The sequence below is a fragment of the Lontra canadensis genome, unplaced genomic scaffold (assembly GCF_010015895.1).
Source record: "Lontra canadensis isolate GAN:19392208 unplaced genomic scaffold, GSC_riverotter_1.0 scaffold17, whole genome shotgun sequence".
Lineage (NCBI taxonomy): Eukaryota > Metazoa > Chordata > Mammalia > Carnivora > Mustelidae > Lontra > Lontra canadensis.
The window spans coordinates 2,665,235-3,241,950 of NW_022631011.1; the positions used below are offsets into that span (position 1 = coordinate 2,665,235).

The window sequence follows — 576,716 nt, forward strand, 5'->3', positions numbered from 1 at the left end:
ATTAAAAGGAGCACATAATGAAAATATAAGACTTGGACCATAAAGCATAAGCCAATCTCTCTGGAATTTTGAATCCTGGTTTATTGTTTTTAAAATGTATCATAAATGCTCAGCAATTTCAGCCCAATTTTCTTTCTTTTTAATAAAACGATGCTTTCCTATTTATCCACGTCTATTCCGCACTGATCCTTTCTTCCTCTTCTGTGACACCTTCCCACACCAGCCTGTCTGATCTCTGTTCCACGATCCTAGCGCATGCATAGCCTACAGCATGTTTGCTTATACTTCCTTCCTCCTGTTTATGACACACGCCAGGGATGCCTCTCCTTTGCCCTTTCCAGCAGTCTACATCCACACTTTAACGTCAGGTTTGGGTCCTTTTTTAACTTAAATATATCCTGTTTCTCCTTGTAACTCCTCAAGTCCTGAGGTCCTGGCCTAGTTGTCTTCTTTCACTTTGCATGTCAGATCCACAGAGAGAGGCAGAGACAACCTTAGCTGGTGAGCAGAGATGACCTCTAGGCCCCTTCAGTTCTAGCCAGTGGTTAGCATGTGGCCACTGAGAATACACTGGAAAATATACTTACGCCAAACCCGTGTGTCATTTAAAAGGACACCAGAGGAGCACCTGGCTGGCTCAGTCCATAAAGCACGTGACTCTTGCTCTCGGGATTAGAAGTTTGAGCTCCCCATGGGATGTAGGGATTACTTAAAAAAAATATATTTTTTAAATCTTTAAGAGAAAACTAAAGCACTAAAAATAAAAAATAAAATGACTAGTGCTAGAGAGGATAGGGATAATACGGTGGAGAGAGAAGGTTCAGAGAAGAGTGGGTGAGGGAAACTGGGACAGGAAATCTTAGGACACAAACCAACATGTTTAACATGACAGGTAAACACAGAAGATGGAGTGATGTGGAATTAGGCTGTCTTCACCCTCGTCTCTTTGTAAAAGTTTAGGAAAAGTAATTTCAAATAAAAACTAGAAACAGAAAAGTATCAACTTTTAAATAATTTAAAATCTGTTATTGTAAAAAGAGAATCAAGAGGTAGAATAAACATATTCCAGTAAAATATGCCCACAAACAAAACCCCAGCCTGCTGTTTCAGAATGAGCTCAAAGATATGAAGAAAATGTTAAAAGATATAAAAGAAGAAGAACATGAATTAGAAAGACCTCAGAAATGAAGTGACAGGACTCAGGGACAGATTTGAAATCAACAAAAATAAGTCAAAAAATGAAAATGAAAGCAGAAGGAATACCCGAGTGAATGAACGCAAAATGAAAATACCTGAAGAGAAATCAAAGGTTAAGCGGAGGAAAAAATTTTAAATAAAAAAAGGAATAGAATAAAGAGGGAGAAAGGATGTGTGATATTGTGGCTAAAATTGGAGCCACACAAAGATCCTGGAAGGGTAACAGGAGTCCCTCAAGAAGAAAACCAAAGCAAGGAAGCAGAATAAAGAATCTGAAAAAATAGGGTTCAGAAAGACTTGCCTTAAAAGAAATTTGTTACATATTTAAGAGAATATTGACAAACACCAAAATATATTCTAGTAAAATGATTGGGTTTTAAAGCAAAAGCAAAAGCAAGGGACTTGCAAAGAAAGAACATTAGATCATTTTCAAAAGCAGCATTTCATGCCAGTGGAGAAGGACGGACCTATTTCAAAGACTCAGGGAGAGAAGGTGTGAGACAAGGATTTTATACACAACAAATGGACTTTCAAATGTAAAGGGCACCAACCCATTGACCTGCCAGGACTTGGGAAATGATACTCCCAAGAATCTTTTCTTAGGAATTTACTTGATTTTGAGCTTCAGACACCAGAACGGGTAGAGACACTGGTCAAATTCCAGTGGTTAAGTACTAAATACTCAACTAGTTTTAGAACTAAGATTGAATGTGTGTCAAAAGAGAGCAAGTATATGTGTTCTTTATGTTCTGAAAATGTGGACAGAGAACAGCAATAAAGATGGGAGAAGGAGGAAAACTCATGCTGCTTTTCCCCCACTTTTTAGAAAATCGTATTGATGATGGAATTAGGTTGTTCCACAGAGACTGTTGTATATATGATGTGGAATAGAAAAAATGAATAGTTATGGTTCTATTTCATTTGCCTTTATGACCTTAAGATTCATGGTATGAAAAAAAAAAGATGTAAGTTTTAGTAAAAACTCTTCTGATTCAAATTCAGGTATTTGACTTAGAAGTATCAGTATGAACACATACACCAAGTTTGTACTGATATTTTCAGTTCAAATTTATCTCAGTTTATCTATATCTATCTATCTATCTATCTATCTATCTACCCAGCTAGCCCTGGTACTCAAAATTTGGTCTTGAAATACCATTTCCCACTTAAAAATGTACAAAACAAAGCAAAATAAGAACTCCTAGAGAAGTGGCTCGTTTAAGATCTGAACAGAAAAAAATGACCAGATGAGCTTAGGACATCTCACACATCAGACAGCCAAGTAGCTATCAAAGCCACTAGGTTATATGAAGCTGCTGGGGTTAGACAAAAAGCATTCAGGAGCCAACTTGAAGCGACTCCAGCTGGCCACAGATGGGCCAATTTGAGCTTTAATAATGATAATAATTGCAATGGAGTGAAACCCTTCAAATATGTTTAAATCCTTGAGTTCAAAATAATATTTAAAAAGACTAGTTGGTCACCTTTGGAGAGTGCTAGGGAACGGACTTGTTAACCAGAAAATAAAAGGAAGAATCAAATATTTCTTATGTTTTTCTTATATGAACTGTACCATCAGGTGACTGCAGAGGAGATAAGGGAAAGCACCTCTTTACAAAACCATGCTGACTAATCGGTGGAAAGTAATGACAGTATTAACATGTCACCATTTTTCAATCCTTAATAAATTAATAGCTCTAGGCATTGATTATCAATAGCTATTCTCATTACAGAGAGACAACCAGACATTATGTGCCTCTTGATGAATGGATACAGTTCCACCTACAGTCTTTCCTAAGGGATCAGACCTGATTTCTGGATATAGCTCTGGATCTAGCTGCCAATTTGCAGGGAACTCTGAGGACAGAGGAACATGTTGAACTACACCAGGAGTGTGCAACATCCACATTGTGGGCACCTCTGCATTGCAAAGAGCCAAGGTTCTTCAACAGGACCATGGAAAGAAGAGTAAGGGATGAAGGGGAGACATGTACATTCAAAGAGACCTAAAAGGCACAGCAAGTTTAAAAAATGGATGAGACTAACTGTTCATGTCTGGGAAGGTAAACTTGGCTGATAAAACCATAAAGAAGTGCACTGAAGTGATTTCTGTAAAAGTCGAGACTTTTGGAGGAAGGATGGGCTGAGCTGGGAGGAGGAACACGGAAGCACTTCCGGGGTAGTTTAATAGTTTCCATTTTTTGACCTGGGTGGTGCTTATAGAACGCTTTACCTTACAGTGATTCAAGAAACCGTATTTGGTGTGGTCTCCGTATTACTGTTTTATTTTATAATACCTAGTTTTAAAAAGTGAAATGAAATGTCCCCAGAGACCCAGAGAGTTTAGAGAGCCTTTGGGAGCCTCATGATTATTTCTAAACATGTACATTTCCTTGGTCACCAAGAACACAACAGAGTATAACTGACATTCTCCTAAGCCAAAGGCTCTAGCTCAGGCAGAAAGAGAAGCAGAGCCTCTTTTCCTAGCAGTGTGGGTCATTACCACTCCAGCCCAGCCTGCATCAAGGCGTGTGTGTGCCTGGATGGGTGTGAAAAGGTAGGAGGCTGGTGAGGAAGAGAGCAGAGGAAGGTGTATATATAAATTGCTGTACTGAGGAAAATTCACTTATTTAAGAGAAATATATTTTAGCATTTTGAATCAAGACAACTCAGGCACAAACAGCCTCTATGAAGATTGTCACAGATATTGTGGGGACATAAACCTGTTTGGGGGTGCAGTGATAACATTCATAGGCACCAGCAGCCCCCATGCATCCTCACAGGTAAAGCTTCCAAGGCTCATCAGGTGTCCACATCAATTGGCTTTGGTGCCATTTTGTTTTCCGGGGCTGTTAGTTACTTCGCTTTACCCTTCCAGGTGAAGAGCTCCTTTCTGAGCTCTCAAGTCATTATTCTCCCCTCCCCTAAGATCTAGGACATGGGCATGCTAACAATGCAGAGACTTGAGGAGTACCAAGGGCGTGTGTGGTAGGACAGGGAAAGGATCAGACTGGGAGTCCAGGCCTTGGGCTCTCGGCTGGGTTCCATCATTAATTAGTAAGCATGTGAACACAGCTGATTCATTTCATCTCCCTGTGCTCAGTTTTATCATTTGTTAATGGAAGGACTTGAGCTATAATCTTTCTAAGGTTTCTTCCAAAATAACAGTCTATTATTAATTGAAAGAGTCTTTGGCATTAAGAAAGGGAAACACATTACCAAGTGTGACATCACCAAGATTATGGCCCATTACAGAAAAGCACTTGGCTGAGAGTTAGCATGTACAAGTTCTAATCCCAGCTATGCCCTTAATAACTGTGTATTTAAAAGACAAGTCCTTTATCTTGTCGAGCCTGTTTCCTCATGCTAAAATGTGAATAACACTCATGTTTTAAGACTTTAAATGTAAGTGAAAGGACAAATTACAGACTAGGGAGAAAATATTTGCAAGTCACATACCCAATAAAGCCTTATATTTAGAATATATAAAACATTCTCAAAACTCAGCATTAAAACAAATCTAATTAGAGAAGGGGCAAAATTCATGCATAGACATTTCACTGAAGAGGATATACAGATGGCAAACACATGAAAAGATGTTCAGCATTATTAGCCATTATAGAAATGCAAATTTAAACCACAATGAGTTATCACTGTGTACCTATCAGAATGGCTAAAATGGAAGGTAGTGATAACAAACATCAATGCTAGCGAGGATGCAGAGAAACTCTATTATTCATACATTGCTGGTGGGAATGTAAAATGGTATAACTGCTCTAAAAAAAAAAATCATTTATCAGTTCCATTCAAAACTAAAAAGGACTGACCAAATAGCCCGGCAATTGGAGTTTGGAGCAATTTTCCCAGATAAATTAGAATTTATTTCCACACACTTACTTGCATATCAATATTCATAGCAACTTTATTTGTAATAGCCCCAAATTAGAAACTACCCAAATGACTTTCGACGGGTGAATAGTTGAAAAACCCTGATATATCCATGCCGTAGTGTACTACCTAGCAATGAGGTGAAACCCATTACTGAAACACACAACTTGGATAAACCTCAAAAAATTTATGCTAAGTGAAAAAACAAAAAGGCCAATTCGAAAGCATAGGTGTAAGTCAACTACTCTGATACTGGTATACTGGAATTAAACAACTGAGTAAATGAATGGCAGATGACAAGAACAGAGTTTTTGTCTACTGGAGTGGAAGGTTACAGATAAGCAAGAGCAGAAGGCTAGAATGATCATGTGGTAATTTATTACAGTTAGAGATACCAGTTTAGACTCATATTTAGCTTAATAGAGATACAGATGTTTGCATTTAAAAATATTTATATATAGTATACATACACAGGTTAGTATACATATATATATTTCCTTGCTTCGCCAGCTGAGAGGGCCAAGTAGTAGTGACATACCAATAGCAATATGCAAACCCAGTGCCCATATCTTGGCTTCTAATACCATTCTTTAATAAAAGGAACTTAGATCATTAGAGAAATGGTTAATTCTAGGACTGGCACAGGAAATATACAAGATGAGTCTGGAACATCTTATAATGCCAGAAAGTAAAAGGTGCCACCAATCCCTACTCCCCCCCAAAAAATTATGCACATGCAATGATGAGGATATGTCAAAGAAAGATATGAGCCAATTGAAAGAATTCCCAATACTATAATTCTAATAATTTAAGCAGCAACTAAATCAGGTGGTATTAGAATATAATCCAGAGTATAAAATTGATATCTGTGAGTCCATGTCAATATAAGTCACTCATTAAATAAGTGAATAAATGGGTATAAAAGATAATTTCTGTATGATTCCACTTATCTGAGATACCTGAGTAGTCAACTCAGAGAAACAGAAAATAGAATGCCACGGCTGGGGAGAGGGGGAATGGGGAGTTGCTGTTAATGCATACAGAGTTTCAGTTTTACAAGATGAAAAGGTTTTGGAGATTAGTTGCACAACAATGTGACTATACTTAACACTACTGAAGTGTGCACTTAAAAATGGTCAAGATGATAAATTTTCTGTCATGTGTATTTTACCATGATTACATTTTTTAAAAGATGAAAAAAAGACATTTTTGGAAAAAATGGTAGAATCTAAAGTCTGTATTTCAGCTAATAATATTGTTGCAAAGTTAATTTCTTATTTTTGATAATTATACTATGGCTGTGTAAGATGTTAACATTAGGGGAAAACTGGGTGGAGGCATTAAGTAGAATCCCATATTGTTTTAGCAACTTTTCTGTAAGCCTAACATTATTTCAAAACAAAAAGTATTAAAAAAAAAAAACCCACTCTTCTGTTTGTGAGGATTTCAAATAACCTATGTAGATATGCAACCCAGAAGGAGAGAAGCATAACTCTCCATTTCTTGAGTGTGGGTTCCATGTGGTGATTTCCTTCCAAGGAACAATGTATGAGAAAGCTGGTGGAGAGGAGTGGAAGCAACTTACCAGCCAGGTGGTCAAGGTTAAAATCAGTAGTGGTAAATCTTGATAGTCTGTACACTTTACTTCTGTCATCTTCTCAAGAACACATGACCCCAGTCTAATGAGAAAAACATCCGGCAAACCCAACTCAGGAACATACATGGCCAATACTCCTCAAGATGGTCGGTCAAGGGTATTAAAAGCAAGGAAAGTATGAGAACCTGTCACAGCTAAGAGGGGCCTAAGGAGACATGACTAAATGTGATGTGGTCTCCTGGAAGGGATTCCAGAACATGAAAATGGATGTGAACTAAAAACTGAAGATACCCAAATAATATATAGCTAATAATAATGTAATAATTTGTTTTATTGTGACATAGATGCCACACTATACTGTAAGATGTTACTACTAAGGGAACCTGGTCTTATTACAGGGTTTGTGGGAACTCTCTGTACTATCTTCACAACTTTTTTTATGTAACATTCTGGAAATAAGAAAATTGTTGAGCTGGAGCACACATTAGTGGTTGCCAGGGATGAGGATGGTGAGGGAGGGAGTGGTCAGCAGAGGGAAATTTTTGCAGTGATGGTATACTAACTGGGGTGGGGGTGGGGGGGTGTTTGAGTGCTATCTTTGTGACAAAACTGCAAAGATCTCTGTGTGCGCCCTGAAACTACCTGACGTGTTTGCCCAGGCAGGTGTCTGGTTGTATTAGGATTCTCCAGACAGGACAGAACTAATAGATTATATTTATACACACACAGAGAGAGTGTGTGATTTTTTTTTTTTTTTTAATAGGAATTGGCTCACTTGGTAATGGAGGCCGAGAAGTCCCATGGTCGGCTGTCTGCAAGCTGGAGGCCCAGGAAAACTGGTGGCGTCCTTCAGTCCACACTCCAAGGCCTGAGAACCCGGGGAGCTGATGGTGTGAATCCCAATCAGGGGGCAGAAGATGCGATGTGCACTGAGAGGTTCCATCTCAGCAGTGAGGCAGAAAAGGAGAGGCAAATTCCCCCCTCTCCCTCTTGCTCTATCCAGGCCCTTCCAGCACCAGCTGAGGCCCTGCCACACCGGGGAGGGCAATCCACTTAATTCTGTCTCCTGATTCAAACACGAACCTCACCTGGAAACACCCTCACAGACACGCTCGGAAGCAATGTTTCATCGGGGCAACCTGTGGCCAGTGAGGCTGACACATAAAATGAACCATCACATCTTGTTTCATTGTTTTCTTCCAGTTGTTTAGTGTGGGGATGGATTTAGGGTCTTCTGGAGTGGTAGTAATGAACGCAGTGAGGGAAATCTTGGGAGGCTGGTCTTGTGGGGGTCTCAGGGGCAAGGACAGCTTGGATGGTCTGAGAAGCAGCTGCAGAGATCATCTCTACCTCCCAGAGATGCACAGATCTCAATTTCTTTTTAAGCTTTTTCTCACAAAATCAGTTTTGTGAGAATAAGATGCTTATCTAGTACAGATGCCACAGCAAGGGTGCACAGCTTGACAAGGACAGTGCAGGCTGGATTTCAGCTCCTACTTTCTTTCTCAGCCAGGTCTGCTTGTGCAGGGCACAACCTCCACAACGAGACATGGTAGCCCTGGCTGAAGGTTATACTCTGTCACATGTGACATCATTAAGACGAGTAACCAAAAGAGTGGTTTGAGAATCTGTGGGTTGTGGACATGAAACTTCCCAGAGGAGGTGGGGCTTGATTTGAACTTGAAAAGATGAGGAGACGTTGGACAGGTAGAGATGGGAGCAGGGAGTTCATGATCTGGATTTGCTCGCTTAAACCTCAGTGAGATGGTGTCTTCCTTGCTTACATTACATTTTTGGTACTTGGCAATGTGCAGACAGGGAAGGAAATAAGGAAAAAAAGGAAGAAAAACATGATTATATATATGTCCTCATGATTCTATTTTTTTCCCCACTCATCTTCCATACCCTCACATCGTTTGATCAGATTAGGACAGGACAGGCTTAAGGTGACAACCCCAACATGTCATTGGTTTTACACAGGGGTGGGAGATAAAAATGGAAACTCAAGGTGGGACCTGTTTGGAAGGTGCAAAATGATGGCATCAGAGACTTGAGACCCAGATATCCTTGAAAGTTGGACCTCCCATTTGAGAGTAAGCAAGGGAGACTCCGAAAGTTTCACCTGGGCACAGAATTCTTTTAGTGACCAAGCAGAAATACATCCCAGATGTCTTGATTCTTATTTTACTGCTGTATCCACTAAAAATGGGAAAATTACATTTTAAAATAGCAAGCTTAGTTATGAGAGAAGATGTGTGGTTTCTAACCCTTACGAGGTTTTACTATTTCTAATCTGTTACTTTCTCATTGATACAGGTCAATAAGACCTGGAACCTGTTTTCCCTTTAATTAATTCTGTAAAAAGAAGCCCTCGTGATACTTTAGGAAGTGCACTGCCACCACTGTGTCACACATAAAACCCTGGATATGGGCATTTCCCATAAAAGTGAAAGTGTCACGAGTAACAGCAGAGACACACACACACCACCGTTGCCCTCTTCCCGATTCCTTTTGCACCCAGTCATTATCTCATCTACCCTGTAAAGAGCCTTCTATGACCTTGGGCAAATCTTTTAGCTTTTCATATCCTATTGTCCTCACTCCCTAGCACATGTGTGACAGGTTGAAATTTTTGAAGCCATAACTGGTTTCCAATATGTCCGCCGTGCTACTGGTGTCCTCCCCCAGTACAGGCAGGGAGGCGGGCTTGTGCTCATCCCCTCAAGGCATGCATCTGACAGCAGAAAGCACAGGGGAAAGAAATTAAAAATACTCCCCCGCCCCCCAACCGCCCCGGCTTTTAAGTTTCAAATACCCAGACACTAGGCGAGTAGAAAGGACTCTGGGGCACAGAGAAAGGATTTGGAAGGAAGTTGGAGCGAGGTTTTCTAAGTGATCTTTCCTTCCTTCCCCTTTAGGTTAGCAAGCGACCCCCTAGGTCTGGAACTAAGATTCTGCTATGCTGGTGGGATGGGGGCTTAAAAATTAATAATGTTGAGTTGCAGAGAAATTTAACGGTATCTATTTCTTCCAACCACCTGTTTGTAGATGGAGATTCATGCCAGCCCCATGTGTGAATGCATCTGACTTCCCTGAGAATCTTTGTCAGCACATGGTCACTCTGTGCACTGATTAGAACCCTCAAAAGATGGGGAATCAATCCATTCCAAGGCAAACCTTTTGTCCCTGCTGGGAAGTCCTTGCTGATTTCAGGAATACCACCAGTCTAATGAACCCGAGTTGGAAAGAGGACTATATAAATTTAAATGTTCCTGGTTACAGTGCAAGATGGTTGGCAGAAAGGGAAAAGAGGGCAAATTCTGCTTTGTTAGAAGTTGCTGACTGAATTCTCTGAGTCCCAGGAGGCCACCTAAAGCGGCCATGCTCTGACCGTCCTGAGGCTGCTCTGATAATCTGTTCTGAGAGCTTCCGTTCATTCCACCAGACTCCCGTTATCCCAGCCTGGGTGCTGCAAATACCCAAATACTAGTAAGTGTCACAGCGGGTCCGATTGATAGGGATGGGAGCGGGTCACGTTTCTTACGTACCTTGTTGGCTTTTGAAAGTGGAACATCAGGTTAAAGAAAGAATGAAAAATACATAAATGTATGTATGTTTACATACTTTCCAAGTAGAGCATGGAAATTCTACTTCAGAAGGGCTTTTAAAAAAACAACCTGACTCTAAAAGAAAAATTGGAACAGAGTGTGAGGAGAAGAAAGTGCCAGCCTGGGGGCCCCCCACTTCTCCTGGGACACCATCAGTTTTACCGCTTGCCATGTCTCCCTTAGAACTGCGAGTTTGTTTTTCACACTCAGGCCTTGTAAGTTCCTTCAGAACAAGGACTTCTCACTCCTGGCTCTTGTCCTCATGGTCTTGTTCAGACTGGTGAACGTTGGCTAGGTGACCCCTAACTGGCTATAGTGGATTAAGTAGCCTTTCCTATCACTCCAAACTTGAACTCCAGCCAGGGATCTATTGTTTAGATATCTGACATCATGGGATATTTGGTAAGAAAGCTTAATCCATCCACAATGTTCAAAAAATCTAGGGCAGGATGGATCTCCAACATTATACGACAAGCTTTGATTGCTTTCAGCAGAGGTCTGACTGGTTCTTTGAATCAGCCATTGGCTTTACGTTCAGGTGTAATGTATTCTGAACAGTAACCCAGTAAATCAGTCTCAAATCCTGCGCCAAACGTTCTTCCCAGATTCAGACAAAAGGCAGAAGTTTGGTTAGAATTTTCTCAATGATTCTATGTCCAGTTTGTGTGAGCCAAGACCCCCCAAATACTATTAAACTCCTTAGTGATGTGAACCAGATGGAAAATAAAACAAAAGAATTCACAACTCATGTTAGACTGAATTGAATGTCTTTAATTTCACACAATGAATAACATATGAATAGGATTAACTTTTTTTTTTTTTAATAGTTAAGTGCTCTATACTGTGCTAACCTGATCTGGTAGCGAAAAAGACTGAGCTTTCTTTTAGAAAAAATGTTTAAAACCCAACATCTAAGACCATGGAGGAGCATGACAGTAAAGCATGCCAGATGTATCTACGCCTCAAATAACAGCAAGTCCGTGTTCATTTTAAATGTACAAAAATGCTTTATGAATAAAAACTGTTACAAAAAGAACATTTCAAACAATGTACAATTTTCTTGCCTCTATATTCAATAAAATACAAATACATTTTTTGTTCTAAAATATGTTTACATACAATCAAAGTAGAACATGCAAATTACACTTTAAAAAAGGCTTTTAAAAACCACTTATGAATACAAACTAAAAATTAGCCAGCACGACTTATAAGACAATCTTGTGCCCCATTTTTTTCTTTTGAAATATATATATACATATTTAACACATCATGTGCATTTATTATTATTTAAGAAATAGATTTTTTAAAAAAGGAAAAGAAAGACACCAACCTAGGTTGGAACTGCCCTTCAGTGTTGACCGGTGGCAGCTCTTCTCAATCCTTCCCCCCTGTAGTGTTTATTATACCTGGGGAAGTGGGTAATCGATATCCAGGAAGTTTCTTCCTTGGTTGATATGTGCTTCTAAGACTGTTCCCCAAATGACCGAGTCCCATGGGAGGGAAGACTCATCAATGGGGCAAACTCTCCAAGAAACAAGAGGCAGAGGGAGCCTTGTATTGTGGAAAGAAACTTTAAAAAACACCAAGAAAATGCTACGGTATATTACAGTTTGAGTTTCTAGGCACTGTGATGACATTATCTGTAAGCTCTGGCATTTGGACCATTGTGATACTAGAGGGTAGTGTTGAGAATAATGTCTATATTTATCTACTCTTACATGATGAAAAGGACTGAAAATCCCGCAATGTAACACTTAAATGGCTTCTGAGGCATTTCGGCTTCTGCCACCCCGTCTCTCTCCATGCTACAGTTGGCATTTAAAGGCTTTGGAAATATATGTATAGACTTCAGACAGTTCCCAGGTAAATCTTCCTAGTGGTAGGAAAAAAATATTCTCCAAAAACTCATTGTCTGAATATCGTTGGGTAATAAGCTCTAGGAGTGGGATTTTTCTCCAAAAGTACTAAACCCAAATCCTTTATGATCTGCATGTAGTACATCACCTGATACTATAATTCTGTCACCACTTATCATATTTATAGAGCCAGCAATGTGCAGAGCGCAAATTCCGGCTGCCATAGAACATGGCCTCCCACTCCGGACAGTAGCCAAGTGAACATGCTAATCCTCTGTCAGCCCTTAGTCACCTACTCTGGGCTGTCAGTGGTTGTTGAGTCCCGGTCCTGCCAAGTCACAACCCAGCCCCTGACATGCTCTCCTTTCTTTTGACCTATCTTCCCTGGGTTGTAGCCAGAGCCATGCTATTTGAGGAAGTCAGACTTCTGGATCTTTCATCTGAGATGAGGGGTTGAAAAGCAAGTGGCTCCTCAGCCACTAAGGAGGGTAGATCAGAAGACCCATCATCACCTAGAAGGAGGCTTTTACATCTCAGTTTATCCTCTGCTCACCCCTAATCAGACTCTCTATAAGTGGGTTCACGCCTGCTTGCTGAAGGGAAGTATTCCAGAAAAACAAAAGAAAACAAAACAAAAGATTTCTAATGAAATAATTTGTGGAGGTGTTTATGGAGTCCTATACATCCCAAATGACATCTTCCCTAAATAAAAATGCAGCCCCAGAAGGCATGTTGACTGGCTAGAGATGCCTCGGTCCAGTTCAAGATTGCTGGGGTTCTTATCCTGGGTCTGCAGCAAATGAGAGGTGAAACTAGACTGGCCCAGTGTTGAGCCTGGACAGGAGAGGTGAGGCTAATGGGAAGGGGTTAGTTAGAGAATAAGGAGAAGGTTGTACCAGTGAGAGAAGTTAAGTTAATGGAAGGTAGAAGAAAAAGGGAAACGTCACGTGACATTGAAGGGGCGCGGGGCAGGGGAGGGAGGAAGTTGGCAGGTGCTGGGACTTGCTTCCACCTTCCATGGGCTTATTCAGCATGTCTCACCCTGGGTCCTCTGCAATTTTCTAATCTATTTTTAGGGTCCTAAGTATGGAAGATTTGCATTTAAGTCACATGACAACTATAGAACTGAGTTGATGTATAAGTGAGAAGCCTGCTGTATCCCTCCAGGAATGCCTGGTCTGGAAATTCTAACGCATCCTTAACTTTTCTGAAATTTCTCTCCAACTAGAGGTTAATGTCAATTAGGGGTTGGGTCCTTCTTTAAGACGTTTAGAGAGGGGCCAGCTCATTCTCGTCTGCAGGAAGGTTTAGTCTGCTCACAGTCTTGGTTGGGGAAATGCTTGGAAGAAGGGCAAATGCAAGAATGAAGGAAATGATTTTTCAAAGCCTGACAGGAGAGAAATCCCTTTATGGTTTAATTGGAATGAAAATGGTTGCTCTTTCATAGCAATGGTGGGGTGAGCGGGGCTAATTTAAATCTTCCTCTCCGGTGACTTTAGAACCACTCAGACATGGCTTGGGAATGACAAATTGAAAGTGGCTGGTTTGATTTTGCTGTTCAACTTGTGTGAAATGCCAAAGGTCCACCTAGGTCACAAATGGAGTATCTATGATATAAGCTTTAAAGTACAGGAGAATGCATCCCTTTAAACTTACATATTACTAGGATTAAATGTGACTGACCTAGTGGGGAGCAAATGATGTTAAGTCCAAGGTGACAGGGCAGAATAGGATGGCTCTGTGGGTAATTTCAACCAATTGTTGGTGCCACGACAGAGCAGTGATGTTCGCAAGCATATTAACTTGGGATTTTTAAAATTTACTCCCATAGATACCCCATCACTTATTCTCCTGTGTTCCCAACAAAAATCCATCTCTAAGGAAATAGTGTTGTGTTTTGAAGTGATAATACAATTTCCAGCCAGTCCCAAGTTCCTGTAAAGAACCTTAATTTGGAGGTAAACCAGATATTCTAATTCCCATTAGAAAATTGAATTCTGTCTCTCAGTGTCTCTCTTTTTATAATCTACCATGCCAGGTGTTTGATGTCTTGGGGAAGGTAAGGGGAGGAGGAAGGGAGGAAATTGAAAATACTTATTTGAAATTTCCACATCTGACTTTTAGAAAACATCTACGGTGATGGAATAACTTCATATTCGTTCTGAGTCTTCTTAACATGTTTCACTTGAGCTGTGGAAATGGGTGTTAGAGATGGAATATCTGTCCACGCTAAACCGATGGCTAGAGTACAACTTGGATGAGAAATGTACAGTTGAAATTGACCATTTAAAAGACGATTTGTCACACACAGTTTGCATCCATGCAGACTGATAGATTTATAATTACATTATGTACAAAAATGTTTTAGTTTATTAAGGCAACCACAATTTGGATACTTTGTCCAAGGTGGCTTGATACAATTGGAGTGGTGATACCCTTTGAGCATTTTCTTTTCTTTCTTTCTTTTCTTTTTTTTTTTCCCAGATAAGAACACTTACTCCCATTTGCTTTTAAGAAATAATTACCAAGAGATAATGGACTTATTCTATTGTCTTGTTGTTTCCTTTTTTCAACGACTTATGATAGTTACTTGTATGAAAATTCACATACCAAGGCATTGCTAGACATTTGTCTTTCTGGTGGGTCTGGGGTTTCAATTTTTGGTGATTTGTCAGTTATTCCATTTGCTGTGGGTTTTTAAAACCATTTTATTCTGCCTATTCTCTGCTGATATGTTTTAAGTATAAAAATAACCTGGTTGACACCCCGGCCAACATATCCTCGGCTGCTCTAAATCACTTATTAAAAAGGCTCTATCAATACTGAGTATCTGTCTCACAATGATTGGGATTCAAAGCCAAGTTCCTTGGGACAGCATGCCAAGGGTGAACATTACAACACACATAAAGTTTACATTATTTAGGTGTGTACCAAGGAAAAGAAGGCAACAAGTAAGTTAATGAAAAGGTACAGGGAAGTACAATGGGCAAAGGAAAACTAGGAACTGACTACACGAAGTATCAGTGTGTGGTACAGAGGAGGCATCCAGAAGGATCTGGATCCACGTCTAAGGTTGCCTATCACTAGCATTCCACCTTCTGATGACGAATCCATCTGAGAAACTGTATGGTTAACGGAAAGATTCAGGTCACCTGAAGATGATGTTGGTGCCCCGAAGCCTAGCCGAGCTTAGAAAAACCAAAATAAAAGTAAAAACCAATTAAATGGAAATGGGTTACAACAAAGCCAGTCGAGAAATTTGCAGCTTTTCTCCCCTTGGAATGTTTCCTAATTGAGGGTGCTTCCCTTTCAATTTTCCTGGCCAGCAAATGCAATGGAATCAGAGACGCACCTTGGATGCAGGAGGTCGGGTGGCTGTCGGAGAGCACCACCGGCTTTCTGCTCCTCCATGGGTCTTCTGCTCGCCTGCAAAGGATCTAGCCATACTGAAGTGCCACGTGGTTTGCAACTGCTGTAAAGCACAGACAAGCTTCTTTTGAAGGCGTCCCCCTGCTTTGCTTTCCCAAGAGCTACTGATGGCTCCACCCCGTCATCGGGCGCGATTCTGCCTGCCCAGCTTCTGGAGAGAAGGGCATCGGTGTCCCTGCAGCGTGGGATTCCGCCCCCACCCCGGCTCACTGCACTTCCAATGTGTCAGTTCCCCCAGCCCCAGGTTCAGACGCCCAGACCCACCCTAGGGAAGGCCATCACTCTCACTCCCTCGGGACTTCCTCTGCCTTTTGGCCTTCACCTCCTCTTCCTGGGGCAGGGGCTGCTGCGGGGGCGGCTGCTGCAGGGGCTGAGCAGGAGGCTGAGGTTTGTGTTTCCTCTTCCCTCCTCCTCGGGGGGTCTTGGGCAGGGGTGGGGGAGGCGGGGGCGGCGGTGGAGGCGGGGGCGGGAGGGGCGGTGGGGGCGGCGGGGGCAGGGGCGGCGCCTCCCGGGCCATGTGGATGACCGCCTCGATGGTAGCCATGATGGTGTCTTGAGTGGCTGCTGGCTCCAAGACGAGCGGGCTCAGGCTCGGCTTCTGCCCCCTCTTGCTGGGAAGGTCGATGCATTTTTCCAGCACCGGCATTTGGTCTCTGGAGTCCTCATCGAACTGCGTGGGCTGCTTTCGCGGACGCCCTCTCCTCTTCTTGACGAAGTTGTTGCCTGTCTTTGATTGTCTCTGCAGCCGCTTGGCCTTCAGGATCTTGTTCACGTGGTCCAGGTTCTTCTTGGTGGACAGGATCTTGGAGTAGTTGCACATCTTGCGCACCTCGCACTGGATGGCCTCGATCTCCCGCCGCTTGAATCGCTTCTTCAGGGAGGAGCTGGCTGCAGGAGGGGAAGAGAGAAGGTTGAGCACCAGAGGCAAGCTGCCCGAAACCCAGCCTGTGTAGGGACGACTGGCACTGTACTTGGCCGTGACGATCCTGGAAAAGCAATGCTATGGATGTGACCCAGTATCTATTCTTCCTTTCTCTTTATGGAAATTGAAAATAATAAAAATAGTAAGTATCTTCTGTGTACATGGCATTCCTTTCATACCATTTCAGTCTTCACAACAATTCTGTGAAATACCCTTGTTGCTGTTTTTGAGACTTAGAAACTGAAGCTCACACCTTGTAGGAAACTCTGCCCTGGTGATCAAGGTCAGACTTGGTGCTCCCATGACCTTTCCCTATTGTAACTTTTTTTTTTTTAATTTTTTTTTTTTAAGATTTTATTTGTTTATTTGACAGACAGAGATCACAAGTAGGCAGAGAGGCAGGCAGAGAGAGAGGAAGGGAAGCAGGCTCCCTGCTGAGCAGAGAGCCCGATGCGGGACTCGATCCCAGGACCCTGAGATCATGACCTGAGCCGAAGGCAGCGGCTTAACCCACTGAGCCACCCAGGCGCCCCTTTTTTAATTTTTTTTATTTAGCCCTGTGACATTTGATCTGACCGAATTTAGGATTAGGTTATGCTTTCTCTTTTTGTAGATGTCGGATGCAAAAAATGACAAAAAGTCCTTTATAAAAAGCAATCTGGATCATTCATACCTACTACCAACCTCACAAAAGACACACCTTGACCTTGACACACCTTGTACACGAAACCCCTTACCTCTAATCCTCCTCTACTGACAGAAAGGGGGATTATTTTCTGGGACACTCTATTTGAGATGACACCATTTCTCTAACTTTTGCCCCCAGTGTTCTGGATTTGTCAAGCTGCCTGAAGTGTCCCACTGACTGAATGACTAACCAATTCATCCTCTGGAAACCTTGAGGAAAATCAGCCAGATGTTTCTGAGTCATTCACACTCCCCGTAGTGGGCTGTCTGTTGTCTGCAAAGAGCTCTTTTCATGTCCTACTGGCCAGATGCACCTGTACTGTCAGAGTCAAACTTCTAGTCTCCAGAAGTCCGGTATTGCCACCACTAACCAGCCTTCAGAACCCCTTCCCCTGCAAGTTCAGACACTGTGAAGTGTGAATAGCTTCAAGACGTAGCGGACCTTTCCTCCTGTAGGTCATTCCTTCTCCCTGTGCAGTTCCTGAGCAGACACGCATGTACAACCATGTGTGTGCCCATGCGCTTGCGTGCGCACTCTCGGGCACTCACACGTACTCTGCTGCCCCATCTCCAGACTGGCCCCTCCCTTTTTATGAACCCAAGAGGTGTGTCCTCACTTAGTTTTTTTGCTGCTGTGATGCACCCTAAATGCTCAACCCCAAGGACGCCATGGAGAAGATGCCGACCCTTACTAAACATTACTGAGACTGAAAGGAAATGTGTTTATTCTGGCATCATGGTTTGCTGTGTTATTCCAGGTTTTTTTTAACCAGTAGAGAGGCAGAGTAAATTATCTTAAGGGAAATGAGGAATAAAAATGCTGAAAACATGGATACCACTCTCACTTATTCTGGGGCACTCCCACTTTATTCCTTTCCCTGCTTCACCCCCCTTTCTCTCTCATGCTGTGCCTGACACAGAACTCCAAGAGGGGATCATTTGAAGTTATTTACGCCACAGGCTTTATGGAGTGGGAAGCTCTAAGTCCCACAGGACAGGTCAAAATGTTACTGCTTTCGGCCCAAGGTCATTGTAAGACTTACTGAGCAATGAATAACTACTGAACAATCTTTAAAATAAGTTATAAAGATCAAAATAGAACAAAGCCAGAGTGAGCTTCTGAGTATAAAAATAAATTGTTTGTAGTTGGTGTTGTGAAAGGAAAAAGGTTGCTCAATTGTACGTTCTCAGATGGGGAGGCAAATTTTTGTCCATCTTTATGTCCCTCACACAACGTTGGCATGCTGTCTTGCCCATGGGCGTCATTTGAAAATTGTTTTTGGACTGATGAACCACACTAATCACTGCTGCCTTAGAATCACAGGCTTCTCTAGAAGAGATCTAGTTTGGATTCTAAAGCAACCACTGCAAACAGAGCGACAGGAAGAGCTCGCAAGCCTCTAGGTCCCAGCCAGGCAATCTACCTTGTCCGCCCAGTTGGTGAGTAAATGAGAATGAGTCGGAGGTTCTCCACAGACCTCAGGCATTCTTCCCAAGACAGACGGCATCTGCAGTTTACCTTTTTATCAGTTTATCTCATCTTTGGGGAAGAAAGCACTATGGAATGTATCATATAGCATACAGGTAAAAAGTAAAACATTTTTAGGCAATTACCTGGCAATATTCCAGCTGAATAAACCTGGAAAACTCTATGAGCTGTGGGTCACTGGGGATCAACACAAGCACTGGCTTGTCTCTTGCTGTGTTTTCTTTTTAGCATGAAGTGCCAAAAACAAACAAATGAAACCTAGTAGATAATACCGTATTCAGTAATTTATTCTATGTTGTATATATTTTATTAAGCCCTTGCATTGAAAAGTGATTATGAAATCAGTTGATTCTGAGTAGTGTAAATGTACCAAACAGTACTAAAAATATTATTAGCAACTCCTTTGCACCCACCATTCACAATGAACAAATGTTAACTTTCACCACATATGCATTATTTTTTTAAGGAAAGAAAATATTATAGGTTTAGCTCAATCAGTGCTCCTTTCTCCTTTCCCTTCCCTTCCCTCCCCTCCTCTTCCCTTCCCATGCTTGTATTTATACTTTTACTGCATATGCTTGAACCCATATTAGGAAAAATGACCAGGCTGAAACCATCTAATGCTGGTGATGTTGTAACGAAGTGGGGACCCTTGCACACTGTTGGTGGGAGTGGAAACTCATCATCATATCAGAGAGCAGCTGGGCAGTGACCACTGGCACTGAAAATGGGCATGCTTAATGCCCCAGAGATTGTGTTCAGGCTGCCTCCTTTACTCATTTATAGCAGGAGGCTGAGGATGTATAACGATGTTCCTTGAAGCTCAGAAGACTGAAAATAATCTAAACGTTAAAGGTATAATTAATCAGTTGTGATACAGTCAAACAACAGAATATTATACATCTGTCAAAAGGAAAAAGCTACACATAATATATCAGTGTGGTTAAATCTAAAAAAAAAGTTGGATAACAGAAGTGAATAAAAGTCCTTGTAAATATACTATTTGTAAAAGTATAAAAACACACAGATCCCTTGAATTTTTATTTCATTTTCAATGTCCAGGTGCAGAGGTTTAAAGTAAATACAATGCAGAAGCTCAATTTTGAGTTAAAGGCTAGCTGGCTGAGATTTCATTCTTCCTTCTCTCCAAAGCTACCCCATGGCCCTTTAGTAAGCCTCTAGTGGAGTGCTTTCTAGTACAAGTTTCTGCGGTGGTGGCAATATTCTGTATCTGTGCTGTCCGATTTGGTAGCCCCTAGCCACATGTGGCTACTAAGCCCCTGAAATGTGGCTGATGTGACAGAGAAACTGCATTTTTAATTTAACTTGTATCTAAATAGCTCCATGTGGCTAGTGGTTACCATACGGGACAGCTCAGCTCTTGTCCCAACACCACAAAATAAGGAGGTACACTGGGTTCATTCAGGAAAACACAGACTGCGGGAAATTCTGGGCACACCACCTGGCGGCTTTAACAAATAAAATGCAAGGAAAGAAAGGTAGGGGAGGGGGTGAAACTGTACATTAAAAGAGACTTAAGAGATAAAAGGACCACATTTTGCTTCCAGTTTAAACAAACTGTCAAAAGAGATCATATTTCATGAGTTCATGGAATTCTGAATACTGTCTGGGCATTTCATGATATTATTTAACCACTGTTTATTTTCTTAGGTGTTTGGTAATTGTTATGACAATTTTTTAAAGTACTCATCTTTTAGAAATATTTGCTAAACTATTTATAGATAAAGTCACTTGGTATCATCTGGGATCAGCTTTGGAATAACAAGGAAGGGAGGAAGTGAGTAGAAGTATTGATGGAGTAAGATTGACTCTGAAGTGATATTGTTGAGGCTGAGTGATGGGCACACAAAGGTTTATTATGCTATTCTGCCTACTTTGGTATATACTCGATAATTCCGTAATACGTAGTTAAAAACCTATACATGGTAAGTGCCAATAAAATATCTTTCTTATAATCTTAGGACAGTAGAGTGCAGGGGCTCTATTTCACCTAAATAATTTTCGAAGGGTAAGAAATGTCCTCAGTGAAAAAGGCATGCATCATCTCCCTAGAAAATTCCTGCTGGTAGTAACCATCCTGGGAGAAGGAATGAGTGCTCTGGGGTTTACGCTGTGATCAAATGAATAAACACATCAGGACCCAGTCTCCATGATGCCATCAGATGTGAAGACTTAATATCCCTCTTTCTTTTTGACATTAGAAACTTTGGAGGAAGGGGTTCATATTTACTGGACATCTGAATATTATTTTGTCCTTGTATGCACAACCCAAATATTTCAGTTGGGGTTTGTTCCCCCTGTGTGTGAACCGTAGCAGAGTGCAGGGCGGCGGGAAGGACTCTTCAGGGGCAGCTGGAAATCCTGAACAAGGACGAACCTCTTAGCTCCTCTGGATCGCTCTTTCTTCATCTATTGCACTGGACAGTTAGACAGATGCTCTCAAAATTCCCTTCTAGATTTAATGATTGCTGTTATTCTTTCCTATCCTCATTATCCATTGCCTTTCCAAATGTGAGGTGGATTTCTACAACATTTACTCCCTCTAATGATTTTGAAATCCTAGTGGTGGGGGGTGGGGCGGGGACTTTGGACTTGGCAGGGTTTGATATTCACAAATCTTTCTCCTTATTGCTTATGATTTCATTGTCCCTCTAAATGTTTTCAGATTTTTCTCTCTTCAAATTGTTTCATTATTAGACAGTAATTTCTGGGCTCTTGCAGCAAAGATTGATTCCATATTTGCTCCCCTTCTTATAATGGATCCATATCTTGACTGTTCCTTGTTAGTTTTAAAAAATAATTATGAGTGGCCAAGGCACAATGAAAATTCATGTCTTCATAACTCTGCAAAGCAAATCATCTTCTAGACCTTTCTCTGTCTTTAAAATTGTCATGCAAATGGTTGACTTGGTTTTGGGCCCAGACCTAGCTTTTCTATCTTTCTGCTCCCATTATCAGAGGATTGGCTCATTGGCATTTGTGGATTTTGTCACATCTTTTATGATAATCAGAGACTGGACTTAGCCCTGTGTTTTGTGCTCTGACTTTGCAGATGGAGGACAGGGACCGTGAGCAAGATAAAGGCTCACAAGGCTTCATTACACAGAAGGTTGCCCCCCCGATAGATGCTACTGGTTTGGGGACTACTTTGTCCACGTGCAAGACACACCCTAGTTTAACAAGAAAGTTCTGGGTGCATCAGAGAGGGGAGTAAATTCATCTCTAGATTCATTAGGATGTTTCTTGCTGTTTAAATATCCCTATGGGGAGGTGGGCTAATCATTGGGACTGTTGCACTGCCTGGAATTGCCTTCTAGGGTGGAAAGGGCTGGAACACCATCTCCCTCAGTCCAGGCAGAGAGCTGTGGTGGGAACTGCATTGTATGGTGATTCACCTTAAGGCCCTTCCAAGGACGAAAGCCTTCTCTTTCCTTAACACTCCCAGAGTCCCCAGCACACAGTCCTCCACGATCTGCTATACACTACGTGCTCAGCAAATACAAGCTCAAGGGAATTCACGCATTTAATGTTCTCCCATGAAATCGCGCATTTTGGGGGGAACTTTGTACTTAACTCAGCAATGATCTCTTGTTTCCCTAATGCTGCCTTTTATTTTTTAATGGGATGTATGAAGCAACTTGCCTTGGCATGCGCATGTTATTCCTTTTTCCTTAGAATTTAAATTAACCTTCTCCGATCCAATCCTGGCCTTAAAGCCTCTTTTTTAAAAAAAAGATGGCAAGTTGCCTCTGCTGTGGAGGCGTCTGCAAGGCCGGGCACATCTGAGCTGCTGTTGGTCACCAGCAGAGTGCTAGAGTACCGCTTTCCGATTTCAAAGCTGTAATTTAGAATTAAGGGTTAGCAGATGTGGGAGATTCGTCTGGATAGAAAGGTGCTTCCATTCTGTTTTTAAAGGCATCTTAATCCAGTCTGGGGTTTCTCTGGAAACATGACTCACTTGTTCAAAGCACAGTCCCTGCTTGATTCTCCGAGGACAGCTTCCTAATAAACTCAGGGGTTTGTTGTGAGGTAACTTCCTGTCTGGGCTGCAATGGCTTGGGGGACCCCGGTGTGGTTGTGCTCTTATTTCACATTCTCCTGGGGACAAGAGATAGCTGGTGGCGAAGTGGGCCTTTTGGGTGATAGCGAAAGGAAGTGTGGGGTGTTGCATTTTACATGGGGATCTCAGAAGAGGCAAGGACCACCAGGGTGCCCCCCCCGCCTAGATTCTCTGGGAGGCAGTACCGGCATGAGGGATCCAGGAACTTGCCTCACAGCCCACGCCCTCTGTGCCTCTCCAGTTCTGATCGCCTCTTCCTTCAGCTACTTCCTTAGTGCGCTGCATGTTCCCCACGGAGGAGACTCTACCACGCCACGAGAAAAAATATATGAATAGTTTTATATAATATTTTATCTAAAAAATAAGAACTAAGTTAAGCATCCTAATGCATAATATTTGGAACAAATGTGATGGCCTTACGTGAGCTATAAATGAATGACTTATCACCCGTCAGAGTTGGGAAGAAGGGACCCATGAGGAGAGGCCACGTTCATTCAAAGGGCCGACAGGCATTCCATCGGTTTACTACTTTTGGGGTGTTGTCACGTCCTATATTCAAAATGCTACAGTAGGTCAGCCCTCCTGGTTCATTTTAGAAAATCAAGGTCTTTGAAAAGAAAAAAAACAAAAACAAAAACTTTGAAATAAGATCAGGAATATCCATGAAGTAAGTTATATGCCATGCAGAGTTTTACTGATTTCCCTTAGCAAACTGTATAAGAGTTGCCATTTTCAGAGATGAATTTTGGCAATTTCTGGTATAAAAAGACAACGGTTCTAAATGTTCTCACCTTTTCTGAGCTGTCAATGGGCTGTCAGTTAAAAACACAAACAGAAACTTAATGTCTCGTTAGGGTAAAATGGGCAAGAACGTAACTGCTTTTCCGAAGAATCTCAATACTTGAGACAGCATTTTTGAAAGCTGATTGAAAATGTTTCCACTGTTTGGCAATTTTGTTGCTGAAATGATATATCGTAACCTATAAAATCCCTAAATTCTGCAAATTAAGAAATCTCGTAAACAGTTAACTTTCAAATGAAGAGTTTCTGAGATCTGAACTCATTAAAAAATGCAATGCCTTTTGATATGCCAGACCATCTGATTGTTAAGGAAGCTGGTTAGCCAAATTTCAACAACAACCTTTGCTTAATTGATGTGTGAGATTAAAAAAAAAAAGTATCCTGATTTAAGCTAAATGATGCACTTTCTCCTTTTGGACGTATGTTTATGTGAGATATCCTTTTAACCTACAACATCTACTAACAAATACTGAAGCAAACAGACTTTGGAATCAGAGCTTATATTGCTTTATCATAAGTGTTAAAAAAAACCCAAGGTTTTCAAAAAGTATTCAAACTCATTAAATTGGCCCTCCTGAAATATTATTAGAAATATTAAAACGAGTGTAAAATTTTGATGACAGTGAAAATATTTTTGTTTCATGAATAATACAAAATGAAACGAATTTTAAAATCATTTTAACAATATGATTTCAGAGGTATCTCAACCTTTTAAAGTTTGTATTTTCAAAGATGAGCGCATACATTCTGAGTACGTATTTACATGGGGGAACAGTTCAAAATTATGTTACTGATATCGCCACATGATCAAACACTGGGGCTGCTTTGAAGTTGTCCTTTCTCCTTCTAAACTCCTGAAGCATTTTTTCACTCAGTATTTAATTCTGGAGGATCTTAACTTTCTATGACTGCACGGCATAGGAAGCCTTCAAGCTTCTTGAAGACAGGCGCTGTGTGCTCTTCTCTATTCCCTAACGGAGAGTGCAGTGCCTTTCTCACAGTGGATGCTTGCTTAAGATTTCTTGCCGGATTATTTCACATCGTAAGTTCCTGGAGACCAAAGCCTGGATATCATTAATCTTTATATTCCCTAGAGCCGCTTTAATTGAATCGCATGTAATTCTGTGGCAATCGGAAGAGTGTCCCCTCCGTGGAGAGCTACTACAATGGGACTTGAGGCCGACCTCCCTTCTTCGGTTAGGCAGTCCTGAGGTCCTGCCGCCCAGGTTCTCAGAATCCTTGACTTGTCTGACCCCAGGGGAATAATGCCAGTCATCTCAGGAGCTGAGTTTTGGGGGAACCACTTGTGGTTTTGGACAGATAAAGGTGGTGGTAACTTGTCTCCGGAGAGAACCGGCTGCTAGCCTTCTAGCTAGCAGAGAGCCTTCCGGGAGGTGACTGGGACTCGGGGCTCGGGAGGCCTGAGAGGGTTGGGTGATGTGAGGGAGCTCAGAGATCAGCAGAGGTGACTGTTCCTGTCTCTAAGGTGCACTGGGCATATTGACCACGGAGGGGTCCACAGAGGAGTCCTTCAGAGCTAGGAGTCTTTCTGGGGGTGCTGCTTATTAGGGCCACTGTGGTTTCCTGGGCTGTTGGCACAGAGAGAATTGAGAGTCAGGGCACTCGGAAACAGGCATATGAAGGCCACTGAGGCCTCCTCTGTTCCTCTCAATTAACTTTGGCTTTTGTCTGCTGCCTGTGGCTCAAGCCCCAGCAGACTGACTAGACAAGTTGAGAGGCTGGAGAGAAATGCAGCGAAAGCCAAAAAGTTTGACGCTGCATCTGCTGAGTCTCACAGCACGCCAGGTGGTCACACGGCGGGGGTGGTCGCACCCTCTCAAAGGGCTCTTTATATTTCTTTTTTTCTTTCCTCTCAAACGTGGCATAACTGTATCTTTAACCATAAATACCACCCCTTATATAATACACCAATTATTGTAGCTGTGTGTTTGTACTTGATTGAGAGAGATTTTCTCTTTTAAATTTTGAAAAAAAGGAAGAAAGAAAGAAAGAAAAAGAAAAACAGGAAAGAACAAAGAAGAATGCACTATACATGATCTTAAGAAAATGTTCACATGTTTAATATTTAGGCTCAGCTAAAATAAATCCTGTTGACCATACTAGCATTTGAAGAATTCCACCAAATGGTAGGTAACCCATGCCTTATTTTCTTCCTGGTTTTAATAATTGCATTTGTTTACTTAAATACTCGGGCTGGTTATTTATGACCTGATAGAAAACATATTGCCTAGGACATTATGAGAATAAGGTTCTAGTCTAGACTTTTCACCCCTCAGTTCTGTGCTTCCAGAACTTGACTTCAAGGAAGGACCCTTACTAAATAAATACAATTCTGTTAAACAAACAAACAAACAAAAAACAAAACAAACAAACAAAAAAGTCAAACACCTCTAAGTCTTCTCCGTTCCAGGTAAGACCTCTCACTTCCTTCATCTGTGTTTCCTATGTAATGAATTCTAGACTATATTCCATTTTGATCATGTTCCTCTGGAGATTTTAGCGTCTGCCAAATCTCGTCTTAAATTTTGGTGCCTGGAATTGAACTGATTTTCCAAGTATCAAATGATTATGCAAAAAGATCAGGTTGATTAATTTCTGTGATCAAGGCACTATGCTTCTGTTAATGAGTGCTATAAAAAAATAAATAAAACCTGCGAAGTCCTCCCCCTCTCCCCCGCCCCATCAACATCACACTGTTGGCTCATATTAAATAGAAGCTCAATTAACTCCCTTAGATGCTTTCATATAAACTGCCACCAAACCTGGCCATTGCTATGTGGAATTGGTTTTTCAGCTTAAATACAAGCTTTCTATTTAAATCTGCAAAGTTTAATTTTATTGGTTTTAGTCCAGTGTTCTAGTCTGTTATGAAAGTTTTGAATCTTAATGTTGTTTTCTCAAAGACTGCCCAGATTTGTAGAATTTCCAGAGGGTTTGAGTACCCTCAGAGTTAACGACTGTCCCTTTAACTCCTTCTGGGCATGAGTCAAGTGACTCAAAATGCATGTTACTGTTTTTCTCTTTATTGAGGTTTTTCAAGAAAAAATGGCAACTTATACAACAAAATATCCCTGTATTCTTTGTAAAAAGAACAAGCAATGTCACCCACTGCTTGAGACTTTCCCATATTTTTGTGTCTGGCTGGTTAGCAGATGATGGATGTGCCACAGAAACAAGGACTTTGCATTGCCTACAGGTGTGTGCCCAACAATATTACTTCCGGCGAGACGCTATTACATCTGATGTTGGATTGGGGGGTGGGGGAATCTTACATTTTTCTTTTATCCAGGGGGCAATTCTCCTGCCTTAGTGAGAAAAGAAAAGACAAGGAAAGGAAAAAAGAAAGAAAGAAATAAGAAGAAAGAAAGAAAGAAAGAAAGAAAGAAAGAAAGAAAGAAAGAAAGAAAGAAAAGAGAAACCCAAACAATACTCGGTATGCGTCTAGTGCTTTCGAATTTCTGCTGGAATTCATTTTAATTAGGTATTCCACTAAAAGCCACCAAGGACTCCCATTTCAATATTAATCTTTTGGGTCCCCTCTATGTTTCTTATATCTCTCTGGCAGCATTTCATATAGTCTGCCCCGTGTTAAGATTATGGGATTAATCTGCATTTCTCTCTCCTTTTAAACTGTGTTTTCTTAAGAACAAGAGCCATGCCTTATCCACTCTTATTCATTCTGGGAAGAAGCACTGACTGAACCCACTCCGTGCCAGGCTCTGTGCTAGACACTCATTTCTGTGCCTCCCTCCCTCCCCCATGTGACCACAGAGCTCAGCTGACTTACTTGAATTGAAATCAATCTACATGACTTGACCTAAACCAACACTTACTGTCTATTTTGTAAAGGTTGTGTGTGAAATATGAAAGGATTTATTGAAGGGGATCCAAATCACTGTAAATTAAATTAGATCTTTACATATTTCAGCTGTTCCCTACTCTCCTCAGAGCACATTAACTGTTTGGAGTATCTAAGCTATGACCAAAAACAGGGAAGTACTGAAAAATATAGGTTGATACCCAAACCACTCCATAGGGGAAGTGGAGATTCAAGGGACAAAATAAGTTTGCAGTTTACTGAGTGTCTTTAAGAAAAGCAGCTTGAACATTTAAGCCCACAGACTGATTAAATTTACGGGGCCTCTGAAAAAGGGAGAAACATACATATTATATATTACTTATATAAAAAAATGCGAGCGGGAGAGTGGGACAGAGAGAGAGATAGAGACAAGAACAGAGAGCGTGAATGGTCTTTTCATTGCTGAACATTTGGATCAGAATTACATGGTATATTGTGGGGGAGTGGTCATATGTTTTCTTGGCAAATATCTATACATTCAAGTTCCAAGTGCTATGCCAGTAGTTTGTTGTTGTTGTTGTTGTTGTTTGATAAGTTTTTGCCTTACCTTCCCCCCCTCCGCCCCAAATACAAGCTTGGACAGACTCAAGGCAGCAAATACTTCTTCCTCAGTTTAAGATTTGACAATTTAAGAGGAAAAAGCTCATTCATCATCTTTCCCTTTTAGAGACCATAAATTATTGGCTCATATACCATGTGGCTTGGATTCTAGGAAAAGTTAGTATAAACAAACCCGAGTTACAATGCGTGGAGTAAGAGAGTGAGTCATAAACAAAACATAGACATATGCTCTCATATAAATAAGGGCCTGGATCATCAGCTTCCCAAAGTCTGCTTCCCATTAATTACACAACAAAATGAACTTTCCATATGTAAAGCCCAAATCACTTAACTCTGGCAACACGCATGAGACAAAGACCAGGACTGTGGCTATTTAGGTGCGAACAAACCTGGATTTCAAAATAAGGACAGTCATCTCAGAATACCGGCAGGTATTAGAGGGCAAGAAAACTCCCTGGAGGCGTGTTTTTGAGCACTGAAACTACACCTAGCCGCCCAGGAACGCTGCATGAGGCTGGCCGGCATTCCCCGCTGAATCGGAAGGTAATGTGAGGCTCACTCTCTTTTGTTCTGAGCTCTGTCATCTTTATGGGGCAAGCCCTGGGTCCAGGCCACACAGGGTGTTCAGACATCGCTGGGATCAATGAACAGTTGAAATTCCCTCCATTAGTACCTCCTCTCTGCCTTTTGAAACTGCTCATTGGTAGCAGAAATGCGTGTTTCCTCGTTATTGCATGAAGGCTGTCTGGTCTTAGTTATCAAGGACACTGGGGAAGAGGACAGAACAGGTGGAAACCCCGAGAGGGGGCAGGCGGCCGAGTTCCCCTCCTTGTGCTCCTTTCAAAAGCAGACCTCGTAAAAACAAACTAACAGAATGATTACAAAGGACATTTAAGTAACAGATGTCACATTTTAGGAGTCCGGGGTGGGGGTGGGGGTGGGGGTGGGGTGGGGAGAACAAGGACTTTCATTCTGTGCTGGGTTTCTGATCATTCATTTACTCCACATTTACTTGGGTAACATCTACTTTGTATCACACCATAGACCATATTGGTGAGACTATACCAGGTAGCATTCCTGCTGTCTCATGGGACTAAGGGAAAAGGGAAGAAACAGTCAATTTTGAAGCACTCCCCCCACCCCCACCCCATGGGCTGCAGTATTTCACATTTCCTCATTTAATTGTGATCGCAACCGCATGAGGACATTACTACCTCTGTTGTACAGAGATGAGAACAGGGACCTTGGAGGTTCAATGGTTTCCCCAAGGGCGCCCATCTTAGAAATGATGGACTCAGGATTCAAGCAAGGGCTTCCCTATTTCAAAGCCAGTTTCGTACCATATATGCTCAAGGAAGCCAAGACAATGGGCAGCTAGAGCAGAGTAAGAAAGCCTGGGTGTCCCTCTTGCCTTTCTACTACTGACTGCATCAGAGTGCCATATTTCTCCCAATTTTACAATCTCAAAGGCCTCCACCAAACTCCCAAGTTCCATAGTTAAATAACACAAGTTCAATAGTTAAATAACACAAGATGTCACTACAGGCTCCTCGTGCTACTTCTGCTATATGAGGCGTCCCTGGGCATTGTTTTGATCCTGCTACTCTGTCCAGTCCAAATGCCTTTGATGGCTCCCTATAGGGGGCCAGGCTGACCAGGATAATGAGTGAAGTTGGTCAGGACCCTGAAGGAAGATGGGGGGAAGATGGAGAATGAGAAACAAAGGAGCAGATGGCCCATTTAATGGGGGTGGATGTTATTCTGTTTCAGTCAATTGATGCTAGTTAGGAATGTAAGCCCAAAGTCACCGGGTAGTCTGAGTTTCAAAAAGCCAAAACTCTTGATGATTAGATAAATCTTCTGATGTTGACAAATTAATTTTTTTTTTAAAGAATGTATAACCCCCTGCAGGCCAATCAAAGCACAACTGCAGAGAGCTACTGCCTTGTGGTGCCTGGTTTGCCATCACTGCCTTTCACAAGTGTCACTGGGCCACATTTTCAAACTGTAGGTACTCCATATTCTGATGCCAAACCTCTCTTCAAGCCTCATTGGCCATTGTCTCCACATACACTCCCATTTCAGAGATGCTGTCAGTCTGCCCCTTCTGCTTGTCTGATTATTGAATTCAATCCATCCCCAGAAAGCTCTCAGCTCTTCTCTTCTCGGGTCATTTTACCATGTCCCCCATGCTCCCTAGTACCATTTGGTTGGAAATTCATAATTTATTAGTTGCTCAATGATATCTCTGTTAGCATCTGAGATTGTTTTTCAACTTATTCACTTGTTAATATTATTTGGTCATCTCATGTTTTGGACTCAAGCCTTTCCAAATAGCATGAAAGTTCCCCTGGGCAGGGGCTGATCTTATCATTGAAGGTATCAGCGTGGCAGGTACTTAAAAATTATTCGACAATTTGTAACAAAGCCTTATAGAAGTTCCAGGAAGATGAACTCGATACCCTCACAGGTAAGGGGGAGCTTTGACTGTGCTCTGAGATAGGAGTGTTTGGAGCGGGAGTGAGGATAAAACTTCCAAAGATAGTTAATGGATGTTCCGATCTGAGTCATAACATGACTAAATTATGATTTAACATGATTAAATCATGACATGGCATGACTTCATTCTTGACACGAGAGGGGCCATGACACAGTGATATATTGTCTTGAATATGTGATTAGTGTTTTCATCTGCTATTTCTTTCTCACCACTGCCTGAAAGGCAGAAATTGCTTTTCCCATTTCAGTGATGGGAAAACTGAGACTCAGAAGTGTCAAGAAGACGCAGTGACTTACCTAAGGGGATGATTAAGTCCTACAGGGCTGTCCAATAACCCTGGCCCATGAATTCCAAATCCACTTTCCACTGTATATCCCTGTGGCGGCCAGAAAGAGTCCAGATTTCCTAATTCCCCCACAGGTAAGATGTACTTCAGTTCATCTCTCCGGGCTCAATTTCCTCATCTCTGTCCCCCATGAAGGGGCTGGCAGAGGGCACTTCGAGGCTGGTCTAACCTGGTTTTATCTTTTGGACTCCAGATTGAGCAACAAGACAAGGAGATGCCCCGGGGGGATGCAGTGGGATTATTCCAGTGGCTTCCAGAGGGACAGTGCTGTCTGTCTGTCTGTCATGTCTGTCTCATAATCCTTACTCTGCTTTCCCTCACTGCCTCCTTTCTCCCTACCCCTCTCTCTCTGTCCCCACCCTGCTGTAGACTGACTATAGCCTGCCTGGACCACTAAAGATCATTCTTAATGACAGTCATTACACAGTTCTTCCATGTTGCCCGAGGCCATTTCCATAGCAATGAGCAGGACAGACCTCACCTCCTTTCTCAACAGCTGAGCACAGTACGCCAACTTCACTGGAACCAAGAAGTTTTTCAAAAACTCTCCATTAATTACAGGAAACCCAAAGCACGGTCCCCCCTTCTCATGAACACAGTCGCTTTCAGTGGCCACTAAATTATCTTGCCACCATTAAACCAACAATCTAATTAGACCCGCGGACACGGAAAGAGCCAGTGAATGAGGCAGGCACACTGCTTTCATCTCAAAACTGATCATAAAATATTTGTGCCCTTTCATTCCTGGCCACATAAAATCTCCCCCTCGAAGAGTTTCTTTTCATTCTCTCTGATTTATAAAGAGGAGCTTGAATATTTGATATAAAATGAGTATCTTAATAGAAATCGCTTCACGTATGGGAGGTTTTCTTGCCCGCATTTCGCCGAGCGTGGAGCCCTCATTACAATGATCGCACCTGACTCCCCCTGCGATCGGCGCCTCACAGCCAAACCTCCCACTGGGCTTCAATGGAGGTGGGAATGATACCATCACCGGGAAGAAGATAAAATGTATTATTATCATTACTCTATTTTTAAGAGGGTCTGACTGTGGCAAGAGGTGGCTGGGAGCATAATCTGTACAAAGCATTCGGAGAAGATAAATTGAGTTAAATTCCTCACAGACACAGCACTTTCAAACCGGTTATTACACTTTCTGTCTTTCCCAAAATCTCAACTCCAGAGGGGGGAAAAAAAAAGTTAAATCAAGTCCAGGCATGTTTATTGAGTATTTACTAGGCACCCAGCACCGTGCAAGGTTCTTGACACCCAAATATGATTACAGGTTGCTTCACAGCCTGGCTTAGTTTCATCCCATATAACACAAGGTTCTGGGAATTTATGAGAGACTCGATACTCATCAAAGGGGACAAAACCGAAATAGGAAATATGATTGCTGCTCTTGGGAAACCAATGCTCTGGTTACAATGTGAGGTTCTTATATATAAAATAATTAAATTACAGCCTAGCTTCCCATGAGCGGCTCATCCCCCAAATACCACAGACGAGCTGAGTGAGGGGAGACGCAGGCACAGACTCCCCCTTCTCTTCTCTGAAGAAACACAGACTCTTGTAGGGCACAGACTGTGCCTTATAGGCTGACTCTAACTTGAAAATAATCTTCCCCTGAGAATATCCTGTTGGACTAGCCAGTGACTGGTCTGTCATTACTGCACACAAGATCCAGGCAGCCCCAGAGGTCCCTTTCAGGTAGCTGTTCCTGCTGAGCGTTCTGTGGATGGTTTGCTGTTTCTGGTACTGAGATGGAAAATAAAGGCAAATCATTGCCTCTCAACTCTAATGAACTTAACGCTAAAGTGTGTGTTTTCATGAACAGATGCTTTTATGCAGCAAACAGCTGTCCCGTTCATTTTGTCTAATATTCATTGATTATCTCTTGTTTGCCCACCTCAGTGCCAGGTCCTGGGATTTCAAAGTTGAATAAGATCTGACAGTAGGGGAGGGGACAGTCCAGTGTGGGACAGAGGTATGAGCACAGATACCATATTCAGTGTAGAGATCAGTCATCAAAGGGCTTCAAATAGGGAGCCCTGGAGGATAGAGGATGTGGCACCCAACCTGGCCACAGGGTGGTTCTCCAAGTGGCTTGGAAGGAAGGCTTCTTAGAGTTGAAGGCACCCTGCCGAGTCTTGACGGATGATCATGAATTAGCCATCTATGTGGCTTGAAGGGTGGGTGAGGGAGAGAGGAACGTTCTGGCATGGAATACAGATGATGGCAATAGTGACAGCAAACACAGCAGCGGCTTCAACAGCATTCATTTGCTAACCTCTTGCTATGCGCCAGACACTCTGCTAAGATTCTCACAAGGACTATCTCATTTATTCCTCACCATGATGCTCTACCTGAGGTAGTATGCTTCCCCCCATTTTACAGATGTGAGCCCTGAGGACCGAGATCTGCCAGCTGCAAAGTGCAGCACTGAGATCTCAGTGTAGACGATGTGAAGCAAGAACACGTGCATTCAAGTAGAGCAGGGGAGCTGGTGTGTGGGGTGAAGGAACATGGGGTGAAACTTAGAAATGAGGCCAATGCAAGGATCCGTGTCCTTTCAGATTCCTAGAGTCATCGTTTTACAGGGCTGCCCCACGATTAATTAGCTAGGGAAATGCAACTTTGTTGGATTTGCTACCCAGTACTGATTACGGGCCCAGACTGCCACATAATACGTTAACTTGAAGATTTTTGCTCCGAAAATATGCAAATGATTTCTGACTGGTAGAAAAGATAAGCCTGGAGCTTATGGTTTTATTGCCCATTAGGACATTAACTGAGAAATCTCATTTGATGTTCTTTCCCCATTGCTTACATTCCTATAATGTCCTGTCCCTCTAATTCTTCTTTGGATCAGTTTTCTCACCAAGTTGGTTTCCTTGTTAAAGAGTAGAATGAATACTTGACAAGAGTTTTTAGGTGATTTTTTTGTGTGGGTGTTTTTTTTTTTTTTTTTTTTTTTTTTTTGCGATGGTTAGAATTTCTAGGGAGATGTGGCTGAAGCAGAAGGCAGGGCTATATTCTGGCGTGTTTGGTGCTTCTCTGGGATGTTTACAGCTGTGGCCATGGGGACAGCTCAGCTGCTCTAGGATGTCCATATGAAATCAGAAAGGAGCTTATTTCCTCCTTTGGGGCAAAAATAAAAGAATTTTCGGAGGCTTTTCAGAAGGCCTTTGCTGTGCTGGGATCTTCAGGGAAACACAGAAGCTTCTAACGCTACTGGGTCTTTTCAGGGCCCAAAGCCAAGGGTGGGGGGCTTTTCTATAAGTCCCACATTTGGGAGAACTCTCTAGGCAAAAGTCATTCTGTGCTACTTCCACATGGGTCCATATGCAGCACTTTTCAGACAACTTGAATAACTCGTTTTTAAAATAAAGCTTTAGGGGCGCCTGGGTGGTTCAGTTGGTTAGGCGTCTGCCTTCAGCTCAGGTCATGACCCAGAGTCCTAGGATCAAGCCCTGCATCAGGCTTCCTGCTCAGCAGACAGCCTGCTTCTCCCCCTGCCCCTCACCCTGCTTGTGCTCTCTCTCCCTCCCTCCCTCTCTCTCGAATAAATAAAATCTTTAAAAATAAAATAAAATAAAGCTTTATTTTCCCTAGGTCTTTTTTGAAAGTTTTCTACCATATATTTTAAGTGATTAATCTGGCCTTGCAGGAATTTATTTTATAATCTTCAATTTGTATAGTCATAGCCCTTGAATGTTCCAAATCCCACTAACCTGTGCATTTATTTGCCCTATTTTGGACTTTTGGCTGAAGTGATAACACTGTTTTGGTTGGGAGTGTCGACAATGATTCCACACAGGCACAAAGCAAATATAATTTTATAATTCTTATTGCAAAAGAATTTATTGCTTTTTGCACCTGAATATAATTTCATTATTCTGGGCCCCTCTCCATGGATGGCAGTTGGTTAATCGAAAAATCAGGCATGCTAGGATTTGGGGGCCAGAAGACATTTTCATGATTATTTTACTCCAGCTACTAGAATACTGGATTTCCTTCTAATTCCATTAGAATTAAGAATGTATTCTTTTATTTTTGAAGGTAATTTTTCAAGCTTAAGGTTTTGCATCTTGATTACACGTATATGTCAGTTTCCATGGCGCTGACAGTTTGGTTAATTATTAAATGATTTGCCAGACCAGTTTCTGCCTTCAGAAGCAAAATGTCTAAGCATTTAATATACTTGTGAAATTTATTTATTTTTTTGTCTTTCATTTTGTACTTTGCTATCTTAATTATTATCATTTTTTAAAGTTCTTATTTAAATCCCAGTTAGTTAACATACAGTGTAACAGGAGTTTCAGGTGTACAATTGAACAATTCAACACTTCCTACAACACCCAGGGCTCATCACGGCAGGTGCCCTCCTTCATTCCCCCTCCCCTACTTTACCCATCCTTCCACCCAATATTTCCACTTACTCATAGGCTCTGGTAGTTTGAAACAAGGCTGATCATACAATTTTAGAGAATAAAACACCTATACGAAACAGATAGAAACCACGAACGGTGTCCACCTGCCTCCCGCCGTTCTCTCCCCTGGGCCACACCTTGAGCTGCTGAGATTGGAGCAGTGACAGCAACCCTGATACAGGTCTTTTTTTACGCTTGGAGATTTAAGATGAAAGGATAGTGGGGGGGGGGTGTCTGTGTGTTCCAACTAGACTTTCAGGTGCAGGACTGTGGAGATTTTGTTTTCTTGGCGTTTTACTGAGTTCCTACAGTATTTTTCATCTATTTACTAATGTAGTCTCATCAGAAACACAAAGGTGGGGCGACGTTTCAGTAGTGAAATCATCAACTCTCTCCATGTTGCATGACCTCCATGTCATACATAGTTCAGTATGTAGGAGCGCAGAAAAACTAGGCGGACGTATTTCGGTATGGATTATCTGATATGGTTATTAAATCACGATTGGGACAGCGCAAGAGAAGTTATTTCAAATTATGCATCACTCTGAACAAACTTTATTGAAGCCTTTACTGCATTAGCCCTAATTACTCACAGTGATGATGCAGTGCTCCCTTGAATCCGACCCTGCATGGGGGCCGGGGACCGTGGCTGATCAATAGCTATTGAGCAGTTTGATCACGAAGGCTGACCTGCTTGAGCTCCGGTGGCAGCCATGGCCATCCCTCCCTCCCAGCTGCTCGCAAACTGACATGTTCTCCATCTGGCCTCCCTTTCCTGCGCCTCGTCTTTGGCCTCTTCCTCCAAATCAATAGCCTTATAATCAGCATGCTTCCCAGACTCTGAGCAGCTAAAAAATTGCCTAAAACAAAACACACACACACACCCCGTCCACCCCATCCACCCCATCCACCCCCCCAAAACACACTTGAGCTAGAAAAGACATGTTTTTAAACCTCTGACCCATATCCATTTCTCCCATGTTATCATGTTTATAAAATGAAGTGGGAATTTTTTAAAACAAATTTCACCTATTTGAAAACATACTGTTTAAAAACAGAAATAATAAAGTATTTTTTAAAAGATTTTTTAAAAAGTAAATAATATTAAAAAATACTAAAAAACATACTGTTTAAAAAATACTGTTTAATTATTTGGCAAGTATTTACCAACAGCCTACCACTTATCTGTCAAATGTTTTCCATTTGATTGTTAACTTCCAAGATGCAGTGTGTTTTTCTCTGACGTCTGTCTCCATGTCTAGGGCTCTGTCTACAAGCGCACAGCTGCTGTGCTGTCTCACCATGATTCATTTCTCTCAGTGATTACTTATTGAGCATCTACTACGTGTCAGGGGCCCTACTAGATACGTAAGTATTCATTACTTTAAAAAGAAAAGGATTTCTAATTAATTGAACTCCTTTAGTATATATTTTATATCTCAAGACATGATTTCTTAAATTAATTTTGCTTTCGAAGACACTAAGTTTCTCTCTCTTTTCCTTTCTTTGCCCTCTCTGCCCTTGTCTGGGTCTTCTAAACCACTCAGTAAAATTGATGACCTACTGGAAACAGGCCAGAAGGACTTCTAAATTACCTTGCTTATAGCAGAAGAGTAAAAAGGGACCCTAAAGAAAACAAAAATGAAGTGAATTGTCTCAGCAGAAATATACAGGACTAATGCACAAGCAAACAACTGAATTAAATCAGACCAAGATACCATTTATTAACTTTCTACTGTGTGCTTGCCTGTGGTTAATGTGGCAAATGATGACTTTCACTGACTATTCCCTAAAAGAAGTAGGAGTCCATAATTAGGGAGAAAGAAATCTGCCTTTGCTCATGTTGGGCCTAAGACAGAAGGGAGAATCCACTGGAAATCAGGCAGTAAATCAAGAAGTTTGGGTTCCAATCCAATTGCATGACCTTGGGCAGCTCTCCGAATCCTGGGAGCAATCATGTGTGCATGGTGTATGAAACGGGGCGTTGGACACAAGCCCAGGCTTTGTGACCCTAACTCTCTCAGGTCTGTGGGAAGCCATTTATCTGTGGGGAGTGGAATCTCAGGAAGGTCTGGCCTCTAGCACCTGGGGAGTTCTCTGGCTTGCTTTCTCCCCAAAGTTCTGCTTAGCAGCCTGAGACCCGGAAACAGACTAAATCTGTGAAATTCTCCTGAGGGTCTCATTTTTAGCACAGCCAAAAATCAACAGCCCATTCCTAAATCCTGAAACAGGAGAGCTTTGGCTCAGCTCTGATGACCAGAGAGGCAGGTTTAAAAGTTTAATACACACCTGTTTCTATGCCTGTTTGGCGTATTTGTAAACGACTGAACGCAGAGAGAGGAAGTAAGCCCGTGGACGCATGGGGTCCCAAGAACCCATTCTCTCACTCTGAATGGAAAGAGCCGAGGGGAGGGAAATGGGGGACCCCCTGTCTTTTGCCCCTGGGAGATATCTGGGCTTGGCAAGTGAAGGCAGAAATATACAGGCTAATTTCTAAATCCATAAAGGGAGGTCTCCAGAGCTTAACCAACAAGGTTGCATAAGCCATTATCGGGGTAGATAGTGCCGACTGCAAACCCAATCCTTCCCTCCAGACAAGTGATCACTTTGCACAGTTCCTGGCTTGGCACCAGCTCCCACATCCAGGACTATGTCCACATCGCTCCCTCTGCCTGCACGCTCTCCTGCAAAGATGTTCCCATTCGTCAAGTTTCGGGATAGCTTCTTCCTCACCCACCTATGACTTTCCCGCCGACCTCTTCCCATTCTCACTGCAGGCATGATTTACCTGGCATTTCCACCAAGAACCTTCACTTCCCACCTAGTGTGAGAATGATGGGGAAATTCACGATCCCATCTGAGAGACCATCCCATTCCTCCTGAGCAAGAGTTCCCAAATGGCTGAAGAGAACAGCATTTCCAAGAGATGTTAAGAGCTACTGCCAGAAAAATGGGTTCTGTGGTCAGCTAAGATTGTAAAATTCTGTGTCTGTCCTTCCTGGAGCGCCAAGTGCACCACACTGTCAATGAAAGGCTCTGGAAAGCCCTATGGAAAGGAAGCTACATAAAGCAGCATTCCCTATACACACTTCACTATGAAAGTATCTTTTATCACAAGACATCTACTAATATTTTGCAGAACTCAATTTGGGAAATGTCACTCTGAATATTTCCTTCTATTATTTCAATAGGGCACATTCTCCAATTACCAGCAATTTCCATGAAGGAAGTAGGGATGAAGGTAAGTTGAGGTCTTTGCTCAAAGCCACCTGCTCACTGAGAAGATGAGTTTAGAGAGAGCATCAATGAGTCTCTTCCTGGGCTTCTAATCATAAGAGGCATTTCTAAATACTACAATATTTATGCTGAACATTGTAATGCTGAAGAGTTAGCAGTACATTAATTCCGCAGTATGCTCTCATTCTGTATGCCATGAAGATGGCAAGAACCTAACTCATGGATTCCACCTCTGAGGGATGTAGAATTTCACTGTGAGGGGGGGTAGAAGTGAAGAGAACACAGCTCTGTAGTCTCTGAGGAGGTAGCAAACACATGGTAGAGACACCGGGTGCTGTGTGCATTTGGGGGAGGCTGTGCTTTCAAGGTCTGTGGGATGTAGATGGGAGTTGAGAAAGGCTGTCCTCAAAGAATGGTGTTAAGCCAAATTGAAGGCTGCCTTCTTGGCAAGAGGGACAAACGTGGCAAAGTGGGGGTTGGTGCAGGCACTGGTGGAAGATTACGTGGGGAGCAGAGGAAGGCAGAGCATCTGGATGTCTGAATAAGGAGTTTCTATTTTATCAGCTGCCAGTGAGGAGTCTGGTGGGTACTGAGGAGCTCATGACATTGTGGGGTAGAATGAGCCAAGGCCTCAGAGAAACTCTGATGACTGTCTCCCACCCCCAGTGAGCAAGGGAACTCATCAAACACCGTGGCCGAGAGCATGGGTACTGGACCTATGCTGGCATCCTGACTGTCCACAGGTTCCTGGGGCCAGTTTCTTGACTCCTGGCTTCCTCTTCTGAACTCAGGGCATAGGTATTTACCTCACAGACTTGTTTTATGAGTCCTGTGAACTAACACAGATAAGGTCCTTGATGCAGAGATTAATAATTACTAAGGCTTGCTAAAAAGCCATTAATATTGTTATTCAGTTGCTACTCACGGGCCTTTGCCCCCAGGTCCTGAGCGGATCTCGTCCTTTCCTCCCTCTTGAAAACCCATTGCGGAACCATGCTCGGCGTCTGTGGGAGGTTGGCTAAGCAGAGAACCTATATTCCACAGCACGTTCCCCATGGGCCTTCTCGCGCCCACCTTCTTGGGGCTGAACCCAAAGCCTCGGGGCAGTGTTCACCTGCATCAGACGTGGCCGCAGAGGCAGCGAGGAGCGATAACACTGGGCTCGGGGGGATTGCCACACTGTCAACCGCCGCTGGCTTCTTCCTGGTCATCATGGTGGACACGGAGCCCTCGTTCTTACTGTGCGGTGCCGTTTGGTCCACTTTTAGGTGGGGACTTGGCATCCCTACAAAAGAATAATCCCGAAGCCTGCAGTTACTTGAAAGGAACAGGAAAACAGACAACAGAAAACCTGAAAGTGAGCTGAGAACATCATTAATTCACCTCCTTCTGGTCACAACAAGAATGAAATGGTAGAATATTTAAAGGAAAAAAAAATTAGCAGCATGACGGGTTTTGGTTTTGTGGCTGAGATCCGTGGAGACAACATTCCAGTCTGGCTGTGTGGAAGCAGGGGCATGGCCCAGGGAGGCAGGAGAGACCAGCGGCTACCCTTTGTCTTCTACGGAGCAAGAAGCCCATCTTCACAGAGGCTGCTTTGTGCGCAGCATGAAGGGGAGAAGGGAACCCCACCCCAGCTTCTTATCTCACCTGGCTGGGGACACGAGACTAAAGGAGAGGGAAAAATCGGGTGACACATAAGGGCGGGCTTGGGTGTTCTTCATCCGTCCACATGCTAGGCGCCTGGAGAGCGCTAAGGATTTCGGGATTAGTGTGGGAACGGAGGGAAGGCTTCCCAGAGCTTATGCTGAAGCAGCAAGGAAGAGGGAAATGCATTCTCAGTGCCAAGAAGAGCACACACTAAGTTCTGGGTGGGCGATGAAGATGATCCAGTCTGCTGGAGCAGAAGACGCATGGTGGGGGCTGGTGTATCCCTGTGGCCATGGCTGTGGCCGAGTGAAAGTAGATTTGGGGGCTTTTCAGCCCCTGGTCCTAATAAGCATCAAAGGTCATATCTTTGTGATGCTGAAAAGCACCTCTTGCAAAATGCCTCTGGAAGGGCCTGGGAATTTACTATGTAACAAATTACAGAGCTATTCTGGAAACTTGCTTCCTCCATTCGAATCCAGACTCTCTTTATTTTTTAGCTGCGAGATCATAAGCCAGTTACCCTCCCCAAGCTTTGAGATTCCTTAGCTGTATACATGGGGTGGAACAGTATAAGCTCACAGGGATGGTTGGGAAGACTCAGGAGGTAATTAACGTAAAGTGCTTAGAGCAGTGCCTAGCACACAGTCCATGACAAGTGTTTCCTGTTCCTATTACTCTTACTAGCTTATTATTCCTGCAGCCTGCTACTTCCTCAGGGCAACAGAAAGCAGCTGGCAAAGGCTCTGTTCTCTTTCCTGACCTGAGCAAGGATTTCTGGGCCCCGTCTGCATCCCCAGCTGCAGGAATGCGGCTCTCCAGCTCGTCCAAGCCTAAGTCCAGAGGCTGGGGGTGTCCGAATCGGTATTAGATGGCCATCCATGCAGAATTTCTTCATTTCTAGGCTCCCTGCCACTGACAGCAACAACAAATGGGGCTCTATCCCAATCGCTCTCGACCCTTGTTTTTCCAGCCCAGCCACTGTGGGTGATTCAGTCCTCTGCCTGAGTTAACGTTATGTTGTCACCATGGTGAAAGCAGCTCAGGGAAGCCAGTGACAGCCCCATGAAGTGTGTAGCGCAGAAGATACCAGTTTCTTAATTTTACCAATGAGGAAACCACAGTTCTGAGACGTTCAGAGATAACTAACTAAACTCACACAGCCCTAATGTCAGGGCTAGGAGTCTGCAAGTAGCCACATGCTAAATCCAGGACCCAGGGGCCAGGCTGGCCCAGCTGGTTGTCCTCTAACACCTGTCAACTGCCCTGGTCTGCCCACAGTATCATTTATATCGAGGGCGCACAGGCCCTAGCCCCACACCTGGACAAAGCACCTGTAAGCATCTAAGGAAGGAAGGCATGTTGACGATTTCATTGACTTACTACTACCTTCCTCCTACGCTCCATCCCACCTTCTGAAACTCCCCTTCTCGTTCTGTGAATAACAATGTAAATGCCCTTCTTTAGGTTTTATGTTTCAAAGCATTTTGACAGTAGAGGTAGACAGACATCAAATTCTGTGACAGAAAGATTGCAAGGCATGACCCTCAGGATGCCAGGAAGGGCAGCAAACGTGGACAGGATGCCCATTTGTGAAATATGCAGGGGTGTCAGGGACGGGCTGGGCACACGCATAATACATGTAACATACATACAGAGCCACCCGCGAGGAGATCTATCCCAACAGTTAATGGTGGTTATTCTCAGGAAGGAAAGCACGCAGGAAAGTTTGTAAGAAAGAGGGAGTTTTTACCTTTATTCCCTAGCCTTCTTTAGTTAACAGTTTTAAAGCCACAAACGTATTAAACCTTGTTTCTTTTGAGAAAATTAATAGACTTTGGGGGGAAAAAATCTGCAAGTCTACCAGAGGACAGGCTTTGGAGTAGAGTGCTTTGCTTAAACAGCCACTGCTAAGACTCCAAACTGGGGACAGCAGCCCTGGGTCTGAGGGAAGTCCCCCAGCTCAGTCCTCGTTGCCACCACGGTCACACTCCCATTAGACGGAGGCAGCTGTGCCTTCCACCGCACACCTCTGGAAGTCCAAGCCGTCCCAGAGTTCTGCTGGATAATGGCTCCTCTGGAAAAAAACCCTGGTATGGCATCTTTGTACCCGTGGACACAGGTTGGGTAGGTCATTCTCTGTGTAAATGAAGGCAGGCTCAGGGAACAGGCCGCAAACAGGATTAGCAGGAGTATATTTAACCCTCACTTGGGAACAAACCGATTTCAAGTCATTCTCGTTGTACCCATTCTCATGCAAATGTTCACAGTCCAAATTAGTCTCAGTCCGCATCATTTCATTCAAGTTCATTCGATCATACCTCTATTGGGCATACTTTGCTACTCAAGTGTTTATGTTAAAAGTAATAAAATGACACTTAAAAACTCTATAATTCAAATCGTCACTATTTAAGCGGTCTTGAAAACCCTCGATAATTTAGGATTTTCTAGATTATGGTACTGTTTGTTCGTTGCCATCCAATGAATTTGAAAAGCAATTAGGAAAAAAGAAAAAAAAAGGAGCCCTGACGTTTTCTCAGACATTTTTGGGTTTTGAAAGGATTATGGAAACAATCCCAGAAATAGCATACATGAGCAAGTATATTAGATAAGCTTTCAACAAAGACTAATCTAACAGCATTTGGAATCCCCAAAGTCTGCCTGAGGGGCGAGGGTTCAGGCTGCTGGGATGGGTGACCCCTCCAGGGAGCGAACACTGGGCAGGTTGGCCACCAGGAGTCTTCATCTCCCTTCATTCCAGGGGGCAGCTGATGCTCCCCGGAGAGGGGCCCAAATGACCGGGCAGGCGTGAAACAGCTCAGAACCAAGTTCTCGGGGATGTGGGATGACGGCAGAGGGCTGGGACATTTGGAACCTTTCTTCTCAGCACGGGCCCAGCTTCCCTCTCCCCGCGGGAGGGAGATGCGTGAAGCTGGACGTCCACCAGAAAGAACCCCGGATATCGCGTTGTGCTGACTTGGACCATTGAGATGTGTTACCTCAACTAACGCCAGGACCTGAATAAAGGTGAGCACAGCTTTGATGCGGGAAGGGGTCACTTCTCAACCTCCGACAGCAGACTGTGTGGAGAACACACATGGTGCCTGCGTTCGGAATGTCTGTGAACCCCAGCTCAGGACCGACTGTACTGAGGCTGGCGTATGTGGAGGCCAGGACAGTTTTAAAGGAGGAAATAACAATGCTAATAACTACTTGGATCCAACATCTGTTCATGATTAAAAGACAGAGCCAAGAGGAAATATTGTTTAAAAGTTAAACCTATAGGAAAACATTCTGCTAATAACCTGTTGACCTCTATTGATAGATTTTTTAAAAAGTCTTTGAAACTGTGCTGTAGTGTATCGAGGGACAGTCACTCATTTTCAAAGGTAATTTCTCATAGACCACTTATCCCCTCAAACCTCTACCTGCACACCGTGTTTGCATTAGGGACTTGATTTATGGATTCCCACTCCTCCGATGCAGAAGCTGACTTCCTGTTGCCTTGGTTACTTGGAGCTTAGTTCAAGGTTAAAGTACTCCGAAGTCAGAATCAGTGGCGGGCGCTGCATCCAGCGGCCCGGTTATTGACTGCCCCAGGATGCGAAAAGGTCAGAGACCAAAGCACTGTTTACTGCCTTAAGGGTGAGTCAATAGCTTCAATATTTTGATTCTGTTTCTTCCAAAGTAGTAGTTGCTGTTCAATTACCTCTTCCCCGGGTTGTTCAAGGTCACAGGGGTCATGGAGGAAAAGCAGGGTCTGTGGGGCTGACTTTCCCAGGATCCCTTTAATGAGCACTGTGACCTTGGATAATAAAAACCAGCCTCACCTTAGAGTAATTTGTATGTTGCTCTAGGTTTACAAAGCTACTTTATCTCATTTTCTTTATGGGGCAAACAAACAAACATCTTTGTAGGATGAGTACTGCATATTCACTCCCCTTTTCCAGATCAGAAAAAAGGAGGTTTAGAGAGGTCGTGTAACTTATATAGTAAAATCACACAGCTGGTAAGATGTGGTAAGAACTAGATCCTGACGCCTTGAGGGGTCCTCAGGTCCCAATTTCTTTAAAATAGAGGGGCAAATGGAATCATCACCTAGAGATCATATGTAATTCATTCTGGAACATCCATTGCAGAGAGCAGTGGATCTAGAAAATGCTATGTGATTAATATAGGCTTGTGGAACACCTTAATTAATTTTTTAATTATATGATTTGCAAATGCACTTGTTTCCTGGTGACAAAGCTTAGATTGGAATAGTGAGAGAGCCCGACACCACCAGAATGGTGGTTGGGTTTCTCAGTCACCTCCTGGCCCCCTTCATGCTGCAGAAAGCAGGGTTTGGCATGCGCTGGGAGGTATATTATATTGAACAGTCAGTAGCTTTTAATCTTGCAAAGAACTTTGACATGCATTATGCTACTTGCTCCCTGCAGCATCTCTGTGGATGACAAAAGGCGGATGGTGAAATCCCAAGTACACAGATAAGTAAACTGAGCCACAGAGGACCAGATGATTTGCCCAAACTCACACATCACGTGTGCAGAAGACGTAGTGTGGAAATCCATGCCTTTTGACTCAGTTTGATGTTCTTTTCTTTCCCTTTTGGGTAAGCCAGCCAATGACGTATTTTGTAGAAGACAAAACTCTTGAAAACTTGAAAATAATTCCCATTCTCATAACTGCTTATTGGATTGATCCACTGCTCTTTTTTTCTTGTTCGCAAATGAACTTCACTCATGGCACACGGGGGGATATATGTTATGAAAGACAGCAAATCAAGCACTAGGTAATACCTTTAGAATTTGGGAAAAAATATTTTTCTGTGCTGAAGTCAATAAAAACGTTATTTTTGTTGCATCATCATCTTCATTAATTCAACAAGTATTTATTGAATATTTACTGGTACCGGGGACATAGCACTGGTCAAAACCACTGAAGTCCCTGTTTTCTAAGAATTGCATTCTAATAACCTTAGCATAGCACAAAGGCGGCTGTTACTTTTCATAAGGAAACAGAAAGATCTTAAGGTGTTTTTGAACCATCCAAAGGCAGCGCCTCTGCTACTCACTCATAGAGTATCTGAGGGATAGAGCTCCAAGGACCCAGATCACAGCAAAGGGAGGGCACCACTGTGAACATGAGAAAAAGACATGGTTTCCTGTGTGCACCTGCATCTCCATCACTTGGGTTCTGGCAGGAGGAGCCCAGGCTGGATATCCGCCACGTCCCCCCAACTCCCCTCGAGCCCAGTGCCGTGGACAGTAAACAGCCTGTTCAATCATGGTGACTAGCTCTCAACATGTGTTTTGTGTCAGATGAGTTTTACTTCATCCTAGGACCTTGTGAGGTCAAATTCTGGCAAGGTTACTCTTGAACAGAACACTGTTCAGTGAGCCTAGAGTTAATCATTTTAAAAATCACAATTATTTGAGTGTCTACTAGCACTACTCAGAAGTTGTGAGCCCTGTATTTGCACAGAAAGTTTAAAAGTGGAGAGTACATAGGACAGAAAGACTAAGGAAATGGAAAACCAAACAAGACAAGAAGCCAAATGAGTCCCTCAGGAATTAGGAGGAAAATGAGATCTCCGTGGGATCCGAGGTGGTGGTCTGTGCTCATCCATTTATTCATTCAACATTCATTAAGGACCTGTGCGTGCCAGGCACCATTAAGCACAGGGACCATGAATAGTCATCCACTCAGGAAGACAGACACAAGTATAGAAACCCCAGTCTTGACGGGCAGAATTCAGTCACTGGAAGTGGAGGGAGGCTCTCTCTACAAGGACTGGGAAACGACAAGAGTAGAAGCAGGAATAACAAGCCTTCTTTGTGCAACTGAGACAAGAGTGGCTGGGATGAGTCATAAAAACCACATACTGGGAGATATAGTTGGAAAGGCAGTTGGGAAAAATGAAACCCACTGCTCATTGTTGGGTAGAGTTCGAACCTCTCTCCTATATGTCTTACCATCTTGGCCAGACTTCTGGCTTCTTGTGTCATTATTGGTTGATTTCTCTGACATTCTTGGAGGCAACTGCCACACTGCCTAGAGGTCAGGAACCATGTCTTACTTTGTTTTGATTCACCAGCACTTAGCTTGACAGATACTTGATACTCAACAGTGTTGGATGGATGAATGGACAAAGAAAAAGCACATCTATGCTTCTAGACCCAAACCTTCTGGTGGGAAGCCACCCCAACTATTTTAGTCCATACACAGCCCTCTTTACTAAATCCCCTGTTTCCATGTAGTGGAGAGCAGAGGCAGAGAACATATTGTTGAAGGAAGACTACGTGCTTCACTAGCTCTGTGACTTGGGGCAACATTTATCAACTCTCTGTATCTCAGTGTTCTCGTCTGTCAAATTAACCTGTTGTGAGGATTCATTGAGTTTACACATTGGTAGACAGAAAATAAAACCCCAGCTCCCCAAAGAAGTCCATATGCTCATCTCCCAGAACCTGTGGATGGTTTTAGGCAACACAGCAAAGGAGAACTGAAGATAGAATCAGTGTGGACAATCAGCCCCCCTTACATATAAGAGTATCCTTGATTACCAGGTGATCAAAATGGAATCGAAGGATCCTTTAACATGGAAGAAGGAAGCAGAAGTGAAGAGTTCCAGAAAGAGATATGGTGTTGGAAGCAGGGTCAGCGCGATGCTATGTTAGTGGCCTTGAAGGTGGAGGAGGAGGGTTCTTTTTTTTTTTTAAGTTTTATTTATTTATTTATTTATTTATTTATTTATTTATTTAACAGACAGAGATCACAAGTAGGCAGAGAGGCAGGCAGAGAGAGGAGGAAGCAGGCTCCCTGCCGAGCAGAGAGCCCGATGTGGGGTTCAATCCCAGGACCATGGGATCACGACCGGAGCCAAAGGCAGAGGCTTTAACCCACTGAGCTACCCAGGCGCCCCGAGGAGGAGGGTTCTAAGGGAAGGAATGCACATGGGTTCTGGCAGTTGGAAAAAGCAAGGAAATAGATTCTACCCCACAGTTTCCAGAAAGGAATGCAGCCCTACTAAGACTTTGACTTTAGCCCAGTGAAATCCGTTTTGGACTTCTGACTTCCAATAGTATGGAGTAATGTATTTGTGCCGTTTTAGCCACTAACTGTGTGGAAATTTGTTACAGTAGTGATAGAAAACTAACACACGTATAAAAGAAGTTACCACAGTGCCTAGCTATAATGAGCACTCACCTGTGTTACCTACTACTATTTCTTAGCACTGTATCATCCTAGTACTAGTCTTCTCATTATAAACTTATATCAGGGGCACCTGGAAGGCTCAGTGTGTTAAAGCCTCTGCCTTCGGTTCGGGTCATGATCTCAGGGTCCTGGGATCGAGCCCCGCATCAGGCTCCATGCTCAGCAGGGAGCCTGCTTCCCCTCTCTCTCTATGCCTGCTTCTCTGCCTACTTGTGAGCTCTGTCTGTCAAATAAATAAATAAAATCTTAAAAAAAACCCAAAAAACCTTATGTCATATGTTCAAGTTGTTTGTGTCCCCTATAAGATTTAAAGTCTTTAGGAATTTATTTTCCTCGATCTTCCCAGCATACGGCTGACACAAAGGAACTAGTCAATGGATACTTAGAGTCAATAAGTTGTATCAGAGACAAATAATTTGTTGATATGAGTGCTAGACAAAAGTTCTGAGAAGCTGAATTATTCCAGGATCTCCCCCACACTTACTGAATGAACTTGATCAAGACTGGGAATCTCACTGAGCTTCATTTTCCTACTGGTTAGAATCTTTTCCAGCTCTACTATTCCGATTCTGCGTTTTCTAGATTCAGAGAAACCACTAAACAGTCTGATTAGTTCTTCCTTCTCTTAATTCAAGAGTGCAGAAATGGGCTGAGAGGATAATATTTTGTCAGTTGGAACCTCACAGAGATGTATAACTTCTAAGAATCTTGGTGTAGTAAATTCTAATCATGCATAAGTTAGTCTCTCTTGATCCTGTGGTGAAAAATTCGTGTCAGATGAAAGGTGTTCTCTAGAAATACCCAATGACATCATCCAGAATGGAAATATATTGGATTTCAAAATTGCAAAGAGAGATATACTGAATAAGAGGTTTTTAGTCTTGAATCTCAGACATCAGAACCTTTTCTTAGGGGGGAAAAAGGTACATATATATACATACATATGCACGGAGAACACATTTTGTGGCAGCTTAAAATTCATAGATACTTCTAAGCTCAGGTTAGAACCCTTACCTGCTTAAGTTGATTCCTACACGCACACACATGCACACACAGATTCATGTGTACGCACCACAGGACAAAAGGCAGAGAGACAGAACCAAACAGAATGTTGATGTAACTGCTCTCATGTTTTAAAAAAAAATGTGGACGGGGCGCCTGGGTGGCTCAGTTGGTTAAGCCTCTGCCTTCCACTCAGGTCATGATTCCAGGGTTCTGGGATCGAGCACCTCATCGGGCTCCCTGCTTAGCAGAGAGGCTGCTTCTCTGTCTCCCTCTGCCTGCTGCTTATTTGTGCTCTCTGTCAAATAAATAAATAAAATCTTAAAAAAAAAATGTGGAGACAATAGAGTGGTGGCTGTTCTCTGAAAAATATAACAAAGGCACTTTCGAGGTGTATTCACTAGGGAAGAAACAATGCATACACGTAATTAAAACCAATTTGATACTACGATGCACCAAGTATGCTCTTGTTACGTCCTTGGAGATCAGGTAGCTTAGGAATTTGCTGCTCTCATGTACATAAGGATGCCTGTCACAGGCTTCATCAACAGATAAACACAAAGAAGCTTCGGGAAAGTAAAATCAAGAAGGTTTAGAGTTAGTCTGGTCCTTCCTGGTCTACTCATCCCAGACAAGGGATGAGATCTGGCTCTGTGAAGCATGTCACAGTGAGGATGGCAGAGCCACGACTCTGACGCCTGGCCTTGTTTTTGACCTCTCACAGGCGGGCATGTCAGTGCTAAGCTGCAAGGGTTTCAGCCTGAGAATTCGTAGAAGCCCCCTTCTTGCTGTCCCGGTGCACGCGTGGTATTCTACACTCACAGGGCAGCTTGCAAACAGACCAAGCCTAAAACTGGAGATTTGATCCAAGCTATAAGGCCGTTGACTCTGGGAGTGCCTTCCCTAGATTCTCCCTAATATATAAAGGGCTTAGTAGTCAAGGCTGGCTAATCTAAGCATCTTTTGTTGGGTCTTCCTTTTTACCGTTCCAGCGTGGAGTCACAGAACACATCTGCATGGTAATACAGATCTCGATGCTAACTGGGTCACCTTATTTGCATTTTGATTACTGCTTATTTAGAAGCCACATTGAGAAAAGAGCTTGATATCAGGAGCTTAAGTGCATGTGTGTCTATAAATATAAGTATAAATAGATAAATGCATATTTACCGGTTTGTGAAGGATTAGTCCGTTTTGTACTCGTTCCTCACGGACCTATCTGTAGGAGTCCGGCTGTGTATGGATGTTAGGATTATAATGTGGTTACAGAATCAAATTACGCTTCTCAGTGCAATGCCACCCCCAATATGGACACACTGTGTCAGCTGGAGACGTCAGTGGAGCATATATCCCCCCTGTTCGGTAGTTACCGCTTTACGTTCAGCAAAAGTGTATTGTTTTCAAACCTCTCCTGTGCCTCTTCCTCAAACCACCTACTTTGTTCCACTATTTAAACCCATCCTATAGAATGCAAATGCATGGTGATCGTGTGCAGGCACACACACAGGGACACAGAATGTGTGCTGGAAAAGCTCTCTTGCAATAGAAGAAAAAAAAATCACAGAAACTCAGACCCATCATTAGATAGATCTCCTAATCTTTATCTCTAGTAGTTCAGTCAGACGGGCTAATACCATGATGATGGCTTTGAAATCTCTTAGGAATTGGATGAGGAGAAGTGATAGTGATGAACTCCCAGCTAATAAACACAGAGTGCTTATTTCGGCAGAATGATCAATTTCTAGATGTCCTGAGGCTTGTCTTATACAGTTGATTTACTCATCCTCACCTACCTCACTAATAAAGCCAAAGTCCGCCATCAGATGACAGAGGTGCCGAGGATTTCTTAAAGGGGCAGAAGAGAGAGCAAGGGTAGCATTCATCACATCCCCTCTCAACATCCTTCCCTCCCACTGTCCTCAAAACTTCAGCTGCTTCCTCACTGATACTCTGCACTCAATAGACTTTGGGCTAGTACAGTAATCCAGACAATTAATTTGTTACCTTGTTAGTGGAAATTTAATGCAATGATCTAAAAGGACTTTTACATATTGTGATAAACTTTAGTGCCTCCAGGCGGCTCCCCTCGCATTGGGCTCATTTCACATCTCATCCATTATGTAAATGAGATTTGGAAATAGTTGAGTTTCACTAATGTAGCTCAACTCTGATGGATCGTAGAGAGTCAGTCCTACTGAAACTAATGAGGTTAAATGCACCTCAACATTTCTTTCTACTTGGTTGATTATGCAAGCCTCTGTTCAAGAAATGGGATGCAGTGCACTTTTCCCAACCATCCTCTAAGGAAATGTCACTGATGCCAGACCCCAAAGCGGCCTCTGGACCACTGGTTTGGTTAATGTCTGGTTTGGATAATGCCTGTGTTGGTTCCAACCAGCATGTGGCACATACACAGAGCTAATGGACAACATGCCATGCCATGCAGCAAGACGGAGAATATGATTTAAGATAAAAGGGAGGAGGGTATTTTAATAGTTAGTGCATTGTATAGGATGGGTTTAAATAGTGGAACAAAGTAGGTGGTTTGAGGAAGAGGCCCAGGAGAGGTTTGAAAACAATACGCTTTTGCCGAACGTAAAGCACTAACTACCGAACAGGGGGGAGAGCTCAGGAGGTCTCTTGGTCATCCAGAGAAGAGTGGGGGGAAATTTACAGAAGTGTACAGTGGGGATGAAAAGTCCTTGGTGGGGCGTGAAATCAGAGAAAGTCACTGGGGAGATTTGGAAATGGCAAAGAGACGACCGCATTTGATTCAAACATTCACAGGGAGTCAATCCAGTTCCTGAGAATCTAGTCTTTAGACAGAGATAAAGAATAAGGACTTCTGTATTCCGGATTTCTTTTGGAAGGCCAAGAAATGGGATTCTAAAGACTGAAGACTGTAGGATGCTATTAAAAATAAATAAATAAATAAATAAATAAATAAATAAATAAAGGAACAAGCATTTCAGGAGAAGCAGCCTCACATTGTCCAGGATCACGGAACCAGGAAGGTAAGGTTTGATTTTCAGACTAAAAAATATCTGTGGATGGGATACCTGGGTGGCTCAGTCGGTTAAGCACCTGCCTTTGGCTCAGGTCATGATCCCAGGGTCCTGGGATCCAGTACCATATTGGGCTCCCTGCTCAGTGGGGAGCCTGCTTCTCCCTCTGAATGCCACTCCCCCTGCTTTGCGTATTCAATCTCTCTCTCTCTATGACAAATAAATAAATAAAAGTTTTAAAAAAATCTGGAAATTTTTCATCTTTATTTAAAAAGGTTGGGGAGATGTTGGATGAGGAGAGTAAAATAAAAATATGGAGTGAAACATTCTGTATAAGAGATGGAGAAGAGAAGTGAGTTGGGGGAAATCGGAGGGGGAGATGAACCATGAGAGACTATGGACTCTGAGAAACAAACTGAGGGTTTTGGAGGGGAGAGTGGTGGGGTTGGGTGAGCCTGGTAGTGGGTATTAAGGAGGGCACGTATTGCATGGAGCCCTGGGTGTGGTGCATAAACAATGAATTCTGGAACACTGGAAAGAAATTAAAAAAAAAAAAAGGAAGAAGAAGGAATCAGAATCCAAATGTAATAGCCAGTAATTGTGGAATATACTCCTTTCAAAGAAAGGAGTTTTAAGTTGGTGAATAAGGCTGTGACCTTGGAGTCAGAACGCCCTTGGTTTGAATCCCAGCTCTCTTGCTTAACCAGGTATTTGACCTCGTTCAAGTTATTGAACCTCTCAAACCTTCAATTTTCTTATTAAAAAAAAAAATGTTTAATAAACCACCTACCTCAGAGGGCTATCATGGGGATTAAATGAGCTAATACCTCTAAGATGCTTTAGCACAGTGGCTGGTGCTAAGAATGTGCTCAGAACAGGCCAGCCATGAACAGGAAGCGTGGGCCATCGACAAGGTGATGAGGATGGAGGCCACCAGAGGACTGAATGAAGGACTGGCAGTTTGGAGGAGAGGTTGCTGGCCAAGTCATCGCTCCATTTCCACCATCCCAACTAATTCTCAGAGTTCAGCTTCGAGAGCTTCTTGACTCTTAAATATTCAACCTGATGACACATTCTCTTGTTGGTAGCTGACAACAAGGAAGCAGTTTTGTTCTTATGTTAATTAGTTCAGCATAAGTTTCACGGCCTACCGTGAACACAGCAACTCCAGGTCCTTTGGGGGACCCTTAAAGTATAAGAAACAGTCCAGTCTTAGGGCAGTCAAATAGTTAGTTAAAAAAAACCAAGTTGCAGGAACAGGAAATTTAAATAAAAATAACAATCTCCCCTGAGCTGGAAAGAACACCTACATTACCTTCCCTCACACCTGGGGCCACACTAGCATATATTCTAGAACAGTACTTTAAGATGGAATTTATTACCTGTATAGCTCATATACAAATATAAATAATTGATCTGGTTGACTAAAGATAAGAATTTATAGTAATAAAAAAGAATTAAAAAAAAAAGACACCATAGTAAAAGTAACAAGGTAACCAGTATGATCATTTTCATGGAAAAACAGCATTTCAGCACAGTTCAAAGAGTTGTGAGCCCACTTTCCCTGTGTTCGAATCATAGTTCTATGAGCTACTGGTGGTCTGAACCTGGGCGGCTTATTTAACCTCTCCGCTCTTCAGTTTTCTCAGCAATAATGGAATTAATCAGAGTAGCTGTCCCTCCAGTTCACTCTGAGGAGACAAAGATAAGTCTTCATCCTCAAAGAGTTGGAGGCAAACATGTTAATAATTTTTCGTACTCTCTGATAAGAACAATGGGATCAGGTATAGGAGCCATGACAAAGCAGGGGAACGAGTGACTTCCCTGCTGGGTCAGGAAGGATTTCACTGGGAGGTAACATTTGATTTGGGTCTTTAACGGTGTGGAAGTATGGGCTGAAAGGGCATGAAAGGAATCCCAGGAAGGACGAGCAGCAGGTGCAAAGGCTCCAAGCATAAAATAGAAGGGCGTGTTTGCGGACAGGCAAGAGCTCTCAGCGGGGATGTAGCAGGGCTTCTAGTGTGGACAGGTGAAGTGGAACAGAAGAGAGGGACCTGGGTCAGGCTGGGGATGGTGCCGGAAGTCTGGATTTCACTTGAGGGTCGTGGGGAGTCAGAAAGGATTTCCACATAGACACATTCTCTACCACGGCTTGCCTTAGAGGGAAAGAGGCTGCTCAGGGGGTGTTTCTGAACAGAGGTGTGTTCTAAAACAGAAGGTGTTTGAAAGTCAAGGATGGAAATGGAACCTTTGATATGGAATGGTTAGCCACTGTGCCTGACTGTGTACCATTCCCATGTGCCCTCCCTCTGTTTTGTTTTCCCTTCCTCGACCTTGATCAGGAAAAGCCATGTTTAAATCCGATATTTGTAACTCAAATATCGTTTTGTTCATCTGGACAGCTGCAGGTGAGGGCTTTCAGGAAGTTATATTTCCCAGAAGGTAAGCCCCACCTAAGGTACGTGTCCTGCAAGTGTGGATTTTTAGACACCCACCCCAAGGTTTCACTTTTTCTTCCCATGTTCACGGGCTGGGTATTTGATGTGCTTTTTGAAGGACTTTATTCCCAATGCAAAATCTCCTACCGAGGCTCAGATCTCAGATCATTAAAGAAGCTTTGAACACAGGAGAGAAAGTGAGAGGTTAGGGGAGAGAAGAACAGGTAAGAGCAGTGAGTGGGAGTGGCCATTCCATCAGCACTGGAGGACCGGCAAGCTGCCGGCTTCACCAGGACTGCAGGGAGGGCCAGGCAGTGGCACGGGGCCACGCAGAGCCACCCAGGTCAGTTCCTGAAGAAGAAGATACCTTACAGGTTTTAACCACGGCATGTTAACAACTTGCTAAAAAATAGTCAAGATAGTTATTACTTGGTACAGAGGCCCCTCCCCAATTCTTTTACTAAATTCAAATTTCATGGCTTGTTTAATTTGTAAGCTGAAGTCAGTCTAGCAAGTTATAAATACCACTGGATAGATATGTGCTGGGAATATTCATGTGTTTATTCATTTACCCGTTTGTTCATTCAAAAAAAAAAATCTACTGAGCCTCTACAATGAAGAAGGAATTTGGCAGACCTTGGTAAAGACACCCGTGCCATGCAACATAAAGATGGGCAAGAATTGGTATGATAATTGAGAAAAGGCAGTGCTGATTATCCCCCTAACTAAAGGCAAGCTGCACAAGGCGAAACTCTGAGCATGAAGACTCAGGAACCGTAAGCAGTGGGGTGAGTTTAATGCAGAAACAGCCCTCACTGATGGGCGAACGTGCCATGGATAAAAAGCCTGTTGCACTGATATTGTCTGGACCAGTCTGCACACTGGCCCAGAGTTTCCTTTAGGACCATGCTGGGCGGGAGCTCTCCCTACAGGGGTGACATCCTGTGCTCAGTGCAGGGTTTAAGGTCACCAGGAAAGCTGCAGGATGGGGATGGGGATGGCCATGGAGGCTTAGAGGTCGGACTCCCAGGTTCACTGTCTTTAACTCCATGACTTTGGGCATGCCACTCCCTTTGGTCCTGAGGTTTCTTTACGGTCTCTAAGTCCCTCTCATTCTGCATCTTGCGTCAATAGAAGGGTTTCCTGTGATTTTCAACAGGAAGGAAATCATCTGGCCACTGTAACAGAAGACCTAAGAGCCAACAGTGGGACTCCCATTTTTGAGAAGACAACAGAGCTCTCATTTCTACCAGGTACATCAAACAAAAGTAAATGGACATGAAAAGGCCTGAGAAGCACAATCAGGTCTAGGCTCTTCTGGGTGCTTCTGTCGTGTCCCTCACCCAGGGCTGTAGGTGCCTCACGGTAACGACTGAGGAAGGCTCATCTTCAAGCCGCCTTACAGGGAAGCTGCTTTTTAATGAAGTCCTTTTGGTTACTTCAGGACTGACTAACTTCCCTTGGTTGAAGATTAATTACATGTGTCACTTTTAATCTAAACCTCCCCACAACCCTATGCAGTAGATAATATTAACCACATTTTATATGCGAGGAAAATGAGGCCCAGAGATGTTAAGAAACATACTCAAGCTCTCACAACGACTAAATGTTAGCAGGAATTTGAACCTAAGTCTCTCAGTCAAATGCTTTCCCTTAAACAGCCTTCCTCCCTCATGGCTCTAAGGAATAAGGTTGATGCTTTAGTTTCTGGACTCCAAAGAGGTGATAGAAAGAGGGAGGGGTTTTCATTTGGCCAAGGTTTAAGAAAAGAACTCTTGTCAGCAAATGGCTTACTTCTTAATTTTGTCTAGCCAGCTCTGGGTACAAGCAGATAGTGGCCCAATGTGGGATTAAGAAGTCATAGAACCTGTTGAAAAAAATTCGGGACGGATGTGCCATGAGGCTGCAACTGTGGAAAATCTCCATGAACTCAGAGCTAAAAAATAGCTTCTATGATTGACATTAATGTGAGAATTAAGCTTCCCTAAGAAGAGATAGGAGGCTAAAACCAGGATTCGGGGCGCAAATGGAATAGCCTAGAAGGGCCAATAAAGCAAATGCAAGACCTTACAAAAGTTAAAAAAAAAAAATTCCCGGACTGTATTTCTCAAACGTGGAAATTATTACATTTCCCAAGTAATAAAACTGACAGTAAAAGATTATTTTTCCAGCCTTGGTTATATAATAAGTGTAATGTGTTTGTTTTTATAAGCACCGTTTTTTAAAAAAATAATCAAAGTTATCTGGGGGCAACTCTTTGTCAAGCCAGGTATTTGCTTGAAGGACATCCAGCGTCAAGAGCGATGGGGGCCCAGGCCAGGGCAGGTGGAAGCTGTCTCTCCATCGGGCTCATCAAAGGCTTGCCTGTGGCTTAAGAGGATTGCAGGTGGCAGAGCAGTGGCCTTCCAGGTTTCCTTTCAATATTTAGTAGGGTCCATATTCTCCTTCTCTCCTTTGAACCGGTGCCTCCTCCCTATTGCCCAGGGTTAGCTCCTGCTTCTGCCTTTCAACGGGCTTCCTGGGTGGCTCAGTTGGTTAAGCGTCTGCCTTCAACTCAGGTCATGATTTCAGACTCCTGGGATCGAGCCCCACATCGGGCTCCCTGCTTGCTCGGGAGCCTGCTTCTCCCTCAGCCTCTCCTCCTCCCCTAATAGCGTTCTCTCTCTCTCTCGTCAAATAAATAAATAAAATCTTGAAAAAAGAAAACAGAAAAGAACTCAAGTGGCAGGTGACCTTCCTGACTCAGAACTTCCACAGCCCTGACCTTGCAGGGAGCAATTCACCTACACCCCAGTTCCGTCGACCTTGATTACTTTCAGTTTAACCTTTGGCTACATGACCTCTGGAACACAAAGAATCAGTCAGATACATCTTTAATCATGGCTTAGTTTTGGGCCAGTGAATTAATTTAAGCCTTAGATTCCTTGTAGGTAAAACGGAAACAGAGACGAGATTCCTTATGGAAATTGCCAAGACTTGCAGGAAGTAGGGTCGACCAAGTACCAGTATCTAGCATAATGCCCGGCTCCTAACTGACACACTGTCCTTAACGTCATCAGCATTGTCTTTACTATTATGCACAGTAATCCTGACCTCCCAATAAGATAATGAGTAAGTTGGGAAAAGAGTCTGTGTCCTGTATTTCTCCTATGTTTCTAACAGTATTCACCCAGAAAAGGGCTAGTAAGAGATCACGTGACCAATGAATCCGTTTCACGGTAGCCTCATCGTGCTTGTAATGGGAGAGACACACACAGAACCCCACCACTAATGCTACTACCTGTAGCAGAAACAAGATGGTGTGTTTTTTCCACCTGGTCTACGTAAGGAACATTCAACAATTCTATGACTGCTATGAATAAGAGGATGTAATTGTTAGGATTTGAGGAATCACAGCAGAAAAAAGAGCAATTTTTTAGTCCATTTCCAGAAAGTGAAACATAGAGAAGGAGGTGTTTAACTGTAAGGGTCCTTAATTCTCAGATACTATGAGGGTAGAAGATGGTAAGGGAAAAACCACTCAAAGTCTGCAGTTGGGATGGCAGAATCACAGAAGATCAGGGCTGGGAAAATCCCTTCATGGGTTCCATGGCGACACCGATGAGGAAAGGGAGGCCCCAGCCGTCACGCTGTGCGCCGTTGGTGAGGCTTTCCCAGCCTGGACCCCCGCAGCTTGCCCTCGTCCCCAGACATCAGGAGCAGCCAGGCCTTTCATGCTATTTGCCTGCGCAAGGGCTTGAGCTCCAAACTTCTTTGCCTATTTTGCCTAATGACTGTCAAGTCTCATTAAGGGATGCAATTAAATGAGATGGGGATGGAGGGAGGGGGACAGACGCCTGCCAAACAATCTGTAATTTGCTCTTGGTAGTAACTTTGAAGAGAAAAAGCAGAGATGGGCTGCTGACATTAATAAAAGTCACTGGTATTAACAGAAGAGATCAGACTATGGTCTAGTCTTTGAGAGGAGAACTGGGTGATGGTGTTCTTAGCAATGAGGCAGCATCGGGCCACCATATGAACAGGTGATGGCTTTGGAGCCACCTCCTTGTCTCTGTCACCAGTGGGAAACTATGCCCAGGGCCTCAAATCACCTCTCCCTGCAAAAGGCCCCTCCTCCTGAGGGGGCTCCTGGATGCCACCCATAATGGCCTAAATGTTCGTTGTGATACAAAACTGTGGCGTTTCAGGTTTTTGAAGCTGAAGGAAGTCCTGGTGATCCTCATCCTACAGAGAGAGAGGAGGCTGGGGTCCCTGAGTGGGACCCATTGGGCAGATTCTGTGATTTTACTGTCTGGGGGCTGTATTTCCTGGTACGTGGGGCCCAGGAGATGGGGGCCTCGTGTCTGCTGTAGCCATCTCTCACTCTCCTCCCTGTCCTTCTGGAAAAGGGTGTCCTGCCTGGGACCCCATTTGTGGCTGTCCCTTTCCTGTTTGCTCCTACCTCTCAAAAGAATGGCGCATTGACTGGTTGTGGTGAAATCCATTCAGAGTCCTCTTAGCGCCAGGTGAAGCCCCCGGAGCCAGCTCTTTTTATACGAAAGTCTTCACAGGCTGGACCTGGTCTAGTGTCCATTTGCAATGAAACAAAGGAAAAGAGATGAGGCTCATGATGGCAGCTTTTGGAGGTGGGTACAGCGATTCCAACAGAGGGGAAAAAATTAAAAGGTGGTATTTCTGAGCAGCTGTGAAAAGGAGAGGAAGGAATCCTTCCTCTCCTTGAACAATAAAGGCTCCCGCTAATTTTAACCAGAGTCGGCTCTGAAAAACCTGTAGTTGACTGTGAGTCACTGGCCCTCCAGGGAATAGGAGGTGGGGATGTGTGTGTGCGCACGAGAGCGCGCGAGCACGCACACCAGTGTGTATAATCTCACAGTGCCCAGAGCCCTGGAGATCCTGGAACACTTCAGTAGCACAGGCCAGATTCATTAAAAACCCTGGCTACAGGCCAGCAGTTAAAATTGAAGCAGCATATTTATTGCATTTTGTTCAAATAAATCTGAAAACGTGTGAATCATATTCCTTGGAGAGATGGGGAGAAGAAGTAAACAACATCAGGCTAATACTTACAAGCCGTGGCGGAGAGAGAACAAAGGTACAGAAGGCTCCCCGGCTCCAGGAACTCTTTGAGATGCTCTGTGAGATGCGGGGGGGGTGGGGGGTGGGGGCTGGTGGGGGGGCACTCTCTCCTGCCATTTTCTGCACGGGCTCCATGCCGGCTTGGGGACCACTTTAGGGCAGGTGGCTCTGCCCTCTGTCCTGGGTCTCTCCGTTGCACCCGACATATTCTGCCCTTCTCCATGGGCCTCTGTTGTCCCCCAGATGCTGCTGCTGCCATCCTGCTTTCGAACGGCAGCTGCAGAAATTAGATTCAATTTTGGGCTTTCCTAAAATAGTACATGGAAGGGAAAATCTCCCCCGTCCCCACCAGCCCAGTTCACAGGAAGCTCAGCAAGAGCTCAAGCTAATTATTTGTCTCCACAAAGCAAAATAAGTAGCTGATCATCTTCATCACGCCTGGGCTGTATTTTCTTCTGTTGTTTGATACCTTTCGGTAATGCTCTGAGGGACTGTGTTAGGGAGTAACTTCCTAGTGGGGGCACACTGTGGGTTGGACCCTGGGTCTCGGGTTCCTTAGGTATATATAACCATAATTCCTTTTGTAAGGTAATTATGAGGGCTGAATGAAAAAATGCCTTATAAAGACATCTAACTCAACAATATACTATTTGTCCAAATGTCACATCTCTACGTTCTGTCTGTTAAAGAGATGATTTATAGGCATAAGTATGTATAGACACCGATCTATTTTTCTCTGTTCAACCCAAGATTGTTTCCAAAGCAGAATTTTGCAGATCGACTCCCTCCGTCGTTGCCTATCATTCTACATGTAGTCGTTGTTGGTGGGCAACTTTGATAAGGGCAGGTGAACAGGTGTAAGTGTGGTCTAATGCTCCTCTTTTACTTTGCCCAAACATGGCTGTTTATAGATCTTTAAAAGCCTTCTGAGCCTTCTGACAATTCTAGACAATGCTAACAGGCCCAGGGGCATGGGTGGGGTGGTTGGAGTCATGCTGTGATCACCCAGAGAAAATCAGGTACATGGCTGTTATATTTTAAGGCCTTGGGAAAGGCAAGAGTTCTTAACACCATGTAAAGGTAGGTTCTTAGGTAAAGGTTTCATGGGGACAGTGGTAAAGACAGCTCGAGATCCAGCCATCAGTGTCTAATATATACAGCTGGGAGAGGGGCAAGGTTTCTGAATTAGAGCCAAAGCCTGAGATGACCTGATACTCCTACTTTAACACTCTATCTGGCTCAGACCCCCCAGAGAGTGGAAATGATCCTCGAGAAGTTCATCCTCTTCCAACACTTTAATGTCTGCACCATCTTGGTGTTGGGGTTCATGCAGCTCCTTCTCTTCTGGTCTGGCCAGGTTCTTAGCCATTCCCCTCTACTCACTCTCTGGGTGAGGGAGTGCAGGGAGGTGATTCAGCTTCCAGAAGCTCCCTCCCATGCTCTAGAATGCTTGCGCACTGATCAGGGAACCCTTGGTGCCAAGGCAGAGAGGCCAGAGAAGGCTCACCCCTAGTTTTTTGAGGCACACATTCCAGTTACTGAAAGTCTTTATCTCACAACTGTGCTCATAATAGTAACAGCAAATACTTCAATTGCATGCACTATTACTAGAACACTCTCTAAGACCTTTACATGTATTAATTCATCTCATAGTCACAATAAACCTATGTGGAAGGGATATAATATTTATTCCCATTTTACATAGGAGGAAACTGAGACACAGAAAGAGGAAGCAATTCACACCCTGTTACCAGCACAACTAGCAGGTGGGCAGGGTCAGAATTCGAATGCACGCTAGCTGGCTTCAAAGACTTAACCACTGAACAAATGCCATACAATCCTGGTTTCTTGGATACTTGACCCTCTTAAGAACTGAACCCTGGATTCCCTTTACGTTTTGTTTTCCTGGGTGTGTGCAAGGAGAAAACTCAGTAAGTAGCTACTAGACCAGGTGGTAAGAGGAAGCGAAACCAACTTTGCCAGTTAAACAAGAGCATTATTAATTTATTCCTATCTCTATCAACCATGCCTTTGCTTGAGTGGGCTTAAATTAGAATGTGATGCCCTGAGCCAACAGCAGGAGGACATACCTCAATTACTTTTCCCATGATGTGGTGGATGTGCCCGGACCCGTCAGCACAGCCTCCTCCTTTGCTCTTTTGGTGCAGAATGAGGTCAGTGTGAGGGGAAGGCAGTGGCCAGTGAAACCGACCAGAACTAACAGGGTGACATGGGAACGAAACCGATTCCTCTGAGTCTTTAAAATCTCCGCCTCCTTGCCATGGACTGTATGAAGTCCAGTGGTTGCTTAATGGATGGCTACAGTCTGTGTTCACTAACTCTCTCAGCCTACATTCTGGCTGCTGATTGCACAGCAGACACTGGCGTTCTGCGCCCCTCCCACTTTGGAGAATTTGAGTCCCAAAGCTCAGTGATTCATTCTGCTGTGCTGCCTGGGAATTCAGGAAAAAAAAAAAAAAATTCTGCCAAACATCATTCGCTTGTTGAATCAAAGAATGAATGGATTATTGAATTAAGGCAGAACCTGAGAAGAAACCAAGTTGTTTAAACACATCTCTGTATTCCCAAGTGTCTTGGATACCACATGCTTTTTTCTTAAAGCAAATTTAAAAACACAGTAGGGTGAAACCTGGTGGGTGAGTGGTCTGTCAACGACAACCATGACACCTTTGGACTACACAGCATGACTCGGGATGCCCTAATGATGGGCCCAGGGGAAGGGCATCGAGTGACTCTTACTCCAAATCAGATACGGGCCTAATGAGGTGGGCCTCAGTGGATCCAACTTTAGAAACAAATCTCTTCAGACACCCACTGGGCCAAGGCAACCAGATTTTCATAGAACCCCTCATGAAATGACTAATCAAAGGTAAAACAGGTAGGTAGGGTTGAAGCCCAAGGAGGTGAGTTCTTGGGGCTTCCCAAGCCATCCTGAACCCCTGGAAATGGTAGTAGGGTCGGGGCACCTACTTGCTACAATGGAGATACCCAAAAAGGTACCCATGGTATTTTTTAAACCAGAAGCTGTCTGAGCTGGTTGTGAGCTTGACAGAAGCCATCGTCATGCCTTTCGTAAACACCAACCCTACTGTTACTATCCGGGATCGCAATGCCACTTGTATTAATCATGTTTTTTGTTTTCTGTATTTTATGATGCTTTGACATTTGCTGCGTCTCCCAGGGCTAGCTAATTTCTAGAGACAGCAAATGACTTCCCGGACAGCGTGCCTTTCATGTGCAAATCCATCAGTCCCAGAGCTGATCTTCTCCAATGACACCCTTTATGATGCTCCACAGGCTGGGCCACTTTCCCCCTATCCTAAGGGCACCCAAGAGATAGGTACCAGGCAACTAGCAGCACTCTCTACACCCCAAACACTGCTGAAATCACTCAAACCAACCAATACCAAATCTGTCTACCCTACCTTGACTGTTCCTCCCCATGAAGACCACAGAAAAGCTTTTGCCCTGGTGCATCCTGACAGATGGGCCTGCAATGCCACAAGCATGGCATGGGGGCCTTCCTGGTTCTACGGGATATGTGACTATAAACTTCTTCCTTAATGACAATCTTCTTCCTGTGTGTGTGTCTCACCAAGTCCAATGAAAACAAATTCTGAGTACATTTTCATATACAGAGATTCTTTCTTGTCCCTAAACCCCTTGGCTCCCCCGGATCATGCTGGGGAATTAAAAAGAGGTTACTCTCTTACCATTCCTGGATGCCTTAATATAAACTGGGATCTTTACTTTTTATTTTATGCCAAGATATTTATTTCACTGGAAGCCTTATTATTATTTTTTTAAAGGTTGACAAGTGTTTCTAACAACATTACCTCTAGCCGCAGAAACAAGAACTAACAGGTATAAGCCATTACTATGTGTTAGGCATTTTCCACGGATTACTTTCTTTATTTCATACAAGCGCCATCTGTGGTCCCCAGGGAATAACGGATTGCCCAAGATGACACAGCTGGACAGAGGTAGCACTCAGACCTCAGCTGTCTGGCTTCTGAGGCCACACGCAGGGCTGGTGCACACTGAGGGGCACCTGTGGCTGGGAAGTGGCCTTTCAGGAAATCGCTGGGACCTAAAAGGTACGGCCCTAGGATGGGGCAGAACACAGAACGGTCTGTGAACCAGCTGTTGGTCAGTGGGCAATTTGTTACCGGGCTCCCGGGAGAGAAAGGGATTGTTACCTATATATAAATCAAGTATGACACTGAGCATACTGTTTAGTTCAGCCTTTTTATTTTTTTCCAAGTAAGTCTTTGTGGATGAAGGCATCAGGGCGGCAATTTCCACGAGGGCACGGTTTCCTTGTCTTGCTGTCGCTCCTCAGCAGGGAGCACGGGCCCTGCTATAAAATGGTCCGTGGGCCCCTCGCCCTCCTGGGGTTGCCACTGAGCATCCCTCCCTAGAGAGACTTGTCTACATGGTCTTGCCGGTTTACGTACTTAACCATCGACCAAATCTTTATCAGGTACCTGGCCCCGTGGTGCACCCTAGGGTCACAACCCACGTCCCTGCTGTCCACCAGAACCCTGTATCTCAAACAGCCAGCCCTATTCTGACCAAAGGAGAATCCTCACTTGGGATTTACATTTTCACGTGTGCAAAACTTACTGCCGGCAGACTCTAGGACTTCTAATCCTAGAACTGGGCTGCATATATCTGTGGCATCCCCATAGCGTCCTTGTCAGTAGAATGTTTGACCTGGTCACGTGAGGGTCACATGTAATTTTTCAGCATCCAGTTATAAAATTAACATTTGCCTTTTAAAAGTACAGCCTTGCCAACACTAGTGTTTTGGAATCCTAAAATTTTCTAAGAAGGTAAACCTTATGTTAAGTGTTTTTGTAACAACACCAACAATGACAAAATAGTAAAGGTGGGGTGGGAGGCACTTTGGGAGCCTGTAAGTCTATGATGATCACCATGATTTCAGTGGTATATATTCATCCCCAAACACAGCAAATTGTCTATCCTGCATTTGTACGGTGTTTTACACACACACGCTTTATATCTGAATAAAGTGGCAAAACGAAACAAACAAAAAACCAACTTGCTATAGAGCCTTAAAAAAAATGAAATAAACGAGAGCTTTGCCTTCCTTTGGATTCTAGCCTGAGTCCATACCAGCTGTGGCAGCTACGACCGTTCCCAGCTGTAAAAGTGAGTGGGACCCAACTCTGCCGGGTCGTCGTGAGGAACGAGGAAGTAATGCACACACTGGAATTAGGATAATGTCTGGCACGGGGCAAATGCTCAGCTAACGTTTGCTAGAATTATTGCTCTGGGTGTTATTTTCAGTAGTTCACGGGGAACGAAGAAGGAAGGGACGAGTCCCAGGAACTGGGCTCTTGGGAACGCCCATGAGATCCACGAGGGCTGCACGCTGTCTCAGGACCTCGTTTTGATAAACTTCTGGGCTGCCTTCGTGTGCACTTGGTTATTTGTTTAAGGACTGAAAATACATTTTAACATCTGCCCAAGGCAAAAAATGTCTTAACGCAGAACCCTGTCAAGTTCCTAAAAAGTTACAAAAAAAAGTGACAGGAAGCATGTGTGTGTGTGTGTGTGTGTGTGTGTGCATACACATAAGTAATTTGGGGATTATCAGCTTTTTTTTTTTTAAGATTTTATTTATTTATTTGACAGATAGAGATCACAGGTATGCAGAAAGGCAGGCAGAGAGAGAGAGGAGGAAGCAGGCTCCCCACCGAGCAAAGAGCCCGATGCGGGGCTCGATCCCAGGACCCTGAGATCACGACCTGAGCTGAAGGCAGAGGCTTTAACCCACTGAGCCACCCAGGCGCCCCAGATTATCAGCTTTTATGGATTTCCCAGGCCCAGGCTTCCTCCCATATCAAGAAGAGCTGGAAGTGAGCAGTCCACGAGGATGTGAATTTACTAATATGCTGGGAACAAGAGCACCAGACAGTCTTTAACCAGGGGGCTCTGGGGCCCAGGTTAAGCCTCTTTGATACCCCACTTAGGCTGAATCTCTGGGAGATACAGCGAGTCACGAGCAGACAAGTCACTGGAAGCAGCGAGATGGGGACTTGTGTGCAGTGAGGAAAGCCCACGGAGAAGACAGGCGTGGCGAAGGGAACAAGATGCCTTTCTAACTCAGCATCTTCCCTCTCCTCCCCTCCCGCCGTGCTCAAGAACAGAGCCTCGGAGGCCGGTGAGTGTGGTTAACAGGCATTGATCTGTGTACCAAAGGAAAGACCACAAGCGATCGGAGAAAAAGACATGTGATTAAACAGTTCACTGGCAACTCGAAACAGAAACACAGGGGCCAGCAGGAGGCCAGAGCAGGGGGCCGGCTGGAAAAGGATGCAGCACGGAGCCTCAGAGGATCTGAGTGGGGGTCCCAGCTCTGTCACACAGGCCGTACAACCGGGCGAGTGACTCTCTGGGCCTCAGTTTCTACACCGAACAGACCGGGTTAGCCATCCCCCATCTACCTTGCTCATGATTTCCTAGAGAGCCCCATCGAAGATCCCAGATGGGAACATTGCAGCGAAACCTACAAACAGAATCTTGAATTATCACGTGACTGGAAGCAAAGCCCTCCTGGAGTCGTGAACACATTAGCCAAGGGCCTGCGCAAATCCGTGAATAATAATGAATGGGACGACATAACGACAACAGAAACCGCAAATCCTTCAAACAAGCAATCGCAACCGGCGCGTTGCAATCTTCCATACCCTCTCAAAGCCACTGCTACCGCCGAGCCCCCCACTGAGGTTATATTATGCCCCATAAAAACCAGCACAATCATGATCTCGCCACCGTGGGGGGACACAGCTCCAGTCCACGCTGCAGGCCCCACGCCTCGGAGACGGAGGCCGTTTCTCCGAGGCAGAAGCGCAAACCTGGCACACACCTGGGTTGCCACGGGGATCCTGGCAACAAGCACCTGCCGTTGCAGCTGCAGATCAAGCCTCCCCGTTGGCAAACACCAAAAAGCATTTTGTGAGGTTGGCTGCGGGGCCCAGTGTGGAGAGCGAAGCTCCTTCTGGCGCCCTGTAGGGACGGTTGGCGGCTGTGAGGAAACACAGCTCTTCTTGCGGCCTCCCTTCTGAGAACATGACTTCTGAGGAGCCCTCATTAAAAGGACTGTTGCCACCACAGCGCAAGGTGGCAAACGCTTCCCCAGTCTCCTCCAGTTTCTCGTCTGTGGAGGCGGGAGCTGGAGTCGGGGGGCACCTCCCGCCCCACAGCCGAGGGGACACTGGCTGCCGTGCTCCCTGGCCTCTCCCTTCTGCGATCAGAGCTGACGGGGCCATGGACGAGCTCCAGACCTAATGGGGACAGTGAAGAGGGAAGGCGGGCCTGCTCTCCTCCTCCACACCTGGCCGACCTACTCAGGGATCCGGGGCTGTTATTTCTGGCTTATTGAGTAGTCAGAACCTTGCCTTTAGCTGGAAGACTGGGGTGCTGGGGGATTTCTGTTTGCTTGCTTCCCTTTTCCTATCTTGATGTGTGCATTATCTCCCCCCTCCCCTTTATTTTTTTTTGAGGAGGAGGACATGGAGGCTTAGCTATTTCAAATATTCTGCCCGAGGTCAGAGCTCGTAAACAGTTGGAGCCCAAGTCTGGTCAATCGAACTCCAAAGTCTTTGCTCATGGAACCTCCTCAGGCTGGCCTTTGGGGGAGAAACAGGTTGTGATTGACTTTCAGCATCATCACTTCCCTGACAGCAGATTCTGAGCTGCCCTTCTGGGAATTGCTTCTGGATTTAATCCTGCTAGTGGATGGTGGGGAGAAGCAAACACCTGAGGAAAAATTTCCATCAGACCCTTGATGAACATCCCTGGTCCCTGATCAAGGCTACATGCACATCACTTTAGGACCGTCTTCAGGTTAGATTTGTAGGATCTCCGTGAGTTATCACTGAGACTTTAGACCTACGTATTTGTTAAAGTAATTAAACCATGAGGCCGTTAGACTGAGGTGGCTTTAAGGCCTTAGTAGCCTATGATGGCAAACCCAAACCTAACTCCAAAATGCCTCACGGTGAAGAAGAAATCAAAACCTGAGGACAACCAATCACAGAGAGCCAATTAGGCTTTCCCAAATAAGGTAACTGCTTAAGCTAGAGCCAATCAAGTAATTTCCTTTCTTTGCTTCTGTTTCTTCTGTTGGTGGAACGCTCCTAACCACTTCCGGTTTGGTACTGCTCAATTCGGATTGATTTTTGCTCAGATAAACTCTTGAAAAATTATTTAAGCCTCAGTTTATCTTTTAACCTACTCAATACCCAAGAGGTTAATGAAGAAAACTAGGGACAAGACAGAATTTGGTTTATGTTGCTCAAACCACAAGAAAAGGGGGGAAAACACAATATAATCAAATACTGATGCCCAGAGAGCTGCCCTGAGCATTTCCTGAGCCTTCTTGTTTACACAAATGAAGAACTGTGGGTTTTCCATGGATTTATGGAGGAGTTTCAGGGATCAGCTGGGATAATGTGGAGTTTTGGTAACTTAGGAACTCTGAAGGAACCCCTGAAATGCCCTCAGGAAGCTTCGGACAGATTTTTGGATCCTTTCTAGAGAGAACCTGGGCAAACACTTGCCTTTCAGGATTTTTGAGCCCTGGATTGACAATTTGCTCTGATCTTGGAGGTCTAGCCATGGTTCAACCCAGATGCCTTTTGAATTTTCAAAATAGTTTCAAAGTCTACTGGGTTATGTTTTATGGTATTCAAGCAATGGTTGGCCTTAATAAAGACTTTGTGGCAAACCAACTCAACTTAGAAGACAAAATTCCTCATTTTTGAGTGTCTTTAATGATAATATCTCCAGGTTAAATATATGAATAAACCCTAAAAATGGAAAAATGGAAGATGGAAAAAATTCATACCTATGAGGTAGGAAAGACTAGATGGGAGAGATCAGAACACATGTCCTGATGCAAAGGATTTTTGTAAGGACATAAAGCAAGATGGCTGGAAAGGAACGCAGAAACATCATCTTGATGTTCAAGTTTAAAAGGAATGGAGGCTTCATCTGGTAGACTCCCCAGAGTAGATATAAGTTCTTAAACAGGAGAAAAATAGTCAAAGTGGAATTTTAAGCATTACTGAACTTCTTTTTTTTTTTTTTTTATCTCATCAATCAGCCTTTAAAATGAGTATTGTTTTTGAGTAAGCATATTTAGAGGAAGGCAGAGAAGACAAATGGAAAGGAACACTCACCTAATTCAGTATGCACTATACAGGATAGATTAACGAGATAACAACTGCACAGAACAAATGTGATCCATTGACTGGGGTCAGCTGGAACTAGAAATAGATTCCAGAAAAGATAATGTGGAGCAAGACAGGTGTAGGCCCAGGAATGAGCTGGCTGCGGATGGAACACTGACTCTTCTACTAATAGCACAGTTAAGTCACCGAGTTTTCTCAACTTTGCACTTTACAAGTGAGGAGGTATATAACTGGTGGAAGTAGGGCATTGTTTGGTAAAATCTTTTAAATGATTTTCTTCCATAAAGCACCCCTCTGCTCATCCTCTGGAGACCAGACCCTGGACAGACCATGTATTCATGACTCACACTCCACCTCTGATTAGCCAAAAAATCTGCTATGTGCTACATGGTTAGTCTGGTGTAACAGAACCACACGAATACAAGATGATTCCTGTCCTCAAGACCTAAGGTTTAGTTGCTACTGAGGGTTGAACTGCATTCCTCCCGGCAACAAATATGTTGGAGTCCTAACTAACCCCAGTGCCTTAAAACATGACCTTACTTGAAGATAGCATCTCCACAAAGTTGATCAAGTTAAAATAAGGCCATTAAGGTGGGCTTTAATCGAATATGACTGAAGTCGATAGCAAAAGGGGCAATTTGGACACAGACACACAGGAAGGATGCTGTATGAACATGGAGGCAGATACTGGGGTGAAAGGAATGTAAGAGTTTGCTGGGAAGCCACCAGAAGCAAGGAGAGCCATGGAACGATTCTCTCTTATTACCCTCAGAAGGCACCAATCCTGCCAACATATTGGTCTTGGACTTGCATCTTCCAGAACTGTGAGACAGGACATCCCTCTTGGTTAAACCACTCAGCTTGTGGTACTCCGTTACGGCAGTGCTGGCAAACGAATGCAGCAGCAGAGATCCAACACAATGACAGAAAACAACTGAAGGACAAGGTAGTAGGGACAGATACATACTAAATACAGGTGCTGAGCAAAAGGGCAGATATTCTGGTTAAGAGAGTTTTTAAAGCTTCACAGGGGATGGAGAGCTTGAGTCAGGCTCTGAATAGATTTTAAAAGTGTATTCCCTGATTTCGTGCGTCTGCAAAGTGGTTTTGCATTCCGTCCCCTCCAACCATGTGTAGGGTACTTGCATCCCTTTCCCTGAGTTTTATTTCAGACTCCTCTTTTATTTAAAGTCCTTAGCCCAGATCCAGTGTGCATTTTCTGGGAGCTGGTCTGGGTGGCCTAGAAGTTCTTTCTCAATTTTAAGAGTCTATTAACCCTATAACGGGAACTCTATTAGAGGTCTCCTCTTAAACCAGACCCATCTTCTGGAGGGTGGGCTGAAGATTCTCCTGCTTGGTGTCCCCATCAGAAATACCCCTATTATGCTTCCCTTCACTTACTTGAAGGTAAGCCTAAGAACGCTTTGACAAGCACCTTAATTTGGGGATTTTTAAAGGGTTGACCATCAAGACTTTTGTTTTGGTGAAATTTCAAAGAAAAAAAATGTAATTAGTATCCTGAGGTTGTGCACTCTTATAAAATTTTTCTTTGTGTAGTGATGGTGGTTGGTGTCTGTCTTGCCACAACATTAAGTCTCATTCCTTTACTGAGACGTTGTGGCAAAACCTTTACAATACTTTGCAGATCACCAGGCTTTTACTCATTTACCTTTCAAATAGCAATCACAATCCATCAAATTCCTTCGTCCTACCTCAGTTATATTCCTGATGTGTTCCCTGGTTATAATGATGGAGGAGTTTATCAGGATCATTCCTGTGATCAATTGATGATGTTTTAAAAATGACACAAGGAGCGAGTTGAAGAAAGAAACCATTCTCTAAATCTCAGCAGAACAAGTCAGAGAATTGAGCATTCCAGTCTGGAGGCTCGGCAGGGTCCAACAGCAGAGAGAAATATGTTCTCACCCTTGAGTGGAGCCCGTGATCTCACTGCCTGGGCATGTAAAGAAATCTGTTACAAGCTGGGTACAACTGACCTGGGGCTGCTGTTATTTATGCCTACAAGAAGGAAGCGTGGTGAAAAATAAGGTGGTGAGATAAGCCCCAGGTTGGATCTCAGGAGACCTGATTCTCATCTTGGCTCAGTTTCTATCTACCCAAAGAGTTGGCTGAATTCTTGAGATTTCTGTTTTCTCGCAGGTAAGAAAACCAGAAGATATTTTTCCATCGAAGTATTCTTTGATTCTCTAGCAGGCGTCTGGCTACACGATAGAAGTTGGAGATTACAAAAGCATGGGGAGCAGAGATGTCCTGTGTCGTTGGCATAGTGCCTGGGAAGGGATGTGCCATGGCCAAGTATAAACAAGGGTGATGTCCACACCAGACATGGGGGCAGAGAAGATGAATTCAGAACACTGAGGGCAACATCTACTTGGAACATCCTGATTTTCATGGTATGAATGGAAGAGAGCCACAGTAACTGGCCCCTGTGCTAAATCTTGCTCAAAGGAGAGAGTGTTCATGGTATTTTGCCAAAGTTATATTCACACTTATGGCATATGGTGCTTTGATTCACCAGGTGAAACGTGTTCTGGTGTAAGTTTCTCAACTTTAGCACTCTTGATATTTGAGTCAAATTTTTTTTTTTTTTTTTTTTTTTTTTTTTTGTGAAGGGAGACAGGCAGTCTTGTGTCTTGCAGGATATTGAACAGTGTCCCCGGCCCCTACTCACTTGATGTCAGTAGAAACCCTTCCCCACCATGTGACAATTAAAAAAAAAAAAAGTTTCCAGACATTGCTAAATGTCTTCTGGGGGACAAAATCATCCTAAGGTGAGAACCACTGTTCTAGTGGGATATACCCTTTCCCAAAGACTATCCATACCCAAATCACAGAGCATAACTTTAAGAAAGCTCACCTCTCCTGAATTTTAAGAGAGCCACTATATTAAACTCTAACTGTCAACAGATATTTGAGTCCTGGAGCAACTAAACCTTTTAAAAAGATTAAAAAAAAAAGTGACTTTGAGTTTATGACTATTTTATTTTTTATGACATCGCTATTCCTCAGGCATCTAATACGGAAGGGCAAGCAGGGTCTTTGGTGGACTCACATGAGGTTGCATTGTGAGGATGTAGGTGGTCTTCCTCACATGTATATGGGGGAAGCACTTGCTTGGAAGCCGTGCCCAAGGCAGACATTGCCCATGTAGTGGGCTAACGATGGTGTTGGGTTGCAAAGATTGCAATGCTCCTTGAACATACATGAGCTGTAATGGAAGGAAGTCATCATGGGAAGCAAATAATGCACCCCAATGATACTACCATTGTTCGAATGCTGCTCAAAGTTTGGAACCATTGGAATCAGACTGTGAGCCAACCAACAAAGTCAGCCTCGGGATCCTGTAATAATCATGAATTGGGAACTAAAAAATACACTGATCCACTAGGGCTGTGCACAGAGGATAAAGGTCTTCCCCGAGTGAGGACATGTAAAAGAAAATGCAAAGTCTCTAGAAGCAATTCCAGAAATATTCCAAAAATTCCTTGAGCAATGGTAGCTTTGTGGAATGTGATGTATCCTTTTGAGACAAGGACCTCGTCAATTGGCTCCGTACATATTAGTCTATTTCTTAAATGGATTAATCTAATTACTTAATACTAATACTTCATATATACTAAAGTACTCATCCCACCTCCAAAGAAGTAGTGAGAATTAAGGCCCCCTCACTGTTCCGGTCTTGGGCCACATTTGAGGATCACATTTCCCCTGACCCCTTACAACCGGCCTGAAGGACAAGAAAAGAGGAAGAGCATGTGCTCAGGTGAGGTCCTCGCTGACATCTGAGTGCTTTGGAGAAGGAGCCGCAACATGCCCCCAAAACCCAAAGGATCCAGGTAAGAGGGTAAAACCACCCACACAACGTAATAACAAGCAGCACTTAAAATTTGGCAGTGGCCTTGGAAACGTTTATAGGCTTACAAACACAATTATAAAAGGTAGAGGGTGCAGAGGGAGAGATGAAGGAAGAGGGGATGAATAAAAGAGCTGTTCCGTTCCCAGCTGCCATTAAGAGCACTGAATTAGAATAAATCCCAAGGGATAGGAAGAACAGTATTGAGACAAACACTGAATTCCAGGGGAGACCAGACCGGTGTTTTAAAAAACAGGGCCATGTGCTTCGGAAGGAATGCTGTGTGCTTAGTCTTGTTTATAACATGGCAAAGGATTCAAGAATGTAATCTGTTTCTCTTGACAAAAAAAAAAAAAAAAAAAAGTCTCCTCAACCCTCAGCCTCCACCAACCCTTTCCACCTCTTGCCGTGTTCCGATCTCACATCTGACAGATGGGATTCTAGAGTGAATTTCTGGAATGCTCGGTTTGGGCCTGTCTTTCATCAGTGTAGCTAGATGATGGAGTGGCTTTGTTTTTTCAAAAAGAGATCAATGTGCGGAAGTGAGGATTTTCTGAGGGAGTTTTTCAGACTTGTTGGATTTGAGGTATTTTTAGGCAAGTAGTTTCTTTTCTTTCTTTCTTTCTTTTTTATTTTTTTGGAGGCGGGGCTTTGGACGACAGGATCTAGAGATGCAAGGGATAGATCATTTAATCACATTCTAACTCTGTGGGGATAAAACCCCACTCTGAATTCATTGTCTTTTACTACTTTCCTCAGTATTCTCTCAACAAGTTAACTCAGGGTGAGTGTAGCGCTGTGAAACAGCATGGATCTGGGATCTAATGTCTTTCCTACCTTTTCCTCATGGCACCATCTTGGGCACGTTACCAGGCTCTCCTGAGCCTCTGTTTCCCTAATGAAAAAGGAGAGTGGCCAGATCTGCACTGCAGGGGCTTTGCAAGGCTCAACTCAGAACACAACTGGAAAGCCACCAGTCGGGGGTGAATGTAGGGGTGCAGTCAGAGACGTTACCTCCTCTCCCAGCGTGGTTCCCGTGGAGAATGATGGGATCAGGAGGGCAGAGTTGGAAAAGCCTGTGAAGTACAGCTGTCCCAGCCTCCTCCTCAGACAGGGGTCCCTTCTCCCACATCCTCCACAGATGGGAAATCCAAGCTCTGCTTGAACACAGGCAGGGATTAAATGAGAGGCCCAACACCCGATCGAGGGGTCCATCCTGAGTGGCCAGCTATTGCTGTTGGAAAAGTCTTCCTGTGAGCCAGCATTGGCCTCCCTCCACTTCCCACTCGGTTAGAGTACTGACATTTAAAAGCAACAACAAAACAACTGACAGTTCTTGGGTACCTCTTTGACACCACGGACTGGCCTGAGAGCTTTTCAGGCATCCTTGGATTTAATCCTCCCGAGGCCCAATGAAGCAGAAATTAATATCGACCTCCCTTGGCAGGTGAGGAAACCAGGGCTCGGAGGGGTTATGCCACTTGCCAGAAACGTCTTACATGGCAAGTGGAAGAGCTGCAACTTGAACCTAAGTCAGTCTGAGTCCGGATGCATGCAGTGACCCCTGGGCTGCACTGCTGTCCTCCCTCTGCAGCTTGAGCACTTAGTGTTGTGTTGGAGTCAGAGGGAGGGCTCAGCAAATGCAGAATGAGGGAATGGAGGAACAAATGAACGCCTACTAATAAAGAAGCATCCCGTTACTGCGAGGTAGTCATGGCTTGTGCTGTTGCAACCTCCAGTCCATTGGGTCCTTCAGTACCTCTTGAGCTCACCTTTGTTGCTCATGATGTCTTTGGAACTTAGCACCACACTGAAGCAGATAAAAATGTGAAGTATGCACTCTGTCCGCGTGAAGTTTCCGAGGGGTGGGTGTGCATGTGTGTTGAGTGCAGTTTCAGTGGTGCCCCCACTGGATCCAGTTATCTAGTTATGTCTAGCAGCATCTTAGTGACTGATCGAGGTCTTCTTCATGTTCCTATACAACCTCTCTGCTTTTTCTTCCTTTGTTTGTTTGTCAATGAGAAAAGTCATAAGGTGGAAAAGTTTTAGAACCCTGAGAGATGTTCTTATAAAGCCTAAGTATTTTTAATTTTAAAATTGTATTTAGTAAGATTTAAACAGATACATTTTGAACATGATTTGGGGGAGGAGCTTTGTAATGATCCACAGGGCTCTACCGAGTCTCCAATCCTGCCCCACTCCCCTTGTCCCCACCTCCTCCAACCCTTGCTCTGGTTTCAGTGAGGAGAGCCCAGAAAACCTCGGGGTGACACATGGGCTACCCAGCATCTTGGCTGCTCACTGCAGCCCCCGTTTCGCCCCTGGGTCTGGCTCCCTCCCGGGCTCATGCTTTTCCCTTGTGCCTGTGCCCCTGTCCACTGACTTGATTCTACTGACCTAAGCATGCACTTCTCTGTCCAAGTCCAGTGTCTGCACTGGTTCTCTAATAACCAAGACCAGCCTCCTGTTTCATCCTCGACTGGGGCTGGCCTTTTGTCTCAAAAGGCTAGGCTGTGCGTCCTTACGCCAAATAGGATCCAAATAGGATCCCTGTTGTGTAAACACCATCTGAGACACATTGTTGGCCTTCATGCCAGCTAGCAAGTCAGAATCCAATGCTAGTAGGGAAGGCAGGCATGCAAACATATCATTGTGATATAATGTAACGTTGGACTATGGACAAAAGAACACGGGCAACTATAATTTCTGGTTAAGTAAAAAAAAAACAAAAAACACTAACAAACCTTTTGTGTTTTGATATTTTTTTTCTCTCTTGGTTAAATACTGTAACTCAGCTCTATTTAATTTCACCATGATCAGTCACAAACTCTTGGTAAGAAAACTTGTAGACTGTAAGCTTCTAGTGGCAGGGTCCAACTATTCCCTTATTCGTTTCATTGTCAATTATTTGGCATTTCATGCTGTAGAATTATGTCCTCAAAAATACTGGAGTGTCTTGTTGGAGGCTGTGCATGCACAGACCATTTGAATCAAACACTATGAAATGGATTAACAAGGTTAGCTAATTTTAGCAGTGCAAGCGAACCCATAACTATTATTCTTCCCATTTACTTCAGAGCATCAGTAGGAGGGTTTGTCATGAGTTAGGTCCTTCTAACTTTCTATTCCATTGTGTATAAGTAAAGACAAAGCCTCACATTCATAACCCATTAATGTCAGATAAAATAATGCAAGTCATATAGATAAACACTGCACGTTCCAGAGTTCTTTCCAGCTATCATTTAATAGATATTATCAAGACAGCAGACTTCTCACATTCCCACCCACTCATAATACAAAACATTTAAAATCCTGAGAATAATATAATAATAATTAAAATGATATTTTTGTACTTTCACAATGTCATTCTTATGCTGTAATCTGGATGCTTTTTTAAATGCTCACTTAATCAATGAACCAGAATTTACTGGAAATTTTTGGTTCTCAGCCCATAAAAGACCCATAGTTCTTTTGAGACTATGGATCTCAAAAGCAGGATGGCACATGAGGACCCCTGCTTTTGAATAATTAATAGTCTGGTTAGGGAGACCAAACTTGCCTATAAGATTCTCATCAAACAACTTGGAACCATGCATAAGTAGGTCTCATTGATAATAGAGCTGAATGAGGTTTTTTTTTTTTTTTTAAAGGAATGCTTTTTATGAGCTAGAATAAATAGTAGGATCTGTTTTATTTAGGAGTAAGACTCAAGTTGAGGCTAGATGGGTGCTCAGGATTATTAACTGTTTATCATATAAAGACCAGAAGATTCTATCCCTAAACAAATAAGTTAGCATTAACTAACAGCTTAAGACATCATTAGCTCTGATTCAACGGGGTACCTGGAAATCTGTCCTGTCTTATTTCTCATCAAGCCAGCAAGCTTGAGAAGTCCCAGTTGTAGAGTAGCAAGTGTTTTCTGTTAGGATTATTTTGTAACTACTTTTCATAAAATAGCAATAAATAATCCTGTGACGGCATTCTAGTACTGTAGGTAGGTACCCCATAACTGACGTCCCTGTGTCCAGCCTTCCCAGCATCATCCCCAGTGCTCGGCTGCAGATTGCTCACAGCACGTAGAGGAGGGCGAGAGACACACTGGGGGGTGAGTGTATTTCTAAGCATCTTTCCAGTGAGGCCTAGAGAGCTATCTACAGATCTAGCTGTATATGGAAAAGGAACGGCAGTCGCTTAGATCAACGCTGGAAGCTGTGAATACAGTCAATATGTCTACTGAATGGTACATATGTTTGACTAGAAACAGACACATGGGTTTATGTGTATACAATTTCAGTCTGTGCAGGGCAAGTGAATTCTCTGGGGTCCTTCATGCTCACCACTCAACCTTGAAGAGAAAAGCTCTATAGCCCGCCCAAAGGAAGGGAGAGGTAGCCACAGGGTAGTCAAACCTGGGGCAAGTGGCTGGAGTAACTAGACTCTCCTACAACTGGGCCACCAACCCTACTCATGTGTTGTCCTTCTATGCCGGGGGTGCTGGAAATGCCCCCACTGAAGGAAGAGCGTAGCATCGGATTCCACGTCCCCTCTCTGCCCTTGAAAAACCACATAAACTCGTTCACCACAGTGCCCACCCACTACTGGCCTGGCTTCTTCAAAGCCCAGAAGAACTGTAAAGATCCCAATCTCCCTTCCCTTTAACTAGAGCAGGGGCTGCTAAACGGCCTCTTGCTGCCTTTTGCGTGTGGTGCTAATTAACACGATCCAAGTTACAATATGTGTTAAAGATTCCAGTTTTGTTACTTATTTAATGAGCTTTGTGGGATTTGAACATGAGGCTTCAAGTAGCAGGGGAAACCTCATAATTAGTTTCAATTACAAGAAGTTCCTACGCATTAAGACTATTTGATGAACTGCGGAGGGAAGGAACTACCGACCAGATACAAATCACTAATTTTGTTGCATTTATTATTATACTTATTTTCTTCCTAATTAGTACTGATTGGCTTATGATCCTAATTAATGCAAAGGAATTTGGAATGGTATACAATGGTATGGATTAGAAGATGCCAGCATGCACAACTGCTACATTATTGCTAATTGTTATTTACACGAGGCCTGGAAGACTAAGTAATGCAATGCCTAATTAGCATTAAAGATATGGTATCCATTTCCAATTTACACGAAGGCAACGGCGATCAAATCGTTAGTTTAAAAAACTCAGTCTTTTGATTCCAAGAATTGTACCATTGCATAGTGACCTCCACCTGAGGGACACTGTTTTTTTTTTTTTTTTCCTTTTTTTTTTTCCTGGTCTCCAACTGCATCTTGCCAGGGCTTGGCTAGAACTTTGCAAAAAAGTTACACCGGAATACTCAGCATCCCACTGGCAATGGGCTGCTGTGCTTAAGGATTAGAGCCGGGAGCCAACTGGCAAAGAGGCCAGGCATAAGGCCTCTGTTTCCTGCAAGCAGAAGGTGTGCGTGCTTGTTGGAGAGTGGGGTCCTGAGATGGCAGGCTTCTGGGAAGACCTAAGCCCATCATGATGTTCCAGTGACTGTGAATGATGCCCACGGGCTACTAGGGATGCCTATTGTAGGGAGCTAGATGATCAGCCTGCATCACAGGGGAAGATGCTGCTGGCCTGATAGGGCTTGCGGAGAACAAAGAAAAGGCCTTGGAATGAAGAGACCTGAATTCCAACTCACAGTCCCAAGCACAACTCCAGTGGGCCTGCTCATCCTCGAAGACACCACTTTTCTTAGGGCAAAATGCTGACCCCCATTCTAATCTGCTCCCCCCTGGAAAGTGACAGGCCGGAAGGAAACATGCTGGGGTTCAGCCTTTGACTGAGACCCAGCCCTGCTTCCTGTCGCTGCATCTGCCTGGGGATTTCTACCTACTTGGCCCCTTTCTTAACCAGCCCCTTATCTTTTCCCCTTTCCCCCTCTTCTCCTTTGCTTCTTCCTTAACCAGTCCTCCTTGGAATGAAAAGGAATATATATTTTATTTTATTTTTTAAAAGATTTTATTTATTTATTTGACAGAGAGAGATCACAAGTAGGCAGAGAGGCAGGCAGAGAGAGGAGGAAGCAGGCTCCCTGCCGATCAGAGAGCCTGATGCGGGGCTTGATCCCAGGACCCTGGGACCATGACCTGAGCTGAAGGCAGAGGCTTTAACCCACTGAGCCACCCAGGCGCCCCAGGGAATATATATTTTAAAAACATTTATTTACTTATTTGACAGAGAAAGAGAGGAGCTGGGGAGGGACAGAGGGAGAGAATCTCAAGCAGACTCCCCACCAAGTGGAGAGCCTGATGCGGCGCTCCATCTCAAGACCCTGACATCATGAACTGAGCCGAAACCAAGAGTCGGATGCTTAACCAACTGAGCCCCCGCCCCCAGGCACCCAGGAAAGGAAGACTACTGAAGGAGCCAGAAGACCTTCCCTACTTGACCTTACAAGAGGCATTTCACATCTCAGGACTTTGATCCCTTCCTCATAGCAGTGCTGAGAAGCTCGAATGGGAAGACACATGTGAAAGCCCTTGGGAAATTATACGGCTGCACATACACGCATACATTGCACATACATTATACGGCTGCACATACATGGGAGGGATTCTTAGAATCACTTCAACCACTCTCTCATCATGGGTAGACCTATCAGTGCCTGGTGGAGGGAAGGTAGAGACAGTGGTGCCTCTCTTTCTCACTCTGGCACTGACACGGCCCAGAGACACTTCGCAGAGGGGACCCGAGAGCTGAATGAAGCCCAGGAGAGAAGGGAAGGTCCCTCAACTCCACACAGGCACTCCCTGATCTCTGCAAGTTCGGAGCATGTTGTGAACTGAGGGTCCTGCTTTACTGAAACTCTGGGCCCGTGTGAGCAGACTCTAGTTTCGGTAATTCTCTGAGAGGTTGTTTTGAGAAGGGTTTTCATCTTCCAGGTAAACATCGTTCCTGGCCGTTAGGCTTTACTTAAAGATACCATTCTCTGCAGCCTTGTAAGTGTTTTATATTTGGGGGAGACTAACAAGGACTAACGAGTAGCTACTTGGTGTTTAACAGAACATAACCTCTGTATTGGGATTTGGAGATAGCCTCGTTCAAAGTTCACTACTGGCCTGCTGAGTTTCGATTTCTTCAAGTTGGGAAAGGGCATTTTCCTGACAAAGATCAATTTAAACCATGTGGCAAAGTTACATGTGGGATGCAAGCACGTAATATAAAATACATACTATTTGCCCAAGACGAATAGTCATGGCCATGGGAAATTCATTATCCACTCCTCTTTGCATTAGTTAATAAAATAACCGTGGTAAGAAAACTTAATGTCACATGCTTTCTACAGATTTTTAAAGTTATCTGATACGTCACACCTCACAGATACAAAAAAATGCACACACACGGTGCATGTATTCTAGATAGTATGCAAATCTGAACTGCACGCCTTATCTGTGTAATTATCTATGTATGTTGGATATACGTATGTCTATGTACATTTTTTAAATGTGTTCTTCATATGTTCACTTACAAAATAACAATAACACAGACAGTTATGTATTTACTACCACCTAGCTTAAGACACTGAATATTGCCAATACCTGTGACACTCCCGGATTATGGTACCTCCACTCCCCACGCAGTGCCTTTTAGGAAACTTGAAAAATGCCTCCCTTCCTTTGAGTTGACACATATTGCTCACACTAGGGTAAAACGCCTGGGAGTAGCTTTCGAAGGTCTAGATTTTAGTTCCAATCCCTCTCTGGCTGGATAACCTTGTGTGATCTACAAAAATCCATAGGCAACCCTGCCCAACCCCCGCTTCTCTTCATATATACATAGACTTAACGGATCCATGAACACTATTACTGCTTCTTTTTTCACACTTTTGAACTGGATAGAAAAATTCATATGTTTGGTCAACATCCTATTTCTAACATTCATATATATATGAATATATGGATATATATATGAATACCTATCAATCTATCTATCTTTCTATCTATCTATTTAGCTGTGGTTGGGTTGCTAATTTTCTTTGCTAATAGCATTCCTTTGTATAAATAACCTACCCTTTATTGATCCATTTACCTGTCAATGGACACCCAAGTTGTGCCCAGTATTTGTTTGTTTGTTTGTTTTTTAAAGGTGCCCTCTGAGTGCTCTGGCATTTTTTTCCCCCATACATGTGTGCACGCCAGGTTCCTCTGGAGGAATGGAGCTGCTGAGTAATACATCTTTGATTTTACTTAATGATGCCAAATTGTTTTCCAAAATGATTGTACCAACCGATACTCTCACTGGCAGCATATAAAGAATCTTCATCACTGTAAAAATTCTCCAACCCTGGGTCTTATCAGATTTTAATTATTGCCAATCTGGTCTACGGAGCTTTAATTTGCATTTCCTGATTACCGAAAGGTTGACGATTTTTCTGGTGTCCCCTTACTGTGTAATGCCTTTTCCTGTCTTTCATCCAGGTAGCTGTTGTTTTTTTTTAATCAGGTTGCTTGTCTTTTTCTTAGTAAACTGTAGGAATTCTGTAAATATTCAGAATCCTCCTCCTTTGTTGGTTATATGCAATGCAAATATTTTCCCAGTGGGTAGGTTATCACTATCATTACAATGTCTTTTGATAAACATTTTCTATTAAGAGAGATTTATCAATTCTTTTTGGCTTTCACTTTGTTGTTGTTGCCTTAAGAAATACTTTCCTGGGGCACCTGGGTGGCTCAGTCATCTGCCTTCAGCTCAGGTCCTGATCCCAGGGTCCTGGGATTGAGCCCCGAATTGGGCTCTCCCCTTGGCGGGAAGCCTGCTTCTCCCTCTCCCAGTCCCCCTGCTTGTGTTCCCTCTCTCACTGTGTCTCTCTCTGTCAAATAAATAAATAAAATCTTTAAAGAAAAAAAAATACTTTCCCATCCTGAGGTCATAAAGTGTTTTTTAAAATTTTAAAGTTTCATCTATCACACTTAAATTATGCAATCCATCTGGAAGTGTATTTTAATGCGTGGTGGGTTAAGTCTTTCCATCTTTTCTTCTTTAGAAGGACTTTAGCTACTCCAGTATCTGGCATAAAGGCTCTTCATATGAGTTTTAGATTTATCTTATAAATTAAAAAAAAAAACTTTTTGATGAGTGGAATTCCCCTAACCCTATAGATCAGTTTGGAGAGAACTGATGCCTTTATGATAATGAGTCTATCCATCAATAAATAGCTTCCCAGTTTCACTTTTAATATACTTTTAATATACTTTAATATACATATTAATATACTTTAATATAATATAAAGTATAATATATACTTTAATATACTTCAGTAAGTCTCAGTTTTAAAAAACGAAATCATGTATATATTCTTTCAGATTTATTTCTAAGTACCCTATTACTTTTGTCATTAGAAACCTGCATTTCTATGTACTAGCAACAAATAGAAACATACATCAAAAAGGTTTCTCCATTTCATTTAGTAAATTTATCTTATAATACTTTTATTAATTTCGAGAACTTGTACCTGTATTATTTCTAGGTTTGAATGCAATCATATCATAAGCTGTTTTACTTCTAGTTTTTCAAACCTTATACCATTTATTTCTTTGACTTTCCTTATATTGCTGGCTGAGACCTTTAACACAACTTTGAATAGAAGTAGTTACAGTGGGCAACCTTGCCTTGTTTTGATATTAAAGGAAAGGCTTCTTCTGTTTCACTGTTAGATATGATGCCTACTGGAGGCTTTTTTCTCTGATATCCTTTATCAGGATGAGGAAGTTTCTCAGATTGCAGAAAGCTTTTGTCACAAATGAATGTTGATTTTTACTGGATGACTTCTGTATCAACTGAGATAATCATCTGGCCTTTTCCCTTTGTTCTGTTAATATGGGGTATCACATTAATATATTTTCTAATGTCAAGTCAAAATCCTATTCCTGACTTCAATCAAACTTGGTCTGTATGTATCCTTTTTAATTTGTGTATACATTAGGTTTGCTATTATTTTGTTTGGATGTTTGTATTTATGCTTATATGGGGGATTGACCATTTACTTATCTGTTTTTCTCATGTGTGTTTGTCTGATAGTGATCTAGGCTGCATCTTGGGGAGAGTTCCCTCTTCTGAGCTATGAGCAAGTTTGTCCAAGAATGGAACTCTTGGGGGTTCAGTTGGTTGGGCATCAGACTCTTGATTCTAGCTCAGATCTCACAGGATTGTGGGACCAAGCACCCTGTCGGGCTCCACACTAGGTATGGAGCCTGCTTGGGATTCTCTCTCCCTCCGCCCGTCCCTCCCTCACCCCCACCCTACTTGCACACTCTCTCTCTTAAAAAAAAAAAGAAGAAGAATGGAATTCTTGGTAAGACTACTACAATTCTTTTGAACTGGGTTTTATTGAGAAGATTTAAAGCTATTGATTTCTTTACTGATTAAGGGAAAATTTGTTTTTTTTTTATTTCTTTGTGAATCAATTTTGGTGAGTTATATTCTTTTTTAAAACTAGATTTTCAAATATTGTTGCTCTGGATGTTCATAATGTGTTAGTCTTTTTTTTTTTTTTAAGATTTTATTTATTTATTTGACAGAGTGATAGAGAAAGAGAGAGTACATGAGCAGGGACAGAGGGAGAGGAAGAGGGAGAAGCAGGCTCTCCTGCTGAGCAGGAAGCCCAGCATGGAGCTTAATCACAGGACCCTGGATCATGATGTGAGCCGAAAGTAGACATTTAACTGACTGAGCCACCCAGGTGCCCTAGTCTTTTCATCTGAAATGCTTTTGCAGCTGTACACCTCCAGAACACTGGTTTTCATCTTTCCTTCTTTCTCCATAATCTTTCTTTGCCTTCTGTTCTTCCCTTCTTCCCTCAATTTTCTTATCATACATTCATTAGTTTTATCAGTCTTTTAAAAAATATCTGGCTTTGACGACTCTCTCTGTTATAGCTATGTTTTGTATTTTATTGATTTGTGCTTTTATCTTTATGATTTCTCTTCTACTTTCTTTGAGTGTATTCATATAAAAATAATTTTCTAACTTCTCAAGTTGCATGGTAAGATTTTTTGTTTTAGTCTCCTATTGAGCCTTTATTTTCTAAAATAAATCTTTAAACCTCAAAATTTCTAAGAACCAACCTAGCTGCATTCTGTAGGTTTTGAGATGCTGTAATTCCACTAATATTTTATTCTAAATATTTTGACCCATGAGCTAATTAGAAAGTGCATTTTCTAATTTCCAGCAATTTGAGGTTTCTAAAATTGTCTTTTCATTATTGGATTTTAATCTAATTGCCTTCTGTTAGACAATATGAACCATGGCATGACTCTTTGAAATTTGTGAGCTGTGCTCTATGGTCTAGCATGTCATCAATTTTCACTATTGTTCTGTGTGTTTTGCTGTATTTTCTACTAGTTGGATGTGGCATTTGTGTGCATATATTAAAATGAGACTTGCAAGTTGTTTTCTCCAATACCCTATATCCTTTCTCAATCCGTTTTTTTTTCTTGATCCATTACTGAACAATTGATTGAAATGTTCTATTCTGAGAACTTTATCAATTTTATTCTATCATCTTCCCTTTATATAGTCTTTACCTATGTTTTTATGTACATACAAGTTGAAGTTTTTGAGTAGGTTTTAACTAAATAGAGCATTAAGGTGGTGTTATGACCCTTTTGACCACTAGGGCAAAAGTCATTAAAGGCTCTTTTGGCTGTTAGAAATATATCAGTTCATCAGCTATTATTATTCAGCTGGTATAATTTTCCCATACCTTTATTTTCAGCCATATGCTTTCATATGCTTCAGGTGCATATCTTATAACTAGTATACTTCTGGATTATGAAATTAGGACCCAATCTGATCTTTAAAAAAGTTTTTTTTTAATGTTTGCTGTGATTACTGATGTATTTGGATTTATTTGTGCTTCATATTGTACAATTCTCAGTTTCTTAAGTTTATTCCTTTCTTAATTTATTTCTTGATCATTTCTTCCCTCTCCTCCTCCCCTTCCTTACCAGCTTGTAAGTTATACCTTTAAAACTACCTGCTTATGGCTACCCTAGACATTCTGAAACCCACACTTAATGTAATAACGTTGAAAGTTAATTATTGTTAGCCTTTTTCAAAACATTAAACTTTGAATATTTTAATCTTATTACTCCTAAGCACGTATACTATAATTATTTAGCATTTTCACTTCTATCTTTTCCTTAACACTAGACATTATTTTTATTGTTTCGTGTAGACAATATTTGTATTTTAAAATTTATCCACACTCCCCCCCCCATTTTCTTTGTTCACTGTATTTTCTGACATCTTGGACCTTCTTTCTGGCAACATTATACAGACACACACACACACACACACACAAACACACATACATATAAATATTTTATTTACTTATTTGACAGAGAGAGAAATCACAAGTAGGCAGAGAGGCAGGCAGAGAGAGGGGGAAAGCAGGCTCGCTGCTGAGCAGGGAGCCCAATGTTGGGCTCGATCCCAGGACCCTGAGACCAAGACCTGAGCTGAAGGCAGAGGCTTAACCCACTGAGCCACCCAGGTGCCCTGTATATTTATTTCTGAGTATATACTCTGGAAATCTCTTTAGGGAGACTCTATCTGTAGTAAACATTCTCAGTTTTGTCAGACTTAAAATATCCTTATTTTTTGTTTTTGAAAGATTGTATTGCTGTTAATATTTTTCCAGTCTGACAATTTATTTTTCTCTCTGCACTTGGAAAGTAGGTGGCAACTGTCTACTGGATTTCATTATTCCTGTGGAGAAGTCAGCTAAAAGCCTTATGGTTGTTCTTCTGAAGGTCATTTAACTTTTCCTCCTGGCTACTGCATGATTACAGTGTGTCACCTGGAGAAATTTTTTTTTCTCTTTTTACACATATCCTGTTGGAATTTCTTGGGCTTTCTAATTTTGGGGGTCCATGCCTTTCATCAGTCCTGGACATTCTCAAGGATGATTCTTTTCCTTATTCTTTCTACTATCTCTTTTTTGGACCTTCAATAAAACATGCAAAAAATGTGCTCTTTAGCTTATGATTCTCTATACCTTTGTATATTATTTTCTACTATTTTCTGTCTATATTATACATAATTTCTTTGGACCCATCTTCTAGTTTAATAATTCTCTCTTCACTTATGACTAATTTGATTTATCTTCTGACACTGCATGTCTAATTTAAATTATTACATATTTCATTTTTAGAATTTATATTTGGGTAGTTTTAAATCTACTTTGCCTTATTTCATAGCCTATTGTACTTATTCTTCTTTTGATAAACTACTTTATGTTTTCAAACATATGAAGCTTGCTTAGTTTATATATTCGAGGATGATTCATATTTTTGCAGACTCAATGGATCTATTGTACTCTTTCTTATTTCTACTGACTCTTATAAAAGCATGCTCCTTCGTTCATTTGGATCATATTTCATTATGATTCATGTTTTTAGCATCTTATCTGTGTGAATTCTTTGAGTCATAGTTTATAAATGTATTTTTCCAGAGACAACTCACACTTACATCTGATAGGTGCTTACCTATCAATTCTACCAACCCAGGAGCATTTTAAACTAAGATTCTGGCATGGTCATTTTCAGGTCACACACAAAAATGTTATCTATTTTGGCTCCCTTTCATGTGAGAAATGTCTTGTGGTTAGGACTTCTCAGAAATGACTGGTCCCTCCGACCAGAGCAGAGAAAGGCAAAATTCCTTTCTCTCTTTGTGAGGTGGGTTTCAATTTAGTAATTGTTTCACTGAGAGTTTTGCATGATAAAATCTAGCCTTTATGAAGATATTTTGGATCATACCTCCTGCATTTCATGGGCACTACATTTGTCTTCTATTCCCTACCCGCAACCTGAAAAAACCAAGAAGTCTGGACATCCGGGGCAGGCTGACGTCCCCAGAAAATCCATCAGATTCGAGACCACTCACCTCTTTGAGTTAGTGTTTTCGAGTCAATTTTAGCTTCTTAGATAAATATTTTAATATTTAATTTTAGCCTATTCAGTGTCTTTAAAGCATATCTTGTCTGCCATATCTTGAAAACAGAAAATTTTTTTGCGATTTTAATTTTAAATATTAATATAAAGTAATCCACTAACTTTCTCCTTTATTATCATCACTTATTTCTTTCTTAGCCTTATTGAGACAGTCTGAAATTTTGTTACTTAAATAAAGATGCTATACAATAAATAAATTGCAGCTTCTTCTTGAAAAGTAATGTTTGACACATTTCTATAAATATATCCTATGATGTGGAATTTTAAGCCACTTTTCTATGTCCTAAAACAAAACTCCCGAGTGTGGCATCCACATCGCCTCCTTTCCAAATCTCCCGAATGTGGATACACTTTGATTTTTTTTCTCCAAAAGGCTTTATAACTTTAAGCAGTGCCTAAAATAAGTATGTAACCTTTAAAAAAAAAAAAAAAAGGTTAAGAACTGCTTATCTTAGAGGAATATCAACAATGAAAAAGGTTCACATTTATAGGAGAACTCTGGAAACTATGTCTGGGAAAAGAGAATTAAAAATATCCCATGAGAAACAGCACATATAGCCATATCTATCTATCCATGTTTGCTTGCCTAACTAGAGACTGATTTGCCTGTTTACACGCAATCAACACACACACATGCTCACACTCTACACATGCCTCTACGTGCGATCCTGCTAAAATGCAACAGTAAATGGGAATAAAGAATTGAGTTCCTGAAAATAAATTTGCCTTGATGATGTCTATTTTTCTACTGCGAGCTTACAGATAATAAGCTGCTTGATCTTCACTGGGAGAACCAAACCAGTCACTGCTGAGAAAAGCCGGACAGCACTCCTAACTATAATGGGTAATTCTAAACTAACATTACCCATCTTGACCTCCCTACCAGGCTTGGCTCCAAGTGATTCGGCTGTTTCCATAAATCACTTCTCCCTCCCAAAGATGAAGATATTTCAGATATTTAAAAGAATGTGGCAGGGCTTTGAAAGAATTTCAAAGAGAGTTCCAAAACATTCTGAGCGGAGGCAGCTGGCCGAGAAGCTGTGTTTTCAAGTCACTGCTGGGCAGGCAACAACCCTTATTCAAGGGTTTGGGTGCCACCGGCTTCATGAGTCTCAGTGTTTTATGTGACCTTATGCCTGGATATCTCAATATCATATACGACTAGACAGTGGGGAACAGAGTAGCTTAGAGAGCTGGTCTGCAGAAGGACCTTTAAATATGTTCGTCTGCGAATATGTCTCTGGGATAAGATGGCACAGTGACATCTGAGGGGCAGGGCCCCCTGGGATGGAGAGGTTTGATTATGCACACTAGTAGAAGCAACATCATCTGACCATTGTTCCTAGGATACACTGTGGGATAGCATATGTTTTTCTTCCCCAGTTAAAAACAAAAGTCTCGAAATTGCCTGCCCTTTTCCTCTGGCAACAAGACTCTAATGGGGGTATTACAGACTCTAGTTCTCCGCTCCAAATGTTTTTATTTATTTTTTATTTTTTAAAAGATTTTTCTTTGTTTGACAGACAGAGATCACAAGTAGGCAGAGAGGCAGGCAGAGAGAGAGGAAGGGAAGCAGGCTCTCTGCTGAACAGAGAGGCCGATGCGGGGCTCAATCCCAGGACCCTGAGATCATGACCTGAGCTGAAGGCAGAGGCTTAACCCACTGAGCCACCAGGTACCCCCAAATGTTGTTTTTAAAACAGAAAACCTTGTGTAGGTTCCCCTGCAGGACCTCTCTGGCCATCACTGTCAATCTGGGAGGGAATCGTGGTACTTATGACAATGGATCTGGTTAACAGCTGGGCACTGAAAAGGAACAAGGGTCCTAAAAGCTGATTAAAAGTAACCAGGCGGATACTGACTGGTGGATCACAGCGTGATTACTGAGCGGCTGAGAACCTGGAACCTAGCCACTGTAAGACCCAACAGTCGCAGTGCAGATTTAAATAAGACCGCTTAGAGAAGAGGAGGAAGAATCACCATACAAGTCACTGTGGCCTTGGGTGAGGTTCATACGAAATAAAAATATGACTGTGCTCCTTGTGGATTCCATGGCTTGAAATAATCAACATTAATACATGCAATAAGCCAGAATTATTGTTCTTCTTCATAATTATTATCATATCATTACATGCAGGGTTATCTGAGCCTCTTAAAAGAGAGTGGAAGAGTGAGCACAGGTCTAGAGAAGCAAAATCTGGACAACGTGAGACTCAAGGAAAGTTACAAGTTATCGGAGAGTGAACGCAACTGCACCTGCTGCTTATCTCAGAGTCAGGGAGCACTTTCTGCAAACTGAGCACGGACTGAGCCTCATACGTAAATTTGAAATCACTGCAGGCTGTGCCCAGTATGTGTTAGGCACCATTAGGGTCAAGTACTTTAGATGTGGGCCTTCTTTTAACCCACTCCACACCTGTATGGTGTCTAATCACAACCACAACCATGACCACAGCACCACCTTATCACTGTATACCGTTTTCTAGTTATATCACATATGGTCTTGGGGTTCTGCACCTTCTATAAGACAGGCAGGGCAGGAAACAATCGTCTTTTGAGACAGGACAAAAACCTAAAACCAGAAAAGATAAGTCCCCTGGGCAAAGATGGGCACTGAACAGGGATTGACTGCTGGGCTTCTTCCCGCAGTTTCCTACCATTACAATCCATCGGCAAAGGGTAAAAAGTAGGGGGTTCCTGAATCAGGCTGATGGCTTACCGCTGTCACTAAGCCCGGAAGAAGCCACTCAAGCTGGCCTGGGCTGATGGCCGCTTCTGGTGCTCCTTGGCAAGATGGACAAGGGCTGCTGTGGCAGCTGGAGGGACTGAAGTGACACCAGCAAACCTGCTCCCACCGGAAGGGCCACGGGACGGACTCTGGGGTTGGGCTGGCTTAGGGGGGATCTTGGCTCTGCTACCCGTGAGCTCTTGTCCCTTCTCGTCGACCTCACCTCTGTGGGCCTCATTCCGCGATCATGCGGTAACCATAATACCTGTTTCTCAGGGCTGCTCAGAGGAAAATGAGATCATACCCAAAGAACACTTGAGAATAGCACCTAACACTTAGTAAGCCCTGACTTATTATTTAAACAATTATCTCACACCTTTTAAATTCTCTCATCTTGTTTTGATCTGTACAAAAGCATGCAAACCTACGATTCTATAAACTAAAATGTCTTTCTTCACACTCTCCCTCTCCTCATTTTACTGCGTTCCTAACTGGGGTTTATTCAGGAAGCCTGACTCCAACCCAGTTTGGTCCCTATGAGGCTTGGGAGTCTCGAGGCTGCCGGTCCATGGGAAATAGCTGATGGGGATTTTCAGTAAGTCCTTAGAGAGCACACCTACTGTCACTCCAACTATAGTTGTGACTGACGTTAGGCCATCCTGTCACCTTGTCCAAGTCCCTTAACTGCTCTACAATCTGGTGCTGCCGTCTATAAAATCAGGTGTGGGCACAAAAAAGGTGTCCTCAGGCCATGGACTGGGTTTGCAGAGGACACTGCTAGTGGAGCCCCTGACTCCCCACTAAAGCTCGAATGCCCCTCCACCAACGAGGTCATACTCGCTTCCAAAGCCCTGACAAGTGGAGGTCACAAAAGTCTTTAGAAGTAGCCTTCATAAGCCCACAGGGAATTATATGACATATTGGAGGCAGGAATAAAATAAGAGAAAGAGCTAAATACCCAGCTGGAAGGGACATACATAACACACAGGGCTTTCCGTCCCATCATTACCTGTACAGAGAACCATCTATCTTATTGCTCGCAGATCTGTTACTTTCCTGGTATGGCTACAACCTAAAAGTTGCATTGTTCTTTGGTTTAATAGGCTGTTCAGCAACTCATGCAAACGCAGAAGAGTAGGTGGGGGCAGGGGCGGGAAGCAAGGCAAACCAGAGCCCTGAATGAAGAAAAAAAAAAAGACTCTAGGCTGGGAGTACCCTAAATGATATAATAATCACAGAATCATCCAAATTAGATGTGGAGGGATGGAGCTTGGGCTGCGGCCCCCTGGGGCAAATGCTCTAGAAAGCCAAGGTGTGTGGATCCTGCAGCTGGGGTCCCCTGCCTCCCCAGGCCAGCTCCCTGCCATCTGCCATCTGCTTGCTTCCCAGGCTTTCTGCTTTTGTGCATTTCAATGACGCTCCCATTTTCCTCACCCAGTTTGTGCATTTTACACCTGTATAGGAGAATGTTATTGGAAGTGTCATTTATTCTGAAACCGTGAAGCCACAAATGGCGATTCACCCCACCAGGAGCTTCCATTCACAGGATCTCAGGAGGTTTTACTACCCCTAACTCCACCCCACCTTCCTCAAACTTCCGCTTTATGGGGCGCTTTTTTTTTTTAATGCTTCCTACAATAAGCCCGTTCCGAATACAAATGCACATTTCCGATGCGTAAGGCACTTTCGAACAGCGTGAATAGAAAATCTTGGGAAGATGCTACAGCGAAGCAACGGCAGACGTAATACCCTGTGGTTTTTATTGCTAATTAGAAACAAAACACAAGTTCGACCTCATTGCAGGCGAATCAGCTATTAAAACAAAGCGCTTCTTTAAAAAACAAAAATCAAATCTGATCGCCTCCTTTAGAGGCATGACAAGGGGGGGGGAAAGCAACCCAAAAGGGACCTGTGCTTTCAAATTCTCTTCTTATTCTTCTCTGGGCTGATGCAAATTCCAGGAATGACTCCTGCTTAAGACCTGAAACCTGGACAAGGCAGTCCGTAGTGCCCGGGCCAAGAGAGGGCTGCCGCTATGACGCCAAGCTGCCCTGCTCTGGGGAAGACCCACTATTGTCAGAAAGATGAATTCTAAAACAACTCTATATTGTGCAATCTGCAGATTTTATTGACAAAGGTGTCAAGTCCTGCAGAACTGAAAGTTGTTTCCCTTGTCATGAGATAAATAAGCAGGTTTGCTGGAGCTCTCAGCTTTATTCAATTTGCTTAGCTACAAGGTGACTGAAAGCATTGATTCCATGTAAGACCGGATATAGATTTTTTTAAGGGAGGTGCCTGTCCTGAGAGTTAGAATCACCTCTCGAAGCCGATGGCTTTGCAGCCTGGCTCACAGATCTCACAGAGGAGAGACAGCACAAAGCCACTGGAATGGGAGAGATTATGCTGGGACTGGGCAAGCGGGCTGCCAGCTTTCCTTGTTTGGCCTTGGGAAGTCACAGCATCCTGCAGCTGGAATCGAGGGGCTTAAAGATCGGCCGGCACAGTGGTTCTCAAACTTGGGTGGCTGTTAGAACCTGGGGGGGGGGGTGGCTGGTGAAGTCACAGGTCTCTGGTGCTCAGCATAGAAGGTTCTAATCCAGCCATTAGGGGAGGAGGAATGAAAATATGTATTTCTAACAAGTTCTCAAGTGAGACCTGGTCTCACACGATGCTCTCACGTTATACATGAATACACCAAGGCCCAGAGAGAAGGACTGATTTGCAGTGGCTGCACCCACACAGGCCTAGAGAATCTGCTTTCATATTCAGGGGCCTTGCCGTTTCCCTAAACCATGCTCTGCAGCCCTCCTACCTGCTGCTGCACAGAAGTCTAACCTTGATCTCGAGATGAGGAAGTAGTTTCTGAAGCTGGAGGCAGGAGTGGAGTGCTTGTCTTCCTGCGGGAAACTTCTGTGCATTCATTCCAGGTAACAGCCTCTATGCTTGAGAAAGAGGAAAAGGCCTTTGGAAATGCCACTCTACACTCCTGCTTGTTGTAGGAGAAGGGAAGCCAAGGAGGCTTGGGGCTCCTCAGAAATGGGCTTGGTTGTCTGATACTGTAATGAGGTTTCTGAGGCTAGAATTTCTTCCTTAGCAGTGGAATATGGCAGGAGGTATCTGTGAATCAGAAAACCTATTTAGGGTGGACCTCTAAGTTATCTTCTAACTTTGAGATTCTATGATCTATGAAATTGGCTCTCTAAATACCTATTATAGTAAAATTTCCTCACTTCTACCTTACTAAACCAGAGTCCATAATGAGATGTGAGTTGTAATGAAATAATGCTGAGCCCCGAACACAGTTGACTGTGCAAACTGCTATTTCCTGAGTCTTATTCTGGCAACTGATAAAATACGTGTCCTGACCCTTGTATCAGAACACACCCAGTCACTCTATAGCCTCTGAATCTGCTTAATTGTCTCCTCAGCATCTTTCCCTATCTGAGATTGTATCATCAACCTAATGCCCTGCTTACTGTCTGGGCCCATGGAGACCAGAATACTAGCTCTGTGAGAATAAAATGTTACGTCTCTTGGCCACTGCTCTAAATATAGTGCTTACACAGTCCTCCTACAGTGACACTGGACCAGTATCCGCTCAGTGAATGAACTGGGAAGGCTCCTTACTTCCAAATTAGCATCTACAGAGGTTTTCAGAAATACGGATTTAGTTGCCAGGAAGGAACTCCTATATTTACCAATTTATTAAATAAAGATCAGTCATGGAGAAACAAGATGGTCTCATATTTTCTCATATTTCCTCTCTGCCAGTATGTATGTATGTGTATTTTTATATATATATATATATATATATATACACATGTATATATATAGTATTAAGAATCTATATATGGTGTTTTGTATGTATATATATGGTATTAAGAATATATATTATATATATGATGTTAAGAAAAATAAGGAAATTAAATTTTATCAACTGAGTTTTCTCAAACCTAGACCATGTTTTGTTTCTCTCAGAGACTCTCAATATAAGAGCCCATTATGATTTTTATATTAGTGTAGATTATTTGCTAGCCCTCAGGTCTGGACCATTTTCTTTCTAAATTCTTACCGCAAAACCACCAGCTCTGTCAATACAGTGCAAAATTTCAGATTTGCTCAACATACATACAAAAAAATCACCCCAGTATATATATAGTGGAATCATCTGGCTTTGTGATCATCTCCATGGACCAAACTTTACCAAATTATCTTTGAAATTATAAAGATAATGGTATTCAGAAATTTCACTGACTGCCATTTTGTTTCAAGATTGTGCACTGAGCCTCAGGCTGAGTTAAATTTCTAATGGTCACTGCCAATAGTATGCTGTATTTGATGAAAGTAAGGCAACTCCTTTGAAGTCATCCTAGAACAAAGGGCCAAACAAATATGAAAGGCTCGGGGATAAAGTTAAAACAGGCAGTTTCCAGGAATACAGTTCCAAACAGAAAAATACCGAACAGAGTAGAATTGACTTCTTGGATTGCAGTGGGAGGCAAAGTCAGATCTCATCCGGCTCTCTAAGGCCAGAATGCCCATTGCTTCATGGAGTAGTTGAGGTCACGTTCACCAGACGGGAGCCCAGCCCTGCTCTATGCTCAACTTCCAGATCAGGAGACCATAGTTGAAAGGAAAAGCCCACCTTGGGGGGCCTCACAGGCACCTGCATCAAAAATTGTGGAACAAATGAGTTGTTCAAGTCAGCACCTTGGCAGGCCAAGAAAAGCACTAACTCTGAAGTTGGACAGATTTGGGTTCAGCTACCTATTATATACCTGATCTTAGACAAATTATTCATTTCTCGAGGCTCATTACCCTCACCTAAAAATTGGGATAGTTTTGGGGGATGTAACATATAGCATGGTGACCACAGTTATTAGCCCTGTATTACATATTTGAAAGTTGCTAAGAGAGTAGATTTTAAAACTTCTCAGCATAAGGAAAAAAAAGTCTGTAGTTCTATGAGATGATGGAAAATAGCTAATCTTACCGTGGGAATCATTTTGCAATACCTACATACATGAAATAATTCTGTTGTACACCTTAAACTAACACAAAGTTGCATGTCAATAAATTAAAAAAAAAACACAACTGGGCTCATCGTGCCTATTATCAAGAGATTTGGGATAATGATGGGATATTTTATGAAAAATGTCAAATGGCACCGCATCCTAGAGCTTTAGACAAATGTCAGCCAACAGCTCTAATTCACTGGGTGCCATCATGGGTGGGCACGTGGGACCCAATGGGGCTTGGTAAACATGCATCGCCACATATCCACCTAGATTCATGATAGCCTTTGTGTTGTCCACTTTGTTCAGAAGGACATCAAGACAGCTTTCTGTTTTGACCTTCAAGAATGGTTCTCCTTTGAAATTTTGTCTCATCTATTCAATGGGGTTAATCATGTTTAGCCCCACCCATCACAGTGGGATATTATAAAGATCAGTGGGATATTATAAAGATCAGGGCAGATAAAGGAGGTGAAGGGCACCGTAAATATGAACCCCGTAAGAACCCCGTAAATATGGAGTGGTGTTAAGATACAAGGATTAGATTCCTAACACTCATCCTTTTGGGCTTTGGGATTTTTGGGCTTCGCGATTATTATCACTACAAGACATAAGATAAAATGACATTGTTTTCTCTGCAGAGGCGGACCCCCTGTTAGAAAGCCCAGCTTCTGGTTTTTCTCTTGCCCCCTCCTGCAGTGGGAACAGAAAAGAAGCTGGCTTGCAATAAACGTTGATCTGGTGCCTCTTGAAATCAGGACCTCTGAGGGTGAAGTTTGTATCGACACTCTTAAAATATGAGCCTGTCTCAGTGTTTTATGTCATCAATTGTGACTGTCAGTTTCCTCTGCAAGAGCAGGAATAATGGAGCTATTTTGTCCCTGGCTCTTTCCAAACTAGTGTTGGCCCATGGGTAGAGTACAGCCCTGGCTGTGGTGGGAGGGGGGATCTATTTTAGGGATATGGGAGGTTTTTTTGATGCTGTGTAGTTAATAACAGGCTCAAGAACAGGGAGAGTATATGGCCCTTATGCAGAAAGGTGTACCATGCCACTGAGCTTTTCAGTGTTTGCAGACTGTCCTCTGGGACCTGGGGAAGATTTTTCCAGGTCATCTCTGTTGCTTCTTGTTGGCAGCGGCTGTAAGTGGCTCCCTTGGACAGTCCCCCTCTTAGCTGGCGGGGGGGGGGGCACTGAGCTAAAGCGTCAGGGGCACTAGCCTGTACAGGCTCGACGGGCCCCTGTGAATTGAGCTCCGTGGCCCTAAGCTCTGCTCCAGGTTCTAGGATCTTTCTGGGAAGCCAGGTTTAAACTTCTACAAGGGAAACATAAAAAGCACAGCTATCTACTAATAAATCAGAAGATAATTAAAGTTAAAAAGTCAATGTTCAGGAAACATCAAGGATCTGAATTAAATCAACATATCAAGGTAATTCAAAGGCTAGTGCCTGGAAGGCCGCATTTTATTCACGATCCAATCCATCTATCAGGCAGCATTTCCCCACCCATGGGTCCTCCTCCTGCGGAATGATTTGGGACATTTGCCAGCTGCCGCGAGTTTTTCTGGCTGGTGCTCATTCTTGATTGAACACTGGCCAGAGCTTCTAACCAAACTTAGATTAAACTTATCTGCTGTCCTTCCCCCTCCACCCCCGCCCAGCTTTTTCTTTCCCCAAAATATCAGTCGTGTACACACACTTCCTCTATTTCTTTTTCTATTTCCAACCAAAATAGACCGGAACATGCCCAAAAGATATTTCTGTGGGTTCTTTCTACCTGGCTGGGATCGGAAAATCCGATGGGACACCTTCTTTTCTTTTCTAGTACCTGCTTGGGGGAACAATTTTAGAACCATTTCACGTGATGGTCACGGGAGCCTTTCCGTGCCCTGAGTTGGCCCCACAGTGAAGGCTAAGGGATCATTTCAGGGTTTGAGATAGGACAAACCTCAGAGATAAGAAGAGCTACCTGTAGAAGGTCTCATTCATTCTTCATGCCCATCAGCTCTTTTAATCCTGACAGTAAGTCCCAGCAGAGACACCATTCCCCCCCATTGCCCCCCATCTTACAGATAAGAACACTGAGGCACAGAGAGGTTAAGTCTTATGCTTTGGTCTCAGAGGCAGTAAGTTATGGCGTTGGGAGTCTGTTCTGTACGTGGAGGTTGCAGGTATTGTGATTCCAAAGGCCATATTTTCTCTTTTAACCTCAGGGTCTATGGGCCCCAGAATAAAACAACAACAAAATAACAACAACAACAATAACAATAAACACAGAAATCCTTTTTGAGCACTTGCTCTACGGTAAGCTCTGTTTTCAACATCTTACGTGAGGCCACTGCTCAGACCACAGCACATCTCGGACGCGGTGTAGCATCACACATGTATTGTGGATGTAAGCGACAGGACATGAAGTACAGGGGAGGGCCCGACATGCCCAGACCACTCAGCTGGTGAGGGACAGAGCTGGGGTTCCCTAACATCTACTCATCACAGTGACGACGGGTCATTTCCCTACTTCTCCCGGGCAGTACACCTTAGCTGGGGGGGCGTAGCCCTGTCTCAACATTCTTAGCCCCCACACATGGGATGGCTCACCAGTGTCCTTCTGGATGCGTTCTGGTGCCCAGACTAGGCACAGAGAGGCAGGTACAGGCCAGATTATTTCCCTGCAGACTGGCTTTCTGGAGTTTACACCAGATCACTAACATTTTTTTTTTTTTTCCAGTACTGGCTTTGTATGTGTGTGTGTGTGTGTGTGTGTGTAGGGGGGCATGGTTTAATTATTTACTCACTCAGGTTCATTTGCTTTGGAGCTTCCTGAATGTCAGAGCTTCAGATCTCAAATGCGAGCCAAGCTTTGGCCTTTGCAACAACCCAAGGTTAATGCGGACCGCAAACAAGGGACCTCCGCACCCACTGTGGCTGTGGTCTGCTGTTCCCTGAACCTGCTTCCTGCTCCACTGAACTTCCTGGGGCTGCGTGAAAGGAGCCCTGATGCCCCGAGGAGTTCTGGTGTGTACGTATGCGTAAATATATGTATATATACACATGTTCCTCTCCCAAAGCTGGTCTCAGTGCTGACTGATACCAACACCCAGTCTACTGAAGGTGGCAATAAAGGTTGGGGGAGTAATTCCTCAAGGCAGAGGGAACATGGAAGGGGCTCAGGCTTGGCATCTGTATACCTGTGTTCTGGTCCCAGCTTGGCTACTACTGCTTCATCTCAGCCACAACGCTTGACCCTCTGAGCTTTGATTCCGCCATTTTTAATTTTAGGTCATTTAACTAGATTAGCATTTTCCAAACTATCTCTGTAGAATGTTAGTATTCCTTGATATATGAGTGGATAGATTTGGAAAAATAAGAGTTGTACAGTCAGCTACATTGGGAAAAAGTGATTTTTCCTCTATGGATGGATTCACATTGCCCGTAAGTATGTTAAAAGTTATGAGAGATGTTGTGTTGTAGATAATTATATATTTTTGTCTATTTTGGTATTTAATAAACTTATTTGATAATCCAACTACTTTTCCACAGAATACTTCTGATGATTTCTTGGGCTGCTGGTCACTGCCAAGGATTAGTTTAGGATATCATACGGTCTCAAGCACATCTTCCACAAGCAAAGTTTTAGTAACTTAATAGTTAATGCATTTATTAAATGATTGGATAGCTAACATGAGGAAAAACTGTAAATGGTATTTAAAAGTGAAGTTATTTTCATGGAAGGCAATCAATTGACAAAATAGTAGAACCGAGTCTAAAATCCGTCTCTGTTGTAAATGGTAAATGAACAGTCCCCACAGGTGAAGTGTTGACAGGTTCTTAGTGATGGATTTCTTCTTTAGTACAGAAGGGCTCTTAAGCTCAGAGAAATTCAAATATTTGAATGGAAGAGAGCCTCTCTCTTTGGATCTGAAGACTTCCAATCCTATCTCTGTGCCCCTTACTGATTTTAATACACCTTGTGACACCGATAACAGGGCCACACACATGGAAGTTACTAAACGTGTATCGGTCAAATCAGATTTTTAAAAAAAATTTATTTATTTAACAGACAGAGATCACAAGTAGGCAGAGAGGCAGGCAGAGAGAGAGGAGGAAGCAGGCTCCCTGCCGAGCAGAGAGCCCAATGTGGGGCTCGATCCCAGGACTCTGGGATCATGACCCGAGCCGAGGGCAGAGGCGTTAACCCACTGAGCCACCCAGGAACCACTTTATTTTATTTTAAAAAGACCAGGTCCTACCCCTTCCCCTCGTCTGTGTATTTGTTGCTCAGTTAGGTTTTGTTCAACCAGGCTCTGGTAGATCTAATCACCTCACCTGGGCTGGGCTCACCAGGCCACATCAGTCACGCAGAGTGGTGTACCAGATCTGAATCAGCGGAGAACCTCTCTGGCCCTTCATTTAAAACCTCAAAGCCTTTTATGTAGTGAAAGCACCAAGGTATACAAGGTGAAGAAATCTAGACACCTCCCTCTTCCAACCTCGCTCTCCATGCTTCCACAGTCCTGTGTGCCTCGAACACACACAGTTTTGAAAAGCATGTTCTAAAGTACAACTCTGGGAATACCAATCGCCCTACCCTGCACCCCTACCACTTTAAAATCTTTGATGGCATCCCAAGGTACAGCATCAAGAGTCCAAAGCCCTCTGCTTCACGGAGCAGTCCCTCCTCTTTGCCTGCCTCTCCAGATCGCCTCTGGCCTCCCCTCCCCTCTCAATCCAGGGGCAGCCAACCCAGCACCCTCCCATCCCTAACAAGGCAGGCTGCGTCACGATACCAGTCTTCATTCTCACTGCTGTGCCAATGCTTGGATCTGCCCTTCCTCTCTCCCCAGCCACCTGACCCTCAGAGCTTCCTTTTCTGCCCTCCAGGAAGTACTGACAACTATCTTCATTTGCCCCCGCTGAACCCTGGGCACATACCATCTCAGCATTCACAATATCCTTCCTTCTCTGTCTCCATGTGCATCTCTCTTCCTCTCTCTCTCTCTCTCTCAGAATAGAGACCCCTGAAGAGCAGCGACTGGGTCATTTGGGCCTTTGCATATTAAGAGTCTCTGATGCAAAGTAGATGCGTAATACATATTTGCTTAAAAACAATTACGGTTATTTGAAATTACACTAACAGTGATACATTCTGTGATTGAAAGCCAACTGGAATTGCTGTATACAAAATATGGCATACCATAAGTGCATAATATGTGCCTCATAATAACAATAATTATAAGCACCAATACTTATTGCATTTTTTCCGAGTCAGACACTATGCGACAACATTATAAGCAGACATATGCTACGAGCTGGAATCTATTATTATCCCTGTCTGAACCTGTGCAATCAGAGGCAGAGTTCTCATTTTGGCCAGCCTTTCTTTTTCTAGTTCCTTCCAATGATAGCCCACCGCTCTCAGTCAGAAGGTACCTGTCACCGTTTGGCCTGAGTTCATAAGCAAATCCACTGAGCCTGTTCCTTGAGGACATAACAGGAGTTCTCAGCAAAGGAGGCTGTGACGATCATGGAGAGAAAGGGCAGAAACATACTCTGCAAACTTGAAGTCACCATCCCAAAGAGCGAAAGAACCAGACGTGAAGAATGGGATTCTCTGACTCAAGGCAGTGGCAGCTTCAGAGCATCTACTTGCCTATCTGAATCCGAATGGACATTGTTCTGGATTCCTCCAGGTACAGCTACACCTGAGGACACACAGATCTGCCCGCCGCGATGATGCTGAAGGGAGTGTTGTGCAGACAAATCAGGAGGCCAGCTATATCCAGAAGATGAGGAACTGCACGCGGTGGGCGGGCAGGGGGTGGGGGGCTACCTTCAGAGCAATTTCATTTTCTAAACAATCAAGAAGATGTTATGAGGGCTTGGGCAAGACTTCCTCTGGGCACAGAGCTAGTAAATCACAGCTTCCCAGAGCAGGTACCGGGTAGAGGACAGACAAATGGGATTTCACAAGTAAAGTCAAACCCAGGCCCCGGCCAGCTAAGAATGCCTGCTTTTCTTGGGACCATCTCTCCAGCACGCAGCCAGCAGAAAGGACGCCAAAGGGCCCAACATGATGTCCATACTTTATTTGAATAAAAGAGTCTTTAAATGCTGAGATTTATAACTTCACAGGAAAGGTTTGGGAGAGGGGTAGAAAAGCTTAAAAGAACATTTTGTGTAGCGTTCTGATACTGCCAACAGTTTGTGGGTTGGACAGGGCACTGCGTTCCTGAAGATTAGACGTAACTATGGGCTGCTTCTTCTTCTCATTTAATAGCAAGGAAATACAAATCCTCCCCTCATATCGGAGTCGCAATTCTTCAGACTTTTTGTACAATTTTTCCCATTCAGGAGTAACATTCAGCTGAAGAGAAATCAGAAAAACTGTAGCTTTTTTTTTTCCTTCCTGAAACCAAAAGAATTTAAAGATATCAAGTTTAGCTTTCTAATTTAATTTCTGAACCTTTTTTTTTTTAATGAGAGAAAGAATTTCAGTGGATATAAGGAGAAAGCACACGTTTTTGTGATTACTAGAATTTTGGTGGTTGGTATTTTATGAAAATGCCACAGAGCTGTACTATGAGGCATAGATAGCATTCAGAACAAACTCCCCCCTAACACACACACACACGCACACACGAGTGCACACACACACACACACACACACTTGACCTCCACCAAAGAGAAATGTCAGCAAGAAATCCAAGCGGGAGAGTTATTTTCCTTTTCACATGGCATAAAACACAGATTGGGAACTGTGAAAAGAAATTAAGAGTGAGAAATGATTTGATTGAATACACATTCCGAGCCACCTCCTCCAGGCGGGCAAGCCACGCCTGGATTACACACAGAGGTTCTGGCTGCTGGTTAGCCCACTGGGGCAAGAGCAAAGAGCAAGTCATTATGACTCAATCATGCCAACAGGGATTAGCGGGGAAAGCCACCGTCACCTGCTTATGTGAAAGGGTTTGTTAAGCTACTCAGACATCACAGAGTTGCAAGATGGTCTGGACCTACTTAAATGATCAAGGTCAGCCATATCATGGCCAGACTAATCTGCACAAGGCACCGCCATGCCATTTCTTTGATCTTGGACGTCCCCTCTTGCTGGTGGCATCTAATTGAAACCTAGCACAAGGCAAGCAGAACTCTGATAAAGCCACACCTCCCCAGACAGCCGTCCTCGCCAGCCGTCCCTATGGCTAGCCCATCAAGTTGACCAGGACCCGCTGGTCTTGCCAGTTCTTGCTAAACTTACCACGTTTTGTGATTTATTTATTTCATTTGCTTTTTTTTTCTCCCTGTTCTGCATCAACTAGAAGACTATAAACTTGATGAATAAAGGAGCCTTACCTTGTTCATTTTTATATTCCCCAAAGTTTTAAAATATGTATGTAATGACTGAACGTGACATTTTTTTTTCTATGAATACTACACATTTATTCATATTTCTCCCCAAGTTGTTCCTCTCTGCTTCTCATCTGTCTCAATCCAACCATTTCTTCCAGGCCCTGGTAGGGGAACACCTCCTTGGAGAAGCATTGCATAAGCTACTCCAGCCTAAAAATGAACGGTCTCCCTTCTGACTTCTTTGCCATTCAGCTTAGCAATGTGAGGTTGGATAATGGACTTTTTAAAAATTGCATTTCCAAAATTACATATGAGGTAGAACTTCGTCTACCAGATCACAAAGAGAAGTCTACAAATAACATAGGTAGTCAGTCACAAAACACATGTGAGTGTCTTCCCCTCGGGAGGGTGTCCCGGGAGAAAGAAAGAGCACGCGTGAAAGCAGAAGGTCTGGAAGGATTTGGTGACTGTGCTCGGGGAACGGTGGGATGCCCTAGGCCTGGGGCATGGAGGGAGAAGCAATGTTTGGGGCTCAGAGAGATGAGAGAAAAGGTAAAGTCAGAGAGATTGGACTCTCTGCTGACAGAAAGGTCTAAGGGATGCGGGTAGCTTCTAGAAGCAAAGACCAGCCCTGGAAACAGCCAGCAGGGGCCATGGTCCTAAAAGGACAAGGAACTGAATGGGTTCCTTGAATGAGATGGAAACGGATCCTACCCTAGAACCTTCAGTAAGGAACACAGCCCTGCCTACCCCTAGATTTCAGTCCCATGAGACTCTTAAGCAGAGGACCCCGCTGAACCCCCTGGGACCAACAGCCTACAGAAACTGTGAGATAATACATCTGTGTTGTTTCAACCTGCTACATTTGTGATAAATTGTTACAGCAACAATAGAAGACGAATACAAATCTCCCGCTCTCTCTCATTGCATTTTTATGTCTGGGGTTAGTAGATAAATTGGGTCTACAAAACAGGTGCTGCTGAATAGCGCTAACAAACTCTTGCTGTGACAGGACCAAATGCCAGAGGATTGAAATTGGCACCCCTTTCAAGGGAACTTTGGGTGAAATGTGTATTTTGTTACTTATTCACCATAACTGTATAATCTTGACACCTTATCTTTGTCATCAAATACAACGGTGGTCCGGCTGATGTCTGCCCTCTGTGTGTGTGTGTATGTGTGTTCAGAAAGGGATTTAACTGATCCCAGTAAGAGCATAATTGGGAGGGAAAGCCTGCTGTTTAAAGAAGACTTCTATCGCAATCTGCGGGGTTGTATTTTCTGTGCTTGAATATATTATCCAAAGTGGAAGTGAAAGGAAATGAACATTATTAACAATCGCGTAGTAAGCAGTGTGTTGGATGCTCCCGGGTATATTCTGCTTTTATTTGACTCTCAGAAAACTCTGCCAGGTGTGTATTAATAGCCTCGTTTTTCAGACGAGGAAAAGGAAGATCAAAAAGGCTACATTGTCCAAGGTCACACGACCAGTAAGTGGGGGATTTAGCATCCAAATCTACATCTGAGAGCCCTTAACTCCTGAGAGGTTTTTTTTGTTTGTTTGTTTTTGTTTTGTTTTGTTTTTCTGTTTTTTGGTTCTTCTGAGGTGGCATAGGAGAGCCACAATATAACCCTGAAATAAAGTAAAGACTTCAGGGTTATATTAGAGAGATGCTAGAATGGCTAAGAAAATGACTAGGTAAGCTCAGAAGCCAGATGGAAAAGAAGAGGATGTTCTGTGTGAGGGAGGCAATGTGGTGGTTGGAGATTTGGATGAAGGGTTAATTACAGTATTTTCTGTAGGATAAGGAGGAGATTTAGCAGAACTCACAGCCAAGGGAATAAGCCGAAAATGATCAGGAGACAAGGTGAGGCAGTGACAGTAGGTAATGTAGGCACTTTGAAGTCAGATAAAGAATTTGGGATTTCGTGCCATAGGAATTTTTATTTCTACATCTGGCATCAATTATTCATTTACCTATGGCTGCCTTCCTAGATCTTTCATGAAAAACGACTCCATTCTTCTTTTTCTATTTCAATAATTAATATATTTATTTACTTAGAGCCTTAAGGGGAAGATAGATGCAATTAGATTTTTGCTCTGAGTTGATTATTGCCAAAAAGATCAACAAAATGAAAAACGAAGTAGAGGAGCGGCACTAGGGACCAAGAGGGTGCAACTCTGACCTTGTGGAAGGACAGTCAGCCCACGTGAATTTCTGGGGTCTGAGTAACTTCTCCACGCAGGTGGCATTGACCTGCTGTGCTGGTGGACTTCCTGGGAGGAGGCATTGCTCAGAGCCCTCCCCAGTAACAGGAGGAGAAACCCAGAAACAAGATTCTCCTCTTGAAGACCACTGGGACAGATTTTCCTCTATTATAACTAATACCAACTGGACCTAGAAAAATAATGGAGGAAAAGGCCGTGAGAAAAGTTCCTTTAGCTACTTTATTTGATAAAAGAAAATTTTATTTGCAGTATCCATGAAGACTTCAGAAATCTCCTGGAAGATGTTGTCTTCTCTTTTGCCCGATGCCCAGCTTATAGCACAGGGAGATGCTGACTTCCTGGTTGAGGAGGAATTGAAGAGAAAACAAAATTGGATTTATAGCAAATCTCACCTTAGGAAAATCGTAGGTATACAAGGAAGGAAAATAAATAAGTATGAGGTAGGCCTTTGGGTCCTAAACCTATAATAACTGACTCCTTCCCTTTAAATACTCACAGTATGAATGACAGCAAAACTGACCAATTAGAGCACTGACAACGGGGCCTATTCTGTGTGTATCCGCTGGCACAGTGGGCATGGTATTCATAACCCACACCATTGGCTGCATTCCGCACTGCAGTGTGGAGCTGTGGGTCTCAAGCTCTGGAAAACTTATTGCATCCCACCCCCACGTCCTGGTCAGAGTCGGATCTGAGAAGGAACACTCAACACTCAGCGATTCTTGGGAAAACATTTTGGCAATCATTTTCAGCCGTGACTAATTTGTCCCCTTCCCGGTTGTTGTCCTGGCACTTTGATTCTTGTGGAGATCTTAAATAAGACAGTGTGGAAATCTGGATGGCTTCCATGCCCAATTGCTGCTGCATTTATTTAAAAAAAAATTATAATCCCCTCTCAGGGCAATGGCATAGAATGTAGAAGGAAAAGTTGGTCAATTCTGGGAAGGTACTTGAGAGGAAGTTGAAAAGACCAGGCGACCAAAGTGGCAGCGGGGAGTGGAGAAAGAGGAGAGAAAATGGCGGAAGGCAGCATGGGTTTGACTTTCTCTAGCTTCTCCTGGGGAGGGGGGCAGAAAGGAAAGGAAGCCAGGCAAACAGTGACCATTAGCTGGGACCCCTGCAGCTACATTAGCATAATGGTTATTTCATTGTATTATAGGTGATTTCATTTTTTCTTATACACGGTTTCCTAAATTTTCCACATTTTCTACACTAAGAACTGTTTTTCATTAATGAAAGAAATAATAAATGTTTTTCCAAATGCTCATTTGCTTTATTCTGTGCATGGGGAATCCATTTTTATTGTTGTTGTTGGGACCTCAAAAGAGAAAAACAGTACCTAGCACGAAAGGGGATCATTATTTCGTAGAAGACACGCTAACGGACTTCTAGTACTATGACATCTCTACCAGAGGACGACAAGGTATCCGCTCTGTATATATAGTCATAACATTGCCCAGTAGTATGTCTTATACATTTTAGCCACTTGATACTTTTTTAACTGTGTGATCAAAGTAAATATATGAAGCAAAATATAACTAACAGTACAAAAGGTATATTCTGTAAGAGAACCCTTCTGGCCTCCTGGTCTTGGGATACAAGACATGAAAAACTGGTTTAGGACAACGGTTCTTTCAGCCCACATCTCAAGTTCTCATGGACATTAGAAAGGGGATAAGGTCTCCTGTCTATCAGTTTCCCAAACTTCTGAGATACAGCCCCATACCCATGGTTTCCTTAATGACTTGTTCCACTCCACTCATCTTTAGCATATATCACTCTCAAGATGAAAGTTTCTGTATGTTTACTAGGAGTTGTGTAAAGTCCCTTAAGCTGTGTAAAACTTTTCTTTAGAACAACAAAATGTTGGGTGCCTGGGTGGCTCAGTTGGTTAAGCAATTGTCTATGGCTCAGGTCATGAACCTGGAGTCCTGGGATTGAGTCCCACGTGGGCTCCCTGCTCAGCAGGGAGTCTGCTTCTCCCTCTGACCTCTCCTGTGTTCTCTCGCTCTCTCTCAAATAAATAAAATCTTTTAAAAAATGTTAAGAGTTTCATGATTTAGTGAAGAAGAACATTCTTGTTCCTCCTTTGTGTGTCCTTTGTGAATTTCAGGGGTATCCATGCTCCATCTGGGGAATCTATTGCCTGGGCTCTGAACACAGAACCAGCCTCACTCCCTGGGCTTGGCTGATCCTGGCTCCAAAGAGCTCCTCCTATATAAAAAACTAATTTTAGCCGACACCAAATTGCTAGTGCTTTATTCTGGGCTCCCCCATTTAATCCACTGGCAAGAGTGTTTTAAGGATAACTCAGAAGCTGAGTCATTTTACTGACCTTGTCAAAGACATAGAAAATCTGGTGGAAAAAGGGAGCTGATGAGCAAAATCAGGAGACCAGGGGCCCAGCACTCTTTCTGTGCAAGACTGGCTCAGTGACTTTGGACAAAGACTTTCACCCTCTGGGTTTTGATTTCCTTGCCTGTCAAGGGGAAGCACAACATCTATCCGCAAACCTCAGTGGGCTCAGAAGATCAAATAAAAGTAAGGAAATGCACTTTGAAGAGCAGAGCACCCTGTTCAGATGTAAGGATGATGGGCATGCAGCCTCAGGGAAAGCTTTTCATCTCTGTGTCCTTAGATCCTCCATCAACGAGGGGAGCCCCGAGGGGAGCCCCATCTCTGCATGGACTCACTGCCCACCTTCCCAGTCTCCCCAGCCCCTTCACGGAAGGAAGAGTGTAAAAACCATGGCAGCGGCTGCCTGAGGGACACGCTCGCTCTACCCGACCGAGCCCCTCCTAATGCCTCCGACTTGCTCTGAATCCTTATGGCATGGGGCAAACCCCAACACCGACTTGCTTTTACAATGTGCAGCTCACTATTCTGAACGTTACTTTATGGATCCTTTCTTCCTGTAGAATGGGTTTTTATTTCTAGTGATGAAATGTACGGACTTTCACTAGTCTAATTGCCTTGAAGATGTGTATCTATCCATCTCTTGTCTCCTGAGAGCTTTGCAAGGTCTTTGAGGATAGTAATGTTTCCTAAGACTTCATTATTTCGCCCGGCACCTGGCACCAAGCTCAATGTCAGTCATGCTGAGCACCCTTGCATGTCAGTGTGTCCCCCCCTGCCTCCACGACGCAGTCCAACATCCCCTGATGGCAGCTGTGCCTCTTAAAAACCCTTCCCCACCCAACTGCTACCTTCAGTTTAGGCAGGAGCCTTTCGGGTACTGCCTGAGGCCACACTCATCACCACACTCCCACTCTCCCCAGGGTCCAGCTCCAGGATTTTGCCTTTTGAACATGATTATCTTTCCTGGCCCTGGATCCCTATAGCCCCCACTGCTGGCGACTGCGTTAGCATGGATGAAATTTGGTCTGCATGTACTCCCTGGTTGTTTTAGGTACGCCCAATTAGCCTCTTTTCAGTATAGTATAAGGAACTGAGGGAAGGAGGAGCCCTTCCTTGCTTTTTTCTTCTCTTCTGGTCTCTCGGACCGTCCCTGGCTCTGTGGTATATATTAAGTAACTGAAGAGCTCACATCATTTTTGAGCATATAGGCTTTTTACGAAGCATCATATATATTTCATTCTACAAAGTAGTGAAGACCTCTGGAAGAGCAACAGTTGGGCTTTACTCTGTAATACTTTGCACATAGTAAATGGTCAATAAAAGATTCATTTATCAGAACCTAGGGTTAGCAGGACTGTCCTTCCACACGTTCTCGGGAGCACAGCCAACAAGCAACCCCTCCACCCCAGTACCACAGGGAGGAGTTTTCAAATAGATATTACCATGATCAGAAATTAAGTGCCTGTGTGTCTGCGGGGCAGAGAAGGGGGAGCTGGCCTAGACCCTCTTACCTCTTTTCAAGTACTATTATTTTTTCTATGCATGGACTTCATAGGAAGGCAGAACAACACAGCGTAAAAGGTTCAGGCATTATTTTCAGGCTCCCACCAATGGGGCACATTAGACTTACAACCTACTAAGATTGGCTGTGCCACCTCCCACTGAAGGCTGACCTAAGACATAAAGATTCCTTGGAGGCTGGAGCATGGCTAGAACCACAGCAAAGTTTCACTTTCTGCACCTGGAGCCCCATTTTCTCATCACCCTTTGTTAACTCCTTCTCACCTGGATTTGGCACACAGCCCACCAAGCCTTAACCATACGGGGCACTAAATAAGTAATACTTAGTTTTTCTGTTGTTTTGGGGTCACGGATCTGTTCATACATATTCTCATCGCCCATAAACTCTGCAGCTTCTGGTCCTGGTGGCCACCCCCTTCTTCTTAATTCACTCTTCCTTGACTCCCTGGTTTTCTTCCAACACTTCCAACATTTCTTCTCTGCATATTTCCCAATCTTTTCTTATTCTGCTTCTCTCTTTAAGGTGGGCCACAGGGTCCCTCCCCTCCACCCTCTTTTCTTTATTCCCTGTAATTGTCTCTCTTGCTCTGTATAGAACTGTCAACTGTTGCCTTCACAATTCATTTCCTTGTACACCAAGCAGACTCCTTCCTGATTTCTGTAATTCTGTTCAGAGGCTACAGTTATCTGGGGCTAACATATTGGAATCATCTTTGACTTTAGCTAGAGAGAGAAAGAGATGAATCAAGAATGACTCATTATTATTTTTTGCTTGAGTACCTGAGTAATGAAGTCTTTAGGCACTTATAATGTGGGTGCTAGGCTGGGGAAGGAAACGCAGGATGGTGGGTACAACCTAAACAAGAATGGCTAATTAGAATACTGTATGAAGAGTGCAAAGTTCACCCAACCCTGACTGGGGAGGGGGGAAAGTGGGGTCAGGAAAGAAAGACAAAATATAATTTGGTCATTTCATGATTTTGCCTATTTTAAGATTTTTTGGGGCTGGGGTACAGATAGAGATCACAAGTAGGCAGAGAGGCAGGCAGAGAGAGAGAGGGAAGCAGGCTCCCTGCTGAGCAGAGAGCCCGATGTGGGGCTCGATCCCAGACTCTGGGATCATGACCTGAGCCAAAGGCAGAGGCTTTAACCCACTGAGCCACCCAGGCACCCCATGATTTTGCCCATTTTAAAAATGACTTCCCACTGCCTTGATGAAGCAGAAGTCCCATACCATAAGCACAAGCCTCGTGGTATGGGGCAAAACCCCTCTAACTCATGAGGACAACATTGCCTTCTGAGCTTCTCTGTCATGATCCCCAGCTGCAGATCCTAACCTCGATAAGTCCGGAATAAGCCCTATTTCTCAAATGGCTCTTGGGTACTTCTACCTAAATACCTTTGTTTACATGGTTTCCTTTCTACACTGTGCCACCCCCCACGTCCCTACCACCTCCAATCTCCAAAAGCCTCCTCCATCCTTCAAGATCCATCTCAAATGGCAGCTACTTCAAAGAAGCACCTGGTACATAAACAATGAAGTTTGGAACACTGAAAAAAAAAAAAATCTTTGATTCCACCTCTCTACTCCCAAGGAAAACATGGAGATGGCTCACACACACACACCGGCCCTCCCCATCCCCCCGCCCCGGGCAGCCCCAGCACTTCTTCTAAGGCTCTCAGATGGCCCTTACCATCTGCCTTGTAGCATTAGTTCCATCTGGTTTCCTCCTCTGCATTAATAGGAGAGACTTCAGGATTATAATCTCCTTGAGGGCAAAAGCATCCAGTTACTAATCCTTGAATTTCTCCCCAAGGACTGCATCAAGCCGTGTGTGTGTGTGTGTGTGTGTCCAAAGAAATCCATTTTACATCTTCCCTTGTCTTTACTTGGCTTCAGCCAGTCTGCACTGAGCAAAATATTGACACGAGCCTGTGCTATAATCCTAGCAAGTATTCATTCCCATCCCTTGTTAATTTGTAGAGTGAAAGAGATGGGTTGCTGGAGGGTCCTTCCAAAGACACCATCCTCACCTCTGCCCACTGGCCTGCCAGTCTTTAAAGCGTGCTTTATTGATTTCTTTAGCCTTCTTGAGAAAGGCTCCATGCTGTATCAAAGCCAAGTCTGTCGAAACTGTAAGTTCTCTGCACCCACACCTGAATCTGCATAATTCCCCACAGCCACAAAGGTATAAATAAAAACTTCCAACAGGACAGCGGAACGTTTGCCAACTGTGGGAAGATAAATGGCCTGGGGATTTCTTGCTCCAAAGGCAGAATGGCTTGATTTCTGATTTTAATGTGGAAAAAGAGATGCTGGAGTCTAAGATTTTTTTTCTTTCATTGCCAGAAAGTTATGGGTCACAACATTTAATTTGATTAATTCCCAGTTTCCAAGAGAAAACCTTAGGAGGAACCTTGGGAGGCCCAATAAAATAAGTATGTGCAATTGTTAAGACAGGAAAGGAAAAAAAATGACTTCCATCAGAGCCCACAAAGATTGTTTCCAGTCCCAAACATGGGTCCCCAGAGACAGCCTGGAAACCAAATTATTGTCCAATAGATGCTTACCTTTTACAACAGCGCACAGCAAAAGAACACATATAGCTTAACATCTCTCCCACAACTCACCTTTCCAGTTTCTTTTTCTTTTCTTCTTTTATTCTCTCTCTCTCTCTGCCTTCTCCTCTCCCTGCTGTTAGCTTCCAGGTCTGAGCTCTTTTACCAATTAGATATGTATCATTGCATGAGTCACTTGACCTTCTTAAGGCCCAGTGTGCTCATCAGCAAAATGAGATGTTTCTGCTACATTGTTACGATTCTTTTACTTTGGAGTCTAAATACAAAGGCAAGCCTGCTCTGTCTATTCCCACGCAGGGGGTCGCATGCATGCTCTACACTTTTTGCTAAGGGGATGACTGTGGCTGCCACATACACAAGGAGTGAGCTAATCGGTCGGCGGGGGCCAGGTAGGGAGAGTGCCATCTTTTCTGAAAGGTGACATCAAATGGCTGGATGAAGTGGCTGGAGCCAAAGACGAATGGGGTGAGTCACAGAATTTAATACGTGGACCAGAGGGATCTGTTGTGAAATCTCATTGCACAGCTAATTAACCGGCCAATTTGGCCAACAACTTGAGCGTTTTCTTCCTACGTGTCCAATCTGCATGTGCACGTGCATGTGTGCGTGTGTTTATGCTCAAACACAGTCTTGTGTAAACTTGAGACTTTGAGAATCTGAGACTGTCAGGTCTGGTCAGAGCTTTTCCTACCAGAGTCTCACCTGGGAAAACAGAGGGTGAGAAAGATGAAGAGGTCTTCCAGCTGGTTAGTTGGGAGACAAGACCAGGCCAGGTGCTCATCATCCTGTTAAACCACACAGCAGCCATTAGCTAATTTATCTCTCATTTCCTCCCACAGAATGACCCAGAATTCAACTTGGATTAAGATTAAACAGACTACACTTCATCAGCTTTTTATTTTTCACTATTTTTTTCCTGGCCTTAACTTTCTCCTCCCTTGAGTCTTCTTCCTTCTCTTCCATTTGTAGAAAATGTTCTCCGCACATTTTCTTTTGTATAGTTGGGTTTTTTTTTTAAGATTTTATTTATTTCCTTTTGTATAGTTTTCATGTCATCTCATCTATGTGGTTAATTCCCTCATCTGGATGCTTGCTTGAAGGAGGGTTTTGTGTTATTTTTGGCTTGGGCATCCATTTCCTGCCTATGAGTGACAACAGAGACTGCCTCCCAAAATGCCCCACGGTGCCAATAAGAGGAGTTGGCAAAGGGCAAGACAGAAGCCACAAGGAGGGGTAGAGAGTCATCCAGGCTCAAGGAAATCCAGCCACCTGCATGCATGGCAGGATTCTGATATCGGACAGGTGAGCTAAGGATTCATTGTCAGCATCCATTCATCATGAGGAAAGTAATTGATATCTGGGGACCCGGGATGGCTACCTTGACTCATAACAGCATTGGACTAAGAGGTAACATAGGTAAATTGACTCTTTACAGTGTTTCTCCAACATCTGATGGGAACCTGGACAGCAATGGTCAAGATGTCTAAATATGAGGTCAAAGTATGCAAAAATTATTCTGTGGTCTGAACAGGAAGAACATCACTCACACTAGAGACCCCTTCCACCAGCTAAGAAGTTGGCTTTGAGAGCACGTGGCATCGTTCTAACTATGTGTTGTTAAACTTGGACAGGTTTGCTCTTTGGGGACCCTGCAGCCTGTTAGGCTATGAGAGGTGGTGATGCCTGGTGAGAGAGAGGAGCACATGAGGGCCCATCAGGCTTCTTCCAACTTTGTGAGTCTGTGGATGGCACCTTCCCACTAGTTATCATTATTTGGTGCCAGGCAAGCATTTTTATAAATGGAGATTTAGCAGATGGTATCCATGTAGAAAATAGGTCAGAAGAGCCACTGCCTTCTGAAACAAACAAACAAAGCAAAAGGAGTAAAACGCAGAAAAATGGTAAAGAGCCTTTGTGACTTCTAAGCTCTAGGTGTGTTGTAAGGGGCCTAACAAGACAGTGCATCCGTCTGCAGGGCAGGGGGCTTGGAGAATGGATGCTTTTCCAAGCAGGAAAGAAGAAATGGAGCGTGCAGCTAAATGAGGGCTCTAATTTCTGTCTCCATAACGGTAATGGCTTCATCAGCTCTGATCTCAGGGAATGCTCAAAGTCCTCCCCTGACTTAGCTCCTAAATCTGGTCCTCAACGGGCTAAAGGGTGACATCTCTATATAAGTTGTATCTATTTCAGAGACGACTAGCTCCTGTGAAAAAGGACACTGGGATGCTAAGGGAGTGAATCCAGAATGGAGAAGGAAAGAGACGGAGGGAGAGAAGCTCTGAGAAGCTGGGAGGAAATTATGCTTTTTTTTTTCCAAGCAGGACCCTCAGTATCATTCATGGAAGCAACACCTTGACTGAGGTAAATTCTCTGGAAGGTCTCTCAGACCTTCAGCCTCACACCTTTGAATGGGATTTGGTGCTCTCTGGAGCGTATCAGAAATAGAGGGAACATTTAGAATAGAGGCGAGGAGAGGCCAAAGCTTGGAAGGGAGGTGACCGATTCAGAATCTGATCTGCTCCAGTAAGATATCCAACAAGATGTGCAGGGACAACAGACACAAGTCATATAGACACAGAAGCTACCAACGACTATGAGTCATTAACATGTTGAAGAGAGAATTAACTCCTGTAACACAGAGGTAGGCACAAAGCAGTGGCGAAAATAACTGCAAGAAGCGCAGGGCAGTAAGAACACAGACGGAAGCCTGTCCATGTTGATGTTTCCAGGGGGATGGCTAGAAAAAGTTGGGCCCTAAGGGGTCCTTTTACACTGGTTGGGAATTACATAAAGGGATGTCATCTTTCCTTAATTACTCTCTCTGCAATCATCACATCATCACTGTGCAGCTGCCTTAGGGAGAGGCTTGTAAATGGAGAATGGTTGGGTATCTGAGAGGAAGGGCTATGGTGGGATGTACGAGCACCGGGCCAAGGACCAGGACCTATGTGTTCTAGACTTGGCGCAGCTACTGGGTGGCACGCGGTCAACTGCAGTGTGGTGGCCAAAGCCCGGGCTTGTTACCATCCGAAGCCATGGCTTTCTAACCTGATCGGGTCACTTGATCTCTGAGCCTCAGTGTCCCAGGGTGTAAAACAGGAATGGAAATACCTCTCTCTTCTAAGATTGTAGGGTAAGTGTTATGAAGAAAGGTATATAAAATGGTTTTAAGAACTGAAACATACTATACAAAGAGGTCTGGCCCAATCCTGTCAGTTACAGGTGGTAGACAGTTCTACAAAGAAACAGAACACCATGCTGAGGGCCCATATAACAGAGTTAGGCCTCGTACCCAATTCTTAGGTTGAATCCACCTTTTTTTTTAGGACACTGTCATGATGCCTGTTTCTTTCCTCCTGATATGGCCAGATGAAGAACTGTTAAGAAGATGGGGAGAAGAAGGGGAATTTTGAAGAAAGCAATGGCCACCATAGGAGTGCCAACCCCAAGAGAGCTGTATGGCTAGAGGGCGGGCACCTTCCAAGACGGCGCACAGGGCTCAGAGAGGGATCTCTAGCTGGGAACTCTCGTGAAGTGAACCAGCACCCAGAAATCCAGTCCAACCACAGAGAAAATCTCGGTAAGACTGCCGAGAAACCTGACAAGCAACAACGGATAGAGGTTTCGCTTCTCAGGTCTGGTAAGTTAGGATCCTTGCTTCTAGGTTCTTAGCAATAACATGCCACCATTCTTTTTTTTGCTAAATAGTGCCAAGAAAGTACAAAAAGTAAGAAGACCCTCTGTGCATGACTGGTTTTGGACCCAAGCTTTAAGGTCACTACACTGGATGAGAAAGCAACAGGTTTTCTCACCTAAAAGTTTAATCTGGTCACTCCTGTCCAGGGGGGCTTAACTTGGGCTTTGCATAGCAAACAAGTCCCTTCAACAAAGTCTGATGACGAGAAACAGGGATACCCGGGTAAGAACACCCTCTCTGGGCAAACCTGAAGTGTGGAACATTTATCACCTTCCACAGGAAACAACACTGCTAATTGGTCTCTTCATTAGCCAAGGAGAACATCAACCACTATAGCAACTCACAGGCTAGCGGCAGTTTGGGGCAATCCTTAAGTGCTTTCTAACTCATGATCATATTTCTTCTGAAGTCTGCTGGCCTCGAAAAATGACTCTAATTCCTCATGAATACACTGCCCTCACCCTCACCCTCACTAATGGTGGACTCCCCTGGAAGGAAGATGGCGAGCAAAGGGTGCACATCACCAAGAGAAGAGACGGGTGAACCAGCGATGATTCGTCTTTAAAACCAGGCTGTGGCTGGAATGCTTTGTATTATCCGGGGGTAGCAGGTAGCATGAGCAATCCTTTTAGCTTCTGCAGCTCCTAGGAAAGGAGCATCTACTCTTTTCCTCACGAACAACTGTTCTGTTCTCTAAGATTCTAATCACTTACGCGATGTGTGGACAGCGACCAAGGGATACTTAGGCAGAAGTGTCAGGCTTCGGTGGCAAGGAAGGTCTGTGTGGGTGGGAAAGTTAGCAGGAAATCCTGCCAGCAACTGACAAGGAATGAGCTCTTTCTAGTAGCAACCAGTACTTCAAGTTTAGAGATTAGTGGGCAAAATCCCATTCCCAGCAGACATGTCAAGAGACACAGCAGTAAGGTTCCCATGGGGGACAGGAGGCATGTAGCACCCTTTGGCCAGGCTCCCTCCCCTTCCTGCAGGGAAATCATGAGCCAGGGCTTCACTCTGGGGGGTCTGTCCAGGGCAGCTTAGCAAATGCCCACAGACAAAGAGAGGACAATAGAGCCTGGAGCGATGGGCTCCCTCATTAGCTATGCTGGAGGCTTCACTGGTCAGTAGGTTCCAGTGGCTCTGCTGGAGACTTCTCCCTCTGGGATGTGAGACTTCTGGAGGGGGCATGCCAGAAGGATGCGATAGTACTCCTACCCAGCTTTGACGTTCTTGGGATCTTGTTGGCATTTTGGAATGAGTTTCAGAGGTTTTACCCAACGAGCAAACTGCACCATCAGATCAGATGAGGACCTAAGACCAGCATCTTTAATGAAAGGCATAAATGTAGTGGGTGTGGTGGGCGTCTAGGTAGCTACTGGGGGTGTCTCTGGGCCCACGGTTCCCAGACGATGACTCTGACAGAGGAAAGACTGTAAAGGCCGAATAAAAAATGTATCAAATGTGCAAGAATGCCCATTTTCACTTGGTTCCTACCCCTCTGCAAATCGGTGGATGCAATGTGCCCGCGATGGCAGCCTCCGGAGGAGCAAAGGCCAGTGATTAAATGATAAGAAAGCCCAAGCCTGTGGAGCAACGGGGCCTTACCTGGTGACAGGGAAGACTCATAGGAGCTTCTCTCCTTGCGATTCATCTTGAAGGCCTGGATGTCCTTTTCCCTGTATGTCCCAAAGCCCTCGTAGCTCCTCCTTTTACTCCCGCTCATGTCACTGTCCCACTTGTCATTCGAAGGGTTCATGTCACTGAACACGTCCAGGCTCTCGGGTCTGGTGCCGCCGCCATCGCCACCGCTGCCGGAGTACCTTTTCGGGCACGAGTCTGCAGGCTCGCCGCCCAAGTCGCCTTTGTCCTTGGCCTGCGTCCAATGCTGGGCATCGGAAAGTGACAGTGTAGACAGGGTGTCCACCTCAAAGTTGTTCTTGGAAGCTTTGTGGCCGGCTTCACTGTGCTGGTGCTTCTGCTTCTCTTTCGGCTTATTCTTCTCGCCCACAAACGGGAGCTCCTTGTCCGCACCGCCCAGCCGCTCGCTCAGGATGTGGCTGGAGAAGCCCGTGGCTTTGCCCGCGAAGAGGCCGCTCAGGTTGTCATGGGTCCCCAGGATCCGGTCTTCCTTGTGCTTATGCTTGTGTTTGTGTTTTCTCTTGTGGAGCCGACCGCTGGCCAGCCCCGCGCCGCCCGCCTTGGGAGGGTTCAGGGCCGGCTGCCTGTCCCCGAGGCCCATGCCGACAGGCCCCTGCAGGTGGACTCCGTGCTTCGCTTTATGCTTCGCTGTCCCAGACATCTTCACGTGGGAGCTCGTGTGGAACTGAGGAGGCGGCACCGTCGGCCTCATGAACGGGGACGCGGCTCCGAGCGTGTGCGAGAGGTACAAGGGAGCTGGGTACTGACTGTAATAACCCAGGTTCATCATAGGCATTGATGTGTAAGGCATTCCATAGGGTGCATAGTAACTTCCACTGGGAATAGGGTAGCTGAACCCTTGTAAAAAAGGCACCTTTGTCATGGTGTCATTGGTTTTTGCGGGCCTACCACGCTTCTTCTTGGACTTCAGGTCTGAGGTCCTGCGAAGATAGAGCAAGGGGTCATACTGGATATATGGCACAGGGTAGTAGTGATCAAAATTAATCCGGAAAATGCTGGGGTACGGATTCTCGTGGTAGAAGGTGTAAGTCCGGTGGGAGATCCTGAACACCTGGAACTTGGTGACGAGCTCCTCCAGGTCCGCCAGAAACTGCAGGTCGTCACGGTTCTGCAGGCTTTTCCGTTTCCTCTTGTGCTTTGGCTTCTTGAGGCTCTCGTGGGCCAGAAAGTTGTCCACCATGAGATGCTTCTGCCGGTGGCCGTGCCGGGTCTTCGTGCTGGTGTCGGACGGAAGGGTCTCCGGGTTGTCCAGGGAGCAGAAATCAAAGGAGTACCTCCGTCGGGATTCCGAACTCTTCTCCGCTTGGTCAGACGTGCTGTTGTTGTCCGTCCCGATGCCACTGTCACTCGGGATCGTCTCCTCGCTGTGTGACTCGCTCACAGGGGACAGGGTGATTTCCTTGAGTGACCCGATCTCGCAAAGGTGGGAAGGCGAGTTGGCCATCAGCCTGGGCGGGGACAGCTTCCAGGCTCCACTGTGGATTCCCTTCTGGGTTTTGGTTGGAAGAGCACTGATGGGCTGGAGATTTGGCATAGTTTTCAACTCTGAAAAATTGGTTTCGGTGCTGGCGGGGCTCAGGTTGCCATTGGACCCACCCAACTGCGTCGAAAGTGGGTGCATAGCTGCTGGTGAAGACGCCACAAGTGACTGAAAGTTGGAAGGCACGGCTGGAACGTCCGGCTGGCTAGAAACAGGCCTAGGGTGCTTGATGGCTGTTTTGGGTTCCTCGGATGGGGGTGGCAGCTCTGCTCTTGGCTTCCTGCCCCGCTTCTTGCCAATGTAGATGGTTCCCCTCTTGCTGACGTTGATCTGTTTGCCCAATTTGCTCTCGATGGCCGCTGCCCCCGGGCTGGTCTCCGGGGGAGCTTTGGCCTTCAGAGCAATGTTGCTGGAGCAGGATAAGATCTGGTTCAAGATATTTTTCCTCTTGAGTGTTTTCATCTTGTTGATGGTCTTGATGGTCTTCTTATCCAGTACCCCAAGCTTTCCAACTTTTTTGTGAAATTTCATCTCGCTCATGGGCTTGTCCTCTCCTGGCACCAGCTGGGCCAACTTAGCTAAGCTGCGTCGTCTCTTTCTTTTCTTCGTGCCGGGGAACTCCCGGCTGATGGGACTGACCGGACTGGTGGAAGTCCCCTCGTGAATCGTCTCCACCGTGAGCAAAGGCTGCTTCTTCGGCCGCCCCCGCTTCTTCTTGACGGGCGTGATCACAGTAAGACTGTCTGTGTTGGTGTACAGAGGGCTGGACGGGGTGATGGGGTAGGCGGACGGCGGTTCCACCATCAGTTTATCGGACGTGGCCATGACTGCCTCCCGGAGCATACTGGTGGGCTTTGGTTTGCTGCACGTCCACCTCCGTTTCGCAGCAAATTTGGGATGCTGGATTTCTGGCAGCTTTCTGGAGGGAGAGTGGTCCGTGCACGTTGGAGGCGTCATGATCATGGGGGGCTTTCGCTGCTTGGTCACGCCTCCAGGCATGACTTTCTCGGCACTGCCGCCCGCTTCAAGGCCAGCTGAGGGGGACTCGTTCTCTATCATTTTACTCAATTTAGGGACCCGGGGATCTTTCTTATTTCCCTCAGTGCTGGCAAGTATCCTGTTAACCACTTCACTGCTCATGGTGATTCCGGAAGCCAGGGCTTTCTCCGGCTTGATCTTTTCCACCACCGCTTTGATGGACTGTCTCTTTTTCCTCTTATGGCTGGTTGGATCTAGACAGGGTGCCTTGATAGGGATAGTAATCCGGACATGGCTTGAGTCATTTTCAGGATTACTGACAGAACTCGAGTTCTGCCTGGCTGGTGATGCCTCGTGGGCATTGTCTACAGGGTAGCCTTCCCTTTTCCCTTCCGTATTGTCAAATGCCTTCTGGGCATTCTTGACCCAGTCCAGGTCTGGGTTGGATATGGTTTGACTTATCACATCTTTTTTACTGGACTTTTTCTTGCTGCCTATAGCAGGTGGTTCTGGGGGCTCCTTTGTGGCTCCTCCATCCTGATCTACCAAGGGCTGCAGCCCGCTGCACTCGCCAGAGCTGCTGGGCGGGGCTGGCGAGCCGTGGCTGCCTGGGGATGGGACCACACCTCCCAAGAGCAGATCTTTGCTGCTGGTGGACAGCTGGCTCCACGTGCTCCCTGCACTGCCTTTCTTAACCTGCGCCTTCGCAAAGGAAGCCACGGGCTCAAGAGCGGGCATCTTGCTGGTGCTTGCAGTTTCTCTGCCAGACTCTGGACTGATGAAGCAATTCTGAGTGGCGGGTCCACTGTCAGAGTTGGTGGACCAGTCCATGTGGTTCTGGCTGCTGCTTTTTTGCTGGTGCTTTGGTTTTAAGGTGTCACTGGTGACGTCCTGTGGGAGGCCTGGGTCATAGTGGAGACTTGAGTGTTTCTGTGGCCGCTCGTAAGCCTAAGGGCGGGGGGAGGGGAAGGAGAGAGAGAGACAAAGATGAGATGTCAGAGCCATTTAAAATTCAACGTCAAGAGGCTTACTTATTTGAAAGTTGGAAACAGCTATCTATAATTCCAGAACGCTTCTGGAGGTTTTCTCATTTGCACTCATTCGGAACATTAATAAGGATGCTTTAGTGGCTGTCTTCACCCCCCCGCCCCTTCACCCCCTAACAGGAACTTTTACCGATCCTGGTCGAATGCAATCTTAGAGTAAGAGCTGTTTAGACAGAGAACAGGCCCCACATGTCACTTAGGCCAGTGCCGGACCGGATGCACGCAAGAGCTGAAACCTGTATAATGCAGAGTTCTGTCCATGGTGCCGGAGCCCAGGAGAGACTGAACTTCCCAGCTCCCTGGTCCCTTTGCCTAACTCAAGCTGCCTCTGATTTCTGTCCCTGCTTCCCATCCAGCTCACGTCCTTCCTTTGCTTTCTCCTATGGAAGTTCATTTCTGTTTGCACTTTACCCTGGAGTTAAGCATCTGTGTGCTCCAACAAGTAGCTCCCTGAGAGCCACTGCAACAAGGGAAAACAGCACGAGCTGAAGGATTGAGGGTGGGGAGGTCTGAAGAATGTGTGGGGCCAAGGAGGGTGGTCAAAGACATGGAGAAGAAGAAATGAAGCAAGAAAGAAACATAAAAGACCTTCAATCCTTCTGACTCTAGGAATGGTACAGTGTTTGGGAGGTAGCCCTCTGAGGCATCCTGATGCCCAGGTTGGGCACTGACACCAATCTTGAGGAAACTCTTGGGCAGTCTCAAAAGGAACCTTGAGTCTCCTGGATGAATGTGCGGGGAAAAAAAAAAAAAAAGCACAGTCATTCAAGATTACACCTTCAAACTTTGTCAGCTGTGCTTTCCCTATGTGAATTCTAAAGGAAAGTCTCCAGACTCTGGCACCTTCCTTAGGACTGACTGTTTAGTTGGGAAAAGCAGAACCTGTACTAGACGCCCAACATAAACCAGTGTCTACAAAATCACAAAGGCAGTGGACAGTGAACACATCATTTTGAGACATTAAAACTTATTTTAAAAAGATTTATATCTTCATTTTAGAGAGAGAGAGAGAGCGAGCATGAGTGGGGGGAGCCGAGGGACATGGAGAGAGAAACTCAAGCCGACTTCGTCTTGAGTGCGGACCTGATGCAGGGTTCAAATCCCACAACCCTGAGTAATTGATTGAGCCACCCAGGTGCCCTGAGACATTAACATTTTTTAATGTAAATATGCTAACATTATTTCAGATAGATTTTAAGCCATGCTACCAGTACAAAGAAGCATTCCTCAAAGTTTACTGTAAGTCCTGTTTTATACCCATAAGTAGTAAACATACAGGATGCATTATCCAAAGGGAAAATACTAGTAAACTGAAGAAAGCTTTGGATAATATCTCCACTTAGAAGTAAATGATGCTTGGCTTAGTGGATTTGGGAAGTTTTCACCGGTAACATGTGTCTGTCTTTATCTACATATCTATCCATGTATCTATCATCTATCGATACCAATCTACTTGCTATTGATGCTCTAGCATTTATATTTCATTAGAAAATATTTTTCATAGTCCCTGTTAAGAATCAAAACATAGATGCCAGAAAGAATGATGGGTAAAATTCAACACAGTAAAGCAAGTAGGGTTTCCTTCACACTAGTGCTTGGAAACCCTAGTTTTATTTTCTGCCTCCCTGATTTTGAGAAATATTGTTTATACTTCTAGTATTGGACTCTGTTTAAGTATCTTGAGAGAATCTCCCCCAAGCTAAGCCCAGGAGAAAATTTAGATAAAAAAACGTATTTCCTTTTTTCCTCCTCTTGCAATGGTTGGTGGACACCACCATCACTACCATCTAGAGAACTAATTCTGCCACGTGATTTGTCTGCTAGGAATTACTGCTGGGCACATAGGCTGCTGTCCCCTTTTCAGAAAAAAACAAAATAAAAAAACAAAAAACAAACCCAGAAATCTTATTCATGGCATAAAATATTGAATGCCACTTATCTTTTATGAATTAGGACTTTGCCGATTTGTCATGTGTGCTTTAGATTTTAGTTGGCACTAGGTGTATACTCACAGGATGACAAGTCTACAAAAGGCTTGGAAACAAAATGTCCTACTCTTTAGGGTAACAGTATAATTGGTTAACTCATACTAGAATATTTTTGAGAGTTAGTGGTGGCACTTATTAAACATTGCCATGGGACAAAAAAAATCTGACTTACTCTTTTGGACCCCAGCAAAGCAGGACTTGTAGCCACCCTGTCTCCCCTACTCCCTCCCCCACTCTCCCTTCCCCCCTTCTCTAGATCTACATCTTTCCTAAGTCCACACAAGGGCTTCCTAGTGAACCTGGAATTCTTGGTCCCTGATTATCACCAGTTTTTCTTTTTTTCTTACTGCTCCATCTTCTCATTCTTGGTGCCTAGCAGAATCCTTAATTAACCCTTTATGTTCAATTCCCAGCTCAATCGTAGGGAAGCCCCTGACTTACTGACATACTCCTAATAGAAGTTTTCATGAAACCCTGTAGGTCATCTTTGTTGGACTTTTATCTTAGTTTTAATTTTATATTTGATTTGTTCGTTAGTTGAATTAACACTGGTTTCCCTTTCTAGCCTGTATACACCATCACAGAAGTACCTGGCACAGCACCTGGCAAACAGTAGGCACTCAACAAACGTTTATTGAATGAATTAAGGAACACGCATTTTGTGATGAGTATTTCACTTTGTCAACCGTGAGATTAATGACCTGTATATTACAGCATACTGTCTGCAGACAGAGTTACCTCCTCCAGACTATTTTCTTATGTCATTCCTTCTGCATGCACCAGTGTCTCTCCCAAAGACAACCGTCCCAATCCTCCTAATGTTATATGCCATTTATTTGTGCATTTTTCTGTTTCCCTCTCCCAGACTGTAAGAACTTTGAGGTCAGAGACTCCTTTATCTTCTTATCCCTTGTGCCCACAAAACAAACCACGCAGAAAGTTCCCAATAAATGTTTGTTGAGTGAATAAACAAAATCATGTTTGAGATGCCTATTACCATGACAAAATATGTGGCTGCCCACAGAGGAGAATAAACTGCCAATCATTTGTTTGATAATGGCTCATAAGGAAATTGGAGAACTCAAATGCATTAAGTAATGAACAAAAAAATCCTTCCCCTGTACCGAAGGACTAAAGGCACTTGCAAGGTAACTCCTCTTCCAGGCAGTTTTTACTGTTCGTTCTCCCTCATCTCCTGTTAATTATTTCACTTCCCCATTAACTCTGCCTTTGGGGAAGGCCACGTGACCGTAAGGGGGTGGATTCCCCTGAGACAGTTGAAAGGTGGGGCCTGCTCACTTATACCCAGGGCAGACCGGCTGCAAGTAATGCAGTTAAGTGTGCCTGGTTCCCAGTGCCTCCATCGGGACACTGCCTGATCTCATTGTTTCTACCATTTCAGCTGCAATTTGCCCTGCTGGGAGAGTTCCACAATCAAAGGGCAGGGAGGACAAAAGGGAAGCACAACAAAGGATCAGGATTAATGGGGGGAAATGGTGCTTTAAACCCTGCACTGAGATGGGCTGCAGAGAAGGGGCAAGGGGGACTAAGAAGGAGTACTCTCTAAGGGGTCCAGGAGAACATGACTTTTCTCCAGCCTCGGCTGATGGCTATATCCCGTTGCATTTCACGGAAATCCCATTTCTTCATCTGTCAGCCATGACATATTATATACACAATGGTGAAGCTGTCAGTTCCAATATGTCCTTCACTGAGAATGGAGTACTTACTCCACTGAGACAGGGATGGACACGGCAAAACAGGCCCCTAGCTCAATGCTGGCACGGAAGGGGAAGGGGGGCATGGAGGCTCCCCCTCCCACCCTGCCAGTGCTCTGGGATAGCACTCCCATGGGGGTCATGGACTGGGGGCTTTATTGACCCACTTAATTCCCCTTTCCATTTTCCCCTTAGATTCTGCGTTTTTCTGGGAGTAAGACCTGAATCTTTAAAGGCCTCCATACTACCCTCTGTCTACAGCAAGGGCGTTGCCTAAGATGGTTACCAAATAAGGGAGGGCCTGATGACATTCTACCTTGGGCCAATTATTTTTGTGGAAAACTTCTAGTATCAACTAAGCCCAGTGTTATCTCTTGGCTGTTCCCACACCTCCAGAACAGTTGTGAAACACACAGTCATTTCTTTTCAAAGATTTTATTTATCTATTTGAGATAGAGGGAATGAGAGAGAGAGAGAGTGTGCATGTTCGAAAGTGCTCCGGCACAGGAGCAGGGGGGAGGGGTAGAGGGAGAGGGAGAAGTAGACTCCCTGCTGAGTGGGGAGCCTGAGGCAGGGATTGATTCCCAGACCCTGGGATCATGACCTGAGCTGAAGGCAGACGCTTAACCGACGGGAATCACTCAGGTGCCCCCACACAGTCATTTTGAAGGTGTGGCTTAATTTTACAAGAACAATACTTTCCATGCCCATTGAGCCTAGATGCCAAATGTTCATCAGTGAACCACCATTTTGAAAACTAGACATATTTCCTTCCTAAAGGATGTGTTTATGGAAGCAAGTTCTTCTGGAATGTGAAGAATTATTTTGTAAAGTAGATAACTATCCCCTTCCCTATAACCAATGTATCATAAATCATATACATTTAAATTTTGTACAAGTTAGATTTCTTTTGAAAAAGCACTTGATTTTTGTCTACTTTTGAAAAAAAAAAAAGCATTAGATCGCTGCATAAAAACTTGAAAAATCCATAAAAATGGGAAGAAAATGAGTCACCCAGCCTTATCTATGGCTTATCTAAAGTAAGGGTTGTTGCAATGAGAGAAGAGGGCTATTTGGGTCTGAGAAAAATCATATAACTCATCAAAAATCAAGCATGACTTTGTGGGAGATAAACTACTCTTTTGGGTTAGCTGTGTTTGTGCTACTTTCTGCTGACACTGATAATTTAAATTTACTGTTTGTGAGATATTTTGCTTTACAAGAGTAGGAAAATATGCCTGGGTATGAAGAAACGAGGGGAGCTTTTGCTCTTAATTTGGCAACCGGTGCTTCTCAAGATGCGATCCTGGGTCACTGTACCAGAACCACCTAAGGTACTGGTTATTCATACAGATTTTGGGCCCCATTGCAGATCTACTCATTGTGATCTTCTAGGGTGGGATCAAGGAATGTGCACTTTAAACATGCTCTTCAGATAATTCCAATGCATAATGAAGTTTTAAGAGCACTGATCTAATGTTTGAATACCGTAATTCCTCTGGGGTGGGGCTCTTCTGTGGTTGCTATGACATTTGCAGCACTTTTTGGTGGTAAATATACAGAACAAACCACCACAGCCCTGTTAGGATATGCAATCTGGCACCATCGAGCATTCTTGTTTTGCTCTCTGAACTCTTTGTAATTTACACAGTAAGAAACTCGAACACGGTACCCTCTTTAGGCATTCCAAGTCCACTGCAAGGTGAGGTGGGCAGAAAAGTCAACCATATGGGTAGATGAGAGTATTGTCTTCCCAGAAAGAATTTGGAATGCAGGTGCTCATGACTCCCACTCTGGGATTTCTATATCCCCAACTCATGCAGGCCAATCCCCAGAGCCCTAGGGTATCCTGGTGTTTATATCTGAGGCTTGAAGCAAGTGCTCAAGCCTGAGCAAGAACTGAGTGTGGGAGACAAGGGGAATGTACCAGAAATTGTATGATGAAAGGTCCCCAATCCTGGCTGTACGTTAGACTTATCCAGGAAGCTTTATAAAGAGAATGCCATGCCTGGGATCTGACCCAGACCAATTAAATCAGGTTTTTAGAAATGGGGTCTGAACAGTAGTACTTTTTTCAAAGCTCTTGGCCATCCCAATGAGCAGACAAAGTTGAGAACCACTGGATTATATCAAAGACAGGGGGTCTGGGTTAGGGACTAGAGAGGTTCTGATTATTATCAGATGTTCCAGTTCAGTGGTTTTCAAATGGACTAGGACTCCACGGAGTCCTAGGATTTTGTGGGACTTTCCTGAACTATAGCCAGTGGATGGGGCAGGAGAGATGCATCACATCATTCTTTTAACACCCAAATAAACAGAGCAGCCTTGCAAAGGATTTCATTTAAGAGGGTAGGGGTGGGGAGAGATGGTTCTGTCACTTAGAGACTTTGAAGATGACCCTTTAGGCTCATGAACAGAAAGTGCCTATATTAGCTTCCATTGAACTTGACCCCAGAAGATCTCTCCTCAGTCCAGTTCATTCCTATATTTGCTAATGGTAGGTATAGAAGAGTGCCACTAAGTACCTTATTTGAACTAGGGCCTAATGATCCTTTGATTCCGTGGGAGTTATGGACTGAATGTTTATGTCCCTCCAAAATTCATATGTCGGAAACCCTAAACCCCAAAGTGATGGTATTAGGAAGTGGGGCCTCTGGGAACACGATGTAATTAGGTAATGACGGTAGAGCTTTCATGAATGGGATTAATGCTCTTATATTAAAAGATACCCCACAAAGCTCTTTTGTCCTTCATTAAGTGAGCACACAGAGAGTAGAGGGCTATCTATAAACCAGGAAGCAGGCTCTCACCAGATGCTGCATCTGCCAACCTTGATCTTGGACTTTCTAGCTACCAGAACTATGATAAATTAATTTCTGTTTATAAACCACCCACTCATGGTATTTTGTTATAGCAGCCTGAACAGAAGCACTACCCAGCTCCTAAACAGACATAAAATTTCCAGTTACATATATAAGTGAATGTGTCCTCATTTCCTGTCACATGAACTGCCCTGGGAAGTCACCTTGATTTAGTTCTCAAAGGAACCATTCCTGATTTACTATTTGGGGGCTGTTTTAAGTGATACTAGCACACTCCTTTTCCTGAGGGTGATAGCAGCTGGTGCAAAGACAGAGGCCCCTAACATATGCTTCCTCGAATACATGGTAATTCTGCATAATTTAAAATGATCATTGACTTCATTCCAGCCACAATGTTATAATAGGTATTAGACTTACCTTTTTCATGGAAACAAATATAAAACTGAGCATACTATATAAAGCAACTGTTTTCAGGCATTGGGAAATAGATAATATGTGCTGTGACTCTAGAGAGAAGGAAACTCATGAGGTCCCTGTAGCCCTAGTTTTCTTTGCCTGGGAGCACTTTGATGGGCACAGAAAAGTGGAAACCAGAGACCTGTGATTTCCCTACATGGAAGAAACAGAGATCAGAATTTGGGGCTGAAGGAACTGGGATTTGAGAGACAGGGTACCTAAGAAGAGGGAGCTATGTAGAAAAGAAACCCTAGAAACATTTATAGGGATCTTCTTATGTCTTTGGCCAATTTTTAATATACACTTGAGGGCAAGGCCCCATGAAGCCCAGCAGAGTTCAGCGACTAGGGGGCTACAAGCTGAACAGAGTCTTGACATCACCAGTACTGGGCAGTGCCGGATTTCTATGTAGCCAGAGTGGGGCACTTTAATAAATATTCCAGAACTCAGTTGATATCCTAGAAATGGTACTCCTTTTTTTTTTTTTTTAATATTTTATTTATTTATTTGACAGACAAGAGATCACAAGTAGGCAGAGAGGCAGGCAGAGGGGCGGGGGGAAGCAGCCTCCTTGCTGAGCAGAGAGCCCGGTGTGGGGCTTAACCCACTGAGCCACCCAGGCACCCAGAAATGGTACTCCTTAAGAGTAGGATTATTCTAGCCCCAGAATAGAAACTATGTTAGTTCCTTCCTAGCAAAGTGTAAAAAGAATCCTCAATAGGATAAAGCTAGCTTGCCAATAAATTAACTACTTATCAGAAGTCAAACTCTTTAAAGGAAAACAACAAAATCCAGAATCTCTGCGATATAGTATCTACAATGTTAAAGGCACGATAAAAAATACATTACACAAGCAAAGAAATAGGCAAACATGACCCACAACCAGGAGAGCTGAGATAGATCCAAGGCCCCCAAAACAGCCATTATGAAAATATTCAAGTATTGCAAGGAAAAGCTAAACATAATTGATGAACATATGGGAGAATCTCAGCAGAGAGATGGCAACTATACCAAAATAACCAAATGAAAATTCTGAATTGGGAAAAATACAATATCTGAAATGAAAAATTCCCTGGATGAACTTAACAGCTTATAGGACAATGCAGAAGAGAAGTTCAGTGCACATGATGGGGAGGCAGTTGAAGTGATCCAAACTGAAAGAGGGAGGAAGATGTAAAAAACAAACAAACAAAACCAAGGCTTCAGTATCCGTGGAAGAGTATCAAGAAGTCTAACATATATAATTAGCAACCTAGAAGTAGAGAAGGAGACTAGTACATGTGGATTAACTTAGCTAAGAAGCTCAATAAACAGAACAAACACACAAAACCACATCTAGGCACATTGTAAACAAACTGATGAAAACCAGATAAAAGTTTTATAAACAGCCAGAGAATTAAGGCACAAAATTATAGGGGGATATTGACCAAAATAATGTCTGACTTCTCGTCAGTAAAAATCAAGCCAGAAAACAATGATAATAAGATCTCCAAAGTGCTAAAATAAAGAGAAAAAATCAACTTACATTTCTATATCCAGTGAAAATACCCTTGAAACATGAAGGCAAAATAAAGATATTTTCAGATAAATAAAAACCAACAGAATCAACTGCTGGCAGATGGAAATTATAAGAAATGTAAAAGGAAGTTCTTCAGGGTAAAGGGAAATAATACCAGATGGAAACTCAGATCTACATGGACAAATGAAGAACATGAAAATGGAAAATATGTGGGCACATAAACAATTTAAAAGACAAATGGCCGCTTAAACAGAAATAATAATGTATCATGGCACTTATGACTTTTGTAGGGATAAAGTGTACAACAATAAAACAAAAAAGAAGAGGGTGGTAAATGGAAGTATGCTTGACCATTAAACAACAGGAGTGTGAATTGCATGGGTCCACTTATATGCAAATTTGTTTCAATAAATACAATACACTATTGTCAATCTATTTTCTCTGCTTTATGATTTTCTTAACACATTTTCTTTTCTCTAGCTTGTTTTATTGTGATTATATGGTACATAGTACCTATAAGACACAAAATATGTGTTAATCAACTGTTGATGTTATCAGGAAGACTTCCAATTAACAGTAAGGTATCAGTGGTTAAGTTTGGGGAAGGGAATCAAAAGCTATATGTGGATTTTCGATTGCATGGCGGGGGGGTCAATGCTCTTAACCCCTCTGTTCTAGGGTCAACTATATATGCTTGTTAAAATTTTTATATTTGAAGGGATGTGATAATAGTTCAAAGCAGTCTGTGATACTTGGTGCACACCATAATCTCTGGAGCAACCACTAAAAATGAAAGAACTCATGTATCAAAAATGCCAATAGAAGGAAATTTATGGAATATTAAAGAGAGCTTGATTAGTCCAAAAGAGGATAGAAAAGGAGGAAAAATAATGAAGAGAGATGGGACAAAGAGAAAATAGAGTACCACGGTAAACAAACTCAATACTACTGGTAATTACATTAACTCAAAATAAAACACTCCAAAACAACAACAACAACAACATGGGATAGGTTGTCAGATTGAACGAAAATGTAAGACCCCACTATAAACTGTTTACAAGGGATACTTTTTAAATATAAGAACACAGACAGCTTAAAAGTAATAGAATGGAAATGAGATAAAGCACACAAACAGTATTTTAAGAATGCTGGAGACACTCCATACAACGTGAAATAGTCAGAACAAAAGGTATTACTTGAGATAATTAGGGGCATTTTGAAATGATAAAAATGAAGTCAATTCATCAAGAAGAGACAATACTACTAAATTTGTCTGCAACTCAAAACTTCAAATACTTGAGACAAAAAGAGAATTAAAGAAAGAGACAATTCCATAATTAAAAGGATTTTAACACTTGTCTCGCAGTAACAATACAAAATGACCAAAGAAATCAGAAAAAAAAAAAATATATATATGGAAGATTTGATCATCATACAACCAACCGGACCTCACCCAACAACAAAACACCTTGGCCAAAATATTCTGAACCACAAAAGAAGTAGGAATGGCCAAAGAGCACATGACAATGTCCTCAAAAATCATTTGTCAGCAGGGAAATGCCATAAGATACTACTACATAAGAAGATACTACTATGTACTCAGCAGGCTGGCTAATATTGAAAAGCTTGACAGCAAGTGTTAACAAAGATAAGGAGGAACTCAAACTCTCATCCATTGCTGGGGGGTTACAAATGGTCTAACTGCTTTAGAGCTTGGTTTGGTCACATATTTTAGAGCTAAATATACCCTATGACTCAGCAATTCTACTTCTATGAATTTACCCAAGAGAGATGAAAATATTCATCCACAATTAGACGTTCATAGAAACTTCACAACAACTTAATTCTGAGTAGAAAGCACCTGCAAACAGCCCAGGAGAAGACAAAATTCATCAATAAAAAAAAATGTAGATATAATCCAAAACGTGCATAAAACACACACACACCCTGAGCTAAAGAAGCCAGACCCTTCAAAAGTACAAATTGTACAACTCCATTAATGTAAAGTTCTAGAACAGGCAAAACTAGTCTATTATGGTAGAAATCAGAACAGTGGTTGTCTATAAGATGGAGTGGGGTGTGGTGGGGTTGTGAAGGGGCAGGATGGAAGTTTCTGGGGATAATGGACATATTTTAAATCATGATAGGAGTGCAAATTACACAACTGTATACATTTGTCAAAACCCCTTGAATGTATACTTGAGATCTGTACATTTCAGTATATGTAAATTTCATCTCAATTACATGACAGAGAGAGACTAAAGTATATCAAACAGTAATTATTAAGAACTCGTTATATCCAACACCCATGTATACGCACATTCCCTCCCTGCAACGCAGCCACTCTGTAGAACCTAGGGACTTTTCTCTCAAAGGAACACCAGAAGCAGCCAGCTACTCACTGTTTCCCCTTCCTAGAGTCCTCCCTCTCCCCTCTGCACAGGGACAGCTGAGGGAGTTGATCCCAAAACAATGGAGCCTGAATCAAGGAGGCAGGTGCTTGTGGCTTCTGCAGGCCCGTTCTCTCCTTTCCTCATCCTTGGCAACATCCCTTCCCCGGACCAAAAGTAGAAAGGTGAAGCCTGCCTCCACCCCAGCCACAAATCCACCTTGTCTGAGGTAAGGAAGGAAGCTTGACGAGAACCTGCTCACAAATCAAAGTTAGGGCTGCCCCGCCTCCTCTGTAAATCATTCGAGATCCATCTGGGTAATGACTCCTCCAGTGTAATTCCCTATTAAGAGGCTTTATCTGGAGAGATAAGCAGCTGGTTTCCGTGTCACTAATTGCTGTCTGCTGTGATTTTAAAACATCTGCACCATTGTGCTCTTCATTTTCATATTCTAATCACCCTGAAACTTGAAAAAGGTACATCATTGATTGTTTCTATGGGTTAATTAGTACACAGTCTCCTTGTAGAGACAATTTAGAGGCAGCCAGAACCTCAATCAGGAAGTTTGTTTTAAAAATTAATAACATCGGCTGTGGCTGGAGGGACTGACATGTTCAGGGACTAATCAGGACTCTCCTGGTGGGGGCGCCACCTTCTGTTCTGCTCCATAGAGAAGGAAAGCCCATAGGGCCAGGGGCAGGGTAGGGGGGCAGGAGAGTGGGCAGTGGTGGCAGGCAGGATCCAGGGACCCAGGAATCCAGGACAGGACTTGGTCCCAAGCAGACCTGATCACTAGTCTCTGCTGCCTCCCTCCCCTTGCAACTAGCCTGGATCCCTTTCCCAGTCAGTACAAATCAGGACTTTAATGAGGATTGACCAAAGTATCTGGATGTGAGAGGAATTTGTGAAAGCAATAAGAGTATGGGAATTATTTCAGGTTTTAGAGTCTGTTCCTTGTTCCTTTTCTGTCCCCATCTCAACTATGGAAGGCGATTAAGGGATAGGGCATTTAGAGTGCGGATGAAAAGAACCAGGCCAAACGAAGGAGTGACACTGGAATTCAGAACTTCTCAAATTAAAGTGCACAAGATTCACTTGGATATCCCTTGAAAATGCAGGTTCTGATTCAGGAGCTCTGGGGTGAAGCTGAGATCCTACATTTTTAACAAGCTCCAACGTGGCACCCAAGGTCAACCATCTGAGATGTGGTCTAGAGCCTCAATTCCCAAGCCCTCGACCAGAATCACTATTCCTGAGATCCAAGGGACAGCAGAGAGACGAAAGTGTGGTAAGGGGGCCTGGGCTCTGTGCTGGGGTCTTTTTCCCAACCCCACAACTAACAGGACAAGTCACCTCGCCTCTTGTGTCTTGTCTTCCTCATCCAGCAACTAACAGAAGTACCTTTCTCTCTCTTAAAAAAAAATATTCAATTTACTTAAAACGACAACAATAAAAACAAACAACAATAAAAACAGTGTATTCATTTTTATCCCCATTGCTTCTTGCAATCTAACAGCCAATGTGTTCTCTGGATCGATGAGATTGTTTTGTTTTTCCTTAAGATTCCACATTTAGGAGATCATACAGTATTTACCTTTCTGTCTGACTTATTCACGTGGCATAATGCCCTCTGAGTCCATCCATGTTGTCATAAATGGCAAGATTTCATTCTTTTTTGTGGCTAAATAACATTCTGTGTGTGTGTGTATGTGTGTACACACACACACCACACCGTCTTTATTCATTTATCCATCAGTGGACACTTAGGTTGTTTCTGTATCTTGGCTTTTGTAAATAATGCTACAATGAACTTGGGGGTGCATATGTCTTTGTGCAGCAGTGTTTTTGTTTTCTTTGGCTAGATACCCAGAGGTAAAGTTCCTGCAATGTATGGTAGTTCTATTTTTTAATTTTCTGAGTTAACCTCTATACTGTTTTCCATGATGGATGCAGCAACTTACATTTCCAGCCACAGTGCACAAGGGTTCCCCTTTCTCCACATCACAGGTGTGAGGTCATATGTCACTGTGGTTTTGATTTGCCCTCCCCTGATGATTCCTGATGCTGAACACCTTTAATGTACTCCTTGGCCAACTGTACATCTCCTTTGGAGAAATGTCTGTTCCATTATTTTGCTCACTTTACAATTGGATTATTTGGGGCTTTTTGCTATTAAATTGTATATGTATTTTTATATCTTTTGTCCTCTACATATTTTGGATATTAACGCCTTGCCAGATATATGATGGCAAATATTTTCTCCCTATGGGTAGGTTGTCTTTTCATTCTATTGATGGTTTCCTTTGCTGAGCAGGAGCTTTCTGGTTTGATGCAATCCCATTTGTTTATCTTTGCTCTGGTTGCTTTTGCTGTCAGATTCAAAACACCATCACTGAGACCTGTGTCAAGGAGCTTACCGCCTATTTTCTTCTAGAGTTTCATGGTTTCAGGTGTTACACAAGCCTGCAATCTGTTTTGAGTTAGTTTTTGTGTGTGGTGCAAGATGATGGTCCAATCTCATTCTTTTTTTCTTTTTCTTTTTTGTAAAGATTTTATTTATTTGACAGACAGAGATCACAAGTAGGCAGAGAGGGAGGCAGACAGAGAGAGAGGGAGAAGCAGGCTCTGCACTGAGCAGAGAGCCTGATGCGGGACTCAATCCCAGGACCCTGAGATCATGACCTGAGCCGAAGGCAGAGACTTAACCCACTGAGCCACCCAGGCGCCCCTCCAATCTCATTCTTCAGCATGTGGCTGTTCTGTTTTCTCAGCACCGTTTCATGAAGAGACTGTCCTTTTCCCATTGCGAATTCTTGACTCCTTTGTTGTAAATTAATTGACCGTATACACATGTATTTATTTCTGGGCTCTACTCTGTTCCCTTGATCTATGTGTCTGTTCTAAGGCCAATGCCACACTTTCTCATTTACTATGGTTTTGTAGTATAGTTTGAAATTGGGATTGTGATCCCTCCAGCTTTGTTCTTCTTTCTCAAGATTGCTTGGCTTTTTGGGGTCTTTTATGGTCCCATACAAATTTTAGGACTGTTTGTGAGTGCCTATCTCAAAGGGGAGTTGAAAGGATTAAAAGTTGGCATAAAATATTTAATCTGATGCCTGGCCTACCGTAGGTATTATATAAATACAGCTATCATACTGATGTTTTTTTTTTAATAAAGTCCTTTCCTGAAAAGCAACATCCGGCGGAAATGGGGGGTCACAGCAGAGAAATGGAGAGCCTCATTTAATCTCAGGTGGTGTTTTCTTGCAATCACCCATTCTAGAGGCCCTTTTAGCCAAGTCTGTTGCCACCCCCTACCCCCCAACCTAAACCAATGTTCAGAATTCAAGGTCTTTCTTCATGGCCTCCCTGGGAGCTACTTGACAATATGCTTATAGGGAGTTCATTTATGCACAAAAGACATGTTTCTATTAGACAGTGCTTTCCTATTTTGAGCCAAAGTCTGTCCCCTTGGATGGATAGTCTGGCACAGTAGACAAGCATCACTTCATGTGTTGGCCTAGATCTAGGGCCATGTCCCTGTAACTTAGAGTGAATGAACCCCTGGAAGTCAGTTCTTAGGCCCCCTTCGCACGACTCCCAAACTTTAAGGGACTTCCTTCTTGCATCTGGAAATGTGCTACTATTGGGGGGGGAAATGACAAAAACTGTGTTCTCAATTATGTGACCTACAAATTAAAAAAAGCCTCTTGTCAGGAGAGCTGGAAGTGGACTTAGAAACTTTCAAGGAAGGGAAAAAGTAGTGGGGAGCTGCAGGGTGTCCTCCTCCAAGACAGCTGTGGAGTGGGCCTGGGGGACTAATGGGACAGCAGCAACGAGGTCACATCCTTCCGGAGGGGACCCAGAGGCTGCCTGATTGAGCCATTCAGATGCCAGGGATCTGCTGAACCAGAATCCCACCGCCAGCTCCGTGGTCCACGTTGGCTCAGCAGCAAGCTCTGCCCTCCCTGTCCCTGCTTCTCTAGGCATCCACCTGGGTCCTGGGAGCCCTGGGCTGGGTGCCCAGGGTGGGGGTGGAGGGACAGAGCAGAAGTCCTGGCCTCAGACACATTCTGCAGTGAAGGCACTTAACAGCAATTGCAGACTAATCCTTGAAGAAGTTACGAAGCAACAATGGGGTTTCAAAATTTGTTAGCCATGTGGCTTTGTTCCTCCCCTGTGGCTTTGTTCTTCATTCTATTCCTTCAAAGGAGGAGGGAGCAGAACACGTTCTTGCCTCTTCCTTGAGAATCAGTAGCAAGTGATTAAGTGGCAGAATTAGCAGGGTGAAGTATTAAGGTCTGAATGCCATGTCTATAAGAGAGTTACAGCACCTTAAGTGCATTCAGAGGCAGAGCCAAAATGGCAAACGAAGAAAGTGCAAGAAAGTTAAATGCATAAGGGAAATAGGTAGTTGACCTGTACCATCCCCCTCCCCCAACTTCCAAAAAAAGGCATTTCTCAAACTTACTGGTAGATATGAATAACCAGTGGCCTGTGTTAAGTAACAGCTCACCAAGCCTCTGTCTTGCAAGTTCAGAGTCATTGTTCTGGGCTGGGGCCCAGAGATCCTTATTTCAGCCCAGTTTGGTAAACATAGTGACCTAAGAGTTTCTACTAGGAAGGGGGGTTTAGAACTGCTCAGCTCTGTTCCAGGGCAGGGAGCAGAGGGGACCCCACGTGAGGTCATCAGTGCCAGCCAGGACAGGACAGAGCTCCAGGATGAAGCCCAGTGACGCTATCCAGTTTTGCTTATTGGGGGTGGGAGGGGGGAGTTGGGAGAGGGTGGAGGAAAGGAAGTATTTTTTTCCTCTTTACCTCATGTTTCCTTTTTCCCTTTTCATAAGTGCTTTTTACTGCAAAACTGGTGCTTTTTGCCATTAGAGCTAAAATAACCGTTGATTATAAATTGAGTCTAAAATGTCATGAAGATGCTGAATTTGCCTGAAAATCCAGCTTTTAAAGATTCCCATAAACACTGCAAACTGTGGGCATTCAGCACATCATTCGTTCCGCCAGCGTCTGGGAAGATGGCAGTGGCTCTCAGAGGCCAGCGAGACACAGCAGGGATGAGCACGCCAGCCTTGAGGGTGGGTGCTGGCTTGGATTCATTCCTGCCCCTGTCAGTGCTGCAGGAACAAGCTCATGTCTAGGGTGGCCAAGAATGGACACAGTGATGGTCCTGGTGTAACAATTACGTGGGTCCCTGTGTCAACCCATTTTAAATCTCCATTCGATCTGTGCTCTTGAACTACCTCTAGGAGGCTTCCTGCTGAAGGTAACGTTGGGGGCATCTGTCACTTGTGGATTGTCTTCTGTCTATTCTCTGCGAGGTAGTGGAGCAGAAGCGTGGTGCACTTAGGAGCTCGGATGCGAGCTAAGATTAGCAGCATGGACTCTCAAGCTATGATGACTGGGTTTGGATCTCCGCTGCGTCCAATTCTTACTAGCTGTGTGGCCTTGGGCGAGTGACTTAACCTCTGTGCCCCAGTTTCTTGCCTGTAAAGTGGGGATAATAATATACTTCCCTCATAAGGTCCGTAGGCGAATCCATGATAACAAGCTATGCAGAGCGTACCAAACCGTGCCTGATGCACGTCAGGACTGTCTCAGTGCTCACTATGCAGCGAGGGAGCCTGAGGGCACACTTGGGCTCAGGAATCAGTAAGATCAAAGTTCAAATCCCAACTTTGCCTCTTACTATCAGGATGACCTGAGACTTGTTTCTCTACTTCTAAAATGGGAAAGTGTAGGGGAAATAACACTGCCTACCTAATAGCATTGTCTGAAGAATTAAATAAGATGTCAGTAGACATGTTATCACAGAACACACAGTAAGTGTGCAACAAATGCCAGTTACTACGGACATTATGATGATGTTGCTGGTTACTGCTATTACCACCCATCACAAACGCAGTTCCCTGGTAGGAGGGGTCAGGGGTTACTGCACCGTCTCCCCCTTGTGATCCCCATAGCCTTTTTGACAAGAGTTTTAGTAAATTCCTGGGGGTGTGACTCTCCTCAAGGTCTGGGAGGAGGTCTCTGATAACCACAGGGACACTGATTAGGTTGAAGAATCCAGTCCAAGCAAACTCACTGGTCTTGATTCTGTAGAGTCATTCTGGGCCATATGGCTTAGCCTTGGTCTCTTGTACCCGGTACCTTCCCGGAGTACAAATACCTTAGGGTGTTAGTCAATTGTCCAGGCATTGTAAATTGAACACACATTCATCCACTTGTCTTTGACTGTCATGATTGAGCTTAATAGGGGTTTTCCACTACTCCTGCACCAAAGAAGAAGAAGCTGGACGTTGTACAGAGTCCTCGTGGGCATCCTCTACGGTGGGGGTGCTCCTCGCTATAAAGTCTATGCCTGTCTGTGAGCAGTTGGCATCGTTGAACAGTGACAGGGAAACTTGGATGGGGACTGAAAATCTACATTTGCCTCCATAGGTAATGGTCTAATGCATCTGACTCCATTCATCCTAGAACTATTCATTAAGCAAACATCTGGTTAATCATAGACGAGGTATGGTGCTCTCACAAATTACAGGATCTCAGAGCTGGAGGAATGCTGGAGACCCTCTTCTCCTTCTGCAGATAAAGACAGTGAGTCTCAGATGATGGGTTGTTTCAACCCATACAGATAATCAGGGTTGTTCCACGGTTTCCTGACTCTGATCTCTGGCTGTTCTTTCTGTTTCCCTTGTGAAACCTCCTCCATAAGCAGACGAGGGGCAAGGCACTGTCAGGAAACCCTCCGGTCTAATGTTACGCTCTGAGTCTCCAGCAAACCCATGCACTTTGCTGAGGCTTTTTGCACCTGCTGGACCTTCCCCCTTGCTCAGGTTCTTGAACCTGCCTCCAAGGTGAGGCCAACCCGGAGCCTCTGCAGACCCAGCCTCGTCGCTGCACCATGTCTCTCAGACTTCGTGTCTGCCTGTCTGTCAGCTCCTTGTCAACTCTGGTCAGAGAGCTGGCCTCGAACATTCCACTTGCTCCTTAAGTCGGCCCCTTTTCAGACAGTTGCCTCACCAGTAATTGTTCTAGCAGCAGTTACCCTGAGAACCTCCTTCCTTGGCCCACGGGCTTAACCGTGGCTCAGGCCAGGTAATACCAGGCTGCTTTTCAGCAATTCTCTGCACCCAGAAAGAGATGGGGACTATGGGAGCCAGGAGAGCTCCTCGGGGACCATGCTGTTATTCACTGAGGGCACTGCATCCCAAGAGGGGGAGCACCTTCTCCAGACACTTACAATGATATGGCATTAATCATCAGGAAAAAAATCCTATGGTGCAAAGCTTTCTCCTGTGGCCTCATGGGAGCTTAGGTATGTTAGATCTTTTTCTCCCTGCTTTGCTGATGATGCACTGAGACACAAGGCTTTTAAAGACAAAGGCACATCCCACTGGCAGCTACAGTCAACAGAAATCCCCCTTCTATCATATCTATGTTCACACTGATGTCTTAGCCTTACCTCTCCCTCATTCTAAGACCCTGATGACTCCCCACTTCCCAGGTAGGAGAATCTTAATTCACTTCCTTGTTATTTAATCATTCTGAGTTGTAGTTTTTGCTCAACCCTTAACTCGGCAAGTAACTTAACCTTATGGGCATCCATCTTTCTTTCTCTTACAGAGAAATGATCATCCCAGGCCTGCTTGCCTCTCCAGTGTGCCCTGGGGATCTAATGGATGTGCAAACATTTTGGAAACCATAAAGCACTATATAAATGCAAGTTATTGCCATTGTTTGGTTGAGAACCCTTCTAATGATTTTGGAAAGTCAAGAGTACTGAACATACTCCCCGTAGTATCAGCATGAGATGCAGGAATAAGTTAGGATAAGTGTTAGCATAACTTCAAAAATCATATTCTTCCTATGCACTTACTGAGGACTCCTAAAACCTCACCACCCATCTTTCCCTGTCTTGGCTTAAAGGGAGGAAGGGCGGGGAGAAGAAGGGAGGGAAACCAAAAACAAAACAACACCCCTCCTCACTCTGGCAATAAACTTCCAGCTCCAAAGCAGGTTTTATTTAGTGTGCTATAAAAACTGTCGTTTCTCCCATCATAAAAGGAGCCTGACTACCCAGCCTCATTTCTTTGCTGTGAGTCTGGGTGTTGAGTGGGTCCCAGTTCTGGAGCAGGCTATGGCTTGCCCTCCTCTCCTCACCCCTACTTTCCCTCCCTCTCAACTCTGTATGTATCGGGAAATGAAAAGCATTTTTAAAGATTTTATTATGTGTGAATTTACAGGGGGAAAAAGTATACATTTTGGAGATGGAACTAAGATTTAATTGTCCCTCTGTTTTATGGTTACTGCCTCATGGGTATGTACCAGACAGCTTGGGTACTGTGGTTTTGAAAATAAAAAATCCAGGCAAGATTGTAGCAAATTTCTCATCCATTAAATAGGCCCTGGAAAGTTTAGGTCATTCTGGTGAAATTAAAAAAAAAAAAAGAAAAAAGAAAAGAAGAAAACCTCGCACAGTCCCAGGAAGGAAAAAAGAGCTAAGCTGGGACCCCCCATCTCTGAAGTTCTGTCGCCCCCTTCTCTCATGTTCTCAAGGGCTGACTGTGCTCTTCTAAACCCTCTGGGAGAACATCTGAGGCCATACCCAAGGTGACTGATTAAATAGGTACCTAGAGGAACCGATTCTCCTCAAGACGCATGAGCAGTGCATTCTAGGAGTCTGTTTCTCACCAAATGAGCAAAGGAGTTGGCCCTGAGACATCCCTGGAACATGGTGCGTGCAGGTTTCTCTGGAGTGAATCCATGTCCTGCCGAGTGGGCAAAGTTGGCTGCCGGAAGGCAAGGGCAACTCAAGACACAGGCATCAAGTATTAGGGGGAGAGTCAAGAACCCTGATTTCTAGTGCACACACTGCCCCTCTGGGCCTGTTTCCCCCTCCATAAAACAAAATGGCGAGTGTGATAGAAGATGTTCAAGGTTTGTGTGGGCTCCATCACTGTAAACTCTAAACCACGATTATTTTTAATTTAGGATTAAAAATGTAGGAGAAATCTCATTCTATTTTTTTTTCTTTCAAAGATGTTATTTATTTATTTGACAGAGAGAGAGAGAGAATGAGTACACGAGCAGGGGGAGCGGCAGAGGGAAAGGGAGAAGCAGGCTCCCCACCAAGTAGGGAGCCCAATGTGGGGCTCGATCCCAGGACCCTGGGATTATGACTTGAACTGAAGGCAGATGCCCAACAGTCTGAGCCACCGAGGCACCCTGAGAAACTTCATTCTTGAAAGCCCTGTAGAAAAACAGCTGAGGGGATTTTCTCTCTCTAGTCACTTCTTACAGGGTTTGCCTGAGCTGGGTCTATAAAAAAACCCCAGGCTGTGGATGACATCTGACTCCCCGATCCCAAAGCCTGTTTATCAGTGGGAAGGACAGAATGACAAGAGCCTGGGGAACTGGGAGCTCAGAGGTGCCTAACCTCCAACCTGGCATCATTTATTAACTAGATGGCAGTCGCCCTCTTAGCACAGCAGAAAGGAGGCCACAGTCTCAAGGGTCCAACATACATGACTGGGTCATCCTGAAGTTTTCCTGTTTGTGTCTATCGGCAACCAAATAAAAAGCAGGCTTATAGGGATTTCCTGAAAAACAGAAAATTTGGCAGGGATTGGGAAAAGGTCTAGAGAGTGGGTCTCTTTGGCAGGTACAGAGCTTGTTTAAAACACAACCTACCACCTTAGTTTCTTAACCTTCAAACCATTATTTGAGGGTTACTGGCTTACTTCCTTAAGGGTGTCAAAGATCCTTCCTTTTATCTTCTAGGTTGCATTAGCACTTCCAGGAAGCATTATAGCGTGGTGAAGAGGCACTATGGGTTCCAACTTACTCAGTACCTCATCTTCAGTAACAACAAAATCTTGAAGCTCTGGCTGATCATAGAGGGAGGTTAAGGACTCAACCATGTCCAGTGATGGAAGAGGAGCAAAGCGTGTGAAGATAACTATTCACTTACTGTTCAATGCTGAGTGTTCTAAGCTCAGTGGTGTGTCAACCAGTAAACTTTACTCAATTCTGCCTCCAAACACAGTAACTCTGACTTGTCAGCGAGCTCACAAATGGATAATTAATTTAAAGGGCATGGCTGGCCAGGACAGATGTATCCCAAAGTAAATGGCCAAATGATTGTGAGTCAATGTCATGTAAAGCCTCAGGTGCACCAGGATACTTGCCTTTTGGTGCAGAATGCAAGGCTAACTCCTTGGTGATATGGGCACAGAGATCTCTGAGCCGTAGCTGGTTTGCCAGTTAAGTAGGAATACCATCCTTGCCTATCAAGTGCTCAGCCATTTTGTGCAGGAGAAAAGGAGTCAATGCCACACAAATAGTATTGAGCTGAAATCTACAAGTCCAGGGGAAATTACATGTCCTCTTGGTGCCCAGGGTGTCATAATCTTTGATCTTCAATGACTCACTTCATCTTCCTGTACATTTCCTCCAATATGAAACCATTTGATCAGATGGGATGATCTCTAAAGTTCTTCCCCACACGGCCATCCTAGAAATCTATAGTATCGTGATACTGTAGCTCCCTGCTACACACTAACCAACATGGCAGCTGGCTTATGGTAATTAGAAAAGTGGCTCTTTTCAAGGATGAGAAAATCCACAGTTTGATGATCAACCTGTGAAATCTCTGAGCCCTGGGTCAGTGACCCTCCAGCAGGATCCCAACACTGTTCTCATCACTTGGGAGGACACGATCACCTCTGGTAAGTATCTACCCTAAGGCTTCTGCTTCTCCAACATTTTATAACTGCCAGTATCTCAAGCTAGAACATGTGTCATGTAATTAGATTTCCTGCCTTATGGATCCTGTGCCCCTTCAGCTTGACAGAAGAGAGAGACACTTCACCCAGGGGCGAGAACTAAGCAATGCTGTGTGTCTGCTCCTGGGGGGTTCGCTTCAGCTGGGCAAGGAAAACAGTCATTAAAACAGGGCCTTTGAGGGTGCCTGTGCCAGGTTAAGTGTCTGCCTTCCGCTCGAGTCATGATCTCAGGGTCCTGAATCCAGTCCAGCCTCTGGCTTCCTGCTCAGCAGACAGTCTGCTTTTCCCTTTCTCTCTGCTCCTCCCCCAGCTCCTGCTCTCTCTCAAACAAACAAACAAATAAAATAGGAAGAGGGGGGAAAAAACAAACAAACGAAACAGAGCCCTTGTCCTTCCAGTAGCTGTTTCAAAGAACTGGGGAAAAGAGATTTTTAAGTGGGCCACACAAAACTAAGATTCTAACTCCAGTGACTTGGGGAAGGGAGGAAGATATAATTACTCTGGCTCTTTATAAAGGTGATTTGCAAACGTCAGCACCTTACACTCCCACAGTAGCTGTAGTCACAGGGTGAACTGGATAGAGCAGAAAACACTTCTCTTCCTAGGGTCTTGGTGGGGGTTTGTGGACATGGTTAGTAGGTACTTTATTAGAAAGACCATCAAGTTTTGTGACTGCAGGTTCAAGCCCTTGTTCTGGCTCTATAATTAGTATGTGAGGGATTCTAGGCAAGTCACTTACAAGAGTCTCTCTCTATTTGCCCATATGATAAAGTGGGCACGAGAATGTCTTACACGGGGTTATAGTGAGGAACACATGAGATCCTGAGAGAGATAGCTTATGTTCTCTTTACTTCCTCATATGTATGTGCTCTTTTCTTTCCTTTTTTTTTTAAGATTTATTTATTTATTTATTTGAGAGAGAGAGTGAGCGAGAAAGAGAGCACAAGTGGGGGAGCGGCAGGCAGAGGGAGAGGGAGAAGCAGACTCCCCATGAGCAGGGAGCCCGATGTGGGGCTCGATCCCAGGACCCTGGGACCATGGCCTGAGCCAAAGGCAGATGCTTAACCGACTGAGCCACCCAGGTGCCCCAGTATGTTCTCTTTTCTATACTAAACTATAAGCACTTGGAAAACACAGAGATTACTTTAAACTTCTTTATTTTATCTTTACACAGCAAAGTAACCACTCCTTCCTCTTCGACTCATGAATAGCGCTCAAATTCCTCTGCCAGGCTAGCTGACATCTTGAAACACACGCCCCACAGCAGACTGCATCATAAAGGACCCTCCACGTGTGAGGCTGGCCACATAGTTCTCTCTACCCTGGAAAGCCATTCTCTGTCCCCCTTGCATGCCTGCTTTCCATCTGGCAAAAGTCAACTCTAATGCCACCTCCTTCATAAGGCCTCACAATGCCATTTATCCCTGTGTCTGCCGGGCTCCCTTCATATTTGTTCTGCATATCCTATAAGACTTAGCGTGGCCAGCCTTATGGTGTGGTTACTTGTTACCATTCTCCCTCCTGGACTGTAAATCTTTTGAGGGGATCCCTTACAACATTTAGCACCTGCACTGACTATGATGATAAAAAAAAATTGTAGTGGCATTTCAGAAGTTGTAAAGCACTGCTGAAAGCAAAGCATTTTTGTTCTTTTGATCGCAGGCTTCCCCTAGTGCGCAGACCTTAGTTGGGAAGTGCTGCATGCGTGTCTTCTGCTCTTCCTTTAGCCACCCCAACACGGCTGCCCCAAGACCTGCTGCCTCTGAAACCCTCCCTACCCACCCCGGCTGCCCTCCCCCTGCCCCAGCCATCAGACATGTCCAGCCCCCTGCACAAGGCACAAGGTGAGCCTCCAAAGAATTGAGCCCTAGAAGAATTTAGTCCTTGACTCCCACCACTAGTGATGCTGGGGAGAGTAAACTACCTCCCTCTTCAAATATGTGTGCAAGTTTTGCTACTAGCTTGGGAACTTACCCATCATATATTACATTTCAGGTAGATTCTTTGCATCAGTCCTGACAACAGAGTTTAGAAATTGCCGTTGTTTCTAAGTCCAGGTTTTACTCTAGAATTTGAGGCTCAATTTGAGAATTAAAGTGTCTTAACATTGATGTAGCCCTATCACCTCCCTTTATGAGTAGGGAAACCGAAAACTAGAAAGGTCACCCAGCTAGTTAATGATAGAGCAGGGACTGAAACACACCCCTCAGACTTGTCAGTTCAGTTCCATTCAGTTTCCACGAGACCATATCCCTGTTACTAGTAATGTTCTAGTAGATACATTTGAGTACACATGAGGACAAACGGGAAATTGAACAATGGGTAAGCAAGCAAGTCATTTGCAAAAAGTTAAGGCAATTCTCTCAGTGCTGGGAACTAGTTTCTAGCTAATCTATTACTCTATTCTCAAGACCTAAGTTCCAAGGAAGCCTGAGTGGAGGAGCTTTACAGACTCCTAGTAAGTGGCTGTTGTCCTTGAGGGCTTGAACCCGTGTGGCAGGGACTTTCATGGCCGGTCCTGGCAGAAGCTGCAAACCACACTGGACGACCGCTGACAACTGTCAGCCACCCATATGGTAATAAATCAACACTGATATTATTTTTAAGCCACTGGGCTCTTGCCATGCTTCTTTTCACTAATCTGCTTTTGATCTTCTTGTCGTGTCGTGTCCCCCCCACCCCCCGTCTATAGGATTCTTCCTCTCCTGTGGGCTTAGTCAAATGATCATCAGTTTTAAAAGACTCAACCCACGTCTATCTTATCTCATAAATTCATTCATTCATTCATTCAAGAGACACTTTTTGAGTGACTACTAGATGCCAGGACCCATTCTAAGTGTAGGGATGAAGCTTATATTCCAGTGGGGAGAAGGGAGATAGAAAAACAAACAGGAAACTATATATATATATGTGTGTGTGTGTGTGTGTGTGTGTGTGTGTGTATACACATATATATATAAACATATAGATGTGTAAGTGTAACACATATATAGATGTACATATATATGTTCATCTACATATATATGTACATCTATATATGTGTTACACTTACATACACATACATATGTCTGATATATACATACACATGTGTATTTCCATACAAGCACATGTTAGTGTGTATGTGTGTGTGTGTGTGTGTATGTGTGTGTATAGGCTGACATTAATTATTAAGAGAAAAATAAAACAAGATATGAAGACAAAGTTTAAAGATGGGAGGCTTTGACTCAGACAGGCTGGCCAAGGATGCCCTTTCTGAGGAAGTGACCTGCCAACAGAGACCTAACTGAAAGGAACACTTGTCTCAACAACTAGTACCTGTAGAGTCAGATCCCTAGTTCTTAACTCACCTAGTGTATCTTATTTTTATTCTGTAAATATTTACCAAGCACTAACTAACTCCATGTGAGATTCTTTTTTTTTTTTTAAGATTTTATTTATTTATTTATTTATTTATTTATCTGAGAGAGAGAGAGAAAGTGCAGGGGGAGATGCAGAGGGAGAGGCACAAGCAAACTCCATGCTGGGTGCACAGCCAGATGCGGGGCTCGATCCCACAGCCCTGAAATCACAACCCAAGCTGAAATCAGGAGTCGGGTCTTAACCAACCAAGCCACCCGGGCACGCCTCCATGCACGGTTCTGTGGGAGAGATGCTCGGTACACTGTGGGGAAGGAAGTGGGCCTGGCTCAGCCTACAAGAGCTCACAGTATAGTTCCGGGACAGGTGGCATTAGACACACGGGCACAATAAGGGGTGCTGGGACCAGCTATGGTCCTCCTGCTGCTTCTTTATCTCTGACAAAATCCAAAGTGGGGCTGGCAGGGAGCAGGCCCTTAGGGAAGGGTCCGTTGATAGCTGTCATAATCTTAGCTGACTGATCCAGGAAGAGTGAAGTTTCCACTCCGACGGCAATGAGGCCATCTGCAGATGCAGCTGAGACATGAACTCGGGTTTAAAGCCGATAGCTGGAACACAAACTCCCACACCCCCCCGCCATGCTCTAGTAGTCAGATATTTCTGGATACGCCATTTTGTTCATTCTAACAATTCTGTGACTTGGGCAGAGTTGAGCAAAATGGCCAGAATTGGCAATGTTCAGTTGCAAAGAACTTTTGAGTCTACTTGGTCCAACCCGGGTTCCTTTCCTAGGTGTTTCTGAGAAGCGGCCAGCCGTCTGTGCTTCAACAACACCAATAACAAGGCTCCCATGGTGCTCACAGCAATCTCCTCCCTTTCTTGGCCACCCAACAGCTGGTTAGCGGTCAGGCAGGATCAATTCTAGTTCTCCTGACTCTCAGTCCAGGGCTCTTTGCACTGGGACCCTCTCAGGGCAGGACTGGCATCAGGCCAGGGCTGAAGAGGCCTTCTGTGGAGGACCCCTGACCCGGAGGGAAGCTGAGCTCCAGATCACCCCAGAGAAGCCCAGGGCCCTCTTCCTGGGGCGGAGGCTCTCCTTCCACCCCGGTGAGCCCTGCCCCTAAGCCCGTGCCCCCAAGAAGCACAACCAGAGCACCACGACCAGATCCCAGTGCAGACACACATTATACAGAGGTACGGGCTGTCCCGTGGATTAGTATTTTGAAATAGATGGTGTGTGGGGAGGGTTCGTTTAATCAAATTGTGACAACTGTTTATGGAGAGGAAAGTATGGATGGCTCAGCAGCACCAGCAAGGATTTTTTGGCTTTCAGACATCTCTGCTAAGCTTGCCAAAAATACAAGCCGAGGGCAGCGTGCTCCAGGCAGGCCACGCCGAACAAGCCCGTGTAAGGACACGTGAGCACCACGAGGCTTTCCAGGCGAGACACAAGCCCACAGCAGCAAGGGCTGGTGTATTTAGGACTGCGTCCCCTCTCCTCCTTCCTTCTCCACACCTGGCTCCCAGGAGTCCCCAGAGTCACCCTGAGTGCTGCAACCATGCCCTAGGAGTGCTGTACCCCGGAGCCCTGCTGTAGACTGGCTGTGACTGCAGATGTGGAGCGCGGGGACAGCAGGGTGCCTCCGAGCCTCCACACAGGAGATGGACCCTGGCAGCCTGGGGAACAAGCAGGAGAGGATGCGGAGTAAGCTGGGGGACTCAGAAATCCCTGAAGCCAGGAGTCAGAGCCCCAAGCCTCCTGCTGGGAGTGGCTGGGAGAAGTCAGAGCATTGTACCCCTTGCACTTACTCAGGGCTGGGGAAAGGGGATGGAAGGAAACTCACCTATAGACTGGATTATCAAGCCAGAGAATTAGGCATTTAAATACCTCACCCCAAGATGATGATGATGATTATTATTATTTTTAGTTTTGTGATCCTTGGTTTATATGAAATCTCAATCTCAGCTGGAACATAAACAAATAAAGAAGATAGGGCCTGAGCCACCCTGGGGTCAGAGGGCTGGAAACACTCCCAACTATCCTTCACTAAACCATCTCCCCCCCAGGCAATGGCCCTGAAGTGGTCCCAACAGCCCCCTTGGAGAGCACCATTCAAGACCACCAAGTCCGTTAGTCATCCTTCACTCTACACACAAAGAAACTGAGGCCTCCAGAGAAAGGGTAGGCTCAAAGCCACCCTGGCTTACAGGTGCTGTGGCCCAAGCTGTTTCTGCCCCACACAGCATCCTGAGGAGGGTGTCCTTCCCCTGATGTCCACTCAGAGGGACAGTCAGGAGCTTCTCTGGAGAAGGGGACTACCTCCAAGCCATTAGAGCTTTAAGTTTCTTCCTTTGATGGGGTTCCCTGGAGTCAGTTAATAGAGCATGGCCTAGTCAATGAGTTGGCAAGTTGGCCAGTAGCCATGTGTTGATGAGGCTTGGGAATGAGGAAGCCAGCTCCTTCGCCAAGTGTCACTGGGCCCAGGGTGGTCTACACTTTTTGGAAGAGCTTTCATTCATACATTATTCCTCGTGCCTCCCAATACCCCTGTCAAGTTCTAAAGGGAAGGAATTCTCAGTCCCATTTTATACTTGAAAAAAGTGCAGCATATAGGGCTCCAACAACTTCTTTGAGATGGAGAAAAGTCAGACCAAAGTTGAGAGTTAAATATAGATCTCCTGACATAGTTTAGGACTCATTCAACCTCATTATACTGCCTGCTCTGAAAATATGCTCTCTATGTCTGGGCTGTTTTCTTGGACACTTTATCCCACATTCCCCAAATAGGGCAACACCAATCCATGCTTCATCGGCAGACATGAGGTGGCGTCTCAGGATCAGATTCCCCTGTGACCTGGGCTGGAACTATATTTACACAAATTATGTTTAGGAAATTTGAGGGTTTGAGAAGAACTTAATAAATATTTGTGGAATAAAAAAAAAAAAAGAGAGAGAGAAACAGAAACAGAGAGCAGGGAGAAAGAGAGGGAAAGAGAGAGAGATGGAAGGAAGGAAAGAAACATCTGGGGGCACTAACTGGATTCTTCTCTAGGAGAAAACTCTGAAGAACGTTTCATTGCGGAATCATGATTCCCGGCCACACCAACTTCACCCAGTCTGGAAATGAGACATCAGAAAAAGAAGAAGCCTGCCCTGGATTCTTGTTCAGCTACATCTTGTCTCCAATGCCTAGCATCTGACTGCTACAATTCGTCAATACTGAACATTTGAACCCTCTGATGGTGAATTTTATGCATCAACATAACTGGGCTAAGGGATGCCCAGGTTGCTGGTGGAACATTCTTTCTGGGTGTTGTCTGTGAGGATGTTTCTAGATGAGACTAGCATTTGAATCTGTAGACTGAGTAAGACTTGACCTTACCAACGTGGATGGGCCTCACCCAGTCTGTTGAGGGCCGCAATAGAACAAAAAGGCAGGGGAGGGATGGATTTGCTCTCTGCTCGACCTACAACATCCAACTTCTCTTGCCCTCAGACATCGAAACTCCTTGTTCTTACACCTTTGGACTTGGACTCAAACATACACCATTGGTTCCCCTGGTTCTTGGGCCTTGTGTTTGAACTGGAACTCCCACTCCCCCACCGGCTTTCCACCAGCCTCCACAATCACTGAGACAATTCCACAGAATACATCCCCTTCTGTATACAGATGTTTATCTCATTGGTTCTGTTTCTTTGGAGAACCCTAACACAAACCCTTGATAATTTACTATTAAATTCATGGGTTTCTATCTTCTTTTCTTCCAAACAATGCTCTGACCCCTTGAGGTCTGGGGTCATGTTCACTCTTAAATTCCCACGGTGTTTAGCATAGGGCTGGGCACACTATTAAGTACCCATATACACTTATTAAATGATTCACTGGTTAGTTGAATGTCTTATACCCTCCACTTGATACTGTCCTTTTGACTGGGAAAAAAAAAAGTGGTTTTACAATGCTTCTCTGAGTCACCAAATGAAACCCCAAACATCCTTCGGGGACTAGTCCTTGAGTATATTTCTGAAACTGAGAGAAACGCTTGGACAGCGGTCATCTGGCGCATAATGGAGCGAGGGAGAAAACAGCAGGCAAATGTTTCCTGCACGCTCCTCTGAGAATGCCCCATTATATCAGGAATCTCTGGCTGCCAACTTTGAGATATAGTAGATGATATTTCTTCAACATATTATTTCCACAATTATATTCAAATCAATTTGATACACACATTTATAATACCGTAATGGTATCAGTCACAACCTGAGCCATTTACTTAGTAAACTTTAATATTTTTTTAATGAACTCCTTCGCTGTCTATGATCCATGAAGGAATTAAAATAGGCCTTGATTTAAAAAAAAAATCAGAGCTCATTCCATGAGCCAGGTGCTAAGGCATTGTCAGAATGTGAGCCTGGGTAGTCTTGGCATAACAGTGTTCGGAGAAAGCGTATTGTCAAGATCACTAGATTGGGAACTGAAGCCCAGTTTCAAGTCCTGTTTCTGTCACTAAATTACTTGGTCTGTAACACGAAGGGATTGGTCATGATGACATTTTATGCTCCTTCTAGATTTAATGTTCTAAAACCAAAACAAAACAAATTAAAACAAAACAAAACAAAACCTGACCTCAGAATGTAAACCTTAATCCCAAACCTGGTCTAATCAGTAACATCTGAGGGCATCCATTCTTTTCTGTCCCTGTCACTCCCACCTTCATTTCATTACACAGACTCTTAGGGAAAAATGGCTCTCCTATTTGAATCTAGAGGGTGACAGTCCACTCAAAGAGCAAAGACAATGCCAAATTGTTCGTTTACTGCCAACCCTTCCCTGCCGTATAGAGAGACTGTGACCTTGATCATGCCCAGGAAAAACAAGCTACATCAAACTGAAAATCAAACTTCAAACCTGAATGTTGAAATGGCAAAACAAAATAGAATGCGTGATTTCTCCCAGCTACTCAAGTGTACTCTGCGTTGCCTAAGAACAGAGTATTTCCTAGAGGGTGGGGCCTTGCTTCGTTAGTCAAATTCTGTCCTAGGCTAGTGTGTTCATAATCAACAGCTAGTAGTGATGGTCAGGTTTTGAATGACAAATATTCTCATCCCAGGTAACTCAAAATACTGCAATTTACTTGGAATTGACATCTGTGCAAAGCATTTATAAGTAGCCCAAGGAAACCACACACACCATGAAACAAAGGCATGTCTTGGGCTGGAGTAGGGGAGATGAGGACAGCTTGCAGCTCTGGACACTCTCCTGCCAGCCTAGATTCTGTCCCCCATCTGAGAACAAAAGCTATAAACATCACAAGGCCAGGTCTGGGAACCCATCCTGAACCCTGCATGTTTTTTTTAAGCTCACCAGAACGGCATGCAAGTTCCATATTACAAAAGGCTTAGAAAGGAGTAGAGGGATGGTGAAAACAGAAAATAAGTCAATGAAACCAAGTCTCCTTAGTTAACTAAAAATGGAATGGCTCCAGCCATAGTATTATGTCCCCCGACCTTCACATGGCCAGCGGTGGGCCCTTCAGAGACGTCTGCGGGAGCACACTGAAAACAACATACAGTTCCCGGCTGACCCTGGCAGGGACTCACATTCTACTTCCTGCTTCATGGCACCACGAGGCTCTAATTTGAAAAGCTAGGGGCAGCCAGGGTGAGCTCATGGTCCAGCCCTTTTCTTGCTGGAGTGCAGAAAACCCACTTTCTTTCCTGCTCTAGCCCTTCCAAGAGCATTCCTCTCTGTTCTCCTGGCCCCTTCCTTCACTCAGTGTTCCAGCCACACATGCTACCCTTCAGTCCTAACCTGCCTCTGTCCTCGGTGTTCTGTGAAGCTGACCCCACATACTCCATCCACTCCCCTCTTTCCTCGGGACACCCACAGTGCCAATGGTTTGAATTAGGAAGTTTACACTTGAATCTAACCATGAGACAGCCTTGAGGGCAGGAGCCCCAAGAAGCTCAAGGCATGAGCCTTGAGACTTGCCTATAAATCTGTGCCTTGTCCATAGCATCAGTCCTGGGCCCCAGCATATTAGGCCATGGTGAGTCCTGGTGCAACGTCTACTGGAGAAAAGATACGGGAAGCTGAACAGTGTAGAGCTGGCCCTCAATGCTGAAGAACCTCGTGGGCGAGCTCAGAGAGGCTCATAGTAAGGTCTGGGTGTGCTGGGAGAATTTAGGCAGGAGAAGCAAAGCTGGGAGACCATTACCGCCTCCTGGTGGGAAGCCTGAGTGGGTGGCATCATTTCTCCACCTGTTTTCAACTTCTCCAAATTAAACAATGCAATTGCTTTGCCTTAGCATTAGGGAGATAAAGCTCTTTGTTTCTGAGCCCACTCCTAGTAAGGGGAAGGGGCTGAGGGGAAGCTAGCTTTCAGGAAGGAGCCACCCTCAGCCTGAATGAAGGGCTCCTGATCTGTTAAGAATCAAAACAAAACTCGCAGGTGCTCTGAAAACAGCTGGCTGGCAGGCAGCAGGAGCATTTTCGGGGTTCTAACCTGGATTCTGTGGAGTCTTCGGAAGTCACTTAGTTTTCCTCATCGGAGAACATCATTTGCAGGGCGAGAGGGCACAGCAATGGCTTGCTAAGGGCCCTTCAGCTCTCGATTCTCTGCCTTGCTCTGCACTCTAAAGACAGGTCCCACTTTGGGAGCTGGTGGCATTTTGGTAACTGCAGCTACGCGAGCTACAGAAAACAGGGGTGATCACAGTGGACCAAAATGCCTCTTGTCACAGACACAAAGTTTCCCTCCTCTCCCCTCTAATTCAGGGCTAGACCCAATGGTGTTTTGACTTGACGGAAACTCGCTTTCACTTTTCTTCTTTTTGAAAGAAATCACACCTTCGGACAGCCGGCGTTATAAAGCGGTAACACGGGTCCACACGCAGGGGTGTGAGAGGAAGCCAAGTGCTACGTCAACACCACCCGTGCTCCTGGCGGTCACCTTCCCCATCATTGCAAAGATCGTGCCCCATGGGTGGGGAGGGGGGATGGGGCGGGGGACAACCCCAAGACCTATAAACAAAACCCACAGGAGTCACTGGCTAGAATTCCCTGTGAAGAGGCACTAGATGGGATCTAATGGGAGAAATAACCCCTTCTGGCCGCCGACAACATCAGATCAAACCAGCAGCTCTCGAGCGTGCTTACGGACAAAACAAACAAAAACCCTGTCACCTGGTAGGCATCGGGGACAAGAGATGGCCTTTCCTCAGGGAGAAGAAGGGTTGCCAAGGACGACAGGAAGGCTTTGCTGTCATAAGTACCTCTGACACTGTCCTTGGCAGGACACCTGCCTGCCCCACGGATATCTGGCCATGGCTCTTTAACAAACATGGGGCAGAATTTCAGTCCAGTTCAGTTTACTTCAGGGGGAATCAGTCAACAGGTATATGCTCTGGGTCGTCCATGAAACAGCTCCTTTCATCTACTTGATGAAAACCCAGGAGGCAGGTCCTCGCAGCCTCCAAGACGGACCGCCTCACCTGGTGGTTGTGAAATCAGCGTTAGCTTTCTATAAACACGATGGAAATTCCGAGAAAGGAGAGCAAAGTGTGGTCTGGAGGAGACTTGGAACATGTTTCTTTGGAACCATGGGATTTAGACCTTGATGGTCTTCCAATTTCTGAGAACTGAAAGCTGATTCTCCGATCACCATGTATAGATAAAAGTGATAAAATTTCATTTAACCCAAAAGAGACAAGAAAAAGAATGCCTGGCAAACTCTGATATAGTGCCTTTCAGAGCAATCCTGGACATGTTTCCTTTAAGTCTCTATAATTCTGACATAAGAGACAACCTGTCTGTGTCTTAGTTTTGTCATCTGCAAGATGGGGATAATAACAACTGTGCTGATTTTATAGGGCTGTGGCTATAATTAAACAGCATTTTGCATACAAAGCACACAACAGAATGTCCTACCTTCCATAAATTTAGCTACTGTAGCTGTGATGCTAACATTAGTTTCTCTAAATCGTAGGAAGAGGAAGGGAGAAGGAAGAGTTGTGGTTGGATTGCTCTCAGCTTCCAGTCACTTGAAGTCCAGGCCCAAAGCAGAAAGGCTATGTCACTCCATTCCAAGTTCAGAAGGGCAGCCTGCATGGGAAAACCTCACAGCCTTGGGCCTTGACCAAGATGGTTTCCCTTGTCTCACTACTCTGGCTTGCACTGGGAGTCTGCAATCAAAATGAAAGGTGGCCAAACACACATCCACAGACTGGGTCCTTGGATTCTGATCTATTCTAATAATGCGCTTTCCCCCCGCAGCTGGGTGGAGTCTGCAAGGAGCAGGGAAATGCTCTGCACGCGGACCAGCTCTCCGGACACCAGCCTTTCAAGATATAGACCTATTTGTGGTCTAATTCTCTATGCACTGCCAGCTCTCCACTTCTTGTTTTTCCTTCCCTCCAACTGCTCCTCCCTTCTCTCTTTCCTGACAGTAACCCTATCCCACCTTCAGGCTGGTGAGACCATTTCCCTGTACAGATTCAGAACTTAGTGATTCTAACAGAGGGACCCAGTGGCATCTTGGCTCCTGTGTCAACTGGAAGGCATCATCATTTCCAATGAGTCCAGAAGCAGAACAACGATAAGACCAGTCATGACTTAACAATGTGAAGATAATAAAAAGGGCAAAAGCATATTTTTTTCTAAAAATGAGTAATTAAAATTAGTTTAGTATTTCTTTTTAATAAGTTTAGTATTTTTAACATTTAAAGCAAGTTCATGTTCTGCAGGGTTGCACAAGAACTCCACAGGACACAGAATATCGATCTTTTTAAACAAATGAGAAAATGGAGGCCTAAAAACCTAGGACAGCCTTTTTTTGGGGGGGGGGCAGAAATTGACAAGCTGATCCTAAAATTTCTTTGGGAATGTCAGGCACCAAGAATAACAAACACTCTTGAAAAATAACAAAGTTGGAAATCTCATACCTCCTGATTTCAAAATTTACTACCAACTACAGAAATCAAGAAAGTATGGTATTGACCTAAAGATCAATAGAAAAGAACTGATTGTCCAGAAATAAACTCTTACATGTATTGCCTATTGACTTTAGATAAAAGTGCTAAGGTAATACAATGCGGAAAAAAACTCTTTTCAATGAATGATGCTGGGACAACTGTATACACCGCCCATACAGGAGGAGAAGTAGTAGGATCCCTACTTCATACCATATGCAAAAGTTACCCCAAATGGACCACAGACCTACATGTAACAGCAAAATTGTAAAACTCTTGAAAACATAAAAGAACATTTTCCCGATCTGTGGTTAGGCAAAGCCGTCTTAGTAGGGCACTACAACACAAGCAACAAGAAAAAAGCAAATAAATTGGACTTCATCAAAATTAAACACTTCTGTGCTTCAAAAGTAACCATCAAGAAAATAAAAGGACATGGGCGCCTGGGTGGCTCAGTGGGTTAAGCCGCTGCCTTCGGCTCAGGTCATGATCTCAGGGTCCTCGGATCGAGTCCCGCATCGGGCTCTCTGCTCAGCAGGGAGCCTGCTTCCCTTCCTCTCTCTCTGCCTGCCTCTCTGCCTACTTGTGATCTCTGTCTGTCAAATAAATAAATAAAATCTTTAAAAAAAAAAAAAAAAAGAAAAGAAAAGGACAATCCACAGAATGAGAGGAAATATTTGCAACTCATAGATCTGACAAGAGATTTATATTTTGGAATGTTTCCTACAAAATAATAAGATAAGTAACTCAGTTTAAAAATGGGTAAAAACCTGAATAGGCATTCCTTCCCCCCAAAATATGCATGTAGCCAAAAGCAAATGAAAAGATGTTCAACTCTCCCTCTCTCTCTCAAATAAATAAGTAAATCTTTTAAAAAAAATGGGGGGGCACCTGGATGGCTCAGTGGGTTAAAGCCTCTGCCTTCAGCTCAGGTCATGATCCTAGGGTCCTGGGATCGAGCCCCGCATCGGGTTCTCTGCTCAGCGGTTAGCCTGCTTCCCTTCCTCTCTCTCTGCCTGCCTCTCTGCCTACTTGTGATCTCTGTCTGTCAAATAAATAAATAAAAATCTTTAAAAAAAAAATGGGGCACCTGGGTAGCTCAGTCACCTAAGTGTACGACTTTGGCTCAGGTCACGATCTCAGTCAGGGTCCAGGGATCAAGCCCTGTGTGCACTGGGCTCTGTGCTCAGCAGCGAGTTTACTTGAGGATTCTCTCTCTCCCCCTCCCCCCATTCACACGCTCTTTCTCTCTTTCAAATAAATAAATCAATCTTAAAAAAAAAACAAAAACAAAAAAGATGCTCAACATCATTACCTATTGGGAAAATACACATCAAAATCACAATGAGATGCCACATCATATCTATTAGGGTGCTTATAATAAAGAAAATGGACAGGAGCAAATGATGGCGAGGATATGGAGATATGGAAATCCTCATATGTTATGAGGGCTGTACCTGCTTTAGAAAACAGCCTGAAACTTCTTCAAAAAGCTAAACATAGTTACCATATGACCTAGCAATTCCGCTCCAAGGTATATATCCAAGAGAAGTGAGAACACAGGTTCACATAAAACGTATACGTAACTGCTCACAGCAGCATTTTTAATGAAATCTCAGAGTGAAAACAACCCAAATGTCCATCAGCTGTTGAATGAATAAAATGTGGTGTATCCTTACCATGGAATATTATGTAGTCATAAAAAAGAATGAACTACTGATACATACTAGAGCACAAATAAACCTTGAAAATATTATGCTAAGTGTAAGAAACCAGACACAAAAGATTATGTATTGTGTTTCCACTCACGAGAATTGTCCAGAATAGGCTATTCTAGAAACAGAAAGTAGGTTAGTTGTTGCTAGGGACTGAAGAGGGTAGAGAAGGAAGAGTAATGGTTTATGGATAGAGGATTTTTTTTTTTTTTTGTAAGGGAGGTGGAAATTATGAAGATGTTCTGGAATTAGATCAACCTCTAAAAAGCCTGATGTGCACGAATCTGCAAATATACTAGCAATCACTGAATCGTATACTTCAAAAGGGTGAATGTTATAGTGTGCAATTATACCTCATTAAATCTGTTATTAAAAGCAAAATAAGAGCTTAAGAGAATTACCAGGGTCACAGAATCATTGACCTGACAACCCAAACAGGATTAGACTACTTCTGGCCACTTAAATTAATTTATATCCCCATTTTCATATTCTTCTTTTGTGTCTTTTCATGTTTCCTATCTTGTTTTGTCTCTCTTTGAAGCCATTTAAAATCACGTCTACAATAAAGAGAGCTATGAATAAACATATAAAGCTAATTTTACATTAGTTCCAGGCAAATTTAAGTTCCTAACACAATTTGGGACACTTCTTATTATATTGCATTTCTTTGTTCTTCTAAAAAAAGGCGGCCACTTCTCTCTGTGCTCTGGCAGTCTCTCTCGATGAAAGTGAGATCTGAAGAGTAGTTTGTCTAAAATTTTATCTTTGTGGAAGTAATTTCTCCCTTTAAATCTCACCTGGTGAACTAACTTGGTAAAGAAATTGCTAAGAACGTGAAGAACACTGAGAAAAGACAGAGTGGATGCTAGTCACTCAGTTGTTGCTGAGGCCATTATCAGAAGAGGGAGAAGGTGGCCCCTAGCCACTTCCCTGGAGCCTTCTCAAGAGTACAATTTTGGTGTTTCAGCCTCCTCTTAAGTAAGTTCCAAGAATCACAAGCAGTCTCCAGACTCAGCTGGAAAGGCAGAGACTTCCAGTATCTCCTGGAGTCTTGGTGCTAGTGATCCCATCTACACAAAGCCTGGATACTTTCTAAGTCAGATTCAGAGGTTTCATCACATGGCGCCTGACCTCTCTGGTCCACAGGATTGGTGCAAGGGCACATGGAAAGGCAAGGGTGGCCAGCTGCTGACTCTGAGCACTGGCTCTGAGTGTTCCCATGCTGAGGCAACGCAGTTCAAAGTCTGGAGAGAGAAAATCCTAAACCACAGCCCATGGTAGCATCAGCTCAGACGGAAGGGGCTGGAAGAGTTATCCCAAAGCATTTTCCAGTTCTGAGAAACTCCTCCTCCTGTCACATCTCCAAGTCAATTCATTTCTGTGTGACTCCTCCTGACGTTGGCCAGAGTTCTAGAATCTGCTGTTAACACAGAACCTCGGAAAAGCTTGATCGGGGATGATGAGACCTTGGATCAGAGCTGGAGGGGCTGCAGCGAGTTGATGCAGAACACTGAATGCTGGGTCTTGTTGAGGCATGTCTGCACTCCCGGTATGCCCAGCTACATCCTCTTGCCTTTGGTATTAGAGCCTTTTACTTGTCAGGGAACTCTCTCAGGACCCAGCATGGAAATCTGGGTTCGGGTAATTAATTAACTAATTAATTCCAATCATATATATTTACTGAAAGTCTAAGATGTTTTAGGTGATGTGATAGGACATGGGGATACAGATTTCTTACACTTCTAAATTCTGTGAGAGTGAACATTCAAGCTTCTGGAACTCCCCAAAGGATGCCAGCTTCCTCTCCTAATAGAGCTTTAGCCATCACCACCGTGTTCCTACCCTTCTCCTGCCCAGGAAAAATGTCTCTAGTTTTACTCATCCTTTCCTCTAGACAGGCTTCCTGGACTCCCACCATCTTGGCTTGTCCTCTTCTGCTCCAGTGCTGGTTTTTCAGATTACCCTTTAAATGCGGTACCTGGCCACTGCTGGACCTGTGTACTTTCCTGAAGCTACTGCCCTTCTTACCACAGATCCTGATATTTCTGTTCATGGGGCTTATATTTTCCTTTTACCCTTTCCATGTTGAAGTCACCTACAACTTAGCATCAAAGACTGCTCGCTCTTCATAAAAAACATCATCTGTTGTTTGGGCATGCTGTTAGATTATATTTTCCAGATTCCCTTTGGTTAGATGGCCCCCAGAATGAATTCAAGTGGCATATGAACAGAAGAGATGTGTGCCATTTCTCAAACAAGTATTTCGAGAAATGGATGTCCTCTGCCATGCCCCTTTTCCTTGTTTTTCTAATTTGATTCAAGGAGATAAGACCTTAGCAGATGGCAGAGCCACAAGATGGGAGGAGCTTGGATCCCTGAATCACTACACGGAGAGGTACTAATCACTGACCAGAAACATTTGGCCGTGAACGGTCACATATTTGTTTAGTCCGTCCAGCCTACCCTAACTAATATAAATAACCAGGTCTTCTTTTGGATTACCTGTCCAGATTCTGCCTGTGTGCTTAGCTAATTTCAAATAATTATAGGATTTTGCATTGTTAAGTTTCTACAAATGGCCTTAAATTTTGGGAGGATTTTTTTTTTTTTTTTTTTTTTGTAATACAAGCCTCATTTATAATGCAACTTGTCATCTTTCAACATGAGAAAAATGCTCTAAGGAGGGCATGTAAACCAACGGTGTTACATCTGCAAGAGCTGGGTATTCAAGGCAAAATGAACAAAAGTTACAAATGCCTAGACAAGAAGAGGTGAGCACTGACCCCAGGCATGGAGCCATGGGTCGCTTTGTGCTTGTGCTGTGTTTTGTGTACCCATGTTGTCAGAAGTCCAGATACCTTATGCTTAAACGAAAAAGGGGCTGTTCATTTCACCCTTATCTTCTGAAAAGAGGGAGTGTCATAGATTTTGTACCATAGATCCACACTAAACCTGGTCTCTAAAGTAATTGTATTTCCTGTTTATAAAATTCAATTCTGCTAATTCATTCATTTATTCATTCATCCGTTCATCCATTCAGCACATATGTCCGGAGAGCCTGCTGTAGACTCAGCACTGAAGCAGGTTTTATCCAGGATAATAAGAATTAGAAGATACAGCTCCTGGCCTAACAGACCTTATAATTTAATGTGGAGGCAAGCTATATATAAGGAAAAATAAATGAAATGTCAAGAATTAAATAACAACTTCAGACCATCAAATAAGCAGTACAGATATTAAGCGTGAAAGAGTTTCCAGAAAGGAGATTGATAAAACAATCCATTTAAGGAATATGGTATTCATTGAGCACTTACCATGCGACATCAGATGGATTTGTTCTGATGGTTGTTTTAAGATTTTAATTTCAATAAGCATTTATTTTGTGGCTAGTCTGTGCTAAGCACGGGGGACAAGGATGGTGCAGGAAGCTGACTGAGGAGAAAAAGAGAGTAAATGGCAGGTGTTATGATGACGATGGCAGTGGTATTCATCCACGTCAAAGGCCTGGCCTTCATAAAGTCTTTGAGGGCAAGTGCTGCTCCTTGCATTTCTTTGTTTCTCTCTCTCATCATCTGAGTCACCTCCTGGAAGTCTCCCCTTGGGCTCCCCATAGCTTGGTTTACAAGCTCTTTCACAGGATGGCTGGGAAGTGAAGGGGATCCACACTGTCAACAATATCAGAGAATGATGTATTTATACACCTTCTCCTTGACATCGAGGGGCAACCAAAGGAAGATAACATCCTCTGGTCTCCTTGAGTGAGACAGCAGGTGTATACATATCACAAAGGCAATGCCCAGAGTAGGAGGGAAAGAAAATCTGCATTGTTCACCTAAAACTCATTTTTCACATGGAATGAATGGTTATGGTGGAAATAACTGGTGTGAGTAAATGTTTACCTGATGTGGACTGAGTGTTCATTTTGTGTGTGCGGTAACGGTAACACGGTTCTGTACGGGACTTCCCTTGCTACTTGGAGATGCATGCTGAAGCAGGTAGCAGTAAGCAGTCAGGCTGCCTGCCACCTACTTCTCAAATACGTCATCACCTTTGGTAAACTTTGATGGTAAATAGTATACAGATGTTCATCATACTCTTTCAAATTTTCTGTATTTTTCAACATTTTCATAGGAAAACAATGGTTAGAAAATGGCTATTTACCAGGTGTGATTTGGGGCAACTCAAAGGCCATGATGGCTCCCCACCCTCTTCCACCCAGCCCTAGTCTACTCTATCTCTGCCTCTACTTTCTTTGCCTCCAACCCAATTTAGCAGAAAGGTTTTATTCATACTAAAATGGACACATAGCAAACGGTGTTAGTAATTAGTCGCACTATATTATGTACGAATGAATGCCTAATACACATGCTGGTTAGAAGTGAAGGAAGGAAAGAACGGAGAGTTTACATGAGACTGCTGCATGAGAGAGAGGGAGGGAGGGAGAGACGAAGGTGAGGGAAGAGTTCCAGAGCAGTGCTGATCAACAGACCTTTCCGCAGTGAGGTCAATGTTGTGCATCCACACTGTCTAGGGTGGTGGACATTAGCCGCATCTACCTACTGGCTACTTTCAACATGTCTACTGCAACTAAAGAACTGAGCTACGGTTGACCTTAGCATAATACAAGTTTTAACTGCATGGGTCCACTTACACACACATTTTTCTTTCAATAAAACAGTACAGTACTGTAAATGTATTTTTCCTTCCTTATGATTTTCTTAACATCTCTTAACATTTTCTTTTCTCTGGCTTACTTTATTGCAAGAACACAGCATATAATACATATAACATACAAAATATGTGTTAATTGACTATACTATCGGTAAGGCTTCTGGTCAACAGTAGGCTATTAGTAAAGTTTTGGGGGAGTCAAAGATTGTACGTGGACTTCGGACCATGTGGGGACTCAGCACTCCTAACCCCTCGTTGTTCAAGGTCAACTGAAATTTTACTTAATTTTGATTAGTTCAAACTTATATAGCAGCATGTGGCTAGTGGCTACCATAGGGAACTATGGAGCTCCAGAAGGATTTGAGCCCGTGAAAGGGACCTGGGTCAGGATAACTAGATTTTATAAGTGAGTTAGTGACTGGAGAATGAACATTTCCTATAAGAATAAAAAACATATTAATATATATAATTGGCGGGGAAAGAATGAAAGAGGAAAAGTGGTGGTTCTCAATGGTCCATACTACTAGGAATGCTTGTCCCTGGGTACTGTTTCTAATTGGTCAAGTCACTGCAGAGCAGATCAGCCCAGTATCAGATCTCTCCGTATTGCTTATACATGCGGCATATTTATGCATTGAGCGTAGTAAATGCTGGGCTATTACGACAGGACAGGTGAATTCTAGGAGAAGGGCTACATCAAGCCTCACGATCTTTCCAGGCCTACTGAGTGGGCTAAATGCCACAGGCAAGGGGTGATGTTACCTGCTTCTCCACCTTCCTTACCCCCATCTCCACGAAAAGCTTCAGCCAAGAGGAAAAGGCTGCCTACCACATAACTGTGAGCTGAAGTGCTGCCCCTCCAGGGCCCAGAAGTCACTCCCCTGCCCAAAACATGATGCTAGAAACACAAAGGATCAGGAAAAGACTCAGTTCATGAGATGGGTCTATTTGGCCTCAAAAGCTAGAATCTCCAAAGTCTATCTCCTGCTGGGCTTATGTGTTTGTTTATTTTTTTCAGCTTTTTGGTGTCATCACTACTGCTTGAACAAAGGACAATGAAAGTCCAGTCTCATCCCAGAACCGACCGGAGAGCACAGAACAGATGGTGCTACGCATGGATGCAGACCCAGGGATGAGTCCTCATGCCTGGAGGGGGAAGGAAAGATGGGGGGGGGTACTTATCAAAGTGAGAGGCAGCTAATTCCCCCAAAAGCAAGAGAATTAACCTAAAATAACATTATTAGCTCAAGTGAGGAAGAGGAATCTTCTCAGGGTGTCAGATTAAACAGTTTTGTTCAGTTTTATGTATTTAAGACCCATGTGCACTTTATAGCCTTTGTGGAGTTAAGTGGATTCATGTGTTAAATTAAAACATGGGGGCAGAGGAGGGATTAGGATTGTTTCTAGTATTACTTGATACAGAACACAAGGGACCCTGGACTCACACTGGGAAGGCCTGGCCTCAAATCCACACCCTTCCTCCTGGTCCTGTCCAAACACCCGGAGCCATCATTTCAATACCCAGCCAATCTCCTACACAGGGTGGTTGTGGCAGCCTTCTGCAAGCGGGATTGAGAATGAAGCCTGAGTGCTTCATTCACACCCCAGTGGCTCTCCAACTTGGGTGTGCTCCGCATCACCTGCAGGGTCCGTTACAACTCCCCCAGTAGGCCTGGACTGGAACCTGAGAAGGCACATTTCTACCAAGTTCCCAGGTGATGCTGTTGCCCCTGGGCTGGAGAGCACTCTTTGAAAACAAATGCCCCAAGGCATTCACTGTGTGTACCGTGTTAATTGTTCTTCTATGCCTCTAGCATGGTACCAGCTATAGGTATCATCTTCCAGAGAACGGAGAAGAATCAGTCACTCAAATCATTTTCCGTAAGACCTTATTCCCTCATGGATCCCAGGCTGGGGGCCAAGGTTCAATGGGAGGAACATAAGAGGTGCACTCAGCATCATAAGGCAGCATCAAGATACACGCCTTTGTAATCATCCACAATCCGGTGCTGGTATCTTCTTACGTTTACTCTTTGCTTTACATTTGGACTGCTGAATTTCTTTGTTTTAGGAGAAGGGGCTCCCAAACATGAGCGACGCATCAAAATCATCTGCAAGGCTTGTTAAACACAGAGTGCTGGATTGCTGGGCCCCATTCCCACATACAGCATCTGGGGGTAACACCCGAGAACAGGCATTTCTAACAGGTGGGAGAGATGCTGCGTGTCCTGGGACCGTACTCTGAAAGGACTGGTCTATTCGTCTCAGCTTTCTTTGTCTTCTCCTTCCCTAGCCTCTAGTCCAGAGGTCAGCAAATTATGACCATCTGTTTTACTAAATAAAGTCTTATTGAAACACAGCTGCTCCCATTCATGTATGTATTGTCTGTGCCTGCTTTCAGACTACAATGGCAGAGCTGAGTGCTTGCAACAGAGACAGAAGAGCCTGCAAAGCCTAAAATATTTACTATCTGTCCTGTTAGAGAAAAAGCTGGCCATCTCCAGTGCTGGTCTTCTTTCTTCCTTTACACATAGCATTAAATATCTTCCATAAATAAGGCACTTAATATATATTTTTGTATTTTACCATCACAATCATACAGATGGATTCCAGGTCCCTTCTAGATCACAGGGGTTGAGTGATTTGCCCAAGGGCACACAGAGTCTGAATCAGGACTGGGTGCGTGGTTGGTGGAGTCTAACGCATAATGAAATGTTTAAGGCTTCTTGTTCCAAAATTATGAAAAATTTCACGATGGGAGCAGAGCATCCAACCAAGGGTGGGGCCTTCTCAGTGCAGGGCCCTGTGTGACCTCAGCAGCCACACTCCCCTGACCTGAGCAAACACCCACTTCTGACCTGACTGGCTCTGAGGTCTGGAACTCTCCCCTGCGTGCCGACCCCCCAGGCTCATCCACCATAGCCAGCAGGCACTGTGACAGCCAATGACTGCAGGTTGCCTTTGGAGATGGAATCTTCTTTCTTGAGAAACCACATCGAGTCTATTTCCAACATTCCTGAACTATGCCCTCCCTTAGCCCCTGTTATCTTCTTGGCAGACAAATGCATCTCCGTATTCCCAAAAAAGCATGTGGAAGCCACTCAATAAACATGATTATTTATATTTTTTTAAAAATTGCCCTCCTTGTCCCAGAGAGGCTTTAAAATAGCTTCTCTGTAAATTATTGCTGAATTAGTAGATTATCAGTAAAGGCCAAAGTGAAGCCAGAGATGGCAGGCATTACTGTTGTAATTTTTTAAAATATTTTATTTATTTATTTAACAGAGAAAGAGAGAGCATGTGCACAAGCAGGGGAGCAACAGAAGAAGAGGGAGAAGCAAACTCCCCACTGAGCAGGGAGCCCGATGTGGGGCTCGATCCCAGGACCCTGGGATCATGACCTGAGCTGAAAGCAAACACTTAACTGAATGAGCCACCCAGGTGCCCCTACTGTTGTAGTTCTACCAAAGAGAAAAAGGAGCAATAAAGACGTTACACCTTAATATGCCACCACTCAAAATTTTGTGGACGACCCCAAACTAGAACCCAGTGTCTCCCAATGTGACACCCAGGGCTGTCTCTCCAAACTCGTGGCAGAGAGCATTTCCGTCCGGGCATGCATCCCATGAGTATCGAGGAGTAAGTGACAGCAGTTCCACAACACATGCAAAGCCAAGCCAGTGATCATTTTAAAGAATGTGGCATCTCATGTTATTTGATCACTATATTCTCTGAGCATTTAATCCTTTCAAATATTTTGCAATCACTTCCTCTAATTACAGAGAAAACACATTGGAGTGATGTGTGGGCTCTGGAGCCTCCCCTCCTGTTTCCTTCTCTCTGTTTAATCAAGAATTTGAATCACCTTTCAGCTTCCTAATCCTATAATCCTAAAAGGAATTTACTCTGCTCCAAACTACGCTCCTTGAGATTCTGTACAGTAGAACCTGGAGCCCTTGCACAGACCGTGAGAAGGCAGGACGAATCCCAGAGGCAGGCTTCCTTCCAGAAACTCAGGAAATTGGGGCCCCTGAAGACATTCTGTTCTAGCTAATATTCTGAAGATTGTAGACCTGGGATCCTGCAGCAGATTTACCCGGAGGGCTCATTAAAATTCTAACATTCTGTGTCTCACTCCAGCCATACTAAATTGGAGTTTGGAGACAGGGCATCTAGCTATCATCTATCTATATTTAAATTTTCCCAAGTGATTCTCATGTGTACCAAAATTGAGAATCAAGTGGTTAGCCGTCCACATTCTCATCATATGTTCATTGTATTTTTGTGTTCCTTCTAGGAAACTCACAAGTGGTTGACATTACACCCTGGTGTAAAGATTATGATTTATAGGGGTGACTGGGTGGCTCTGCTGGTTAAGTGTCCGACTCTGGATCTCAGCTCAGGTCTTGATCTCAGGGCTGTGAGTTCAAGACCTGTATTGGATTCCACACTAGGCATGGGGCCTACTTAAAAAGAAAATAAAAATAAAGGTTATGATTTATAAATATACAGACTCAATTAATGGTGTTGCTAAAAAGGCCCCTGATCACTATGGGTCATTGCTGTGGGACCCAGAAAGAATGTGAAGGGACAATAAATGGCCATCTCTACACTTCGAGACATGCTAGGTTACAGGCACCATGTTGCCTTGAGTTAGTAGCTCACCTGAGTTTCCTGTCAGGAAGTCTGCTCCTCCTAGAAGTCTGGGCAGGCACTATGACTGGGTTGTACCCACCAGCTTTTTTCTACAACACCTAATATCCTCAGTTACTGCCTTCATAGAACAATGGCAGGTACTAGAAATCTCAGCCTTCTAATATACAAACTTTACTAATTCAGCACCCCCCGAAGTACATTAAAATCCTTTCTCGGGCCATGGGTCTTGTTCAGTGAATATTGTCACCATAACTCAGAGGAAAATCTCACCGCTCAGTGCTCAGGACTGTCTTCCCACATCACCTCCATCTCCAAAGATGACCTTGTTTTACCACCATACATCTGCTCGTGTTCATCTGCGGCCAGTTACGCGTCTGCTCGCTCTTCTCTATTTCCCTATTCTCTGAGAGCAGGAACAGCATTTCCTCGTTTTTCTCCCCTTGCACAGACGCACCTGCAGTGTTTCTCACACAACTCAATTAATGCCATAAACTGGTAAGAGATGATGGCCCCTGCTTGATTCGAGGAACTCATCAGTAAAATGAGCCAATGTGTCCCAGACCGCATGCTGGGAGGAATACGGATTTGTAACGCACCTTCTCATCAGCCCCGGGTCGCTAAATAAGGCAGACTTTTTTTCTCGGAGCCTCCATATGTTCAACTCACACGGATCAATAGAAACACCATATTGTCTCCACAAAGGCTTTAGATCTTCACCCTTTCTAATATACAGAAAGTCCCAGATTGTCTTTTCTCAAACACAGAGATGCCCCGAAGCTTCGGCTTACAGTTTGGGAGAGGGAAGCAGCCCGCGGTGAGTTTCACGGCCACAGACTGGGATATAACTCAACAATGTGGGTTTTAAATAGCCCCAAGTGGACCTTGCAGAACTTAAAAGCAGAGAAACGCACCAGCTCTGGAGCTCAAACACAATCTCAACCTCCACAGTGCTCTTCTGCAAAAGGCAGAAAATCAAGAGTTACAAGCGCACAGCTGCCCAGCCAGAAGCGAAGCGGACTCCCAACAGGAGTGAGCCAACACGCTCTGGGCGACAGCTGGGTAAACATTTCCGATAAAGCCTCACAGTTTTGATAGAACCTTGTGTGTGTGTGATGATGGTACAGTCGGGTGAATTGATAGCTGCTGAAATATCTGTAAGCAAAGAGTACCGAGTAAGGACACTGACAAACTGACAAACGGATGAAACTGATGAAAATGGCATGAGGTTAACAGCAAGAAGAACATGGATGTTCAGCGTGGAGAATCAAAATTTGGATGGAGAGTGGGGAGAATGGAGGATGACTGTTCTCTTCCAATATATTGAAGACCACGGTGTGAAAGAAGGAATGGACTTAGACTGTTTGTTCTGGTGGGCAGAAATAAGCTAATGGGTGAAAGGTACCAGGAGACAGATTTCTGCTAAATGTAAGGTGTACCACTGAAAATCAGAATGGTATAGAAATGGAAGAAGCTACTGGAAGTTGTAGAAGAGGGAGAATGTCCTTTTGTCAGAGGCAGTTCTTCACGAGATGAGAAGTCAGAACAGTGGACCTCCCAGACACCTTTCAACTCCGATTCAAAGATTCCATGTGCTGAGAGGCTGCTCCCATCACCGCCCCCCATACCACCCCGCTCATCCCACCCACTGGAGTAGTCAGTGAAGTAAGTGACAATCAGCCATGATAAGAGGATCAAATGTTACAGGAATGTCGTACCCATAGAGCCCTGCCATGAGGGGATGTTCTTCTCCAACGCTTTCACTGACAGACTGATGGTATTCGTATCAGGGCATGTGGATAAGGAGGGTGGGGAGAATTGGGGAATTGATTTTGGCTCCACCATTATATGACGTATTATACCAAATCTCTTTAAAAAGGTCTTTGGATTTGCTACTTGATATTAATGAGTAGCTTATAATGCATTCCAAATGTTTTTTTTTTTTTTCTCATTGACTAAAATAACTAAAACTAAATATTTTAGTTCCTTTGGAGAGAAGTCATTTGGTCCTTGAATTATATGCTGCACACTACATTGTTAAGTTTGTAAGTCACCCTAAAATATTTCGCCACTTATCCAGTTGGAAGAAAAGATGGTGATTTCTGGAGAGATTACATCCTAACACCACTGCCACCTTCCCACTTGGAGGCAGCGTGGGGTTGTGGAAAGAGCGCTCATGTGTGAGTCCAACTACCTTCTCCAACAACTTGCGGAGGAACCTCTGGCAGCCATTTCACTTCCTCTGTCAAAGGTTACCGCCAGTTCGTACCCCAACCATAATCACAGAGAAGACTGAACACCACATGAATACCTAACTGTATTTGAGGGCCAAACTTAGAGAGGAAGAAAAGAGATTCAAAATTCACGGTACTTTCTGCTGATCTTAATTTTTCAAAATTCTCCATGACTCAGTTAAAGACTTCTACCCATGGCGTCTGATATGAAATCGTAATTTTTCACTCATGTTTTCAACGGTGAGTTGGGTCTAAATGATCTTCTGTTCTCAGTGGCTGAAATCCATTTAGATTCTCTTGATGGCCCTTTGTTGATTCATGGAGATTTGCGCACTACACTTGCTTCATTCCTATGAGTTATTTAATTGAATGAAATGGGAGAATGTGTTTTTCCAAATGCCTAAGATGATTCTGGAAATAACCATGCAGAGTTAATATTTTTAAGTCTACAATCTACATATCACTGTGGACGTAGCTGACAGAAATTCTATGTGCCTATAATTAATCAACATAATAATTTTTTATTACTCCTTATGATTCCTAACTGAGCACCAAGGGGTCTTATATGCATACAAATGAAACTTCATGACAATCCAACAAGCTCAGTATTACTACCTCAATTAAAGCCAGTGCTACACTGAGGGTTAAAAAGAAAAAAAAAATGATCCAAGTAAGGTCACCAGGGACAGGACAAGTCTAAGCATCCCCTGTTTACTAGGGAGGCAAATGGCAAATCTCCTCTGGGAGGAATATGTAAAACATTTATATTTACAATTGCTTCCCGCAAGGCTGGCTAAATTAATGTCATTTTGCCAAGCTTCACAAAGGAAAAGAGAGTAGCATTTCCTGAATTCTCTGGCTGCTTCTGGCAAATAACTTGCAGAGAAGAGCAGTGACTTACTTGAGGAGAAGAGTTAGGAATCTATGGGGCTGCTGAAAGGAAACTCAATTGTCATTACAACAGCTCTTTATTGTTAATTTCAGTCCTCAATCACCTCTTTGCTCTCGGAAGTTCTTTGCTTCAACTTTCAGCTTAGTTGCAAATTATATTCTTGCTGACTGCAGATCAAGAATGCAGATCTGAGACTTAGGTGTGCTCTACAGTCTGTTTCACCTTGGAGGAAAGAAATGGACAGTCTGGCATAGCCAATACGTAAGACAGAAACTCTCAAACTGCTTAGACCATAAGGAACAATAAAAACTACATTTTTCACTGTAACTGTACACACATAGCTGTGTATATTGTGTGTGTTTCACATACAATAAAATAAGAATTTTATGAAACAAAATTTGCTAAGTATGATGTACTTTGATATCCCCCTCCGACTCCCCCTTCTTCCTCCCTCCCTCTTTCTGTCTTTTTCTCATTCATCATTCATTCATTTGCTACTAGTTACCCACTAAGTTGAATCACAATCTGCTAATAGATCATGAGTATCCATTTGGGAAAAAAAAATGAAAGAAAAGAAAATCTAGCATAAGGAACAAAAGTGAAAGACTTTTTCCCACTACAGGAAGGTCACACTGGGGTGAGGAAAGTACAGGGTGGATCTAGCAGCCAGGAGACCAAGAGTCTATTTTCACTGACCACCGGCTGCGCACCAGCTAGGAAGCAGCATGAAAGCTCTGGGCCAGCCTGTTTGAATCTCCCCTCCCCTAATTACAGGTTGTATGAACTCCAGCAAATTACTGAAACTCTCCATGCTTTAGTTTCTCCATCTCTCAAGTGGAGCCTTCATAGCACCTACTCTTTAGGGTTATTTTGAGGATTTGGCGAATTAATATAGGAAAAGTGCTTAGAATAGTGCCAACGCCTGGCCTTCAGTAAGCAGTCAGTAATGTTATCTAATATTTTTAAAACTGAAGTGATAGTATCTGTTCTAACTACCAAATTGTTCACTTAGGTTTTTTATTTGTTTATCAGAAGATGGAAGGAATTGAATGGGGAGAAATGACTCCAAGTTGTTCTGGTGATGTCATTCGACCACAAACTCTTCTTGAGTTAGCAGTGGATTCTGAAATAGTCATTCAAATCCTAGATGGCAGAAGTTTTCAGTAGAAAAGTTCAGTGGCTGTTGCTAACCATCACATCACACTGGTCAGGGCCCATTTAAAATACTGTGCCTAATTCTCAGGGCGTTGGTTGGAGTCAGAGACAGCAGAGAGGCCATTCTAGGGAAAGGAGGAGACGGAGACTCTATCGTTTAAGACTTGACTTGCCTGAGAAAACTAGAGGTATTTAGCTTGGAGATGGGAAGACTTAGGGGAACCTTGATAACTGCTTTCAAATGGTTGAAAAAATATCGTGTGGGAGGAAGACAAATTAGTGTGTATACAACAGAACCAGTAGATAGAAGTGGAAATGGATTCGAACTCTACACAGAGACTAATTTCCAAAGAATAAAAGCTGTCTAGCCACAAAATAAGTTGCCTGGCCCAACAGGAAGCTCTCTGTCACTAGAAACAGTCCAGTGGAGATGAGACGACCTCGTAGGTGTGTCTAATTGAATTCTTGAATTAGTAGAAAGATCAAATCAGATAGAGCCTCTTTAGAGCTAACATTCTACATGATGCCACAGATAGATGGGCTTTTACAAGGCCTAAAGCTATGCCCACAGGCAAAGTGACATGATTTCAATGCTGGCTGCACCTGTCTGCACCACCCAGAGAGTCTTCGTACTTCTCCAGAAGACATTTTGCTTCTCATCCTTAATTCTTACACGTGACCAGTCCTCATGTTCCTGACGAGCTAAAAACTTGGGTAGCCATAGGACTCTCCACTGACAGAACAGCTTTGTCTTTGTGCAAAAGAACTTCTTGTCTGTGGTGACCGGGGGAGTTTTGTTCTATTTCTTTTTGTTTAGTTTCGTTTTAGCCCTTTAAGAGCAAACAAATGCTCTGGAGGTAATTTGGGCTCCTTGTAAATTGCTCACTCCCTCTCACGCCTAAAAACTGTCAAAACGTTTAAATGTAAAAGGATTATTCAGGATTCACTTTATGAGACATTGGAGCTTAATTTCTGCTGCTTTTTCTCACACTAGAGGACCCAGGATTCGCCCCTCCCCCTCAGCTTTGAGTCTGGGTTTCTCATCTCGTAGGTGGGTTTGATTAATATGTCTTCGTCGATCCTGTGCAAACTCCTTTGAGAAAGTGAAAAGCAATGTTCAAATGTTCAAAAATAATGTCTTTTACAGTTCCCATCTCAAGACGTTTAAGACAAAAATCTCTGCGAAAAGACATGTGACCTAAAGAGGAAAAAAAAATGCTTCCATTATACAGAACCAAGATCTTCTGGCATTTCTGAAGTAGGACTCTGAATCAGTCAGATAAACAGGGAAAGGAAAAACAGAAGCTTAAGCAATAGCCCAGAAAATCTGATAAATATTTACAGCCAATTGGGATCACAAAGGCCTCAGACACATTATTTTGTTTCAGGCATAGACATTCACAGCCCATGTTAACGTGCAGTTATGGGAACCTTGGCTCCCTTAGGTGGAAAAGACCCACTCATGACAAGTCTAGAAGCTGCAGCTGGAACAAAGCCCCATTATGGGACTTCCTCCCAAGCCAAGATTGGGTTATGTTATTATGAGACCCCATTCCACTCCTGCCTGATGCTCACAGATAGCTGGTTAGAGAGAGGAAGACAGGTGGGGAAGAAAGGATTACAAGGAAAAGGATCAGGAAGTACTTGGAGAGAAGTAGTGCAATTAACACTGTATTTACATATATTCATACTTCTTTCCTGTCTGCTCTGCTCTAGGAGACCAGGCATTGTATTGGAGTATAGTAAGTCCAGCACAGTGACTGGACCAGGATAGATATAATACGCATTTTTATAAATTCTCTCTTCCTCTGCTCACTTTTTTCCATCAAAATCCTTCTCTGTCTTTAAGATTCAACTCATCTTGCTTCACTTGCACCCACCTTGTGACCTGGCAGACCCCAGGGCATTGCCTACCGTGTATGATTGTGTCCACATCTGTAAAGAGAAGACAGTGGAACTGAACACATCTACCTGAACACTAGGTCTAAGAAAAGAAAACAAATAAATGAGGATTCCATGTAGCTGAAGGCCTATTTCTCAAACCAGTTTCCTCCAACGCTTCACATAACAGTAGGAACCAAATGAGTGAGTACCTACAGTGCTTTTGTCTTATTTCATTTGTGCTGGTGTGCTTCTCCCTCTTGTCAACATTTTGGCATTTTGTGTTTGCCAAGAACTCCAGACTTGGAATCAGGAGACTCATTTAAATTCCACCCGGTAGGGTCACTAATACTGGGAGCTCGGGAGAATCTTTCAATCCCTTGATTTTCAGTTCCTTGGTGTTAAAACTTGGATAAAAGTAATTACCTTGACTAGGCTACAGGTTTGATGTGAAAATTAAATGCAACAATCATTAGGAAATTGCTTTGTAAGCAACAAAGCACTATCACATGTAAGACAAAGTGGGTAAGTTATTGTCTAAAAGCCACCCCTTCACTTTTTTTCCACTAGCTGCAGGCTTAGGATACTTTGGGGGACTCCCTAAATTAAAGAACAGAGAAAAGTGGGCATATTTGTCCTAAGAACAACTTGATAATGTATCCTTTTAGTAGGATCTACACTAACACCTCAGAGTGCTCCAAGATTCCTGTGGAAATGGTTTCTCTATTTTGCTAAAATTTCCTCATCAGGCAGAGAGGAAGAGGATCACCTCTTAGATGGAGCAAAACCCAGACAGCAGAAAAATCTAGTAACATATAGAGTTAATTACCTGTCTATATTTTGTAAAGGTATTCTTATCCTGCTTTTCACATTTAAAAAGCTACTGAAGTAAGAACACACAAAACAACAACTCTTCCATTAAATGCTGGAGAAACTATACTATCCAATAGAGAGGGAGAAAATTTTCAGAGAAATTGGAATTTTAGAAGAATTTCTCATGGCGAGTTATTAGTCAAAATTATGGAACAGAGCTTCTCCACATAGAGGGGAATGAATTACTGACATTTAAGTTTAACAGGACCTTTATCTCTTCCTTCTATGTATACCTGGGTGTGTATATCTCTATATATACACCCATATATATATATATATATATATACACACACACACACACACACATATATATAAACACATATATATGTGCATGTGTATATATATATATATAGAGAGAGAGAGAGAGAGGGAGAGAGAGAGAATGAAATCTGTCCTGGGTTAATTATGTATCACAAGACCCTACCTCAACGGTTTAATGTAGCAATCTGCAGAGACCCTCACAGCAGAATGTAACAAATGGGGACCTCAGTTCAGCTCCTCTAAGTGAAGAGTCAGTGCTTTCACATCTGGGAGTCATTCCTGAACCCCTTAGCCCTATGCTTGGAGGTCTTGGGGGCAGATGATGACTGGAGCATTGACAGACAGCATTTCTGATGTACACTTACCACATGACTGGGGCCAAACAGAGCTCTACAGGGAATTAAAACAGTCTAAGTCAACTGATCAAGTTGGTTTTTATTTGGTTTATTTGGTTTTTAGGATAAGAGTGAGTAGGGATGATAAATACAGCTCTTAATGACAGCTCTTAAACCTTTAAGGGAAGACTGAACATCTTATACGAAGTTAACTTCCTCTTTTGGTTCCTTTCCTCCTAGTTTGGCAAGAAAATGGAACATTTTTAAAGCCTTTAGAGGCCTACTGGTGTCCCTGGAGATTAATGAAAGAATCAGAGAAATCCTAAAAGCATCAGCAAAATTGTTTATCTCTGTCTTGAAATGCTAAAAGGAAAAAAGGTGGGAAGGATGCAGCTTTACAGTAATAGGGAAAAAAAAATAAAAAGTTTGTTAGGGAAGATATTCAACTTTCAAGTCAATTAAGGCCTACAGGTAAATGAAATCGGCTGGCTGTTACTCTTCCAGAATAAGAAAGGATGATAGAGCGAAGCTTCCACTTACTGGTGAGCGGCCGGGGTGTTATTTGGGACTCCGTACACCTTTGGGAGAGAATGAGTGACCATCACTCGGGGCATGGATCAAGCCATCTCTCTGGTCCCCAAGGAGAAGGTTTCAAAACTACAGCAGTCGGTTGACTTGACTCCCAGGAAGGATTGGCTGTCAACCATTTCCAGACCCCCTTTCTTTGTACCCTTTTCCTGGACCTCCAATTTACTATCCATTGGTTTCTATGCTCCAAACCCCTGGGCAAGCTGTCAGTGGCATCGAAGTTATTAATCTTCACTGGCCATGTCAATGACAGTCACTGCTCATATAAGTCAACACAAGGGATAAACATAATAGAGGGGCATTAGGCCTTGAGTAGACAAGGTTAAGTCTGAGGAAATGAACAGGCTGATTGTCACCGTTTTAATAAAAGCACAAAGCTCCTTTATCTGCTATATAACTTTTTATTTTGCACCAATGGGAAGCCTATTCCTTTTGGTACAAATTCAATTCATAAAGCTTTAGGGAAGATAAATCTTTAGCTAAAGAACGAGAGAACCATATCAGCTTCAAAACACTGTTTCAGGGGATCCTGTAAAAAGGTTCCTCCAAGCACTGACCCGAACATAACAAAAGCCCTGAGTATGCTCTAAAAGTGGCCGATATGTGACATTTGATGAGCTGCTAAGAACACACCTTCATGCACGCAGGGCTAACTGGTTCACAAGGCGATGAAACCTTGGTTTGGGTTTCATCAGCTCTACTTCTCACCAACTACAGTGCATGGCTGCCGGCTCAACCTACATCATTCAACTCCCTGGAGGCTTGGTGTAGAAACATATCATCTTCTCTGGCAGAGAACAGGACCAGCACTCTGGACTTTTCCACGAAGGAAGGGGCTGGGGCTGCCTGTTATTGAGGATGGAGGCTGGAGGCTCCTCTCATGTATAAGTTCCTTACTGAGCCCAGAGAATGATCTGCTTTCTTTGCTTGTTCAGATCTTTTCTAGCTTGGCTCTCCTACCTTACACCCAAGAACCGTACCTTCCTCTGACTGAGCCCTTATGTTTTGGAGCCTGAGTTCCTAATACTTGTAGTTGGATGCCCTGCTGGTGTTCCTCTTTGTGATCTTCCTTTGACCACCTCGGATTAGGCCTTGATATCCATCTGTTCTTCTCCAGCTTGGACAAGTCCCAGGTGTCTTGGACAGAGCTGGCGACTGCCTCATTGTACTTTCTGCCTGTACCTTCTCTTGTAGTTACTGGTCCAAGAACACCCATCCTGGGTGTTCACCCTAGAATAACTGATCCTAGCCAATACTTGCTACTGTCTTCTCATCCTGAAGACTCGTTACAGCCCTTGGCCTCAGACTTGGCATGCTCCACCCTGCTTTCCCACACTTGAGCCCTCGCTGAGAACAGGGAAAAGCCCTCTGCTCTGTCATCTTACTGGAGCTGCTTCTTGTGCCCTAGGGTAGGAGTCTCTAGTCTTTTCAAGAAGGGAATTCCCAGGTAATCTTTCTCATGTTCAGAATAGACACAGAGAACTATAAACGCCTGGTTGGCTGGACTGATGTGCCAACCAGGAGACTGGGGACTTCCCCAAATGAGAGCAGTGGCCCAGTTGAAGGGGGTGTGATTTCTGTATGCCAGTGACTCATGGCCTCAGATGAATGGTGCTAGGCTCTCTTCAGTCATCAAATACTTTCTAAAGGCTCACTGGGTGCTAGGCACTGCATGAGTAGGAGTTCAGAAAGCCTTTAAATGGCATCTCCTTTATATCAGGCAGTTTATACTGGTCCTTTCTAATCCTTCTAGCAACACTCAAAGGGAGTCCATGTCCCCACTTAATAAAGGAACAAACCAAACTTAAGTAATTTTCTCAAGATCATACACCTACTAAAAAAGGAAGAACAAAATTCAGACCCAATTCTATCTCACACCAACTCCAAGTTCTTCCCGAATACCACATGGTCACACTACTCACTCATTCACCAATTTATTCATTCAGTCAGTCAGCAAATGTCCCAGAGAGTCTACTGTAAACTGAGGGTCTTTGCTAAGTTCAGTGTGGAAGATCCTTTACCAGGAATTAGAGGGTCACTCTGGAGGTGAAGCTCTTTGGGGGGGCTTTAGAAAGCTGTCACTTACACAGGTCATCAAACAGAAGAGTTGGTATTCTTTTATTTAACAATAATAATAAATGCACAGTCCAGCAAGCTTTCAAAAGGAGCAGTGGTCGCAAGCTATGGAAACTCCTGAAGACGGGGTTTTCTCCATATTTCTGATGGGTGCTGAAGCTTAAGGAGAATCAAATACACCTGAAAGGTGATGGGGCTCTTCCCACAGGCAGCCTCTGTGCAGACCCAAGGGCTACAGATTCTAATTTAAAAATCAAAACCACTTCTACATGTGAATATAAAAGTACATATCCAACTGGGTAAAATATGCAGGCGTCAAAAAATGAAAGGGAAAAGTTTTAATCTGAGTGGGTCAAGGAACCTCTTGGACAAAGTGAGTAAAAATTTAAGGAGCCAATGCTCCCAAGCAGTGAGCTATGGAAGAGCTATATCTATTTGAGAGAGAGAGAGAGAGAGAGGGTGAGCAGGGGGAGGGACAGAGGGAGAGGGAGAGAGAGAATCTCAAGCAGAGTCCGCATTGAGCATGGAGCCCGGCACAGGGCTCCATCTTACGACTCTGGGATCATGACTTGATCCAAAATCAAGAGTCGAATGAACTGACTGAGCCACGCCAGTGCCCCAGAGCTGTACCTATTCTTAAAACCTTCATTTATATCCTATATTGCCTCTGGAAGTCAGATCTCTGAGGAATGGCATGGCATGGATGGGATGGGATGAGACAGAATGGATGGGATGGGACAGAATGGGATAGAATGGAAAAGGGTAAAATGCTAGAGCTGGAGGAAGACTTCTAAGGCATCACATGCCTCCATTTGATAAGGAACGTGAGACACGTGACTTGACTGACAGTTGGCGTGGAAGATATATCTGTGGCTTCTGGGGGTGCAGAAGAAGAGCTAAAGGCTGATTTGATTCCACTTTTGCTCAGCTGTCATCTTGAGGCTACAAGGAAACGGAGACACCCACCTTGACGAAGTCCATAATGGATCGGAGAAGTTTTATTTGAATAAGAGTATCTTCACTGACACATTTTCCATGTATCATCTTTTGGCAAACATTTAAACTATTTCCCTAACGGTACACTTTGAATTACTCAAAGTTGCTAGGGATTTCAGTTTCATTTTTCCAATGACCTTCTTCTGGTTCCTGAATGTCAAGTGGGTTTAAAAAGTTTCTGGGCCCCAGTGCGGGAGCGGGGACTACAGTCCCTGGAAACCTCCTAGGGCTGACTTCCCTTACGTGCGCAATGGGTATTTGCTTTGGAAGGGTGGCACGGAAAGAGACACACAGAATGGTGATGTCGTGGAGAAACAGGGAGCTTGAGAGTTCTCACAATCACGTGTATTGTGATTGTGGAATCACAGAGGAGTACTCTGTCCCAGGCAAAGCACTAGGTCCCTTACATGCACACTTAATCATACTTAATGCCAGCTGAGCTGAGTATTGCTTCCTCCATTGCACACATAAGGAAACGGAGGCTCAGAGAGGTCATCGATTGAACGAGATCATGAAGCTAGCGAGTGTTGGAGCTGAGACGCGGTCTCAGGTGTCACACCTGGACCTGGACCTGCACAGCCCCCTTTGCTATGTACCGCCTTCCTTTGGGATGCCACTCAAACGCACCCAGAGACGGGGCACTAACTAGGCCCAGCCAGGTAAGTTCCTTCCCTTGGCTGGGAAATTCTTTCTAAGTAAACCGGAAATAGGTGTCTTTCAACAAACGTCCACTAGTTTCAGTTTTCTGTTGGGAAACAGTTAGTTTAGCAGAAATTCTATGTCTCTTCTCTGTGTAGGCCAGAAATGCAGAGGAATGCATTTAACAACTCCAGCTCCCCTGCCATCTTATGTCTGTGGACAAGAGAGCAAAGAACAAAAGGGGAAAAGGGTTTCAGAGTCTGAAGGTCATGGTGAAGCCCTGCTGTCACTTTACCACTAAACCGCTGAAGACTTAGAGCAAATAATGCTCTTCATCTGCCTCCGCCTCTGCTTTTTCTTCTGTAAAATGGAGCTAATCACCCTTGCCTATTTCACAGGCTTCTGGTGCTCCAGAAGGTATACGTAACTGCTATATAAATACAAGCCATTTTTACTGTTCATGTCCTGTACATGGGTTAAGAGCCTAACTCCATTCATTTCAGAAGCACGAGGAATAAAATACCTTTTTAAAAAGTCTCTCAGGTCACGACTTTTGGTAGATGGTCCTGTACTGAGCGAAGATGAGTTCAAACACGAACAAACATTCTGATGAGCTAATCAAGAAGGATACAGGTTTAAGGATAAGTAGATAAGTCGTCGCGGTCTACGACTACGACTGGTCCAAGGGGCAAGTTCCTTGACTCGCCGGAATGTTTGTGGCATTAAAAGAAAAAGATAGAGAGGAAGATGGGAGACGGATACTTGCTACAGGAGGAGCACTGAGTGTCACGGCTGATGGACTATGTTAGTGACTTGGGGACTGGCCCACCCTGAAGGGCGGCAGACCCATGATCACACCCCGCTGAGATGACTTTGGATGAACAGCATCTCGGAGCACCCTGCTCCTGGTGGAGCCTGTGTCACCACACCAGAGCCGGCCTCTGAGTTCACCTGTCACTAAATGATCTCCCCAAAGACAAACAGATCCCTGCACCCTTTCCAAGAGAGGAAGGCAAGAGGAGGCTGGGTGCGGCAGCGCCCTTCGCCATGGGTCCACCAGTGGCGGACGCCGAGTTCCTGTGGCAAGATTTGACGCCCACACCTTCATTTAATGCTTTGTATGTTATCTTGTGGTTTCTCAGGCCCACTGCTGTCCCCCAGGGGTTTGCAGGAGAGAGGCTCAGCCTCTTATCGGAGAGCCAGGGACGTTATCTAATAGTTGCCACCTGCAGAAAGGCTGGTGTCAAACCAACTGCACTGGCTGAAGTACCCTTTTTAGGGGAGATAACCACGTATACACACAGGTGCTTGTGCGCGCACACACACACACACACACACACACACTCTCCCAGAATGAATTTTCTGCAAGGCTGCCAAAGCTCATAGCATGAGCCACGCCACGCGAACCTGATCTCCTACAGATCTGTCCTCTGTCCCCTCGTGATCCTGTGCCTGCCTTCCTATCTAAAATAGGTCCTGCCCCGGTGCTGGTCCTGTGGGCTGGGAGCTTTCAGCAGCAGCTGGGGGAGGGAGGGCTGGGGGAGCCCACAGCCACTCGCTGGGAGTCACTGGCAGCTGTCTTTGAATTCAGGGGAAGTGGAAGGGACCTTTATCGCAGTCGGGAACGAGGAAGAGGCAGGTTAAAAAAAAAAAAAAGAAAGAAAGAAAAGATGACACAAAGGTTGCTTGTCACAAAGCGGAGGGAAGAGAGCAGCTTCCCATTCTCCTCCAGGCTCTGGCCTCAGATGACAGCTGAGCGCAAGTGGAATCAAATCAGCCCTCAGCTCTTCTCTGCACCCCCAGCGGCCACAGAGAGAGCGCCACGCCAGCTGTCAGTCAGGCCGAGGCGCTCGGTAAATGCCCATGATTAGCGCCTTCCTTGACTGGGAGTGTAAATGGAGACTCACAGCTCTCTCCCCAGAGTTGCTGGAGCCACACACCCGTTAATTTCCACAGAGCCGAATGTAACCAGAAAATGAATGTTCCTGTAGCCCCTCCAAATTTTATTTCCCTTGCTGAAGAGTTGGGGAGGGGAGGAGGGATATCTTCCCCCCCTTACGATCTCTTCTCATATTTCAAATGATCTGTATGTTTGACATCCAACCCAATGATCCTCCAAGGGAGACGATGAAGGCCCCGCACCTCCATTCGCCAGTATTTAAGGCTTAATGAACTCTTGGCGAGTTCTCTCCTCCCAGAGCTTCATGTTTGTTATTACGGTTTAATGGTGATCTGTCCAACGCTCACATGCCAAGAAGCCTTGCTCGTAATCAGAAAAAAATATACTTATTTACCGGTTGCGTAATCGGGCAAATCTCTGCTTTTCTGGAGATAGCCACACTCATGAAGAACTACCACACCCAGCTGTGCTCTTTGTATTTAAATCCAGGCATTGTCCGGGGAGAGGGGCGCTGGGTCCAGCCTGCCCAGGCTCTCCCGCCTCCATCTCAAAGATAATCTCCCTCAGCTGGGTATGAATCTGGACTGAGAGGGGTACGTTCAGAGCTCGAAGCCTTTGGGTGCAAAAGATGCTCTACAAATGCACATTCGGAGTAAACAAAACCCATCAGGACCCTGCAAGAGTCCGACGCCTGATTGCACTACACACATCACGGTGGAATCTGCAATCGGCAAAGTAATTGGTGTTATTACAGCTGATGGGGGATTTCTGATGCGGCCCGAGCTCTCCTTTGAAATAATACTCAGCCATTTAATTTGTCCAGCTCTCGTTTGGCTGATTGCTCTTTTCTGCTGGAGTTTATCAAGAATGAAATGCGCTGTCTCTCCAGACGCCTGCAGGCTGATATTTCACAGGCATTTCTGTTTTCTACAGTACCCCCCGCCCCGCCCCACCACTTGTCTTTCGGACCCCATGCCTTGGTCTCCTGTCACAAGATGCCAGTACTGCAGGAGGTTGGAGGTGGGGTGGGGGTGGGGGATCAAACTTCAATTTAATTCAAAGCTGCCTACCTCTGGTTCCAACTTCAGAGGTATTTGAACACTCCTGTTAGACGGTAAAACAACGATGAAAGACAAGTAAACCTCCAAAGATTTACCAAAGAAGGCTCATGAAAATTTGTTAGCACCAAAAATCAGACAAATAATAGATGACACCTTCATTATAACTGCAAGGTTAGACGGCGTTAGAGAAATATAAAAATGTGGATACATGCATTTTTGTTTGGGGGAATCTCTTTATGCCCCGGTGTACGGACAGGCATGCCTGGAGTGGGTCCTACAAATATTGAGCGTGTACTTTTCGTCGGAAGCATGCAGATTCTTTCCTTCACATGACGCTCATCCCCTACCCCAGTCCTCACTTTGGCATTTCTGCTGCTACCCAGAGGAAGGGCAGGAAAGCCAAATTTAGCCAGCTGTGTTTTTTCACAATACAGACAAGGCTGGAGTCTGGGCACATCCCTCTCATTTCCATCGGCAAGCTACTGGCTCTGTCAGCAATGGACTGCTTACTGGAGACAGGAGTCCCATGGCCCTGGCGCATCTCGTCCACAGGTGCCATGTCAGTCTGATGGCCCACGAGTTCTACAACCCGAGGGCTCCATGAATCATGTGCTGACTCACTTTTAATAGAGTAACAACTGGATTTATGGACCTGAAAGTTATCATATAAAATCCCCCCAAATTCCCGATCCTAACACAGTCGCTCTGAATAGCCCCCACCCAAATGCCCTTTTGGTCAGTTCCTCGCTGACTTTTCTGGGCACTAAGTCACTGTGCCCATGATTCTTCGACATGGTTAGAGCCAAAGCGGATTATGCTGAGGTTCACTGGACCCAGCGCGGTTGGTTCATATGAGGCAATACTCTGGAGGTTGGAAGGGTCTTGAGACTTTTGTTTAAGATCATTTTTTCTAAAAAGAGGTATTCATTTATTTGAGAGGGGGGAGGGGCAGGAGAGGGAGAGATAAGCCCAAGCAGACTCTGCACTGAGCGTGGAGCTGCACGTGGGACTCCATCTCATGATCTGAGCCAAAACCAAGAGATGGACGCCTGACTGACTGCACCACCCAGGTGCCCCCATTTAAGATCATTTTAATACATAAGGATAGTCCTTCTCCATGGGGGAAGAGAGGAGATGTTAATTCAGAAAGTGCTACAGGTGGGAAGAGAAGGAAGCAATCCGTGAAGGCACTTCTGGGTGTTCTTGTCTCCCAGCCAATGGTCCTTCTCCATTCTGTATCCACTCCTATCCATCTCCATCCTCCTCCTGCCCCTTCTAGGGTCATTCATTTGGGGCCAGAGTGTCTGCCACTGCTCCCTTGGATTGGCAAGCATCATACACCAAGTGCTGAAAAGACTAGGAGAGATCTAGATTTTTGGGGGTTTGGTTTATAGGTTTTTTAATTCTTTGGCAATCCCAATTTCTAGCTTACAGCTGCAATTTGTGCTGAAACCTGACTCGAGTAGTCCAGGGTCAATTCCAATTATGTAACTTGTAGGAGTAACAAGCACTGTACGTGCACACTGATGAAAGGCGCACCAGATGCCAGACACTATCCTTTGGGTCTATCTCTTCAATCCTCCCCAAAACCCCACTGGGAAGGTACCGTCTTTCCCTAGTGAGAAATCTAGGCCATGGACAAGTGAAATAACTTGTGGAGGTCATGCACCTAACAGAGGGCAGACCTATGATTCTAACTTACCGGTTTGCACCCAGCACTGGTGCTCTTAACTACCAAATGATAAAGCAATAGGGAATGTTCCCTGTGCTGGATTTTTTGATACAGAAGGGTGGGAGAGGGTTATGTTCTATCTCTAAATAAGCACCCATTTTTACAAGTTACAATGATAAAGATGATAGTAGCAACACATCAAGTTTTTCCATCTCACGCATTTTTGGCTTGGGATACCTGCTGGTCGTTTTGCCAGGGGTCCTGACAAATATTTCCAGGAAGGTGGGAAATGCAGAAGGAAGCTCACTGCAGAGCTAAAGCGGAGGAAGGGCATGGTCATTAGCAGGGAAATATCAGAACACTATGGTGGAGACTGTTCCCAGGCTTAACACAGCCTACAGACACAAGCCAGCAGAGGGCTGGAAGGTGCGGCTGGAGGACGGCAAGCTGTTCCACGAGGAGGGGCCCTTCTCCTGCAAGGGGGAGGGGGTCTCCTGACACCTCTCCATTGATCCCTTTTGTTTGCAACAAGGTGGTAGGAAATGGGTTGGGTGGATGGGTGACAGGACAAGAGGGCTGAGACATGAGCCAGGCAGTACGGCTGGAAAGATTTTTAAAAGTGAGTTGGAGTGCTGGGCCTTCTTTCTCATGAGGCAGGCTTGAAAATATCCTGCTAAAGGAAATATGAGGAGGACACCTTCTTCCAAGTCCTAAGGTGGTCTGTGAATTTGCATTTCCTGCATGTGAGTCATTTCTAGATCTAAAAATGTAAAGAGTAAAATGATACATTGTTTTAAATTCTAGACGTAGGGAAATCTGACACGGTGACTCAAACCACTAATAAACACATATATTTGAGATACGGCACGAAACATCAGTGACCCCAGGCCTCCAGCAAGCAGAATGACAGCAAAATTTTTAAGTTCCCGTGGCGGCCCCTTAACCAAAAGGACTAGAGAGAAAAACAAGTATAGGAAACCAGAGACATGAAGACACTGGAAGAAGTCACAGAGTAATTAATGTGTCTCAAGGGAAGTTGGAAATCATCCAATCCTATACCTTTGCTGCTGAGTTGTTTTGTTTTGTTTTCGTTTTAGATGTGAGGACTATGGTTAGAAGAGAATCCTACTCAAAGTCAATCCCCACTGGTTGGCCTCACTTTGGTTATATTTCTATTCTGAAAAGTCGGGCTTAAATCAGATTTTAAAAGGTTCAATCATTTTTTAATATACTAGCATGGATCACTTATGTTGATTCCTTTGATAAAATGGAAAAACTTTTTGTATATGAGTAAGTCCTCCTTTCCCAACACTCACCTGCCATCTATCAACTTTCCTGGTGTGAACTTCTGCACATTAGGTTTATTTTAAGTTCAGGCCACCTGCATGAGGCCCTCAGATGGTCAGAGCATCTTGGGAGAAACAAAATATTCACCAAAGTCTAAAGAGATTTAGTATCCCAAGAGAACTTATTAAGACTTCAGAATATTCCACTGAAATGCCAGACACTCTGGAAACACCTAGAGAACTTCTTTCTCCAGGACCAAATGCCAATGCTGTGTTTTTTGTTTTCTTTCTTTTTTTTTTAACAAAACATTAAAAACACTGTCAACGCAGACAGTTCAAAAAGGTATACCTATAGTATGAAGCTGCTGATTTCATATAAGAAAAATAACAGTGTCAGCTGAGTACAGGGCAGCTGTATGCACCTTAACAAAATATTTTTGTTGAGGATGCTCTGTTATTGTCATAGATATCCATGTACGAAAAGATAAATAAGTGGGTTACCTTAGGAATTATGGGAAAAGATCCCCGTTTTGTGTAAGTATCCTACAAACAGAAAGACACCTTTACAGGTGGGAAAGGAGAGGGGATTTGTATCTGTAATACAAATATATTCACATGAGCTCACAGAAAAAGGCAAAGAAAAACAAGAGTCCAGAGCCTACCCTTTTGATAGAACTAGGAAACCGCACGATTAGAACAGAGTTTTTTTACCAGGTATTTTTACCCCAACCTATGTTTTTGTAGGATTACTTTGGTAAAATACTATAAAGATAAATTAGTAGGAAAACGATCACACGCTTAGATGTCACGGGAACATTGTGTGGCTATAGAGGATTCTAAATATTCCATTTCTAGGTGTATCTCCTGCTGGGCCAGTAACACACACTGGACAGGCCAGCACTGGTCTGCAGCCCACATGCTGAACGGTATTGAACAAGGAGCAGAGGTGCACAGCCGTAGGTAGAAGGCAAGCCAGAAGAAAGGTCTGGAGAGAAGCAACCTGGCTCCTGGAGTCAAGGGACGTGGTGTGGTGTGCTGGCCAACTAAATGTGTTCTCTCTTGGGGTAGTGTTGCAAAGCCATCTCTATTTAGATATTTTTCTGAGTCCAGAAAGCATGTCTAGGCAGCAGAGGAGACCAGAAGCACAAATACTATCACTAGCTAGTTTAAAATACTGTGCAGATCTCAACTGCTGAGAGAAAACAGCAGAGGAAGCACACAGGCACAGACTTTTCAGAATCCATGCTTAGCCATGATTCCTCTCTGCGTGGACGGCCCTTTCTTCTGGGTTCAAGGAGCCTGATGCGGGGATTAGGGGCAAGGGGGCGAGGGGAGCACATGGCACATTCCTGAAACAGCGGGGGCAATATTTGAATGTGGGGCCTTTACCTTCCCTCCTCTTCAAGACTTCCTCTGTGTTGTGGTCTCATCTAGAAAGCGAGGAGGTTGAGTTCAGTCCTGGGGAGCTTCTGCAAACACCAATCTCTGTGTTCTACCCAGACTACCTGAAAGGGATGAGACCTGGCTCCTGTAGTTTCTAGAGGTCACCCCTTCCCCCAGTTACTCCCACCTGCTCTCAAGGTTGAGAACCAGTCCTCTAGCTGCTCACTAGTGTCTCCTCCTGAAATGGGGGTGGGAGAGGGAGGTAGCATCAGCTGTGGGACTTCCTTAGGTGCTGTCTTGCTTTGGAATGATTCTTCCACAAATGGCAAAGGAGATATGATGTGGTGAATTCCGAACAAGCCGACCTGTTTTCTCACTGCTGTGCATCTGAGACAAGAGACACCACTGTCTCCATCTGCCTCAACTCAGTTCCCTCCTCTGGAGAAAGGGCAACAACCTTCAGGATTCTGTATTTGGGAGTCTGGGAAGGACAGGGATGAGAACAACAAAAATTCTTGGCCAAGATGGAAGTACCCACAATGCTCTGTGGCAGTCCCCTCTACTCCTCTGAGATGTGCCGACTGTGTTTTCCTGGAACCTGGTGAAATTTAAGAAAACTCAACAGAAGGTACAAAGGTGAAGAGGAGGCTGCTGGCCTGTGTGTTACTAGTGGTCAGTCTGGGTTTGACCGATGTAACAGCATGGAGAGGCTCTGGTTCAAGGTGGCACAGCAGAAGTGGTTTAGGACACAGAAGTCTGGCCCAGACTGTATGGCTTCAGATCCCAACTCTGCCACATTTAGAGGCTTTGTGACTTTATCTTCTCTGTGCTTGTGAAGTGGGGACGATATTTTTACTGATTTCACGAAGATGTTATAAAGAGTAAACGTGATAATACATGTAAAGCTCAGAGAGCACTGTCTGGGCCTCTACTATACTCTGAGTAAGTCCTTGTCACGTGTACACTCGTCCTGTTGAGTCCGACAGGGGCTGGATGGTCTGGAAAATCCAGAAGGACGAGCAGCTTAGGAACTCAGGGATTCATGCTAACAAGAAAGTACCTGGGAGAGAACTTGAACTCCTCGCCCCGCCCTGCTAATTCTCAGTGTAGGAGCACTGCTTGTAGCGATCAAACACACAGAACATCACAGAGCCAGAGGCTACTGGCAGGACCCCTTCTCTGAAGATGCACACAGTTAGGGTATCATTCTCCTCAGATAATTCCATGGTCATACCTTCCTAAAAAGCAGCTTCTCCTCACAAAATATTTGGGGTTCTTGCATTAAAAACTTCTGGGATGGGACTCATGGAGCCCGGGATATTATGCAGATGGTTCTACCCCTGATGATGCAGGAGCAGAACTGATGGTAAGGCCTGAGGGAAGTGGAGTATGGTTCATTCAACGATGATTAACTCTCCTCCTATGAACACTGGACCGTAATTATTTTTAATCCAGGAATGAACACCGGACCTTCTAAGCCTACACTTTGTTCTGAGCCCCCCATTTTGATTAACGGTACCCCCATTTCTCCAGTCAGCCAAATATTTCCCAGCTCCACGGATGATGCCTCCACAATTTCTTTCACATTCGACCCCTCAGCAGCAGCCCTGCCGACCTACATCTCAGATGGACCCATGGCACAGGCTCAATTCTGGGTCCCTTCCTCACTTCATCCCACCCATTACCTATGACATAATTGTCTCCCCTCACGGCACTGGGTCTTCCCCACCCTCAAACCTTCACTGGCTCCACCCTCGGATGGATTATAAAATCTAAACTCTGGGTCCTGATTCAAATGAATCAACTGTAAAACGACATGTTAAGATAATCTAGAAATCTGAATACGGACTGGCTGTCAGAAAATATTAAGGAATTACTGTTACTTTTGATAGGTGTGATCATGGCATTGTGTGTGTGAGTGTGTGTGTGTGTGTGTGTGTGTGTTTTAACCCTTATTTCTTAGAGAAGCTTACTGAAGTAACTATGAGTGGAATAACAGGATGGCTGGAATTTTTTAAAAATACTCCCCCCAAAACTTAAAATTATAATTATATACATGTAAAACTATATTTCTGTATCTATAGATACAGATATAGATATACATCTATCTATCTATCTGGGAGTGTAGATACAGTAAGATTGACAAATGGTAATGGTAATTACATTGAAGCTGATGCAGCAGTGCGCTGGGAAGCAAGCGTACCAGCTCCAGAAAGCTGAGTATCAATGACTTTGTGAACATTAAACCACTGGCAGCTTAGAATTGGTCATGGTGGGGATATTTACACCACAGAAATCAGCAAATGCTATAAGCCTGGGCTTTTGTGGCAACAAACCACTTAAGTTGGATAATAGATAATAAGAGTTGGTTAATAATATGGAGGCTTATTACACCTAACTTGGTATAAAATTGAAAATGTCAATAATAATTCAGTTTTGAAAAAAATCCAACGACTTCCCCAGACATTGAAGACATTCTGCAACTTGGTTCCAGCCTAATTTGTAACTTTTCTCTCCACTCCAAGTCCCCAGAACATTCCCAAGCATCTCCACCCTTGTTTTGGATTCCATCCCACTTCCCCGGCCCTGGAATGGGTTCACCACCTCACTATCACTATCTTGGCCCAGGTACAATGACATCTCTACCTGGAAGACTTCCAATCGTGCTCTATATAGATACATTTTCTCCTTCTCCTGAATTCTGAAATAATTTAACCTGTAGTTCTGTAATGGAAGAAAAAAAACTGAATTCACTGTGTGTGGCATGCATCACGCTAGGCTGCTTTCACAACATTGTCCCATTTGATCCTTACAACTATCTGTGAGATAAGCGACACAACTTTTTTGTTTGATAAGGAAAACGAGAACTAAAGACATGAGGTAACTGTGCCAGGGTCACAGAGCTGGTATCAGTGGCAGAACATTACAGAATTGACGGATTCTGGGGAAGCGTCTGCACAGCAGGGAGCCCCACATAAAGGTCTCCATGGGTGCCTTTGAATAAAATGGCAACTCGGTGACAGAAAGCCATTTTCTCAATACTGAAAAATGTCTTCCTGTGGGTCCTGATATACTTTCTCCTCACCTCCCACTACCATGTACCCTTGGCTATAAGAGCAATGAACACTTGGCAAGTTCCTTAAAAATGGCTACCTTTGGCAGGACAACTATTAATTACACTTGCCCCCAGAAGATCCTGTCACAAGACACACGGGAAGTAAAACTCCATTTTCCCCAAAATGAGTATGTTGCTCTCCTGTGAGACCATGGGGAGTCTGTAAAGTAGGTGAGAACCAAGTGCTTTAGTGGCCTTTCTCCTCTGGGGGAATGAGTCTTTTCAAGGTCACTTTCCCAGCACCAAGGCTGGACAGGTGAAACCCTGCGTCTGAGTGTGGGACTCATGCTGTAATAATTTCTTCACCACATTCCCCACCCGGGCTCTTGTAATTGTGAGCACCAGTACCCATGGGCACATTCACATGGACGCTGACTGCAAACAATAACACGGCTTCACATTGGGGCACTTGGGTAGCTCAGTCCGTTAAACGGTTATCTCTTGGTTTTGCCTCTGGTCATGACCTCAGAGCCCTGGGACTGAGCCCTGTGTCAGGCTCCATGCTCAGTGAGGAGTCTGCTTGAGGATTCTATCTCTTTACCTCTGCCCTTCCCTCTCCCCTCTCTAATAAATAAATAAATCTTAAAAGAAGAAGAAGAAGAAGAAGATGATGATTATCATCCTGCAGGAGCCAAGAAACAAAGAACTAACTGCCTAGAAGCCTTGGATGGCACCTGTATCCTAGACGAGGGCAATGGATTCAGCATTTGCCTCGGATTGCTCCTGGAGATCTCAGCCCGCAACGGTAATGCAACGTCTAGCAAGAGGTAGTGGTAAACATACAATGCAGACAGCGAGCAGACAAAAATGGCCAGCTGCTAGAAGATTCTTCAGTTGACATGGAAAGCATTCAAAGAAGGTAACAAAAACCATGTAAAATTTAATATCACATTTTATAAAATCCAATGAGATGTGTATATATTGATGTACAACAAAGACTGCAAGATTATACCCCAAAGTGTCATTTTCTAGATCTCTGGGGTGGAATAAGAGGAGATTTTTTTATGTTTTTCTGTACTTCCCAGATTTCTTTTTTTTTTTTAAGTTATATTTTTTAATAGTGTCCATCACTGCACAGGTTACAATTTTTTTTTCCCCCAGGGTGAGAACTTTTAAGACCTAGTCTCTTGGCAACTTTCAAATATACAGTATTACTAACTATAGTTGCCAGACTGTTCTTTAAATCTCTAAGACTTATTTATTTTATAACTGAAAGTTTGTACCTTTTAACTCCCTTCACACATTCCAAAATTTCTACAGTGAATACTTACAGCTTTTATACTGGGGGCAGGGGGGCACGGGGATAAAAAAGGAAAGAAGAATGGAGAAGAAAGCATATGATTGGTGAATTTTACTAATGGGAATAAGATACCTGCTTTTATTCGCATGGGGGTAGAGAGGGCTGATCGCACAAAGGGGATGAGGGTCCTCATTTGCAACCATCCAAAGAAAAAAAAAAAAAGGAGACTCACTGTGTCTGCTCCTTCCAAAGGCAAAACTAATAAGAGAACAAAAACTAAAGATGTGTTTTGGGTGGGAACCAAATGGAAGAGGAGGACCTGGGGGGTTTAGAGGTGAATTCCAGAAGCTTTTCCACCTGAGCCTTTAAAACTTGCTGAGAATAGTCACCTGTCAGCCCCGGCTTGACTCTGGGAGATGGTTCTCCCCTGTGCGGTGCAGAGGCCAAGTGCACCAGCCCAGGGAGAACACTCACTGCTGTTCCACCAGCCCTGGAAGCTCAGCATCTGCCCTCAGGCTCGTCCTTGGAAGTAATGTGCCTATTTCCAGGAATGAACACGTGGTCTTTACAAACCAGTAATCATGGACAGAAAGACAGATAGTCACTTCCTATCTACCTACCCTCCTCTCCTCTCTGTGGATGCAGAAAGTACAGAGGACAGAGAGACACAACAGTCTAATGCAAGACAGTTGTTGCTCCACACTTTCAAAGCTGGGGACCGTCAAAGGTTCGTGAGGACATTGTGGCTCTTTCCCCTAAGCGGCTGCGGCAGGAACAGGCAGCGAGGAAAAGAAAACCCTTTAGATGCACTTGATAAATGTGAATCCTGTGAAAGCTGACAGACCCGACTGCAGGGACTCCGGGGGGATGTAGGGGGTCCTCGGGGTCTCAGTGAGCTCCCTCCACCCGCCGCCCCGCAAAAGTCTGCCACACTTCCTGGAAGGGAGTGTGTCCGTGAATTACTGTGGACATCAGGATGCATGGGGCTGTTTCATCTGAAACTAAAAAGAGGAAAATAGCAGACGCCAACAATGTGGAGCAGTGGGGCTGAGAGAAGGCAGCCCATACCCGGTGGGCAACAATTTCCTTAACAGTTCTGCTTCTGTTCAGAAAAGCACCCAAAAGGGTGGGTTGACCCGAGACACATCCGGGCCTTTTTGATTTAGGAGTAACCCTGGAGAATTAACTTTGATCTGGGCATTATGCTCTGGCCACAAGATTCCCAGGGCTTCCCGGTCTCGGGAACATGTATCCTGAGGAGTGAAAAATATGCATTTATGTCTCCCGCCTCAGGGGAATGACACACAAATGGAATAATGTGGAAGGGTCAGACAGAAGCAGGGGAGTAAGCCGTCTGCACCAGCTACCGTGGGGTTATCTCTTTCTAGCGTCATGGCCTCAAATGTGATGGACGCACCCCAGCTAGAGCTAACTTTTCCTTCCCTTAACAATTCGCTTTAAATCTAGTATCTAGAAATGTGGCTCAACAGACATGGCAGGAACATGACCACCTCAGAAAGAATCGATGCCAAAACCATATGCGCACGCAGACAAACACACACACACAAACACACTTACACACCCCTTCTTCAAACTCAGTCTCTACCATGTGCCTTTTCAAGCCACAAAACACCACACAAGCCTTTTTTCCCTCTTTTTTTGTTATAAATGTAAGGGTGAAAATGAATCTTTAGCTGGGATTCCCCTGCCTGTGAGTGTAGCAGTGGATGGGGGTATGGGTCAATGTTGATTTTCTTTGGTTTTTTTTTTTTTTTTTTTTTTTTTTGTCACATTCCCTTAGCTCACCTGCAAAATATGGGTCAATGTTAATTTTCTTATGTTTTTTTGTCACGTTCCCTTAGCTCACCTGCAAATTGGTGTGAATAAGTGATTATCAGTGGTCAGCAGTTGCCAGAAGGCTTGCTGGCTATTTTTAAAACCTTGTTGCATCAACAATGGATCAACAAGGGTGGACAGAAGGACACCACACCCTAAACCAGTGCAGGGACTCATCTTTGACTCTCACCCTTGGAGCCCTTTGTTTTGTTCATTCTCTTTCTCAAACCCCTTACTTTCCACTCTCTGTTCATGTCCCCAGCTCTCCATGTGATCTGGGGCCATTTCTTACCAGGACCCCGGTCCTCAGTGGCCCTGTAGTATAAGGGGACACACAGGATGTACCCCACATAGGATAGTGAGGGCATGGTGAGCTCTTGGATGTGAAACAGATTTAAAGAAGAAAACATTGCCAAATACATGTAATTCTTGCTGTTACAAAATGACTTGCTTTGTCCCAGAAGGTGTCCGCTATGAGATGGTATCTCCTCAGAGAGGAATGGAACAATGGGAACCTTAGGGAAGGCGCTGGGTTGGAAAGGTGACAGAGAGGTTCAGATTGAAAGAGGGACAAGGTCAGTGTGTCTCTCTTGGGTTTACCTCTCTTTGTATACATGCTCTATCTCCACTGGGGTATGTGGGGAACACAGGGACCTCTGTGTGTCTGCTGTGTATTTGTGTGTCTGTGTGGAAATGCTTATTCCTGCACTGACAGTAGTCCCCTACCAAAGACAGGGAGGGTGATTTCCCATCTTTACCAACACCAAGGAGGTCCTCAGAGAGCCCTTGCCTGCTCCCTCCCATGACCTCCAAACAGCATTCCAGCCAGAGACAATGGGGGCCCATTTCTTCCCCGTGATCAGCAAAACACAACCAAATGCCTGTGGGAGACTCTCAGATTAACCTGGTGCCACAGCTTGCCTCTAAGTCATTTGCACACAAAGAGTTTCGAAATGTAAGTATAGTGTCTCCAAAAAGAGAAATACAGGGAGAAGTCCAGCCCCAGCCCCCCACCCCTTGGGTTTGCATCTTCCTCTGCTAGGCCGCCACCCCCATGCATCAATTATAGTCATCTTGGCCTTCACACCCCCCCAACTATAAAATATTGACAGACAGCAGAAAGAAGTGGTTTTGTTGGCAAAGACAGGAGGGAGAAGCTGGAAGGAGAGGGCAAGCCACCAGGTCATTGTCAAGGTTGACAGTGTCAGACTGTCAGAGAAACTGGAGATCCATTATGGGGGTTTCTGCCCTGGCCCCTGCTTCATTTGCTCACGACCCAACTATGGGGCATTCCACTCTCCCGAGCTTCACAAAAGCATCAGTGGACTTACCTGTGGCTGAAATCCTTTGAGGTCGCTGGCTGCAAGGTCACTGGCTGTGAGGAGCTGGAAAAGAACAAAGGAGTCTTCCTGAGTGATACTTTTCCAAGTCTGCACACAGTATCCCCAGGACCACTGATCGGCAATGGACTCACCACTGCCCAGATCTGGAGCTCGAGAAGCATAACTGTAAAAGGCAAACATGGTATTTCCGGGCTAGGAAACTAGACCCAACAGCCTTCTCACCTTGTGTCCACCACACCTCTGACTTGATCTCCCTCTGCTGCCCTCTCTCTATGCGCCACCAATTCTACGAATGGTCTTAAATTATAGGTCAAGGACTATGTGTGGACTTCAGCAGGTCCACAGGCTCCTGAAATTGTGCACGAATTTATTATGCATAACACTTCCTTAGGAAGAGGATCCCTGACTTTCTTCCTACTATCAAAGTAGTCTGTGATACCAAAGCTAAAGATACAGTTACAGACCATCTCCTTGGGAGGGCTGCTTTTTCCTCTTCCGCTCCCTCTTCCCCTCCCCTCTGCTCTGCATCCCCCTTCTTCTCCTTCTCCTCCTCCTCTTCCTTCTTCTTTTTCTTTTTTTTCCTTTTCTTCTTCTTCAATTGGACCAGTAAAAATAACCCTTCCCTTTGCCCACCTGCATGTAACTCAGTTTCCCTTCATCATATATTAACTTTGATCTTACATACTATTTAGGTGTTCACAGCTTATGCCTCAAACTGTCATGTACAATATTGGAAGATAAGAGTCAGGTTTAGATATTTTCTGGGTCTCTGTGTTTAATCAATATTAAAGGGTCAAGTTCATGTTTTGATATTTTTGCATCCTCTCCAGAAAGCACTAGATAGAAGTATACGATTAATTACTAAAATAATCACATTCTTTATTGTTGCTCAAAAATGCTGGGAAATTGTAGGATCAAGAGAAAAAGGGCAGATGCTTATTTTGATTCAAGGACTGTGACTGCTAGCTTTGTTAGGCCTGGAGAGTGTTTGTGAAAATAGGAAAGATTTCATGTTTGCTGTAACAATATTTTGTTTGGTTCAAGAAAGAGAGGGAGTCACACTGGGCTCCAGTGCCTCCAGCCTTCAGGAAAGCTCAACGGGGCTGTTCAGCTTCTTTACATCACTTTGCCAAAAATGATACAGGAAGTGGTGCTAACTCTGGCACAGAGCTGAAATGAGGTGGAGAATGTGCACGCTATACCTCTGTCCTCATACCCAGTCCTGACGGCTAGGCTCCCCAGGCTGCAGGTGCCCAGAGAAGGTGGCATTCGTCGTGACAGCCAGCCAGTCAGTTTGGCCCCTCTGTTTTTGTTACAAAACAGCCAAGCAACAAGCCATGAGGGCACTTGACTAGTCACTGAGTGCCAAACTGAATCGTAAGAGTGTCTCCGCCTTTAAGGAACCTGCAGTTGCATCAATGGACTAGATGCATGTATGTCAGTGCGAGCAGAGGGTAGGAGTAGAGTGGAAGCATCAAACCGTGGCATGCACAAAGCAAGAGAGGTCGGGGAGTGAGGGTGGGGGTGCCGCGGAAAGAAGATGAGTTTGAACTGAGTCTTGCAAATGGAAAGGCAGCAGGATAAGGCAGTTCAGGTGAGGCAGCTATAGAATCAAGACAGACAAGGGATGTGCCCGTCCTGACCGAGCTCCCCTGGCATCAGCCACAGCACGCGTTAAGGAGGAAATTAGGAGACACTGAGGGTCAAGGATGGCGGCGGTGTCCAGCAGAGTGGTTGCTGTTTCCCATGGTTTCTCTTTTTTAACCTAACAACTGCCACATGAGATAGACAGCAGCTCCACTTTATGGATGGGAAAACTGAGACTTTGTGGAGGATAAATAGCATTTTCTAGGTCACGCAGGTAGTACTTGTATTTGGGATTTAAATCCAAAACTGTATTTTCCCAAAGCTCATCCTCTCTCTTCTATGCAACGATGCCTCTCGATGATGGCATGCTGGAGATAATTTGTTGGGGTGCCGTGTGTAGCAAAAAAGGGTGAGTGCTACTTTCTTAGTCAATGAGCCCCAGGTAGTAACATAAAGCATGCTGCTATGAATGACCATTATTGGACCCTTCTTCCAGGCATTATTTCATTTCACTGGCAATGACCGTCTACTCTTCAGATCTTGACAATGCCGTCTATGCCTCTAACTTGAGCTGAACAAAGGTACGGATGGAGTGGAGAGGAGGAACAGAAAAGTCAGAGGGGGGTTTGAGCATGGGAGTGACCTTTGCAAGGGCAGAGCCACCAACATGTGTTAGCATATAGGACCAAATGTCGAATTCTCCAGGCCTTGGGAATCCAGCAGGCAGGCATCTTTCTCCCCGCCCCCACCGCCCCCCCCCCCTCAACAGAGTTCACCAGATAGAGAGAAGGTGTGAGACAGAACATCTACTTCCTCCTAGTTCTGAGACGCTTCATCTGGAAATCAACCACAAGCATGTTCAAGGCATCTCAACATATGCACTTTTCCCTCGTGTCAGCGGTTTTGGGATTGAGAACTTGCCAGATCCATCTGTCTGGATATAGAGACATGGCATCTCTGGTTATTACTTGTTACGTCCCTAGCTCAACAAAATTGGGATCTGTCTATCCTACCTTCCTAGAAGCCTTATAACCTCTTCCCTTCTCTTAAAGGAAACCAGATGCATGCAATTTACTTCTTAATGATATAAGGGGTCTGTTTTGTGCGGTCATGTGTATTTTTTTATTTCTTCACCTAACAAGATCATGCCCAACAAGACCGTGATTTATATCGTATGTAACTTCTGCATTCCTCAAAGGGATGAGGAGTCCAGACAGGTGATTAGGCAATAAATACCTGTTGGCCAAATGACTTAAAAGGAAAGCGGGGAATATTGTCAACCCAGAGGTGAGAGCGAGAATGGCCCAGTTGCTGAGCCTGGAGAGCAGAAGTGTGAGAGAGGGCTTGTGACACCCTTCAAGTCGACAAGAGGAAATGGCACTCAGTATCTAGAGCATTTCCTGTATGAAGTAGGCACTCAGATAATTTGAATGAATTAATTAACTTACACGATGAGAGCAAGCTCTTCTCTTGCCGCTGTATTTATGCGTGACTATTGGTGTATACTTCAGCGTAGGTGTCAAAGGTTAAATTGAAGGAAAGACAGGATGAAAGAGGAAGAGGTTGAGCAGTGAAACAATCCACTACCACAGAGAGAGGGGGAGCTCCCCTTCCTGAGGATGAAACAGTACAATGGGCCCAGGGCGGTTTAGATGTGTTAGCTTAGCCAAGGTGGGTTTAGGGAAGGCGGTGACTAGCTGTCAGGTGTGGTTATCAGGTAACTTCTAGAACTCTTGAATTTCTTACCTTGGGAGATTCTGAACTACTTCCCTCACATTCTAGCATACACTTCAGGTGTTATCTGACCTGGGAAAGAGCCAGAGCCAAAGGCAAACCTCGTGACCTCCTCCTTCAAGGGTTCCTGAATGAGGGTGTGTAGAAGTCGGCTTCTCCCCAGCACCCAGTGAGGACCCCCTGCCGGCCTGGCTCCTGGCTTCTACCTTTGCTCTAACCAAACATATGAGCTCTTGGGCCAAACACCGACCTTGCTCCTTGACCGCTCCCCTTTACACAGCTGATTATTTCCTAAACGTCTACACCTTCTGCACCCAGGAAGGGGAGAGGGCTGGCCCTTGGCACTGAAGGACCGTGCTCAGATGGGGCTTAGAAATACAGGACGGGAAGTCCTCCTGTATTCTGCAATCACAGCCCACCTAGATCTGGACCCCCAAAGAGTTTCAGGACCTGAAGGAGACAGTTGGAGTTCTCTGGGTGGATGAGAAAAACCACCGTGTCCCCAGCGCGGTCAGGAGCCACCTCTCCCCGGGAACTGGAGCGAGGGCAGGTCGTCGAGCCAGAGAGCCCCCACCATGTCCACCTTTTCCTCCCTTCAACCGCGGCCGCTCTGCTCTTTCACATACACAAATTAATTTGGAGTCAAACGTTCTGTCCCAAGAACAAATTTAAACCTTCTGGACTAAGTTCTTATTTTACAGAAGTTGATAAGCGACTTCTCAAGATCCCACGGCTAGTTAACCTCGTCATCCCCGGTTGAGGCCTCTAACCTCCAGTCCCTCTGCAGGAACCCCTAACCCCAGACAGAGGGGGCTACCAGCCTGCCCCCATGCTGAAAGTGAGATAACATGTGCGCACAGTACAGGGGAAACTGAGGCCTGGGCAAGAAGACACGAGTGTGTCTCTCCACAAAGCCACTGCCCTGAAAAGCGCTGATCCCAGACCCTCCCCAAATCATCCCCCTCCTCGGAGATGGCCTCATTCTGTCCCCCTGGAGAAATGCTCCCTGCCCAGAGCAGTCAGGCTGTGCAGGGAGCAATCCATGACAGGAAGGCAGAGAGGGAGGAAAATGCAATCGGCATGGCTCTGGGGACTTCAATCAGGCTGAAGTTAATGAAAAGGATCCTGCCTTTTCCCAGGACTGCTAAATGTCTGCACCGCTCCCAGCGAGAGGGTTGAGCGGGTGCTGGGGGAGAAGGGCAGACAGAATTACATTTAAAAGGCAAAGGAAAGAGAAAATTCTTTCATCTCCCTGGTGGAGTGGGCAGTGTTCCTGGGGCCCTGTCTCAGACCATTCTCATTCCTGACACGTCTTGCTGTTCTCTGGAACCGTCCACATTCAAAATATTAGGATGATGACCCTGCTTTCCATTTTTGAGGAGCTGCAATTTCTCTCTTGGCACAGTTGTTGTGGTTTGGTTGTTTGTTTGTTTGTTTGTTTGTTTTTGGTCTCTCCAAGCCTAAGGGGTGGGGGTTAGGGAGCAGAGAGGAGGACCAAGGAAGCTGTAGGGCCCTAAGAAGGCAAGAGTCTCTTCACCTCCTGCTTCCATCACCCAGCTCTCTGCATGGGGGGGGGGTCTCCCTTTGCTTCCCTCACCATCCATCTAGCTGCAGCCAGCACCATCTTTGTGCCCTCTAGGACCGCCCCTCAAGCAGCTGCCCTTCCCCCAGCTAACTTCTACAGCATCCAAAGCTTCCCTCAGAGGAGGATAGGAGGCAGCTCCCCCTCTCCCTATGCCTGCCTGCCCAGGAACGTCATTTCCCTCTCCTGGCCCCTCGCCAAAAGGACACATCTCATCTGGGGAGGGTGCAGCCTAATATATCCCCACCAATCCCCCCAGGCTGACCTGGGAAACATGCATCTGGGAATGGGGTCACTGACATAAAAGGGGGGGGACATGGGTCACCCTGGACATCTATCCAGAAGGATCTCAACCTTGCAGACATGCAGCTGGACAAACTGAAGCCCGGTTGCACTGAGGATCCTCTAGGTCATTTGCTCTTCCCCCACAGTTCCTCCCTTGTGGGCCAGAGAGATAAATGATGGCATGGGAGATGGACAGATGGATAGATGGATGGGCGGACGGGTGCTTGCCTGCATGGACGCACGGGCAGGTAGGCAGAGAGCTAAAAGAACAGAGCAAAGATGGCTTTGGGGAAATAAATGCTTCATTTTAAAATTATGTTTAAATATATCAACCTTTCATTAAATAAAACATCTACTTAAGGAATGCCTGGGTGGCTCAGTCTGTTAAGCACCTGACTCTTGATTTCAGTGAAGGTCATGGTCTCAGAGTCCTGAGACGGAGCCCCATGTTGGACTCTGTACCCAGTGGGGCGTCTGCTGAAGATTCTCTCTCCCTCTCCCTCTGCCCCTCCCCCCACCCCCTTCCACTTAACCGCCTTTACACACACACATTCAACCTGTTCCCCTTTCCTATTTTATAGGAAGTGGAAATTTTTCTCCCTCTTTACTTTGTGAAGTGTCACCTGCTTCCTCCTTTGTCTGTAGGATGGAAACTGAACCCCATCCCAACCCAGCCCCTCTGTGCACACAATTCAGGACAGCCTCTGTCCTAGCAGGCTGAGACAAACACCCAGGCAAATGTGTAACCGAGGGTGTCAGAAAGCAACTAGCCCCACTCTCTAACTTGGCAAAAGGAAACTGAGGCTCAGAAAGATTGCGAGTCACCCAATGGATAACCTGGAACAAAACCAGCTCTGTGTATGCAACTGAGAGAAAGTCTCAAGTGCCCTCACACGGAGGACCAGGAGACTCTGAAAGGGCTGGGGAGCGCTGCAAGGTGAGTCACGGTTAAGACAGAAAAAAAGGGAAGAAGGTGAAGGTGATTTCCATGAAGCAGCGGGCTCTGGAAGCACCCACCAGCAGTGAGCCCACGGCTCCAAGGGAACCACAGAAGAAAACGTGGAAAGTGGAAAAGGGAGGTGAAACGGAACCGTCAGGTTGCCTCTCCTCATGGGGCTGATAAACTGCCGCTGCTGTACAAAAGGCCATTCGTTAGACTCGGAGGAGGAAGACTCATGTCCCAGCCTGGTCCCAGCTCAACGCATGATGGGGGATCTGTCATGGGCTCACACTTCACCTGTCCAGGTCTTCTTTTACTGCCTATAGATGAATGCCATGTTCTCTCTGGCCCTACGCTTCCAGCAGCCCAAAGTGTCCTTATCTTAGGGATGAAAAAGAGATGGAACAGACTATCTCTGGTTTCCTCCCTCTTCTCTTTCCCAGCAACTCTCCCTGAAGGACACATCGTTCCACCATCTGGAAGAATCCCTAATCAGAAGGACGGAAGGAAAGGCGGTGGGATGGTCTCGTACCCCTCTCCACTACTGGACCGCTGTGCAAACAGGAACTTAGGCAGATGGTCATTTGGACTGCTACATGGGTTCCTCATCCCAGTAAGCCTGCAGTCACCTCCACATGTGAGCTCCAGGTAAACAACCTTACGATTCCGAAAGCATTAGTCTACCTGCCAAGACATTTGGGGTGTGTGCAATGGAAGCCACACAGCTGGCTTCCTATCAGCCTAAGAAGCAAGCAACACACTTAAAGCTGCCATCTTGGTCTGGCTGATGGTCCCTTTGCTAAAAGCCCTCAGCACTCAGCCCTCATGGAATTTTAAAGGTTGAACCTGAAACCACTGACAGCTCCAGGCTTAGCTATGGAATCCCTGCCCAAAGAGCAATAAGGATGACTAATAATAACTGAATATAATGCCAAGCAGGCCTGGTCTTGATTTCTTATTTATTTTTCTTAATGATGGGGTTCTAACATTTACAGGTGAGATCTCTAACAAAATCCCCTAGGTACGCAGCCAAAAGAGCTTACTCTTTTTTTTTTTTTTAATTCCATGCATAACCTTGCACTTAGAGCCTATGTTCTAATGGTAGTATGTGTATTTGGTTCTTGTCCAAGTTACAACTATTTGCACTTCTGAGTGGGAATGTCTTTAATCCTTCTTCTTGTAGATCAGAGCTATAACCACAGACACCTAATGACAGAAGAGGACTCTAATGCCCAAATCTAGAACTCCCTGAGACAATGAGTCTTATTTTATGTTACTTCAAACTGGTGAACTTGTAGAAGCTTGTCCCACCCTTTTTGAAATTCCCATTAGAATTGTTTTTAAACATCTTGTTCCTCAGACCAGGAAAAACAGATGTCATGGAGACCATTTTGTGTGGCGTTGGGTGGGAAGTTTACAAAGGTCCACCTGGTATAAATTGGTGACACGTGACATGGGTGTTCATAGCCCCATTTCTTAAGGATTTTGGTAAAGCACAGAGGTTAAGTCATTTCTGAAGATAACAACCAGTAGAAGGTAGAACGTCTGTGGAACCTCGTTTGGCTGACTCGTTCTTTCTCACTCCATCTTAAGGCTCTGAGCCCTGCTCTTTGGGGAATTTGTGTTATCAGAGGTTCCATCCCATCCTCTGCGATGCTGACACCTCAAAGCGAACCATGCAAAACAAACTTGGAGAACAGTGCTTCTCAAAGTGTACCCCGAGGAGCCCCGGATTCCACAGAAGGGTCCTGGGGACTATGAGCTGGTGACGGACGGGAGCTGAGGTGCGGTGTTCCAACCCCTCACCCACTTTATCCAGGGCAGCACAACCTCCATTGGTATTTCATATTGGACTTCCACGCTAAGATGATTTAAAGCTTTGTAAGAAAGAATTTGAAAACTCTTATCTTAAAAGAGAAGGCCCTTAGATAGGGGAATGCACCATTCACGGCGCTAACAGAACATACCTGGGAAAAAGAGAATTAACCTTTAGAACTCATTTTAAGAACACATTAGACCTCATTTTAGGAACACAGCCTTTAATACTTACCATGAGTTACTCATCAGGAAAATGTGTTCTCTTCCTTTCTTTATGCTCTCTGCCAGCAGTGATGTCTGCTGTCTTCATCTAAAGTTCCGCAAGCTACATGCTTAAGAAAGCGTAACTAATTTACCAGGAAAGGAAGGAGCTAAAGATATGCCGCTTCTCAGAAACACAATCTGGGCTGTAGGTCCTTCCCTTCGAACGAAATGAAGAAATCACATCGCAAGCCTCTGTGGGCTGTTTGCAAAGTCCGTAGAAGGCCAGTGACGGAGGTTCCCTTTACTGAACATACGCCAGGCGAGGCTGGGTGCTGAGGCAGGGAGGGAATCCACCCTTGTCTCCTTCTCATCATTTGCTGAGTTTCTGCTTAGAACTGACCAGATGATCTGCTCGCTTGGCTCTAAAACTAGTATTAAAACTTTCAAGTGCGTCTCCTTGGCGAATCCCAGGAAATTGATTAACACCCCTGGGCTCACTCGCAGCAGAGAATGGAAAAGTCAGAAGGTGCTTGCTTCAGAGAGGGTCTGAGCACTAGAATCAAAAGCTCTTCTCCTCAGCTCGGTGTAGCCAATTTGGCTGAGAATCAGGGTCCCTCGGGCCAAATCTGGAGCAATTAATCACGGTTACAGGTGAGTATCTGAAAGGGAAACCGTCAAGCAGGACCCAGGGATGGCTGCACCTCGCAGATGCAAGCAGCCACAGCTTCTGCAAGCCCCAGGTAAAGTGGAAGGCTCAGCTCCAGAAAGCCTACCCTGAGCTCCTGGGAATTATAATATGAGAAATCATTCATTTTTCAAGACCCACTTTTGCCTGTGATTGTACCAAGTAAATGCTTCAGCTCTATTATCCCTCCTCATGCTCACGTTACCAATACAGGGCAGGGCTGTTTTCAACAGTTACCAGTTGAGCAAACTGAGGCTCAAACTGGTTAAATCATTCATGGTTTTGGAGGCAAAAAGTGGCGGAACTGGAATGTGATAATGACGCTGAATCATGACAAGGGCAGTCCCCTGCCTGAGGCATACATGACCCCCTTCAGGCATCCCTGCATAGATTGGTGCCTTCTCTGTTCCTATCATGCCCAGTAGGCATCCAGGGACATTAGCTTGGACAGCTGTGCCCCAAAGGACCTGCCATGCAGGTAGGAGCCAGGCCTCCCATGAACCCCGGGTAGCCTCACAGCACAGGCATCTAAGGTAATGGCCTACTGTCTTGATCTTCCTCTCAAACGCCTCTGAACTCAAGATGACATTTTCAAAGGAGCTTTTTGTTCATGAATTCTGTCTGACCAAGGACTCACTAGAGTCTGCCCCGTACACTTACACTGCCATGAACACTGTTCCTTATCATGTGTATCCTCTCTTCCTAACCAAGCGTATACCCTTTCCCCACTCCCTCCTTTCTCTCCTCCTTTCCTTCTCCCTTTCCAGCTAATAAGGGCATGCCAGGATCCAAGCACCATCACAGATGCTGGGAATCCCCATAAACTCATCAATGCTTTCCAGGGATCAGCTCATATCATTACACCTTCTCAAGAACCTCATGACTATGTCCATTTTACAAATGAGAGAATGGAAACTTAGCCATGTGAAATAACTTAAAGTTACAAGACAGTAATCGACAGATCTGGAGAGTCTGCTCAATTCCATTTGAGACTACTCCATACATGTGGTACTGCCAACAGTCTAGATGCTGTCATGGGTCACCTCCTGCCACCTAGAAAAGATCTCTGTCTTTTAGGGATGCCAAGTAAGACACAAGGAGGCAGGTGTTTATGGGGGGGGGGAAAGGTAACCAAAGCAGTTATGAGAAGGGGATAGTTGCATTCCAAGGAATAATAATATCATCGTGGTCACATAGGTGGGCACTTTCAATAACACACAAAAATGGGAAATCCCAAGTATTCCATCTCTGCTAGGCATGAAGCATGGCTTATGTCCTCCTTGAATGCAGCAGAGCATGAGGACCAGGAGGAAGAAGTCATCCGGGCAGTTTTGCACCTGACAGAATGATGGAGCTGGACAGCAGCAGGTACAATCTTCAGGGGAGACAGACAACCATCTTTTTCAAAGATAAGAGAAATGAAACCAGAGTTCTTCCTCTCATTTGCAAGAAACAACCTTCACAAACTAAAATTTGAAAGACAGTCTTTGTTTGCCAAATACCTCTGCTTACAGTTTTCATCAGAAAGATGAGTTAAGTTTTTTCTGTTTTGTTTTGTTTTTTTAGTATACATGCTGCTGAATCAAGCACTAGTTAAGTATTTTTAAAGAAGATCTGGTTATTTGCTTCTTCACTTTACCTAAGCCAAGTGAAACATGCCCGTTTATATGCTTTGCTTTTGGTGGAAATGACAATCTCTTTGAGCTGCCATCTGAAACCTGTTTGCACAACCAGGGTGCAATCTCTTTCACAAATGGCCCTGCTTTTACATTAGTGGTACAGGCCCTAAGAGTGCTGAGTCCTCATTTGGTCTTACCACTCCCTGGGAGAGGAGTTCTCAGAGGACGGAGATACCTGGCTGTTTCCAGAGTGGTTCTTCACCATTGGCCATAGGCTACAGGGTCTGCCACAGCTTCTAAAGATGACTCCTGATATATTTAGCTAGCAGAACATCTTCAGAAAATAGGATTCGAATCCCTAGCATGACGACCTTGAAGGAGGCATGGTTCCGTGGCATATATGCCCTGGTACTTTGGTAAAAATCTGTCCCTCTTGTATTTTATACAGAACTTCTGGAAACATTTGGCTATTTCCTGGGGCATGTGTCTGTTTGTGTTTTGTGCAGTCCTGCCTTGACTGTGGTTTGCTAAAAAATGGTCCCTTGGGATTTCACTCTCAAGAGTAAGACGTCTGTTTGACAGAGGTGTTTGGAAAATGGAGGTTGCCCCTTTGTTGAAGCGGCTCCGGCAAATGTGGATTCTATCTACCCACACCTCTTTTGCAAATAAGGTATCCTTTAAATTGTTCTCCCCCAAGTCTCATGTGTGTCTGATTCCCAACCCACCCATTTTGGGACAAACTTGCCCCTAATTTCTGGCTGGCTCGGTTGGAGACGCCTCTCTACACGTTGCCCCTGAGAACGAACAAAATGAATAAACAACACAGATGCTGCATCAGTGGGACAGGACGTGGCTGCTAACTCAGTCTGAGACCCTTAGTAATCTTAGGTCCAAGCCACGTATTTATAGCACAGACACAAAGGGTCTACCACAGGGGCTGGCGACGCTCACTTCTGCAGCCATATTTGGCAACTCACAGGTAGCGCGACCCCAGGCAAGTCACATCTCCACCTGGTTCTTAGCCCTCCCCGCCTCTGACATGAGGAGCTCTGCCAGCCTGTGCGTCAGGGAAAGGCCGTGGGTGGGCCCACCCGTCGCCCTGGCCATTATCCGGCTTCATACATACTATCACTATCTATCATCCTTTGGGGTGGGATCTCACAGAACATGGTAGAGCAGTTGGATGATAAGAAGTAGGGCTCCTGGCAGCACTGAGGAGTTAATGAAGCCTAAGTGTGTCTTTAGAAGAATGTATACCTTCCCTCCCTCACTGGTCTTTCAGACAGTAACCGGCCTCTTGCTTCTCTCCACATCCTTTCCTGCTTAAGCCTGGGTTCAGGGAAGTATCCACTATCAATCAGTTGTGTCGTAATCACCATGTGACTAGGCTCAGGATAGCTATTGGCTGTGTTTCACTTTTAACCAGGCAAGAAAAATTGGAGTCTGCATGTCTTTGGATAGAAAGAAATTCCAGATCTAAGGAATTTGAGAGACACCCAGCATTTGGAGGGCAGAGGACCCACTGGGACATGGGAACTATATGAAGCAAGGATGACTCTGGGGTGGACAAGGGACAAGAGGGGAGGGAGGCCATAACTCGCTGTGCCCAGCGGCTCACCCCTGTAAAGCTATAGCAAAGGCTGAGTCACGTCAATGCCAGGGCCCCGTCTCTCCAGTCACCCTACAGCTTTCCTTGACCTCATGAGATATTAACAGGAATCTCAATTCTAAGACACACAGCTTCTTTCCACATAAAATGTGAGAGTTTGACAACAGGGCTGTCTTTTAATTATTTACTCTGTAATCGACTAGGTGAGACATGGCTGGGATTCTTCATAGCTCAGCCCAGGGAACATTGCCCTATTTCAACATATAAAGTGTTTTTATTATAACAAGAAGGAAGCACGAGATGGATAAAATAAATACTTTTACTCCCTAGACCTAAAAACGTTTCAAAGGATGATCTCGCTTAATCATCCCAACAGCAAAACAAAACAGAGAGGGACAGAAACTATCCTGCTTGTTTGACAGATGGAGGAAATGAGGCAAAAAAAATCGGTCAGTGATTTGCCCAGGGCCATGCTCTTGGCTGTAGAAGTCTTAGTGTGGAAGGGATCTTGGGGCGTGAGTATCCAGACCTCTCTCCAAAGCAGGAATCCCCTTCTCGAACTTCTCCGACAGATGGACACCCAGCTTGAACACTTCAGAGGAAGTGCCATTGCTATTTTCGTGCCACAGCAAGAGCCTAGAGCACGCTCTACCTTTATTCTGTTGAAATATGCCTCACTGAAACTCAGCCCCAGAGTCCCGAGAACAGAAACTAACGGCTTGTTTTTTTTAAAACCATCATGATCTTCCTGTCAGGTAGAGAATGTGAACCCCATTTTACAGATGAGGAAACAGATGGACTAATCAACTTACTCCAGACTGCACATCCTAAGTTAGAGCCAGACACCAAACCAAAGGATTTTAGCCTCCTCTCCTTTCTCCTGCATTCTCCAGCTTTGCACACGTACACACCCGTGCTCCAATATGCTCAGTCCTCTAGCCATGAGCCATCCTGGATGCTTCTGGTTCCAGGTATCAGACCTGTACATCTCCAGGTGGAATGTCCCAAGTGCTTCCAACTCTCCTTCTCTGTGTATGGTTCCCAGCGTCATTGCCATGTAGCTTATAAATGCCCCCTCTGCACCCCGTATCAGAGGGAGGAGTAATTGTTACCCGTCAGTCTTGTGCTGACAAATCTTTAATAACTGACTCTCGGAAGGTAGCAAAACCTGAGTGTAAGGCATTTGCCAATTAACTCCCATAGTGTCACTCTCCTGCTGTTTTAAGCTACCAACCTGAAGAGACTGATTGCAGAGCTGGGAACACATGTCCCCAGGTGGCTCGTGCCACCATGAGCTGGCTCCATCAGCACACCCCTGCTGTACTCATGGGCCTACCTGCTAAAGACCACTGACAGCTGGACTGGAACCCAGGCCAGGTGACTTGCATGGAATGACACACCCCAACAAGCTTAGGAATTAATATGTCTTCTGTGTAAATCTCGCTGAGCAGCAGGCTTGGCTACTGAAAGGAATAAATGTGAAAGATGCCAATATTCATCCAATAAATTCATGCAATAAATATTTATTTTTCTAGGAACTGGGGCCATAATAATGACAGTAAAAAACCAAGCCCTTGCTTTCAATGAGGCAGACGATAAAGTAAAATGGTAACAATAGGAATACTAATAATGATGTAAGCTGTCGATTTTAATAAAAGATGAAAAAGAAAAAAGGCCATGGGGGATGGAAAAGTAGGGATGAAGTAAGAAAGTGAGCCATGGGCTATTTGGCAGAAGAGCAGTCCAAACAGAGGAAACATAGGGGCGCCTGGGGGGCTCAGCGGGTTAAGCCTCTGCCTTCGGCTCAGGTCATGATCTCAGGGTCCTGGGATCGAGCCCCACATCAGGCTCTCCTCTCAGTGGGGAGCCTCCTTCCCCCCACCCTCTCTGCCTGCCTCTCTGCCTACTTGTGATCTCTCTCTGTCAAATAAGTAAATAAAAAATAAAAAAAATCTTCAAACAGAGGAAACATGATGTGGACAGTTACTGACATGAACGTGTGCTCCCTGTCCTGGCAAAACAGGCAAAACAGCGAGGAGGCCTGTGTAGCTAGAGCAGAGCAGGAAGGGGGAAAAGTGGTTAGCAGTGAGCGTTGAGTGGAGCTACAGAGCCATTAAGTATTAATCCCAATGTTTAGGACACAGTACCTTACTCTAAATGGCATGGGCAAGTCACTGGAGAAGCCCAAACACTGGACATGGTCTGAGTTCCCCGGGGAAGCTGTTCCCTTGGCTGCTGCGTGGAGAACAGGCTCCAGTATTTGCTGTTGGGTTAGCCATGGAGTGCGAGGGAAAGACGCAAGTGAAGGATGATGCCAAGGGATTTGACCTAAGAAGTTGGAAGAATGGAATGACCATTGGTTCAGACTGGAATGACTAGGATGGGTGGTGGCGTGGGAAGGGTTGGCAGCGCGGGAGCATCCTGGCGTGGTTGGGAACGGAGAGCTTTGACACAGAACAGGAAGCGCACGGGGGCTTGGTGGACTGATGAGCAGCTTGTCCTAGAACGTTAGATATGCTGAGGGTATCCTGGGCGAGAAGTTTGGGGCTCATCCTCGTGGAGGCTGTTTTGAGAAATCCCCACTATGAGCAACACCAGATGAACCTGAGGCAATCCCAGCTAAACGCAGTCAACGCTCCGAATCAGAGAACTGTGGAAATGGCACTTGGGGGAGATGGGACGTCAGGCTCAAAGACCTCAAGCAGGAACATGGCTTGCAAATTGGAATGGCCCCTACCATCTATAATGGGAGAAGAAACTAGACTGAGGTTAGGGCTCATGAATTCGAAGCCGAAGCCTGGCATTACTTAGTGCGATGACCTCGGTCCAGTCACATCCCTAGAGCTCATTGGGAAGTGGGAATGCAAGTGAGATAGTGTATCCTGCAAAGTTACACATGCCTGATGGTAGAGCAGGGTCAAGTTCAGCTAAAAGCTCTTCCCAGCGGCTTACAGCTGAGCCCCAGTTTTCTTGCCCACGAAGAGCAGATAATATCCGGCACATTCCAGGGATGTGGGTGACAAAACAATGGGCGTCAGCAGCACAGGGAGGCCGTGCTTCTGAAAGGGGGGCTGCCTCCCTCTTCCTGAGGTCTGTCAGCGGCGTGATGAGGCTCAACCCGATCACTTCTGTGGGAGTGCGTCCTGTGCCACATCACCAGACGGGCTGCCGGCAGTGAGCTTTATACGCCTTCCTCTCCCCTACCTGCTCTCAAGTCTGTGACCTTCCAGAATCCTTTCACGTGGGAGGGTCGTGGGCGATGTGGAGAGGTTTGGCCATGGCTCTGCCGTGGCTAGGTTTTACGTGGCCACCTCAGCATGAGGTTGACTGTGTGCCTCCCTGGGCGGAGGGCAAGAGTGGGTAAGAGGTGAATGGAAACGCTGCCTCTTCTGTGGAAGCTTTTATTAGAAACAGGGGATTCCCCATGACTATTTCAAACTCTTTTGGCCCAACATGAAATGCCCCAAGGTCAAATTTATTAGTGTATCTCACAGCCCTGAGAACTCTTGGCTTTGGTGCCGAATCCCTCTTATCTCCCTTCCCTCCCTTGAGCCTTGTGATGTAGCCAAAGCAGCTGTTCATACCCCATCAGCCCCAGAGTGGGTCAATCTTATACAAAAGCAGACACACGCAGGCGCTCGCTGCCTTCATGGGGCCGTCGTCAGGAACTAGATGTACTCGGGACATTCTCCAGTGAGGGGAAAGAGGAAGTGAGAGATGATCACACGGCAGAAGGACCAAGCTTGGGCTGGGCCCCGCAGATCCAGAACAGGGACACACAGGCACCCGGAGAAAGGTCTCAATTTTACCTGTCTGAATTTCAGCTTCCTTATTTTGGAAAGAGGACCCCACATTCCTGGCTAGCTCACAGGATTTGTGGGAAAATAAAATGGGGGTGGGAATGAATGTCCATTGCTGTCCATCCTGTTCTACACATGAAGGGTCCTACTGAGGACGTCGGTATTTCTGATGTCAGAAATCATACTGTGTCTTTCGTTCAGCCCTCAGCAGCAGGCTTTACAGGTCTCTAACCGAGGGCTGTGCTGGTTCCTCCTGATAAATCAGGGACCACATATGGGGCTTGCTTAGGGATGGGGGAGGAGCCACGGGGCCCTTTGTGGGTCCGGCTGCTCCTGAGTTGGACATGGCATTCTCGGTGGACAGCTACTGTGTAACGGCGGCTTCACACCTTGCTTGGCGGGCGTGCTGGGGGGGTCAGACTGGGCTTCCTGCAGCAAGCAGCAAGGGGCACAGCCTGCCGGGAGGCTGCAAGGGATTTCTTGAATGAAACTGAGAGCACCAGCAAGGCTCGCTGAAGGTCAGGCCTGCCTTGGTTTCCCCTGTGTCTCTGCCCCCTGCCCAGAGGTGGCCCTGAAGGAGGCGGTGGGGGAGGGGGTGGCCCCGCAGGGCCCGGGGCCCCATCCTCCCAGCCTGTGCCTGTGCATCTCATTATTGAGCGGGCCTGAATCAAAGCAGCCCCGTGCAGCTGCTGTCCTGTTTAATCCATTTGTAATCAAAAGTGATTAGCATGGATGCCTCGGTGCTGAGGTTATTGTGTGTGTGTGATCAAAGCCACGGCTCCTGCCTGTGTCCCAGAGCTGCCTGCACCTGGGAGGGCATGGCAGCCCATGAGCTTGGGCCATGGGGCAGGCAGCCCCTGGCTTTCAGAAGGAGGGTGGGCTTCCTGAGCAGAACCAGGGGCAGTGAGGGCAACCTCGCCTGTGTGAGGTTCAGCGGCCTTGGGTGAAGTCCTTGCGGGAGGCCCACGATCCAGCTTTCCCCTTTGGAGGCTGGCCCTCCCAGGCCAGAGACTGGGGGAGCAGGTGGACCCAGAGGCAGACCAAGAACAAGCAGGGCTCACTGAACATTAGTTAGACTCATGAAGGATTCTTAAACTGCCTTGTTTTATAGGCGAGAACACTGAGAGCCAGAGCAAGGAACAGAGAACATGCATGGCAGGTGTGTGTGTGTGTGTATGTGTGTTTGTAGGGAAGGAATGTGACAGGGAAGGGGCCAAAGACAGAAGACAGGACAAAGGACATTGCCCCAAGCACTGCACCACTGAGAAGGAGACCTGGCCACAGGCTGATGCCACCAGAAAAAAGTAAGCGACCTGCGAAGGAGGCAAAGTGGGAAGAGCCAAGGAATGAAGATGTTTGGGGCCTTTACTAGTTCCTGTATTTCTTCCCGTACACCAACTCCAGCAACTTTCTGAGCCACCGCTCCCTAAAAACAGTGAAATCCCAGCCCAGCCCTTCCCTCTATTTATAAATCGTGCACGAGTAAAGCCTGATATCCCACTTGTCTCTGGCAGTCCGGATTATGAATGTCATTAAGATCCAAATGAAGACTCCACTCTTTCTAGAAGCTTCCCCGGGCCCCCCGACTCTGCACTCTTCCACCTCGTTCTCTGTACCGCTCAGGAGACACTTAGCACGCATTGTCCCGCTAGCTCCTGGTGACGGGAGCCCTCATTCCTTGAGTGTCGGAAGAGGATGAGTGTATGAGTTAAGCTCCATCAGCCAGACTGAAGCCCCCATGCGCATCTAGAGGGCAGCACACTTCAGGACAGCCCTCTACGCCTGCTCTGGGGTGGCACAGTTCCTGAATCTTCGACAGGAGACTGGGAGCTCCTTGAAGGCAGAGCTGGATCTTTATGACTGCATCTGTCTCCAGTCGGAGCATAGTCCTTGGCTAGAGACCTGTAACGAATGTTTGCTGAGGACGAGTTTTACACAAACGTGTATTATGACTGCATTTTGACCTGGTGAAGCCGCCAAGAGGTGCTCCATTCCCACCCGACCTTCAGCACCATTCTCAAGCAGGAGAAAAGACTGGGGTAAGGCAGAGTAGGCCACATGGGGAAAACAAGCCAAGGTGCTGCTTTTCCACAAAAAGGTTTTCCAAGAGCAAAGAACCTGGGGGCTCCTCTATCCCACTGGGCACACATGAAGCCACCTGGCCCTAATTAACGGTTTGCACAGAGGACTGGGGTGCACAGCAACGCTGGGTAGGACACGCATTGTGAGTTAGGGCAGATTCTAATCTCCGGGCATGGAGTAGAGTCTTTGGGAGTTAGGTGCATTTTTTAAAGATCCCCACAGGCGCCCAGGATACAAATTCCATGCTATGTCACAAATTAAGGCCACAGTTTTCACCACCAACTGAGGAGATAAAGGGACACCCCAGATCCAACTTGCATACAACATTGAGGGGTTCCTCACACCAACAGTGATCAAGTGTGGGAGGTGAACCCTATGTGGGAAGATCCGGAGGGAAGATCTGGAAACATTTACAACAGACCCAAATACTAAGAGGACGGATCTTCCTCTAGCCGAGTTCTTCATCATGCCGGAAGATAACCTGACTCTCCAAAAGGATCAATAACCAATAATTACCCAGTATAGAAGAGGTGACTGATGGTCACAGCCAGCCTGTACGTGGTAAGCTTCTGGTGTGTGCTGGGGGCTCCACGCAGATCTCATTTATTTCTCAATGTTTCTGAGTGGGCAACAGTTAACCTGTGTTGAAGTGGAGGAATCTGGGGGTAAGTCATTTGCCCACGACCACATGCTGGAGAGCGACTGGGCTGGGAGCTGACTTGCCTCTCAGTTCCTCTCTCTCTGCCCCTCAACCTGTGCACTATTCCCCACGGCCTTCTGCACTGCGGGCTCAGTCCCGCTCTGGAGAGGCCGTAGCTGAGCAGAGCCGAGGCACGGTCGTGCCCAGCTCACCTCTCTGCCCACTCACACTTCAGTGCCTCGCGAGACAGGCAAGCCGTTCCAGACCATGCCGCTGGGAGAAATGGTAGAGCATATGCAGAGAAAATCCTCTCATTTTACAGATTAGTGAATTGAAGCTCTGAAAGGTTAATCACCTGCTCAACACCACAACGCTGGCTGGTGACAGGCCCAGGCTTAAGAGCCAGCTCTCTGCCTCCCCCGCTCAGGGCCATCTTTGTAGCACTGTGGTATCTGAGACTAGAATGGTGGCCGGGAAACTGGGGCATGGGGGTGGCTGTCTTTTGGGCACTGGCACTGCAAGCGGGCAAAGCTCTCCTTAAAATGTCCAGAGGGAGTTTACTAATATGTTGCCGACAGGGAGTTTACTAATAGGTTGTGCACGCGCCCCCAGCCCACCTCCGCACTTAACAGCCGATCAGGTTAGCTCCAGCCCAGGCGTCCAATCGGGACACCGCCGGCGGCATCCACAGGGCCTTTACAAAGCTGCACAGACTCCAGTGAATGCAGGAGCCTAGGGAGAGCAGGTAGAGATTCTCTCCCCTGATTTTTGAGAATCTGCAATTTCAGCTTAATTTGTAATAGACAGTGAGCGTAAAGAAACTGACAACAGGGCCATCAGCGATTCGGTTAGCAACATTTGAGGCCGTGGCGCTTCAATATGACTGGAGCCAGCTGTCCATGCACAGAACGACCTTTGGCCCCATCCTTGGAGAAATGTAATTCTCTTCATGTCTCTTTCCGTCTGTGGGGAGTTAGGAGCCAGAGCTGCCAGGATAATCCGAAGGCTTCCCAATGACGACGCTCAAACAAGCAGAGACGACGCATTGTCAGAAATGTAATCTGCAACTCTTCTCGTCTTGTTTCATGGTGTTTGCGTTTTTTAAACCACCTCTTCGGGAAGAAACGAGATGGTTGGAGTCCCTCCCTGTGCGTGCACCTAGAGATGCATTTACCCTCCCCATCTTAGATGCCAGGGGAGAGATTAGAACGTGAGGAGTTCAGAGGCCTTCTGGTTTTGCGACTTCTAGCCCATCATATAGGTAATACATGTCTTTGCTAGACATAGACCCAAACATGGATTAACTGTGTGTGCCGTCTCTAGGAGCAAAGCCAGCATCTCTGCATGCTCCTTCCCGGCCTCTGGGAGACCTCCGCACAGAGAACACTGTCCTGCATGTGCTGATCTGCCACGGGGCAGGGATAATGCTCCGTGTACCTGTGCTCCAGCATACTCCAGCGGCTTGCTGTCATTTTTAAGAACACCCACAATCCTTACCATGGCCTTCAAGACTCTCCATGAATGGGCTGAGCTCTGCCTGCCTCTCCACACTCTCCTCCCATCCCCTGAACTGCCAGGGCTCCCAGGTCCAGCCACAATGCCTTCCATGCTGTTCCTTTTGTATAGGAGCTCACAGTTCCAATTGCACTCGAATCACTGGTGAGTTTTACACACACACACACACACACTCATATGCACACATACTGGAGATTTTGATTTAATCTATTCAGGGTAAGGTTTGACTCTAGAGAATAGTTTGGAGTGGGCAGACTGATTCTGTTGAGCCGTGGTTGAGGACTAAGGCTTTGGAACTTGTTCTCTGCTGTTCTTGGAGTTCTTTTCCTTGGGATGCTTGCCTGCCCCTAACTTCATGCAGGTCATGACGTGTATCAGAGGCCTTCTCTGGCCCATCTCTCTACATCAGTACCTCTTTCTCTACCCCATCACTCTCCAGCCTCTGGACCTGTCTGATCTTTCTTTGTGCACTTACTGCTGACATCTTATTATGCATGTTAACCCATTTATAGCCCATCTCCCTTCTCCCACCCCTTGTCCCATTCTTCTTCGGTGTAAACCCCCGAAGTGCAGAGACTGGTCTTGTTTTCTTCCCTGCTCCATCCCACGTACGCCTGGCACATTGGAGGAACTCGACAAGAATGAGCAGACCAGACCGCTGCGTGGGTATCTCTCTGTGTGTTCCCAGCACTGGAGATGAGTTTGCTGGAAAGCATTCCCACTTTGTCACACCACTGCAGGCCAAGTTTGGACTTTCAGCCAATGGCCCTGTGTACTGAGAGATAACCCTGGACTACTTAGCTTTGGGCTCTCACTGCAAAGGCACAGAGCAGAGCACGGAGACGCTAAGTGATAAATGAATGACTGTGCAGGCACCATGGCAGAACTGAGCAAGGCACTAGGTAAACAAGAGTGACTGGGGTGGCCTCTGGCTGGGGCTGACTCCTTTGGAAAGCAGGAAGTGAAGAGAGGAAGCAGGACTCAGACTGCTTCCTGCAAGAGTCCCTGCAGATGTCAGGTAGACTGGGACCCCCACTGTGTTGTACCCACTGTGGTGTTACACCTGTTCTTAACCTCCCTCCCTTACAGTGCTCTCAACGTCATATCCCTTGTAGGCTGTGTCTCATCTCTGCTGTCCAATGTCCATCTTGCTTTCTTCTGGGGCATTCATGAGAACCCAGGATGGCCATTTCAGTTAAGTTCTTTTAAGTGACCAGGACTACCCCTTTATTGAAGAGTTCTCCGGAAAGGACAGCACCTTTCATGAGCTCCCAGCCATGGCCCCCAACAGAAATGTTCTACTTTGGTTGTGGGGATGGTAACAGCCATTGAGGGCCATTCAACTTACTGATTTAGGTAAGTAGAGACAAGAGTGGATTCTAGCTGAGATTTCCATGCAGTGTTGATGGAACTGCTAGCTGGAGAAGTTAGGACTGAACAGTGTCTTTGGGGGAAGACATCCTAATTATACTAGGTTGTGAGAGATTCTTCTAGAATGTGGGCTTGGTGATTCAACAACCATTTCTCGAGCAGTTACTGTTAGAGCCAGTGGGGTGGGGGCAGGATACGTCACCCTTTCTTTCCCAGGGTGATCAACCCTACCTGTGCCTCATCATCCATCTTTCTTTCTTTCTTTCTTTCTTTCTTTCTTTCTTTCTTTCTTTCTTTCTTTTCATATAAGGCTCAGAAATTTCCATTCACAAGGTTCAGAATATCAGAATATGGTTGAGCACATACTGTATGAGTCCATTTGCAAGAAATGTCTGGAATAGGCAAGTCCATAGAGACAGGAAACTGATTAGTGATGTCTTAGTGCTAGGCCTGGTGGTAGTGGGTTGGGGGGCAGAGAGTGACTGCTCACAGCTACAGGTTTCATTTTGGGGGTGATGAAAATGTGTGCAGACTTGACAGCGGCGATGGCTGCACAACTTTTTAATACACTGAAAAATCACCAAACTGTATACTTTAAAAGGGAGCATTTTATAGTATATGAATTATATCTCAATTATTAAAAAGATGCCATGGGAACATTACCTTTTTTGAGGATGAAGGAACAGGACTGGGCATGTGAATTCCACAAGCTACTGGAAAGCCCAGCGAGGGCTGAGAACCACTGCGCTCACTCCCTGATCCACCTCAAAAGAGACTTCAGGGGATGAAGGGTTAAGCTCTTCCAGGGCCACAAGCAAGACTGTCTTTCCCAAAACCCTGAACCTGAGGAGCCCTGAGTTTCCAGGTGGAGACTCAAAGACATTCATGCTCCTAGGCATCTCTAGGCCATCCCTCCGCTAGGCCCCGGGACGCAAGGAAAGCCCAATTCAGATGTAGCTTTGCACCGAGCTGGATGCTGTCTGCTCATTTAGCCTGGAAAGAAGGGTTGCTGCCAACAACAGGCTGCACAACCTGAAGATCTTGATTGAATTTCTCCATGTATCCCCTCGCCCTCCCCCAAGCATGCTTCCCTCTTGATTATAGAATGTAGATGGTAATTAATTAGAACTGGGCTCCCTGGTGAATATAGATAAATGAGAAAGCAGCGGTTGGGGGGTTGGCCTTGCCTGGAACGAGCTTTACAGGGAGCAATGAGCCAGCTGCCCGTGGGGAAGGTCCCCAGAGCCCAGAGTGCACCATGCCTGGCGTGGTGCTGGGTGTGTGAAATGGGCCATCCCTGAGGGGCCTCTGGTCCTGGAGACCCCCAGCTGCAGTCTGCCTCCTCCATATTCAGTACACTGTATAAACCAACAGGGGAATTAATCACCCAGGGACCGGAGCCTATCTGCTGAAGAACATCACACAGAATGTCTTGGGGCCTTGAATGGGAATTCAGCTCACGGGTGCCCATGTAGGTTAATGAGATGAAGTGTGAAGCCCCTTGCTTCCTGGAAAGTTCTGTGTGTGAATGACTGCAATCAGGCAGTTCTGAGGGGCCAAGGGTAATGAGGAGAGTAAAAGAGGCTGCGTGGTCGCCTGAGACTCCTGGAAGTGTCCCAGGCCTCGGAAAAACCACGGTCCAGAGAGGCTATTTAGCGGTGGGTGGGAAAACCAACAGAGTCAGAAGCAGCACCATGTCATACAATAACCACACTCAATCAAACCTCCTCACTTGTGAGTATAAAAGAAAACAGGGTATTTGTCTCTTCTCTAATCACTACAGCTGAACTCTCTGGCAATTGCCCTAGCCTAAAAGAAAACAGCCAGGTATAACTCCTTTTTACCAGTTGAAAAAAACTCCCTCACATGATCCAATTTTAGCAGTCCCTGATACAGACACATCAAGACCCTTCTCTCCACCAAGCCAATCTCTTTCCTGGCCCCAGGCATAAATGCACGTGTTACATAACGTTGGAAGCAAACTTTTCCTAGGCCATATGCATAAGCTCCTCTCACAAACTTAGCCCTCCACACAACCATTCCTGATTATCTGGTTCTGGAAGCTTCCACATGTCTTGTCATGCTTCCCCAGCCATCAAGACCCTTTGGCAACTACTTCTTCTGAACATTGAAACTCCAATTACTGAGCATCCTTATGGAAATACTCAGCGTGTGTTGCCTTGTTGAGATGGTCAACTGAGTCATGTTTGGACCTGCCCCTCCAGCTGGACGATAGGAGCCTACAGGACAAAACCCATGATCTCCCTCTCTTTGCAGCATGATGAGTGCAGGGCCTTGGAGCAGATCTACCTGGGTTCCAATCTCAGCTCTGGCCTTACTAACTGTACACACTTCAGCAAGCTATAAAACTCCTGTCAGCTTACCGTCTCCCACACAGACTAAGGTTCCACACACCTCTCTCTACCCATGGCCACGGCATGAGTAGGCAAGAAGAAGGAAGTGTCCCTCTCTAATTGAAGTCGGAGCAATGCAGCTATACCTTAGTAGTTTTAATGTGTGTGTGTGTATGTGTGCGCGCGCACGTGCATGTGAGAGAGAGAGAGAGAGAGAGAGAAAGAAAGTAGGGGAAAGGACAAATCCGACAAAGGTAGGGAGGGGGCTATACTTGGGGGGGAAGAGGGTAGGCTGATATTCCTCACAGAACTTAGACAAACCATAAATCAAAGAGCACATCAGCACTGCTGATATCAAATATACTCTCTCTGTACCACATCAAAAAGCTTTAATTAACAACTAATTTATTTGAGTGAGAAAATAAATTCCCTTATCGTAAGTAAGTATATTATAAGACGAAGAATAGAATCCCCCTCACATACATGTGGGCCAAAAAAAAAAAAAAAAAAAAAAAAAGGAGTGAAAATTGAACCTTTGGAAAGAAGATAAATAAGAATCTGGATCAAAGAAGAAAAGTGTTTGTGGACTTGGGAGGTCAGCAGGGCCGAAACGGAGACTTAATTTGGGAAAATAATATCATCTCTGTCTGCTGTGGGGACCCTCTGATTAAGGTGCTCGTGAAAACGAATTGTTCCTTAATTTATGGATGACAGTTGCTGAGGATGCACTGAGCCTCTCCGTGTGCAAACTGGCTGCTCATTTCTGAAGGCTCACTGTGCACCAGGACTCGCGTGAGGCCCCATGATGGATAAACAGTGCTCCCCCCTGTTCCCATGACCCTATCCTTGAAGGGCTTGCCCTCTGTCTGCAGAGATATGTGACCTTCAGCAAACCATCATCCCTCTGAGATTCAGTCTTCCCATCTGTAAAATGGGAGAGGCTACAAATTCAAACAAGTCCTGTGAGTGTCCTGGGTCATCTGAGGAGATGGACTGAACTAGAGGGCCAAAGCCAGCCCTACATAATACCAGAAGATAAAATTCTAACATTGGTGTGGCATGTGTGGATGTGCATGTCTGGGCATGTGAGAAATGTCCTTACTTTCAAAGGCTGGCAAATTCTAGTCAAACGCTGCATGAGTCAAAGAAGAGATGTCTGTGGGATGCATCTGCCCCCCAATCCTATGCCCCTGTTTGAAGCCTCTAGATAAGATGTCATCGGAAGTCCCTTCCATTTCTCGCACTGTGTGACTCCCTAGTGGGCTCCCTCCCACCTCTCTCCTTCTCAAATTCCTGATACGCATATACTGCTTCTCAGTAAGAGAAGTGAACCAGCAGTCGAAGACTGAACCCACCGGGGCTCCCATGCATGTGGAGACAACTCTGGCCTGAGTGACCTGGCTGCGGGCGGTCTCCTTGGTAGACCAGTTGGCACACCCTGACTTCCTCATGTACAGAAAGAAAGGGCTGCTCTAGGAGATCTCCGGGATCTGCACCAGCTCAAGGGTCATGGCTGATGACTTTAGCATCTTCAGCTGATTTTGACTAAATAGCCAGTGGGAATCCACACGAGAGATCAGGGTCTACCCTAGAATGGTTCCTTCATTCAGATGGGCAATGAGTGCAACAGATGAGCAGGGCATCTAGACCAGAGCACAGTTACACAATGAAGGCATCTTTATTTTATGGTCTCTCCTTTTAGCTTCTTTCTCTACCCATCCTCTCTCTGCTACCCAGAAGACACCCTCACAATGGGACGCCTAGGCTCCGCCATCCATGTGTTAACTGGTCCACTAAAGACAGTTTCCCTTCGGGAATTCATAGCCTGTGCTTCCCAAGCAAAAAAGTTAGCTCTTAAATGATATTTCAGGTACCCTGAGGGTCATTGGGAGATATTGTTTGGGGAGGGCCCTACACCCATGCCCTTCAGATCCCAGGACCAGGGTAGTCACCTGCCCCACCCAGTAGTAAACCTGTCCCCAGAGAGCAGTGTTGTGAGGAGTGAAGCTATAGGGCTTTCCTGTTCCAATAAAAATCGACAATTTACTGTAATTTGGTTGTGATTTAACAATGCTTTTAAAAGAGGAAGTAAATGGCTCATAAAGTCTGGTGACCTATTCACTCGTGTGCTTCATCAGGCCCTCCCTCGGAGCTGGTGCCCTTCATACCCCAGGCCTCCCAGGGAAAGAACAGGGATGGGCAGGCTCCCAGCGCAGGAAGCCCCATTTCCACAGTCCAAGAGATGACCTGCCACATTCTTCATCCCTCTGTCTTTCTGTCCCTCTCTTTCTTGTCTTTCTTTTCTCCTACTCCATTGCTCTTTTCTTTCCTTTTCTCCTCCCCCCACTACCCCCAAACAATGAAAGTTGAATGGCAATGCAAATCTCAGTCTCTCCTTAAAAACCCCAGCCAGGGAGGCAGCATGTCACCCATATTTATGAGCTTTAAATGGCTTTTATCAAAGTGAGGTCGCACTAAATCACGCCCGAGCTGTCATAAATACAAATGAGTCGACATAGGCTGCAACAAGCCTTCGGGGAAAATTATATGATGTGCTGTTGCAGTTATGGTATATCACACAGGGAGCTCATATATTTCCACTGGCAAGGTAATCCGATCCTCCAGAGGACTCTAATGGGTGAAAAGAGGTGGCAAGTAGGAGTGAATCTTACAGGGGGTGGGATGGTCACACGCCCGAAGAGTGAGGGACCTTTCTCTGGATGCTGATGTTTTAAAGAACCAGCCTGTTCATAGGAAGGAGGTAATGGATGGAATCTTAAATATTTTATGGGGATTTCCTTATTTAGAATCAACCAATTAATTCTAAGACTAGTGCAGGGGGGGAACAGACTAGGAGTCAAGAAACTTACAGCTCTGGCACTAAATGTAGTTACATCACTTTGGCCTTGGGTGGTTTTAAAATACATCTGCAAATTCTTTGACACTCTTCCTTTCAAAAGATAGAACCTAATCCCACTTCAGTGTGGGCTGCCTTTAGTGACTCATTTCTAACGAACGAACTGTAGCAGAAATGAAGTGTGTGATTTCCAAAGCTAGGCCATCGAAGGTATTGTGCCTTCTCCTCGGATGACTTACTCTAAGTCTGCCACGTTGTGAGGACGCTCAAGCAGCTCAATGGGGGGTGGGGGTGGGGTCCACATGGCGAAGAACTGAGGCCTCCTGCCAAGAGCCAGAGCTAGTCTACCAGGCATGTAAATGAGCCACCTTGGAAGAGGATCCAAAATCCCCATCAAGCCATCAGATGACCACAGTCATGGCCAACATCCTTCTTGATTTGCAGCCTCACAAGGCTGTGAGCCAGAAGGATCCACATCTAGCAAAGCTAGGCTGCTCCTACAGTCCTGACCCACAGAAAATCTGAGAGCTAATAAATGTATTATTTTGAACTACTAGATTCTGGGATAATTTTTATATGGCAATTGATAGCTACGACAAGGCAGTAAACATAAACTTTCCAGGTATTGGTTTCCTTATTTTTATATAAAGGATGGACTAAATCAGAGGTTCTAAACCCTGGCTACACATCAGCAGTTTAAAGGTATTTGACGCTCAGGACCTAGACCAGACCAGTTGAAACAGAGTCCCTGAGCATGGTGATACCCCAGCACTGGCATTTTATAAGGTTCTCCAGGTGGTTCTAAATGTACTGCCAGAACTGAGTACCACTGAACTGGATGCATTTTATGTTCTAAAATACTTTCTACAATTCTGCAAAACTCTTGGCAAGTCTGGGAACTGGGAATGTGAGAGTTGGACTATTTCTTCTTTCCCAACTCCCTCCCATTACTCCAGATGCCTGGACACCATCCAGGGGAGCCAAAGACAATTCCTTTACTCCAGCTGGTGAAGCCTGGCCCAAGACAAAGAAGTATATTTTAAGATGTAAAATGTCATTACAGTAAGAATGGATCCTGGGGAACAGGATGCATCCTGGGGAATATGAAACAGCCCACATCAGAGGGGATCTGGCATTGATCAATTCCCTCGGCCCACGGCGTGAAGAGAGTTACAGGTGGGCCACGCTTGGCTTAGCAGAGTCCTTCTGCAAGAGAGGAGTGCTGTCAAGCATGGATCCCTCTTGGGGGAGCACCATGTCACTGCTGGTCTAGCAAGGGCAGCTGTGGTACTGGGCAGCAATAATGCACTGGAATTTGAGCCAAAACACTTGCTGCCCGCTGGCTGTGAGACATTGGGCAGGTCAGTTCATGTCTGTGACTCGGGGTCTGCATCTGTAACAATGGAAATTATATACCTGCCCTATGGACCTTGTCCTGGAGAGTAACAAGATGCTAGAGGAGAAAAGCCTTCTGGATAGGAGTGTATGCGTGCCTGAGGGCTGCATTCCTGAATCACGGAAATCCATGGACAGAATTCCACACTATCAGCACAGGTCTCCTTCTGAGGAAAAATAAACGCTAAATCCATAACTAAAATACAGAACAACGTGGGTCCAAAGGATAATTTGCCCTCAAATGGCCAGGGACCTCCTCACGGTCCATCAGAAGTCATGGGTTATTATGATTGTTCTTCCCCTGTTCTTCCTAAGGATATTTCAACCCAGTCCTCTGTGTCATTTCTGGATATCTAGCAAGTGTCAAGTCTGAGTCCCTCCTTCGTTTGCCCATCTCTTCAGGCACTAAGTATTTACAGGTACCCAAAAAGCCATACAGGCTAGGAATGCTTAGCACATCTACTTTTTATCTTGGAGCCGCACTACTCTGGATGTTCTACCCAGTCCTTAACTCCTTGTAATGGCTGCCGACAGTCTGGGCCTCCCATAGTACTACACATTTGCCTCAGCCTTGGTGTTATCCCTAGTGCATTTTGCAAATACAGGGCCCGGCTCACAGGAGAATGGAGGACGCCTAAGGGCAGGAGCGCTGCCCTGACCTCTGCATCTCCTGTAATAGTAGCTGAGAGCCCGTAGGTTCTCAAAAAGCCAATGTAGACTGACAGGCAGTGCCACAGGGACAGTGCCAGGTTTTGCCTGGTGTTCTCAGTCAATCTCCTTCTTCCATATCTGCACATGGGCCTGCCCTGCCCATCCCCTGAAGAGAGAGGGGATCCGACTTTCTGGGTGAGCAGGGTGTCTCCCACATCCCTAGAAGCACCCTCACGCTGGCTCTTCCACTTCAGGGAGCACAACGGCTTCTGGCTCATTCATACAACTCAAGAGGCCGTCAGATGAGAATTTCAGACTCCCCAGCAGTCCTTCCCAGGTCTCTCATCTGTCTACTCTGTAATACTTAATTCTTTGTAAAGAAGCAAAGAGGAGGCTGGTCTTTTTTTTTTTTTTTTTTTTTTTTTTTTTTTTTTTTTTTAAGATATTAAGAAAATCATTCATTGCTGGGAAGTCACATCAGGGTCTCATCCTTCAAACCGACAGTTGAGTGTGTCTCAGCCTGAGAGAGAGCCTGATTATTAGTTTTAAAGAGCTTATTTCATTCTCTTAAAAATGGGATCAGTTCATCTTCGTCACATCTGTCTGTGCGTGGTTCCTGCTTGCCACAACAGTTGTCAGCTCTATGCGCTCTGTTATTAAGGTGTAGGGGGGTGGGGTCTGCCCACGGTAAGGGGGAGGGGGTGTCTGCCAAAGGAGCAAACAATGAGATTTAGAGTAGGAGTAATTAATGGGGTTGACTTGCTCACTTGGATTCCAGAAGGGGACAGAAAGAGGATGACTATCCAGCTCCTGGCGTATCCCGATGGCCAAGGGAAGAAGAGGAACCATAGACTGTAGCTAGCGCCCGCTCATCTGAGCAGCATAGGAAAGCCTTATAGCAAATCACCTTATTTAGGGAAGGGCAAGGGCAAGGACAAGAGCAAGGGCAGTGCAATTGTGGTGAGTGTGTATCTCCCTCACACTCCAAGGACCCCCTAGCTTCAGCCCAGTGACCCGTCCCAACTGCAGCAAAGGTTCCAAATATCCCCGATACCTGTTCAAAAGCCATTTCGTGGTGCCCAGATCCCTTCCCATTTTGTTAGGAATGAAGTCAAGAGCTGAGCGAAAGCATCAGAAGAAAGCGCAGAATGTTCTAGTGTTCTGCTCTCTACTGAAGCCCACCATTCTTACCAAAGGGAGGACAGTGTTCAGTGTCTGCGGCGAAGGTAGCACGGTCTTAAACGGCAGTCCAAAAGGAGGAGAGAAGCAGGGAGAGGCTTGTACACTGAAATACATGGTAGACAACATGGGGTAGATAATAAAATGCTAAACCGAATGCAGCTGAGTGTTAACCACGGCTCACAAAGTATGCTTCGCAGATGACTAAGAAAGCCAAAGGGCTCAGCCAGGCAAGGGATGCTTCTGACAGAGGGGGCCTGAGAGAACCCTCCAGACTGGGAGCATCTTCACCGCAGAAGGGAGGAGGGGGGCCCACCAGGCACAGGCCAGCAAGAGAAAACAAGCACAGGTGGCAAAGGGACTGGAAGATTCTGGCAACATGGGGCACAGCCTGTAATAGGGAATGGCGGGCAACTCAGCCGAACAGACACTAACGAGGCACACCTAGAGAAAGAACTGGGTTTGCATACATCTCTGTGCACACTGAGGACTCTGGGGCAGATATGCTGAAATGACAGATAATCAAAACATCATTTAGCATGTAGCTATGTCTTAGAGTTGATGTGGATGTGTGAGGAGATAGAGGGCTGGCAACACTTTCCACAAAAGGATGAAATGCCTCAAAAGACACGGATCAGAAAGAACTGAGCAGCTGTCACTGGGTCAGATGAATGCATCTGTCCCTCCCAGTTCCTGCCTCCAGCAAACGGGCAGCGTCACCTTTCAGGCTGGGGCAAAACACCGTACTGCCCAGTGTGCTGAGGCCAAGCCTTCCCTCCACTTTGTCTGCTCAAGGCAAGGCACCCAGTTAAGTGATGACTATAGACAAAAGACACATTCTCTTAAGTGTCTGAAGAACTAGAGTATATTATAACCCCATATTCATTATCAAATAAGAGATATGCTATATTGAATAAAAGATATACTGTGTTAATACATGATTAACAATAAAAAAAACTTGGTATGGATCACAATGCTGATAATTTACCTACAGATAACTGAGTTCCCACGCAGGGGGAAGGCCCACCTCCTCCAAGAAGCCTGGTGGACACTTTTCCAGCCAGAATGAAGCACTGGAACTCTGTCCTCAGATCATAATTTCTAGTTCCCTTGTGCAGTTGGCGTTAGTTGAAGGAAGGAGTGCATATCAAAGACCACCCTAGTTGAGCAGGGACCTATATCCAGGGCACTTGTGTGGTGACCCGCCAGCACTGCTGGTTTCCAAGACATCAAACAAGGTTCTTAGTCTGTGGAGTAGAGCCTGTCATGCCCTCCGGCAGTCCTTTGTGGGGGCTGGAGAGCACAAACAACTTAAAAATTAACATGGAAAGATCCTTAAAGAAGAAGTGGAAATGGACAGTGAGAACACCATGGCCGCATATAGATGTGAGAAAATAGGGATGTAAGTGACAAAGCCTACCAAGTACAAGTGGTCTGTTATATACAGGAACACAACAAGAATTCCACTGTCCTCATGCGCAGGGTGTGACTAGAAAACCTGCCAGAGACAGATCACAGTGAAAACTAACTTGGACAGTTGCTGAAGAGCCGAGGATGGTGCTGCCCTTCCCTTGGGAAGTCATAAACCTCGTCTTTCTTTTTCTCATCTGCCAGACAGACAATTACAAAGCTGTATTAGCCTAGAACTACCCTGACTAATATTGAGAAGTAAGAAAAACCATGACAAACAAAGAGGGGACAAGCCATGGCTGTCAAAGCATTGTTTTAGAGCAGAGAAGAGGGACTAAGAATGTTAGAGGATGGAGGGGGGTGGGCAGGGGGGGAGTGGAGTGTGGTGCTGTGAAATGGAGGGGGATGGAGTGGAATGGAATGGAGTGGAGTGAGGTAGGGTGGGGTGGAATGGAGTGGAGAGGAGTGAGGCAGAATGGAATGGAATGGAGTAGAATGGAGTAGAGTGGAGTGGAGTGCAGTGGAATGGGACAGAATGGAGTAGAATAGAGTGGAGTGAAAGGCAGTGCAGTGGAATGGAATGGAGTAAAATAGATTAGAATGGAGGGGAGTGGAGTGGAGAGAAATGGAATGGAGTAGAATGAAGTGGGGTGGAGAAGCCTGTTGACTCCACACCTGTGAGCTCCATCATCAACATGACCTATCTGGGCCTGGCTGGGCCCAAGTGTACTTCAGCTCTCCCACCTTCTGGATCTGAGAATCCAATGCCCTTTCTTGGACAGAATAAGTCTTGAAGGGGAAGTGTGCTAAATAGGACCAAAGGGAGGAGAGGCTATAGCATTCTTAAAAAGCAAAGGAAGGGGGTTGGCGGGCAGAAGAGAAGAATGAAAATTTCACTGGAGTGTGCTTATAAAGAGCTGATATGTAATCAGTGTTTGTGGAAACTTTTCTGATTTGTGTGGTGGCAAAAACCAAACTGGAAACATGTAAAGTACATAAATATCACTTACAATTAAAAAAAAAAAAAAGTAAAGTTTAAGTAAAATGACATGTGTGAATCTGTTCTGAAAAGTGCAGGGTAAATTCCAACAGGAGGGATTGTGGTCCGTGGCCAATACTTCACAGGGTTATTGTTGGATCAGAGGCCACAGGGGGCTCCACACAGGCTTCCCTGGCTACCAGACCAGACAGTGAGAGGCACTCACTGAATTCCAAGAAGGATCCAGGACCAGAATGCCTTCCCACACATCTATTGTAAGACCTGCATTTACATTCTTAAAGATGCACACTCTTGGAGTTTTTGCCCTAGGCCTTCTTTTAAAATGCAAATATCTCTGGGAAGGCTGACACTTTTTAACTAATTCATTCCTAGGTGTGGAGAAGAGGTTGTGAAGTGGCTAGCTCCATTTTGGGAGCTGGGAGTGCCTAACCAGAGGGCTGAACTTGGCAAATCAACCACTTGACCTTCTGGACCCTCAGCACCTTCAGATGAGAAAGGGGCACTGGGCAGGTAAATAAGATGGACCTCTAAACTCTAAATGTCTCAGATGTAGGGCAAGCAGTTAACTTTGAATTTTGGATACACAACAAATACTTTATTATAGTGTAGGTACACCCCATGTATACTTATACTAAAAAAAAATTGTGGGAGTCCTGTATTTTTAATCTGCTAAATCTGGCATCCTTAATCAGACAGGCTTTTCTCTCTGGAGGGGAGAATCCTAGAGAGAGAAGGGGCAGCAAATGGAAAGGCAGGAAACAAGGAAGAAATGGGAGGTAGGGGAGCCCTTGAGGGCACAGTGCTGTCCCCCTCACAATTCTGGGAGGGCTGACCTAGTGAGATGACATTCACAAAATGCATTCACCCCAGGGCTTCTGTAAGTGGCTCTGACTGTCATCTCTCAGAAGGCAGGGGGCCCCACGAAGAGCTGTCCTGAAGCAATGAGTAGCCATAATAACTCCTACCTGTGCTCTGAACCTTCAGGGCTTCCCCCAATGCAGTGACCTTCCTAAAATCCAGCTTCCCTCCCGTCTCTCCTCTGCCAGTACTCTTCCATGGTTGCTTTTAGCTGCTTTGTGAAATCCAAGCTCCCTGGAAGCTCATAGAAGGCTCCCTTCTGATCTGCTATAGATTGTCCCCCACCCCCCACCCAGCCTGGTCTCTGGTCTCTAAGACCTCCTACTTGCTAAACCATCCATACCCCTTCCTCCCTCACCTGCCTGCAAAAGTGTTTGTCTTTCCACAGGCTGTATCCCTCCCAGGGAACTGGCCCTGGCTTCCAGCTCTCTCCTTTGAATTCAGTGCATCCAGTCTCCAGGGTCTCAGGGGGGCCTCTGGTGAGCAGGGTACCAGTGCTATTCCAGTTCACTCATTCCCAGCATGTGTCACTCCAACGCAACTCCTTGAGGGCAAGTCTTTATCCATAGTCCCTGCCACAGTGCCTGGCGTTTGATGAGCACAGTAATTATTTGATTGATTATTATGACATTTGCTGGTCCCTAATGAATGAGGGACACTCGCTAAAGAAATAATGAGCCCCTTTCTCTCCACCTCTGGGCCTCTCCTATAACTCCTCAGGGTCACAAGTCATCTCCAGAACTAGCCACTCCCTAGCCATCCCCATACACCCCACCTGCACTCTGGCAAGCACTGAGCAAGTCCTCCTTTGAACTCCCAGCTTTGAGTTGGCATTTACCATTTTTATAACCTATACTCTCTGTCTAGTTTGCATTTATTTAGCAATTCACCATATATTTCCTTGTGCTACTTCTTGAATTATTTTCTGCACTGCCCTTCCCAACAACAAGTATGTCCTCAGAGCTTTCTGCAAGCAAGGCCCAGTTATCATGTTCCTGGTAAGGAAGGAGGCCAGGAAATGAGGCCCCAGCCTTCTGGGAGCTTCTGTGTATAGTAAAAGGGAAGGTCACCCACAGGTTACCTGAACCATCCTAGAAGACCCACAGACATTGGATGTGCCCCCACTGCCTTAGGTTAAATGAGAAGTCTGATGCCTGTCCCCAGGTTTCTGCAAACTCTTGGAGTCAGATCCACTACTCTTATTTTTGATTTTCTATTCTGATACAAATCAAGATCTCCCCTCTTCACAGCCGAGCCTTTCCACTTTCCACTTTGGTCTCTACTACACACTTTCATTCTCTCTCTCTCTCTCTCTCTCTCTTTTTTTTTTTTTTTTGGCAGAACCATTAGCTTCCCTTCATGCCAAGCCTTGGAGGCCTCACCTTTCCTATCCCAAACCAAATATTTGTTAAACAAAAAACCTACTCACTGTCCTAGAGGCAGAACAGAGGCAAACCTCATAACTTGAAAGAATCTTTATCTTCCCCCTCTTCCTAACTGAAGTAACTATGACATGGGGTGTAAGCTGTAAGCCAGAAGAGCTGGGAATAAAAAGTGACCAATTTCGATGCAGGGGATGTAGCATCAGTAAGCCACACTCCTGGACTGAACGGGACTAGTCCACGTTTGCATGTCAGCCTCGTGGGCAGGAACTCGGGCTCACATCCATCTTTCCCTCCCGGGACCTGCCATGTGAGCGGACCGTTGTTGCCTGGGCTCTGATTGCTCAGCCCTATTTTCCTGCCACTGCCCATCCGGCTCCAAGGCCAATGTGACCCAGGAGGCCATCGCCCTTGTGGGCTGCGGTATCCACGCCTGCTTTCCTGGGCTTCCAGACTCTGCCTGGCTCACTCACCCCTCTCCCAGCCCTCGGGCCACAGCCAACAGCCAAGCTCTCATTTCTCAGAACACTGGAGGAAAATGAACCTCTGCTAGGCTCTCAGCAGTTTCCATCTCTCCAGAAAGATGTTTCTAGCCTCACCTTAATTGCCGCTTAACTTCCAAGACTCTAGAAACAAAGATGCTCAAACTGGAGCGTGTATCAAAAACATGGAGGTGGCTGAGCCCCAGCTTCAGAGGTGAGGCCTGTGGTTTTGTGTTTTTGACAAGCGCCCAGGTGTTGGTGTTGTCTAAGCACCAGCCTGGCAGCTGACTTCCAGCATGCCCAGCTCCAGTGCTCTCAGACACATCGTCCCACATCACGGGCCCCCGAGCAGAGCAGACGTTTCCGTCCACCCCGCGGGCCCCTAGGAATACACGGCAGTGATAGGGCAGGAAGGCGACCGGGCTTCAAGGGACGGCCCAGGTCTGCTGCAGCCATTTGTCCGATGTGATTAAAAAACAAATATGACATGCTTCAGAGGCCAGAGAACTGGGAGAGCTGGGACCTGGCTTGCAGAACAGCGTGCATTTTGTGCAACCAGCCTAAACAGAGAGGGGGAGGGGCTGGGCAGACAGCTGTTTTTCATTTGGGGACCAGCAGGACCCCAGGAGAGGGAAGCCAAGCGTAGCACTGCTCCACCAGGCCCCTGCAATCGGGACCTGGAGGGCACATGAGCCGTTCCTCAGAGGGGCTCCTCAAAGGGGCTTGGTGGGGGGAGGGAAGCCCTGGAGGGCGACCCTGAGGACACTGAGTTTGGGAACATAGGCTGAATCTAGCAAGTGTCCTGATGCTTAAGGGAGGGGTGACTACAGATACTTAGTTCTGTCATGACTCATTTGCATCCTGGGATTCTGAGGAAATTCAGCCTTACCAGAGAAGGGGCTGGAGGGGGCCCCCTCGGATGGGGCGATGTCTCAGATCATCCTCAGTCAGGGAACTGGGAGTATTAGGATCTCCTGAGTACTTAGTGAAGGTCCAGATTCCTGGGCCCACTCTGGCCTGCAGACTCAGAATCTCTGGCGTGGGTGGGCGGGTGGGTGGGAGGTGGCCCCACGCCTGGCCTGGAAATCTGTGTGCTATGCCACCTCCCAAGGGACTGCACGCTCCCTGCTGTTTGGACCAGAGCAAGGACAGCTTGGTTTCACAGGCGCTGGAAGCTGAGGCCCTTGTCAGTTCTTTTTCTCCAGACCTGTAAGTGCTGTCGAACCTCACCTGAGAGGTCTGGCAACCGAGGGTCCCCTGGAGCACGAGGAGGGTTTTTTCCTGTACAGCACCCCCCAGAGACCACACTTCTCTGGAGCCAAGAGAAGCCCTTGGCTTCTTGTTCTTCGCATATTCTAAACCAATCTATTTAGTCATCAATAAACACTTATTGAATACCAGTTCGGTTCTCGTCACTCCACCTGGGAAATACAAAGAAGTAGGAGCTGCAGTCCCAGACAGCCGGGGCAGAAGTGCAGAGCGATCCACTGGGCCCCTGGGCCGCAAAGACACTCTGCTGCGGAAAGCACAGGGCCGAGAGGGGATGCGACGGGGGTTATAACCAGTATCACAATCACCTACATGTTGTTAGTTTTTAATTCAGAAAATCTACATGCCTGTGTAATCTAAAACCAACAATAACAAGACCCTCCATTTATGAGGTACTTACATGGTTCCAGGCGCAGCGCAAACTTAATCCTCTCCGAAACCTGATGAGGGAGGTACAATTATTTTTCAATTATAAATGAGGCTTCTAAGCCCTGTGGTGATTAGCGAGCTGCCCAAGTTCAGAGAGCTGGTAAGGGGTCGCCTTAGACCATCCAGTCAGGTCTGCCTGACTCCAACAATCCCTGTCAGCCTCTGGCGTTGCCACTGTGACTCATCTCCGTAAAATGTAAATAAGTGTCAAACGTGGGCAGGACAATTAAAAGGCATAATGGCACCCAAAGAAAGAAAAGGTCAGAGAAGTTGGAAAAGCTTAGGAGTAAATTTCATGAAAGCGACAGATCTTCCGAAGGCAGATTCTGAAACTTTGCAAACTAAGAGGTACCCCCCAGGCCCCAGGCTTTTCTCCAGAGAGGAGAGAGGCAGTAAAGTGCCGGGCATCCCTGTGGGTGAGGTTAGGTCTAAGAGGAGCCACCAAAACAAGTCAAACGAAGCTGGCTTTCTAGTCCGTACACTCTGCCTCAGGTGAGACCAGGATAAGAACTGTGTCTCCCTGGCAATGTTCACAAACAGGCCGCTGCTGGATTCAGAAAATGTGCAACTAGGCTTGTTCATTTTTTTTTTTTTTTTAAAGGAGGCTTGGGAATAAAAACAAAAAAGGAAAGACGACTCTATACAAGGCCTTTCCAAATAAGCACTCCAGAAAGTCACTGAGCAGAAAATTGAATTTAAGTTTCTCCAAACGATACATATTCCCCATCCTCCTTTGTGGAATGATCCACTCCCTCTATAAGGAACTCATGAAACCAAGGAAACATTTCCAACTGGAGAAAACACAGTGAACTGTTTTGTGAATCCAGACTTTTGGAATCGATTCAAATTCTCAATGTATAGGGTTTCTTCCCCACCCCTCCCCTCAAAGTACACAGTAACCTTCAATCTTTTTGCAACAGTACGTTTTAAAAACTTGTGTGTGGTTTTCCTGTATTCATTGTTTACAGAGGATGAGAATAAAGTTGTAGTCAGGCCAGTAAAACAGAGTAATATCCCCAGTAACTCTGCTCTCTGAGGGCCACTCCACCCAGCGTCCATCTGATCACAGCCCGAAAGCTGGCAAAGCACAAGACGATAAGCAGAAAACACCCTTTCTGTAAGCAAAATGGAGGTGGGGAAACTTCAGTGCGATTGGAAAAGCTCCAAACATCTTTATACATCTTCCCTTCATCTGAAATCCTCCCCTCAGAGAAGCCCCTAAGGCTTTTTTTTTTTTTTAAATCATAAGGAGGTATAAAATTACAATCTGGAAAAAGCCTTTGCATCAGTTAGGCCAGTCCCCAAATTTTATGGTGGGGCAAAAGAGTACCTCCATAAGGTTACTGTCTTGCATAAGAATTCAGGTTTTAAATTGCAGCATTTCCCAAACATGAATTTGTTTTGTATAATGTTGATCCTTTCTGACCTTGGGTCAAAATAAATGTCCCACGGGTCAAATCAGTTTGGGAAATGCTACATGCATTACCTCACCTCCTCTCCCCTCCCTTTTGTAAATTCACAATGCTGACTGAAGTGCTGTATTAAGGATTCTGAGAGGTTCTACCATTAACCACCCAGCTGTTTTTCCCCCCAAACTGATTGGGGTATCTAAAATTTTTACCATATGATGTCTACTAGACATGCAGAGGAGTGGGGGTCCCGGTGTAAGCCATATGGGGATACTGCCTGTCACAGTGTGCTCTCTTCCTGGTGAGGAGAATAACTCAGAGGTAATATTTTGTAATGATCTACATCCCATTATTTAAGATGTATCCAGTCTCAATTCCCTCTTGACAACAGTGGTAAAGAATCTGGATATGCAGCGGAAGTATCTGAGACCTTCTAACCTTTGCCCAAAAAAATGACCTTGGGCTTGACCAAATTTGACAAGTGGGACTGTGCCAGGCCAAAGGGATCAAAGTCAAGGACTAAACCAACTTGCCTTACTCTTCCATTGTAGAAATTCACCATGGTTTAATCTTTGGAACTCTTGTTTGCTCAAGATACCTACCTTCTACTAAAATGCTACATTCCCACATTTCTGGGATTCTTCTGTCTTAACAATGGCCAACACACAGTAAGATGCCTGAGGATGGCTTAAGCTCAAAAACGCCATGTGGCCAAATCAGAAAGCCGATCATGATGATTCTTCTTTCAGCAGAATAGAAATTGGGGTACAAAGAGCCCCAGGATTTCACTTTGCTAATTATTTCTCCTAAGCAATTAAAAAAAAAAAGGCTATAATATTTTCACTTGTTTGATTGACTTAGCAAGTTTCAATAAACTCAGTTCAGATCCATTTTATCAGCAGAATTCAGTCTGATCAATAGAATTATACCTGACCAAAAAGGGGAAGAAAAATCATTAAGTGGCACCAGTGAAATCAAACGAATGGGTAACATTGATAAGACACGCTGAATTTGCAGTCATGAGCCGTGAGAGGATGCCCTGGCAACCACGTTTGTAAAAACACCTTCAAGTCTCATCCACAGCTTCAAAAATCCCAAACACATCCACACAGGCCTTGCACAGAGAGCCATTTCCATTCACTCCCTAGGTTAAATTAAAGGAAGATTCAGCCTTCTTCAAGGAGGTGGGAAGGAAACTTCCACTATGGTTCATTCTTTTTTCACATATCTAGACATCACTAGATAAAGAGTTTGTCCCAGTCAGCTCCAGCTGACAAGATACCATACACTGGGTGACTTCAATGACAGATACTTCCTTTCTCACGGTGCTGGAGACTCAAAGTCCAACACACAGGCAACCTGGGAGGTTCTGTTTCTGCTACAAGCTCCCTTCCTGGCTTGCAGATGGCCACCTTCTCACTGTGACCTCACATGATGGAGAGAGAGAGCCAGCAAGCTCTCTGGTGTCTCTTCATAGAAGAAAACTATTTCCTATTGGCTCTGGGACTCACCCTTGTGACCACTTTTCAACTTTAAGTAGTTCCTTACTCCAAATATAGTTACCTCATGGGCTAGGGTTTTAATGTATGAATTTTGGGGGGACACAATTCAATCCATAGCAGGTCCAAAGATGCAAAGCCCAAGTCAGCAGAGCCCTCCTGTCTTTCTCTCATTCTCTTCTCCCTCCTTCTACCCAAATTCCTTTCTGTCGAACATTTCCAATTACACAGAATAGGAAAATCACCGGGTGCTCAAGAAATCATTTTCAAAGTGACTGAAAACAAATCAGAATGGGTCACAAACCCCTCACTTCCTCGGCTGCTGCTGGGGTCACCATACTCAAGGACGCACCTTGTTCAGTGGGATCTGAGCTCTCATCTGCTACACTGATGATGACTTATATGATTCAAGAGCCAGGCTTGACAAGTCAGGACTTGGGGCGGCTCACAGACTCTGAGCCCCACTGTTCTCACTGCTATGTTACAAGGCCATGCTCCACCACATTTCAGCATAACGGAACTTCCTAACTGTAGATCCCTCGGGCCCTGTTGGGAAAAGTCAGCTATGTAAGTTACAAACTGCTGTGATGGTCTCTTTTTTTCAAACCAGTGACTTGAAGACAACAAAGAGATATTTCAAACATATCGTGAACAATGGCAATATTTAGTGCCTCGCCTCTTTAGAGGAATACTTTGAGAGGTGACTACGCTTACTTGGAAGTATAATAAGGCCCAGTTTGTGTTTTGAGAAGTTCCTCTCTTACTGTTTCATGCTTTGGACAGCAGCAGACCCTTCCGCCTTCATTTGGGGCCACTGTGAAAAAGTTCTAAGCTTAACTAGCGCCGAATTTGCACCGCTTTATTGAATTGTCACCATTTTTCCTGCTCTCCGTCTCCCACCGACTGAACGGCACAGAAGGTGGATGCGCTCCTCGGGGAGACAATCAGAGGCTGAGGAGGCTCACAAACACGGTGCCATTCACATGAACTATATTGTCATGATCGTGTCTGGTCCCCCCAAGGGCTCTACATATTGTGCGGTGACTCTTCATGGTATGAACTTGGTTGCCCAGGAGAGGAGTGGTTTGTTAAGTCCTGCTGAAAATGCTGGGCATCTATGGTTTGATGGGCCAGGCTGAGGCTCAATAAACCCATATCTGCCCAAGCCCTCGTACAGGGCACAAGGGAACATCAGTACAGAGCCAAGATACATATGTCACAACAAAGAAATGGGCGAATGAGCTATCCTGGAGCCCTCTGGCCACTCAACTCTCCCTGATCGACCTATTTCCAAATCTGATCTGATCAAGTTATTCGATTAGAAAGTCCCTCATTTCCTACCATTGAATCCAGGCGAGATTTTCACAAGTTTCTTCTTTAAAAATATATTTGTCACCAAACAGAAGACGCTGTCACCGCCAGGGAGCCCCGTGCTTGCGTCATCACACTATCTTATCTGAACTGTGGCTTATCAATAAGTATCTCCAGGGCCAATGAAGCAACAGAAAGAAGCTCTCCCCAGACCGTTCTCAGCCTGCACTGGATATAAAGAAGAAAGCTCGAGAAGTTGTAGCTTCCCTCCGTGGCCCTTTTGTGAGCCCAAAGCAGCTTTTAGGGAGCATTGGTGTTCCTGAATTCTGTGTTAAACAAACCAATATTTGAGCCACAGAAGGACCGGGCTGGGGCTGGGCTGGTCTACAGGGGCCTCCTTTGTCTGGGGGTTGGAATCATTCCTCGGTTCCTTTTCACTAGTCCTCCCCACCCCCAGCTCCTGCCCCTCTCCCAATTCACTCTTTAAGAATTTATCCTGCTGCTTCTTTAACTCAGCATGTGTCTGGGCAGATGTCCAAGAACGCTCGCTTCAACAACGACAACAACAGGACCAGGAAAAAAAAAAAAAACCCTCTACTTCAATTCAGTCCTCCCTGCTCTCCTAGCCCTCCCGCTCTCTCCTGGCTTTTCACAGCTCATGATTGATAATGTCCTCCTCTCTCTCACCCTGGGACTCCACATGCCTTTCTATTGGACAACACGGCCTCTGTGAGGCGACCTGGGAGTCCAGCCACTGGGCCCTGGGACCCCCTTGAGGTCTTTTGAAAGAGGAAGAAGGAAAGGCCAAAAGGGGCCCTGGGTGGGGGCAGGCCCAACAGGTACAAAGCGACCAGAGAGCTAAATGCAGGGAACCTCTGTGCCAGGGCCAAGGGCCTGGCAGCTCGGAAAGAGGAAGGCAAGAGCGTCTTTCTGTACGTCCTTACCACCCTTTTCTCTGCCCTTGTAAGAAAGGCGACAGCACTGAGATTCCAAAGGACCAAGTGTATTTTGAACTAGTGAAAATCCTTCCACCGGAACTTTCCTTTTTGACTCTACTGGCTTCCCCCGAAGAGAGCTTCCTTAAGAGAGGACATCATGCAGTCCATTGTATTTTGCTACAGAAGATTCAGATAACAAGTGTTGGGCATCTACTAAATTTCAGGTACTCTGCCAGCTGTCTGCTTGAGCATAATTCCATTTAATCTTTGAAATGAGGTAAGAGTGACTCTGTATTGGCAGGGGAAGAAACCAAGACACGGAGAGATTAATTCCCTCCCCCTGGTTTACAGGGCTAATGCATAGCAGTGTTGTGAGTTGGGCTCGGGTCCCGTGATCCCATGGACTCTGCTTTTCCAGTTCTACTCTGCTGTTCCAACAAACTTTGAGAAATGAAAGAATGACTGAATAAAAAAGCTCCTAGAAAAGGCAGGGACAGTATAAGTATTTCTATTATTATTATTACTTGCACCATCCAGTAGATCTGCATTAAGAAATCTGCACAAACCAGGAGATGTTTTTTCTCCTTATGACTACCTTGGTATGAATGGGTCAGATGAGGGTTACCCCAAAGTTGATGAACCACATTATCTTATTCTACTTTGGAAATGTTTTCATGGATTCCCAATTTAACTTTATATCCTCTACATTTCAAGAAGGTCAATTTGAAAGCCATCTGCTTGATTAGTGTTTGTCTTTTCTAAAACTGGACTTGAAAATATTGTCTACTATATAAGAATCAATTCTTGTTTAAAGATACTTTCAGAGAGATTCTGTAGGTGAATGTGTGCCTTTTGTTCAAAGGAAGGAGTCGTATAAAATGCCTCCCTTTTCCTTGCAGCTTCCAGCAAATCTACAGCCCAAGTCAGTCCCCCAAGGTAGATGATCAGAACCTTGAAGGAACCAGGGAACCATCACTCTGTTTAGATGATTTCTGCTTTGCTCTTCCCCCTTACAGCTACATTTTGCATTATGCTTGTAAACCTCTGAAGTTCCTTTAGAAATAGACAAGGTACAACTTCTTGATAAGTAAGCATCCAGTCTACATGTCTATGAAACACCTTCCCTAATGTCCACATTTGAGGATCAAGCAGAGTAAGACAGAGCAAGTTCCTGAATAAAAGAGGAAAAACTAACTCTGACTTGGTAAGCAATGTCTTGGATGGTCTGTACCCCTGTCTCCCAGGAGAAGAGCTGAAAAACTGCTGACCCGAGTAAGTCCTGCAGAAGGTCAGTGCCCATGCAGAACAGTGGAGTCCCCATGGCTCCGGCAAGATCAAGATTCTTTTCTGCTTCTTCCTCTCCTAGCACGGGGACCCAGACGCCGTGCCTACCCTCTGCAGGTATCTACCCCTTTCGACATGGGATTCCCTAGCCACTGTCTTCCTTTCTCATTGCTTTCTCCTCCTTGCTCTTGCTTCTTCCATCCCCAACTTCTTTTTCCCAACTGCCTCAAAAGGGTAATGCCCTGGGGCAAAGAAAGAGAAAGACAGGAAATAGCCCAAAGTTATAACTTCTCATTTAGAAAAATATTTTTCTAGTGTTAAATATATAGTGGGTTCTTTAGAATAAAAGCTAAAGGCATACCCATGGAAATGTTTGGTTGAACCTTCAAAGATATAGAAGAACAATTGAGAAACCTGTCAACAAATACCCATGGAGCAGTGTATTACGATGAAGAACAAACGTTAATGGAGAACCTTCCCTTGGAAAGGATACAATCTAGTGCACCTGCCACATTAAGAAGTCCTATAAGGGAAGCATACAAATCACAGCAAACCCTTCACATGATGCTGCCTGCAGCAGGGGAACAGGTGTCAGGGCCGGGTGTACTTGGAGATGAGACATGCACCGGCTCCTGAAGGCAGGACGCATGGTGAGGGGCTCAGGGGAGGGGAAGCTTGAGATGGGCACTGAAGGAGGAGTCAGCTTTAAGAGGAGCCGAGAGGCAGAGTGGGCTGCACCCTTAAGGTCCACCCCCCTCTCCTCTGCCGCCTACCCATCACCTTCCGAGGCACCACCACTAGTCTTAAGCGCAGGGGTGGAGACGTGGAGTCTGGGTGAAGTTTGAGATGACAGGGACATGGTCAGGATACCGGGGAGCCTTCCTCTCAGCCACTGGGAATTACTGCCATGGTTGCTCTGAAGCCAAGGTACTGAAGATTCATCAAGTACTGTTTTCTTCTGAATTCAGCCAATCCCACAGCCAAAGGATCTATTACAACCCCCTCGCTCACCTCAAGAATGGATAACAGCTAAGCAGTACAGTGCAGAGAAAGGTCAAATCACTTATTTGTGAATCGAGGGGGTTGGCTTGCAAGATGGGTTTGGTTCTCATACTTAGGTTATCCACACTTCCACTTCTCTGGCTACTGGCTCATAAAGATCATCCCTAGTTCCCTTTTGTACAAAAGCCCCCATTGGAAAAGCAAAGAATCTATGTTGTCGCCAGGTTGTAACTTTCTTGACCCGAGAATGACCTCTCAGGGCCTGCTGTACTGTGGCCGCATGTTCCAGAATGCCTTCCTATCCATCTGTGTACGCGGTCCTCAAGCCCCCAGCTCAGGAGCCTTCATCGACGTAAGTCCTCAACACAGAGCAAATGTTTTCAGCACCAGATGACGGGGGTAGGCATAAAAAAATAAATGCCATCTATGTCTTGCTGAATAGAAGGTGTGTTTCTCATTTATTTACTTTCTTAAAATATAACCGTGATTACTAGAACAGGGAGGGAGAGCCTATCATTGGTTTTTGTTTTGTTAGGTACTCTCCCCCAGATGGATGGAAGCGTGTATCTTTTTCATTAATATCACCTGTAAGAAAACAAAGCCGGGAATGTTTATTTCTTTTTAGGCTATTAAATGCTAACAGCTTTCAAGTAACCACGATCTACTCTAGGATTTAGAGTCTGCTTGATATTTTGTGTGTAGGCAGCAATATATTCTAATGAATAACTCATAAGGACCTAAGCAAAGGTAAAGTCGCTTTTATTTCTAGACTCAAACTGGAAACGACTGCAGAGTTGGTGACTCTGGGCCACAGTCGTGTATGTCGCTGAGGGGGAGAACACAGCAGGCGTCTTAATCAGAGACCTAGGTTTTCAACAGTGGACCAGCCACTGTCATGCACTACCTCTGTTACAGCTGGGAGTGAGCTGGAGTCCCTTTCTCCAGGCTGATACCTGCCGTATCTTCAGTGGGGGCAGCTGGAGGGTGAGGCTGGTTGGACAGGAGGGCTCTTAGTAAAACAGGTTGCAAAGAATCGCATTCTAGCATCCTCACTGTAATACCTAGACGCCTTGTCCATGGCCGGTGATGGATCCTATAAGGAATTATGGGATCAATAGCTAAAGAATTGCAACACCCATGACATTTTGATTAGAACTTGTTTGCTAGTCAGTGGTTAAATACCAACTGCCAGCTATGTTAGAAGGCAAATTTAAATGGGTATTCACATGAAAGACATGGTGAAAAGCTTTGAAGACATGCTAGAAGATAAAGAAGGGAGGACAACATGAAGAGTACTCTCAGGGAGTTGTAATTTCCCAGATTATAGTCCATTGCCTGGACTGCCTGGTGATGGAGGAGTCAGGGATAGGTGGTCCCAAACCCAAAGAACTGGGAGAGGCTGCCAGGACAAACTGAAGGTCCAGAAATGGAGAAAGCAGACTTTCTCCCCTGATCAGTCATGCTCCAGCCTGGATCACTCCATTCTGCAGAGCATAAGTTGTCATACTAACAAATGCAGTTACTCAACAGTGGTTGAACAATTGCAAGGAAATCAAAGACATAGAGGGAGAGGCAGTCGGAATTTAATCAGTAGAGATATACCCTTCGGATAGTGGCTCCAGAGAACCAGAGTCCCTCCCGCCTTTCTGGTCTCCACACAGCCACACCAGAATGAGCTGGGCGTCCCTAGCTAGGGACAACACGCAAGTCCCCAGATACACCCAAGGGATCCATGCCCTTGATGACCAGCTCTGATTCTGAGGACACTCCTGTGAACGCTCAGTTGAAATCCACTTCTTTGTTATTCCTCCCCCACCCCCATGGTTCTTCTCTGCCAGGAGCTGTCCACTCCAATACATTCAACAATGCTAGCTACAAGTGCCTACTTAACGCAGCCATGTGTCAGAACCAGGGGATTGGGAGGGGAGCCCAAAGCCTTTAAGAAACCAGAAGAGAAGAAAGATGGGTATGTAAACAGGAAAAGGGAAAGGTGGACAAATGTTTTGTCAGGAGGATGCCTGAAGGAGCACGGGAGAAGCTGAGGGAGCAACTCTTCTGGAGAAAACAGGGACCGCTGAGCTTGTAAAAAGTCTCTGGATAGGCCAATTCTGGAAGATCATTCTAGAGAGAGGGAGCACAGCATACGGAGGTACAGGGGCAGAGAAAGACAAAGAGTATCAGGGGAAATTCAGGACAATGCCAGGTGCAAGGAAAGAGAGGACAGATTGTAAAGAGCTTGGATTCTGCCTCGCAGAATTTGGATTTCATTCTGTAGGTAATGGGGAGCCAGGAGAGGCTTTTAAGCAACACCCTTCTGGGAGGTAGGTAGAGAAGGAGTAAATGTCCTGATTCTATATGTGCAAACAATTGGAGCACTAAGAGATGGAGCCTGTGGCCACCCAGCCAGTGAAGTCTGAACACAGGTCTCCCTACCCCCAACCCAGATGGCTTTCCACCAACACATGCTGTTTCTGGAGTCAATGTATCTTTGAGGGAAGCAATAGATCTCTTTGGACATCCTGTGGGAAGCAGAATCTATACCTGACAATAAGAAATTGTAATCCTCTTACTTCTATGAAAGGAAATGTGAGTGTACGTTTCTATCAAGACCCTTGCCAGAATGTCATCGGGACTATAGATCTGCCTGTCTTTCCGCACTCCACTGTGAGGTCCTTGAAATCAGAGACCTTGTCTTCAGTCGGGACATAAGACAAGTGTTACGTGAGCAACTACCATGTCCCAGCCACTGTGTAGACATGGGATACCTCCCTGTAAGTGAACTAGACATAGCCTCTGCCCACCGTGGAGTCGAGAGCCATTCCATCCCCACACTTCCAATGTTCGGGCACAGGGTGGACAGTCTGACAAAGGTGGGTAAAGGACCGAGTGAGCAGAACTGGGGGTGCCATCCTCCCCCAACATCGCAGAGGTTCCCTGAAGCTGTGACCTGTGTGTGCACAGCTTGTGAAGAGGAAAAGGAGCCTGAGTCTCAACCCTGCCTGCATCTTGCCCCACGCCTGATTCAAAAACACTAGGCTTAGGGCTGAAGACTTCCCAGTCCCAGGCCACAGAGAGGACAAACGAGCCTGTATGCTCAGAATCTGGTGGCAAGAAGAGCCCCCCTCTTAGAAGCTGCAAGAGTTAGGAAACTGAGGAGCGGATGCCCTCCCTGACTTCTAGGGTCTTCCCCCGGTACCTTTATGATTCTTAAGTAGCTTGTGTGATTGAGAAAGAAACTGACGCCCTGCAATGGGAAAACCACAAGGCTGAAGGTTCAGCACTGGGCTCCAGAAGCCAAGCTCTGGCCACGCTACTGCCCACCTGCCACGTGGCACTCAGCTGGGTGGCTCCAAGCCCAGCCTGGGCTGGCCTCGTGAGGAATGTTCTCCTGCTGAGCCAGCCAGAAAGAGCCCCTGGCGACGGCTGCCACTCCCCTGTGAAGCAGCCAGCCTCCTGATGCCCCTGGACCAGAAGGCCTGGTATAGCTTCCAGCTGTCTGCTCATCCCACCACCAGCAGTGAGTGACAAGTACAAAAGGGTACCCCTCTTTCGTGAAAGACTGAGCCTGCCTACCCTGACCTGGCTATGAGTTCTTTCTTTCTGCTGTGGTTTGGGATCGTTTCAATCTTCCCTGTCCTCAGGGTGTACATGGAGGATTTGTACAGACCTACTTTGCTCCAGAACAATCTTTCTCAGTGGAAATTCTTAGCATCCACCTCCTACTTGCTGGCTGTATTTTAACCCAAAGACAGCATTATCACCTGAGCCAAAGCAGACCAAGGCTGCCCCTTTCTTCTTCTTTTTTTGTATCCATGGCTGATGATGGATGTTAACTAAACTCACTGTGAAAATCATTTTACAATAAATGCATGTCAAGTCATGATGCTGTACACCTTAAACAGTGCTTATATGATAGTTCTATCTCAATAAAATGAGGGAAAGAAAAGAAAGATGCTGGAGACTCAGTACAAGGTTTTGGAGGTGAGTCTCTCTTCTGTTGCCCGCCACAGGACCTTGAGTGGGTCACTGATCCTGGGGTATAGTGTCCTACTGTCTTATGGGGGTGCCCTCTACCACAACTCAGGAGGTTGTAAAGACTAAAAGAGCTTCCGTTTCTGTTTGCACCTCCACCTACTTCCAAAAATGTTTGTGTGACAGTTGCAAAGAAGGAAACATAACATAGTTTGACTTACTATAAAAAGAAAGGATCCAATGCTATGTGTGTAGAGGAAGGATGAGAAGGGAAAATTTATACCCGCACTCTCAGATGGCGGAGTGGTGGGTAAGAACTCGGCAGTTCTCCCAGGAGAGGGCATGAGCTTTGGGTGCATCTGGTGCTTGGTACTGCTGATCAAAGGAAATTGGGTGATCACCCACTCCCAACTAAAGGTGGCATTTCCATTCATCTTTGGAAAACCAACATGACACAAACATCAAGAGAAAAAGGGAAGTCTGTTCTCAGTCTCAAGTGTCTGTCCTAATGAAACAGTCCCAGAGAATAAAGAGCTACATGCAACATTGTTCAACTGCTTTCAATAGTCCAATAATAGCCGACCATTAAATGTGGTGTGCATGTGTGTGCGTGTGTGCGTACTCAATGAAATATTATCTGGCCACTCAAATCACTAAGAAAACATGGGGAAATACTTGTGACAATATTAAGAAGAAGCAAAGGCAAACAGATCTAAACAAATGGATCTAAACTGTAGCCTGTTTTCACAGAGCTAGATGGTTAGAAGGCACAGTAACAACCAAACGTAATCCTGTTAGATGTGTGTGTGCGTGTGTGTATGCGCGCGCACATGTGTTTCTTTTCTTTTCGGGAAAGAACTCTCCTGGTGTTTTTATAAATGCTTTTGTGAAGATAACAAACATCAAAGAAAGAACTATTCGTGCCCCCAAGCTCTCTGTAGACCACCTTTACCTTTGCAAGAGTAGGCAGGTATGATTTCCATCTTCTTAAAAGTGGTTAATATCAGTGGGGGATGGGAGCGGGAGTTAAGACACTAAACAAAACCCACTAAGGACACCTGTGACCGTGGCAACCTTTGGTCACTACCTCCATGGCCATGGACACCAACTATAAACCAAAGGAGTCCACACATCAAAGTGCAAAGCACACTCCCCTGACAGTCTTGGGGTCAGGACAGCCTGACCTTGGCTGAAGTCACTTTAGGATTCCGGCCTCCTTTCCTCATCCGCAAAACAAGGAGGCTGACATCAACCAACACTGAAGTCCTTCTTTTTATAAGTTTCAGTGATTTTATGATCCTCTGCATCTCTACTAGAATAAATTTCTTTTTATATATGAAACACTTTGTGATGAGATATCTCTATAATTAAAAAAGATGCCCCCCAAAAGACAGCACTGACTAACAAAAGAGCGCATAACATGAAGGTAGACTAGGTTTCAAATCCTTGCCTGCCACTATTTAGGAAATCACATTATGCTGGGGTAAAAGAGGATTAAAAGTGCTAATTTATAAAACTCAACATGGATGCAGAGTGACCAAAACACCTCCTTTTAACAGTTAAGTCATGTAGCAAATATGTAGCACAATATGTATCATATACAATGATCTGGCTATTCTGGAAAGATTTGAAGACACACTCAAAGGTTACATATTTCCAAGAATGGTAAGTGGCAGATTTTTTTCAGATAGCTCTGATTTCCCAGTTCATTATCTAATTGCTGACCGTCCCCAGGACACACACGCCCCAATTTCTGTTTGGAAAGTATGGCTATCCACCATGCACCTCCTGGCTCGACTGAGATCCATGTCATCCCAGACCAAGTTGACTCTCTGATTTTAAAGTGTTTATAGTTGCCTCACTTTCCTCATGTAGGTACAATGCTCAAGTGCAAGGCTCCTTATTTGGTCAGATTCTTGCCCAAGTCCTGAACTAGGATGGTAAAATGGACAGTGACGGAGACTAGACGTGGTATTTTTGAGGCCCCAAGGAAAGTCACTTGCCCAATCTGGGCTGTAGTTGCCTGGTGAGGGGGTTGGTCTAGAAAGTAACTAAGCCTCCAGGTTTCAGAAGCAACGCTCCTCTGTTAGCAGCCTTCACTCCTAGCAAAGTCTCTTAGTCCGTGCTCTAGCCTCTACCCTTAACCCTCCATTAAGTCTTTTGGATCCATGGCCTCTTGGTTTGCCCTCAAGGATGCAGCTGGGCTGGTGCCCAGGTGCAGATCTGCTACTTGTCAACTGAAGGGATGCACAAAATAAGCCTGGAGATCCCTACGTGCCATCTGGATTTAATCCAGGGGCCCTATTACATCTGACTCCAAACAGCACAAGCCATGGAGGGTGGTCAATTTCCTTGACTCTGGCTGGATCCATGTTTAATGCATTCTTGTCAACTCAGAGCAAGACACACAGCATTCTGGGTCAGAAAGAGGGGAAAGGAACCACTGGGGAGGAAGGGGGTATGCAAATGGATAAATTTAAAGGGTATTTTTTAAAAACTCCTAAGTGCCTTGTTTTGTTAAACTGGGTCCAGAATAATAAAAACATAAAGGAGGGGACAATGTGGGATGATGAGCTGAGGTGTCCTATTCCACGGAATCCTGGCCCCTGAAAGTTGCAAAAGCAGGCAGCTGAGGACCCATTCACAGAGGTTGTACTCCTTCTCTTTGTGATGCCCTGGTGTTCACAGAGGGTCTGTGTCCTATCTTGATAACTAGACAAAAGGGGAAATTCCCCTTCCAGTAAGGGGAGGCACAGAGGTATTTATCACTAAGGTACAAAACTCACCACTGGCCTTTCCTAGAATCTGGCCAGTCCCTCCCTGGAGGGCTCCCTCCCTCTCCCCTATTGCACCTTCTCTCTTCAGCCAGCTGCAGACCTCTCTCTGTATTTTCCCAAGATATGCTTCACAAGTGCCCCTGCAGCCTGGCCCCTCGGTTCTTCCCAAGTATTTGCATTGTAGCCTTGGCCTGCACCTGCTACACAGCCCCTCCCTTTCGCTCCCCCTTCAAGGGTCTGCCCTAACCCTTCTCCCACCCATTAGCAGATTCCCAGAATGAAAAAGGCCAGTGGAAGCTGCAATTTCCCTGCCCTGCCCGCCTGCCTGGCCTGCCCTGCCCCGGCTTTTGTAGGAGGCTCCCCGGGAGCCCTCCCACCTCTCCCCTCCTCGGGCCAGGCCTGCTTCTCTCATCTGTTGTCTCTTGATTCCCAGGCTCTCTCTCGCACGCGCTCTCTCTCTCCTGTTTATCTAATTTGTTTATTGATTTGGGGAATCAAATCACTTTTGTTCAGCGAAGGAAACAGCCTGGTGTTACGGAGAACACATTAATTTGGGATCAGGAAAGCTGCATTAGACACGGACTCAGGCCTTTGGGCTGGAGGGTCCTACCAGATCATGTCTTTCAAGCCTGTCACTTCACAGATGAAGAAACAGAAGGCCCAGAGAGGCTCCGGTCCTGTCACTAGGCATGTGTGTGTCCTCAGGCTGTCATTTTGCCTGTGAGGGTCCCAGTATCCTCACCTGCCTGGCAACAGAAACATATGTTTCAACTTCAAAGAAAATCTGGAAGATTCTCATTGCTTTGGTTGACCAAGGTGGTAATCCTGCTACCATCCTCATCCTTAACACCAGCATTCTATCTGTCACCCTGCTGACTCCACAAGCTTCTGACACAAGGATACAAGACAGAGGCACAGCCTAGAAGGTGCCACATATGCAGATCACACAGGGATATTAAACACAGGTATTAGAAGCAAAAAGTCGTGTCAACTGTAACATTAGCAACCCAAAAATGGTAATTATGGGAAGTAAAAGGTGTGTTACCTAACCTAATCATGCTTAACATTTCAGAATATATATGTGTACAAGGTGATGTACAAGGTGATGTACACATATATATTCTGAATATATACACATATATATACACACATATATATATAAATTTACACAATGTGTATATGTCAATTATATCTTAAGAAAATTGGGAGGAGGGGAGTAGTGTCAAAAAAAAACCCCTCAAATTTCAGGAACCCCGGCTCCAAGAAAATGACCAAAGTAAACAGCAGAAACAAGTCTTCAATGGATAATCTGAATTTCTGTTGCCCACTTCTCCCTTCCTTGAGGAGGGCAGGTATGGACCCACCCTTAGAGTACTCCTTCAAATTCAACTCAGTGTCAAGTTCAATTCAAACCCCCGCTAATAGCTCCCAACTCTGAGTTCTGAAGTCCCCATGACTTCTAACACACACCGATGTGTCAGACTGCGTGGTCTAATTTTTGTTTCCTCATCCAGACAGAGATGAATCCTTAAGGATTAGAACCACATTCTCCCCTCTTATCCCTCAGCACCTGACATGCGCTGGGCACACAGTAAGAACTTAGTATCAGTTGATTGATTTCTGAACCGAGGCGAGAGCAGGAATTCGAGTCTACACTGAGCTCCTGGCACAGTACATGTCAAGCCCAAGAGCTCCACATCTTCCCACCCAGTCCTCCCTGGCCAAAAATATGTGTCTGATACTAGCGGCAGGAGACATAGCCCAATTTATGAGATTTCAATTGACATTCAGTGCAGCTAAACAGAAGTCCAAGGACCCTGAATTCCACAAACTTCTTGTTTGTAGGTCACCTTCACACACCTGTGTTCATGCTATTTCACCAGCCGGGTGAGCCTCTTCCACAAATATGATTATCAAATACAATCCAATTAAAAATTCTGCTCATATTTTGACCTCCTGGAATGCAAGGCACAGCTGCACAAGTTGTATACTGCACAATATCAAGGCAATAGTTCACAGTGCAGCAAGTTTGCATCTGTTTCCTTCCTAATGTCTTAAGTATCTCTGCTCACAGGGATCTGATTCTAAAGGAGTGGGTCGACTAATCAAATGTTGAGAAGTGTCAGGAAGTTTCCTTCAAAAAAAGAAAGGAAATTTTATTTAGTCTCTACTTACCACCAGAAGCTCCTACTTCCTAAGCCACCTAAATATGCCATCATTTAACCTAATAGACAATATTTCTGCTTTGCTCATTCTGGGTATGTAAAAAGCCATAGAGAACTTTAACCTTATTTATTGTAATAAATTAACCTTTAAGAAACCAGAGGCATTTGACTTGGCCCTGGGGCTTGGCTCTCTATTAAATTTTCTTCTGATTCCCTTGGGCCAAATATCCTCTCAATCATACACAGCAACCTCTATTTCCACCTGCGTTACCCTGAGCCTGAAGAGAAAGGAAATCTTAGCCTCTTCTGCCATTCTCTGCCTCCTGTGCTCTCCACCTCAATCCAGCAAGAGGACAAATGCAAGACTCACAGCTGAATAAAAAAAACAAGAAGCCTTACCACTGGTTTCAATGGAATCCCCTGGAGTGTTGAATCTGAGACCCACATCAATGAGGGAAAGTAGAGTGGACTGAAGGAGAGAGGGGGAAGGAAGAGAGGACAAAACTTGGGGTGGCCTTCACAATGGGGGAAAGGCCCTATCTCCAGAGGGGGAACATTCTATCTTCAGTCCAGCATATCGTCCAGGCAATTTTCCCCTGATCTTCTGAGGATGAAGGACTGACCCACAGTGTGAAGAATCAAACCATCACCTAAGAGGTGATGCTGATACCCCACACCGCCACCCCCACCCGGCAGCCCTCAATTCTCACAGCAAATTCAAGAGGCAGGAATGCCCTCCCTCCTTTTACCTGTAAGGAAATGGAAGTCTGAAGACTTTCTGTTCTCAGCTAGAGACCGCAGAGCAGAACTAAACTCAAGGCTCAGTGGCTCTAAAGTCATTTCCTTTTACTTCATTCTGTGGGCAAATGCTACATTTTCCTGACCATCTGAAGAATTTACTGTCACAGGCATCACTTTTCTCTCTGACTGCCCTTTACGCTTGTGCGTGTCCTCCATTTCGGAGGGAGAAACTGTCTCTCCAACAAAAGGGCGCGATTTCTGAGGGCAGAAAATAGAGCTCCCCCGTTATACTGCATGGGGGCTAGTCAGATTTCTTTGAGCCAGATCTCCTCTCCCCACACACAAACCTCCATTTCCAGGACAACTCTCTTGCATCCAGTGCAGGTTTAACCTGAGGCAAGTTCTTGACATCTTTTTATAGAACCCTGCCCTAATCAAAGAAGCTAAGGGAAGCTTCCGGAAGATGCTGGCCTCTGCTTTTGGGTGAGGTTCTCTGGTGACCTGTCCTGTTCCCATTGCCCCCACTTCCCCTATATGCCCACTGAATCGGAAGTCCCTTCTCTGCTCCTTCAGTCCTTGCCTCAACTACAGACCACAGTCTCTGGTCACTGTCTGCCTTGATCTCCCATGAAGCACGGAGTTCCTGGGGGACAAGGAACGTTGACCTTACTTAGCATTGTACTTGCAGCCTACAGGACTTGCAAATGTTAGCACCTGGTCAGTGGTGTTTGTAAACTCGATAAGGGAACCTGACCCCGGGACTTATGAGTCTGTCTGGCAGACAGCGTCTGTTCTAACACCCCAGCAGATCAGGGGGTGTTGGGGAGGGGGACAGGGGTATCTGTGAGCTGAAAACCCACCAGCCATCCCCATGTCGAGAAACATATGCAGTCTGTTAGGGTGTCAGCTCTCAGATAACCCTGAGTTGATGACTCAAGTCTTGCATCCACGGAACCCAGAACAGAGTGTCTGGCTCATTCTACAGAATGACTATGTGTTTGCGGAATAAGTTCATTACTAAGTGCAAGCTGGGTCAATCCCCAAGTACTCTCCCTTTTCCTCAGAAGGCAAAGCTGTGTAATTTCCCATTTTAATGATTGGCAAAATCCTAGATATGTAGAGCCTGATAGAGCTGGGGACTGATTCCAGTTTCTCATCTACAGATGGGACTGCTGAGGTCCAAGATCTCACAGAAGGCTTCCTTCTCTCCTCCTAGTACCCGTTCAATGCAACCACACTCTCACCCTCTGTGGGAAATTCCAGAGTCTGTAAATCTACGGCTGAGCCATGAAGCTCTTGGCTTCTTTCTTTCCATCTCTGTCCAGCACTTGTCTCTTGATGGGGAAGGAGAGTTTCCTCTAAGAAAGAGAAGAAAAGCCTTTCCCCTGCCGAGGAAGTGGCCAGAACCAACTTTGCACATCCTCTGACATTCTAGGAGAGAAGCCATCATCACAGGACATCTTCCCGTGGTAACGCCTCAATTTCAAAGACAGTCTGAAAGGACACAGCCACAGAATGGACTGTTCAACTTGAGTTTTGTTTGACTGTAGCACATCAGTGGGAAAGGATTCTCAGAGAAGGAGTTGAGTGCCTTCCTCCCCTTTTACAGTTTGTCCCCTCTCTGTCCTCTGGGTATCTGATGCTCAAAATGAACACATCATTGACATGGGTCCAAAGAGGCCTCCTGGAGTCACCCACTGTTAATGCCACAGAAGCGACAATCCAAGTACCACCCCCGGCCAGTGGGGTTTTCACATTAAAGGAAACAGTCTCAAAACGAGGCAAAGCCTAGGCCTGCCGAGCATAGCATCCCCACACTCTAAGGCTCCCCTCCGGCTAGAAGTATTTAGAAACACGGCTCTGTGACTTGTCCTTTTCCAGCTCAGGTATTGGATTCATCACAGCTCACATCTGGAAACTTGATTTTGAAGGTGTTGGCAGAAGGTGTTGATTCAAAGTACAACTGGGGACAGGCACCCATGTTGCCAAGGATGAGGCAACCGTCCCAAGTCCTGAGTCCAAGAAAAGGTGCTCAACCAGGCAACAACAGACCCCTTTGGGCCCCAGGGAGGAGGACGGCACAGCTTGCCAAGCTGACAGGGAAAGCCAAACACAGTGATGGGGGGACTAAAACATAGTGCTCATTTAAGAAAACAATTCACCCCACAATGGCTTAAGAGACCATTTCCTCTCGCTCAACTGTTTTCTAGAGGAGCCAAGGAGCACTAAAAACAATCAGAATTCTAACCAAAGTACAGATGTCCAAAAGGATCCTGTGTATCAATAAAAAAAAAAAAAAAGAAAAGAAAAGAAAAGAGAAGAAAAGAAAAAAGATTGAATTCGGGGAAAAAATGAACTTATTCAAACATTTTTAGGAATAAGACCAGTATCACTATGATACAAAGCACAACCTCTGCAGGGGTGTGTGTGTCTGTGTGTGTGCGTGTGTGTGTGTGTGTGTGTGTGTGCGCGCGTACATCTGTCTATGTGTTTGTATGCTGGGAGAGGAGAAGTTTAGGAATAGAGGCAAAGAGTCATGTCTCATGACTCCCATGATGACACTGCCCTCTACTTTGGGCCTCCCACCGTCCTGAACCCCTGGGTATGTTGAGGGTGCAGCTGCTCAGGCCCAGTCAAATACTCTTGGGCCTCCTGGAGCTCATTTCTCTAGGGAACAAGATGAAGCTGTGATTCTCTGCTGAGCTGGCCAGCTGTGCTGCTCAGAAAAGTCACCACACCAGTCTTAAGGAGCATGAGAAACCAATGGCCTCTCTACCTGTGTCAGCTCTTAGACCAGCCATCCCAAGAACGCCCATTTCTGTGGGCCCTGCACTGAGAGGCCATGACTGGAGGCCTCCTGCAGACACCAAGTCACGACAGGTTTGTACCCCATATGGGGGCATGAGCTGCTGTGTTTCTTTAATCCTCCTCATGGTAGAGGAAAGAAAGCCAAAAGCTAATATTCAGTATCAGTGCAAAGGTTTAACTGTAACTGTAAATGAAATTGTTTTGTGCTCCGTCTTCCCTGAGATCTGTGGGTATCTTCAGCAGCCATGGTAAATACCATATTTCAAAGATACAAACTCTATTTGGTAACATGTGTTCCACAGCCAGTGGGTAGTGGTTACATTAAAGCCTAGAGAAACTCTTTGTACATGGGTTTTGTCTCTTCCTAAATAAATGAAGTATGTTACCTTTTCAGAGAATTTAAAATTTAAGGTCTAGTCTAAAATGCTGATGGTAAATTATCTGCAAAAGACCCAAGGCGAATGAGCAGAAAGTAGAAATCTGTGTTTAAGTCCAGGCTCTGAGATGGACGTGAGCTGTGGCGTGCTCCCCTCTGGAGCAGGCGGGGGTGGGAGTGTCTTACCTTTCTAATCTGTAAATGAGAAAGGTGGCTCTTTGCTAGGACTAGGACCCCACTCAAGTTTTCGTTTTTTGTTTTTAATTCGCATGGCTCTCTCCAGAAAATGCACATATTCACATTTGAGATTTTCTAACAGATTTATCAACTGAAGCCTCTCCTTGAATTAGGTGATACCCTGTGTCCCTTCTTGCTTTAAAAAATTATTCTTTGGGGCACCTGGGTGGCTCAGTCATTGAGCGTCTGCCTTCAGCTCAGGTCATGATCCTGGAGTCCTGGGATCGAGCCCCACATCGGGCTCCCTGCTCTGCGGGAAGCCTGCTTCTCCCTCTCCCACTCTCCCTGCTTGTGTTCCCTCTCTCACTGTATCTCTCTCTGTCAAATAAATAAATAAATAAAATCTTAAAAAAAAATTATTCTTTATATTTCTGAGCAAAAAAACTCTGTGACTATCTTCCATTCCAACTTTTCTTTTCCTCGATCCCTCAACACAATGATCTACATGCAAAGATACATCAAATGTTCCCCCGTTCTATAAAACTGCTTCCCAGATCCAAATGGACATGACATGTTAGGAACAAAAGATATTACAGTCAAGACTTCCAATCTCTAAATCAAACATTATGCACATGGCTGTGAAAGTGATTGCCTGGAAAGCCTTGGGAATTGATACCTCTTACATGACTCAGTTTTGGGGGGGCCTCCTAACTGAAATGTTGCTTGAATCTGACTGTGAATGGATACCAGGAAACCATGAAGACAGGGGTATATTTCTTTCAGCCCGATGTTATAAAGTTACTTTCCCTCCATCTTTATAATGGGGTCCTCATATACTCTTCATTTCCATCCTTTACAGCTACATAATTTTAGAACTTGGAAGGCAACTTGGACATTATCTAGTTCAATATCTCCATGTCAGACAAATGCTCAGAAAGGAGGACACTCGCCAGCTAGAACTGGGGCTCAGACTCAATGCTATTGACTCTTAAATCTTGATTTTTTTTTCCCCTTCCTTGTCCCTTGCTGCCTATTTCAGAGGCCTCATGCAGGAAAATAAAGCAGGTTGAATATGTGTTGGGAGGAGAGGAAAGGTGGAGATATTTTGTGAAATGAAGAAAAGAGTACCCAGGATAAGAGCTCTCCTGCTGTTTTCCTTTCCAACAAATGCAGTGATAAAATCCATTAAATCCATGGGGACTTGTACAAATGGGGGAGAAAATAACCCTTTCAGGGAGGCTCGAAGGGCAATTTCCCTTTTGCACAGCAGATGGGAGCCTGGAGGACTGTGTCAGTCCCAACACTGGCTGTTCTAACAGGGCATAGGGACTCTTGCTTTAGGCATTAGATTCTTTCCTGAAAAGGGTTATTCTGAGTGTTTCTATTTTATAACCTGCTTATTATCCACTGACCCACAGGCTCCGGAGATTCTCATGTCCATTTTGGCTGGATCTTTCATGAATCATGCCTCCTAACACTTGGGTTTGAGTTTCCTCCGCTCCACCCACCCCTCAGCTTTCCCCCCAACTTTTGGATGCCGTGGTAATGAGCTGTGGCCGCTGAGAGACAAAGCTCTTGTTTAAAGGAACAATGTTATTTGTATGTGAGACTTCATTAAGGACAAATTGCTTGACACAGCCTCTTCCCTAAATCCAGCAAAATGCTGCAGGCCACGGGTAACCCTTTGACCCAGTTTTACGGGCCGGTTCCCTTTATATCCACTTCCCTCATAGATCCATGGCATCCTTCAGGATGGCAGATTAATTTTGCTTTTAAAGTCTGAGATTAGGCATCACGCATACACATTACTCTTCCCTGAAACATCTAAGCCCAGACTGGAAACACAAAGGTAATGCGTATCTATGGAATTCATTTTTTGAACTTTTGGGTTTTCCCGGAGCTGTCTTTGTAGGGGAATGAAGAGAGAGCTCATGATTCTAGGGTCATCTAATTGCAGTTTTGAAAGTCAGATCACTCCAAGTCTTCCAAACATTTCTAGCATACTCCTTCAATCTGGTTCCCTAAACTCCGGCTACAGCCTCGCCTCGCAAACGTCCCCATCTGAACCTTCCAGTGACTCAAAAGCAAAGCACAATATTCTCACTGGGGCAAGTGGAAACCTTCCTGCCAAAAACTGGCCTTCAGGGTTCTGCCGCCAACAACTAAAATACAGAAGCGAGGAGCACACAGTTACATACCAGTGGAGGATACCTACTCCTACTTTGCCTAGGATTTGCATCCTAGTGGTGTTCAGGATGGGGAAATAAAGGATTTGTGTGGACTCTCGGTTACTCACCAAAGGCTGGTCAATGACATTTTGTTTTATTCTGAAAGTGTTTCTTCTTTGGTCAGTTTCTGAAACTTCTTTCCTGGTCTTAATACAGCAAATGACCAGGGGTCAGCAAAATCATGTTAAGATTAGCTTGGGTCAAATATATTCAGAAAGAGAAATAACTTGGAAAGGGAAACAGGGTTTTCCAAATGTACTTCCTGCTGCTTCTCCACACAGCCCACCACATGTTCCAGGAACGTTGATCTTGTCTGTGGTCCCCTGAAAGGGTCTTTCCTCCTTTCCTGCAAATACATGCTCTCACGTTCTTCTTAGAACTGTCCTCAGTTTCTTCCCATATATCCCAACCAGCAGATCCTAATTGGTTCACTTCAAATCTCCCCTTTGAAGGCTTCCTGAGCTAACCTGTTCGACCGTGACCTTTCCGCCTCTGAAATCATTGTTCCAAACAAAACCCAGTCGGCTAATGGCAAATTTCAAACGAACTGGTGAAAACCTAAAAATGAAGACACATGGTCACCCTCTGTATTTCAGACGCTCACAGGCTAGTGGGGAGACAAACATAGAAACAAATAATTATAAGGAAGTGTGAAGGAGGGTGTATCAGCCAGAGCCTTCACAGGAAACAGATGGCGTACCCAAACCAGGACAGCTAAGGGGAATTAATTTACAATGATGTGGACGGATGTAAGAGGAGCGGGAAAAGTGATGAACGGAGAAGCTGTTACCACCTCTATACCTAAGGTACTGAGAGGGAGTGGTTACTGGAACCACGAGAGCCTCCAGAGGGTTTGTGGGTTTTCGAAGTCTCCCACCTCCAATCTAGTCTCCGTTCTGCCACTGAAAGGATCATGTTTCTACGGGGCAGATCTGAGGATCCCACTGCCTTATTTCTAAGGTCCGATGGCTTCTGTTTGCCCTGAGGGTGAAGTCCAAAATTCTTGGCTCATTCCTCCAGGTTCTTCGGCATCGAGATGCGGTGGCCACTGGGCAGCTCCCCACTTGCCCGCTCCAGAGCAGTAACCCTCGACAGTGTCAACTGGAAAGCCATCTTTAACCAGGCAAGGCCTACTTGTCCCTCTTCCCCTTACATCTTGCCTAACCGTTCTGAGTGAAGTTACTCATTTCTTTAGCCTCCAAGTTTATGACCCCTGTATCTCTGATGAGTGCCAAAACAGTGAATGTTGAAGAGGGTCTGAGTTTAGGCAGAGACGGAGGGACAGGGCCAACTAGACATGTATTCTCTGTCTTCCTCTTGGACTTCTTCCACATTACCATGTGGTCACATCCCAAAGGACCCATTTCTTCTTTTTGTGATCAGAAGGTCAAGATAATTCAGGAAAGATTCAGAAATAACATTTGTTGCTGCCAAAATCGGTTATAACCATACACAAAAAATACGAAAAACAATTTACTATGGTGCAGATAACTCAGGGAGAAGAAATAATAATAACAAAGACAGTTATTTACAGTGTCCTGACCTCACGCCCTTCGGTACCAGGAGCCCCTGAGGCCCCAGAGGGTGCTAGGTTCCAGCAGGCACAGAACACCCTAAGTCAGCAATATAAATCTTTTAGAAGTGAGTGATCCCATTAGTTCCCTGACATGGGGAATAACTGAAAAATTAAGCAAGAAAGTATAAAGGGCTTTCAGCAAATAAATTCACACAGATAAAATGTTGACTGGCCCAGGGGATTCTATGCTATTACCATTTGGGGGTTTTTTTGGCTCTCAAAGTGAAAGTGAAACTGCCAAGTACTCTTGGCTTAAAGTGTCTCAAAGGAAAAAAAAAAAGCCACCAAATATGAATGGAAATGTCTCTATGATGGTGCATGGATAATTTAAGATAGGATGGAAAAGGTTCCATGATTCTAAATTGAGTAAAACAAATTTAAAATACTTCTTGGTAGAATAGCTACTAAGATCTTAACAGAAAACAACAAAAAATAAATTCTTAAGATGGAAAGATGAAATCCGTGGACATAAACTTTAGATCTGAGATGTAAGTATACAATCAAGAAAGAAACTATATGTAGAAGCTATAAAATGTGGCTTTAATATATACTGTTCCCCATGCCCTAAGCCTTGATCAGTCTTGGCTCACGATATCCTGCCAAGACCATGCTTTGCAAAATTGTTGTCACAGAAAACATACAAGATTCCTATCCTTGCCTTGCAGAGCACGCAGTGTAATTAGGGAGTAAAAACTAACACACTTGAAATGGTTTTGTGCCCAGTTCTGCACTGGCTGCCCAGAACTTACTGGAAGTGATAGTGGAATTCCTAGATGGAAGCAGTCGGTTGGGACTGGGTAAAGCTACAGGTAGGAATTAAGATATAAAAAGATGGGAGGACATGGCCAAGGTGGCAAGGAGGAGGGAAACTGAGTCCTCCTACTGTAAGGTCACTGCATTAAAGCACCACTCTCAGAAAGGAAAGCTTCCTGTTATGAAAACGGTGGGAAAACAAAATTTATTGGAAAGATGCAGGCTTGTTCTCAGCATGTTTAGAGTTTAAGTGTCACCAGTACTCACACAGGTGGGAAAACCCAAGCAAACTGGGATGTAAATATGTTTCGACAGCTACACTGAGATCATTGTGCTATCAGTGAGAAAGACCCGAGAGAAGGCACGCTGATGGCTCAGTCAGTTAAGCATCTGCCCTCAGCTCAGGTTAGGATCGCAGGGTCCTGGGGTAGAGTCCCAAGGGGGCTCCTCCCTCTGCCTGCTGCTCCCCCTGCTCTGTGATCTCTCCCTCTGACAAATAAAATCTTTAAAAAAAGAAAAGACCGTTGAGACACACACACACACACACACACACACACACACACACACGTGTGTGAATACACACGGAACTCAGAAGTAACTGGGAAGCCTGGGTGGCTCAGTTGGTTAAGCGGCTGCCTTCGGCTCAGATCATGATCCCAGCATCCTGGGATCTAGTCCCACATTGGGCTCCTTGCTCAGCAGGGAGTGTACTTCTCCCTCTGCCTCTGCCTGCCACTCTGTCTGCCTGTGCTCACTCTCTCTGACAAATACATAAATAAAATCTTAAAAAAAAAAAAAAAAAAGAAGTAACTTTTCCCCAAAAAGGAGCAAAACAGAGTGTTGCACGGAAGACTCAGACATGAGGCCAGGGACGAGCTTTTGTGATCATTCCTCCTGCTAGAGGAGGCCAGTGCCAGAAAACAGATTCACAGTTTAAAAAAAAAAAAAGTGTTTGAAAGGTAAGGGAAAACAATTTTTAAAAATTAATGAAGTTCTCCTGCTTTTCTCACAGGGACATCAATATGCCTTCCACATTTTTATTTGTCTTCAGTTCCCTAATGTGGCACTTTTCCTCATTTGACATTCTGCATGCATTTATCTTTGGAAAGACATGATATTTCAGAATAATGGAAATATCCAGAGCTGTGTATCAGGGGCAAAGAGGAAAGGAAAGTTTGCAGCATGATTTCAAGACTGCCCATTACATTCTCTGGACAAGCGTGGAGGTCCTGCCAGCCTTCTGCTTAGATAAACTGGTTCACATATGTGAGTTTTACTGTGTGTGTTGCAGGGGAGTAGGTGAGTCTGGGTGAGCTGGTTCTCCTCCCAGCCCTGTCGGTGCCTTATATGGCTGACCTTGGCAAGGGGAGTAGGCATTCATTTAACTTGTTTATTGGACAAACAAATCAGGCCAGTCCATTTCTTTTTGGACTCCCAAACCCAAGAGGTTCCAACCGTACAATCTCTGAGCTGTGCTCAGGGCCTTGCTGAGGCTCCAAGTACCTCCAAGGAACAGGCAATCTTGCTCAGAAGAAAAAGGAAAGGCCCAGCATGAAGACAGGATGGTTCAACAGGGCAGGCAAAAGCATACAAAGTATAAGGATAACAGAACGGATAAAACTTGGAAGGTGTACAGATTGGGGGCTCCTCTGGAAAAGGCTACACTGACTGTGAAGACGAACGAATGTGAGTAAGAAACTGAGGAACTCTTAGAAGAAGAGCAGGACACACGCACACGTAAGCACACGCACACTCACGCAGGTGCACCCACATCCACCCCACGAATGCCTGGCAGCTATGAGACGCACAACGTCCCAGGAGTGTGGTTTGAGAGGCAAAGAGCTGGTTCTCCATCCAAGTTACCAGTGCCAACTTTCAGTATGCTGAAAACACTTCCATCAATCTACTATTTTGTTCCTTGAGGTCGTGAGGGATTTCAATGTTCAACGTCATACTATACATTAAACTCCCTGGAGAGAGGAAATTTCCTCGATTAGCCCTCCTCAAACTTCAGTTCTGTAGGCAGAGTGTGGGGACTGTGAACAGCTGGGATCCTAGGAGGGAGACAGTGGCCAAGGGTTAAAGCAAACACAGCATGGCCTCCAGGGGAGGCCAGGATTCCAGAGAAGCCTTGTGTCAAATGCCCACCAAAGGGATATCCAATCTTTAGTTATGTCTCACTCCTTCTTCCCAAGAAAAGCAAGTCATGCAAACTGAGAAGTAACGAGGCCTGGAGAAGCTCAGGCTGGGCCGCCTATGAACATCCCATAATAGGACCCCAGTGAGGGTGGAGTGGATGGGGCTCGCCGTGTCAGAGATCACCATTCTACGTTTAGCTCAGTTTCTTCACCTGTAAGTGAAGACCTATAAAGAAGACTGAATTTCATGGTCCCCAAGGTCCCTTCTAATACTCAAGTTCCATGTCTGTGTGTTTGGGGCAAGCTGAATAGCATTTATGGGCTTTTGCTTTCCTTACAATGTAGATTCTCTCACAAACCATGAGAGTTACAAAAATACTTTGAGATCCATTAGTAAAAACATTAAGTTCTTTAAGGTACCCATTAAAGTGGGGGGGGGGGTAAAATCCCAGACACAAAAACCATTCCTTACAAAAGAAGTTAGCCACAGGATTGCTTTTAAGCCATTGTCTTACCCCGTTTTACATGCTAGAATGTTCCTTCTTAGGCTCTCCACTGACTCTGCAGTTCATTTAACAAAAATTCACTATATACGTGTCTTCAGGAAAATATCTACTGCTTGAAATGAGGTCCCCCAGATTTGAAGCATGATATCCCATGATGAGGAACCTAGAACATTTTGGTATCAACCACTGGCCCACTGATTTATCCCCCCTTTCTTACCCACTACATGACGCTTCATAGACTCCCAGGAACATGGGCATGCTACACAATTCCCTTTAAGACATATGAGATTTAGCCATTCAGTTCTATACCAGCTTGGACCCTCTTCTTGTTTCAAGTGTCCCTATTTCTTCAAAATGGCGCATATCTGAGAAACTTCTTTGCCAAGAGATACAAATGGCTGAAGACAATCTACTTTTATCCCAGATTTCATCTCTTTTCTTTTCCAGAGTAACTGATTAGCCAAAAAAGTGGTGCATGTCAAAGGAAAAGGAGAAAAAAAAATTGTTCCAATAACACGATACCATTTTTCCACGTTCTTTTCTGTCATTTCCAACAAACCATGAGAAGACATCACGACTTAAGGAAAAAATGAGTAATTGTCTAAATCTGTGAAGAGTTTTCTCCCTGAAAACAGTCAATCATACCTAGGCTATAAGGAGGCTTCTTTTAATGAATTGCTCTGTTTAGACATGGATAAAATGAAGGAGTTCTGGAGAAAAATATAGGAATGTGAAGATGAGAACAAAGATAGGACAAAGGAGGTGAAGAAGAAAGACTAAGACACACACCAGAAGGAAACATAAGGGGCATCTAAGAAGGTTAGAAAAAAGTCATCCAACTCCTTGTTTTCACTAGAGGAAAACAAGAGAGTCAGGAACTGGAAAGTCACATAAGAGGAAAGAGGGAGAGAAAGAGAGGAGGGTAGGGGAATGGAGGGAGGGCAGGAGTCTGGAAGCAGCTCCTGCGGAGACGTGGTCTGAGTGGCTCGTAGCCCTGAGGAGCACATTCTGCCTGGCTGTCCCCAGCGTCCTGTGTACATGAGAGCACAGGCTATATTTAGTTCCAGTGTAACTCAAGTCACTAGCATCCCATTGGGGCAGATGCCACACAGTCCTGAAGAGATATTTTACTACTTATGCTATGACAGCCATGCCAAGGGCCTGGGCCTTCATGGCCACAGAACTCCACTGTGTTTACTAACAAAAGAGCAACATTTTGAACATAACCGATGTGACCATTAACACAGTGTGACGGTCTGCTGTTTGACAGGACAGTATTTTCAAAAGACCAAAGTCATTGCTCCTGGTTCCTCATGATGCCCCTGACCCTGGATCCCTACAAGCCAACTGTGTCCCTCATCTTTTACAGAGGGTTCTGAACATCCCTCATCTTCTAGTCTTTACTTGGACTCCTCACAGGGCTCTATGCTTTGGGACTATACTCTCTGGTCTACATAAGCATGCCCAGACCTAGCTGACCTATCAAAATACCTAGAGATTTCCTCTGATGCTGGGGAACATGACTGACTTCTACTGAAAAAAGTTTGGCTATTGGGGGTTGGCAGGTTATCAACTTGTATACCTTATGGCCAAGAAATGAAAACCCTGGCACCCCACAGGATAAGCGCTAAGTCTGGGAATAGTGTAGAAAGTCAACAGCGTTTGACCAGAATACGAAGTCATGATGAATCATTGCTCTGCGTAAGGCATCCTGGTCCAACTGTGGGGGACAAAATCACATGCAGCTATTGCCTTCCCTCTTGAGGAAATTCAGTGTGATTTGTGCGTAACAAGAATCACAAAGGGCCTTGCAGGGAATAGAGGAATGGGTTCAAGGTAAGTGCTGAGGGAAGAAACAGCAGCAGCTGGAACTGGGGAAGCCCTGGCAGTTTTCAGAGGAGGAGAGTCTCCTGAAGAATGAATTGATAAGCAGAGAAGACAGGAAAACATTCCAGTTGGGAGAGGAAAAAAAAAAAAAAATCAGCAAAGATGTTTCTTCAGTTGTGTACAGTCAGGCACCGTTTCAAAACTAAAGTTCCCAATCCTGTGCCTTGACAAGTATCAGGAGAGTCTCCATCATGAATTCCTGGAACAAAAGCCTTGTGTACAAAGGTTTTTGCCAGGAAGCAACTTCCTCATCTAAAACCAGAAACTAAATGTACCTCTTCCATGAAACACGACTAGGAAAGGTAAGCAGAAAGTAGCTTGAGAGAAAGTCTAGGTCCTTGGAAGAAGGATGGGTTCCATTGCAGAAACAAATACAGGGCCAGTGACATCGATGGGGAAAATTATGGAAGCGGCCGCCTTGGTCTGAGCCCTCCTTGGAGGGTGTGCATGCCAATCATTTGTGCCTGGCCAAGCAGTAGAAGTGAGGAGGTGAGTGCCAGGTGGGTTAGGAGCTTACTTTAGCCAGAAGTCACCTCCTGGCTGTCTGATTCCTTTAACCTGGACTGGACTGAAGGGCTGAGAGAAGGGTATGAAAAGGATCATCTCCGTCTCTTTAGGGTATGAAATGGATCATTTCCAGTGGCCAGATGGTCCTCACAAACACATTAATGACTTTATATGCATGTCTGCCTGGGAAGGTAACTGTTTAACAACCACACTGTGGGAAATGCTCCTTTTGGATTCTATGTAAACTGAATAAAAGACCAAAGAACTATAAAAAAAAAAAAAAGTATGTGTTATGTTATCCCTTTTCCACACCTCTTTCTTGTTAGATGGGGAGCTCAATAATCAAGCCTAATATCTGGTTTTTAAAAAATAGAATACATCCAAACTTTCGGGACGATTTGAACATGGATGGTCCCAGTGTGGAGAAACTCAGGTACACATGTACATGCACACACACATGCACATTCTCCTGAGTGGTAACAAAATCAAGACTCCTGTGGAGAAACCCAGGCACACATGTATATACACACACGCGCGCGCACGCAGACATACAGACCCCTGAGTTGTAACAAAATCAAGACTCCTGTGGAGCAAGGCTGTGCATTGACAGGGTTCACATCATACTTCAACTGAATGAATCCCCAAATGCAGTCATCTACCCGCAAAAAGCCCTGTTCTTCTACCTCCAAAACAGCTCCCAAACATGTGTGATGCTTTCCATCTCATCTCACATCCCCATCCCCCAGCCAAACTACCACAATAGCCTCCTAATTCATTTCTGGCTCCCTTCCATCCCTTCTCCATAGAGCTTCCAGAAAGAGCCCTTCATAAGCAATGGTGGGTGAATTACTTCACCCGTTAATGGCAGGTGCAGGTGCCCCCTCCCCTTCCAGCCTCACCTCTTCCACCGGCTAACTTTAGCTCACTTTATCACATCATCACCACAGGACACGAGATCACGTCCTCACCCCCGCACCACACTGACCCTCCAGCTCCTCAGCACTGCCAAAGCCATGCCCTCTCCCTCTCAGGTTCTTGGTGCAGAACCTTCCCTAGCCTTCCAGACCTTCATGGCACCTTTGGTTCACAGTCCTTCTCAGGTCTGAAATTGTTTATTTCCATTTTGATGGTCTGATCAATGGCTATCACCACCAGGGTTGTTGTAACGATCTAATCGGAGCAGAGGTATGGAAATCCTTGGAGAATTGTAAGCAGGCCCCCAGTGTAAATCACTGCTTCCCCATCCCTAGGGTTAAAGAACTCTCTGCCCTCAAAATGAAATGTAAATGAAACAGCAGCGCATCGCTCTGCCCCAACATCAAAAGGAAATGACTTCCTTAGCAGGCTCTTTTTTCATGTTGGACCAAGACAGTAGCAGGCCTGACATGGTGAGTGATTAACCTTGGGATCTCCTGACATCAAATAAAAACCCACTTGCCTCAGGCCAGGGGAGCCACTGACAGCAGCCAGCCAGAGGCCTGACAATCTCCCCAGGGCTGGAGCATGTCCCCTGGACCTGACGCACCTGCTTACTAAGGGGCCAGTGGCCAAAGGAGAGTAAATATTAACTGTGGTAGGGAATAATTCGTCAACTATGGACAGCTTTCCACGGTTTCTGAGGTACTGACCCGAACAGCAGCTGGAAGGAAAGAAATTGGGGTAACCTACCTATAGGACTGGCCATTGTGCACGCGCCTCTCCAGGTCCGCACCACATCTCCTCAAACCTTGCTCTCCGCTGGGGATGCTGAACTCTGTGAGCTGCACATTCGTGCTCCTTCCTCCTCTGGCTTTGGCCAAGGAGGGGCACTGGCAGGAGATGCAGGAAGGGAGGTGAAGGAGGTTGGGCGTATGATTCTCCCGGCTTCCTCCCTGCTGGGTCATCTCTGGGTGGGCTGTGCCCTTCACCAAAGAATTCCCCCAGTACAGGCTGCTCCGTTAGCTGGCTCCCCTTTGCCAACAACCCCACATTCTTGGAACTGTCCCCCCCCCCGCCCACTTCAAGTCCAGGGTGATGTGGTTCTCCTGGGCTACTGCTCCTGCGATGTGGCAGTCGTCTCCCTACACCTGACTCCAGTCTGGAGCTGGAGTGTAGCCCCGAGGAGGCTGAGGAGCTCAGAGATGTGTTTTCGTGAGCACCTACATTTCTGTCATCTGAGGTGGCCAGGGAAAGGAAGTCTTCTTGGGAAAGGCTCCTCTGGGAAACAGACGTAAGCTGATCTCTCATCTAGGCAAGTCTGGGAGGAACAAGGGCAGGAGGTGAGCGGAGGGAGCGGGCAGATCCCAGGAAGAGGGAACCACCTGTGCAAAGGCCCTGTCACATGTTGTTTCCCTCACACCTACAGACTCTCACACAGAAGGTCTGAAGGCTTTTTTTCTCACAATGGATTATATAAGCATTTGCGGGGAACACACTTGGCCATTGTAATGGCTACACAGATATAAGATGTTAATGGTAATAATAATCATGTTCATAAAAATCCCGGAGTGTTGGTTTTACCTCTCAAGTACATCCGTGCTTCTTGGCAGCCCAGACTTTGTCCACAGTGCTCAGCACAATGGCAGCTACGAATCTGAAGTCCAATAAGCATATTGCAATGGGCTAAATGTTCGCTTTACCACCCTTCCCACCGCCAACTCATACATAAAATTCTTAAGCCCCAGTGTGATGCCGAAAGGAGATGGGGCTTTGAGGGGGTGATTAGGTCATGAGGGTGGAGTGCCCGTGAATGGGATGAGTGCCCTAGTAAAAGGGACCTCAGAGAGCTCTCCTGCCCCTTCCACCACACAAGGACACAGTGAGAAGTCGGTGGTCTGCCCCTGGAAGAGGGTCCTCCCACAGTCCAGCCACTCAGGCGCTCTGATGTCAGACCTCCAGATTCCAGAATTGAGAAATACATTTCTGCGGTTTTAAGGTACCTAATCTATGGTAGTTTATTGCAGCAGCCTGAACTAAGGATAAACATATGCAACTGAACTGACTGAGGACCCGGAGGAGGGCAAAACCCTGCAGCCACCGAGCAGTGCCAGCGCCTGAGAGAGATGGCTGCTGCGCTCTGGGGACGGGCGGGCAGGACCAGGACACGCAGGTGCACTGACTTCAGCTCAAGTCTGAGCTTGACCTTGGGCAGATTACACTTATCTCCAGATAATGTTTGCTCAGGTCTCAGGCCCCAGGATAGGAGATAAGCGAGAAAGTTATTTTGGTCTCCTGAATGCCTGGAGAAGAGCTGGGCGTTCCCAGGGCGATGGGTTAAATTCAGCCTGGGTGTGGGGTTTCATGCTCCCCAGTCCCCACAAACATGCAGCTCGTCAAAGAAGCCGGGAGGTACCTTTGTTGAAAGCCCTGGTGTGCAATAAATGATCCCTTTTCTCTGAAAGAGGAAGTGCTATTTTAGATTAGCCTTTTTTTTTTTTTTTTCAATATCTTTTCACTCATGGTGTAAGTGTAATTCCTGGCTATCTCCCTATACCTGAGCGTGATAAAGAATCCAAAAAGGAGTCAAAAGGCAACTTTCACTTTATCGGAAAACAGACAGAAATACACCAGACAGAAAAAGTGAACTTTGGGACAGGAACCCCAGTTCAGTCCCATATCTGTAACACACTCCAATGTGGTCCCAGGGAGACGCCATCTCTCTCTTTGGTCTTGACTTTCTCATCTGTAAAATGAATGGCTTATACATACGATCTATGAGATCCTTGGATTTTAGGATTTTCAGTTACATGGTATTTTTTCCAGCAAATATATCTTAAAACTCAGTATGTTCTCACCATTGTTATTTCTTGGAGGATAACACACCACCCATGCCCCCAGAGAATTCTGTGTGGTTAACGGGCCTCCTATGAGTGTCCATGAATCTTTTGATATTGCATACCCCATTCTGTACCTGTGTTTATTCTTCCTGGAAAAAAGGTCTATGGCTTTTAGGTCCATATATGGGTCCTATAATAAGGGTGCTTTCAGCAGAAAAACAGGTGTGAATTCTCAGATGTCAGGGAGAATGTTCAGAAGAGACCAGTCCCAGGAGCTGACACACCCATCCCACCACCAGGTGCTATAGGTTCAGAGGAAGAAAAACCCCTGCACAGTGAGGAAGAGCTCTTGAAAAGGCTGGCTACTGATTTGGGATGGGAGCAGGGGAGGTAGAAGAAACACGGAAGGAAAACAGAAATCAGGGACCTGGTATAAAAGTATAATGCAGGTAAAATATGCCTCCTTTTCAATTAAAACAAACAACCCTGGCTGCTCTCTACTTCAGCTCTAATGGCCGGGAGAGTAATGTACTTTCCCTTACCTGTCTTCCATGAGCACCAGCCCCCAGAGTTCTGGGTTCAAGGGAAGAACAAGGCTTGGCTTTGCAGCAGGAGTTGGCCCCAGCAGCAGTGGATCCTCCTGCCAGAAGAACACTGGGAAGATGGCGAGTGTGCGTCTGCGACTCAGCCTGGACGGGGAGGCCCCACACCAGGCCACAAAGTGGGGACAGACAGGGGAGCACGTGGGGCATTTCCTCGGGATCACAGGGAACAAGCCAGGACAGCTCTGTGATTATGCAAATGGATCTCTTGCACTGATTTTAAGGACAATTTGAACCATATAACGGCAGAGTGGAAGTCACACTGTATACATGCTGGCGAGGAAACATAAGCATGGTCATGTAGAAATAGAGGCTCTGGACTGGTAACTTATATCGTGTACGCTATTATTCAAAAGTATAAACATATGGGAGACAACTCATAGCAAATATGCTGACATATGGCATTGAAACCAATATGTCAACACTTATAAGAAAACATCTATAAAATAAAGTCAGCCATGTCTCTCTTTACATTTAGGCGACAAATGAGACCACTGCTGAGCATCTCTGGTTAAGCATTAACACACACCAGGATCTGCCTATAACCTGTCCGTTAAGGTGCACTGCCCCAGCTAATGAATACATCACTGGCAGATCAAGTTCAGGGAACAATATTGAGCAAGTGCATTCCTGAGGCCTCATTTAACCCTCTTGAAGGGGGTTGGAAATCCAGAAGGAAAGGACAGGGAGGAGAGGGAGAAGAAATGAAAGAGATTTTCATGATCATTTTGCCTCTGTTAGAACACCCCAGTTTATAAAAATGGTGTGTGTGTGTGTGTGTGTGTGTATGTGTGGAGTGGGGATGCATATGTGTTGGCCAAATCCTGAAATCATGCCACTTAGGGAAAAGTGGAAGGAATAAGGGATGTTTAGACAAGGAAGGACTACGTGCAGAGAAGGCTACGGTAAGAGCGCTCGGCCATTTGTAGGACTGAGGGCTGACTGTGGGCGGAGACAATGCTATCTGGCCCCCTCTGCCCTCCCTGGGACTCACATTCTTCCTCCTATGCGAGATGCCTGGTTCTCCACTCCTGCTGCAAGCAGAATCACGAATACAGATCCTGAAACCCACCCCAGATAAGAATCTCTTTGGGTGCTATTTTTATATCTGCTGGGTCAACCTCAGGCACACTGAGGGGGGGACAAGGGCTCGGCTTGCTCACCCTGGGGTCTCCTCCAGTGTGACATTCATGAACCCTTTCAGCTCTGAAACTGTACTTAGTCATATATAATGATCTTCCACGTCCGCTGTAGCCCTGGGAGGAATCACGATCCTGAGGGAAACACAATCCATAAAATATTGATGTCCACTTTACAAATACTCAATAAGTGAGTTCACCGAAGCTGAATAGGGAAATCTGTAGAAGGGGAACTGTGTGGCCGCAGGGCTGCTCGGGTCTGGATCGGGGACCTGCTTGCTCTGACTTTCAATACACCTGTTACCAGAGTGGTAGCATCCTTTTCCATCCCCAGCGAATTAGAAGCACAAATTGGAAGGCTGCTTTGGTGAAAGAACTGGTTATGTTTATTAATGGTGGAAAAAGGAAGAACTAGCATCCTGACAGGGAGATCAAAAGCTAAAACACTATAAAACACAGGACAGGGCTCACTAAATATCACCGTCTGGGGACATTTGTTGTAGGGGCAAGTGTTCCGCTTAAAAGACGCTGGTGATCTCTCTGCATTACTAACAATTCAGGAGAGAAGAATTTATGTTCAGAGAACTCTCTTGAACAAGGCAAGGATGTGTGTGTGTGCGTGTGTGTGCGTGTGTGTGTGTGTGTGTGTTTGGTGACTTTCTAAGCAATGATTCAATCTTTCAAAATGTGCGGGTCAGCACAGAGTGGGGTGTATCCTTCTCGAGCATTTTAAAATAGACCTGCTATCTACAGCCTTTTCCACTTCAAAATCACTCCTCAGGTTTTCATTAAACGGTGCCATCCCTGGATGTAACCAGTAAATGACTTCAGAAACCCCAGAGCCTGCAGGTGGGCAGCCCGAGACCCAGAAAGGGGAGCCCGTTTCCCCTGCCACTTTGAACCAGCAAACCCTATTAGCGACAGAGATTGCTAATTATCAGCAATGATTTCTAAAATTATCCCAACACTGACACTCTATTGCTAATAAAATCTATAGTGAATAAAAAGAACCCAGGCCCGCCGGGTGGAATATTGGTTTTAGGTATACTTCTTCAGGGACCGCTGACATCACGGGGCCCAAAGGAGAACCTGAGGCGGACCGACCATGAGACCACATGTTCCTTTTGTAATCACAGCGGCTGGGCCGGCGCTTCGATAAGCCACGTATTCCAAGAAGGGAGCTGGGAGTGGGAAAACAGTGAGGGGACCGGGGCAAGGCGCCCTGGTAAAATGCCACGATGTGATTCACAACATCTCCTGACAGGACACCATTCTCCTACTCTACATGTATTGGACTTCAGTAAAAGTCTCTCTGGGGATTTGCTTTTCTGTGGCATGGAAACTATATATATATATATATATTTTTCTTTTTTTTTAAACCAGAGGGTAGGGCCTCTGCTAATTCTGGGAAAGACATGATCTTCCACTGCAGCTGACCCCTGCCTACACCCCTTTTAGAAGGTCTTGTGTCCATCACCCTTTCCTCGTTGTGAAATCTTAGGAAGATTTATGACACTTAAACCTTGGGTCCTAAGAAACATTTTGTGTCTTAAAAAATGGAATCAGGATCCCAAGTCACATCCTTCCTCAACACTGTCTAGTTGAAAACGACGCCTGAGGGGGATGTGATGAGGGCCATCACATCCTCTCTTTTGGCGATTTTAAAAACTGATGGGGTGTGGATAAGCATGGCCTCATGAGGACTGGGATCTATTTCAGCACCTGTGACCCCCGGCAGATGACTTTTTCTATAGATGACTATAGCCCCTTCTATAAGATGAGAGATGTACTGAAAAATCTCTAAGGCTCCTTCCCTTTGCCCCATTAGCCTGTCTCCCCCGGCTCACTGCCTCCAGGATCCTTCCCAACTATGTAGTTGGGAAGGCCCCATATTCTTCCTAACCTCTAATGCTTTGGCCTGGGTGTTGAGAGGCCAAGGTTTTAGTCCTCGTTCTGCCTCCTGTTGAGTGCTGCCAGCAAGTTCTTCATTTATCTTGAAGACAATCAGAGAAAACAGTCTCTTAACATATCTTTAATTCAGCCCTAAAACTCACTCCAGACCCTACTTAAGAACACCTTTTTTAGAACGGCTATAACCACTACAGAGAGTGAGTTTTACAAAATGCAGGACAATGACTGCAATTGTAGATCTTTTGGAAGAAGAGCTGAAGGAATTATAGCTGTGTCCTCAGAGAAAGGCACTGTACCTTGGCCACTTCCCCTCCTGCTTACTGCTCCCCTCTTCACACTCCGCAGGCTGTGCTGTGATCTTGATATTTACTTGCCAACCAACTCCAACAGAAACCAATAAAGTGGCCAATAATTCACAAATAGGTTCCCCCTTGCTCCATGCCCAAGAATTAGAGAATATTTTCTCTTTACGTTGGACGTATCCTGCGGTGCAGGTACCCAATGAGCTAAAAATAATATTTTCTCCACAATCCTGTAGCCCACAAGAAACTAAATACAGTGGGAGGGAGGGAGAGAGACAGAGAGAAACACGCCATGAATCTTAAACATCTTCCTAATTGGATAATTGAGGGAGCTCTGGATGCTAGTTGAAAAGCCCAGATTGCAGTAAGGGCTCCACCAACTATTACGCTAGCTGTGTGGCCTTGGCTTGATCTCATACCCTATCTAGGCCATTGAGAGGATCATAGATTTTGATGCCTAGTAGGAACCCTTAAAATGTTCTCCAAACTACTGCTTTTTCAAATTTTTTCACGCATAAGAACTACCTGGAGAGCTTGCTGGTCCCAGCCACCAGTCTCTAATACAGGAGGTCTGGGGTGGGGTCCAAGAAGACACCTTTCTAAGGACTTCCCAGCAGCAGCTGCGGCTGCTGTTTTCACCGTCCTCACGTTGAGAAGCACTGGACAGTGACTGTCAACCCTTGTTGGAAATCTGACTGACCTGAGGAGGAGCGCTGAGAGCACACCAAGGCCCAACGTGCCCCACACCCTGTACCTCTGAATCTCTGGTCTGACGCAGCAGTGGCATCTAGAGTCTTAACAAAGTCCCCGTACCATCTCAACGTGCCAGGAAAGTTCGGAGCACTGAGTCCAGTCCCCTCATTTTAGAGCTCATAAGACAGGTTCGGAGGATCCAGGGGTACCCACTTTGACCCATCATCTGCCAAGGGGGAAGCTTTGGACACAGAACAATTTGGAGATCCCCGTGTTTAATCTGGGGGTTGAAACAGTGTAGAGCTACAGGTCTCCTTATCTCCAGTCCCATCACACCCACATAATGACAGCCAGCTGACCCTGCAGGCTAAGGGGTGGGGGGCTTTCTTTATCTGGCTCCCCCAAGGAAGCAGAAGGCCTCAAAGAGGACCACTCGTTGCTGGAAAGGCTCTAAGCATTCTTAAAGCTGGCCTCTGTGTAGTTTCTAAATTTAACAGGCAGTCAGACACTCTGAATAACTCTTGGCTGATTTGGCTTCCCTGGGATAAACTTTTTTTTTTCTCCTTAGATTATGCTACACCAGGAATAGAGCCCTAAGGGGAGAAAATTCCTCTTCAAAGTCAGAGCAAGATAACCCTGTGTGTGGCATTCAGGTTGTTCTCCTTTGGAAAGAGGGGGGAAAATGTGGGAGGCAAACGTCTAACATCGGCCAACATCAAAAAGGATATTCAGACTTTCTGTGTGTGGTGTTCATGGAGAGGAGGCAGGGCCAGATGGGGATGTGGTCAGACAAGAGACAATGAGCACCTCTCCGTGCCAGATTGGCCAGGGGGAAGGACTGTGGGCACTAGGTCCAGGTGCTCCAGGTGGCAGTGGGCAACACGGGAGTCACCACTGTCCCTATGTTGGCTTGACAGGGCAACGCTCAGAGCACAGGTCGGGGGCACACCTTGCCCCCCAGGAGGTGCCACAGGCACAGCTCTGACCATCTCTCAGCCACACAGCAGACACTCTGTCTTGCCTTCTGGCTCTTGCTTCTCCTGGGAGGGTTGTGTGGAAGGTTGAGGGGGTAGTTCTATGTGACCTAAGTATTGTCTGGAACCCGTGCAGACCTCCGTATCTTCTCTCTCCCACAAATAGGAAATATTTCCTCCTTACGTCAGTGTAAGCCAAGCCTCTCTATTTTACAACACAGCAGTATAGTTGAGTAATGGAGCTGGATGGGACATGGGGTCACCCAGTTCATCCTCCCCCTTCCAGATGATAACGTGGGTAAAAACTACCATTTATTAAGCACTTACTATGCATCAGGCACATCTACACATTAAATCTTAATGTGTATAACGAACGGTACATTATAGGAGACAGGAATGAAATGCTGGGCCGCAAACTGCATGGCTAGGAGGGTCGGAGCTAGGATTCATGTGCAGGTTTCTGCTCCACACGGACACCCAGTCCACAGTCGGGGAGAGGAGGGAGAAGCAACGGGGAATGGCTTCCTGCCCCCCCACCTACTGCATGGGGCTGCTGACCAACCCGCCTCAGCTGACATCAGCCTGTGCTTTTTACGATTTGAGCCAAAACTTTATTTAGAAGTTCTAAATTTCTAAGTGTCCAGGGAGGAGTCTGTTAGCGCTCTCTTGCTGCCAGAGAGAAAAAAAAAAAAATTAACCTTTCAGTTTCAACCTGAAACAGGGAGAAGCCCAGGGGCAGGGGGAGAAATGGGCCACCAAAGGGCACTTGTCCTCCATGGGGAGGACACTTCTCCAGTGTGCTGAAAACTCAAGGCAGCCATGTGCTTTAGCGGAGGTGAGGACACCCGGACTCCGGGCCCCACCCCTGGAAGAGGCAGGTCTTCCCCAGGGCTGGTGGGGGGCCCACAAGGCAAAGCACTGATGTGCTAAGCATGGGTGTGCAGAGGGCTAAGTACTGGGGGGGAGGGGAAGAGGCATTCTTGGAAGAGGAATACCCACAGGATGCCTTTCTCCCAGAGTTCTTCCTTATCTCTAAAACGGGCTTTCTCAACCACTGCAATTCTGACATTTGGGACTAGATCACTCTGTGCCCTGTAGGACGCTCCGCAGCACTCGTGGCCTCTACCCCCGAGTCACGACACTCAAGAACAGCTCCAGACATTGCCGAAGCGTCTCCAGGAAGGAAAGGCAAAGTCACCCCCTGAGAGCCACTGTTCTAGAATGCCTTGTGCTGCCACCGTCCAGGAATAGGAAAAGATGCTCCCTCCAAGGCGGGGAGGGGTGTCCTCTTTGAAGGAGCCGAAGATTCGTAACCTTCGTATTCTGATCAGAACTTGTGTATTTTCTACTGTGAAATTCATAAAAAGGCAAGGTCACATCCTAGTACCTCAACGGTCTGAAGTGTGATGACCAAGTCTCATATCTTCTCTCCAGCCCCAACAAAGGGCCCCTCTCCCCCTGTTCTTTCCCACCAATCCTTCCAGGCCAGAGTAACCAGCTCCGCAAAGGCTCTGTAGCCCATCGGCAAAGCCAGCCGCCCTTGACCTCCACGCAGGCAGATTCCGTACCAGCTCTGCTCCCTCTGTGCCCCCAGAGTCTGCTTACCACACATGTGGTATTCAGTCAACCTTTCTGAAAAAATCCATTATTGAGTAAGTAAATATGTTTGAGGAAACAAATGTTCTTACAGTTTGTCCAGGGGACAAATTTCTTCAGAGTACTGTCTTTCAAGGGACAGATGGGAAACTTCTCTGGGGCAGGAAGCTCTGGCCACACAGTTCTCAACATGGGCTGCATACCTCTGAGAAACCTCAAGGCCAGTCAGATTCCCCACACCAACTAAACAGAATCTTGGGTGAGGGGGATCAGATCTAGGCATCCTAGTTCTTTTTTTTTTTTTTCCTTTTTAAAAGATTTTACTTATTTGAAAGAGGGGTGGAGGACAGAGAGAGAGAGAGTGAGAGCATACACATGAGCAGGAAGAGGGAGAGGGAGAGAATCTCAAGCAGACTCTTCTCTAAGCGTGAAGCCCGATGTGGGGCTCAACACAGGGCTCTATCCCACGACCCTGAGATCATGACCCAAGCTGGAACCAAGAGTCCATGCTTAACCAACTAAGCCACTCAAGCACCCCTGGGCGCCCTAGTTCTTAAAAGCACCCCAGGTGATTCTGAGATGGGACCAAAGTAGAGGGCGTCTGCCCTACTGGTCTGTGAATGAATTGTGGGGACCCACTTCAAACAGCACGGAGGATGCTTGGGGACCGGGGAGGAGGCTGCCTGTGTTCGCAAAAACGGCAAAGTTCTCAGGCTTGTGTGTGGGTGGGAGCGTCTTATAGGACTACACTGGTTCTCACGGATCAGAAGTTCTGGTTGGTTTTGGTTAATCCAAGTGAGAAAATTAATGGACGATTATTGAACAACTACCTTCTGCTCAGTAAGTTGGATGTTGTCAGACTTGTCTTTCATCTTTCCAAGGGCCTGGTAGAGGGTACGAACAGGGTAACACTTATTGATGATCAGACTGATTCAGCAGAGGATTTTTATTATTATTACCGTTGCTACTGCTGTTGCCGTCGTCGTGTTGCTGTGTAGGTTGAACCCAAAGAATCCAATTTCCCCTTTCTGGAGTAAAAATAATCACAGGAAAAAATGACAGTGGGATACGTGGCTATTTCTTCCATGTAAAACACAGGCCGTTCTTCCTGCAGAGATCTTAGAACTGTAACCTGGGCGGCAGCTACCAGGACTCCAAGGAGAAGGGAGAAAAATCGCATAATGGGTGGAGATCTGGTTTGAAGAATAGATGTGGGTAAATTACATCATTCCTGGGTTTGTCCAGGGAATTGGATCACACAGCTTGCCACACAATGACTTCTGACTCTCCTGGGGCCAGCAAAGCAGCCCCAGGCAGGCCTTATCGGGAGGAATCAGTGTGGAAAAGTACTTTCTGAAATAAAACTAACATAAACCAGGCGTGTCAGAGTTGGTTTTGCTAAATTTCAGGAATGTGGGAGGAGTCAGTTTACTATGCATACAGGTTGGGACAGACTCTGGGCTGCTGAACGCACCATGTCCATCCTACTTCCTTGTCTGTTAACAGATAAGAACAGAGAATCCCCCCCCCCCCCCCCGAAAAAAAAAATCTTCTGCTTGTTTTTGGAGAAGACAAGTAGGGGGAACCAGGAGCAAGAGACCGAGGAGGTGGCGGGCTGCTCTGCTACCTGAGCACGAGTCTCAGGGTGGACAGAGGGAGGAAAGTAGGCAGAGCCTGCAGACAGACTCCGCCAAGTGGCCCCCGACTGACTGTACCAACACTTAGATCCTGCCCTTTTCTCCCTACATCCTCCAATAAACTGAACGAAGTCAGATTCAAGAGAGCATGCTTGTACTTGCTGAAACACACAGGAAGGAAACATCAGTTAGAGAACTGGATTTGATGCAGGTTTACATTTTAGAGTCTTAGGAATGGTGGGCTGGAAAGTACACCTCCAACCATTTTGTCCTTCCTTTTACAGAGGGGGAGTGGAGCAATGGGGCGTTCAATGATTCCTTTCAGGTCCCAGAGCTATTTTTGGTAAAGCAGGGATAAACCCCACGCTTCCTTTTCTCCTCCCACATGCTGTCACTTAAAAAAAAAAAAAAAAAATTACGACGGATCACTTCAGAGCCAGTGGATCGAAGTACGATTTGCTTCGTCAGCAATTGGTTTTAAACCATGGGGGAAAAGAAATTTCTTAAACAGAGAGTCGTTCCTATGTCTAAAGGATCACTTTTGTGACTGACAATTCTCCTAATTAAATTAGTGAGAGTACTTGTCATTTCCATAAACAATTCCACTCCCTTCTTAGGAGTGTTTCTAGCAGAACTAAAAACAACAGAAGGGAGCCAAAATCCTGCAAATATAAGGTCTTGAAGCCCTGCAGAATACTGTGAGAGTGAGGGCAGGCTTCGCGGCACTTGCTCCCCTCGCCCCGCCCACGGTTCAGTCACCTAAAGTTACACCTTGAGACCTTCCAGAAGATCCTCATTAAGAGAAAACACACATGCCTATCCTAAGGAGCTCTGTCCCTGAGGCTCTGCGGTGGACAAGCCAGCTGCTCTCCAGTGACATCGTAACTTCAAAATGTATCAGGAAGTATATGCTATTCCCTAAAGTCACTGGGTAAGTCCTGAAAGATACACCTTTCCTCCTACCTCCACCTTCTCCTGCATGGGGGAGGGGTTTCCAAAAGGAGGCAGTCTCCCCTCCGCTCTGCTCAGGAGGGGTGGCGCCATTTCCCTCTACCATCGGACTGGCTTCCCCAGGAACCAGCCAGAAGCAAAGATTCTGTATTCCCAGGGGTGAACTTCTTTCAGTAGCCCCGAGGGTTTTTTCCCACCCAGCATCATCTGGGAAATTATCCTCTGGGGCTGCATTTTATCTTTGATCTTTAAAGCACAGCTCTGTTCCTGTCTTGAAAACAAACTCAAAAAAACAAATGTATACAAGTCCAAATGAGTGAAACAGACAAATCAGAAGGTCTTTATTCACATCACAGGAAATGTTTTGTTTCTTTTTTTCTTTCCATTCCTTTCTTAAAGAATGGTTTTCCCGTACTTTCTTTAAATGGCCGACACCTACAATATTAGTATTTATTTTTAAAGAACCAACTTCCCCCAAAACTCAGTTTCTACCTATCTTTTCAGTAATTCACTTGTCTCCTAAAGGGAAGGGCACTTGTCCCCAGGTTGTCCACCACAGGAGTACGCTTGGTTACATACTTAGGGGGTTTGTGGGGCTTGTCTCAATCCCATATTCAACTCTGGGGCATGTTTCTGAGAAGGAAAGCAGCTTCTGTTTGTGAAGACTCTGAAACCACTTCGGGCTGACAGGTGCTATATAAATGAAATATCTTTCCAATTATTGCTACTGTACTATATCGAATTAAGCTGTATCACCATAACTAAGGAAACAAGCCTGCCTACACCGCAGTGCCCTTTCTCGTCCTGGCACTATTCATGCTCATCTCCTCATAAATAAAATCATTTCTAAAGAGAAATCTAAATTACCTTCAAAAGCATTATTGTTCCTTGTACATTACTGCACGCCATCATGATTCAACTGACAGGCCTTCAAAGTCTGTAAACGGATTCAAAGGTAACAGCTCAAAATGCTCTCCCTTCTTGGTACCCAAAGTACCTTTTGTCTGCTCTCCTGGCAGACAGGCAGTGAATCTGAGAGAAGGATCAGAAACTGAAAGCTATTGACAGCATGACAGGAGCATCTCAGCATGACAGCTGATGGAGAAGATCACATTTCCCCCGACAAACTCAATTGCTTGAATAAATCAAGTGAAAGTCAATACATCCCCTCACTCTGCTGGTCCCATGTGGTCTTCCAAGCCTGTGCCACTGAACTTCTTATTGGTAGAGGGAGGAAAGCAAGCCCCAAATCTTCAAGGGAAAAGTATCCCTTGGCATCAGATGACTGATGCCAAAAGAGGTTTGCTTTCTCCCACCGATACATTCTCTTTGCCAAAGTTGATGCTGTCTTAGAGCTGGAAACACAGTCTCTCCTCCTCATAGGGCCGATGAGGGGTCTTATCTTGCCTGCTTCCTCTGGTCTTTACCATGAAGGCTTATTTTTCAAAACAGGATCTCCAAGCTCCACACAGCATATCCTGCCTTTTTGCTTTGGCCAATGACTTCTGCTTATAACTGTATAACAGCACAGCATGTCATGAACAAGTGGTATGGAAAAATCTGTAATTTTAAGGGCAAAAAAATCCAACAGCCCTAAAATTACATGTTTGCATTTCTATGTGTACTCTCACTTAGATCTAAATCTTGGCTGACATCAATATGAACCCCAAAAGTCTAGGATACACGTGTTCTTTATGAATCTATACGCATGTACACAGGGCAAATCAAGAATGTCAGCTCTGTAGCTTTCAAAATCTTTGGGAGAGACATCAATCAATAACTATTAAAATACCACATTTCTATGGAATACAGGAGGTTCTCTGTCACAGACAGGAAGTTGGCTTAGAGACTGGAAATGAAGGGTAGGGCCAATGGGCATATCTCTGCAAGCTTCATCAGTGAAAAAACCAATACTGGGATTGACAGACAGCAATGAACCAGGGGAAAAAGTACCCCATGAAACACAGGGCTCTACAAGGTCATTTATAAAAACAGGGGAAAACTCTTAGGAGACTGGGTGAGAAAAAAGAAAGAACTAAAAAGTGTTTAGCTTGCACAAATAGAAGTAATACTTTGAGTTAGGGTGAGAATGATTGGAGAATAATTATAGGATAATGACAACATTCTTTTAGTTAGGAGTAGGTCATGCTGACAAAATCCAAGGCGGCAAAACTCTGACATGTCACTAAAGACACAAGAGAAAAAGTCAATACTGACCTGTCCTTTTACAAAATCACACTTAGCGTTAACTGGAAATGTCATGTGCTGTTGGGGATATTCTATCTCAATAAAGAGATAACAGAAGGGAAGAACCACAACTAAAATCAACAAGGAGAGGGGACAATAGTCTTAAAATGATAGATTAATAACATTTGGTCTCTAAAGGGAAGCAGAAGGCTGCATGAAAAGTCAAGAAAATCCAGAGACTGGGAAGTCAATAAACATAGCCTTGCTCACCAACCCTCAAAAATTTTCATCCATAGGGAATCTCCTTAATTCTCAAAAAGGAAAAAAAAGAACATAGAGCAAACAAAGGGCCATTCGCTTCCCACGGCAGTAAATAAACCATACACGTAAGAGGTAACCTTGGTGGTACCCACCTCCCCCGATCCCCAAAACACACTCCAGCAAACGGATTCATAGTGGATGACCGAGGAAAACCAGGCCAGGAAGGAAATACGTGTGAGGCTGATTTCAGAGGCAACAGCCATGTCCCAGCAACTTCTTGTGTTTAATGTCTTGCGCATAAAGCCTTTGAGCTTCTGTCAGAGAGAAAATCTCTGCGATCTGACCGGGAATCTAACCCATATGTCACTGTTTATGTTCTCTCGTGAGTGTGTGGGCACAATGGTGTGTATATATATTAAAATCCAAACGTCATCAATAAAAACTATCGAAAGTGCTCCTAAAATAAGCTTCCTTTAAAAAGGAGTTAAACAAATACAGGATGATGGATGTGGAATATACAAAGCACATAGATTACAAAGTTCTGTTATCATAAGCTAAACGGTATAAGCCTCAGGGAGTTCCTCATTTCCCTTAAGAAATGCATGTAGTTTTACAGAAATGCCTCACAACCATTCTAAATTTTATTGGTAGTCATCAGAAACCCCCAGGTATAAATATGCATATATTCTGGCTGCCTCGTATCAAGTGGAAAGAACTGTACGGGAGTAGAGAGATGGAACTCGGGTCTGAGGGTCAGTCACACCTTGACTACATAATCTTGAGCAAGTTGATAAATTTCCCAGAAGATGTTTATTTTAGTCCATAAAGATCAAGCTCCCAGCATGTGTTAAGAGCCGTTCTAAAATACAGACCAAGGGAAACAGCTCTATTGAAGCTGAAATCCCAGCATGGAGAGACAGATAATGATAATGTAAACAAATCACATTCACTATTCAGGGGGCAGTGAGTACTGCACAGGAAATAAAGCAGGTCAGTGTGACAAGGAATGACTGGGCCATAGGGACTTCACATGGGAGAATCTGCAAAGGCCCCTCTAAAGAAGTGACATGTGAGCCAAACTCAAGTCACAGGAAGGAGCAGGTCACGTAATGGCAAGAGAACAGTATTCCAAACAGAAGTGACAGCAAGTCCAAGGCCCCTGATGAAGATCTGGGCAAGGGCTATTTAAGGTATAGAAAGATAAGAATGGTCAGAAGAAGTCATAAAAATCATTCATTGGCCAACCTCTCTAAGGAAGAGTGTGAGAATGAATGAAAAATGATGGGAAAGCCCTTGACAAAATTTAAAGCACACTACAAAATAAAGTGAATTATTAGGACCAGCATACTGTGAAGAAAAACTCCTACCCTCCATAGTGTACCTTTAGGAAAGGTTAGAATTATAGTTTCTTTCTTTCACATATCTCAAAACATTATATTTAGAGCTAGAGAGAATAGTCCAACCCATTCATCTTCCAGATTGGAGAACAAAGACACTAACTCAGCCAAGACCATGTCAGTGGCTTTCCAGGACGCAGCCCATCAGGTGGGGTCCCGCCTGACACCCTACGTTAGGTTGCTTGAACAAAGCTGCCCACTTCTTTTCCAGGGCTGACTAAGTTTACTACAAGAAATCTACCACACAGGCAAAACAAACCAATTGCCCAAGACTTCAGGTAAACCACTAGCAGCATCAGAACCATGGAGATGGGAATCTGAAGTCTCAACACCCAAGACTTGACTCTAGCTAGACTCACCACCTACAGGTTTTATGACCTTGGACAAGTTATTCAAAGTCTCTAAGGCTTTAGGTTCTGCATTTCAAATTGGAGGAGAATAGAAATGTCTTTCCTCCTTATTTTATGGAATTCTGAAAGGATCAAATATTCTACTAGATGTGAAAGTCTGAAGAAACTATAAAGCCCAAGAGACTATTGTGCCCCCTCTCACTTGTATGAGCCTCTCTCTTGGTCACTGCCTTGGCACTGCCGCTGATATTCTGCCAAGTGGCACAATCACCGCTACCTTGGATGGGCTGTGGGGATACCCTTCTCTTGCGTGAGTTAAAAAAACAAAAAAACAAAACAAAAAAACAAAAATGCATCTGAGGAGCTCCATGAACAACTTGATGGTTTACCCCGTGGTTATGCTTCTCACTGATTTCCTTTTCATTTGAATTCCCGCTGTTAGAAGAAGCAACCATAGATTATGCTGGAAATACCTCTTCCTGGATTAAGACCCAGGATTCTGCTGAAGATAAGCCATGGGATCTTGAGTAAGTCTCTGAACTTTAGGTTACCATTAACATAGTGTGTTTCCATTTCTGGAATGTACAGAACACTTTCTATCTGCTCACCACAATGTGCAAGATATCTCCTATTTGTTGAGTTTCTCAGAGTTCATGAAACGATTTCAAATCCTGTATTTTATTTGATCCTTTTAATAATCCCGGGAAGAGTGAGAACAGGGATGTGGAAAGCGAATCTGGAGAGGATAACATGGAGGCTTTTTGTGTTTAGGCCACTCGTGGGAAAGTACCAGAAGTCTAGGCATTCTGACTCTTAGTCTGGTGTTCTTTGAAGTTCACTGAGACTCTTTCAGGTAAGGATCTAGTGACGACCAGATGGGGTCACGTATATGAAAGCTGTAAGGGCTTCCCAGATATAACTGTCCTGAGGACAAGGTGGTTGGGACATGCCACCTTCCCCCATCTGGCATGTTAGACAAAGGTGTGGTTGAGTATAACCCCCATGGAAGAGGATTTCTGCCTCCCCCAGGACACCTGGAAAAGTACACAGATTGCCTCTATCCATCCCTGTTGATTGACTGCCTGAGTTTAGCCCAAAAGATTATCTAGCTCTCTCCACTGGAACCATACCAGTCCTTTAAGAAAGGGGCCCCCTCTGGAGTCCCAGCAGGAGGAAAAACAACACACCCGAACTAAGCAGTTTCCACAGAGCCATGAAACTTGATTTGAGTTAGCACTCTTGACACAGCTTCCTTTCTGTTTCTTCCTGACTTTTCTCTCCTTCCCCTATGAGGTAAATAAATATTTTTTAAAAAGAAGGAAAGTTGTGTGTTCTTTTGTTCTGTCTGATCTACATATTGGAACCAAAAGGCTATATTTTTCCCCCAAAGCATTCATGTTGGCCAAGTAGCAAAAATGCATTTTCTTTTAAAAAAATATAAAAGTTTATTTTACATGTTGTAAATACCAGGAAATTCTTATCAGGATGTGAAAGCTCAGGTCTTGTTTTTCTTTTATCCCCTTTCTTTCTCTGTAAGGGAGAGAAAGAAGAAAACAAACCTCTCTCTTTATAATGGAATCCCTTCTTTCTGCCTCTGCCCTGCTGGAAGCAGCCAGCCTCGAAGTGGCTTCTAATGTTCTGGTTGAGGTTGTCCTGCATTCCTAACAGCTACTTCATTTTCCCTAATCCCTCAGACCAGAAGGGAATAACGCAATACGCACGATAAAGCAGTCCTGGTTTTCGGACATCCTTCTAGCAAAGGACATTTTATGACCAACTCAAAATGCTGAGGGTTGCCAGTAGGGAAGGGTTGTGTTTGATTGAAACCGTATTGCAGGGTCTTAAGTCATAGAATTACCAAAACTGGGTGATTAATAGGCTTTCTCCAGTCCAACTCCTTCATTTTACACTCTGAGAACCAGAGCATCAAGAAGCTGCAACTTGGCCCCACTTGCTCACTTCTCATAGGCGGAGGTGGGACGAGAACCCAGGCTCTTGGTTCAGGCTTTTGCACTATTTCCTTCTCCCTTGCGTTCTGTCATATACAGCATTTGGACATCAAGAGAAACCATAATGGGACTATTCTTTCAAAAGGGTGTCAAATGAGGAATTATGCATTTCTTTCTTCATTCATCAATTTGGCAAACATTCAGGGGGCACCTTTTATGCCAGAAATTGTGCTAGGCAGTGGGGGATACTTAAAATGAAAATGATGTGGGCCCTTCCCGCAGTGTGTGTATGTGTGTGTGCGCACACGCGCGTGTGTGTGCGCTTGTCTCAAGAAATACAACTTAACATTGTCTTTAATGAGTAAAAGGACACATTAAAAAAATACCAGCATGGGATTAGTGCCAATTAGAACACTATAGTTCAATTCTTTCCTGTCTCTAAGAATTTCTTTTAGGTGAGCATATCTCCCATATTCACCCTTACTATCTACAACCCATTCTCCACATAGCAGACAGAACAATCCCTGAAGGGACTCCTGGGTGTTTCTGTTGGTTAAATGTCTGCCTCCGGCTCAGGGTCCTGGGAGGGAGCCCTGCATGAGGCTCCCTGCTCAGTAGAGAGCCTGCTTCTCCCACCCTTGCGGCTCCCCCTGCTTGAATAACCCCCCCCCCACCCCCCCACACCCCCTCCCCCTCCCCCCTTTCCGTCAAATAAATAAAAAAAATCTTTAAAAAAAAAAAAAAGACAATCATCGAAATAATTAACTAAGGTCATGTTGTTTCTCTGCTTAAATTCTTCAGTGACTGTCCACTGTCCTTGGGATGAAATCCAGGAAGACCCCTACCAGGAAGGCCCTTCGTCCCCCGCAGCCTACCCCTCCTACCTCCCTGGTCCTGGGTGCACACCTCCCCTCAACCCCTCGGGGCTTGCCATTACTGGCACTTGTCAGTTCCTCCAAACCACCAGACTTATTCTCGCTTCACAGCCACTTGAACAAACTGCCCCCTTCCTCTGGAACTCTCTCTCTTGATCCAAGGACATTGTCCCATCCCACCCAACCCACCCTTCCCCTTGCTGACTCCTTATTCTTCGGCTCTCTCCTTGGACACTGCTTCTTTAGCGGGACCTTTGTGGCTCTCACCTTTCTTGGCTGCCACGGCACATCGCTTCTGTTGCTCTACATTCAACAGCTTTATCACACTTCCTGGTTTAAGCCTCTCTTCCCCAACAGACTATAACCCGATGAGGGCCAGGATTAGGTTTGCTCACTGTCAGGCCAAGGTCTAGAGCAGTGCTCAACTCATGGCCAGTTTTCTACAACACTCATCGTTTCAACAGAAGGATGGATGAATGGATGAGTCAATGAATGAAGAGGTAGAAAACGCATATACGAAGAAGTGACTATGGACATTTCAAATGAGGGATGCCATGAAATCACAACTGGAATGAGGAGGTCTAGCCTGGACTTGATCAGCCCATTCTGGAACTCAGAAACAAGGGTATGTGTCCTAAAGTATGAAAAAGGGAGCTTTGAATAAAACAAATACTTCACATTCATTATCCTAAAAAGTGATGGGGATAATCTGAAATCCTAAGGACCCAAAGGATTGGAAGGAAGAAAGAAATGACTGCTCTAAAAGGAGAAACACAATTCGGAGGGGCAAGGATAAGACGAGTCGCAAGGATGTGGGGCTCCTCACCTCTCAGCTGTCCTCTTCCTCTGTGGGTAATTAGGAACGTAAATTAAAGAAGGAGGAGGAACAGATGCCGATTTTCTGGAGCTTCCTGAGGATCATCATCGTGGGGCACAACCAGGTCTCCTGAAACTTTTGCCCCAACCCCTGGGAGAGATAGAACCCCACCTGCCTATTTCTTGTTTCTAAGTAAGGAGATGACCTCACACTTGGGCATAGGTCAGGCCAGTGAGGAGGGAGCTCTCCTCTGCAGTCCTAAAGTGTAGGTAGGAAAGTGTGGGGTCGCACGTGTGTGTGTGTGTGTGTGTGTGTATGTGTGTGTGTGTGTGTGAGAGAGAGAGAGAGAGAGAGAGAGAGAGCGGTGATTGGCAGAATCTTTAGAGGCTATGATTTAAATTTTGCTATTAGACTATTAGACAAGGAGAGAAGAAAAAACATAACCACAGAGAAAAATAAAAAGCAGAAGGGAAATGTAGTAAGTCAGGAGCCTGACGCAGAAGAGCAGAGAGGTAAGATGTTAGTAAAGCCAGGTAATTAGGTGGCCACCCTTGGAGAGGGTTGGATACGCTCACATACAGACTCCAAGCCTGTTTTCAGATTTTTTTTCAAAGCCTACCTCTTTACAAAGTCTCCCTGCAGTTAGCAGTGGGCAGCCTAGACGAGCGATCTTTCTCTCTCCTCCCCCTGCTTTTCTCTCTCCCTCCTTTTCCTTATCTGCCCTCTTCTGCCAACTTTGTCCCCAAAGTAACCACGGGCAGGCCATTATTGTAAAAGAAAAAGGAACCGCAAGATTCACCTCAGTCACAGAGGGAAACTAATACAAATCAAGGAAGTTTATGTATTTTGACATCTGTGATGCATGAGGTGTTTCTCGCACTCTGGGAACGATATGCCTGGTTTTGGGGGTGTGCTATGCCATGCTCTGTCTGAGGCAAGCCTTCCCCAGCTCGGAGCACTTTGTGGGGGCTCCACGCACGTCCTTCAGCCTCCCAACATCCCCGCCAAGGGCGAGGCTCTGAGGACGATGACCTGGTGGACATTTCCAGAGAACAGAAACTTTATACATCCCCCCTGCCCCCCACTACCACCCTCTGATGGGGCTGCGCTTTCCTCCTGGTGGAATTCTGGAAACACGGCCTCTTCTAACTTGTCTAGCGACTCTCTGAAGTCACAAAAGCAACATTGTCCAGCCCTGTCTTAAGGAAGATTAAAGTGCATTTAACAACCCAGGAAAGGTAATGATCTCACTACAAAATCAACACACGGCGGTGGCCGGGAGGCTGCTCCCACCACTGCTCAGTGGCCACCCAACACCTCAGGCCTCAACCAGCCATTCATCCTTCTCCTTCCACTCGGCTGCCCAGCTCTACCGCTCTGACCCAGTGACATCACCCCACACTGAACAGGATTAAATGCTCTGGGGCTAAGGAACTAGACCTCAGCCAGCAGCTCAGTCCCTGCAGGGGCTCCAGTGGAGAGATCCTAGGTCTGCCCCAGGCTTTGGGCAGCAATGACAAATGCCACCATTCCACCCCCTCCCCCGGGAGCCCACCCCCGGCTCCCCAGCCCTTCTCTGTGCCCCGCCCCCCCGTAGCAATGGTGGGATGCAGGCACAAAAATTAGTGTAGACCTTTAGAGAGTGAAAGAAAGTGAGTCATTTAATGGAGAGTATCGTGTCTCACTCCTGGGTTTGCCAACTTAAAAAAAATTACATTTTTGACCTCAGAAAAAATAAAACACAGGCTTTTTTTGGCATTTGCCTTCCTAGTAAAATTCTCAAGATGAGATCAAGAAAACCAAGCGCTAGAGCAGTAACAAATACTTCGGATTCGGTACCCAAGAGGTCTGTATGGAGAGGCCAAGCCAGTGACACCAAATTCTCACTGGTAAGCTTCCGATGAACTCTTCTACACTGAGCCCATTTACAAAATGCCCAGAATAAATCTCGAGGCAGGGGATGGTGAGTGAGTAGGGGCCTCCTTCCGGCTCAAACAGTCTGCCCAGTGGGTCTCTGCGTCTAGGGACCTCTGCACCCGGCAGACTGAAGGAGAGAGGGATGGAAAGAAGGGAGGCCTTTCTGTCCTCCAGAGGCTGTTACACTTTCCACTTTGGGATGAAAGGAATCAGCAAGTGGGTTTCATACAAGGCCAGTTCAGTATCAAATGCCTCCAAACGCAGCCAAACTAAACAGCTCGAGTCTTGGCACTGTCTCCTTCAGGGAGAAGGGAAGGAGGCCAGATAAAGAGACTTTAGGGCATGCCAGCCCGCCCCCAGCCCACGCACACACAAGGAACTTGATTTCTATGCCTTAGGGAATCTGTCGGTGAAATTCCAGAAATTTGCTTAGAGGTTGTAAATATAACAGTCAGGTTCAGAAATGGGAAGGCCTGTTCCCCAACTTCTATTTTTCCATGAAAAGTACTCATCAGTGTCATTCTGATCCAACAAAGTACTTGAGAAATCGGATTTTTATCACTGGCCCCCAAAACGTGACTATTTCAGCTTGTCACAACCCCTCCTTTCTTCCTGACCAGTGTCCAGGAGCCTGAGCCATGTCCTCAGTTTACCTGATCAGAAGACTGGGGAAAGGGGTGGTGGTGTCCACCCTGGGGGAGAGAATAGACCGGCAGGAGGTAAATAGGTAGAATGTTCCCCACCCTACAAGGACACACCCTGGATGGCATGGGTGCAGGGAGCAAAGTCAGGTTCACAAGGAAACACAGCAGAACCATGAGGATGACCCTAACAGCCGAGACGTAATGGTCCATGCAGACAGAAGGATGACTAAGTGCCAAGCACTGAGCTGGGTGTACGACCCAGTTCTGCCACTAACAAGTGGGGGGATAGTGGGCAAAGCTATTTCACATTTTGATCCTCGATTTCTCCTCCTGCACTTGGGAGGAAGGTAGCACTCCCTGCTGAAAAGACACCAAATCACACATCAAGGTGATCTGGCCATGAAGAGACACCATACTTGTATCTGACTTTTATTGCCCAACTTTGACATCTAAAGCACTTCTTCCCTCCTTGTCTAATTGTCATCCTCTGGGCCTCCTGGGAGATAGCCTAAGGAGAAATTTTTCCCACTTAACCAGTGTGGAAACTGAGGCCCAAGCAGAAAAGTGTAAGCAGAATGTCCAGGACTAGCTCCCAAGCCCCGCTGACCCTGTCCTATGAAGTTGACCAGCAGCAGAGACGGGCATCTGCGCATACATTCGTGCAGCAGTTAGTGACATCTGAGAGCTAAATGTCCCCCCGGGGTTTTATCTCCCTGCAGCATTATTTAGGGTATTTTTTATTTCTTTACAATTTTTCCCCTGGCTAACAGATTAAAAGGCAGGACTTCTTTAGGCATAAAGGATAAACCCAAATGGCACAGCTCAAGTGATGAATACGGGGAATTAGAGGGAAAGAGGAAAGCTTCTTAACAGGCACTTTCCAATTGCCCTAGAGCCCGGGAGCTTAAATATTTACCATGAAATTTCCTGTCCCTCTGGCTTTGGGAGTTTCTAACTTGCTAGATAGAGTCTTATCCTGACAGTTCCACCTCACAGTGCCGCTAAATAAAATGAGAGGAGATTCCGTCTGGTTTGGAAATCATATTTTCTTTGGCCTTTTAGGAAAAATCAATCGAGGCTTGGTCTGAATGGCCATCCTCATGGAAAGCGCGGGGTGTGCTGTGGAGCAAGTCAGGAAGAGTGAATGTGAGCGCTGGGGGTGGGCGTCCAGCTGAGCCATGGGAAGAGATGGCAGGTGGGGGGCAAGGAGAAAAGGCCGGTGGCAATAGTGCCCTAAAAGAGGGTTTAACTTCATGTTCAGGCCTGGACTGCCTGTCCACACGACACTCTCAGGAGGGAGTGACTGTTCGCGATGACCACCCCCTTCCCCACCAGGGCAGCTCCGCATAGATGGCCATGCCTCACCGGCTCATGAGAGACAAAAGAGAAATACAAGTAAATACCAATGAGGTTAGAATGCCCTTGGTTCACTGAATGTTGGAGGGCAAGCAAGAGACAGAAGCAGGATAGGGTCATTCTGGAGGTGATCTGAACTGAGCACTGGAGGTAAAGATCAAGTTCAAAGACAGAAGCCTGAGCAGAGATCCTTCCTGGCTGGGGCGCTGAGAAAATCATTGGCCTCCCTGGGCTCCTGGAGCAGCAGGTCCACCAGGCTGGCCGTCGGCGAGATGACTTTTAACGTCTCTTCCAAATCGGGTCATCTTTATTTCCATCATTCTAAACCTGGTTTTTTATGACTGTTTTTTAGTCTAAGATCAAAGAAAGGACCAAAAATGGTGCTTTCCAAGGTTGGGAATTCCTCAACTGACCTAAATTTGAAAATTATGCTCCATTTTAATTACTTGGATTGAGTGAAGGAAATATGAGGTGAAAGAAAACTACAGGCACACCTCAGAGATATTGTGGGTTCAGTTCCAGGCCACCACAGAAAAGCTAATATTGCAATACAGTGAGCCAAATGAATTTGTTGGTTTCCCAATGCGTATAAAAGTTATGTTTACACTATACTGCAGTCTATTAAGTGTGCAGTAGCTTTGGCTCTAAAAAAAAAATAAAAACAGTACACATTCCTTGATTAAAAAATATTTTATTGCTAAAAATGCCAACTATCACCTGAGCTTTCAGTGAGCCATAGTTACTGAGCACAGGTCACTGTAACAAACATAATAATAATGAAAAATTTTGAGATATTGCGAGAATTACCAGAATGTGACACAGAGACAGGAAGCGAGCAAATTCTGTTGGAAAAATGGCGCTGGTAGACTTGCTCGAGGCAGGGTTGCCAGAAAACTTCAATTTGTAAAAAACACAATCTCTACGAAGCTCAAGAAAGTGAAGCGTGCTAAAACCAGGTATGCCTCTATTAGAAAAAAAGAGGTCAGAAACTAAGATGGACAAAAGTTATATTTAATTCATTTGTTGGAAACAAGGCTAGGGGAGAAGACATGGCAGAAAAAAATGTAAGTAAAACTTGAGCTCTGAATTCTTGCAGGCACACAGTAAGAGAGAGGAGTCCAGACATCATAACCTCATATTACCTCTTCTGGAAACCTTCCTGACTTCCCCAGCTATGTTACCATAGCACCTTCCGCATCCTGCTAACTGCATTTGACACACAGAAATATCCACATGTTGATTCACTTGTCTGTCTCTCCCAGAAGAGGGCGAGTGTTTTGAGGCTAGGGAGAGCATCTTACTCAAATTGGTATATGAAGGAACTTGCAGAGAGCCCTTATAAAACTGGCCAAAAAAATATATTGAATGAATAAGCATTGAACTTTTTCCCCAGTAGCAGTTAAAAGGAAAAAAAGATCCAGGCCACTAGCTAAAGGTTTAATTTCAAACTTCACAGCAAGGCACAGGGCACTGATTGGAAAGTATTAGCATCCTCAAGGTTTTCGTTAGCATTACCGGGAAAGTTAAAAAAAAAAAAAAAAAAATCTAAATTTACCTCCAGGGACCTTGTCATTATCATTTCTGCAAAGCATTATACCAACTTTGAAGTGATTTGACTTAGAATACAACCCAAGTAAAAATGTAGAATCCCATGAATCTATTGTTAAGTGTCTAGAGACTTGTGACTCATTCAAGTAGCAAGGTTATGTCATTCGTCTGGATGTCTACGTGTCAAGAGAGTGTGCTCTGGGATTAGATGACAGAGGTTCAAATTATGGCTTCCAGACTGTATGACATTTTCAATCTGAGCGGAGAGTATCTTTCAGAGTGTCCGCAGAGGAGTTAGGTTAGATGACCCTTGATTTACCCCCAACTCGAAGTGCCCCAAACCTGAGGTATTCCCACCCACTCCACAAATAAAGTGCTATGTGACAGCTCTCGCTGATCTCCGAGACAGGTCAGAGCTAGTGACAGTCATCAATAACAGTGGCTGTCTAACGGTCAGGCAGGTATGGGGTGAAGATCGGGACACACACACACACACACACACACACACGCTCCTGAAGGATCTTCCATGGATATAGGTCAGGAATGTATGTTTCAATAAAATTCTATGCATAGAACTATTTCCCATGCCCTCACCCCTCGCTCTGGCTGGGATCGATACCACCTGACTGTGCTGAGACCCATGCCTACATTCAAAGAGGCAGTAGAGACTACTGTCCTTCAAAGAAGAACCTCTTCAAACCACAGCGGCAGCCCATAGCGAACCAGGAATGAATGTATCAACCTTGGGCCTCCCTTCTTCCTTCTCATACTACCCTTCCATAAATATGATCTACTACTGGCTCAAACTTTTGTTTGACCTGAGTCAATGGCCATGTTGTCCCAGGACACCTTTAAGTGCTTATAGTAGGAGCACAGGAGTATGTTAGCAAGTCACCTAGGAGATGCACCTTGCCATGCCAGACTACGCCAAGAAAGAAGTCAACACACGTCCTCAGAGAAGTCTCCAAACATCCCAACTACCACTTCTCTACGTTCTGGGAGCAAGAAGAAAGCAAATTTCTGTTGATGTAGCAAAGATGTACTAAAACAAAACCTCACTGTGCTGCCTGCCATGAAGGAGTGGGCAGGGGACCGGCAGACCCCAGTCCCACCAAGCACTACGGTGTCTGCTGGACTTTCCTCCTTACCCTTTCTTAGGGCCTGGCTGTGAGCCGATCTTGCCAGGAGGCCCCTGGGGGGCATATCCGCAACTAAAACTCACTGGTTAGAGTCACAGTCATTGAGGAACCTTTCCAAGAACGTCCTTGTCCCAATCTATAGTGGTGAAGAGAGATTGGGCACAGCACAAGAAACACCTGCTGGGAAAGCTTCGCAAGTCTCCTCCACAGGTGGGAGGTCTAGGCGCACGTTTAATGAGCATGCTTCGTCTACAGACAGCCTCTATGTGTATTTTTTATAAATCACCATAGATCATAGATGGACAGTTACAGACCCTTATTCAACAGCAGTAGATATGGAAGGGAAATGAGGGACAGTCACAATCTATTCCATGCAGCTACAGGAAGAAAATGTCCTGGTCTTTAAGAGATACCAAGAAAGTAAAAGGAACAAAGAACAAATGAACCTCTCCTAGGTATTTCTACACAAAAGGGCACAGTTCACCTTTAAAAGTCCAACTTCTGAAAATACCAAAGGAATTAAAGATTCTTTCAGGTAGGAGATACTTAGGGAGAAGTCATAACATTATGGTCTAATATGTTTTGGGTGTCTATTTATTGTCTAGGTATTGTTCTAGGCATTTTTGTATATGTTCTGTCATATTCGATTCTCAATATGCCCCCATTAGGCCCATTAAACAGATGAGAAAACTGAGGTGAAGAAACATGAAGTAACCTATCTAAGGGTGCCCAGTGGTGTTTCATGGAGCTGGACTGAAACCCAGTCAGTCAGAGGGCAAAGCCTGGAAGGTTAAGCAGAGCACTTCGCAGCTGGGTTGGATGACCGGGAACAGAAACATCAGGCTGCCCAAGAGTGGAATTTTCCTTTAGCCCTGGGGTTACACTCTTATGAAAATACCCCCAGGACCTGAAGAAGTCTCAGAGCCAAGAATGTTCCTGTTCCCTGACAAGCAGCAGCATTCCCAGGGCTGGGTTCCCCGTCCCCTCTGGGCCCGGGGCAGGACTCCCAAGGAGGAACGAGCCTTCTCCGGCCAACGCAGGAGTCCCCACCCTGTACTCCCCGGGGCAGATGTGGTTCCCGGAGGTGTTTTCTTTTCCTCTTCTTATTTAAAGAAAAAACAAAACTCTCCACACTCCCCACATGTGAAATGCCTCTTGTGCTGCCGCCAGACAATCATTTTACAGTCACACAATGACCCTTGCGCTGAGAAAAGAGGAAAAGCCCGCACCGCGCCCCAGCCAAGCCTGGGAGAGTCAACCTCTGGAAAAGCCCAGGTCGCCAAAGATCAAACTCACTCACTGAGGAACAACAGGAGGTGGGGAGGCTGGCGGGGGAGAGGATGGCGAAGGAGGAAGCATAAAGTTTAAAGGTCAAAACAAATGTCAACCTAACACCAGTCCTGTATGAACAGCACACAGCCTCACTGCTAGACAAATACAGCCTGCCGGGGAGGCAAGGTATCAAGAGGTTTTATTAACTCTCTTCCTGGAATCGTACACACAGAAGTCTGTTCCATCATCTAAGCTGCAAAGCACAATATTTATCCCTCGGGGGGAGGGAAATCGCAGAGCTGATATTGAATCCACAATACAGAGTTTCTCCTCCATTCCCTTCCCGGCCTGCCTCTGTTCTCGCTGCGCCTCCAGGGCCCTGTCAGCAGGAAATACCCTTGCAGGTTTTGATAAGACTGGAAAGGGTCACGTGCTGATGAGAACGCAGGGCACAACCCGGGCTCCGCCTTCTGCTGACTTTCCCCAGGCATGACTTGGTCCCACCCCGCCCAATGGAGGCCTGAGATGGATGGCACCCTCTGCGTCCTGGGCACCGTGGGTGTCCCTGTGCCATCCCTGTGCCCGGGTCTGTGAGACCCCAAACCTCTGTCTGGAGGGCTCCCTGGGAGAAATGTCCTATTGCAGAGCCCAGGGCAATAAAGGCAGTGGCTGGTCTTCACTTGGTTCTCCTGCCAACCGTGAGCTCCCGGTCTATTCCCTCTGAGTTTCCCATGACCCCTGCTCACCTGGGTCCCCTGGGGAACTTTAAAAAAGTGCATGTGTGAGGGCGTGAGCTTGTGCGCATGTCCGTGTCTGTCCCCCACGCCCATCCTTGGAGGTTCTGATTCAGCCGGTCTGGAGGGGCTCTTGAGAATCTGTGTTTTTAAAAAGCTCCCAGTGAATTCTGATGCAGTCGGGGACCCCCAAAGCGCTCTGCAAGTGAGTGTTATAGGAAGTCAGAGATCCCAATATCGTCCTCCTTATGAGGGGCCCAGGACAGGGAGCCCAGTCGGCAGCGGGCCACCATGACGCCTACTGTGGGTCACCAGGGACTCAGAACTTCCATTCAAAGCGCCATGTGGTTCTTCCCATTGCATTCAAGGGACAAGTGTGAGTCTGGAGGCACACTGGGCCTCAGGCATTCCCCGAGGGCCAGGAACACCTCCTCCAGTCCGTCTTTTTCTTTCACCCCTCTCCGGTTTGTATGAAACCTGCAACGGCCTGTTCCATAGCTTGCTCTACAACGCCTCCCTCACCTGCTGACAAGATTTGGTTTCCGGAGCTTCCTGACATCTGTGTAGCTACCATCTGTGGGTTATCGCTGAAAGTCCAGAAGGAATGACTCAAAGTATTTTAGGAGCTGTCTGTGAACCACTGAGGCTGGGGAATGTTTTGTCTGGTGAGCACCAAAGACCAAAGCAAAAATACTTTACAGGTAGCATCCAAGCACAAAAGACAAAACGATGAACCCACTGGCCGTCCCTAGGATGCTAGAGAAAAATAGCAAATTCTAGAGTAAAAGGATAAACCAAAGGCAAGTACCAGAGGAAAAAGAGGTAAATGAAGACAAATTAAACAAAACAGGTAAACTGAGAACACGCTGGGTGCCAAGCAGACCAAGAGGCCGGGGAGGAGATGTTTCTTCCCCATCTTACGACCAGGCTCAGGTAAACCAAGGAGATGTTGCATTTTCCAGGCTCCAGGCCTTCGCCCAGCATCCTTGACTTCTGGTTCTGTAGCTGTCTCTCGTCTAAACATGCCAGACACCAGGCCCTCCTACTCTCTTCTTCCTCAATTACTTTTACAGAAACTCTTCCCATAGACACATCCGTTACCAGTCACCGGACAGCTCAGTCTGAACACAAAGCAGTGGTCTCTCTCCCGTAGAATTTGCATTTTTTGTGCTTTAGTTCTACACTGGGCTGAGGAGAGGGGAAAGAAGAAGTGGGGAGGGCATTTTCCTTTTTCTTTTGAAAGCCGTTCAATACCCGCTAGCAGTAAGGAACTCCAGAGTTTCCTTTCAATGCATTTCAATGGGGTTAAGAATGAAGATTCTGGAATTTCTGTAATTAAAGGTCCATCGTGAGCTCACAGAGAGGCTGGTGCACCTTCACTTAGGCTGCCTAGAGGATACACAGGCAAGCACATGGACGGTGTCAGGCCCTAGTGCTGAAGGAGGATCCTCACTGCCGCGTATAGAGTATCTGAAAGGCTGCCAGTCGGCCCCTAGCCTTTTCTATCCCATGACAACAGAAAAATGGCCCCATCTGAATTTCCGTGACACAAGGGTGGGAAGCAAACTGAGTTTCACGTGTGGTGTCTCTGGGTTGTTTGTAGTAGACTCCTTCATAATAGTCACGGGGAAGAATAAACATTTTAATCTTGTGCCCCCCGTTGTCACTTCTATCCCAACACCTACTTCCGGACACTGATTTCCATGCAGGTAGAAGAAAAGGAGGAAGCATGTAGAAAATTAGAATCTCCAGAATACCTTAACTTGAGCTAAGGTCTTCTAGGTGGTTCTCTTCGAATTCACACATGTCTAAGAAATTTCCACCCACTAAGAGCAGAGATAAAAAACACAGTTTAAAAAGACCTTCTTATGTAGTTTGAAGAGCGTATCAGGACTTCTTTCTTTCTGTGCCCGAGGGACTTGTGGTTTTTAGAAACTGTACCAAATAGTAAAGATCAGTTTCAGGCTAAGTGAAAAGTGTCTAGAGGTTGAGCTACCACGGAAAGAAGCTACCATGGAAAGAAAAGACAAAAATGGTAAAGACCACACACAACACACATACACTCACACACACTCACACACACACGCACACACACACACACACACACACACACACACGGGGGTGGGGGGTGGAGATGTGTTAAGCAGAAAGTAGAAAGTGTTTAAGTAGAAAGGATCCATCCATGTTCCTGTGGTTAAGGTCCAACTGTGAGGCCCCCTGAACTCTTCAGAGGTAAGAGTTCCATTTCTGGACCAGCCACCCGACCAGATTCGGGCCTGGCACCCTCGGGCTCCACTACACAGCTCTGACCATTCAGGTGAGCCTCCAGCTTGTTTCTTCTCTTTTCCCCCACTCCGCATGCACCTCTTTCTTCTGCCACTTAAAGCAAGTCCCCAGCGGGTATCTATACCGCACAGATCACCCTGCCCATCTCTCGTCATACGGCCCTTTGCAGACATAAAAGAGTCCAACAGCCTATCACTGCAGCACCCCTGCGGGTACGGGGAATGACAAGAGATGTGGGTTTCTTGAACCAGAAGCAACTGTCAGAATAACAGTCCTTGGTGAAAAGCATTTCTTTATGTACTTTATAGGGTTTGGAACAATTCAGAAACTGCCGGTTTCTTGTATAATTCATTGCCTGATATGGTTAAGCAGAGATCAGTATAAATCCACTAATGGGAAGTTCAAATCTCCTCAGAAGGAAAAGAACAAAACACTTGGTAATCACCAAAAAAACTTCGTTAAATAGGAGCGAAATCCTTAGCTAGTCTTGACAGATCCCTAATGGAACAATTTTATTGTGACCAGCCCAATTCCTGCAAATGAGAGAAGTATTTAATGGAAAGTTAAACTGAGTAAAGAAACTTGAAAACATCATACCTCATCCCAAGCTCTACAACAAACGACACACCACACAGGTACACACATACACATACACATACACCGTGAACACATCTCCTAATGTTTTAAGTATTTGTCCCTGTGTGTTTTTCAGAATATTCTTAGAGAAAACTTTACACAGGATCCTAGTATGTAAAACAGATAAGGAGCAAAATTTCTACAGTTAGGTTTAGCACCCTCGTGGCCCCCACCATTGGTCTCCAGTGCATTAGGGCTCCTGAAATCCCCTCTTAAACACCACTGACCTGGTTACAAACAACAGGTATGGATTCTCTCCACAGGGGATGATTATAGACTTTCACCATTCATTCCGAGAGGTTCTTTTACTGAACACCTACTGTACTCCTCTACAGAGATAACAAGGTGAAAGAAATGCAAATCCTGATATCCAGTAGCTCAGAGTCCATTACGGGAAAGATAAATCATCAGAATATTCCAAAACATTAGGATAAGTAATATGATAAAGGTAGTCACAGTATTCTAGGAAATTCCAATTTCATCTCACCAAAAGTTTTCAGGGCATTGAGCCTATTTCAGAATGAACCGACTCTGACTTTAATTATCAGCTCATTAACTTTGGGACAGAAGACTGGACAGTTTAAGAACTGAATATATTAAAGGCTTATCTGAGACAGACTTTATACCATGAAGTTATTTCCCTGTATTTCCAAGAACATATAAAAATTATCAAGCCTGTAATAAGTGAGGAGGCCAAATTTTTAAAGATCTGAGAAAAACAAAATTTTCACATGTCTCAAACAGCACACCTCTAGCTCAGAATTACGATGCTGTGGCCGATGAGGTGGCCTCCATTGGCACTAATCACAAAGATTAACGTTATAAGCATGTATAACACTTACCACAATTTAGTAACTGATAAAATCTTTTTCTTACAGGCTTTTAATATGGCCATTTTAAGGAGGTAAAGTGTTCCTAAGCTTAAATCCAATTCAGTGAGTTGAGTTTGCTGATTTCCTTCCCTTTGTTGAATTGGAAACCCTTAAGTCTGAGGTCCAAGTCACAGTTGGTGACTCCTCTGAGAACAAAACAGTTTCTTACAAGCGGATTTGATCTGTCTCTAGATAATTCTATTTACTCCCACGTAACCTGTGGAGTCCTTAATAACTCCAGAGTTGTTTTTCTCTTTTGTAGTAATAGATGCTGTTATTTAGGAGAATGAAAGGAAACACTCATGCCAGTGACAAGGGGAAGAAGAAGAGGACTAGAGAGTGCTGGAAAGGAGCACAATTTTGAGTTATGTCACCCAGCATCCCACGAGAGCAGGAAGGACTCTGCACGTGACCAGAGCATTCGCTGAGACACCCCCGAGAGAGTTGACTACTTCCTGCGGAGTAGGATCTTGGACAGCCTTTTTATTTATTTTTTTAAAGAAAAATTTTCCTACACTGATACAAGGTTCTGCCTCCTGGTCACTCTTACTTATGGGCTCTAAATCTGCTCTGTGGAAGCACACGCTACTCCGTCTCAGAGACCGGCCTTCAAATACACACTGCAGTGGAAGTGTGGGGCTCATTTCCGTATCTGCTGGGACCCTACAGATTGGCCTCCAATGTTCTCTTCATCTTGTGGCCTCCTCACCACTTGGAGGAACCATAATAGATCACACACTCAAAGATGTGATTTTGAGAGATTATTATTACCCTTTTTTAATCTTTAAAAAAATTCTTGATAAAATACATACACCACAAAATTTACCTTCGTAATCATTTTTAAATGTGACAATAAGTACCTTCACACTGGTGTACCACCATCACGCCCTCCAACCACAGAACTCTTTGTCTTGTAAAATTGAAACTCGGTACCCACTGAACACCGATTTCCCATTCCCTCCAACCCCCCACTTCCTGGCAACTGCCATTCTACTTTCTGTCTCCGTAAGTCTCGAGGTACCTCGTAGGAGTAGAATCCCACAGCATCTGTCTTTCCATGACTGGTGTATTTCACTTAGAATAACATCCATGTTGTAGCAGGTGTCAGAACTTCCTTTTAAAGGCTAAATAATGTTCTGTATTGCCATTCCACTCTACAGATGCAATGAGAAAGGCTCCAGCAAATTAAGAGTTTTCCTAAGGTCTCACAACTAGAGCTGACACCAGGTTCCCTGACTCCCCTGTTCACTGCCTGCCCACGTATTCCTGCTCTCTTTTCCAAATGAAAATGTCCTGCATTTCCATTTGGCCTGAAACTGAAGAGGAGGCTTCTTCATCAAGGTTCCGGGGCAACCAGCTTGCCTTATTCTTCAAAGCCAGTCCACACTCACCTTTCAGATGGTAAAGAGGACCCTCGTCCCTAGGACCCAAGCACTGGCAAGGGAACCAAGATAGGAAGTCTGCAGATTGAGTCCCACTATAATAAAACACCACTTCCTTAAGGTTTGTTTTAACTACTATTATAATTATTGATTATGTTCCCTCTGAGTGGGTGGGGAGCAAACTGCAAAGCCTCTTTGCTTTTTTTTACTTTTCTTTTTCATTCTAGAAGTTGAATTCTAAGGGCGGGCAACAGTGGCAAGGAGAGAAGGGCCTCATGAGAGGTTTTGTTTGTTTGCTGGTTTGTTTTAATCTGGATGGGATTAAATCTATATTTAATCTCTCTTGTCAAGATACGGGGAAAGCCACAGTGCTGTGTAACCAGAGTGGGGCTCAGACATCCCTCACAGCTATTACTTCTTAATAAAGAGGAGCCTTTCTGCGAGGGATGAGGTTACTGTCAGAGAAGGCATGACTAATCATGATTAATTTGATCCGTGCCAACATAAACTGGATCCACCATTCACTAAATAATTATTCTGTAGCCTGGATACCATTTCCATAGGGTTCAGGGAAGTTGCTGGCCATTTATCACATTACAACAACAACAACAACAACAAAACCCCCTACATAAACAAGAGAGGATAAAATAAGAAACCATCCTCAAAATAAAGCCAAATGTTTTCACATCCACCCACAAAATGCCTGCTTAAAGCTAGAAACAACAACAGTAACAACAAAAAACCCCACGTTACTCTCTTGTGCCAAAGGAAGACAAACAGAATTGAATAGACACATATCCTTCACCCAGAAAAAAAGAGAAGCCAAGCCTGATTCCTTTTTCAGGGCGAAAAAAAGATCAACCATCTAATTGGCAGAAGTATGTCCATGCCCTCAATTAATCTTTACTTTTTTCTTGTTGGTAAGATATCAACACCCATTCAACATACAAGGAAACTGTGGTCTGGTAGATTTATTCCCGAACTGTCTAAAACCACAGAGCATGTTTGCAGCAAAACCTGGTCTCTACCCAAGACTTCCATCTTGAGGATTATCCTTGGCAGTGACCTTTGACCAAGTTCATGCTGGGCCAGATCCTAACCCAGATTGTCTCTTCTGAGTTCTGAATCTAAAGGAGATGATTTTATGAATCATTTTACAAATATTTATTGAACACTGCCTATGCACCAAATACTGTTCTAAGCACAAGAGCACACCAGTGAGCAGAGCAGAGCTCCTCCCTCAAGGAGCACTCCTTCTGGTAGAGAATGGAAGCTAATAAACAAGTAAGCAAGCAAAATGCACAGCACATCAGGTAGAGATGTGAGGTATAAAATAACATAGGTGAGGAGGAACAGGGAAACTCAGAAGGGCTGGAGTCTGTTATTTTACATAGAGCGGTCAGCAAAGGCATCGTGGATAATGGATATTTAAGCAGAGAGGTCAGGAGAAAGCATTGCAGATGTTTTGGGGAGAAAACAGCAAAAACCAAGTATCTAAAGTTGACTGGTGCTTAGAGACTTCTGGAAGGTGGGGCACAGTGAGATGAGGCCAGGCAGGTAACAGGGCCCAGCTCACTTATAACTCTACAAGCCACTGCAAAGAGTTGATCTTTACACAGAAAAAAATGGGGAGCCATTGCAGGTTTGGGGCAGAGGGGCATCTACCGTGGAAACAGAATGGATAATCACGTTTGGCGTTTCCGCCTGTAAGTTCAGGCTCTAGAGAGACATTTAAATGTCTTATGTGTATAGATGACAATCAGTGTCTTGTGAGCATACAACAGAGGGAAGACCGGTATAGAGGACTGAGTCCCGGGGCATTCCAATGTTTAGAGGCCAGAGAGATGAGGAGGACTGGCAAGAGATTCAGAAGAGGAGCAGGCAGAACTCAGAGGAAAACAGAGTGCTGTCCCAGAAGCCAAGGGAAAGGAGGTTCATGGAGGAAAGGATCAAATGCGACAAATGAGGCCAGGAGGGCAGATAGTAATTAATGTTATCAGAAGCTTAGGAGCATCTCTCCAAAGATGATTTAAATTCTGGCTTTCAGCATACATCAGAAGAAAATTGAAGAAAGGATTTCATAGCTTTAAACAGCCATTGTCACTTCCCATCCCTCTTGGGTTTGCAAACTCTTCCCAGCCAGAGTTCACAGAGTCCATATGGTAACTCTCAGCCTCCGGTAGCCCAGCTCCATGCTACGTGTAGCCGGTAGTGTTTGCTTTCCTCTAAGGGACGCCGATGCCTCGATGTTGATCAGCTCCCTGTTCCCCATCACAAGCAGGGGCAGAGAGGGAGCAATCTGTTTATCTGGCCTCATTTTAGATGGGAAGACACTGAAACACTCATTTAGGTGCTTGGCCACATGTTACTGTCCCTTCTGTCCATCAGAGTTTGACTTCCATGACCCGGCATTCAGTGACTGCTACCACTCACTATTCCTAATCCCAACTATTCACTCCAACACATGCGGTTACTGACTGTTCCCTCAGCACCTGGAACACTTCCCTACTTTTGGCCTGGGATGCCTCCCTCCCTACCTCTGCCTGTTTAAGATAGCTTTTAGGCCCAGTTAAGTTCATCAGTGAATATTTCTCTAAATGAGGCTTCCTGCAAGTCTAGAATAATTTCTCCCTTCTCTTTGTCCTGCCCATATGTACTTATTATATACAAGTTTTGTGTTTGTGGCCGGGTAACTTGATCTATTTTTGGTGACAGAGGCACCATATCTTCATGATCTCTGTTTGTGTATCACTTAACACCAGCCTTGCCTCAAATAAGTACTCAACAATTATTTAGAGGGTGAGTGAATGACTCTTAACAAGAAATGATGGGGCTTAAGAGCTAAGAGCAAGTCAATAGTTGAGTTTAATTCAAGGCCTTTACATTCTGACACCCAGATCCACTCTTCAGAAATATTGGTTCCTGGCTCTGCCCATGCCAACCACAGATGGTGACAGAGCTGTTCCCCATGTGCTGAAGGCCTTGGCTTGGCTCAGCCACCCCAGAAATGGGCTTGCATAGTCTTTCCTTCTCTGGGGACCACTCTAATATGCCCAGCCTCAATGGGAAACCCTTGACCCATTCTGGTTTTTAAACGAACGACTTCTTTCCATTTATTTATTTATTTATTTATTTATCTATCAATCACAGAATACCCTGGTAACAATTGAGATAATACCATCGAGTACATCAGAGAAAAGTTAATGGGTCCATTAGGGCCCAGAGAGTCCATGGAGCCACACCAAGAACCCCTACCCATATATCTATCTCCGGACTCAGCACATAGAAAAGACAAACATCTCTGGCTTTATATATGCTTCAGGATCTGAATGAAACTCAGACCTCTATGTGCTTGTGCTAAATGCTTTGTACTGTTTGGATAACATCTTAGGAGCCCAGGGCCTGAGATACCAAAAACTGGCTCTGACCAGGGAAGAGATTCTGAGGCAGAGGTTTTGGAACTGGAAGGGTTTGTTAGAGAGTGACACGACAGGAGAGCATGCTGGGAGTGAGAAAAGAACTCAGCAGACCTTGAAGCAGGTTAAAAAAAAAAAAAGAAAAAAAAGTTTTTAGAAGCTTGATAGAATTGTGAATTGGCCAGGGTGAGAGATGAAGCTGGAAAGACCAGTCTGGCTAGCTAGTCCGGTTTGTTACCTAATGGTCTTAATATAGCTGCCTCTGTGCCTTTCACCTGGGTCAGCCAGGGCACAAGAATGAGGCCATGCTGTGCACAAAGATCTTCCATCACAAGTGATGGAAAGAGCACTGTGTCAGGAGTCAAAAGGCCGGTGTCCCAGCCCCAGCTTTGCCACCGAAAAAACTTGCAAATATAAACAAGGCAATCAATTTCTCCCTGCTTTGGTCTTCTTCCTTAGGGGAATAAAAAGGTAAAGCAATGACACTGCCCTCCCCCTATCTTTACCAGGAGGCTCATATATGGTAATGATTATGAAAGCTCTATTCAAAATCAATATGCATATGAAATAAATCTCTGACAAAATATGGTGGGTTGTCTTAGGAAACGCATTGGTAGAACTTAACACAGACACGCTGAGAGCAGTGGAATCCATCACGGCCCCTCACTCAAAGAGTGGATTCTCGTGATGAGGGACCAGATAGTGAGTTCTTCGGAATCAGTGGGAGAACACTAGGATCAGGACCAACTTGGACTGATTCCTGGCTCTGTTATTTGCTATCTTGTGTGACCTTGGGCAAGTTCTGTAAACTTGCTAAGCCGTGGTTTTGTTTTGTTTTATTTATCAGTAAAATTAAAACAACATCGCCTACTTTGTGGTGAAGATTAGGGATGAATCTGTGTGAAGTTGCAAAGTCAGTTCCTGGCACACAGCAGACACTCAGAATTGTTGTGACCATTTTCATAATTAGTTTCAATATCAAAGACCTCGTGTATGATAGATACCATATCAAATGCATCAGCCATTTACAAAGCACTGAAATGTTTGTTATCAAAAACATAATTTAAATCTTTTTTGATACTCCCTGCTTCTCTTTGCATGTCCTTTATTTGTCAAACTGAAAATGGTAACATGGAAATCAGCATATGATGTCAATGAAATACACTATATGTTAGAAGATGTTCTAAAGACTTCTCCCTATCTCTTCACTCACCTTCAAAAAACCACAACGAAACAAAAAACGTCCATGCTTATCGATTGGGGAACAACTAAAAAATACATTGGTATTCCATACCACACTTATAACCTGGATTAGATTTTGTGCTTCTCTCACATTTGGGTTAGCAAGGGGCTGGAGAGAGGAGGGAAAAGGGAAGGGAAAAAGGAGGCGTGTAAACCAGCATGGCTCAGAATAAGCATTTAGGCATGTAAAGTTAATGAAATCCACCGAGTTTCAGTCCATCAGAGCCTTGCTCCATTCTGAGATGCTAGAAATGAGGTCAGTTGACTGAGGTTTAGAATTTAGCTTTGTGGGCCATTACTGTGTTGCCAGCTTGGGTTACCAAGGAGAGGCAGGCTTCTGGACAGGCCCTGAATGATCATTTAGAGGCTGGGCTGAGCCTCCTGAAGCACAGACACAGAGTCAGGGCTCTGCAGAGCCCCACACAGACCAGCTGCCTTCCCTCCCATCCTGGTAGAGCTGCGTGAGGCCTGATGAGAGAGAGGCCTGCGCCCTCTACCCCAACAAGGAAGTAGTAATAAGTTAAAGGTGAAATATTCTGGACCGATCACCTTTAAAACAAACACTGTTTCAGAAACAGTATTTACCAAGCTAGGAGAGGGAATGGACAGGGGACACGTTACACCTGTCCCGTTGTGGCTGCTGTAACCAAGCGGCCGCCGACACGGTAATCCTGACAAGCGCTCAGCCAAGAAGGTCCCAAGGTTCTCAGCAAGCCTCCAGGCCTGTGATTCCCACCCTGACTGCACATCAACAAGTCACTTCTGGACGTTCGAGTTAACTGGTATGGGGTAAAGCACAGACATCAGGTGTCGTTGCTGTTGTGTTATAAAAATTCCCAGTGATTCCAACATGCAGCCAGAGTCGAGAACTAGGAGAACCGTGATCTACGTCAATACCATTAGGTGTAGGTGAGAAATACGAAGGTGGGAGATTCTGAATGAGTGATTTGTTCTGAAATCAAATCGCCTTCCCCCTACTGTCCAATATTTTGATCGTATTTCAGGGAAATCTTATTTTTAGACTTAATGAGGAACCCCCCCACCCCCCACCCCGCCTCTCCCTGGGCACCCTGTATGGGGAAATGAAACTCTACAAGGCTGAGGTGGAAGAAGGGAACTGAAAGGTGAAACTGACTTTAAATAGGAATGAAACTGACAAGAGTCAGCTCAAAGGCTCAAAGTGGAGAAACGAAGCAAATGAAAACAAACCACCTCACTGAGAAAAGCTAGTTAAACCCTGAAAGTTCTTTCAGTTTGGATAATGTAAGGTTTTAGTGAGGGATTATGTTCTACATGTTGAAAGTATTCCCCCCACGCGGTAAAGCTTAGCAGATCGGGCATTTCTAGGGGGCAGCTGCAGAGCTGTAAACAGTCTGCTGATTGAAAACACACCTCCTGAGATAAAACAGTGGAAGGCAGTGGTCACTGCTCATGGGCCACCACAGATAATCCAGGGGCTGCCACCTTCCCATGCCTGATGAACAGCACCTCTAGGCCTAATCCCAACATGGGTTCCATCTGCTACTCAAAATAAATATCATCCCCCTTCCACATCACAAAAGGGCCCCAATTATAACTCACCAATTATAAATGAAATGGAAGAAAGATGATATTCTCCAGTTTGGAAATGCCTAGGTTTAGATTCCTGATGGCTGTGGATACTTTGAAAAACTGGCTATAGAGTTTTAGTTTAGACCATGAACCGACATCACACAAAAATATAGCATCTATGATGGTCCCTGCAGGCATCTCAGGAACCCATAGGTGCCTTTCATTCGTGGACAATGGAAGAAACGCCCACTTTGCCCAAGTCTACATTTTCTTACTTGGAAAACAGATGGGAGCCCAGGTCCAAAGTTCCCCAAAAGACATGATAATTATCAAATCAGAAACAGAACAGAGGCAGTCAGGAAGACTGCGTGGTCAAGGATATGCAATGGCTCACTGATGCAAGTTATTAAATAGCAAGATCTTTTTAAACAAAAACCTATTTTAGCCCTTTGGCTTCTAGAGTCTTGAGATGTAGGTCCTGAGATCTAGCCTCGGCTACTGCTTGCTTTTTTTTTTTGCCCAAAGGAAAAGGCTGGTAAGTCAAAGGGATAATGTGAGGACTGATTTATTTGGTCATGTCCTTTAGCTGGCTAAAGCTCAGGAGTGGGCCCTGCCCTGTCCCTGTGCTTTGTGATGTCCGGACAGCATCTTCCATCTCAGCAGTCTCTGTCCCCAGACTACCCTCCCCATATTCGGACAGGACTCTAAGTGGGAGAGAGGGGAGCTAGAACTTCCCAGCTCTTTCTTGATCACGTAGAGAGTGACACGGAGGTTCCCCTACTCCTCAGTCTTAGGACCCTCAGAGACACATGCACCACACCCATATCCAGCCAGGAATGGGGTGGGGAGAAACACATTTCCCTAGCAAACATCAGTGAGGTGGCTGGGGCACCTTGGGACTTTGCTTTGGCCCATTTTGAAGCATGGGAGGGTTAGCAGCCATAGGAACGGTCCCTGACCTGGAGAGAACGTTATGATTTACGAATTGCTTCCCTTACTTTATGATAGAGTAGAAGAGTCTGGACTCTGAAGTCAGGGTTTAAATCCCAGGGGCATGGCCTCAGCCTGGCTGTTTCACCTCTCCAAGTCTCCGCTCCATCATCTGCTAAACGTTTCCCTCAGAACGGGAGGGAGGATTAGATGGGGTGGTGCAGATGAAGCATGTCGTGAAGAAACACAAAGTAATTGGTGAATAGATATTAGCTAGTCTTACTAGCAGAATGTTATTTATTTATTTATTTATTTATTTATTTATTTATTTATTTAAAGATTTTATTTATTTATTTGACAGAGAAAGAGTTCCCAAGTAGGCAGAGAGACAGGCAGAGAGAGGGGGAAAGCAGGCTCCCCGCTAAGCAGAGATCCCAATGCGGGGCTCGATCTCAGGACCCTGAGATCATGACCTGAACCGAAGGCAGAGGCTTAACCCACTGAGCCAGCCAGGCATCCCCAGAATCTTATTTAAACCTCATAATAACAACAACCCTAGTAACCGTGGTGGAGCCTGGCAGGAGGTACAGAGCATACAGGCTCACACGCAGCTGGGTATAAGTGTGTACACGTACCCGTGCTAGCTGGTGGGCAGTAGAGAGCCGTCTGGAGAATGGGCATTAGCAGTAAAACAGGCTCCAGATAAAGCCATGTTTGATGGGTCCCAGCAGGAGTGTAACTGTATGGTGGACCACCGATGGTTGAAAAACCACTAACAGAGACTAAGGGTATTTAATTCAGATCCTACTTCATTGACAGACATGATCAGAGACCAAGCGTCTTGTCCAGGATCACCCAACTTGTTAGCAAGTGGCAGGACTGAGATGTCAACCCAAACTGTCTGGTCCTAAACCCCAATTCAAAGCAGAGGGGAGGGGGCTGCGGATTTCAAAAGTGAACCCAAATCCTCTCCCCCACTGCCCTGTATCACCTGGTACTTCTGAACAAAGCCAAAAGGGCTTATCCTAAGAGCTGTTTCTTATCTTGGACGGTTGTGACTCAGATGTGTGACTCCCCCCGCTAAAGAGAATAAAGAAATGTGAAATCTGCCTTTTGTCAAATGGATTTAACACTGACTCCATCTTCAGGGCACCAAAATGTCACATATGTGCATCAGTGAAGTCATTCTGGAAATTCAAGAAATCCACAAAACTGCCCCCTGGTGCTCCCCTAAGCATGGCCCCATGCCAGAGAGAACAGGCATGAGTGAAAGCTCTCCTCCTGGGAAGCACTGAGAGTGGTGAATTTTCAGGACCTAGGTTTATATGGAAAAAGGGTACTGCATCATTAAAGAGGTTAATGAGCTTTGCAAGGCAGATGCCCCGAATGCTAGGGAGGGGACTACAGAGGAGCAGAGAGGCTGGTGGGAGAGACACGTGCAGGGAATTGCTGCATTCTTCAATGTCAGGCGTGGTCAGGAGGTGCCCTCCTGATGGTAATAACTGCAGCAGAAGGACAAGCTCTCCTGGTGGGCACTGGAGCCTAGCTGATGGCTGGGCAGTGACCTGCCCTTCACATCCCGCCCTGGGCTCTCTGAGTGAAGAATGCACTTGTCAGCACAGAGATCCCTAAAGATTCTGCCAAAACCAGCTAGTTCACTGTTTTTCCAAAGGGTTGCCCACAGAATATTTGTCTCAATGGAAAGTGTTCCATGATCAAATAGTTTCTGGGGGAAACTGCATATGACATATGACTCTTGGGGCTTCGTGAGGCACATTAAGATGTGAGAGGTTCTGAGAAGTGCTTTATAAAGAAATTTATTTAATTTGGTTTTTAGTCAAGTTTTTATAAAACTTATTTAATCACTGAAGTTTCTGCCTCTCCTCATTTTGTTTTTTGTTTTGTTTTGTTTTGTTTTTGGGGCTTTTTTAACTTAACACCTACCAACACCTGATTTTGGAAGACATTTTCAGAAAAGCTGTTCTAGTCCATGATCCCTCATTCTACAAAATATGAAACAGGTAAGCTGAGGTCCTAGTGACCCGCGAGGGGTCACAAACAAGTTAGCGGTTCTTTTTTAGTAAGCGAAGGATGTGCGACATTTTGTAGATAGGTTCAAGAAAATCAGCAAAGTCACCAGGATAAAATATTGATCAGCAGATCAATATCAACTTATTGCTCACATTCTCCAATCAATAGTAGGCTGAAGAAGGAATGTCTTTTGTTCTTTATGATGAAGTTTGGGACATGGTAAATTCCAGAATCAACCTGAGGGATGCTTTTGAGTTTGAACAGGAAAAACTTTTCTGAAATTGGTCATCAAGGTCACCGATATCTTTTTGAAGTTGAGATGCAGAGTCCAACAGGAAATGGGAGAGCCAAGGAGAACCACAGTGACAAAGTTAGCACTGACGTGGGTGACTGGATCTAAGTAAATTCTGGAGATGGAGTTCTATGCCCTGGGCTGGGAATTTTATATGTTCTAATTACTATGAGTATGTGGTGCTCATTTTAAGAGGTCAAGACCACAGACATAAAGGGACTTCTCTATCAGAATACCCAGAATTCCTAACTAAACCCTGTTCTATTCAATCTCTCTATCCACTGAAATGAAGTCATGGGACATTGTTACTTTTTTTAAAGTCAACTCCACTGATGACATAAAATGGAAAAGAATAACAGAGAACACATTTGAAATCATCTTCATAGATGATCTGAACACTGATCCAAAACTGATGTAGCGTTGATCAAGCTAGTTAGGTTGAAGTTAAAGCACAGCCTAAGGAGTCAAGGTTATTAAAAGCACCCTTCACAAATCCCACTGCGTTCTTCCCTGACCAGACTAGATCTGGTAGAACAGATCCCACTTTATTCACACTTGGGTTACATTTAAATAAGGCATTCATCGAGGCAGTGTCTCTCATTCAAGGATTGATATCAGGAATGACCTGCCCAATGAGTAGAAACTGGAGAAACTAAAGTTGGTTAAGATCCAGAAGACTATGGCTCTGTGTGAAAGGTCTCTTGTAGAAGAAAGGAAAGCGCTGGTTGATAGGACTTTAAGAAACGGCACAGAGGCAATCTATAAGGCGTGCCAGAAGACAATATTTAAGTGCAATATAAGCACTAACTCTGTAAGAGTTTGAGCCTCCATGAATGGTGGTTAGCCAGATGTCTAGCATCCTTCAAACAACCATCTCTAACCAGACTGCTCCTGCCATAATTCAGTAGGATGGCCTCAAATTGCTCCCAGAGTTCTGTTGTGTTTCTTCACCCTCCTTCCCATTCATGACTACCATTTGTCTCTCTTCCCTTCTTCCCTCACCTCCCTGGTCCACCACATACCATCCTCAGTGTCCCACTATTCTTCTCCCAGACACTTGACCCTGATGTCCACACGGGACGTGTGCTTTGCCACACCACATGCCTTGCCTCCAACACAAAGCTCATGCTCACCTAAAACATCATTGCCATGATCACACCAGTGGTTGGGTAGGAAGCCAATGTCTTCATGTTGAGGATTTGAGGGAGAGATTCCCTTAGGTGTGGGTGCCTGAAGCAATACAGTGGAGGGGCTTGATAAGGGTATGATTCTACTATGTTTGAGGGAGCACTTGGTCTAACACATGAGATTCTCATAGCCAGAGCAAAGTCATTTCTATGACATTAGACAAGTCAGACTAGGTTTCTCCCTATTCTCACATCCCCGTCCCTGGGAGTAAGGCTCCTTAAAACAGTGTTCACCAAGGATGGAGTAACATTTTCACACATGCTTTCTAGGAGCTGTCCAGATCCTCCTTCCAGGGTTCTGTGATTCACTGCACAAAATCCCTATTCTTCTGTGGGGAGCTCGTGGCGGGTTCACATTGGTTCCAACACAAGAGTAGCCTTGGTGGATTAGAGGTCCTGGCAGGAAATCAATCTCTAATCTCTTTTTAGTGGCTCATCCTTCTCAGTAGGATTTTGGAAATAATCCACAAGCAAAGGTGACTTCTTCAGCTGTCAGAGAGGAATAGCGGAGAGAATGCTGTGCTGTCAGACTGAAAGCCTGCATGATTGTTCCAGCTCTGACGGACCTTGAAAAAGTCAATAACCCTCCTTAAGCCTTGGTTTCCTCATCTGCAGATCTGAGGAATTTGAATTTGCAGTAGCTTCTAACATTTCTGGGTCACAGACGATCTTAAGAATCTGATGAAAGGTGTAGCTTCCCTTCCCACAAAATGCTTAAATTCGCATAAAGACAAAACCATGCATCCAATTCCAGGTTAGGAGAAAACCTCAAAACCGCCTATAGGATTCCATAGCAACCTTAGACCCTCGATTAAAAACTCCATGGACCAGGGGTGCCTGGGTGGCTCAGTGGGTTAAAGCCTCTGCCTTCAGTTCAGGTCATGGTCCCAGTGTCCTGGGATCGAGCCCCACATCGGGCTCTCTGCTCAGCAGGGAGCCTGCCTCCTCCTCTTCTCTCTCTGCCTGCCTCTCTGCCTACTTGTGATCTCTATCTGTCAAATAAATAAATAAAATCTTTAAAAAAAAAAACAACTCCATGGACCAATCAGTTATACTCTGATGTTTCTCTAGCTTTCCATCACCCCTCCTCTGCAAATATTAATTTTATTAAGTATTTTTCTGCTTTTTAGCTCCCAGTCAGTTACATAGAGTTCTCCTGACACCCCTAAGGCCCTTAAACTAATATATAAAATGTGCCACATGTACTCATTTTAAGAGACAACACAGAAACAGCACAAATAAAGTCTGCAGTTGCCACTACTGGAGTATAATCTCTCTACTCAACTAAAGCACCTACCAGAACCCCACTTAGATCATCCCCCAAGAACTGCCACATTCTGCAGAAGCCTGTTGTTTGCCTTTGTTCCTCACCATGACATGTACTTTGCATCTTAAGATTCCAGAGACAGCTGGCCTGGCTCTCTGTCCGTGAAAAAGATGGTGGGCCTGCTCAAACACTGACCACTAGTGCAATGTTCCAATGATCCAGGCATTCAAGGGCCACTATGGTCCTCAAGGGTCTCATACTGTGACTGCTCAATCAGGGGCATTCAGAGGGTAACTCATCAAATAAAGAGATGTGGATTGTAAGTATTTTTGCTTTTCTCTTTTATTTAAAAATTGTATCCTACCTGTTTACCTAAAGTATCAAGTCAATATTATTGAGTATTTACTCAGAAGAAGAAAATATAACCCAAGACTTTAAGAAATACAGGAAGATAGGTCCTGCCTTCAAGGACCTCGTATTGTAACTGGAGAGGAGACAGGAATTAAATTTTTAAAAAGCCAAAAATAGCTAAGTCGAAGAATGATACAACCTGCAAAAAACTAGAAACAGCAACAAAATGGAGGCCACAGCCCTATGAAACAAATTGCCAAATAATGGGAGAGGGGAGGAAGGGGTGCAGAACGCAAAGGATGGGCACTAATCCAAGTGTGGACACCCTGCCCTTTCCATACCAACAGGCTCCCTCATTTACTTTCTCTCCTCCAGCTCTCTCTTCCTTTCTTTGAAACTCTCGCAAAATCTTGCTGCTGGTTAAGCAGCAAAGTTCTTCCAGCTTGTTAGTGAGTGGAAGCTGTGAACTTGCCTATCTCACCGCCATAGATGTGGGGAACAGCAGGGAGGCTTATGCGGAAGGTGCTTTTGCTTATCTTCCTGCCCCCGCTTGTACTTCTAGCCCTTTCTCTGACTACACCCTGGACGATTCATTGGCCACACCATCAACCACCAACTCTGTCCTGCCACGTCCTGCATGCAGCCAGTAAGTGCTGGAGACACTCACGTGGCTGTACCTCTTACTGACCCCCAAGTACCTGGCTCCTCCACGTTCATGTGTACTTACCCAGGCCCTGCTCCAGCCCACCAGCTCCTCTCCCTAAGCCCCGCCAGCTTCAAGGTTCAGCACAAATCCTCCCTGCCCCAGGAAAGCCTGTCCTACTGACCCAGCCCAGGGTGATCTCTTACCTGCTCACGATCGGTCACAGATTGTCAGTATCCCCCACACCTCCCATCTCACCTGGCCTTATTCTGAAAAATCTTTCACAGCTTTGAATTTGGCACACCATCAATTTTGTAGCAAAGCTGCCTGAGAGCAGAGGCCATGTGTTCCCTTCACCTTACATCCTCTGTAGAGCAGAACTCGGTGACAGCTGTACGGAACTGAGATGTGAAACCCAGAAGGATCCTGGTGGCATCTGGTTTGATGAAAGCAGATGTCCATAGCTCCTCCAAACATCTACCTGATAATGCTACCTTACTGAGACTCTCCAAATTCCAAGGTTTAAGCCCTAACTCCCAACATGATGGCATTTGGAGATGGGGCCTTTGGAAGTAATTAGGGTTAGCTGACATCACGGAGTACACATGATGGGATTGGTGCCCTTAGAAGAAGAGCAAGAGACACCAGAAATTCTCTCTCCATCACAGGAGGACACAGCAAGAAGGGAACCATCTACAGCCGTGAAGAGGTTTCTCACCAGGGGCCAAACTGGCCAACACCTTGATCTTGGACTTCTCAGCCTCCCAAACTGTGGGGGATAAACGTTTGTTGCTGAAGTCAGCCAGTCTGTGGCATTTTGATACAGCAGTCTGAGCAGACTAATACCAATATTTTAATGCATCTAGGAAGACATTAGTGTCTCCATGATCTTCTTTGGCAATTTGCCCCCAGAACATCCCCCATCACACCTTCTTCCCCTCTACTCATGTGACATCTGCCCTGCTCGTCAAAGCCTCACCCGGGGGGTCACATGATCCACAAATCCTTCCTTTAGTGCTAGGCCTTGCTCCTGCCCCAGGCAGCCATCCTCACCAGGATCTCACGGCAATGACCGTGTGTACCATTCCTCGGTGACTTCCTCCCGCACTGGCATGTCGGCGAGAAACAACTTGGTGAGTGAACACAGAGTGTAGGACGACTCTGGATAGTCAACTTCTGTTTTTTAATCTACCTTCTGTATTACTACCATATTCCATTGATTCTCGGATGCACGATTTTTTCTTTCTAACGTCTCTGAAACCGTCTTACAGTCTGTGGCATCTTAGATTTGATGATATATGGCATTTCAGTTTTCATATGTATGTCCTTATTCCTCAACAGACTACAAGCTCTTTTAGAACAAGAATCACACATTATGTATCAGTTTTCCTTCCCTTATCCAGCAAAGACCCCGTGGACAGCGTAGATCCTCCATGCTTTCTTGCGAAAGGAGGAAACTCCCTCCCTGAAATCCAATAAGGAGCTCTTCTGGGGTCTGAGATCTCCCATTGTTCCTTCCCTCCTGAGAAAAGACAAGAGCAGCCAGAGATGTGGGTATGGTGGACAGTGAGGGGGCCTAATCCTTGGCCACTTGTTTCCCACATCACACAATTTTTAAACTGGAAGCGTACACTCACTCCACTTTGGTTTCTCTCTCTGAATCCCAGAGTCACACTTCTTTCTTTGTGCCTCGTTTTCTCTTTTGTAAAATGGATCTGATTACAGTTACCCCTTCAGAAATGGGTAATGACCGGAACGGAACTCAATGATCATGTCTTAGGTCATGAGTATTATCAAGCACCTGGCCTGAGGCCCCGCTGCTTCCAAGGATGGAAATCGGGAAGGACATTGGGAGATCCAGAGGTTGCTGCTCTTTAAGAACCCTCCCTAAGCTCGTCCCCTTTCTCGCCACAATGTCCACCCCAGGAAATAAGCTGCCGAGGAACAGAGAAGACTTGCTAGTCATGGCGAAAAGGAGGGGCAATGGATGGTGAGAAGAGCTAGCAGAGGGTTCCATACCAGGCCTTGGGAGACACTCGCTCAGCCCTGTTCTCCATCAGTCTGTGTCTACTTGTGTGTCCTCCCACATGCCCAGGCAGCAAGTACAAATATGTCTTGTTCCACGATCCATCCTGTGTTATCCAATAAATAACAGACACGATCTAAGTTGCCAAGAGCAGCTTATCAGAGGCTGATCTTTATGTCTGGATCCGAGGTCCTGGAATACCAACCCAATTAAGTGGAAGCTAAATGAGCTCTGGACACAATTCCCTTCACCTACACTGCTCCTTCGAGGTGCATGCATGAACACGCAGATGGTGCCAGCACACACACAATCTTCCTTCTATGAGGCATCAGGAATGGTCTCAGGTTGAGCTCCTGCTATCCGTCGACTTTTCGCAAAGCCACGGACTCTTCAGCTCCATGAGGTATGACCAAGACCTGGAACCATCCTGATGTTTTCTTAATAAAAACAATGAGGCCAAAGTTGCTAAAACTAGCATGCTCCAATAGCCACCCCCACCCCCCACCTTGTTTTTCCTCCTCTGGAAACATAAACCAATGTTCTGGATCATTCCCTCTTTCCCTTTTTTTTCCAGGCCTGCATTTCTAAACCGTGTTCTCCCTGACTAACGAGGAGACAAAGAGATCACCTTTTGCCATAGTTCAAAGAAAGACAATTGTGCCCCATTTCATCTTAGTGATCTGGCCCTCCATTCCTCATTTCCTTCCTCTCTCTTTTGGTGATGGAGGTTGGGGGGTAAGGGGAGGTGTTAGGGACAATGGAATTGGTGTTCCACAAAGCTTCCTTCTCCAGAATCTTTGCCTTGTGTCTCCCAAACCCATCCAACCTCCCAAGGCACAAAATTAGTGTAAGCCATCTTTACAGAGACCCACTGACCCAAAGATCTACGCCTCTCTGTCTCTACATAAGAATCAGGTTTGGGGGTGGTCCAGGAATAGCTGGTCTAGTAGGCATCCGTTTGTGATCTCATGAGTTCCGGAAACACCATAAACTCGACCACACTTGGAGATCCACGATGCTCATTAACATATTAAAGGCTCTGAGACATCCTACTGCTAGACATCTGTTTCTGTTTCCCTTCCTTTGGCCAGGGGTGTTTCCCAATCTTTTTTGCTCAAGGAATCTTTGTTGGCCCCTAACGCCTCTTAATGCTCTGGGTCAGTGTGTTCCACGGACTACATACTGTAAAACGAGGGCCTCATCCCACAGTTCATTTTTCTGATGGGAAAAGCAAGAAACAGAGAGGGGCACTGTTCCTTAATCTCACTGGTGAAGAGCAGTGTGAAGCAGTTCAGAAGACACAGAGCAAGCTTGGGACTGGGAGGTGAGGATGCCTCTGGAGAAGCCTGTCCCTGCCTGCCCTCCCCTAGCTGTATGGCTTGGGCCAGCACCTCTCTTTCCTAGAGTTATTTCCATTCTCAGAAGAAGGAAGATTTTTTTTTTCTTCCAAGGATTTCTAAGGCTCTTTTCAGTTCCCTTTTCTGGGATACCGACGGAGACTCTAGTACTTGCTATAACACCTTCTGGAGCAGGTCCCAGAAGTGTGAGCCTATAGTTGTTCTAAATTTAAACTTCAAAAAGCTCATGAGGATGTCAAGCCACATGCAAGGGAAAATAGCAAATCCCCCATGGGTCACAAAGGTACCACTGAAAGTAATGGTGTGGGGGCGATGCAGGCCCTTGGAGCACAGGTCACCACCTGTACGAGGAGGCAGTCAGAGTGGGTATGGTCGATGCTGGCGTCATCCATAACTGTTAAGCCCCCCCACCCCACCTGCCACCTGCTACTTCACTAAACACAAGGAGCCCAGCTTCAGACAGCAGCCAAAGCCGGGCTGGCTTATGACAAACCACTGTGCCAAGATCTGGCGCCGGCTACCAAGGACTAGACAAAAGTGTGAGGGTTCTTCAGCACGACAGGATGCCTCCCGCATCCATGGCCTGCCACACCGGTCTCTCACCCCTACCCCAAGGCAGTGTACAGACAGCCAAGAGCAACAGTTACAGTCCTCTCCAGTCACATGAACATGTAGCTCTTCTGTCAACTTCACGGCCACCTCAGACGGCCATCTCCGTGTCGGCATACATCCACCGGCTCAGGCCTCACCGTGTCTCCAGCGCATGGCGTGGCCTGGACCGCTTCGATGTCTGCTGAACAAACGTTCACCTCTATGCTGAGAGTTCCTGACTGTTCAGACTCAGAATATAGATTAATCTATAAATTCATCAAACATCCTTAATGTGCCTTGGATATTGTGAGTGCTAAGCTACCCATTATGGGGCAACCAAGAGGTCATGCCAACCCAGACTCTGATCCCCCTGAAATTACATTAGAGAACACCTGTGAAGGCTTAACTATGCCACAAACTTACCATCTCAGTCGTCCTACCCTGCCTCCCTCACCCCCCCACCCCGCCCACCGAAATCTGTTGCTTTTCCTATATTCCCCATTAGGGTACATAGCCTGGAGGCAACCACTCACTCAGTCTCCTAAAAAAGCAATAATAATTATCATTAGAGATGACATTTATTGAGTGTTTATTGTGGGCCAGCCTGGCAATGCTATGGATTTTTGCTATCATTTGCCCTATTCTACAGAGATGTGGGTACTATCACACTGCCATGATTTCTCTCCAACCTTGTACATGTAACCAGCCCTGAGGTCGGCTGCCCATCATAAACGTCTCCCCTCCTACCTTGACGTGCCAAACCTTAATCGCTATTCTTGCCTGAACTATTAGAGCCCCCTTCTAAATGGTCTTCTGACTGATCTATAACCTATCCACCCCCAAATCACTCAAAACAGAAATGGCAGAGCAACCTCTTTACCCGGCACAGCTGATCATGTCCCCCACTCCACTCAAAGCCCCTCGGGGCTCCTTGGTGCACAGGAGCCTCTGAGATCAGGGAAGGCTGCCCAGAGAGGGATAGCTGCTGAGGCTTCATGGAACAGCTTTCCTGGCCCCTTCTCACACAGACCACCTTGAACTTCAAAATAATTCTGCACAGCCTCCTCCAGGAGCCTTCCCTGAGCACCACCCCTCACCCACGGTTTCCTCCTATGCTCTTCTTCGATGTCCATGTAGCACCTGCGACAGAACCTGGCCGAAGCCTGCTTTCCGACCCCCGGACCCAGATCTCAGGGCAGCTGATCTGGATGCTGCTTCCGCAGCACCTGGCATATCACCTGACAAGGCTAAGAGGCCTGGGCTCTTTAGCACAACCCCCTGCTCCCACTGGTGGCTTGATTTGTCACTGAATGCTTTACAAAAACGTCAGAGGAATGTAACACCCTCCTTTCTCTTTTCTCATGGCTTTAAAATACATTAATATTTCAAGAAACGTATCCATACTTTCTCCTATCAGGAAGAATGCTCTCATGTTTTTCTGATGAAGAAACTGAGGCTCTGACAGATTAGGTGACTCGCTCAAGGTCACCCAGCTCCTGAGGGACAGAGCTCCCAGCCTGGCAGCTCTCTCCCTGCCTCAGCCCCCAGCCCCCTATTAAAAAACAAACCCAAGAGAGAATGTTACGGATCTGTCTGCATACCCATATGTATTTATACACATACACGAATCTGTAATAGGAATAGATACACACATACATGAATGTGACTAAAGCCTGGTGTTTAAAGAAAGGGCTGGGGGCTCCCAGAGCCGCAGAAGGAGGGGAGGTCCCCCAGGAGGGGGCCGGCAGGGCGGGCCGGCAGCGGCCGCACAACAGACAGCTGGTGTTTGGGTGGTAGTAAATCACCCTGAAATGAGCCTCTTCCGTGGGCTCAATGAGGCCCCCACAACAAAGGGAGGCCCAGCTTGCAGCCGGACAGCCTGCCCGCCAGCCCCAGACGCATATAACAGCTTCATTCAGGAGCCCTACGTCCACACAAAGGCCCCGAAATCAATCCGACATCCCGCCACCCCGGACAATGCCCCGAATCTTCTCAGAATTGAAGGCTCAAGCGAGGGGACAGCATTCAGGGGAGATCAAACCGCCGGCCTGCTGCTGAAAGCAGGCGCGCCACAGACCTTTCCGCAAGCCGACCCAGGGGAGGCGGGACGGCGCGGGCTCGGGCTGGGGCTCGGGCTCCTGCAGCCTGGCACACTCGGCCTAAGGCTGCGTCCGGCTCCGTGGTGAGCCGCCGCCATGGCCGCCGTGGCCGCCGTGGCCACCGTAGCCCCCCGCGCTGCCACGAGGGTCCAAGTGTGCAACCCTCGCCAGCGAGGGCCGCCGCGCTGCTGAGCCTCGGGGCTTTGTGCCGCCACGGCCCGTGTGAACCTCGGCGGCAGCCGTTTCCCACTGGCTGTGGCCTGGACAGGAGGGCACGCCACACACACACGCACGCACGCACGCACACACACGCACGCCACACACACACACACGCAAGTGCCCTGCCCGCAGTGGCAGCTTACGGTGTTGACAGTGGCAGCCCCATGCCAGGCCAGGGCGCCCCCTTTCCCAGGCAAGGCCCCTCGGGGTGCTCATCTGCCCCATTCTGCTGCCTAATCTGATTATCAGCTGCTGAACCCAAGGCTTTCCTGGTGGAGCTGGGGAGGCTCCCGCAGCGCAAGGGAGCAGGCTGGGGAGCCTGGGCTGTAGTCTCCTTTCCTTCCCAGGGTCATTGTGAAGACTCCTGGGTCTCTGCCAGTCCCCGAGACCCCTGATTCCCTGGAAGGTAGGGTAGGACCAGACCTGCTCCTGGGAGTAGAGGCCTCCAGCAATGACCAAGTGGAAGCGTGCCGGGAGTCACAGAGTAACAGCACCCTATCCGTGGTCACAGACTCACTGTGCCCGATCTGCGGGGACATGTGCACCGCAGTGACCGAGGCACCGGCCAGAACCTGACCAGAGCCTCCAGGTAAAGCAGTGGGACAGTCTAGGCGGCCACCAGGAAGGTCAAACAAATTGTGATGAAAAACAAAGGGCTTTTACAGAGGGGCCATTTGTCGTGGTCCCTATACCCTGTTCTCCCACAGCCTGCCTGGACTTTTCCGTGCAAGTGCCCAGAGTGAACAGAGTCAGCAGGGCGAGGTGTGGGTATCGGGCAGCTGCCTGTGAAGAGCCAAATCAAACTGAGAAGGCACGTTAAACCGGGCAAGGAGGCTCAGAGCAGAAGAAAGAACCAAGGGAACTGGGGGCCAGTCTTCCCTCAACCCCTACTGTGGGCACAGACACCTCTATTTTTTTCTCTCTCTCTAAACTGCTGGCCAAACTTCTGCCTGGAATTAACATACAGACAGCCATTCACCGTGTTACATAAGAGATCCTGCCCACCACCCACTGCCCCCCTCAGGCCAGCCCCCCAGAGCTGGAGCCCTAGAAAACTGAGAGGTGGTGCCCAGGGGGCTAACCAGAGGAGGGGGCTGAACCTAGGAGAGACACAAAGGGTATTTTCTGCTTTAGATTCACTTCATTCTCAACCGCCTTCACTAGCCAACAATAGTAAATTGAATCCAATTTCCCCCTTGGAAGGGTCAGTTGTTGTGGTGGTGGTTTTTTGTTTTTCGTTTTTCTTTTTTTTCTTTTTTTTTTTTTTACCCTTCTCCTTTCCATTTTCTGCTTTTTAGCTCACCTCCTCCAATCTACTTCCCTACAGGAGCCGAAATTAAACAAGCTCCCCATATGCCATGCCTCACTTGTTGTCTGTTCCCCTCACTGCCATCTGGCCTATTTGCTCAGCCAAAAAGAGAAAGAGAGAGAGAGACAGAGAGAGAGAGAGAGAGAGGGAGAGAGAGAGAACGAGAGAGAGAGAGAGAGAGAGCAAGAGAGAGCAAAGAGGGAGGAGGAAGGGAAGAGGGGAAGGAAGGGAGAGCAGGGAATGGGGGAGGGGAGGGAGGAGAATAAGGGAGGGAGACAGAGAGAGAGAGAGAGGAGGGAGGGAGAGAAGGAGGGAGAGCCAGACACAATGAGGAGGCAGGGGTGAGGATGCAGCCTCTCCCATCTGCTCCTTGGCCAGAGTCCCGGATGGAGCAGTAATGGAGAGCAACAGAACCAGTGATAATTAACCCAAACACAGACCTGTTTATTTAACCTGCTCCGATAGATCAACTCCGAGGCGGCGCTCTAGCAGAGGGCCCTGGGACACACTTAGGGAGACAGCCTGGAGGCTACTAAGGACACAGAGGGAGCCTGACCCTCCCCACAGACCTCCCTGGGGCTGAGCGTGAGCTCCAGGAGCAGGAAGGAAGAGGAGACAGGGGCTGCTGAAAAAATCACTCACACCCACTCAAATCTCCTGGTAAGAAATCCTTCTATCATTTTGCCTTTACCTCGGCCCATTATCCTATCTGACGGCAGTAGCTGCTTCCGGATGGCCAAATACTGCCAAGCAAAGCTAGCCAGTAAGATACACTTGTTTCCTGCGCCTTTCCTGCCCCAGCGTTCCCTCTGGAGCACTACCCATCTTGGCATAAGGACCCGCGGCCAGGAGACAAAAAGCTAACTCGAGGACACAGAGGCTGCAGCGTAATCACCTGAACCCCAGACTACGATGGTCAGCGGCCAAGGACAAAAGCCAGAGGCATAGGGTGAAGGAGGCCTGAGGTCTGAGGCCTAGAACAGCCACTTTTGCAGCATCCATGTATCTGATTACTTTCTTCTCCCCGGGCTTCCATTTATCTACTTAACAGGGGCAGCAAAGCTGACCTCTTAAGATGTTTAATTTTCTTCAAAAATTCGAATGGAAAAAAGATCATTGTCATCGGTCCATATTTTCTTCCCCAAGTTAGGGAGGAGACTACAAGGTTTGAGCAAGAGCGTCAGACACTATGACCCGTCTGCCACGGGCAATGAGTAGTGCCCGGCTGGGGGGGTCCACAGGCACGCTCCTGCGTGCTGCAACCCCCACCAACTCCACCCCGGAGGGCCCCAGAAATCAAGGGCAAGAACATTTCCAGGGCTGAATAGCAGCAGACAGGAGTTGCAAGTCTGGGAACTGGAACCCCAGGAAGCTCTTGGCTGAGCACTGAGGGTTAGTGAAAGAGTGCACTAGCTGGGTTGAAAATAGGAAGCATCAGGGGTGGGTGAGGAGTTGGCAGGCACCGGATTCCAAGTGGCTTCACGCTCCTCAGTGGAAGAAATGCAGAGATAATTTGAACATGGCTATTTTCAAGCTCCACAGCTGAGCTCCCTTGCTCTCCCACCCCACACCTCCCACCCAGCCCTGCAATTTGGCAAACCCTTTCTGCTGGCTGCTCTTATACCCAATATGTTGGGTTGCCTTAGCAACTAAGGCAATTATCTCCTTGGAGCAGTTAAAACAATGACCGTCATAAATAATAACAATAAGAAGGACGATGGTACAAAATAGATCTTAGGCTCCCAGGGTCATAGGTTGGCAAAGAACTGAGAAGGAAAAGAGGTCCTGATGGGGCACACAGTGAAACCTAGTCCCTTATGGACCCTGTCTTATTTATCTAGAGAAAGAGATAGGAAATACTTAGCCTTTCCTTACAGCCTACCCCAGCCCCCAGAGATGATTTGTATTTGTTGTTGGTTTATCCTGCATAGCTTCCTATCAGCCAGACTCAGCACGAGCACCGAACACTAATTGTTTAATGCCTCCCTCCTCTCTGGACCAAGGACTTCTTACGGGCAGCCACAAAGCCTGTCATCTTGGTGTGTTTAGCACTTAGCTCAAGGCCTAGCACAGAATGAGTCCTCGAAAACATTCATTGATTGAATGAAAATATTATATTATAGTGAAAGAATGCCTAACTTTTGCCATAACTTTTTTTCCCCCTTTCTTTCTTTTTTAAAAACCCTCTGGGCCAGATTCTTTTGAAGCTACTTCCACTGTGAAGCTACTTCCATTTCTAACATTTCATGGTCCTAGAATCCACTGGCCTCCAGTCCACATCCACAAGAATATAGAGAAATCATGATGTAAGGTTAGTTATCCAAATACAGGCTTCTTATTCCTGTAGAGCCATCCAATAGTGTTTCATGAATGTAGAGCATCATTTGAGATAAAACACTAAAATAAAAACAATTAAAATGAGAAATAAGTGGGTAACAGATCCCACAGCTTGAGCTCACCTGCCCCCACACATGTATGCCTTCCATTTAACACTCCACGAACTCCATCCCGTGAAGGATGTTCCGCCAATTAATGAAACATCAATTAAAAGTGCAGGGTTTGTGACTCACAACAAAAGACAATCTATTTTTTTCCACCATCCACAGGAGATGTGGTTAAAACAACAACGACGATGACAAAAACAACAACCACCAGCACAAAACCCAACACAGGATCGGAGAATCAAATTGTACTGTCTCACCTCTACCTTCCCCTTCCTGTTCGACTTTCTTTTGAAGTGTTGGAAATTCAACACTTGATGCTTTCAAAGTACATCCACATCATATGTGGTCTTTATAATAATTCTTGAGGTAAACTGGGCAGGAATCATTATTTCCATCCCAAACATGAGGGAATGAGCAATGGATCTCAAGTGTAAGACAGTGGCAGTCCTCAGCGAAACCAGCTTTCCTGCCGTTTCCTTTCCTGGTGTAATGACCACAGTGTGTAGTATGGAATGTGGCCATTAACGGAAAGGTGAAATGTAAAATCTTCCTAAGCTGTCAGCAAAACATTAAGCAGTCTCACTTTGAAATGCCAAAAGGAGTGGATTTAACTCCAGGGCCATCAAATCCTTAGAGCCCCACTGGCCATGGTGCCCACTCTAGAAGAACAACCAAAACTTCGCACCTCCAGACTCAAGGCCAGCAAAACCTGTAAATGCTTAACCTTGGAAAGTTTCTTGGGAGGGTTCCCTGCCAGGGACTGGTCATATGAGGCCCAGGGAACTGTCACAACTCTCAGCAGACAGGAATACCTCAGCCTCTGGAATTCCTGCGCAACTCTAGACTGACTTCCTGTTTTTCTGACCAAAGTCTATTCTTCAAGCTCCCTATTCTTTGGATCATTCTGGAAGCTCACAAGGCCATTCCCTCACTCCCTGTGTGTGCACCTGCAACACTGAGAGTTAAGAGTCAAGTCTTTTGCCCAGTACCCAAAATCGCTCCTATCTGGGCTCCAGACACCTGGTGAGATCTGGCACGAACTTACTGGACTCTAACCTAGTCTACAGGTTTTGTGAATCTAATAAACACACTGCCAATCTCTTCTGTAGCCTTTGTCTATTCGATTAAAGTAGCACAGCCAAATTATCCTTTTCAGAGTACTTCAAATGTGAAGGACCTGAATCCAAATTCACATATCACTAGCAGTGCAAACCAGGTTTTCCAGAACCTCTGATAAATGGAAATATTTAGTCGGACTCTTTCACAAATATACAAAGGTCTTGTTATTAAAATATATCATAAAGGTGTTATGATGCCTAGAGTTCTACAAATTATGGCAAATGTGATTAAAGAAAAAAGCAAAAATTTTCATTTTCAAGCGTAAAGGATTGTGCTTGGGGCAGTACTTGCAGATCAAGGAGGTAAAGGCAAGGTAAGAGTTTTTTAATGTTTTCTTAATCCAAATTATTATCACTACTAAAAGAAGGTGTGGTAAGCAGAATCACAAATGGACGTCCAAGGCTATCCCATGTCCTAAGCCCCAGAACCTCTGAATATGTCACGCGACATGGCAAAAGGCAATTAACATAGCAGATGGAATTCAGGTTGCTCATCAGTGGACCTTCAAAAAGGGAGAGTGTCCTGGATTAACCAGGTGGGCTCAACGGGATCACAAATCTCCATGAAAGTGGAAGAGGAATTAGAAAAGATAGAAACAGAGTGAGAACAGTGCAAAAAAGATTCAGCATGAGTCCCTGGCTTTAAAATACAATAGGGGACCATTAACCAAAGAATGCTGGCAGCTTCTGGAAGCTGGAAAAATAAAGGAAACAAGAGTCACCCCTAGATTTTAGAAGGAATACAGCTTTGATTTTGCCCAGTGAGACGCATTTCAGATTTCTGACCTCCAGAACAGTAAGATAATAAATTTGGGTTGTTCAAAGCCGCTGAGTTTGTGGTAATTTGTTACAGTGGCAACAGGAAGCTAATACAGAAATTGTGACTGTTTCCGTGTGTCTTGTGTGTATGTCTAGGTAATTCTCCATAAAACACAAATATCTATAAAAAACGTGAAAATGCGTCCCCTCATGGTTTCAGGAAAACAATGTTAAGTAAAATGGAGGTGACATAATTCTCCTCTCAGGACTGTGAAGTGTCAGAAGCATTTTCATGTTAATAAGGATCTCTAGCAGCATGGACAAGGGGACAGGATTGCACAGAGTGAGTGGGAGGAGATGGTGACACAGGACACATGTGACTGCGGAGTGTTAGACACTCTCCAAACAACCGTCCTTGGACCATCATTTGCTGCCAGAGCCTCCTGCAAAGGGGACACCACCAATGCAGGGCACCCTGGGCCCCAGCGGCAGTAGCAGTTTCCAGGGCAAGTCCTCAGGAGCTCCGGGGGCCAGGTTCTCAACAGAGGAAGAGAAACGGCATGTGCGTATAAGCAGATGCCCAACCAATATCAGGCCTGAACAAAAAGGATTCAAAATGGCGACAATGAGGATGACATTTTCCCCCCATCAAAACAGCCATAGCAGGTAATCAATTCACTTGTGGGTTGTGCACAACGAGTGTAATCCCAATCTCTCCCCTGACATTAGCTGGGCCCGAGCTGATGGGATTTCAAATCAGCTGAAAGTTGCTGCATTAGAGTCTCAGGCTGGAAAGACACTCATGGTCATCTAACAAAACCACACTCCAAGACCCTCACTGCATAAAGGCAACCCATTCTACCTTGGAAAAGTCCTAGCTTTGGACTTGGATGTGATGAAGACCGGTGCACTCATCCTACAGACAGAAGCCGGGAATGGTGAAGTGGTGGCTTTTCTAAGGTCACACACACTTCCCTGAGTGAAGGCCAGAGTTAGAAGCAGAATCTGTGTCTTCCAACTTCAGATCCAGTGGATTTTATACTACAACACCATGGGGCCTCTCACAAACAGGCATGATGTACTCCCAGGGCAAATCAGTAGAGAGAGAGAGAGAGAGAGAGAGAATGTGTGTGTCAACAGCCTACGAGTCTACATATCATGGAAACACCAGGCTACCGGGGTCTCCCCTCCTAGAGCAGGTAACCATGGACTGACCACCTGTGTCTCACTTGGCTATACCCACCTCAGTCACCACTCCACTCACACTTCTAGAGACTAACACATCATTTTGGGGGTCAGTAAGCCAAAAAAGGCTGGACCCTACAGTGTAGTGAAAGCTGTATCTGCTGGGTCACAAAACTGGGCCTTCCCAGAAGGGAAGGACAAACTCACCACTGGGTTCCAGAAAGCATTCCAGAATGCTGCCCAGGACCCACCAAGCAACTTCACAGACTTGCAACTGCCTTTGCCTCTCCTCCTGACCTTGATCTATCATATCTGAGCTCCTAGACCTCAATACTCATTCATTGCTTCATTTGGCACTCATTTCTTTACAGGGATCTGTTGAGTGTCTACTGTGTGCCAGGCCCTACCTCCTAAACTTGAGATATAATTAAGGAAGCCAACACTTGGAGAGGGAGGACACCAAGAATGTAGGGAACACAGACAACACAGTGGCCCCATCTGCCTAGGGCACAGTGAAGGTCAGAGAGGCTTTATGAGACAGTCTCAGATAAATCTCTCAGTCATGCCAGTCCTCTCTGCCCTGGCAATGTCACCCCTTCAAAGAACCACAAACCATACAAACTCCATGAGAAACAGAATCATGGTGGCAATGAATCTACCAACAAACAAATCCCTGGTCAGCACCTGTGTGTCTGCATCTTATCCTACGTGTGCTGTGGGTTAGGAGAACAATGTAAGTCAAGACCTCTGCTTTGATAAATTTCCAGAGTTATTGAAGTGATAAAATGTATGCCTAACATTACATATAATTGAAATCCATGCTGATTTTAAAGGAGTGTGAAAAATAGAAAAAGTGAGATGTGACAGAATCTATACTACCAGTGATAAAATACAGACAATGTGGAATCAGAGAAGGGAAGTATGCACTGGGTTGATGTCATCAGGGAAGGTTACGCCCAGTTTAGGGTTATGACACTCTCACGTCTATAAACCTGGTCTCTCCAACAGGAGTGTCAATGTTGGGCTGTTGAGGACCACATCTCGTGTTCTTCTATATAGTTCATAGGGACAAGGCATCACAAGGGAGACAATTTATACTCAAGACAGAGTTGTTCCCCACTCTCTTAAAGAATATGGCATTTTCTTTGCTGTCCCAAAAGACCAGTAGAGTGATCTGCGCTGGGAGGTAAAATGTTATTCTTTACTCTGAGGCAGCACCAGCTGACAGCTACTAAAACAGGAGCCAAGAAATATGATCTTTCCTCCCAGCCACAGTGTCTAAGGATGGCCATGTACATTCTCCATACCGAATTCAGCCCAGATATTTTATGGGAAAGACCTCCATGAAGAGCCAATCAGAACATCTTTCTAGAAGCTCTTTGAACCAAGAGCATAGGTATGGAACACCACATAGCATTCTGTTCTCTGTGGACCTTGGGTATCTGGGTGAGAGTTCAGCGAGAAAAGAAGGTCCATGCTACCTTACAGGTTCCATCCAGAATCTCTTCTAAAGGTGTGTATGATCCTTCTCATTCTCATCCTAGGAAAATGCGGCCACTCCAGTATTTGACCTTCACTGTGCCCTTTGCGACCTATCATGGCACTCCTATCATGGCCATTGTCTGCCTTCTTTCAGATATCTGGCATTGGTTTCTGCGATGTCAGTTCAGTTGAACTTTTATTTGCTAAAATGTATTGTGTGATGGCAAGCAAGGTTAATCTTATTAAATAACGGAATCAAAGAATTTAGATATATAAAGGAAAGTTAATAGATTTAATAGAGGTTCTGACCTCTAACCTCAGGCAGTTAATAGAACCTTAATTGTAAGGAAGAAGCAAGAGAGCTAGGAAATAACATGACTTGCCTGAGGCTGAGCTGCTAGCAGATGGAAGAGGAGAAACTAGAAGTTGGTCTCCCACCTAGGAGCTCAGAGCCTCTTCTCTACATCCTTGATATGCATCAATGCTCCATTCAGATGTGGCTGCTCCCTGTTACAAAGTGGTCCATAATCCCATGTGAACAGAGATCATTTTTCAGAAATAGGTTAAACTGTACGTTATCCCTAAATGAAAACTTACATTCAGCAAACCCCAGATTGTGCGACTACAAGTGTTATTATTCTGGCTCCTTGGTTCAAGGCTTGGTAAACAGTTTGATGCTATTGAATATGGAGGGGTAAAAACACTTTCAAAGTTCTTCAAATATATCCCCCTGCTGCTAAGAAACCATCCACCTGAACCTGTAGAAAAGATGGCCATGTCACCTCAGCCCATGGCTGCTTGAAATCAGTTACCAACATGCAGTTCCAGTCCCACCAGGACCACTGCTGGGCTTTGGCATTGATGATTCTCTGCAACCTGTCCCACCACCTTCCAGGCAGCTGCTAAAATCATTTTTTCTTCTAGTGGAACATCTGTGTCTCTGACAGATGTCACCATTTGGGTCATATTCCTGAATTTCAACATTTTGTTTTCTGATTAATTAAATTCTTCATTTTCTATGAAGGGAGCATGTTCTCCTAGGGAAGCAATAGAATGCTGGGGAGAGCACTGTTGAATCCAGTTCCCCAGTAAGTCAGATCACCTTAATGTCCAGATTCAACCTGTGATCTCTCTTGAGAGCTCACAACCAAGGTAAATCTTCAAGCACATTTTCAATAGGATTTAGGAATGTATACTAAATCCTCTGCCCTTAGACCAAATTACTGTTCTCTGGTGCTCTTCTCTAATGACTATTAGAGAAACCCAGCTTTGGTTCTCCAACTCTACAACATTTTACTAGAGAAGATCTCTGTGTGGGATTTCTTTTTTTTTTTTTAAAGATTTTATTTATTTATTTATCTGACAGACAGAGATCACAAGTAGGCAGAGAGGCAGGTTGGGGGAGAGGGGGGAAGGCTCCCCACTGAGCAGAGAGCCCGATGAGGGGCTCGATCCCAGGACCCTGGGATTATGATTTGAGCCTAAGGCAGAGGCTTAACCCACTGAGCCACCCAGGCGCCCCTCCATGTGGAATTTCTATTAGATGTACAGGTAACCTCATCTCCCCTCACTTAATGGACAGCAAAATTTCTCTGGAGAGCAGATAGAGAATAGAACATATAAGGATACCTGCGTGGCTCAGTCAGTTAAACTGTTTGATTTTGGCTCAAGTCATGATCTCAGGGTCATCAGATCATGTCCCACATCAGCCTCTGAGCTCAGCAAGGAGTCTGCTTGACATTCTTTCCCTCTCCCTTTTCCCCTCCCCCTACTCATGCCTGCACTGTCTAAAGAAAGAAAGAAAGAAACAGAACCGCTAAAAAGAAAAAAAGAATATATTTCTATACTGTCCAGACATTAATCATATAAAGTCGATTAGTATTCATTGAGTACTTGCTCTGTGCAAGGTGCTATGCTAAGAGCTGTGGGGGAATGCCAATAAATTAAATGCCTTATCCCTAAAAGAGATTTCCAGTCTAAATGGGAAAAAACATAAAAAGCAAACAAATAAATAAAATCTAAATAGTCCGAAAGAAGAAATGGGACAATGGGGACACATTGGCTACAAAGTAACTGGTGATAGAAGTTCAGCGGAGACAGGAAGGGAGAGGATTTCTCACGGAGAGGTGACTACTGGCTCGATGAGGGACAGGGAGGAAGGCATTTAAGGTCACAGCCATGTGAACAGAAGAAAGGAAGTGGGAAAATGGGAGCCTGGTCAGGCAGTGAACAGGCCACTCAGAAAGTGCTGAGAGATGAGTCTTTAAATAGCAGTTTGGGTGAAATTGGAAGCATCTTTGAATGCCATACTAAGACATTTCACTGTCTTTTTATGTCTCGAGTAAGAGCAATGGCATTTACAAGGGCCTGAGTCGATCCATATACACTCCTGAAGTGTACAAGAGAGCTCACACAGCAGACAGCCAGCAGGCTATCCATGCAGTCTCTGGTAAGGCCAGGGAGGAAGCTAAAACGAGCACAGAGTAGGTATTTAATTAACAGTTTATAAATGACACATCTAGAGGAACAAAAGGGGAAAGAAACTCTCAACTCTCTCGAGCAATAAAGCATCGCATCTCGCCCTCACATCATATTCGCAGTTCACAAATTCTTATACCGTTTGTGTCCCATTTTGTTCTGTTAACTCCTTCTAGAAACGATCTCAACTTAGTGTGCTGAGGAAGGCCCCTGCTAGACCCCGAGAGGCCCTCCGAGTTTCAGTACCGGCTTTTGTCCCTGTTTACCACAATCTGGGATCTGCCTCCAACATCACTCCCTCCTGCACCAGCTCCCGGGAGGCCTCGGTTGTGGTGGGGGTGAGGGAACCCTCTGACCCAGCTGGTCATGTGGTGGATGCCTTGAGGGCCTCTCAGCCACACATCTGTGGATTCACAAAGCAGACAGAGGCCAATCAATTTCCTCATCTACACATGAAGTTGGCAGTGAGGTCAGAAGGACTAGAAGTGGAGACCAGTCATTCCCCAGTAGACAGGGGGCAGGGGCTATCCCAGCCACTCCATCCAGAAGCCGATTAATCTTTAAAATTTCCAAGGACACCATGTAATTCAAAGGCCACAGTCCCGTTGATGAAGTGCTGAAAGAGGGTTTTGTTTTCCACAAAAAGGGAAATTGAGGTTTTTGCGGTGGCAGAGAAGGATGTAGAATCAGCCACGTAATGGTTTATTCACGGCCTGACCCCTCCCCAAACCCACAGAGATATTGGAACCGAGACTCATCTCCCTCATGAGTCATGCCGACTTGCATGGGCCTGGTGGACTTAGGAAAGAAAACACCAGTCTGCCCAGTGTGCACAAGCATTTGGGGACAAAGATGTGATTCAGAGATGGACAGATAAAGTTCCTTGACTTTAATGTGGAGAGACAGGCTGGAAGACAGGACTGTCCTGGCTAATAGAGCCGGCAGGTCTGCTCTCAGAGGGCTAGAGAGTGGCTATCACATTTGGGGCTTGTTATGTGAGCCCATCACAGCTCACTTTTCCACTGACATCCCCAACTTGCAAATTAATTATTTACTGACCTGAGTTTCAGCTTGGGTATGTCAGACTGAAATAGCAGGGGTGTTGTGTAGCTCCTGGGGGCTGGCATCGAAACAGTGAGAGACAACCCTGGTCAGCCTACATGCCCCTCTCTGGGTGAAAGGGAAGCCCCCCCCCCATGAGTCCGGAGGATCTCTGTGATCCCCTCACCTTTCCTCCTCATCTCGGTCTCAAAATAGAAACGGAGGGATGTGCTGAGCCTAGGGCCTCCCCTGGGAGTTGTTTTCCTAATTAAATATTTTCCTGGCCTAAAATCAGAATCCTGGGGGGAAGAGAGGGAGGCAGGGGAATGGATTTTCTGGTTCTGGTTTGTCAGGATTTGAAATCATAGGTGAAAGGGTGCACAGCGGCTGTAGGGCTGGGGCGGGAGGGGGCTCAGCCATCACTGTGAGCTCTGTTTGCGCTCTGTTTGCCGGCAGAAGGACAGGTGTTAAGTTACATGCCTGGGGAATGTGAGCGCCAGGGAGGGACCCGGTGGGTACCAGCCAAAGAAGCCAGGTCAATACCTCCTTCTGTCCCGGCTCTTCCTGGAGACCGAAAAAACAAACCATCCCTTGGCTTCAGGTTCCTGAAAAGACTTGAGCTGTTCCTGTTTACTGTTCTGAGAGGCTGCACAGCACTTCTTTTTAAAGTAATTTATTTCATTGAATTAAAGACCACAGAAAAGCAGCAGCATATGCCGTGAGGGCTAAATAGGGTGGGTTTGCAGAGCCTTTATCCTCAGCACGGAGGGTCTAAATGAATGTGACCTACGATACGGTTGCTCCCGTCCAAAGTACCAGGGTGAAAAACAGCACTCTATGCATTTTGACAAAGAGCTTTACTTATTTATCCTTTGGGACACAGGCTTTGGGTTTCCTCCTTCGCTGGATGCCTGCTCCACACACCAAGCTCCCGAAGCCCGTGGTTTGCGACTGCACGCATGGAAGATGGAGGGGGCTGGAGGGCACGCAGCCTCTGCAGTCAAGGGTAGCACATTAGAGAAAATAGAAGTCTTCGAGGAGCAGTAAGATAAACTCCTGGAATATCATATTTAGACAGAAATTTCAACCAATTCAAGCCTCACAATGAGGATATGTGATCATCTCCTTGAGTGGTAATTAAGTGTCCTAGATCAGCTTTGATTATAAATCCTTCCTGCAGAGTCCAACACAGTTGTCCACTGGCATGGGCACATCATGCATCAAATAGGTGTAGACAGTTCCTGACACAAAACCTGAGAACCCACACCGCACACGGACACACGTGCGTGCACACACATACACACGCACACCCCAGTATTTAACAATAAAGAATGCAGCCAGGCGTTATGGGAACGCTGACTCCTTATCAGGGCAACTAGTCAGAATGACTGTGATGATTCTTATGGACAGTCTACGCTCAAGAGACATGGAACATTTTATTTCGTATTGGCTCTACACTGACCAAACAGCGAGTAATGGTAGCCCCATTTGACAGATAAGGAAGATGAGGTTGGAAGATCATGTGTTGATGAAGTGGCAGAAATAGGAAGGGACCAAAGTCTGGGCTGGTTAGTCAGCCATTCAAACCTCTGCCCAGTTTACAGAGATTATAAGAATTTGTGTGTGCTTGGTGTGTGTGTATGAGAGAGAGAAGACTATCCCATAACTTCTACAATCAGTCTCACTCTGTTCAGTCCAGGGTCTTGGTCTCGTAAACTATAAAATCAATATGACCAGGATTTTTGTTCACAAGTCAAAGTTATTCTAGGGTTGGTTAGATGAAGATGAAGAAAGAACTAGAACCCATGTCTCCTGGCTTCTAATCAGGGCTCTTTAAACTACCGGACAAACGCCTTCCCAGTTCAGATGCCTGACAATCTTATAAACTTCTCTATAGACACGTGTGTCCTGTCAGGAGCACGCTGTTTAAACAAGTGGTATCTTCCCCTCCTATGACCATGGAGAAAAAGCCAGGCTTTTATAGAGTCTAATCATCTGGACTTGGCCTTGGTGACTTGCTGGACAGACAGAATGTGGCAGAAGTGGTATCTGGAAATACTGAGGCTGGGACAGAAGCTGTGTAGGCCTCAACTGATTCTTTTGGAAGAATGTCACGGGCGAGTCCAACTACCCTGCGAATGCTGTGCAGCAAAGAAACTCAAGTCAGCCATATCGAAAGGCTGTGCGCAGAGAGAGATACCCAGGCAGCTCCAGCGGTTCTAACTATCCCAGCCCAGGCCCCAGACATGCCCGGCAGACACAGCATGAGAAAGAGCAAAGATACTCCCCTCCCCACAGCAGCTAGGGCCAAGGCTCTAGTCAGATATCCGGCAAATCTATGCTGTCCCAGCCACTGCAACTGAGTTCCCGGTCCTCAAGGAGCAGAGATGAGCCGTCCCCGGTGCGCTCGTCCACAAACTGGACGGCATGGTAACACAGCTATAGTTTTAGTGCCACTAAGTTTGGGGTCGTTTGTTATACGGCAATAGATAATTAGAACAATGTCTGCTTCCTCTGTAAAGGGCTATCATGATCCAGTCGTCCAACTCCTCTGTCTGCCACCCTCACCCACAGCTTTTCTCACCGTTCCCCTTGATATATCCCTCTTGGACCACTGGGAAGTGCTGAAATTAAGACAGATCTGTTGGGGGACTAAGAAAAGTATAAGCAGGTAGCAGACATCAAAATGCCTCCTCCTCAGTAGGCATAAGTGACAACGAGAGAGCCTCTTGGATGGAGAGACCAAGCAACACAAGTTGTGAGCACATGGAAAGTTCCTGAAGGAGTCTAGACAAAGGCATAGAGTCAAGGAGACTACTGGAGAAAAGGAAAGCCTTAAGTCTGAGGGGCATGAGCTGGGCTCCTCACTGCCCCCCTCTCCAGACCACACGTACCACCACATGCATCTCTGCATCAAAGCTCACGCCATGTTCTCTGACCCTTCCTGGCTCCAGCCTTTAGGACAGCGTTCACTCCTGCATCCCCAAAGACTCCAGCAAACTCTGATCTCTCCTCTCTCTGACAGCATGTTGATTAGCAGCTTAGCAAGTTTTTTTTTTTCTCTTACTTTTGCATGTTTGTCTTATCCATACAACTAGAATAAAAATTATATTAGGGCAGAACTTACACTACATAATTTTCCTTCATATTCCAGAATGTTGGGCCCAAACCTCCAATGAAACAAGTCCTATTCAATATGGATTTAGTGACAGAAATTCAGTACTACCCATATACCCGACCTGGCCTCTACCTACTCCAGGTATCTCCCGGTATTTTTGAGAAGTGGACTCACATTGGTGCAAGGCTACACTTCACAGGCAAGCTTCTGGGAGGACTGGTCTACAATGTGTCTTCTGCACCCCCTTCTTCACGGGCTTCTGGTCCTACCACAGTTCCACACAAAACACCCTCCCCAAAATCACAGTGACCAGTCTTGCCAAAGCCTGTGCTTTGTAAACCACACACTCCTGCAGACTTCTCCAGTCAGATATGCCTTTGAAAACATCTTTATTTTTTCCCCACACTTACATTTAAATGCCTGTGATCCCCAAGGCTCTCTCCACAGTCTCAGACACCACATGTCACACCAGGCAAACTGAGCCACACCCATGCTTTCAGCTATTAACAGATGCCAAGCCCACAACATTCTGCAGAACTCAAATATTTTCAGCTGACTATCAGGCTCACTACATAGGCATCCCATGGACCCTTGAAACAACACAAATCAGGCTGAATTTGCCTCAGCATCCTTTGGCTAAATCTGCCCTTCTTTGTGAATGGCAGCATCCATACCTAGGGGATAACTTAAATTCTACCTTCTCATTCAACAACCAAATCCAATTAGCCACTGGGTCCTGGAGATCCTACTTGCTTAATGCCTTTTAAATCAATTTGCTTCTGATGATGCCTCCTGTCACCAGTGTGTTTCAGGTTTTTATCACTTCTCACCTAGGTTATGTCAAAGGCCTCCAACTGGCCTCCTTTCCTCCAGCCTCTCTCCCCTGTGATCTGCTGTCCGTATGGCTCTCCATGTGACCTTTCCAGAACATAATTCTGTCCATGCCATTCCTGTGTCTAAAACAGACCCAAGTTTTTGAGATAATGTCCAATCCCCTCATATACCAAGCCCAACCAACAGCAATTCAGAGCAAACTGCAGAGCCAGCCTTCCTGGTTCAAATCCAAACTCCGCCTCTTTTTAGCTCAGTAACACAACTGGCTTCAGGTTTCTGTGACTCAGTTTCCTCCTGTGTAAGGTGGGGATAATAATGGTAGCTATCTCTTACTGTTTTGTGGGGATTGCATGATATATACATGTGAAGGGCTTTGAATTCCCTCTGGGGCATAGCAAAGGTCCAATACCATTTAGTTCTTATTGCATTCTACCCATGACTTCCCCTCACGTGTGCCCCCAACACACTCTCTGCATCATTAATTTGAGCAGAAAGAACTACAAGTGTTTCTATAATCCAAAAAATCTGTTGCTTTACCACCCATTCCTCTACGCAGGCTATTCCTTTTTTCTGGAATGACCAGAATCTTAATCCAACTGACTTCTCTGGGCCCTGAAAACTTTCAAGGGTTACTTCACATCCATCCCTGAAGCTTTCTTTCCCCGAACCCGATGAGATTTAGAGGAGCATCCTTTCTGTTCACTGCGTTTAATACACTGTTTTGTAATTTCCACTTTGTTTGCCTATCTCACTCAAGTTTGCGTGATTCTTCACGGAAGACGACGTGTCTTATTTGATCTTACATGCTTAACGTGGAGTGCAATGACCACCTCAGAATCCAAACTCATCAAATGTTAGTGGAACAAATAAACGATCACTATGGGACATTAATAACAGGTACCCAGAGGCACCTTAAATTTGATTACTTGCACTTGAAGCAAAACAGCAGCTTTTTTTGCCAAACATGCATGCCTTCTGTGATTTTTAATAGATTATAAATAACTATAGTAGAGAAATATGATGATACCCAGGGAGATGGCCAGTTCTGACAACCACCAGGTTCCGATAGCGTGCAGTCACTGAATGCCACGAGGGCTTCTACTCCCTATATCCTGTCTGCCCTGCTATCTGGAATAAATCAGCCAGTACAACACAGGAATTTGAATCAAGTAGCCAAGCTGCGTTAAAGCTATCACAATCAAGAAGAAGTGCATTATTCAGTCTCTCAGAATTAGAGTATTTCTAAGCGATGCGTCTTAAGTGAAAGAAGACTTTGCTTTTCTTCCTGTGAGCCCCTTCATTAATTCTTCAGAGTGAACCTGGTCAGTGACAGCAGAACAAACATGGGGATGCGTGAATGGTACGTCTAAGGACTTCCCCTCAAATCAAGTCTCTTTTTTCTGATATGATCTGGGTTTTAGTCTGGGGTCTCAGAAAACTGTCACTAACTCTCTAGCATAGCTTCTGTGTTTCAGGGTTAGGCGGGACTAAAAGTAGGGTTACAGAGAAGGCCACTTTGACCCAGTCAGGGAAGCAGCATTGAAGCCCAGAACTATCCAACAATGGGATGGCCACTCACAGAACAACGATGAGGCTGGCTAAGTGTCTACTGGGAATATCAGTGTGGGTCCCCTTCACATCTCATTTTATGAGACTGGTTGAGATTTCACATTGAAGGTGTTTTGAGAGCTTGGTGAAGACACAATAGTGGTTGTTTAAGCGGTTGCTTAATAGCTGTTCTTATTGAGGTTAGAGGGAACATTCTGGATACCTCAAATCACACAGTTGGAAACCTCCAACAGTGGCTCATACAAAGAGAGAGTCAGCCAACTTCCCACCCTCCTGGACTGAAAGGTGATGCTGACCATTCAGCACAGGCTGCATCAAGACCAACAAGCTGAGAATCTCATCGGAAAGCATCTTCAGGAGCCACACAAGATATCTGGCAACAGTATCTTGCTGGAAAGGAGGCGAAGGTCTTGAAAACAGAAACCTCCACAGATATCATTTATCATAATCTCTTACCCCGAAGTGGGTGACAGGAATAAGGACACTGACAGTAAAACCAGAAAATATGGTTTTGTTTGGGTATCAAAATATGCACACACAAACACACACATTCCCACACACATTCTGACCAAATATTTGAGTCAAATATATATAACTCTTCCTGAGAACCAGAACACTGAGCTACCAAAACATTCCAACTAAATAGACTTCATTCTAGTTATCCAAGTGAACAGAATGGAAAAGGATCTCAAAGAGAAAAATCTGGAAAGTGAGACTGAAGCTTAAGAGTGTTAACAAAATCCAATACAATAAAATATAATACAATAAAAGCAGTGAGCATATTATTTTCCTGCATTTGGATAACTCTTTAAACTTCCCAAGATCCTTTGATGGCCATCATCTCCACAGTCTTCCCTCCTCCCCACAAAGACCCACAGCAAAGGGATTTATCTCCCCATTAACCCCAGAATGTGAAAGGAGCCACCAGAGTGGGAAGGTAGCTGATACACAACAATTTCACCAGGTTTTTTTTATCTTGGGCTCTTCTCCACATATTAGTCTAAAAACAAATTAGGTAACAGAGCACACAGTTGTGCGGTTTAAGGCATTTGTTAAAATAAGGCCTTCATGAAAGTCTTTGTGTACCTTACAAATTTAATAAACTTCAAGTACATGCCATTTGGACTCAAACACTTAATAAAATTTAAAAGCTATATTATTACACTGTATGACCTCCAAACTACAAATGGAAGGTCTTACATAGCTTCATGATTATGAATATGAAAGTTAAGATCAGAATGACCTGATAGGAGTACTCTCTCATACATCTGCTATAAGTAGATTGCCATATATATATATATATATGATATATTATGTATATATATGTATATATACCCTTTTGGCAAGCTAGCTGAGCACCTGGGGCTGCAATTTATTCCTCAGCAAAATAAGAATCATAAGACATACCTCTTAGGTTTGTTGTACACATTCCTATGTAAAGGGCTTAAGCGTGGAGCCTAATATGCAAAATGTCAAAAATAGCAATTATTACTAGACTATTCACAACCTCTTTCAATGATTTCCAACTTCAAGCTCTGCAACAAAGAAAAGTTTTGACTTTCTTGGGAAGGGAAAAAGGTAATATGTACCTAGGACTACTAGAACTAAAATCCAGAATCCTGGAATGCTGCTTATAAATTATTTGTAACTACTCATATGAGTTAGTTGTTAAAGTTTAAAATTTACATTAAGAATTTTATTTAGTTTCAGGAATGGGCCCTGAATTGGCAGGGGGCAGGGAAGACTTCCCTCTGAACTTAACAGTCAAAGGACTCAGAGCAGAAGAACTACTCAAGGTTCCAAGAAGGTACCCAGTTCTGATTTCCTCCAGGCTACCTGACAGGAGAAGCCCATCCCCTCTCAGGCTTAGGCCTCCTTCCCCTAGCTGCCATCACCCCTCACTAACCATAGATTTCTAAGTAAAAAAGGAAATTGCCTAAAATTGAAACTGCTTTGGTCTATTATTGGCTTTGGTGGCTGTGGGAAGAAAATGGAGGGGGTTGGGGTGAGAGATGTTGATGAAAATAATCTGAGTCATCACTTCCTGGAAGCAGCAGTAGTACACCCAGAGCTGGCTGGGGAGTCGGGGGCTGGGGCAGGGTCCCTGCTCCGCCATGATCTCACAAGTCACCATGGGAATGTCGCTTAACTTCCGTGGACTCCCCTCTGTAAAGGGACCCTCCTGGCCTTCCTAGCCCTAAGCTCCTGCAATTCATAAATACCCAAGTGAGAGACCACGGACGCTTCCTACCACTGTCAGGGAAACTTAAACACACTTGTGCTCCTGAACACGGCAGCTATTTCTTACAAGAAAGAGCAGACAGGACGTAGAAGAAGGAGGAGCAACGGGCTCTGGTCGAGTCCAGAAATAACTGCTTTACGTCCTAACCTGTTGCCCGCACCCCAACTCCCCCATCCACACACACACTGCCCCCCCCCATTCCTTGGGCAGTGCAGAGCAACCCAACTGAGTACCAGTTCCCTTTATCTTGTCTCTTAGACATAAGATCATATAGACTTATTCACCAAAGTGTGCACAGACCCAGAGGATATAAGATGTAGGTTTTAAGGAGATAGCAGTAACAGCATCAAGTCAAGGTCACAGATTGTGTTGGAACTGCGTGCGACCGTCCATCCCCGGCTGGCCTTGAAAGGGAGGGCTGGCCTCTGTCTTGTTTATCTGACACTAACTCCTGTGGGCAGCCATTGGCCCCTCCAGCCAAAGGAGGGCCTCGGTGACCATGTGCTGAATGTGTGGGTGAAGAAATGAAGACTGAGGTGGCCTGTGAGGAGCCAAGGGAAGATGGCCCGTTTGCACAACTCCTTGAACTCTGTAGTCACGTTGGTCTCCCACAGTGGCTTGTAATATTCTCTCACTCCTAGTCTGTCTCTCTCTCCATCTCCAGCCCCCACCCCCACTCATTATGCAGTCTGACTGAATACCACTCAAAATATTTTCTCAATTAGAGGAGAAAATAGGAATTTGCCACTTGTCTGCCTCTATTCTGTTGCCTGTCAGCCTTCAGCAAATATTTCAATCCCGGTCTTCGCCTGCTGCTAACCTTTCTCCTTTAACCTCTGGCCCTGCCTTCTTCAAACCCTGCAGGCTTTACCTTCTCATCTTTCCAGCTCCACACTCCATTCCAGAGCTGACTTCTCTGGCCACTACGTTTAACCAAGGGGGGATATGGAGACATCCCTAAAGCAGTTCCAGTCAGAGGAAGGCTGCTGGGATTTCCTTGCAGATTAAAAGATGATTCAAAAACCGGCCCGTCACAGCGGACAGGACATTTCCTATCATCAGGGCACCATTCTCACTGGCCTCTCTACTTTCCGAAGCTTCCTTCTACTCTAGCTCCCCACCCCCACATCCTAACTACTGCAAGTGGGCACGTCATTGAGGTTAGAGGCTCCTCTTGACTATCCAATGGACACACGAAGTGGAAATCATACTCACCAGGGCAGTGAAAATGTAGAGCTCTTGGCTGACTTTTCATCTTCAGCCATGACAGCTCCTTTCCAAACCCCCAACACCGTCCCCCATCACCACAGCCTCCCTGGTTCCAGGTGATCCCCCATCCCGCTCACATCCCACACCAGGACCACTAGCACGCATCACCTCCCCACCCTTGCCTGTGTCCCCCAGTATGTGAGTGGTGCTATTTCTGTGTGTTTCTGGCAGGTTTTGAGGAAGGGAGGGAATATTTAAGGACCTTTTCTTTTGCAATGACTAGTTTGCTGTCTGATAGCACTCCTTCCCATGTAATTAATTGTGCTGTCTCTTGGCTCGTTAGAAACAAGACCCCCAGGTCCCAGCCAGTATAATGCAGGGTAAGTCATGTTTAAGTAACCGCAGTAACTAGTGGGTCAGTTTTATCTTTTGTCTTGGCTGTGGCCACTATTTAGCGGGGTTCTCAAAGTGCCCGTCAGTGAGGCTTTCATGTCAGGCCAGTATTGAAAGACAAATGTTTTCTCCCCACCCCACTCCCACTGCCAGGCCCTCTTCTCTGAATGCTGCAAGCACATGGAAGCTGGGACATAAAAGACTCCTTTATCTGATTCTCCTGGGCGAAGCCATGGTGGGTTCAGGAAGGTTCAAGAGAGAAGGGCCAAGCTGTTGTAAGATGGCCAAGCAAACAGGCAGGGAAGAATTCCACGCAGTGGCCACAGCAATCAAGTGTCCTGTCTCATTTTTTAGCACCCAGCATTGGGATGACTAAAAAGAATGGTCTTTTTTTCAGACTATCACTAATGGGCCATATGATCTTGAAACATCCCTGATCTGGGCTGTTTCCTCATCTGTACAGGGGAGAAGGCTCTGATGGGCTTCAAGGTTTCCTTCATCTTTACTCTTCTTTGTGTGTAGCCATCAAGGTGTGGGAAGCAGTGGGACCTGCTCAGATCAGCAGCTATGAAGAATGCCACCCAAAACACAGAAGTACAAAAGGAGATCCTCCGCAGAGATGAAAGCACCAGCTTTCTTTACTGTCAGAGTTTGCCTCGTATAAAGGAAAATGAGAGGAAGAGAAGGAGAAGGAAAGAGCATGATACCTTTTCTTCAAAGGAGACAATAAGGTACAGAGTGGCCAAGTAAGCCACCATCATGATGGAGAGAAAAAATTACCAGTACAGCTAGAAACAAATGCTGAAGAACTCCAACTCTTATCTTAGATTCTTATCCTTTTATATCATCCTTCACCTAGGTCGGCTTGAGGATAAGCAGAAGGAGCGTTTTTGTTTGATTTTTGCAGGTTTGCATTTGCCCATTTCTTTGGCCAGCCTGGATATCTCAGAGGTCTGGCCATGGAACCCTGCTGACCACATACCCTCCACGATCACCTGTCTTGCACAGACCCTTAGATACAAAGCCTTCAGTGGCCACTGGACCACAATGACCAATCCCTTCACTCACAACCTCCAGAACTGTGCTTGTGCCATCCACAGAGCCTATGCGGCTTATCGTGGAAACTCTCTGAAGACAGAGGTAATAAAGGTCACGCAGCCCTTAAACCCCTACGGCATGTGGAATACCACTCATCTATAGGAGGTCCACCGTAAACACACAGAATGGAGGTTAAATATTAGCATGACTGGGTCACACTGGTGGCATAGACTACCCTAAGACATCTCTCTTAGCTTAACAACCAGGATGGTAAGCTGCCCTAAACAGGTTCTTCTTGCAGAACACACATCACCAATTAAGAACTTAGAAATTGGGGCAAGGACAGGAGAGGAATCAGGACAACAAGGGACTCAGGGGAGGAGTGAGGGATGGAAGCACACGAAGGCAGCTGGAGAGGTTGAGTAGAAATATCTAAAAATAATATAAACAGGATCCCTCAAGACTCCTTCCTCTCCTCTAAGCCCAGAGCTCAAAGCCAGCCCCCCAGACATTTATTTCAACAGCATACCAACAGTGGGTTCTTTTCAGCACACACATACATGTCCACACAGATGCCCCCTCATAGACACATGTCCAGACACCCTCCAGTTGGCAAACAAGTGACAGTATGCAAATTATCAGAAGCCACAAAGATTCGCTTCGGTGGGGAGCCCGAACAAACAAGGAACAATTTTGCAAGTGGCCACAGATGGCTTAGCTTCTCTGCTTACAATGGACACTAACAAGATTTGCCATAACTAATTCATTCTTTCACACCATTGCCCTGTTCCCCCATCTTCTGAGGGTGGGGGAAATTCCCCCATCACAGCCATATGCATTTTTGTTCCTTCCTAACACAGAAAAGTGCAATTTGTTCCTCTACACTGTGTATGGGTGGGTTGCATGTAAAGTGGTTAAAAAAGGTCTGAGGAGAGAAGACGGTGGAGGCAAACATATGCTGGCTTTTCTCCCCCATTTCCCTGAAAGCTTTGTGGAAAAGAGGAGATTTACTGAGCCCTGTGCCAAGCTGGGGAACTCAGTGGTCGCAGAGGAATTGAGTGGAAAAGCAGAGCAGAGAACAGAAGAGACCACAAACAGTGAACCTTCTGGACGAAATCTGAACGTGCCACACCACACGCAATGACCCTGACATACAGGACATCCACCTTGAGTTTATAACAGGACAAGAAGATCAAGTTGATGAACACCTTCCTTCCACATCCCTGTGCTCGACATTGCTGGTGGAAACCAAATCCCAGGGCAAGAAGACTCAGTTTGGAACCTGTGCACATGCGTTAAGCTCTTCTCGCAAGGCACTTTCCAATCAACTTTCGCTAAGTGTCAGTAAGACACTTACAAATTCTTTAGAAAACCAATCAATGAATTCTTAAGAAAATGACCATGCTTTCTCTAAGTCCCAGGAATAAAATGTTAGAGGCAACCCCTTTCCACCTGCCTGATGGCTCTCTGGGCCTCTTCAGTGTAATAGCAAACACCAAGGGCCCTTCCTCCCCTCACTGGGTGCTTCCTCCCATCACTGGTTCACCTCTATCTCTCATCTACTTCCGGGCTCGCTTCCCTCCTGTGCTGGCTGTCGTAGGATTTCCGAGAGAGCTGCCAGCACACTCCACCATGCTCTTCTCCCCAACACCTGAAGAGGCAAGTCCATTCCTTTCTTGTTGCACACAGGACAAATAATCAGATCTCCCCAATGTGGCCTTCCAAGGCTTCTCTGCATTCCAGACTTCCCAGGTAAACTGCAGACCAGTCAGGCAGCCTGAGGGCACACCCCAGGCACTCCACCCTCCATCAAGGGGGCTCACGCAATGCCCTGGGTTACTCCTCCCTCTTGCCTCAGTCTTGTGCTTTCTTCAAGGGCCATCCAAGCCTCCCTTCTTCCTCCATCCTTCCCTGGGCTCTGCACAGACCTCAGCATCTGGCAGAACATGGGTATCCCCCCTCCCCCCCGGACCTCCGCAGCAAGACAAGAAGCACAGAGGTCTCTTCGGAGGCCAGACAAGTCCATATAAACTGGGAGCAATGGCTCTGCACTCTTTCACTTGTCCAGATGCCCACATGACTCCCCTCCTTTGTCATTCCTGGTCATATTTTATATTAGGTGTGGCTGCATATGGCTACTTTTTCCTCAAATAAATATGCATTTGATACTTCTAGGCAGCTATTCCAAAAAAAAACAAACAAACAAAAAAAACACTGTGCATATCTTTATATTGACAATGAGAAAAAAAATCACATCTCTATATTAATATGTCTCCTACGTATATGCACAGATACTTAGTTGTATGTATCAGTATTTATATGGGGATTTCTTGGAATATCAGAGTTGAAGAAGACTTTGGGATCTTCTGCTTCCTTACCTTCATTTTAGGATGGGAAACTAGGAACAAGAGGTGCACGAGGAAACCCACGGTTAGGGTTTAGGTCAAGGCCAGACACTTAACCTCTTACTTCCTGGGTCAGGGCTCTACTACATCGTGTGCAATATCTGTCTTCCCAGAAGCTGTACACATCACACACACACACACACACACGTATGTGTGTGTGTGTGTGTGTGTGTGCATAAACACTGAATTCTCTTTAACATTCACCAGACCGTACTACCTTCTTAGACAGAACTCCTCAGAGAAATATGATGGCTGAAGGACATTCATGCCTGTAGGTCCCTCTCTGACATGTATAGATTAGACTTGGACCTTCTCACCTTATCTATCTGTCGTCCCCTCCAGCCTTGCCTCTGGGGCCTGCAGGCTGAAGGCCCACAGCTGAGCCGTCCTCTTCTGAGAGAGAGAAGCTGCAAGGACCGGCAATTATCTTGGTGCATTACACGAGATGAGCAGAAGCAGCCACAGGCCCTCCACGGTCAGTCCGAGGCAGAGAGGAATCTGCTGCAGGCCTCACTTTGGGAGCAAAGGTCAGCTGTCATTCGGGAATGAGGCCAGAAGGAAAGCCAGGCAGCCAGAGGTTCAGCACCTGCTCCTTCCTGGAGGCAGAAGGGGCACAGCTGGCCTGGCCTGTAGCAGCCCTTCTCCAGACCCAAACGTACTATTGCCCCTCAAAGGCTATCAGCACAGGCTTCCATGCAGCAGGGACCTGCCAGCACCTTGCGTGAAGCACTAAACAATTTTGAGAAGGTCCAGGACCACAGGCCAGGCTGTTCCAGGAGTACCCACTGTCTCTAGTTTTCCATCTCTCCCCTGCAACAGTCACCTGGTTCACTAGAGCCTTTCAGAGGCAGCCCCTTTCCCCAGACCTTAACATGCTGACACGGCCCCCTAAGCACATGTGCTTTCCTACCCTTTGCCCCCCTGCGCAGACACTGTCCTTCCCTTCCACCCCACCGGGAGTGGCGAGCGCTCCGGCGGCCTCCACGCTTGCACCAGATCCGCCCCAATACAACAGCCCTTTCCACTTCCAGCCCCTCCACTGCTTCTCCTGGATTCTGGTGCCGTTACCAAAATGTGTGACACGTGATTTTTCAGGTTTCCAGCCAACCTTGCTATTCTCGCTCCCTTTTTCTATGCTGGCAATCTCAAGGATATCCCACCAATTAAATACATCAATACCGTAAAGCCACACGTGTCTACCAGAATGGACAGCTCACAGTTCATCTTGCACAGCACTTCTTGTTTTCGTTTTTAATTAGTCACAGACTGTCCCTATCACTCAATCAAGACCAGTCGACTACAAGGTATTTTTTGAGAATTTTGGCATCTTTCTTCCTAGTGGAGATACTATGGAGAAGCTTATCTGTCTTGTTTTCTACTTACAGCTACTAAGTCAGGCAGACAATATTACCCCACTCGGGACATTGAAGAGATATTGCCCAGTTATATCACCACGATACTGCTCTGTGACTCTGAGAGCCCACTGTTCTGATCAACATTTCCCTTTCCTCCTTCTCCCTGCTGCTCCTGCTCTCACAAACCTGGGATCTGCAGCCTTGGCCGATGCCACACTAGAACGAGACCCCCGTTAACCCACCATGCAGCCCGAGTCAGCTGGCAGAGCTGAGCAGAGGGGCAATTCCTTTCGACCCCTGGCCCACTGTCTGCCGGGTCTGTGGGCTTACCACCTCCCTCACCCGGTCTTCTGTCTCTCTAATTCCTCAGCTGAGATTGGTTTCACTCCTGGACTGTAGTGAAAAGTAAAGGAGACAACATTTAATAAAAATTACCTCATTTCATAGAGTAAGCTGCTGGGCAAGGAGTCTATTAGTTTCCGGAGCCCAGATGAGTATACTGCTCAGTTAGCTTGCTACATTTCTTAGAATCTACATTAACAGGCGCCTACATTATATTTTAAGATATTAAAATCGATACAGACGCATGCACATATTTTAAGTTATCTAGGAAAATTCCAAATTCTCAGGAGGAAGCAAAAGAGAAAGCTTTCACCTTCCCCCTTCTCTCTCTCATGTTAGTTTTATTTTATAAACTCCATTTCTAGGGGAACCCGGAGGGCCCTCCAGTACTCTAGGTCATAGTCCCAGTCCAACAGCAAGAAGAGGGAAGAGATGGCATGTTTCAAAACTGCCTTACGGGGCACCTGGGTGGCTCAGTAGGTTAAGCCTCTGCCTTCGGCTCAGGTCATGATCCCAGGGTCCTGGGATCGAGCCCCACCCACATCAGGCTCTCTGCTCAGCAGGAAGCCTGCTTCCCTCTCTCTCTCTCTCTCTCTGCCTGCTTCTCTGCCTACTTGTGATCTCTGTCAAAAAAATAAATAAAATCTTAAAAAAAAAAAAAACTGCCTTACAAATTTTATGAATTTTCACCAAATCACGTGTTCACTTGCTGACCCCTCTTCTTACCACCATAAAGAAGCAAAACACACCCCTTGTGTTTGTAAAGGACCATCGCCTAGCAGAGGCCCATGAGTAAAGATGGGAGTGAGTACAGGGAGGACAGGTACCAAAGTTATAGGATAACTTTGAGAGGATGTGTCAGAGCATCTCCTAAATCTGCCAAGAGGAGTTTTACCCATTTTGTAGAATGCGATAGAGAAAGAGGATAAAAGCAAGCCCAAGCTTCAGAGACTGAAAAGCATACGAAGCATCCACGAGACTTGTCCAACTCTCTCTGGCTTCCCTGGCATCTAGCTACTGCGGTTCCAGTGGTCCAGACAGAGAAATGGAAGCGTGGAGAAAACACCTCCTCCAGAGGTGTTCTGGAGGCAGGCTCTGGAGGCGAGAACCTCTGGCGCCCAGGGCAAGTTCGGTCTGCCCAGGCACCATGCGAGCCACCATGGACCAGCTGCCTTGCAGCTCAGAGGGTGGGCACACTGGGATCACCACTTCCTGACTCAGACCTGAGGCAAGTGACCGGAGGGCTCTGTGCCTCAGTTTATACATCTGTAAAATGGGCATAACAACATCCCCACTGTGGTTGTGGGGAGACCTTAGCAGACAATATGCATCAAATGCTCGGCAAAGTTCCCAGCTACTCCAAGTACCGAAACAGTAGCCATCATCATGCCCAGGGAAGTAGCCCGCGCCGCCAGTGGCCTTTCCCTGTGATGCAGGTTTTCCATAAAAGAACGACTCTCCTCTGCCACTCATGGGCAGGGCATATTCTTCAGCAAGAAATCAGGAAACAGAAGAGGCCAGACACCAAAAACTCTTCAAGAAAACCTCAACAACAGCAAGGCCCGAGGTTAAGCATCTAGTAGGGTTTTGTGTGACTTACGGGATGAGGCGGGAACAGGGAGAAAGACCTCTGTTAGCGCTGGTTTCCATTTTTTTGTCTGTTTTGTTACTGTTTTCTGTTGTTTCTTTTTCCCTCCCCCTGCCAAAGGATTAACGTGTAGGTTCTTAAACAAGGGGGTCCCCTATTTACAGCTGACAGCAGCAGCTGCAACCCCTGACTCCCCGACAGAATGGCAGGGAATCGAATCAAAAAGAAAAGCAAGTGGACAACCTTTCCTCCGGGAGCACGAAACACAATACCAGCCTTTCGCCAAACCCAGCAGACCCCGGCTCTGATTGGAGGTTGCCTCGGAACAAAGGGAAATTGGTATTTAAAAAAAAAATCTTCTGAAAGCCAACTCAGCAGATGGTTTTTTCCTGGGCTCCAGGAGAAGCGGGGGGGAGGAGGGGTCGGGGAAGGATACCACCAGGATACAGATGACTGAGAAGTGACAAAGATGGGCAAAGAGGGCTGACCTCTCACCCCAGAATTTCACAAAGGGCAATTACACCATGTGGCGGGTATCTGGACTCGGCCGCTGACCGCGTCCAGCCCGCAGCTGCTGTTCATCACGGCCACGTCCGGGGGCTTTATTCAAAGCAGGGGAAGAAAGAGGCCAGGCACGGAGGGGATAGTGGAGGAAGCCATGGAAAAAGTTTAATTAGAGACTATAGATTGTTTGGAATCGACGACAGGGCAGTTCCACAGAAGAGCACCTCGAATTTCCACTGTACTTTTAACATTTCAGAAGCATTTGCTGGGCTGATCTTCAAAGTGATGTGGAAGGAAGAGAGACAGTACTAATCCCTTTTTTTAAAGATGAGAAAACAGGGATTTATCCATTAAAGGCCAAACAGGGTTTCGGACCCAGAATCCCTGCTATGGGGTAGCCACCCTCCTTTCGTTTCTCAGGTCAGAAAGCGCTCCCAGAGTCTAGTTTCAGAGGGGCTCTGTGTGCATCCCGCATTTTCGGTCTGAGCCGGGACACTTTCGAGCGCACTGTCCATGGCTTCTCGACTGGGTCGCAGTGAGCCTGTTTTCCCACAGCCCTGGGCCGTGCTGCTGGCCGTCACTCTCTACCGTACCTCACTGCCGAGGTGCCCTGCTGTGTCTTCCAGTGGGGAGACAGCTGTGGGCAGTCGAGAAAGGGGCCGTGCGTGTCTGGGAAGATGCCACAATGCCCAGGTTCACGCACAGCCTCAGCCAGGGGCGGGCAGCGGGAAGAAGCAGGTGGATGGCACAAGACTCAGTGATTTTCTCCTGGACGATGTCTCAGCAGACCAGCTAGAGTGCGTCTATCAATGACCACTTCCTACTGCTGCAGATGAGGAGACCTGAGGGTCCGATGAGGGTTTGGGGCTCCCCTCACCCCAGCTCCCCCCTGGTAATCACCTGTAAGCTCTGGGCAAGCCATTTAAAAATGCTCCAAAACCCTTTTTCAATCTATAGAACAGGGAGGAACAAGAGCAATCCCAAGAAGAGAACCATCCTAAGAACAAACCAGAAAGAGGCAATAGTTCGGCAGATGCAAACGCTCTGTTAAAGGTGCTAGGCAGGTGTGACGGTTGCTCCCAATTTTTCATACTCTGTACTATCTACAACAGATATTTTGATAGTTTATTACACTGCCCTGGGTTTTTCCCTAAATGCCCTGAGATTGATTCTCTCTAATAAGGTCTTACTATACCTCACACAGCACTTAGGCTGAACACACCCTACAACTCTGTAGATTCGTGTAGAATTTAGATGCCTCATCTGCTACAGTATATCAGGATGAGTGCACCAAAAAAAAAGACAGCATGACGGAGGATTCCAGATGTTTCTAAGGCACCAGTGCAAAATACATAAGGCTAACTAGGGAGAAGGTGTTTTGATAGAGAAGAGCGTCCTCCATAGAATTATCTTCAGTGGTACAGAGCTAACATGAATGTGTTGAATATTCAGGCTGGGGAAAAAAAATTAGTGAAAATTGTATTAAAAGATAATGCCTGTCCTCAGAGAGCTTACACAATAGCTGGGAAGAAAATGCTTTACTTTTGATAGCACACTTTTACAACCCTTTCTGTTAGATCCAAGAAGGCCGTTCGTGGATGGTGGAGAGTGGTCTAGAGTTATCCCACTGGAAAAACCATAGAAGGGGAATTCTGAGTGAGATGGCCATCTACATTTCAAAGTTGTCTTATTTCTGTGCCTTCTATAGGGTCCACAGACCCACATAAGACCACTTGACTACCATTTGATTCACATCTCTGTCTAGAACTCTGCACAAAGAGATGAGAAGATGAATAATGCAAATACCTGAATTTTGTTCCAAAAAATTCACTGAATGTAGGATGTGATGATTTAGACCAGCAAGAGTAGCATAAGGCAAAATTAAATTGGAGAATTTCCCTGACCTTGAGTTCATTGTATAACAACAATGAGGAAGCTGCCAAAAAGCTGGGACAGCCCAGGGTCCTGCTAATAGAGGTAGTGTGCTTAGAGCAGAGGAGGTCACAATCCCCTGGTATTCTGCAAGGGCAGACGACCTCCTGATCCTAAATTCTGTTCTGTGAGAGCCCACCTCCCCATCTATGCCTTTTAGGAGAAATAATGACAAACCAGCATTCCCGGTATAGGAACCAAGGTGGTTTGGCACCAGGAAACCATGGACTCCAAGGAATAGTTTGAGGAACTGGAAGTAGTTGAGCTTTAAAAGGATGACTTCAGTGCAACATAAGAAAAAGCTCTCCTAAACCCAGGACTGCCTCAAGAGATACCAAGTCTCTTCCCTGAGGGCCATAGAGCAACTTCCAAATAACAGTCCGTGAGGGATTTCAGAAGGTATCTTTTGTTTGTTTAGGAGGGGGGTTGAATGGAAATATTCAGAGGCTCTTCTGACTCTCAGTGAATTCTGTGATTCTGGAAGGGTGACCCAAACATGGAGCCCTTCTTTTCTTCTGACGTACAACTTCTGTGCTCAGCTTTCCCCTGGCTCCCTGAGCTGGTGCCAAATTCCAACCCATATCCTCCTCCATGGATTCAACCCCATGTCTCAGACCCTTGCTGGATCTCCCAGTCTTGGTTTCTTTCATGGCTCACCAGCATTCCAATGCCAGCATGGTGCGATCCATCCAATGGCAGCCATCCGGCAGGAAGACAGGGAAGTTCAGAACCTACGGTACAAGGAAGGGCCACACACCCACATACCTTGGTTTTCTTCCCCTCGCTCGCTGAAAAAGACAGGGATGGAAACATGGAAATTCCCATTACATGTTAAAAATAGATTCCCTTTACCTACACCCGTGATCCCCCTGAGAAGCCACTCCCTTCGGGTGGTTCTCTCGGGGTCTAGTCTGTCAGGGAAAATGCTGCAAAACTGAGCTTAGCTCCTACTCACAGGACTACGCCAAATGAATCGAATGGCTCAGTGCAAAACGCCGTCCTCACTCCTGGGCACGTCTGTATTTGCAGATGAAGACCTCCTATTGGCCAGGTGTGTTGGTGTCCCTTGAGGGACAGAGGTGCTGTCTGTCTGTCTGTCTGTCTCTCAGGATTCTCACCCCCTTCCCTACTTCTTACTCCCCACTGTGAGGCTGGCTAGAAACATGTGGGAGGAAAAGGAGATGGTCTGGGGAGAAACACAATAAACAAGGTCTAGAAAATACACTGAAGCAACCTGCATTTGATACTAATGATGGTTATCAAACGGCCTCCCAGGCCAGGTAGCAAGATGGGAACTGCCTGGACTTTTCAGAGCAAATAAAGGCTCCCATTGTTTCCCCTGGTGAGGTCATAGGCTGGTGGGGAGGTGAGGGAAGTCGGCCCAGGCGGGAGGGGTAAGCAGGAAGAAAAAAACAAACCTGGGACTTCAGAGAGAAAACACACTTCAGGTATACGGGGAGGCCCCTGGCCTTCGGAGGGCAAGTCCGCTGGAATACGATGGAAAGCTGGCAGAAGCCCGAGGACGTCTGTGGCCCGAACCTGCCCAGGACGCAGAGCTCCGGCTGCCGTGTTTTGACACGCTCAGACGGTGGCCTCCGCTCGCACGCAGGGCTCCCGCTTCACCCGCCGGGGCCTGTAATTCAGACTCGGGCACATGCTGGGTACGACTGGGGGTCCACACGGGTGTGTGCATGCTGTGTCTGTCTTTGCGCCTCCCGGGCACCGGGCTCCACTGCACTTCTGCCCTCCCTGCTGGCAACCTCGCCCTCTGGCCACTGGTTCCTCTCTGGGGGTGCAGGGCAGATGGGGGGGCCCCCAGAGCCTCAACGGCCACCTTCCAAGTTAGGTCACCCCGAAGACCATCCCCATTGAAGCCCCTTCCTCAAAGCAGTGTAGTCATGTGCAAATGATCACACTGAATGTTTAGTTTATTGTGCATAAAGAAACGCAACCCCCCCCCAGCCCTGACAACATGAGACTTCACTGGCTCATGCTGTTTGTTTTCTATACATAATGCAGTCAGGAGCCTGAACTAAGGCCTCGGGCCCAGGCTCTGAGAACCTTCCTGCCACATCCCTGGGCTCTCGGCCTATGCCCTTGCCTAGGCCCAATGACTTCCTGACCAAAGCCACTCATGTCCCACACACAAGGCAGGCAGGCAGGGGACATCCTGGGATGGCCTAGGACGTCCCACATGCAGTGCTTTGAAGGCAGGACGTTTGAACTTAAAGTTGCAGGAATTAGAAGAATCAAAGGACAGGGTAGAGCAGACCCAAAAGGGATTGCTTCTCTCGCCTTTTATTACAAATTTAAAAAAAAAAAAAAAAAGGGCAATGCAACTGAAGATCAACCGGAAATACAGCTCTGAGAGAACTTTCTGAGGATGTGAAATCGCAGTGACAGAGAAGGGGGAGACTCTGCAAATGCCGGAAAAGCAGCCAGGGGAGAAGGCAGCACCCACTGAACCCCACTTGGTTGTTCTTAGGACACGGCTTTAACACTTTCATTTTGAGTCAAGCTTTGAGCTCAGCAGCAATCCTGGTTCAGCAGATAAATGACCACAGAGATGAAAGACCTTTGAACCATCTCTAAATAAATCCCCGTGGCAATCCCCACCATGACCAAAACAAAACAAAACAAACAAACAAAAAAACACCACCCAACCCACTGGTGATCTGCTCTGTCAGTTTGAGGCTTGTGGAGGGATCAGAAACGAGACAGTGGCACTGCTGGCCAGCAAGCACAATTCAACACAGCCTGTGGCCCTAGGAAAGCAGAATCAGCCTAGGGAAACCGGGGCTTCTGAGACAACCCCTCCCCCCGACCCCGCCAGCAGCCCGGAACCACTGTAGGTCACTGAGGAAGGTCCTGTGGCCCCAGTGAGGTGGACGTTAGTCCAGGTAAGGCAAACTGAGTGAGAGGCTGTGCTAAGCGCCCACAGGCCCTTCCATCCCCACAAGACACCAACGAGGAGGGGTGCTGCTATTATCCCTGATTTTCACATAATTGGGATCTAGTTTCAAGAGGTTAAGTAATTCTTCAGTTGCATTGCCCTTTTTTTTTTTTTTTTTTTTAAGGCTGGTTCTCCTCCTCCAAAGACAGATGGAACCCAGTCCACGATACAGGGGATCTAACCTCCAATCCACTCTTGGGGCAGGAACTCTTGCTAACAGATCCCTTATTCCTTACTTCAGGGAGTGAAGGGCTCTTCATCAGAACAGGACACACTTTCCCTGCTGAAGACTGCCAGGTTCTCTGCAATAGCATGGCGTTCACTGAAGAATGTTCCCTGGGGATGTCCAAAGTGAGACTGACAACCAAAGTAATGTCACAAACAAGAGGGAAAGAACCAGCATGGTGCTGTAACCCCCCCACCAGACAACCCCAAATACAGAGAAGCAAAAAAGGAAAAATACTAAAAGGGAAGGAAGAACCAAAGGTTCCCAGAATATAGTCATGGAACACAAGTTTGGTAAATCTCACCCCTTTCTAAACTCAACTCCGACACTTGCTCCCATGATCATGGGCCTTGTGACACTGGGACAGAAAGGAAATAATCTGATGATGGAACAGCGGGTCCAAAGAGAGGTCAAATTTTTGGTTTATAGTAACTAGTTTTGTTAAAGAGAAAGACTTGCCCCATCTGGCAGAATGGCTCTTAAAGTTCCAGTTCTGAAACAGAAATTAAGACTGCAGAGGTCAGAAGCTGGTTTGGGTTTATTCTTTTCTTCCTTCCTTCCTTTTTTTTTTTTTTTTTTTTTTAACATGGAGAAACTGAGACTCAGGAAGGTGAATCAATCTTGCCGAAATTGTCAGTGACAGAGACAGAGCTGGCGTCCAGGTCTCCTGCTCCCAAGTCCAATGTTCCGTCCCCTACATGTTCAGCTCCAGATGTCAAATGCCACCTGTGGCCTCTTGGAGACAAATACTTGGCAGAGAGGGTCATTCACCACCCTTCATGCAGCTTTTAGCTATAAAATAACTGAGAGAAACCTATCAGGAGAGAAAATTTTCAGGCAAACTGAAGTTCTTAGTTCCTAAGAACTAGGAACGTGCTCCTTAAAAAAAATTCTATAGAGAGAAAACATAAAATTAAACAAGAAGGGAAATTCAGCCTCTTGTGAAGAAAATCTGGCAAGCCCTGCTCTCCTATCAGGTTGAGTCCAGGGTCCTGTGGGGGGAAGAAGCTCATAGCCCCAGAATTGGAAAAGACCACCTTCTCACCCCCAGAAGAAGGGAGGGCAAGCCCACAGTAAAGTGATGTACAGGAGGGACCAGAGAGGCTGCTGGGCAAAACGATGGCAAGGGAAGGACACCTGCGGCACAAAGAGGGCGGAAGGCTCTCTGCCGGATGCCCAGGGCCACCGCCAGAGTGGAGGAGATGATGGGCATGGCGGTCAGGTATCAGGCATTCTGAGCTACCTTCTTCCCCTTCCCCACACCCGCTTTCATCTACCTGATACACCAAAATGCTATGACCACAGAGGCTTGAGAGAGAAATGTGCCTTTCCACACCCTATGGAAAAAATGGAGAACTCTCACAACATTAGTGTTACCTATAGGCTCCGCTTTAAGTTTCTCTGCCCTGAATCACTGTCATTATGTTCCCTGAGCCCCCAACCCTTCCCTTGCCCCAGTTCAAAGTCCACTGAGCATTCCCATCACTTACCAACTTGAACGCAAACCCAGTTACTTATGTGACGTTCATCACTCCCCGTGATCTGATGCCAACCTCGCTTCCCATCTACATCCAAACTTTGTGTTTGGTACCAAAAAAAATACTATTTAAAGAATAAGCAAATGAATGCCCAACTTACTGAACTTCCTAAGAGAGGGTCAGAAGTGCTCAGAGCAGAATGCTAGCATCTTTCCACAAGCATATGAAGATGGTGTAGGGGGGACTCCCAAGAACAAATCCCAAGCATGTTTCTAGGACCACAGCAGGTCACTGGTGGATATAAGGTTAAAGTCCTTGCTGTTGGAGGAAATAGGTTCTCCTGATGAAGCTGCGAAAAGGGAAAGCTAAATCCAAAGAAATGAAACAGAAGTTGTATTTTGGTCAAAAGAAGAACAAAGGAAAAACAAAAAACAAGACTTTAACTCATGAGGCTTTGAATTTTTCTCTCCAACATCCTGGAACACTTGGAATTAAGGACGATATACCGGATGATGATTCTGTCACCCTAACTAATATGGAAGGTGTGCAAGAAATGTCCCAGCGCTTAGATCCCTACCTTCCAGGGTCTTTTAGAGTGTGGTCACTTTGGGACTGGAATACAGCCACAGCTTTGGGGTACAGAAGAACCGGCTTCAAAGACCAACACTGCCCATTTGGGTGCCTGCTTTTTTGAAGCAAATGAGCCTCAACTTCCTCATCTATAAGTGGGTAATATCTGCCTGGCAAGACTGTTGGAAGGACGAACAGTGAAGGTGAATCCACATAAAATAGTTAGCAGTGGGCCTGCCACAAGCTCCACAGATCCGAACTGTTTATTACAATGTGTGCTCTGTCAATTACACATCCTTCCTAAAATCTTCCACTGAGTTATATCATGTGGAAATTAGCATCTATATTTGACAGATATAGACACTGGGGCTTCAACAAGGTTATACTCCAGATGCAAAGCCACCAAGCCAGTTGGTGCAGATTACCAACCGCATCTCCCAGCCTGGGTCACTGAAGGGAGTCCCCTCTCCTCATGCTACGGGTGTCCCTGACTCCTATGGGAAGTCCTCAGGAAAGAGGAGAGCTGTTAAGCTCTGTCTAGCTGAGAGCCTTTCCAAAACCTGTCACTGTTGGAACATTCTATGCTCACGTGCTGTACTTGAACTTGCTTCTAGAGATTCCGGCTTGTGTTTTCTATTGTTTTGACTGAGTGACCTAGAAGGGAACTACATGAAGCTTATGTTACTTCAGCACTTGCCTGGCTAAGTCTAACATTGCAACAATGCTAGTATTGTGGTAAGGAGGGAGTTGCCTTTACTGAGTCCATCTGCAATGCAGGTCCATCCAAAGGACGATTCTGAGGCTCTGGAATATGTTCTGAATGCTCTTCTCGGCCTCCACTTCTCACCAAATGTGGCTCTTACACCTTACATAAATTTATTCACCATAAACCCACCTCCATATAGCATTTCAGTGGCCATCCTAATTTCACATGGAAGAGAGGGGACGTAGCCCCTGGTTAGAAAGAGTCCATCCATCCTTGAGCCAGTGAAGGGGTATCCTCATGGGTCCCCTCCTACCATCCTACCACTCAAGGGACCATGTTGCCTGGACATCTATAATGGCTCTCTCCGATCTGGAGGATTGGTGTCAAGTTTGAAACTTGGAATAAAGCTCTAGAGGATGCCACACATAGACACCTTCACCCCAAAGTAGCAGAACACGCAGAAATACACTTAGCCTAGTAAAACACTAGCTGTGATATGTAAGGAAAGCTATCATTATCCTAAAGAGTGTGCTTTTTACAAAAACCAATGAAAAAGAAAATCATTTGGGATCCAGTATAAGCTGTCTTTGCCTAAGGCTGTCAAACAATGAGCTGAACAAAATTAATTGGTCTGGGGAAAAAAAAAAAAAAAGCACATAATGATGTAACACCCAGTTTCCCCCCAGCCTCCAAGTTTGGAGGAAGAATCATGAGAAACAAAGCCAAACAAAATCCTTGTTATCCTGAAATGCTATGTCCTGTCCCTAAATCAAGGGTCAACATTTTTTTTTTCCTTTTTGGTACGGGCCAGATAGAACATAGTTTAAGCTTTGTGGGACATCCAGTCTCTGTCACAACCACTCTACTCTGCTGTCTGAGCGCAAAAGCAGTCACAGACAAAATGTAAACAAATGGATGTGGCTCTAGTCCAACAGAACTGTATTTACGGACACTGAAATTTAAATTTCATATAATTTTCACATGTTACAAAATATTATTCTTTGTTTGATTTTTTTCCAACCATTCTTTGCCTGTGGGCTGTATAAAAACAGGCCAGGAGCTAGATTTGGCCCAGAGACTAATTTGCCGATCCCTGCTCTAAGTCAGCACATATTTTCAGGTGATTCCCAAGCGGGCATCTCTACCAACTCAAGGATCAGCTCAACAGAGCCTCCCTCCTTGCTCCCAATATAGGACCTGAGTCCCAGGGGCCACTCCATCCACACTTCTTCAATGAGTGGCTTGCCTCATTAAAAAAAGGAGGGGGCATCTGGCTGGCTCAGTCAGTAGAGCATGAGACTCTTAATCTCAGAGTGATGAGTTCAAGGCCCACGTTGCAGGTAGAGTACTTAAAAAAAAAAAAAAATCCAGAAGACTAGATTGTAGAGTCAGACCACTCATCTACTGCTTACCAAATGCCATCCTCATCCTTGCCCCCATCCCAAGTTACTGATCACATATTTCAGATTCATAGATATAAGTAAATTCTCCAAGTTCACGGCACTGAAACAGTAAGCGAGGTTTCTACTTCTCTACCTCAAGTTTGGCTTTTGCTAACTCCCTCTTTTCAAACCAATAGGAATTCCACAGAGTAATAAAGTTAACACTCTGATCCAATAGGGATCAGAGAGTGTTTCTACCATCTATCAAGTGATTAAAGCTCAGTACTGATAACTTCATGCATTCATTTCTGGAAAGTAACAGCTCCAGGCATAAATAAAGGTAGGAATGATGGAGAAGTACAGTGTGAAGCAAGCTCTTAGGAATTTAAAATTTGTGTAGGTCTTCCCATCACAGTGTCAGCATAACACAGCACCATGAGCTGAATTTCAGTCCTTCCCCTTCCTTTCTGTCCTTTCCAATTTCTAAGACTTAGAAACACTTACTTGATAAGTCACCCATTCAAAGAAGTGATTTCACCTCTTTCCAATAAAGTACACAAAGGGCATCCAGCTTTTTGGGTGAGGATGACAAGCTTGAGAAATTCAAATTGCACATTGTAGCTTTGAAATCATCCCCATGTCATAAAATCCAGAGTTTTATTCTGGAGCATTCCAAGAGGCAGAAGGTTACCTTTAGGAACAGTTCTGTGGCTGTATGTAAAGTCATACCTGATCAGGACAAGGGAGCTCTTTCTAGGGTAATGAATTTGAGTTTGCACACCCCAAACTGTGGGCTGTTGCTCAAGTCCTGGCAGTGAGGGGGATGGAGGGAAAACAGTTAGCACAGTTTTCAAGACTACCCACCCACACAAAAATCCAACAATACACAAAGAACTGGCCATCTCAGTGGCCAGAGACAAAGATACTCATTTTCAAAGCTGAAGAGACCAAACTCCAAAGCAAAGCCTCACTTTCTAAGTGTAGCCTAATTTGAACGGTTGCAGTCTCTTGCAAGTATTTCTGAAGTTTCCACAAGCATCTAGATAATCTTTGGTTTTATGACAGAGACCCCAGAAATCACCGCAACTTTTCATGAGGAAGGCGAGGGAAAACCCTACCTCTCTGCCCTGTAAAAACAAGCTAGCTTCTAAAAATTATTACATGTTTCAAATGTTAAAATAAGATGACCAATTGTCCCGGCTTGCCCAAGACTGAGGGGGCTCCTGTATGCAGGACTTTGGGTTTTAAAACTGTGATAGTCTGAACAAACTGGAAGGTACTGGTCACCCTAGGAAACCTCTTCTCATCCAAGTCTTTGGATTTTAAATGCAACACATCAGTCAAAACACTTAGCATGAGGAAGGACACAAGCCCCACACCAAAGAAAGAACAAGATTCCTAGCGGTTCTATTGAGAGCGACTATTGAGAAGCTCAAAAACCACTAGTAACAGAAACGTTACAGATTATCTGAGTCAGAAAGGAGAGAGGGTCATTCATATGTGCTATTTTTAGCTAATCCATCATGTCTAGAGCCCAAATAAATAAGATGTGGGGGAAAGTTACAAAGATGCTGATGAACTCATACCACCCTGAACCCGAAACCTCTGAAAACAACAGTGCTCCTTTCAGAGGCATTCATGAGCCCCAGCAAGTTTTGGGGACAAACACTTCCCAGACTAGGGCCATCCCCTGCTATCACGGCCGGCCGAGTGCCATACCACTTTGAAGAAGGGAGGTCAATGTAACACTCTGTGATATAAATACAATGAAACCTGGACCCATTCATTCCCAACCAAATGTCACCAGCAATCATCTAGAGAGCTGCTTGCCACCTGTTTGACTTTCAGGAGGAAAGTGACTGCCAACCAAGGTCATTCAACACCCAATCTTTAAAAATCTACACTGTGTTAAACAAAGATTCGGGTCAGTCCCCTGCCCCTTTTTCTTTCTCCAGCTTGAGCTCCTAGGGCTCACCAGCGGTTTTCAGAGCAATGAATCTCTGAGCTGTCTAACAGCCTAAATCACTATGAAGATGGCTTCCTCAGTCCAGCGAGTGACTTGCCTGTTTTAGAAAGACTTACAGCGGTAACTGAAACCAAAAGGAGGTTATATAGGTCCGTGACTATTGTGACTGCCCAAAAACTTTTAACATCCCACTGTTAACTATATGAAAAGATGCAAATATTTTGTCACAGCTTAGCCAGGTCTGACCCAGTCACTTGGCAGCTACACAATAAATAGGAATGCTCCAGAATTATCATTCCAGTAGCTATTGATTTTCATATGGGTAGAAGATAATAATAAATTAGAAACTACACCAAGATATCAGAGGCATTTCTCCTGGAAGGCATTGAGTATTCCATCAAAGAAATTGATAATTCCAAAATAAGTAAGAAGCACACAGACCTTTAACAGTTGGAGGGAGAATGGCAAAGATGAATAAACAAACAAACAAAGAAACTATAAAACAGCGCTCCCTACCTTCTTTTTGGAGTGGCTTCTTTCCTCCTCCTTTGTGGCTTTGCTATTTTTCCCAGCACGGGACACCTTCTGGTCACCAGATTGCTTAATGGTGATCTTGATCTCAGGTGGGCATATATAGTTCTCCAGATTCTTTGGGGGTTTCTTAGCCCGCTTGGTGGTCTGAATCTTCAGCTTCAGACTGCCCTCTGTAAAGTTTGCCTCCTTGATAGAAAATTCCTGTTCTTCCAGGCCATCTCCTGCAACCCATTTCTCGCTGTCTGCATTTGAGTTGGAATCCACATCCCGCCCTGAGCCCAGTTCATCCTCTTCCTCTGGCTCCATGCGTTCTCCGCCCACTGGGATCCCCTTCCCAGTTCCTGGAGCAGAGAGCAAAGGTTCTCCTGCACAGCCAGGGGCAGTTGGGGGCTTGGCCGAGGAGACAGGCAGGAATTCCGACTCGTCCCCCCTTTGCCGGGAGCTGCTTAAGATTTCCCTGGACTCCATGACAATCCTACAGTCTTCAGGAGTTCTCAGGAGGTGGGAGGGAAGAGAGGAAAGGGGAAAGATAAGAAGAGAGGACACCCAAAATCCCAAGGACAAAGTGGTCCAGCTGCTGGGTTCAGAGTCCCAGGGATGGAGACACGGCCACGTGTTCAGAAGAGGTCAGATCTGCAACTGAGAAGCAGAGAGATAATTAGTCATGGCAGGAAGGAAAATGACCTCAAAAAGAACTCAGTCTAAGTTCCAGAAGCCCCTTCCCTCTAATCTATGGCCATCAGGGGGAAAAAAAAATGCATATCCCCAAATTGGATTCTATTGGCAGTGAGGGAGGCAGACACGCACACACGCACACACGCGCGCACACACACACACACAGCCCTTCATTGAATTGTTAATTTTTATGGCTGTGGGCCCAAGAATAAAGATAAGAGAAGCCAGTCCTCCAGTCCAATAACAGGCTAGAAGTTTTTTATACTGAAGCCACAGTGAGCTGAGTCACCATCAAACCAACCATGACGAAAGGGAAGTCTGAAGTGTTGAGGCAGGTCTGTGGGACGGGGCTGGGCTGACTTCTCGCACCACTTCCCTCTTACAGGTGAAGAACAGTTTGCAAACTGAACACTACCCCCCCCACCTCCCCCGCCCCTGAGATGCCAGGGCGAAGCCCTCCATCATCTTGGAGGAAGCACACTTAGCTAACCTCCTGACCATTCTTTCTTTATCATTTTCATGCTAAATTATTTCAATTACACAAAATTATCTTTATTTCTTAAAACAAACGAAGAGCTTAGATGCAGGCTTGAAAGAAAAACATAAGGACTTCAGTGGAGAATCAGTTCGAATGCTGTGATTAATGCAAAACAATCGCTAAAAATGTTTCTGTCTACACAAAAGATATTTAATCATGATCAATTATTTAGATAAAAATAGCCATTCAAGACAGTTTTAATTCCCTTTCTGGTCCTTAAACGAAGTAGCATTCTGTCTTCGTGGCAACAAAAAAGAGAAAAGAGAGAGAGGAAGGCAGCATTTCACAGGCCTTTGGAAATGTCAGGAATGGTTCTCCCCACCTCTCCACCTCTCCAACCCGGACGCTTTGATTCTCCTTCCTCCCAGAGGAAACTAGAAACATCAGTAGGGTCAGACCATCACAGGACCAGCTAAACTATCCCTCACCCTTATTCACCACATGTCCCATTAGTCCCAATTTCAGACTCATCATCTTCAAAGCCCCAAAGGAAGCTCAACGCTCATCCTCAAGAGAAAACTGAGAGCCCTGGGGCCACACAAAACTCCAATACTCTGTCTCCTTCCACCCCTAGGCTATAGGCGAGATCACACTCGAGCCTTCTTAAGTGACTCAAAACGCTGAGGTTTCCCAGCAGAAGACATTACCACCGCACACCTTCGGTTTCTACCTTGGAGCCCAGCAACGTATAAGGTATTAACCAACACCTGTGCTGACCAGAAAATGCCCAACAACAATTGCAAAGGCACACTCAGAACAGCTGAAAACAAAGCCTGGAGACTGGGCATGCATTTTCTCCCTCTGGAATCAGGACATTTTCAGCCGACATCCTGTGAGGAAGCTAGCCAGCAAGGTGGCCAGGGTTTCAGCCGTGAACCTGCTCCCCAGAGGAACCCAGGCGCGTATTCGGCTCCTGGAAACTGCTCGGCCCTGCAGAAAGACACATTCACAACTGCTTCCTCTTAGGGGAAAACCCAGTGAACACAGCATTTCTAGAAGAGAAGAGGCTGACAGAGTGAGAGTAAGAGCGTCTTCCCTGAATCTTCCACACAAAGACTGAACAGCCACCTGTGCCCCAGGCTATAAAAGGGACCAAGTCCCCACTTAGGGGCAGGGAAGGGCAGTGAGACCCAATGACCACTGAAGATTCTTTTACTTATAAGATTATTTGTCTCATCTAGACTTGTCTGCCTACCACCCCAAAACTTTATATAATTTTTCAAAAGTCGGATTCAAGTCAACATTCATTTTGGCATCAAACACCATACTAGCTGTTGGAGGAGACATCCGGATGCCTTAGAATGTGTTCCTATTTGTCAAGCAGCAATCGTCCAGCAGATCTTTCTCAGCTTGTACCCCAAATCCGTCCGAACTGCAAACCATGCTTTATGGTAGTACCTGGTGGTTTACTTCCCCTGGCAGGAATCTTCAACATTACCTTTTAATTCCCAGGTATGTACGATGAAACTATCCTTGTGTCAGAGAAAAAGTGAGGCAAGTTCTCCACTAAAAGTTCCTAAATGAAATCCATTTGGAACTTTGAATGACTACTGCAGGATCTGTGATGAAAAAGAGGTGATGAAATCTAACTGCAGGGGAATGGAGAGCAGTGTGTAATGGGCATATTATGAAGACAGTATCTTCCATTCAAAAAAAGATTCCCTTCAGAATTCCTTAGGTTTGAAGGTAGAAATCGTTAACTAACTGATGTAGAAGACCACACCCCAAAACTTCAAGCTCAAGTCATAAAAGGTTTGCCAAACATGAAAATCCAACAATCTGTTTTTCAGTTCTCCTCTAGTCAAGATCCTAAGATAACAAGGAAAATACAGTCTCTTTCCTCAGGGAGCTTCTATTCTTGAAGAGGGATCTGGAAAATGACTGAAACAGAGCAGATATTTACATGAGCGATAGTAAAGGAGAGAAACAAAGGAAAGAGAAAAATGTTTCCTCCTTGGGCAAAGTAGAGATAAATCGACAGGAAAGCACAGGGAAAGGCGTCAAGGAGAGCACAGAATCTGGCTTTGACCTTCAAGGGCTTCAGCAACAGGTAGAGTGGGAAGAAGGAAGACACAAGGGACAGCATGAGGCAAGGCCTGGGGCAGGAGCTTGCAGGGTGACGCTCAGGAAAGGGCATCTTGCTGATTTTCAGCCAAGAGGTGCTGTACCAAATAGGGACCGGTGGAAGGTAAAGCTGGAGATAAAGGGTACAGCCAAATCAGGGACACCCTTGCCTGCTATGTTAATGAGTTGGATTTTATCTTACAGGTAATGGCAAGCCATTTAAGGGATGTCAGTAGGAAAGGGGCACTATCAAAGCTGCGCTTTAGGAAGATAATTCCAGCATGTAGTTTAAGGGATGAATTAATGGAACCTGATAGTAGAGGCAGGGGGACCAGGAGGAGGCACATCAGAAATTCAATTCTTGCTGCACAGGGACTTGAACCAGGGCAGTCTGACTATGACATGATAAATACCAGAGATCAAACAGTAATGCACTTTCAATCATCCCAGGGTTCAGGAGCACATCACTTCCAGTCTCTGCACACTGGTCTCACCTTAAGAATCCAGTCTTAGGGCTCATTGGCCACCAACTCGCATTCCCTGTTCAAATCAAACCAGTCCCCACAGTGGCATTACACACACACAGAAGTCTTCCTCCTCGGTATTTTTACAGGATCTTTTCCTATATCCCCTTCTACCTACCCACGCAATGACTGGCATACAGTTGGTCCTCTCCCAATGTCTGTCACAAGAAGGAATGAACAAACAAACAAACAAACAGATCCGAAACCTTCCCATATTTCGAGGTCAATGCCCAAGTCTTCACTTCTCCATGGCAACATTTTATAAACTCTGGACCTCTGCCTCCACGCCCTGGCCTGTCTTACACTGCACCCGGCTGCATAGCTTGCCACTAAATCTTAGTCTTGCATTGTCTTCTAGCTGTTTTGAGTACACAAATTGTATTTCCCTTCCTCGACTGCAATTCAGTCTTAGGCTGGGACGAAATGTGGTTTACAACTCTTACATTCGCTTCAGCACCCAGTGCAGGACGGGGCCCCTGAAGGACTTCAAGTTCTCTCTGAAAGAAAATGAATTAGCTCCCTGACAGCTAGTCCAAGTCTTGTGGTCCTAAGGACTCCCACTGTAGCTCTGCCCGCTCAAGCACCCTCTGCAAAATTCACGTGGTCCACGCTGATGATTACAATCTAGCCCCCCAATGTCCACACGCACCCCTCACCTTAAAAAAAATAAAAAGAAGCTTTCAAAAGTGAAGAGCAAAGAAACCCAACCTGTCTGTTTACTTCACCAGCACACAGAGCTGTTGTTCTTCCTTTGCCTTCTTCCCAGCACATACCTGACACCCCAAATTCACAGTTCGCTTTTTTTGGTGAGTCTGGGAGACAATTGAGAGTTCTCCTGCGGTGCACCCCTGCCAACATGTGAGCGTGAGCACAAGCACCCACTTGCACACTCACAGAGGAGGGAAGCCAATGCAAGGTGAACACCTTTCGCCTTGTCACATTCCAGCAGTCAGTGACTCCTTGGAAGGGGGCGGAGGGGGCGGGTGCACAATGGACACTCTGTACTTGGCTCCGGCTCCCAGTCCAACTAAAGTTAACCCTTCCGTGGCTGCCTGCAGGACCTGGTGGCAGGGGATAGGAGGAATCAGACTTGCTAAGGAAATAACTGCCCAGCAGGTCCCATGGAAACAGAAGGGCGAGAACCAGGGTGGTGAGTTAGAAAAGAACATGGTGGGGAGGAGTCCGGGTACTTGCCCTCTGCTCCTGCCTGGCTCTGCCACCCACAGTGACTGTTACACAGGCCACTTGGAGTCCCTTACTCCGTACTTATCTCAGCAATGAATGGAGCAAGGGCTCTTCCAGACTCAAGCCTCTAACTTTACCCTACACAGCCACGGACCTATGGGGGCACTCCAAATTAGACGGTATGAACCTTCAGAATTATTTCTCTGAGGGATCAGGGGAATCCTGCTTGGCTAGACGTGTCTCAGAACCTGAATGAGTCCCAGGGAATACATTCTTTCTTCATGCTGGCAATCCCCGTGTCTAGCACAGTGCCTAGCACATACTGGACACTCAAGAAATGCTGGTTGACCATCATCCACCTCTCCCATCTGCTCTGCTCCCAGGGCACTACCCACACGCAGGCCATCCATCAGCACGACTGCTGCCTTCCAAAGAGACAATATGGTGGAACCGGCAGAGCGCGTGGCGTATTTAACAGAACTCAAAACATGTGGATTCTGGACCTAATCCTGTCAAGTAGGAGCCTTCATAAGCACTCTCTTGGCCGCTATGTCTCATCAACAAGATGGAACAAATGTCTTCCAGATCTACCTTATTAGGTTATAGCTTTTATCTTTCTTTTTTTAATAGAACCACATGTTCCTTATAAAAATAAAAATAACTCTTGTACCCCATACAGTCTTAGAGGCAAACAATCACAAATATGGGAAGAGTCCTCCCCGTCATTCCTGACCTTCCCCGCTCCCCCAGAACGCTTCCCCTGAAGCCCCACTGCAGTCAGTTCAGTGCTCTGCGAATCCCCATAAGGTACTTCTTCCGTCTTTATCTGCAAAAGCATAATCCTTGGGCTAGGACCTCTCTCCCTCAAAACTCTGAAGATGGTCTTCTAACATTTGAAGTAACAGAGAAGAAAATGGAGGCCGGCCTGGTCTATTTCCTTTGTAGGCACCTTGTTTTATGCTGTTATAGTCGAAGATTTTCCCTCCATTACATTAGAATTTTATTAATGACAAAATGAGTATAGCATGGATCTCGTTCCTTTTATTTTTCCCACAATATGATGAGCCTTTTGGATTTACAGAGGCAGGTTCTTCCTAGTTTGGGAATATCCTCTTCGATCATTCCTTTAGATATTTCTTCTATCCAATGCCTTAGGCTTCTTTCTCAATTTTTCCCCAGAACCCTCACTTTAGACTTCCATCTTTGTCCTCTGTTGCCCTCATTTTCTCTCTCATGTTTCCATTTCTTGATTTTGCACTATGGGAGTGAGCACAAACCCTAAAACTACCCTCCATAATAGCAACGGAATTCGATTTCCCGTGGATGTCTCAGTCTGCTATTACACAGTTTGTATCCTGGCCTTCTTTCTCTACCTCATTCATGCTCCTTCCAGCTGACTCTGATGCCTTTTCGTCCCAGCGTCCTCCCTCTGTTACTTTGTGCTCCTAGCCCAGCAGGGCCACGTTTCTTCCTGTGCAGATATCTGGCATCTTCCTAAAATTCTTATTTTGCGGTTGTAATAATTGATGTTCATGATACTGTTCCTTTTACCTTACTTGGGTATTTTTCGCTCTAAGGCCTCATATTGGTTCTTTCTCTTTGCTCATGTTCTCAATGAGGAGAGTGTCCTACAGAGTAATCTTGACCTACAGAGAAAGCACTGGGCTGCTTTGGACTCTACGTTCCATCCATCTGGAAGGCACTCAAATCCTCCTTCTCTAGGGCTATGGCTGTTATCAGTGACCCATCATCTCAGATTCTCACCAACAGTAACAGCAGTGGGCCAGAGCCAGCCCCTGAGAGCCTGTCCTGTATCTCTCTTCCCAACTCCACATGCAATGGGGTCGGGCTGGTAGCTTGAAAACCTGCTGTGGTAGGAGCGTTTACACCACAGGAATCAGCAAACTCCACAAATCGCAGCTTAAAAACAAACCTGGAGATCAAGGCATTAAGCATATACTAGAACACCACTGACAGTAGACATCTACCTGTGACTATTTTGCTGGACTCTGAGGGCTTCTTCTTCTTCTTCAGATGCTCTGAAACGCTAAAGAGCTGAAATGCCTACTAGGCCCTGTGACAAGGCTCTTTATATCTCCCTTAGAGCTGGACTTGAGCCATCTATGCCCAGAAGTCAATGCCTTGCTTCCACTCCTCCCAAACCTCCCTCCTTCCACCTCATCCATTTGTTTCCTGAAAGCTGTAGACTTTGATACTATGTATAACAATGGTAGGAGGGATGCTGCCTTATTCAAGTCGCCCATGCAGGAGACCTGATGACTGCTGATTTTTCTAGTTAACAGAAATTAGGCATTTCTAATCTTAGAAGGCAAATGGTATAAAAGGATGGGGTGTAATTCTACCTCACCACAGATAGGGAAGCTAATGTGTTTCAACCTAGGCTCACTGGCCTAAAGCTGTAAGAGTCCCTTCTCAGATACTTTCAGGAGATTGGCAGTCTGACTTTGGTTTTGGGGATAGATGAGTGTTCATCTTTCTTTATGTCACCTAAGGTATTTAGGTGGGGAGTCAGAAGTGGCCCTTCTCATTTGACGGATTTGGCATGAGCCTTGGAACCTCCTCCTGTCCCCTTGAGTTAAGGTCTTCATTACTCAGACCCAGGTCAAACGGCACTTCCCTGAGCTTCACAACTGTATCAGGAGTCCCTATTTTGTGCCTTTAAAGCATAGAGCTTTTCCTCACTGGCATTTATTATATTTTATAAACACGCATGATGCTCTTGGTTGTAACTCTGTACACTGTCTCCTGCTGCACTAGATGGTAAACCCCTGAGGGTAAGAGTTGTATCTGCTTGGCTCACCGTGGAATCCCCAGAGCCTAGCACAGCCCCTGATCCATGGAGCAACACTCCAAATTATTCACTGAGTAAATGCTGAATGAGAGACTGTGTCAGAGGCCACCAAAAGCGATTTGACTAAGGTACCCATGACTCTGAGTGATGCATCCTTGAAATCCTTCCTGCTGCAGAAATGCCCAGAGTAAATGCTCCATAAACACTGATAAATTGATCAAGTGACCCAACCCTTACTCAGCTCTCAGTCAATGAGGGCAAGGGCAGCTCTGCACCATGGCTCTCGAACCCTACAAACACACCAGTGGCCCACAGCAAAGAATGAAGGTCAGATTCAGTGGCTTCTTTCTACCATGTACCTGGGTGGTAGCTTCCTGACCACAGATGGCCTCCTCCAAGCAGTGTTGCCTGAGTGCTGCACCCCCCCCACATTCCCCAACGGTCCCTGCTGAGCTATGGCTCCCCCAAAGTCCCCTGATTTGAGTTGCTTCATGGGATTCCCTACTAATTCCTCTGGCTGCCCTTTTTCCTATCTCTACATTGTCACCTCTAAGTTATCCTCAGGATTTGGGTCAACTTTCACATCCTTCATGAAGGCTGGCTAGACTTTCCTTTTCCATTCTTTTCCCATTGTGTGTACACAAGCATGTGTGCACACACACACACTCTCTCACACTCACAGATGGTCTTGATCTCACTTCCCTGGGCATTCTGCTATCCAAGCGTTTGGCAAACTGTACTACAATGTTCCCTTTACTTATTTATCTCTCCCACCAGACCAGAAACTCCACAATGGTAGGGGCTGGGTTTCACATGGATCTCTGATACACTTCAGAGCACAAGGAGAACACAAAGTAAGGATCCGACAGCCAGTGTCCAAGCCACATTTCCCCTTGAGAAGAAGAATGGAAGGAACACCGATCTGATGTCACGTTTCGATTACTTAGCCTCTCTTTCCCACTTACTAACTGCTCCTAGAAAACAGGTTTACACTATTCAAGTCTCATTTGGAAATTGGGTTATAAACCTACCTCAAGGGTTGTTTTGAGAAGTAATTGGAGATTAAATAAGATATTTATGAAAGAACATGCTGGGATCACCTTGGTGGACGCTCAAATTTTTTGGTAAATGTGATTCCCTCCCCAGTCTGTGTCATCTAAGCTAGTATTTGGCTAATTGCTGCCTCTCTTCACAGATCCCAAGAAAAGCCTGAGGGACAGGGGTTGGAGGCCAACCTCCCCAATCTCCCTATACAATGGGAAGCACATACAAATAGTTTAATTTGCACCTGCTAACTTGAGTGTTTGATGTTGTTTGAATATTGCTTTTTTCTTCTTCCCAGTTTGTCTTATGGAGGAAAATGACTGAGTTTAGTACAAATTACAGGCTCAATTCCCGACTCTGCCAACTGGAGTTAGTGGCCTTGGGCACGTTCCTTTTTCTCCCTAGGTCTCCCCAACCCCATCTGTAGAATGAAGGGATGTAATTAGGTAAATTCTGCGACCCCCTCCAGCTCTGACATTCCCGGGTGCTAAGCCTTATCTCCACAACTTGACAACCAGAGTCCTCCAAAGGCTGGGCTGGTAACTTCCACCTCCTTAAAGATCATGCCGGGTCTGTGGCTTCCATCTGGCTGAGCCGAATGCAGCACGAAGGAGTAGTCCCGGTGTTCAGGGATCCCCACGACAGGGAGACAAACAGAATCAGACTCCTGAGGCTTAAAGCTGCACACTATGCCTTAACCAACAGTTTCAGCTCTAGCTTCAAAAACAGTGCCTCCTCTGGGAACCAATAACACAACACAACAGCATGAGCCTTGGGGCCCCTGGGGGAAGGTCTCTAAAGCGCTGGCCAGGCCAGTCTCCAAGTTAGTAGGGCAAGCTCTACCTCTCGCATATCACCTGGTGCCTGTGACCTCCATGCAGTCAAGGAAAGCCCACACTCGCCGGGAGTGAGGGCGTAACCAATGACCTCAACAGGCATGATGAGTTTAATCAAAACAGCAGCCCTGCTATACAGAAGACCTGTCCTCATTTTACAGATGTAGAAATAATAGTCCAGAGAGGTTAATAATTTGCTCACGAGCCCACACTCTTTCTACCAGATCCACAATCAAATTCAGGGTTTATATGATTCCAAAGCCTACAGTCTTACTTTCACGGGATAATGTTTCTTTAAAATAAAAGGTGATGCTGGCTTTTAATCCAGCAGCCCTGGCTACTTCTACAGATGTGAGCTCCAAGACCAGTCTGCCGTCTGACTCACCACATCACTTCAAATCCTGGGTATCAGTTCTCTCACCTGCCCTCCTAGTCTTTTCACATAACTGTACAAGGACAACAGGAAGTAACATACGCAGAATAGCACCCCAGGAGCTGAAGTATGGCAGATTTGTAAGAAGGAACCGTGATCATATTTCCTGTCCAAGCAGAAGTGAGAGAGCCACTTGGCAAAGAAAATGATGCTAAGTTTTAACATGTATCTAGGATACAATGGGTGCTTCAGGTTTTTTATTGGATTTAACCCTGAGATGCACCCATTTTTTTTTTTACTTATTTATTTGACAGACAGAGATCACAAGTAGGCAGAGAAGCAGGCAGAGAGAGAGAGAGAGGAGGAAGCAGGCTCCCCGCTGAGCAGAGAGCCCGATGCAGGGCTCGATCCCAGGACCCCGGGACCATGACCTGAGCCAAAGGCAGAGGCCTTAACCCACTGAGCCACCCAGGTGCCCCAAGATGCGCCCATTTTAAAGATAAAAAAACTGAAGATGAGGAAGTAATTTAAATTACTGAGGCTCTTTGACTCCAAATGTCACTTACTTCCCACTGACTCATAATGCCACCAGTCTTTAAATACCCAGAGTTAGTGGTCAACTTAAACTCTGGTCCTCCACCCTGCCATTTGTAAATTGGGGACAAAAATGACAAGCCTACAATGAAGGCAAAGGGGATAAACTAAAAAATCCAACAAATAAGAAGTTCCCTAGTCTTTCTTTCAAGGGCCTCTGGTTTCGACCCCACTCCCTATTCAGCCCTAATTCAAGTTCCTCAACTTCTCAAGCATCTGATTCCACAATTACTTTGCTCACTGCCATTTGGATATACAGTATAACCTGACACCTGCGTGTCTGTGCTTCTGCCGCAGAGGGGATGCTGAGCCTACCAGAGCTCAACAAATATTAGCTGCACTTCCCTTCCTTGATGATATTCCTTCTTCAGCAATCTTGAACTGCCATTTAAATACTGCACTGTTATGAAAACATGTAGATGTCCTTCTCCAACAGTGCATTAAACTCCTGTTGATGAATATCAGCACCAGAGCACTTTTGTTCCCCAGAGTAGCTGATCCCTACTCTGAATGCTTGTATATAGTTTACTGTTTATTCTAAAGATGCCTCTTTTGACCAGACCAAAGAGCTGGTAGATGACAAACCCAGTGGTGTATGGGACAGTCAGATGTTGGGGTTCTCCCTTGTGTGATATGTGTGAACGTTTTCTGATGGGCACATCCTTCTGGTCCTCGTGTCTACTCCCCTTGCATTCTGAAAACTGGTCATGGCTCCCATCTCAACATGCAGCCTTAGCCTTCTTCTCACAGGACCCCGTTTCATCTGTCTTGCTCCCCTGACATTGCACAGAACACTGGTCCCTAGGAAGTGATCTTCTTTCTGCCCCTACATTAACAAAATGAGTATCTTCTCTGGGGCTCTGAACGTATGCAAAAATGTCCCCTTGTTCAGGACTCAGCTCATGCCCCACCTGCTCTCCAAGCTCTCTGGGATCTGCCCAACCCCTGAAGTTCTGGCCCTCCCTGTATTCCTACTGCAGTTCACTTAGTCCTAGGTCACTGTCCTCTGCTACTCCTCTCCTGGTTTTCATAAGTTCTTACAAAGTCTTCTACCAGATTGAAAGCAGAGACAGTGTCCTCTCCATCTCTTGGGCCCATCAGGGTCTGGTCACATGCATGTGTAAGTGGCAACAAGCAAACAAAGTCTGTTGAGTCAAAGGGCTGAAAAGTTGATGAGTATGAATGAAAACTCTGGACAGCTAGACTGTGGGTCCAACTTAGAGGGCCCAGGGTTTGGTCCTTCCCACTGAGCGGACCTCCCACCAGCAAGATGCCTCCCATGGGTGATCTGCCCACCAATCTCAGCCAGCTGGACCTTCATTGTCAGGGCTGTCCTGCCCCTGTCAGCTGCCCTGCTTCCTCATGATTAGTGCTTGCTTGCCTGTGGCAATGCACATCTGAACTTTGTCCCACCTCTGCTCCTGTGCCAAAGCTATTCTACCCACCAAGAACCTCCCCCATCCCAATTCTATTGTCACACCCTACTCGAAGCCTTCCCTGACTGCTCCTGATCATACAAATAGTACAATTCCATCAGATCATGCTCCCACTTCGGCTGCAGACTGAAGCTTTCCATTGGAGCTATGCATGTCTCTACAGATACACTGTAGACTCACCAAGGGCAAAAGTCATGTCTCCTACCAGACCCTATCCACCTAAAAGCATCAGGAACAATGGCTTGCACAGCGGCAATGTTGAGATTTTAATAAGTATTTGTGGATCAAAAAACTCACTGTAAGCAAGCTCTTGAGTACAAAATAACGAGCAGAAAGAAGGTCCACAGGATTCTTACAACAAATCATTCTTTTTGGGGCACCTGGGTGGCTCAGTCATTAAGCGTCTGCCTTCACTCAGGTCACGATCCTGGAGTCCTGGGATCAAGCCCTGCATTGGGACCCCTACTCAGCAGGGAGTCTGCTTCTCCCTCTCCCACTTTCCTTGTTTACGCTCCCCTCTCACTGTCTCTCTCTCTGTCCAATAAATAAATAAAATCTTAAAAAAAAAACAAACCCAAGTCATTCTAATTTTTAGCCATCATTATTAATCCATACTTAAAAAAAAAAAAATCAAAGCTCTCATTCCTCAAATAATAGGTCACAGGCAGAGTCACCAACCAACAACCACAAGGGACTTGTCAGCCAGATTTCATTATTCTGCTACAAGCACAACAATGGTGTCCCAACCGCTTCTGATAAGTATTCTCATCAGGCTACTGAGTTGAATCAATCAAGTTCAAAATCTCCAGTTTTCCCATCTCTCCAGCCCCAAGTTCAAACTCAAGCAGCTTCTTTCCACTGACAGAACTGCAAAATCTTTGGCAGATAGAAGGAACAGTAAAGAAATTCCTTTTCACCCAGTTAGGTTAATGGTGTTGCTTTTTACTTTTTTATACCTAACCCAAGTAAGTCTTAGCATAAAAGTAACTTCTTCATCTTGGTGGCTTGCAGAACCTGCCTCTTCCTAAATATCCAACCAGGGTGCTCCTCAGTGAGTAAGAATTCCTGCTGAACTTTCACAGGGCCTCAGATCAAAGCCCAACGTTCCTGATCGCACCCCAACCCAAATCACAGAGGCTTCTGGCTTTGGACAGACTGGGGAATATTCTCTTTGACCTCAAAGTACACAGAAGCCAACTCACTAGCCATTACCAAATACAGGCCAAAGCAGGGGCCGGACTCTGCTATGGGGATGGAGAGGACAGTTCAGGAGCACAGGCATGGCCTCAGCTTCCATGCCCAGTGGAATCCACGCAAAACAATAATGCCCGGCTCCCCCCCCCCCACCGATCCAGGAGGTCCACGGAAACAGAGATTCCAGATGCCTCCTTGGTGCAGGAGGCAGCAGCCTTCGCTAAGCCGTCTGCACTCTCTCCTTGTCTCAGTGCAGGTATCTCACCAAAAGGAGCCAGTATTCAAAAACGATGTGGAGAATCAATCCTTGTCTTCCTTCCACACTATTCTCTGTTGTATTCTTTACGGTGTTTCTTCGTACTTAGCTCACCATCTATCTCCTCCTCTCCCTGTCCCCATCCCCGTCCCCCAAGTCTGGTTCTCTGGTTCTAACTGGGGAGCATCTGCTGACCCTATGTCCATTTCTAGAACTTGTCTGCCACAGCAAACACTTATCAAAGTACACAACTCCTCAGTGGGATTGGTTTGGATGGTTGTTGGGGCGCCATTAAATGGGTCCGAGGAGCTCTGAGCTTTAAGAAAAGAAAAAAAAAAAAAAAAAAGGCTTCAAAATCCCTGGGACATTTTTAGCTACACAATCACTGAATTTCAGAATGGTCCCCTCCTTCCATAGCAATCAAACTCTTTCACTTCAGGACACCTCCAGCAAGGGACAAGAGAGGCAGCTCAGACAATCCTCCATCAGAGGCTAACAGGTGGCCAGCCCAGCCCACAGCCTGCTTCCTGAGAGCCCTGCCCTGGACCTGCCCCGCCGAGTGCATTTCTCTGCTCCAGCTTCCTTTCCATTGTGGCCAGGCTTGCTCAGTTACCGAGGAGCGGGCAAGCACTTGGACTAAAGCAACAAAGAAGATTGCATGGTTAAGTGCCAAAAAGAGTGTGGTGGACAAAAAAAAAAAAAAAAAATGCAACTGGAATTTTCAGAGAAAGCCAAGAGCTGGGTGCACTAGTGTGCCGACGAGGCTCTAGGAGGCACTTCAGAAACAGCTGATGATTGGATAAATGAGTGAATCCGCAGATGGTAGGATGTACATGGGGTAAAACATCATTACCTCGCAGGCTTGGAGGGAGAGACGGAGTGGGTGATTGCCCCTGAAAGATAGCCAAAAGTATAAAAAGCCATTAACACAAGTGGTTCTCATTCACTCTGTGTAAGAGGTGCACACTGTGCTCCTTCACGGAGCAGAGCTCTGGCGCACCTTAAACATTTGCTTTTAATATTCTACCTCTGCATAAATTCTGCCATTCATTCACAGCATGGAACTCACTCCTAAGGAAGAGCCCCTCGTGGGGCCAACCTGGTCCCTTTCTTGAAGGACTCATAGCTAAGGGCGGTAGTGACAACAAACAGCAAGGCAGCATGAGCCGCGAGCCGGTTGCCAGGCAAATGCTTGAGACCCGAAGTGCTCTGGAGACCGGGGTGCAGAGCTGAGAGCTGGTCTGATGTCCTAAGAGGTGCATGCTCTGGCAAAAAGGGACCCATCAGGACACCTTCCAGAGAGGAGGCAGCGGCACAGAGCCAGCCCAGGTGCGGAAGCGGACACACGTCCAGAGGGCCCAAGGTGAGCAAGGAAACAGGTCTGATGGGAGCAGAGGTCAGCAAGTGTTGTGTAAAATAGGGATCACTGGAGAACACTGCCTGGTGTGTGGTGCATGCAGGCTGCTGGACAGGGCCAGCCAGGAATCATGGGAAAGAGAAAAAGGAGCAATCCAGGGGAGGCCAGCAGCAAACCAATTGTGAAGAACTTTCCTGACTCTAGACAATGTACTAGGTTTGCTGGGACAGAGGCAATCCTGCTAGGAGTTCTTTTCTTAAGAGAGGCTAAACACTTTGACCTAGATGCCACTGCTCAGCCCCTGGGGCTCCTTATGGACAATCTCCCTCTCATTCTCTCTCCCCCTTTGCCCCGACTCTGTGCATCTCCATGTCTTTTTTCCTTTTGTTCCTCTCATTCCTAGCGAAGAACATTTCCCGAGCCCCAACATCTGCGAGCCCAAACTGGCTATTATCTGAGACTCTGAGTCTCAGATACACATGGCTTATACAAGGCATCGAATAATTCAACTGATTTCAAACATGTATGCACACATTTTTCTTATGAGTCTACTCATGAGCAGAAAACAAGTATTCAGAAAACAGCTGTCTTAGAACCCAAGGCTCCTATAGGCATTTCTGGTCACACCAGAGGGTTATTAATCTCTGGGCTATGGCAACAATAATCCTAGGCACAGATTTCCAGGAGGCAGCATGGAAATCCTCTCAGAGTTCAATTACAGAAATTAGCTGGTATTATTTAATCCTCCCAACCCCTGTGAAGTAGGCAGGGTAAGCATGTTTATCCCTATTTTCCTGATTAGGCTACTGAGGCTCAAAGAGGTTAAATAACTTGCCAAGGGTCCTTTAGCTGGGAGGTAGTAAGGACAGGATCCAGAGCAGATCTTGTTACTTCAAGTGTGATGCTGTTCACACTTTAACAGAGCCTTGGGGTCCCAGGTGGGCCACCCCCTTGCATCATTTCAGCAAGTCAGTGTGTCAGTTCCTCAGCTTCTGAATGGGGATACACTGCTTCTTGGGCCTCCCTCCTTAAGAGAATCAAGGGGGCAAATGTGATAGGAAGGTATCCTGAAATGAACAAAGAGCCATACATAGGAAAGGGAATGCTTTTGATGGCAGAGGCTGGGTCAGGGAAACATTTCTTTAGGCTCAAAGTTCTGCAATTCTTATCTGCTTACCATTCATTCATCCTCCCCCCGCCCCCCATAGCACTTAGAAAGGTGGACGCCTAGGCCTGCCAGGGATCAGCTCAGCTGACTTCGCTTACAATTATTTCTCAAGGATCTGTGGACCACAATTCATCATTAGTTCCTGGGAAGGGCTATTTGCTTCCTCAAAAGGTGTCCTGTGGACCTCAGGCCTGCTCTCGTTCTCCATGTGACCCTGGCATCATTTGCTCTGAAATGAACAGGAAGTCAACTGTAAGCCAAAGGCTGCTTTAAAAAAATGCTCCCTCAACCTTGGAGGGCACCCTCTGAGGATATAAGAAAACCAACCGTGAAAGGGATGCTGCTCTGACCCAGCACTTTGAAAGAACTTTGAAAATTCCAGATAAGAATTCCAAGGGCCCATGAACTTGTACTTGGTCATCTGAGGTCACGGTTCCTCCCACACTTCATACTGCTCCAACCTGGTATGTCTAAGTGGACATCAGAATCCAGCTGAAGGCTAAGTGAAAATGGACATGAAAACCCAGAGTGAAAAAAGACCATAGGCTGGCATCTACCCTCTGTAACCATGGGGTAGACAACTTGGTGTTCACTTTTCTGCATTTATCAAGTGTTAGGCTACCCAAAGTGTCTGCAACTTGATGAAGAGTTTGCAAAACACCAGGGTTGCCTTTGAAATAGCTCTAAAAGAAGCTCAAACTGAAGGCAATACGTAGGATGGTGATGGTCCTCACTTAATCCTTGCTTAAATCATTTTAAGAAGCTCCCCAGGTTTCATAATAGATCACAGAATGGAAGGAAAGTTGAATGGCTTTGTTCCCTTCATCACAGGATCCATAGGACCAAGCAGAGTGATGTGAGGCAAGGACTCTATGAGGCTTCCTTTTCTTCAGGGAAGGAATGCCTCACTCCTGGACAAGAGTAGCCCCCCTCCCCCGCCCCTACCCACAGACCTCCAGTGGGGACCTGAGTAAACTCAATAACACCATCCCATTTTTTAAGGCCCTGCAACTCCTGACAATGCCTATGTGTTAACAATAATTTACCCCATTCTTCTGGCAAGAACAGAACTGAAGCAACTTGAAATGCCATCAGCAAAAAATTATTTATTTCCCATTCCTGAGCAGCAGAGAAAACAAGGTTTCATTGGCTGGATCTGCCTTCAATAGCTTTCTGGTTTCAATTAAAACTTCAAGTCTCCAAGGGAAAAACTGGCATTCTGGGAGGCTGAGGCCCAGCCAAGTTTCAGTGTCTCTGCAAGAATCCAGAAAGGACATCCCATGCATCGAGCCACTCTCATCATCCTCCTTTTGCATATTACAGAGAAGCTTTGGAGCAGAGATGGAAGGACATCTCAAAATAATGACCACCAGCTTGAAAGAACTCTCCTAGAGGTACGTTTTTGTGCCAGAGAAGTATCGATTCAGCCCCTAATGGAATTGAAAGTCAAGATAACAGCAAAAATGGAATCAGGAATCCAGGGGAAATGCCCACCTATTTATTTCTTCTTCAGCAAACTCCTGCCTCTCCCCACCTACTGTTTTCAACTAAATTCTACAAATATGCCAAACACTGTTTTCTCTTTCTCACAACCCTTATTTAGGTCAGATGATTTACAAAGTAAATTTGTGATTTACTTTACGATTTACAAAGTACCTTGCTGTGAATAATGCAAGTACATGGCCAGAGCCCACCTAGCGTTGAAGAGGTTCACTCAGGGATACCCCTAGGATTCCCCTGTGGGAAGTCCAAAACTGGGCCTGCCAGCAGCGCCTTCCTATGTAACACTGCGATGTTGAGATACAAAAGATCGGATTACACCTCTTCACTTCCTAGCCCATTTATGAACATATAAGGCAGTTGATATTTTCTCCCAAGCCAGAAGTGGCCCCTTCCTACCCTACCGCTGCCTCTCAGCCACGCCCCCTTACGTTCGCAACAAGCCATCCCCTCCCCCAAGGCCAGTTTGTTTATTCCAGTGACGCGTCTATTTTCCCGGCTCCGCGCGACAAGTCCGTTTCCCTCCTCGGGCTCGCGATTGCATTCCCTCACCACCACCTCCCCCAGCCCAGCTCAGGTTACTAGAGTGGCTAGCCGTGCCCACAGCCCAGCTTTTGCACCAATTCAATTTCCCAAGACTAAGATTTTTTTGTCTTACCGGGGCAGGAGGCATAAGGGGCAAAGCCGCACTTTCAGAGTACCTGGTCTCCCTATATTTTCAGGCTACCTTCCCTGAAGTTTGCAAATATTCTCAGATTCCACCTTACTCTTCTGATCTGTCTTAATGCCCTTCCCTGGTAGCAGACAATTTCACTAAGTACAGAGGAAAACACAACATCTTCAACTTCGCTCTGAAACCTTGGACTCCTGCGTCAGGGCAGGAGATCAAGTCTCCCTCCGGGAGTCTCAGGATGGTGGAAGCCACAGAAAAGAGGAGAAGGGGGAGAGAGTGACCAGGGATTGTAAACTGGCTACATTTTAAAGTGCTACAAACTTTCTCCTCCCTCACACGCCCCTGGCCGGTTTGGCCCCGCCTCCCCATCCCAGCCAGACAACGTCTAACTGGGGTAAGCAAAGGAAACTCTCCCAGACCGTGCGGGTCTGGCCCCAGTGCTGCAGATGTGGCCTGCACAGAATACCACCCTTCCTCTCCACGTTCCTCTTCTCTACTCCACTCCTGTTCCCACCTCCCGACACACACGCACGCGCGCGCACACGCGCGCACCACACACACGTTTTGCAAATGAAGATGAGTTTGAATGGGGCGAATCAGATTTACCTGTGTGAACTAAAGGAGGGTAGGAGGTGGGTCTCCAACAGTTAGATAGTTTCAGTGATAGCTACTTTATGAAATGAGGTTTTTTTTGTACGAATCTACACGAAAAAAAGAAAAACAGGAAAAAGAGCAAAGGAATGAAAAGGAAGAGAACAAAAAATAATGTAAGAGGAAAACAAGTAGTATTAGATTTTCTTAAAGACCACAGACTCCGACTGAACTCAAGGGGAATAGTGGAGAGTGGAGGGTAGGGGGTGGGGGCTTGGAAGGAAAAGTAGCTGTTATAGAATTCCAGAATAAACCACCCTTTTGGAAGAGTTTCTGAGGCGATAAAGAGACACACAAATTGGCCTTTTAGCATTAGACGCCAACCATGAGATTATCAGGACAGTTTATTTGAAGCGGAAACAAATCGGAAATCCTTCCCTCAACAGTCCTTTTAGATGGATATACACACGCTCAGAACACACACACACACATAAACAATCAATTCAGCATGAGGGGGCAATCAGAACCCCCCCTCCCCACACCCCCGGTACCTCTAGCCTCATCTTCCACTTCCAACTGCACAACTTTCCGATCTCCAAAGAAAATCTTTCCAGTTGGATCCGATTTCAGAATTGTTGTAAGCGTGTGGGTCATGGGAGGAGGGGTGTATGCAGCGTGTAGGGGAGGGGGGCTGAAAGACAGCATTTAGGCAGTCACTTATTTTTTTAGAACCAGCATGCTCTACCGATCAGAAATCGCTATTACCCAGCAATGCTTCCATCACAAACAGACCCCAAAACGGCATCACCGTTATCACCATCTTGCTGAAGATCTGCCCAGTCCAGTTTACCTGACTCTATCTCTGTGGAACTTCTCAGACAGTATTTTAGCCAAAGAGATAATGGTTTGAAAGACAAAAACAATAAATCGATACTGAAGGGCTCCCTTTCCGGAGTGATTTCCCACTGGAAACCACCGAACGGGGAAGCCTGCCGTTAATTCTCCAGCCCAGGGCTCCTCTAGAAACACACACAATGCGTGCTTTCAAAAAAGGCAGTCGTCTGCTTTTAAGGGAATTCCTGTCTTTTCAGAGTCCCAAAACCGGAGAGCACGAGAAAGAGACTCAGATCCATTGATTAAGATTTTAAGAGAAAGACTAACACAGAGCCACAACACAAGCACACACCAACCTTCGCCTGCTGGACCACTTCTTCCCTGTTCTTCTTTCTATTAAAAAAACCTCGTATTTTCCTACATCCCCCCCCCCCCCCATCCAACTAGGTTACAATGTAGCTCTCTAGCTCCACTTAACCTGCAAGTTACAAAGAGACCCCCCAAAATAAAAAATATATATATCCTGCTGCCTTCCCACCCCTTTCCCTACCCCCTCCCCCTCCCGAGTCCACTCCACCAACGCCAAACCCGCCAGCCCCGGCAGCCGGCGGCTGGACCGAGGGAGGGTGCAAAAGGCGGGGGGGCTGGGGGGGAATCAGATTAGGCGAAACTCAATAAGCTCCCAACCCTCCCGCCCGACGCTTCCACCATCGCCGCCACCAACGGGCCACTCCAAATGAGCCAGCATCGCTGCCCACCCGCGGGCGGGCCGGAATCGCGCCCATCCTCCGCAGCCTGGCGGGGACCGGCATCCCGCCCCCTCGGCCCCGTCTCCCCCTTCCCGCCCGGTGCAAAGTCAAAGCCCCGGCGAGGCGACGTTAACTTTTGCATACAGGGCACACACACCGCCCCCAGCCCCGGGCGTGCGGGGGCCCGCGGCGCCGCGGGAGGCTGGGTGCCGTGCTCCCGGGCCAAGGTCGCGGCGCGTGCTCACCCATGTCCCGGCGGCTCCGGCTCCGCTGGCCCCGGCGCTCGCTCAGATCCCGGCTCCCGTCGCTCGCCCGAGCCCCCAAAGGTGCTGCTGCGGCAACTCCATGGCGATGAGCATCTGTCAAACGGCGAGCCGCGGGGGGGGCCGCCCTAGCTCGGGGGGCGCCGGGGCCCCCGGGCGCGCGGAGGCGGCGGCGAGCGGCGGGCGCCCCGGCTGGCCCCGCGCTTCCCGCCCGGCGCGGCCGCCTCCGCCGCGCCACCGATTTATGGAGAGAGATATCAAGGGGGAAAATGGCGTCTCCGGAGCCCGAGGAGTCCTGGAGTAATCACATTCACACACACACACGCCCGCACGCACACACACTCGCACACACTCGCACACAGGCGCGCGGCGAGCCCGGCTAATTTTAGCAGGAGCCAAAAAAAAAAAAATTATATATATATATCCCCGTCTCTCCGATCAATGCTATTTTTTTTTTTTTCCCCTTTTCTTCAAAGGATGGATTGGAGCTTTAAAAAATGTTGCCGGGTTTGGGCTCGCAGGAGGCGGCGCGCGGAGGGCGAGGGCGCTTTTGCTGAGCTGTGCAGTTCGGTCCGCGGCGCCGGGCGGCCCTGCCCGCCCGCTCGTCCGCCCGCGGTCGCTAGTGCTGCCACCGCCGCCGCCGCCGCCGCTCCATGGCCGCGCCCGCCCCGCGCCCCCGCCGCGTCCCCTCGCCGCCCGCCCGCGTCCCCGGCGAGCGCTGGAGTGGGGTCGGGCCCGTGTGCCTGCCTCCCGCGCCCTCTCCCGAGTCCCGGAGTCCTAGTGAAAGGAAGGGGGAGGGCGCGGGCGGGGGAGGGGGGGGGAGGATCGGAGCGGCCGCGCGGCGAGCCGAGCGGGGACCGCCACCCCACGATCTGCCTCGGAGGGGGCGCGGGCGCCCACACTGTTCGCCCCACGGACCGGGGGCCGCTTCCCGGCTCGAGCCGGGGGGAGGCGCAGCCGGTAACCAGCGAGCGACCTCTCCCTACACCCTCCCTCTCTCGGTGAATTTCGGTGAATTTCGATCAATTGGAGGGAGTGGGGTCTTGCTGGGGGAGGAGGAAAACAGTTCGTGGAGGCCAACCGGTGACCCCTCGCCGCCCCTCGCGCCCCTCCCGCTCCCCAGCGCCCTCGCGGCCCAGTGGCTCCTGCGCGCCGGAGTCAGACGCGGGGACTGGGCGGCCGCGGGGATCGCCGCGGGCTCGGCGCGGGTTCCCGGGCTCAACACTGCCACTATCTGACACAACAGGAGCAGTGTTGGGGGGAGCTGCGCGATGAGGCGCGAGATGTGATAGGCTCTGGAAACTGGGTGCATTTTTTTTTAACCTGGTAATTGCATTTCACTTTCAGGGGTTTATTTTATTTTATTTTACTTTATTATTTTGTTGTTGTTGTTTTTAAGCGACATACACGCACTCAGTTGCTTAGGTGCATGTTTTTGTTATCACAAAAATTGGACACCTGATGAGGGGAAAGACGCAGAGAGATGGCAAATGCACGTTGGCATGCAGTTCCCTCTTCAGAGTGGTGGAAAGAATAAGATGAAGTATCTTCAGTTCATACAAAATATGGTGGTATGTTAATGCCTTTGAATGTTTGTATTTGGGTTGCAAAGGGGGAGATTTCCAAGCAACTCACTTGCAACTGGGTAATGGCACTCCTCTATATTACAGGATAATAGAGGACAGATAGGATTCAGGAAACAAGTGATTTTGCTTAAAGACCTCCACTTATGGTGTACTCAGAGCTCAGATTCTGGGAGAACTCTGACTAGCCCCTTCTATAAGAGAGCTTTTGGACATTTGGGTTGAGGAATGATTTGGTAGTGATTGGGGATGTCCCCCTACCAACTGCCTCAGCTGCTGACCTCAGGGTTGACTGCTGGTTTGAGTTTTGCTGCAGAACATCTTCATTCTCCACACTCCACTCACACTAATGCTGCAGTGCAGTGAGGCAAGGGAGACAGGGTCTGGGTGGGAGGATGCCCCAACTCCCATCCTGGTCCCTGTCCCAGGATGAGGTTCAGTCTGGTTCTGAAAAGATAGTTCACCCCCCCCTCCAACCCAAGTACCCTTGCTGTCTCCCCCCACCCCATTGGAATCTCCTGATTGGCCCCATACTTGTTCTCTGTTACTCATTACTGCAAGACCTCTGTTGTGGCAACGTTTCAATAGGTCTTTGGCTACCCTTTATATTGGAATATTATTATTGGTGGGCAAGTAATTCTTAATTAGAAAAAAATAATCAGGGCAAAGTGAGTTGTTGAAAGTAGAGATCAAGGAACAAAATACAATGTCAAAACAACCGTTCTCTGTAATCAGATGACCTTTGCCCATTTCCTTGTGTACCCAGATTTCTGAAATCCTACACCCAAGCCCACGGAAGACTAACATGGCATGTGGGCCATTTCCTATACTTCCCAAGTGGAGGAAGTGAGCCCCAGAAATCAGAAGGGTTTGCCCATGAGCTTATGCTTTCTGGTGTCCTCTAAGCCAGAACTAAAGCTTGTTGCCCACATCCCTGCCTTTCTGTAACCCAGGCATATTTACCGGGTCTTCTTTCCTGTGTTGTGTCTCTTTGAAGAGCAGCTCAAAGAAGCACACGCCTTATGAAAAATCCATTATAATAGATGTTAAGTAAGTCTACAGAATTATAGTGCAGTAAAAGTTCACCTGAGGAGTTCTCACCAAGGAATTCACCTGGGAGATCACCTAGCCAGACCTCATCATCTTCAAGCTGCAAAAACAGGAATAGAGATGGAATGGACTGTCCAGGTCACTAGGTTCAGGCAAAGCCATGAATAGATTAGATTCTATGTCCCTTGACTTCTCATCCAATGTTCCTTCCTTGCATGTTGCTCATCTTTTCAATCCTGAGAGATGAGAGGAAGATAAGGAAAAGGGAACCCTCTTGCTCTTTGTTTTATGTATCTATATATAAAACACATACATATATACATATTTACATATATGATATATACAGCTACACATAGTATATGTTACATATATAGGCTATATTTTAATGTTTACTATATAATACTTTTTGGTATATAATAATAAAGGCTTCTTAAAAATAAAAGCCCCATCCCTGGATGAAATGTTTGTTGATATAACAACCTATATTCAAATCCTATCTAAATATCACAGAAATTCTTATCTTCTCTCCCTAGTAGACCACTTTTTTTGGTTATCTGAGAATTGGACCCTAAAACACACAAAAAAATCTGAAGCTGGTAAAGAAGTTAGTCTGAAAATTGCTACTATGCAATTGTAAGAAACCAATTCCCAGGTTCCCAGGATCCTAGAGAAAATAATGGGACAACCTGAGCAGCTGATGGGCATGCACAGAATACACCATCTCTAAGTTTTATACAGTCTCCAGTGGTGGCATTTTTCAGTCACTCAGCAAATAATTACATAGTATGGACTGTGCAGGACACAATGGTAGCACAACTAGAGATTCCAACTCAGAATTTACAACCAAGTGGGAAAAATCGGCACGCAAACTTCTAACTACACCTAATGTATAGAAATACAAGAAAGGAGACATTTGTAAAGTTCATGGAACACAGATGCAGCAATAGTAGGGTAAGGTCAGACGTCATATCCTCTTTAGAATTGCTGCACATTTATTATCTATTTAATATACACATTTCCTTTTCTCTTTTACACACTTTTTTTTTTTTGTAACCCATTTTTCCAAACAAAGACTAAACCATTGAGGACTGAGCTGTGTCTTGCATGGACAATGTCAAGTATGGACAAGAATAATTGTTCCTCTGATATCACCAAGTAGCTGACTTGCTGTTGCTTGGTGGTGCAGGCATGCATGCATGTAGCCTGTGAAATGACCATCATGAAATACCCCTCCCTGCCCCAGTTGCCCCCCCACCCCCTGCATCAGAGATACTGCAAGGATCTGCAAGGTCCTGCAAGATAGTTGTTCCCTCCATCACCTGAGAATCAGAGAAAGGGCATATATTCAAGTAAGGTATGGCTCAAAGTACAAGGGTAGATTATGTCATTTTTACCTCTCTGAAGCTAAAGATAAAAAGAAGAGTCAAACCCATCCATTCTTTCTTTCTAAGAAGTTGAAGACAAGAACTAAAATCACATGCTCAGAGCTAATCACCTCCACTTTCTGGGTTCATATACAGTATGGAGTCTTACCTGTTTTGGAAAATGAGGTAGTATTATCTAATGTCATGCTTTTCAACCCTTACTGTGAATCAGAATTACCTAGGAGAAATAGTGATGCTTGGGACACATGTTGATTTAATTGGTCTTGATAATAATGCCCCAGGTGCTTCTAATATGCAACCAACTTTGAGAATCACTGATCCAAAAGAAAGCACATGCCCTGAGAATATGATCCAGATACTTAGAATAATCTCTTAAGTAAAGTACATGAATAGAAGGTGCACCTAACCAAATGGGGTGAGAGTCACCATGGACTGTAGAGTGATGAGGCTATATTTGGAGTTTGGGGACAATTCTGGAAATGTAGAAACTGGGAGTATGTTTAAGGATCAAGCCATATTTGATTCCAGGACATAGGAGAATCCCAGCAGGATAGTGAGAACATATCAGGAGCAATTGAATTAGGATGTGAAAGCTATCCTTATATGTAAGGAAGTTTCGGGAAAAATAGGAATTAGTTTGCTGACTCTGCTCTGGAGGGTATAGCAAGTCCTAATCAGCTCATGTAACGGGGAGGCAGATCTTAGCTCAATATAATGCAAAACTCTGTGATTGGATCTAAGATAAGAACAGATCGTCTTAAATAGTAATGAATTCCCTGCTACGAGAAGTATTCCAGAAGATACTGTGCGCCCTTATTTTTCACTACCCTCTAGCCACCATCTGTGAACTGCTTGAGGTCAAGGGCTTTGTATTACACCTCTATATCTTCACCGGATACAGTTGTGCTTGGAGTCCAGTGTATGTCTGGTAAGGCTTAGTGGAATGTGAAAAACACTTTATATGACAGAAGACTAATTGGTCAGAATGAACATAGACACATGACCTTATTCATCCAGGTGCTATCTCTTTAGCTTTTGGATCATGTGAAGTTTTAGGAAGGACAGGGCAATAGCGCAAAGGGCACGAGGGTGAGTTTGGAGCAATGATTATTCAAAGGTTCTAATTATTTTAACACCATCATGCCTATCTATACATATTGGATGAACATTGGTCCTGTATCATGAATGAATGAATGGACGAATGAAATGAATGAGTGAATCGATCAGTCAATCAATCAGTGGTAGAGCGGAGAGACAGAAATGGTTGATTGGGGTTTTAGTTCTGTCTGACACGAACTGGATAGGTGAAGCTGAGCACATCATTTCAGTATCGTCTATCTTGGTTTCCTCATGGATAAGCTGAAAACTGGAATTTTGTCCTAAGGTATCAATCATCATGAGGCTTACAGGAAATACCAGATATAAAGTTACATTGCAAAGTTAGATAATTCTGTTCAAATACTGGTTTTGATTATTCTAGATGATGTGGCTATTTAAATGACTCTCATCAGATGCAGCCTAATTCACCCCCTCTGAAGTCCACATCATATCTTTTTTTCTCTCCAGGAAATGAGAAGTTAATTTCCACTCCTGATTATTCCCACCCCAACCCCACGTTGGAAAGGGATCTTCTCTCCAGTGGCTTCCCTGATGCTACTGCAGTTCGTAAGCAATTCAGAGCTTAGCAGGAGAAACATGTAATTGTCCCAGGAAGGGAATTCCAGATCTGACAATGGCTGGATTGTAGTGGAGGAAACTTCGCCTTCCTAGCTGCAATAAATTCAGTAAAAGAAGCGTTCTTGGCATGTGGTTCTTGGTGGATGCTCCAAGAGACCAGGTTTCAATACTTGAAAGGCAACAAGGTGGTGGGAGGAGCATTCTTCTGGGTTTTCATTTTCTGGTTCCCTGGCAGATTTTTTGTCACTGTGACTTCAGAGTGCCCCAAATCTGCAACAGGATTTGGAATGCCCCAAATTCCTAACTGAGCCTTAGGATCCCAGCTATAAGGAATTTGTGTTTGGGGCGCCTGGGTGGCTCAGTTGTTAAGTGGCAGCCTTCGGTCCCGGGATCCAACTCCGTGTCTGGCTCCCTGCTCTGCGGGAAGCATGCTTCTCCCTCCCCAGCTCCTCCATGCTTGTGTTCCCTTTCTCTGTATCTCTCTCTATCAAATAAATAAATAAAATCTTAAAAAAAAAACAATTTATGTTTATATCACAGAGGAATCAAAAGGAGATCCCAGAGAAATACCACCGGGAGATGCTGGCTTTTTATTCCCCCCAGGAATCTACCCACTTGGGCCATAGCAGGTAGAGGTATGCACAGAAAGGCGATATAGAGAGAGCTTGTTTAAACTGAGGGGAATTTATTGAAAAGGTACAGGGGAATGTCATGGAAGCCAGGTATAGGAAGTTGCCAGGCAGCTCCTCTCATTCTCTCCCTCTCCAGCGTCAGAGTCCAACTCACTCTTACCTGTGCTTTTCTCTATATATCTGTTTCATCCTTCCAGGAACAAATTTTCTCCGTAAGATGCTTGGCCTTGCTCCTTCACAACTTTAGCATATGTCTGGCTTTGGCTTCTTTTACACTCCATGACAACACTCAACTGCAATCATTTTGTGATTCCATTTTCTCATAGAAAAAAGTACCTAGTCACCTCCCACGAACCTAAGGTGCGTTCCTGTTACCTGTGACTGAGGCCAAGGGGCTGTCACACGTAAGACTCTCCAGCCTTAAGTGTTTCTTCAGGAGGACCACAGGGAATGTGGCTACAATGGGGAATGGGCTGGACTGGCACTCCAGGTGTGTTTAGAATAAAGAGCTAAAACTCTCAGCAAATGTATGTATTTCCAGCACAAGGTCATCTTGCCACATGGGGAAGAACTTGAGCTTTGAAGTTAGGCAGGCTTGGGTTAACTCATCCTGAGAAAAATATCTCTGAGCTTCAGCTTCTTTATCTAAAAGATAGACCTACTGATAGCAACTCCACTTCTTTTAGGGCATTAGTGAGGCTTAAGTGAGGTTAAATGAGATAATGCATGATAAGCACCTATGTGGCCAAGATTATGCTAAATGCTATAAGAATTTAGGAAATACATAGTATATTTGTCATTAAACTTTCACTGAGAACCTGCTGTTTTGACCTGAACTCGGTAGTATGCGTATAAAAACTATTAAGAATGTCCTTTACCTTGAGAACTTTGAGAGTAGTGAAAGAGATCCGCGCGATGTTAGAATCAGGTGGTCATTCCCCCTTCATTTTAGTGGTTGAACCTGAAGAATAGAGACGTTGTGATTTATTCTCAACCTCTTACCCAAGACCAGCTATAGCTCTTAATAGTAGAAGAATCCTCTGTACACAACTTTGTCCTGCCCTTATGCACTTGTCATTAATTTTGGCACTGAAGATTATATGTGAGCCAGTAAATTCAAGATACAAGACATAATACAAACTATACCTTCTGCCCACAAATATGAAGATGTAGAAAGGATTCCTTCTTAGGAAAGAGACTGAGATGATCTTAAATGTGCTGTCCAAATGATGCTCTGAAACTAAGAGCTGAGAAGAGAAATCCAAGTAAGCTGTAGTTAAAGTACAAATTTTGGTCCACTTGAACTGCCCAGAAAGAAACATAGGACACAAATAGAAAGCTGGATTGTCCAACCTGGGTAGCTCAGTTTTCCCATGGAGCATTTTATAAACATGTGGAATTGTCAGCCCATTATTGCTGATTGGAGTTGGGTCTTGCCTTGACCATTGGCATGTAAGCATTAGAAAGACCTAATGATCATGGCAGGGGGCGGGGGGTGGCAGCTTTTAGAATAGTAGGATGATGGCCACAAGCAAACATTAATTTGAGTCAGACTTGTTGGCTAATGGGTTTATTCCAGACTCTGGGACTGGAATCCACAGAGTCACTCTTGGTCCCTTGATAGTTAAGCTATTCATATCAAATATAGTACTATGGATACTGAAACTAGATAGATAGTTAGAAATGTTTTTGTATCAAACCCAGCTGCAAATGAATGCACAGCAAGGGCCACGAAACTGAACCAGCTGAGGAAGCTGAGACAAATTGCTCAAAGTTACAGAGCCAGTAGTTTGTGGACCTAGGCTTCCAAGCCCAGTAGCCTGATTCCAAAGCCCACCCTTCTAACCATGGCTCCATTCAAACTGCTCTATTACAGTATTGCCTAGCTAGTCAACAGCACAGCACCTGGATGCTCCTTATATCACCTCTTTAGAGTATTGAATGAACTTGTTGATTTCAGTCTTCTAAACTAAATGAATCAGAGTAACACTGGGACTTCAAATTATAGAGCTGGCAGGTTCGTTAGAAATCATTTGGACAAACCAATTCATTTTAAAGATGAGAGAAAACTGAAAAGGAGAAAGATAATCTGACTTTCCTAAATTTTCATGCAGGTGGCAAAGCCAGGTTTAGAAACCATTTTGGACTGCAATCACAGAGCCCTTCCCATTATAAACAGCTTCCAGGGCTGGGTTGTTCTCTCTGTACACCAACTCTAACTAGAAAAACAAGAACCGAGAATGAAGACATTCAGCAACCAAACACCCCTGTGAAGGGAAATTTGGGGATGTTCTCCTTGAGAAAATAATTTGGCATATGTTTTTGTGATCATCCACTTTTATTCTGAATTGTGGCCCAAAGGAAAGAAAATAAGGTTGAATGCTTCACAATTAGATTGATATTATCTCAGCAATTACTCTAATTTTTATCTTATAGTAATGGATAGTAAGTAGATGTATTGGAGGAAAAAAGTAGAAGAAAAATATTTTGAGGGGTTAGGAATAAGCTCTAAGCACAAATTTGTATATGGAGTATTTCTGAAAATAGTTGATAAAATTTTTATTGTAAAGCAAAATGAATTACTGTAATGGCATATATTCATAAGAAAAGATGTAGGATTTATCTATCTATCTATCTATCTATCTATCTATCTCTCCATCTGTCCATCCATCCATCTATCCATTCATCCATCCATCCATCTATCTTGGAAGCCACTGGGTACATAATGATAGGCACTATGAGAAATGTAAAGAAGGGTAAATAAGATACCATCCTAACCTGGAAAGCACTCTTAATCCAGACAAGAACTCACAACCTCTAGTTTCAGGTCTCCAGAAAAGCTGAATATAAAATATTCGAAGTTCAGTCAGAAGCAAGGACATAGGACAAATTGCAGGTTTGCAGACCCTTAGTTTTACCAAGGTTGTCAGCTTCTGAACATCTCACTGTATTATAAGTAAATGAGTTCCCTTATAGACAATATTATGAGTATTATATACAATATTATGAGTATTATTATTGATTATATTGTCTTTAATCAGTTTGTGTCATCTCTACTTAAAATCAGAAGAAACTGACGGACACAGAAAAGGTGTCCATCAGGTCCTGGAACTTTCTTCCATCAATTATATTATGTGCGTGTACATGTTTTTCCATCCTTGTCCTCAGTTTCTCAACAATTCCTTCTCTCTAAATGGTGAGATGATGGGTGTAAGATAATGAACACAGTGGTTGATACATAGAATGCGAAGTAGGCAAATGGAAGAAGTCTCCACATTATCTTATCCACCTAGATTTTCTTTTTCCTCTCTTCTGTATGAATTATAATTTCTTCATGTCACTCCGAATTCTACTCATGGTGACATATCATCCTTTGAAGATTATTACTATCTCTGTTTAATGCTTTAGCCACTGGAGCAACCTCTTTATGGTTGTAGAGTTGTGATACATAATGCAATTATCTCAAACCAATATACCCAAGTTTGAAAGAACAAAGGGAAATGAAATATGCAAATTAATAAAATTTAATTTTGTTTAACCTTTGTGTATAAGATAAAATGTAGGCTTATCTATGTAATGCTATCTTTAAATAAGAGTGCCTACCTATGAAAATGGTGACCAAATCTTTTCACTCATGTGAAACAAAAGACTGATAAAAGGCAATTATATTTCTTATCTAAAGATTTGTATATGTATTAGTTGTGCCAGGGTAGGTGTGAAAAGGTCAGATCTTAGTATCTGGTTCTGAAAGTATGGCAGAGTTTGTGGGGAAAGCACCTTAAAAGCAGTGGATCAGCCATATAATGTAGGGCAAGCTTCCAACAATGATAATCGATGTTTAGTCACCACTTCAATAAAGGGTCAAAGATTAAGTTTTGGGTGTGTCCATAGGTAGGCAGAGAATGGTGATAGTGAAGCCAGGGTAGCAAAACATAGGAAAGATCTGTTCATGGTCTGGGAGAAAGAAGAGATTGTCAGAGTAAGACAGAAAACCAGATCTAGCAAAAGGATACTGTGTAAGTCAGGTCCTTAGAAATAGTGGTCATAACAGAGATTAAAGCAAAAGTTGAGTCTTCTGAATGCCTAGTAGAGTGGTGGTGTCCCAGAAGGTATCTCTGACTCTGAAACTCAAGGGGCACTGGGTGGTCAGAATGGAGCCCTGTGGGGCAGTGAGTCATGTCCAATATCGGTACAGGAATAGACATCCTGGCAGGAAATAAAATATTTAGCACCAGGGCATGTTAAGCGGCTCCAACATTGCTTACACAATGACCAGGCTCTAAGCATCACCCTACTGGCTCAAGGGGAGAATAAAGAGACTACTTAAGTTCATCCTTAAATCAGATTGCTTTGAGGCCTGGAGCAGGATTGAATTTTTATGTGGAAATCAATGTGCCTATTGTGGAAGGTGAGGAAGACACCAGCAGAAGAATTGAGGAGGCAGGGTGAGGGAAGTTGTTTAAAAAGTTCTTACACACTGTAAAGACTGTTTCATTTATGTTGGAAAATAGCTTCTACTTAAGACCCAGCTTTTAGTTGGTTTAAAGAGTAAATGATGGAAAATTGGTTCACTTAAAACAATCAGAATTATGTCATTTGTGTGAATACGAGTGTTCTATCTTGCCCAGTGGATTTTAGGTGGTAAATCAGGAAGAGAAACAATCACTTTGCTTCAGCAATTTCAAACTATGTGTTGGCTACCAACTACTGCTAGAGATTATGCTTGCCATAGATTTCTTTTTTGCAGCAACTGTTCCCTAGCAAATGATACCTCCCTCTGCAAACTTCTGCATAAACTATTTTCTGTATTTTTTTTTTTTTTGTCAATTCCTTTCTACAGTGCCTAGATAAGAGTATTTGTCTACCTAGCTCTTAACCACCCTGAAGAAGGAATGCCAGAAACATGGAGTCCTACCTGATCACACACATTAAGAGTCAGGATACTCTGCCCCTGGTAAGAAAGAGAAGCCAAGAAAGAGAAGACAAGCCATTTCAGGACATTCAGGTATTTTGGCCAAGGGAGGCAATACCTAGTTTACTCACCATCTACGGTGGCAGATATCAGATTATCAGCAACATATACCTAGGTGCCTCCCCACCTGTATTCTCCTCTACTCTGTTATTGATATTCCCAAGCTCTCTCTACCCTTCTACACATCGACTGACTAAGGAGAATTTAAGGTTAAGATTTAGGACGCCTTACAGTAGGCTTTGAGCTACATGGCAGGATAAACAGACTTCTACTTCTGGCTGTAATAAAGTGACTTGTATCATATCTACCCACCCACTGAGAACAAAGAACATTTGTTTGAAGGCATTTAAGAGCAACCAAGGAAGCCAAAGCATGAGGTGCTAGCATCTCCCAAAGAAGGAAAATGTATTGAGGAAAGACTGATATTCTGCACTATTTCTTCCCTCAAGACATTTGCTGATTCAGGAGCCCTGCATAGAGCAAGAGTCTGAGAAACCAAGTAGGAAGTAATAATTAAATGTTGAAAAGTTGTAGGGCCTGACAATATCATGAGGCTGGGAAAACTAAAATGTAGTTTACAACTTCCAACACAGCCAGGACTTGAAGGGCCAGAGTCCCAGAAAGAAGTACAACACAGACAAGTAACTCTTGTACTGCTTTTCCTCCTGAGAAATGTGATGATTCCTAAGCAGTATGTAGCAAGAGGTTGAGAGGTCAAGAAGAAAACATGCTAAGAGGCTAAGAAGGTAAACAGAGCTTTCTGAAGCCAAACTTACGAGAAGAAAATATGGCTCAGGCCCTACCAAGAATGAGGGGTCTGGTAAATATTCCCAGGCTTTCATTTGGAATCCTTAAAGGCTCTCATCTTAGGAGAAATAAGGATAAATTAAAAACAGACTAGGCTTTACAGTAATAAGAGCCCAGCTCCAAATTAATTCAATGCCTGATTAAATTAAATTGAACTGCCTTTAAGAATCAAAAACGCATGCTACCTGGAGAAAAGTAATATCAGTCAGAACTTCTGTAATTTTTATATACAATGTCTGGCATTTAATCAAAAGTTACTGTGCATCTAAGGAGACAGATAAAAGAAAAAAGAGATAATAAAGACTGAGTAAAAATTGATCCAGATTTTGGAATTGTCAGACATGAACTGTAAGATAATTGCAATTAACATGTTTAAGAAAAGTTGTAGAATTTCGCCAGATCCATACTTCTCATTAAAAAAAGAAAGAAAGAAATAGAAATTCTAGAAGAAAAATAAAAACCTCGGTGACCGAGAATTAGATTTCAATAATAGGTTTAATGGCAGATTAGATACAAATGAAGAAAGAATTGGTAAACTGGAAGCGAGCTCAGTAAAATATGTCCAGATTAAAGCACTAATCAATAGAAAATACAGAAAGGACATGCATGTAACATCAACTATATAACATGATTTGACATATTTCAAAAGATTGAAACGTTTTAAAAGTCAGATAATGATCTATGACAAAAAAATTAAATTGAAATTTATAGCAAAGACATAAGCAGAAATAACCTAAAATCTCAAATGTTGAAAATTAAACAATATACTCTAAACAATTCATGAGTCAAAGCAGGAATCACAATGATAGACTAGACCTAAGTAATAAATAAAATACAATACATTGAAACTTTTGGAACGCAGTTAAAGTCAAGCTTGGAATGAAATTTACAGTCTTAAATGTATGTAATAGAAAAGAATAGAACCTAAAAGATAACTGATCTCATCATTCATCTATCAAAATGAGGAAAAAGAACAGCAAAATAAACCTATCCAAGTTGGAGGAAGGAAATAAAAGTCATAGCAGAAATTAATTAAAAAGACAACAAATATATAGTAAACTAACAAGCCAAAGATGATATTTTGAAAAGTGTTAAGTAGTCTCTCATGCACTCATGTGTAGGCTCATGATTCATAAATTGGAAATAATTTTACCAGGTTAAATATATTAGGTCTTTAAAAAAATATTTTATTTGTTCATTTGAGGGATATAGAGAGTGCACAAACAGGGAGAGAGGCAGGAGATGGAGAAGCAGACTCCCCACTGAGCTGGGAGATTGACATGGGGGCTTTATCCCAGGACCTGGAGATCATGACCTGAGCTGAAGACAGAGGCTTAACCATCTGGGCCACCCAGGTGCCTCTAGATTGTTTTTTTGTTCATTTGTTTTTTAATGTTCAGTTAGCCAACATAGAGAACATCATTAGTTTTTGATGTAGTGTTCAAAGATTCATTAGTTGCATATAACACTCAGTGCTCATCACAACTAATGCTCTCCTTAATACCCATCACCCAATTACCCTATTCCCCCACCCCTCTCCCTTCTGTATCCCTCAGTTTGTTTCTCAGAGTCCAGAGTCTCTCATGATTTGTCTTCTTCTCTGATTTCTTCCCATTCAGGTTTCTCTCCCTTCCCCTGTGGTCTTCCACCCTATTCCTTATGTTCCACATATGAATGAAATGATATGATAATTGTCTTTCTCTTCTTGGCTTATTTCACTTACCATAATCCCCTCCAGTTGTTCCATCCATGTTGATGCAAATTGTGGATATTCATCCTTTCTGATGGCTAAGTAATATTCCATTGTATACATGAACCACATCTTCCTTATTCATTCATCTGTTGAAGGACATCTTGGCTCCTTCCACAGTTTGGCTACTGTGGACATTGCAGCTGTGAACATTGGGGTGCATATGCCCTTTCTTTTCACTACATCTGTATCTTTGGGGTAAATACCCAGTACTGCAATTCCTGGATTGTAAGGTAGCTCTATTTTTAATGTCTTGAGAAGCCTCCATATGTTTTCCAGAGTGGCTCTACCAGCTTGCATTTCCACTAACAGTGTAAGAAGGTTCCCCTCTCACTGCATCCTCCCCAACATTTGTTATTTCCTGTCTTGTTAATTTTTGCCATTCTAATTGGTGTAAGGTGGTATCTCACTGTGGTTTTGATTTGTATTTCCCTGATGGCTAATGAAGTTGAGCAATTTTTCATGTGTCTGTTAGCCATTTGCATGTCTTCTTTGGAGAAGTGTCTGTTCATGTCTTCTGCCCATTTCTTGACTGGATTATTTGTTTTTTTGGGTTTTGAGCTTGAGATTTTTTATGGATCTTGGATACCAGTTCTTTATCTGTAATGTCATTTGCAAATATTTTCTTCCATTCAATGGATTGCCTCTTAGTTTTGTTGACTGTTTTCTTTGCTGTGCAGAAGCTTTTTATCTTGATGAAGTTCCAAAACTTCATTTTTGCTTTTGTTTCCCTTGCTTTAGGGACATGTCTTGAAAGAAGTTGCTGTGGCTGATGTTGAAGAGGTTACTGCCTATGTTCTCCTCTAGATTTTTGATGGATTCCTGCCTTACCTTGAGGTCTCTCATCCATTTTGAGTTTATCTTTGTGTATGATGTGATAGAATAGTCCAGTTTCATTCTTCTGCATGTGGCTGTCCAATTTCCCCAGCACCATATACTGGATCTTCTTACCACTGACTTGCATGCGTAAATTTTCTGAGATGCTTTGGATCATATTAGTGAATAAAGTTTCAATTCAATTCAACAAGTAGCTTTTGCATTTTCAGTTTGTTGTACCCTGGAAGTAGAGCAGCAAGGAAGATGGATATAATCTTGGCTTTTCTCAAATTTATAGTCTAATAGTGATACTTATGTGGAGAAAGAAAAAAAAAAAGGAGCAAAGGAAGAGAAAGGAGGAAGGCAAGAAAGATATTGTTTTTCATACTCCAGAGACAAAAGGCAAGAGGGAATACTTAACTAAATTAATCAGACTTTTATTATTTATTTTTAACCTCATAACCCTTTTCTTTTATCTGATTAATTCAGATTAATTATCAATTTTGATTTTTTTGGACTATATTTCTCAGCTCTTTCCTATCTTGATTTTACAAACAAAACATTTTATAATTTTACATATTCCCCTAATATCCTCATTTGACTAGTTTACATGATTTTCAGAGGAAGGGTTCTAAATGGAGTCATGGCCCTTAACATGGTATTAGGTGCAGATTGGGCACCAATTAAATATTTTTAATAAATAAATATTTGAAAAGGCAGAAAGTAAAAATGGAATATGCTTGTCCTACACAGTATAACAGGGATATTGCTAGACTCCAGCTGGACCTACCCTCCTTTCTATGACATTGCTTATCTTATGTTGTTCCCATGGGAGATCTTGCTTCCCATGTCTTTTCATACTCTTCTCTGACTACCTATGAATGTCAGCATTCTTATGGGTCTTTTTCAAATATCAACGCTTCCCAGAAGCCTATCACTGAAGCCATTATCTTCTGCAAAACCATTATACTTCCCATTTTTACCATGTAATAGCTCTTCCAACTTCCTACATTTCTCTAGGTATCATTTGTCACATACATGTCTTGTCCCTAACTGGAAGCGCTTCAGTGAGGAAACGTGTATACTAGATTCTATGGAAAATAGATAAAAAAAGCATACCCTCCTACCCACCCACACACACATAGGAAACACATGATGGCTTCTGGTCCTGTTGTTCCCTAATTCTTAATAAACTTGTGGTAGATATTGCTAGTTGTGCTTTGCTATCAGTTCACCCAGTAGTCCCCAATATAATAATACATTTGTTCAATAATTTCAAAAAAATAGTATTTTTGATGAACACTGGGTATAAGATTGTACTTCCAGCTTCCTTTGCAGCCAGGTGTGGTTGTTATTCTAGCCAATGTGATGGTACCAAAAGTGGAATACGAAATTTCAGAAAGTGTCTTTACTGACATTCCCTTTCTCTCTTCTAATTCCTAGAATACAGATGCTGCCATCTTGGACCATGTGGTTGAGACAACCTGCTATAAAGCAAGTAGGTAGAAGGAGCCTGACACTTTGGAGCACTATACTGATCCAAAATCATCTACTGAAATTTTACATGAGAAATGACTGACTTGCAGTTTCTGTTAGTTTAGGGTTTCATTTACTCACTGGTAACCTACTTCTAACTAATCAGGACTCTTCAGGATGTCATGCTAATATTCCTGTACCTCAATAAGCTCATAGCATAGTAATAATGACTTCATATTTTAATGGCCACATTAGACAGAGGTAAAATTTCATTGTGCTTGAATTCCAAAGTCAGTATACATTTCTTTCTTTTGACTGGTTCTTTAACAAGGAAGAATATATATTATTAAAGGGCCCTTCCTAGCCCAGATTATATGTCTCATCAAATGAAATGACTATTCATAGACTGATTTAATTTTGTTAAGATATCGTCACCAAAGGTTTCCTGTTAAAATATTAGTTTGTGTCTGAATGAGTACCTAATACTTACACTTTAGGTTAATATCCCAAAGGATCTAAAATTGGCAAATGGGGAATATCAATTTTAGTTTTACTTCTAGAATAAAGTTTTAGTTCTAGAGTAAATATAACCAGTAGTTAGTTGAAGACTTATCTCTTCTGACAAAGTTTTATGGGGCAAATCATGAGTTAATCTCTAGGGTTCTGGCCAGAATTGAAAATAAGGTTTTTAAGCAACATGATACCCACCACAGAGAGCACCTAGAGCTTCCAGGGGTTTCCCATTGTAACTTCTCATGTTCCACACCCACTCCCAGCCTCTTTCTTCACTTAATATTTTCCTACTTCCTATTATGTTCCCTGAGCTCAAGTTTTTCAAGGAAAAACTAGTAATTGTATTAATTAACTCACTTTATACTGTTAATAACAGCCCTTTATTCACATAAGAGTGTTAATTCCCTCCTCTTGTATACCTCTTATAGTGGGCATGACAGAACACCATCTAGCCCTATTCTGGTTAGTCAGGAAAGTGAATTATGTGAGAATATTTCTTGGACCACTCTCTGGACTCCCAACTCAGAGCACTTCTCTTACATCTTGAGAGCATTCTTTCTTGAGGGATTCCTTGGGAAAATCAACATTGGGAGGGGAAGGGAAGGGGCAAACTGGATCCAGATAAAACTAAGGCATGTGGCCTCACTGTTCAGGAAACACATTGATTTTCATCAACGGTAGGAAGAGAAACAATTATTGGAAGTGGTCCAGTGTTAGTTCTGAATAGGGCAGAGAAATGCCTCTGGAGACCCCTGGCTGACATGGGTTTGTCATTTAACAAAAAACTGAAAAGTTTTGGGTGGAGGCTAAGTAGTTATTGGTTGTGATGGGGGAACTAGGGGTGTGTTTTGAGCCACCTTTAATGCTTATGTTTTGTGCTTTAAACTCACAAATGTTTTTTGCTTTTTTAAAAAATATTTTATTTATTTATTTGAGAGAGAGAGAGCGTGCACAGGAGTGGGGGGAAGGTCAGAGGGAGAGAGAGAAACAGACTCCCCACAGAGCAAGGATCCTGACAGGGTCCTCAACAGGGCACTGAGATCATGACCTGAGCCAAAGGCAGACACTTAACAAATTGAGCCACCCAGGCGCCCCTAAACTCACAGATATTTTAAAGAGTGAAAAAAATAAAAGGTGGGAGATATTCTGAGAGTGGATGGAATTATTGAAGGCAATGATGAATTGCCATTCCACCCATGTGTTGTCTTTAGGCTTTGGGTGAATATCATATGCATAATATGATCTTTATAGAGATTGACCTAAAGAAAAACATCTGTGAATTTCCCAGATTCATTTGCATCTCAGTGATAACTTAGTGTAATAGAAAGTTCTTCAGGGCTGTGTAGGTCCAGATTTCAATTTTGTCTCTGATCCTTTACTAGCTGCATGACCACAGGGCTACTATTTAACATTTTTAAGATTCAGTTTTCTTTCTGTAAATAATATCTGCCTTCATCATACTTATGAAATTTAAATATTAAAGTATAGGCAAAAATATGTCTAGTATATTGTTCATTTCCAACCTGGTTACAATGTCCAAATCTCAACCAGAAGTCATCCGGAGCAGGTGTAGATCTATCCTTTTATTCTACTACCACCTTACCAGCCAGGAACATACAGAAGCACCAGTGATGATGTCAGGAGTTTTCACCACAGTTCTGAGGCTGGAACATTCAAGACCATCATCTTTAAACCTAGCATTGTGGCAAAGGCAGTCGTCTCTCTGGGCACATCTAAGCCTTGGCTAGGCGAGGAATGGAGTAGATGGTCTCATGAGGTTTCATGTGTCCTATAATTCTTTGCACAGCAAGCTTTTGCCTTTGTTATTTTGTTCAAGCCACTGCAGCAGATCTGACCCAATTTAGCTGTTACCATTTCCTCCTTACCAAAAAAATGAAGCTCAGAGAAGGCCAGAGCTGTTGTGCTACTTCCATAACTTGCTTAATGCTTGCCTCCCAGCTCCTCAGCACCTTAGACCCAGCACTACTCAGGCCCTCTCTGTAGGTAGTTTGGGTTGGATCTCAGGGCTCTTTAATCTCTGCTGTCACTCTCTGGCCAACAAGCTGATTCAGTGTTAGCTGCAACAAGTGATTGCCTGTTCTGTGCCTCACCCTGAGAGTTCCCTCCTGACCTCCACAGTGACCTATATTCTCATTAGAGTCAAGTCTCAGATTCTGCAGAAGGCATATCACAGTTGATATGTATAGATCACACTGGAGAGACTAAAGGAGGGGACCATTTGCACAGTAGCATCATTAATCAGCATATTAATTGGCACAGAGGGGTTATCAGATTAGCTGTCTGTATGTTTGGAAATCTGGATGTCAAGCATTGAGGGGAAGGAGCTGGATATAAGGCTGGCATGGTTAGATGATGGAGAGAGGGAAAGAAGACATCTGGGTTTTGAAGTTAGGTCCCAACTGAGTCCCTACAGAGGGCCCTATAGAAAGAGCCAAGATCAGCATAAGCCAACTGGTTCCTAGGAGAAAGGACCATCCAGATACTAAATAGGTGATTAATTATGCATTGTAAGAATATGGACAAATGCTCCATTTTTCTTCATACATTTCAAATTCTCTAAAAATATATAATGTGACAAATATCATGAGAAAGATAGTAACTACACTCTATGGGAGTTTCAAAGGTTGAATTTCTATGATTCCATGCATGACCTTTTTGTTGAGAGGAGGAACAAAGTGACTGTCACAGGTACAGTTCCATCATTTGTAGGCTTTACTGCCTTCTTCATAGTTTCCTTATATTAGTGTCACCTTTATTTATTTGCCCCTGTGACACATGTATGTCTATCATTCTACTTTCACCCCTTAGGCCCGCTTTTCACTCCTTGAGATGCCCCCACTTTAGCACAACACCTTTATTTCATCTTCTTTAGCATCATCCCTAACATGATCATGGTTATTTAAGAGACTGTAGAACATTCCTATTTCTTGGGAGAGTATCCCAACATCAACAGATTGAAGTAGAGCCTTGGCCAAGTTTTAGTGATTCAATGCAGGTATGAACCTCAACCAGAAATCTAGAGTTAACTGATTCAGGTCCTCATTGTCTTTTTTGTTCTATATAGACACATGTTGTCGGACCACCTTGATCGGATCATTCTGATAATAAATACGCATGAGCAGACATGACTAGTGTAGCTATCTACTTGGACCCAAAGCTCCTTGTTCTGCAGCAACTGCCAGAGGCCATGAGTTTTTGACTGAACATAATTTGGTCAACCATGTTATTATAGCCAGCTTCAGGCTGAATCTAGGCAGCTGAAGCCAAAATAATCAATTAAGATAGGGGGCCCAAGACATGAACTGGAATTCTACCTTGGATACCAAATATCTAGACCTCTCCCATCCACAGTTACCAAAAAAGGGAAGGTGAAGGTTCCTACCTACTTAATTACTCAGTTAACTGTCAGGATCAAATTAGGTTGTGAACATTACAGTCCTCTGAAATTTAAAGTGTGATATATGTTGATGAACTAGTTATCAACCAGCTGGCCATTGCACCATCTAATCAGATCCGTTCACATCAATCAGATCAACCAAGCCTCAGAAGGAGAGACTGGCTACCATGTAAAAACGGCCTGCCGAAGGGCCATCCCTGGTGTGCAATTTGCCACTTTTCCCTGTTCTTACTCTTGTTTAGCCATGGAAACATTGCAAGTGATTTCCATCTGATTTAGGAAAGTAATGGAGCAAAGAGACTATCTGTAAACATAAAGAATACAATGGGAAACATTATGTGTGTATATAAAGAAAGAGAAATAAAACCAGGCAAAAAAAAACTTTACAGCTTGTCTCAAAAGAATTATAAAATTAGTGGTTGAAGGGTATGTTGTTACATTTTTATATTTGCATTTTGCCAATGGAAGGCCTCATAATATTTTTACTCTACTTGTAGATTTGGCTCTTCTGCCTGTCACGTGGATTGAAATCTGAGTCTCTGGAACTGGGGACTGCTGGGAGGTGAGCTGCTTCCGGGGATGGGAGAAAGTCTAAAGTGGTGATGGGCCAGCCTCCTCCAGCATCTTTGCCTGGAGCAGAGCTGAGCAGGTGCATGGCATCAGGTCTGAGAGCACTGTTCATGGCAAAGCTTTAATCAGATTCTCTTAAAGCTGCTTTTCTTGGGAACACATTCTCTACTCTCCATCCTACTCATTTATATACCATCTCAAGAAACCAAACAAAAATGAAGCAAAAGTTAATTAAGGGAGGGCCTCATGATTCCCATCTTGATGCTTATGTGCTGGTACTGCCATTCTGATGTTCTTGGGAGAATTGATTTACCAGTGTTTGGCTTATAGCGAAAGAAATTTTGCTTCTGCATTGCAAAGTGAGTTATTTGTTTATCTAGTTTGCTATGAACTGGACTGTGTACCCCAGTCTTCATACTTTGAAGCCCTAACCCTTGATGGGACAGTTTTTTGGAGATAGGCCTTCTAGGAGGTAACTAAGTTTAAATGAGGTCATAAGTATAGGGCCCTAATCTGATAAGATTGGTGGCCTTTTAAGAAGAGGAAGAGAGATCTCTTTCTCTTCCTTCTTTTGCCAGAGAACACGGTAAGAAGGGAGCCATCTTCAAGTCAAGCAGAGAACTCTCACCAGGAACCAAATTGTCTGGCACCTTGATCTTAGACTTTCCAGCTCCAGAACTGTGAGAAAATAAATTTCTGTTGTTTAAGCCACCCAGTGTATGGTGCTTTGTTACAGCAATGCAAGCGACTGACGCACAATTAAATTGCTTAGGCTTATTTGTTCTTAATCAATGAATAGGAATCAACTTGACTATTCAACTATGAAGCCATTTCTGTTTCTCAAATAAGCTGCTTCCACATTCAAAAAACAAGAGGGTGGTTTTCAGTTGATTCTGTAGCTTGGTACCCAAGGAGGTTGCTTAACTTGACAATATTGGCCCAGTGATGAATGTCAAGGTAGACCTAGTGCCTGAGCCTTCTGTGTCCTATTCTAGTATGCTTTATGCTACACCACAAACTTAGAAATCATCAAATCCAGAGCCCAGTCTAAAATGCCAAAATAATCCATCTAACTTATGACTCAAAATTCAGAAACCATGAAGAGAGGCTTGATAATTTTTTTGTACTATGTTAGAAAAAGGGTGGGGGGAGTTCTTTACACAACAAAAATAAAGCAAAACCGAATCATACACATGCAAAGTCATAAAACAAATGACAGATTAGGAAAAAGCACCAGGCAACCCATTGTAGACCAATAACCTGATAGGAAAATGGTCAAAGCAAATGAGCACACAGTTCACAGTTAAAGAAATGTAAAAATCTTTTACATATATGAAAATATTTTTTACATCCCTCATGATAAGTGAAATGCAAATGTCATGGAGATGTTATTTTTTCACATATCAGATTGGCAAAAATCCAAAAGTTTAATATTATATTCTATTTCAAGGAAAAACAGTCACTATCTTTCACAGAGGAAGAAGAAATGAACACAAACTTTTTGGAGAGCAAGTTGAAGATATCAAAAATAACCCGTGTTTGCCCTTTTTGATCTAGATTTTCATTTCTAAGAATGGATCCTAAAGCTTGCACAAGTGCAAAATGACTTTTGTTCAGAGTTATTCATTTCAACACTGATTGTAAGAATAGACAAATGGAAAGAACCCTAAAGGTCCATCAATGGGAGACTGTGTGAATGAACAGTGGTGTAATCATACAATAGAATACACTGAAAATAGAGAAGAATGAGGGCACTCCCTATGTAGAAATACGGAAAGGTGTTCAGTGTATACTATTAGCTGAAAAAAACAAAGAATGAATATTATGCTAACTTTCAAAAATGAAATACTTATAGAGACCTAATTAAAGAGCGGAAGATATATAAGCTTGTCAGTGGCCTCTGGTAGGGGGTGGGGGTGGAGATCAGACCAAAGAAGAATAAGGAAGGCAGTGAGACTTTTGATTCTATATAGTTTCTTAAAATAATTTTTGTTTTTTGAACCATGTGAATTCATTACCTATTCACAAATAAGTTTAAAAACAAAACAACACAGAGAGAGAGTTTGATAGAGCGAGAGAGGAGGTGAACTGTAAATTCCCCTCAGTAACCTGTGCCATTTTATTCTATTTCCTGATGAGAAGAAATTCTGTATTATGATATTTTCAATACATTCTGGGTAATAACTTCATTGGGCACTTAAATAAAAAACATATAGAATGGTTGGTCACCCCATATTCTAAAAGCATAATATTTAGAACAAGTTTGGCAAAGAAACAGGAAAATACAATCGTGTAATCTGGCCACAGTTTAATGTTTTCAATTACTGACTATCTGCAGCAAGGTTAATGGAAATAACACAGGCCTTAGAAACAAACCACATTTAGGTTCACATCTCAATTCTGCCACTAACAAGCTCTGTGTTCTTAGATGAATACCTTCGTTTTTAAAACTTCACTCACTTCTCTTAAGATTGTCATAGTAACATCGCTAGTCATCGTAGTGAGAATCCAGGGGAATCATTCAGGTTAAAGATCTAGCACTGGTGGACATGGCATGGATGGTAGCTATTATTAGATAATTTCTGTCTTGTCATTGTGGAAATTCCATAAAGCCAGTAGGTATTTGCAAAATAAAGGGAGTCTAGAGAGGTCGGTAACATCTCTCTGGGATTTCAGTACCTCTAATCTCACTCACCATCAGAACACAGAATGCAGAATCAGAAAGAAGCAAACAATGGCTCTCAGTAGCAAAATAGATTCCACCAGTATCTAAATGCACATTTGAGCATTTGCCTTTTTGAGCCCCTTTGAACGCCCCCCATAGAGTCAGTTTGGCTTGGATTTCATGGCAGTGGTAAGAATAGAAATAGAGAAGGGACTGACATAGTCAGATATGCTGCCCAGGGAAAGTGACAGATCATGGTCTGAGATAAGAGCTGTATAAACTGAACCAAACACAAGAACCTCAGAGCACAGCAGTTGAGAGCTTTTTATCTAAGAACACATCTATATACCCTAATAAGTTATGAAGACCTTGCTTCTTCTTGCCAGGTCTGTAGCAGGACTTATCCAATAGGTTTGAAAGGGTTGGCAAGAATAAAGACTTTCATTAAGAAGGGTTAAAATAAAAATACATGTTGATGCTTAAATACTTACTTGTATAGATAACTTAACTCTCCTGAATTGTTGGTTCCCTGCATTTTTTCACAAATAGCTACAACTTCCCTTTATGCAGTACCTAAAGGCTCACTAGAAATAGAAACTCTGATGGACAAGTCTGTGGTGAGGTGAATAAAAACATTTAAACATAACTCAAAACAAGAAAGCTGCACAATAAATGGGATATTGTTCTTATGTGCTCATGGAAATTCCAGTAAACAAATAGAACCAAGTTACCTGTCCTGCCTTTGATTTAAGGCTTATGCATGCATAGAGCATAGCCTGTAATATTTTCCACTTGAGTTATAACTTGAGTTAATAACTTGAGTTATTCCTACTTGCTTAGATTTGGGGAAATCCAAGATCTGAACAATGACTTTTGCAAGTTGAAAATTCCTTTAAGGGGAAAACCTTCAGCTGTTGTGTGTGTAACTTGGTAAATGATACCCACTTTTAGAGCCATGAAACAGCGATCTTAATTCCTTTTGAGCTTCTGTTTATAGAGACACAGGCATGATGGGGAGACTTGCCCCCAAAACTTCGCTAACACCCACTTGGGATAACTGCAGCTCTCTTCAGCAACAGAACCACAAGAAATCCTGCCACATTTTCCAAACAAGCAGCAATCAAACTGCCAGTGGACACTCTGCATCACATATTTTGTGGATGACATATGTGGCTATGTTCGTTTGGGTCAACATTCCTCCTTTATTATGTGGAGGCCCCCAGTCACTCTGCAAACAGTAATGTCACTGCTGTGGCCTCTAACCAGAGAAATTGTAGGACCAGATCCAAAGAGTGTGTTGATGATGGAATGTGACAAGTCACTTTTATTATTTTATCATCATCATATGAACAAAGTATCAAAGAATAAATTCATGCTTATTAATCAAATTGTACTTCAGGAATAGAGTACTGATCAAATTCTCTGGGTTCCTTGAGTCAATGGTAGGAGGGTTATGTGTGTGTGTGTGTGTGTGTGTGTGTGTGTGTGAAGGGTTAGTAGGAGATGGGCAGGGGAGATGCACCAGAATTATCTGGGGACTTATTCAAAGTGTTTTTGTGCATCTCTATGCTTTTTCCCTCACCCCAAGTTATTTGAATATAACCTTGAAAGCAAGTTTTGTGAGTTTAGAGGGCAAAATAGCTTCCCAGATGATTCTGATATAATAATACTAGTAAATATAACTCTGTACAGTGACAATATCATTGCCAATGAGGTTTATCTGAGACCCAATCATCACTAATAGTAATTTAAAAATAGATACTATAATAATAATACATACCATTTATTGAGTGTTTTTTATGTGTTGGACATTCTCCTAAAGTCTACCTTTTCCTGTGGTTGAGAACTTTTCTCTGTGATTAATATACTTAGTTGCTATTACAGTTTGGAAATTAACAGTGTGTGGTCACCCACATTCTTTTCCTTATTCCCTTATTTTATATTTTCATGAGGAAAAAAATGGTGCACTGAAAGAACACATTCCCGTGTGCTATAAGTGGCTTTAGGTAAGTAAACCCGCTAAGCCTCAGTTTCTTGTTTATGATACATGGGGATAATAAAAGTTTTTTTTGTCTATATTGATACATAATAATAGTTATTACAGTGGGATGGTTAATTAGGTTCAGAGTGTGGTTTAAAAAGGAGGAAATTTAAGGCTCCCACTATAAGTCAAATTTAAATGCCAAGAGGTTTTAACTGTACCTAATCTGGACTAAATACCACAAAGTAAAACTCATATACAGTACCTTTTTCTTCCTATAGGTTTCCAGGGTTAAACCACATGAAACGATTGGTCAAAAGTATGCATTTATATTACCAATATAGTGCAAAAATTCTGGATCAAAGATTTGGGAATAGAGTATAGCAGAACAGTAAAACTCCCAAAGTGTTAAGGGAGGCAGGGGTGACATGCACTAGATCCATGAAGGAGGTATGATTGAATCAGGTCTAGAGGATAGCCAGGTGGAAAGGAAAAGGATACATTTTCAGGAACAACACTGGTGGAGGTGGCAAGGTGAACCTGCAGTCCTAAGTAATTCTCGTATTATACTACAACTCCACGAGTGAACCCTTTCTAAAAAAAACAGAGAAAATAAATTCATAGCTATATTATGCAATGGATATCTTTGTGCAACTTTACAGGGTCAGTACAGTATGTGCTTCTATATAATTTGTGTTTCCAGGGAATTACCCGAGGGAAAGGATCAGTGTTCTGTGTTATAATTCCTGTGCCCTTGTAACATCCAGCATCATTCCAAGTACATTGGGAAGAACTCAGTTCACATTTACAGGTAGATTGGAAACACGAAGTACTTTGATAGGTTTGGCAGGTGAGATGAGGTGATAGACTAGGAACCCCAGGCTTTGCCGGTGGCTTTAACTATGGGTTAAAGCCATAGAAGGAACAGAACTATGGGGAAGGGAGTGGGGACCATCACAGAAAATCAGCTCTGCTAAGTTGTCTTCTCAAAACAGGGCCCCATCTTGGTTGCATTGCCATGAATCACCCACCTCAAAACCTGGGAAGTCCGCATCTTTTCCACCCACCCCTCCCCTCACCCCAAATGCCTCTCCTTAAAAGTAGATGAAAGTTGAGGCTAGGGTGTTGTGATTAATGCCAACACGTCTAGAGTGTACCTCCATCAAACCACGGTCTTCCCATTTTTCTTAGATGCTGAGAAAATGCTTTTCACGGCTATGATGACACAGCCAGAAATATCACCTTTTGAAGACATCATAACTGTGAGATATGACACTCTTTCGGCCGTTAGAAGGTTATTTGCTGTAGCCATTAAATACAGCCCTGTCACTCCCACTCACCTGAGCCATATTTCCTCCCTCAATAGATTATCTATAAATATAGGCTCAGGTACAAATAGAAATAATGAACATTCACAGCTAAAGAAGAAGACACGCACAGCCAAGTCCCGCCAAAGTGTAAGGTTTTCCCGTAGGAAGGAAGCAATCCTTCCCAGGAGGAGGCTCCGCAGAGCCCAGAAGACAGGTTTTCTGGAGGGCTTTCTGAGGCTCAGGTCAATATGACTTCTCCACTATCCCAGCAATGCAGAGCCCAACCTCCCAAATGCCAAGAAATATGCCTGACTGCTGACTTGGGGGCCCAACCTGCTTTGCTGACATTAGAATGAATTATTAGTAGTAGCTTGTATATTTGTCTAGTATTTAACCCTATTTAATATTAATATAGGTAACAATCATTGTGTTTGTGTGGATTCTATGATTTCCAAAGCAGGCAGATAGTATATTCATTTAATTGAATATATATGTATATATATAATTAATAATATTAATATATATAATCTCACATATGTATATATTTGTTGCTGTACTGATTTGCATGCTTTATTAACTTATATGTAATTAGCACTTAACTAAGAACCTGATAAGATACGGAAAATTATAGAAAGTATGTAGAAATTGAGCATCAAACTAGGGCTCAAACTTTTACCCAATGCAAGAGAGAGAAATATTATATAATTAAATGTGAGATTGTATAGCATAGGTGACTAATTCTGAGGTGTTGGAGAGAAGGGTGACCAACAGTTCCCTGGGTTTAAGAAGTCTTTGGCTTATCTCAGGATAGAAGGTCTACAAAATGTCTTTATCTGGATTCTAAAATATAGGATCTCAGCAGAGAATTGGGTGGGTTATCCCAAGGAGTGTGTAGAAAGATGATAAGGTAGGAATATTCTTGACATATGGGAATATGTGCTGGAAGATAGTGTAACACCTGAATTGCTTATGGGACTTTTCACATTGAGGGAAAAAACCCTAAAGAATTAGGCTTTAGAAATAATTTGTAGGGACACCTGGCTGCCTCAGTTGGAAGAGCATGTGACTCTGGATCTTGGGGTCTTAAGTTTGAGTCCCATATTGGGTGTAGAGATTACTTAAATAAATAAGACTTTAAAAAAAGAAATGATTTGTAGATTTGTATAATACTGTGATACAGTGATTTTTTAAGGATAATCTGCAAATCCAGAGACTTTCCTAGTTTACAGGGTTTGTGCCCCACATCCTTAAATACATTCTTGTCAAAGTAATGTAAAACCCAAGGGAAAAACATGAGTGACATAGGGCTTAGTGTCATTTCATGGTTCAAAATAGATCTGTCCACCACAGAGAAAAAATATTAGCCTACCTATGACTTGTGTTTTTGTCTGCATGCCTAGTCACAAAGTTGATGTATTTGATTAGCCAAGAGGATGAACCTCACGTGGAAGCTCTTCGTCAATAAAAGAAAATTGTATTTCACAAACATGTTAATTTCACAAGTTCATACCTCCCATTTGTCAAATATTTTCATGTGGCAATAGCTCTGTAGAATAAAGTATTATTCAATCCTGTTACACTAGAAGCATATGACACACATATATGTACACTAAATAGTTTATGTACTTCATCAGCTTCCATATTTTTAATACATTATCTATTGCAGGTATAATATATGTATTTTATCTGTATAAAATACATATAAGTATGCTTATAAATGTCCATATATATATACATATATATATATATATATATAGAGAGAGAGAGAGAGAGAGAGACTTGTTTATACATATATAGAAGCAATTTTATTTTGAGATCTGGCCATTAGTATGTCAGGATTGGAAGAGAAATGCCTACAGTAGTATGTGAAGAGATTTGGCCTGCCTTATTTTGACCCTCAGCAGTCTGTTCACCACATAGTAGACAGGAAGATCCTTTTGAAAAATTAAACAGTTCTTGTCAGTTCCCTGCTCAAAGCCTTCCAATGGCTTCCTATTACAGCTAAAGTAAGAGGCAAAGTCCTCACCACAGCCTAGAGAGGCTTCCTGATGGGGCCCTAGGTCTTCTTTTAATTGCTATCATTTTTGTTCATCCCACCGACATTGCCTTTCGCTGTTCTTTAAGGATAACTAGCACATCTCTGGCTGAGAGCTTTCCCCCTTGATGTTTCCTCTGCCCAGAGCACACTTCCTCAGACCTTCACATGGCTCACTCCCTCAAATTATTAAGGTCTCTCCTTAAATTAGGCCACCTTCTCAGGGATGCCTTTCCTGATTACCCTACCTGAGATACCCGTCTTGGCCCTCTCTGGCCCACTGTCTTGCTTTATTTTGCTTCATAAGAGCAGGCACAACTGGGGCGCCTGGGTGGCTCAGTCATTAAGTGTCTGCTTTCAGCTCAGGTCATGATCCCGGTGTCCTGGGATAGAGTCCCATGGTGGACTTCCTGTTAGATGGGAAGCCTGCTTCTTCCTCTCCCACTCCCCCTGCTTGTCTTCCCTCTCTTGCTGTGTCTCTTTCTGTCAAATAAATAAAATCTTAAAAAAAAAAAAAAAGAGTTGGCACAACTGACATTTTGTAATGCATCTTTTTGTTTTTTATCTGTTTCCCAAAGAATGTGTTTTGTTTTGTTTCCTTCTGTATCTCTGGCACATGGCAAAAATCCATTAAATGCTTGGTGAATGAATAAATAAAAATAGTAGGATAGTATTAGTATTAGGCTTATTTATTTGTGTATTTACTTGTTAACTGAATTATAATTACCACCATAAATCTACTATCCAACCTGATAACTAGATACATTATCAAACTGATTATCAAACTGATAACTAGAACATTATCAAAATCTGTCATCTGCCTGTGTTGGCCCTTCACTCCCTCACACACACTGTCCTCCCACCAGAGGGTGTTTATCCTGAATTTTGTGTGATAATTTCCTCCCTTTTGAAATATAACTTTACTATATATGTGTGTGTATGCATCTATGAGTACATATTGTTTTGAATATATTGTTTCATTTAATCTGAAACTGAATTTCATTTTAAAAAAGTGTGATTCTTAAATGGATTCTTAAATGTGATCTGAAACTTCTTTTTCACTAAATTTTATATTCCTTAGATTCATCAACATTATTCTGTTACAATTTTCTTTTGATATTATATTGTTTTGATAGGTATGTGTGGTCCATTCATTTTCACAGTTGCATAACAGTATTCTATTCTGTGAAAGTATCATGATTTATTTTCACATTGTATCTTTTCCCTCAACAGTTGAGAAAATTTGTCAATGTTAAGCAATTTGTACAAGACCACTGAAATATTTAGTGGGGACCTGGGCTTAGACTCTCTAGTAAGGATCATTTTCAATGTGTAGAGATGTGCTGGGGGCATCTTGAGGGTGATGCCCTATATTCAGTTGCAAACAGAAGGTTCTGCCATCTCTCACCTATTTTCTTCTGAGGCTGCCTCTAGCACTTCAGAGCTGAGCTCACATCTGTAGGCTCAGTTGTAGGCTCAGTCCTATTTAGGTTTCCAAAGTAAATATGGTAGAAGAAAGAAATGTATTAATGACATCAGCTGATGAGCTTTTAAATGAAGTCTTCTCAGGACCCAGTGAAAGACTCTGTGTTGCCAGACAAATGTAGAAGTTAGCACCTCAACTCCTGGTTCCAGCACTGTTATTGCCAGCTTCCTGTTTCTCTTTCTCCCATATTGGCCTGAATCCATAGTCATGGCTTTTCCTTTGAGTGCAGTACTGTACTTCTGTCCAGGATTTTACCTTTTTTTTTTTTTTTCCTTCTCCAGAAATAGACCCCTCTTATGAAATGCAGCCCAATCTTGAAGGCTTGCCTTAACCTTCCTAATGTTGTTTCCAAAATTCTGGGAGACAAGACAATCTTCCCCCAGTATGACTGGTAAGACCTGACAGCATTTGGATGCATTACTCTGGAGTCATGCTTGTGTGACTGGAACTCCAGTGCAGATCATTCTTGGATTTATGACAGAAACCATTGTACCTACAGACACAAAATGTTCATTTAAACTGCAAATCAGGAATTTATCAATATAGTCAGGACAGAGTCACCGAATTTGTGAAATAAATGGCTGAAATTGGGGGTGGTATTTGCGACCAAAAACTAGGGAGGCTGTATCTTGATGGGTATAGAACACAAGTGAGATCATCTGAAGCCAAAATGATCATATGTAATAGTAACATAACTTCGTGACAGAGTCATACGTTGTTAGTGTGCACATTGGTATAATGCTTGGGAGAGCAATTTAATAGTATGCATTCTTAAGACGTTCATGGATTTTGGCCCTATACAGTCACTTCTGGAAACATGCTGGGAAGACAATTTTAAACACGGAAAAACTTTACACACAAAGATGTTCACAGCAGCATTACATAGCTACAAAAAGAGAGGTAATAAACAAGATATACATTAGGGTAAGAGTTAAATTAGTTAAATTAAAATAACTATTATTTCCATTAGAAGAATAGCATAAATCTTAAAGCTTCTGTGCTAACAGATAAAATATTGGCATTAATATTATACAAAAAATTAAAATCATATATATAGTATAATCATAAGTGTACAAATCAATCCCCTCTCCCAACCAGCTATTCCAGGAAATAAGACTGATGGAAATGCTTCAGACTACTGAAAGTGGTGGAATGATAGCTGTCTTTTAGTTTGTGAGGTTTTCTGTATCTCCCTTAGAAATATGTATCACTTTCATAGGGAGAGAAAATAACCAAACGAAAATAAATCAAACACGACACCTTGTCAATTATGAACACAAATAAAAGATACGCAGTAGAGAGTGAAAAAAAAGTAGCCTCAAAGAGCTTTAAACTGCATCCTTCCCTGCATAGATCTCTCACCCTGTTGAGATCAGAAGAGGTAAGCCCTTTCTAGCTGCCTGTGTAACATGTGCTTTAGAGATCAAATTCCAGAGAAGAAATAGACCCAAGACATAAAATAATTTACTTGATGGTAAAAGTAGACTCTCAAATCAGATGAAATCAGAGGGATTGGTTAATGTGTATAAATGTATTTAGAACAATATCTGGCACATTGTAAATGCTGGGAAGAAAAGTAAGCTATTATTATTTTTGACATTATTCAGTACATGACATTGAAAATACTGATAAAACTTTAAGCATTAGATTTTTTATAAACATAAATTTCAGGTAGATTAGAAATTCAAATGTTAATAAATGAATCCATTAGCAAACTAAAAGAAAATTCAAGATAAAAAAGGCTTTTCTCAATGTAACACCAAAAGGAGAGCCAGTTGGAGATTAGAAGGACAATTGCTTTAACCATAAGCAATGAATTTTTGTGTGTGTGGGAATAGAAGTTAAGGGAAATAACAATAGCCATATGCAAAATAGCTGCCTTATTCAGTTTCATAATTTTTAAGATACCATGTTTATTTACATTTTTTCTCACTACAAAAGAGTTAACTTTATTATGAAAAAACTCTTTTAAATCTGTAAGAAAAGAGGAAGTTACTTCAATAAGGAAAATAAAGCAAAGGCACCCTCGACATTAAAAACATGGCTGAGTAATATGCCCTTTATGTGTAGTCTTCCCCCAGCAGCAATAATTTGGCATTTATCCATGGACAAAGTACCTTCCTGGGAACTTGGGATCCAGGAAGAAGATTGTGAAATTCCAGTGTAGTCCAAGACTAAGGAGAGCTGTTTTTAGAAGGCAGGCTTGCAACAAGGCAGCTGACTCATTGACTATGGTCTTGGCTACAGACATAGAAAACAGCTTTGTAACCCTGAGGATTTAGTTACAACACTGTTTGGCTTTGGGTCTAATGCAGATACACCAAAGATAAAGACAAAGGAATTAAGTAGGATGATATCTCAAAAATAAATCACAAAATAAGACAATAAGAGAGGAAGAAAGAACAAAGTATCTCAAAAAATAGTCAGAAAACAATGAATGCAATAGTAAGTCCTTACCTATCAATAACTACTTTAAATGTAAATGGACAAGATTGTCTAATTAAAAGACACAGAGTAGGGGCTGCCTGGGTAGCTCAGTGGGTTAGGCCTCTGCCTTCAGCTCAGGTCCTGATCTCAGGGTTTTGGGATCGAGTCCCACATCAGGCTCTCTGCTAGGCAGGGAGCCTGCTTCCTCCTCCTCTCTCTCTCTCTCTCTGCTTGTGATCTCTCTCTCTCTGTCGAATAAATAAAATCTTAAAAAAAAAAAAAAAGACACAGAGTAGCTTAATGTATAGGGGAAAAAATGTATAGAGAAAAACCTCCAAGGTGTAATAATATGCTGTCTACAAGAGACTGGCTTTAGCTTAGGGAAACATGTAAGTTGAAAATGAACTTGGGAAAAGATATTTCATGCAAATGGTAATCAAAAGAGAGTAGGAGTGGCTATACTTATGTTAGATAAAATAGACTTTTAGAAAAATTAGTTGTAAGAAACAAGGAAGGTTACTGTATATTGATAAAGGTGTCAATTCACCAAAAAGATATAATAATTATAAGTGTATATGCACACAACATTGGAACAGCTCAACATTTAAAGTAAATATTAACAGAACTGAAGGGAAAATAAGCAGCAATAAAATAGTTGGGAACAAATTTAGTGAGGTTGTAGGACACAAAATCAACATGTGAAAATAAGCTGCATTTTGATACACTAACAACAAGATATCTGAAAGAGAAATAAAGACAATTCTGTTTACAATAGCATCAGAAACAATAAAATACTTAGGAATAAGTTTAACTGAAAAGATAAAAAATTTGTACACTTGAAACTATAAGACATTGATGAAAGATACTGAAGACACAAATAAATATAAAGATATTCTGTGTTTGGGTGCCTGGATGACTCAGTCAGCTGCCTTTAGCTCAGGTCATGATCCCCAGGTCCTGGGGATTGAGCCCTGTGTTGGGCTACCTGCTCAGCGGGAAGCCTCACTTCTCCCTCTCACAGACCCCTGTTTGTGTTCCCTCTATCCCTGTCTCTCTCTGTCAAATAAATAAATAAAATCTCAAAAAAAGATATTCTGTGTTCATTGATAAGAATTAATATTGTTAAAATGTCCATAATACCCAAAGTCATCTATAAATTCAATGCAGTCTCTATCAAAATTCCAATGGCATTTTTAAACAGAAATGGAAAAAATAATCCTATTTTTATGGAACCACAAGAGAACCCAAAAAGCCATAGCAATCTTGAGAAAAAAGAACAAAGGTGAAGTCATCATGCTTCCTGATTTCAAGCTATACTACAAAGCTATAGTAATCAAAAGAGTATGGTACTGGCATAGAAACAAGACCCATATCCCAATAGAATAGACAGACCAGAAATAAATCCATGCACATATGATCAACTATATTTGACAAGGGAGCCAAAAATAGTGGGAGAAAGATAGTCTTTTCGGTAAATGGTATTGGGAAAATTGGATAGTCACATGCAAAAGAATGAAATTGGGCTTTTGTTTATACTAATCACAAACATTAACTCAGAGTGGATTGAAGACTTAAATATAAGACTTGAAACCGTAAAAATCCTGGAAGAAAACTTAGGAAAAAAACTCTTGATATTGATCTTGGCAATATTCTCTTGGATATGACACTAAAAGTACAAAGAACAAAAACGAAAATAAATAAGTCAGACTACATCAAACTAAAAAGCTTTTGCACAGGAAAAGAAGCAATCAGAAAGGTAAAAAGACTACTCACTGAATGGGAGAAAATATTTGCAAAAACATATATTAGATAATTAGTTAATATCTAAAATATATAAGGAGCTCATAGAACTGAATAACAAATAAAACAAAAATAATCCATTAAAATAAAAACCTAAAAAATAAAAATAAGAAATAACAATCCAATTAAATATGGGCCAAGGACCCAAACTGATCCTCAACATCACTAATCATCAGGGACATGGAAATGAAAAGCACAATGAGATGTCACTTCACACCTGCCAAATGGTTATTATCAAAAAGGTAAGAGATAACAAGAGTTGGTGAGGATGTGGACAAAAGAGAATATTACTGCACTGCTGGTGGAAATGTAAATTGGTGCAACCACTGCAGAAAACAATATGGACATTCCTCAAAATATTAAAAATAGAATTCCTATATGATCTGTAATCCCACTTCTAGATATAAGTCTGAAGGAAGTGCAATCTCTGTCTTAAAGAGATATCTCTACCCTCTCTACCCTCATGGTCACTGCAGTATTATTTACAATAGTTAAGACACGGAAATGACCTTAGTGTCCATCGAATTATGAGTGGTTAGAGAAAATGTGGAAGCATTCATCAACCTATGCATGGATAAAAGAAATATATGTACATACACATATTATGTATATGTATTTACGTGTGTGTATATATGTGTGTATATATACATATATACATACACAATGAAATACTATTCAGCCATAAAAAGGAAGGAAATCCTGCTATTTGCAACAATATGGATCGAACTTGAGGGTATTATGCTAAGTGAAATAAGTCAGACACAGAAATAGAAAAAACTCCGTGATTTCACTTACATATGGAATATAAAAAGAAAAAAAAAGGCCAAAATCATAGAAACAGAGTAGAATAGAAGTTGCCAGGGGTTGGGGATGGGGAGATCATGGTTAAGAGTACAAACTTTCAGTTGTAAGATGAATATTCAGCATGGTGACTATAGTTAACAATACGATATTATACACTTGAAGTTCTTAAGGGAGTAGGTCTTAAATAATCTCACCACGCATGTAAAAATTGTAATTATTTGAAGAGATGGATTTGTTAACTAATCTTATTGTAGGAATCATGTCACAAATACATCAGATCATCATGTTGTACACCTTAAACCTTTGCAATGTTGTATGTCAATGATCTCTTAGCAAAGTTGGGGAAAAAAATGGACCAAAAGATAAAACAGTAAAACAAAGTGTGTCTGTATACATATGTAATTTATATATGTTTTATATACATTAGTGTTTATAGAAATGTGAATTAAAACAACCAGGTGACAGCAAAAATAAACTTAAAGGTAATGCTGTTGTTTTGGAGATCAGGATTTGTGCATTGTTGGTATGGTATTTTTTTTTAAATATTTTATTTATTTTTTTGACAGAGATCACAAGCAAGCAGAGAGGCAGGCAGAGAGAGCGAGAGAGAGAGGAGGAAGCAGGCTCCCTGCGGAGCAGAGAGCCCGATGTGGGGCTCTATCTCAGGACCCTGGGATCATGACCTGAGCAGAAGGCAGAGGCTTTTATCCACTGAACCACCCAGGCACACGTTGGTATGGTATTTAGTAGATTACTCTTCTGGAAAATTTTTGTTGTTGCTCAGAATTATGGAAGCCACTTTGGCCAACCTCATGCCTATGAGAACTGTATTATTTCTTTTGTCAAAGAACACAGGGAACCGGGAACACGGATTCCAATGAGAAAATGGTGCAGAGCTTTTGTTAGGTAATATTTTTGTTTTGTTTTCTAAGAAAAAAGATGCTTTAAAAAATAGTCTATGTTTTAGAATGTTCATAAATTACCATAGAATCTTTCAAGTAATTAAATGCTAGGAAACTGATAGGTTCTACAAATTAAACATCAAATAAAATGAAAATTAAATAATTAATAGAAACACAGATGGATTTTAGTGCACACTAGAATCAATCTCTCTCTCTCTCTGCGTCTCTCTTTACCTCCCTCCAAAAGTGCATTAGGATATTCCTCTTGATTAAAGAGAAACACACTCTCATAGGAATGTAATTAGTAAAAGCTTGTGGCAGAGTTTGGCAATATGTAAAGTACTTAAAATCATAAACATGCTTTCATAGAGGAGTCTCAATTTTAGAATTTATCCTAAAGAAATAATCAGACAAATATTCAAAGATGTTTGTACAAGGGTGTTCACTGAAGTGTTGTTAATAGTATTGAGAAATTGGAAATAAATGAAATATTCGACAGTGGGGAATTAGTTTAAAGTTAACACTATGTAGAGTAGAATAGGCTATGTAGAGTAACCTTTAAGTATTTGAATTAATAAGTATATTCATTGAGCTTCCTGAAAAATATTATGTTGGTAATATATTAAGTGAGAAATCAGCTAAAATCTAGCATGTTCAATATGATTCTTTTCCCATAAAAATTATACAAAGTCATGTACAAACATATCCAAGCAGACTCAACAGCTAGGAATAGTATGTATCGAAAGGCTAACTGTACTACTTCTAAATGTGGAGTTACAGATAACTTTTTTCTCTTTTTTTTTCTACAACACATGCATATTATTTATTCAATTTCTAAATAGTCAGACAACTTCTCACCTGAGCTACTCCCTCGATTTGGGGCACTATTATCTTTTCATTCCTATCCCCCTGAAAGTAGTGTGGAAAGAGCTGGAGGGCAAGTAACCGGGTTTGGAAAAGATCTGGGAAGTTGAAACGCCAGTAAGAAGAAAACCCAGTAAAGCATGCGTTAGCAAAGTGGCTCTTTGTGTGCAAATGGGGAGGAATCTGTGCAAATGAGCCTCAGAGCTGTCCCACTGGGGCAGGGGTAGAAAGCCTAGGCATTGATCCATCCAGTTGCATCTCTCCTTGATAAAGGGTTGCCCCAGGGTGCCCAATTTCTGGTCCTTGGTACTTTCTTTTAAGGTCCACTTAATTAATTAATTATATTTTTAAAAATTTGTTTTATTTAAATTCAATCAATTAACATATAGTGTGTTATTGGTTTCAGAGGTGGAGTCCAGTGATTCATCGTTGCATGTAACACGCAGTGCTATTTACTTCAAGTGCCCTCCTAATGCCCATCCCTGTTACCCCATCCCCCTACTTACCTCCCCTCCAGCAACCTTCCGTTTGTCTCCTATAGTTAAGTCTCTTATGCTTTGTCTCTCTTTTACCTTGTTTTCTCTTATTTTATTTTCCTCTCTTTTCTCCTATGATCCTCTTTTTGTTTCTTAAATTCCACATATGAGTGAAAGCATGTCATAATTGACTTATTTCGCTTAACATAACAACTCTGTGTATGGGCTGGGCATACTCCCCTAGCTCTGGAGGACAACCTCAGGCAGAGAAAAAGGGCTGAAGACATTTTACCCTAAGTAAAATAGCAACTCTTGGATTCTGTTGACCTCTATTTTTTATTGTTCTCTATCTTCTCTGCAAACCGCATCCTTTTCTTTACTTTTACAAAAAAATCATTTCTGCTTATCTCTCCACTAACTGTGGACTACAAGTCTATTGGGACAGAGCTGTGCCTGCATTTTTGTTTTGTTTTTATTGTTATTTCTCCAGTGTCTAGACTACTGCAGGCACATAATAGGTGCTCAATATTGCCTGTGTGAGTGAATCAATGGGTGAATGAGTAAGTCTGGGACTAATCAGCTTCCAGGGGAAACACAGAACAAAGTAAAGAACATTTTGCCAGGATCAGATTCCTTCTTTGATATTTTCTGCTTAGTAGGGTCACTTTTGCTAATCCTTCGTGACTTTGATAATTCTGCTTAGTCCTACCAGTTGCCGTGCAGTTGACATTCTGAAATACAGCCTCTGCTGGCCCAAATATGTAGTATGTGCCAGTGTTCATCGGTGAATCAGATCCTCAGCTCTCCAGGCTGTCTGCTCCCAGGACTGTCCACACCCTCGGCTTCCAGGTGAACTCCTGTCTTGATGACCTGCCCTAGGCAGTCAGTTCTCAGACGACAGAATCAGTGTTCTCAGTGCATTCCTAGAGCAAGTTCTGATCAACTCTGTGCTTGTCTCCTTGTCGGGCCAAGAGAAAGACCTGGAATGCTGGCACTTAGCCTTGTAGCCCAGACTTTCTTGACAACACACCCTCACATAAGCCAAGGCAGAATCATCTCTCCATCACCACCTTTCCCAGCCTTGCTGGTCCTGGATTCCTGCCTGACCTCCACCCTTCATCACTGCTGTGGCTGCTCAAGAAACATGAGGCCCACCCACAACTCTGTTCTCCCATGATTCACTGAATTAATAATAAGGCTCTATACTGAGAAGTGATAATATCTTCTCTCCAAAGAATGTGGAGTGTTTGGAAATATGCCTGGGCAACCCATCCCCAACATCCAGAGACACCAAAGATCATTCATTTACACAGGAGGACAGAATGAGGTTGAGATTGAAGGTCTCCACTGTCCCTCATGGTAGAGAGCTGCAGAGTTGAAATTTTTGCTGAAGTCAGTGACATTTAAATCCCTTTGGTGACATGTACTACTATTTGAATCTGTTCCATTGACTCTCATCCCATTCCATAGATAATAAATGCACACTTAAGTATACATAGCATTAAGCATACATAGCATTTTCTTTCTTTTTAAAAATTTTTTTATTTCTTTTCAGCCTAACAGTATTCATTGTTTTTGCACCACACCCAGTGCTCCATGCAATCCGTGCCCTCTCTAATACCCACCACCTGGTTCCCCCAACCTCCCACACCCCCCACCCCTTCAAAACCCTCAGATTGTTTTTCAGAGTCCATAGTCTCTCATGGTTCACCTCCCCTTCCAATTTCCCTCAACTCCCTTCTCCTCTCCATCTCCCATTTTCTGATCTATTGTAATATATTTCTATTTTGAAGTTTTGAGACTGAATTTTCAAGAGTCTGCCAACACAATTTAGTTTTCCCACTACCTTTCTTAACTAAAATATTTTTAACATGAATTATATGAAAATATTAGAAAAAAGCAAGTATTTCTATGTGTTATTTAACTCTACTTAAATGCCCATAAGGGAGTCTCCCAGGGGTTTGAGATGGGTGTTTAGATGTTGTCCTAATACTCCCAAGTAGGAAATGTTCAATGAATGTCTATGTAGGGTTATCCTCAAAGAATTTGAGGTTTTTGTTTTGTTTTGTTTTGTTTTGTTTTGTTTTAAGATTTCATTTATTTGAGAGAGAGAGAAAGAGAGTGCATGCCAGAGAACACATGAGTGGGGATAAGGGTAGAGGAACAAGTAGACTCCTTTTGAACATGGAGCCCATGTGGAGCTCCATGCCACTGGACTCCAGGCGGGGCTGGATCCCAGGACTCTGAGATCATGACCTGAACCAAAGTCAGACACTTAACCCTGAGCCATCCAGGTGCCCCATAATTTGAGGTTTGAATGAACACTGTTCCACAGATTATTTTTATATCCTGGACCTTAAAGAGATTTCATTACAGCAATATTCTGACTTTTTGCAATTTTACGCTAAGTTCTTGAGAATTAACAATAAAATGTGAATTTGTATCTATGAGCATAAACATTTTCTTAAAGTTGATTCAAAACCACAACACTATTTCACAGAAATAATAAATCAATAGAAGTATTTATATTTATTAGTATTATCTACATTTTTACTTCTGAGTTTTTTTTTTTTTTTTTGAAGATTTTATTTATTTATTTGACAGAGAGAGAGAGAGAGATCACAAGTAGACAGAGAGGCAGGCAGAGAGAGGAGGGGAAGCAGGTTCCCCGATGAGCAGAAAGCCTGATGCGGGGCTCGATCCCAGGACCATGAGATCATGACCTGAGCCAGAGTTTAACCCACTGAGCCACCCAGTACAATTAAAATAATTTCTCCTCTTCCTTGCCCTTCCCACAGAATGCAATTCACTCTTACCTACAACTCTCTGTGTAAGATTGTGCTTGAGTCTTTGGAATAATAATAACATGAATGAGAAACAGGTTTTAATTTCAAGAGAACTACTTCCTCTCTGTTCTCAGAGGCATGGTTGTATCTAAGAAACCACTTTATATAGAGTTCATAGTTCATAATAGAACAGCGTACTAATGATTAAATGCTCATTTTGTGCTCAGAATTGTGCTCGTACTTTGCATCTGTATCATATCATTTCATTCTCAGAATATCTCTGTGAAGTGGGTATTAACCCCCTTGAGCAGATGAAACAACTAAGGGGTCTCCTGTATTGGATTTGATTGAAATAACTAAGAGGTCTCCCTTATTTAATTTAGTTATGAAAGGTAGAGGGAAAAGCAAATGTTGATTTGATGGAATGCAAATGTTCTCATTCTATCTTTCACATTCTGATGTAGCTGTCTTCAATCATTCCTTCGTATATTTATTGAAAACCTATTTCTTTTCATCTCCTGGTTTGTGCAGAAGGTGCACTAGAAGCTGTGCCAGGAGCTACAGGAAACAGAAAGAAATAAAATTCAAACCCTTTGCCCAGGATTCAAAATAAAGTTGTATGTTTTATTAAGTGTCACAAACTTCCAAACGGTGACACCCTAAAATCTTAGTGGCTTAACATAATAGAAGTTAATTTCTTCACACCCTGGTGTTTGGTGGGCTGTCTTCCATGTGATGATTTTAGGATCCAGATTCCTTTCATCTGGTGGTTTTGTCATCTTTTGTACTTCAGAATCTTTTCCTTCTAGTTGGTAGGTTGAGGGAAAAAGATACAAGATGGGCCAGGTAAAGTTATCCCTCAGTCTATTCTGTTGACGAGAACTCAAAACATGGCCCTGTGTCATTTCAAGGGTGGCTGGAATAGGTAGTCTCACTGTGTGCACAGAGAGGAAAGGAATAGACAATGGTGAGCATGGAATTGTTTCTCAATTAACATGATCCTCTGGGTATCAAATATCCCTTCACTTTTCCAGAGAACATTTGTCCCTGGCTCATGGAAGTCCACCCAAAGATCCATCTTTCAGTGCATCTAGCTCAATGTGCAGGAACTCCGGATCACACACGTCCTATCCATGAGATTATCACTTTAATCTGGTGACCTATGAACTCTAAGGACAAATTTTCTGCCCTCTCACCCCATTGACACACCCCAACCCACCCTCCATCTCCAATATACAATGTAAAGGAGGAACAAAAATGATGAAGTCTTGCTGGGCAGTCTTTGTAAAGGATCCTTATGGGAAGTGGGTGGGGAAGTTCTGCATGAGATCCTGATTAGGCCTCTGGGAGAAATTCCTTTGTGCCCTGTTTTTGGTGGCCCCCTTTTGAACATTTTCTCTATGACCATATCTGAAGTTGGTTTGGGGAGTTTGCTCTTCTTGAGGGCTGTCCATCATTTATTACCTATTATCTGCTAATCTGGGGCCTCAACAGTTGCTTTAAATCCTAAGTAGTCAGTTTTCTTTCAGAATACATTTCCTTCAAAAATATGGTACTCTTCTGGTCTTCTTGCTTCTAGTCACTTCTCTGTGTTAGTAGCCAATCCTCAATCTCTTTTCTAGTGACGATTCTCAAAACTCACATTCTTTCTTCTCCCTCTCATGTAACTTTCTTTGTAAAGTAAACAGACAGTGATCTTTAGGGTGAGATGGGAGAGAGGGCTTACCATCCTTAATCTGATCTTTATCAGTTGTCTGAGATTCTTTGAGTTACAAATAAAAAGATAAAAATAAATAAATAAAACGGCATATCAGGACTTGCTGATCAGCAAGCTTTCCTTTAAAAAAAAAAAACACACACACAACAGATCAGAACAAAACTCAAACCAACAGACAAAGAGATACTGGCAAAGTTAAAAGCAACGGCATTCTCCAGTGCATGAAATGACCACTATAGAGCTAATATCTCTTACCTGCAGTGGGAAAGGTGAAGCCTACCTTGTCTCAGTGGCAGGGAAAAAAAAAGTGCCATATGAAATAAATGAACTTGTGGGAAGCAGGAAGACACTAACTGAATTATTTTAGAAGCCATTCATACTCATTCATTACCATATTGCAGCATCTTGCAAGCATGTGAGTAAAAAGTTAAACACTCATATTTGCAGGAACGAGTGAATGAACTAATTCTTATTTTGAGAGCTTCTGGAAAATTTATTCCTTTGGGTTAGTAATTCACAAACAGGAGCCTACCATTTCTCAGTCTTGCCTTCATGTAACTTTAATTGCTCTCCCTGCTAAATTCCCTAAATTCTGCCATATTTTTGTATAATTTTGCATTTTGGCAGACAATAGGCTTTTGGAAGGTAACACTTGAAGAGATTGTCATCTAAAAATGCATTATAAAAGAAAAAGGATCTTAACCAGATGACCTCTAAATCACAAACACATGCTTTGAAAGTGAATGTGGTCAAGTTCATAAGCTTCGTTTTATCAGGTGCTTACTGGGTTGGGGCCCTATTCTGAAAGCTGGGAAAACCTGGGTGGGTGGTTTATGTGGGCTCAAGGAGGTATTGGCAGAGGTGATGGAAATGATGGAGAATTTTACATTTTTCTGGAAATCTTCCCAGAGATGAGTATCGTATTTTTGCAGTCAAATGCTCTACCACTGAGCTATACCCCTTGCTTTTGTATTTTTGGAAGACAATACAGTGCAGTAGAAGGAACTCTGATTTCAAAGTTGGTAGGTTTTGTTTGTAGACCAGATCTGCTATTTATGAGCTATATAATCCTGAGCAGGTTACCTAACCTCCCTCCAGCTCATTTTCCTCATCTGTAAGATGTGGGATAATGATGATACATTCTTCATAGCATTATTGGAAGAAACAAATACACTAATGGATGGTAAAGTGCTTTTCAAATGGCAAAGCAGTTTCAAATGTGGGTCGTTACTATAGTTTGCCTTCCATAAATGCTCTTTGATAATAATGGTCAGTTCCCAATCCCATTCTTCCTTGAGGGATTATGAATAAAGGGCATCAATACTACAGGAACAGGGCTTATTGTTGGCACCTTCTCCAACCCAACTCAGAGTGTGTTGGAGAAGTGGGAACAGGATGTAACTTACTCTGGCATTCTTCCTCCAGATAGTATGTTACAAGGTTAGAACTGTGTGCTGATACAGAATACGGTATAAGTATGACCACATAAGTACAAAGAGCACTGTGCTGAAAGTTCCAATACATGCTTTCATTTCTTCATTATTTCATAATTTCATTTTTCTTCATCATTTCTTCATTTCATATTTCTTCATTATTTCATGCATTAATTCAACTAATATTATTGAGGGTCTTTGATTTATCAGACACTGTGTTAATCTGTCCTAACCATGGAGTTGATATTTTAGCCTCCTTTCATATGAATAGGAACCTGAAAGTCACTTAAACTATTCATGTGTTGGTTGACTCAACTGCCTATAGTGATGAGCCCAGCCTTGTCTTTCTCATATAGTTTTTATGAGATAATAGCTTGGAGACTGTTTTGCAGAAATAAAAAGACTAGACAGTTATGAGGTGTTAGTGTCTAATTGGCGTTTCTTGAATAGCCATTGGCATATAGCCTGGCTACTGTGCTCAGGTAGGACAGCCACAAAGGAAGCTGATCATAAAGAAAGACGGACAACTGGTTATGGTTTAACGACATTTTGTGGAATGCTGATGACTGAACCAAAAATTCTTTCATAATTGGGTATGGTGTGAAGCTAAGGCCATGAAAAATGATGAAATAGTGAATTCAAGAACAGGAATAGGTGTGGGAAAATGGATGTGGTAATGGGTTAGGTTTTTTAACATGCTTTCTTACGGAAGTGGGCAGGCAGGCAATGCATGTCTGATGAATATTCTGAGAACCTTGATACAGGATAGCAATACGTAGCTCGCTTTGGTAGTAGTATTCATGAGCATTGATACCACATTTTGTTTTCTAAGTAGTTTACAATGGTTGCATCCCCATGAGTGGACAGCATTATTATTTCTCTTTCACACCAATAATCTCCTCTTTTTCTTAGCTAGCTTAGGCCCTTAGGCACCAAATCAAATTATCTGCCTTCAGTTAGATGTGTCCCTATTAAACAATGCATTGGCCTTAGAGGCAGACAAAGGAATGGGTCAGTGATGTTCTAACATCTCCTTTTCAATGCTAGATGCAGTCTTACTTATCACACCTTAGCCTATGGAGAACTAGTTATAATATCTTTAAAGAGTCACTTTCATGCCTTCTCTTTGCTTCTAAAAAGAGTTGAACAGGTTATTCTTTTTAAATTTTATTTAAATTTTATTAGCCAACATATAGTACATCATTAATTTTTGACATAGCGTTCAGTGATTCATTAGTTGCATACATCACCCAGTGCTCATCAGATCTCGTGCCCTCCTTAAAACCAGTTACTCTTATACTACACAGACTGTTAGAAAAACCCTTGGATGTATGACCCGGACGTCTATGTTTTGGTGTGGTTCCTGCCATATGTTAGTTTATTGGTAGTGATCATTTCATCACTTCAAGCTTTGAAGATTTCTAAGATTTCTAACCTTCAGAGTTCACCTTTGTGAAATGTGAATAACACCTGGCCAACTTTCCTCCCTGGTGATTTTTGAGAATGACATAAAAATCATAACTTAGGGAAGACTATATGGCCAAATGTGTTAAGCTTTATTGGTTAGCAAGGTTTTTATAATGTTAGTCAAATATGGGAACCATACAGTGTTACCATCTCTGCTCCTGGCCTGTGGGCTGACATTACTAATTGGTCATGGCACTTTTTTCCCCCCTGAGTAAGCCTTTAGCTTCAGAATCCTTCTCAACAAGGTTCTCTTAGCTACTACCCCTACCAACTGGAATTGGTACAGATAAGAAAAAAACATTTGCCAAACCCAAATCTAAATCTCTTCTGCTCTTTGTGTTTATTTTATCTTATCTTCAGTGGGTTATATATGCACATAATTCTAAAAGTATATTTTTAAAGTGATCAGTCTTCCCTAGTCCTCTTGTCTTCTGCCATTTCAAAGTGAAAATTTTCTTGTCTGGTTTATGTATATGCTCTGATAAATATTATCTCGGGAAAAAGAGAAAAGTACAGTCATATAGATCATACAGATCAGGAGCTGTGAAGTTCTGAATCAAGACAATTCATTTTGTTGTGATTCTTGGTAACACCTTGCCTCAAAGACCTAATCTATAAAAATCTAATCATTTAGCCTATAACCCATACTAGGAAAACTCCATGTAAATAAAAATTGCCCTTGAGTCCAGTTGAATAGAATCTAGGTTCTCATGGTGACTTGACCATATTTCAAATATTAGCTTTTGTTTTCAGCTTTGGGATGCCTTTCCAGTTTGAACCAAACAATGGGAAAAAATCATAGAAATAGTATTAAAATTACTCATACCTGGGATATGAAAAACACTTAAAACATTAAAAATAATTTTTAATAGATTCTTTTTGACAATATTGGACTGAAAAGGACAGTAACTAAGGTGAGTTGTTGAGAAAAACTCCCAAGTTCAGTGGGGATGCCTTGGTAAGATTTAGACGGAAGAAGCAGAGTGAATGAAAACTGTAGGGTACAGAGATCCATTTTCTAACTCTTGATTTAAAGGTATATCACACAAAAGTGAAAGATCAGTGTGCCAGACTCTTTGTGGCAAATTTGAAATTATTATTATTCTATTCTTTGGTGTCTTCTGCATTACAGAGGGGAAGTGAGAGGCTTTATTTTCCAGAAATCCTTTCCTGTATGGTTTTAAGTTAGAGTTTGTCAATGAGAGATGTTTGCATGTTATTTGGAAACAGGAAAAGAATGGGAAGTCACTCTCCTTTGGAGGTACTTACAGCCAGATTCTTGAGCAGATGAATGATTCATGATTAGGTCTTGGTGAGGTCTAGAGAACTCACTTGGTTTACCTTTGAGAACTGAGAGATGTGATACAAATTTCTAGGGTATTTTTAAGAATTGAAATAGTTCACCAGAGAGCTCTTGACACTCTGCTTTGGTGCTTCAGATAAAATCTTTAGGGTCAGCTTCCTCAGCCTGTGCTTCTAAGTTCTTCTGGTAGGGAAGACCTTATTTCCTGACTTATGTTCTTCATACTTGGAATAGAGTGGCTTGTATTTTCCTTCCTTCCTTTTTCTTTCTTTCTTTCTTTCTTTCTTTCTTTCTTTCTTTCTTTCTTCCTTCCTTCCTTCCTTCCTTCCTTCCTTCCTTCCTTCCTATCCCCCTTTAGGGATGGAGGGGGAGGGGCGGTGGGAGAAGGAAAGACAGAATCTTAAGCAGGCTCCACACCCAGTGAAGAGCCTGACACAGGGCTCAATCTCCTGACCCTGAGATCATGACCTGTACAAAAATCAAGTTAGATGCTTCACCGACTGAGCCACACAGGTGACTCTAGAGTGGTTTGTATTTCTTGAGTGAACTCTAACTCATAGACTTTAAAAAAAAAAAAAATTGTAAGTTTAAATTAAACTTGGGATAATTAAACTTTAAGAATGAAACTGTCATATGAATTCTCCAGTAGGATAATAATTGAAGGCAGTAACAATTCAGAGTCCGTGCAAGTAAAACAGTTATTTACATCATCACCTCTAATTTCCTGGAGTTATGTATCCACAGAAGACAAACTTTAAGAGGCAAAGTAGGAATAGGAATAAAACTTTATGGTTAAAACAAATAGAATAAGAAATGCAGAGTGGGGCTAGCTCCTTTTGAGTGCAATATAAAACTTGGAAAAAGAAACACAATACCATGGTTTTAAATTTGTTATTCAAGGAATGGGATAGGAAACAAAGACTGTGACTTTAGTTACAGTTTTGAAGGAATTCCTTTTTTCTTACAGTCACTGACCAATATTTCTTGAACCCAACCAAAAGTATAATCCTGAGAGTGGATAAATTGAAATTCAAAGTGAATGTATAGACTTATAGGTCTTTTTCTATTAAAGTGAGAGCATTTACCAAGAAGAAGTGGAAACTTGAAAATCATGAGGAGAAATCTGGGTAGATTTCAATGAATTTAAGTACCTTAAATACCCAAACTTGTTGGCCTTCCTTGCCAGCAGAAGCAGCACTATCTCTTTTCCTCCTGACCACACCATAATGATTTTCATTCAGACATTCACCCTGCAAGAAATGTGGATCTCTTTTAGACTCATAGACCACCTTTCTTTGCTCCCAGAACCATAATTAGACTTAACTCCTAGTAAAACCCAGGAGGATAAGAATAAAACTTAACTCATGATTGGGAAGGAAGTTCCACATACCCAAGAAGAATTCTAATATTTTGTTAATTTATAACTGTTTGTGTATGGAAATAGATTATAGGTGTTAGACTAGGGAATAAAGAGTTTAATGTTGAATTGGAGTAATCACAGTAGAAAGTCATAGCCCCTAACCCAATTCCCAAACTTGACTCCACAGATGCCATGATTCTTAAGTAAAGGGAAAGTCGTAACCACAGTGAAGAAGGGCTCTGCTCCACTGCCAACATTTATATCATGTATCTTCCTCCTGATCTTCCTCAGATTGAGTTGTGGTCCTTAATAAAGGTGAGGATGCATTGAAGAACACCTAGAACTGTGAGTGATTACTGGACAACTAAACTGATGCCAATTCCTGAGGATTCAAAATGAGTTTTGTTTTTGTTTTTTCTAGAAATGTAGAGGAGAAGCTTACAAAGGTCAAATGATGGAGTAGAGTGGAGTTTTAGTCTAAGTTCCAGCTCAAAAGAGATATAGTGAGGGGTGCCTAGGTGGCTCAGTTGGCTAAGCATCTACCTTCAGCTCAGGTCATGATCCCAGAGTCCTGGGACTGAGCCCTGCATCGGGCTGCCTGCTTAGTGGGGAGTCTGCTTCTCCCTCTCCCTCTGCCACTCTCCCACCACCCCAGGTCAGTTCTCTCTCTCTCTTTCAAATAAATAAATAAAAACTTAAAAACAAATAGGTATAGTGATACCCTGAACACCACTATTTTCCTAGTCTCTGAATGAATTGTTGGAATAAGCATGCCTAGAAAGTGGCAAAATCTTCCATGTTGGCTTCCTGACCTGTGGAAAGGTAGGTACAATGATAAGAAGAAACAAATAGTAGTTTCTCTCAACAAAAGTAAAAAAAACATAGTCAATATAACACACTAGAGGAAATTTCAGAGATTAGTGATATGATCAAACATTGGGAATATGCATGCCTGCATTGCATGAAAGAGATAGAATTTGGAGAATAAAAGTCAATTTTTATGAACTTAATCAAGTGGCAACTCCAAACGTAGTTGCTGTTTCAGTTGTTTTGTTGTTTTTTTCACTTGAACAAACCAATTAAATTCCTGATGTGTGGTATTTTACTATTGCTCTGGTGATTATTTTTATCTTCTATACCTGTTAGCAAAAACAAACAAACAAACAAACAAACAAATAAATAAATAAATAAAATAAAAGTCCTATAAACAGTCTTCTTTTACTTGGCATGGATAGTAGTATAGCTTCACTGTCTTACCTTAAACTCAGAAACTCTTTGTCACAATGTAGCATGTGGGGACCTTGACTGTCTCACCATTATGTGGGGAATGATCCTAATCTGTAACACAAATAACATGATGGCACTTGGAAATGATGATCATGTTGCAGGAAATACTCTAGATGCTTTGACAAATGATATGGAAGTCACAAAGGTGGAAAATTAAGCCCATAGAAATTCAGTTATTTCCCATTTTGAGGAAGTTTTTAGGTGTCGAATGGTCTGGGGCATATTAAGATTTCCCTACAAAGTGAAGTGAAGAACAAATTGCTACGTCTTTTACCTATCACCTCTCAGAATGAGGCACAGCACCTGTGAGCCTTGAACTGTAGAAATAATAGATACACATGAGTGCATGCTAATCCGCTAATTGGACCCGTTTACCTGTTACTAGTTTTGAGATGATCCCAGATAAAGACAAAGCTTTCTAGAAGACATAAGGTGCTCTACTTCTTGAGCAATTGGGCCAAGCAGATCCAATGGTACTCAAAATATCTTTGGGAGATAGAAGATACTGTGTAATATCAACAGGACAATTATAGGTCAAATCCTTAGGATTTTGGAGCAAGGTTATTTTGGACTTTTTAATTAATTAATTAATTAATTAATTTTTGGTCTGGGACAACTTCGCTGATCTCTGCTGGGTTTACTCAAGTGTCTTCTTGACACTGGCCAATCAGCAGTGAGCTGGATGATCTAGGTTGGCCTCACTCACCTGTGTGGCTGTTGACAGGCTATCAGCTGGGACATTGGAAGTGACTGTACTATGTATCTCTGATTATTCATATTCACAAGGCTAGCCCAAGATTTTTCACATGAAGATTACAGAGTTCTAAGAAATTAAACTATTTCTGTGAGAATTCTGGAGGCCTATGTTCAGAACTCAAAGTTATTTCTGCCACATTCTATTTCATAGCAAGGATATTAAGATTGCCCAGAGTCCAAAAATAGGAAAGTAGATTCCATCTTTGGTATTAGGAGCTTCAATGTGTCATTGTAATTTTAACAATGTGTATAGACTTTCACTGCATTTATTTTTGCTACATTGAAATCTTCCTCAATCAGCATATATTGCTCCATGGGGAGTTCTCTATTTCCAGCTGGGTAAAGAAGAAAAAAAAATGGACTCTTTTATAGATAATTCTGCACCAAATGGTAGCACCACCCCAAAGTGGGTAAGTGAGTACAATGGCCAGTCTCAGAAGAGCATTTGAGGATATTTGTGAAGAGTATTGCACTTCTTTGTTCACGTTTCCTAGAGGAAAGATGGCCAAGGATACACATTTATTCAGTCATGATTAGGCCAGGTGGTCATGGACTTAGTAGGAATAAGATTAGAATGTTGGTTATAACAAAGTCTGTGGAGAAGTTTGTGGAATGTCTCAGAGAATGCACAGAAAATAAGGGGATATTTATGTCCCATTAAATGCTCACCAAATACTACTGGTAAGAGGTTCCCAAAATTCAGGTGGGTGAGCAGACTTATGCTGCTCTATCAGTTAACCTCTTTCCCGACATCTCAGTCATTGCTCAGTAAATTCATGAACAGAATCTTGACCCATAGTGGGTCCAGGGGTGGAGTTTTATATGAGCTCAACAACATGGCCTTTATTCATTCGACTGATCTGGCTGCTATTTAGCTGAATGCCAAAACTGCCTATAGATCAACAGTGAAACTCTTATGTGGTTTTGGACAGGTGATTAGATTGAACCTCCTCTCCCTACAAAGAGTAATAATATATCTTCACTAAAATAGATGTAGCCTAGGTTTGTATTTGATTTCCCTTCCCTCCGTGGAACCTCTATAACCACAATTTTTGGACATCCAGTCATGGAGTACTCTGTCAGATAAAGATTCATAACCAGCCAGGATTCTGAATGAGGAAAAAGGAAACATGGAATGTGTAGTGTAAGAAGGAAATTATTAAGTCAACTCTGGCTATGTGATTAGTGGCAAAAATGAGAACTTTTGTGGTTATGCATATTTTATTCCTTGCTTTTATGCACTTTACATGTTTACCTATTCTTCCCTCTCACTTTCCCAGTCTATTTCTAATATATGTTAATTGTAGGTTACCCTATAATTCAGGGCTAAAGTTACAAGCTCACAATGGAAATTTGGTCTGAGCTTAAAGATGAAGGGCATTATTGAAAGATGAAATGACATGGTTGCCTGGGTGACTCCATTGGTTAAGCATCTGACTCTTGATTTTGGCTTGGGTCATGATCTCAGAGGTGGTGAGATTGAGCCCCACATTGGGCTTCATGCTAGGTGTGGAGTCTGTTTAAGATTCCCTCTCTCCCTCTCCCTCTGCCACTCTCCCTGCTTGTGCTCACTCTCTCAAAAGGAAAAAAAAAAAAGATTAAATGACATGTAGAGTGTTGTGTCTACTTTTTGAGCAAAAAGTGAGCAAAAGTCTTTGCCTGTGTGAGGTATAATTGCACTACAGTAGGTCAAATTGAGGTTAATATTTGAAGGTTAAAATGGGCAAAATGGGCATGTATGGATGCTGGATTGACAAATGGTTTCCTCTCTCTGTAGTCTTGGACTGTCTATTGACAACCTGGCACCAATACCACACCTTTCTATGGTCTCCTTTGCAGTGTGGAGGATAATCCAAAGTCTACTTTTCCCAGGATCTTCTCTCTCATATATAGATTTAGGTTAGCATTTGCCCCTTACATAGATTTGGAAGACAAAAGAGAAGGAGAAATCACTGTTCTCTGGAGGATGTTGCTGTCAGATATGTGAATAAATGTGAGATCTGCAGGAGTTTTCTGGTGAGTTCTTGAGAACCACGGTTTACTGCTACAGGTTGAGATTGTTGGTGGGAGCTTCATGAAGACTCCTGTGGATTGAATGGAGTTTCTGGCAAGCTCTTTTGAATTGTTGACTTTGGGGGATTCAGGCTGCGATCTTCAGGTTTGACATCAATGAACTCTGTTCTCCAAATACTTCCAAAAGTTGGGTAAGCCCATAATTCTTATATAAAACTCTGTATATCCAGAGTAACTTCTATTTTCTTCCTTGAAACAATTGGAAAGATTTAGAGTGGCCCTTCAGACTGGCGAGCCCAATATTGATGGACAGGAATCTGTTAGTATAGTTTATATTCTATGAGGGAGTATTTCCATAACAGCAAATACTTCAAATCAGTCAGGTTTTCTTTAAGCTCAGTAAGGTTTTCTGTAAATGAATTTGTATGTGGCAAATCATAATGGAATCTATATACATTAAAATATATTGCTGAGATGTTACTTATTTAATTTATTAGAATATATGCAAATTTAATGAGTCCTTGTAGTGAATCCTAGTCTCTCTTAGCTGGCCCATGTAACACCCCATCCCAGGGTAGAGAAATGGAAGATCATGTATTTGAAAACTAATGTTGTGGCTCAATACTGTCACTTTTTCAATAAGAAGTTTGATATTTAGGGAAAGTGATTGCCTTCGATTATCCAGCTAGGATCAAATAAGGGGTTATAATAGAGGATAGTTTCCAGTAAAAAGCGTCTCTAGGCAAAAATGTCATAAGTCTACAATTCTTTACTACTTTTTTCCCATCTCCAAAGATTTCTTCTGGGCTAAGAAATGTTTTTGAAAATATAGAGACCTTGGGGCTCCTACATGGCACAGTTGATTAAGCATCTGATTCTTGGTTTCAGCTCAGGTCATGATCTCAAGGTTGTAAGATCAAGCCCCATGTGGGGCTCGATGCTCAATGTGGCATCTGCTTGAGATTCTCTCTTCATCTCCTTCTGCCCCTCCTGCTTGTGCTCTCTTTCTCTTGCAAATAAATAAATATTTAAGAAAGAAAAAAAATCTTTAAAAAAACTGGGTGGCTCAGTTGGTTAAATAACTGTCTTTGGCTCAGGTCATGATCCCAGGGTCCTGGGATTGAGCCCATATTGGGCTCCCCACTCAGTGGGGAGTCTGCTTCTCCTTCTGTTCCTTTCCCCCAACTTGTTTTTTCCTCTGTCTCTCTCAAATAAATAAAATCTTAAAAAAAAAAAGAAAAGAAAATTCAGATGCTTTGTGAAATATAGTAGAGGCCTGTTAGTTTTACATGCTTTCTATGTAATTATTTTCTCTCCAAAATGTGGCTGAGCTAAGCCAAAGCATGTGGTGGATCTTACTGGGATGAAAGGGAAAAAACAAAACAAAACAGTGTGTTTTTAGAGTTGTGATCTCTTGCTCAAAGTGATACTTTGCAGGGTAATATCAGCCTCATGTAGGGGTTAAGTTTGTATAGCCAGATTTAATTGCAGAAATATAGATACTGGGTTGTTAAGAAAAAGTAAAGAAAGGAAACTTGGGGAACATTCCCAATGGTATGGTTAGCCTAAATTAGAGGTTTGCCCATGATTGGTTTTTGAAAAGAGATAAGAATCATTATAAATTATCAAGTCAAAACAATTGTAAACACTGAATAGTAAAATGACATCTTCATGCTACTACTTTCATATACAACAAATGTTCTTTGCTGTCTGTCACACTTCAGGAAGTGTTTCATGTACTAAAAGAAACCTAAGAAGACCTTGTAGCAAATAAAATAGCCCGTCCCTTGTCTCGGAGTTCACATTCTCATTGCTATGCTGGGTGTATGAGAAGTGAAAGACATGACCCCCATCTTCAAGAAGCTTATAATTTTGGGGGTGACAAGGATAATACACCTGACCAAAAGAAACTACAAGATTAGATAGTCACCAAATTTAATGATTCAGGTGACATGAGAAAGACAAAGGCTTATTTTTCCAGGAAGAAGGTTGTGGAATAATTCTGAAGAAAAGCCAGCCTGAGTACATGAAGCAGTCATACAAATGCTAAAAGCAGGAATGTCTTGATTTTCATATTTGTCATAGCATCCCTCAGTATATTGGGGCAAACTGTTTCAAAGTGGAAATTTGAGTATCTTGCCTGTGTATTAAGTATACTGTCCGCACATTCTACATAGATGCTCGAGGTGGATTATTTGTCTGGGGTTTGGATGGTGGCTTGGAGGCTCTGACGGATGTGGAGATCATGCCTAGAGTCTAACTTGGCAGCCTGGTCAAAGTCTGCCAGGATGAGGTTGCTTCCTGAGGGACTGTGGTGGTTGAGGAACCAATCCATACTCCATAGGTGAACATAGGAAAGAGATCAAGTTCAACGTGGAAAGTAAAGACATTAGAGGTCAAGAAGGTATCACCTGGCTATGCAGGTCAGAGCTAGAGTCGAGGAGGTCAGAGAATCAGTGAGGCCATCTCCAGAATGCAGAAGATATTGAAACTGAGTTGGCATCCTTGGCTGAATTTATTTCATTTCTTTATTTCTTCTTCCAGCCACTCAAAATGCACTGGACAATAGTGTACATACTACTGTACCATCTGTTGCGGGAAAATGAAGAGGCACAGATACATTTTCCTGCACCCTGATTAAACACTTGCAGTGTGTGTATGTGCAGGGTGCTGTAGGAGGGCACTGAAGGAGCTTTCATTCTTAGTGCTGTGTGGGTGGGCGAGGAAGCACAGGTGTGAGCATTTGCCAACAGAGGCACCCGTAGAGCCCCCAGGTGTTCTTGCTCCTGCTTAATGTCAGGGCCAAGGAAAGGCCCTTTGGGATTTTCTTTTGGTAAGTAATTAATATATGTTTCAAGTTAAATGCCAAGAGCATGAAAGACCTTGCAGGTGCTAAGTGTTATTATAACATATTAAAATAATGAGAGCCTTGCTCATCTTGCTTTGCCTAGCTTAGTGGTTATTCTCAACATGGCCTGCAGATTACCACCACCTAGGAAACTTTGAAAAAAATGCCAATGCCCAGGCCTCATCTCTAGAGATTGAATTTTGGATGATACATGAGCAGGGGGAAAACAAAACAACTCCACCAGGTGATTCTAATACACAGTCAGAGCTGTGATCCAATGCAAGCAGCTCAAAGCACTCTTCATTTTCTCCATATCCTGATAGTTTTCTGAGACTCAGCTTAATTCCCATCTCCTCTGTGAAGCCTTCCCTCTTTGTTCATCTGTTTGTGAACTACTAAACTTTGTCATTTGTAATACTCAAGTACTTCCTGACCAACCCACCGAGGTACTTACAAGATCCAGGGCTATCACTTTTATTGCTCTTACATCCTAGAAATCTGGCTCTCAGATCTGGCTAAATTATCCAGACTGTAGATCAGAAGTATAATTGTTTTTAATGTCTGTTGATGTTTTACACAGAAATTGGAACATTTCATAGAATATTAGTGCTGCAAGGGAACTTAACGAGCCCTAATCAGATCCCCCTCATTTTATAAATGAAAATATTCAAAGGCACATCACGTCTCTGAGTTCTTGCATTGCTGTGTGCCTGGTTGTAAATTCTCTGAGCACATTCCCTTGGATGCCTCAGAGGTTCTCAGGCTGCACTTTGCATCGTTAGAAGGAGAAGACTGACACACCATTATACTTTTCCTAGAGTCCTGGTGATAAACAGTGATAAAAACAGAACAGGAATCAGGCTATTTAAGGCTTAAGATTTATGTTGTGAGGGTACTTGAGTCCCTAGAAATGTGGGTAAAATGGGGAAGCTGATGTTCAGATTAAGTTGTTCACAACCATTGGGCAGTTTTGTCCCCAGAGGGGCATGTGGCAATGTCTACAGACATATTTTGTTGTCACAACTAGAAGGGGTGCTACCTGCGTCCAGTGAGTAGAGGCCAAACATCCCACAAAATGTAGGCTAGCCCCCCACAACAAAGAATTGTCCAGGCCTCAATATTAACAGTGCTGAGGTTGAGAAACCCTGCAGTAGATGTTCCTGTCAGCTTGGGAGAGAGGGCAAGGCCAAGGCCAAAGGACAGAGAGTCACCATTACTCTAAACAGAATGGCCTGCCAGGGTGATAATGTGGGGAGATGCCTGAGAGAAGCATTCCATGATGAGATGGAAGTCTTGATGGATGCAGTGATATGTGTGTGCATCATGTTAATAAGAATTCTTACAAGGAGGCTCTGAGTCTGTCATTCAGATGAACCTATTGTCTTGTGCCCAAAGTCCTCTGCAGATTCTTTTGAGTCTGAGAGCCACCCACCTAGTCTGGAGCTCTAAGCTCAGTGTAATGGACTGAATGTTTGGATCTCCCTCAAATCCATATGTCAAGGCCCTAACTCTCATGTGACAGCATTTGGAGAGGAGGCCTTAAGTAATTTAAATGAGGTCATAAGGGTGGGGTCCTAATCCATAGGATTAGTGTTCTTATAAGAAGAGACACAGGAGCTCTATTTCTCTATGTGCACTCAGAGGAAAGGCCACATGAAGGTTGCTGTCCACAAGCCAGAAAGACAGTCTTCATTAGAAATGGAAACGCTTCCAGATCCAGATCTGGGACTTGCAGCCTCCAGGACTGTAAGAAATAAGTTTCTGTTGTTTAAGCCCCTCCCCACTTTCTGCCCTCCCATCTGTGGTATTTGGTTACAGCAGCCTGAGCAGACTAAGTGAGTCAGGAAACTTGGACAATTAGAAAAAGAACAGAACATAATAATCATCTCCAAAGTTGCAGAAAATATCTTATGGGGGAAACGGCAAGAGAGTGAGGCCGGGCCATCCTCTAGTGAACACCGTCAGTGTGGGCCATCCCCTCCCTGCCTCCCTTGCACCCAGCACTATCTCCTAATAACCCCTTTCCAGTAACACCTGGTTCCAACTGACTGTGGTCTTTGGATGCTAGTCCTCTTGGATGCTCAACACTGTTTTCAACAGTGAAAAATGCAATTAGAAGATATTTAAACAAAAGGAGGGTAAACTGTTTTCATGGTGTAAGGATTAGGTAAGAGGGACCAACCATGAATAACAGTAATTTGTTTCCTGAAAGCCTTTAGTGCAGCGCTTTTTAAAAACTGCGTCTGCATAAGAAGTATTTAGAGTGCTTGTTAGAGATTGAGATTCATGGACCCATCACCTGGTTCTGGTTTAGTAGGCCTGAACCAGGGACCCAGAGTCTGTCGATAAAATCATGGGGATTTCAAAACAGGTGATCCACTGGTTACAGTAAGAAACACTGTATTCATACTTCATAGGGGATTTTTCAAGGGCTGTGTATCCTGGAAATGGAGAAGGAAAAGATGAGGGGATGGGAGAGAAGGAAAGGGACTGGGTAAGACTGGGAAATAAAAAGGAACGAGAGATATAGTTCAATATGATAGAATGAGGGCAGCCATGGGGTAGAATTGCATTTTACAGCAAGTCATGGTGAGAAGGAATGGAGCCTGCTAGAACTTTGTAGCAAGAAAGTCTAGTTTATTTGGTCTTATCATAAATTACTCCTGAATTTTGGCCTTGGCATTTGCAATTGTTTGCAGGGAAAGCAATTAGTTCATTCTGTTCCTCACTTTAAAACTTGGAACTAGCAGAAAGCCCACGATAGATCCTCTCTTTGGTTCACTAGGAGTATTCAGGAGAAAAGAAAATTCAGGAAATTTAAGTGCAAGTGAGTGGATGGGGATCAGGCCAGATAAAGATATGGCCTGATGACAGACATATTCCTTAGACATACCCCATTGGATGTCTGATGGGCATATCCCACAGATACCTGTAGCCAGACTGTGCCAGAAGAATGAACCTCTCAAGGAAAACTACACCTTATACCTACATATTGTGTGCCCTTAATGTTTATTTAACTTAGGTGAAATCTGGGTTTAAACAAATGTCAATCACAGAAGGGAAGTGGTGTTTTAGATCTAGGAGGGCTATGGATCCTGGGGGAAACCACTTTCTGCCTAAGTGATGATGGTGGTGGGAGAGTGGGGAGGGGCTACAGATTAGATACAAATATGCTGGATTTCTATTGTTAATTTTGTTACACCAGAAACCAGATTTCCTAGAATCTTCAGGAATGCCTGAGGTTTTTCTGGTTGGGTTAAAAAGAAGTTGTATGAGATTTGGGAAGTGAATATGAAGCAGAAGTTGAAGACGGTTGCCAATGAGAAGTGATGAAAGAGATACAGAGTTGCAGGTGGATTCCAATTTGATCTTGTCTCAACTGGTGGCCTTGCTGACCAACAGCATCCATGGTCCGCCATCTTACTCTTTCTTGCAAACTCATAGAGGCAGTAGTCACATAGATCCAAATGCCTTCTGCAGACTTCTGCAGCCTTTTTCACAGTCAGACTGCAGCAGCTAGGCCCTCCCAGCTTCCAGATGTTCCTGCAAGCTCCAGTTCATTCAAGCATACCATGCTAGTTAAAATTTTCTCTGACCCTTCCACTCCAAGCCTTTACTTCCCCAGTGACTACCTTAATTACATAAGGTCTAATCCTTATGGGAATTCCTTACTCCATGATACTTGTGATGATACAACTTCCCTCACTAAACCCTGATTAATACAACCCCATATCACCTCCCTTCCCTAACCCTCCCAATATGCACTAGGCTCATGGGCCTTTGAAAGCACAGAGACCACTGAGGAAGGGACAATTCCCCATATATCCTAAAGAGAAGTCTTCCTATAATTATTAGTGTCTTAATCTGAGAATCATCTTAGTGGGTGCTAGATAAAAGTAGGTTGAGTGGAGCTATTACTTTGTAATGATATGAAATGAGAGGCATCCTTCCATTTATAAACACTTGGATTGAGACACACAGACTTTAGAGATAATTGTAAAAGCTGCGGAGCCCACATGACTGTCAGTAGCCCTAAACATGGCTTTAAGCTTGGAACAGTAGGTAAAGAAGGCTAATGACAGGTGGAGGTGTTTCAGACAAGCCACCCAGACAGAGAAAATTGTTTTAGAGGAGTGATCGCAAATGCAGAAGTCAAAGAGACTATCAGGGGGTGTGAAAGTGGCAACTTAAAAGATAATGCAAGATTCCAAAGATAAAGAAAGATCTCCTGCGGGGCAGATAACAAAAATTACTTTCTTGGGACTGGAGATTTCAAGTGCAGCATGCTCATGGCTAGAGGAATCTATGGGAGTTCATATCCTGGGTCAATAATACCAGTGGTTGTGGTACTATGTCCCATTATTCTCAAGGACAATGCCAAACAAACTCTGCTTTGAATTGGCGGTCTGAGAGGCTTGCCACAATTCACAGTTCCAGCCTTCCCAGCTGGAAGTAGATGAGCAAAGGTATAGGGACAACCACGTCTATGACTAAACTTTAGGTTAGTTAGCAAAATGTATCTTTATTTTGTTAACAAAGCTGTTTCTATTCTTTTCTTTTTCCACTTGTTTTATAGAATATGCTTGGGCACCTGGGTGTCTCCTTTGGTTAAGCGACTGCCTTCAGGCTTAGGTCATGATCTCGGGGTCCTGGAACTGAGTCCCACATTGGGCTCTACCTGCTCTGTGGGGAGCCTGCTTCTCCCTCTTCTGCCTGCTACTGCCCTTGCTTGCGCTCTCTCTTCTTCTCTTTCTGTCAAATCTTAAGAGAAGAAGAGAAGAAGAAGAAAAAGAAGAAGAGGAGGAGGAGGAGGAAGATGGGGAGGAGGGAGATGAGGGGAAGGAGGAGGAGGAGGAGGAGGAAGAAGGAGATAGAGAAGAAGAAAGGGAAGAAAATGCTCAGTGTGAGCATTCTGAGCTATACGGAGGCTCGGCTAATAAGGGAATGTAATGTCTTTTTCCAGTTTCAGACCGATGGGTAGACCAGGGTCTGGTTCCCTCTTGAAGTTCTGTGGTAATAGCTTCAGTGGCTCCTCCCATCATGGTGGGCATCATAATTATAGGGCAAACACATAGAGGGATGGATATTCGAACTCAGCAAACAGCAGCTGAGAGTTCCTTCTCCTTCCCACCTGGTAAGCACCTCGCAGCTTTTCTTTCTCTGCCCTCCTTTGGAGACTCTTAGAGGAAAACTCTCTCCTCTCCTCTTCCAGCGAGAGGAAAAAAATCACTGTCAGTTCAAAGGATCTGAAGGATTAGCCTGAGGTCCAAACCTGTGTGCTGGCCCTACCTTTAACTTCAATCACCTCTCACCCTGCTGCCTCACTCCATTATCTCCAAGCCTGAAATGTCTCCCACCTTCACCCCAAATGAGACAGTCCCCTGAACAGCTGGCTAGCTGAGGGCAACAGCCGGATGAGCCTAGTAGCTGCTCTGGAGGGATAATATTATCCTGTGATTATCACACCTTCCTCTCCAGGAGCTCTAGGACTTGTAACTGTTGTGCTTCTTTCTGCTTTACATGTAAATAAAGGGAGGGAAATGCCTTGATTCCCTTAAGCTGGCAGTTGAAATCATGTTCCAACTGGGAGGCTGAAGCTTCCAGGTCTCCTGAGAATGTTAATGAGCTCTGAGGTGTGCACTGGCAGGGGCTTCCAGGGGGTTCTGCTGGTACCCAGGGCTGCTGTGGATGGTACAGAGCTCTGTCCCTATGATCGTGTCTTCTTCTTTAGCCCTTTCAATTTACCTAAAGACTGGAACTGCTTCTCTTTATCTGAGGTTCTGGTTCTGCTCCGTCCTCTAGCCCACCAGCTCCCACGATAGTCCTATAGAATTCAGGTTGGCGTGAAAACTTTCAGGCAAGCAAAGCTGTTCTCTGGTGCACTCCCATCTGAGCTGATGATGGAGGCAAAGCCTTTCCAGGGGATGGGACTAGCAAAGGCAAAAGTAGGAAGTGGCAAGCACTGGATGGTGGAACTTGGGCAAGAAGGCAAAATTTGGCCACGAAGACAAAGCAGGAGGGGGGACTCAGTCAGGGTCAGATCCTGCTTCGCACAATAGAAGACCCCATTCTGATGAGAATCGGCATGTCTGGGATCACGGCGCCAGAAGTAAGTAGACTGGAGCCTACAAAAAAAAAAAAAAAAAAAAAAAAAAAAAAAAAAAAAAAAAAAGTCGTGGGTACTTGTGCTAGGGACCCTCTGAGAATGCAGTCCTGACAACTTTTCTTATGGGCATGACTTCTCTTATGGGCCCGGGTTCTCTCTTTACGTTAAGGATGCCTCTATAGATCGTAAAGGGTCAGGACTCAAAATTTTCACAATTTTCCTCTTACAGATTTTTTGTTATTGTTGTCCCCTGCTTGTTTTTTCACCAAAAACCCGGAGTACTGAGACTAGAGTAAGACTGGATGCTGAGCCTTTGCCTGGCTTCACACAAACCGGTTCTTTGGAGAGTATTTTCACACTGTCTCTCCCCTTTCAACAGTAATAACCTTGGGTGTGTCGTTTAGGGCTGGGTGTACTCACTAAGTCAATGTTCAGAGCTGACTGACTCACTAAAAGATGTTAAGAGCAAGTAAAGAGTCACTACTACATTTTAATAGAGAATTTACTTTCCTCAAAACTTGCCAATGTGCCACCTCTCAAATCCCGTCCAGTTGGTGTTACCTGTTTCACCTAGTAGCCCAAAGACAATACAAGTACAGAACAGAGCAGCACTCAGCTTAAAGAACTTTTCCCAGGCCAGTGGAATCAGGCAGTTGGCAATTCCCAAATCTGTTTGCAGACAGTGCTGAAAGTTGAGATTAGCCTAGCTGCAGGATTGGATACAGCCTTTGGATTGCTTTGCCAAATATGGGGTAAAATGACTTTGGCTGCTGTAAACTCCAGCTTCAATGGAGACAGAAGAAGTCTCTCTTTCTCACATCTTTTCTGAGCTCCTGGGGCCTAACAGTCAGTGTTTGGCTTAGAAAGGGATTCAGTATCCTTTTATTATCGTTTTGATGTCAATCCCAGTGCCACATCGGAAGTCGTCTTATGTTCAAGGGGCAGCCACGAGCAAGAAAGAGCAATCTATGTTTTTCTATTCTTTTGGTCCCTGAGATAATTTTGAAGGAGGCGATGTTTGTGTTTACAACTTACCCCTCCACTCTTCAATTTCTGTATCCCCTATGTGAGTGTTCATATATCATTCTCATGGACTTGTGATCTTAGGATGTCATTCCTTCTAGGAGAAAGCAATCTGGGAATCAAACTTACATTAAGTATTCAGAACTGGGTATATTATTCCTTTAAAGGCTGTCTAGATTTTAAAAGAGGTTACAGAACGAGGGCGATACTAAAATCATATTTGTCTTACATGCAAAGACATTCTTTGACCCAAACAGAATATAAGTATTGATTTCCATAAGCCAAGAGAACTGAGACCTCTGTAAAGATTCAGCCCTCTCTTGGCTGAAACATTAGTTCCCTGTAGCTTCAATTCATATTGTTGGTGTTACTGATAAAGCAATAACTTCTGTGGATCATTATTATTATTATTATTTGATAATACAGAATATCATAGAATTTTGGTGGGAAGTTAAGATGGGAAGAGGAAAAGGGCAGAGCACCAGGAGGCCCAGAAGATGGACATTCATTGTTCATGTGGTCATTGGTTACCACTGCTGAGTGGTGGTAAAGTATGGTTGTCTCTGATCTCCACTAACACCTCGAAGTCTTGGATAATATTTAAACATTTATGCTTTTAAAAGATAAACTCTCAATGATAACTACCATGATACTTTATAATGTTTAATAATTTTATTGGATGATTAATATTACTATGGACATTTGGGACACTATCATAGAATAGAACAACTTAGCTGTTTGTAACATACAATATTGGTGGGATAGATGGACCCCAGACAAAATATATATTATGTTCAATGGTAAAAAGCAAAAACATTTCCACTGCAAATATTTATTCCTGGCACATAGAATTCTGTAGAGGAAATTTTTTTCTGTCAATAACACATATCATAATGGTGGTTGACGTTTTGAGTTGGAAGACAGAACCCCAGGGATGTGTGCAGCATGGGAGATAAACACATGAATACTAAGAATGCTGCTTTTTTGCTCAATTGGCATTAGAAAAACTTGACTCATACATCCATAAATATTTGGATTTTTTAGGTGATTGTGTGCTAAAGCATCAAAGTTGTAATAATATCTTGTGTTAAAATAAAACGAGTCATTTAAAAAATGTGAATTTTTTTATTTAACAATCAGTGTTCTTTTCCTGAACTTTGTGTACCTGTTTAATTGCAGCAGATAGGGTGGCTAGTAATAATTCATACTTCCATCAGTGCTGTGAGAGTTCCAGTCATCATCATTCATTTTAGCCATTCTGTGTTGTGTCTTATTTTGGTTCTAATTTACAATACCTTGATGTCTAATAAACTTGAGCATCTTTTCATATGTGAAATTATCATTTTGACATTTGGAGTTTAAGAGGTTCCTCTTCAAGTCTTTTGCTCATTCTCCTGCTATCTTTTATTTTTTTAACATTTTATTTATTTTTTATTTTTTAAAAAGATTTTATTTATTTATTTGTCAGAGAGAGAGAAAGAGGGAGGGAGAGAGCACAAGCAGGTAACTGCAGGTAGAGGGAGAAGCAGGCTCCCTGCTGAGCAAGGAGGCTGATGTGGGATTTGATCACAGGATCCTGAGATTATGACATGAGCCAAAGGTGGATGCTTAAAAGACTGAGCCACCCAAGCATCCCTTAAGATTTTATTTTTAAGTAATCTCCATACCTATCATGGGGCTCAAACTCACAACCCCAAGATCAAGAGTTGCATGCTCTACCCACGGAGCCAGCCAGACGCAGCCCCCACCCCTGCCCTCTGCTATCTTATTGATTAAAAAAAAATTCCTTATGTATGCTTGGCATGAGTCTTTTTTTTTTTTTTTTCCTTTTGGAATGAGTCTTATTTGGATTGATGTATTAAAAATACTTTCTCAGGCACCTGGGTGGCCCAGTTCTTTGAGTGTTTGCCTTTGGCTCAGGTCATGATCTTAGGGGCCCTAGGATTGAGCCTCTAGTCAGGCTCCCTGCTCCTGAGAGTTTGCTTCTTTCTCTCCCTCTACCCCTTCTCCCCACTTGTGTGCTCTCTCCCCCTCTCTCTCCCTCTCAGCTAACTAAATAAATAAATGAAATCTTTAAAAAAATACTTTCTCACTCTATGTCTCTCCTTTTAAATCTTACTGGTTTCTCTTTGTAGACAGAAATTTTAAATTCGATAAAGTCCAATTCATCAGCATTCTTCTTTTTTTGTGCATGTTGTTTTTATTTTAATTTTTTTAACTGAGCATAAAGAGACTAAAATTAAAAAAAAAAAAGAATTAGTTTCAAGTCTAAAGTATGTAGGTCTCAGTTATGGTTATAGAAAATAACGTAAATTTTACCAATCTAAAAAAAAAATTTCTTTCTTTCTTTTTTTAATTGTGTTATGTTAGTCACCATAAAATACATCATTAGTTTTCAGTGCAGTGTTCCAAGAGTCATTGTTTATGTACAACACCCAGTGCTCCATGCAAGATGTGCCCTTCTAATACCCACCACCAGTCTCACCCATTCCCCCACCCCCTCCCCTCTAAACCCCTCAAAAACCAACAAATGAAAAATCAGCATTCTTTCGATTTTAGCTCTTTTTGTATTATGTTTAGCGATCTTTCCCTACTTGAAACTCATAATGATATCTCCCTATGATTTCCTCTAAATAATTACTGGTATTCTGTTCACATTGAGATACACAATGTATCTGGCATTGATATTTTATTTATAATGTATATTTTGCCTGCAAACACCATTTATTGAGAGGCCTTTTTCCTAAGTGATATAATCCTATTTTTGTCATAAATTAGATGATTTTTCTAGATATGGGTCAGTTTCTACATTCTCCATTCTGTTCTACTTTTTGTCTGTTTTACTATACTTTTGCCAAAAATGCACTTTCACAAGTATTATAATATTATAATATGTTTTGCCATCTGGATGTATAAGTCCTTCAAAAGAGGACTTCTACTTCTTCAAGATTACCCGGGCTATTTTTAGCCCTTCCATGACCGTAAAGAATTAGAACAAGCTTGTCAATTTACACTCGAACATACCATGTGGTAATTTATTTGGATTAATGTGAATTTCTAGACAATTTGGGAGAATTAATATCTCTATAATACTGATTCTCACAGTCCATGATAATGGTATAGTCTTTGATTTATATAGTTTTCCTTTTTTAATATAGTTTTCAGTGTTCCCATCTTCCACATGTTTTGCTGGATTTATTACTAGGTATTTGATGTTTTTGATGCCATTATAATGTTAAATGACACATTAAAATTTTTATTTGTTTACTGTAAAAGTAGAGTGGACAATTCCACTCTAATATTGTTTTGCTCATTATTTAGTATTTTTCCTCTGAGTATCTAATTATATTATTTGTTCTTGCTTGGTTCACATGCTTCATTACTATTTTCTGTATGTTCCATTCTTATTTCCTGAACTTCACTTTGATGATATCTATATTTTAATCTTTATCCATGTCTCTATATACGTATATCTAATCTATCTTATCCAATGTCTGTGTTTTAATGATTTTTAAACTTATCTCTTGGATTCTTATTTTCAGATGCTTTATTTTTAAGTTCTGGAATTTCTATTGATTTTTTAAAAAATATATAACTTCTGGAGATTTTTTTCTACCTTTAATCCATTTTATGCATATCTTTGATAATTTAAAAACATATTTATCATTTTAACATCAATTTTTTTATTCTTTCAAAGGCATTTCTAGATCATCTGTCAGTTTATTATTAGATTTTTTTCTCATTGTCCTCAATGAGATCAATGAGTAATTTTTGATTGAATGCCTGATATTGTGTTTCAACATTGTTAGTGACTCCCTATGATATCTTCTTTCTGAGAGGATTCAACATTTCCTCTGTGTGGTGGCTGATCATCTTTATTCCAGTCAGGGACTGATTTCAACTAAGGCCGGGTCGTAGATTTGGAAGGTGCAATCAGCCTTGTTTCACTCCTCTCCTAGGGTGTACCCTTGAAGAACTGTCGGCTGAGATGTGGTTTCTGAACTCATCTTTCTGTCTTTAGGACAGACATAAACTGCCCTACTACTGGGAGTTCTGCTCTGCTTTTCAGAGGCTCCTAATTTTTCTTAACTTTCCACCCTGTGTTGCCTCAGAATTTAGTAAATATTTTGAGGGAGAAAACAGGTATGTATGAATTTTCTCAAATCTCTAATATGGTCTCTTCAACGCTGCGAGAGCACCAAATCAGCTGATTACCTAGTCCCCAGTAGAGGTCCTCTTGACCAGACAAAGCCTTGTCTGAATCTTCCTCCTCTTTTCTTGTTTCCAGAATCAATCAGTGTTTCTAGGGAAAGAGTGGCTATAGATCACCAGCTCATCTCTCTGTGGTTCTCACTCTCTATAATCTTGGTTCATCTAATCATTGTTGAATCAGAAGCTTCCTGATCACTTTAAATATATGCTTTTAATGTTTACAAAATTATTCTATTTATTCTTTGGGAAATCCCACAAGCTACTCCATCCTGCTTGAAAGAAGTCCCTCCACTTGTTCTTAAATAAATATATTTATTGATATTACTCACTCAGCAAGTATGAATCGACTTTCTTTCATTCCTTACCTCCCTCTTCTACTGGCATGTAACCCATCCTTCAAGATATGTTAATCATAGTCTGTTTCATGATTTTCGTTGGAGTATCTCAGCAGTCAGTAGTCTGTATATATGTATGTGTGTATATATACATCTCACTTGATTTTCCTTAAATATGCTTTACATCATGAATTAATTCATGTGTGTAAGTTTCCTGAATGTCAGAATATGCTGGACACATTTAGGATACAGTTTTTCAGTATTTCACAACATCTACCATGGCTCTGGTAAGCAGTGCATCCTAATTTTATATATTTAAAAAAAACACGTTTATAGTTGTATAATCTTCTGGATCTGATTCTTTTTCCTTCATCTGAAAGTGAAAAAGTGAGTTAATGATTGTAAATTTTCTCCCTTAGAGGAGTGAATTTAGAATGAAAAAATAGTATGAATGCAAGGGAATCTGAATTGTGTGCTTGTGTGTGTGTGCGTGTGTGTGTGTGTGTGTAATAAATGGAAAGAGGCTGTTTATTATTTATGACCTCTATGATTTTATGTCAGACTTGTTCTGTTTCCATTGAGTGCATAATGACCTCTCTGCCTATCTTTGAAATACTGTAGCAGTTTTTCTCTAGAATGAAACACAAGCTCAGGAAAGGGCCCTTGAGATGATGTAATATAGTTTATCACTCAATTTACATACGATGGAACTTAATAAATAAATGTTACTTTCCCAAGGAACATAGTATATTAAGAGCAGTTGGGGTAAGACTGAACTCCTTTCTACAAATTCACTTATATTTTAGTGATTTCAAGCTGAGTATTCTTGGTTTTATTTGAAATGATTCCCAAAATCCAACAGGGAAAACTTAGTAGTGATGCAGAACTACAAACTTTAATCTTGCACATATACTTGTGCTGGGAGTCAGGTTATCTCACTGTCAAGAATCCTTTCTCAGGGGCACCTGGGTGGCTCAGTGGGTTAAAGCCTCTGCCTTCAGCTCAGGTCATGATCTCAAAGTCCTGGGATCGAGACCCACATCAGGCTCTCTGCTCCGTGGGGAGCCTGCTTCCTCCTCTCTCTCCCTGCCTGCCTCTCTGCCTACTTGTGATCTCTGTCTGTCAAATAAATAAATAAAAATCTTAAAAAAAAATAAAAAAATTAAAAAAAAGAATTCTCAGAAAGGCTCCCTTGTTTTTCCTTATTCATTAGTTCTTTTTAGGTGTATAAATTAGTGTGTGTGTGTGTGTTAAATCTCTGCATGGTAGTAATTTTGCTAATTATATTAGAAGTGAAGAGAAAGCTATCCAGTAACATAATGATTTTTAGAAAAGAGTAATTTGAATAAATTTAAGAATGGAATATGGAACCATTAATGATCTAAAGGGTATAATTTGAGATTTTCAGTTATAGTTTGCAGGATATTAAAGGGAAAATTATGTGCTATTCTGGCATTCTAGAATTTGGCGTTTCATATTCCTTCTCATTATAAATGGTCTTCACTACTAGTTAACTTTTGCTACTTTTCTGGATGTTCTGTTTCTCCCAAAAGATTCAAAAGATTGCTATCTTTTAGAGGGCAAAGATCAGATTGTATTCTCCTCCAACCCTCCCTGCCCTTGGTGTTAAGTTCATAGTATGACATTCGTTCATCATTGCCAGCTGAAGGAGTTCTTAGTGATATTTGAACTATTTCTTTCTGTCTTTGAGGTACATGTGAATATTAAACTTACTGGTGCTCTCATGGTTGGATGGGGTCATGTGACTAATTCTGGCCAATGAGTTGTAGGAGGAATTGCATGTCACTTCCAGGACAGATGAAACCCACCAGAGAATTCTCTCCCAATGCTATTGTAGCTATCAACATCCAGGTAGTGGTTCTTTCAGCCTGGGGCCTGAATTGGACATGTGGTGGAGAAGAGCTCTCCAATCATCCAAGATGGACATGTGGTATGAACAAGAAATGAAACTTTGCTGTTTTCAGACACTGCGATTTTGGGGGATGTTTGTTATCATAACACTACTAATCCATTATGACTGATACACTAATAGACTGATTACTTTTGAGGTTTCAATTGCCAAACGGTTCTAAGGAAAAAAAACAAATGTAAGGGGATAACCACATCACTAGTTTATTTTCCTGGCTCTGGCTAAGCTGGCAGTATGGACATTTGGTCCCTTCCACTCAAGGGAATATGGTTCCACCAACATGTGGTGGACAGATGTGGGACCATGAACACATGGAAAATAAGAGTCTCTTATTAGTGTCTTCAAGACTATGTGCCTTAAGATACTTAAGTATCTTTACCATGGACTTAGAGGCATATATTATTAATGATATAACACCTGAGATCATATAGATGTATATTTAAATGCACTACCTAGACATCAGGTGTGCTTTCCAGAGACTACCTATTAGCTCATATTTCTCCTCTGCATTCTAAAAATATTTTTCCTAACTTCATTCTGTGCTGTCACATCACATGGAATGAGTACATTTTACAGGAAAGAAACAATCAATTTTCAGACAGCATATCATGATGTTGAATATCTTGATCACTTTCTCTTTTGCTATTTCTTCTGCTGTATTTAACATTCTTGTACTTTGCAATGTCTTCAACTTTTCAGTTACTCTCAGCTTAGTGCCATGTGTCTCTAGGGCTCTGATCAAGCCCGAAGATTTCTGGTTTTTATGTCTTTTTAGTTGAGGCCATGCAGTAACATCACTGTAGGAGGTTTCCCACATGCAAATGCTGGTGATATGTCTGTGCAGGTCTAAAAGATCTCTTCTGAAGTCATTCCTGGGAGTTCCCTGATGAGTAAAAATATGTTGGTGGAATACAGGTAAATCCAGAGGGAAGACAGACAATACAAGGTAACTAAAAATTGCATAGTAGAGATGGATACATGTTATTTTTCAGATTCCTGTTATCAGTTGTCATTTTTCTTGGTTAAAGTCATGGAAATTTGAAGCCAACCCAGGAAAATTATGCATTGGCTGTTTGGCAGATATTTTCTTATTTTGCATGTGTGTTTATCCTATACTTTTTGAGAAGCAAAAAATATTTGCAGCTTTATGAAGACTTGTGGAGAAGACATACAAACTAGGGACAATCTTAATATTGTGGAACGTATATTTATGGAAAGAAATTCACACTTCTAAATCAATTTTGGTATAATAGACAAAAGGTATCATTCATTCATTCATTCATTCAATTATTTCTTAATATAACAATCAAGCAAATGAATTTGGAGAACAACACATGGTGTTTGAAGTTTATGGAAAATAGAAAATTTATAATAATGATGATAATAATTTCTAATACTAACATTTGCTAGGTACGTTCATGTGAAAGATAATCTGGTTCAAAGTATTTTATAAGAATTAGCTCATTGAATTCTAGTGCCTCAGTTTCCTTTTTATTCCTCCAGCAAGGAAGAAATACAGGCCAGAAAGACTGTGTAGATTGCCCAATGTCAACACAATAGGTCAGTTGTAGCATTGTGAGATGGATCCAGACTATCTGGACCCTAAGCCTGTGCCTCAAACCTCTACATTATGCTGTTTTCCCTTGTCCTCTATGGAATTATCATTAAGAAAATGAGAAAATCCATGTAATGGTTCCATGCCTGGATAGTTTGGAGACTTTGAGGATATAGATGGAGGAAGTAAGGGACCGCCTTCTTCTAAATTTCTCACTTTCATTTGTGTCTCAGGTTTTGTTATGTGGAGATTGGAAGACAGCATTTTCCCTACCTTTTTGAATTCATAAAACTACAAAGAGGCAGCTAAGACCCTTGGTAGAAAGGAATTGAGAGTCCTACTATTTCCCTTTAAGTTTATAGTTATTAGAATATGTCTGATAGGGTGGTCTTGATCATAGTTAGAGGAAAGGGGAGATCATACAAGGTCCCAAGAGATAAAATTTGTCAGAGCTAAGGAAGAAGTGATAGTGGCAAGATACTAGATTCTTGATATAGTGAAGAGCAGGCCTAAGTGGAGAAAATTTTTAGTTCTAGGTTTTCTGGAAGTCGTCTAACTTTACTGCTCTGGGATCATGTAAAAAAATATGGATGCCAAGAATTCAATGTGTTAAATTGTTACAGTGCTTCAGCATTTGAGGCCTGGCCAATTTCCTATAGGATGTTTATGGCCAAGATCTGTGGCAGTGGTGGTGTTGATGTATGTACTAGATTTGCTTCTGTAACACCAGATAGCCCAATCAACCTGAATCTCTGTGGGACACCAGGGATTTTACTACCATCATCACCAGCACCTATCCACTCATGTACTATCCAGAAGCCCTTGGTGTGGAAATCAGGTCTCCAGGGCAGTGGTCTCTGAATTATGTAATTGTCCATCTCTATTCATAAAAAGAAACAAAACAAAAAACACCCATAGTATGTGAATATTCATTTATAAAATATAAAAGACACTTTAGTATTGATAGATTATGAACATTAGAAATGTATTTAAAATATAATTTTTAAAATAATTTTTAAAAGATAAAATATACAATATTATAAAATATACCTCCAAATATGATGACATCATAACTATAATAGCTATATTTCAAGGCTCTATACATAGTAGGATGAGGTTAAAAGTCTATGTTGCCATGGTTCTAATTATATAACTCATTGTTCTTGTCTCATAATATTCCTGACAAAGAGCTTATTCTACACATAGATATTTCAGTTCTGCCATTTTCTTATTATTCATTTGTGCTTGTATTTCTGTTATTAATTTTAAATTATTTCTTCCAAATAACCTTAAAAGAAATATTTTAAGCAGGTCTACTTTATTGTTAAGGTAATGTAGTTAATAATAGACAACCTTACCCATAAATCCACTTGATTAGACACAAATGAACTGTAACACCTGTCCTTAATTGGAAAGCAAATGGAAGAATGAAGAACCCACTGTCCACCTTTTGGATTCAAGAATTTTTTGCTCTTTTCTGAGAAGTTCTGCACATTGCATGGGACATGAAACCTTTTCATACAAGTTTCAATGCATGCAACTTGTATATCCAATATAGATAAAATTAATTTCCTAATTTTAAGATAGATTTAAATAGAAAATTTAATGTTTTCTTTCTGCATCTCACTAGGTCACTTTGCACAACTTACTTTAGAGATCGCTCCCTTTAAACACCTTTTTTCATTTATGAAACTGAAGCAAAGATACTTCAAAAAAGGTATTTCTATTGACATCACACAGATCACTGTTTTTAAATACTTGGGTAACATTTAGAATTACAGTAGGCTTTAGAAGTTCAAAAGTGATTGAGATCCTTTTTCTCTGAAGAGATCATGAGTCTGCATCAAAAAGATGGAGGTTAGGCCAACATTAAAAAATGGAAGGAGTATTGGTACAAATGGAGGTATTCTGGGTGAAGGAATTAGAATGAGTATACACAAGTACTGTTAGAAGACCTGAGGAAAGAGAGTTTAGGGGACACAATCATGAATTTAATTTTAGATGTAATGAGTTTGCATGGGAGGTTAGATATGAAGGTGGCACTGTCTCTTAAGCAGATGGCTCCTTAGGACTAGTATTTGAAAGGAATCTTGGGGCTAAAGGAATTGATCTAGGAATTATCTTCATAAGGATATTTTCTAAAGTCATGGAAGTGATTCATCAAGTGAGTGGTGAGAACATAAGGACTGCTTTTATGCATATTGAATATACTGAATGACCTTTGGAGAGCCTTTTTCATCTACCTTTTGGGTTCCCTTCTCTTTCTGGAAAGGTGAGGTTGTTGGAAGAGAGACCACCATATTTGTGAATCTTTGGAACAAAATGGAGGTTGTTAAAATTCCAGTGCTGCATATGTATATCCATAGGTGTTCCTCCTTTTGATTGGAAGGAACAGGTTGGTCATGTGGGTGTTAAAGCCAGAATTGGATTGGAACTTGAATTGAGAGAATGGGTTGAATAAGGAATAATTAAATCTATCCAATCATGAAAGGAATGGCTTATGTATTAATATCAAAGTATGAGATCAAAGGGACATGTCTTAAAGCATTAAGGAAGCAATTTAAAACATTAAAGCAAGTCCTCCATAATTGACAAATCATATACTGACAGCATTTCCACCTTCAACTTGAATAAAAGTGATGATGATACAGTTCTTTCCCTAGAATATACTATTTGTGGGAAAAGAGGAGATGGAATCATTTTTCAGTAAGATAACAAACATAGGATTGAATAATTAATTGTATTTGTGATGGTGAAAGCAATAATGGCTACATATATTTTTGGAATAACTTGTTCTCAAATGTGATTTTCAATGTGTTGAGGACAGATGTAGATTGAAACTTGATGAATTCTATTTCCTATATCAAATTAAGTGTATATTATTCCACAATCGCATTTTAATATCCATGCACCAGATATCTTTTTTTGTTTGTTTTTAATATTTACAGTATTGAAATACATAATATTAGGGTTTCTTCATAACATTTTTGAGAAATGTCCCTCATGAAACTTAAAAAAATGTATACATGATGTAGAAATAAGATGCACAGATAAATTCTTAGAGGAATAGCTTTATGCTGCAGTGGAATGAACACTGAACTTAGAATCAAACTTTTATTTATGTCCTTTTCTACGCTTTGAACAAGTAACCCAAAATCTTAGAAAAGAATCTTCATCTTCAAAGTAGAGATCCTAATATCTGCCTTGACTACATCTCAAAGTTTTTAACAAGATCCAGCAAGATCCAGCATACGCTACTCTGAAAACTGAAAAATCCTAAACCAATACCAGGCAAGATATCAATTTATATACACCTTCCCTTATATATAAACTTTTATGCACATTTTTTTTATTAAAATAAATATTGTTTCTAGCAAGAGAAGCCTTTCAAGTAAGGTTGATATTATTATTCCTTACAAGTTTCATCTTGATTCTTAGCATAAACATTTTATGCCAAGAATAATACTGTTTTAAAGACAATAAGTGCCTGGTTTTTGCCTGGGGCCACTGGAAGCCCTGAAAAAGAGGCAGGAGGAATTAAAGGCCCTTAATCATATTTCCCCATTTTTAACTGTTAGTTTTTACACTCTTGAGCCATTTCTCTCCTCTTGCTGGGCCCTACTGAGGCCCATAAATCTTAATTAAAGACGCAATTTTTTTTTCTTATGAAATCTGAACTGCAAGAAACCATTCTTATTTTTTATTTTTAAGACTAGCTCCATGTGTCGGCTCATAAAACAAGTAAGACTTTTGCACTCAAAGGATTTTGAAAGCTGTTATTGCTGCTGTCATGTGGCACTGGTCCCATAATTACTATTATTGTTATTTTATTTTATTTTTTTACACATGAGCTTCTGCTTTTCTTGTATAGAGCACGATGTAAAAAAAATAAAAATAAAAATAGAACTTACAACAGGCTGATGTTGGTTTAGAAAGCAGGGGTTATGGTTCATAAAGCATGAAAGAAACATGAATCTAAGCTTCCAGTGGGGACAAGAACACTCGCCGAATACTACCGGGTATATAGACTATCTGATGGGGTCCCCACCAAGGAACCATTATTTAAAGAGAATATTCTCTTGACTGGAGTCTGATAGGTAAGATGAACTGGATGTCTGCAACTGTTTCCTTAGCCTCTTGGACTAGGGAAATGGGCTTAACACCTTTGACCTCTGGCCCTGATGTCCTGATGACAGGACATCAGCCCCAAAGGCGTTTAATCACAGAAAACAGAGGTAGCCTGGAAAAACCTAAACTTGCTTTAGATGATGACACTTCTCAAGAATAAAATGATTCTGATAATATCCTAAAAACACCTAAAGAGGCATGAGGCAGTGTTAGGCCCTACAACAAGAGATCAGACTAATTACTTATCGACTGGTCTGTCTTCTGCCATTGCTTCAGTAGTCTCCCCTTGTCCGCAAGATCACATTAAAACTTTCAAGCCCACTTTCAGTGTGGCCTCAACCCATGTTTTAAACCACATATCCAACTGTCATATCCCACTAACTGTACATCTTCTGTTTATATAGAGAAAGCAAAGACAGTGCTTTTCAAGTCTTACTCTTCTGTGACTCTGTGGCTTTGTATGTATTGAGGGGGCAGTGGGAAAGGAGAAATTGCACAATGAACTTAGAGTAGATTTTGAAGTTAGGAGGTTTTCAACTTGGGAGCCAATTAACTGTAGGCAAATTACTTTGTCTCTCAAGCCTCTTCTTCCTCATCTATAAGATGGGGTAATAACTACTTTCCAGTGGTGGTGTGCAATTTAGAGGAGACTCATGCTAAACACCTAGCACAGTATCTGCAACAGAAGAGGTGCTTCATGAAATAGATCCTCTCTGTTCTTCTGCTTGGAGTTCAATGGCACTGTGAGTTTCTACTCATCTCCTGAGACTCTGTCAAATTATACCCCATTTACAAAGCCTTTCATAAGATCCCCCAGGACATTTGGGTGAATTAGGATGAATAATTTGGCAATGAATGCAAGATGGTTGGGAGGAAGAAGGGACCTAGAATAAGCAGGCCAGCCAAAACCTTTTACTTCTTGTGGCCAAAGTACATTTTTCTGCAAAAGGGGCTTCTTGGCCCCTTGCCTGGTTCTTTCTCCTCAGGCAACTCAAATTTCTTTGAAGTTTTGCTCTCCTTCATCTCCCTCTCTCACACTCTTCACGGTACTCCCTCCACCAAATCTACCCATCTCATCTAGGGCTCCTTCCCATGCTTTTTTTGGCCGGTTGACAAGTCTTTCAGCCCCCGGTTTATACCTTGACAAATGACAGATGTTATTAACCCTTTTACCACCTTAGATTCCCCATGCAATTTTTGTTCCTTTAGTAGATTTTGTGTTATCTTGTTCTTTGACATCATTGGGCTCAAAACCGCAAGGCCCTTTTGCATCAGAGTTTCCCATAAGATTGTAAAGGTTGATCTACCACATCTTCATCATCTTTGTTTTGTATATGAAGAATAGGAAGCTCAGAGAGTTAAAAGGCTTTATTGAGTCAACACCTAGATGTTGAATAAGGTTCTGACCCATGTCTCCCTAATCCTGGCCAGTGCTTATCTCTTGTACCACTGAACGCTCTGATCATATGGCACCTGGAAATCTCTGAAAGTCCCGCTGGGAATTAGAACCACAAAGTAATATGCTGTACCTGCGTGGGATCCTGCCCAAAACTGAAGGATTCCCTTCCTAATCAAGCCAATAAAGTGATGCATGCCAAGGGCAACCATGACTAGTTGGTTAAAAGGAGGTGAATATTTTCAGATACACCCTTGAAGAGATCTGCAGATGAAGCAAGCTGTCTGTTTGTCTTAAGGAGCTGGGGCAGGACAAAGTTCAGAGAAATGTCAGTACTTCCCAGCAGACCACTTCATCCCACTGAACCCAACATGGTTTCCCAACTTAATATCTTCCTAGTTTCAGATGAATACTGATTGTGGCTTTTTTTTTGGAGATGGATCTTCAAAGAGACTGTGATGGTGTGACTGGGGGTATCTGGAAATAATAAAAGGGAGAGGGAAAAAATGAATATTTATTGTACACTTATACAAGGTCTGGTAATTTTACATACTTAATGAAGTTGCAATAAATTTTCCTATTTTATAGATGAGGAAACTGAGATTTAGGAGTGATGACTAATTTGACCTAGGTTACTCAGGAAACTGAAGCCAGAGTGAAATTTTGGCTCATTTCACTTAGAGAATGTGAGGAGTATAAAAACCTCTACTGAAATTCTGTAGAACTGATTTCTAGACTTCAAATTTTTTTTTTTTTAGGTTTTATTTTTTTTTTTTTGAGAGAGAGAGAGAGAGAGAAAGAGAGATAACAAGCAGGGGGAGCAGCAGGCAGAGGAAGAGGGAGAAGCAGACTCCCCACTGAGCCTGATGTGGGGCTCTATCCCAATACCCTGAGATCATGACCTGAGCCAAAGGCAGACACTTAACTGACTGAGCCACCCAAGAGCCCCCAGACTACAATTATCTATTTGTGTTGATTTTGCCAATACTTGCCACTCTTGCCTATATTTCTTTTCTTTCATTTTAAAACCAGGTGTTATTCCTGCTTTACTTTCTTACAGGGATGTTGGAAAGTCCAGGCAAAACGATGGATTTGACAGTCTTTGAACATTATGAAGTATTATAAAAACATAAGTCATTAGAATCATTGCATTACAAAGTAAATATTGAGTAGAGGAAGAAAACCTAAGGAGTGTACAAATTTCTGCATTGTTTTCCAAATTATTTTGGAAGCAAACCAAAACCCAGAAGGTCTCTTGCAATGTATTCTATTCTAGTAGATTAATTACATACGCCAACACCATTAACTGTTCTTCAACTATGAATTAGAATGAGATTGCGAAATCCAATGCTCTATTACTTATTTTAGTATTCAGAATATTCTGACCTCTTAATATTTTATACTTAACGACTTGTGTGAGGTGAATGAATTCTACCATTTTTCTGACAATTGCTTTATGTATGTATATTCCTTATATTACATTAATAGTGACTGACATTTTCATATCATGTTCAAATCTTTTCTTTCAGATGTCAAAAAAAACCTAATAGTAGTGCAAATTTTGAAATTGATCTTTTACATGGACAACACAAAGTGGTGGTGGTTAGAATCCCATAATGTAGATAATATAATTTCCTGCTTATCAAGATGGAATAAACAATATATTCTTAACAATGAATAAACATGGAAGAAGAACTTTCCTTTCTGACTTCTGTTTCCTTTGGATAATGATTTCTTCTTTAACATGTAGGGGTTCAGTGAAATTCTTAAACATAGACACATACATAAATAAGTATGCATTATTTTTCTTTAGAATAAAAATATAAAGGACAATCAAAAGATAGAAGAAATATTTATGAATAATTTGCAGAAAAGTCCTATTATTGTATAACCGTTTGTATCTATTTTTGTTACTACACAGGTGTGCAATGGAGTACTTACCAGTTATCTTGACTGAACCCATTCTAGGGTTTGGATATGCTCAAGTTAATGAGAACAAAGTGACATTTCTCTCTTTTGTGGTCATGTATGAATAAGTGGGCACAGGGATGGAGAACCCTCCTGTGAAAAAGTCTCTGGAAATGGAAGTTCTGAATACAGCCTAGCAGCTGAAGCTGGGAGTTGGTCTGCACCAGCAACTCTGGGAAAAGTTGACCGGGTATGTGTATGAATTGAGAGTTATAGCACTGAAAGTGTTTACTCTTCTGGGTTTCACAACTCCTTCCCAGTCTCCAACTCCAGAAGTAGGAAGGGTCATCGTCCATCAGATGAGCAGCCACATGGGTTTCTTCAAGGTGTAGCAGGTCTGTTCTAGGTCCAGAAGCATCACTGGGTGCATTCTCGTTTCTTCTGGCAGCATCTGGCATAGAAGCCTAATCAAACTAAGAGTGGCTGCTCTGGGGAGTGACTGGGGACTTGAAGCTGTGGATGATCCTGATTTGGCTGGCTGATTCTTGATATATACAAACCTCTCCAGTGACTGAAAGAACGACTTGAGGGAGAGGAAATCTGGGAAAACCTGGGCTTCTAGCCACCACAATTTAGTTATAACTGTCGGTTGTGCCACATCGTATTTGTTGGTTAAGAAAGCTGCTCAGATTACCAGTAAATGATTAAAAATTCACAAGCAGATACAGAAAACAAATGGCTTATGTAATGGGAAAATTTCAAAGTCACATTCTAAAATTATTTTTTGAATGTAGCCAAATTACACAATTGATTTGAATACTGCTTTTATTGCCAGGTGCCATTGACTAACCTGGGAAAGCTAGGGGAACAAGGGAAGTGGTGACACAGGTATTGATTATAATATGAATGAAGGGGACTGTGGGGAGAGTGATGTAGGTATGAGTATGGCTATGCCACTGAGATGACACATAGCCACGTTAGTGTTGGGGTATGGTTGCTTTTTAGTTGGTTCTCAATATCAAGTACAACTAGGTAAACTTACCCAGGTCTGTAGACATAAAAGAGGGACAGATAAAGGAACCGTACTGGAAATGAGGTTTTGTTGGCATGGCTGAAGCTAGAAAATTTGTTTGGTTAAACCATAGCACATAGCTGTTCTAATACCACATCAAACGCTTAGGCAGTTTTTCACAGTGGGAAGGAGAAAGTTTCTGCACTACTGGACACTTTGGACATCTTGGACAACTACCTGCCATGTTTACTTATCTGTCCTTCTGAGAATGATAGACCAAAAGATTGAAATTGAATTTCAAATTATTTGGGCCAGGATGAGAGGGAAATTACTAAACCAATCAAACCGCAGATAAAAATTATTCAACATAAACGGTGTGATGTGGAAGAATTATAAAGCACCACTGAGGATATGTAGGACCCTGTGTTGATACTGATTACTAGATTCATCCCACCAAAAAGTAAAATGGGGTCCCTAATGTGCTCCTAAATCTGCACCCCATCTTTTGTGTGTATGGAAACACTTGAACTGTTCTATGAAGAAGGGAAACGTCTGTCATCATATTTTCAAAGGAATCTGTATTAGTCAACTTTTGTAGCTGCTGTAATAAATAACTCTTAAAATGTCTGTGGCTTAAATATTTGTTTCTCACTTATGACCAGCTCAGTTCAGTTGGGGAGATCAGGAAAAGTATGTTCTGTTCCACTCGGATAATTAATGATTTTTTTTTTTTTTTTTTTTTTTTTTTTTTGGGTACTGGGGTTAGGGTTTTTGGGAGGCAGATTACATAGGTAAAGTACCATTTTCATTGCATCATATCAAGAATACATTTCATCCACATGACTTAATCATTGTTGGTGATAACCTTAATCACTTGGCTGAAGTAGTTTGTGTTGTGAATCTCCACCGTAATGTCACTATTTCTTTGCCAACGCCCTTCCCATGCTTACTGTGTGCTTTGAAAATAAGTTACTATGTGCAGCCCAAACACTTCTTTTGAAGGTTCAGTATCCATGCAAATTATTTGTAATTCTTCTGCAAGGGAGATCTGTCTCTTTCCCCCATTTATTAATTTATGCATACTCCTTTCATTGTGTGTTTTAGCACCTCCCTGCCGGTGCTAGGAGAGGCTCCAGGCTCATATTATATATTTCCTGCCCTAGTCCTAGAACCAGCCACGCCTCCAAGAGACTCTGGGCCTCTTACTGAACAATGACATCTGGGTGCTGGGTCTGCTGTTGCTACAAGATCATCTGACAGAGCAAAGATATGTGTACATATATGCATAAGCATATACATTTTTCTTTATGTCACCATCTGCATCTATATGACACTAAACATAAGTTTTTACTGACGTCTTGAACACTAATCCATTACCACATGAATCAGTCTAGTCTCTTGTTTATTTGTAACCTCCCACTTCGACACAAGAAACCTGGATCCCGAACTGCCATTCATTTTCTTCTTAACTGTGCCATTATATATAGTGGTGTCAGAATTGTTAACGTGTGTGTATGCACGCGTGTGCACGCGCGCCCCGGGGAGACTGCTTTATTAACAAAAGTTCATTACTTATGTTAGTTGTTTTTGTTTGTTTGTTTGTTTTTTACCTTGGTCTTGCAGCTGCTATTCATTTGTAGTTATTTAGGTCAGCCCCTTTTGCCCCTGTTCCTTTCTGTAGAGTTGTTTGTAATATAGTTTGTTTTGCCACATTCCACATTTCATTCATCCAATAACATACAGAATGCTTTCAATGCCACAGAATATCCCTGGAGCTTCACTTATTCAACAATTTATCCCTCCATAAACACTGATCTTACTAACATTCCATCAATTCTGTGTTTTCCAAAATCTGGTAGAGTTGGAACCATAGAGTAAGCAGTGCCCCGCTCCCCACTTCCAGTGATTTCTTTCACCTAGTAACACACATCCAAGACTAACACATGTCTCCCCATAGTTCCATGGATCACATCCTTTTTTTAATCGCCAAGTAACATTCCATTATATGGATGTATCATAATTTAGTCATCCATTCACCTGTTGGAGAATTTCCCAGCTGCCTCTAGTTTTTGGTGATGATGAATACAGCTGCTATAAACTTTCATGTGCAGGCTTTAGTTTGAACACACGTTTTCAGTTAGGTAAATACCTAGGAGTGCAATCATTGAATCATATGGTAACATTAGGTTTGACTTTATCAGAAGTTGCCAAAATGACTTTCAAAGTAGCTGTAATCACCAACAATGAGTGAGAGTTGTTTTTTTTTTTTAACCTCTGTTGTTTACAATTGGTATTGTTAGTTTATTTTAATTGCTTTTTTATGTTTACAGAGACTTTCTTCATAGCTACCCAAACATGGAAGCCGCTGAGATGTTCCTCAATAGGCAAAAAGAGATATAACATAGGGTATGTGTGGGTAATAGGATGCCCTTCAGCGACAAAAAGAAATGAGCTACTGAGCCATAATGAGACATGTGGGGAGCCTCAAATGCATATTACCAACTGAAATAAGCCACCCAAAAAGGTCATGCAAAAATATGACATCAACCACATAGGACACTATGGAGAAGACAAAACTGTGTATGTAGCAAAAATTTCCTTGTTACCAAGGGTCCAGGTGGAGAGAGGGAGGAACCCAGGTGTTTCTCATTTTAGGATTCCTCTGCTGACCCTGAGATCCCATGAGATCTGGCTTCTGAGAAAAGGAGCTTTGGTTGAAGCATCTCAGTCCTGATTTCATCTTCTCTGAGTTGTTCCTGAAACTACAAGTTTTTTTTAGATTTTAACCATTCAAATAGGTATGTAGAAGTATTTCATTTTTGTTTTAATTCACAATTATCTAATGAAAAATGATTTTGAGAATCTTTTCATATATTAATTTGCCATTTTTGTTGAGGTGTCTGTTCAGATCTTTTGTCCTATTTTGGTTGGGCTGTTTGTTTCCCTATTGTTGATTTTTAAGGGTTCTTTGTATGTTTTGGATATAAGTAAAGGTAAAGGTACCAGATATGTAACTTGCAAGAGTTTTCTCCTAGCCTGTGGCTTGTTTTTTCGTTCTTTTAACAGTGTCTCTTATACAGCTGGAGTTTTTTCTTTTAATCAAGTCCACCTTATCAGTGTTTCCTTTCATGGGTTGTGACTCAGTTTCTTTAGTGTTCTTCTTGTCTCTATGATCTTTTCAAAATTTCTGAGTGAATACTCTGCATCTAGTTAGATAATGATAAGAGATAAAGAGTAAGGATGGTTCTCCAGGACCCTTTAGATCCTGGCTTGGAAGTGGCTTCTATCACTTCTTTCACATTCTACTGGATAGATCTTGTCACATAGCTCCATTTAGATTTTAAAAAGTTGAGAAATGTAGTATTCCTGGTGCCCAGAAGAAAGCGAAATGTTTTGGTGATCATTCAGAATGATTTCTGCTACGGGGCTTATGACTCATAAATGGTTTGGAAACATTGCCTTAGACATTCTTTGTGGAAGGTTATATTTTACAGGGCACCATGATTTAGGCTGCCAGGTCTGCTTGGTCACAGGGAAATTGTTAGAATGGAGTCAGGGTGGTAGTATATTTCTCCAAAGTAGTCTTGAAGATTCTGGTGTCTCTAGGTGTCTGAAGAGATCTGTGGGGCTTACCTTACTATGTTCCCTGTCTTAATCTATCTAGAGTACTATAACAAAAATACCATAGGTTAGGTGCCTTAAACAACAAAGATTTCTCACAGTTTTGGAGGCGGGGAAGTGCAGGATCAGGACACTGGCAGATGTGGTATCAAGTGAGAGCCTGCTTCCTACTCACCAAAGGCCATCTTCCCACTGTGTCTTCACATGAAGGGAGAGTCAAGGAAGCTCTCTGGGGTCTCCTTTAAGGGCACTGCTTCCATTCATGAAGACTGTACTCTCATGATCTAATGGCTTTCCAAAGTCCCCACCTCTTAATATGATCACATTGTGGGTTGGGTTTCAATATATGAATTTGTGTGGAGGACACATTCATTCTGTAATCTTTCATTACTAAACCTCCAGGGGAGGAAAAAGAACTACAAAAGGGAAGTAAAATTCTCTGAAAGATCCCCAGATACCTGCCAATCTCTAGAAGTGATTACCCTAAGGAGCAAGGAGAAGACATCTTTCACAGTTTGCCACCTCATTTTTGGAGGGGAGGTCATGCATTTAGAATTGTCTCAGATTTCAAAGTGAGAATTCAACCATGCTTATGATAGCATTGCCTAAAGGAAGTGAGGTGTAACTTGGTTACCTGGCACTTAATATTTGTCTCTGTTCCATGAAAGTTTGTGAAAAGTATTGACTAAGATTTAGTCTACTACTATAAGGGAATGGTGTCAAGATCCTCACTGGATTTGTGGTTTGGTTTTCCATAAGCTCTTAGCAATGTGTCCTTTGAATGTTGGTAGCACACTCCACCCATTTTTCTATACAATGATTATAATAAATCTGAATTAGGTTTTATAAAGGAGTAGAGAGTAGAGATTTAGCTGGCTCCTGAGATGAACGATTAAAGGGAAAGCATTTTGTTTCTGGAAAATAAAGGGTGTTTAAGTGATTGCCAGCTGTTTCATGTACCCTCTGTCAGAAGGGTTTCCTTAAGTATGTAGGAAGATGGAATTGTTTACTTTTTAGACTCTTTCCAGCACTGTATTTCTATAAATACTTTTGAACTTGAACTTAGCGTTATTCTAGATGTTTACCAAGTAGACAGTCTTGAGCTCAGTGATTCTCAGTTTAACCATCTGTAAATTGGGGCTATCCTATCTTATTGGCCTTACTGAAATTCTCTAAAAATCAAGCATGATTATGTTTTGAGGACTCTATGATGTCCTATCTGCTTAAGGCATCTTAATGACTATGAAAATCTGATACAATCTCTGGGTTTCAGGAGTTTTAGTTCATGAAGAAATCTTATAAAAGCATGTTCATAAATAAGGAGCAGATAATTCTTTTTCCTTTTCCTTTTTTTTTTTTTTTTTCTTATTCTGTCCTAGGGCTTCAGGAACCACATATCCATAAGAGGAAGTAATTCTAATTCTTTCACAGTGGGGATAGAGGACAGTTTAAACTTTGCATTCACAGGACAGTTTAAACTTTCAAAATACCTGTACACTAATGATCTCACCTGGTCCTCCAAAGACTTTCAGATGAGATGTTGGAGCCTAGCACATGTTGTCTGCCCTGCACTAGGCAGTTACTGTGTGATGGGGTTGGAAGCAACACCAAAGGCCTTTTAATTCTCTGTTCTAGGACCAGTTTTTCCTCCAACTGTACTGATCCTGCAGATACTGGATTCTGCTGTTAGTACTGTTTTGGGGGACTTTTGTCACCAGCGTGGTTGCACCATTTTGTTCCCTCAGTCAAAACATGGCTCAATTTCATCATAATAGTCTCCTATACCTCTTTCCCTCCATAAGCATTTAAGGATTTAATGGTATTTCATATGCTAGACACTACAGATGGATAATCAAATAGAAACTGTCTCAGAGAGTCCTATCGAGGAGCTAAATAAGAAAAGAAGCAGTTACCATACGCTGTGAAGGTGATATAATGATGGAAAGTGAGCAAAATTTTGAGGAGGGACAGGGTAGAGGCTGGATCCCAATAGAGAGGAGAAGGCCAGGAAAAGCTTCCTAGAGGAGGCACACACCCTGGGAGAAGTAGTAGTCAGCCTAGAAGAGATCACAGGGAAGTACAGAAGGTACAGTGTGAGCAAGGCCCTGAAAACCTGCTCCCCAGCTGCTCTTGGTTTGACCAAAGATAAAAGAAAAATTCAGTGCTCTTAAGGTAAAATGTTCCTGGCCCTAAAATTAGGGATTATTTAAGGTTTTGGCCTGAAAAGTCAAGGCCTAGTGCCTGTGAATTCTCAGTGACTGACACTTTCTAGACCATCTTACTCTTTCAGGCAGACCTAGGGTGCTGATTGAGCTGCTGGCCCTCTCTGCATCCTAGAGTTTGCCAGTGATTAAGGGCATTTTTGTCTGAGTGCCTAAGTACCAGGGCAAACTGCCCAGCTGAAATGAATCGATGGACTAAAAATTGTCTTCCCAGCAGGCACTGCCAAGCCGGCTCCAGCCAACACTCCAGGTAACTGAGAAAAGATCCATTGAGCTCAGCTGGAGGCTCTGTTCTGGCTGACTCAGCACCCTGGAAGCACTTCTCCAGTCATTTCTATCTCTATTTTTCTTTTCTGACCTCTGCTTTGGATCTCTACTCCTGATGAGGTCTGCTTTGTGCCAAGATAGGAGATGCTGAGGTTTCAAATGACAGTACCTTATCAACATCTCTGTGTGCTTCTGACATGCCCATAAACTAGACCCAGCTCAATAGTCCATTTTTATTCTCTATTAGTTTAATTCACATTTGGGTTTGGCCCAAGTAGTAAAGGTTTTAGTTCAAGAGAAACATTTAGAAAATGATGAATGAGATTAATCTTGCAGAGATCATGGAAAATAAAGTATTTGCATTTGAATCCAGAGAATTTAAGAAACTTGTAAAAGGTCATACTACTATCTTGTGGAGGAACTAGCCCTAGAACCTATGACTTTTGGCCAGTTCCAATGTTTTAAAAATTACTGTTTTCCTTATTTTGGGGGAGCATTTAAAAATATTTTATTCTATTGTAAGTACAACGAAGGAGGGCACATGCCATTGCTATAGTCGTATATATGAGGGAAATTGAGCTGACGTGTCAAAGGTCACCCACCCAAAGGTAAGCAATAGATCCAGGAGTGGAATTATTTCTAGTGTGCCACATTGTACAATGTTGTAGTTTCATAAATCCCAAAGTAGGAGTGGGGAGATTTTAGGTTGGGCCAATTTCTGCCTCTAGTAAGCGCTGGGTTTTGAGCAAGTGTATTTTCTTTTGTTACCTTGGATTCCGAGATGTTCCTCAAGTGTATAAGGTGCAGATTGCACTGTAGGAGCCTTGCAGACCAGACTGTCTATAAGAACCAGGCCAGAGGTGCCGATGAGTAATCAGGCCAGATCGGGCTGCCTTTGGCAGTGGCAATTCTGATTCATCTGTGGCTGATCGCTACCATGAGAGCGATTGGAGGCCTTCAGAGGCACCTTCTGATTTAAAAGAAGTTAGAAATAAAAAATTTAATGTAAAATCTCTTTGTTTTTAATTGTTAGTAGAAAGATCAAAATTAAAAAAAAACACACACACACAATGTCGAGTGAAAGAACAGTGCCTATGGCCTAGAAATAGCTTATAAAGTATAAGTTTGCTATGTCTGGGTGACAAAAATCTTTGGAGAACTGGTGAGTGTTAATATTCCATGACTCCATAAGCCTTCTTATAACTCTGTTGTATGAAGGTATGGTAAGCTTTCATAGCCCTCATCATCATCAAAATACATATCTTAAACACCTATAAATAGCTTCAAAGGAACTCAAGTAATAGGCTTTAAAAGAATGCAGAAATAACAGAAGCCTCAAATTGTACCTTTGTATTAATCTCTGCTGTTGGCCCCAATAATAGATATTTTGCCTTTAAAATGATATTACTCCTTCATTACTCTTAAATTGTTCTGTAACTGTGTTCTATCCTCAATAGCATGATAGCTTGTTTCAGACCAGAAATTCTATTTCTGTATATTTTCCTTTTCTCCTTGACCACCATGATATATGAATACAGTTTGAAACTTAATAGTCAATCCTTTCCTTCCTTTTGTTTCTATGATCTGGAATTATGACAGGTTTTTTTCCTAGGTGACTGGTTTTCTGTCTCTCCTGATAGGGTCACTATTTCTCATGCTGTTATATGTATTCTCCTGAGTTCTTTTCTTGACCTTCTCTGTTGCTGCCCCAAGTATCACTTGCATAGGGATGACATCCATAGCCTCTTCCTTTATTCCACTACTATAACTACCTGTGTGCCTTTCAGAAAAGCCATCATTTTTTTTGGTTAAATTAGCACTACATCCTTACTTCAGCTAACTGCCTCACCATGTGAGGGTGGATGAGAGAGGGACTGTTTAGATAAAATGTACGGGATTTGGAGCCTAATTTAATGATGGAGAGTAAGACAGAGGGAGGAGGCAAAAACAATTCTAAGTTTCAGGTCTGGGTGACTTCGAACAAGTTAATATCAGCAACAGAAAAGAATAACCCATCAAACTGTGAGTCAGTAAGGGCTAGTGAGTTTGAATGTTAATCATTTATATTTAGGATAAAACTAAAGATAAATTTAAAAAAAAGGTTTATTTTTTTATAAAAAATAAATGAGCGAGCGCACATGTGTGTGCTCAAGTGGGAGAAGGGGTAGAAGAAAGAGAATCTTCAAGTTTCATTCTGTGCTGAGCGTGGAGGCCAACTGAATGCTCCATCCATGAGATCCAAGAGATCATGACCTGAACTGAGACTAAGAGTCAGAGGCTCAACCAGCTGAGCCACCCAGGGGCCCCTAAAACAAAAGATACTTTTAAACTAGGACTAAATTAGAAGTTGAGGCTAGGCCTGGAAAGATTTCCATTGGAGCTACTAAGTGTTATTATTTTTTTTTAAATTTTATTTTATTTATTTATTTGATATAGAGAGATCACAAGTAGGCAGAGAGGTAGGCAGACAGAGAGAGGGAAGCAGACTCCCTGATGAGCAGAGAGCCCGATGCGGGGCTCGATCCCAGGAACCTGGGATCATGACCTGAGCTGAAGGCAGAGGATGAACCCCCCAAGCCACCCAGGTGCCCCCTAAGGGTTATTTTTAATGGTACCCCTTGGTGGTATACTTTTAGCATCCTCTTCTTGATCAGGAGAAAATTTATTGTGCTTTACTCTGATATTTTAATAAGAGAATTTCTTCATCTCCTAAATCCAATCCAGCCTGTCTACCATACCTGCGGATTATATCATTTGTCCCTAGCTCCTCAAACTTTTCTCCAAATAAAAGGCTATGGATATGTGAAAAGTGTTAAACAGGCAAATAAGAACCTGGTTTGTTGAATTTCAGATAGGAGTCCTCAGGGTTCCCCATCCCAAGTCTCAAAGGGCTCTGAAGAAGCACCATTGCAACTATAGAGTAGGTTACCTTCTGATAGACTAAAGAATAAAGCAAAACACTTTTGGTTTTTGTACTCTGTCTCAGCAATTGCCTGCCCGCACCTCCTCAACCCAACACAGTGTTCCTTGGCCAAAAGAAATAGCTAAACTTCTGTTTATTAAGTAGTTAAGTAGTTAGGTCCAAGCAGCTTAATATAATTTATGTCCTAACATCTTAATAGCCATTTAAGAAACTAGTATATATGTATATACATATATATATGAATAAAATAATATTCTAATTTCATTCTTACATAACTATAATCACTTGCTGATGGCATATTTATGCTTGCTGGGCTTTGCAAAGTTCTCAAACCTTGGAATCAGATGCTGTCATCTTTATTTCCTGCTTCACACTGACATTGTGTGGTATTTGTTTTAATCACAGGAACAGATGAAAATCCAGCTTTGCTAAGATGCAGCGCCATCAAGAAGAGTAAAATACATGAAATTGAACTGCCCAAGCCTAGTAGTTTGTATAGTTTCTGACAGATGTCAACAATGGCTGTTTCCCTTAAGAATTTGAAATGTCTGGCAGCAACACTGTGAGGTCTCTGTGGCACTTTGAATCCCCTCCGCTAATGTAGTCCGAGAGAACTGGAACAGGTCAAGGAGTCAATTTTGAGTCCTGGTCCGAGCTCAGTTAACTAGTCTTTTGAGCACGCTTCACCACAGTTCCCTTGTTGCAATCAATGGAGGATGTCTGCATTTGTTGATCTCTCATGGTTCCTTCTAGCTTTCAATGCCTATAAATGAATGCATTCTTATTTTACAAGTGCTGCTAAGGAAGCTTTGAAAGAATTTGCTACCTTAAATAGCAAATAGTCCCTTTTTCCTGCAGCCTTGTTTGGAAAGTGAGGAAAAAAACGGTCTTAAATTTAGTCATTTCTCCCCTGCCAATACACTCTCAACCTCTGTTGGTTTTGCAAGCTCAGAATTCTTTCAGAGGAACTATCTAAGGAATTCCATGCATGCTTAGCATCAGGCCTGAGATGGTAGGGGAAGAAATGAGTTTATGTGTTCTGATGCTTTGAAACAAGTAAAATATCTCCATGCACATATTTTTGTTTAATACATCAGGAAACTCTCCAAGACTCCCTTTCCTCTTTTGGGGCTACTAGTTGTGTTAGATTTAAAAGATAAGGTGTTTCAGTCACTATCTTTAAAACCATGCAGAGCTTGGGAGAATGAAGGCTGATATGTTCATTAATTTTGAACGGAATGGGTGAATGAGTATTCTTTGGACTTTAGAGTACATCAAGTGAAAAGAAGCAATAATAATTTCTTACTGCCCAATTGGTAAATTCAAAATTTGCTTTGTCACTCGTGGTTTTCATTGAACAGAAATTTTTTTGACTGTTTTTTTTAAAAACCTCTTTATATAGATAAAATTCACATACTGTAAGATCTACCCATTTAAAGTATACAATTCAATACGTTCTGTATCATCAAAGAGTTTCACAACCATCACCAAGATCTAAGTTTAGAATATTTCATCACTTCAGAAGAAATCCCATACTTACTAGCAGTCACTCCATAGTGCCCACCCTCCTCCCAGCCTCTGGCAACCAGTAAACTCCTTTCACTCTCCGTAAGTTTGCTATTCTGGTCATTTAAAAGAAATGGAAACTTATACTATGTCTACGATCCATATATCCTCTCTGTTTTAGTGTCAGTTAATGCATTTTGCCCATTTTTGAAGGAGTTGTTTTTTCTTTCTGTCGAGTCCTGAGTTTCTTTATATATTCTGGATACAAGTCCTTTGTTGGGCTTGTGACTTTCAAATATTTTCTTCTAGTCTATAGCTTATCTTTTTATTTGATGTATTAACATCATCTTTTGAAGATCAGAAGTTTTAAATTTTTTGTCTTTTTTTTCTTTGTTTTTAATTAACATATGATGTATTATTTGTCCCAAGGTCACGGGTCTGTGAATTATGAGGCTTACACATTTCATAGCCCTCACTATAGCACATACCCTCCCCAATGTTCACAATCCAGCCACCCTATCCCTCCCCCACAACCCCCAGCAACCCTCAGTTTGTTTCATGAGATTAAGAGTCTCTTATTATTGGTCTCCCTCCTGATCTCGTTCTTACTGTTTGTCTCCCTCCTGATCTTGTTCGATTTTTTTCCCTCCCATGACCCCCTGCCCTGTCTCCCAAATTCCTCATATCAGAAAGATCATATGACAATTGTCTTTCTCTGATTGACTTATTTCGCTCAGTGTAATACCCTCTAGTTCCATCCATGTCATTGCAAACGGTAAGATTTTGTTTCTTTTGATGGCTGCATAGTATTCCTTGCATATATATACCACCCCTTCTTTATCCATTCTTCTGTTGATGAACTTCTAGGTTTTTTCCATAGTTTGGCTATTGTGGGCATTCCTGCTATAAACATTTTTGGGTGCACGTGCCCCTTCAGGTCACTACATTTGTATCTTTAGGGTAAATACTCAGTAGTGCAATTGCTGAGTTGTAGGGTAGCTCTATTTTTGAGGAACCACCATACTGTTTCCAGAGTGGTTGCACCATCTTGCATTCCCACTAACAGTGTAGGAGGGTTCCCCTTTCTTCGCATCCTCGCCAGCATCTATCGTTTCTTGACTTGTTAATTTTAACCATTCTGATTGGTGTGAGGTGGTATCTCATTGTGGTTTTGATTTGTATTTCCCTGATGCCAAGGGATGTGGAGCACTTTCTCATGTGTCTGTTGGCTATCTGGATGTCTTCTTTGCAGAAATGTCTGTTCATGTCCTCTGCCCATTTCCTGATTGGATTATTTGGTCTTTGGGTATTGAGTTTGATAAGTTCTTTACAGATTTTGGATACTAGCCCTTTATCTGATATATCATTTGCAAATATATTCTCCCATTCTGTCAGTTGTCTTTTGGTTTTGTTAACTATTTCCTTTGCTGTGCAAAGGCTTTCGATCTTGATGAAGTCCCAATAGTTCATTTTTGCCCTTGCTTCCCTTGCCTTTGGAGATGTTCCTAGGAAGAAGCTGCTGTGGCTGAGGTTGAAGAGGTTGCTGCCTGTGTTCTCTTCAAGGATTTTGATTGATACCTCTCTTGCATTGAGGTCTTTCATCCATTTTGAGTCTATGTTTGTGTGTAGTGTAAGGAAATGGTCCAGTTTCATTCTTTTGGATGTGGCTGTCCAATTTTCCCAACACCATTGGTTGAAGAGACTGTCTTTCCATTGGACATTCTTTCCTGCTTTGTTGAAGATTAGTTGACTGTAGAGTTGGGGGTCCATTTCTGGGGTCTCTATTCTGTTCCATTGATCTTTGTGTCAGTTTTTGTGCCAATATCATATTGTCCTGATGATTACAGCTTTGTAATAGAGCTTCAAATTTGGAATTGTGATGCTGCCAACCTTGATTTTCTTTTTCAACATTCCTCTGGCTGTTTGGGGTCTTTTCTGGTTCCATAGAAATTTTAGGATTATTTGTTCCATTTCTTTGAAAAATACTGCTGGTATTTTTTTTTTTTAATTTTGTTTATTTATTTGACAGACAGATATCACAAGTAGGGAGAGAAGCAGGCAGAGAGAGAGGAGGAAGCAGGCTCCCTGTTGAGCAGAGAGCCCGACTTGAGGCTTAATCCCAGGACCCTGGGATTAGGACCTGAGCTGAAGGCAGAGGCTTTAACCCACTGAGCCTCTCAGGTGCCCCGAAAAATATTGATGGTATTTTGATAGGGATTGCATTAAATGTATAGATAGCTTTAGGTAGCAAAAGACATGTTCACAGTATTTGTTCTTCCAATCCATGATCATGGGATGTTTTTCAATTTCTTTGTGTCTTCTTCAATTTCTTTCATGAGTACTTTATAGTTTTCTGAGTACAGATTCTTTGACTGTTTGGTTAGGTTTATTCCTAGGTATCTTATGGTTGTGGGTGTAATTGTAGATGGGATTGCCTCCTTAATTTCTCTTTCTTCTGTTTTGTTGTTGGTGTATAGAAATGCAACTGATTTCTATGCATTGATTTTATATCCTGACATTTTACTGAATTCCTGTATGAGTTCTAGCAGTTTTGGAGTGGAGTCTTTTGGGTTTCCACATAAAGTATCATAACATCTGCAAAGAATGAGAGTTTGATGTCTTTGCCGATTTGGATGCCTTTAATTTCTTTTTGTTGTCTGATTGCCGAGGCTAGGACTTCTACACTATGTTGAATAGCAGTGGTGATAGTGGACATCCCTGCCGCGTTCCTGACCTTAGGGGAAAGGTTCTCAGTTTTTCCCCATTGAGAATGATATTCGCTGTGGGTTTCTCACAGATGGCTTTAATGCTATTGAGGTACGTACCCTTTATCCCTATACCCTGAAGACTTTTGTTCAAGAAAGGATGCTGTACATTGTCAAATGCTTTTTCAGCGTCTATTGAGAGTATCATATGGCTCTTGTCTTTTCTTTTATTAACGTATTGTAATCACATTGATTTGCAGATGTTGAACCAATTTTGCAGCCCAGGAATATATTCCACTTGGTCGTGGTGAATAATCCTTTTAATGTACTGTTGGATCCTATTGGCTGGTATTTCGGTGAGCATTTTTCCATCCTTGTTCATCAAGGATATTAGTTTGTAATTCTTTTTAATGGGGTCTTTGTCTGGTTTTGGGATCAAGGTTATGCTGGCCGCATAAAATGAGTTTGGAAGTTTTCTTTCCATTTCTATTTTTTGGAACAGTTTCAGGAAAATAGGTATTAATTGTTCTTTAAATGTTTGGTAGAATTCCCCTGGGAAGCCATCTGGCATGGGCTCTTGTATGTTGGGAGAGTTTTGATGACTGCTTTAGTCTCCTTACTGGTTATGGGTCTGTTGAGGTTTTCTATTTTTTCTTGGTTCAGTTTTGGTAGTTTATATGTCTCTGGGAATGCATCCATTTCTTCCAGATTTTCAAATTTGCTAGCGTATAGTTGCTCATAATATGTTCTTATAATTTCTTTGGTGTTGGTTGTGATCTCTCCTCTTTCATTCATGATTTTATTAGTTTGGGTCCTTTCTCTTTTCTTTTTGATAAATCTGGCCAGGGGCTTATCAATCTTATTAATTCTTTAAAAAAAACAGCTCCTAGTTTCATTGATTTGTTCTACTGTTCTTTTGGTTTCTATTTCATTAATTTCTGCTCTGATCTTTATGATTCTCTTCTGTTGCTGGGTTTAGGCTTTCCTTGCTGTTCTTTCTCCAGCTCCTTTAGGTATAGGGTTAGGTTGTGTACTTGAGACCTTTCTGAATTCTTGAGAAAGGCTTGTATTGCTATATAATTTTCTCTCAGGACCTCCTTTGCTATGTCCCAAAGATTTTGAACAGTTGTGTTTTCATTTTCACTTGTTTCCAAGAATTTTTAAAATTCTTCTTTAATTTCCTGGCTGACCCATTCATTATTTAATAGGATGGTCTTTAGCCTCCATGTATTTGAGTTCTTTCCAACTTTCCTCATGTGGTTGAGGTCTAGTCTCAAAGCACTGCGGTCTTAAAATATGCAGGGAATGAGCCCTATCTTCTGGTACCACTTGAGACCTGATTTGTGACCCAGGATGTGATCTATTCTGGAGAATGTTCCATGTGCACTAGAGAAGAATGTGTATTTTGTTGCCTTAGGGGAATGTTCTGCATATATCTGTGATGTCCATCTAGTCCAGTGTGTCATTTAAAGCCTTTATTTCCTTTTGATCTTTTGCTTAGATGATTTGTCCATTTCAGTGAGGGGGTGTTAAAGTCCCCTAGTACTATTATATTATTTTTGATGTGTTTCTTTGATTTTTGTTATTAATTGGTTTATATAATTGGCTGCTCCTATGTTAGGGGCATAGATATTTAAAATTGTTAGATCTTCTTGTTGTACATACCCTTCAAGTGTGATACAGTGTCCTTCCCCATCTCTTAGTATAGTCTTTGGTTTAAAATCTAATTTATCTGAAATAAGGATTGCCATCCAGCTCTCTTTTGATGTCCATGGCATGGTAATTTGTTTTCCACCCCCTCACTTTACCTCTAGAGGTGTCTTTGGGTCTAAAATGAGTTTCTTGGAGATAGCATATCTATGGGTCTTTTTTTTTTTTTAATCCATTCCGATGTCTTTTGATTGGGGCATTAAGCTCATTTACATTCAGGGTAACTATTGAAATATATGAATTTAGTGCCATTGTATTGCCTGTAAGGTGGCTGTTACTGTATATTGTCTCTGTTCCTTTCTGGTCTATTACTTTTAGGCTCCCTCTCTGCTTATAGGACCACTTTCAATATTTCCTGTAGGGCTTGTTGAGTGTTTGCAAATTCTTTTAGTTTCTATTTGCCCTGGAAGCTTTTTATCTCTCCTTCTATTTTCAATGACAGCCTAGCTGGATATAGTATTCTTCGCTGCATATTTTTCTCATTTAGTGCTCCGAATATATCATGCTGGTTCTTTCTGGCCTGCCAGGTCTCTGTGGATAGGTCTGCTGCCAGTCTAATGTTTCTACCATTGTGTGTTGCAGATGTCTTGTCCCAAGCTGCTTTCAGGATTTTCTCTTTGTCACTAAGACTTGTAAGTTTTACTATTAGATGATGGGGTGTGGATCCATTTTTATTGATTTTTGAGGAGGATTCTTTGTGCCTCCTGGGTTTTGATGCTTCTTCCCTTTGCCACATTAGGGTGATTCTTTACTATAATTTGCTCCAATATACCTTCTGCCCCTCTCTCTCTTTCTTCATCTTCTGTGACCCCAATTATTCTAATATTGTTTCATTTTATGGTATCACTTATCTCTTGAATTCTCCCCTCATGGTCCAGTAGTTGTTTGTCTCGCTTTTGCTCAGCTTCTTTATTCCCCATCATTTGGTCTTCTATATCACTAATTCTCTTTTCTGCCTCATTTGTCCTAGCAGTAAAAGACTCCATTTTTTATTGCACCTCATTAATAGCTTTTTTGATTTCACCTTGTTTAGATTTTAGTTCTTTTATTTCCTGAGAAAGGGGTTTTATTTCTCCAGAAAGGGATTCTCTAATATCTTCCATGCTTTTTTTGAGCCCAGCTAGCACCCTGAGAATTGTCATTCTGAACTCTAGTTCTGATATATTACTATTGTCCATATTGAATAAGTCCCTAGCCATCGGTACTGTCTCTTGGGGTTGTTTTTTTTTTTTGTCATTTTTCTGCCTTTTCATTTTATTCAGATAAGAATAGATGAATGAGAACACAAAATACTAAAAGGGTAGCAATGACCCCAGAAAAATATATACTAACCAAATCAGAAGAGATCTGAAACTGTGGGGAGAGACTGGTGAATAGAACAGAGCCACCACACACTTGATTACTTGATTTTGGGTGTATTTTGGTCTATTAGAAGAAACTACCTCCCAAAATTTTAAATAAAGAAAAATTTATATGTATACAAAAATAAGAGTAAACATGATGAAGCAGTGGAACATGACTATAAAGATGAAAATTAAAAGAGATTCTAAAAAAGGAATTGATTAGATAAGAAGTTGGTTGAAAAAAAAGAAAAAAAAAGGAAAGAATGTGATCAGACTGGAGACTAGAAAAAAACATGCACTAGATTTAGGGTATATTTTGATGCATTAGAAAAAAATTGTACCCCAAAATTTTAAAGAAAAAAAAACACCTATGTGTATACAAAAAATAAGGTTAAATACAGTGAAGGGGTAAAATAGGACTATAACAATGAAAATTTAAAAAGATCTTTAAAAAGGTATTATAAGATAAAATAGTTAAACGTTAAAATAGGAAAGAGGAAAAATTAAAAAAAAAGAATAAGAAAAAAAATTAAAAAAAATTAACTTTTGAAACTAAAGTATTAAGGGAAAATAGGTATGAATTCTATGTGTAGCTTTCCCCTAGCTCTGGAGTTCCGCAGTTCTCATTGATTGGTAAACTTGGTCTTGGCTGAATGTTCTTGCTGATCTTCTGGGGGAGGGGCCTATTTCTGTGATTCTCAAATGTCTGCCTGAGGAAGAATTGCATCACCTTTGTCAGGGGCCAGGCTGAGTTATCTGCTTGGGTTCGCTCTCAGAGCTTCTGTTCTCTGAATACTTTTCATAGAGCTTTGGAGGACGGGAGTAAAAATGGTAGCCTCCCAATCTCTAGCCCAGTAGGAACCAAGAGCTCAGGCCCCCACTCCTCAGTGCACCCTCAGAGAAAAACAGTCAATCCCTCCCATCTCCTTGGTCTCTGGCCACACTCCATGCTCACCCAGGCTGTGACTGAGCATTTCTATCTCTGGTGCATGGCCCCGTTTGGAGTCTTCAAACCCAGCAGATTCCTATAGCATGTTCCTGTGCCACTACTCCCAGATGAAGAAGGAGGGGGTCTCCCCAGATCTGCCACTTGTGGGGTGCCTGCATGAAGAGCAGTGGCCTGTGCCTTGGATCATGGTTTAAGGTAATCCTGAGCTGAGAGCCCGCTGTTCAGCTCTGTGTCTGTAGCTGGCTTCCCTTCTCCAATACCAGGAAGCTCTGTCACTCTCAGACACTGCTGGTCCTTTTGTGACCCTGTGGATTCTGAGACCATGCTCTCCCCGTGAGTGCTCTACCCCCAGCTTAGCCTCTGGAGTGACGTTCCTCAGTGGAACAGACTTCTAAAAGTTTGGATTTTTTGCTCTGCTGCTCCACTGCTTGCTGGGAGCCAACCTTCCCCAACCTGTGGTCTATCTTCCCATCGCTTCAGATTCACTTCTCCTCATGTCTTACCTTCTGGAGAGTGGTTGATTTTCTATTCCTAGAATTACTGTTCTTCTTCTTTTCTAGCTCCTGTTGAGTTTGTAGGTGTTCAGAATGGTTTGATAACTATCTAACTGAACTCCTCAGACCTGATGATATTTCAGTCTTCTACTCCTCTGCCAACTTGCTCTTGTCTCCAGAAGTTTTTAATTATTTATAAATCACATTTTTTGTCTTATGTTTCAGTTTTTGAGGTTTTCTTTTAAAGGGTTTTCCTAAGTTACAAAGTTACTCATATTTCCATATTAGAACATTTATAGTTTCAATGTTGCACAGGGAGGTCTTTAATTCATCTATAGACCATCCTGAGTATTATGTTAAATACCTAGTTATTTCTACATATATAGTAAACAAGTTTTACCACCTTCACCTATTCTATAATCTCTCCTTATCCCATTGTTTATGGTGTACTCCTTATGATATATTATACATTTTTATATATGTAGACATTTGACTCTTGGCTTTCTATTGATCTATTTGTCTATTCTTGACCCCTAAATGCAATTTATTATTATTATTATGGCCTTGTAGTATGTCTTAATATATATGATAGAGCAAATCACTATTCTTTAGTTTTCTGTTGAAAGGTCGATTCAGTCATTTCTGGTCTTGGGCAACATAGAGCATTTGAGATATAAGAATTGATAGAAGCACTAGATTGCATGTACACAAAATATTATAAATGGACCTTAAAAATCCATGTGATAAAAGCAAGCAGAGATATGTAATTTAATAACTTTTATAGAAAATCCAAAATACATGCATTATACAAAACATACCTAATTTTAAGAACATATAAAAACTAAAAACAAGCTTATTAAACACATTAGAATAGTAGACTATTGTTGTAGTAATGGTTGTGGATTTTGAAAAGACAATAGTTTAAAAATTGCATAAAACAAAAATGTATTTATAATGGAACAAACCACACTGAGATAACAGTGTTATAATAATTTTTTTTAATGCCATCAATTTTCTAACTCTTCAGATTAGAAACAGAGAGAAACCTGGTTCTTTCTATAGCATGTTCTTCTGGTGGGTGGTGAAAACAAAAACTGAGGACACATGTGGGTTCAACCCTTCAAGTCAATTCCCATAAACCAGCACATGGGAGGAAAAGTTAGAAATCGCCAGGAGGAATCAGAACCATTTGATCTTGCCCTTTAGGACTTATTGATATTATTTGTAACCAGTTGGTAGGGAAATATGTCCCAGAAAACTCCAGTCCTTGACTCTGGTAGGCCCTAAGTGTAAACAGGCAAAGATCGCTGCCTGAGTCATTCAGCACTCCACCCGGCCTCAAAGAAAAGAGCACTTTGTCCAGGAGTGCAGTGCCCTGACCAAGAGCTAAAAGCGTCCTCTTTTCTAATTGTCAATTATCTCTACACTCCAAGATAAACATTTCCCTTTTAACATCAGACCAGCCTGGAAGGTTCATTTAGGACAGAGCTATTTGAAGGGCTGGAGGAGGGGGGAAGTGGAGGAGGACAGAGAAAGCAAAGAGACAAACTTTGAAAACAAGACATACAGTCTGCTTTTTCTGATACATGCATTAGCCTGAGGCTTTAGGGAGGCAGGAGTTAGATGGTACAAGGAAGTAAGTCTTCACGTTCAAGGACTGCTGTAAGGAATTATTTTTTCCCTCTAACAAAGTCCCTTTTTATTTGTTGGGGGACTGGAAGCATTTCCTATCTCTTTATGTTTACATTTATGTGTATATATATATCAATATGTTTGTATACATAGGTATATATGTATATATATATGTATATACTCATTATATGTGTGTGTGTGTATACACACCTATGTATACTTTAAAAATACGGTGATGTTCTATTTTTTGCTACAAGTGTAAAACTTAACTCCAAAACTTTCCGAACAAAGACCTCCTTTTTTTAGTTCATTTATGTAATGGATAGGATTGTAATGAACATGACTACAGTTGATAGCAAGGCCAGAGATAATTTAATTCAGTACCTACCCAAACCTGTTGTGTTTCCATGATCCAGAAGAAGAGGAAAAGAGGATCTAATAAGAAAGAATGAGAATATTTATTTCTGTGTAACAAATAAGTAAGGATAATAGTGAAGGATTTTCCCCTAAGCTAATCCTCCCTGGGGTATCTGCTTTGGAGAATAAAACAACGTCACTCAAATTCCTTTTGCCCATGCTCCCTCCCTTCTATTTTTTCCCCTGAGTGACCCTTTCCTCTCCCTTCTTTCTCTACCTTACATGTCCCTTTGCCTGGCATACATAAAATCCAGAAATCTATGTGCTAATTAGCATGGTTATGATTTGCAACTTGTCCAACGATGCCAGGAAGTGAGACGCAACCTTTTCAAGTTCAGTAGCGACCATCTAATGCGAGTCAAAACAGAAAGATGTATTCTGCTAATTTGGGGGAGGGGATGGGGGGGATTTGTATATTCAAAGTTCAATGATGACAGGTCACATTGGAGGGGGACAGTCTGTATGTTAAAATGCACCAATAAAATCAGAAACTTTCTAGGCCAAGCAGAGAGAAGGGAGATTGTTTTTGTGGAATGAGCTGTTAAACGTGGAAGCCCAAGAGAATCAGGAAACCTGTTTTCAATCAGACGCAAAGATTATTTCTATTTCTTTCCAGCTCTAGCAATGAGACTTTAAAAAAGGGTTTGGGGGAGTAGTGAATATTTGGTTGTCCAATTATTAGCCTAGATTGTTTATTTTGGGATAGATTTTTTGTTGTTGTTGTTGGTAAAGGAAGAAAGAAAATATGTGGATTTTTGTTCTTGGAGCCACCGGGTGAATTTTGTCTCCAGTGCTTCAGCACTTTTGGCATGAGACTTTGCCCACCAATGCCCAGCTAGCATTTCATATGCCTCTTTGGAGTTTGGACTGTCATTTTACCCAACATGTGGGTGTAAATAAGGGGAAAGTTCTTTGCTTATTCTGGCTCAGTGAAGAGGGAAGAACAGATTCACGTGGCTGGCAGGGACTATTTCTAGGGTTAACACACAGATGGCAATGGCATTTCAAGAATCAGAATCTTTGACCTTAAAACTCGTTACTGTTAAGTTTCTGGGCTGTCACAGAGAAACTCATCAGCCTTAATGATTCTTAATGAAATAGCCCTTTGATGAGTGTTTGAACTATGATTATTCACTAGAAAGAAATACTTAGACATATCTTCTGTATAACATATGATGTTTCTGAACGGTCCATCTATTAGTAAAGAGGTAGTCCAGCTTTCTTGATATTACCTCCGAGTATTGGGTAAGTCATTGAACTTGTCTGATGATATCTACAATGCAGGGTTGTTAAGAAGATAAGATGTTATGTTTAATGCAAGTAGCATGGAGTGTGTCCTTACCATTTTTCTCAGGTTTCTTTATAGGTTGAAAGTTCTTCAAAGGGATGGACTATGTCTTAACAGATTTTTATCAATTTATCATAACATCTGAATTCATGAAATGTTTATGGAATTTGCCATATTACTCAGGTGGCTTAGAGTTCAGATTTTTCCACAGGCTTTGAATCACTTGCATGCCTCGTTCAGTTTTTGTGTTTTCTGTTGTTTTATCTGGTGGACACCGAACTTTTTTTTCTTCATGGGCTTTGGTTCTATTCATGCTCTCTGTTAAATTAACAACCAGCCTATGAACTGGTCTTGATTTTTGTCTTGATTTATTAACCTTCTTGGTTCTGAGGTTTCATAATGACTGTATCTTCTGGTGTTGACTTAACAGGGCAATGACCATTGGTCAACCTGCCAGTGCAATATTAATACAGTAAGAACAGAAGGCTAAAGTTCCCTTTACTTTGTCTCCAATTTAAGAACAGCTCTCTGTAGGCAGTTTACTGCTCCATTGGAGGTGGCTCCATTGTTGAGAGGTCTAGCTCATGCCAGTCAACAAAGGAAGTGTTTGAGGCAGGTAAAAACTTTGTATACTTCTCCTTCCTCCACCCCCGGTATGCAAACATGCATTCAAACAGTCATGCAAACACATAGAGCTGATCTTCATTGCCAATTATGGCATAGTTTTGGTCTGGTGGGATAAAAAATGCCAGCCAGGTGAGTCATATTCTGATTTATTACATAATCCTTTTTTATGTGAGAAGTAGAAAGAAAAATGAAAGTGTTGCCTATTCAAGCTGGAAAAGGCTGGTGTTTCCATAATACTGGACTGTAGTTCTGGGCTGGGCTGGCGGCAGCAAGATCACCTGCGGAACTTTATAAGGAAAGAAACTGACTTCTAGGTCCACTTTGGAATTTTTCAGGAAAAGCTTTCTTGATGATGCTTGAGTTTGACCAGTTTGGGGAACCACTGCTTTCTCTTAATCCCTTAGTTTTATAGCAGAGAGCATGAAGACCCTGGAAGAAGTGATTTGTCCAAGTTTCTTCAGGGAGTAAGAGGAAGAACTGAGAAGGAGAGGGAAGAAATGAACATTTAGTGAATGTGGGAGTTTGGGAAATGTGTTCAGTTTTCTATACATTTGGTCTTATGGCCTTTGGAAAGAGGCATTAGATTCCCCATTACGAAAGAGGGAATTTAGGTGTGGAGAGGCTTTGCCCAAGCTCCCATAGAAAGTGATAGAGGTAAGCAATGGATCTCAATTTGTCTGACTTCAAAGCCTCCCAGTTTAGATCTTGTCTGCTGATTCCTAGTCTGTGATAACACAGTAGGAACTTATTTTAAGATAACTGAACAGCTCAAATCTTATAGATTATTATTATATTGACATACCACTGTTCAGTCACCTGAGCCTGAATTCTCTTCTGCTTAGAGTTTGTGCTGGTTCTGCTTGTCTCCATGATTCAATATTCTAAATCTTCAGGTTGAAGGATAGCAGCAACCCAGCCCCCTCCAACGGATTTATTTCAAAATATTACAACAAATATTTACTGAGGAGCTACTTTGTGTAGGAACAATGTGAAGGACAATGTGAAGGACAAAGTTTTGGTATTTACAGAGCTCACAGTCTTGAGAAAGCCATGAGAAAAGAAGTTACACCAATAAAATGTGATGAGAGTTATACTAAGGGAAGTGAATATGTAGCAGGGAAACTTAACCCATACTCAAGGCCAAGGTAAGCCTTCCAGAAGCTGACAGCTAAACAATGAACAGAAGTTAGCTAAGTGGAAGGCTTTAGAGGAAGAGTGTGTGGTAGAGGGAGAGATGTTTCAGATGAGGAACAGTACGTGTGTATCCAAGGAGTCTAGACCTTGTGTAAGGAGTTTGTATCAAGCTTATTTCTGGAAGGAGAGGAAGAGAGGCTAGATGTTAGGAGGGGGAGTAGGAAACCTCCAGTTGGAGAAAAGCCATAAAACCCCCACTAAGTTCTTTGAATTTTATTCTAGAGTGTGGCTAAGCCAGTAAAGTTTCCCAATCCTCTAGAAATGATATGGTGATTAAAAACAGGGTATGAAATAGATTTTTAGTTTGGAGGATACTTTGATGGCAGTGGTAGTGATAGACTGAGGTGGATTGAACTTGAAGGCAGAAAAGACAGATAGGAGGTGATTTCCCTCAGAGACCAAAGGTGTGTTTTATTCATGTTATAGTTTCAAGATGTAGCACACTGCCAGGTACCTAATACACATCAAATAAATATTACTTGAATGAACAGCTGTGGAAATAAATGTTTGTAAGGACAACACTCCCCTGCTCCACCGCCAATATTTCTTGCTTGTTTTGGCTCCTTTGTCTAAGTTTACCCCCTCCCCAGGTATGCATATATTTTTTTCTAATCACTCTGAACAAATATTTTAGGTTCAGCTTAAGACTAGCTGCTTCTTGAAGTCTTCCCTGACTATTCTTAGTTTCATTGATTTGTCTATCCCCCTCAATTCCAATATCACTTAGAGTCTGTTTAAAGCTTTATGGCATTTTGCCATGAGTGATATTGTTCCGTGCGGATGAATCTTCAACTACTTTTAAATTTAGCTTAAGATTTTAAAAACCTACATTAAGTCAACAAATCTCTCTGCCCACCTACCTATTACTGAGGCTAGGACGCTAGTAAGAGCTAGCCTCTTTTACACAGTTGTAGAAATATAAAAACTCCTTCCTGAAAAAGGAATATGAAAATATGGATATGTATATATACATATATATGTATATATACATATATATATAAATGTCTTTAAAATACTCATACTGTTTGACTCTAAATTTTCTGCTAGAAATCTATGTTAAGCAAATAGGCAGAAATTGCAATAAAGATTTATGTTCATATATATTCCTCTGCCATTTGCAATTTTAAGAAATTAGAAGCAATCTAATCAAGCATAGGGAGCAGAGGTTAAATAAATGTTATAATCTTAAATAAGATATTACATAGAAAAAGATTTTGGGAAAAATTACATGAATGTGAATTGAAAAAATGAGATTATAAATCAGGATTACAAATATTTTTATTTTTTTGTATTCTAGATTTTTCACAATAAGAACATAGTTAAACTGACAATATAAATATTATGTTGAAGCATTGCAAGAATATTTTCTGCTTTTTTACTGCAAACTCCCCAAGTTGGCTAGCAAACCTACCATTCAGCATTCAGAGAACCCCTCACACACCTTACAGGCAGTGATGTAGAAGGAGAAGCAAACTTCCAAGCTGGGTGTTTTGGAAGGAGGGGAGATGGTTTTTCTTCCCCCTCTCCCTCCCCAGGCCAGCCTTTGGTAGGTTGCTATGATCACATTTATATGAACAAAGTCTATAACCCACCTAGTCACGCTGGACTGATCTCTTCTGGTTTGCCTCCTCTGGATGTTCTGAGAAGTGAAACACTGACAAGCTGTGGCCACAGAGCTGGATGGCACTGCAACATGGGATTATATCCTAGCAGGATGCCCGAGCCCAGACCTGCCACATAGTCTGTCTTTTCCATCCCACGAGTGCTTATGCGCTAAACAATTATTGCAGGTCAGACTTCCATCATCTCTCCTTCTCTAGAGAATTCTATTAGTTCTTGTCTTCTTAACAGTGGCAGGACATTTCCATAAAGCTCTACCTGGGGATGGCCTAGCCTGTTGGTGGGGAACAAATAGTAGGAGAGATGTCATCATATTCCACAATGTCCCAGATGAAAGACTTTGACAAGTAAAATATACCATATTATCTCTTGGGTGTGTGTGTGTGTGGGGGGCAACTTTAATGCAAAACAACCAGGCAGCAGGAATCTGTCAGGAACCAGTTCCTCATCTCAGTGGGACCCAACAGCCAATTCCTGATAGACCTCTTGACATATTAAAAGCTGCACTGTTTGATGTTGGCATTTGTGACTTCCATCTGCAACATTTTTTAGGTCCTAGGTATACATTCCGACTGGTCCCCTGCTGTGAAAATAGCCTGCATGTGCAAAGCTTACGCTGTGTCCTGGATGGTGCTTTATCTAGGCAGGTACTACTTGCTTTAAGTCCCACAGCAACCTTGTGAGGTAGGTAGGATTATGATCATCACCTCATATATGTAACCACCGAGACACAGAAAAGTTGTCTTCCCAAGATCACAGAGTTAGTAATTAAAAAGCAAGGACTTCAGTTCTGACAGTCTGACCCACCACCATGCTATACTAAATAACCACATGCAAAATGCTTACAGCAATGCCAGGCACACTGAAAATACAAAGTATAAGTATTAACTACTATTGACTCTTTTAGTAATTCTGGGCAGTGACCAGTTTTCTCTTTCAACTTGATATCTGTGGGGAATTGAAAAAACTCCAACAATCCAGAAATAAATGCTTGCTAAATATCCTTGGGCTGAAACCCTGGGAGCTATATAACAGAAGGAAGTTGACACAGCCCTGGGCTTCACAGACAGTGGGTATGTGAGATATGGCAAAGTGGGGTCACCATCCTCTACTCCATATTTTAGAGGACCTTACAATGCTCTGTTTGTCTCAAGGAAATTATACATAGGGGAAGATGAGGTGGCCAGTAGTGAATGAATAAATAGTAGTTTTTGAGTCTCTTAGGCTTCTCACACCCACACATACTTAATTCTTGGGCTGCACATTTTTTTTACTTGTAGTTTTATGAGATTACCTTTCTCTTCAGCAATTTCATTGGTAGTAACTTAACCAAATTCCATCTAGATAAATATACTGGGGTTGGTGGGACTTGGGGAGAAGCACAGAATACTCTTTCTACCCTGAAATGTCCTAGGGTATATTCAAATCAAAGAGCTTATAGTGAATGTGGGAGATAGTTATGCACATACTTATAGCTTAACAATGTGGGGCAGCCTATCAATTTACATGACAGATGAGTACAAATAATTATACATGTTTTTGTAGTTCCTATGGAGTGGCTACTTAATATGCCACTGATATCATTCATTGAGAAGCATTTTTCCTTGGCGGAAGTAGAGAGTACAGAGAACATCATAAAATGGTTTAGTTAAAAAAAAAAATCACCTTGTAAAGCATTTTATTTTAGTCCATCCTTGAAGGATAGTGTATCGCTTAAGAAAGATCATAGCAACACAACACAATCTCAAAATCTTAGTGGCTTAAGACAATGTTTACCTCTCACTCACTCTGCATTGCTGGAAGACCTGCTTTATCTCTCCCTCATTCATGGACCCAGGCTGCTGGTACAGTCAGTATCTGGAGTATAACTAGTTGCAGCACCAAGAGCAAGGCAGACTTTCAGAAGGTCCAAAACAGGCAGTTAATGTTCTGTTCTGTAACCGACACAAGTAACTTGCACGTAAATGTCATTGGCCATATCCTCACATGATCCTCAGAAAAGCAATTCTGTCTTGCATTGGAGGAGTAGTGAAGTAGAAATATATGATAGTACTACTAATAACTACCACAGATGGACAACATTTAGGTGAGAGACATGAGAGATTAAGGTGGGAAGACCTAAGACCTAATGAGAGAATTAAAGAGAAAACTGAACTTAAAGAGAATTAAAATGAGTTATAATCAAACAGTTATGTGGGGCTAGACTGGGAGAGTCTTAAATGCCAGGCTAAGGAATGTTTTCTTTTACAATAGGCCATTGATTCCTAACTTGTTTTTGCTGGTAGATAAAGTCTTAAAGCAAACTCATGTAGATCGCAACACATAAAATAGAGAAAAGAAATCATCTCTGGTGGAAGAAGGGATGAGGGAGTCCTGAAGCCTTTCTAATTGGTAGAATTTCCACTCTGATCCTCTAAAGCACCACGTGTTAAGTACATTTACGTATTAGGGAAATGGAAAGTCTGCTGTCAAACCATGGTTGGCAAATATAGATTAAAAAGATTGATTAAAGAAAACATGGGATGAAAACAGAGTAGGGAGTTCAATAAAGAGGTATAAAATAATAAGATCCCTGAATGGGTGTTGACAAAAGTAGATGTGTCTCAAAGAAATATTTGACAAACTGGTGATTGATTGGATTTGAGGGTTCGTGGAAAGGGCAGAGTCAAAGAAAATGACTTGCATGATGCTTATGAACTTGGGGAATGATGAAGCAATAAATGTTAATATCAAGTTCAAGAGGAAGAGTTTTATGGATTTAGCCACTGAGTATTTGTATAGTGCCTATGTAAGATATGAAGTGATTTGGAAAACAAAATAAAATTTAATATTAAATATGTATTGGTTTTGGGTGACAACATTGAGGATAATGGCTTAATGCACAGTTGGAAATAGGACATTGGGACTCAAGAGAACCCAAGGCTGCAACTGTGGCTTAGGAGACATTCACATAGAAATGAAGTCTGATTCATTGAAATTGATCATCGTAAGCATAGGCTCAAATATGTCTGATTCAAAAAGAGATGCAATGAATGGTATGAATCTTATCTTTAGGGTCACTGAACTAGATACTGTAAAGCTTCGTATTAATGAGGATAATGAGCAAGACTTCATTAACTCACAAACCAAGGTATACTGAAAAAAAAGTATTTTTAAATGAAATTTTTTTTACAATTATATTTATTTATTTATTTGACAGAGACAGTGAGAGAGGGAGCAAGCAGGGGGAGTGGAAGAGGAGAATCAGACTTGCCACACAGTAGGGAACCCGATGGGGGCTTGATCCCAGGACCCTGGAATCATGACCTAAGCTGAAGGCCGATGCTTAACCGACTGAACCACCCAGATGTCCCTGAAAAAAACTATTTTTAATCTTTGAGTGGATTGGATGTCAAGTTCATCTTTATAGTGTTTCCTAAGTAATTCAGAATTCAAATGGCTTAGTTTTCTTTCCTATTTGAGACCCAAGACAGTTCCTTATCTTGAGGCTTGATGTAAAGGGGATAGTCCTTTGTCACACAGAGTCCGTGTAGTTATAGGACTTCCAGGGGATAACAAGTTGGCAAACAACTGAGGCCAAAGTACTCCTGGGTTCCAAGGTACTAAACTATCAAAAATTCCTAGGATGTTGAAACTTTCCCTCCTCTGAAAGTGGAACTGTTCTTCCTCCTTTGCCTGCACAGCTCCTCAGATTGGCTCAGAGCATAGAGTTCTTGACACTTTAGTCATTTTGTCCCATAAAGATATCTATGACAGGTACCCTATATTCCCAGGCACCCCTCCCATTTAAAATGTCCTATTCTTTGGGCGTTTACCTGGTGGGACATAACCCATGTGACATTTCCCAACCCATTTCATATCTTGATAAAAACAAATTTAGAGGACATCTGGTGGCTCAGTAGGTTAAGCATCTCCCTTCAGCTCAGGTCACGATCCCAGGGCCCTGGCAGCAGGCCCTGCATTGGGCTTTGTGCTCAGTGGGGAGCCTGCTTCTCCTTTTCCATCTGCCTGCCACTCTGCCTACTTGTGCTCTCTCTGTTAAACAAATAAACAAATAAATAAAATTTAACAAAAAAATTCACAAGAAAAAGAATTAAAAAAATTTCTTATTTAGATTCTAACTCAAGAATTTCTATCAACTCATCCAAGGTCCTGGATTAATTGATCCGTTGATACATGCCCTCGGTGTGTGATATGGAGTGTGTAGAGCTATCTTCAAATGGTTCTATCATTTTGCGATCATAAGCTTGATGGGGTAGGGATTAAGAGCCTTTGATATTAGCACTAGGAAAGATAATACCAATAGATAAATATGAAAGCATTCACCTGAAGTTTACTGAATGACCAGCATTTGTCTATAGGAAATAAGGAAAAACCTAATCTAGAGCACACACATTTGATCGTAGGGGTTACATGATGAAACACAGAGTCTTAGAGAATCAGAGCTTACTCTTGACGGAAGTTTTATTTTGTAGAGTGGTGGCACAGCTTGGGAACTTGTTCCTTTAGGGAAAGAACAAACTATGGGAATAGATCCATAGGAAAATAAAGGATGTTTAGGATGTGTAAGCAACCCCAACATATGTGAGGACGGTGCCCAGAAAGGAACACTGGCCCCGAATTAGAAGACTTATAGTCCTGTCTGAGACTTCTTAGCTGTGTCATTTTTAAAAAATCTGTTTTTTATTGACAAATAATTGACATAATATTAGTTTTCAGGTATATAACATGATCCAATATTTCTTTTTTTAAATTTTTTATTTTTTCAGCGTAACAATATTTATTACTTTTGCACCACACCCAGTGCTTCATGCAATCCGTGCCCTCTCCAATACCCACCACCTGGATCCCCCAACCTCCCACCCCCCGCCCCTTCAAAACCCTCAGATTGTTTTTCAGAGTCCATAGTCTCTCGTGGTTCACCTCCCCTTCCAATTTCCCTCCACTCCCTTCTCCTCTCCATCTCTCCTTGTCCTCCATGCTATTTGTTATGTGCCACAAATAAGTGAAACCATATAATAATTGAGTTTCTTTGCTTGACTTATTTCACTCAGCATAATCTCTTCCAGTCCTGTCCATGTTGCTACAAAAATTGGGTATTCATCCTTTCTGATGGAGGCATAATACTCAGACAAAAGGTTGATATCCAGGATCTATAAAGAACTCCTGAAACTCAACACACACAAAACAGACAATCATATAAAAAAATGGGCAGAAGATATGAACAGACACTTCTCCAATGAAGACCTACAAATGGTTATCAGACACATGAAAAAAATGTTCATCATCACTAGCCATCAGGGAGATTCAAATTAAAACCACATTGAAATACCACCTTACACCAGTTAGAATGGCCAAAATTAGCAAGACAGGAAACAACATGTGTTGGAGAGGATGTGGAGAAAGGGGAACCCTCTTACACTGTTGGTGGGAATGCAAGTTGGTGCAGCCACTTTGGAGAACAGTGTGGAGATTCCTCAAGAAATTAAAAATAGAGCTTCCCTATGACACTGCCATTGCACTACTGGGTATTTACCCCAAAGATATGGATGTAGTGAAAAGAAGGGCCATCTGTACCCCAATGTTTATAGCAACAATGGCCACGGTCGCCAAACTGTGGAAAAAAACCAAGATGCCCTTCAACGAATGAATGGATAAGGAAGATGTGATCCAATATTTCTAAACATTGAAAAATGATCACAATTTATTTAGTTAACATCCTTTACCTTACATAGTTATACATTTCTTTGAGAACTTTTAAAATCTACTCTTTTAACAACTTTCAAATATGCAATACGGCATTAACTATAGTCACTATGCTGTACATACAACTTACTTATTTTATAACAGTTTGTTCTTTTTTTTTTTTTTTAAGGTTTTCTCCAGTGAACATTCTAGTCACAGAAAAGCGATCATCCAGTCAGCTTTAAAACTGTCCCATGTCTTCAGTCTCTGTCCAAGGCCCAAAGAGGTCAGGGGAGGATGTTGCTGTCTTTCCCTCTCCCATGCCCCCTAACTAGAAGGGAGTGGTGTTCTCTAAGGAAATAATCTTCTCTCAAGGGTTTATCATTAGCTTTCTCATGATGACTGCCTCTATATTTTTTGTGTATTTCTGTATCATATAAGTTGAGGCTTAGAGAGGCTTTTGCAGATTTGGGTAAAATAGTTTGCTAACCTGTATATCTGTTTGCCTTATAAACTCCTCCTCTGAACCAAAAGACAATACTATTTTATTTCTTGAACTGTACACCAGACCCACCATTGCCTGCTTTACAAAATCTCAAGCTGGAAATGAAAACACCTGGCTTCTATTCACAGCCTAGCTAGGATGTCTGTTACATTTCATGAGCCAAAAGTCTCCAAGAATGATGGATTCTGGGGTTGGAAAGAACCTTCACAGTCCTCTACTCCAACTTTCTGTCTTTTGATTGAAAACCCTCTACTTCAGAGGTGCTCTTTTTCGGGCTTGCTATAAATAGAACTAACCCCTATGGGCCTCCCCAGGGGAGCTGTCCGGTTTGACTGGGGTGGCTGTTGAGCAATGGTGGCAGTGCCCACTCGTATCCGATTGGGGAGGAAATGGATGTGATTCAGCTGTGAAAATCACAAATTAGATTTTGGCTTTCAGACCACTGTGTATTTTTAAAACCAGAGGAGAATAAAATAAACATTACTTTAGGTTTAGTAAAGATTATTACTATTATGTCCAGGAGGAAAATGTTTTCCTGGTGATTGGTTGGAATAACTTCTCCTAATATACATTTTTCCAATAAGTTGATTTTCTGTAAGATAATACTATATATCATTTTAATTCATGAACCTCTCCCCCCTTTTAAAAAAGATTTCTCAGATTAGGGAGTTCAGTGAGCTCAGTTTATTATAGCTGCAGGACCTAGTTTTACCAAATGAAAGCTCCCCGAGATTAGGAACATCATTTCTCATTGTTACATCATCTCCTCCGTAGCACAAGAGCTGGTACCTGGTAGGAGCACAGAACATGAAGGTTCTGTGTCCTGAAAATAATGTCCTGATAACAGAACTTAAAACAGCTGGCATTTTGCTGTGTGCTCACATGATCTTTCCTTGGTGTGTATATATGGAGAGGGGGATGGAGAGAGAGAGAGAGAGAGAGAGAGAGAGAGATACACCCGCTTTGGTATCTTTTCTTCCTCCTCTTTAAAAAAAAAAAAAAAATATATATATATATATATATATATTATATAAAATATATATATTCATTTAAAAAATTATTTATTTGACAGACAGAGATCACAAGTAGGCAGAGAGAGAGCAGGGGGGAAGCAGGCTCCCCGCTGAGCAGAGAACCTGATGTGGGGCTCGATCCCAGGACCCTGAGATCATGAACTGAGCCAAAGGCAGAGGCTTAACCCACTGAGCCACCCAGGTGCCCCTTCTTCTTTTGAGTGTACTAATTCCACAATAAGAGTTCTACTCTCATGACTTCACCTAAACCTAATTATCTCTCAAAGATACCACCTTTCACCACATTGAAGGCTTGGAATTTAACATACAGGTTTTTGTGGGCTATAAACATCTACCTCATAATACCCCATTATTACATAATAGTAATAAACTTTACTAAACCTAAAGCAAGACTAAATAGCTTTTCTAAAGTTTCTTGCATAGTATTTGGAGGTTAAGGATCCAAGGCTTCCAACGAACATGATGAGCAACACATTCCAGGTTCTCTTGAGGTCGCGTGATGTCTTCCCCGGTCGTACCTTCTTTTCTGGCTAATGGATGTCCAGACAGAGGGAAGGAGCTTGGGGAAGATCCCTCCCCTGTTTCTAGGAAAACTGCCACCTGTCCACATCTCTCATTGTCCCAGTTACTTCTCCATGTTCTGGGATTTCAGTGAACAAAACAAAATTTAGAGTGATTCTCAAGTCATTAAACTTTTGTTTCAGGGAAATAGACTCATTGTTTTAAAAATTCCTCAATTGATCAAATAATTCCAACTAAGAGACCATTTTTTTTCCTCTCTAAAAATGCAGGGGAGCTTGTTGACAACTTATATTTGGTTGATAGTGCTTCCTTGAATATTTAATTATTGAACTGGGGGATGAGAATGACAGGTATACCCCAAGACAATAATTTCTCATCAAGCTGCCTGGCCATTACCTGACAATAGGGTCGAAACAGATGTTTTGCTAGCATCCTCTTTTTTGAAATCACTTCCTGAGTTTTATTTGATGTTATTTGATGTGTTTTGCTTTACACCCAGGCCTGGGTACTAGGGACACTTCTTTTAAACTGAGAAATTCCTCCTTGTATTCTCTGAGAATATCTGGTGGTGGGGGGAAAAAAAAAACACACAAAAAAACAAGAGTTGAGTTTGTTCAGATGTTTTTGCCTTGGTCTGATAAGCCATGGCATCTGAGTAGTTCTAACCAGAAGAAAAATGGGAATCAGGGGAATGTTATTCTTTCTTTCCAAATCACATCCCCTTTTCTCTTGGCTCCTACATGCTCATTTACACCTTTTGTAGTCCAGAAAATTTTACATCCCATCAAAACTTTCCTGTTCTGTATCCTATTCCCTTAAGACCTCACTATTGGGTAACAAAAACTGTTAATGAACAATTAATTCATTTTTACTTGTTTAAGGTTGAAGCATGTAAATTATTATTGCCTATCCATCAACGGATATTTAATGTTTATTATTATTTGCACAGAACTAGGGAATTGCTAGGGAATTTGCTAGGGAATTGAAATGGAAGTGAGGGTTGGGCAAGAATATGAGCAAAAATAGTCTCTGTCCTCAGTTACTTCTTGTTGAAAAGACAAAGCATGCCTTTATGAGCTTGAGACAAGTAGTACACACTAAGCTCATGTACATCCAATGTGTAGCTAATGGCTGGAGGAGAGGAAAAGTCCTATATGATTCTATCAAAAGAGCACAACATCTTTAAATGTCCTCAAGAAGTAATGTTTAAGGTGGTTCTATCTATTTGATGGCTGCCTCAGCACTTGGTGCAGGTACGCAAAGGTAGGAAGGATTTTGGCCAGAGTGGCCTTTTGGTGACCCCCTAATCTCATCATGCAGACTGACAGCTAAATCACCATTCATACACCATCTGCTGAGCTGAGAATGCTGGTGACGTTGAGTGAGGTTTGTCAGAAAGTCCCCCACACTGTTGTCAACAAGAAGGCAGCCGGGAGGGAAGCAACAGGCAATGAAGTAAATGGCCGCAATTAACCGTCAGCACACAAAGAGAACCCCTAGTGGGCTAAGCCAGTTAATGCATTTTCCTGACTTGCTATTAGTAAAACCTAATTAAATCAGATGCTACTAATTTGAAACTCTTGCTCATTTGGACCGGCCTGAGCTAAATGTTGCTTCTACTCTAGCTATGAAAGAAAGGGTTTTCTTAGCAAATTACTGGGGTAAACAAGATTGCAGAAAATTAAAATGCCTAATAGAGTAGTAGAGAATCAATTTGCAAGAAAACAATGATTGTGCTAATTTTAAACTGTTTTTACCTGTTCATTAAAGCAGCCTATTAAGGACCTCTGCCTCTTAACACTTTGTTATGCTAGTTTGAGTTGTTCCATTCCTTGCTAGTAAAGAGAAAATTTAATTCGGACTTCTGTAATTCATACTAGCCTCTTCATAGCCCAGTTAGTTTGAATTAATGAAATGTGTGTATGGTTAGGGCATCCTCCAAGAGTCAGTTGGGGGAGAGTATCAGGCTTCATTCCTTTCTTTCTGGAGGTTAACTTTGCATTTGCCGAAGTCATACATCACTTTTAGTTGTGCACAGATTTCTACATTAAGTTGCGGACATTATCACCTGACTAGAGACAAGTGCCTGTGATTGAGCCTCGCCTTCATGCATATGTTTGACTTTCTGGTCCCTAGGAAGAGAATGAAAGCAAAGAGCAGAATAGATCTCTGTGGAAGGAGTTTGAGGTTGTTGGGAGAGAACCACAAGCATCTATAGTTAGCACTTTAAATTAGACTCTAAGGAATTAGATCTACAAACAATCTCGGGTCTTATTGCATTTGTTTACATACTACATTTGTTTCCTATATATACTGTGCTATGTACTTTAATATATGTATATTTAAGTGTACATATTAAACATATTCATATGTATATATGGATATATTTTATATCCCAGTCTACTGATGATGACCTAAGGAAGAGACAATCTGGATCTTTTTGGTGGCTACTTTGTAATCTACTCACACTTTTTATAACTGTGTCTTTGTTTATTATTGCAGTGATATGAAGAACTATTTAATGCTTACCAGTAATAAGAACAGAGATATAATAAATATATATTGGTACGTACCCATCATAAGAAGGTAAACGACATCACTGGGAGCTGCGTAAATACAGCATTTCTGGAATTTGCGTAGGAAAAAAAAACAGATGAGCTCACTTGTGACGTCACTTGTGGAAGCACACCAGAACAGAACATACTTTAATGTGCATTGTGAGTGGTGACAAAATTCCAGCCAAATACCATGTTAAATTAATGTTAATTTTGACTTTTTTGAATTTCTTTGAAATTTCACTTGCCTATTTGTTTGGGTTTTATAGTTCTTTAAGAGCCTGAAGCATAAGGGATTTATAGGTAGTTTTATGTTTATTCATATTTAAGTAACATTATCATAAATCTAACTTAAACCAACATTGGTAGTCCCAAGAGGAATTTAGCTTTAAAAGGAAGTTGGAGAAATAATGATTGATAAAACCACAGGTTATTGGAAATTGAAGATTCCTTGGAGATTGTTGTCCAGTGTTTTGAGATTGGGATCCATTGAACTTTGGGTTTGGGGTGTTCATAGGTATGCCAAGAAAACCAAGAGGGGGCAGTTCCTGTGATCAAATAAGCCACAGAAAGGCAGAGCTATACCTTCTCTTGAAGACTAAGGATACTCATTCCTGAAGGAAAGCCATAACGAGAGCCAGTGGCAAAGAAGGTTGTCCAGTGCTATTCATGGCAGCATTTTCCAACCTTTCTTCCTTGCGTGGAGGACCTGCCTCGAACCTCTAGAAGAATGCTGATTGAACTGCAGGATAGGAAGCTCTGCTCAGGGACCAGGCTCCCATTGCACAGATTGGGACATGAAGAGGGTATGGTGGGCTGAATAGCGTCTTTCCAAAACTCATGTCCACCTAGAATCTCAGCATGTGATCTTTGCAAATAGGGTATTTGTAGATGAAATTAGTTAAATTGAAGTTTCGTTTTGTTTTTGTTTTTTAGGTGTCAACTTGATGGGGCCATAGGATGCACATGTACTTCAGAAAACATTATTCTGGGTCTTTCTATGAGGGTGTTTCGGGATAAATTTAATGTTTAAATAGCTAAGTAAAGTAGGTTGCCCTTCTTAATGTGGGTGGACCTCATCCCATCATAGAACAAAAAGGCTGACTGTCCCCTAAATAGGGGGAATTCTTTCTACTTGACTATCTACTTGACTAGCTTCTACATTTGTCACCACCACCCCCAACCCCTGCCTCAGACTTAAACTGCAAGTTTCACTTTATCTGGATCTGTAGCCTGCTGGCCTTTGGGCTAGAACTATAGCAAACAGTTCTCCTACAGCTTCAGTTTGCCAATTGCGGATCTTGGAACTTGTGAGTGTCCATAATCACATCAACCGACTCCTTAAAATCTTTCTATATTCATATACAACCTACTAATTCTATTTTTCTGGGGAATCTTGACAAGTATGGAGGTTATAGTGGATTAAGGTGGGCCTTAAATATATTAAGTACTGTCCTTCTAAGAAGGGAAAACAGAGGCACAGAGAAAACAAACCAGGGGAAAAAGCCATGTGATGGAAGAGGCAGAGACTGGAATGAGGCATCAGCAAGTCAAGGAAAGCCTTGGTAACTCACTGGCAACCACTGAAGGCTAGAAAGAGGCATGGAACAAATTCTGCTTCCAAGATTCCAAAAGGAACTGGCATTGCTGGCACAATGATTTTGGACTTCTGTTCTGAGTTGTAGGAGAATAAATTTCTGATGTTTGAAGCCACCATTTTAGGGCAGTGCTAAGAAATGAAAGGGGTGAACGAGAGAAAAGTATAAAGTGATCTCCTTTCTAGAAAGGCAATTCTAGAGATCAAATGTTTGACTTTGAAGCCAACTTTGTTTTCTTTCATTTATTTCCATCCTTGCCTTGTCCCAGAAAGAAACACAAGCATGTGTTATTTTCCTCCATATACAAATACAATAAACTAGAAGCAAAACAGACAACTTAAAGACTTAAGCCCATTTCTAGAAGCAGCATGGCACTAATTATCTATGTAATTGCTATCTATATTACTATAAAAAATAGACCTGGATTTTCCCAAGTGTAAGAAAGTATCTGTAGTAAGATGTCAGAATTGAAAAGGACCTTTGAGAACATCTAATTCAATTATTCTGTTTTAGAGATACAAACATTTTTCTAAAGCTAGTATGTTTCCTATCCACACAAATTACCACATATTTAGTAGTTTAAAAACAACAGAAATCTATTTTCTTACAGTTCTGCAGGTCAGAAGTCCAAAATTAGGCTCAGTGAGCTAAAATCAGGATGTCAGCAGGACTGGCTGTGTTCCTATTGGAGTCTCTAGGAGAGAAGCTGTTTCTTTTCCTTTTCCAGTTTCCAGAGGTTGTCCACATTTCTTGGCTCATATCCTTGTGTCACTGCTTCTGTCATCCTCTCCATTACATTTCTGATTTTCCTGCCTCCCTCTTATAAAGACGTTGATGATTATCTTGTGTCTACCTTGGAAATCTAGGATCGTTTCCCTATCTCAAAATCCTTAATGCAGTCACATCTGCAAAATTCTGCTTGCATGGAAGGTAACCTATTCACAGGGTCAGGAGATTAGAATGTGAACATCTTCAGATAGTCATTATTAAGCTTACCATAGATAATGTGATTAGAGCTCAGAGTGGCATGACCTTCATGCCATTGGCTAATCCATGATGCCACAATGCATGGTATCATAAAATTAACCTTGCAGTTCAGGGTCTTTCTCAGATTTCCAGGGTGTACAAAGCACACATTGGAAAAATATTAACAAATTATATTTCCAACTGTGCATAGTGATTAAAAATATAGAAAGCAGAAGTGTATGAAATATATTATTGCAAATTGGGATTTACTTCAATTCATTAATGACTACTGCTTTAGTTGCTCAATAAAACAATGGAGTATGATCCTACTGCCATCTCTCTGGGATGCCCCTGGCCACTCAGCAATCATAGCAGTAATTGTTTCTTTAGAGCCCTTATGAATTTGGGAAGGAACCCAATCCCAGGTTGCTCCTTGACAACAGAATGAGGATGTTTTTGTTTGTCTATGAAGTTGTGCAAGGATAATGGTCCTTTACACTTATTTAGAAATACTTACAAGTCACTAAGCATCTTCATGTAGGGTATCTTGGGTAATTTTAAAATAAGCCTGAGAGGTAGACAAGGGTAACAGTTTCATCCCATTTTAGATAGGAGGAAACTGAGGCTCAGAGAATTGCCCAAGGTTACAACTTCACAAGTCAGTGGATCTGGGACTCAAACCTAGATTTCCCAACTCCAGATTCCAGTTATTCTTAGATCCATAACTAGGTAAAATAAACAGAAATCAACCAATCAGGCCCATCAAAAAGGGATATTGGATAATAAGACCTATTACTTTCCAAGTTGAATTAAGAGACTGTTATAGAATGACCACTTTATGTTTTGAGTAGGTTAAAATTTTAAAAATAGGTTAATACCATGAAAATTCCTTTAAATGTAACAGAAACTTATTAGACTTAGAACCATACCATCTAAAGACCTAAAGCACAAATAAATTCAGCATCTTACTCAACAGAGGTATATCAAATATTGGAAACTAAGGGGAACTTAAGGTTTAAAAAATATACTTTTATTAAAAAATCCTTACGTTTCATGGTTCCATCTTTTCTTATATTGGCTAAATTTTATGGGATGGTGGTATGTGTATGTACATATACTGCTAACAGAAATTGAAACTGTGCTATGCCTGACATTACTATCAGAAGAAAAAATGAAATATAATATACATGAGAAATCTCCAACTTTTCAGTTAGGAAAATGTGCACTCTTGTGATGGCCTATTCGTCAGACATAGGATAAATTCTAAGTGGAATTTGATTGTGAAGGAGTCTTTAAAACAGCAGGTGGTGATTGAGGAAGCTTCCTGGAAAAAAGAGCAGATTATGCGGTTTTGATAAGAAATTCTGATCAATTTAGAGTAGAAGGACCAACTCCAGCTGTCAGCCAAGAGAACAATTAATGTTTTTCTTCCCTCCCTTCCTTTTTTCCTTCCTTCCTTTCTTTCTTTGGTCATGTACCAAGAACAATACTAGAACTTATAGAAATAAGTCATTTCTTCATGAAATCAGTCATTTCTTTTTTGTACAGCTCTATTTATTAGAAAGTTATTCCTTGCATACAGCTAATTGGACATGTCCACAGTTTCTAACAAGTAAACTTAGTTATTTCCTTTGGAGTCATAGACAATATGCCTCTCTTTTTCTTTTAAGAGCTATTTTATTATTTGTCTTTAACCTTCTGTTCTCTAGGCTAGAAATCCATGTTTGCATCAGGTGGGTCACATCTGAGACAATATTTAGACCTTTCATTGTTTTGTTTTGGCAGTTAAGGCATCCTAAATTCCAGCCTTATGCCAAATATGTCTAGTCCTCATAGCCGAGTCACCTTAGATTATATCACAGTATTGGCTTCATAGATGTATAAATGTGACTGACCTAATTTGGTTAGCATTATAAATACCTCTAGCTTGTGGACCCATAACACTGTCACATCTTTTGTAGGGGAGTATTGCCAAAATAAGCACCATCCTCTATTTGTAAAAGTTGATGTTTTGAACCTAAAGGTAGGGCTTTGTACTTTTTCTGCTGAAAAGCATCTTACTGGCTTTAGCCCCAGGGACAAGGCCATGATTAGCCCATCATACAGTTAGTTATTCATGCAGAGGAAATTCTAAGGAATTTAAAGCTACCCCCAAACAATTTCAAATGCGAAGGGTCTTTCTTACCATCTTTTTACCAGTCTAGATTTACCAATTTAATAATGCTTAAGAATATTAAGATTAAATATGCCCTTAAGGGTAAGATATCCAGAATTTGGTTCTTAAAAATAGAAATATTCCATCACAAAGGAGTGTTCCATCAAGACGTTAGTCTGAAAAGTTATCTCAGCCAAATGCTGGACCCTGAAAGGATGGCAAAAGAGAAAGCTATGTTCTAATGGAGGAATAGGACTAGAAAGGTTCAGGGCTAAAGGCTTTTCTGGGGAAGGTATGTCTATTTCCCTAGGGGGGGAAAACAGTATTATTACTGATTAAAATCTATTAATTTTTCAGTTTAAATATGTATACATATATAGACAAAAGTACAAAAATATTGCTATTGCAATGTACAGAAATGTAGGGTAGGCATTGTTATAATTTTACAGATGAAGGATGCCTGAACGGCTCAGTCATTTGGACATCTGCTTTTGGCTTAGGTCATGATCCCAGATCTGGGATCCAGTCCCACGTCAGGATTCTTGCTCAGCAGGGACCCTGCTTCTCCCTCTGCCTGCCGCTTCCCCTGCTTGTGCGCTCTCTCTCTCTCTCTCTCTCTGTGTCTCTGAAAAATAAATAAAATCTTTAAAAAATAATTTTACAGATGAAGGAACAGACTTAGAAGCAATTTGTCCAAAATTGCAAGATCGGTAAGTGGCAGGGACAATGTCTGAGATCAGGCCTGTTGATCAAACCTCTCTCCTTACCCCTTCCTACCCTTCTATAAAACTCAGATTCAGTATGAACATCTTCTGAAGGAAACATCGTAATTGATTTAAGGATATTCTAATCAGAAAAAAAGGAACTGAAACATTGTTAATAAACTGGTTTGTCAGAGACTGGGTACATTGAAAAATTCTCGGATTATTAAGCTTTCCATTTCCTTTCACATCCAAGAACATGACTCAGTCTTGGAAATTGGCTACAGTGTAGCCTGGGAGTGGGTTTTGGAATAGCACTGGAGAGGTGAGATTGACCTAATGATAAATACCCTCCGGAGGGGAAAGTTCATTAAATTTAACTTTGTAATGCCCAAGTTGGAGAAATGTTCACATTATCTTGGATCCCGTGCACAAGAGAGAGGCCAACATTGTGGCTAACCCCAGAATGCCGGCGAGGTGCAAAATATCAATTTGTCTCTGGAATGAGTTAAACAGAGAGTGGTTTATTCACTTGCCTATTTGTTCTTCACACAATTAGCACACACACAGAGCTAAATAAGCTAAGGATATCAAGAGTAAGCGGAGGACTATGCTCTCACATGACTTGAAGTCTAATAAAGAAGCCACGAGAAGCTTTAAGGCAACTCAGAATGTTATAAATGTCTCTGTAGCCAGCCTCCAGTTCTCATTCAGGCTTTCCAGGCTCTTCATAATCTGAGCCTACACTGCTCATTTGTCCTAATACCCACTGCTTAACACAGATGCACATTGTTGTCATGAGTATGGTCTCTTGACCATTACACAAACGTGCTTGGCTCACTTTGCCTGCCTGCCTGCCTTCCTTCCTTCCTTCCTTCCTTCCCTCCTTCCCTCCTTCCCTCCTTCCCTCCTTCCCTCTCTCCCTTCCTCTGCCCGTGCCTGCTTTCCTTCCTCCTTCCTTCCTCTGATAAACATTTTTAAGCATCTACAATGTTCCAGCAGCCTCTGTGCTAACTGCCAGGGTTGCATCAGATAATCAGACTTCTGCATTTCCACCCCTCCTGGACTGGCAGTCAGTATTTTAGGATTTAGCTCAGACCCCATTTTCCTTTCTGAAATTTTCTCTTGATTATATTTGCTTTGTGTGGTCATTGACTCTTCTGTAATCAGATTACTCCTATAGTGTGTGCCTTGCAACCAGGAATACGTTAATTGTCAGAGAAGAGAGTGTGGTGGGAGTTTAAGGAGTGGGAGTGTCAAGGCCCAAGATGGCCAGGAGAAGCTTCCTGAAGCAGGTGAGATTTAAGATGGGCTTGGAGGAAGGGAAACTTCGGTTTGGTAATCTTCAAGATTTCAGGTAGGGGAGAGTGTGATGGCCTCAAGGAAGAGTGAGCCCAAGAGGAACTTATTTCCTCAAGGCATGAGAATTATTTTGTTTCTAAGCTATAGTTTGAGAAAATTGGCTAGGTCGCAATTAGCGTAGAATTACTCATGCAAGGCCATACTTGACAAAGAATGTTCTCCTTTTCTCCTTGACTCAGATATGTTGGTTATCAAATTGTAAAATTTCACAATTAGACATAACTTGAGGGGCTTCAGGACAGAAACCTCCCTCCTCACAGCAGCAATGTATGACAGATGGTCCCCAATAACCTCTGTTTGAACAATAATGTCTGCTTTCCATACTAGCAAAATAGCTAGTTTCCTTCATTTGATAACTCCAGTGAATACCAAGTTCTTTCCCACACTAGGCTGAAATCTGACTCTTGGTGTTTTCAGCCATTGAGCCTGGTTTTTCCTTCCAAAGTCATACAGAGTAAGCTTGATTTCTCATCAACATGAGAGTTCCTTAAATATTTGAAAAACTAGTATTGTGCACTTGGCAAGTGACTTGAAAGTTTCATTCCCTGGAACATGTGTCTTGAAACTGTAGCCTGAGACCATGAAACAGTGGACAGAACACAGGAAGGCAATATGACCAGGCATGGAAAGTGCAGACTCTAGTTCTGGTTGTCTTGGTTTCGACCTTTGTTCCTGTACTTACTGCTTCCTCCTGGGTCTCTGGCTTTTCACCTATTAAGTGAGGATGGCAGTACCATCTACTTCATCATGCTTTTGCAAAGCTTAAATGAGATAATACATGAAAAGCACTGGGTGTGGTCTCTGGTGGATAATAGATTTTGATGGAAAACTGAGAGAAAATGAGCTGTACAGTAAATGAGAGCATTTATGCAAATCATGCCATTATTTATAATGTGTCTAACTGAAGTCATGAGGGATGACCAGGACTTACAGTAGCAACTGTGCCCGAGCTAAAAAGCAAAGACAGGCAAAGCCCACCTAGGACACCTTTGCTCGATTTCCTTGCTAATGATAGATTACCCCCTGTGGTACCTTCCTAAATGCTTGGTCTGGTGTGGATTTAAATGATGCAAGCAGTGAAGTGGTAAATCTGTCCTTGAGGAGGAGAATATTTTGTGGTTTACCAAATGGTTTTCTAAAGTTTTTTTTTTTTTTTTTCCCCACCATCTACTTAAAAGTTCCCACACTTCCATTCCATCCTTCTTAATTCTAACCCGCTGGTTGACCTTAAATGATGTGTGTCTATCTTTAAACTCTAAGTCTGTTTTGGAAGATATTTAGGGCACTCTTGCTGAAGACTATGGAGTGGTACCCCAGTGAGAAGGAAAATTTTATATCTCTACCCTCAGAGCAGAAGTACTGTGGTATATACTTTTAAAAACACTTTCCCCATATATTATTTCATTTGAGTTTATTAAATCAACTAGTGTGGGTACTTAGCGCATCTGAGGTATTTGTATTCTACAGGTGAGAAAACTGATACTCGGAAAGGAAGAGGGCTTGCACCTGCAATGAGGTACAGTGTGGGCAGCAGGGAAATCTGGGGATTCAGAATAGTTGATCTCTGGTTTGGCTGAACTCTTTAGGCCTCCATATTCTCCTCTGTAAAATCAGGAGTTTGAACTCAATGATGATTCCTTTAGCACTAATATTCCATCATGATGACAAGAAATTCAATGTTGTACAGCAGTTCAGAGTCCAAAGTAGGACTAGAGCATGAGTGTTCCATATCTAAGCCAGTGCTAAGCCCATGATGCCAAGCTGTTCTGAGATACCCTGTCACCCCCAGCCTTCCCACCCACCCATCACTCTGTTTCTGCTTTGGCAATCATTATGAAGTAGTCTCTCAGAATGATTAGGGGTGTTGACAGGAAATTATTTCTCTTCTTCTCCCGTGTGCTCTGGCACATGGATATGTTTGGGCAAGTTGTTCCTGTTGTGATCATTATGCACTTAGTTATTTTTGTTCTAGTGCCCAGAAGCCTGTGGGGCATGGATGCCTGGTAAAAGAATTTACAGCCAATTTAGTCCACCTGAGTTAAGTTACACAATCAGCCTAATTGCAGAAAGCTGGTTTCTGTTTCCCTAATATTGGTCATTCCTGAGGATCAGCTTGGTCCACTGTGAGATCACACGGCAGACTTGGAAAGAAAACCGCTGAGATTGAAACCAAGGTTCAAGGGGCTTTGCCCATGACTTAGTGGCATTTAAAGTGTGGGTTTAAGCCCCCCGCCTGCTTCTCCACTGTGAGATCACACGGCAGACTTGGAAAGAAAACCGCTGAGATTGAAACCAAGGTTCAAGGGGCTTCGCCCATGACTTAGTGGCATTTAAAGTGTGGGTTTAAGCCCCCGGCCTGCTGTTGAAGTTTGGATGGCTCATTTGCCTCTCTGTGTTTCAGTTGCTTTTTCTGCAAGTTGGGTTTAATAATATAACCCATGTCATAATAGAAGTGAATGATATAATACAAGTTAATAGCTTGAGACAGTGTGATACCTTGTAGGTGCTCCATATATACTAGCTTTTATCATTTAAATCATTTTATTATTCTCATTTTAAAATTACAAAGAATGAGATCCTAAGAGAATTCTGTTGCCCATGATCATTCCAGATTCAATAGCGTTGTCATAGTTAAAATTCAGCCATCCTTACTAATTTTTTTTTTCCATTCCAGTTTCCTTATACCTTTCTTTAAATATTGAATTTCCATTTAGGGCTCAGGAATTGTTTATAAACACTGTAAGATAGAGGCAAATCTCTCCTACAGCAAGCTGTCTATCTATTTCTAATGCATGATTACCCCAGTGGTTCTTCAGGAATTGTGTGTAACTATCTGGGTGCAACTCTGTTGCTATTACCCACTATGACAGCTGTGCCCACTTTGTCTCAAGGAGTTAAGAGTTGGCATGTAGATCCTGCCTTTCTGAGATCCCGTCATCCTCAATGAAATAGGGAGGCCATGTCATTGGCAATATGTCCACCATCATCTCTGACCTACAAGGACAAACATCATGGAGCTTTTCCAGAGTGGCAGTGTCCCCTCTCTTATGCATTCTTCTATGTCTGCTCTGGACCCACTTGGGCACACAACAGAGGATGGGCATTCAGATGGTATATGATGTAAAACTTGTATTTCCTGGTTCTATCACTTCAGGCTGTACTGATTTAGCAGACTTGTTTCTGAATGGAGGGATGGCTTTGCTAGAGGAAACAATAATTTGACTGAGTTAGGAGGTGAGACTGACACCTGGCATTTATGCCATAAAACCAATAGGCAAAGAAAAAGGGTTATTTTACTGACTAACTTGATTCTGACTACCAAGGAGGAAAATAATTACTTCTCTGTGGTAGGACAGAGGGGACTATATCTGAAACTCAGAAATTGCAGGGGTGCCACTCAGTGTTTTCATGTCCAAATGTTAAACCTTCAACCAATAATACAGGTAACATTTAGGCCCTTCAGATATGACTGTTGGTTTACCCTCAAATAAAGAATCCCAATTAACTTCTTGTGTGTGGAGTTGGCTTAATTTGTTGTTGATTCTCCAGTTCTTTAAGGTGTAGAGACAGCTGGTGTATTCTGGATTTTTCAATTTTTTTGAGGGAGGCTTGGATGGCTATGTATTTCCCCCTTAGGACCGCCTTGGCTGTATCCCATAGGTTTTGGACCGAAATGTCTTCATTCTTATTGGTTTCCATGAATTGTTTTAAGTTCTTCTTTGATCTCCTCGTTGATCCAAGCATTCTTAAGCAAGATGGCCTTTAGCTTCCAGGTGTTTGAGTTCCTTCTGAACTTTTCCTTGTGATTGAGCTCCAGTTTCAAAGCATTGTGATCTGAGAATATGCAGGGAAAAATCTCAGTCTTTTGGTATCAGTTGAGCCCTGATTTGTGACCCAGTATGTGGTCTATTCTTGAGAAGGTTCCATGTGCACTTGAGAAGAATGAGTATTCTGCTGTTTTAGGGTGGAATGTTCTGTATATATCTATTAACTGAGGTGTTAGTTGAAGTAAAGAAAACAGAGATAGGTAGTGAACCATAAAGTTGTGACACTGCCTCACTATAAGTGATACCGGAGTATGAGTCTGGCTACATAACTAGATACAGTTAAACATATTGTCTTTGCTGTTTCTCTAGCATTAAATATTTTTTTTCTTCTCCCTTCCTTCTCCCTTTTATATATGATGCATTGATTGTAGTTAATTTTTAAATTTAGTATTTACATTACAGAATAAGGTAGGCTTATGACTTAACTATAAATAGAATTAACATCACCTGAAGATAAGAATGATGCCTTCTGGCACTTTGTCTCAAACTTCTTTTTTTTTTTTTTTTTTTTTTTTTTGAGAAGGTGAGATTATCTTCATTTGTATGAAGAATGGCTGTATCTCATATAATGTAAATGTTGTTATTGTCATTATTTAGAAGTTTAAATATTTGTAGAAGGGGATCAGTAGCCAAAAGGATGGACTGCACTAGTTTTTAACTGTTGTTTTTCAGCCAAAGTGTACCTTTCGATATTCTTCTCTTCACTGTTAGGAATGAGAGTCTGCAAACTACATTTTCTAGTCTCCATGGCCTTCCAGACTCCTCTTGGATTCTCTAGTAGGAGTGATGGTGGGAAGATCCAAAAATAGAGAAAGAGAGAAGTTGCACACAGGAGGGTTGGCATTAATATTTCTGTTTACTATTTCTGCCTTGGTGTTTACCTTTGTATGAGCTCTTCCCTCTGTTTGGAATGTTACTCCCTTCAGTCTTCAGAGGACTGCTATCTTCTTGTCACTCAGGTCTCCATTTCAGTATTATCCCACCCAGAAAGCCTTTCCCTGACCGTTTAGTCTAAAGTAGTCATTCTCTCATTTTAACACTCTGTGTAATGGTTATCATTCTCTGATAACTTCTTATGTATGTATCAGTCTATTTAAATTTGTAGGATGAAAGTTTCATGAGAGCAGCTTTCTTTTCTGCTTAAGGATGCCTGGTACAATTTGGGTACTCAATGAAGATATGGTGAATAAGTTACAAAATCAATTTCCTTTCCTACTATTTTTCCTTTCTCGAGACTAAATTAACTTTAGATTTTCCCATGGGGTGAGCAAGGCAGAAATTATTTTCTCCTTTGTTATTATACTGAAACAACAACAGAAAGAGAAACACTTCTATTTCTGCCTATGATATTATTAGTGGTATGAGATGAAACCTTCTACTAAGAAATTTATGAGTTATATTTGGGCATGGGTGTGTGTGGGGCGGGTGGAGAAAGTGGCCCTTTGAAAGCATTACAACAACTAGGCATTAAGATCCAATATTATGAAGAAGAATGAATTGCATGGAAGTGAGCTTAACATTTATGGCTGCTTTCCCCCCCTCAGGGTCTTTGCTGATTCACAGATTATGGCACCAAAGCTAACAGCCTAGAGCTGCTGGCAGTCTCACAGGTTAGAGAGACAAAACATGGAGTCTAGAGTTATCAAGACAGCCGTAATTTGAGGGGGAAAATACCATAAAAAAGTAAATTACAGAGAGGTGAACCTGTATCTTTTTGAAAAATTTCCCCTGAAGACACTTGCTTACTCTATGGTAGTGCATATGGGGGTAGTACTTTCAAAAAGCATGCAAAACTGCTGCAAAGAGCCCAAAAATTTAGCAGAAATTTGGCAGCTTCCTGACTCTGGGGAATCAGACCCCATCAAGTAAGAGCCACTCTGGTGAACATGCCACGATTTATGATGAGGTGCCTGAAAGGATTATACTCAAGAAGTAAAGACTAATCTGAAATAGATGAGCTCTAATTGGATCAAGTTTATATGGTAATACTCTATATGAAGAAAGATAACATCACATAGAGTCACTATAATTTTTATAAGAAATCCACAGCATTCAGTCAAAAGTTACCAGGTAAGCCAAGAAGTGAGGTTAAATGACTGACAACTAAAAAGAAAACAACAACAACAAAAAGACACTAAATAAAGAATCATAGGTTAGAAGTATCAGATATAGGTTTTGAAATAATTATGATTAATATATGTAAGATAAAAATATAGATAATGTAACCGAAGAACTGGGATTTACAAAGCAGAATGAAACAGAAATGCTAGAACCAAAAAGTACAAGAAGTAAAATGGAGAATTTAATACACTATATATTTTTCCAGCAAGCACAACAGACTAAAAAATTAGTGAACTAGAAATAAATATTAGAAGATATCCATACTGAAGCACACAAAGAAGAAAAAAAAATGGAAAAAAGTATATGAGATAAATGGGTCGTGATGAAGAGATCTACCATATACTTGTATCTATAAGAGAAAAGAGAAGAAATATTTGAAGAGATGATGTTTTTAACAAATTTGGGGAAATTTTTAAACGTTCATTCCTAGATTTCAAAATGCTATAGTCCCCAGGTAAGATAATTTGTTTGTGCTAATAATGCACTGACAGTTTTGGCCAGTATAATAGGTTGAGAAAAATGTAATGAAAGTCATCTCTTGGCATATTAGTTTCCATGGGCTGCTGTAACAAAATACCACAAATTGGATGACTTAGGACAATGGAAGTATATTGTCTAACCCTTCTGGGATCCATAAATCTGAAATCAAGATGTTGGTAGGGAAAGATCTAGTTTATGCTTCTTTATCTCCTGGTATCTTCAGCTACTCCTTGGCATGTAGATGCAGCATTCCAATCCTTTGTCTTCACATGGAATTCTCTGTGTGTTTTAATATCATCTATCCCTTGTGTGTACCCATTTCTGTGTCTAAATGTCCACTTTTTAGAAGGATACCAGTCATATTGGATTAGGGCCTATGTAATGATCTCATTTTAACTTGATTACCTATAAAGACCCTATTTCCAAATGAGGTCACATTCTGAGGTACTAGGGGTTGGCACTTCAACATATCTTTCTTGGGGGACCACAAATACCATAGTATTTGATATATCATCTCAAAATTGCAGAAAACTAAAGATAAAAGAAAAATCTCAAAGCAGACAGAGATTGAACACAGGTTACCCTCAAAGTGGTAACAATAAGAGCAGACTTCAGGAAAAAGTATAAAACTATCATGAAAAATTATATGCCAACAAATTTTAAAACCCAGAAGAAATGGATAAATTCATGAAAACATATAACCTTCCAAAACTGAATCAGGAAGAAATAGAAAATTTGAACAGACTAATTACTAGCAATTAAATTGAATCAGTAATCAAAAAACTCTCAAAATAAAAAAAAATCCAGGAACAGATGCCTTCACAGATGAATTCTACCAAACATTTAAAGAAGAGTTAATATCTATTCTTCTGAAACTACTCCATAAAATAGAAGAGGAAGGAAAGCTTCCAAATTCATTCTATGAGTCCAGCATTACCCTGATACTGAAGCTAGATAAAGACACTACAAAAAAAAAAAAAAAAGGAAACTACAGATCAATATCTCTGATGAACATAGATGCAAAAATCCTCAACAATGTATTTGTAAGTTAAATTGAACAATACATTAAAAAGAATAATTTACTATGAAATCAAGTAGGATTTATTCAAGGGATGCAAGTGTGGTTCAGTATTTACAAATCAATCAATGTGATACATCAACAAAGAAAAAGGATAAAAACCATATGGTCATGTTAATAGACAAAAAAGCATTTGACAAAGTACAACATCTATTTATAATAAAAACTCTCAACAAAGTAAGTTTAGAGGGAACAAATCTCAATATAATAAAGGCCATATATGAAAAACCCACAGCTAATATTACATTCAATGGTGAAAAAACTGAGAACTTTTCCTCTAAGATCAGAAATAAAATACAGGTGTCCGCTCTCACCACTTTTATTCAACATGGTAATGGAAGCCCTAACCACAGCTGTCAGACAAGAAAAAGAAAGAAAATTATCCATACTGCTAAGAAAGAAGTAAAACTGTCACTACTTGCAGATGACATGATAACTTTATATAGAAAACTCCAAAGATTCCACTAAGAAACTACTAGATAATATACAGAAATCTGTTGCATTTCTATACGTTAATAACAAAGTATCAGAAATTAAGAAAAGATATTAGTTGTAGCTTCTTATACTGCTTTATATAATGTAGTGAGGAGAACTCAATATGATTTCTGGGGTATTCTTGCCAAAAATTTTAATAAAAAATTACAAAAAATATTTAATAAAAAAGAGACTTTAGACAACCCAAATTGGGGAATGTTTAGTTTTGGAGTAGTCAGAAAATATTGGAAAAATAACTAAGGCTCATGAAATATCAAGAGATAAGGATGCCTTCTGTTAACATTTTGATTCAATATTTTGTCAACAGTTCTAGCCAGTGTCATAAGGGAAGAAAAAGAAAAGGCTGGAAAAGAAGATATAAAACTGTCCTTATTTGCAATTGCTGTGATGATGCATGAAAAAAAAATTATCACCTGTTCTTTTGGAGCTCTGCTAGTGCTCTAGCCCTCTGGCTATTGGGAGCTGTGATTAGAAGCCCCCTTTCCAACTCAGACCTAGAATGGAAATGTGGAAGCCAGTATTGACAGATGCAATAAGATGCTCAAACCTTGTTGAACTTAATAAGATCTATCCTCACTAATTATAATGGACAGCATGAATAAAGAAGCAATATTTTAGGAGGCATCTATATATGAACATTTTAAGTAATAGATTCTGTTATTTACTAGAAAGTTCTTTTGTGTCATTCTGTTTGAGTCTCATAGAAACCTTGTAAGGTGGATAGGAAGTATACCACTAATCTCTTCAGGTGAAAAATTGTCAGAGTTTGGGGTGTTTTTCCTAAATCATATAGTTAATAAGTTGTGCAATTGGGAATGCAACTGTACATCATTGGGTCAAGTGCTTTTTTCTCAAATCTCCACTTTTTTGCTTCATAAATCAGTACCACTTTCCCCTAATCCCTCGTGAAATATGAAAGTTAGCTAGATAATGAGCACAAAGGAAGATTTTTTTGCTAATTTTTAAAAAATATAAATTACTTTATGTAGGACCAACACCATGTTATTAATGGAGATGTGAAGTCCTAGAAATAAAATATGAAATTATAAAAGTCACCCAAAGAATATTTTGTCATCTTATATAATATATAAATATATATAATGTATGAATATATATTATATATAAATAATATATGTAAATATAAATAATATATATAAATCTATTTATATAAATCCAAGACTCAATATTCTTCATCCCTTCTAAAAATAAGTTTAATTTCCTAAATCTATTTGAGGACTGGGGAGACCTTTCATCATTCAATATACCAAAATTGAGAATTTTATAGGTATTTTAAATGTTATATTAGTAATTTCACATTCCTAATTTTAACAAGTGACTTTATATTAAGACATATAAAAATAGAAACAATTGCTTATTTTCTATTTTCTTCACTGTTTTCAAGTTCTTAAATTTTGTTTCTTCTACATACTTACAGCTTTACAAAATTTTATATTTTGTATATAAGATGCTTAGCAACTGCTTGAGGATGCTCTTTGATCAAAAGCCCAGCTAGGAGAATCTGGCTTAGGGAAGAAATATTATGATATATGTTATGAGGACATAGTGGTCCAGCTCTGGACCAAGACTCATATTCCCTCAGACTCTGTGGCTATTAGACACAAATATGAGGGTGTGGCTTGTTTGAGCACTGGGGGCAGGGACGATCTTCCCTTGGGGAATGAGACTGGAACTAGGCTGTTGAAGGAACTACTGAGCTGCCCCTAAGCAAGGAGCCCAAGGTACTTGGGAGGGACCAGGTGACTGTTACATCCACTGTACAAGATTCTAATCTTGTTTTCTGACTGGTTCTTGTCTTGGAGTTTGTGTGATTTGACTTTTATTTTCCATGTGTTTGAGTAATTTTCAGTGAGGGATTTTCAATAGCAATGTCGACATATGCAAAACCACTTTCCATATTTTACTCCAAATGACTTAAATACTCATGAAAATTTACACAGAAAGAATTGAGGTATTATCACATGTGTGCATTTGGTAAATCTTTGACCAGTCTTAAACCATACAGATGATCGTTGTTATTGTAACTGGAGACGGCACAGCTGGAGCTAGGAAGCTGACATTAAGTTAGGCAGAATATTTTTTTTTTGTCTTTTATAACTCCTGGATAAAGGGCAAGATATTTTGAGAAATATCCTATTTGCACCTCAGCTGTGAAGATAAATGTTATATTTTCTGGCACCAATGCATACTGTTAAAGGCTTGAACAGTAATGGAGAGATGAATTCAATGGCAAAGAAAATACTAAATTGGAATCCAGTGAATCTCTGGATTAATGTAAACTCCAGGGACATGCATGGGTTCAATAAATAAGTGAAATAAAGAATGTTTGGCAAAAGAGTGAGGAACAAACTTGACAGAGAGATTCCCATTCTCAATTACTTCAGGAAGGAAGGAAATAAGGAGCCAAAAAGTAGAGTCAAGGTGAATGAATGTGAAAGAAATTTGGGAAAATATCAAGAAGACTTTTGCTGGCAATGTCAACTGACAGAAAGATACCTGATTATTATTTTATGCTTCTGATGGAAAAGCTCTATAAACAAACACTTTAATTGTATACGCAGTTGAACTAGGGTAGTGTTTAAGGCTGAAATAAGTTTAAAATGTGGGCAGTTTATGGAGATTAAATAGGTACTATGTCAGACTCCTGGAAGAACAAATATTTTGGGACAAAATATTTCAGGAGAAAATGTAAAGACCATCTAGAAGCTCCTGATTTCCTCTTCTTTCCTCACATGTGCGGATAAACTGGCTTTCCATGAGAAACATAAAAGAACAGGTTGCTTTCTTTGAAGTGTGAAGGAGATAATTTAGAACAAATTAAAGGGAAGCCCTCAGTATGAGGTCCCATCCTTTGTATGCAAAGAACAACATTCACTGGGACCTTCAGTTCATTTTTTTTTTTTTTTTAATCAGTATTAGTGTGACATGAAACCATCCCCTGGCAGACACTTATTGCTTGACTGGGGTTAGGTGTTTAATCTCTAACAAAATAACCTTTTCTGCATGTAGTCACTGATTTTATGATTTTGCCTTATGGGGTCACTGCCTGTCAGGCAGGATGAGGAGAAATAAGCAATACATTTGTAATATTTTGGAAGACTGATCTTGGCTACGAGGGGAGTATAAGGTGAGAAGTTGCCCTCAAGGATCTTAGAAAGAATGGTAAAATCATAAATACACCTGAAATAGGCAGTGCATTAGTTATTGGTTAATTAATACCAATCCCAATACCAGGCCAGGCACTGAGGTTACAGATAAGATAAATTTTTCTCCATGCTGCTTAGAATTTGCTGGAGAATACAACAAAGAACCTGGAAATTCATGATGATGTGGGGAAAAACATAAGGTTGGCCTTTGGAATCAGACACACTTTGGTCTGATTCCTGTTCTGTTGGTCATGAAGTTGGCCAAAGAATTGTACCTTTTCTGGCCTCATTTATCTCACCTATAAACTTGAGCATATGTGTTTGAAAATGAAAGATACTCCTATGGGTGCTTAAAGAAATGACCAGCACAGAGTGGTTCCTCAAAAAATGGTATCTCTGTATCTAGGTGAGGTAAGGTTTCTGTATGTGTGACAAAAGCCCAGTTGTAGGGATTGTGGAGGACTCAGCAAACCTCTTCCTCTAATGCATGTGACAGGTAGGATGTAGAGGAATGAGATAGCAGGATGTTTGGGTCTCTGTAGTGTCCCAGACCTATTCTTTTCACATGGGGCTCTTTGGGAAGGAAGCTAATTCTCTTAGGTTGAACAGGCCTTGCCCCTGAGAGAGAAACTCACAGAATGGAACTCAAGATTACTGGGCTCTGATACAAGTGCAATGAGAAGAAGAATGCCTAGTAAATGACACTGGAAGCAAGTATGTGGGAAAGAGACAGGATAGGATGTCTGGCTCTGTGAGCTGTCTCAAAAGGAAATATTCATCTCCCCAAAGTTTGTAAAAGCACCACCAAAGAGAGAAAGGAGAAGCAGAAATAAAACTTATTTTACAAATCTGATTGGTCCTAAGCCTAAACATCATTAACAGTATTGCTAGTAGAAATAATAATGATAAAATGTAACTTTGGGGCTCAGCTCATTGGGCATCTGACTCTTGATTTTGGCTCAGGTCATGGTCTTGGGGTCATGAGATCAAGCCCTCTGTTGCGCTCTGTGCTCAACGGGGAGTTTGCTTGAGGTTCTCCCTCCCTCTCATTCTGTCCCTCCTTCACCCCTCCTGTCTAAAATAAATAAATCTTTTAAAAATAACGATAAAATGTAACCCTGAGTAGCTATCATTTTATGCTTCTTGAAGCACTTTTACTTTTTTGATTGTTTTGGTTTATCACAGATAATTGTTGAAGGGGAAAGGCTACCCAGAGGTCCCTAATCCCATTTTACAGATGTAGATACTGAGGCAGCCTGCTATAGTGGAAAAGGCACCAAACTAACACGGAGAAGATGAGTGTTAGATTTCAGTATGGAAATTAGATAATCTCCTAAGACTGTTCTATATAGAAGATCCTGTGTTCTTTGTTAATAGCTGTGATTACCTTCTGCTTAGATGCCCTCAAGTGATACCCAGTTTTTGGTTTTCATGCTCTTCTGCAATCTCCTCCTTGTGTGTAAAATTGGACCTAGTGACCTGTTTCTGACATATAGAATATGGCAAACATGGTAGGACACCATTTCTGAGGTTAGGTAATAACTACTGTGATTTTCCTTTGCCTGTTCTCCTTTTGGCTCTTCTCATGTGCTTGCTATAATAAAACAAGCTGCAGAGGCTCACATGGCAAAGAACTGGGGGCAGGTTTTGGCCAACAGACAGTAATAAGCTGAGGTTTTCAGTCCAACAACCCAAAGGAACTCAACTAGGAAGAGATTCTTTCCCATTTAAGCCTTAAGATGACTGTACCCCTGACTAACACCTTGATTACAGCCTGTGGGAAACTCAGACCCATACCCTTAGCCTCCAAATAAGGTATTCTTGGATTTCTGATCCACACAAAACCATGAGGTGGGAAATACTATTTTATGTCAATACATGTTGGGGTGATTTGTTACACAGCATTAGATAACCAAGGTTGAATATTGAATATTGAATAAGTCTTAAAGCCAGAACCAGTTGCAGAATTTCTTTTCCCTGATTTTTGTTTAAGCATTTCCTAAAATATCATAGCACATTAGTGAAAAGAATGCTCTGTATGAGACAAATTCTATGGTCAAAATACATTTGAGAGGAACTTCACTTCTTGAAAATATATAATGCATGTTATATAGTGAAGATTCAATGAGAAACTTATTTAATTTTTCTAAACCTAGCACTTCCCAAACTTGTTTGACCACATAACATTATTAACATGAAGCCTTTTTAAATAAACATTCCATGGAAGTCATAAATCACAGAACTCTATGAACACACTTGAAGAAACACTGACCTGGCTGTTTTATTACCTTTTGGGCATTTAAAAAAAATCTTCCCTTACCACCAAGAAAATGGAGCAGAATGGAGAAGTTTGCATGTGGTGTGTATAGTTTGCATATTATTAGGAGAAAAATGTACCTGGAAGATACTTTTGGTGGTATCATATGGATATTTCTTATGTATGGGGCTATGGGGTAGAGACAGGTGGAGGCATTGGGGTGAGGCATAAGGCCAAGATAAATTTTTCTCCAGCTACCACTTCTACCTATGTGGATGTATGCATGATTGACTGTGCTAGATGAGTTTTAGGCTCTTCTAAAGGTTACTCTTTGCACCTACCCACAGGAGCCAAAAAATAAGAATAAGCAAGAAAATACTTCTTGTGAATGGCATGGCTTTACTGTGGCCATTTCTTCAAGGGATGCTGGTCATTAGTTCGAACCCATCTATCCCAACCCCTACTTGTCCTCTCCCTGCCAGAGCCAAGCTATCAGACCAGTGTGTTCAGGGGCCCCCTCAGGCCTGAACCAGATCCTTATTCTTCCTCCTTCATGTAGCAACAAGAAAGACTTTTCTGTATCCTGAATCTTCAGGTAAAGAGAGGAAGGGGTACATGAGGAATGAAGTTATTCCCCTGCCCAAGTACGTAGTGCAGCCCTTTCAAGAGAGACTCTAAACTGTGGGGAAACCAGTTAGGGGAGGTCATGGTATCTCAGGAACAAGGGCCCTGATACCTCTTCTGGGATTGGGGTTCTGAGGGTACTTTGAAGAAGCTTCTTCAAGTTCGGGACATAGTCTGGATCGCTGCTGAGCAAAGTCTGGATTACAAGTCACTCTGAGCCTACAGCCAAGCTGTGACTACAGGACAATTAATCTCAAGGGCACTCTGCCTTCCTGTTCAGATTTTCTCCCCTCCCTTTACCCACTACTTCAACCACTGCTGAACGACTTTGTATCCCTTATCCCATCCTGCATCTTTTCAACAGTTTAAGCTTTTTTTTTTTTTTTTAAATCAAGGACCTGATAAGGAATGTGATGAAAGGGGGGGCCTTTCCTCCAGAAAAACACACGTATATGAAATTAAATGGCTCTTAATCAGTCCCCACTGGGACAAAAGTAAGGAGTCTGGTGTAGACACGGAAGTTTTGGAGCTGTATCTAAAGTCCACAGTCTGGGGAAGTCCTTCAGTTAATTAAAGATTTTGAGTCTCTGAATTACAATCTTTTGCCACAGAACCCTGGTCCCAGCTGAAGTTTGGACGACTAGGGTCTACTAAAGATGTGGATCAGAAGTAGCTTCATGTTTTATCTCCTTTTCTTTCTTTTTTTTTTTAAGGTTTCACTTATTTGAGAGAGAAAGCACATGGACACAAGTGTGCAAACACAAGCAGTGGTGGGAGAGAGGGACAGAGGGAGAAGCATAGTCTCCACTGAGCAGGGAGCCTGATGAAGGCTGGATCCCAGGGCCCTGAGATCATGACCTGAGCCAAAGACAGCTGCTTAACCTACTGAGCCACCCAGGTGTCCCTACCTGGTTCCTCTTAATAGAGAAATAGTGAATTTAAAAACTCAAGAGAACCAATTTTGAGGGGTGGGGTTTGCAGGCTTTGAGGCATGCAGTTGGAAGAAATTTTCAACAAAGAGCACCACCCGTCCTTTTCCCTCCCCATCACAGACTAAACTCTCTATGTGGGTAAGGCAGTGGCTCTTAGAGTGTTAAGCTTACTTTACAGAAAGCTAGCTAATAGATGCCCAAACCCATGGCAACACATCCTGAGTCAGGCTTAAATGGTGAGGTGCTGAGTTTGAATTCAAGAGCCGTTCCTATAGAGCACAGAAGCCTTTGGTTAGCTGAGTTTCCATTATAAGGAAGTTGATTGATACCAATATGTCTAAAGATATCAATAGCAAAATGTTTTAGCTTTTACAAAAATTTTATAAGATGCTTTCCTTATATGGATATCACACATTTTTTTTTTAAAACCATGCATTCCTTGTGTTTAAAAACTACAAACCAAAGTTCACAGTGTCTTCCTCCAAAATACCTTCCAGCCCAGCTGCAATAATGTCCCAGTTTTTGTCCTCATCATTCTTTGATTTAAAGCTTTGAAGCCTGCTAAGTAAAAAAGTAAATGCTATTGGAGGAGGCTAGGAGTATTTCTGCGGGAGTATTGTTCAGGAACTTTTTAATCTAGGTTAGTTTATCAGATTAGCTATAGCCAGGGATAGAAGTCAAGCTGAAAAGCTAGGAGGCCAGAAGGAAAAGGACAAGAAAATCCAAACCCTATCACTTCTCAGGTTAGGATCTAAAGGGCTTACCAGGAATATCTGAATTTAGTCAAGAGTTCTCTATCAATAGGGGATGTGCCTGGGAAGGTAGTGGAGAGATACAGAGTGATACCTTGGAAGTTTACAGAGGATGGAGGGAGTATGCTCAGGGGAGACACCACTAATAACCCAAGCAGAGTTTGGGGAATCAGCTTAGCACTTTTTGTCTTATGGGCATGCCAAGGATTCTGCTAGGGCTGGTGATCAGAAGGGGAAGTTTATGTTTACTATTATCTAAAGATTTCTTCTTGATTTAGGCATTATTTTTTTAATTTTCTGGGTGAAACTTAAAGCTTGGGCAAGTTTCATGCCTTTGACTGGTTCTCATATCAATTTTTAGTAGTGTCAGAAATAGAAATAAGGAGAAAGACCATTTGGTTATATGTTCTTTTCTATTAAATTACACTTTAAAAATTCCTAGGTAGGATGAAAAAAATAATGCTAATCCAGGACTCTGAGATTTCTGGAAGGACTTCTGGAGAGGGCATATAGTCTAGGTGTTTGTAGATATGAAGTGTCACAAGAAGCAGCCTAAAAAGAGGAGCTGGGTTTAGATTATGATTGCCCCTGAGCCTCATGTTCAGTCCTGGCCATATCATATTTTTCCTTTTATCCTATGTGGTAGATTATTTTCAAAGATGGCTACAGTAGTTCTTCCCATGGTCCTTTGCAACATGACTTCGGCACTCCTCCGACTGAGAGATAGAATATATTTTCCCTCCCTTTTAGGCTTGGACTGACCTTGTGTTTTGTTTTGATTGATAAATAGAATATGGCGTAGTAATGTATGATTTCAGAGGCTGAAACTTAAGAGACCTTGCAGCTTCCAGTTTCCCTTTCAGGGCCCTAAGATCTCCATGTTCTCAAGAGGTCCAGTCCTTCCTACTGCAGGATGAGAAGTCTCATGGAAGAGGCATGACAGATGGCAGCTGGCACCAACTTGCAGACAAGCCATCAGATATTGTAGCCATATGACTGATTGCGACCAGCAAAAATAAAACCATCTAGATTGCCAATCCACAGATTTGAGAGAGATACTAAATCTTTGTTGGTGTAAGCCTCTAAGTTCTGGGGTGGTTTGTTCAGAAACAGAACTAAAACATCACTCAGCACTTACACAACAATACTACGTGTGAGCATGTGTAGAAGTTGTATTGTTGGAATAGGTTTTTCACATGCAATCTTGTTTGCCCAGATCCACAAGAAAACCTTCTTTTCCAGCTCTGTAGGGTAGCTTTGGGAGTTTTATCTGTATTATAGAGGAAGGACCTGAGATGTAGAAAGATTCTAGGCTTCACCCACGATCATGGGGCTGGTCAGTGAGCAGGAGGGACTCAAACAGAAGTTGCCTCCCTCCATATCTGCTTTTTGTTTTGTACCATGTTGAGAAGGTTCTCTTGAGAACACACGTGGATGGCTGGTAAAAGCCAGGGGAACAGTCCCAGCTCGACAGTTCTTGGAACACATAGCTAAGATCTGTGCCTGTGTTAACAAGGGAAGCGGCTTGCCATGGACATAGGCCACAGAGGACTGCACTGTGGGACCAGAGGCCTCCCTTTGGCTGCCATGCCGTCAGATCTCCTATAGCCTCTAATAAAACCTCAGCCCAGCCTGCAGGGGTTCATTAATTGGCGTGCAGCTCTGACATGTTTTTGTAACTGCTAGTTTAAAAAATAAATAATGTAAAATACACCCTAAGTTACCACAATCCTAAATTAACACAGGCAAACCATGCCGCCCTGTGGAAGGAATGGTGGAGGTTCTTGTCTGTGATTTCTCAGACTTGAGAAATCTATGCCAAGCAAAATAATACCTTTTCTGTACCCACCTCACTGCCTTTCAGTATAGGCCCTATCATTTCTCCCCTAGATCCTTATGGCCACTTCCCAACTTATATTCCTACTTTAACACAAACTTCTTTTCCCTTCTAACCTTATTGCTCATTGGTGCCAGTTCTGTGTCCTAGAGCCATCGGGAACTTCCAGGTTTGTGAATGTCAGGGTCATTGTAATTACTTAAAGCAGTCCTGAAAAATAGTAAAACATAGCATTTGTTGACTAGATATGAGAGCCACCACACCATGGCATTGTCTAATTATCCAATTATAACTATTGCTACGTCTCTCAGTTTATGTTCAAGGTAAATTGAGCAGCACCCTCTTCTATGGAAGGATTGTGATTTCTCTCAACTTTATTCCTTTGCGTATAATTCTGTCTCTGAAACCTTCCCCTTTTTTCGTACGTCTTCATGAGTCTAATATCTCCCCAGGGTCTAATATAAAGCTTAGGTGTCAACATCACCGGGAAGTGTGTGTATTTTTTATATATATATATATATATATATATATATATACATACATACATATATACATATATATGTATATATACATATATATACACACACACGTATATATATATATACACATATATGTGTATATATATATTTGACAGAGAGAGACAGCAAGAGAGGGAACACAAGCAGGGGGAGTGGGAGAGGCAGAAGCATGCTTCCTGCCGAGCAGGGAGCCCGATGTGGGGCTCTATCCCAGTACCCTGGGATCATGACCTGAGCTGAAGGCAGATGCTTAATGACTGAACCACCCAGGCGCCCCATCACTGGGAAGTGTTGCCTGTGCTCTTCACTCTTCTGAGATAGGATCATCGTATAATAGATTGAGTGTATAGTCAGGATGAGTCACAAGTAGTTAGATACTTAAAAGCTATAGAAGCAAAGATTCTGTAATGACAAAGGCCAGTATGGGTATATCATCAGAAGTTCATTAAACCCAAATGTAAATGTACTCATTTAAGCTTTTTAGTCACAAAACATAACACTGAGCCCAGAAGTGAGAGGTGAGTTAGAGTATGGTGATGAGGGGAAGAGGTGAGGTGTGAGGTTGAAATACATTTAAGGTCAAACAGGTAATGGTAGATGTAGGACAATGACAGGACAAATTTCTTACCTGTTAAACCAATGTATTTTTATATCAGTCTAGGCCAATTATTTGTGTGAAGGTGAATAAAACATTCTTAGTCTTTTCAAGTAAAGAAATATATATTTTCTACACAAAAATACTAAAACAATCTGTCTCCATAGCATTATTGGATCAACCAATCGAAGTTCATTAACCATTCCATTCCATTAGACAACCAGAAATTCAGTCAAGAAATCGATACTTGCCACTGAATCAATGAGTTGTTTGGCTACATAGCCTAAATAGCACAGTCATGTGGGTGTTGTGTAGACAGACACAGCCTGGCTTTCTCTGAGGTGGTAATCCAGCAAACAAACAAACCCAAGGGAACTATGTACACACAGGCTGGTTCCCTCACATTGCCCACCAACTGAAGCAGATTAAATTAATAACTTTGCTCTGTTTATGGACATGCTGGTTATAAGCAATGTAGGCGTCTCGGCTGACAATCAGCCAGGCATAGAAACCAATTAACTAGTGGATCTAAATCACAAGAAAGAGGAGCCATTTCCTAAATGACCTGGATATATTCTTGGTATAAATTACCAAATTAATTAATGAATAAATCCTAAGTCTTTGCTGGTTTGCAACTTCATTCATTCATCAAATTTTATTAAACAGCACTTTCTATGTTAGACATTGAGAAATGATGAAAATTAAAATGGGTTCTTATATCAGAAAAGAGATACAGAGTGGCTCCAAGTAGATATTTTCAAGTTGATTCTTCTGAACATTACTTAGATCCAAAATCCTGGAAGGTGAAAGAGAAAGAAAGGGGGAAGAGAACCACTTGCAGTCATGCCTGATTACCCTACCTGGGGATTTTACATGCAGATTTGCCGTAGGTGAAGGAGGGTTGAAAACAGATGACTCACATGTATGTCACACATATCTTCAGAGAGCTGTGTCGTTTTCCAATGTAGTAGCCAAATTAGATAATAATTCCTTACCTTTGCTCCAGTGATTTTTTTTACATATTTCACATATACTATGGCATCTGAACTTTGTCTTCAATTTTATCCTAAGAAAGCAGAAAGAGAAGCGTCATTTCAATTTGAAGATGAAGAAATTGAGGCCTAGAAAATTTAACTGATTTTCAAAAGCCATGTAACTTAGTATCATGTTCCTTTTGAGGACCTGGTAATCCTAACTTTGAACACCCACCATTTGCATTCACATGGATGGAACTGGAGGGGATTATGCCAAATGAAGTAAATCAAGCAGAGAAAGACAATTATCATATGGTTTCACTCGTATGTGGAACATAAGCAATAACACAGAGGACCGTAGGGGAAGGGAAGGAAATCTGAAGGGGGACAAATCAGAGAGGAAGATGAACCATGAGAGACTATGGACCCTAGGAAACAAATTGAGGGTTTCAGGGGGAAGGTTGTGGGGGGATGGGGTGACCCAGTGATAGGTATAAAGGAGGGCACGTGTTGTGATGAGCACTGGGTGTTATACGTAACTAATGAATCATTGAACACTACATCAAAAACTAATGACATACTCTGCAGTGGCTAACTGAACATAATAAAAAAATACTTAAAAAAGAGAAAAGGCCCACTTTTATGAAATGGAGACCATTTCCTGATTATTCATAGACATTATCTGGATTTATTTAGGGTAGCAATGGTGGACTAGACCTCCACTCCTTTGTTGATGCCTAATAAGAGGTCAGGTCAGTATCTTTGCTTGAGTGGTCCTCTGTGATGCTCTCCTCCCACCTCCCTGCTGCATCTTTTACTCATCCGTTAAAGTCTATGGTAGCCTCCAGGTGAGCCACGAGGCCTTGTCTAGCTTCTCAAATCTAGCACCTTCCCTGACTTCCTTTAGCATTGCAAAGGGATAGGATATGATTTAAGGCTAAAAAGTCATTCAGAATCTAAGGGATTAAGTTAATAAAATTAAATTCAATAAATTCAATCAAATTGACAATTAAATTAAATTGACTTGGCATATTCAGGAAAAATTTCATGGAGAAGGTGGAAAGTAGGAACTTGAAGAACAGACAGAATGTGGCCTCTTAGGAAATCAGGAAAAGATGTTAAGGATCATCCATTCACACCTACCCAGTAGCACTTGTAAACAAGAACCCTCAACAGATTCCTGTAGAGCCCTGTGATGGTTTCTTTTCCTTCTGTGACCCTAAATGACACCCTTGTTCTCATTAGCACCAATTGAACCAGTCAGTCTAGTTATGTGGGACCTAGAAGACCCTGTCCCTGCCCTCACAGTATTTACCATATAATTAGCCAGAAAATGTGAGAGTACGAGAAGGAAGGAAATACTCCTAAGGACAAAATGATTTGAGGGGTTTAAGGATAACAGCCATCTATAGGGATTAACATCATAGGTAATTACCCAATCACCTCTTTTATTTGTCACAGCAAATGCAGGCCTGGCCTCAAGTTGTAAATTGCCTGAAAGATGCTTCCTGTTGTCCTTCTCTGTGGTTGTGCCCTTGTTCCTCTTTAAGTTTAAGAACAGCTGTTCACTACCCCATCTATATACTTGGAAAACAGCTGTAATTAATGTAGATAGCTTTAATTGAGAAAAATGTTAGTCCAGCCTCAGAGGTTGTCTGGTTTAGGAGAAAGAAGATGGATGGTCAGTATATCTGGAGACCTGATTTGCCAATATCAAGTTGTGTGCTTTTAAGCAAGGTCCTTGAACTTGGAACTTACCTGTGCACGATGGGCATAGTAATACTGCCTACTTATGTCCTGGCTCTACTATAAGAGTAAAATGTGGTCATAGATAAGAAACCATATAGGAACACATAAAACACTATACATGCTTAAGGAAAATTTGACCTCATTTGGACAAAGCATGAAACAACTAGAAGCATTTATTTTCTTTCTTGACCATGTACTTAAGAAGGAAGAGTAGTTTAGAGGGTGGGTGGATAGGAGTAAAATAACAAGGTTTTTATTTTCCATTATTAACTACATATTTGAGACACAGTAAAGTGAATTTGTTTCCAACCATACATTGATTATTTTCACATTTTCTGTTTATAAAGTGAGTGGTTATTAAGAGGCTTTGACCCTTCTTGAGGAGGAAGTAATACTGCATTTATAAACTGAAGTAAAGATTCTCCAAAAGCAACAGTGGTAAGTACTTATTAAGCACAGACTAGGTGACCAGATTTATAATACAAACTGAAATGTATACAAAAATAAAAAGTTTTAAAAAATGATAAAGAACAAGAATGAGCTGGAAATTAATCTCTAAACTTGTAATCAGTTTTGCAAAACAGTAGAAACAGCAACAATAATCTTACAGACTCTGGGCAATGCCTATAATTCTTTTTGTTCCTTGTACTAAATTATATATACTAAAATTTTGTAACTTGAGTTTGTCAACCAAACTCTCCATGCATATGCAACTAGAAAAGAAAAAAGACAATGATTTACTCTCCGTAGTGGCAAATTACTGTTTTTAGAGTGTACATTGGATATATCCAAACAATGATCATTTGGAGAAAAATATGGTAAAATTAAGTTTGCTGAGCATAGGAAGAATATTATTAGAATGGTAGTTCTCCAGAAAAATAATCTAGGATGTATAATAAGAGAGAATAGACTCCATTTTACTAGCATTGGCCTCCCACCCATAAATGGCAATTCCCCAATTTCTAATATCACAGAATTAAAAGCTTGCAAGGATTTTTAGTTTCTCTTGCACCCTCCTATCCAAGGACTAATTCTCATACACACATCTTTGGATCATCATTAATATTCTTCTCTTTCAGTTTTGACTTCCATGACTTCAGATACTATATAAGTTCTTTGAGCTTCAAGTTCTTTATGAATAACATCAAGACACTGGTTAGTCCTACCAGAACGACAACTCATTAAGGGCATGAACTCTTTCAACTTTGTCCAATCCTGTTTTTCCAGAGCTTAGAAGAGACCCTACCTCACAGTAGGTGATAGATGTTCAATAAATATTTTTGGACTCTTGTGGGCAAGTGTGTATATGTGAATCTGAGGTCTGAGCAGAATGGAGGAAGAAAATGGCAGGGACAGAAAAAAAAAAAGATTGTTAGACAAGGAAATCATGAAGTGAACACACTTGCTGTATGGGAGGTAAGGGAATAGTTATCCACCATCCACTTACCCGCCCCCCGCTCTCACATAGTAAAGTAGTAAAGTTAGGTTGAAATGACTTTTAATGTAGCCAAAGAGATGTCTGTGTGGCATACTATGGGTGGGTTTGTAAAGAATGAGAGTATATTTCAACACAATGTGGAGAGTTCTTTTGAATTCCCTGAGACAGGAAAGAATGGAGATGAGAGAGAAGTTTTTACCTAAAGATCAACAAGTGGATTAAGGGACTTCTTATTATACTATTATTCTAAAGGCATCATAATATAATGGCCAAAATTTCAGGCTCTAAAGTCAGACAGGTCAGGGTCTGAAAAGCTACAAGGAAAGTCAAGTTACTTAACTTCCCTAAGCCTTAGTCTCCTCATTTTTTTATGTGGAATGAAAAATAACCCACATAGAGTGGTTGTAGAAATAAAGTAATACATGCACAGTATTCGGCATAGATTCCAGTGCTTAGTGTTTAATAAAAGATAGTTATTATTATTATTATTTTTAAAGTGAGCTCTGCGCTGGGTGGGGCTTGAACTCATGAGTTTAAGATCAAGACCTGAGCTGAAATCAAGAGTCTGATGCTTAACCCGCTGAACCACCCAGGTGTCCCATTCTTACTCTTTTTATATGATACAATGGTATTTTAGGGCACCCGCTTTGGTAGATGGATTAGAGAGGTATTTGAGCTAAGAACAGTTAGGAATATTTTTTTTTTTAAGAATTCAAAAATGGAGTTTAGGAAGTTTATCTGGGGTCTTGTATATTGAAAATGGAAGATAAATAATGGAACTCTAGAGATAGTATGGAGCTAGGAACAATTGGCAAGATTCAAATTGAATTTTAAGCCTGATAGTGCTGCCCACTGACTGAAATGGAAAATTTGAGAATGCTTTTTAGACTATGAGCTATCCTTGTGTTGCCTGGTAAATTATGATCTTCTAGAAGAATCTGATTATGGAACGTATCATTCATTTACAAGTAGGGTATAAACTGAAAAAAACTGTCAGAGTCTTATTTCATGTACTCACATTCTCTGAAGAACTTCTCAGTTCTTTTTCTTTCTCTCTTGTCAAAGTCTAGTGGCTATAGAAAGTGGGATGATTTCTTGAACCACCTATCTGTACCAACTGTTTGATTAGCTCTTTGAGGTATAGTTCTTTCTTTTGGCCAGATTTAAACTTAGACAATCAGAATAAAGACTGGAGAAATTCTTACATAATTCCAGCTTAAAATCTGATTTATACCTGAAGTCATTTTAAACAAATGAAAGAATTTTATATGCATTACCTGAGAAATTTTAGATTTTTCAATGAAATTTTTTATTTTAATAACACTACAATTAATGTTAGACCTTTTAGATATTTTTTTAAAAGTTCTATTCCTATGTATCAGTATAAGGAGATTTACAGTAATGCAAATACACAAATATAAAAATATACTGGTATATTTTTTTTCTTTTGAAAATCATGCAAAGTGAGGGTAAAAGACAATTTATGTGTAATTTTGATAAATTATCCCCATCTGATGTGTATCCTGGTTGTATAATTTGCAAAGTAAATTTATACTTCACATCATTCCTGTGGATGATTTTTTTTTTATTGGTTAGAGTATAGTAAGCTTCAGTAACAAATAGCCCCCCTAAGTTTCAGGGGATTAAATAATAATTGTTTAAAGGTTCTGTTTAGGTTTTCAGGGTAGTTCTTTTCTACACTGTCATTCAGGGACTCAGGTTAATGTCAACTCTGCCATCTTCAGCCTATAGCTTCTAAGATTGGTCTATTGGGATGTAAGAGTATAGAAGATAATATGTAAAGCAGTTTTCAATGACTAGATTTTAGGTAGGAAGTAGCAAAGCTTATTTTCATTTCCATTTCACAGGCTTAGAACTCAGTCAAATGACCACTAGTAAGTGCAAGGTAAGTTCAGAAATGTAATTTGCCTGCCTCTTCAGGAGAGGAAAAGGATAGTGGTGAGCTGCTAATAGGCACAGCCACCATTTTTTCTGTATTTATCAGAAACATTCACTAATGCTAAGATCATTATAAGGCTACTCATCCAACCCATTTATCATGGAACTAAGTTTAGGATTTTGGTACACAGTCTTATTATGTAGTACTTTTTCCATGAGAATATGCACTAAGCAGGACAAGACCTCCTATGTCTCTTTCAACATATCCCTCAAGGGAACAGTAGGTTAGATGACATGGGCAATAGGGTTTCTTGAAGGTTTTTTTCCCTCATCTTGTAAAATGGAAACCCCTTTTCCTTTCTCCCTTCTTCCTCATTATTCAGGTTTTTATGACTTCAGTTACACTTTGAAGAAGAGTTGGTGAATGGACATAGTCTCCCAGGAGAACTATTGATTCTGAGAGGCTGTTGATTTGATATAGCTTGCAAGACATATAATAGCTACCCAGGTGTTTTTGTTGGTTTAAGATAAATCATCACAAATTTGAGGTGACTTAAATTTTTCATTAAACATGAAACAAAGACAAATTCAACATGTTCTATTGTTTAGAGCTCGCAATCTTATGTTTGAGAACAAATATGTCATTTAATAATATTTATCATATATTGAATGAAAGCTATCCTGTGCACATGGAGAGGTCAATACTTTATAAGCCTTCAAGGGATAATGGCCTCCTGGTACAGATAAGACCAAGTTATGACAGAGTTGGGATTGTGCAAAAACCTATGCCTGATTCCTGTCTTGATTATGATGCACTATGTAAATTTGTACAAGTGATGCATTTTCTTGGACTACAAATTTCTCATTTATAAAAAATGAAGTGTCGGTCCATGCAAATACTAAATTTCAAACATTTTCTAAGTCAAGAGTTAAACACAATATCTGCAGCAAAATTGGACTTTGATGAAAATAGGTCAATATAGACAAGATAGCCTAAGATCATCTTTCCGAAGGGGTCAAGGTTTAAGCAGGGTCTTATAGACTAGAAAAATAAATATTTAAAAGGAACAGAACATTTATTTTAGAGGAAAAGCTCTCTAGAAAATTAATTTATCATATTAATAAATATTTACTAAATGTGTACTAGATACCAGTTACTGTGCTAGGTGCTAGGGATATGAGAGTTAGCAAGACAAACTTTGCTCCTGCCTTGATGGAGAGTAAGTCTAGCAAATGAAGGGAGAAGATCACTGTATTCAACAGTGAGGCATTTTGCCTCTTCAAACAGTGTTTATATGGAGGAAATAAGAGATGTTGTTGGATATATGAAAGGTGCCTAACGATTAAAGTCTTGAATCCCAAGTGGAGGAAAGTTTTGGTCTTTTAGTATAGCCTGCTATAAGAGATTTCTGAATTGACATGAGATAAGATAATGAGGATATTGAAGGAAAGGCATTATGGAGGATGAATTGAAACATCTTTTCCTTGAATTTTTATTTAGCAATAATGACATGTTCTGGAGTTTACATGTGTGGGGTTATTTAGAGATATATGCAGAGACTCCAAGGGCCACAAACCTCCCCTGTGTTCTCTCTTTACCCATCATCACTTAATCACCAAGCCATGACTGATAATTTACAACTTGGTCAGTAGTAGACCTGCTGTTTGCAATCTACAGATATGGCCCAGTAAGCAATTGCAATAGGCTAACACAAGCAGATTGATCTGTTTCACTGAGTGGGACTGCACGTGTTTCATGGCAAAGATTAGAGAGTGATTCAGCATTCATGAGAAAACATAGCAACAAAAGGTTAGTGGAACAGTCCTAGGAGTGGAGCCATATTGGGAGCAATTGTGGAAGGAAATGGTCTGGATTTATTATCTACATTAAAGATATTGTGGGTCCCATGGATACCAGGAGTGTCATGGAGACCCAGCTAATAGGTTTTTTATTGGATTATTGTCAGGCTGCTGCACCTGCTTTGAGAGAGGGAACGTTTGCTTCGTTTCCTGGCAGAGACTACAAGCTGTGAAGCCGAGAACAATCATTGGGGTTGGAAATGGAACTGATTATTTTTTAGAACTTGTGCAAGGACTGCAGTGTTGATCTCCCAACTGTGGAAGTATATGAGAAACTTAAAGATCCAGAAAATAGAAAATGCAGTTTAGAAGCTCACATTATGTTTTGGATTCATAATATTCACATAGAAGAAGATTGTCTGGATAAGACCCTGAAGCACAAAATTTAGTCAGCCAGCCAGTTACTGAGCTCACATGATTCCACTCCATGGGTCTTCTTCTTTTCTCTGACTGAATTTCGTTGTTCTTTTTATGCTTTGTCTGTAGTCAAGGTGTGGTATAGATATAAGCCCTTCTTGGAATTTTGGGGTTAATGTAGATAAAAGTTCTGTACAACTGCTCTGGAGTCTGGAGCTTTTTTCAATAATTCTAGCACTGTGCTAGAAAAATTAGAGAAGGTTAGCTAGTTTTAGGTTAGTTTATATTCTATGAGGTAATCACCTAAGTCACCATCATCTCAGTGAGGTAATAGCTCAGGTACTGCCATTTTCTCTTTCTCTTTTCTAAATAACAAATGTGTTATTATAATCTGTTGGTTCAATGGATGAGTGACTTTCCTGGTTATAGTACTAAAAGTCCCATTCTCTGAGATTTCCCTCAGTCCAAGCAGAGCAAACCAGATTATTCAACACCCTAAAAATGGGTGTTTATAATGTTCTCATTATACTTATTCAGAACTGCTGGCTATTCCTGAAGACTCAGTATGTAGTTTGATGCTGGGTCTTTGTGTAGGTTGCTCCTTCAGCCTCAAATGTGTTTTTGGTCCTCTTTCATGGTGAGCTTCTCCTCATTTATAAACAAACAAACAAACCCTCAGTTCAAGCATCACTTCCTAAAGTAACAAACTGTTCTTTGGGTATTTTTAGGTGGCCCTCATCTGTTTTCTCTGAGTAGTACTATGAGCATATAATCATTAAAATATTTTATTGCATAGTATTGTGATGATTTACAACTTTTCCCTCTGTTTAGCTGAAGAATTTTAGCCTTGAAAGCAGAGACTATGCCTTATTTATCTTTGTCTTCCCTGCACCTAGCTTGGTGTCTGGTATATGTTAAGTGCTCAATAAAAGTTAGTAAAAGTTGAAACCTATGAACATGGGTTTTGGTACTCCTATATGTCCCTTTGCATCATTACCTGCCCTTTGCCCAGAAGTCCCTACTCTATTAGGTGCCTCTTATTTCCCTTCTCTGAAGATTTATGGTTCATCAGGTGGTTTTTAAAAGGCAAAGACCTTTTAAGAATAAAAGGAATCGCATTTCTAATTTGAAATTTGAGATACTTTGATTTGATACTGGTGTGTGTGTGTGTGTGTGTGTGTGTGTGTTGGGGCAAGAAGGTATATTCTCTAAGTCACACTATGATAGGAAATTGCCTACTCAGACTTGTTCTAAATCAGCTACAGGTGAATAGAAGGGCCATATTTATATATATTAATCAGTTGTGACAGGCAACTGATCTCTGAGGCAGCAGATCGGCTTGACAGAAGCAGGCTTTCTGGTTTATGGTCTACACTGAGCCTGTCCGTATGTTTGCGTGGCATGTTTCCTACCAATACGAGGAGATTCCCAGGAGGGTCAGCATTGAAGTGTGAGTCATTAGGATGGCTTTGACTCAGAACTTAGGACCACGGCCTCCTGGACTCTCAGACCAGCTTTGGAGTGGTGCCTTGAGGGGCTGTTTCCAATGTGTTATTTGTTAAACCCAAGTTTTCCTGTTGACTTGATTAGTGAGAAATGAAGGCAGTGACTTGGTTTATTCTTTGCAGCCATATACCCTTCAGTGTGGGGGAACAACCCGTTCAGGGAGTCAAGAGGCTGCATTCTACTACCAGACCTGCCTCTATTCAGCTCTGCAGCTTCGTTGGCCTAAATCCAAATTTCCTTGCTTATACATTGAAATGATTTGTTTTTCCCTCCCTTTCTTTCTCTGCTCTCTTCCAATGCAAAACCTCTCTCATTCCGTCCCTTGCTATACCTCTGGGTCTCATACACTTCTAAAAGACGAGTATCGTGAACACAAAACTACAGTACTCTAAGAGGTCAACTCACACCCTTGAACGTGTTACCCTGATCAAATTGAAAAGTTCTCAGAGGGAGGAAAGAGCCTACACCTGATTATCCCTCTGCAAAGCTCTCCAGCCACGTGTCAACTACTGACCTTTGTAATCAGCACGGCCTGAACAGCTCAGTATATTTTCTGGATGAGGGAGCAGGGGGATGTGAAGAGCCTCCTCACTGATTGTGCTGCCTGTTCCCAGGGTGTGTGCTCTGATGAGGGTCTGTCCTCTGAGAAGGACAGGCTCCAACCAAACACAGGGAGGAGAGCTTTGGGAAGGCACACTGCCCTAGGAGTCAAGAGCCCCAAGAGTCAAGTTAGTCCCTTCTAACTTGTGCGATCACCCTATGTCCTTGGGCAAAGCATTCAGCCTCCCTAACACCCAGTTTCGAATGTAAAATTAGTCAGGAAAAAAAGTTAGAATGCACAGGGAAACATCAGTTACTATTGTAAGAAATCAGGAAATCTTTTAAGCAGGAAAAAAATTTCTGCAGCTGAAATTTAAACAGACAGATGTTGTATAATCTGAAACACATCGTAAGTTCAAAAAAAATAACAAACAAACCAAAAATCCTACTCTTTGTGCTTAGTAACATTTCTAATCTGGCTTCCCCTCTATTCGTTATGATCGATTACTGTGTGTCAAGTGCTGAGATGGACGTAGATCTATGGGCCACAGAAGGACCCAGGTCCTCCTGACAAGTTGTGACTTGGAAACTGGAAAAACTATATTCTAGAAACCCCAGGCATTCAGGGAAAGATAGTTTTTTAGACATAAAAGATCCTGAGCTTGTTTTTGTTTTAATTTCCTCTTCTTTTCCTTTTGGAAAGAGTTTATTTATTAGAGATAACATGAGGTGGGAGATTTCAATGGGAATTTAAATTAAAAGGACATGGTGTACCTTGGAAGTGCAGTGTAGTAAAAGGATTTGAGGATAAGGTTAAACATGGTTTATATCAGATCAGGTCATATAACTTGGTACCCTCATTGTCAGTTTGAATTTCTGTGCCCTGTACAGTAGTCTCCACTTTGGCCATTCCGTTCCCATGAACACTGGTAGGGGAGGAAAGGCCAGAGCCACACCGGACCACCATCCACAGAAGTTCTCTACCATCCAAAACCCAAAGCTGGCATAGTTTACACTCCAAATGCCAAACCAAGCATGTCTCCTTTCCCTCACCTTTCCTGTCTTGGTGAATAATACCAGTATCTACTCAGCCTCCCACCTCAGAACCCTGGAGGGTTTTAGACTCCTAGCCTTCTCATGTCCTGTGGTAACTGCTCACCTTAGTCCCTCATTCTCTTTTCTTCTTTCTATTCTCAGCACAATCACTTCAGGTCATGTGGCTATTTTCAATCATTTTGACCAAATTATTGCAAGAATGGAAACAGAAGTAGGGCACACACTGGAAACATAACTGCTATATGTCATCTGCTTCACATCCTTAGCTCCCTGAATTCTCAGACAAACCTCTGAAGAAGATACTGATATAACCCATTTTATGGATTGTAATGATAATGGAACTAATACTTACTAAGCGTTAATCATATGCTTGGCCCTGTGCATCATTTTATGCTTATTTCTTATTTCTTGCCTGCCTTTTACATTGCTGACACACTGAGTCTTATGTTCAGTTTTGCGTGGTTTTCTCTCATCTTTCATATACCTGTGCCATTACATCAAAGGCAGGGTGTCTCATCCACAATCTGGCTCCCAACTGTGGCTTCCCTCCACCCCCTGCTTTCTTGTCACTCAGTAAAATATTCCAGTTTATCCTTAGGGCTTGGTTTGTGCTTTGGTCTGTGCTGTTCAGAGAACTTTCCTTCCTGCTTTTCTCTTACATCTACCACACTCTTACTTTTCTTTAAAATTTTGCTCTTCTCCATTTCCTCCCAGGAGTCTTCTCCACCGTCCCAGATTATTCTAGTTCCTCTTGTGGACATCTCTTATAGGCCCTCTCTGAAAGTGATTTCTTGCTCTAATGTCAGCCCCATGATGTGTTTTTTTTTAAATTTATTTATTATTATTATTATTTTTTAATTTGTAAGGAACTGCTTATCCGCGAATGGATGCAATCTGGGCACAAAGCCTGTAAGGTGATCTGGTCTTCCTGGGAAAGAAGTGGGTTTAGAACCAAGGTCCAGCAAACAAGACTCTCTTTGGAATCTGTGTCTTAAAGTGGAATGACCCAAGGACCAGGAATAACTGAGCAGTCACTCTGAGAACAACTCCTGCTCATCAAACACCAGGAACAGACTTTGCTCCTAGCTTTCTGAGGCCTGTTTTTGATCTCTTGAGGCTTCCCAAAGCCATTCCAATAATCCAACCCCTCCCTCCTATGCTTAAATAAGCCAGAATTTTCTTCTGCTGTTTGCAGAGAACTCTGATCAGCACAAGGTCCAACTATGAGTGAAACCCACATGCTCTGCTTGTTCTCCCAGAGCCCAAATCACATTCTGGTTGGCTTGGCTCAGGCCCAGTCAGCATCCCATTCCATTGTAATTCTGCCCCTAGAGAGTGAACTACTTGAGAACAGATAGTGTTTTGTTTATCTTTGTGTCACCAGGGCTTGGCCAGGGAATTACATAAGGAAATTATTCAATACTTGATTGGTGAATAATGAGCCAACAGAATTGAGAGACTAAGTAGCTGTGACATTGATGGGTAGTTTGACAGAAGAAGGGTACAAATCACAAACTCATTTAGGGGATGGGAAAGAAAGGATTTTCTTTTTTTTTTTCACCAAATCTGGGATATAAGAAATCAAGGGATCACTTTGACATGGCGAGATGGAATGGTCTTAAGAGGCAATTTCAGAATAAATCAATAGTCATTACACTTAACACAGTGAAAAGTAAATTTGCTTTGCTTATTATTTCCAGAGAGGATATGCAATAACACTGTAAAAGATTCTTTGGAAGATTAGATAAAGGCCTGGGTGACAAAACCAGAAGGGATTTCCAAGGAAGATGGGGCAGCTGGAGTATGTTCTGACATTTTCAGGTTGTAGTGATGTACTCATTCCCCTTGCAGATCTTGAACTCTGGTCTGCTGTCATCAGGAGCCAGGACAAAGCCAGCCCCATGTGCGAGGCATGTGGTATAGCCAAGAGCTGTAGGGAGACCAAAGCTAGAAGGTCTCCAGTTTATCCATGGAATACTAAAGTTAGAGGGCTCATAGGAAGCTCTTTTCCAGTGCCTTTCAACCTGTGCAGTGAGTTATTATATTATTGTCAGTGTTAGTTCACCTCCCATGTTCCCACTCAGGTCTGAGTTTATAGAGTCCATCCCCCACAATATTTTTCTTGTTGAAGATTAACAGCTAACCTTAAAATGTAGACCTGGAAGAACAGTGGGTGTCTGGGTGTTGTATTCTTCCCTTCAGTGTCTTCTTTCCCTCAACATAGGTCGGGCTATCAGCTATCACAAAACCTTAGAAAGTCAATTCTGAGAATTCATAATTTCAGTCTCTGCTCTTCCATGACCTTTTGATGTAAACTGGGGGAAATTCCTGTTACTTCCATCAGTTAAGTTAAAACAAAAACCTGTCCTACCTTCTTCTTTGACTTGGAAAAAGAACCTTCAAAATGCTATACAATGCTGTTAATGTTATTAGATGTTTATTGTTATAATTAACTTTTTTCCTGGATTGGTTTTCTACAGTTATCATAACAGAGTACCACAGACTTGGGGGTTTAAACAACACAAATTTATTGTGTCATGGTTCTGAAGGCTGGGAGTCCTTAATGTAGGTACTAGCAGGGTTGATTCTTAGGGCTGTGAGAGAGAATCTGTTCCATTTTCCTTTCCTAACTTTGGCTGGCTTGCTGGTGGTCTTTGGTATTCCTTAGCTTGTAGATCTTTGTCTTCATCTTTATATGATGCTCTTTCTGTGTGTGTGTGTGTGTGTGTGTGTGTTCAAATTTCCTCCATTTATACAGATATATGAGTTATATTGGATTAGGGGCCCAGCCTATTCCAGTATGACCTCATTTTAATTTAACTAATTATATCTGCAACCATCCTATTTCCAAATAAGTTTACTAATGAGGTACTGGGGGTTAGAACTCTAACATACAGATTTTAGCGGGGCACAATTCAACCTATAAAATTACCATCATTATCATCATCTTTGCAAGAAGTGGGTTTATAGAGATACTTTAACTCCTAGAGTCTAGTTTTGATGAGACCTCTCTAGTTCTGAGAGAAGAGAATCACAGGCTCTCCATTGTGATATGGACCAGCCCATCATACTACTTTTGTCATCACTGATTTGTTTTGAAAGATAAAACCTACTTCATGGAAATGCTCATGGTGAGCCACACAAGTAGGAGATGTGGAAATCTGGCTTGTTAACCCCTTGTCAAGCACTTATTATCCTTTCCAGCTCTAAATTTCTATGATAAAGTGGCCAGCACCTACATGATATAGAATACTGTGGTGCACAGTTTGGAAGGGTTCACGTGAAGCTTATGGGCTTTGTGTCAAAACACCCAAACTGAAAATCTCATTAGAACATTGGGGTTTTATACTAAGATGCTAAATCTAAATCTTTCTAATGAAAGATTTAACAGTTCATCTCTCTCCCCCAGTCCCTTGCTTTCTAGAGAGAGCACTATAGTTATCCCCAAGATGCCAGAGACAGCAACTTTAGAAAGGACAAGTGAAATCAACCCACCCAACAGTCCTGTCAGATTCAGTCCTGACACCGGGCAGCAAATTGTAACCTGTATTTTTGCCTGCCTGTGAGCCCCTGGCAGTGGGAACATCATGTTGAAGTGGGAACATCAACTGTGTATGTGTGTGTGTTCTCTTTTATAATACAATTTATGGAGGTGGTATGATTGGCACAATGAGCCTGTTGGAATAGGTGATTTAAATAATTTTCTATATGACAGCGATGCCTAGGAGTGTTAAACATGTTGATGTTTGCATATTTTGCTTGCTTTTATTAGACGTTCTTTACAAATTCAGCAGAGAAAAAATGGACAAAGATGCAGGATTGGAGACAGATTCTATGTATTATCAAGATAATTATTACCAACACTTCTAAAAATAAAAGTATACAAATTACTAAATATGTCACACAATTCTTTAAGTCCTTTGCAACACGGGTCAGGGTAAATACACAGCAACAAAAGCATGAACAAATTAATACAAGGAAAAAGCTTAAACACTTGTAAGACACATTCACAGATTCATAGTTACATGCATCTCTGCCTTTCTTTTATCCCACATCCATCATATCCTTCCCTGTTGAATCCTTGGTTGAAAGTTGGCAAGAGCTGTCTGGAAACCCAAGACATTGCTAAACTCAGAGTTCCATAACTCTGTAAATCATTCTTGTGTTCCACTGAGAAAACAATTTCCAGTATCTCATTCTGTGGTATTTTCCTAGACCACTCAAATTCTGTTGGGAAAGGATTTTTGTCCTTCTGTTATCTAATGGAAGCCTCCAGGATGACCTGTGTTTTGTTGGTACCTACTGTGTGTTTCTGTACATTTCTGCTGCACTACTCTGGCAGCAGCCCCTGGGGCCCTGGCTCACAAGCAAGGCAGTCAGCACATCCAATGGCTCAATCGCACATTTCCTTTTTGGGACAATATTCAAAACATGTACACAGGCCATTTGAATTCATCTAAACAGTTATGGGAAGGCTTTCCAAAGAGTCTGTTTTCAGCGACTCTTTTGGAAGCTCTTGTCCTCTAGCAGGGTGCTACCTGCCTTCAGATCTCCTCCTTGATGGTGCGGGCTACTCAGAACTTCTGTGCTCAATTCCCAGGGTGTTTATTCATCCTTGCTTGTTGCTTTGTGGCTGTGCTCAAGGTTTTCTATCCTGTTGTGGCTCAGTTTCCCTCTTGTCATACTCCCTATTTCTATTCCTCCAAGGTGGAAGAATGTCTTCCTTTCCCTTTCTATCTCTTCCCTCTTCTCATCTTTCTGACTTTTCCTTTCTTGTGTCCCAAGTTCAGATCCAGAAGTAGTCATTATATTTATTGATGTTCAGTTACAGAAAACAGAATCCTCTCCAGCTAATTTAAGAAATAAGGGCCTTGGGACACCTGGGTGGCTCAGTGGGTTAAAGCCTTTGTCTTCAGCTCAGGTCATGATCCCAGGGTCCTGGGATTGAGCCCCGCATCAGGCTCTCTGAGCGGCAGGGAGCCTGCTTCCTCCTCTCTCTGCCTGCCTCTCTGCCTACTTGTGATCTCTGTCTGTCAAATAAATAAATAAAATCTTAAAAAAAAAAGAAATAATGGCCTTATTATGAGAGTAACTTATAGAATCAGTCTGAGGGCTGAAGAAACACAATATATGCCAAGCTTTTAGGAAGAGCCCCCGAGGCCACCATACAGTGTCTACCCACTGAGGGAGCTGCTGATTCCTCAGAGTAACCAAAACTATCACAGTCTGATGCTGTCGTGTCCTGAAAGTGGCCATCATAAGCAAACTGCTATAATTGAGAAGCTATTACTCTTTCACCCTTAGGACCACAACTGAACCTGGTAATCTGGTATAATGCACATCAGCATAATGGAAGCCCTGTTCCTTGACTCTAGACACACATGAAGCTGTTGCCTGGACTCTGACACCTCTCTGCTAAATGTGGACACAAAACCCCTAAATGCCTCCATGACTGAGCTTGCCAGCAAAATAGCAAAAGCAGGCAGTGTGGTCTCCAATTATGCAATCACATATTATGCAAATAGCAACTAATTGGCCAAACCTATATCACACCCATAATCCTAGGCCCTGGGAAAAGTGGTTTCAGTTTTACCATCTCTGTAGAGCAGGATAGCAAACTGGACAGGGAATAGAACAGGGATGTATGGAATGGGTATGACATCTACTCTGCTATAATGTTGCAGTCTCCTGCAACTTCTTGTTCAGTTTTATAATCACCAGGTCACCACCATCTCCAAGTTCTGTTGATTCTCCTCAAAATATAGATGGTTTTCTTGTCCTTTACTCCATCTTTTTTCTTGATTTTGTGCCTTAACTCATCAAATCTGTATTATTGTAGCAACCTCATTGGCTCATCCCCATCTCTCTCCATGAAATCTAATGTGTTAGGTTTAATACATCCCTCTATCATTTATTCATTCATTGCATTCATTAATCACTTGTTGCGAGTCTACTGTGTGCTAATAACTGTGTGTTCAAAGTCAGATTAGCCTGGTGTCTGCCTTCAAGGTGCTTATAGTTTTGGGTTGATGATAGTGATGGTGATGGGGTGCTGGAGAATAAGATAAAGTATGTCATGAAGTTTATGTTCTAGTAGAGGGAAATAGGGAACAACAAGCAAATAGATTATTGCTCTACTATTACACTAATCTTATGGTCAGGAACCTCAATCCTCTCCTCAGGGATTGAATTAATTCCTAACGCTGGCATTCAAAATTTTGCATTTCATGGTCTCGTCTTATAACAACTCATTACTGTCAAAACACACCTCAAGTCCCTTTACTCTTTTGCCTGTATCCTGTCTTCATCTTTTAACGTTAAGGTCATTTCCCCATATAACTGGCAGTGTGATCTTTTAAAACTATTGTTTATATCCTATCACTTTCCTGCCTATAGCACTCTAATGACTATCCACTTAAAAAAAAAAAAAAAGGACAAAACTCAAATCCTTACTATGCCTTTAAATGCTGTTGGACCCTACCTGATGACCACTCTGATCTCCTCTTATAGGCCTACCCTTCTCCCACAACCTTTTTTGAACACACAAAGCTCATTCTCTCCTTACACCTGCTATTCTTTCTTTGTGAAATGTTTTCCCCTGAGACCTTCACCTGACTGGTTCCTTTCCATCACTTAGGTTATAAATGCCTAAGAAGTGCCTAGCTTTCAAATCCCTTCATATCCTAGAGCCCTTTTAAAACCTTCTTTGCAGCACTAATAACTGCCTGAAATTATTTGTCAACTTGTTTATTGTTTATTTTTCTACACTGGAATAGACACTCCATGAGGACATTGTTTACCTGCCTATTAGATTTGCAATGTCTACAGCCATATCTAGTATATAATAAACATTTGTTGGTCATTTTTGTTTTATTATATAAGTTACAGGTGTACAACATTATAAATCAACATCTGTGTACACTACAATATGATGACTGCCAAAAGTCTAGTTGCCATCTATCACCTTACAATTGATCACCATTATTAGCGCTTTTATTCACCTCCCAACTTGCTTTTCCTCTGGTGACTGTCCATCTATTTTCTTTACCTATGAGTTTGTTTGGTGTTTGTTTTGTTTGTTAATTTGTTTTTATTTTTTAGGTTCCACATAGAAGGGAAATTATATGGTATTTGTCTTTATCTTTCTAACCTATTCCCCATAACATAATATTCTCAAGGTCCATCCATGCAGTTGCAGATGGCAAGATTTCATTCTTTTCTGTGGCTGAGTAGGATTCCACTCTGTCTGTGTGTGTTTCTGTGCATGTGTGTGTGTGTGTGTGTGTGTGTGTGTGTCTTTTTCCATTCATCCATTGATGGACATTTAGGTTGTCAGACCTATAAGTACAGAAAAACAAAATGATGATTACCGGAGAGAAGAGGATTGGGGGAATAGAAAAAATGGATGAAAGGGAGTGGGAGATACAGGCTTCCAGATACAGAATAGATAATTCACAGGAACAAAAGACACAGCATAGGGAATATAGTCAATGATATCGTAACAGGGTTTTAGGGTGATAGATGGTAGCTACACTTGTGGTGAGCATAGCATAACATAAAGAGAAATCAAGTCACTATGTTGTATACGTGTAACTAATGTAACACTGTGCGTCAACTATACTGAAAAAAATAAAAGAAATAAGTGTTGGGGAGGTTGTGGAGGAAAGGGTACGCTCAAACATTGCTGGTAGGACTGTAAATTGGTGCAGCCATTGTGGAAAAGGGTACAGAGAATCCTCAAAAAATTAAGAATAGAACTACATTATGGTCCAGCTATTCCACCACTGGGTATTTAGCCACAGATAGAGAAATACGAATTTGCAAAGATACATGTACTCCCATATCCATTGCACCATTATTTACAATAGCCAAGATATGGAAACAATATATCAGTATATTTCTTATTTCAAGTTCTGCCTTCTCTCTGAAGACTTTTCTGATCATACTTACCTGTTCTCCTCCTCTCCAAGCTTCTGAACTTTCCCATTATTGACTAATCATGTCTCTTAGTTTGGACTTGCTTCAGATACTCATTGGTATTATTCTTTAACTGTATTAAATACCCATGTTTTATCTCCCCTGTGGTAGTAGTTCGTCTTTGGGCACCATCACCAAGAAGTACACTTTTGTATCCCACTCAGTAAGGCCATACTTTCTGTAACCCATGTATCCATTCAACTGCCTGAAGAGATGGATAGTATTCCGAGAATTTGGTTAATAATATGCTCTTGCTTCTTTTGAGTTATTTTGTTTCTTCATATATGAATATTGAGGATGAGGTTGCCTGATTGTAAACCAGGTATATTAAGTAAGAAGTAAGGCCTTGGCAAGGCAATCTCATTACTTTGGCTTTTTGCTTTAGGAAGTTACTGAAGAATCAGTGGCTCCATGAACCTCTCTTTGCTGCTGTGACATACTATAGGTTCCAATGAACTCTCCTGCCTTAATCTTTTATCTTCAGCCCTTGATGCTATTCTCTAGATTCTGCAGATACACATTTTGCCCTGTGAATTGGCTTTTTGCTTTTCATGGCACCAATTACATTTCCTAAAATTTTAACCCTATTTCAGCATTTGTGAGATAATGTGAATTGACACCAATTGTAGACTGGCTTAGGTCCTATCCCAGAGGAGGCAGATTGGCAGCTAGTAGAAAGTACCATCATGCAGATACATTTTGCTTGGCATACACTATATTTTATAAATTTGATCCAACATTTCAAAATTAGATTTCACTTGAAAATATAGATATCCCATTTGTGTTGGAAAACTAGAAGTTCTAGCAAATATGGGTTCACATTCCCACATGCCAAAACATAGCTAGAGGTAAGGAGCAAGAGTACCCTTTAAGGTTGTCACATGCACACTAAATCTGAGAGGTCAGTTCAATCTCCTAATATATGTTTAACACTTAAAATTTGGTCCCTCTAGGCTTTTGTGTTGGAGACTCCTGTACAACAATAATCACAGAGCTATACTGTGGGAAGCCACTGGGGAGTTTTACCCAGGAGAATAATACAATCTGAGTTGCATTTTAAAAATACCACTCTGGATGCTTTGTGAATAATAGGATCTGCTGTGGCAAGAATGGAAAACTAGAAACCAATATTTAATACCTATTAACATGAATTAAGATAGTCCAGAAGGATTGCCTGGAAAAGGAAAGCCCCAGTCTCATACTTGACCCATAGTGATTGCCTGTTCTACACTGGACCCTGGATAACACTGAAGGCAGAAAGTTGGTCTTCCTGCTTTCATAAATACTTTGTCCACTTGTGCTTATGAGAAAGCTGTAAATGTGATTACCTCTGCTCCTGTGTCCTCCTCCTCCCGAACTATTACCTTCTCTTCACTGCTGTTCCATTATCTGACTTAGATTTGCACTGGGGCATGACGCTAGTACTCTGTATTACAATTTACTGCTCTCCAAGCTTCTGCTGGTCAGAATCATGACTGCATTTTATCTTTGCTCAGCTGAGGTGTGACTGGCCCTTTACAATCTGAGGCAGTCTAGTCCTGGACAATCTGCTGGCGAGGGTGCTCAGACATACACATGTGTTTCTACTCTCTGCGCCAGAGCTGCTGGGTTCATTTGGTCTGGAGTACACTCAGCAGTAGCTGCCCTTCCTGTGTGATCCACTCCCTGGACACCACCATCAGGCCAGGAATCCAACTGATTCCTGCCACATTTACTGGAAGACCTCTTTCTCATTTTATTTCAACCTCTACCACGTGAGGAACTGCTCCCGCAGTTCCTGGTTCCTGCCAGGGTATTCCCTATACTTCCCAATCTCACATGTCCTTTCCAGCACTCACTCAGGTGCTCTCTCTCAATAAGGATTCTTTCAGAATTTCCTTGCTTCCGTTTTATATGGGCAGTGTCACAAAATCATTCACCCGCAGTGCAAAGAGGATTATTCTCTGATACTGCTATTTACCTTAGGGCTAGAAACTCAGGCAACCCGTGTGTTTAACAATGAGCCAAATTGCTATCTAAGAAATGCTATTTAATGATGATTAAAGCAGTAGTAATTAAAGCGAAGAGAGGGCTCTACCCATGCATATGGAACATGAATGCTCTCAATTAATCAACTCATTATTATTAAATATTTATTGAACACCCACAGCGCGGGAGGCATGAAATTCCGAGAGAACACAGTAAAGACATGGTCCTTACCCTTTGGGAACTTGCGATCTAAAGCAATTTAGACTTCAACTTGTGACAATACGCTCTGGCTGTGACTCTCTGTAGATAAAACAAAGCCTCTAATTCAAAGCATCTCTGGGCTCCAATGTACTCGACTGCTCACTACACTAAATCCTATTTCAAATCTTCTGCCTAGCTCAATGGTGAATGTTCCTCCTAACCTTTAAGACTTGCAAAGAGCTCATCTCCTCTGTGAAGCCTACCCTGACCCTTTCAGCAGAACTGATGTCTTCTTTCATATTTTCAACAGCCCCACGTGTGTCTACTAAACTCTTTATAACATCACCTTCTGATTTGTCTTATGCATGTGTTACCATCAACCTACCACTAACTAGACCCTGAGTTCTTGAGATCTTAGAACATATTTTTTTTTCATCTTTGTATTTGTAATGTCACTACTTTTTCAGACTAGATTTGCAGACTAGATCTCATTGTTGAGACTCTGATAATAATATGCTCATTCATGCAGCAACTTGAAAACCTATTCTGTGGTAGGTGCTGTTTGGATTATATACCTGTGGATATGGCAAACCTTTTACCTGCTAACCCTTAAGATTTAGCAAAGAGGGAAAATGATAAGCAAGTACTGCAGGAGTATATAATGGCTCTTTTGCTAGAACAAAGGAACATCCTGGCTTAGGTGTCCTGGGAAACCAGCCTGTCAAAGTGATGTGAGTATGAGAATGAGAGGAGGAAAGCAAGAGGAAGAGTCAGGAGGCTGGGGTCCAGGAACTGGGCTTTGTAATCTGAAGGGCTAAAGAAGAAATAGTCTTGCTACTGCTTACCTCACACAATGTGAGATTCATTCCATCTTTGCAGCCTTGCTAAGGCTGTAAAAACTGTTGCCCTCATAGAGAATGTCCTCCCATGTGCTCTTGGTTTATTCTACTCTTCCTCATTTTCCAGAACTGTATTTTTGTCTCTCCTTTCTTCTATGGAAATTTATCTATTCCAGACCATGTCAATATTGCATTTTTGGGATACCTTACAGCTTGCTCTTTCTCTCTCTTTCTTTCTTTCTTTCTTTCCCTTTAAACATTTGATTTATTTATTTGGCAGAAATAGTGAGATCACAAGTAGGCAGAGAGGCAGGTGGCGAGGGGCGGGGGAAGCCTGCTCTCTGCTGAGCAGAGAGCCTGATGTGGGGCTCGATCCCAGGACCCTGAGATCACGACCTGAGCCAAAGGCAGAGACTTAACCCACTGAGCCACCCAGGCGCCCCTAATATTCATGATTTAATCTACTTATTTAACACAATCAAATTATTCTTTAATTCTTAAATATATTCATACATATGTACGTGTGTTGGTATAGAAACAAAAAAATTAAGGAAGGTTAGTGTGTGTGTGTGTGTGGGTGTGTCTGTGCATGTATCAACCTTTCATATTTTTTGTTGTTGTTGTTGTTGATGGATGTGAAAATATGGAAGTCCAAACAAAACATATTTGGTTTCTTTCTCATACCTACCCAGTCTACTCTGGATGGTATTTTGCTCTCACAAGTGGCAGAGTCAAAAGACAGTTGGAATCTAGAACCTGAAGGTCAACAGGATTGGAAAAATGAGAAAATTGGGCTGTTCTGCTCTGAGCTGAGAGGCTGGGGAAGGAGGACTAAAATTGGTAGTCTGTCTTTGGAGATTAGACTCTTCATCATCTTCTCTTTCTCCTTCTGTTTCCTTCATTTCTGGAGAAGGCAACAGCTCTGGTATGCCATTCGCCATCTCTGCTATGATGTAGAGCACATGGACTTTGGGATGATTATCATACCTCTTTGACAGACTTGGTGTAGAGTTACCTAGTGAAGGTGAGCTGCCACTGCCTTCTAATACCCTTCATGATGACCATAGGGCTGATCTTATCATGAGTTGTGCTGGGCCTAACTAACACTGTCAAAGATATTTGAGTCCTTCAACGATGTGGCAATTCGATTCATACACCAAACATTTGCGATTGTACCCAGGAGACTTCGCAAACTCCAATACCAATGAGTAGTGCTCTCTCATCTCCAATGGGGGCTGCATTAGCAAGGACTCTTGTACCCCTCCATCTGGCTCAAGGTCAAGAGAATAACATTGGAAGCTGGGATTATAGATCAGGCCTTAGTCTGATACTCTTCCCATTCTACCTTCCAAAGAGTCCTTCAGGAAATGCATCGTGGGCACTTTCACACATGTTTCACCACCTGTATTGACACCCTAAGTGATGCTAAGCCTTGCCGTTAGCGTGATATGGAGTGTCACCACCCTGGGAGCGATCCCTTCCTTCACCTGAAGCCATCCTAGACAGATTCAGAAAAATTGGGTTATAGGCTGCTCTGCCCCAGAAGCTGCAGATGTGGTAGCTCTCAGTGCTTGTTTCAAATTTTGTCTTATATTTTGATTAACGTATTTTACGTATTTTATTTGTGCTTTTTCTCCTCTTCACTATACCTTGACTGTGTTTTAAATTCAGAAATTATGTCTAATAGTTTCTTATATCCCATTTGGCACTGAGGACTGAACTAGCACACTTTAAATGCCCAGTGAATTGGTTTTGGTAGAATAAATTAGTAAGTACAAATTATAACAGGAGACAGATGAAATCCAAATACAGACTCTTTTTAAAGGCCCCCTTTTAAAAAAAAGGGAATCCACTTTGAGATAATACATTTCATGAAGTGTCTATGACTTATCAATTGGAGTTATGTGGGGTTGCATTCTGCATATTGAAAACCCAAGGTGAGGCCATTTATGAGAAAATCTCTGATCCTGTTTCTGAGAGAATGCATATGATGCACTTTGTTCAGGCATATGCCTCAAGCCCTCTGGTTCAAATTATGGAACTGTTCTTTTTTTCTTTAAAAAAGAAGCTCTTATTTGGGTCTGTCTTCATAGTAGGGAGATTTGAGAAGTTTTAGGCATTCTAAGTGACTGTTCTGAGGATTTTAATTTTGTATTACAGCATACCTGATAATAGAGGCAACATGTGCTCTTTTAAATTGATGAAGGCAAGGCTCAGAAAGATTCAGTGACTTGATCTTAATTATCCCACAACACATGGCAGGACCATAAACGCTCTGCAAGTTTTATCAACCCTATGTATGGATGCAGACTATTCAAACGGACCTAGCTTTCTGGAGGACTCTAGGAATGAACTATCCTCTTGGCTGTGTCAGACCCAACGTTTTGTGCATTGTTCCATCTTGCTCTGGAAGGTGGTTGTTACTGCAGCCCCTTCCAAACTATCCCTGTAATAATTTCCATCTTGAATCCCAGAAAAATTGAGAACATGGGGTGGGACTCTGTCCCTCCTGCAAACCTCTGGCTTGTTGCTATTTACTTAATGATTAATCCTTCAGCACTGCCTTGTTAAATAGAAGGGTAATATTTTCCTTCTGTCTGGACTGGACAGGCTCCCAGTTCCAGTCAGGTACCTTCAGGCCATGGAGCTAAAGATATATAATATGCCTTTTGTGTTGGATTTTGGAAACTGAGCCTGGGTGGAGGGGAGTGAAGGATGCTTCTAGCAGTAGATTTCCTTCTGTTTCTGAGCTCTGGGGTCAAGTGGATGACTTAGTGTAAATTTTAAGCCTTCAAAACAGAGAGAATGTAGAGAAAATTAGAGTATCAACAGCCTCACAAGTGTGTGTCTATTTTTCTTAAATACTTTAAGTCACCGAAAAAAATCAAACGTCCCTAATTATTACTTTTGAGGGTGCTGAATTTGCAAATAATTATTTTTAATGTGGCAGTTATAAATGAATTGTCAATATTTATAGTGTGGTTGAAATTGTTATAAATAATTCCAATTGAACACTTAAATATTCCTTTCTAACTTATAGTTAGTTGGTTGTCTATAGGAAGGTGAAGGAAGAATAAGAAAAAAAAAAAATTGGTGCCACTAGCAATGTGGGAAACATATTGAGCGGGAACCTAGTGACCTCAAAGAAAGGAAACAAACTAGACCCAAGTAAGGAAAATTTTTTCTAATAAGGAGAATTAGCTTTTTAGTGGATATAATTGTTTTCTACCTCCCACGAGTGTAGAAAACTCAAATTGACTTTGGGGTGTTTATATGCATGCATTGACTTGAGGAGTGAGTTTGTGTGTTGGGATAACACGGGTTTGTGTGATTTCCATAGAGTGTGTGATGAATTTGCTTAGATATTATGTCCCTGTGGACTCCCTAATCAAGCTGGTCACCCTCAATTGGACAGCCTTAGGTGCTATTAAGAATCAAACTTCCTGGGAGACAAACCATAAGAGACCCTTATTCTCACAAAACAAACTGATGGTTGCTGGGGGAGGGGGAAAGGGAGAGGGTGGTTGGGTTATGGACATTGGGGAGGGTATGTGCTATGATGAGTGCTGTGAAATGTAAGCCTGATGATTCACAAACCTGTACCCCTGGGACAAATAATACATTGCATGTTAATAAAAAAAATCAAACTTCCTAATTATTTTCCTTTTTTGTATCTTGTTTATGGACTCAGTTGGTATAGTTCTTGGAGGATCTCCATAAGATCAAAATGCAAACAAACCCACAAATTTACCACCAAACAAGAAATAGAGAGATGGAGCTATGTTTTACAAAACAATTCCACCTGCAATCAAGCCAGGTTTAGCACCTCTATTGGGGCATGTCTAACTCTAGGATGATGAGACCTGATAAAGACTGGTTTGAGGGCAAGTATTCTTTTTGATGAATTCCAACCATCATCTTTTCAATGAATCCCTGACCACTGTCCATGAGATTCTCTTTCCTTGAACTTCTATTACCTTCATAAACCATACCTGTGTTTGTTTTCTTTTATGTCGTATATATGTAAACATTATTTCTTTAACAAGTAAGCATACTGAGAGAAAATACTTTATCTAAAAATCTTGTATGTCCTATGGAAGCTAGCACAAAATCATGCACTTTACCTAGAAATTATTTATGATTTTATGATTTGGTTGAGTTCTATGTCATGAAAGGAAGAGTGTTCAGAATTCAATATATAGTTAGAACTTACATGTGTGTTCCAAATATTTGTTCCAAATATTTGCAGAAGTTTGTGAAATGTGCGGGGATAACAGAAAGAAGTAGATGATATGATCCCATTCTTGGAGAAATCTGTAAAGGGGAATATGCTCTGTGTATTTTACCCATCCTTGGAGAACTAGCTGTAGACTTAGGCAAGGAATGAATACATTTTTGAAATAAAGTTACCTATTATTACTGTTGGGTCAATATTTCTCTTGGTAACCCTTGGGTTTATATAATACAGTGAAATCAAGTCTGTTAATTTTAGTAGAGGTGAGAATAATAAAAGTATCACAAAGAAGAAGATAACTCCATTCTGTTTGGTTTTGATATATTTAAATATTTAATGTCTAATTGACTGAGTATCTCATGTCAGGTATTGGGTAAGATGCTGAAAATACAAAGATAATTAGGTTACAATCTCTGACTGCGTAGTTACCAAGATATTTCAGTAAGTAGTGAATTTTCCTGCTTAGTTATACTTTGTAGAAGTAGAAACTGAACTCAGTTCATGGAGGCTGTTATAAAGCATGATAGATACAATGGGAGGACTTTGTTAAGTGTCCCTAGACCTCAGTTATCTTATTTATAGAATGGGGCTTATGATACCTATCACTCTCAACCGGTTGGATTGTTGCTAGAATGAAAAGAAATAGATGTCAAGGCTCTGTAAGAGATTATCCGTTTTCTCACTCAAAGGCATTGTTTTTAATGGTCTCTGATTACCCCTAAGTGTAGAACCATTTCAGTAGCTACTCACTATGGAGGAATGGGTGGTGGCTATTTGCCTCTGAGATACTGACATTTGGTACTAAATGGATCCCAGGACCTACATTTGGCTTGAGTCTAACCTGTAGGCTTGGAACAGATGAGAGGGAGAAGTACTCCCCCTCTCAAGGCCCATGGCCTGTCTGGTTCTCAGAAGTTCCCTGGCAGAGTTCCATGGTTGGAAGGGTAAAATCAGAGACGGCCCCAGAGCAGACAAACTGTACATCTGTGTGTAATGTGATGTAATTCTCTAATTTACATACCTATCTGGGATGTGTAAATATTTCCAAACCACATCGGGGGAAGAGTCATAGGTTTCAACAAAAATTTTAGGAGACCTGCTCTAGAAAGTAGAGCTATGTAAAGGTGTGTCCAGAATTCATGCCTTACCCTCTCCCTCTGTTAACTACCCTCTGTATACTACACATCTGACAAAAAGGGGCAAGCGTCAAATCATGGCAGCTCATTTTCTGGGGCTAGTGTATTGGTCTGCCTATTGCTTCATGACAGGGGAGGAACTAAATACTGAAAGGTGGGTGGTCCAGGAGTGAGATCACCAGCTACGTTTTTCTTACTTGGACTGAGACCAAAGTTGTTACTAAGAATCCCAGTGAAGATTGCAAAAGTCCTTCTATCTTCTGTTCATCCCCTAAACAGTTCCTCAGTCTCTGCTGGTACAGAACAACATACAGATTGCTCAATAAACTTGCTCATCACATCTTCCTCTTTACCCTGGAGTTATGAATATATTCTCTGAGCTGATTTTCTCTCTCTCTCTGAATCTTAGATAAAAGGTGCCATTCCCATGTGAATGGCAACCTTATAAATCTTGGCTGCTCTATCATCTCCCTTCTTAATGGATCTAGCTTTGCCATTTTTTTTTCTCTTTTTCATTTTTTAACTTACCTTCTTACTTAAGTCTCTTAAAACGTGCCTTTGTCTTTCATAATGTTATTCTTTAGGATTAATGTTTATTGATATCTTTTACTGACCCTCTTGGAAGTGCTTTATATATACAAACTCATTTAATCCTCGCTATTGAGGTATGTACTAGTACCTTCATTTTAGAAGTGAGGAAACAGGGACAGAGAAGATGGAAGAACTCATGGAAATTAACAGTACAGGGATTTTAATCTGGGCAGTCTGGCTCCAATTCTCATATATAATAATCACTCCACATGCACAGTTTTTTTTTTTTTTCACTCCCATTTCTCCTTCTTAGCATTGCTTTCTCTTCATTTTCTCAAAAAACTGTATTTCTAGTCCTAATTTTCATGCCACTCCACAAAACAGTTTATCATCTTGTTCCACTATTGCTATTTTACTGAAATCTCTTTCTTAAAATCTTCTGTGAAATTTAAGTCATCTATTCTCACAGTCAGTCCTGATCCTTCTAGATATATCTATAACACAAGTCTAGTTCTTCTTCCTAGTTATTTTTCCTCTTACTTCATCACTGTAGGCATCTCCTCTAGGATGTTCTAGAGAGATTAATTATAGAAGAGTAAACTCAGAATTAGCAAGTCACGGGGACTAATAGTCCAACACAAGTACTTAGTAATAACTTTTTGAACTACAGTTTGGTTGGACCTGGAGACGGGTCATGAGGAGAAAAAGAGTCAAGTGTGACTCCTAGGCTTTGGACCTGGGTCACAATGAAAAGTGTCATAAAGTTAGGAAAAATAGTAAATTAAGAAAAAAAAAGCTGATTTACAATATAAACTTAAAAATTTGATTTAGAAGCTTTAAGTATTGATGGTGTACTCAGATGAAAGTGTCCATCAAACAGCTGAAAAAATGAAGTGAAAACTTATAAGGGAAAGTGAAGTGGGGATAAAGATTAAAGCATCATTTTTATGGAGTTGTTTGCTGAAATCATGGATGTAGGTGAGATTACAAGAGGATATAGAGTGAAAAAAAGATTCATAATGGCTTATTCCATGAAAAATAAAATACAGAGTGGTCAACTAAAAACTTTAAAGCCTTTTGGAATCTGGCAACAGAACTTCCAATTCAACTAAAGTTGAATTCAGTTCAATAATTGAGTGTTTCTTTTGTCAACAAGAGAAAATGAGAAATAGAGACATTTATTATTCAATGTCCTTGGTTGCAAACAAGAGAGACAAAAAGGGTAAATTAAGCAGAAAAGGAATTTTATTGCAAGGATATTGGATAATTTCAAGAGTAATTGGGAAAGCTCAAGAACAAACTTCAGTAAATGGGCAGAGGCTGAAGTAGGCAGGTCTGCCAGAACTACATCCAAGGAGATGCCACAGAAGGAATCTGACCTCCAATACTAGGACTGGGTGTTAGAATTCGCCACTGACACTGTTGCTAGGAGATACATGCTGTCACCACTGTTGGAAGCGTTTCCAATTTTCTCCCTGTGTCTTTGCTTTATTTGTTCGTAATTAAAGTCCCAGGGAAAATATCCAATTGATTGAGTTTCAATGAAGTGCCTGTAGTCTAGCTGCCAGGAGCTACGGAAGACATATCTGTCCTCCAAGGGAGTGAGTTCAAATACTGGGTAAGCTCAAAGGGCAAACATCTACTATAGTTGTTGTCTTCTTACAACTTACAGATCTGGTGAAGGAGATAAGAATATAGTAAAATGTACTGAATTAAGTATATTCCATGTAGTATAGGTAAAGTAGATATTAATTTTTAAATAAAACATCTAGTTTCTTTTCTGTTTTGAGCATTTGATAACAAAGTTATACTCTGTTCAGTAGGTATGAGGCCATTTTCCAGTCATTTCTACTTGTTAGAAATCAGTCTTTCCCAGGATGCCTGGGTTGCTCAGTCTGTTAAGCTTCTGCCTTCAGCTCAGGCCAGGATCCCAGCATCCTGGGATCAAGTCCTACATGGGGTCCCTTGCTCAGTGGGGTGCCTGCTTCTTCTGCCTGCTGTTCCCCTTGTTTGTGTTCTCTCTCTCTTTCATTATGACAAATAAATAAATAAAAATCTAAAAAAAAATTCAGTCTCCCCCTTAAATCATGACACATATATCATGTTCTCTATGAAACGTTCCCCAATTATTCCAGCTACCAATAATCTCCTCCCTTGTAAATATTTTTGTGCTAATTTTATGACACTCATCCCAAAGAGACCAAGAACAATACCTCATATGTTTTAGATACTTGGGCTAACATATTATATGCATAGTACATGTTGTTTAGTAGGTATTAACTAGGTGATAATGGGATGCAGGACTGTCAAATAAATTGTCAAAAACCAATTGATTATGCAATTCTTAATCCTCCCCACACAGGATTATGAAAGAGTTGATCATTTGACAGTAAATTTTTTTTTAAAGATTTTATTTATTTATTTGATAGACAGAGATCACAAGTAGGCAGAGAGCCAGGCAGAGGGAGAGGGAGAAACAGGCTCACCACTGAGCAGAGAGCCCGATGTGGGGCTCGATCCCAGGACCCCAGGACCACGACCTGACCCGAAGGCAGAGGCTTTAACCCACTGAGCCACCCAGGTGCCCCATTGACGGTAAATTTTTTGAGAGAGCTATTGGTATGCCTTTTCTCACTTTGAGCCAAGTGAAAAGGAATTTAAGGAGATTCCTTGGAAAAGGGTGCTGACCACATCTGCTTCCCCATCTGCAGGCTTCTTGTCTGAAATGGGATAGGAGAAGTATTTATCTTAAAGCCAGTTTGGAGTTTTATGGGATTGGGTTTTAATTACTAAATCGAGACTTGTGTTTCTAGAAGGGACTAGCAAACAATTTGTATGATGTAAGTGTGATAAGTAAAGTTCCTGCCCTGGGCCTGATTTAAAGAGACCGGGTGGCAGTTGAGGGAAAGGAGGTGGGGGTGGGTGGTAGTGAAGAGAACAAGTTAAGTTGACTTTCGATTATACTCAGTCAATCCTGTTTTCTTATGGTGATGGTTATCTTTGTCAAGAATAATTTAACAATATTAATGGTAGCAGAACTCTGTAGAATTAGGGCAGAAAATGGCCTTTCTGAGAGTATATGCATCATGATTCTTCTCCTTCACCAGGTATATTCCTTGTAGTTCTCACTGCGGCTTTCCTATTGGTCATAGGTTATACCACAGCTGAGCCTTTTGTTTAAGAGTGTTTTGTATCATACTTTTAGCATGCTGGACAGAGAAAATGAACTTGCCTATTATCCCTCCTTCTACTGAGCTATGATTCTAGTTCTGCAGGTCCTCTCCACCAAGGGTGACTTCTAGAATTCTGACAGTACCTTTTCATTGTCATTCTTGATGCTGATTTCTAGTTTTCACTTTGCTACCAGGAAACCTTTCTAAATGACTTCATGAGTAGATAAATACTTAATTCTGCAAAGGTAAGAGCAAAGTTTATCTTAATTATTCTCTACACAGACTACTTCCCATAGTATTTCATCTAGTTAATCACCTAAGCAATGTTTGATCAAGGACCTAGAGCATGCTCAAAATGGAACAATTGTTACAGGCTATCAGGTCACCTATTCTTTCTTTCTTTTTTTTTTTTAAGATTTTATTTATTTGTCAGAGAAAGGGAGAGAGAGCACAAGCAGGGGGAAGGACAGGCAGAGGGAGAAGCAGGCTCCCCTCTGAACAAGAAGCCCAATGCAGAACTCGATCAAGGGAACGTGGGATCATGGCCTGAGCCAAAGACAGATGCTTAACCAACTGAGCCACCCAGGTGTCCCAGGACACCTCTTCTTGACCATAATGTTGAGACCCATGGAGGAAATGTATATCACAGGCAATGGTCACTAAAAAGAGTTAAATGCTTAAGTATATAGATGACTTTCCTTTTTAATGCAATAGAGCTTTTCAAGTTTATCTTTCTAAAAATAACTTTTATTTTCTTGCAATTCATTGTGTCCTTTCTTTACTGGGGGAAAAAAAAGGGATGCATGGCAATCCACCTTTCTGGAATACACATATGTTATACCTCATATTATCTATGCTTTAGGCATAATGATGACTGCTAATGATAAACTATTCAACACCATAGGCCATTTCTATTGTGAAGACTTCCCAGACCACCATAGGCCACACTGCGCCAGCCTGTCCTCATTTCTAGCTCTCCCTGCTTATATAATACATTCAACTTACTGTACACTGCTGGGTGATAACTTCTACCTTGTTAACCTTGGTTCTTTAATATCAGTGAGAATGTTTCATGTTTCTGAATCATCTCCAATGAACTGAAAAATCTCTTAGTGGTAAGATCTATAATTTATTGTATTTATAACCCTACAACTATATAATTCATTCTTGAATCAAATTAAGGATTGACTAAGTCTTTGGAAATCTATGGTAAATATGTTTTCCTCTCTTCAATTATCTTAATAATCCAGTCAGTATTAACACCTTATACTAATTATAGAAGCAAATTTCTAAGGAGTCACAAAGGCAGAAAGTAGTCTTATGCTCCTTGATATGCATGACCTGGCCCAATGGAGAAGCCAGGGATCTCATTATGCTTTACAAAATTCATCCTTCAAGAGAATGTTCTGCTTGAATTCCTATGCAAACTTATATAGACAGACTTAAGTCTTTGTATTTTCTGGTCCTTTCCTTTAGATATATTTCTCCCTGTGGCTTCTTTTATCATAACAATGACACGAAAGTCCTATCTTTGTACTTGCTGTCCACACAGATGGAGTGCCAATGTCAGTGCTTGCTTGGTGACCCGGAATCAACTAGATACTTCGATAATATAACACTGGTACTTCCAGAGCTAAATTTTAAAAGAAAGTAGAAGAGTCCTAATAAAACCCACTATGAGTTACATTCACATGCTTACATCGACAGAGAGTGGTTATAAAAGCATTTACCTTATTAGGTTATTATAAGAATTAAATAGGATAATCATGTCTAAAACACTTATATAGTGATATGACAACTGCAGAGAGAGTACGCAGTGTCGATTGATTATAAATAATAATAAAAACACATAGTAAAATGAAACTATTTTGCCATTTTAATAGCACTGCCAACTTAGCTTTGACTCCTCTTATACATTCCATTTATATATGTTAATGTATATTCACATTTTACCAATTCTATTTGATCTCCTTCTCCAGGAATCATTTTAGACCAAGAGAATTCATGTTTAAAATGGTAATCCAGAGTTCTGGTTTGGGTGAAGTTGGAATAGCTTGTATTGGACTTATCCTTTAAACAGATGGTAATTAGAAACTTTGGGGAAAGTTTTTTTTTTTTTTGAATCATGATAATATTTGACTCAGACAAGAATCATTAATAAATGCTAAAATAATGTGTGAAAGTTTGATGAGTAAAAGGATATTTACATAGTCTGAAAATATCTCTCCACAAGATACTTTTTAATTATAAAGGGAAATCTATTTACATAATAGTGGAGCAATCTGGCAAGAAGCCATGTCAACTAAGTAATCAAAATTAACATCACAGGTAATGAAACAAATCAACATTTTGGCCTGCTGATATGCACTGAAAACACAGCATCACTTCAGAAGTTTTATCACCAAAAATTCATAATCTAAATCTAATCATGAAAAAACATTTGAAAAGCCCAAATTAAGTAACCTTCTATGAAATAACTGGTCTTACTAATCAAAAATACCAAAAACCTGAAAGACAAAAAAGACCAAGGAATTTTTCTAGGAATTTTCACTGTTGAATACAGAAGCCACCAGTTACATGTGTATATTTAAATTAAAATTTAAATTTAAAAATCCAGTTTCTCAGTCATACTACCTGCATTTCAAGTGTTAAATAACTACGTGTGGCTAGAGGCTTCTCTGCTGGGTAGTGAGGACATAGAACAATTCTATTGCTACAGAAAATTCTGTTTGCTCTGTTCTAGATTAAAGAGATTAAGTAGCAACAAAACACTCTGTCCAGAATTTGGTTTTACTACAAAGGACATAATTGGGGAAATCAGCAAGACTTAAATAGTATTTACATTAATTTCATGATTTTGATAGTAGTACTTTGGTTATTCTTAGAACACACATGCTGAGTCAAGCATTTAGAGGTAAAAGATGATCATGTCAGCAAATTATTCTTCAAAGGTGTAGAAAAAATATGCCTATTTATATACATGAAATATTTGTAGATAAATACATGGTTAGGATCACATTTAACGAAAGAAGTGCAATACAGCTACACTGAAGCCTATGAGATATGCCATAGAGGAATTAAAGAGGGCTTAAATTAATGGTGAAACATGCCATGATCATGGATTCAGAGTCACTATTGTATATATTTTTTCTAGTTGACTTATGGATTCAACAAATTCCCGATAAATTTTCTAATTCTTAAAATAGTTTTAGAAACTCAGTTGATTATATTTATGCCCCCAATATGGGAGCAGCCAATTACATAAGACAACTATTAATCAAGATAAAGAATCATATTGATATGAATACATTAATAGTAGGGGATCTTAACATGCCAGTCTCAGTAACAGACAGATCATCCAAGCAGAAAATCAATAAAGAAACAAGAGCATTGAATGACACAATGGATGAGATGGACCTCATAAATATATACAGAACATTTCACCCTAAAACAACAGAATAGCCATTCTTCTCTAGCACACATGGAACTTTCTCCAGAATAGACCACATTCTGGGTCACAATTCAGGGCTCAGCCAATACCAAAAGACTGAGATTATTCCCTGCATATTCTCAGACCACAATGGTTTGAAACTGGAACTCAACCATAAGAAAAAGTATGGAAGGAATTCAAACACTTGGAAGATAATGACTACCCTGCTTAAGAATGTTTGGATCAACCAGGAAATCAATGAAGAACTTAAACAATTCATGGAAACCAATGAGAATGAGGACACTTTGGTCCAAAACCTATGGGATATGGCAAAGGCGGTCCTAAGGGGAACATACATAGCCATCCAAGCCTCCCTCAAAAAAACTGAAAAATCCAGAATACACCAGCTCTCTTTACACCTTAAGGAACTGGAGAATCACCAACAAATTAAGCCAACCCCACACACAAGAAAGGAAATAATCAAGATTAGAGAAGAGATTAACGAGATAGAAACTAGACATATAGTAGAATGCATCAACGAAAATAGAAGCTGATTTTTTTGAAAGAATAAGATCGATAAACCGTTGGCCAAAATAATCCAAAAGAAAAGAGAGAGGACCCAAATTAATAAAATTATGAATGAAAAGGGAGAGATCTCGACTAACACCAAGGGAATAGAAACAATCATCAGAAATTATCATCAACAGTTATATGCCAATAAGTTAAGCAACATAGACAAATAAACTTATATAGACCTATAAACTTCCAAAACCGAATCAGGAAGAAATTAACCTGAATAGACCAATATCTAGTAATGAGATCGAAGTAGTGATCAAAAACCTCCCAAAAAACAGGAGCCCAGGACCTGACAGATTCCCTGGAGAATTCTACCGAACATTCAAAGAAGATTATAAAATTTATATGGGAATACAATGGTGTAGAATAGCCCATGAAATATTTTAGAAAAAACAAAATTGGACTATTTAAATCAACTGATTTCACATCTTACTACAAAGCTCTTGTAATTAAGGAAGTATGACATTTGTATAAAAACAGACATATAGGTCAAAGAAACAGAATAGAGAATCTAGATCTAGACACACATACATACTGTGGATTGAATTTTGGCAAAGAAGCCCAAACTCAATAGGGAATCTATAAAGTCTCTGTGACAAATGGTGTCAGAACAACTGGATAAACTTGGAGGAAAAAAGATGAACATTGATGCCTACCTCACACCACACACAAAAATTAATTCAGGATGGGTTATAGTTCTATACATAAAAGTTCTGTTTTCTAAAATAAAAGTTATTATCTTCATGACCTTGGGGGTAGATAATTTTTTTGTTTAATAAATGACATCAAAAGCAATAAACATAAAAATTGATACATTAAACATCATCAAAATTAAAAACTTCTGCTCACTATGAATTTAACTTCATTTCATAAAGAATGCAGAGGGAGAGGTGTTTCCTCTAAGACTGTGAGTCTAGAAACAGAAAGAGACTGGTTTGACTCCAGTTGCTCAGTTTTCTATCATTATTGGAAGTGGGAATTGAGATTTAGGTTGATTTCAATGATAAAGGAATAAAGTTATAGTTTTACACATGATTTTTTAATTACTTAGATTTGAAACACATTATATGAGCTTGCAGAATCTGAGAAACAGAGGGAAATATTATCCAAGGGATACTGCTTTAGGGCTCAGAATGTGTAGTCCATTTTAGGAGAAAAACCTATCCCCCTTTTCCCAGTACTTTAGATGTATATGGTCAGAGTACCTAAATCCTTGCTCCTTTCGTAATTGATTTAAATTAGTCCCAGTTCTGCTTTTCACCTGGCAATGGATATATGTTAAAATGGCTCTGGAAGCCCCTTTTGGTGGCTAACACTTCCATTTGAAAAGACTTAGGTATCTAACGCAACACAGCCAGTCAGTTCCTTTAGCATAATTTTTGTGAGTTCGGTTTTTTTTTTTTTTTTAAGTGTTCATGTTTTTGCAATAGTGTAATAATCTAAATTAAAGCCTTTTCCATGGAGCTCAACTGAAGAGTAAAGTTTAAGAGTTATTTAAAAAAAATTCTCTTTGTAATATTCTGATGACCTTAGACAACTTAAACTTTTAAAACTGTTCTTTACTCTTTCTTAAAACAGTGTTGTTATTCCCTGAGCTGACACATTCACAGGGTTGATGTTCTCCCATCCATTCTGCTTGACTCTAGTTTTGGGAACTGATTCTTTAGATCTGAGTTCATATCTCCTTCTACTTGTTGATAAAGATTGACTAATTCTTTTTTTTTTTTTTTTTTTTTTTTTAGATTTTATTTATTTATTTGACAGACAGAGCTCACAAGTAGGCAGAGAGAGAGAGAGAGGAGGAAGCAGGCTCTCTGCTGAGCAGACAGCTCAATGTGGGGCTCGATCCCAGGACATTGGGATCATGACCCGAGCGGAAGGCAGAGGCTTTAACCCACTGAGCCACCCAGGCACCCCAGGATTGACTAGTTCTTAACTTGTATTACCATTATTCTGCCCAGAATTCAATAGTACTTTTCTTATAGTCATTGTTCTCCATAGATTCATCATTTTCATGAGAATTCTTTCCCCCCGCCCTCCTCTCAGGAATTGTATTTTGGGAATATAAACCTTCCTCTGAAACTCTCCTCTTGGTTATAACCTTTTGCATTATTTTTCAGATCCAAATTGCTTTTTATGGATGCTAATTATCCCCTTAAAAGTTAAATATCACAGTGGTTATGGGACAATTACTTGAGCCCACTATGTGAATTGTTTATGTTTGTTTTATATGTTATGTGATGTAGGTGCAGCTCATGTCTCCTCAAGTCTTGGAATGTATAAGCAGTGAATCAGGTTTCAGTGAGTTTAATGATTTTGTTATTTCTGATGGCAAACCAAAATCTATGTTCCATTTCTGAGAGAGTCTATGGCTTTTTTATATCCCCTGTACCCTCTATCTCCTCTCCCCTTCCACATGTCAATGTGATTGCAATAGCCTGGTGTTTACTGAGATAATGATAGCCTTGGTAAGGCCAGAACTTAGATTTGCAATATGCTTTCTCATTAATTCTCCTATTTGGTATTCACAACCCTTAATGGATTATCAATATAGTGTTATTCTTCCTATTTATAGGTGAGGAAACCAAGACTTCAAAAGATGAAATAATTTATCAATGGTAACAAATAAGTGAGGAAAATAATGTCCACTAGAGTCTCTATCTTTGATGCCTGGTATGCAACCTGTTTTTCTGTAATCAACAGATTTAATCAAATGGCAAAACAGCAAATATAAGTAAATTTTAAGAAGTTACCTAAAACAGTAACACCTTAATCTAAATGCAAAGCGAAGCAACAACAATTCCAACAGTAAAGACTCTTAAAGCTCTTTCAGTAATTGCCTGATTATAATTGACAACTTCTCTCAGATAAATAAATCTTAGTTTTACCCTTCTACTTAAGTACCTTTCTCACTTAGTCTCACAAATAACATATTCTGTTCATACAAATATAGCTAAAAACACTTCTTGTGATTTTATCCCTTCTTTCTCATGTTTTCTTTTTTTTTATGATTATGGCAACATTGACAGCTGTGTTCATTGCGATCTATGGCTGGCTATACCTTTAAGTACCTAGCTTGGAAATCATTTTGTCCCTTTAGATTTGAAAAATTATACCCCCGTCTCCCAACTCAAGATACTCTGAGACAGAGCCATGCTGTCTGCAAGAATATTAGTTCTGAGAATAGGATTGCTGTTTGCACCGTACACTCTGCTCTCTTGCCAGCAATAATCAAAGCGAGCTTATATTTCTTTAATGACAAAACCTCCCGGTGTGTTAATTTGGTTCTCTGTGACACTACATCTTGTCAGAGGAGTGAGAGAAATGGGAAAACATACATTAATATCACTGTCAGCCAAGTGGTACATTTTTCTGTGTAATCCATATTTGGAAGGTGAGGGTCCTTGCCTCTCCACCTCTTGGAGGATTTCTGGGTTCTGAGAAAGCTGTGGACTCATTTTCCATTGTATCCAATGGGAGAACTTTTCCCATAGGACTGCTCACTGTGGCCCAAAATAAATTGTTTCTTTGCAGTGAGAAATCAGTCTGCCACGGAGCATCATCTGACCACTGTCCCTAAATCTGTATTACCCAGAGCACAGACAGAAGAGGAGAAGGTTTCTTATCAGATAGACCTGACACTGACCAGCTCTACAACAGTGGAGCACTCAGGACTCAGGACCCTCACTCAAAACATAATGGCATTGCTTCTTAATTCAGTAGCGTCACAGTACTCCTCATCTGCTGTACTGAGATAGACAACTGGTTTGTACAACAAAATAACAACTTAGCTCAGAGGTGGTCCTGAAATGCAGTTCTAGGTATTTCAAAATGTGGTTAAGATGGGACCTGAGGAAGGGAGTGTCATCCTAGGATAGCTCTGGAAATGTATGTTTGCTCATATCAGATATTTTAAAACTGCAGACTCTTTCTGCCAAACCTGTAGACCTTATAAATTCCAATGATGATAATTCTTCCAACACAGCCCCATGTACTGCCAATTGATTTTAAGGTACTATACCATTCCCTAAGGTTTTGTAGGCATATTCTTCTGCATTTTATTCTGAGGCAAATCTTACATAGTTAAAGCTTGTGTGCTAGTATCGGGCTTTTCTCAGAGATGGCAATGCTTAAACTGATGGTGTTTGGTTCAAGAAATCATTTATTCCTTTGAATGAGCAACTGCCTCCCAAATAGCTTGCTAAAGAGGAACTAGCACTTTCCTTTCCTCTTTCCTTTCTCATCAAGAATGCTCTGTGTTCACAGCAACCACTGGGGCCTGTCAGCATGCCCATCATGACTGCAAACCACCCCAGCTGAGGGGTGCACTTGCGGGAAGTTCTCAGGGCCTGGGTGTTTGGTTTGCCTCTTCCTGTTTGCCTTGTAGCTTTAAATAATGTGGTTGCTTCACAACCACTTGTTTTTTGAGTGGGGAACAGGGCATATTTTTCTAGCAGATAAAATGACTTCCCACCATTCACTCTTTGTTATTTCCCCTTTCTGAAGGGCGGTCTGATGAATGCAGGGCAATGTGTAATACATGCTTTCCTGTTTTCTGCTCCTTCTCCATTGGACTTGTCAGTCAGTCATGGGCTTGGTTCTGAGGAGGATGTGGCATTCATGAGAAGGTCGAAGAGAATGTGTGTGTGTTATCCTTCTCAGCACACATTCTAGTTCTGTACTGGAATCAGGTGCCAGTGGCAGTTAATAATACCCATGATGCTCTATATCCAGGTTATGCATTGGTAAGCCAGACATTAATAAGGTGTGAATATAGAAATTCAGTATTACATCCCAACTTCATGAGATACCCTATGATACACCTCTGTGGTAATTCACTGATAAGTTGTGATATGGTTTGGTTAGTGAGACACTAATTATGGGATTAAACTGACTTTGAGAGAAAATAGAGAAAATGATGTGTTTAGCATCGAGGCTGTTTTAGACAAATAATCTTTGACCTTTTATCATTCCTGATCCGTCATCTTAACCAAAAAGCTCTCTTTATATCACTGTTCCCATAGTCTTTGTTGAAGGCTCAGCACCCAGCCAGCTTCCTATCTCAGTTTAGCTTTATCCCTCTACCAGCAAGTCTCGACTCCCTTTCTGCCTCTAGAGAGCTGCTGTTATCTGGTGTTGCATGGGAGATTGATGTTGGCCATCTGTTCCATGGCCAGTGGCACTGAGGTGAAAGAGTTGTTTGAGTAACAACTGCAGACATGAATTTTTCTTCAGTGCTGTATTCATGATGACAATTTTCCTCTTAAAAATTTTATCCAAGGAGATTTCTATTTAGCTTTAATTTATTAATCCTAAATGAACTAGGAATAAGGTACGTACAGGTAATGAATTCAGGCCATGGGTACTTCTGTTATGTGATATATGATGTCATTCAGAGCTACCCTGAGAAAGAAAACTTTGTTTATATGGTGGGAGCTTAACTCAATATGTCAAACAAAAGCCTACCTAGTTTGCTCTCACAGCTTTTATTTTTTCTGAAACCCATTTTTTCCTTTATAATAAAGCATTTCCCACTGAATATGTAAATATTTTATTAAAATTGGCACCTCTTTCAAGACACAGGTGGGAATAAAATTTGATACATTTTGGGTAGTAACTAGGAGAAAAGTAGTGACTGCAAAGATGGAGTAGTATATCAGGTATATAGATTTTGTTTACTACATATACTTCCAAGGGTCTGTCCCACTGACATATCTTAGTAAGGATAGTTATTTTATTTAAGGATATTTATTTTATCAGGCCTTGTCGTCTGAGGCCCCAGTTGGAGGATCATGAGCCAGCTATTAATGGCATACCTCATTAAGTCAGTTCTTGACTTCAGTGAACAGGGAAAACTAATCTCCAAACCCCTTCAGAGGCACCAACTGCTTCTTCTTTTACCATTTCTTGTACAGAGGAGCCACATTAACCAAGTGGGATCATCTCTTGGTTCTCTAATAATCTCTTTAGCTGGGAAAAAAAATATTTTGGGCCCTTGGATCGGTCAGAGTAGATCCTAGGCTTTGAGAACCAGAAGTCCACAATTCTGAAGAGGTGTCACTTTGTAGAGCCTCAGATGGTGTCAGGAGAAAGGGAAAGTTCTACAGGAGATAGAATAAGAGGTAAAGGTAACCTCAGTGAGCCTGATAGCAGCTCTTAGATTAAATGTACAACCCCTTCCAGGATTTTCTCACTTTCTGCTAGAGCCAAAACTGTGCATTGGGGAGAATCCTATCTCCCACTGGGAATTTCACAAAAGTCACCATAGGTGGTAAGAAGAAGCTGCATAAGTTTATCTATAACAGTAAAGGATATGAATTTCACCAAAGACCATACTTACTGTGACTTTATTCTTCCTCTTACTGTGACAACTATACAGTATGTAGGCCTTCACCTATGGGTTGGGATAGAAATGATGACATCACAGAGGGACTCATCAATAGACAATAAAAAGACAGCAACATTTAGTTAACAACCTTGAACATTCTTTTAGACATAGTACACATTCTCAGGTGGGACTGGGCATGGGGAGAGCTGATGAAAAAATGAAAGATACCTCCCTGACTTACAGCCTAACTGAGATTTGAAACTTATATATAGGAAGTAGCTTGTGGAATAGTAACAAGAAAAGTATTAAAAAGAAAGATGATTAACACTTCAAATAATAGCAACAAAGGAATGTGAGAAGGCACACATCATTTTGGATATTTAATTATTTATTTATTTAAGCATTACTCCAAATAGCAAAGGAATAGGAAGTAAGAAAAGAGTAACAAAGAATATAAGATGAATAGATGAAAGGCAAATTTTAATTCCTGTCTAGAATTGAAATTTGGACCAGTAAAAGGAAAGGTTCTTTAATGTCATGTGGTCCAGAGTGCCCTTTCTTTCCTTCTAAGGTCATCAAAGATTCTACATGATCTCCAGCAAGTCTTATCTTTCCCATGAAATTCAAGCGTATCATTCCAACAACAGAGAGTCTCCTTTTCTGAAGTCCTTTATCGTTTACCAATTTCCCTGTTCTAATCCCCAAGTCCCAATGTTGTGTATTCAGCCTCAGAGTGGAGGAATGTGTTATGTCTCAGGCAAGAGAGGGGCTGAAAGACTTAGGAACCATCAGTGAAGCCATGGGGTTTTAATATCTTTGTGAAGACACAGCCAGGAGGAAACATAATCATTTCTTTCAAAGAGTTGGTGGGTTGACATGAAGAGAATGAAATAGGTTTCTCCTCTACTTTCCCAGAGCACTAGGAACTAGGCTAATAGTAGATAGTATTGGGAAAAGAATTCAGTTTGACAGAAGAAAAAAAAAATAAAATTAATAGTTGAAGATCCCAAAATAGAACATAGAATAGTGGCTTCCTCTTCATCTTCAATACTCAAGAGGAGTTCAGTTATCATCCATCTGGGATGCTTTGTACAGGGGATTCTAGTGCAGATCTCCAGGATGAACTAGATTAGATTATTTTAATGATTATTTCTAAATTTAAGGCTATATTATGCTGAACCTAAAGCATAAATTATGTATATTTTATAGACGTATCCACATGTGTGCCAAAAATCAAAATACTGATAAAAAAGAAAACAATTATTTCTATGAATCAGTCAGATTTAAATTCACTTTTATATTAATCTTTCAGTAATTTTATTTATACATAAATCTCCTCAAGAATTCATATTCTACATATTATTTTCCAGTCTACAATGCCACTTCATCAGTACATCTTGAGCATCTTTCCATTTTAAAAGATACAAATCTAAGTCATTTTAGTAGTTGTGTCATATACTAATTCTTATTATTACACAATAAGGTTATCCTCAATTTTTTCACTATTACTAATGGTACGATGAATATCCCTATATGTATGTCTTCTTAAATGTGTCTAATTATGTCTTTAGAATATGTTTTTATAAGTAAAGCTAACAGACCAATATTATGTACATTCTTCATATTTTTTTATTTCTTTTCAGTGTAACAGTATTCATTGTTTTTGCACCACATCCAGTGCTCCATGCAATCTGTGCCCTCTCTAATACCCACCACCTGGTTCCCCCAACCTCCCACCCCCCACCTCTTCAAAACCCTCAGATTGTTTTTCAGAGTCCATAGTCTCTAGTCTCTCATGGTTCACCTCCCCTTCCAATTTCCCTCAACTTCCTTCTTCTCTCCATCTCCCCTTGTCCTCCGTGCTATTGGTTATGTTCCACAAATAAGTGAAACCATATGATAATTGACTCTCTCTGCTTGACTTATTTCACTCAGCATAATCCGTTCCAGTCCCATGCATGTTGCTACAAAAGTTGGGTATTCATCCTTTCTGATGGAGGCATAATACTCCATAGTGTATATGGACCACATCTTCCTTATCCATTCGTCCGTTGAAGAGCATCTTGGTTCTTTCCACAGTATGGCGACCGTGGCCATTGCTGCTATAAACATTGGGGTACAGATGGCCCTTCTTTTCACTACATCCGTATCTTTGGGGTAAATACCCAGTAGTGCAATGGCAGGGTCATAGGGAAGCTCTATTTTTAATTTCTTGAGGAATCTCCACACTGTTTTCCAAAGTGGCTACACCAACTTGCATTCCCACCAACAGTGTAAGAGGGTTCCCCTTTCTCCACATCCTCTCCAACACGTGTTGTTTCTTTTCTTGCTAATTTTGGCCATTCTAACTGGTGTAAGGTGGTATCTCAATGTGGTTTTAATTTGAATCTCCCTGATGGCTAGTGATGATGAACATTTTTTCATGTGTCTGAAAGCCATTTGTAGGTCTTCATTGGAGAAGTGTCTGTTCACATCTTCTGTCCATTTTTTGATACGATTGTCTGTTTTGTGTGTGTTGAGTTTGAGGAGTTCTTTATAGATCCTGGATATCAACCTTTTGTCTGTACTGTCATTTGCAAATATCTTCTCCCATTCCGTGGGTTGGCTCTTTGTTTTGTTGACTGTTTCCTTTGCTGTGCAGAAGCTTTTGATCTTGATGAAATCCCAAAAGTTCATCTTCACTTTTGTTTCCTTTGCCTTTGGAGACATATCTTGAAAGAAGTTGCTGTGGCTGATATTGAAGAGGTTACTGCCTACGTTCTCCTCTAGGATTCTGGTCCTCTCAATTGATGCAGGAAAAAGCATTTGACAAAATCCAGCATCCGTTCCTGATTAAAACACTTCAAAGTATAGGGATAGAGGGACCATTCCTGAACTTCATAAAATCTATCTATGAAAGATCCACAGCAAATATCATCCTCAGTGGGAAAAAGGTTGCAGCCTTCCTGCTGAGATCAGGAACACGACAAGGATGCCCACTCTCACCCCTCTTGTTCAGCATAGTATTAGAAGTCCTAGCAACAGCAATCAGACAACAAAGAGAAATAAAATGTATCCAAATTGGCAATGAAGAAGTCAAACTCTCTTCTTCACATATGACATGATTCTTTATATGGAAAAGCTAAAAGACTCTACCCCTAAACTACTAGAACTCATACAGCAGTTCAGCAACATGGCAGGATACAAAGTCGACGTACAGAAATCAGTGGCTTTCTTATACACTAATAATGAAAATACAGAAAGGGAAATTAGAGAATCGATTCCATTTACTATAGCACCAAGAACCAGAAGATACCTGGGAATAAACCTAACCAAAGAGGTAAAGGAACTGTACTCGAGGAACTACAGAACACTCATGAAAGAAATTGAAGAAGACACAAAAGGATGGAAGACCATTCTATGCTCTTGGATCAGAAGAATAAACATTGTTAAAATGTCTATACTGCCTAGAGCAAACTATACTTTTAATGCCATTCCGATCAAAATTCCACCGGTATTTTTCAAAGAGCTGGAGCAAATAATCCTAAAATTTATATGGAATCAGAAGAGACCCCAAATCGCTAAGGAAATGTTGAAAAACAAAAATAAAACTGGAGGCATCATGTTACCTGATTTCATGCTTTACTACAAAGCTGTGATCACCAAGACAGCATGGTACTGGCATAAAAACAGACACATAGACCAGTGGAACAGGGTAGAGAGCCCAGATATGGACCCTCAACTCTATGGGCAAATAATCTTCAACAAAACAGGAAAAAATATACAGTGGAAAAAAGACAGTCTCTTCAATAAATGGTGCTGGGAAAACTGGACAGCTATATGTAGAAGAATGAAACTCGACCATTCTCTTACACCATACACAAAGATAAACTCAAAATGGATAAAAGACTTCAATGTGAGACAGGAATCCATTCTTCATATTTTTAAGGTAATACTACCCTCCAGAAAGGTGGAACTAATTCTATCTCTCAGTAGCTATATATGAGAAAGCCTGTTTACCCAAACCCTTGGCAAAGCTGAACACTATCTTCTTTGAACCTTACCAATTGACAGGTAAAAAATTATATCTTGTTTTAATATTTTTATTACTAGTGAAATTAAATACTTCTTTCATGCATTTACAAGTCATTTATAATTACTATTCCGTGAATTGCCTATTTATATTTTTGTTCATTTTTCTCCTGAAGACTTCTTATTGATTTATGACAACTGTTTGTATATTAATGATGCTAGCTGTTTTTATTCATGTTACTAATATTATTTTCCATTTTGATACTTGTCTTTTACTTATACTTTGCCTTTTTTTACCTAGAGAAGTTTTACATTTAAATTTTTTAAAATTCTTATATAGTTAACAATACAGTGTTATGTTTCAGGTGTACAATATAGTGATTCAGCAGTTCTATACATTACTCAGTATTTATTACGATGAGCATCATGCCATTACCTATTTCACCCATCCTCCCATCTGCCCCCCGCCCCAGTAATTATCAGTTTATTCTCTATAGTTAAGATTCTGTTTCTTAGTTTGTCTCTTTCTTTTGAGAACTTTTACATTTTTATTTGACTTAATTTCTCAGTATATTCTTTTATATTTTCTCATTTTTACATCATGATTGGGAAGTTATTTTCACCTCAAGTGTGAATATCAAATTTTAAAAGCAGGATATGTATAATTTAATTGGTATAATATATTCTTTATGTGGCCTAAAATACCCCACGTACTTCTAGACTTATGTTTACTGATTGAGGAGTCACTGGTAAAATACATATATAGTTTAAAGAGACAAACAGACCCATTTCTTTTGCTTTTTCTGATAAGACTCCTTTTTTATTACATATAGTTCCTTTATATTAACCTTCTAAGATATAGTTTTAGGTATGCTTTGAAGTAAATCTTCCTGAGAAATTTACATTGTTGGGAGAAATGTTCTGGTACAGAGTAGTCTTATTATAATAGGAAGGATTTAGTTAATCTCCGTGTGTGTGTGTGTGTGTGTGTGTGCGCACATGCACATACATACCTATATAACTACATGCACACAATACACACAACGTATATATAATTATCTTCTCACTGTTACCTCCAAGATATTTGGGTTTCTAAAAATATTGCCAGTTCATCTGTGTTGATCATCTTCATGGATTCCCCTACAATATGGAGGCTTTGTAAGTATAAGTGGATAGTCATTTGCATTCGTTAACAAATCTCTGTCATTATAATTGTCAATAACAAAGTCATTTATTAAGTATCATTTCTCTGTAAGTCACTGTGTAGGATGTCATTGAGATAAAAAGTAAGAAATACGTGTCTGGAAGCAGAGGTGGAATATATTGAAGAAGGAAGTGGCTAGAGATTGTGAAGCCACTGCAGTGGCCAGAATAGGGAGGTGATGAGACTGGAATGACACTGGTGGCCACACCAGTGGGAAAGAAAGGAGGGAGGTAATCTGCATGAGCTGTGTTACAGGAAGAGCACTGTCAGGACCATTAAGAAGTCAATTTCAAGGCAGAAGGAATCTGGCCTATGTATAAGGGAAAAGAAAAATCATGCCATCCATAGATAATGAGTCATAGAAGAAAGGTATAGAGAAAAAATGAGTTTTATTTTTGATGTATTCAGTGGACTCAGAACAATGCACATTTGAACAGAAAATTTTTTTTAATGACATTTATTTATTTGACAGAGATCACAAGTAGGCAGAGAGGCAGGCAGGGTGGGGGGGACAGGCTCCCTGATGAGCAGAGAGCCTGATGGGGGGCTTGATCCCAGGACCCTGAGATCATGACCTGAGCCAAAGGCAGAGGTTTAACCCACTGAGCCATCCAGGCATCCCAATAATGGTATTTTTTTTTTTTTTTGCCTGACTGTAAGCCTGGCTTTTTAGCATTTAGCATCACACAAGAAAGAAAAGTTCCCTATAGTCATTGCAAATTTATACAGTGTTTAAAAAAAAAAATCTTTGCAAAACTATTACCTATAGAAGTAGAATTAGAAATTTTCTAGGAGGAATTACGGGAAAATCATATTCAGATTAAAGGTAGAACATGTGCAAAGAAGAAGATTAATGGAATAGTATGCCTATTCAAAGAGCTATGAGTAATTCAGTATTTGTGAAGTGAAAAGTGGGACTTAAGAAAATTTTGAGAGCTGGAACGTGGTTTTCTCTGTCTTCCCCGCAAGAACTTGGAGGTCATATGCTTACTATGGTAGCTCCACAAGATAGAAGGAGCTTGAATATTAAGTCATCAGTCAGCAGAAAACTATAATAAAGAGCCTTTCACCTTAACTGAGGTATACCCATTTATTATGTTATATTATGTAAATTTGGGGTTGGTGTGTTTCAACAGCCTGACTTAAATATCAAACACAAATACTCACCTCATAAACTTATTTTAAGTTACAAATGCTAGTACATTGCCTAGCACTAGCACAGAGTAAGTTCTCAATAACAGCATAACAATTATAATTATATATTATCATAATAAATTATATGTTATATATATGACATGATTATTAGTTATCCTTTCTTAGACAAATGAGACATGGAAAAGTAAATAAAATCCAGTGCTCACTATTTACTTACTCCCCACAGTCTGAATTAGGAATTTTTCCTTTGCTACCATGCCTTGCCAGGAATCTTGATTATAGCAGTCATCAACATATATTGTACCTATTTAATGACTTGTATGGACTTCCAATTATACTAGAATGCTTTGAGGGTGGACACTGTATTTTATATGTTTTTTAAAGCCTAGAATCCAGCATGAATTCTGGGACAACGGAGCAGGCAACAGATACTTAGTTAGATCAGTAAGTGATTTATAAACATAGGGTGGTATACTTGGACCAAAGCATAGAGATTGGCAGTCAATTCAACCATTTTTCTTTTCTTTCTTTTTCTTTAAAGATTTATTAATTTATTTATTTGACAGACAGAGATCACAACCAGGCAGAGAGGCAGGCAGAGAGAGAGGAGGAAACAGGCTCTCCAAGGAGCAGAGAGCCCGATGAGGGGCTCAATCCCAGGAACCTGGGATCATGACCTGAGCCGAAGGCAGAGGCTTTAACCCACTGAGCCACCCAGGTGCCCCATCAACCATTTTTTTTTTTCCTTAAAAAAAAAAGAGATTAAGAAACTCAGTAGTGCTGAGATGTTAAATAATTTGCCTAACGTCATCTAGCTGGTCAGTGGAAGAGCTTAGAATCAAATTCAGTTTTCTTAAAAGGCAGCTCCCACTATATTACACACTTTCTCCACTGAATTGGACAAAAAAGAATATTTCAACAAAATAATCAGAATGAGATTTTTCTCATTCTGAAGGTTTCTTTGGATCAGTGAGTTTTCCCAGTGCTAACCTTTAAACTTCACAAATTCTCCAAAAGAGGAAGGGGCAGCTTACGCAAAACCACAGACAAGATTTGAGCCATAGAGCTTCTCTTGAAGCTCAGCGGCTCATATACGCACCTGCAATGGGGCATCAAAGAGACACTTATAAAACCGCAATTAGATTCTCTCTTTTTTCCCTTTTTTTGAGAGTGTTAGCTTCTGCCTAGGGTTATGAGGAATGAAATAGTTTCCAGGAGAGACTGCTTGGGCTAATGAAACTTTAGAACCCAAAACTGAAATTTGCCACTGGGGGAGGGGCTGAGATAGTTTTTGTTAGTTCACAGCTGTGGCAGGAGGCTTCAAAGGAAAGAAACAAAATTAAGGAAAAAACAACCCCTTCCCTTTTACCACCAAGCCCACTGATTTCAAATCTGCTGAATGAGAGTGCAATTTAAGAAACATCTGGCACATTGGGGAGCTAGAAGGGAACCAGAACACTAGAGAAGTGAACCTGGGAACACACCTGGTGGTGCCCACAGTAATTAGGTCATGATGTGTATGTGTCCAAATAAACACAGCCTCCAAGTCCCTTAATCTCAACACTTGCTCAGGGGCTCTTAATCTCAAAGCCAGAATTCTGAATATGGAAGTAAGAAATGTATCTTTCCTTCTTCACACACATGTACACATGTGTGGGCGTGTATGCATAAGCACACATATCTGTATAAACTAGCCAATAATTCAAGGGAAAGGGAAAAAAGAAAAAGACTGTGAATTGATCCTATTATGCTAAAAACATGAAAGACCTTACAGTTCAGTGAATTATGTTCCAAATTAAAGGGAATTAGTGCAATTTTGAGAGGAAAAAGAAGAATGACAGTTATGTAGCCCTAATGCATTATAAATTTTGTTTTTAAAGAAGTTCAAGTAGAAAAGCATATTCTGTGTTGTTGATACAAAATCTAAAGCTTATTGATTAACACCGGAATGAAGGGTCAGATGTATGACAATTACGCCTTTGAGGAAAATACACTTATGCCAATGATGTAGGCGCAGAAAGAGAGAGTTTCAATATGGGTAGCTTCGACTTTAAACAATTGTTTTATGTAAATACTTTGTTCTACAAGAAAATCAAATGTGTATTATGTCTCGTCTACACTGTCTTGTCTACTACAATGGCTTGGTATGAGGTTCAAATCATACAGCATATGTACCCACCTTGGAATCTCTACTATATAGATGAAAGACTTAAGGCTAAACTTGGACTATCTAAATCCTCCTTGTCATCTCATTTGCCTGTTCTTATTCCACTCTTTGTCTTATATCCAATTAATTCATTGTAGACTTAGAACTGTAATTCATAACAAAGGAGGTATGATTTTTCTCAACTTTGTGTTGGTCAAAACCACATCTGAAGCCTTGACTCAGGTTCCTAGAGTGTCATTTTATTTATTTAATTTTTTTGAGAGAGAGAGAGAGAGAGACAGTGTACCTGCATGGGGGGGAGAAGCATAGGGAGAGAGACTCTTTAGTAGGCTTTATGCCCAGTGCAGAGGCTGATGTGGGGCTCAATCCCATGACCCTGAGATCGTGACCTGAGCCAAAATCAAGAGTCAGACCCTTAGCCAACTGAGTCACCCAGACACCCTTGGAGTGTCATTTAAGAGTGCATTGTTACTCCTGGCAACCAGGATGGTGGGTAATATAACCATTCGAATGAGAAGACTATACTTGCTTGTTTAAATGACTGTATATGAAAGAGAATTTTGCGGGGTGGGAAACCAATATTTAAGAAAGAGAATCAGTGTCTGGTGCTGACTGGCAAGATTCTAAAGGATGTTCCTACCCCACATGCCCTCCCCAATCCTGATTCCCTATTAGGTTTCAGCAGTTTTTTTTTTTTTTTTTAAAGATTTTATTTATTTATTTGAGACAGAGATCACAAGCAGGCAGAGAGGCAGGCAGAGAGAGAGGAGGAAGCAGGCTCTCCACGGAGCAGAGATCCCGATGCGGGGCTGAATCCCAGGACCCTGGGATCATGACCTGAGCCAAAGGCAGAGGCTTTAACCCACTGAGCCACCCAGGTGCCCCAAGTTTTGACAGTTTTTGAATGCTGCTCTTATTTGCAGTTATGATATCTGTCTATGCAGAAAACATTATTGAGAAGCTTGTAGTCAGACTGATTTAAACTCATGATGAGTCCACACTCTGGTCTTTGGAGAAGACCACTTTGTAAGAGCAAAGAATCAAATCCAGTTTTCTTGAAAGGCAGGGGGATGACAAATGTGGAGATTCACCATGTCAGTGTACATAAAGTGGAGCTTGGGTGCATCCTAGAAGCTTATATCTGAAGCAGTAGTGAAGTTTAGTCAGGACAATGGCTCCCCACTGATGGTATCAAGGCTATTTCAGTGAAATTCAAAGTAGTAGTAGCAGCAGTAGTAGTAATAATGGGACAAACCAGTGAAAAGAAGCCCATGACCTTCAGATTCAGAGCCTATATGTTAGTTCCGCATCTAGCTTAATTATTGAAGGATGGACGTTTAGCTTCAAATTCCACTGAGTTATGTGACCCTTCCTATAAACATATCTCTGGAATGTTTTCCAGACTCCTTCATTGTTTCTTTTCTTAGAAGATTAATCATTTATCTGTGTCTTACGTTATCTAGGTTTTATAATATCTATATAGAGCATAGACAAATTGAAATAGACTGAACATGATTCCTTCAAAACTAGACTACTCTGATCTAGAGTTTTGAACCACCTGGAGAATTCTGAAGGTAGGTATTCTAAAACTGGAGGCCTTCATGGAAGTGATTAGAAAGTCTCCTTGGCTCTGACATGACTCTGAGTATATATAATGTGTACGTCTGTGTGTGTGTGTGTGTGTGTGTGTGTGTGTGAGATGAACATCCCAATTCTTGGATTCCTTTTTGATGTTCTCTGTATATTTGGCTTTACTGTTATTTCAGAACTGTTAATTGTTTTTTTTTTTCTATTTTATTTTTTGTTTCAGTTGTTGATTCTGCTGACCTCCAACTCTGAATTTTGGTCTTTCTTAAAAGATTTATGATACAAGCTGCCAGTTGGTGTCCACAGTTCTTTCTTTGGTACAGATTACTCTGGGTTGTCTTTGCAAAGAGGGAAGAGACAGTAAGAAAGTCATGAATGAAGGGTCCCAAATCCAAGCACTCAGCCTTGTCTAGCCACCTGGCATTATCACAGGCAGGTTTAAGAGAGATAATGTTGAAGGAAAATGGAACAAATTAATAGCTTATTACTATGTGATATTGCTCCCAGACAACATGGGCTGGGTTGCACTGTGTCTGGGGACTCAGTAACAAGGACTAAGTGCAACCATCCTGATTCCCTTTTATGAAATTTTATGATTTAATATCTGATAAGGGGAAAAAAAAAAAACAGTAAGCAAACTCTGGTGGAATGCTCAGCAAGACATGTAAGTATTTCTTCCCAAAGTATCAGCAGCTGGTTTTATCATCTACTGCCTGGCCTTTCTACCTTGGTCCTCTTCCTGGTCTGGTTAGGTATTGCAAATACCAGGGCCCTCGCTATTGAGAGGTATCTCAGGCCAGTTTTAGGTCAACCTCCAATATATTCCTGAGAAACGGATTTCCAAAAAATGACCAAATGGCAGATTCCGTAGAGGGCACAGCACCTAATAATGTAAGGGTTTATACCCTTCATGATGTCATAAGCTTCAGGGCCTGGCTGGCACCTTGGTGGAAAAATATCCTTGGCCTTCAACTATACTGACATTTCTCTTTTCCAGAGCTGAGCCTGGAATGGGGTCTTGAACTTCTGCTAGTGAGTGGATTGTACTGGAGCCATGCACTAAGACCAGATTCATTTAACTGTGGTAGTTTAAAGATGCTATCTACTGAAGACTTTGTATCATATTAACCTTGTTTTGGTTTATTTTGTTGGCCATATATTGTGAATATATTTGAGTTTGACCAGAGAGCAAGGGAAATTTCAGATGAGGAGTGTGTCACAAAAAAGAGTCAATATCTAAATTAATGTTTTTGCAATCTGTAAAAACAATTTCTTTTGGAAAAAGAAACAAATAACTAAACCTCAGAATGTGCAAGTGGGTGATTCATATATTCCATAGAGTGAAAACGTTAAATTCTGAAAGCCTTTAGGCTGTGATTTTCTTGTCTCTCCCCTGTAACCTAAAATAGATGGAGGAAAAAGACAGCAGAGAGAAGGAGGGGGGATTAAATGAATCAAGAGGGGGACTGTCAAAGCTGCTATAAAGTCTGCAGGAAGGCAATAGCAGTAAGGAAAAGTAAAAAGGCTACAGTCATAAAGATGATGACATTTGTGAAGCAGCAGAAAGAAATGTCAGAAGGGGTGCTTTCTAAATCTGAATAATATAGGACTTAGACATTTCACATTCTAGATTATTTTATTGGTTCAACCAATCCACCTTGTACTAAATTTTGCATGTGCAAATAATTGGGTGCTTCAATAGAAAGCCTTAAAGGCTTAGGTAATACATTTATTCTATTACTCTATACCCATCATGAATTTTTTTTTTTTTTTAGATTGGGCTAGATATGTTTCATAAGATTAGCTTTAGAGTTTATCAAAATTTGATAATCCTCTAAAACAGTGGATTCCTAGCCTAGCTGTGCTTTTGGATTACTTAGAACTTTTAAAAAAAATTTTATTATTTTTCATTGTGACTTCCCAGAGGTTATCCAAAATCTACCGTATTCAGAATTCAGAATATTGGAGGCGATATATCTGGGAATCTGTGACCTGAAAGTTTTGCCACATTTGGGAACCATAATTCTGAAACAATGGTAAGGAAATTGATCTAGTTAATTAATAATTTTCCAGTAGTTTAAAAAGACAGAAGTTATACATTAAATAATTACCACTTTATTTAAGGAAAAAATGAGCACATAAAAGAGAAATTATTTTGTGTATTATTTGCCTGATGTTAATTGTAAGCTGTCATGAGACCAGTTTTGGCTAAGAAGTAATATTCTTTGAAAAAAAGACAATTAGAAATGGACTTCAGGAGGATAAAAGTGAGGCCTGTAAGTTAAAATGAAGAGGGAAGAAAAACAGCATCACTAGACTAGAAATCAGAAGAAATATGCTTAGTGTCATCTTCAAACTGGAAATTAGCCCTACTTGCTTTCCTGTAAAATAAATCAGTTGGATTTTTTTTAAAAGTCTGTCTCTTCAAATTCTAACATTCCATATGCCATGATTCTAGAGACTATTGGATTTAGAGATAGCACAAGGTAAAGTAATAATTTAAGATGTCAGTATACTTGAGATATCTTTAATTGTCTTAGCATTTATCAATAATTAAAATTGCTTTGTTTCAGTTATAAAAGGTGACACTTCTTTATATTCTATCAAGTCTTTGAACTAAAAGCCCACGAGAGAGGCTAATGGTTTTTTGTTTGTTTGTTTGCTTGTTTGTTTTTGTTTTTTTAGTAAAAAGATTTTTAAAGATACTGCCCTCAGTTTTCTGGACTGTCATGCTTTTTCCACACTTAATTCACACATGTGTTAATTACTGCTAGGCCATAATAAATACAGTGAACCATCTATTTTAATTAGTTTATTCATTTATTTACATTGTGATTGGACAATGTTGAATGGGTACCCAATGTTGAATGGGTACCACAGCTCTGGGTGCCAGAACTGTGCTGGTGCTAAGGATATTATGGAGTAAAAGTGTGGATTCTCCACTTACTCAGAGCTTTATGGGCTAATGGATGAAGTGATGTTCATGACATGATTTCACAATCAATATTAAATTCCACTTGTGATGGGCATTCTGAAAGGAAAGGAAAATTTAGGCCAAGAGCCTTATAAGAGTCAATGTGTCTGCAGACAAGTAGAATGGAACTAGGAAAACTGGAGAAGAAAAGCAAAGGCAGAGGAAACTGCAGGTATAAAAATCCAGTAGTTGGAAATAATGTGAAAAGTATGGAGGGTCAAAGAAAGTATGAGGACCAGCAAGCAAGAGGGAAATGTTTTAGAATTGGGTTTGGGTAGTTAAGAGAAGTGACCATGTAGACTTTGAAGGCTGTCTGTGGTAGCCAGTGTTATTCACTGGATATTTCTGGTATTCCTTCTGGGAACATGGTACCATGGAGTAGTGCATTTGGAGTTAGGTGAGGCCCTTTGACTTCTTTTGATTATAGAACTTCCAAAAGATGTGTAGTGGTATGATGCAGTGGTGTTAATTTGTGTTTCACTAGTAAGTAATGAATGATACTGAACATTTTCATGTTCTTGTTTTTCATCCTTAATCTTACATTTTCATTGGTGAAGTGTCTGTTCAAATATTTTACCTGTTTTTTTTCTCTAATTAGGTTGTTTGATTTCTTATTATTGAGTTGTGAAAATTCTCTAGTCTGCATAATAGCCTTTTATCAGATGGGCTTTACAAATATTGTCTCCTAATCTCTGGTTTGTCCTTTTAGTTTCTATATAGTGTCTTTTGACAATCCAAAGTTAATAATTTCAATAAAGTCTAGCTTGATAAAGAGCTAGTAAGACTCCATTTATAATAGAACTGAAAAGATAAAGTACCCAGGTATATATTTAATAAGAAATGTATAATATCTATGTGAGGAAATATTTAACGATTTCCAAAAGAGACACAAGTAGACTTAAATTTTAAAATGTCATGTTAGATAAAATTTTTTAATGTTAGATATGTTGATTCTCAAGTTCATAGAGAAAAATAAATAAGACTAGTCAGGAACATCTTGAAGAAGTGCAATGATGAATTAGTCTCACTATATATTAAAACATACAATTATAAAATTTTCCATAAAGGCTGTAGTAATATATAGTCCAATCAATAGTGCTCAAGTGTTGTTTTTGCCACATTCTCTCCAAAACACATTTTTTTTCAATTATTAATTATAGGCATTCTAGGAAGTGTGAGATCATATGTTATGATTTTGATCTGCTATACTTATGAGGTAAAGGTCGGAGAGTTGGATTCACTAATCCATGTTTACATTTCTAGTAAGTGACAGCTAGCATTAGATTTAGCATTGGCTCCCAAAATCTGCAGATTGTTTTGCAATAAAGCAAAATAAACTTCTTTTAAATCTGAATCCAAAGTCAAAGTATATACTGGTGAATCAGATATAACTCCATATATCTGTCTACCTACTTACCTATTTATCAGTGCTGATTTGCTATTGTGATATTTCATGAAGATATATATAGAAGCACAGAGATATATGCACATACAAATACTGCACATTTTAGATCTCTGTGTACAACAAAATTCTTAAGATTAGAAGCTCTGTATCTATCTAAACAAATGAAAATACACATTGCTTAAATATTTAAGAAGCACATTAATTCCTAAGTCACTAAAGCATTTTGAACTCTGTGCTGCTTGTCCATTTTTTTTTAAATTTTATTTTTCATAAACATATATTTTTATCCCCAGGGTACAGGTCTGTGAATCACCAGGTTTACACACTTCACAGCACTCACCATAGCACATACCCTCCCCAATGTCCATAACCCATCCCCCCTCTCCCAATCCCCCTCGTCTCCCTCCCAATCCCATCTTGTTTCATTTACTCTTCTACTACCCCCTTAACCCCCCATGTTGCACAGCCTTTATGGAAAATTGTATAGAAGTTCTTCAAAAAGTTAAAAGTAAAACTCCCATATATTCCAAAAATCCCACCTCTGAATATATAACCAAAGGAAGTAAAATGATATGAAATCAAAATTGAAGCTATACTTTACTCTTGTAATCATTATTGCAGTGTGACTCATATTGGATAAAATATGGAAATTAATTTTATGTGTTCATTGACAAATAAATGGAAAAATGAAATAAGAGCAACATTTATGAACCTGGAGGACATTAAGAGAAGTGAAATAAGCCAAATACAGAAAGACAAAACTTACAATAATTATAATTGTATATGAAATCTAATAGTCCATTTTTAAAATAAAGAGTAAAATGGCAATTGTCAGTGACTGAAGGCAGGGAGAAATGGGAAGATGTGGGTGAAATGCTAAGTTTCCAGTGTACATGTTGAATAAGTTCTATTTAGAGCAACTTATATGTAATTAACAAAATTGTATATTAGAAATTTTCTGTTACTGTAGATCTCACCATTTGGTAGTATTCGTATACACACACACACATACACATACACATACACACACACAAGCTAAGTGAATTGGTGGATATGCACTTTGCAGTGATTATTGGAAAGTGTGAGTATCTTAAATAAAGCTGTGCACCATAAAAAAATACTATTAAAAATCTCTGTGTAAAACTCTGATTTTAGAACAATAACAACAACAAACTAGCTATCATTAGTGAAATGGAGTAGAAGACTGGAAAAATGAATCATGTATATACGGAAATTATGTATATGATAGAGGTGATGTATCAAATAACTACATAACAAATGGGCTTTTTAGTAAATGGCTTTAAAAATAAGGGCTAGCAAGAAGAACTTCATTACACACCTATATCCATACCTGAATAAAATCCACATAGATCTAAAATATAAACTATAAGACTAAGCAAGTGCAATATGAAAAGTGAATTCATTATATAATAATCTGTAAGTGTAAAAAATTTTTCTCACATGATTCAAACCCAGATACAATTTAAAAAAACACAAAAAAGAAATAAGAAATTACATCACAAAATCACCATGAGCAGTCAAAATCACCATGAGCAGTCAAAATACAAATAACAAATTAGAAAGTATCTCAAAATTAAAGAAACTCTCCCTAAAATATAAAATGTCCTAAAAAAATAGAGATGACAAAACCCAAAAACCTAGCAGGAAAAACATAGACAAAAGACATACATATGAAGTTCATTTTCAGAGAAAACAAAACAAAAAGGTCCTTAAACGTATAGAAAGCATTTTTTCTCTATTTCACTTAAATGAGAGAGATTGGGAAGACTTCTTGGAAATACTACTTCTCATCCGTTTGATGAGTTAAGTCCATATTATCTGGCTTTCTCCATCTCTCCTCCTACCAGGAAATAAAGTGCTTTGACAAAGCTGTTATGAGACAGGCACTCTCACACAATGCTGGAGGGAATGGAAAATGATACAAATATCATTGTGAGGAATTTCACAACATACCACAAAATTACACAAGTTCTTTTCCTTTTCCTCGGCAATCCCATTTTTAGGAATATATCCTAAAGATACAGCTCAACAAGCACAAAAGGACATATGCACAAATTTTTTCTCTATTCAGTAATGAGGGGGTGACATAAGGGGTGTTTAAAGGAGCTCTGGATGTTGCTGTATAAGAGAATACCAAAAGATCTTAAAACATAATAAGTTCTATCTCTGTACTGAATAAATCTTCAGTGTACATTATTAAAGGAACAAACCAAGTCTCTCAAGAGTATTCATACAATGCTTTCATTCATGTAAATCCATACTCCTCAACTAGTAGTGATTTTGCCTTCCAGGAAATATTGGCAATGTTTAAAGACCTTTTTGGTTGTCATAACTGGAAAAGTGCTACTGGTATCTAGTGGGTACAGGTCAGTGACATTCAGAACAAACTAATACAACAAAGAACTAATACATCTAGCAATCAGAACTTGGTTCTTCACTAAGAGGAATCAAGGATTTGGGGGAAAAAGACTGATTCTAGATCTAAAATAGGGAAAATACAAGTTGACTTTGGCATATCTTCTTGTACCAGAAAGCAAAGGTGCACCCAGGATCTAGTGAGAGCATGTCAAGAGGAATGAGGAGCCAGCTTGCAGGGCCTTCCATTGGCCACTATAGGCAAATTTGAGCACAAAGTGTGCATAAAAAGCATGTCTATAATTGACTGTACAATGTTGAATATCTATTTCATTTAGTGAGAAGTCAAAGACAGAGATTAGAGAGAGAAAGAGATATATGATTTTCATTCTTCATTTTGTTAATGTGTATCATGTTGATTGATTTGCAGATATTAAACCATCTTTATATGTCTGTAATAAATCATGCTTGATTATGGTGAATGATCATTTTAATTATTATTGAATTTAGTTTGCTAATGTTTTATTGAGGATTTTTGCATACCTGTTCATCAGAGATACTGGTCTGTAGTTTTTCTATCAGGGTAATGTTGCCCTCTCAGAGTAAATTTGGTATCATTCCTCCTTCTTCTAGTTTTTGGAACAGTTTAACAAGTATATGTACTAACTCTTTAAATGTTTTTTGAATTAACCTGTGAAGCCATCTAATCCTGAATTTCTATGTGTTGAGTGTGTTTTGATTACTGATTCAGTTTTTTACAAGTAATTATTCTTTTCAAATTTTCTATTTCTTCCTTATTAATCCTTGGAAGATTATATGTATGTAAGGAATTTATTCATTTGTTCTATGTTGTCCAATTTGTTGGCATATACATTTTCATCAATATCTTGATTTTCAGAGTATAGGTCTTTGACTTGGTTAAATTTATTCCAAGGGTTTTTTTTAAGATATTATTTATTTATTTGACAGAGAGAGATCACAAGTAGGGAGAGAGGCAGGCAGAGAGGAGGAGGGGGAAGCAGGCTCCCTGCTGAGTGGAGAGCCTGATGCAGGGCTTGATCCCAGGACCATGAGACCATGACCTGAGCCGAAGGCAGAGGCTTTAACCTAGGTTTTAAATTTTTTTTTTGGTGTAATTATAAATGGGATTATATTTTTAAATTCTCTTTCTGCTACTTTGTTATTAGTTTATGGAAACAAATTTTTATATATTGTATCCCATAACTTTACTGAATTTATTTCTTTATTCTAATAGGTTTTTGTTTTTTTTTTGGTGGAGTCTTTAGGGTTTTCTATATATATAGCATCATGTTACCTACAAATAGTGACAGTTTTACTTCTTTCTCATCACTTTTGAAAACTTTTATTATTTTTTCTTGTCTGATTGCTATGGCTAGAACTTCTAGTACTATGAGAGTGGATATCCTTGTTTTGTTGTTGAACTTAAATGAAAAACTTTAAGTTTTTCACCTCATGATGTTACCTGTGGGTTTGTCATATACAGCATTTGTTATATTGAAGTATGTTCTTTCTATGTTCACTCTGTTGAGCGTTTTTTTATATCTATTGAGATTATTATGTGATTTCCATTCTTCATTTTGTTAATGGAAATAATGTGAAAAGTATGGAGGGTCAAAGAAAGTATGATTGTATTGAAAGTATATTGATTGATTTGCAAATATTGAACCATCCTTCCATCCCTGAAATAAATCCACCTGATTGTAGTTATCACTTTAATGTATCATTGAATTTATTTAGTTTTATTATTTTAAGGATTTTATTTATTTATTTGACAGAGAGCAAGAGAGAGAGCACAAGCTGGGGGAATGGCAGGCAGAGAGATAGAGATAAGCAGGCTTCCCACTGAGCCTAACACAGGGCTTGATCTCCCCACTCTGGGATCATGACCTGAGCTGAAGGCAGATGCTTAACTCAATGAGCCCCCAAGGTGCCCCAGGTATTATTGAATTTAGTTTGCTAACATTTTGTTGAGGATTTTGCATGTGCATTTAGCAGGGATATTGGTCTGTAATTTTCCCTTTTTTTGGTAGTGTGTTTGTCTAATTTTGGTATCAGGGTAGTGCTGACCTCTTCTAATTAATTTGGAAGCATTCCTTCCTCTTCTATTTTTTTCGAATAGTTTGAGGAGAGTAGGTATTAACTCTACTTTTTATGTTTAGTAGGTTTCTCACATGAAGCCATCTAGTCCTGAACTTTTGTGTGTTCATTGTTTTTTGATTAATGATTCACATTTGTTTCTAGTAACCTGTCTGTTCATATCTGTATGTCTTTGGGTCTAAAGTGAGTCTTTTATAAGCACCCCATGGTATAGAAGTTTTTAAATATTATTTCTTCAGATAAGTTTTTATCCCTTTTTCTCTTCTCCTTCTGGGACCTCTATTATGTAAGCAGAGTATACCTGACATTGTCTCAGAGGTCCCTATCCTCATTTTTAAAATTCTGTTTTCTTTTTTTTTTGCTGTCCATCTTGAGTGCTTTCTACTACCCTGTCTTCCAGATCACTGATCTGTTTGTTCTTCTGTATCATCTAATCAGATGTTGATTCCCTCTAAAGTATTTTTTATTTTAATTATTATATTCCTCACTTCTAATTGGTTTCATATATTATATATATGTATATATGTATCATATATAAATATACATATATTCTTTGTTCACATTCTCACTTTGTTCATCCACCCTTCCTCAGGTCTGGTGAACATTTCTATGACCATTACTTTGAACTCTTTATCAGGTAGATAGCTTACCTCTGTCTCATTTAGTTCTTTTTCTCAGATTTTGTCTTATTCTTTCATTTGGAAATATCTGTCTTATCTCATCATTTTACCTTACTTTCTGGTTTGTTTCTATGTATTATGTAGGTCCGCTATGTCTCCTGGCCATGAAAGTAGTGGCCTAATAGAGAAGACATCCTGTGGGGTCTAGTGTAATTTCCTCTAGTCATCAGAACCAGGACTTCCAAGGATATTTCATATGTGGTCTATATGCACCTTCCTATTGTGACTAGGTTGTGACTACTGCAGGTACATTACTGGATGGGGTGGTCCTCAACCTGGCTGTGAGCAATGACCAGTCATGGCTAGTGCAAGAATACTGGGGCAAGGATGGCTCTCATCATATCTGTCTGAATGGCCTCATGATAGCCCTTATGGACACACTAATGATCAGTCCTGTCCCTCAAACCAGTTGGCTGCCATAACCAGCCATGATTGCTGTGGATGCACTGGTAAGCAGTGCTGGCCCCTGACATGGCTGGCTGAGCAGCCTGGCTTTAGCTGCTGATGACCTGATGGTATGTGGGTTTAGCTCTTAGCACGGCTAGCTGAGAGGTTCAGCATAACAGCGATGTGCATGCTGATGGGCAGGACTTCCCACCCCTCCCTAGGTCAGGAGTTGCTCTGAAGGGTCACTCACAGGTTTGGTGGGATGGTAGTTGCTTTGGGAAGGATGCTAGTCCTGACCAAGTCAGCCCTTTTGGTGTGGCAGGGAGGGGAGCTGGTTTGGAGGGGAACCCCCTGAAGTAGTCAGGTTGGGCATGTGGGTGTGCAGGGGAATGCTAGAGCAGGGCAAGCAGTGCTGGCAAGATAGATAGTATCACAACTGGCTCCCACAAGTGTTCAGCCAGCCAGGCAAAAGAGGAGAAGATAAATGGCACCTACCAGTTGTTCTATTCTCAGAGAATGCTCCTACAGATTTCTGCCCCTCTGGCACATGCCCTGAAATTAGTAAATAAATCTTCACGTATAACCTAGATGGTGTGCTTGCCTGCTTATTTTCCTCCCTCTCTCTCTTCCTTCTTCCCTGCTTCCCAACCTTCCTTCCCTTCTTTCTTTCCTTCCTTCCTTCCTTTTCATATTTATTTTCTTAGAGTCTGGAGGTCAGAAGTCTAAAAAGAATCAGGCAGTTTGCATGCCTTTTGGACAGTGTAGGGAAGAATCTACATTCCTTTGCCTTTTCCAGCTTTTAAAGACATTCCCTGGTTCATGCCCTCATCATTCTGACCTCTGCCTCTGTCAGCACATCTCCTTCTCTGACTCTGAAACTCCTGCCTACCTCTTTAACTTACAAGGACCCTTGTGAGTACAGTAGACCCACACAAATAATGCAGGATAATCTTTTTATGTCAAGATCCTCAACTTAATCACTTCTGCAAAATCTCTTTGCCCTGTAAGGAAACATATTCAGGGGTTTGGGGGACTAGAATATGGACATCTTTAGGATGCCATTATTTTTCCTGGAGATTTTCAAACTGATGCTTCCTACTGTGTCTCAAATTGAGTGATACTGCTTGCTGGTCCTTTAAGAATGGAGTTTCAGTTTCCTGTAGTCTGATGGCCTATCAGAGCTAAGCCCTGCTGATTTTCAAAGCCTAGACATTATGGGAGCTCATCTTCCTGATGTAGGTCTCCAGGGCAGGGGGTACCCAATGTGGGGCTTGATCCCCTTGCTCTTCAGGGGAAGGATCTCTGTGCCTATGATCTCTTGCCCATCTGTGGGTCACTGTGCTAGGATTTGTTTCCCAACCACATCTCTGCCCCTTCTGTCCTCCTCATTGTGGCTTCTTTGTGTCTTTAGCTATAGAAGATGTCTTCCACCAATCTTGCAGCTGTTGCCTTGATGTCTCTGTGGGAGGTAAGCTCAGGTTCCTTCTAGTCTGCTGTTTCCTCCAATGGTTTTTGAGACATGCTTGTAGAAGATTTCCACCTCTGATATTATTAAGACAAAAAAAATCTGATACTTGTTATAGTATTCTCTCTTTATATTTAAGTCTTTGATTTCATGGATACTTAGCTTATGGAAGGCATAAAGTAGAGAACTACATAGAGAACTATAATTTTCTATCAATGGGTTCTACAGCTTGTCAGGTGGATCCACATTAATGGGAAGAAATTAGTACATAAACAAAGAGGAACCCACAATATTTTTGGAAGAAATGTGGCTGCCCAGTTCAGGAGAAGGCATAGTGTAGCATACAAGATTTCACTTGGCCTTCAGAGTCTTGAATGATGCCAAGGTGCTATTGGTGATTTATTCCTCATATCAGCAGGGCCTGCTGGATCTGTAATGCTTAGAGACTGCCATGCCACAGCCTTTTATTACTTGCTGCTTTATGATCCCTCCAGAAAAATGCACATGTACACACACACACACACACACACACACACAAAATTAGGCATTTCTATTTATGAAAATATATAAAAGCATCTAGTTCCTCTAGATAATGCTCAATGTCATCAGACCTATATTATGACTTGGGGAGCAGTAAGGTCAGTGCCTTGGGTTCCTAAATAAAACACCTTAATTTCCTATTTCCTATCATTCTATCATTTTTTCAAAGCTATCCATTTGTCCCAACCAAAACATTGACTACAAACTATCCCCCAATTATTTGAAACATTTCCGTATCAAGGACAAAATTCCTATAGGCATTTAAATTAATTTCTGAATTTCATTCTGTTTCATTTCTTTTTCTTTTTTTTTCCCTGTATTGGTATCAAACCATTTTACTATTGCTGTCTGTTATTTTTTTTTCTTTCTCCAATGGGCTAGTTTCTTTTTAAGGTAACTTCTTCATATGGCTGCATGAATCTTTGTCCAACAAAAACTAGTTTGGGTACCCATGGCCAATGATGATTCACTAGAAGTGAAGGGAATTGAAGAAATCAGAGTATTGATTTTATTGAAATCATGAATAATGAAATTATACATTGCTTGATTCATATAGTTTACACTCTTATGAGTAAAGCCATTAGTATTAAAACTGCAGTATGCCTGCCATCTGAACATGGGAAGATAAATCTGAGAATCCTCTATCTATGTATCTAAATGTGTGTGTATTTGTGTGTGTGTGCATGTGTGTGTGTGTGTGTGTGTGTGTGTGTTAGGCCTCATTAATTATTTTTAAGAGTTATTGAGAGACCTATAGGAATTTTGGTGAAAATTTAGGAAGTATAAGGTAAAAATCAGAAAACTCTTTACGGATAAGTAACCACGAGTGTAATTTGAAAAAAAGTAAATGTATTGATTTTTAGAATTCCAACTATTCTTAAAGAAAAGGTCTCAACAAGACTGGAAATCCAGCTGGATTTAGGAGGGCAGGTTGGAGGAGGCACTTAGGAAACAAAATTGCTTCATAATTATGGGTGAAATTATGTTCGAGGGTGGGGACTTGGGAGTCAGGGACTAAAAAGTGGGGCATTGCATGGGCATGAAAGAGTTTTGAGATGCCTTGTGAACAGAGCAACCCCCAAAAGTCTTACTTAAATAGGCAAGTATTACTAAATTTAAATTACTAGATTATCAATATTATTACATTATTTTCCATGGAGTATGCTAACACTTCCCTTCCACTTTGTTACTCTTAAAGTAGCTTTATTAAATGTTATGTTGCTCACTCACTTTTTCTTTTTTTTTCCTTTCTTTTTTTTTTTTTTTTTTTTTGGTGAAAGTGGATTCATTTGGACAAACCTGAAGTGGGTAACTGAGTTCTATGTTTGGGCTGATAATGCAAATCTGGATTATACTGGGATGCTGGAATGGAGGACAGAGGATATCCTGGAAGCATAAAGCCCTGGGAATAATAAAATATTCTTGTGAAAACTTCAAACTTGAAATTGATGCTGTCAAATCTAAGAATGCTGAGGGGTAAAACCAGACTTGATTCATACCTGGATTTGGGAATAAATAGAGAAGTGTGTGTGTACATACATGCACACACACACACACACACACACACACACACACACACACACATACATGCTACATGCTATAAATTTGGATTTGGAAAATAAAAAGACCTAGAGAAGGGTGGAGGGATTTATAGTCCAGGATGTGTCTTTGGATCTCAGTGGTGGGGAGGGGCTAAAAATTCACCTTCTACTTCCTGTTCCCTTCTTCACCTTTGAGAGACATTTGTGACCATCCATTGGCTCTGTGACATAGGTCTGTACCTCTAGGCTGGAACATACTGGGTCAGTGTCCAGTGTTCATTGCTGCTCAAGGGAGCAGTACCCTGCAAATTTGGAGACAGATTTTTATCTCCTGAACAGCCACAGTGCCCCACGCTCAAAGTATTGGGTCATTTTAACTAATATATTCTTTTTGTGTCTCTGAGGAAATTCCTTATTTTTCTGTTCTCCCTACAGATGAACCCATTTGTGGAAAAAATAGGCAGATATAAAGTAAGGGAACCCTGAATCCAATGCCCAGTGTGGATGGACTCATGTTTTCTCTGCTCCTCCTCCCACTTTACCAAATCAATTATGTTTACAACAGATATCTGAGATGGCTCCTCTCAAGAAACATGAGAATATTTTCCTTTTAGAA

At 42.9% G+C, this 576,716-nt stretch overlaps 1 protein-coding gene across 8 annotated transcripts; it reads right to left on the reverse strand.

Annotated features, from left to right (window-relative positions):
• Nucleotides 1-13,326: 13,326 nt before the first annotated feature.
• Nucleotides 13,327-372,873, reverse strand: SETBP1 (SET binding protein 1). 8 transcript variants are annotated; one of them, XM_032859507.1, is made up of 7 exons: nucleotides 372,446-372,873; nucleotides 356,523-356,659; nucleotides 351,780-352,436; nucleotides 190,450-190,503; nucleotides 115,082-118,541; nucleotides 39,627-39,797; nucleotides 13,327-16,463 (listed from the first exon to the last, which is right to left on the reverse strand). In XM_032859507.1, exons 3-7 carry the CDS (start codon nucleotides 352,263-352,265, stop codon nucleotides 15,841-15,843), a joined length of 4,794 nt encoding a protein of 1,597 aa, XP_032715398.1. In that variant the 5' UTR covers nucleotides 352,266-352,436; nucleotides 356,523-356,659; nucleotides 372,446-372,873; the 3' UTR covers nucleotides 13,327-15,840. The 8 variants fall into 8 exon arrangements, with proteins under 8 accessions (XP_032715398.1, XP_032715396.1, XP_032715395.1 ...); XM_032859505.1 differs by lacking the exon at nucleotides 356,523-356,659 and adding an exon at nucleotides 371,169-371,308; XM_032859504.1 differs by lacking the exons at nucleotides 356,523-356,659; nucleotides 372,446-372,873 and adding exons at nucleotides 371,169-371,308; nucleotides 371,808-371,857.
• Between the last annotated feature and the right edge of the window lie 203,843 nt (nucleotides 372,874-576,716).

Bases quoted from the DNA above. Each gene is read 5' to 3' on its own strand.
- SETBP1 (XM_032859503.1), bottom strand. From the start codon at position 352,265: ATGGAGTCCAGGGAAATCTTAAGCAGCTCCCGGCAAAGGGGGGACGAG. The intron at 190,504-351,779 runs GTAGGGAGCGCT...GTTCTTTTCCAG, and splicing joins GAAGCCACTCCAAAAAGAAG to CTCCTCACAGCCAGTGACCT. The intron at 16,464-39,626 runs GTGAACACTGCC...CCCCTCCTGCAG, and splicing joins TGCGGCCACGTCTGATGCAG to CCAGCTCCTCCCTGAAGAAG.